General features: G+C 33.8%; 6 protein-coding genes across 21 annotated transcripts in view; 5 read left to right on the top strand and 1 right to left on the bottom strand.

Annotated features, from left to right (window-relative positions):
* Positions 1-118,723, top strand: part of LOC111054495 (mitochondrial 10-formyltetrahydrofolate dehydrogenase) — a 165,901-nt gene extending 47,178 nt beyond the window's left edge. The window contains exons 7-15 of one of the 2 annotated variants that reach the window (XM_039441247.1): positions 29,611-29,822; positions 82,527-82,803; positions 87,951-88,288; positions 91,747-91,940; positions 96,320-96,513; positions 97,220-97,339; positions 108,565-108,815; positions 109,769-109,968; positions 113,969-118,723. In XM_039441247.1, the coding sequence (XP_039297181.1) occupies positions 29,611-29,822; positions 82,527-82,803; positions 87,951-88,288; positions 91,747-91,940; positions 96,320-96,513; positions 97,220-97,339; positions 108,565-108,815; positions 109,769-109,968; positions 113,969-114,030 (1,848 nt within the window). In that variant the 3' untranslated portion in view covers positions 114,031-118,723. The remainder of the gene's footprint in view (positions 1-29,610; positions 29,823-82,526; positions 82,804-87,950; positions 88,289-91,746; positions 91,941-96,319; positions 96,514-97,219; positions 97,340-108,564; positions 108,816-109,768; positions 109,969-113,968) is intronic. The other variant, XM_039441248.1, reaches the window with a different exon arrangement.
* A 72,910-nt stretch (positions 118,724-191,633) lies between these two features.
* Positions 191,634-194,684, top strand: LOC120354608. The gene is made up of 3 exons (XM_039441967.1): positions 191,634-192,013; positions 192,973-193,212; positions 194,610-194,684. The coding sequence occupies exons 1-3, from the start codon at positions 191,660-191,662 to the stop codon at positions 194,682-194,684; spliced, it is 669 nt and encodes a 222-aa protein (XP_039297901.1). The 5' UTR covers positions 191,634-191,659.
* Positions 194,685-213,081: 18,397 nt separating this feature from the next.
* On the top strand, positions 213,082-483,069 carry LOC111054728 (probable nuclear hormone receptor HR3). Of its 14 annotated transcripts, XM_039441255.1 has the most exons (13): positions 232,003-232,076; positions 324,654-324,707; positions 415,589-415,892; positions 421,871-422,098; positions 425,959-426,151; positions 428,560-428,750; positions 436,094-436,345; positions 437,795-437,934; positions 439,144-439,276; positions 441,286-441,510; positions 442,292-442,445; positions 464,127-464,237; positions 478,735-483,069. In XM_039441255.1, the coding sequence occupies exons 3-12, from the start codon at positions 415,700-415,702 to the stop codon at positions 464,230-464,232; spliced, it is 1,815 nt and encodes a 604-aa protein (XP_039297189.1). In that variant the 5' UTR covers positions 232,003-232,076; positions 324,654-324,707; positions 415,589-415,699; the 3' UTR covers positions 464,233-464,237; positions 478,735-483,069. The 14 variants fall into 14 exon arrangements, with proteins under 14 accessions (XP_039297193.1, XP_039297189.1, XP_039297191.1 ...); XM_039441257.1 differs by lacking the exons at positions 232,003-232,076; positions 324,654-324,707; positions 415,589-415,892 and adding exons at positions 329,787-329,990; positions 350,642-351,150; XM_039441251.1 differs by lacking the exons at positions 232,003-232,076; positions 324,654-324,707 and adding an exon at positions 408,870-409,202 and having other exon boundaries at positions 415,596-415,892.
* Positions 483,070-491,469: 8,400 nt separating this feature from the next.
* On the top strand, positions 491,470-506,212 carry LOC120354315. Of its 2 annotated transcripts, XM_039441268.1 has the most exons (3): positions 491,470-491,705; positions 497,358-497,681; positions 505,991-506,212. In XM_039441268.1, exons 2-3 carry the CDS (start codon positions 497,422-497,424, stop codon positions 506,094-506,096), a joined length of 366 nt encoding a protein of 121 aa, XP_039297202.1. In that variant the 5' UTR covers positions 491,470-491,705; positions 497,358-497,421; the 3' UTR covers positions 506,097-506,212. The 2 variants fall into 2 exon arrangements, with proteins under 2 accessions (XP_039297202.1, XP_039297203.1); XM_039441269.1 differs by lacking the exon at positions 491,470-491,705 and having other exon boundaries at positions 497,329-497,681.
* Positions 506,213-534,823: 28,611 nt separating this feature from the next.
* LOC120354607 (endochitinase A-like) lies at positions 534,824-537,152 on the top strand. The gene is made up of 2 exons (XM_039441966.1): positions 534,824-536,157; positions 536,520-537,152. Exons 1-2 carry the CDS (start codon positions 536,095-536,097, stop codon positions 537,150-537,152), a joined length of 696 nt encoding a protein of 231 aa, XP_039297900.1. The 5' UTR covers positions 534,824-536,094.
* A 28,860-nt stretch (positions 537,153-566,012) lies between these two features.
* The window catches only part of LOC111048339 (synaptophysin), a 116,163-nt gene continuing 105,459 nt past the window's right edge, over positions 566,013-576,716 (bottom strand). Inside the window, exons 5-6 of the mRNA XM_039441267.1 lie at positions 571,703-571,897; positions 566,013-567,533 (exon numbers count right to left, since the gene is read on the bottom strand). Coding sequence (XP_039297201.1) covers positions 567,423-567,533; positions 571,703-571,897 — 306 coding nt within the window. The 3' untranslated portion in view covers positions 566,013-567,422. The remainder of the gene's footprint in view (positions 567,534-571,702; positions 571,898-576,716) is intronic.

Genomic DNA, 576,716 nt, shown 5'->3' with positions numbered 1-576,716 from the left:
AAATAATTTATAACACCAAATTTTCAACACATTGTATAACACAGTGTGATAAAGTGATAATAATTGAAGATTTCCTTGAATAAGAATTAAATATTGAAAAAATTGAAAAACTTGGGGATTAGCGAAAGTTAAAATCCATTCTTCTTTCTTGAGCAGCAAATACTTTCATAACCTCGTCAAAAAATGTCTCTTTGTTTTTCAATCCGACTAGCAACTCGGATTCAATTGAAATGATGCCCAAGTGAGAAAGTCTCGTCTGGCCTGTTGTGTTCCGAGAGTATGTTTTTATACTTTTAAGAACGGAAAAAGATCTCTCTAGAGAGGCTGTAGTGACTGGAATTGTATACAGCAAGGAAACGAGTAATCCCATTTGCTCAAATGTTTTTCTGAGCAAATTGTTGGATTTCGACAAAAACATCTTACAAAGCTCACTCAAAGTGAATTCTTCACTTGAATAAAATACAATGAGTTCGTTTTTTAATCGCACCTGGTCAAAGAATTTCCCATATGTGCTTAAAAGACTATTGAAAGCTGCTTCTGGGAAATCTCCTTTATGTTGTGGAAATTTGTCGGTTGAAAGAAGTTGCAGAAAATCCAATTTTGAGTAGTCTTCAAAACGGCGTTGAAAATGGCCATCAATATTATCAAAAATTTCGCAGTACACTCGTTTGTAGTTGAACTGCCTTCTCTTATTTGGGGGTCCAACGTCACTCAAAACTTCTTCATAATTTTTTTCAAAGTCATCACGCTGTTTTGAAATGGTCTCGCGAATACTTTCAATTTTTTTCTGAAGTACACAATGTCACTTGCCTGGTGCTGGCATCAAAAAGAATGTCTGTATGACAGAATTTTTTGTCAAAAACACTTAAGAGAAAAACAAACTGGAACTCCTCCAAAACTGATAAGAATCCATTGACTGGAGCAAGGATATCAGATTCTATCTCCTCAGGGTGTTCTAGCATTGCTTGGAAAACTTCACAGAGCTCTTTTCTAAATTTATGCACTGTGTTCACTAGCCGAGATGAGTAGTTCCATCGAGTTGGACAAACATTGGGCAACCTTCTCTTCAAAAATTCATCCAAAAAAGTGACACGCTTTGGTGATCTTGAGAAAAATGCAGCAGTTCCATTTAACGTGCTGAAAAAAATTTTGCATTGAGGAATTTCACTTACACTTTGTGACAAAACTAAATTCAGAACATGAGCATAACAATGGACAAAAAGTGCTTCAGGATGGCTCTCTTTGATTCTTGCTTGTACACCAGATAGATGACCAGCCATTGTACTTGCTCCATCATATGTCTGTGCTACTAATTTTTCACTGCATCCAAACGTATTCAAAAACTCAAGAATATGCATTGAAATAGCAGAAGCATGCTTGTCAGTGAAACCTAAAAATCGTTCTTTCACTTGTCCATCATTTACATAACGAAATACAATAGAAAATTGTGCTTTATTCGATACATCTGTTGTTTCATCCACCAAAACCGCCACAAAATTTGATTCTTCAAGCTGTTTCTTCATTGACAATAATAAAGATGAACCCACCGCATCAATGAGGTCGTTCTGAATGTGACTGGAAAAACCTTTAAAAACAGTTGCTGTTTCCAAGTGTTCTGCTAAGAGAGGGTCGTAATCAGCAGTGTACTTCAGTAGTTCGATATAGTTCCCTCGATTAATCGAACTTTCTTTTTCATTATGCCCCCGAAAAGCCAATTCTTGTTTTCCCAAGAAGCACACCGCATTAATAAGTCTCTTACGTAGATCCCGGTTCCGCTTGACTAGCTCTGCTTCCTTTTACCATTCAACCAACTAGCAGCTGGGCGGTGAGGCGCTGACATTCAAATCAAAGCAGTTGATAATCATTGATACATTGAGCATTTATAATCAACTTATATTCCAATAATTCATATTATACTATTAATAATTCGCACGATTCAAATTAAATTTTTTGTGGTTTTCGTTACTGAAGCAGTGCTTCATTTGACCGCTCGCCAATGTTGAAATTATCAAATTTTTAAAAGCTTCGATCATCGATGTTTGAAGATGATTACTTCCATGTCGATACATCGAGATCAAGACATCAATACGGAACTCAAACTATGAACCCAGCTGTAGGAGCCTAGACTCCAAGTTCTACTATGTGGCTATTAAGGAACTATAAAGACTGGGTACACGCAGTCGCCATTTTGAGTCATAGCATAGCATTCGTTTCAACTGCTTGTATTGCTTTGTCAGTAAAGGGTACTATACTTCTATTTTATAAATACTCAGTTACTTTTCTTCACTAAAATGAGTCAAACCGTTCTCAAATTAGTTTTCGCCACACTTGGATGTAATGAGCTGGTTTACGTGCGTCATATGGAGGCCGAAAATGATTGTTTTCCGACCAGGCCGGTAAAACTTTACGGCCCTAGGGCTGTAAAATGACCTTGAATAACAGCTGATCGTGTCCGATCTCACAAAAATCATAGAGAGATAATCTCATAACGACTGTAATAATCTATATAATTATGTATCGTGATTCGCGGTATTATGTCTATAATATATTTTATAAATTATGTTTCATAATTTAATATTTATTATTGTGTTTTTGATATCAAACAATAGAATACGATGATATCTCCCCATAGCCTCAACAATATAATGTTGGCTGCATTCTCCATTGTCAGAAAGGTACATATCGCAAGTATTTAAAAGTGAAGAATCGAATTTTAAATCAAAGTACAATAATTGTATCAATATTTAAAAGTGAGGTGAGTAATAATTGTTTCTTTTTTATTATCGAATTCCACTTCTTAATACAATACAATCAACAATAATAATAAGAAAATACAGCACAGATCTGAAGTTTAAGGTAACTGGTGAAACTCAGCCTTGACTGAAAAATTCCTAGTAATTTTTCCATAATTCATTATTAAAACTTTTAGATAATTTTTCTTCAATATTAAACCATATAGAGAAAACATTAGGCCCACTCAAGATTGAATCTTCGAATGTTTTCTCTATGAATTAACTATTTTCAGAGCAATATTTTGTTGTGGAAATGCCGGCCAACCGGCTTCAAATTTGCCGCTATACACTATATTATAGTAGCATACATAAGTGTTATCGGTCAAGCCCCTATGAACAATATGCAATGGCCGAGAGCGTAAAGGCGTAATACATCAGGACTCAAAGCTCAGTGAATAACAAACATGATCTAGGATCGAATCTCAGTCAATGACATTTTTTTTTGTCTATGAATTGAATTTCGACTTTTATTAGCTATTTTTTATATTAGTTACCATAATTTAAATTTCAATCAATTTTTTAGATATATTTTGATACAAAACTGTGAAATATGCAATTATATTAATTTTTTCATCACATTATTTCAAAATAGTAATGAAAATTCTATTCATCCATCTATCCATGAGATATTGCACCGGGCGCAAAGCGCGAGCTATAAAAATTCAAACAATTATTCAAAATATTAATAGTATAAAAATATGGTCACTATTGTAGATTATTAATTAGTAATATTGAAATTAATTGACAGTAAAAGTTGTCATAACCAAGATTCAAACTATCAAAATAGGCTGTTTGAATTTTATTTATTTTTGAATTTCTTATATATTGGGAAGTTTTTTTTTTTTTTGGTGTGGCGAAAAATAGTGTTCGCAACACGGGCAAAAATGTTTTTCTGGCTCTCGAACGCTTCAAGTTCTCGACTTCGTCTCGAACTTGAAAACCGCGATCTCGAGCCGGAAAACGTACATTTTCGACCCTAGGTGCGAAATATACTATTACAACGAAGCTGCAACCTATAATATAGTAAATATTACCATAGTAATATTGAAGATTCACTCAAAGATAATGATATTTTTTTTCAAACTTTAGATTTCAATTGAGGAGGAGTGAGTGAGATAGATGTAGTTAACGCTTTCACCTTTCAAATATTTGAAGAATGATAGAAGTAGTGGTTTAGATGGTACACCCATTATTTCATCAAAGAATTGAAGAAATAACTAATTTTGCCATTATTGTAAATATTTCATTTGTCAATTAGAAGCAATGAATTTCCTCTCATCTGGAAAGAAGCTAAAATCACTCCTATTTATAAATCAAGCAAAGAAAATGAGATAGTCTGTAGCCATTAGTGGAGCTTAAGTCATCAGTTTCAAACAACATTCAGTTTCAAGATTATTGGTTTTTTGAAAAGGTTCTTGAAAGTGTTTGAGCAATTAAAGTCTTGTATAACAGTTTAATTATTTTTTTAATAGAATATCACTGTTACTAGTACTAGGACTAACGATCAGTTTATTTCTATCCTAAATAATTACTTCAATTCATTTTACAACAAGAGTTTTGTAATAGCTTCTCCTTGTTGTAAATTAGCTCATTCATAATAACAGCACTAACTAGATATGTTAATTTTTTGCACTTTCACTAAGCACTCCTGGTGGTTTACACCAGATCTGTTGGCTTCTTCCTTTTCAATCTCCTCATTAATGTTGAGTTGTCCAAAAGCTGGATTGCCTCAACATTTTGGTGCTCATTTAGAGCCTCTTCATAGGTCCTTGCTGTTTTTACAATCATCTCCTTGACTGTCTCCACCTGAAGGTCTCTATGAAGGTCGGCGTTCCTGATGAAATATGGAGCATTGACAGCATTTCGAAGAAACTTGTTTTGGAATCGTTGCCAAATCGTTGATGCCGCCAATATTGCTCTCTGCTGTACAGCCCCACAGTTGTGCACCATACAACCAGACAGGCCTTAGAATTTGTCTGTATTATAGGTTGATAAGCTTGAATTCCTTCCTATCAGCCAATACATTCTACTGTACTTGTAGTTGAGCTCATCCAACTTTTTCTTAACATGGTTTCTCCACCGAAGCTTGGCATCCAGAGTAATGGCAACATATTTTGCCTCGTTTGCATATGGTATCACGTGGTTGTTGATTCTGACTGGTATGCAATCATGCGGTCTGTTTGCGAAGGTCTATTTTCTCACTTTTACTCGTACATGAGCTGTTTGTGAGCATTATTATATTGATTTGTTTTTCATGAGTCAAAGACACTGGGTACGGTACTGTCCAGGTACTTTCACAAAAAATTATTACTCGCTACGTTGAAAGCTTTTTCTATTTTACTAATTGATCATCTCAAAACAATATGACATGGATAATTGACAATATTGTGATGTGAACTTACAAACTGTAGGCTACCATACCTATTATAAGGTACCTAATATAGGTAAGTGTTGAAGCTGAGCAGTAGCTTGGTTTACAATATTATCACTACCTCCCTAGTTTATAGGCTTACTTACAAATTCTCCTTGATATCATGAACTCTCTATAATGAATATTAATATTGTTTTAAAAAATACCGATCCTAGTGGCTTAGAAGACTCACTATTACTATACACTAGTAACGGCGAGTCTTCTAAGCTTGTGCAAGCTACAGTAGTATAGCCTAGGCCTATATCTTTATCTCATCCAAAATCGGACTGATATGAATAATTTACTGGCCTACTCTGGTATTGATAATTTTCACATCTAATAATAATCCATGCAGTAGTGAGTAGACTATTAATCATGATTGATAGAAACTTTTTTCTGAAGACTGCACCTTTCCAAAACTAATAATGTTGAGGCACAGAGTTGAAGGACTACAGCTGGACTAGTTTTGTACGGTACCAGGTTTTGTTTAATTTTATACAAATCATTTCATTTTGTTCTGAACGATACGTTCATTTTTTGAATTTATCCTTGTTAGAAAAATAGTCTCATCAATTTTATAAGCCACTTCAGTCCTTCAGTGATGTCAATATAAATTCTGTCCAAAACCATACAACATAGCGTATACGGATGTAATTTGAATTTGGCTCCTTCTTCTGTGACTCAAAATGGCGACTGCGCGTACCTGGTATTTATAGTTCCCTAGTGGCTATGGTGCTACGTCACGTTGTCATAGCAACTATACAATAGGCCACGCCCATTATGAATGAATTGAGAGTCTATGAGTTTGTGACTCACCATGTAGAATGAATAGGTAGCCAGCCTAGCAAGTCTGCTCTCTGCTGTCGGCCAGACAGAGAGCCACAAAACAGTTTGGAAGGCGGTCTGACCAGCTCTTATCCAAATTTGCAAAGAAATATATGCGTGCTAATAAAAAATGATATTCACATCAATAATAATTAATTTTGGCGAGTCTCAGACTCTTAGATTCCCCTTCAGCTTCGCCACTGTTCAATACAATTTTATCAGTTGTTTCATCTATTGTCATCCCTAAAAAATATTTAGGAACAAAATCAATCTTGACTTCAAATTTTTCACTCAATTCGTTTTCTCCTATCACTATACCATAACCCATTTTCGGCTAAACTTTTAGAAAAACATTGATTCCATTTTAATGGTGCTTGTTTCAAAACATACAAAGCTTTTTTAAGTTTTATAATTTTAGTACCATCAAAACCTTCTGGTAGACTAATAAATATCTCCTCATCTAAATCGCCATACCAAAATGCAGTTTTTATGTCGAATTGCATAATTTTATAGTTTTTAATTGCAACAATACCGAAGATTAATCTGAGAGTAGAATTGCTAACTACTGGACTATATGTTTCATTGTAATCAATCCCTTCTTTCTGTTCAAAACCTCTAGCCACTAGTCTGGCTTTATACTTGCCAGACTCTTTAATTGTAAAGACCCACTTGCTACTAATAACTTTTGATTTAATAGGTTCATTTACTTCAACATTTTCCCACGTATTGTTTTTAAACAAAGAAGACTTTTCTTCATCAATTGCTTTTTTCCACAAATCTTTATCATTACCAGTTACAGCTTCCTCATAAGTGAGCATTACATAATCATTAAATTTTACAGGAATTTTCCTATTTCTAATTGGTCTTTTGGAATTATTCTGATCAGAGTCGTCCGGGATATTATGTTCTACTTGATTAGCATCTACATTTTCACCGTTTTCACCTACAATCTCAACTACTTCATCATTATTGTTGTCACAATCGGGAATTTCATTTATCATTTCAACTTTTCTGTCACACTCATTACTGATGTCTGTTTGTATTTTACATTGAACTTGTGAAAAGATTACATTTCGGGAAATAATAATTTTTCTAGCCTTATCATCCCACAATCTATACCCATTCACAGTATATCCAATGAATACATACTTTTTAGACCTACTATCTACCTTTTTCAAATGACCTGGTACATGAATGAAAGCATCACTACCAAAAATTTGGATTCTTGAAAGATCAGGTTTCTTTGAGAACCATTTCTAATAAATCAAATAAAATCAAATCAAATCATTCTTTATTGTTGCAAAACATTACAATAATGTTAAAAACAAACGTCATATAAGTTAAAAGAAAGTCAGTTATACAAAAGTCCAGAATTATACAAAAGAAATAAAGACCGTCAAATTCTTAATAGCCTAGCTAGTCAAAACAATCTTAAAATATAAGATAACATTCAAGAACATCAGATTTGTCAATAGTGATAACAATCTCAAGCAGGTACCTCATTGAATTATGAAAAAATTTTCATTGAAATTCATTGACTCCAATCTGTTTCGAAATATTCATCAACAGAATACAAACATTTATTTATCAATATTTATTTTATCACGCTCTTAAATTTATTCGGAGGCAGCAATTTGAAATTATCTGGAGTAGAGTTATATAATTTTACAGACATAAAGTGAAAATTTTTTGAGATTTTGTGTGAGTGTACTGCTCAATTCTAAGTTTGTGTTTATTTCTTGTGTTACAATTGTGAAAATTACTGTTTATATTATACTTTTCCAAATTACTATGCACATAACAAACAACATATAAAACATACAATGAGGGTAGTAACAAAATTTTTAAATTTATAAAGAGAGTTTTACAATCTGTATTAAATGGAACATTGCTGATTATCCTTACAACCTTTTTTTTGTAGAATAAAAATAGATTTCGCTTTTACACTAGTGATAAGACTATTTTAAGTGAGGAGACTTTGAAAATGAGCAAAATATACATTAAGCAGGATGGATGTACGCACTGTCACACTAAGTCTGCGAATCATGTAGGAACCTTTTGCTAATCTACCAGATAAGTAATCTAAATGCGCATCCCAAGACAAGTTTCCATCCAAATAAATACCCAAGAATTTAAGGGAATGCTCCCTTAACTCCCTAGTGAATCTAAAACTAATATCAGCGGTTTTACTCTTATTAAGTGATAGATTGTTTGCTGCACACCAGTCATTTATAATTAAATCACTTGAGTTCGTCTCTCTTTCCAGCTCAATTTTGGACTGACAATTAATTTTTAATCCAAGTCGTTAGCAAAAAGGCAGCCATCAATATGTATGCTATCAATATTACATGGTAGGTCATTAATGTAGACATTGAATAAAATTGGCCCAAGAATGGAACCTTGAGGTTCTCCTTGTTTAACTCATCTACCATTCGACAAGTCTCCATTCTTACAAACAAACTGTTTTCTACCGCTCAAGTATGATATTATAAGCTTAACAGCACTAGGAGCAAAACCATAAAAATGGAGTTTTCTCCCTAAAATATGATGCTGCACTGTATCGAAGGCCTTAGAAAAATCATATGATTTGAAGCTTACAGAATTACCTTTCTCCAAATTGTCAATTATCCCATTAACCACATTTATAACAGGAAGGTGAGTACTTCTACCAGGACGAAAACCGAACTGTTTGTCTGTAAAAATTCCATTGTTCTCAAAATATTCAGACATTTGTTCATGCATAATCATCTCATATGCCTTGGAGAAGATAGGTACAATAGATATAGGTCTAAAATTATTAATATCCTTTTTTGAACCTTTTTTGTGCATGGGTAAAACCTTAACATTTTTCAGATCTTTTGGAAAAGTACTTTTGTTAATTATAAATTCATTAAACAAATGAGCCAATACCTCGCAAATATTTACAGCAGCAAGTTTCAAAATCATTGAGTTCAATCCATAAATATCTAAACACATACTATAATTCAATTTTAAAATCACATATACATTTTCTCTACTGTTACAGGCCTGAAAGTAAAACTTAAACTAGGTTGCTCTAGTCTACTCAAATAAAAAGTGGTATCATTGACACTTTCAGGAATATTCATGCTGATTTGGGAAACGTGATCAACAAAGAAGTTATTAAAATCTTCAGAAGACTTGTCATCACTTAATATATTTGCAACACAGTTATGATTGGTTAGACTATTTACAACTTTCCACATGGATTTACTTTTGTTCAGAGAGCTACTAATTATATTATTGTAGTAATTGATTCTAGTACTCTTTGTTTACCTTCTATATGTCTTTCTAAATTCCTTGTAAGCATTTAGAATTTCAGGCATTTCAAAAGTCTTATATAGATTATACAGTTGAACACAGTGATCCTTCAATTTCCCTAAATTATTGGTATACCACTTATTAAATTTATTTTGTTTGTATTTCCTAGTTTTCAGCTGAAAAGCAGAGCTCACAACTGACATGAAAATTTCGAAATTTTTTTAAAATCTGAGATCCACATTCTTTAGGCTATAAACCTCAATCCAATTTATTGAATTCAGCAAGCTATGAAAGATTCTTATACTATCATTATTTACTTATCTAAACTTAGAACTATCCACAGTACAAGTAATCCTGGCCCTATCTATAAAATTAAACTCCAATAACTGAGCGTCGTGATCGGAAAAAAGAATATGTAGAATTTCTGATGACCATCTACTGCTGTGGATGTCAGTAAATATATTATCTAAACACGATCCAATGGATGTTCCATCTAGACCAGGTCTTGTAACATCCATTATGGTGATACTTAAGCCAAAGCAGTCAAATAAATTAATCAAATCTGCTTTGAAGCAGTTGTTACCTATAAGATTTACATTGAAATCACCACAGATCACTAGACTATTCCTACTATTAAAGACTACACTCAACACACTATACAAACAATTTAAAAAACCTCTAAATAAATCAACATTCCTATTATATGGCCTGTAGACTGACAGAATAGTAATATTTTCCTTAATTAATTGAATAGCTGCAACTTCACAAACCATCTCAATTGACATATCTTTCACTTGAACAAGCTCCCTATATTCTAAATTTTCACTGACAAATATAGCTGCACCACCTCTACCTTGGTTTGTCCTATAATAAATAGAAGCATTTTTGTAACCCGGCAAGTTAAAAAAGCTGAGCTCCATCTCTTTCAACCAGTGCTCCGCTATTGCTAGAACTTTAACATCATGTTTATCACATAATATTGATAAATAATAAACTTTTTTGCATAACCCCTGAATATTCCAAAAGAAGCAATTTAGTATGTTTATACTTGTAACATTTCTACCGCCGCTTTGAGAACTATTGTTACAATAATTGATATTATCAGAATCATTACTTCTTATGTTGTTATTTGTATTTCTAAAAAATCAAGGGATTGAAGAGAGGCTGAAAGTGGTGACGCATCAACCTCACTAGACTGTCTTTTCCCAGTCACTGTATTATCAGGAGTAGGGTGGAAAGAAGAGTTTACTTCTTGACCTATAAATGCAGGGATCATGACATCAGGAACTGATGTAGGAGATATGAAAGGAATAGGTGTAATAGGGAATGAACCAATGCATCGAATAACGGGGGACTCAGGCACTTCACGGGTCACAATTACTTGCTCATTCATGGAAACATCACCTCCATCAATCACCGCCAATTTATCACTCCCATTCACAATAGATCTCTTAATCCACATTGTCAATTTTTTCGCCAGTTGTCTTTTTCCTTTTCGATTGAGATGGAGACCATGTCTCGTGAAATGAGATCGCTGAAAGAAGTCGTTGATATCCAAGTAGCTAATCTGTAGATCCCCCTCATAGCTGCTCACCATTCGAGACAAGTAAGAGTTTGAATACATTATGCCTTGATTGAGATCGGGGTCATCGTATCCATGGGGCACACTGCACACCATGATGTTTGTTTTCAGCTTAAGTTGAAGAAGAGTACCTATTCCTTGAGGAAGGGTCAACTGATGAGGTCCATTTCTATGACAGTCATTAGTACTTGGCTTGGAGTACACAAAAACGTCAGAGTCGTCATGTAAATGCTGAAAGCCTTCACATAGTCGCTTACCCTGCTATCTGATAAAATTGTAACTCTGCTTTTCTTCTTCTTATTCGAGTTATTCAACACACCCCTTTTCGAGAAACGAGTATTGGGTGACGCGGGTCTATGAACATGCGCCTTAACTAGCACTCTGTTCGATGCAGACCTATTCGGAGACGACACATCATCAGATAGAACAGCAAATCTATTATTCACTTCTATTGCACTTTGGTTCGTCTCAACCACATTGGTTCTAGATTTAATAGTGCATTTCGGCGTAATGAAATCGTCCCTCCTGGAGCCCACCTCGCCCACGCCAGTGTAATCACTCAGATATCGATTGTTATCATCAACTTGAATAATTCTTATAATTTCATCTTTTCTTTTCAATTCCTCCTTTAAACGATTTTTAGTTACATGAAGCTCTTCTAAGCGAGTCTTTAAAACACGTAATTCCTCCTCAGCTTTCTGTTCATTAAATAAAAAGTCTTCGAGAGTTTCCTTTCCTCTGCTTTTTTCGAGCTCCAGCAGTTTGACCAGCTCGTTATTTTCTTTCAACATTACTGCCCTATCATTCTCAAGTTCATGGTTGTAGGAAATAGTAGAGTCCAATTTATTTAAAACGTGAACGATGTCCGGAATTAAATCAACAATAGCATCGTTAGTAAATTTATCTGCAATACTAGACATAGTTCCTCTGATATTCACGGCTAAGTCTATAAACAACTCATTACAAAGCTCACTGTTAATATTATTGAGTTCTGACTCTGTATCTCTGATCAAACACTCCCGTCTACGGCGTGTTGTCATAGGCTTCTTCATTTTGAGTTCAAAATCCAGCGCCAAAAAACAGAGGAAAAATAGACAGGAATTAGAAGTGCCCAGAGAGCTGTCAAGGCAGGACAAAGAGAGGGTAGCTCATGGAGAAAAGGAATTGGAGTGAGAATTGGGATATAGGAAATTTAGCGCTTGTAATTCGAATTTAGCGCCAAGTAAAACTACCAATACCGAGCGAGAAAAGATAATACAGAAAAACGAAAATCACTCTACCTCTGTTATCTCTGTAGATAAACGCTCAGTGGGTCAGGGTCACAAACAGTTCAGTCATTCACACAGTTAGAGTTGTTGTACTGTTGCCATGACAACAGTGTCCGAGCACAGCTGATCTAGTTTCCAGCTCAAAACACTTGAATCGAAACACGAACAGTACGTAAGCAACAGTTGAGAAATTCACAAACAACAGTCAACAAACGTATCTTGAATTGATGATAAGATAAAAGAAAGCCGAGTTACTCACTGTTCAAAACCAGTCAAAAGTTTGTAGGTTAAAATCACGAATCATAACTCTACAGTCACAATTCAGGTAATTCACACCAATACAATAATTTCACAGATTCACCAACTCACAAAATACCTCTTACGATTAACGAATACTAGAAATTCAAGTTAATAAAACTGTTGAAAGCAAATCAAATACGGAATAAAATTAAACAGTTCTTACTAGGCAGAACAGTGCTACCAACATTCCAACAATATGGGGTGTAATCCAGAGTTTCCGTTGGGCTTCTATTAATCAGATAAGCAGCTACTCTAATTGCTTCTCCCCACATTTCCTAGTCTAAGTTAGAATCAAACAAAAGAGATCTTACTCTTTCAACTAAAGTTTTGTTCATTCTTTCTGCTTTACCATTCAACTCAGGTGAATATGGAACAGTATACTCTAATACAATACCTTTGTTTTTACACCAATCTTTGAAATTATTACAAGTATATTCGCCTCCATTATCACAACGAAAACGACCAATTTTCAAGTTCCAGTTACTTTCAACTTCAGCAGAATACTGTTTTATTTCTTCAAAAACATCATTCTTATTCTTAATTAAGTATACCATAACAAAGTGAGTATAGTCATCAAGTAGCACAAGGAGGTATCTATTTTTGTCTCAAATTATAGGTTCTATAGGCCCACAAAGATCTGTATGAATGATTTGAAGAGGTCTAGTAGCTCTATCTCTGACACTACTGAATGGTTGCCTATTTTGGCGAGCTGTTACACATATTTCACATAGTTTATTACCAGTTTCAATAAAAGATTTGTTACTCAGATCAACTCCATTACTCAAACCCAAAAGTTTTCCCATATTTTTAAAACTGATATGCCCTAACTTCCTATGCCATGTAAGAGCATCATTTTTTACAGCTACATTAGTTTCATGAAACTAACCTTTGTTGATCATTCATTGTTAATTGGGGGGCACTTTAGTATATGGGCCGCGGAATCTAGCATTGAGACCTACATAGATCGATAGAGGAGATCAAGACGAGATCAACCATGTATAACATTGTTGTCGATTTCCAAGGATTAGCTGAAGAAACATGGCGGAAAGTTCAAAATTTTTATATCAATTTTTTTTAATAATTTTTCATGGCTACAATATGTTTTAAACTAGTGCAATCTTATGTGAAATTTGACGAGGAATCCAATGAAACTTATTTCAGGTTCGTAACTTCAGTAGTTTTTGAGATATTGCAAAAAATGTACAGAAAAGTGCAAATTTTTGCTTTAAAAAAGGTTAACTTGTTTTCATGATGATTAATAGGTATTTTAAACTATTTGATTTAGTAGAATCATAAATTTTTAAGGAAAAATGTTCAGTCACTTGATAGCCTAAACTCAAAATTGTTCCAGATATTTGGGAAAATGAAAAAATTGCACACTCAATACTCTTCAATTCTCATATTTAATTTTTTTTACTACTCTTAGTAACTACTAAATTGGCTAAATCTCAATGGGATTTTTGCAGGGAATTCATTAAAATAGATTTGAGGTCAGAAAATTTTATAGATTATTAAGATATTTGAAAAAAATACAAGAAAATGTAGTATTTTAGCTTTAGAAGAGTTCAATATGTTTGCATAGGCATAGTGCAGACCGATATTGAGGATCACATTTTATTCAGCTTCCAATGCAATTCAGAAGCTTTAAAAGATTGTAAAAATAATTGAATCAAATCAAGCTTTTCCTAACCTAAGCTTTTTCCCAATCTAAGCTTTTCCTAACCAAAGCTTTCCCTAACCTAAGCTTTACCCAAACCTAGTTTTTCTTAACCTAAGCTTTCCCTAACCCAAGCTTTCCCCAACCTAAGCTTTTCTTAGACCCAGCTTCCCCCAACCTAAGCTTCTCCTAACTTAAGCTTTTTCTAATCTAAACTGTTCCTAACCCAAGCTCTCCCCAGACCCAGCTTCCCCTAACCTAAGCTTTTCCTAACCTTAGCTTTTTCCTAACCTAAGCTTTCCCTAACCTAAGCTTTTCTCAAATGTAGCTTCCCCTAACCTAAGTTTCTCCTAACCTAAGCTTTTCCCAATCTTAGCTTTTTCCTAACCTAAGTTTTTCCAAACCTAAGCTTTTCCCAATCTTAGCTTTTTCCTAACCTAAGCTTTTCCTAACCTTAGATTCTTCCTAATCTAAGCTTTTCCTAACCTAAGCTTTTTTATAACCTAAACTTATCCCAACCTAAGCTTTTTCTAATCTAAGTTTTACTAACCCAAGCTCCCCCAACCTAATCTTTTCTCAGACCCAGCTTCCCCGAACCTAAGCTTTTCCTAATCTAAGCTTTTCCTAACCTAAACTTTTTCTAATCTAAGCTTTTACTAACCCAAGCTTTCCCCAACCTAAGCTTTTCCCAAACCCAGCTTCCCCTAACCTAAGCTTCACCTAACCCAAGCTTCTCCTAACCCAAGCTTTTTCCAACCTCAACTTTTGCCTAACCTAAGTTTTTCCTAATCTATGTTTTCCTAACCCAAGCTTTCCCCAACCTAAGCTTTTCTTAGACCCAGCTTCCCCTAACCTAAGCTTCTCCTAACTTAAGCTTTTTCTAATCTAAACTATTCCTAACCCAAGCTCTCCCCAGACCCAGCTTCCCCTAACCTAAGCTTTTCCCAACTTTAGCTTTTTCCTTACCTATGCTTTTCCTAACCTTAGCTTTTTCCCAATCTAAGCTTATCCTAACCTAAGCTTTTTCCTAACCTAGGCTTTTCTCAGACCCAGCTCCCCATAACCTAAGCTTTTCCCAACCTTAGCTTTTCCCCAACCTGATCTTTTCCTAACCTCAGCTTTTCCTAATCTATGCTTTTTTTCCTAATATAAGCTTTTCCCAAACTAAGATTTCCCTAACCTAAGCTTTTCCTGACCCTAGCTTCTCCTAACCTAAGCTTTCCCTAATCTAAGCTTTTCCTAACCTAAGCTTCCCCTAACCTAATAATTTGCTGATTCAAACTCCTCCTAACCTTAGCTTTTTCCAATCGTAAGCTTTTTCTAACCTAAGTTCTCCCTAAGTAGCCAAAAATGGAGTTGCAATATTTTTATTTGCCCAAATATCTCGAACAATTTTGAGTTTAGGCAATCAAGTGACTGGACATTTTTTTTAGAATTTATCATTCTACTAAATCCAATAGTTTAAAATACCCATCAATCACCATGAAAACAGGTTCACCTCTTTTAAACAAAAAATTTGCACTTTTTCGCACATTTTTTGCAATATCTCAAAAACTACTGAAGTTACAAACCTGAAATTAGATTCATTGGATTCCTCGTCAAAGTTTACATAAGATTGCACTAGTTTAAAACATATTGTAGCCATAAAAAATTATAAAACATAAAAATTGATATAAAAATTTTTAATTTTCCGCCATGTTTTTTCAGCTAATCCTTGGAAATGTTATACATGGTTGATCTCGTCTTGATCTCCTCTATCGATCTATGTAGGTCTCAATGCTAAATTCCGCGGCCCATATACTAAAGTTCAGCCGTTAATTGCACAGGAAATAGGTTATTATCCTGCCTCTGACCTTTAATAATAATTTTGTCACCTTTTTTAATCTAAACTTTATCTTCAATAAAACGTACTGAACCTCCTTTTGATGTAATAGCACCAAGTGAGAGTAAGTTTTTACTTAGGTCAGGAACATATAATACATCATTTAGATTACATTGATTAGTAGTAATACCTCCTTTGGATTCTGAAATCATTGATTGAGACGTTTTAGCTACACCTATCTCTACATTTTGTTTTTCAATATTGTTTAAAAATTCTTCATTGTTAACCATATGCGATGTTGCACCTGAGTCAATAACAAACTCAATCATGGAATAGCTGTTCTGAGTGGATTGACTTGTTTTATTTCTGTTTTCTGATGTTAGAAAAGATACCTGACTTGATAGATTTTCTTTCTTCCTAAAGAAGCAATCCTTTTCATAATGATTAGTTTTCTTGCAAATTGTACAACATTTTTTCTTATTACATTGAGAAGCAAAGTGTCCTATTTCATTACAGCTGAAACATCTCTTGCTTATATTACTATTATTATTACCACTCAACCCTGGTCGTGAGTTCTTGTTCTTACAATCTTTGGCCATATGTCCATATTTCTTGCAATTAAAACATTTAATTTCCGTTTTAAAGGCGACCCCCTTGGTGCTGTTTGATGTACCTTCATTCCTGCATTCTTTAGCTATGAGTCTAGATGTTAGAGTCGAAAGTGTTTTCTTTTCATCTGGCATCGATTCCCAAGCACTAATGAAGTATTTAAACTGTTCCGGTATTATGCACAATATTTTAAAAATTTTCATATCCTCAGTTATTTTGTTGTTGATAGATTTTAGTCGGTAACAAATATTTTCAAGGTTACTTATATTAGAAACAATGTCCAACTTCTTATCAAACGAAAAATTGAAGAACTCTCGTAAGAGGTTATATTTTTGCTGCTCACTATCTCTTTCATAGATTTTACAAAGTTTGTCAAACATAGATTTAGAGTCATCACAATTTATTACATGGATTAAAGGTCCTTTCTCAATAGTTGTAATGATGAGTTTCTGTGCTTTAGCGTCTTGTTTTATCCATGATAGTTTGTCTTCATCCTTTGTTTTTACTGCTACATCGAGCGTCTCACTGCCATCAACAATTGTCCACAGATCTTGAGATTTTAGAACTATTTCTACTTGAAATTTCCACACACTAAAGTTTTCAACGTTTTAAAGTATTTCAACACTTTCTACATCGGCCATTTTACTTTTGTTTTACACTGTTCAAGCTTCAAGGTTACCCCTATTGTCGCTACGAAGCCAACACATCACAACTTTTACACAACAATAGATTTTACTTTCCATTCACACTCACTGGGCCCATAACATGTTGATTATGTTAATTCTAGGTGAAGTGTGGAATGGATTTTTCCTCCACCTACTGTCTAAAGTACTTACTTTACTCCCTGAAACATAATACTAAAGTGTCACTTTTTCGCTCTCGGTAGTAAAAAACAGAAAAACTCCCTAGGGAGGAAAAGTGACTCCATTTAAATAACATGGGAAGCATCTCTATTTTAAAACTTATATTGTAATAGGTTAGAAGGTCTAAGCTCAGATGAGAAAGCATAATAGAAGTGTCTGTCATTGAGTCAACTGAATTCAATACCACAACCAGAAATTTGATCAACTCATGAAATATATGTTTGTATGATATTATTATATTCTTAATATTAGTAGACGATAAAAATTTATACAATTTTAAAAATATTCTATTCTATTCAAAATACCAGCCAACAAATATTTTTGATCTGCAATTCAAATCTGAACCGCGTGATCTGGAGTCAGCCATTTTTGGTAGCCGCTCAGCTGATATAATTGTTACAACTTTTGCCGATAGATAGCACAATCGGCAGTGCCAATCAGACGACCGGTTTTTAGGTTTCAGATTTTAGGTTATGTTGTTAGGAAACATTGTCACCAATACGTAAGTTATTAAAATGATATTATTTGCAGTTTCTATAAAAAAATGTAGATGGAGGAAAAATGTTTTGTACATCACGAGCGAAAAATACGTTTTCTCCCTCGGGAAAATTGTTGCCCTCGGCTTCGCCTCGAGCTTCAAACTTTTTCCCACAGGGAGAAAAAGTCGTACTTTTCACTCTAGATATACAAATAACTATCACTTTATAAATAAATACAAAACTGTTTCACTTTACATTATATTTTATCGAACCACAACCGAGAAGAAAACACTCACAACTCACAATACATGAACGCCATAGTCCAGGCACATCTAGCGCTAGTATACGCACACAGTGCTGCCACAATACCAAATATAAAATTACCTCTCAACAATCTTAAGGGTGAAATTACCTGATTATTGCATTATTTTCTGTAGCATATAGCCTAAATCCTATATAAGATATTTATTAATCATACACTTTTACAAGATCCAACAAAATTTATTTATAGAATAATAATTAAAAGTAGTTGAATGACAGAATTAAAAAAAACTGATGAAAATCATTCAGATGGTAATCAAGTTACATATCATGCTCACTGTTCACAGGAATTCAAAATAGCCTCCATATTTCTGTTTATGCAACTTCTGCTGCCGTTCATGAAGCTTCGAGTTGCCCGTCTCACTTAGTTAAACTTTACTTTCCACAACCCCCCAAAAGTAGAAGTCTATTGCTGGAGTAAGATCAGGCGAGCGTGGTGGCCAACTCACGGGTCCATCTCGGCCAATCCACCGGCCAGCATAATTGTTATCAAGCCACCCACGGACGTTTCTAGCATATGTTACATGAATATTTTCTAGCATATGAATTTGAGCCTTAGAAATAGAGTTAAACAGGAATTACGGAACTCAAAGATTAGGTACTTGAATTCGTTCATGACAAACAATAGACAAGACTCTAAATCACTTTGGCAGGGAATAAAAGAATTCGGGCTTGGCAAACAGAAATCGAATCCCCAAATTGACTTACCATTGAACAATATAAATGACCATTTCGTTTCACACTCTAACCAACGCAACGAAGTTGTCATTGCTAATCATATCGATTATCTTGAAGAGCAGGTTACAAACTTAGATTTACCAATCACTGATCAATTTCATTTCCATCCAATCTCAGAAGAAGACACTTTCAGAGCAATTCAACGTATTCAAAGTAATGCTATGGGTGTAGACAAAATTCCTATTAAATTTATCAAGATGTTATTTGCTGTTTTACCAACCATTACATACATTTTCAACAAGTCACTTGAAGAAGGCATTTTCCCTGAAAACTGGAAGTTTGCTCTGGTTCGCCCTCTAAATAAAGTTCCATCACCCAATAAAGTTGAGGATTTTAAACCAATCAGTATTTTACCTGCATTGTCCAAAGTGCTAGAAAGACTCATTCATGCTCAAGTTGTAAAATTTCTAGACAAAAATAGTAAGCTTCATAACTTTCAATCAGGCTTTAGAAAATTCCATTCAACTGAGACAGCTCTGCTTCGTGTCACTGATGATATAAGGTTAGCTATGGACCAAAGAAAATGCACCATCCTCATCCTATTTGATTTTTATAAAGCATCCGATACTGTTGACCATTCAGTCCTTTTGAATAAGTTGGCTATTCTTGGTTTCAGTCACAACTCGTTAGTTTGGTTTAAATCCTATCTATTAGGTAGGAAACAATGTGTATTTGTCGGTGACAAAAAGTCAACTTGGAAAAACGTTGTGCATGGAGTACCACAAGGTTCAATTTTAGGCCCTCTCCTCTTCACTTTGTTTGCTAATGACCTTTCTTCCATTATCAAATTCTTCAGTTTCCATACTTATGCAGACGACCTTCAAATCTATTTAAGCTGTCTCATAACAAAAATTAATGAAACAATTGGAATAATGAATCAGGATATCAATTCGATAGTGGAATGGATAAAGAAAAATGGCCTTAAGCTTAATCCCATCAAAACACAACCCATTATAATTGGATATTCTCGTCTTATGAACAGTATTGACCTTGAATCGATTCACAAAATTAGTGTAGATGGTAATGACATTCCTTACTGTAGCTTAGTTAAAAATTTAGGCATTATTATGAATAATACTCTTGACTGGTTAGAACAAGTGAACAAAACTTGTAAAAAGGTATTCTCAGCCATGCATGCATTGAAGAAAATGCACGATATCCTCCCTAGAAACATTAAATTATTATTGGTTCAATCTCTCATCTTCCTTACAAGCCAAGCTTGTTAGAGATATCTTGAGATACTGTAATCAGAACTATTTTAAAGATGATTTCAAATTTGTCTCTGAAGGTAGGATGATAGATGCTTCACATACTAGAACAGGAGAAAGTACTTCAAGGATACCCAATCATCAAACTACTATTTTCACAAAATCCTTCTTAGTCAGTGCCTGTCATGCATAGAATGCACTTCCTGTTTCTGTCAGGTCCATCAAGAGCTGAGCGAGCTTCATCCTGACTTTGAAAAAACATCTTTTGGAACAAATGACTGAAACTGTCTGGCCCTAGAACGATCACATGACAACCATCCCCCACCCATCTCACAAATACAAACCTTTAAACCTGTTATAGAATGAATTGTATATATATATATTTATATATATATATATATATATATATATAATATAAACGCATGTTATTTTTATTATCCACTGCATACTGCTGTATATTACTGAAAGTTGATTACCCTGATCTACTTTCAGCCTACTTCATTTTATTAATCAATAATTTGATCTTATACCTATATAATTATTTTACTTTATCAATTTTCTGTTTTTTTTCTCATAAATATTCATATTAATTAAAACTTTCACAATATTTCCATTTCTAAATGAATCCTTAGTTTATTTGATTAAATTAACGTTTTTGTAAAGAGTTAGTGGGGAGGATATTTTTAATATTATTTCTGAGAATGGACATTGATATGTCCAAAGCTCCGCCAATTTATGTAGATGCATAACAATATAATTATCTATAGTTATTATATTACAAATTACTTTTTCATATCATATACAGTTCAATAATTATTTTCTTAGTCTATATTATGTAAATTTATCTTTAATTTTGCTGTATTTTGAGCTATTGTATATAAGTGTAAAAGCCAGTATATATTGTAATCTACATAAATAAAGTACTCAATCAATCAATCAATCTCTCTCACCTCTCTCTCTCTCTCTGCTATAAATCATCAAATAGACCGTGACTATCTATAAATGAAATAGAGCATGTCTCTCTCTCTCTCTTTCTCTCTCTCTCTCTCTCTCTCTCTCTCTCTCTCTCTCTCTCTCTCTCTCTCTCTCTCTCTCTCTGCTATAAATCATCAAATAGACCGTGACTATCAATAAATGAAATAGATCATGACTAAAGATTGATTGATTGATTGATTGAGTACTTTATTTATGTAGATTACAATATATACTGGCTTATACACTTATATACAATAGCTTACAATACAGCAAAATTATAGATGAATTTACATAATATAGACTAGGAAAATAACTATTGAACTGTATATGATATGAAAAAGCAATTTGTAATATAATAACTATAGATAATAATCATATTGTTATGCATCTACATAAATTGGCGGAGCTTTGGACATATCAATGTCCATTCTTTGGGAAGAATAATAAAAATATCCTCCCCACTAACTATCTACCAAAACGTTAATTTCGTTATTTAAACTAAGGATTTATTTATTAATGGAAATATTGTAAAAGTTTTAATCAATATGAATATTGAAGAGAAAAAAAAACAGAAAATTGATAAAGTAAAATAATTATATAGGTAGATAAGATCAAATTACTGATTAATAAAATGAAGTAGTCTGAAAGTAGATCAGGGTTATCAAATTTCAGTAATATACAGCAGTATGCAGTGGATAATTGAAATAACATGAGTTTATATAATATATATACATATATATATACAATTCGTTCTATAACATGGTTTAAAGGTTTATATTGGTGGAATGGGTGAGGGATGGTTGTCATGTGATCGTTCTAGGGCCGGACAGTTTCAGTCATTTGTTCCAAAATATGTTTCTTTAAAGTCAGGTTGAAGCTCGCTCGGCTCTCGATAGACCTGATAGAAACAGGAAGTGTATTCCATGCACGACAGGCACTGACTAAGAAGGATTTTGTGAAAATAGTAGTTCGATGATTGGGTATCCTTAAAGTACTTTCTCCGGTTCTAGTATGTGAAGCATCTATCCTCCTACCTTCAGAGACAAATTTGTAATCATCTTTAAAATAGTTCGGATTACCGTATTTCAAGATATCTCTAACAAGCTTGACTATTCGAAAAAGCCTCTGATCGGGAAGCTTCAATGTTGAACTAGCAATGTGGGCTGGGGTGATATGATCATGGCGTTGGAGAGAGTAGACGAAACGTAGACAATAATTTGGCAATGCTGTAGTTTATCATTCAGAGTGACTTGCATATCGTTAAGAACAGAATTACAATACATTAAATGTGGGAAGATGAGAGATTGAACCAATAATAATTTAATGTTTCTAGGGAGGATATCGTGCATTTTCTTCAATGCATGCATGGCTGAGAATACCTTTTTACAAGTTTTGTTCACGTGTTCTGACCAGTCAAGAGTATTATTCATAATAATGCCTAAATTTTTAACTGAGCTACAGTAAGGAATGTCATTACCGTCTACACTAATTTTGTGAATCGAATCAAGGTCAATATTGTTTATAAAACGAGAATATCCAATTATAATTGGTTGTGTTTTGATGGGATTAAGCTTAAGGCCATTTTTCTTTATCCATTCCACTATCGAATTGATATCCTGATTCATTATTCCAACTGTTTCATTAATTTTTGTTATGGGACAACTTAAATAGATTTGAAGGTCGTCTGCATAAGTATGGAAACTGGAGAATTTGATAATGGAAGAAAGGTCATTAGCATACAAAGTGAAGAGGAGAGGGCCTAAAATTGAACCTTGTGGTACTCCATGCATAACGTTTTTCCAAGTTGACTTTTTGTCACCGACAGATACACATTGTTTCCTACCTAATAGATAGGATTTAAACCAAACTAACGAGTTGTGACTGAAACCAAGAATAGCCAACTTATTCAGAAGGACTGTATGATCAACAGTATCGAATGCTTTAGAAAAATCAAATAGGGTGAGGATGGTGCATTTTCTTTGGTCCATAGCTAACCTTATATCATCAGTGACACGAAGCAGAGCTGTCTCAGTTGAATGGAATTTTCTAAAGCCTGATTGAAAGTTATGAAGCTTACTATTGTTGTCTAGAAATTTTACAACTTGAGCATGAATGAGTCTTTCTAGCACTTTGGACAATGCAGGTAAAATACTGATTGGTCTAAAATCCTCAACTTTATTGGGTGATGGAACTTTATTTAGAGGGCGAACCAGAGCAAACTTCCAGTTTTCAGGGAAAATGCCTTCTTCAAGTGACTTGTTGAAAATGTATGTAATGGTTGGTAAAACAGCAAATAACATCTTCTTGATAAATTTAATAGGAATTTTGTCTACACCCGTAGCATTACTATGAATACGTTGAATTGCTCTGAAAGTGTCTTCTTCTGAGATTGGATGGAAATGAAATTGATCAGTGATTGGTAAATCTAAGTTTGTAACCTGCTCTTCAAGATCATCTATATGATTAGCAATGACAACTTCGTCGCGTTGGTTAGAGTGTGAAACGAAATGGTCATTTATATTATTCAATGGTAAGTCAATTTGTGGATTCGATTTCTGTTTGCCAAGCCCGAATTCTTTTATTCCCTGCCAAAGTGATTTAGAGTCTTGTCTATTGTTTGTCATAAACGAATTCAAGTACCTAATCTTTGAGTTCCGTAATTCCTGTTTAACCCTATTTCTAAGGCTCCTATACTCTATCAAACTGTCCAAGTCAAATGTCTTTTTAATTTTCTATGTGCTTTGTCTCTACGTCCCATCATCTTAAGTATGTCTTCAGTCATCCACGGTACTCGTCGTTTTCTATTAATCCTCCTTGTCACATAAGGTGCATGTTTGTCATACAAAGTCAAAGTCCAATTCTCGAAAGTCTTGACCATGTCATCAACTGAGGGTAATGCTTCAATTTGATGCCATGGAGTCTGAGCCACATCAGTCAGGAAGGCGGCTTCATCAAAGTTTTTGAAGTCTCTATAAGTGATAATTTTCTGTTCTGGCTTGGGTATCTTATGGGAAAGTACACAGTAGATCAAATCATGTCTAGAAATAGCTGGGACTGAGATTTGGCCTGCTTGAACAACCTCATTGGGATCACTAACAATGAGAAGGTCAATGAGTGTGTCTGATTCATTAGTATGATGAGTTGGATCGAGGGGTAAAATAGTCATGTTTAGGCATTGGAAAATTGTAGTCAGTTGAAAGTAGTCAAAGTTACGATTCGTCATGTTCAAGTCGGTGTTCATATCCCCCATAACTAGTATACGGTTATAACAAGGCATAAGAGAAAGCAAGGCATTTTCGAAATCTGTGAAATGACCTATTTTTGGTGGGCGATAACAGATACCAACGAGTAATTTATCATTACTAGATAAGGATAATTCAAGTAGCATAAACTCTGGTCTGGAACAATACTCTTGTTTAGATGTGATTAAAACTTTTGTTTTGATACCATCTTTCACATAAATTGCTACACCCCCACAAGCTTTATTTAATCTATCATTCCGGAAAAGATTATATCCAGGCAATGCAACAAAATTTGATGAAATACTAGGCTTCAAAAATGATTCGGAAATTCCGATTATATTGAAGTCCTGAAAACGGAAGATTGCTCTGAGTTCATCAATGTGGCAACTGAGGGATTGTACGTTAAGGTGAGCAGCCTTGAAAAGTTTTTTGAAAGAGTGGAGCTTATTTGCTAGAAACATACCTGCGTCATTATTACTATTATTGAAATAATCATACCTACTTGAGGGCGAGCGAGCTGACGTGTCAGTAAGAGGCATCATGGAAGCAGCAGACCAATCGTGAACCGACCTCAGAACGACACATGACGGGGGAAATGGGGATGAAACTGATAAAACTTAACCTAAATGAAAAAGTCTCTTGATTCGAGTGCATTCAGTATGCCTTGACAGTTCGGCTCCCTTCACTATTTAAAGCACTAGTTCAGAAATTCACTAAACACAATAAGATGTAGATGTGTGGAGTTTCGGTGATGAATAATCCTAATGGTGAATAAGATGAAGATTGAGGAAGAACTGGTAGTGGGAGATCTGGTCCAAGTGGAGATAGAGCGAGTAGGTATCCAGTAGTGGAAGAATCGGGTCCAAGTGGAGGTAGAGCGAGAAGGAATCCAGTAGTGGAAGATCGAGTCCAAGTGGAGACAGAGAGAGATGGAATCCAGTGGTGGAAAATCGAGTCCAAGTGGAGATAGAGAGAGATGAAATCCAGTAGTGGAAGATCGTGTTCATGGTGGAGATAGAGTGAAATGGGATCCAGTAAAAACTGAAAAAGAGAAGAAGAAGCCAGCAGAAAAACGAAAAATCTTTGAAGAAAGTTATCAATAGAGGAAAGATACATAATACAACTGATAATGAATAATATTCGCATAAAATTGAAGAGGAATAGTATGATTTAATGTGGGAAAGAATCGAATATTATATGGATATTATAATATAATATATGGATATTAGTAGAAGGTAATCAGATAGAAAGAGAAAAGGTAGAAAGAGAAAAGGTAGAAAGATAAATAGATATAGAAAGAAAAATAAACATTTGAACATGCTGGATAGCTAGTGGAAAAATCACAGGGAAAATAATGATAATAATAGGGAAGAAAAGAAGAGAAAGAAGGAATGTGCACAAATTGCGAAGAACTTATGAAACTGAACTATAGAATAAGAAATAGATCATCGCATTGTGATCTTGAATTAATCAAGGAGAGAAGAAAAAGAAGAAAAGAAAAAGAAAGAGAAGAAGAAGAAGAGAAGAAGAAGAAGAAGAAGAGAAGAAGAAAAAGAAGAAGAAGAAGAAGAATAAGAAGAAGAAGAAGAAAAGAAGAAGAAGAAGAAGAAGAAGAAGAAAAAGAAGAAGAAGAAGAAGAAGAAGAAAAGGAAAAGAAGAAGAAGAAGAAGAAGAAGAAGAAGAAGAAGAAGAAGAAGAAGAAGAAGAAGAAGAAGAAAAGAAGAAGAAGAAGAAGAAGAATAAGAAGAAGAAGAAGAAGAAGAAAAAGAGAAGAAGAAGAAGAAGAAGAAGAAAAGAAGAAGAAGAAGAATAGAAAAGAATAATAATCATCATCGCAAACAACAATATTCAAGTAATCATTATAAATATAAGATCAAGAAGAGAAACGAGAAAGAAAAAATAAGGAGTAGAGGAGACGATGGAGAAAGTGCTAGATTATTTTAGATGAGTTTTAAATAGTATTGAACGGTGAAGTATGAAAATATTATATAGTATTAGAAGTATAATTACTATTGGGAGTTGCAATAACGATAAAAGTAGTAAATTGAGAACTGTAATAGTTTAGTGATGAATGTCTAAGATAACATTAAATGAAACACAGCCCCTATATAAGCATATGAACAGACTACCCACCCCTCTGTTCTATCAATAATTCTTCACACATTAGCTTCTATTGTTCAAGCTGTGGCAACAGTAGAAGATATCATTATATAGAAGAGATTACTATCTTTACCTATAGATTACATCCATATCTATAACGTATGTTAATCATCCAATTTATTTGAAATTCAGCATTTCGAAAATTATTAATTATGGAAATAATTTTGGTAAGAGATGTAATAATTATTAGTAAGAATAGAGATAATGATTCTCTAAGTACCCTCTGGAGTATAGTAGTTGATGCATTGAACGTAGTTTTGGGAATTAATATCAAGATAAATTATTAATCAGTATTAACAAATGTGGATCTCCTTAGTTTGAAATAATTGCCTCATGTATAATCATAAATAGCAGTGGAAAGATTCATTTATAGAACAGAAAGCCAGCTCATGAAAAATGCCAAGGTATATCTACTGTGAAATGTATTAATATGAATTTCCTATTATTGTAGTGAAGGGCACCTTAGTCATCGAATCCTGAAATGATTTAATTTACCTTTATTTTTTGAAGGTCGGTCATCCTCTCGACTGTGTGGACCCTCTTGGATCCTCCCTCGCCGATAGAGATCTTGATCCTCCCATCCGATGACCAGACATTCCTATGCCCATGACGGTCGGCCGCAGCGTTGAGGATCTTGAGACGCTCCGCAGTCAGATCCTCGCGAATGGTGACGCCGGAACCCTTCAGCTTCCTCTTAGCGTCGAAGATCATCTTCCTGGTCCGGTAGCTGCAGAGTCGTACTATGATGGGTCGGTCCTTGGGTTTAGCTTGCCCTTGTTGAGGTGGTGACGCCTTCCAACGCGATGCGAGCGGTTGACATCCGCCAGAGTCACGGGCACGTTCAGCTTCTTGTTGAAGACATCGAGCGCCAGCAGGTCCGTGTCTTCCTTGTCGCTCTCCGGGATCCCAAAAATACGTATGGAATGTCGGCGCCCATATTGCTCGAGGTCGTCGACCTTCAGGTGACAAGACACCTCTAGCTCACGAATTCTATCGTGCAGCTGTTTGTTCTCCTCCTTCAATGCCTGAAGTTCCTCAAAAATAGACTTCACTGCCATTGATACAGCACAATGGACAGACTCTTCGATTTGCTGTCGAATAATTCGGAGGGTCTCTTCAGACAGTGATCCAGAAATAGCTGGCCCTGGCTTCAGAGCATTGACCTCATTCTTCGGCGTGCCTCTGTTCGGTCGAACCATCGTGTACCGTTAGGTGGATTTACACTTTTATAGGCTAGGCGAGAAGGTGAACTGAAGAATTAGGAATGTTTTTTCAAGATAAATAAAAAGAGTGTGAGTTAATCAAAAATATAATTACACTATTGAATTTAGCTCGAGAAACTGAATAACTTGATGTATAATATCTAGTGAATTGAACTGTATAACCCTACGAAATATCTGTTAGAAGACGGAGCTGAGCTGACACACGTTTACTCACTTGACATAACCAAGAGAGAGAGGGAGAGAGAGAGAGAGTGAGAGAGAGGAAGTGGTGTACATCATCTTCTCCTTCTAAGGGGAGGGGTGGTGCGGCAGGAGCGGGGTGGAGCGGGGAGGTGCGTCATGAGCGGGGGAAGTTGGGTACACACCATGGGTGTGGTGGGATGGGGGAAAGGGGGGAAAAGTCATGAAAAAAGCGTTTCGGTAGTACAACACTACTTGTTTTGTTTCTTTTTCATTTCTGCAACTTTTTATTGCATTTGTAATTCGAAAATATTTTTCTTCTCTGGTGACAATTTTCAGAGAACTTTAATGTATTTCCCTCAATTTCCCCAATTGCAAGCTATCTGCCACAATCTGGGATCTAGTGCGTGGTCCTAAGTTCCATATAGGGCCGGTTTCCGAGCTCGGGATTTAGCTAAGTTCTAGACTTTAACTGGCTTTAAACTCTGGAGTCAGAAAATTGGCTTTCCCAGTCACAGCGTTAACATAGTTGAGAACTTAAATAGACTATGGAGTTTAGAGATCATGTTAGACCCTGGAGTTTATAATTTCGCTTTCTGGGCTTATAAGTCCAGGACTTGATTTAGATTCTCGCCTTTTTCCAAGTCGAGGATTTATCAAAAATCGTTAAGTCCAGGACTTGAAACAGCGTGACTTTAAACCCTCGACTGGGGTAGGGTTTAAATTCAAGTTCTAGACTTAACTGAGCAAACACAATTCAGTTATTGTTTTGGAGTAGATAAAAAGTCAAATAGATGTCATGGAATACCTAAATTATTTGGATTAGTCCATCTAAATTCATAATTTATAATTTGCAAGTTCATTTTGGAATAAAATTGTATTAGAATTATGAGTAAAAAACTAACCTCAATTTACGACTGTGACATAGCCTAAAAATGTTCAAGCAAAATAATACAAGGATTGCCTTGGAATTTATATTCCAATCTGAATGTTGTTAATCAATGTCATATTCAACATATTAATAATAATAACAATAATAAATTATTACTCCAGTTTTTTTCAAAACAAATACGTTTTCAAACTGAATACCTTAATGAAATTTTTATTCCAAAATCACTGGTTAGGATCAAAGATCAATAATAGCATAACATAAAATGAAATGTTTATTCATTCACCTTTCAAAGGTTTTGCTTTGAATAGGCCTACAAAGAAATCAGAACGTATTTTTACAAAATAGTCTGGAGAGCATGCTCATTTGAATTGTCCCGCTGTAATCAGCTGTTTCAGTTTTGCAATAATGCCAACAATACAACAGCTAAATATTGTGAATTTCCCTCATGTTTACTGCATTAAAGTGACTCAGAAAGTCAATTTAGACCCGAGAGCTTATTTTAGTCCTGGACTCTGTAAGTCCAGAACTTATAGATCCCGAGCTTGGAAAGCGGCCCTTTTAATGTCCGAGGCCAATAGGTATGTAACAAATAATTGACTCAATTTTAATCAATCAACCAACTTATTGAATGAAAAGTCCAAATACTAATAGCACAGTACGGTGCCCCTATTCATGCTAGAAGATACAAAGCTACTTCATCGTTTATCTTCAGGTGGGTAGGTAACTTGATATTACTGATAGTATAACTTATTTTATAGTAATCAGTAATGTATCTTGATTTACAGGTGAACTTTGAACGAATTTCGATTGCTGGTAGAATGATACCAGCAGCTAACTTTGGGAAAAAAGAAGAGGAGAAAGTTAGCATTGTGCTCACGACTGAAGAAGAGAAAATCATTCCTCTTCTCAAGACAATATGGACAAATATCTTGTCGACTGAAGTTGATAATTCGACACATTTCTTTGAAAGTGGAGCACGATCTATGGATGTTGTAAGGTATGTTTATTTATATAGATAAGGTTGGTCCATATATATACATACACACACACACACACACATATATATATATATATATATATATATATATATATATATATATATACAGGATACATACGACACGGATAGATTAAAAACACTTAAAAACTTACATTTAAACGAGAATTTTCGGAAGCTGGGCCCCCTTTGTCAATCAAACAGGAAGTGAAGTGGTGCAGATTTGAACATTCTAATGGTCATGACCACAGAGACGCGGTAGAGATGTAGTGTAGACCATAGAGCACAGACGAACGGAGGCGCACTGATTGAAGGAGTATTATGGGAGTAATTGGTGGGCCATGATGGGTTATTTCGGGTCCGTATCACAGAGACAAGTTTTCACAAAGACAAGTAGTGTTTTTGAACGATATTAGTGTCACAGAGACAAGTTTCATAGAAACAAGTATTCTTATAAATGGCAGTCTCACAGGAACAAGTTCCCACAGAGACAAGGTGAGTCTCACAGAGACAAGGTCAGTCTCACAGAGACAAGGTCAGTCTCACAGAGACAAGGTCAGTCTCACTGGAACAAGTAGTGTCACTGGAAGAAGAAGAGGGGTAGAGTCCCATTCGAACAAGTGGAGTGTCACAGAGACAAGGTCAGTCTCACAGGAACAAGGTTGGTGTGGTGTGTTGCCTACACATGAAGATGAAGCCATTCCATTTGCTCTAATAAATTGGATGTCATCTGTTTTTTAATATATATACATATATATTATGGTGACATGAATAGAATAGAATGACTGCCTTTATTTTTCTTAGAGAGCGAAGTTAGGGGGCAGTCGACCCTCTCTTACACTCAACTCTCTATCAAGTATTATAACAATACAAAAAATATGATTAAAAACAAACAATAGTTAAGTTATCTACTTACTTAAAATAATAACAAATTTTAAATTATTGAAAAGAAAGAGAAAAAATTACATTGAAAATAATACATAACAATGCTGAATAATAGTATTTTCTGATACTTCATCACTTTAGTAAAAAATAAGACACTACAGAATACAATACAGTAGGCCTACATAGCAACTGAAGTGTTTGCTATACATTTCATTTCCTACTTATTATCACTATGTAAATCTCGAAGTGGATAAGTAAATTACATTATGATTTATTTGAATTGTAAAATAGAATCTTCCTTCAATCAACAAACAACGTGACAAACAACGCTCCTTCAATCCACGTGACATACATATATAAATATATAATTTACATAATTATGTAAATAATGTGGTGACATCATTTGATGCCAGCTTTAAACGTTTCTCCTGTGGAGAAAAAATGATGAATTTAGTGGACTGTTTAGTGTATTCTAGACATTTAGATTCAAATCTACATAGCAATTGATTCCCCTTTTCATACAGGATATTTGTGGTTTCTTAAAATTTCGATTTATTGACCGAGCGAAGTGATTTCTATGATTCAAGTCGACGGCTTTGCATTTCTCTTTATGTTTATATGTTCTGCAATTACGGCGAAACGCAGCAATAGATTACCATGAGATTTGACAGGTATATTTCTTTTTAAATTGTGCCTCGACGTATATACAAGGTTTTTTAAAAATTTTGCATTTTAAGGTTAATACAATAGGTAAAGTCTCCTTCGAACGCCAATATTACAGTAAACATCAGAATAGAATCATCCATAATAATTCAGCTGTTGAGTGGATTTTTAATTGCATGTAATAACGCATGCAATTAATATATCAACGTAACTTAGTAAAAAATCAGCTGTCGTGTTGACTATTCATTGCATTCAATGACGCATGCAATTAATAACGGAAAGAAAAGATAGTATTTTCTCTCGACCTTTATCTGCTTTCAACTCGGGCTGACCTGTTGCCAGTGTGTTGAAGGAGATTAGCTTTTGATGTTAGCATATTTTTGATACACTAACCCCAACAGCCACCGACATCTTGCCGACACAACATACAAACAGGATTTACTCTTATGGACAGTATGATACGAGGCTGTGTTTTATAACTGCGCGAGGTCTGCTGTTCATAGAACTACTAGTCCAGGATTAAAATTTCGTTTTACCAAAATCATCAAATATTTAATAATTCAATACAATGATACATGTACAAATGTAAAGCTGACTCGCACCGAGGTAGAATCAATTTAATCTTAAATAATTTGAAATATATTTCAAGTTGTTAGGCTTCATTTATTCATTGAACACCTATTTTATCATTATGGGTTATCAGAACCTATTAGAATTATGTATATTGCCTTTAATGAATAAATTGAGTTCCATGTAAATGTATTTCTACCAAACTCCAAAATAACTATTTCAATGTGACTTTTAATTGTTCAGTCAATATCAAATAATTTTGATACTGCAGTAACTTATACATAAGTGATATCAATGTAAGAAAGAACAGATTATATACTTCTAGATGAATGAAACAATATTGGAAAGATGTTATCCAACGGTATTTGAATACACCCCTGACTGTTACTGTATGGGAGTACCACCAGTAATTTATAAGTTTTCAATTCGTCAAAAGAGTGGTTGTAGTAAAACAGTGTACTCAACGGTTATAATCTTCTCCTATCTATATTTTTTCTTCTTATTATTGTTCCTCTTCTTCCTTCTTCTTCTTCTGTCTCCTTTTTCTATTATCTTCTTCTTCTCGCTTGTTGTTCTTCTCCTCCTGTCGTCGTCGTCGTCGTCGTCTTCTTCTTCTTCTTCTTCTTCTTCTTCTTCTTCTTCTTCTTCTTCTTCTTCTTCTTCTTCTTCTTCTTCTTCTTCTTCTTCTTCTTCTTCTTCTTCTTCTTCTTCTTCTTCTTCTTCTTCTTCTTCTTCTTCTTCTTCTTCTTCTCTTCTTCTTCTTCTTCTTCTTCTTCTTCTTCTTCTTCGTCTTCTTCTTCTTCTTCTTATTATTATTATTATTATTATTATTATATTATTATTATTATTATTTTATTATTATTATTCTTTTTCTTCTTCCTCTAGCTTTGTCCGGCAAGGACTGATTCGTTTTTGTATTATGGAGTCCCTTTTGTATAAGGTACCAAGAACAATAACAGCGATATTTCCAGGGCTCTAGAGAATAATAATACTATAATTAAATTTCATATTCATATTGATTATTCTTTCTGGTTGAAGGTCTAATATATACTTATTAGATATATTGGAATAGTTATCTTGGAGTTTGGTAGGAATATATTACATTTGCATAGAACTCAATTTATTTAAGTTATCTTCATAATTCTATCTATCTTCTATCTAATTCTAATAGGTTACCAACCCATCCCTATCTTATATGATAAACCTTTAATCATAATCATATACCTACATGATTAAAAAATAGCAGACATTCAATTTACTAGAACAAATAATGGAGTGCCTTGAAGTTCAGATGTAGGCAACACGCCTAACTTCTTCCCACATTCGCTACCTTGTCTCTATGACACTGACCTTGCTTCTGTGAAACACCTTGTTCCAGTGAGAACTTGCTTCTGTGAGACTGCCATTTATAGCGCTACTACTTTGGACGGAGACCTTGTCTCTATGAAACTGCTTGTCTCTGTGGGAACTTGTTCCTGTGAGACTGCCATTTATAGAAATACTTGCTCCTGTGAAAATAATATCGTTCAAAAACACTACTTGTCTCTGTGATAACTTGTCTCTGTGAAACATCCCCGTTATTTCAAGCGGGAGATTTCAAATCTGAGTGGGTTATGTATAAGGAAAGGTGTAGATTATGAATTGATAGAAAAGAGGAGATTTAAAATTAGAAATCCGAAATGAAGTAGAATAAATTTAGAAAATGGAATTATACAATTGAATTGGAATTAAATTTATTTTTATTTTCATTTTTATTGAAAATTTATTAAATATTTGATAGCTGTCAAATTTCTTATATATGATGAAATTTATTTCAATTGTATAGTTGGTGTAGAGTTGATAGTTATGGTACTATTGCTTTCTGTTAAGACCAGGACTGGAAGTAGCTCCAAGCACCCAAATAAAAGCCAATTCTTTCATCTTGACATCTATGGAGGGGGCTGTGGGAGGGAGGGTGGCGAGGACTTTGACTTTGAAGCATTGGTCAAAGTTCTTGTTGTGCTCAGAGCCATGGGTGGGAGTGGGTAGGGAAGTGTTATTTTTAAAGGAAGCCCTGTGATTGTTGATCCGGAGGTTTAGGGCAGTGGTGGTTTCACCTATGTAGAAGGCAGGACAAACGTTGCAGGAAAGGAGTTAGATGCAATTTTTGGAGATGCAATTACTGGATTGATGGATTTGGTGGGTGTAGTTGGTGATAGGACTGGTAAAGGAGATGAAAAAATCAGTGATAGGACAGGTTTTACAGCGGGGGCGTTTGAAAGGTAGGGTACCAGGTGGAGTTGGGATTTTATCAGAGGTGAGTGATTTGTTTTTACTGAAAATTTTCTTGAGGTTGGGAGGTTGCTTATAAATGAGGGTGGGTGGTTGCTGAAAAAGGTGTTTGGTAGTGGGATTGGAGGAGACAACATGGAACAGATCTTCAAGGTTTGAGGTTTTCGATTTCAGGGAAGTAGGTGGTACAGAGCTTTGGAGTTTGTGGGATTTGGGATTTTTTTGTGGTTCGATTAGTGCCAGTTTTGGAGATTTGTTTCTGTAACAACCTTTCAGGAAAGTTACATTTCAGGAGGGATTGGTGGAGTTTTGTGAGGTACTGGTCAAGATGGTGGGGATCACTGCAAATTTTTGGCCTCGGATTGAGAGGGAACGTGGGAGGGATCTTTTGATGTGGTAGGGATGGCAAATCTCAAAGTGTAGGAACTGTTGAGTGTGGGTGGATTTGGTGATAGTATTGGTGGATAAGCTATTGGAGTTGGAAAGGATTACATTGACATCTAGGAAGTTGATGGAGGATTCAGAGATATTCCAGGTGAAGGAGACAGAGTAGTTGGAGTTGAGTTGATTGAGGAAGTGGGAGAGGGTATCATGTCCATGAGGCCATATGAGGAATATGTCATCAATGAAACGGAGCCATATCAGGGGGGATAGGGTTTGTTTGGAAAGGAAATCCTGTTCAAGGTGGCCCATGAATAGGTTTGCATAGGATGGTGCCATCCTGGTGCTCATGGCTGTACCCTGGGTTTCAAATTCAAATTTTCAAATTTCAAATTTCAAATTTATTCAAGTAAGTTACAATACATTCTGGTTCATACACGAATCTACAATAAATTACAGTACAACAGCCAATTATGCAGCAAATTTCACATATTATGAAAACTTATTAATTACAATGAAGATTGAATGCAACATTAGAATATTGATAATATAGTATTGTAATATAACTACATAAATCAGCGGTGTTTCAACAATGAATAAATGATAATTTCAATGAATAAATATACACCCCACTATATATTATATGTGTTGGGGTATAAGTAATTAGTTGCTTATTGCGTGTAATAATTACTATTTACAAACTTCATTCACTGATATGGGATTAAAGTTTTTTATAATAAAATTAGTAAAAATGTATAATACAAACAAACAAAATTATGGAATTAGTAAATAAATATTAATGTTCTATTAAGGATAATAATAAGAAAGGTTATTTTTAGAAAAATGAAAAACAGTAAAGAGTGGAATGAAGAATAAATAGTTTCAATATTTACAGTCTAACTAAATTTTCACAATTTTCCACTCCAATATCAACCAACCAGGAAAATAAACTTTTCTTGAACCTGTGTCTATTGAATTCTTCCCTAATGTAACTTGGTATTGAATTATAAATTTTTGGTCCCAAATATGTGTAGTTTCTTTGCCCAAATGTAGTGTTCATCCTTGGTACTATTGAATACGTGTTTCTCTGCCTTGTTTGATGGTTATGATCTGCCAGTCTTATGTGTTCGTTGTTTCTCCTCATTCGCGTGATGATAGCCTGGATGTAGAGTTGTCTTACACTCAGTACTTTACTGTCCTTGAAAAGAATGTTCGTGGGGAATTGATTCTCCTTGAAGCCTATTATTTTTAGTATTCGTTTTTGAAGTTTATAGAGAGGTTCAACATGTGTAAAATTCGTAGCTCCCCAGATAATTATGACGTATCTTAAAATTGATTGCACTAAAGAAAAATAAACAGTTTTTAATGTCTCATAGTTGAGGATTTTACGGAGTTGATAGAATTTGTAGAGAAGCTTCCTGATCCGGGTAATTGATAGATTAATGTGCTTGTCCCATTTGAATTTGTTGTCCACTATTGTTCCTAAATATTTTATTTCATTGACTTGTTGAATTGAAGGGCAATCACACGGGTTGTTGGTGCTTCCACAGTGATGCAGGATTATTGAAGAATCCGGTGGTCTCGTCCGTTCTGTCAGAGAAAAGGCTAAATTTTTCGTTTTTGTTGCATTTATTGTAAGCAAATTTTCTCTTAACCATTTATCGACTTTGATCAATTCTTCCTGTGCCAGATTAAAAACTTCCTCCCAGGTGTTTCCTTCAAATAGTATATACGTATCATCAGCAAAAGCTATTACTCTTCCTCTTATCTTAATTGAACATAGCTCATTTGCATATGCCAAATACAGAATTGGCCCAAGAACTGTTCCTTGGGGAATCCCAAACTTCATCGTTCCCTCTGAACTGAGATGTTCTTCAACTTTGACTTTTTGACGCCGGTCACAGAGGTATGATCTAAACCATGCTAGAGGAACTCCTCTAATTCCCATGGCTTCTAATTTCTTCAGCAGCAAACTGTGATTAACAGTGTCAAAAGCTTTTGCTAGGTCCAGGAACACTGCTGCACATTTTTTGTTATTTTCTAGCTTATCTGTGACAAAATTTGACAATTCTAATACCGCATCTTCTGTACTCCTCCCCTCACGAAAACCAAATTGATTCCTAGATAGTAAGTTGTTTTTTTCCATGTAATTCACAAGACGTTTCTTTACCAGTTTTTCCAAAATCTTAGAAATATTGCTTATAAGTGAAATAGGCCTGTAATTGGTGGCATTTGTTTTGTCGCCTCCTTTATGTAATGGTCTAACACATGTCTCTTTCATAGCTTTTGGAAAAATTCCTTTTGACAGACTTAAATTAAATATGTGAATTAATGGTTTTACAATTACATTTTTTATCGACTTCAATGTTCTATTATTGATTCCATCAAGTCCTGGAGCACTGTCATTTCGCAAACTACTAATAGCTTCAAGAAGCTCATCTTCAGTTACTGGGTGAAAGTAGATGGAGTGTAGAGTTCTTGTAACAGGTTTATATTGGGATATGATTTGGTCTAGTGGTTTTCTTAAGGAATCTATTATTGTCTCCGCCATTTCTTCACCTACATTTGTGAAAAAGTTATTCATGTGGTTGAGCACAGTTTCTGGATTTTCCTTTAGATTGAAAATCCTATCATCTATTTTAATAGCATTCAATTTCATTTTTGTTTTTGATTTAGAGTCAGTAGCATCTTTGATTACTTTCCACATTTTTTTATTATCCTTTCCAGCTTCATACAATTTCTCTCTATAGTATTGGTCCTTTGTTTCATGAATTAAAGCTGTGAGTGTATTCCTATACCGACGATAGAAGTTGGTTAAGTTAATGTTGTTTGGGTCTTCCTTTCTTCTTTTGTTGAGTAGATTTCTGGTTCTTATTGCTGCTACTATACCTCTGGTGATCCATGGTTTGATGGGTTTGTACTTCTTCTGCCGCCGATGCTGCTTGATATTATTTTGTATATGTTGTCTCAGAGTTGATAAGAAGGTGTCATAAGATGTATCTGGATTATTATCTTCTAAAACATGAATCCACTCCTCATTCAGTAGTTCATTCTTCAAGCTATTAATGTCTATTTTCTCGTTTATTTCATGTGTTCCAGTTTCATTTGCACTATTTCTCGAAATATGTTGCACTCCTAGAATTGTGGTGAAGTGGTCAGTTATTGTTGATTCATAAATGATTGGAAAAAGATTATCTCTGGAGTTGGTAGCAATGTGATCTATGCAAGAAGCAGTTTCTGTTGTAGTTCTGGTTGCTTGTTTAATGCAGAGTCTGAGCCCATGCTCGCTTAGAAGATCGCAGTAGTCATTCAATTGATGATGTGGACGAATTTGAAGGGTGTTAATATTCATGTCTCCGGCACATATGACTTGTTGCCCTCTTAATTCATTCAGGATGTGATATCATTGAAGGACGGTGATCTGTATATTGCAAGGATGTTCCACTTTTTGTCTGCTGCATCCAACCGAATATGTAGGACATTTGCCTGGTTAATATGTAGCTCAACACATTGTACATTTATACTATCTTTAACATAAACAACTACACCATCATTTTGTAATGGGTTGTTTATGGTGGAAAATACATCATATCCTCGAATGGACTGGAGTACAAATTCAGTCCTAATCCAGCATTCGGTTAGAATAATAACATCAAAAGAAAAATTAATGTCGCACAATTGAATCATCAGCTCATCAAAATTTCTTCTGATACTCCTTATATTGAGACAGAAGATGCTCAAATCACAAGAACTCAATGCTGCACAAAGTTGTTGACTGTTGTTGATCACTTCATCGTTTATTTCTTCAAAATAATCAAGATCCTCGAAGCTGAGCAAATTTGATAAGTTGTTGTTACTCATTATTTAAACTCTCATTAATCCCTTCCATGTTTCTTTCATTCCAGCTTAAGAGAAACTCTTCACTAACATCCTTTAGTTTTCGAATTAGGGTCAGCACTAAATCTTCTTGCCCTGTTGTGATATATCTGAAGGTTTGTGTGTGTCTGCTCATTGCTACTATTACATGTTGTGTGCTGTTATATATTCCAAGTTGTTTTTTATTGTTCCTTATCAGAACTACATTCTTGTGAGTTAAGCCCTGTGCTTCATGAATTGTATGGACTTTAACTGAAGGGTGAAGTTTTGATTGCAGCTCTTCTAGCACTGTTTTCTTCTCGAGCTGAGTGAATGTAAGAATCAGAGTGTTAGGTTCAAGTGGTCCAAGTTCTCCATTTGTTATTGGAGGTCTGACGGATAACAGGACCTCATTTTTCGTACTAATGTCCTGGTAGTAGCTGGAAAGGATGTAGCAGACGTCTATTGGACACCTTCTAGTTACTGTTTGATGGATTCTCTTCTCACAGAGAGATGAAATGTGTGACCATTCAGCTGTTAATTTACTTCTCTCTATGTAAGGTATTTGGTTTGAATCTCCTAGCAGAATAATCTCAGAAGCACCAGCGAGAGATGAGACAAATCCCACGAAACCTGCATGCATTAATACTGCTTCATCTATGAAAACACGTTTGTACTGCTTTTTTGATCTGTTTATTATAAAAGATGAAACTGTTCTATAATCCTGTTTAATTATTCTTTCATATTTATTTTTGTGAATTCTATTCACCTCCTGCCTAATTTCATTTATTCCAGCTCTTGTCTGACACAAAATGAGATCTTTACCTGGTGTATGTTGCTGAAGGATAAAGTGAGTTTTACCACACCCTGGAACTCCATCCATCCAAGTTATTTTTGGCATCTTACAATTTGTGATGTCAACTTTTAGAATATTCTTCAGCAGCTCAGCATTCAGCATGATTTGGGTGTCTCTACTGACTAGAATATACTTTTCCTTAGTTAAGAATGACTTTGTTGTTTCATTGTAGGGTACGTATTTTCCTTCATTTTCTAAACAGAAGCCCATTCGATATGTAGTGGATGTCGGCCACAGGAAAGTCTTAAGTCGATTGTCGTAGATGTTCATCTCGTTTCGCCTTATCTCTTGAATACATGCTGCTGAAGAAGAGATATTACTATTCAGTGATGATAGTACTCCCCTATATAAATCCGCATTCAGAACATCATACTGTTGAATAAAGTTCCTGAGTTCTATCATACTGTTCAAATAAGCATAAAGAATAGAATCATACGGTAGGTATCCTTTTGGACAATCTTCAGAGCCATCGTTTTCATGTGGTATATCCAAGAACTTTAGATTGTTTATTCCTCTGTAATAGAATACATAATTCAGGTTTTTAGTTTTAATTACTAAACTTAAAATGTCCAAGCATGTAAACTCGGAGTCAATATCAAAAGAATCTATTCCAATCGTAATGTTGTATTTATTTATCGATGCATATTCGTCTATTACCAGTAAGAGGTCACGGATACCTAATTGAGCCTCATTGTTATTATTTTGCGCTAATATCAATGTCAATGAATTTTTAACAAGATGAAAACGAATTGAGCTATTATTTACGTTCCGTAAATAAACAGTAGGTAAGCTATTGTATTCATCTTGACTCAGCGTTTTCTTCTTGATTGAATGTGCAACGCCTTCTGAAATACGTAAACAATTTTTATTCCAGCGAGCTAATGATAAATTAAAATCTGTATATTGACCAAAGCTGAAAATCAAAGACGTCCTACTTTTCGCTGACTGTTTTATTAATTCTGTTTTTTTAATAGATGATAGGAAATCTTGAATATCTATTTTTATATTTGATGCTGTGAATTTATTTGATGATTTTGAGCTGGAAATTCTATTTTTAATCTTTTTAAGCACTTCCATAATTTGTTCGATCAATTGATTGTTGCAATGCTTTCACATAGCTGGGACACTTTAGATAGTTTACTTTGTGGTCTGAGGGTTTATCAGCTCTTTTGCAGTTAAAACATACTGGAGGTTTATCGATTGAAGGGCAGGTTATGATGTTGTGCCCTGTGATGGAGCAATGACCACAGATATCTTCTTCCTTTTTACAATGTTTTGTGATGTGCCCATAGACTTGACATTTATAGCACCTTTGCACTGCATGATAATCATTAACTCTACATGATGTCATATCTATAAATATTTTTTTCTTATTAATTATTGCTTTCCTAATTTCGGGTTCACATTCTACTACCCAATGCACGGAATCCTTGTTTTTCGGCCCTAATTTGAATGATGGCTTGCAACCTTCTTCAAATTTTTGTTTTTCTATTCCTGAATTGACAAAATTTTTGTTATATATTTCTTCAGTTACCTCTTTGTTAGTGAGATCAGATGGAACATCATAAACAATTATCCTGGGTTTTTTATTTTGGGGCTCAGTTATCTTGATTTGATCATTATTCACAGCTTTATTCTTCAATAATTTCTCTTTGTCCTCTAGAGAATCCAGAACAATGAGTAAACCTCCTCCTCTAACGGGTACTGTCTTTTTTATTCTAATGTTATCCTTTCTCGCGATGTTGGTTTTCAGTGTTCCTTTTATTTTTTCACTGTCTTGTTTCTCATTACCGGTGGAATTTGAGGGTTTAATTAAGACTACCTGTTCTTTTGGAAGGATTTTCCTGACTTGATTATTGGACTGGGGATCGCTTGAAGTAGCTTTTTTCGGTAGTTGTATCATGTCTGCGTAAGTAATAGGCCTGTCTTTATTTTTAATTTCCTGAACAGATTTGCTTATGTCCTGTAATGAGTCATGAATTTTCGGATGCCCTAAAGTATCACTTATTTGGCTAATAGTAACTGCTCTCGTTTCTACTTTCACGATTACCAATGCTAATTTTTGAACTAATTCTAAGAAATTATCATATTCGGCTCTGGAAACCTTGTTTTTTTTAAATTCTGACGAAGCCCATTCCTTGAATTCCGAAGAGATACTCTTCATGTTCATTATGTCTGAGTTGAATTCACTCAGCAATAATTGTTCAACAGTTTCCATTTTACCTGGTTGTTCTCGTACTTTGAGTCCTTGGTTCCCTGGAAAGTTATCCTCTTCTTCCTCCTCCTCGAATTGCGGGATCAGTCCATCCGGTGGTTTGGTTGGTGACCTCATCTATCCGACGACGATGACGTATGAAGATAGCTGCTGTATGGTTATGTTCCAGTGACCCACTTATTGATGAACGATGATTGTTTTGAAAACTATCACTACGGTGAAACTAAACTACTAAGATGTTTACTCTACGAGCGCTACTGTAAGACTGAAGATAATATTTATCTTCAAACCTGAAGGCATTGCTTGTGAGCACCAGTTTGGCAAGGTTTACTAGGAAGGTGGTTGAAGGGGTGGAGGGTGTGGGTCGTGAGGAAAGGAAATGCTCAAGGGATTTTAAGCCTTCAGAATGGGGGATGGAAGAATGGATGGACAAGAAGAGAATGGATGGACAAGAAGAGAGTGAAACGGAAAGTGATGTTTTAGAAGAATATACCAGGAGGGAAAATTGATTATTAACCGGTATACATTCAACAAAGAACGAAAACATGGATGAAATCCTACAAGGCGTAGCCAGTGCTCTCCAAGTGTCAGATTTTTCATCAAACGAAATCAGCATCGCTCACAGACTGCTATCCAAGAACCAAGAGACTACACCGATGATTGTCGTCAGATTCGTGAGAAGGAATATGAGGGACAAATGCATGACGGCTTTCCAAACCATGAGCAGAGAAGATAGGAGCAGCCCCGGAATCGATGTAAAAAAAATCAACAGAAACCTGCCAAATGGACACTTCAGGATAATGAATCAGCTGACTGCCCAGAGTGCTAAAGAACTGAAAGCCGCTCGTGAGTTAGATAAGGAAAATGATTGGAAATTCGTCTGGTTTCGTGGTACACAAATGTGCGCTAAGAAGTCGGAGCGCTCGCCTGTATTCAAAGTTGAGGGACTAGATCATCTGAGAAAAGTTATCAATGGAGAGGAATAAAATGTTTGATACAGGTTTGAATAAACATTTATTATGAATGATCTTACGCAATTTGTAAATAGTATTAACAGTGCTAGGGAATATGAAAGTACCGATGAATACTTGAATTATATCCAGCCCCCTTAATTACGAATTGAATATTTTCAGTTTAAATATAAGAAGTTTTAAATAGCTATTTATGTATTAAGAGCGTAATGCGCGACTTAATCGCTCGCACAAAACAGTTATCACGCGACGCAAAGCGGAGCGTGATAATTTTGCAAGAGCGATAAAGAAGCATTACGCGCGAATTACGTACAAGAAATTTTCTACAACTGCACAAACCAGTTAAATCACTTATATCTGGCGGAGTTTAATAATAATTTGTCTACACTGATATCCATCATGGCTGTAGAATCGGTACAATTACCGACTTTTTAGGTTAAGATCTGACCGAGAGTGGTTTGTCTTTGGCGAGCTGCTTATCATCAGCTGATTAGCGAGCGTAAAGAAACTCTTCTGCGCATGCGCGAATGATTTGCGAGCGTAAAGAAAATCTACTGCGCATGCGCAGATGGTTAGCGAGCGAAAAAGTAGATTCTCCTCAGAAATAAGCTGTTTTACGAGGAGAATTTAGTATGTAAATTCTTTCTGTACGCGCAGTTGTAGAAAAAGAAATTTTGATCAAATTCTCCTTATCTTGAACAGCATGAGAACAAAATTTGAGGCTCTAATTTTTACTGAAACCTGGACTTCTGAAGAAGAAAAATCACTGTTAAACATTAATGGCTATAATTTATATATAAAAAGTAACCCCTTGAATCGTTCAGATGGAATTGTCATGTATGTAGCTAATAGTATTTCTTCGAAAAAATTGATAGTCCAAACGAATATCCTTTCTTAGCTGTTGAGCTACAAACTAAAAACAATAAATATTTAGTAACTCCTAGTACAAGTATACCTTTATTTATAGAACAACTTGATAATTATATGAATGGTTCATGCTTCAATTTTGATTATTCATTGGTGATAGGTGATGTAAATATTGATCTGTTAAGTAATTCTAAAAAAACGCATGATTATTTGTCTGTTATGAGTTCGCATGGGTTTGAGTCTTGTGTCAATAGAAAAACTCGTCCGGCTTCAAATACTTGTTTAGACCATATTTTTTCTAAATCCAAACATAATGACTCATTAAAAACTGCTGTTTTAGAAATGTCAATTACTGATCATTATGCGACTGCTCTTCACGCATCAATTAAAAAAGATGTTTGTTCTCAATCTAGTCAGCCATGTAAGTTTATTGAAGTTAGTAATGTTAATAAAGAAAAGTTGTTAGAGGAGAGTGCTTTAATGAATTGGGAGATTGACGCGAATAGAAGTATTGAAACATTAGTAAATGAATTTGTAAATAATGTAAAAACATGCATCAGTAGAGCAACAGTTATTAAAAAGGTTAATCTAACTAAAAAACATTTGAAGCCTTGGATGTCCAATAGAATTCTAAAGTCCATAACTATAAGAGATAGATTATATAAAAAATTGAGAAATTAACCATTCAATGTAGAGCTGAGAAGGAAATTCCTGTCTTACAGAAATAGAATAGTAGATATAATTAGAAAAGCAAAAGATTTATATTATCAATCAGAAATAAATAAAGCTCAAGGTAACCATAAGAAGATATGGTCTGTGATAAATCAAGCAATTATTGGGGTAGATAAGAGTTCACAATTACATGTAAATCAAGATATTAATGCTTTGAATGACTATTTTGTGAATGTAGGTATAAATCAAGCGCAGGAAATTGATATACATGGACAGAATGAGGATCAATATTTGGAACAAACGATAGATATTGAAAATACATTTAATTTCAATTTTGTTACTGAAACAGAAATAAAATAAATAAAAATAAAATGAATAAATAAAACGTTTATTTCCCAAAAAAACTAAAACTACAACATCAATTGCACAAAATATTAGATAAATTACAATATTACATACAATATTTAGTTACAAAAAATTCTTATATTGTGTCCTCTACTTGTTTAGTTTTTTCTGTGTGGAAATTGACCTACTCCACTATGGCGTACCATGTTCTAGAGTAGTTTTTGTTAGTTTTTTGTGCATATTATTGTCTAAGGACAATATTATGCCTGTGTTATTATTGTGCCTGCCCGATATTATTGTCTAGTGTCTAACAATAGAATACAATATTATGCCTGTGTTATTATTATGCCTGCCCGATATTTATTGTCTAGTGTCTAAGGACAGCGCCATCAAAACCATACAGTTGCAGCTTTTTCATCATGATCTCAACATTAACAAGGTCGAAAGCTTTGGAGAGATCAGCTATCAACCCATATACTTTTAGATTTTTATAAACAGAGGATACTATTTCATCTACAATTGAAAAGAGAGCATCGTTTATTGTAAAACCTGGCCGGAAACCAAATTGATCAGATGACAGTAAACCTATTCGATTTAAATACTCTCTCATTCTTCTAAGCACTGCATACTCGAAAATTTTAAGAAATACAGGCGTGTTAGCAATAGGTCTGCGGTTTTCTGGAAGTTCTTTTTTGCCTTTTTTATGAGTAGGAATTATTTTTGACAATTTTAGTTTCGAGGGTACATAGCCCACAGTCTATTAAAAATGAAAGTTAGTGGCCCAAGATGTTTTCTGCTGATTTTTTAACCAAATAATTTGAAATATTAAAACAGTCGCAAGATTTTTTATTTTTCAAGGATTTAATTATTATTTTTAATTCTCCACAACTCATGGGATTGAAGATTGAAAACCTCTGTGTACTTCCATGATTCATATTGAATACTGAACGGTAATCATTTATACTATTTTTTTCCAGGAGTTCATTTTGTATTTTTAGTGGTGCATCAATGAAATAATTGTTCAGTATGTCAGCAGCCTCTTTTCCAGTTTTTAAATTCCCCATATCATGACCAAGGAACGTATCTGAGGTTGATCCCCGTTTTTTTGCAGATTCAGACCTAACCAAATTCCAGATAGCTCTAGCTTGATTTGATGATTTTCTTATGTAAGCAGTAGCAGCCATTTTTTTAGCTGCTTTCAAAACTTTTTTAAATATGCTTTTGTAAATTCTGTAATAAATTTCTATGCTGAAGTATCTTAACCCTGTATTCGTATGTATATTTAAATGATAGAGTCACTTAGAGATGGGGTTTTAATTAGACAACTCAGAGTTTTCATTCTATCACTTGATATTCTAATGCCATGAGTAATCCAGGGAATATGATCATTCTTTCTTGCACTGCTTACTGACTTCTCTGGGACTGAGCTATTACAATGGTTAATATAGGTAAAAATTATCATAAAATTATCAAACATATCATCAACATTATTACAATCATATACGGAATGCCAGGTCTCTTTAGCAAGTCCATCATTCAGAGCACTAATCTTTGGTAGATCGATAACACGAAACATTTTTCTTTTCCCAAATTTTGGCTAATCATATTTTCCAGAATAAGATTTTGGTTTCTCAACTCTGAACTTGACGCTAATTCCCTTATGATCCGTGAAGGAACAGGAAATTATTTCACTGGAACACAGAGTTGGAGTATAATTGGATAGACCTATAATATAATCAATTTCTGTGGCTGTTACTCTTGTAATACGTGTCGGGCCATCTGACAATTTATTCAATTTGAATGTTAATAATAGATTCTTAAATAGATTTTTATTTTTATTTTCTCCACAAAAATCGACATTGAAGTCACCGGAAAGGCAAACCAATTTCCCCCTCTCTCTCTCATGACTATAGAAAGAACCAGCCTGAGAAGCTCAATGAATACTTCAAAATCTGAATTTGGGGCTCGATAAATGTTCAAGAATACAATTCTTTGAGACATCATATACAATTTGAGCTCTACTGCCGAGATTTCGAAATTACTTTCTTCTGCCAATGATATGAGATCTTCTCGAATCTTGGAATATTTAACTGATTCTTCTCGTGTAAAAATACAAGAACCTCCTCTAATTTTGTTTTTTCTGCAATATTGTGACTCAAGTCTGTAACCAGGCAATGATAAAATGTCTAATTCACACTCAGTAAGCCAGTGCTCCGTCAAACACAAGACATCAATGTATTATTTGATATCGTATCACCTGGCATATAAAAATTCTTTAGATCCTGGAGCTCAATTTCTATACATTTCTTCTCACTTTTCAGGGCAGTGCTTTCAACTTCCAAAACCTCTATACTAACTTTCATTTGATCTAATATAGTAGTATTTTCCATCAACTTCTTATCTGTTTCAATAGCATGTTCTATTGCATCATTCCATTGCTGTTTCAAAGTTGCCATTTTATCCATCAAGTCACTGATTTCCTTTCGCAGTGATACCACTGTCAAGTCTTCATCGTTACGCATAGCACTAGAAAACGAATATGCTGGAAAACTCGTATTTACTCGTAGTTGGTTTTATTTAGGACTTCAGGATCAGCTGATGCTATCACTTCAAAATTGTCAACAGGTGAATTAATAGATTCGTCAAAAGCAGCAACATTATTATCATGAACAGTAGTTTCATTCAGCGTTAACGAGCTATTATCAGTAGTCAATAAATCAGTGGCTTTCGGTAAATGATCATGTTTCAATTTATCACTAGTCAAGAGAAGAAAATCCGGATTTGTTTTCAAAGAAATACCACAAGATTTATTTAGACATCGCCAAACTATAGTACTTCCATCGGGTGATGTTCTGTCCATTCTGAATTTATAATTCTGATATAAAACTGCGGGATTTCCCCTACTAGTAGTGGTTTGTTTCAATTTCATAGTTGAACGTATTACAAATCAATACTATAGAGAATAGGATATCAAATTTATCAACCAGTTAATATTCTACAGTAAAATAAGGAAAGTTTTTATCATTAAAAGTAGGGGTGGGGGAACCAATTAAATACACTAATTAAGAACCAATATGTATGTTAGGCTATTTACCAACAGTTTTGTTATTATGGGATTATCACTTCAAATATATTTTTAACTTGAAAATTAATTAATTTAATATTTAACCAATTTATAAATTATTTAATTATTGTGTCTGTAACTAACCAAAGAAAGATATTTTGAGATATTTGATTTGACAGAAAATTATTGTTATTTCCAGGAAATAAATAGCCTATTATAATATTAAGTTTATTGATTAATTATATTTTCAATTTGAATTAGACACAATGTGCCTCTCATGTTCTTCACCGACGATGAATGCATTATAGAATCCAATTTAATTGACAGTTTAACATTCAATAGTACTCAAGCATTAGAAAGATATTTTGAAATAGGAAGCATGAAATATGAATTCCATACACTCCATATGAATATACGTAGCTATAATAGAAACTTTGATGAATTCACAGTATTTTTAAATAGTTTTAACAAACTTGGAATGAGTTGTATTGTTTTAACCGAAACCTGGTTGGATGATGATGATGTTGTGATGCAGCTCCCTGGATATAATTATTTTCGAACAACAAATAAATTAAATCAGAATGACGGTGTTGTGGTCTACATTGATGATTCGTTGGCCGTTACCTCCTGTGATCAGCTGTGCCTGGGGGGAGTCGCCAACTGCCTAGCCCTGACCTTTAATCTGAACGGCGTGCCTTGCCACCTGTTGTCCGCCTATCGTAGCCCTAACTCTTGTCTCGATTCGTTTGTTTTGGCGCTTCAGAGCTATTTTCTTAACATAAACGGTAAGGATCATTTACAATTATTCTGTGGTGATGTCAATATTAACATTCTGAATGTTCCTCCGAATTCCCCGCAGGACTGTTACCTTGATATGATGCATGAGTTGGGATTTATAAGTTTAATCAACAGGGTAACACGTCCCGCGGGAAACTCCTGTTTAGACCATTTCTTCCTGAAAAATGACAAAAAACTTCAAATAAAATCTGCTATTATAGAATCATCAATTACCGACCACTATCCCATATTAGTTCAACTTAGCTCTGGAGCGCCCAACGATCTTGGGCATAGTCACGGGAGAGATCCACCAACTTACAGGGTTACTGATTGGAATGCCGTTGGCGCTGCCTTGTTGTCAACTGATTGGGGCTGTGTAACTGATGTAAGGGATAATGTTGATTATTCAACTGATACTTTTATTAGCGTTGTCCAGTCAGCCATAGAAGGCAATACACGGATCAAATCAGTAACAGCTAAAAACAGGAAAATAAAACCTTGGATAACTCAGAGCCTTGTTAATTCTATTAGATTCCGAGACAAATTAAGCAAAAGGGTATTAAGGCGACCTTTCAATATTCAATTGCGTCAGCAATACCGCACTTATAGGAACATTTTACATTCAACAATCAGAAATGCAAAAACAAACTACTTTAAGGAAAAAATTAATAGTGCAGGAGGGAATCCTAAAAAGTTTTGGTCAGTGGTAAATGAGTTGGCATGCAGGCCGGGTGTGGCTGGGGGATTCCCCTTGGCACAGTTTCACGGGGATGGGGTGCCATCAGAGTCGGACATCAAGCGAATTAGTAATTCATTCAATAATTTCTTTTCAAATGTTGGAGCTCGTTTGGCGGGTGCAATTCCGGAGCGTGGTCCACTATTGGTGAGTGATGTAGATCATTCTACCGATGTGACTTTTGAGTTGCAACCTGTGACACGACTTGATATTTTTAAAATAGTCAAGAATATGCGGGGAGGCTCTGCTCCGGGTCACGATGGCATCCATGCTAAATTTATTAAAGAACACATAAATGCTGTGATCGAGCCTCTCTCCCACATTATTAATGAAAGTATCCGAACAGGCAAATTCCCAAATGCATTCAAAATTGCCAAGGTCATTCCCATTTTTAAATCCGGCTCTAAATCTTCAATCAATAATTTTCGGCCCATTTCCATGTTGAGTGTATTTTCCAAAATTCTTGAAAAAATTGTTAAAATTAAATTACAGTCTTATTTAGAATCAAATAATTTGTTAGTTTCCAATCAGTATGGCTTTAGATTAAACAAGAATACATCAAATGCTCTGTTCGATATCACCAGCGAAATAGTGCAAAAGGTGGGCGAAGGTAATAATGTACTTATTACCTTCCTTGATATTGCCAAGGCATTCGATGCTGTGTACCGACCAAAACTATTGCAGAAATTGGAATGCTGTGGGATCAGAGGTGTGACACTGCAATGGTTTCAAAGCTATCTACATGAACGGAAACAGACCACCTGTATTAAAAATATTTCCAGTGATATGTATAATGTAGATTACGGTGTGATTCAGGGAAGCACACTAGGCCCTTTGCTTTTTCTGGTCTACATCAATAACCTCAGTAAAGTTCCCCTAGATAGCAAGATATTTCTCTTTGCAGACGACACTGCAGTTGTATCATTTGGGACTACCTGGGAGGATGCTTTCAGTAAGGCTACCAAGGATCTCTTTGGTGTCAGGAAGTGGCTCGATCAGAACAAACTTACTCTGAATGTTGATAAAACTAAGTATTTGCCTATTTATTTCAAATCAAACAGTAGCCCAGTTCAGGAGATCCTCAGGCTCCACTCATGTGATGACTATCAGTCCACTACGTGTGACTGTGGGGTATTGCAGCGAGTGGAGCAGTACAGGTACCTTGGCATTCTGATTGACCACAAATTAAGCTGGGCTCCACAAGCTATTTCACTGAAGCAGCGAGTGCGCAAAATGATATATGCCTTCAGACAGCTAAGAGAGGTCCTCCCTTTACATCAACTGCGGGTGGCATACTACGCATATATCCAGTCAGTTCTTATGTATGGTGTCATAGCTTGGGGTGGAGCCTCCTCGTTTGCCTTGGAGCCGGTGGCGGTGGCACAGCGAGCAGTCATCAAGACATGTCTCAGGCGAGACAATCGCTACCCATCTTATCTTGTTTACCAAGAGTTTCAAGTTTTTAATATTAGACAGCTTTACATACGTGTTTTAATGAATTACATATACTACAACAAACACTTCATTTTCAATAATTTAGCTCATACTCATAATACAAGAAATCTAATTAACTTTGGTATTGCTCATCCCCGACTCCTACATAACTGCTTTAAAAATAATAGTAAATACATATGTCATATATTATATAGAAACGTTCCCAATCATTTAAAACAGTCTGAAAATTACAGTATTAACACCTACAAGCAACATTTGAGTAGATGGTTATTAGAAATTGGCAGGGATGCTGCAGAGCAACTGATTCAATCCGCCTTTTTATTCAGAACTTAGTGAATTTGCCATTTATAATGATTAAGTATAGCCTTTAAGCTACTATTTATATATTTGTCTATATATACTTATTACCAGTATGGAATTTCATTGTGTGCAATTCATATTCTCGATTTGCTGATGAATGTTAGTTGATTCAATTGAAATAGTTTTAATTATATGTACAAAACATGAGAACATATTGTCAATCAACTTGAAAGAACTCACTCTCCACTCACAGACTCAAGTCTTTGTGGAGAGTATTCACTGTTAAATGTGTTAATGAATTTCATGAATTTGTATTATGTTTTGTGAATAAAAAGTTATTTGATTTGATTTGACAATCAATATCAATCGAAGGTAATAGAAAACTTTAACAGTTTACTTATTTAAAATATCTATATTGAAAAAACAGGCATAAAAAACAAAATAGACCACCCCTATCGGTCGTGCCCCGTCCAGCTCCGGGCCAAGAGCGACTTCGCAAGATGCAATGCAATTACAATAACTTTTTACAAAGCAGCTCACCAAGAGTGGATCTATTTCGGCCTGATTAAAGAGGAAGAGAAAAATTAAGAGATGTAATGAAAACCAATTTAAGAAGATGAGAGGAAATTTATTCACTGTTGATGATGACTGTGATCGGTTGATTTGGAATTTGTTATGATTTAATTAAGCTTCAAGAAAATAAGCGAAGGAACTATGAATCTAAGTAAAGTAATTGTTGCCGATTACGTTAATCAACTGAAATTTGAATTGAATAAAAATTATAGAATTATGATTGAATTGATCAAAGGGTTTGTTAAAAAGTAGTAATAATCGAAGAAAAAACTATTTCAATATAATTATTTTTATGAGTTTGATAGAATTAGAAATGAAGTAAAAAAATCATTAATTAGAAATTACTATTCAATTAAATTAGATTGATGATTCAAATATAATATGATTACAACTAGAAGTTAATAGGTTAGAATCTACTTGACTAACTACAGCAAACTTCTAAAAGCAACGGAAAGATCGAAACAGTTATCTTATCTGAGCTGCAACTCCGAGCACAACCGTCCGCTATCACGGCTCACCACTAACTCATTAGGTGATTAGTTGTTATTTGAAATAATGTTTTCTATGTTCTGTCTTCCTTTGCTCATCAACCAATTGTGTACTATTGTTTTGAACTTTCTAGGATGATTAATCTGTTTAAAGTTTGTAGGAAGTAGATTATATAATTTTGTTGCTAAATGATTGAAATGTCTCTGGTATAGTGCCTTCCTTGTAACACTAGTGATGAGAAGATTTCTGTATCTGGTGTTGTGGTTGATGACCCTCATGATCAGCTTCTGTACCCTGAGGAGCGGTTCGATGTGCAAGTAGCTTACACCTCCCCATCCCACAATCCCGTACAGCATGAGGGACTGTGCTAGAGAGAAGTAGATAACTCTTAGACATCCCTTGTCGACCAGTGTCCTTAGAATCCTGAATCTGCAGATAGTCTTCCTCAGTCTCCCGCATAATTCATTGAGATGATGATCCCAGCGCAGAAAAGAGTCCATTTTAACTCTCAGGTATTTCTGTGACTGTTTCCTGTGAACTGTGTATGAAGTGTTATTCCGTTGATTCTTGATTACTATCTCATCTCCTGTTGGCTGTCCATGTTGAGTCGCCGAGAAGGTCAGAAAGAAGGTTTTCTCATGGTTCAATGTTAGCAGATTTTCAGCCAACCAGCGAGACACCCTCTGAAGTCCAGTCTCGGCTTCTCAAAAAATCAAGGAAGTAATAAATAGTTTGAATGATAATAAGGTACCTGGATGGTATAACATATCCAACAACATGCTGAAACTATTAACTGACACAATCTCTAAACGTCTTTCAGAAATTTTCAATTGTTGCTTTTCATCTGGATACTTTCCCTTGCATTTCAAGCATGCAACAGTAATTCATTTACACAAGGGGGGGGGGAGCAAAGAAATACTTCAAAATTATAGACCAATTAGCTTGCTAAGTTCTATTTCTAAAATTTTCGAAAAATTGGTAAAGAAAAGATTAGTTGAATTTCTAGATGTTAATAAAATCCTTGATAAGAGGCAGTTCGGTTTCCAACAGGTTAGAAGTACAGAGGATGCATTGGAGTCCTTAACTGAGACAATATACAATGGTTTCAAATCAAATAAAAAAACCTTGGTCATGTTCCTGGACCTGGCCAAGGCTTTTGACACAGTTCCACATGATAAAATTATTCAGAAACTATCTAATATTGGTGTATTAAATAGAGTCCATTGAAGAGCTAGAATAATGGCTTTTATCGACTAAAATAAACTGAGATAAAATAACAAACTTCCTGATGATTTAGAATAATTCAAACAAATGATTTATGACATATGATTATCATATCATTCTTCCCTCCCAGTAGTGGAACCGACCGGGGTCAATCTACGAATGTTGACAGAAACTTCTCTTCCATCAGAAAGTCTTACTTGAGCGACATGAGGGTTCAAATGAATAATTTCTACCTTTTCAACTTCAGGATCATGCTTACTGCGTCTTACAAAGGTTTTCATCCATGCCTCCTTGGCGTTGATCAGCCAGGATGGCAAGTTTGTCATAGATGTGGGATTACGAGGATGAATGAACATTCGCTCGTGAGGTGTGCAATTGATGGTCGTGCAGAGAAGCGAGCGAATGCTGCTTAGTGATTCTAAGAGTACCTTTTCCCAGTGAGAAGTATCCATGTTCCTGGACCTTAGGGCTAAACGGATTGTCTTCCAAATTATTCCATTGTAGCGTTCCACCTGTCCATTACCTTGAGGGTTGTAAGGTGTTGTGGAACAGGTAGCTACACCCTTGGACATTAAGTAATCTTTGACATCTTTTGATAGAAAACTGGTCCCTCTATCAGTGTGTATGTATGAAGGATAGCCGTATGTGGTGAATAAGTCATTGAGATTTTGAATTACTGAACATGAATGAAACAGATTTTTGATCAGTAATAAGTTGAAAGAAACGACCAGATAAGTAATGACGCCACTTCCTAATAGATTCTACAATGGCATATGCCTCTTTTTCAACTGATGAGTGTCGTTTTTCACTTTGGTTTAGCATTGGTGTGCAACAGTATGCATTTGGACGTTGATTGTAAGATAGTGTTGCTGCTATGCTTCTGCATGTGAGTCTGCATCAGTGTCTACAGTGCTGTGAATGCCTCCTTCATCCTTCCACATGTTGCACAGCTGCAGCTACCTCTGCATTAAGATCTTCAAAAGCTGCAAGGGCCTTTCCTTGAAGAGGGAAGAGCGTACAAGGCATGTGCCAACGCATCAATTTTACTTGAAAAATTTTGTATCCATCGAGAGTAATGTGCCAAGAGGCCCACAGTTCTCTGAAGAGTTTTGGGATTAGGAGGTGGGGGCATATTAATAATATATAATAATAATTTGTTTCCAACTAAAAATCCTAGGAAATGTATCTCCTTTTGACAGAATTTACTCTTCTCCTTGTTTATAGTAAGTGAGTTATTTGAAACTGCTGCAAGAAACCGTTCAAGATTAGTGTCATGTTCTTCTTTTGAATTTCCACAAATTATGACGTCATCTGAATAAGCATAGGTATCAAATAATTTATCTTTTTGTATGAGTGAATAAATTACTCTTTGAAAAGCTGAAACACCATTAGTGACACCAAAAGGAATACGACAGAACTGATAAAGTTTCCCACATGCTTCAAATCCTGTGTATTGCCTTTCTTCAAGTAAGATTGGTACTTGGTGATATGCGGATTTCAGATCTACAGTACTATACCAGGAATACTAAGCTACTTTGCGAACTAAATCTTCCATATTTGGAATGGGATAAGCGTCCAATTCAGTGAATTTGTTTATAGTTCTAGAATAATCTATAACCATCCTTTTTTTCGGTTACCGGGTTTAACAACAAATGCTTGGGCACGCCAAGGTGTGTGGCTTTCTTCTATGATGCCATCTTCCAGTAATTGTTGAATTTCATTGGAAATAAAATCTTCATCATCTTTTGATAATTTGCGAGATTTGGTTGTAATTGGTTGACAATCGGGTTTTAGATGTTGAAAAAGGGAGCAAGGAGGAATTTTTGCTTGAGTTATTCCGCAAATAGTAAGAGGTGGCTTATTACCTCCAAATGGTATTTCTATACTGGAGAAATTGTTCATAAATTCGTGCCCAAGAATAATATTTTCACAGAGGTCTTGCATAAGCATTAAGGTTGTGTTTGTATAACTTTCTCCCTGAACTGTTAAATTCACGTTAACTTTGCCTCGGATTTGTGGTGTGAAGCGTTTTGAGCCTAAAGTTACTTTTCCTATCTCTGTTATAACTTCTAAATTCAGTTTTTTTGCATAGGTATCGTCAATAAAGTTGCCAGTTGCTCCAGTATCGATCAGTGCTTGACTTTCAGTTCTGTTTATGGTAATAAAAAAAATGCAAAAAAATAGAATCTAACCTAAATGATGGGAAATGCTCTGAAAATGGTCGAAATAAAACGTACAGTGAGGTTTTGAAGACAGCAACCAAAAATATAGCTGAGGGAAATAAAGATAGGAAAGGGAGAGTTCTGCTACTGACGTCCAGTCATGTACGTGATTGCAGTGATCTCCTTGATAAAAGATTAAAAAATAAATTTGATGTCCAATGTTTTTTCAAGCCAAGTGCATCAATTAATGCAGTTGTAGAGTCAGCTAGGGAACAAACTAAAGACTTTGATGAAAATGACTATCTAATTGTACTGGGTGGCTCAAATAATATAAATGAACCTAACTTGAATCATCTTCCTCAAGTAACAGAAAAAATCAAGGAAATTGTGCCACTCAGCAAAAAAACAAACTTAATAATAAGTACTATTCCTAATAGGTTTGATAGGCCAGAATTAAATGAAGCAATCAATTCGACAAACAAATCAATCCATAATACAATCAACAGCCTAAAAAATAAGAATTCTAAACAACTGGGGATTTGTTTTCTAAATGAAAGGCTGAAAAGACATAACTTCACTAATCATGGGTTGCATCTAAATCGATCTGGCAAAGTAATCTTTTGTAATAGATTGGCAGAGCTGATTGAAAGCCGTTTGCAATCCTCTGGTTTAAAAACAGTCAAAAAAACAAATAACGATTTTTTAGTAAATTGGCTCAAAACAGGGAAAGGGAAATAGCTACAAATGCTAGAGATAGAGTAGCACAAGATGGTAAGGTTTTTAGTATTTATCATCAAAATAATCAGTATCTTCGCAACAAAATTGACAGATTAGAAGTATTTCTTAAACAGGAGGATCCTGACATTGTTATTTTCACAGAGCATGGCTTAAAAATAAAGGAAATAAATCAAGTTAGGATTCCAGGCTATTCACTGAGATCAGAATTTTGTAGAATAGCTCATAGAAGTGGTGGTGTATGTATATTCACTAGCAATGCTAAACATACCCAAACTTATGAACTGGATTTTGTTAAGAGATTTTCTGTTGAGATGGATTTAGAGGTGACGGGACTAAGGTTAAAAATTGATGGTCGATTTGAGGTAGCAGTGTTAGGTATCTATAGGTACTTCACAGACAATTATTGATAATATCCTCACAAATATAGAAGGTTGTAATGTCAGGTTAGGTAGCTCAGATCTATCAGATCATAACTATCAAATTTTAGATGTTAAGTTGCAGGGCCAGAATTCAAGCAGAAAAAAAACTTTTGTGAAAGAAATTCAGCAATATGAGCTAGGAAATATAAATTGTTTGAAGCAGGAACTGCTTCAAGAAAATTGGAGTAGTGTTTATAACAGTTGTAACCTAAATTACAAATATAAGCAATCCATTGATACTCTAAGATTTCACATTAGTGTATGCTGTCCAATAAAAAAAGTCAAAGTAAAAAGTAAATTAAACAAAGTAGATGAATGGATAACTGAAGATATTCTTACTCAAAGAAATATTGTTAGGGAAGCTTATGAGGAATTTAAATTAGTGAGGGATGTTCCGAGTGAAGTCAAATACAAATGTCTAAAGAAAAACTATGCAAAAGAAGTGAGGAAAGCTAAGTGTAAGAAAACAGCTGAAATATTAACAACTAGTACCAATTTTAACTCTGCTGTTGGGAGGTAATTAATAGAAATAGGAGAGCAGCTCAAAAAGATACAGTTACTAATGTCCCTAGGATAATCGATGAACATGGAAATTATATGGATGATAGTATAGACATTTGTACCTTTTTCAATAAGTATTATCAACAGGTTGCATATAATCTCCAAAAGTCACTGAACACTAATACTTATAATACAACTACATTAAATGCTGAGCCAATTGAAAAGGTATTTAAATTTCATCCATTATCAAGAGATGAGTTGTCAAGAATAATAAAAAATTTGAATAACAAAAAAACAGTAGGATTGGATGGGGTCTCAAGCAAAATTTTAAAAGAATGTGAAAATGAATTACTGGACCCTTTATTGCATCTCCTTAATACTTCACTAGAGCAGGGTATTTTCCCTGATGATCTGAAACAAGGAAAAATTTTGCCAATTTTCAAGAGAGGTGATTCTGAAAGAGTTGAAAATTATAGACCCATTAGTATTCTAAATGTAATAAGTAAAATTTTTGAAAGAGTAGTTTTAAATACGTTATTGATGCACCTGGAAGAAATTAATTTCATATGTGATGAACAGCATGGGTTCCAGAAAGGGAAATCTACTAAGACTGCAATAGTATCCCTTGTTGAAAGACTAATAGATATAATAGATTCAGGTGAGAAGGCAGCCGCAATATTTCTTGATTTATCCAAAGCTTTTGATTGTGTGAACCATAGAATATTATTGGAAATACTAAAAACTGTAGGTGTGAATGGTATAGAACTAAAATGGTTTGAATCATATCTCATAGGTAGAAACCAGTGTGTTGAGCTTACCAAGGTGGATGGGAATGAAATAGTAAAAATTAAATCTCAAAAACTGGAGGTCCAGGCTGGAGTACCTCAAGGCTCAATTCTGGGTCCCTTACTGTTTCTGTTGTATGTGAACCAATTACCAAAAGAGTTAAAAGATCACAGAGCTCTGTTGTTTGCTGATGACACATCGCTTATCTTTAACAATTATTTATTAGATAGTCTAGAAATAAATGCTTATACTGGAGTACAGTCAATTGTCCAATTCTTGAAGCAAAGGCAATTAACAATAAATAGTAAGAAATGTCAATTCCTACAATTCAAAAGTAAATATAATTCAGTAGAGGATAGAGAAATAAATGTGTTTGTAGAGGAAAATGAATTAGACCAAGAAGAGAAAGTAGCATTCTTGGGAATTTTATTGGACAGGAAATTAACATGGCATCCTTACATTGAGAGGATATGTAATAAGATATCATCTGGGGTATTTGTCCTGCGGCAGCTTGCTAGGCTGAATGATAAAAAACTACTGTTAACTGCTTACCATGGACTTATACTATCTCATATTAGGTATGCTATTTTAGTATGGGGTAATTCATCTCAACAAAATATGGACAGGGTGTTTAAGATTCAAAAGAAGGCACTCAGATGTATAGAGAAAGTGAATAGGTTAGACTCTTGTAGGCCTTTATTTAAAAAGCTTGGTCTATTAACTGTGCCATCTTTGTATGTATATGAAGTTGTAATGCATGTGAAAACGAGTGGTGTGATCCAGAATTCAGATGTTCATGAGTATAATACGCGAAACAGAGCAGATTATCATATAATGGGTCACAATAGTAGGTTATTTGAACAAAAACCAGATTATATTGGTAGGAAATTTTATAACAAGCTACCTCAAATCTTGAAAAGTAATGATGATTTGAAGATTTTCAAAAAACAAATTAAAAAATATTTAGTTGATAGAGCTTTTTATAGTGTACAAGAATTCCTTTCAAACCTAAACTAGGTTGAACTACTTAGTGTTAGAATTATTATGTAATAACATGACTTGTCTTATACTCCATGACTGGAGTCTTTAGGACGTTATCTTAAAAAAAAAAATAAAAGAAAAAAAAATAGGAATAATAACCTTTGAAAGACATTTTTCGGCTTGCACTGAAGGTGTTAGTAATATCGAATTACTAAACTCTCTTTTTTTCTCTAATACGGAAGATTTTGAGTTACATACCCGAGCAAAGTGTCCCTTCTTACCACACTTCTTGCAGAGTTCGTTTTTAGCTGGGCAAAATAGTCGAGAATGATTTTTGTTGCCACAAAAAAAGCATGCTTGTCCACTAATACTAACAGCTGATAATGAGGAGTCTGAAGTGTCTTTTTGATTAGGAATTAGATTTGATGCATTTTCTGTATATTTGCAAGCATTAAGCTCAAATGGAGGATTAGATTTATTGTAGCATTGTGATTGATCTTTTGCAGACTCAAGAGCTCTTGCACGATTAAGAGTTTCATGCAAAGACATATCTGGGCTTTCTAAAATTCGTTGGCGGATTTCGGATGAATATAAACCTGCAATCAATGCTTCTTTTATGTGCTCCTCTCGATTCTCTGTAGCAGAGATCGCTGTAAAATTACATTCTAGGCTGAGTTCTTTCAGTTTTAGGAAAAAATTATCAATGGACTCACCTTGTTTTTGTTTTCTTATAGAGGGAAGGTACCTTGTAAAGATTTCGCTTTTCTTCTTGATAAATATGCCTTCAAGGATGGAGATACTTTCCTCGAATGTAGTACAATCTATTATCAATTTGTAATTTTCAGCTGACAGCAAGGTAACTAAGATATCCAATTTCGTATCTTCAGTGTAATAGTTTCCTTTCAAGTAGGCATCCAGCATTCTTTTCCAGTGTCTCCATTCCATTGGTGCACTAGGAGAATCTGGATCCACACTTAGACATTTTGGTTTGAGAATTTTCCCAATTGATTCCGAGTTGAAAGATGTATCAACGGGTTCATTTCGAGATAATTTGGTAGGCTTATCCTGATTCCGTGATGGAGATTCAACATTATTTCGATCCCGGTTTTTCCTCTTTGGCATTTTGATTACCGGTACTTATTTTAGTCAATAAAATTGTAATAAATAGAGACCATTGAAGAACTAGAATAATGGCTTTTATTGACTAAAATAAACTGAGATAAAATAACAAACTTTCTGATGATTTAGAATAATTCAAACAACTGATTTATTCAAGGAATAGAGTTAGATTTCTTTGAAAGTTATGTAAGGGGTAGAAGCCAAATCGTTAGCTGTGGTGGTAGTAATAGTGAGATTAGAGATGTGACATGGGGACTAACTCAAGGGACTGTATTGGGACCAATTTTATTTTTGATCTATGTTAATAACCTCCCCAGTGTACTGGACTCAGTTGGGTCTAAAGTTTGTTTTGCTGATGACACAGCACTTATCTTCCAAGAAGGTTCCTGGAAAGATGTTATCAAGCAAACAAAAGTGGGTTACATTAAGGTTTCTCAGTGGCTAAAATGTAATTATTTGAGACTAAATCTTGGTAAAACAAAGTGTATGACCTTCAGTCTAACAACAAGAGGAGATCTAGATTTGAACAGGCTTTGTTTGAATAATGCTTGTAACAGGTATCCATGTGATTCTTGCAATGAGGTTATTGAGAGTGTAAAAAATTACAAGTACCTTGGTATTCTTGTTGATAAGCATCTACGCTAGTCACCTCAGATTAGCTACCTTTGTAGAAAATTAAGGGTGGTCAATTTGAAAATGTACATGCTTAGAAGTATTTTGAGTCTAAAATTACTAAAATCTGTTTATTTTGATTTATTCCAATCCTTAGTTCAGTATGGTAATTCAATATGGGGAGGAACTTTTGATTCAACATTAAAACCTTTATTTGTTCTACAGAAGTTAGTTATCAAAACAATAATGAAGTATCCAAGAGATTTCCCAAGTGTCACATTGTTTCAAAATTCCAATCTGTTCACTATAATAATAATAATAATAATAATAATAATAATAATCAATTTATTTGTTCACATTAATCATACAAATAGAGTTGAGCCAACAAACATAGTAAAAAATAAACTCTCTACATAACAATATACAATAAACAACAATATTACACAATTTTGATGGTAGAGGTAAAGGTAACTTCAAGAATTAACTACAATATTTCCTATGAGGAATAAATAGCTTCTGATCACTCTCAAACAAGATCACATATCATTTGCCTTATTTCTAATGCTTTAACCACATAGATGAAAACTCTGTTTATTTTTTCCTCCGTCAGATTTGACAGTAATACCATTAACCTGTCCTCATTATTCACTATATTTCGACAATATATATCCAGAAATTGTATTCTACATCCTCTATACATGGGGCAGCGCAACAAAAAATGTTCTAGAGTTTCTAATTCCCCGTAATTACAAATAGGGCAGTTTCTAGTAGAGTTAATCCAAACTCCTCTATTCTTAAACAGGTATACTCCCTTGTCTGATGCTAGTCGCAGCTGGGTAAGAATTCTAGTTTTTGCAAATGGTATATTCATCCTGAGCTGCTCTCCTAGATTAAAAGAGGATTTATTTTTCTATAAAGGGGACAGGTTGCTGAATCTAACGCCAATCTTTGATCTTCGAGGAATAGAACTCCTGCATACCCCTCCAAAATATCTGTCAGAGAGTCAAAAAGTATCCCATCAAGAGAAAGCTCATTCGCTAATTCCAACTGATACCCGGACAAAGCTATATGTCTTTTTATCTGAACCAACCAGTTATCCGATTTATTAGCTGCCTCCGTCGACTCATCTGCTGCCAAGCTTGCCAGTGTCTTTAAACAAATAGAAGGGTACCTATTGTTAGGCATAGACAGCACTCTTCTAAGAAATTTCAGGCCTCTACAAAGTACATCAAAGTTTAGTTTGATTCTATTTGTCTCTAAACGTACTCCCCAACTCGGCGTGCATTGGCTCAAAAAGAATAGCTTTTTTAAGAATTGTAATTGAGCCCTCTCTAATACTTCAATGTTGTGGAACCCCCATACTTCCGAGCCGTACATCAAAGCGGGTAGAACGACAGAATCGTAAAGCTTCATCTTACTATCCCATACATTTGACTTAGCTTTTCTGAGAATATTCATCACTGATTCTCCAGTTGATTTGATCTTTAGATTCAGTGATCTGCTATGCTGCCGAAACTTTCCATCTTTACTGAAAATAACTCCCAAGTAATTGTACTGCTTGACTATTTCTATTTTACTTTCTCCTAGCCAGAATGATAAATTTCTCTTTAATCCTCTTTTGTGGAAAGGCACTATTTTTGTTTTATCTATATTGACTGAGAGCTTTTTGTACTCGCAATATTCTGCAAGACATTTCAGTTTATTTCTCAAATCAGATTCGCAATCAGCCAAAATAACTATATCGTCTGCAAAGAGCAGCATGAGAATGTCATCCCTTTCACTCATTCTAATCCCATTTAAATTTTTTTTCCTGAAAAAATCATCAATGTCATGTAAATAGAGAGAAAAGAGAAGCGGACTGACAGAATCCCCCTGCAAAATGCCTTTTGTGACCGATATTGGCTCGGATTGTTCACTGCCCTTGTCTATGATGGTCGCGGCCGAAGTGTAAATACCACTTAATATTCTCAACAGCTTTGAACTGACCCCCAGCTTTCCTAACTCATACCACAGAAGCGAATGGGGTACAGAATCGAACGCAGAAGCAAAATCAACATATAAAGCATATAGCTTCTTGTTCCTTACATGCACCTGGCAGTATATGAGTGATTGGAGGGTGAAAATGTTATCCGAGCAAGCGCGACTTCTGCGAAATCCATTCTGGCACTCGGGGAGAACATTTCCACTCTCCGCCCATAATGTCAATCTCCGCTCTAACATACCCGTAAATAGTTTCAAAGTACTATTGATCAACGCTAAGCTTCTATAATTCTTCGGGTTCAGTCTATCTCCTTTTTTGTACAGGAAGAACATTTTAACTTTTGTCCATTCAGAAGGAATGACTTCATCACAGAACAAACTTTCTGATGATTTAGAATAATTCAAACAACTGATTTATTCAAGGAATAGAGTTAGATTTCTTTGAAAGTTATGTAAGGGGTAGAAGCCAAATCGTTAGCTGTGGTGGTAGTAATAGTGAGATTAGAGATGTGACATGGGGACTAACTCAAGGGACTGTATTGGGACCAATTTTATTTTTGATCTATGTTAATAACCTCCCCAGTGTACTGGACTCAGTTGGGTCTAAAGTTTGTTTTGCTGATGACACAGCACTTATCTTCCAAGAAGGTTCCTGGAAAGATGTTATCAAGCAAACAAAAGTGGGTTACATTAAGGTTTCTCAGTGGCTAAAATGTAATTATTTGAGACTAAATCTTGGTAAAACAAAGTGTATGACCTTCAGTCTAACAACAAGAGGAGATCTAGATTTGAACAGGCTTTGTTTGAATAATGCTTGTAACAGGTATCCATGTGATTCTTGCAATGAGGTTATTGAGAGTGTAAAAAATTACAAGTACCTTGGTATTCTTGTTGATAAGCATCTACGCTAGTCACCTCAGATTAGCTACCTTTGTAGAAAATTAAGGGTGGTCAATTTGAAAATGTACATGCTTAGAAGTATTTTGAGTCTAAAATTACTAAAATCTGTTTATTTTGATTTATTCCAATCCTTAGTTCAGTATGGTAATTCAATATGGGGAGGAACTTTTGATTCAACATTAAAACCTTTATTTGTTCTACAGAAGTTAGTTATCAAAACAATAATGAAGTATCCAAGAGATTTCCCAAGTGTCACATTGTTTCAAAATTCCAATCTGTTCACTATAAGACAATTGTTCATTTTAAAGACTATTAAGAAACATGTGCTCAAATTAAAAAATATGCAAAATTTTCAAAGAGTAACTAGACAAGTCGCTCAAAACTTAATCATAATTGAAAGAGTTGACAGCACCCTATCTCGTAGAAGTATTTCATATTTGAGAAATAAGCTCTATAATGAAGTTCCAAGAGGATGGTTGATAAAGAAGCCTAAAATAAAAGAACTCCATACCTGGGTGAAATAAAATTATTTTCACTCAATTAATGATTTGGTTTGATATTGATTAATGTTGTATGAATTTAAAATTCAGCTTTATGTATATCTTTAATTATTGGTATTTCTTAGAATGGAATATTGAGTTGGTTGAATGTTAATTATTGTAATCCTATATTATAATATTCTATGATTATTTTATATATTAATATTAATTTACAAGTGAATAAGATATATTAAGACTCCACGTCGGCGTACAAGTTTTCTTCTGCCGACGTGTAGCACAAAGTTGTCAATTTCCTTTTTGTTGTATTCTGTATATATTTTTTGTGCAATAAACGATTTGATTTGAAGTGTAGAGGGAGGCTACATCAATGGTAACAAGGAGTTGTTGGTCAGTTGGAAGGGTTGTGTATATAGGGTTGTATAAGGTTATATATATATATATATATATATATATATATATATATATATATATTATATATATATATATATATAAGGTTTCTATATACAGAGTGGGTGAAAAGTCTGAGAACGGCTTAATATCTCATAAACAAGGGTGATTCGACGGTGGGTGTGATTTGGGATCCTACTAAAATTGAAAATACTACTTTACTATTACTTCAAAAATCTGGTCCGTCATTTTGGATCCGCCATATTGAATTCAACTTTGTTTCTTTTTAAATAGGAAGGTGGTCATGCGATACATAATTTCGTTACGGAAATACAAGAAAAAATGAATGGCGAAAACCGCATATCGAACTTATTGATATCTCAAACCGTTTCAAAGATATTATTAATCAATACTTTTCATTAATCATACTTTAATAAATACTGTTTGACCTTCGTTATTGAAGTGTATAGAACTTGAGTTATTTCTTATAAATAACTATCAATGAATGACATGAATAAAAATAAAATAGACAAAATATGATTCAATTGAAAAAAGAATAAATTTTTGGGTGATTGTTGTTATGCCCAAATAAACCCTAAACTTCGTTATGGATAATAGGAGATGACAGATGAATGGACCTATTGTTTCTATATACAGAGTGGGTGAAAAGTCCGAGAACGACTTAATATCTCATAAACAAAGGTGATTTGAAGGTGGGTGTGATTGGGGATCCTACTCAAATTAGAAATACTACTTTACTATGACTTCAAAAATCTGGTCTGTCATCTTGGATCCGCCATATTGAATGCAACTTTTTTTTTAATAGGAAGGTTGTCATGCTATACATGATTTCAATACGGAATTTCAAGACAAAATGAACGACGAAAATCGCACATCAATATCTCTAACCATTGCGAAGATATTCACATTATTAATCAATACCACTTATCTGTTTCATTTATGATTTGATGGTATTGATTTATAATGTTAATATCTTCCAAACGTTTCGAGATAAGGATGTGCGGTTTTCGCCATTCGTTTTTCCTCAATTGTGGATGGAATCCGATTTCAGTGTTATTGGCTTCAGCAAAACAATACAACTCCTGGTATCTATTGTCTTTCGTTTCAGTGTGAAAGCACTTGCTTACATTCGTAGATCAATAGATATACGGAATCAGTGTTTTATATAATATATAAAATTGGTTTCAAACCGGAACTGATTGTGTTGTGGGAAATTCCCTACTTGGTTAGCTAATGATTTAAACAATTACTATTGTGGATTAGGTGCTGATTTGGCAAGGCAGGCTGCTGTCGTGAATAATTAGGTAGATGATCAGCATTATAGGGCCAGAACAAATTTTCGTTTGGACACTATCACTGAGCAGGATCTGGTCAACTGTGTTGGTGAGCTGAGGGGAGGGTCGGCCCCTGGATGTGATGGTATTACTGCATATATGATCAAGGACTCTTTGGAGTATTTGAAGGTCTCTCTCCTACATATTGTCAACTCAAGCATATTGCAGGGGGTCTTTCCACATGCCTTCAAGCTCGCCAAGGTTGTGCCCATCTATAAGGGGGGTAATAAGGATGAGTGCAGTAGTTACAGGCCGATTTATCTATTGAGTATTATCTCAAAGATCCTGGAGAGATGTGTGAAACTTCAAATTTGTAAATACCTTCAACAGAATGGTTTGCTTATTGATAATCAGTTTGGGTTCAGAAGTGATCTCACCATGGATGATGCACTGTTTAGCCTCACAGACCAGGTCCACCAGCTAACTGATAGTAATAAAAGGGCTCTATTGGTTTTTATTGATCTCGCCAAAGCATTTGATTCTTTGGATAGGAACATCCTTTTGAACAAGCTTGAGTGTATTGGGGTGGATGGAAATGCATTGAGTTGGTTCAGGAGTTACCTCTCTGATAGATTTCAAAAGGTGTCAGAGAATGGAGTTGAGAGCGATGTCATAGATTATGGAATAATTCAAGGCAGTACACTAGGATCTCTCCTCTTCCTGATCTATCAGAATAATCTTGGCAGAGTAAACCTCAAGAATGGACAGATGTTCTTGTATGTGGATGACACTGCCCTGCTGTTTGTACGACCTACTTGGGCAGATGTCTACAGTGTGGCTGCCCAGGGGCTCAAGAAAGTCAAGCAATGGTTTGACCACAATAAGTTGTTTGTAAATGTTGGCAAAACTAAATGCATGGAGCTAGCCCTGCGCACTCAAGGTGATGTTCATGGTAGGGTGCTGCACTTGCATTCCTATACATGTGTTGTTGCAGAGGGCTGCCAGTGTCCAGTTATTGAGCTGGTTGACAATTACTAGTATTTGGGTGTTGTTTTTGATAGCCGGCTCTCCTGGTCGGCTCACACTGCATACATCAATGGTAGGCTGAGGAAGTTTATTCATGTGTTCTTTGTTTTATTCAAAATCATAAACCATGGACAGTTGAAAATGGTGTGTTATGCATTTGTACAATGCATTCTTCAATTTGTCATTATAGTCTGGGGAGGTTCCACAAATGCTTCAGTAGAGAGTTTGGAAATAACCCAGAAGGTCATTATGAAGGCAGCTCTTTGTGTTCCAATTCGTTACCCCACAGAACCTTTGTTTAATTCATTTAAAGTTCTGGACCTGAGACAACTTTTCATCAAGAACCTGCTTTTTTTTATTTTAAAAGAAAATTCAATATGCTGCAACCTGTAAACCATGTTTATCCAACTCGATACAGAATTAATGTTGGCATAACTGTCCCACCTATCTCTAGATCTGCATCAGCGTCCAACCCCCACCTTCTTATCCATATTATTTACCAGAATATCCCAACAGATTTGCTTACATTTCTACCAAGCACAAATACCTACAAAAGAATGCTTACCTCATGGCTAATTGAAACTGGTAGAGAATCTTCTAAAAATATCTTAAGGTCAACATACACCATATAATGTTACTTTTTAAAAAAGATAAATAATTTGAATTTAGCGCTGAACAAAACTTTGATACTGTATAATCAAATAGATAAATATCGATAGTCGAAAGTTCATTTGTTGATGTATTGTTGTATTGTTGATGATTTGAAAATAATGTTTGTAGGTTAGATGCCAACACAACAAAGTTATTAAATATAAAGTTTCCAATACTAAAATTTTAAAATAAAAAATAATAAAACACTTTAAAAGATAAAATAATTGATCATTTTATTAAATCAAAAAAATTGTAGCCTACCTATTACATTAACACAAATTTTACATAATGTTATAATTTACAGAATTTCAATAGAACAATAAACAAAAAGCCAAATATAAATTTGAATCAAATAAATAGCATTTTTATTAAATTTGAACAGTTAATAAATAACAAAAAGAATTATTCTAGTATATGGAGGGAAGTTGAGTGATATAAAACGTTATGGCAGTTAAAAACTGGAGGGAAAAAGCGAAGTCTTGTTCTGTTTGGTATTATTCGTGATGGTAGACGTACAACCAATGTCTTTGTTGTGTGTAAAAAGATTTAGCAAGTGCAGTTTTATTATTAAAGGTTTATCTTGAATTAAAATGTAAAGTGATATAACGGAAAAGAGAAAATGTGGTATTAATGTGGAGATGAAATGTAGTTTTGAAACGGTTAAATGTTATTAAAGTGGGAATCAAACTTGACATACTTTGTGGGATAATATTATTTGTTTCATTATGAATTGACAGAAAAATGGCATAAAATGTATTTAAATTGTTAGCTTCTATTATTAATTGTATGTTTTCTAAAAAGGGTGAGTCATTATCATTGTCATTATTATTATTATTTAGTATAAGTATAACCTATGTATTGTAAATTGAAATTGAACTCATTTAAGGACTGTGTCCAAGAAAATTAATATAAAATTAAAATCATCATATTACTAAATTAAATATGTTCTCATTTTTTACTATCAATTCCATTAGGTTATCATTTTCATAATAAAATTTAAAAACTCCCTTAGGCTCTATGTAAGGAACTGTTTTGTTTTGGATTATGCTTCTGACAGTGGTAAAAATTAAAGAATTGTATTTAAATTATTATATTTAATTGAAATATTAAAAAAGATGGGTGTGGCAACCACTAATATTTAAACTTACACTTAATAGTTTTTCCTCCCTTCTAATGTACCTTTAATGATTTCCAATCTTATTTTCATTTTTGTATTCTCAGTTCTATACTGTATTACATTTTCACTTCATATCCTATTCTATATTAATTTCTCTATTATCCCTATTTTCTTCTTTCTCTCTTTCTCTTTCTCTCTCTCTCTCTCTCTCTCTCTCTCTCTCTCTCTCTCTCTCTCTCTCTCTCTCATTTATTTGATTTCTTCTCTCATACTTTCGGTCTCAAGTACTGTTATTTTTTATTTTCTATTGATCTCCATATTTATTGATGATTGACTTTCTCAACTTTTGTGCTGTACTTGATTATTAGTAGACTATTATTTCAAGTTTGATTTGAGGCTAAGCCTCATGCCAGCTTCTCAAAGGATATATTATATATGTGTATATTGTTTGTATTACTTCTTAAATTGAATCATTGATTGAAGTGGGATTAGTTGTATTATATTTATACATAAATATTCTTATTATTATTATTTTCATCACTTTTCTATTGATCTAATAATCTAATCATCAGTTAATGCAGTTGCCCCAGGAAGTTATTTAGCTATTCTTGTTATGAGTATACTATTTCACTACAATAATTTCCTTCTCTCTTCTTCACTGTACTTTTTTTTCTTCTTATAATAATTAGACTTTTGTTCCTTAAATTCATGTCAGTGGAACTCCATAGAGCTTACTACAATACAATTATTGTCTCTAATTTTAATGTGCAACTATGGTCGTTATTCGTTCTTTTGCTTCATCATAATAATATCAAACTATAGTAACCTCTATTTTACATTTCTTCAGTTAATTACTCTAAATCTTATCCACTGTTTCGTTATTATCATAAATTATAATTGCTCCTCTTGTTGGGTTCTTGACTAGCACGTTCTTATTCTTTAGTTTGTCAAGAATCTTCTGCTTTGAAGCTAGTAATGGTTGACAAGCTCTTGTATCCAGCTTTTATAATCTATATATATATTACAGTTCAGTTTCTGCTTGAACCTTCTGTCATTATGATTGGCGATTTACTTTTCTCACTTAATTTTATAATAACGTGTGTATGTGTGTGTGCGTGTGTATGTATGAGTGGTTTGAATCCTTCGTTTATTACATCAACTATATGTATTGATTAGCTCGACTCTTGCTTTCATGTGCCCTGGCTCTTGGTCTTGTCATCAGATGTTGGCAGGACTGCCAGTTGCATATAGATCGTATTCAGTATTGCTCCATGGTATTTTAGTGAAATTTAAGTATTTATTCAGTATTTTAAGCCATTCAGTTACACAGTATCGTTAATCGAGTGTTTTTCCACCTATACTTACTTAGTCGTGAATTTCTGTGACACCTAATAGTGTAAATTCGTTTTCTTCTTTGAGCCTAAGTGCCTTGGTCAGCTTGCAGGTTAGTTTATTTTGAGACGTAGGCCGTGTGCAGACGAACAATTACAGACCGGCCGGCTGATAACGAAACAACAAACACTTACATCGTCCACTTGCCACAAGCTACTGAAGAATTCAAGAATACGGTAGTATTATCTCAGTAGTTGAGATAATCTCACAATCTTACAGTTGTTTAAAACAGTTTCATTTTCCCGGCTATGCAGGCTAGCCAATGTTGTGCTTTCTAGTCTAATAATTCTCTGATAAGATTGTCGTTTCGTTTTGAGATACTACGGTACAGCCTGGGTCAGCTGTTGTGATAGTGTCAAAGAAGGACCGTCATTATCAATAACATTGTCACGTGGAGTGTAACGGCGGTAATTTTGATTTGTTTTTTCTCGCTTCATATTTAATAATATTCGAACTGAATCCTATCTCTCTCAAAACCATTATTATAATATTAACCTCTGTTTTCAGGAGCTTACCTTCTCTCACCCAAGCACCTTGATAGCTCTCTGGGCATTCCTTTTTTCCTTCCGCATCCATTCCTGATATAATGAATATTATTTGAACCAGTATTAATTGATGCAACTTTAATGTACATTCAATCTGATGCGAATTCAGAATGGTTTCTTTGGTAATTGGTACATCAAATCGAGGAAATCCTAAGTTGACACACGAGAAATATAATTATAGGAAGGGTATTACAAGAGCAACAGGTGATATTACCTGGCGCTGTCTTAACAAGTCTTGTAAGGCGCAATTGGTGACTAATGAGTCGGTTGATGTCATAGTTGATATATCAAGCTCTAATCATAGTCACCCGGTTCCAACTTCCAAAAATTATTCAATTTCAAGTGCTTGCTCTTCAACTCCAATTATGACGAGTAAGGATAAGGATATTCTTATTAACGAATTATCGTTGGATCTATAATTCTATAATGGAATTCTATAATGGATCTATAATGGAAGGAGACAAGAGCATGGAGCAAATCGAACCTCATGAAGAAAACGCAGTGATTAAGAAGTTAACGCTGGAGAGGGAGACTCTGTTGCTGGAGAATGAACGATTGAGAACTGAACGGGATGCTGCAATTGATAGATCCATCTATAACGATGTCCGAATTATTGAGCTGACAACTGAGTGTCAAACCAGAGAAGTCTCTTCTCAAACCGACGATGTTCAGATTATAGAACTGACCATTGAGCGACAGTCCAGAGAAGTCTCTTCTCAAACCGACGATGTTCAGATTACAGAACTGACAACTGAGCAACAGTCCAGAGAAGTCTCTTCTCAAACCGATAAGATCCAAGCAGATATGGAACTGACTATTGAGCGACAGTCCAGAGAAGTCTCTTCTCAAACCGATGAAACCACAGGACTGGTGAATGACTGCATCCGACAACCTTACAGTTTGGAAGTTGGTCAAATGGGTCTCTTGCTGGAGGAAAACACTAACCTCATGGACCAAATTATAGTGTTGGGTGACAAGCTTGAGGAATCGAGAAGAAAGATAATTGTTCTTGAGGAGATCGCGGCAGACGCCAAGCCGGGTGCCAAGTTTGAAACGGTTACTGATGATTGCAATAGTATTTGCTCTGATATGACGAAGGATGATGACCTTGCAGTTCTCATCGCAGGAACTAATAATGTGGCATGCAACGAATCGAACCATCTGATTCAATCATTCAGGAGGAGACTGTTGGATTTCCAGCATACAAATGTATTGGTGTTTTCCGTATCTCATCGACATGATCTTCCTAAGTGGTCATGTGTTAATAAGGAGGTCCAAAAAACCAACGAACGCTTAAAAAATATTAGCAAGCATTTCTCTAATGTGACTTTTTCAGATTTGAGTTGTTCGGGTGCAAGAATTCACACGTCTCATGGTCTACACTTAAACCACCTCGGAAAGAAATACATTGTTGATATAATATTAAATACTGCAGCTAAGATTAGTGACACCGTAGAATCTTCTAAACAACCTATTCCATTGGGTCAACACAATCATGATAACACTAATGTTTTTTTAGGATAGATTGTTCACCTCTTGAGCAATCACTCGATAGGAAGACTAATAAGAATCCAACTTCAATATGTATGGTTCAGGTTGCAAGAAAGGAAATATTAGAATTATGCACCTGAACATACAACACTTGAAAAATAAACTTTTAGAATTAGATGTAGTTTTAGATGAAATGAAGCCAGATATCTTGTGTTTGTCAGAACATGGACTGAAATCTTCTGAAATCAATCTTGTCAATATAAGTGGTTACAGCTTAATAACATATTTTTGTAGAGAGTCATATAGAGGAGGTGGGGTATCAATCTTTTTCAAAAATGATAGAAACATTGTATCTAATGTTATTAACTCCCATTTGCTGGAGGATTTTTGTGAAGAAAAGGTTCTTGAAGTTTGTTTGTTATAAATTTAGTTACAGAATGAAGAGATTTATTTATTGTCCTTGTATAGATCACCTTCTTGTTAAGCCATTCATAGAAAACTTAGATAAGATACTATCAAAACTACCCATTAACAGGAATAAAAAATAATTTTAGGGGATTTTAATATAAATACAGCCGAGGTGACAAATGAGAGCAGTTCACTCAGAGACATGCTACTATCACATAATTTAAGTTTATGTATTCATAGCTTTACTAGAGAAACAATACACTCTGAAACAATTATTGATAATATTGCAACCGATTTGAATGACGATTTTTATAGGGCTGAAGTTGTAAAAACATATATATCTGATCATCACTCCCAAATAATAGAAATATTTAGCGATGAAGTTGATAGGTCTCAGGTTAAACCCCAAACACCCATCACGTATTTCAGAGATTATAATGAACATAATGTAAATGCTTTTCATGAACTACTGAGAAAAGAATCTTGGGATGATGTATATCGGTCTTGTAATGTTGATGAAATGTATGAATCATTCTTAAAAATATTAACCTCTCACAAAAATCAGGCGTTCCCGCTAACAAGAAAGAAAGTATCACAGCTTAAACAGAATAAATGGATGAATAATTATGCAAAAAGAGCTAGGGAGGAATATAGAGATGCTGCTCTTTTCTATAGGCAATACAAAACTAATACTCTCAAAAACTTATTAAAACAAAAAAAAAACAAGAATACAAGAACATTTTAAACACATGCAAAACACAATTCATCACTAGGCAAATATCACATTCAGACAACTTAAGTAAGACTACATGGAATATTATAAATAATGAGGTGGGTAATAGAGCTAATAATAGAAGAAGTAAATCTATAATAAAAATCAAAACAGAGGATTCAGAAGTTGAAGACCCAGTGAAAATAGCCAACGTCTTCAATAATCATTATGTATCTGTGGCTGAAAAAATACGGAAAGGCAGGGGAAAGCAGAGGTTTGAATATTGTAGGAACACATCAACTAATTCATTAAATTCAATATACTTGACATCAGTATCCGCAGATGAGGTTCTGCAGGTTATAAGAACACTCAAAAACAAAAAGTCGGAAGGTCATGATGGATTCTCTAACTGGTTGGTAAAGAAATGTGACAATTTTATTTGTATACCTCTTGCCTTTATCATAAACAAATCTTTCGAGATGGGTGTATTCGCAAGAAACTTGAAGATTGTAAAAGTTATTCCACGGTTTAAAAGTAAGGAGAGAAATAACATAGAGAACTATAGACCGGTGTCAATTATATCCACATTCTCAAAAATATTTGAAAAAGTATTAGAAAATAGAATAGTGTCTTTCTTTAATAAGTACAAACTTCTTAGTGTTGACCAGCATGGGTTCATAAAAGGAAAATCCACAGAAACAGCAGTTGTTACCTTTGTGAATAGAATTATTGATAATTTGGATAAGAAAAAACATTCAGCAGTCACTTTTGTTGACCTCAGCAAGGCATTTGATACAGTTGAACTTACAATTCTACTAAATAAATTAGAAAATATTGGCGTTAGAGGGCTTGCACTGAAATTGCTTGAGTCATACCTACTTAACAGAGTACAATATGTTGAAATAAAAAACAGCAATGGCAATTTTAAATCTAAGTTAAGAGAAGTCAAATTTGGAGTCCCTCAAGGATCGGTGCTAGGTCCGCTTCTTTTTAACATCTACATAAATGATATAAAGGGCAGTGGATTAGGAGCTGATATTACTTATGCGGATGACACTAGCATCCTAAATGTTGAGAATGACTGCGAGCGGCTGGAGTTGAATGCTTATGTATCAGTCAATAACATTTGTCAGTGGTTCAACAGCATCAATCTATTAGTAAAACTGTTAGACCTTTTCAAATAGTGTATGTTGTATTGGTTTATTGCTGGATGATGAGTTCGTTTCAGAGGTTGAAGTGTGTAAATTTTTAGGTATTCATCTGGATTCTAGTCTTAACTGGCAATTTCATGTGGATCATACTTGTTCTAAACTAAGTTCAGTGATTTTTATTTTAAGAACACTATCCCGCTATTGTACTTTCAATATACTTAAATGCATATATTTTGCTCTATTTCAATGTCATCTGAGATATGGAGTAACAGTTTGGTGCAATTCTTCTGAAAGAAATGTAAGAAAAATATTTACTTTACAAAAAAAGCCATTAGATGTATGTGTAAACTGACGAGATATCAGTCCTGCCGAGATTATTTTAAAATTGAAAGTATTCTCACATTTCCATCTTTGTTCATATACAAGACTATCCTTAGCACCGTTGATAATAATTTTCTACCCACTAATAGCAATATCCACAGTCATAGAACAAGAACTGCTAATAACTATCATTTACCTAATGTTAATTTAGCAATAGCAAAGAAAAATCCATTCTATCAAGGAAGAGTTTTTTACAATAGGCTCCCAAATGAAATAAAATCTATTAAAACAAATAAAAATGTATTTAAAGTCCAATTAAAGAAATATTTATTGAATGGTGGCTTCTATTCCATAAAGGAATACATGGATAATTAGTGGATACATTTCAATAATATTGTGTACTTATCAATCAATAGTTGTGGTTGATAACTTATTGTACTTTTGTGTTTTGTACATTGTGACATTGATCATTTTCATGTATTTTATTTGTTTTTATAATAATTGACGTTTTCCATATCTGTAATTGTACAGCTTTTTATGCGATAAAAATATTTATATTATTAATTTATTTATTTATTCTCATGAGTGTAGCTCCAGATGATAGTGCAGCCGCGCCAATCACAAAAAGCTTGATTGAACAAGCTTTTTTGCCTCACAAGAATTTTTTAAAAATATGTCATGTGAATGCGCAGTCACTGCAGTGTCACATTGATGAATTCCGTGATTTGTTTGGCACACAGATCTGTGATGTGATGTTGGTCTCTGAAGCATGGCTGAAGCCTTCGATATCGTCGAACGCTATTCACATTGATAACTTTAGCATGCTATTCACATTGATAACTTTAGCATGCTATTCACATTGATAACTTTAGCATATTCAGGAATGATAGGCTTCATAAGAATGGTGGGGGAGTTGCTGTTTTTGCAAAGGAATATTTCAAAGCCAAAGTTTTATTTCAGTCCGACAATTCCAGACCGAACAGGCCTGAGTTTATGTTTATTGAAATAGTTGCGGCGAATTCCAAAAAGTGTTGATTGGAGTTTGTTACCGCCCTCCACACATAGGATATATGTGTGAATTCGAGGACGCTCTCCTGCAGTAAATGCCGGCTTACAGTCATGTCATTGTTATGGGTGACTTTAACACAGACTTGCTTGGACGTGATACTTTTGACTTGACACAACTAAAGACAATATTTTTCACTTGCAATATGACAATACTCCCGCTACAGGCTACACACCACACAGCCACTTCCCACACTTTGTTGGATCTTGTCACTGTTTGTGATGCTGATGCTGTGAAGAGTCATGGACAGGTGCCAGTGCCGGGTCTCTCAGCTCATGATCTGGTTTATTGCATTTATGCTGTGAAAGCCCCCAAGTCACTAGCAAGAATCATCAGATACAGTACCTACTGTGATTATAAGAATATTAATTACTCGGAGTTGTTTGCTGACCTTTTCACTGTTCCTTGGCATCATGTTGTCATGGCTGCTGTTTGTATATCATGTGATGTTACTTAATCACATGATAACTGTTTGATAAAATAATAAGTTGTTTACTGAGTTTAGTTTGTTATCTACGTGAATAAAGATGGTTGCTTCAAATGGCTAAGAATTTATTAAGATATTTAAACATGGCGCAGTCAAGGAATTGAACAGAAAAGGAGAATAATTGAGTGAGTGAACAACGACAGGATTGAGTGAGTAATAAGATTGGGTAATTATCGTATTATTATATTTTTTCTTAAAAGACGAACATGGAATTCAACAAGCCAGACAAGGAATTCGACAAGGTAATTGCTCCCTTTGATTATAAGATTCCAGTTTTAATCCAATGTGATGCATCACAAGACGCTTTAGGATGCTGTTTACTACAGAACAACAAGCCAATTTATTTCTCATCACGATCTATGAACTCTTCTGAATGTGAATATGCCCAAATTGAGAAGGAACTCCTTGCTATTGTATTTGCTTGTGATAAATTTCACACCTATATCTACGGTCATGATGACTTGACTATATATACTGATCATATGCCATTAGTTTCAATAATGAAGAAACCATTAAACAACATACAGAATAACAGAATTCGTCGATTGAGACTAAAACTAATGCCTTATCGCTTTAGCCTCCAGTACTTACCTGGGAAAAACATGTATATTGCTGATTATTTGTCAAGGTGCGGTGTAAGAACTAAAGAAAAAGTTGATTTGAGCATGGCGGATATGGTTCATTGTGTTACTGAGAATGGCGAAGTTGAATTTTCAGAGAAACGCTTGAATGAATTTGTAACAGAAACACAGAATGATGATGTTCTTCGGAAAGTTATAGATTATTGTGAAAATGGCTGGCTTAATAACATTGTTGATGGAGGAGAACTAAGGCATTTTTTCAAAATAAGAAATGAAATACAATTTAGCAAGGGTCTATTGTATTATAATTCAAGAATTATTATACCCAAGAATTTGAGAGATTTTATCTTGAATAGGCTCCATGAAACGCACTTAGGAGAAACAAAAATGAACAGCATTGCCTCAAAATTTTATTATTGGCCAGGAATAAGAGCAAACATAAAAAATCTGGCTGAATCCTGCACGCTTTGCCAAAAATATAGAAGGTCCAATGTAAGAAGTCCGATGCTTTCTCATGAAATACCCGATTTTCCATTTTTAAAAATTGGAGTGGATATAGCTGAAGTAAAAGGAATAGCTTATCTCATAGTTGTGGATTATTATTCAAGGTGGCTTGAAATAACAAAAATGAACAGTAAGACAAGTTCGGCTGTTAAATCTATTTTATCCCAGTTATTTGGCAGGTTTGGAATTCCGCAGATTATAATAGCTGATAATAATCCGTTTGGCTCCCAAGAAATGATACAGTTCGCAAAGGAGTGGGATTTTAAAATTATTACAATAAGTCCTCGTTATTCTCAGTCTAACGGCTTAGCTGAAAAGGGGGTGAACATAGCAAAGACTATGATAAGAAAGTGTGCTGAAAGCAAAACCGATTTAAACTTGAGTTTGCTTAACTATCGGAATAGTTGTGTTGCGGGTCTCAATTATTCTCCTGCTCAGTTAATGTTTGGTCGAATGATAAGAACAAAGTTCCCTTATCCTCAAGATAGTTTGAAACTTCATCAACTTCCTCGGGAAGAAATAGCAGTGCAAATGAAGAACCATAAATTTCAACAGAAAGAAACATACGATAAGCAGTCACGGAAACATGTATCTTATTTCAAAGAAAATCAGCCCATTTATATCCAAGATTGGAGAACAAAATTATGGGAGCCTGGAGTAGTTATTAATGAAGCTGATGCCCCACGGTCCTATGTGGTGAAGTCCAATAGTGGAAGAATATTAAGAAGAAATGAGAGGTTTTTAAGAAGACGATGAAATCAAAGGAAAGGTTGAAAAAGGAAATGTTTGAGAAAGTAAAAGGGGAAGATGTTTGTATATCATGTGATGTTACTTAATCACATGATAACTGTTTGATAAAATAATAAGTTGTTTACTGAGTTTAGTTTGTTATCTACGTGAATAAAGATGGTTGCTTCAAATGGCTACTCTGCTAGTGCTGATAGATTTCAGTAAAGCTTCTGATTGCGTCTACCACCCTCACCTGTTGAAGAAACTGAGAAATTTGGGGTACTCCACTCATGTAGTGGATTGGTTCGGTTCCTACCTGAGTAACAGGTGCCAATCTGTAAAGTACAATGGGTTCTCATCTGGCTATCACATTTTAGGGAGGGGCGTTCCCCAGGGGTCTGTACTTGGGCCTCTTTAGTTCAGTATATATATATAAATGATGTAACCAATATCTTCAGATTCTCCAAGCAGCACCTATATGCAGATGACCTGAAATTGTACATCCACTTTGACTTGAACGACTTTAATGCTACAGTTGACAATATGAATAGTGAACTTGAGACTCTTACGGACTGGACTGTAAAACATGGACTTAGAATTAACGAAACGAAATCCAAGGCAATAATTATTGGCTACACTAAACTCATGACTCGCCGAGGTTTCAACTTTGATGATGGACCATACATCAAAATAAACGACAAAAATTTGAATTACAGTGACTTTGTTACAAATCTGGGACTGACAATAGACAAAACACTCAACTGGACGACACAAATCAACACCACCTGTAATAAGGTATATGCAGGTATCCACTCACTTAAGAAGGTTAGTGACTTCATTCCACTTCATGTGAAAGTGATGCTGGTTAAGTCATTGATTTTCCCATACTTCTCTTACGGTGACATTGTGATCAATGACATGACTGTGGCCTTGTCTGAGCGACTGCAGAGGGCTCAAAACTATTTCATCCAGTTCATCTTCAATCTAAGAAGAGATGATCATATCACCCCATTTTTCCAGCAACTACATGTGCCAAAGCTCAAGCAAATGAGGGAGTATCACCACAGAGAAACAATAGCATACGTAGATATCCCATGGTATAGGGCGTTTATGTCGCAGCTTTTACTGTTATCCCAAGCCGATAGTTCACGTAGTTCTTTCCCATGCAGCTGTGTGATGCTGGTAGTCTCTCAAATTGTGCTGTTCATACACTCTCACCCCAACAAAACAGTAAAAATTGACAATAATCGACAGTAATCAGCTTGAGATAACAGTGAAAGTTGCGACATAAATTCCCTATACCATGGGATATCTACTTACACTATTGTTTCTCTATGGTATCACATTCTGATGCTGCTTCATGACCTGTTGCATGTAAAAAGGTTATTTAGCTCATAAATTTGTTTTTATTGGCGATCATAGTGTGAGAGGTACCAGGCAGGGCTCCCAACTTTTGGTTATTCCAAACCATAGAACATCTATGTATAATAAATCATTCCATGTATCAGCTTGCCGGATCTGGAATCTGCTGCCTCCAACTGTGAAGAGTATTGGCGATCGAGCTCTGTTTGGCGTGGCAGTATTGAATTGGTGGCGCAGATTAGGCTTGGGTCGGGTTCAGCTTTATTTTTATTGTCTATTTACATTGTATCAATCTACTTAAATTTAACTAATTTTTACCTTTTATGCAACTACAGATACAAAATATTTCATCTTATATTGTTTTATGATAATTATTATACTTTGTAAAATCTTTGTTTTTAGGGTTGTTTTGTGTGCATGTGTGAGTGAGTGGCAACTTGATTAGATCTTCATTTCTTCATTTATGATAGGTTTTCCTATATGATTTATCTAGTGGAATTTTAAATATTGTTTCCAATTGTATTAATTAGTTAAGTTTAAAATTCTCTTTTATTATATGTAATTGTATTTTGATTAAGAGTTTTATTTACTTATATTAATCTTATGTAATCTTATTACATAATATGTGATCTATTTTTTCTGTTTTCTTATGTGAATTTTTCTTCTATTGTAAATGGTTGTGTGGTAGAGAGGACCAGGAGTCCTAACTCTGCCTCAATAAAGGCATATAATCAATCTCTCTCTCTCTCTCTCTCTCTCTCTCTCTCTCTCTCTCTCTCTCTCTCTCTCTCTCTCTCTCTCTCTCTGGCATGGATTCCATCTGCTGGCTGTCCCAACACATAGGACTGTTATGTACAAGTCGTTCCTTGTGACAGCCTGTAGTTTGTGGAATTCTCTGCCTGCTGAGCTAAGGCTTGTTGAGGGACATCGTCGGTTCGGCGCACTCGGCTGGAATGTTCACTGAATCTTAACATGTGTGTTGATGTGTGTGTGTGTGTGTGTGTGTGTGTGTGTATGTGTGTCCTTTTTTCCTTTAATTTATTCCTCTCTTTCTTCTTTTCTACTTCTATCGAAATGATCTATGGATTTTGAACTGACGTTTCTTCCGTTTTCACTTTTCTCTTTTTCTTATTGTATTCTTTTCACTGATTCAAATATTAGAAAAAAAATGTTTTTTTCTAATTAGTACCCAGAGGGTACTAAGAAAATCATTATCTCTATTCTTACTAATAATTACATCTCTTACCAAAATTATTCCCATAATTAATAATTTTCGAAATGCTGAATTTCAAATAAATTGGATGATTAACATTCTCCAGTTTCCATACTTATGCAGACGACCTTCAAATCTAGTTAAGCTGTCCCATAACAAAAATTAATGAAACAGTTGGAATAGTGAATCAGGATATCAATTCGATAGTGGAATGGACAAAGAAAAATGGCCTTAAGCTTACTCCCATCAAAACACTACCCATTATAATTGGATATTCTCGTTTTATAAACAATATTGACCTTGATTCGATTCACAAAATTAAGACGGTAATGACATTCCTTACTGAAGCTCAGTTAAAAATTTAGGCATTATTATGAATAATACTCTTGACTGGTCAGAACAAGTGAACAAAACTTGAAAAAAGGTATTCTCAGCCATGCATGCATTGAAGAAAATGCACGATATTCTCCCTAGAAACATTAAATTATTATTGGTTCAATCTCTCATCTTCCCACATTTAATGTATTGTAATTCTGTTCTTAACAATATGCAAGTCACTCTGAATGATAAACTACAGCGTTGCCAAAATTATTGTCTACGTTTCGTCTACTCTCTCCAACGCCATGATCATATCACCCCAGCCCACATTGCTAGTTCAACATTAAAGCTTCCCGATCAAAGGCTTTTTCGAATAGTCAAGCTTGTTAGAGATATCTTGAAATACGGTAATCCGAACTATTTTAAAGATTATTTCAAATTTGTCTCTGAAGGTAGGAGGATAGATGCTTCACATACTAGAACCGGAGAAAGTACTTTAAGGATACCCAATCATCGAACTACTATTTTCACAAAATCCTTCTTAGTCATTGCCTGTCGTGCATGGAATGCACTTCCTGTTTCTATCAGGTCCATCGAGAGCCGAGCAAGCTTCATCCTGACTTTAAAAAAACATCTTTTGGAACAAATGACTGAAACTGTCCGGCCCTAGAACGATCACATGACAACCATCCCCCACCCATCCCACAAATACAAACCTTTAAACCTGTTATAGAATGAATTGTATATATATTTATATTATATAAACTCATGTTATTTTAATTATCCACTGCATACTGCTGTATATTACTGAAAGTTGATTACCCTGATCTACTTTCAGCCTACTTCATTTTATTAATCAATAATTTGATCTTATCTACCTATATAATTATTCTACTTTATCAATTTTCTGTTTTTTTCTCTTAAATATTTATATTAATTAAAACTTTTACAAAATTTACATTAATAAATAAATCCTTAGTTTAATTAATTAAATTAACGTTTTAGTAGAGAGTTAGTGGGGAGGATATTTTTAATATTCTTTCCGAAGAATGGACATTGATATGACCAAAGCTCTGCCAATTTATGTAGATGCATAACAATATAATTTATCTATAGTTATTATATTACAAATTACTTTTTCATATCATATACAGTTCAATAATTATTTTCTTACTCTATATTATGTAAATTCATCTATAATTTTGCTGTATTGTAAGCTATTGTATATAAGTGTATAAGCCAGTATATATTGTAATCTACATAAATAAAGTACTCAATCAATCAATCTCTCTCTGTCTCTCTCTCTGTCTCTCTCTCTCTCTCTCTCTCTCTCTCTCTCTCTCTCTCTCATATGTGAGCATATGCGTGTATGCTTATTTTTCTTCTTAAAAATTATAATAAATTTATTACACCATGCAGAACTTTATCGAAATTCAATGCAACTCGGTCCCCGCGCACAGGCACGGCCCATGCGCGGACCTTCCTGCTTTTTAACAGCTATTACAGTAGTTATTAACAGCCATAATAGTCATTAATGTAACAGTCATAGTTTGTAGTCGTGGTCATGTTTTTTTTTTTAGAAATATTTTTTAAACATATTATACAATCAACATAGGCTACTAGGTGCATAGTCAGTTATGTTATACGGTAATGTTGTGAATATTTTAAGTTGTATTGCTGTTGTATTTCATAACATGTATTGTGTTTGTTTTTTTTCTTTGAGGAAATAAAGTTTGATTTGATTTCAATGCAACCGTTGATGATTTATTTTTTGATAAAGTTGTACCATGGGCCTTATATGCTTGATAAGAACTAACTCATCATTCAAATTTTCTTGGAAAATTTTTTCTTACCATAAATCAATAAAATATTCGTATATCTTGACCTAAAAAAACACTGTAATATCTTACATTTTGAAAATACAAAATACAACATCACAATATAAGCGTGTCACTGCTGCACTTCAACAGAATTTTTTAATTTATTTTTTTTATTATTTATTGGTGTATTATTATTATATGGGATGTTCTAAGTATAGTATATAAATTATAATAGTATAACAATATTTTTATTCTATTTTTCAGATTGGTTGAAGAATTGAAAAATAAATTGAAAGTTCAGTTGAAAAACGAGGATGTCTTCATGTCACCTGTTTTTGAATCATTCTGTTCTATTGTGATAATGAAACTAAGGCATGGTGACATTCAGAAGTCAATTGTTTTTGATGCTGTCAATTTGCATGTCAACAATATAGACTTGAAGTTTCCAAAACAACTCTTCATTGATGGAACTTTCATTAACGCTGAAAACGGAAATGCAATGAAGTGTGTGAATCCGACTGATGAATCAATCATTTGTGAGGTGAGTAATTACTTCTTTCTCCACCTAATGTCTAAAGTGCTTACTTTACTCTCTGGAACATAATACTAAAGTGTCACTTTTTCGCTCTCGCGACGAAAAAACAAAATAACACCCTAGGGCGTAAAACTAACTACATTTAAATAACATGGGAAGCATCTCTATTTTAAAAACTTACATTTGAAATAGGTTAGATGGTCTAAGCTCAGATGAGGAAACATAATAGAGGTGTCTGTCATTGAGTCAACTGAATTCAATACCTCAACCAGAAATTTGACCAACTCATGACATATATGTTTGTATGATATTACATAGTATACATATTAGTAGACAATAAAAATTTATACATATTTTAAAATATTTTATTATATTCAAAATACCAGCCAACAAATGTTTTTCATCTGCGATTCAAATCTGAAACGCGTGAACTGGAGTCAGCTATTGTTGATAGTCGGCCAGCTTATAATATTGCTACAACTTTTGCCGATATATAGCGCAATCGGCATTGCCAACCAGACGACCGGTTTTTAGGTTTAAGATTGTAGGTTATGTTGTAAAAGAAAACATTGTCACCAATAACGTGAGTTTTTTAAATTATTTGATTTTCAGTTTCTATAAAAAAATGTAGGTGGAGGAAAAATTTTATGTACATCACGAGTGAAATAGTTATTTGTATATCTAGAGTGAAAAGTACGACTTTTTCTCCCTGTGGGAAAAAGTTTGAAGCCCGAGGCAAAGCCGAGGGCAACAATTTCCCTGAGGGAGAAAAAGTATTTTTCGCTCGTGATGTACACAACATTTTTCCTCCATCTTCATTTTTTTATAGAAACTGCAAATAAAATCATTTTAATAACATAGGTATTGGTGACAATGTTTCCTAACAACATAACCTAAAATCTAAAACCTAAAAACCGGTCGGCTGATTGGCACTGCCGATTGCGCTATCTATCGGCTAAAATTGTAACAATTATATCAGCTGAGCGGCTACCAAAAATGGCTGACTCCAGATAACGCGTTTCAGATTTGAATTGCAGATCAAAAATATTTGTTGGCTGGTATTTTGAATAGAATAAAATATTTTAAAAATTGTATAAATTTTTATCGTCCACTAATATTAAGAATATAATATCATACAAACAGATATTTCATGAGTTGATCAAATTTCTTGGTATGGTATTGAATTCAGTTGGCTCAATGACATACACCTCTATTACGCTTTCTCATCTGAGCTTAGACCTTCTAACCTATTACAATGTGAGTTTTTGAAATAGAGATGCTTCCCATGTTATTTAAATGGATTCACTTTTCCTCCCTAGGGAGTTTTTCTGTTTTTTACTACCGAGAGCGAAAAAGTGACACTTTAGTATTATGTTTCAGGGAGTAAAGTAAGTACTTTAGACAGTTGGTGGAGGAAAAATGCTTTTTCTCCTTCAGGGAAATTGAAGCCCTCGGCTTCGCCTCGGGCTTCAAGCTTTTCCCCTCAGGGAGAAAAAGCGGTACTTTTCACTCTCAATATACAAATAACTACCTATTTATGTATTTATATTGTGATTTTTACACTATATGATATCGTTTGCTAAAAGTATTACCTTCTAACCAGCTAACTGTTTTTTTTATTGACCGAAATGAGATTTTGATATAGTTTAAAAATTGTCTTTCAAAGCTTTATAAACTGGAAAGAATTATATCATAGTTGTTATGTCAAAACCTCGTTTCCTTCTCTTTTGGCACACACTGAACTCACAAGCAAATAGAAGAGACAATGCCCTTGGAGTTGGTTGGTTATTGAGTGAGATTACTGCCATCCAGAATCTAAATGCGTGTTTCCTGAATTACTCTAGTCCTTGGACATTGATTCACCTTTTACAAATTGAGAACAAAAATTAATGGTTAGTCCAAGTGACCCGTTCTAATAAAATTCAAGAAATCACAGTCATTTGTGAAACTTAGTTGACTTTGAATATTATTGCAACACATTATTGGCAAGCGTGTTGCAGCATTCTCTTAGCTAGAAGTTATCTCGTGGTTTGTCACATGTAGTAGTAACACAACATCAAGGAGGATATAGATTTGTAGTGGCCATTCACCCGTCCAGCCATCTTCAGAATAGACTTCTGTCATGCTTTATTATGGTCGTCATCTTGCTTGCTCCTAGAAATGTACCTCTGTACAGTGTAATAGTTCCTCTTATGGAGAAACACGTTATTTTGTTGAATTATAATGAGTTATGAATGTTTTTTACTTTCCTTGCCCTATTACCATAGGTAAGGAAAGTATTGCTTTCCAAAAAAAATTAAGGTACCCTAATTTCAAGTTTTCTATACGTTTGAAGGTCCCCTGAGTCCAAAAACATGATGTTTGGGTGTTGGTCTGTGTGTGTGTGTGTGTGTGTGTGTGTGTGTGTGTGTGTGTGTGTGTGTGTGTGTGTGTGTGTGTGTGTGTGTGTGTGTGTGTGTGTGTGTGTGTGTATGTCTGTGAACACGATAACTCCATTCCTAATCAACCGATTGACTTGAAATTTTAAACTTAAGGTCCTTATACCATGAGGATCTGACAATAGGAAATTCAATAGAATTGAATTAAAAATGGCGGATAATTACTAAAAAACCATGTTTTACACGGTTTTCTCGAAAACGGCTCTAACGATTTTCTTCAAATTTATACCATGGATAGCTATTTATAAGCCCTATTAACTGACATGAGTCTCATTTCTGGGAAAATTGCAGGAGCTCCGTAATATTCTTGTGAAAAATAGCGGATAATCACTAAAAAACCATGTTATTCACGGTTTTCTTGAAAACGGCTCTAACGATTCTCTTCAAATTCATACCATGGATAGCTATTAAAGCCCTATCAACTGACATGAGTCTCATTTCTGGGAAAATTGCAGGAGCTCCGTAATATTCTTAAGAAAAATGGCGGATAATTACTAAAAAAACCAAGTTTTTCACGATTTTCTCAAAATAACTTGACCGATTTTTTTCAAATTCATACTCTGTATAGTTATTTATCAGCTCTATCAACTGGCATGAGTCTCCTTACTGGGAAACTAATGGGGGGTCCACCCCATCCTTGAGAAATGGACTTTGTAACCTCCTTCTCGTGCATGAAATAGGTAGGTAGCGCAGTTCATAAAAAGAACACATAGTCGAGATATTTCATATGTAGAACAGCTGTTTTGACGACTTTAAAAAATGTCGACTAAAAAAAAATCATCGAATTTCACATTTTACACAAAGGAAAAAGTACTCTGAAAACAATTATATATACACATATACAAAAGTCTGATCGTAGTTTCAAATATGAGCAAGGAAAGTTGTGTGAGTGTACCACACCAGATTTTTTTAAATTTATTCATGGGAATTACATGTGGTCCATGTGGGTGCTCCAATCAACAAATGAATAAGATACCTGGTGTAACATTTATCGCAGTGGAAGTGGTTGCTGACAGTCACAAACGAATTTTGCTTTTGGGTTTTTAGAAGATTCAGATTTTTATATTAACGGATAAGAACAAATTTTGTGTTTACTTTATTATTTATTGTTCTTTGTTCAAGTTTCAGGTTTTAATCTTTATTTCTTTTTTAAATCAGCTGAACATCGTTTTGAGGTTGGGCTGCGTGACCTTTTGACATTAGAAATAAACATGATGGGCTGTTTGCTCGACTAAAATTTAATCAAATTAGTAATAATTTTTGTAACCTTGTTATCAATTCAAATAATTTAGATTTTTAAATAGAAAGAGATGAGCTCAAACAGAATACCGTTGCTAAGGAAGGCCGTGTTACAACGCGTTCCCAAATAAATTCAAAACCATCAAAAATTCTACTTCTTCAAACTAATCACGACGAAAAGGTTGCTCAACTACAAATTAGTGACAAGTAACTAAACTAGTAGTTCTGTGAAAGTAGACCTAGCGCTCAGTAAGTTACATTGACCTGTTGTTATGTTTTGTAAAAAATTAATAAATAATTTTTCAATTTAAAATGTCTAGAAAAAATCCTAAAGAAACATAGAGCTTTCTGTCCTATCGTACCGTGACGTGTTGTCCCGGAATGTGAGTGTGAGCGCTGTTATCAGGTCTGGCTGCAACTGTCTTCTACATCGTTTATGGAAAGATACATTTTCAAGATGTTCGAAGTTTTTGAACGGGTAGTATTATAGTCCACTAGATAGCTGATTTATGATGAATAATTCTAAAGTCTGATTTTTACGGTAATATTGGCGTTCAAAGGAGACTCATTTTCCTTTTGTATTATCCTTAAAATGCAAAATTTCAAAAAACCTTACATACAGGTGTCCCACCAAGGTTTTAACAGCCGTTGACCATAGATTCTACTCGACATTTCTAACAAAAAATGTTCAGTAAACTTTTTTCCTATCGACCTCAGTTTTCGAGATATATCGATTTTTCGATATTTTCAAAATATGCCTACTTTCGGTCATTAAATACTCAATAACTCGAAAACTACTGGTTAAATTTCAATTTCAAGTGTATTGTTGGAAAGAGAAAAACATTTTTAACAAGATTAATGTAATTTTATTTGTTGTTGAATATTTTGTAGTTTTTATTAGGGCTTAAACTTGAAAAATGTTATTCTTCAAATTCAAAGTCAAATTTCAAACCGTTTTTTCTCGATTTTTCTCCGGGTAATTATAGTGGTTCCAATATTTCAAAAACTTCTCCATTTAATAAGCTTCCGAATGAGTATAAATTTGGAAAGGTAAGTTCCAGAGTATACCTCTGGCCAAAAGAAAATAGAACCCAACAAAGATGAAGGAAATGGTCGAAATAAAACTTACAGTATGGTTTTGAAGACAGCAACCAAAAATAGAACTAGGGGAAATAGAGTTAGAAAAGGGAGAACCCTGCTGCTTACATCCAGTCATGGACGTGATTGCAGTGGTCTCCTTGATAGAATATTGAAAATATGTAAATTTAATGTCCAATGTTTTTTAATTCGGGTGCACCAATTAATGCATTTGTAGAAACAGCTAACACTTGTGTATCCTGCTCCTTTTCACTATCATAGTCCAGTAACTTGCTTTACTATTTGTGAGTAGTACTTGTTTATTGGTGGGCTTGTTCTATTTTTTGTGAATATTTTATATGTTTTGAGTGAATGGAGTTGTCTTTTTCTGGTTTTCAGGTTCAATGTGCGAGCCAGAAAGATGTGGGTTCAGCTGTGGCTGCAGCCAAGAAAGCGTTCGAAGAAGGTGAATGGTCTAAAATTTCAAATCGCGAGCGAGCAACGATGATGCTAAAGCTGGCAGATCTAATGGAAGCAAACCAAGAGGAACTGGCAACACTGGAGTCCATTGACTCCGGAGCTGTTTACTCGTTGGCGCTCAAAACTCACATTGGTATGTCGATTGAGACTTGGCGCTACTTTGCAGGATGGGCCGATAAACTTCAAGGTTCTACCATTCCTATCACACACGCTCGACCAAGTCGAAATCTATCATTCACCAGGAAGGAACCTATCGGGTTAGTAGAAGCATTTCAGATATCCTCGGATTGAGACTCTTCTACTTCTCCATGAATAAATACTATTCCCCTACTATTTCATGGTAGTAGACCCTTCTACTTTGACCAAAATGACTTTCAATTATCATTAGAAACATCTCTATAATCTCGAAATGTCAATTCATCAATGATTATTTTAGAGCTTCTTCATTATCAGCAGTCTTAAACGGACAGCTCCAACATGAGATGTCAACGGTCAACAACATGAGATTTTGCTATAATTGAAAATTAATTTGAAATTCCCAGAAACAAGAAATATAGCATGAGCTACTTGTTACTTTGGACAATTCTGGAAGAGTTACTATGAACTAGTTAATATCAATATTATGAATTTTACTGAAAACCATTATTTTTCAAACTGTCAAAGAAAATATTTAGTTTTAGCCAGTATCAAGAAATGGAGATTCACAGCTTGTGAATCATAATTTTCATAGCCCAACTCTCGGTTGCACGTACGTCTATTCAATTCAACCTCGATTAAGAAAGTTATCTAACGAAACCAATTAGATGCGAATATGCTATAAAAGCGAAAGACGTCATTAAATTCAATTCAATTTTTCAATTCAAAAAATAATTTATTTCCACAACATAATATTATTATTACAAAACATTGTACCTGCTGGGTTGGGGGAGCTTTGAATCGATCATCGTACTCTAGAATGTTGAAAACCAGAATTCACCCACAGTATCCATGCTTGTCGTAGGAGGCGACAAAGGACCTAAATGGACCTCAATGCAACTCCAGAAGTTGCCTTGCCTTCAAACCCACGGGATCTGTCCCATCTGGGCAGTTTCAGAGGGGCAAAAAGAAAAACCCAAGAGACCAGAGATGGGTGAAACTCCAGGCACAAATGTGGGTCAAGAGGCTGAGTCGAGGGTGGCCGGGCGCCGGGCGCCCTAGAGGCAGTTTGGCGTCCCCTCTCTCAGCGGAAGGACCTACAAAAAGACCAGGAGTGGAACTCACGTAGGTCACGAGTTTTGGGTGGAGTGACCAAACCTCACCACTGCTCAAAGAAGGACGGCCATTTAGGCAAAACTTCTTGGGAGAGGTGAGGCTTCTGACCCTGTGAAGTTTCGGAGGGGCAAAAAGAGAAAACCGAAGAGACTGATTGATTGATTGATTGATTGAGTACTTTATTTATGTAGATTACAATATATACTAGCTTATACACTTATATACAATAGCTTACAATACAGCAAAATTATAGATGAATTTACATCCAGAGATGAGACCAGAGATGGGTGAAACTCCATGCACGAATGTGGGTCAAGATGCTGAGTCAAGGGTGGCCGGGCGCCCTAGAGGCAACTTGGCCACCCCTTCCTCAGCGGTAGGCCCATCAAAGTAGGCCAGGAGTGGAACTCACGTAGGTCACGAGGACTAATCAGTCTGAAGAGACTGCCAAGCATATCACACTGGATTGCAATAAGCAACCAGGTGGTGAATGGGATGTTAGTATAGGGAAAACTCCTGGTTATTGTAAAGAACACAGGTATTGGTTTGCCTAATTAACATACTACTTGGGAACACAATAAGCTTTGGTTGACGTGTGGGGTTCTTTGAACATTTGGATCCTTGAATCCGTCCCTTCAAAAACAATAAATAAAATTTAAAGACTTAAGAGTAGTAGGACGCTAGGACCGCTACGCTCTACACTAGAAATAAACTCTATTTGTGTAGAAAATTAATAATTATAAATTTACAAATGTTACGGTTTTCATAATGCAACAGAACAATGACTATCTCTTATTACGAGTAACTTTATTGTACAAGTAATTTCATAGCTATATAATAATGTTAATGTTATTAAATGAACGATTCATTCATGGAAAAAATTAAGTGAAATGAAAAAATAATAATAAAATAACATGAATAAAATTATTAAATAATTTTCTCAGTGAACAGAGCGAATGTCTTAGTCAAATGATTAAAACAGAAAGACAGACAAAAAAAGCCACTGGCCTAAGAATAAAGTTTTACTACCTAGTGTTTATACTAATGTGCAATCCTCAAAAAAGATTCACAGTCATTCAATGTGAACAGATAGGACTTCAAACTTTTAAGAAATATATTGAATGGGACTGAGGTATGAAATTTTCGTGAAATTAAATTGAACATTCTAGGAGCCTTGAAAGAAAATGAATGTTGAAAAATTGTTAAATTAGATTGGGGAACTAAAACCCTTCAGAAGTCATATCTGATATCCTGAGTAAGATTTGCATTAAGACTTCTTAGAAAGAACAGCTTTAGTACTTTAAAAAAGTAGAGATTTCTGATTGGAAGTAACTTAAGCTGAAAAAACAGTGGGCAAGAATGATGAGTTCTGAGTGATCTGGTAATTATACGTATAAATGATTTTTGAAAAATAATTATGGGATACAGTTTTGTGACATTGGTTCCACCCCACAAAACAATACCATAGATCCTGCGAGAGTTAATAAGTGCATGGTAAGCATTCAATAATACACGTGTAGGACACAAATGACATAGCATGTAAAAACTCCTCATTCCTCTACAAAACTCCTTTTTTAATTTCGTCATGTGATTCTTCCAAGACAGTAAAGAGTTAATAACTAAACCTAAGTATTTAAAAGTATTCACAATGTTAATTGTTAGTTATAGTTATTAATAACAGAGCAGGAATAGCTATGATAACACAAATCTGTATCAAAAAATAAATTTCCCCCTCAACTTAAAGATCATGTACTTAGTAGTTTTTTCACTTAAAACCATGAAATTTTTGCTGAACCAATAATTCAAGACTCAGATCAGCGCTTATTCTTGTGTATATTGTATTGCATGCTAAATCTGAATATGTGAGTTCAGTATCATCTGCAAAAGCAGTCAACCTACCATTCAATTTTGCATCACATAGTCATTTATATAAACAATAAATAGAATAGGTACCAAGACTGAACCATGGGGCACTCTGTAATCTATATTCTTAAAACTATTGTAGCAACCCCCTACTCTCACACACTGCTTTCTGTTTCGAAGATAATATGACACCACCTGTAAGGTGAGCCTCGTACACCATCTGCATACAACTTATTTAATAAAATTGAATGATCTACTGTATCAAAGGCCTTAGTGATATCCAGATATAATGCTGAACATTTTTACAGCGGTAAAAAATTATATTTCCCAATTATATTATAATTTACAGCGGAACATAAATCAGCGGTTAATTTAAAATACGTACGTGCAGTCATCATACTCGTAAAATAATGTATTTGTGTTATTTTAAAATTTCCAAAGCGAAGCACGGGGCTATGCTAATTAGCCATAAAATTACAAATATGAGGCACAATATAAATACCTTATATTCAAATGATTGGAGAAAATAATTTATCCATGCTACAACCTATTCAATAAATAATTAACGTTTTTATCAATGCTCAAATTAATGCTTTAACAGGGTTGTTGGTTTGATTGTACCTTGGAACTACCCTCTGATGATGTTGTCTTGGAAAATGGCTCCCTGTTTTGCTGCTGGTAACACAGTGGTGATCAAGCCTGCCGAAGTGACTCCTTTAACCGCCTTGAAATTTGCCCAATTGTCAACTTTGGCTGGTTTTCCTCCTGGGGTTATCAATGTTGTGCCCGGAACCGGTATGTGGAAACAATAATTACTTATTAGAAACCCTAACCTAAAGAATCAGTACTGGAATTTTGCGAATTGTGAATCCATTAAAACTGAATCAGTTGTCAATTTATGTTATCTGTCATAGCAAAAATGAGAACTTCCTATCATTAACAATATTATGCTCTAAGACTGGCCACTAACCGTAGAACATGAATGCACATACATTGTCGACTTACATTGTTGTGTTATCACAGCTGTCATCAGCGAGAGGCTTCTAACATAGAATAAACAACCAATAACAATAAATAAACCACTGGGAAATTACAAATTATAATGATCAAAGAATAATTCAACTTCAAATGGAGCTGCGAATCAAAAATAAACAACAATTATTGGAGATACAAAAACCTAACCTCAAAAGATTTTGCGCGAAGCGTTTCGCTGTCATCACAGCTGTGAAGACACAACAATATAAGTCAACTGTGTATGTGCATGCATGTTCTACCGTTAGTGGCCAGCCTAATATATTATGCTATCTTTTCTCTGATACTATTAACTTAATATATTTTTAGTGTATGTGTATGGCAAGTATTCTTTAATGGTATTTCTGTTATCCATCTATTATTGGACGTGGTCAAGAGTAGAGTGGACATTGCTGTATAAACTTAGCTCGCAATCAAATAAACATGTCATTGCATTCTATTCAGTTATTCGTCACTGAACTGGTTCCTCACCTGTTAAGCCAGTTACACAAAATCGATTTTTGGCCGCCCTTATAAACTGTACCAGGAACTTGACAAATACATGATCACATCATATGTTTGTCAAGTCATGTTCAATCTAATAGAATTTTTAAGGACGGCAAAAAGTCGTATGTCCAAAAATCGATGTGTGTATAACTAGATTTAAGCCAGCCGATTAGATTGAACAGAAGATGTTCTGCTTAATCTGATAGTACTCATAAGGACGGCAAAAAATCGATGTGTATGTTTCAATCGTCTAGCATGAAGATATGAAATAATTTTCATTCTTTGAAACGATTACCATTGAGATACCTCATCTTATTTGAGTTATAAATCCACGTTATTACGAACCTACACTCACATGATAGGCTCCTGAGAAGCCACTCAGCTATAAAAAATTACTTACCATTTGTATTGAATAAACATTCTCTATCTACAAATCAAATCAAATTGTTTTTTATTATCCATGATAACAGGGTACAAAAATTTTTATCATACAACAACGCTACATCTTCTGCAACTAAATAATCATAAATAAAACTTGCAGTTGAACTTGAATAATTAATCATTATAACTAAATCTAACTGCTATATATATCGTAGTTACAGAAAATACAACATTATTTTTTATGAACTTCATGAAAACTCTCCACAAAGGCAAAGCCTGTGTGTGGAAAGAGGGTCTTGACGATGATTGGCTAACGTCGGACTGTCCCCGTACTTGCATCTATCAGATTCTTGGGTAAACCAGATATTAATATCGGAAAACATTTAAAGTTTTAAGGATTTAAAGTATAAAAGATGCAAACATTTAGAGTTAAATTTGGACCATCATTGCACGACATTTGCTTCATCTATACAATGAATGAATTATCTATTCTATATTCGTTCTCCCAATCTCCTTTAACCAGTCATTAACATTTTTTTTTATAAATATATTTGGATTTACCTTCGGTATTACGTAGATTTTCAGGCAGATTTCTATACAGAGTGTGTGCTATATAATAATTATTTGTAGTGGAATGAGTTTCGACTAGCCTTGGAACTTCGATAGATTCCTAGTTATTTATTTATCCATTTGAATGGGAACATTTCAATTATTCAATATGGATTTTATCACACTCTCACTTTCACTACTACACTTGAAATAAATATTCTAAGTAACTATAAAAGGCTAAGCCCCGACAGACTGAAATCACACCACAGCCCAAACTACTGAGCCTAAAAACTTGAAATTTTGCACAATTGTTTATGGTAGCCTCAAAAGAAAGGATTTTCAAAAATTTGCCCCCCTGAGGGAGCTGGGCCCCAAAAAAAATTTTGTACTTTTTAACCGTTCATTTCACAGCAAAGTCATAAGGAACTTTTTTGCTCAGCTACGAAAAAAAATTAGATCTATGCAGAAAAATTCTGATCAGGAGCACAGGGGGGTTCAGGAGAGGGCATTTTTCGAAAATTTTTATGTAAATTCACAATACAGCTCAAACTAATTGGCCTACAGACTTAAAACTTTGCACAAATATTCTTCAAACATGCTAGACGCGCACTAAGAACGGATTTTGAGATATTTTGCCTCTAAGGGTTTCAAAGGATGAAAAAGGATCCTATTAAGTAAGCTTATGGACATGGTAAGGTGAACGCCATATGGAACTGAAATAATTGACACATGATATTCTAACATATGTTGTAATCATTGGAAAGCTTAAAATAATTTTATCAATCAGCTGATCAAATTAATTTTGCGTTGAGAGCGCGAGCTTGCCAGTGTGTATTCCATTTTTGTATGCTTGGTCAGTTCGGTTCGCGCATTCTATCAGCTGTATATTGAGTCACATACATTCCGATAAGAAAAGAGCACATAGATTTTCTTTGATTAGGAGTTTGTTAATAATTCTTTTTTCAAATTCAAATTTTATTGCTATCAAAAATCACATTCAAAACTTTCTTAATAGACAACAAGATTACAAACATATACCTAGATTCATTTGTAGCACGGCCAGAAAAAGACAAATTTGAGTACTATTCGTGAGTTCATACAATATAACTAATATATATTTTCCGTTAATATTTTGTGAATAAAAAGTACGAGTTGATGAGAGATGTGAGTAACTCCTTATATTTGATCCAAATGGTTATTCATATTGTAGTAGTCGTGGTCACTACAATCAAAAGTTTTTTATTCTGTGGCTAATAAATTTCATACGTATTGATTGTCCATAATGTATCCAGTGTCCATAATGGAAGTGATTGAACTACTGAAAATTGATGGCTTACAGGTCCCTCATAGAATTTATAGTATTCCTGGTGATTGAGCCTGTCTTTTTTCAGCGTTGACTATTAATAATAAAGCTTTATTCATAAATAGCTTACCCGGCGAACTTTGTACCGCCAAAATGTCAATGTATCTCATGTCACACTTGACTTTATTTGGTAAATCATGAAATTTATCTGACAATCAATATTGTCATTTACATCTTAATACGGACTTTCTCATGTGCTTAATCATGCAGCATTCATTATTCAGAAAACATATTCTTCTCAATCAATTGGTAGTAATATCTATCAGTAAAGTGTTGAATTAAAAAAATATATATATATATATATATATATATATATATATATAATATATATATATATATATATATATATATAGGTTAAATCAGTGCTTCAAAGATGAATTCGATGTTTTCATAGTTGTTGATTGTCAATAGATGGTTCAAGAAATATGCAATGTACAATGAATCACACCGAATTCCATATTCTTACCATCTTCCATTTTAGGAGGAATATAATAAGCTAAGCTAAATTTAAAAAAAATGTAAATTATTCTGTCATTCTTCAGTAGGTACCTAATTAATGAATGCAATATGAACAACTCTCTTTGATGAGGTGAATAATTTTTTCCCAACATTTTCCAGTTTCTCAATGATAGGTGAAAAATTTCTGTTCAGAAACCATCCCCAATATTCACACAACATTTCCAAAAGTTTCATGCCGTTATGTCAAGTAGTTTTTAAGTCTATAGGGACAAACAAACATACATTCATTTTTATATTTATAGATTTACATTCGGCTCAAAGAAAAGCTTCTCTACTAAATGGAGGTAGAATGATAAGGTTGACAACTTTTAGTTCTGTTGTTTCAACAATTTTTTTTTCAAATCACTTTCAAAAAGTTCATGTAGTACCTACTATTGTGTTTGAGACACTTCTGGCGCTATCATAGTTTCATCACTATTCTGTTCCACAGTCCTATCTCTTGCAGTCGTTATGTCGTTAACTATATCTATAATAAGTTAAAAATCTGGTTTATACACGTACGGGATAGGAAAATTAGTAATCTGAACTACTGGACTAATTAACTTGAAATTTTTCATATAGATTCTTAATTAACCAAGGATGGTTATAGGCCTATTTTCAATTCTTCAAAATTTCATTACGTCAAATTTCAGGTTGTCAAGTTTTAAAATAGATCCTTGCGGAGCACGGGTTCCTTCTAGTATTGTAAGTAATTTTGAAACTCATCATGAGTCGTGCATAGATGTCTGATGGACGAATTTCTGGTATGTGTGTTGGAATAAATTGATATTTGATGGTAATCAGTTATGTATAATATTAGAGCGTTTGTTCCCTCAGAACTGATGATTTTGGTCAATTGATTCAGGTGCTGTTGCTGGAGTAGCTCTAGCTGAACATCCAGATGTTAGAAAAATTGGTTTCACGGGTAGTACAGCTGTTGGAAAGCTTATAATGCGAGCCGGATCGAACAATAAACTGAAGAGAGTGTCTCTCGAACTTGGAGGAAAATCGCCACTTGTCATACTTGGTGATGCGGATATTTCTAAAGCTGTAAGAATGGTAAGTTCTGCGGAAACAGAAATATATGAAATTACTCGTACCTTACCTGTGGAATATGTGTTTTCACTTGAGCTACCATACAATCTTCTTAGGTTCTTCATTAGACAAAATTCCCGAAAACTGTTCACGTATCGGTTTTACCCAGGATGTAAAAAATTACTTGATTATTTGGAAAAATGAAATAACTAGCGCGTCTTCTGGGCTGGAAAACTTGTTCAAAATGCTGCTGGTATTTTTGTCAGCTGTTCCATTGAAATCTGTGGTAAGTCAAGGGAAATAGTTTTGAATTCACGAATTAATTTGTATTAGTCGCAAAAACATAACAAAGTAAATAAAATATCTTTTTCGATTCTTGACTCATTCAAATCCATACTAAAAGTGACGTTCTCAGAGAAACTATAAAAACTTACATCTATTTTGTAGCTCAGTTGATAACTGAGTTTGAATTGATAACTCATGATAAATAAGTTCCTTTTAATTAACTAGTCAAGTTGTATTGAAATACTGTATTAATTGCATCATAGCGTGCAATCAATAATCGAGCTGAAAGAATTTAGATGAAATCATGTTGTTTATCATCAATTGAATGAATCTCTATCTAATTATTTGAGTTAACAATGATATTGAATTGATTAAAAACGTTTTTGACATTATAAAACGCATTCTCTCATATACTTTATGTTTTGCATCTTATTCTATTTCGCAGAGCATGGGTGGTGTTTTCTTCAACAAGGGAGAAAATTGTATAGCAGCTGGAAGAGTGTTTGTTGAATCAAAAATTCATGATGAGTTTGTCCGGAAAGTCGTGGAAGAAACTAAGAAAATGGTAAGTTATTGACAAAATATAAGATGCAAGTTTTAAAAATCAAGTTCACTTAATGGGCCAGGTAAATAAAGCCCGCGATTACTTTTCTCTTAATTTTCGAATTAATCTTTCCCCCTTTTTTTTATTAAATTGGTTTGTGACTTATCAATTCTTTCACTCATAATTTTTTATACTTCATTCTTTGTTGAGTTGATTATAATGACAATAAGGCAACTTTATTTTTAAACACATTGTTAAAAACAAAGATAAATTTATCAGGACTGATAAACTGTTTTATAATTTGAGACCCAACACATCATTGAAATATATTGTATATGATACAACGTTGAGCTCTATAAAAAGACGGATTATTTATAATAACACTAGATTCATAAATATTGTTCCATTAGATTTTCAATTGAAAGTTCATGATAGAATGATTAAGGAGAGTTTTTTTTTCGCTGGGAACGGAATGGTGGTAATGTTAATATATTTGTTTTTTTTTCTCATTCAATTTTGCTTTTCTTTGCTTATTAGCTATCTATGTATTTACTCGTTTATTTTTTTTTCTTTTATTCATTTATTGAACAAAATACTACAATCATAATATAATTATGGCACTGAAGGAAAAACCAGGCTGAGCCTGTACTATTTCACTCCAAAATTTCGATAATAAGTTTATTTTATTTATTGAAAACAAGAATATGTGGAAGCAACAGATCAATGATCCATTTTGCTTCCATTACATTAATCGTTTGAAAAACAAAGAAAATTTGAAGTACAACTAAACAAATTATGTTGTTGGTTATCCATCTTGTTTCCACTATTATTATTACTATTAAATTTTGTAAAACTTTAAAGTGAAAAAACACTCACATTCTTTGATGTGGTGACGTCCGTTTCGTGCTGGTATCGCACATTTTCAAGCCAAACAGAAACTGAAGTGTTTAAGGTTATGAGGGTGAAATGTGGTGGGGGTGGAGGGGAGTTTTGGTGGTTACTGGAGGAGCATGTAAATGAGTTTGTCAAACAGGGTGTGGGAGGAAAAGTTGATTTGGTCATTTAGAATATTGTTTGGCTGTTGTTTGGTGTGTTTGTATATTTCAAACTGTTCTAGTACATGTCAGGGTGTGTGTGGTCAGTGGAGATAATGTGTTCTGCAAAGGTGGAATGGGACCTTTGTAGAATTTGCTGCAATCTTTACAATTTAGCTTATAAATTCCTGGTCTATTGTATTGATTTTGAGAGGTGTTGTGTGGGGACAAGAGTTTTTTCAGTGAGTTTTTTGTTCTGTATGCATCCTTGTATTTTGTGGGGCTTGTGTGTGGTTAATTAGAGGTCGAATGGTGGTCTGGCCAGAGCATTCGAATTGTAGCGCCAAATCCCTGACTACAGTTCTTCCAATAGCAGGTTTGTTGCCACCAGTGCCGAGCGTCCAGCTGTTTGGCTTGTCGAGAAAAAAGCCCGAGTCATTCTTGCTTTTCGTCCATTAGTCGTTCTTGTCAGCCCGTTGTCTTGTTGTGAAGACCGAGTTTGTATTTTGTTATGTAATTTCATCGGAAATTTCTTGTAGATAATTGTTTGAGTGTAGTGTGTGTGAATTGAGTATAACAGCGTAAATAGTGTTAAATTGAATTAATTTGAATTTATAAAGAATCCAGTTTGAGCTTTGTTCAGAATACAATACAGAGCCTGCAAGTTGAACGTGAAAAAACAGCCTGGAAGCGAAAACCTATCTTTTTCCCAGATTTCTTTCCTCCCTGAATCTGATCAAAACACCTAATAAAGGCTTCGAAGGGCAAGTAGACAAGATTGGATTAAATCTGGTGAGTTTTTGCTCTTTTTATTGTTCATTAATGCAGAGTTTAACTGTACAAATAACCTGGCTCAAATTGAAGATTAAATTTTACCCCTTGTTTGTATTTGATAATTTGAATAGTAAATTACAGTCCTCTAGTAGCTCTAGCCTGAGCTTTGTTCAGAACATTTCTGGGCCTCCGAACCGTGATGAATTTAAATTTGTAACTTATTGATTAATTCACACACATTGGATTTAAGCAGTTTCGTATTTGTCCAATGTTGGCATGTTGAGAATGGTCTGATCTATGCTCAACTTGAGTTTGTTGTAGCCTTGTTCTAGAGCAAGGTTTCTTGTCAATTTGTATTTGTCTGAAATTAAAATTATTTCAGTTAAAATTGTAATTTTCCTGAAACTAGGCTCATTGTGCTCATTTTCGGGAATTGGTTTGTTGGATTTTGTATTGTCCATTTTGTATTGTACATGTTAGTGAAGGTTAATCACCTGCATGATTTTGTTTGTTCAATTCAACAAGTTATCGTTTGTTTGTGAGTTGTTGGAAGAACATTATCTAATCATATAGTTTTGTCTTCAGCAGTAACTTATCTTGTGAATTGATAATCAAAGTTTAACTTTGATAACTTACTAGTCGTGATTCTTCCTTCCATTTAGTTTTGAACTCATTCTTGTTTTATTGTCTGTTGTTTTGTATTATCGGGGCTGAATTGTTTTGTGTATGAGTTCAAGATGGAGGAAAAATTACAGAAACAAATTAGGGTGCATCGCGCTAAACTGGAACAATTGTATGCCAGATTGCAAAAAATTTATGACCTGTCTAAAAATGTCTCTGATCCAAAAGTTGCTGAGCAATTTTTAATCTTGTATCCTCGGGTGTCTCAGACCATTTCGGATTATGAAAAGACAGAATTAGTGGTTAATGAGTTGGAACTTGAGTTGAATAAAGACCATGTTGTAGCATTCAACGACTCACATCTAGATCTGTTTCAGTATATTGAAGTAGCGGTTAACACTCTCAAACAGAGAGAGGCGACTGATGCTATTGCTCAATCTTCGGCAGCTTCAGCAGCTAGTGCACAGCCGGTCGTGTCCGAGTCGGTACTGCCTAAAATCGACCTTCCGAAATTTGATGGGAACCAGACTCAATGGTCGGTGTTTTATGAACTATTTAAGGCATTGGTACATGACAACAAGATTTTGAACGATCAGCAGAAGGTCCAATATCTTGTAAGTAGACTTACTGGACAAGCAGCAAATATTTGTCGTCATTTGCCACCATTGGCTAACAATTATCAAATAATTTGGCAGGCATTATTGACCCGCTATAACGATCCACGGGCGCAAGTCGATGCCTATTTCAAACAAATTTTTGAATTTCGTCCAATAAAATCAGAATCAAAGGCAGGTTGTATTGCGATTTTGGATGGGTTTTGCAGTTCAATCAATGCAGTGAAGAGATTGCAACTCACTGATTTGTCAGACTCGATATTCCTCTATCATGGCTTGAGATTGCTGGATCCAAGTTCTCGTAGAAATTTTGAATCGGCCGTCCGTGACAAGGCTATGCCAACTTATACCGATTATGTCAAATTCATTGAAAAGCAAATTAAGACTCTTCCTTCTGATGAGAAACAGACTGAATCGTTTAATATGAGGCACAAAAAGGATAATAAATCAAAGGTGTTTGTGGTTCAATCTAATGATTCATCTAACGATGCATCTAGTAAAAAGCCCAATTGTCTGAAGTGCTCAAAACCGGGTCATCGGTTAGTAGATTGTGCTAGTTTCTTGAAAATGACTCCTTGGATCGTTATTGTTTGCTTAAAGGAAAGTTTTGTGATGTTCGTTTCTTGATTGACACCGGGAGTCAGTGTCATTTTGTTACAGCCAAATTGTGTCGGCGTTTGAGACTACCATTCCAGCCCATGAAAACCGTTGTTCGTGGATTCGGTGGTGGTACTAGTGAAGTTCGAGGTCGTACTTGTGTGTCGAGTCAGTCGAAGTTGGATCCTACCGTCTAGTTTTCGATGGATGCCACAGTGGTAGATAAAGTCATCGACAAGTTGCCTTCTTGTGAAATCGACAGATCCAAACTTCATCATCTTGAAAATCTCACACTGGCTGACGACAAATTCTACCTTCCTAGTAGAATAGATGGCATCATTGGTGCGGAGTTAGTTCCTCACTTGCTACGTGGGAGTCCTAGTATAGGTGAATCGCACGAATTAATGACTGTTAATAGTGTCTTTGGTCACATTCTGATGGGGAGAGCGCCGATTCTCACTTCAACAACGAATGTGTCGAATTGTTTTACAGCCATCTGTAGTCCATTCGTTAGTAGTCCATCGTTGGATAGTTTTGTGGAACGTTTTTGGGAGTTGGAATCGTGCCCTGCACCAAGCTGTCAACTGAAACCGGAAGAGTTGGAGTGTGAGGTAAATTTTCGGAAGTCTGTACATCGTGTGAATTCTGGTCGTTTTGTTGTTGCCTTGTCATTTGCGGAGCCGCCCAGCAGCTTGGGAGATTCGTATGCTGTCGCCGAACGCAGACTGCTGACTTTGGAGAGACGACTAGAGCTTGACAGCAATACTCGTATTTCATATCATGAAATATTGATCGATTACCTACGTCAGGGTCACATGTCGTTTGTAGCAGATCAGACAGACCGAGGTGGTTACTACATACCGCATCACGCCATCGTGAAAGCAAGCAGCACTACCACGCCCATCCGAATTGTATTTGATGCTGGTTCCAGAACATCATCGGGTTTGTCATTGAACCAGGTTCTTCATGCTGGTCCCAAATTGCAGACTGACATTTTTGTTTTGTTAGTTAATTTTCGTTTGTTCCCAATCGCACTAACTGCCGACATTAAACAAATGTATCGACAGATATTAGTGGAGGATCCTGCCGTCGTTATCAGCGTGTATTGTGGAGATTTTCGCCGGAGGATCCGATCGAAATTTATCAGCTCAATTGTGTTGTTTTTGGTGTTTCAAGCTCTCCATATTTGGCGCTTCGCACCGTCCACCAGCTTGTAGAGGAGGATGGAAATCGTTTTCCAGCAGCCAAGGCGAGAATACCAAGAGACATGTTCATGGACGACTTAGTCACATCTGTCGCCACAGAGTCAGAGGCCGCGGAGCTGTATCGTCAGTCCAAGCAGCTGTTTGAGGGAGGAGGTTTCTCGCTCACAAAGTGGACTTCAAATTCACCATCAATGTTGGAGAAATTCTCGGAGGAAGAGAAATCGTTTTCGTACAAGGATTTCGAAGCAGACAACTCCTTGGCTATCTTGGGATTGAATTGGCAACCTAGTACTGATCTGTTTCAGTTTTCAGTCAAGAGTGGTGAGGTCGTCGCTACTAAGCGTTCTATTCTGTCAGTGATGGCTCGTATCTATGATCCACTTGGTCTCTTGTCACCGTTTACATTATTTCTCAAGTGTCTTGTCCAGAAACTGTGGAAATTAGGAGTGGATTGGACGAGAAGCCGCCTGAGTCTATCTGCACTCTTTGGAAGAATTGTCAAAAAGAGTTGCCTCTATTGTTGAAATTTGCTGTTCCACGTCACGTTGGTTTGTTTCAGGATTCTCACATCAGTTTGATTGGTTTTTGTGACGCATCATTGTCTGGTTATGGTGCAGTTATCTATGTGAAGTCGCAGAAGGAGAGCGAGGAGCCAAGAGTTGTATTATTGTGTTCAAAGTCCAAGGTAGCACCATCTAAAGTTGTTTCAATACCTCGTTTGGAGTTGTGTGCGGCACTCTTGTTGGCAGAACTCATGAATTCAGTAGTCACTATTATTAGTGAACGTTGTCATGTGTCTCGTATTGTCGCACTCTCTGATTCGACAGTCACCTTGTGTTGGATTAATGCTCCATCCGCGAAATGGCAAACTTTTGTTGGTAATCGCGTCGCAAAAATACAGGATTCTTGTATACAGGAGTGGATGCATGTTGCCGGAATTGAAAATCCCGCTGACTGTTTGTCTAGAGGTTTATCACCAGTTGAGCTTGTGAACTTTCCGTTGTGGCTCTCAGGTCCATCATGGATAGCAGAGGACGAATGCGATTGGCCCGTTCGAACTCAAATGGAAGAGATAGTGGATCCACCGGAGGCGAAAAAACCGTCAGTGTTGACAGTCACAAAATCTCCTGACTGTAACAGCAATGCAGTATATTCATTGATTGGTCGTTGTTCGGATTATGGTCGTCTTTTGAGAATTGTAATTCTTGTTCTCAAATTTTTACGAATCTTACCCCAATCAGAAGAATCAGATTTCGATGTTGCTGAGAGGTATCTATGTAAAGTGGTACAGAAGATACATTTTTCATCTGAATTTGTGCAATTAGAGAAGGGAGAGGATTGTTCTATGCGCCTACGTCGCCTGTCTCCATTCATTGATAGAGGTGTGATTCGCGTCGGCGGTCGTTTGTCTCATGCTGGACTGGAATTTGAGACTTTTCATCAGATGATCTTACCAAAATCCGACACTTTCGTATCGATGTTGATTGATTATCATCACAAGAAGAACTGTCATGCTGGACCTTCGTTATTGTTGTCCTTGATCAGACAGAAATTCTGGATACTGTCTGCTCGCTCTATTATTCGTATTTGTGTATTTAAGTGTAATCGTTGTTTCCGTGTTCGACCTAGTAATAATGCAATTATTCCAAAAATGGGTGACCTGCCTGCTTGTCGAGTGTCAAAATGCAAACCATTTGAAAATTGTGGTGTGGATTACGCTGGTCCTCTGCGTATTACTATGACGAGACGTCGTAATCCTTGTATTTTGAAAGCCTACATTTGTCTGTTTGTGTGTATGGCAACAAAGGCGGTACATATTGAGTTGGTATCGGATCTATCAACGCCCATGTTTTTAGCTGCGTTTCGTCGTTTTTTGTCACGTCGTGGACCCTGTCGTGTGATGTATTCCGATTGTGGTACTAATTTTGTAGGTGCCAAGGAACAGTTGCGAAAAATATCTCAACTTTTGAACTCGTCCGAGTTTCAAACCACATTGACTAGTCAACTCGCCGAACACAAAATTGATTGGAAATTCATTCCCCCTGGTTCACCACATTTTGGAGGTCTGTGGGAGGCAAATGTCAAATCTGTAAAGTTGCATCTGTTCCGAGTAATTGGCAATCAACTTCTCACCTATGAGGAACTGAACACTGTATTGGTGCAGATTGAAGGTGTCCTGAATTCCCGCCCACTGTGTGTACTGAGTGAGGATCCGTGTGAACCGCTGGCTTTAACCCCAGCGCACTTTTTGACTCTCACACCGTTGAAATCATTTCCCATGCGGGACGTGGACAGTGTCCCTGTGAATCGTCTCACCAGGTATGAATTGATTGGTCAACTTATTCAATCGTTCTGGAACCGATGGAGAAGAGAGTACCTGCACGAACTTCAAAGTCGTAAAAAATGGTTGAAATCACCCACTTCTATCAGTGTGGGAACGGTTGTGGTAGTAGACCAACCAAACACACCTCCATTGCAGTGGCCACTGGGTGTCATTGAACAGGTGTTTCCGGGAAGTGACGGCGAGGTTCGAGTGGCGAGTGTTCGCCTAAAAACTGGTATTTATAAAAGACCAGTAACAAAATTGTATCCACTCCCAACTCAATAGTTGTTGTGCTTGTTGCATTTTTTTCTTTGTGTTGTTTTTTGGTGTTGGTGTTTTGTTCTTTTTAGCATGTCTGGATTTTTTCCTTTCTGTGGTTTTTTTTTCAGTTTTTGCAACTTGGCTGAAAAATAGTTTTTCAGAGGCGGGGGTATGGTCTGGCCAGAGCATTCGAATTGTAGCGCCAAATCCCTGACTACAGTTCTGCCAATAGCAGGTTTGTTGGCACCAGTGCCGAGCGTCCAGCTGTTTGGCTTGTCGAGAAAAAAGCCCGAGTCATTCTTGCTTTTCGTCCATTAGTCGTTCTTGTCAGCCCGTTGTCTTGTTGTGAAGACCGAGTTTGTATTTTGTTATGTAATTTCATCGGAAATTTCTTGTAGATAATTGTTTGAGTGTAGTGTGTGTGAATTGAGTATAACAGCGTAAATAGTGTTAAATTGAATTAATTTGAATTTATAAAGAATCCAGTTTGAGCTTTGTTCAGAATACAATACAGAGCCTGCAAGTTGAACGTGAAAAAACAGCCTGGAAGCGAAAACCTATCTTTTTCCCAGATTTCTTTCCTCCCTGAATCTGATCAAAACACCTAATAAAGGCTTCGAAGGGCAAGTAGACAAGATTGGATTAAATCTGGTGAGTTTTTGCTCTTTTTATTGTTCATTAATGCAGAGTTTAACTGTACAAATAACCTGGCTCAAATTGAAGATTAAATTTTACCCCTTGTTTGTATTTGATAATTTGAATAGTAAATTACAGTCCTCTAGTAGCTCTAGCCTGAGCTTTGTTCAGAACAAATGGGTACATCAGGTTTGTGGATCTTGGGTAGGGCGTTCAATTTGGGAGCTGATGGGTTTATGTTTTTGAGGTGTTTTTTGTTGGTATGTGGTATAATATGTAGGGTCTGGTTGATGGCATTCTTTATTTGAGCCTGGTATTTGAGAGTGGGGTCATGTTCTAGTTCAATAATGTTGTTGTTTGTGATTAATTGCTCTACTTTTGAGTTTAGAGCATCTTGTTTCATTATCACAGTGATTTGTCCTTTGTCAGCTGTAGTTATGACTAGGTTATGTTCTTGTTGTTTTTTGTTGATATTTTTCATGATTTTGTAGTCAGCATTTGAGTGATTTTGTGTTTTGAAAGTGTTTTGGTTTCGGGCTATGTCTTGTCTCAAGTATTCTTGATTCTGGTATTGTGTGTTTTGTATGGCTGTTTCGGTATCAATGATTGTGTGTTTCAAGTGTGTAAATGTATTTTTAGGTATGATTATGTTATGTTTTAATCCCTTGTTGAGTAGGTTAATCTCTTATTGATTGAAACTAACTTGTGTGGTGTTGATGGTGCGACTATGGAAAGGTTGGGAAGATTGAAGTTTTGGAGTTTATGTATTGGACAGTTTTTCAAATTTTCGGTTGTGTTTTGTTTTGATCTTCTGTGACATTTGATATACCAAGTTGTTAGTATGTTCAATTACTTCCTGGAGTTCAATATAATGAAGGCTTGCACTCAATTTCAAGTGTAGTTGATAGGCAACTCGGTTCAGTTTGTCTAGTTCTATAGAGATGTTGTACTGTATTTTTGATGAATAACTGTTGTGCTTGCTTTTGAGTGTTTTGTGCTGGTGTGTTCTTGTTTTTTATCGTTATTTTTGCATAAGTAGGAGTTATCTGATTGTGTGAGCTTTTGAGGTTGTAGGATATGACTGATGATGTTTTCATAACCTTAATTCTTGTAGTTGTGTAGGTGGGGATGAGTTTTGTCCTTTCGGCAGAAATTTGTTGTTGGTTATCCATCTTGTTTCCACTATTATTATTACTATTAAATTTTGTAAAACTTTAAAGTGAAAAAAACACTCACATTCTTTGATGTGGCGACGTCCGTTTCGTGCTGGTATCGCACATTTTCAAGCCAAACAGAAACTGAAGTGTTTAAGGTTATGAGGGTCAAATAGGTGTTCACAAGGTTGCATACAGAAACTAAACTCACTGAAAAAACTCTTGTCCCCACACCTCTCAAAATCAATACAATAAACTAGGAATTTATAAGCTAAATTGTAAAGATTGCAGCAAATTCTACAAAGGTAAAACAGCTTGAAATTTCAATATAAGATTCAAAGAACACACAAGAGCCATTACCCATCCGTCCTCCCATTCCACCTTTGCAGAACACATTATCTCCACTGACCACACACACCCTGACATAGACAACAACCTCGAAATACACCACTATTCCCACAAAAACAGAAAATTAAATGTACTAGAACAGTTTGAAATATACAAACACACCAAACAACAGCCAAACAATATTCTAAATGACCAAATCAACTTTTCCTCCGACACCCTGTTTGACAAACTCATTTAAATCCTCCTCCATTAACTACCAAAACTCCCCTCCACCCCCACCAAATTTCACCCTTATAACCTTAAACACTTCAGTTTCTGTTTGGCTTGAAAATGTGCGATACCAGCACGAAACGGACGTCGCCACATCAAAGAATGTGTGTTTTTTCACTTTAAAGGTTATAAAATTTTATAGTAATAAACAAATTAATTAGAAATAAGAAATCATAATTTATGATGATGATTATAAATATAATACAATAATATAAAATTCAATTACATCAAGTGATTATACAATCTTAAGTATTGCACCAAATACTAAAATGAAAAATGAATGAAATGAAATAATACTTGGAAATGTGATTAATTCTCCCAGACTCTATGGATCAACGACAGTTCAACTCTCCCATACTCCCTTCCATCCAGTAGGGCCTCTCTAACTTCACGAAGAAACCGACTCCCAGAAAGGTGAAATAAGTCTATTCTGTCCGCAACCGTATTGAACAGCCTGGGCAGCCGATTCATTGGAGCAAAAAAACCACTCAATGATCTGCTATAATATTTACTCTGAATGAGAATGTAGATCTCCTTGCTATTAGAGATACATGGATATTGATCTGGGCTAACAGCTCGGATGTATCAACTGAACCATTCAACAGCTTGTGCAAGAACACCAGATCAATCACAGAACGTCTTACACCGAGAGGATCAATATTGAAGATTTTGTATAGCTCTCTGCTAGGAAAACCAAAAGGACACGGGACACTAAATCTCTTATAGAACAAGTGTCTCGAAAATCTCTTCTGTACCCTCTCCAAGTCCTGAATTAGACCCCCAGAGTATGGATTCCAAATAGGAGCTCCATACTCCAGCACACTTCTGACAAGTGACTTATACTGGCACAAAAGAGTATCTTCACCTCTGAAGTCCCTGCAAAATTATGTTATGCAAAATTAATGTTATTTTATTATCTTTAATTAAATTCTTTTTAGTTTATATTTTTTTTAATTTGCTCTTGTTTTTTCCAAATTTATAATATATGCACCCACCAGCGGGCAAGATTTATTCTTTTGCTGGTGGTGACTAAAAAATTCTACTGTTTATCTCATGTTTTCATGATTAATGAAGCTTTATTATATATGTTATATATTATTTTATTATTATGTTATATTTTAGTTCGAGATATTGTGTTTTTGTGAAACTTAGACTAGACTTTTTCAAATTTGTTATGTATGAGTTTTTTGGTAAATTTTCAAATTTATCGTTTATTCTCCATTAACAATACATCAAAATAACAATAAATTACTGAAAATTCAAAAGAATTTTGAAATTTACAAGACTAATGTCTGATCGGGAGTTTGCTAAAAGAAGAGTTATCCGAGCAATTTTTTCCCCAATTAACAAGAAAGAATGATGAGACTATGAGACAAGAATAATTGAGAATATTTTATTATTATTCATAGGTGATTGGAAATCCACTTGATCGAGGTACAGACCATGGACCACAAAATCATAAAGCTCATTTGGAAAAATTGATAGCGTATTGTAGAAAAGGGCAAGAGGAAGGTGCTAAACTTCTTGTTGGCGGCAATAGATGTGATAGGCCTGGCTATTTTTTCGAACCAACTATTTTCACTGATGTTGAAGATCATATGTATATTGCTAAAGAAGAAGCTTTTGGCCCTGTCATGGTGATTTCAAAATTCGACTACAGGTAAATAACATCAAAAGAAGAGCTTCGGTAAATTACTTTTTTTTATCAAGCTAAAATAGCAACCTAGAATGTCAATCTGCGATTGTAAATTCTTCTAGTACATTGAAGTTCATTTTTAATTGTCTGTCTTCTGTTGTAATTGAAAACTGGATTCTGAATTTGAAAGTTAAAATACTATGACGTTCATCTAATTGAATTTGTATCTGTAAATCAACTCATCAATTAAATTGGAATTGATTTGGAATTCATGAATTAATTGGTATTAGTCGTAAAAACATAACAATGTGAAATTGTTTTTCATTCTCGTCTTATTCAAATCCATACTAAAAGTGACATTCTCAGAGAGGCTATAAAAACTTGCACAATTGTTTTTGTTCACATTACTTTGTATTAACATCTCTTTTGTAGCTCAGTTGATAACACCTGAGTTTCTCAATTAATAACGCGTGATAACTAAGTTACCTTTAATAACTTGTGTTTTTATCAGCTATGATATCATTTAAGGTATAAAGTGGAGCAGCAGTTGAAGTGAAGATAAAAACAAAAACATCATTATTATTAGGCCGACCCGAATACGACCGAAGATTTCCGAACGTGACCAATTGCGCTTTCAGTAGAGTTATACAGAGCTATTTGCATATCCACATCTTCACAATAACAACACCTTAAAATGTATTTTGAATTTTCTTCTATTATCTACTTTTTAATTCAATTTAATCTCTATTTACTCTGGATATATAACAAATTATCAAAGTTCTGTGCAATAAGTACAAACTAAAACTTTTCCTTGTAACATTTTTTTCCATCCACCTATTCACTCATTTATCGGGTGAAAGCACTTAAATATTGGTAAGAAAAAACAAGCGCTAGCCCAAAACTTCTTATTTCCTATATCGTTTAATATACTCTTCTCTGAATAACGTTTCAAGTGTCGAATATTTATGTTTTTTCAGGAACATCGATGATATAATAAAGCGAGCCAACAGTACCGAATATGGTTTAGCATCAGGAATATGTACAAAAAATATTGATAGAGCTCTGTATTTTGCTGAGAAAATCGATTCTGGAACTGTATTTGTGAATACCTACAATAAAACTGATGTGGCAGCTCCATTCGGAGGTTTCAAAGAATCTGGTTTCGGTAAAGACCTGGGTAAGTCAATACTAATAATCAGTACTACTATTGCTTCACTCTCGAGATGGAATAAACTATCGCTTGAATCTATGAGAGAAAACAGTAATCCGTGTAACTATTATGAAGCTTGAAAGCATTTTTATATGGCGTTGTCCGGCGTTGTCTAGTCAGCTGGAGTAACGTAACTTTAGTAAGCTCAAGTGTGTAGCTTCGATCATCATTTTGTCTTTCATCTCTCACCTCATTCAAAATCCCTCATGACTCAAAATCTAAAACCATAGTTGTAGATAACAGGAGAATATTGAACCAACTTTGCTTCAACAACGGACCTTCTATCGAAATTAACTTTCATCTTGAGTATAGTGAAAACATTACAAATTAAGGACTTACATTAAGGACTTAAAGCTAATAGTGCACCTGGACTCGATAATTTAAAACCATATTTTTTCAAACAGAATAATACTATACTTGCCAAGCCTTTAACACATATTGCAAACAGAATTTTTGAGGAAGATGTTTTTAAGTGTCTTAAGGAAGCTGTCATTTGTCCAATCTTCAAAACAGGAGATAAGAAAGATATGAATTGCTACAGACCCATATCATTACTCAGTATATTATCGAAAATTTTTGAAAAGTGTATCAAAACAAGACTGATCAGCTTTCTTGAATAAAATAATATTCTATCGCCAAACCAATATGGTTTTAGATCTAGTCGCAGTACAAATGATGCTATCCACTATGTGACCACTCAGATTGCCGATAAAATAAACATTGAAGAGAAATCATTAGCAGTATTCTTAGATTTAAAGAAGGCTTTTGATACGGTGTCACATGACATTCTTCTTTCAAGGCTTGATAACTATGGAATAAGAGGAGTCGCATGGAATCTTTTCAAGAGCTACCTATCAAACCGAACACAATGTGTCAGAGTCAATGGATGTATAAGCAACAAGCTGACTGTAAAGTTTGGAGTGCCACAAGGAACAGTACTAGGACCAATTCTTTTTCTTCTCTACATAAATCCATTATGCAAAATGGAAATAAATGGAGCAATCACCACCTTTGCAGATGATACTGTTATACTGTTCTCTGAACCGACCTGGGAGATGACCTGGAGAGAAGCCGAGACTGGACTTCAGAGGGTGTCTCGCTGGTTGGCTGAAAATCTGCTAACATTGAACCATGAGAAAACCTTCTTTCTGACCTTTTCGGCGACTCAACATGGACAGCCAACAGGAGATGAGATAGTAATCAAGAATCAACGGAATAACACTTCATACACAGTTCACAGGAAACAATCACAGAAATACCTGGGAGTTACTATGGACTCTTTTCTGCGCTGGGATCATCATCTCAATGAATTATGCGGGAGACTGAGGAAGACCATCTACAGATTCAGGATTCTGAGGACACTGGTCGACAAGGGATGTCTAAGAGTTGTCTACTTCTCTCTAGCACAGTCCCTCATGCTGTATGGGATTGTGGGATGGGGAGGTGCAAGCTTCTTGCACATTGAACCGCTCCTCAGGGTGCAGAAGCTGATCATGAGGGTCATCAACCAGAAGCCTCCACGCTATTCATCTGACCAGCTCTTCAATGAGTTTGACGTGATGGATGCAAGATAGCTTTGCTTTTATGCAGATTACACAAGAACCCAACAACTTTTCAAACTAGAAACCACAACCACAACACCAGATACAGGAATCTTCTCATCACCAGTGTTGCAAGGAAGGCACTAAACCAGAGACATTTCAATCATTTAGCACCAAAATTATATAATCTACTTCCTGCAAACTTTAAACAGATTAATCTTCCTAGAAATTTCAAAGCAATAGTACACATTTGGTTGATGAGCAAAGGAAGACAGAACATAGAAAACATTATTTCAAATAACAACTAACCACCTAATGACTTACTAAACACTAACTAATTGATAATACACACAGAAAAATAACAAAACCTACTCTAGAACATGGTACGCCATAGTGGAGTAGGTCAATTTCCACACAGAAAAAACTAAACAAGTAGAGAACACATTATAAGAATCTTTTGTAACTAACTATTGTATGTAATATTGTAATTTATCTAATATTTCTGTAATTGATGTTGTAGTTTTAGTTTTTTTGGGAAATAAACATTTATTTATTATCTATTTATTTATTACATTGAACACACACCTGGACTGGACTGAACAAGTGACTAAGGCATCAAACAGTCTTGCAGCATTCATTCGCTGAAGAGAATCGAAGCTGTTATTCCTTTACGGTAGAGAATGATGCTTGTAAAGACCTAGATATTTCCACATTTCTATTACAGTAGGGTTACTAACGATATTTCGTGGGCAAGTTCGTGAAGATGGAAACAGACCCAAATATTCTGATTCTAGGGTACCTCAGGATTTCCGAACCACTTGATGCGCATTTGGGGGTCGCGACTGGGCCACGTAATGGCTGATTCAAATGACGGATCAAGCGTTCATTAAAACAGTCATAGAATGGTTACAATCGATGATAGAGACCTCTAGTAAATGCGAATCGTTTTTGAGGTCGAAATTTTACTTTCCACCCTGTAAATGTATTTACATCGGACATAACATATTATTACTGAGACTGTGTTGTAGAATACTCCCAAAGCTTGAAAATGACATCTAGTTGAAGGCTATAAGTCAATTTTCCACGGCTGGAGCGTCATCGGAAAAAGAGAGAAAAGGCTTGAAGACGAAATCAAGTTTTTTCATCCATATTAGGCCTATGCCAAACCGTGTATCTAATAATCCTTGAAAGTATATACTTGGAAATAGTATCAATCTCTAAGTTATCATGTGTAGAAAGAGAATAGCCATGATGGCAATCTTGAAAATATTTGTCAAAAATTGTGTTCAAAACATTCCTTTCAAGTTCCTTTGCCAATAAAATTGGTCTATTATTTCAAAACTGGATATTTCACACTCAACTCTAAAGCTGCTGCAGCACTCGTAGGGAAATGAGTAAAAGTGCGAAATTATACATGAAATTGAAGAGAATTTAATGCTTTATAAGCTCACAATTAGCATGGATTTTTCCATCGATTTTAAAGAAGTTATAAGACCAAAAACTTGGAGGCAAACGTGTTTTTTTTCAAAAATTTCACACCTTCAAGAGCGGATATCTCGAAAACTATAGAAGATATAGAAAAAGATGTCAGATTACTATTGTTGGAAATTATATAAGCTTTGATTTTGTATAGATCAGTCATGTCTGTAAGATGCATAGTTTTCGAGTCAAGCATAGATGCGAGAAATCAAAAAATAGTTAGTACCTTCTTTGAACCACCCCCTTTCTCTTAGCAGGTAGGGGTGGGGACTTTTGATATGTTCACCTCCTTACTACCCTAAACAGAAATACGGGATCAAAAATTGTCTTCCAAACTTGGAAGTCCTTGACTGGACTAATATGGGTTTTTGCCATTTGGTGAAATTGAATATCAATTCAGGTACTTTTTTTTGTGTAGTTGAGAAGTTGATATTGTGGTAATTATCAGTGGTTTTTGACAATTTCTTAGTCTTTTTCATTCAATTCAGGTACTCTTATGTTTTATTATTTATTGATTGATACAATAAGTACATCATCAAAATGATAGGGAGAGAAAAATAAGATAACGCTATTCCTCTCCCAAATTTAGATAAGGTTACACATAGTCCGAAATAGGTTGCCTTGTACAGTAGTTGTTCACTTCACAACATTTTCAGTCCTTGATTATTTTCACAAAGTAGATTTTTGAAATTGGATGCTTCGAAACCAAACATAAAATACATAGGAAATATTCACATATTAAAGAAATAATTTTGATGTACCAAAAAACAAACTTAATTTTAAAAGCACAGTTTTTATTTAAAACTGTTGGTAACGTTCAATACAAATCACTTGAAAATTGCATAAAGACGATAAATAAATTCCAAATAATTTTGATCTTCACATTCTGTACAACTATGTATTTGAATTTCCATAGATAATGTATTATTTTCTCTCATTTGTTACAGGAGAAGAGGCTCTCCATGAATACCTTCGAATAAAAACAGTAACCATCGAGTATGGAGGATAGAATTGAAATTCATCAATCGAAGTGCCATCGAATATGATAATACCATTGTTATACAGATTTTATTGTTGACCACTCTTATTGAAGGATTTGAGTTTGATGAAGGATAAACGTAGAGCCTGAAAATTATATTATTTTTACAAAGATAGTAGTCATAATATCTTTGTCTTGAGATTTGTATTTGAAGTATTATCAAGCATTTACATCGACTTACAGGAGAGCGTCAATAATCCATATTAATTGGGACTGAACTTACGCATTGAAATGAATGAAATATTCGAAAGTTGGCATTTAGGGTATGTTTAGCATTATTATGCTTGATTATTACATACATCATCTATAACTCATACACGAATAGAAAAAATATTGAACCCTCTGAATTGACAGAGGCATTTAAAAATGATTTAATTCATTCTTGTATTGCAGTACTTCAATTTTCTTCTCAAAGACAAGTTTTCTTACATCCCAATAGACGTTATATACAGAAGTTTGGTTAACCGGATTATTGATGTACGACTGTATAGGATTGATCTCAAATTTTATTTTGAAATATTGAGAATTATTATAAAGCATGGAGGCCTAGGATTTAGTTGTGACCCCTGGCTTTCCAGGTTCTAGACCCTCTGGCCGAGGGTCCTGGCTAGACGGATGTGTGTCATTGATCGATATTACCAAGATCTAAGTCATTCTGATGAGCTGATGAGCTTAGTATCACTAAACATGGCAGTTGTGTTGGCTCATAGTTGCTGATTCTGACTTTTCCTTGAACATTCCAGATCTCGCAAACATAGATTAGTAGGTTATTTTTTCTTTTAAAATAATCAACTTGGGGTTCTCTCATGATGCATCATTAAGAGTCTGTGATGAACGTCGTATGTGATGTAATGTATGTTATTCCATTCCATTTATTTTATCAATTTGCTTGTTTATGATTATTCAATTTGCAATATTCAATTTTCACCAAGTGAAACTCAACTACAACTCAATAATTATTTATTTTTGAAAAAACTTTTTTTTAGTTCGGTTAGGGCTTGGAGGGGGGTGACTGCCCCCCTTTGGAAAATCTCATGTTAAAAATCACACAAATTCTTGGGTAGATCGGTGGATGGGATTAATAATAATAATAAGACTATGATTGGATTAATAATACCAGTCTGATATCTTCAAGTTATGCAACTTTTTGAATAATTACTATTCGAGATTTTGTTGATTTTAGACTTTAATAAATTGTAAATAGGACAGTTTTGGGCATGAGCCTGTTGTGCCTTTCCTCATGTCAAGTATTACACAATGTGATCAATAAATGAATACTGTCAAGATGTAAATTTTTCTCATCCATTTCATTTTCATTCCTTACTAAAATAAATTCGTATTTTTTGTATTATTTGAAAAAATAATGAATATGTTATAAATCTGTAAAATAATGAAGATATTATTATATCGAAGAAACCATAAAATATGCTTTTAAGAATTTCGAGAAGTGGGTAACGCAGTCACTATAAGTTAGCGTAAACGTGTATACATTTATCTCTTTTCTGTATAGGGATACTTGTAATATAAATAGAAAGGAAAATAAAAAATCTCAGTACCCTTTTTGAATTATTCAATCACAACATGTTTCAACATTGTGATACCTGCAATGGAACAAGTATGTTTAATTAAATTGTACAAATGAAAATGAAAAAAAATCTTTATTAGGAATTGTACACGTTTGAGAGGATAAATTTAATAAGAGATTCGGAGAAAAATTATGGAATCTGTGGTCCGTCACATAAATTGTGTTGAAACATGTTGTGATTAAATAATTCAAAAAGGGTACTGAGATTTTTTATTTTTCTTTCTATTTATAGGCCTACGTGTATACATTGTAATTGCAGGGATTTTATTATTCTTCCACAAATCATTCCTTATTAATACTTCGAATATTGTTAGCACTAGTTAATTGTTATTTGAACTCGAATCAATTTGCTTAATACATATTTTATGCCTCCCTCTTATAAAAAAGAAGACCAACATTCCATTCACTCAATTCTATCAACTATTTTTTGTAATAAAAACAGTTTTCAATTGAAAATACAAATTTCAAAAAAATATCTTGAAACAACACTTACACAGAGTGTGGCATCATAACGAAAACGGATCAAATAACGGAGCGCTAGCCATTTCGAGAAGTTTAGTTTTGAACTTTTGCTCTTGCACAGTTCAGTCGCTATTATGCGTTGGAACAGCGAGGAGTGTGCTTTCGCTGTTGAGGTCTACTTTTCGAATGGCTGATCAGTGATTGCAGCACAGCGCGCCTTTCAAAATATGTTTTTAAGAACAATATACAGGAAGAAATTGCCGAATTTGCGCCTACAATGCTAGAAAGGGCAATACCAAATACTAGCAGTAGGTACTCTAAGGGCCGGTTTCCGAGCTCGGGATTTAGCTAAGTTCTAGACTTTAACTGGCTTTAAACTCTGGAGTCAGAAAATTGGCTTTCCGAGTCAGAGCGTTAACGTAGTCGAGTACTTAAATATACTCTTGAGTTTAGAGATCACGTTAGACCCTGGAGTTCATAATTTCGCTTTCTGAGTGAAGGGCTTAAGCACGGAGCACACTGGAGACGCGCCGCGCCGCCTTGTCAGTTGAAGCACGGAGCACACTGGAGACGCCGTTTTTGCTCAAAGCACACTGGGAGCCGTTTTCCGGCCATGACTCACCACCACACCACTGCCTCCAGTCAATGGAGTGCCATGTTGAGTACCACATCATCAATAGAAATAATTCTACTAATTAGTTGAAAATATAATTTTTGTACCCGGTTGGCTCAATCGCAGACCTATGACTAGCCAAGAATTCATCTTCATGTATTGGTGTCATGGTATTTGGCATGTGATTGGTCATACAGATTGGGGTAATGTTGTATGCAAACAATGAGTGACTCGTCATCCATTCTAGCTGAAGAAACGACTTTACTGTAATACACCATAAATTAATATGAATTATGTTGAATTATACTTTATTGCATCAAAATCTTTACATTACAGTTATGGCAATCATCAATATTATTATAATTATAAGCAAAGAAAGTGAGTGGCTCTTTGCGCTGCACGGGTCATTCTTCTCCTATATATTAGAAACCATCATAACAATATTGTTATTTTTCAATTAAAAATAAATTGGAAGCCACCATGTATAAAATATTATCCAACTATTACTTTAAATTGATTTGTAATTATTTTTATTCCATTTGGGATAGTCTTCTTAAAATTAAAATAATAAACGTACTAGTTTGGAACAAGTGTGATCCACATGAGGTTCAATAAGTTCTGAATATAAGTGAAATTAAATCAATTTAGAAAATAAATTACATAAGATGTGTGTGTCCACACACGAACCAGCCAGGTAGGTCAATCATCAATCAATATTTCAACTCCTTTATCTTACATTATAAATAAAATTTTTAGCACAGGAACATTTCAAAATCGCAAATTTAAAACCTTTATTTAAAAGTGGAGATAAAAACAACCCTAGCAGCTATAGACCCATTAGTCTTTTAAGTAATATAGCAAAAATAGCAGAGAAATGTATAAAAAAGAGTTTATTGAACCATATTAATGAGTATAATATTATTCATATGAACCAATTCGGTTTCCAAAAGGATAGAAGCACAAATGATGCACTTGCCTATTTTTTGAAGATTGTTTCAAATAGTTAAAATAAAAATGAAAAGACCTTGGCAATCTTCTTGGATTTGTCAAAAGCCTTTGACACGGTTCCACACAATAACTTATTCATTAAACTAGATAAAATGGGAATTAGAGGAATCGCCCTAGATCTAATAAAAAGCTACTTGCAAGACCGGTCCCAAATTTTATCAATAGATTCTCAAAAAAGTTCTGTCACTTTAACTTCGTTTTGGATTGCCTCAGGGAACCGTTTTGTCTCCTATTTTGTTCTTGCTCTATGTAAACGACCTTTTAAAATTAAAATTAGGATGTGGTGAACCTGTATCATTTGCTGATGATACAGCTATAATTTTCGCGCGGAAAAACTGGGATGATGCGTTCAGGGTTGCTGAAAGGGATATTTGTATAATTATTAAAAAAATGGCTGGAATTGAACACTGAGTTTGAATGTTCAAAAAACTAAATATGTCTCATTCTCAGCAAATGCAGCAGGAAAGCCTAGTATTCATTTGAGAATTAAACGTCACTCTGAGTGCACAGTCAAGAAGAATCTCTTCGTTTGTCCAAGTATTGAAAATGTAAGTAACCTAAAATATCTAGGGATAATTATTGATGAAAACCTGAAATGACATTTTCATTTAGCTTATTTATGTAAAAAACTCAAATATATTTCTTTCAAATTCTACAAAATTAACAAAATACTCAAACTTCAGGATTTAAAAACAGTATATTTTGCTTTGGTGCAATCCATATTAGAATATGGGATAACAATCTGGGGTGGGGCTTTCGATAGTCATTTAAATAACTTATTTATCACTCAAAGATTAAAACAATATTTCATAAAGATTTTTCTTTTTGCTGGTGATGCCTAGAAATTTTATAATTGGTTTTTTCTGCTCTCATGTATATGCATGTATGTGTAATATTGTATTATGAACATTTTATTTTTATTTTTGCTCGTGTATGTATGTGTATGAGTAAATTATTGTTTGTTTTCTTTTTGGCAATAAATGAATTTGATTTGATTTGAATATTGAATAAACCTCGATTGCATCCAACTAATCTGCTATTTAAAAAATTTAATGTGATGACTATAAGGCAATTGTACATGAAAAATTTAGCAAAATATATTATTAAGTATAAAAACAAATTTTTATTAAATGATATAGTTCAATATGATTTTAGACCAAATACAACCTATAAATACAAAATTTATAAAACAAAACTAACAGTAAGTTAGTTAGAAGACAGCTCATTTACATAAGTACAAGATTCATAAATCAATTGTCTTTTGATCTGGAAGCAAAAATTAATTACAAAATACCGGTACTAAAAAATTGGAAAAACTATTTAATTTCAATTGAAAGCATTAAATAATTTTTAAAAACATATTTTAAATCGTGGATTTTTTTTTCTCTATCAATGTATAAAACTAGGAAACAACCAATGTAACAAATTTATTCAAGCATAACTAACTGATTGCAACTCTCACCAGCGGGCAAGGCTAAATTCCTTTTGCTGGTGATGTCAAATTACAATTGAAAAGTAGGTATCTAATTATGATTTTGGTATTATTTATGCTTAATTTTTATTTTATTACTTTATACTTTTGATTATAAAATTATGTATTTTCTTTTATTATGTTTTGAATATGTATTTATTGTATGGCAAATAAATTATTTGATTTGAAAAAAAAAATCGAATATGGACTGGTTACAAAAGGCTGGCCAATCACCATGTTCAATATGGACTGGATGGCCTGGCTGTCCGCTTCGTGTATTAGGTATAATCGTGTACAAAGGTGTCCGCACCTTTAGATTCGAATCTGAATGAACACCTAAAAATCAACGAACTTCAACCTTGCTCAACATTTACCTATATACTATGTCATGGCGATACTATGACATGTATAATAAATGATGATGATGAACCTCTGAAATCAACTCATGAAAAGTTATGAAAATGTGGGTTATAAAAATAAGATTGGAATTATGAAGTTATGTAGTTCAAGTAGTTCTAGACTATGTAAACTATATAGTTTCATTCTGTGACGTTTGAGGTTATGTCTAACTTATATACTAAACTGAACTTCATTTAATTTGAATGCTTAGATAATATATTAAGTAGACACTAAAATAAATAAAGATATGCCACAATATAAATCTCTATACTTATAAAAGGCTAAGCCCCTACAGACTGAAATCACACCACAGCCCAAACTACTGAGCCTAAAAACTTGAAATTTTGCACGATTGTTTATGGTAGCCTGAAAACATCCACTAAGAAAGGATTTTCAGAAATTTGCCCCCCTGAGGGAGCTGGGGCCCCCCCAAAATTTTGTACTTTTTAACCGCTCATCGCACAGCAAAGTCATGAGGAACATTTTTGTTCAGCTACGAAAAAAAATTAGATCTATGCAGAAAAATTTCGATCAGGAGCACAGGGGGGTCCAGGAGAGGGCATTTTTCGAAAATTTTGATGTAAAATCACACTACAGCTCAAACTAATTGTCCTACAGACTTGAAACTTTGCAAAAATATTCTTCAAACATGCTAGACGCGCACTAAGAACGGATTTCTAGATATTTTGCCTCTAAGGGTTTCAAAGGATGAAAAAGGATCCTATTAAGTAAGGTTATGAACATGGTAAGTGAGTGCCATATGGAAATGAGATAATATTTATTTATTGACATGTGATATTCTAACATATGTTGTAATCATTGGAAATAACAAAATAATATGATAGAAATTCAAAAAAGAACATCTGTTCTATTATTGCTTTCTACCTGATTCCACTCAACCTCAATAATATTGTTCTGATAATATTGATAAATATGTTCAATAATATTATTTTTATTGATATAATAAAAGTATTGTTTTAATAATGAATTATTATCATTAATATAATAATAGTATTGTTTTGGTAATCAATAAAATATTTTTATTTTCACAAACTCTGTATAATTTATAATGGTGAATGTGAAACAGCTGCATCAAAGAAATTATCTCAAAAACATATGTTTAGGAAAACCATAGTTTTGAACTTCGTTTTCCTGATGGAATTTATAGCCAACACGTGGCATGTATTATTAATTTTTCAGCAAGAACAGTTTTCTGAGACTGCTGAATAAACGTCTACAGTTTTATCAATGCTGTATCGGCAATATGAAAACGCATGCACTTAATATGTCTTTAAATAAAGGTGTTGATATCTACATGATATTATTCTCTACCATTTTTATTTAATTAAAATTTCAAAATTATTCAAGCCTTGATAGAATGATTGACTCACTGTACAATCAGTCGAAAATTTTAATATTGAAATGAGGGGTATTTTGGCAAGCTGAACAAAAAAGTCCTATGCACCTTTTTGATATTATTTCTTCAAATGAAAAATGAGTTTTGTTGGTTGTCAAAACTCCCCCTGAAAAAGAACTATTCATTTTATCCTATCTTTTAGTAAAATAACAATGATTTCTGCATTGAATAACATCTATCTTGCCAACAAGAATCGAACTCTTTGTGAATTTAGATATGACCTACACTTTAGATTTATATAATTCTATTAATAAATTCATGGAAATTGAAGTACTTTTTTCAGTTAGTTGATGATTAGTTGGTGGAATTGATTATCAATAGAGAAAATGATTATAATTTCATCAATACAGAATTAGTTGAATGAATTTTCGATGTACTGAGTTCTTCATCAACAATAATTCAATATTGGTATCTATCCAATCATTATTTTTCTCAGAAGTTATTTCATTTGAATTAGAAAATATTTATAAGCTCCTATCAATTTATCATTCGTAACAATGAATTCTTCAAAACATGAATTTAATGAAATAAAAAATTGCCCATACTTCTGTATTCATGTTCGCATGTTTTCCACTTGTGATGGATAGCCAAAATATTGTGGAGCGAGTTGCACGGCGAATTGTATCGAGGGCTCTGATTGGCTGAAAAGTTCAGCGTTCGGAGTGAGGTGAGGCGAGCAGTTAGAACAGAGGCAAGCGGCACGGCGAATGGTTCGGAGTACGGTACGGCGAATGATTAACAGCTGATTTTTAACATTATGAAACATATGCTCATGTTCGTTGAAAGGCAAGATGTTCGGAGGAATGCACGGTTTGCTGCGCGGTTCGAGGTTCGGTTCGGCATGTGTGGACGCACCTTTAGTTGTTACAGGACATTTATACAGATCACAGGCCAAAGCAACATAATAATCTATCTTCTTCTTCTTTTTTTCTTATTTTCCTTCTTCTTCTGCTTCTGCTTCTTACTCCTTTCTCCTTCTTTCTCTTCTTCTTCTTCTTCTTCTTCTTCTTCTTCTTCTTTCTCTTCTTCTTCTTCTTCTTCTACCTATACTAAAAGGCTAAGCCCCGACAAACTGACAGATTTATAGTATTCCTGGTGATTGAGCCTGTCTTTTTCAGCGTTGTCTATTAATAATGAAGCTTAATTTACAACTAGCTTACCCAGCGAACTTCGCGGTTCGCACCGCCAATGTATCTCATGTTACACTTGACTTTATTTGGTGAATCATGAAATTTTATCTGACAATCAACATGTTCATTTACATCTCAATACGGACTTCCTATGTGCTTAGTCATGCAGCATTCATTATTCCGAAAACATATTATTCTTCTCAATCAATTGGTAGTAATATCTATCAGTAAAGTTTTCAATTAAAAAAAAAAGGTTACATCAGGGTTTCAAAGAAAAATATTCAATGTTTTCATAGCTGTAGATTGTCGATATATGGTCCAGGAAATATGCGATGTACGATGAATCACACAGAATTCCATATTCTTTCCAATTTAGGATCAATATAAGCTAAGCTAAATTCAAAAAAATGTAAATTATTCTTTCATTCTTCAATAATTAATGAATGCAATATGAATACTATACATATATACTATACAATATATATATACTCTCTTTCATTAGGTGAATAACTTTTTTCAACATTTTCCAGTTTCTCAATGATAGGGGAGTGATAAAAATTATTTGTATAGGTCTTCTAAGGAACCATTTCTTCAAAGGAATTCCATATTCTTTCCATTTTAGGATGAATATAAGCTAAGCTAAATTCAAAAAATTGTAAATTATTCTTTCATTCTTCAGTAATTAATGAATGCAATATGAATACTATACATATATATATATATATATATATATATAATATATATATATATATATATATATATATATATATATATACTCTCTTTCATTAGGTGAATAATTTTTTTCAACATTTTCCAGTTTCTCAATGATAGGGGAGTGATAATAATTATTTGTATATGTCTTCTAAGGAACCATTATCAACAGCTGGTACCAATCGACTACACTTCAACTCCAAACTACCGTTTTAATACCAGTACACAATAATTTATCACAGGGTGATATGTTTATTACAGCTGGTAACTTTAGATGCTAAATCATATCACAATATGATCTTGAATCATGATCATCTTTTTGTTCTTCAGTAGCCGCTCGGCCGAAAATTTCGAAAACATATGTCTGTAAAATGTATTAATAAATAATTATTATTAGCCCCCCTATTAAAATTTCTGTTCAGAAACGATCCCCAATATTCACACAACATATTCCCAAAGTTTCATGCCGTTATGTCAAGTAGTTTTCAAGTCTACAGGGAACAAACAAACATACAAACAAACACACAATCAGACATTCATTTTTTATAAATAGATTTCCATTTGGCTCAAACGAAAGCCTCTCTAAATGAAGGTAGAATGATAAGGATTCAGTTCTGTTGTTTTAACATTTTTTCAAATCACTTTAAAAAGTTCATGTAGTACCTACTATTGTGTTTGAGACACTTCTGGCGCTATCATAGTTTCACCACTATTCTGTTCCACAGTCCTATCTCTTGCAGTCGTTAACTATATCTATAATAATTATATTAAGTAAAGAGCTGGCTTATGCACGTACGGGATAGGAAAATTATGTTTGACGCATCATCACGTCTGAACTACTGGACTAATTAACTTGAAATTTTGCTTATAGATTCTTAATTAACCAAGGATGATTATAGGCCTATTCTCAATTCTTCAAAATTTCATTACGTCAAGTTTTAAAATAGATCCTTGCGAAGCACGGGTTCTTGCTAGTACAATACAAAATTTAAACTTACCTAGAAAAACTTCGTGTATGTACGCATAATTTGTGCAATTTGTAGGGAGGAGCAAAACTGAGTGAGCTAACCTAAACAAGATTGATCTATCCGAGGGTAGCAGAAGCAAAAGCTTCCAAGGGTAGAGAAGAGGCACCCGAAAGGTGGCGGCGCTCAGAGGAAAAATTCCTCTCCTATCGCACACTGGAGGCACGCTGCGCAGCCACAGAGGAAAAATTCCACTCTGTATTCTCCCAAAAGTTCCGGCAGCGGAATAATTCCACGGCTGCGAGGCGCGGCGCGCCTCCAGTGTGCTTATTCCAACATATTTACATGAAAAGAATTCAACCGGAATAATTCCACGGTGCCCACGACTGCGCGGCGCGGCGCAGCGCGTCTCCAGTGTGCTCTGTGCTTTATAAGTCCAAGACTGGAATTAGATTCTCACCTCATTCTGAGTCAAGGATTTATCAAAAATCGTCAAGTTCAGGACTTGAAACAGCGTGATTTTAAACCCTCGACTGGGGTAGGGTTTAAATTCACGTTCTAGACTCAACTGAGCAAACACAATTCAGTTATTGTTTTGGAGTACGGTAGATAAAAAGCCAAATAGATGTCATGGAATACCTTAATTATTTGGATTAGTCCATCTAAATTCATAACTTATAGTTTGCAAGTCCATTTTGGAATAAAATTGTATCAGAATTAAGCATAAAAAACTAACCTTATTTTACGACTGTGACATAACCTAAAAATTTTCAAGAAAAATAATACAAGGATTGCCTTGGAATTTATATTTCAATCTGAATGTTATTAATCAATATCATATTCAACATATTAATAATAATAATATAACAATAATAAATTATTATTCCAGTTTTTTTTTCAAAACAAGTACGTTTTCAAACTCAATAGCCTAATGAAATTTTTATTTCAAAATCACTGGTTAGGATCAATGATCAATAATAGCATAACGTAAAATGAAATGTTTATTCATTCACCTCTCAAAGGTTTTGCTTTGAATAGGCCTACAAAGATATCGAAACGTATTTTTACAAAATAGTTTGGAGAGCATGTTCATTTGAATCATCCCGCTGCAATCAGCTGTTTCCGTTTTGCTATAATGCCAATAATACAACAGTAAAATATTGTGAATTTTCCTTATGTTCACTGCATTAGAGTCCTGGACTCAAATAAGTCGAGAACTTGATAGACCTCGGAGTTTGGAAGATAAAATCGTGACTCAGAGAGTCAATTTAGACCCGAGCACTTATTTTAGTCCTGGACTCTGTAGGTCCAGAACTTATAGATCCCGAGCTCGGAAACCGGCTTTAAACCTAGCGCCTCAGTGCAGGATGGTTTCTCACAGCTCACAGTTGTTGTAATTTGAGATGGGAGTCTGGCTTGGAAGTGTTTCGGCCGCATTGCAGGATGACTGTTAACGGTTGCTGGAAGATCTTAAGCTGGGTTTTTTCGTTATAGAGAAATTCTGATTGCAGATTCGTTCTCAGCGACCCCAAGTTTAGCCTGAAGGATCAGAATGTCAACAATGTTTTTAAATAATTAAAAATCATCATGAAAAGTAATTAATTTGGTAGTACACCACGTTTCTGGAAACTTTTTACTGCCCTAGTGGAAGTGATCAATAGAGATCAATAAAAAAAATGTATTGATATCAATAGGTATTTGGGCCAATACACATCAATAGGTATCCATGGATATGTATTGATGTGTATTGGCCCAAATACCTATTGATATCAATACAAATCAATACATATCCATGGATATCAATACATAACCAGCTGTATTGATATCAATACATTTCCATGGATATGTATTGATGTGTATTGGCCCAAATACCTAATGATATCAATACACATCAATAGGTAGCCATGGATATCAATACATAACCAGCTGTATTGATATCAATACAGATCAATAGCCATCTATAAGCAGCCTGTCTCCTTTATAGAAAAAATCCTCTTTTAAATCTAGGAGAGCAGCTTAGGATGAAGATAACATTTGCAAGGATTATAATATTTTTAGTAGCTGCAACTGGCATCAGACAAGAGAGTATACCTGTTTAATTATCCATAATTGATATAAGTGAATTAGATTCAGTGAATAGATGTCTATTGACATATTGATGAAAAAATTAGGGATGTAAATAGTTAAGACATAAATAATGTGGGAAGTTTGTTTATTAAAATAACTCATATGCATGTCATTTATCTATTAAGAAAGGTCCTTATTGTGGTGCTCCAGAATACTTTAATCTCTCCCTGTTTAAAGTAGCAATTTTTTGAGCTACATACTGGTTTCTGTTACTGCACCTCAATTCAATCTCAATTTTTGAAGCATTCAGATTTTCCTCCAGGATCCGGTGTTTGAACATTTCTAGAACAAATAACAGTTCAAAGTATACAATCTTTACATATCAGAAAATAAGGATTTTATTTCCTGAATTAATCTGCTAGCAATTTTATTTAATAACCTAAAAATGCAGGTATTTAAATATGCATGACTCTCCCTCTCCTGAAAGGAAAGTCCAAGATAACACAAGAGCGTTTTTTTTACACGTGAAAATTATGTCCTCACAGTTTTACATTATAACTTCATGTTCTGGTGGAAAAGTCGAGAAAATCCCATTTTTTTCACGTGAAAAAAAGTGTAAATGTTCCAACTTTTTACGTGAAACTGAAACTTGAAAATAACGTTTTTTTTTTGTTTCTACATTTTCACGTTATACTGAACAGTATACTGAACTCTCAGAAAAGAACATGAATAAAACGGTTTTTTCTACATTTCTTGTCCCACATTTGGTCACTTCTTTCGCATAAAAATTTCCAAAAATTCACATGAAAATAATGTTTTTAAAATAGGTACATTTTTACAATATTTTATCGTGAAAAGATGGAGAAGGATTACCTTAATTATTCTGAATAAATAACATTTTCAATTCTTTATTTTTACATTAAAAAACTATAAATCTTATAAAACTTTTGAATAGCCACATTATAATGTGAAGTAAATTCTCTACCCTAACTTTACAATAATTTTACACAAAACTGAATAAAAATTAAATTCAACTATAAAGTCCTATTCAGACAAATGGATTTTTCCTAGTAAATGATATATGCAATCTAACAGCTGGACACTATAGTTACAAAAAGAAAGCTCATTTTCATTTGTAATCATTCAACAGCTGACAAATTTCAAATATTTTTCATGTAAGCTTCTTTTTTCAGCTGTTGGACTTTGTTTCAGCCATTTGCTTGTATTATCTTTGCATCACCAATGGGAAAATACCATAAATGTCTGGATGGCCAATAGGGAGATTTTTGCTTTAATAAAATGGTGAAACAACAATAATTTATATTAAAATTGAATTTATTTTCAAAACATCACAAACTTCAACCCTTCAATAAGTTGGAGACTTTTGTAGATATAATACTGTAACTTTCAGGATAAGTTATTGGTCGAATACTCAACCTTTTGACATACAACTGAATTTCAACCCCTCATAAGGGGGTGACTTGGGGGTTGTAACTCAAAGATTTTGAATGTAAATACCCATCGTGTATTATCTTAAAAGCCTTCTCAAAACGAGAAAGATGACATCAATAAAAATCTTCTATGATACTTTTATCCAAAATGGCGGCTGATTGAAGTTTTGGTTTTTAGAGAAATAATTGATAAAATTCAATCAGCCGCCATTTTGGATAAAAGTATCATAGAAGATTTTTATTGATGTAATCTTTCTAGTTTCAAAAAGGCCTTTATAATGATGTATCACACAATGGGTGTTTACATTAAAAATATTTGAGTTATAACCCCTCATTTCTTTACAAACTGTAACTTCAATCAGCCACTGTTTTGGATTCAAGTTTCATAGTAAATTTTAATTGATGTTATGTTTTTTGTTTATAAAGCCCTTCAAAATAATGTACCACACAATAGGCGTTTACATTAAAAATATTCCAGTAAAAACTCTTGAGTCACCATATTATATATTCTGAACCTAGTCAACCCCTTATGAAGGGGTTGAAATTCAGTTGTACCATATACGTCAAAAGTTAGAGTATTTGACCAGTAACATATCCTGAAAGCTACAGTATTATATCTACAACAGTCTCTAATTAATTGAAAGGTTCCCATACATATGACTCACCCGGTATGATTACTAACTTATAATGATTAGCACAAGCCTAGAGCTCATGTGGACATCACCCATAGAAAAAATTGTTTGACTTTATATTCTGTTTCAAATTAATCAAAATTGAGACTTACTTAGATTTCTCTTTGCTGGTAAACTGAGTTTTTGAAGACTTCAGCCAGTGTTTGATTACTGCTTCTGTCTTTTTCTTTTGTGTTGGAAAATTTCATCACCACAGCTCCTATCAGAGATGAAACAAAAGTTTACTTATAATTAAACATATTTCAAATAATATTTTTTGACTGGAAAATTGAAAAAACACACAGTCTCACTCTCTCTTATTATATAAAATATATATTGCTAAAATGAGAGGACTACACCGATAGTTTTTCTAAATTGGAATAAGATATAAAGCTATTAATATAAATAAATGAATCAATTGATTGCTGGAAAAAGTCTAAATAAAGCCTACTGGTCCAGAAAACAACTGAATAAATTCTAATCTATCAATCCACAGTCATATAATTATTATTGATATTAAGTTCATTATAATAACATGAGTGTAGATTAGTTTGTGGTGACTTCAATTACTCAGGCTAAATAAAAAGTTTTGTTACACATTTAAATTTATATGTACCAGCATAACCCTGGAATGTGTCTGCCTAGAATAATAATCATCTTATTTCAAGCAATGATGAATTCAAGAGACTTTCTCTTATGATTAATAAGTTACCGGTATGCCTTAATTAATACAGTATTAAGTGTTATGTTATGAGGTTATGTTATGTGTGGCATATAATAGTCTTTGGGTCTGCCTAAAACCTTGGCCAGCAAAAAAAGTGATTTTTTTTTTTTTTAAGATTACGTCCTAAAGACTCCAGTCATGAAGTATAAGACAAGTCATGTTATTACATAATAATTCTAACACTAAGTAGTTCAACCTAGTTTAGGTTTGAAAGGAATTCTTGTACACTATAAAAAGCTTTATCAACTAAATATTTTTTCATTTGTTTTTTGAAAATCTTCAAATCATCATTACTTTTCAAGATTTGAGGTAGCTTGTTATAAAATTTCCTACCAATATAATCTGGTTTTTGTTCAAATAACCTACTATTGTGACCCATTATATGATAATCTGCTCTGTTTCGCGTATTATACTCATGAACATCTGAATTCTGGATCACACCACTCGTTTTCACATGCATTACAACTTCATATACATACAAAGATGGCACAGTTAATAGACCAAGCTTTTTAAATAAAGGCCTACAAGAGTCTAACCTATTCACTTTCTCTATACATCTGAGTGCCTTCTTTTGAATCTTAAACACTCTGTCCATATTTTGTTGAGATGAATTACCCCATACTAAAATAGCATACCTAATATGAGATAGTATAAGTCCATGGTAAGCAGTTAACAGTAGTTTTTTATCATTCAGCCTAGCAAGCTGCCGCAGGACAAATACCCCAGATGATATCTTATTACCGTACATATCCTCTCAATGTAAGGATGCCATGTTAATTTCCTGTCCAATAAAATTCCCAAGAATGCTACTTTCTCTTCTTGGTCTAATTCATTTTCCTCTACAAACACATTTATTTCTCTATCCTCTACTGAATTATATTTACTTTTGAATTGTAGGAATTGACATTTCTTACTATTTATTGTTAATTGCCTTTGCTTCAAGAATTGGACAATTTACTGTACTCCAGTAAAAGCATTTATTTCTAGACTATCTAATAAATAATTGTTAAAGATAAGCGATGTGTCATCAGCAAACAACAGAGCTCTGTGATCTTTTAACTCTTTTGGTAATTGGTTCACATACAACAGAAACAGTAAGGGACCCAGAATTGAGCCTTGAGGTACTCCAGCCTGGACCTCCAGTTTTTGAGATTTAATTTTTACTATTTCATTCCCATCCACCTTGGTAAGCTCAACACACTGGTTTCTACCTATGAGATATGATTCAAACCATTTTAGTTCTATACCATTCACACCTACAGTTTTTAGTATTTCCAATAATATTCTATGGTTCACACAATCAAAAGCTTTGGATAAATCAAGAAATATTGCGGCTGCCTTCTCACCTGAATCTATTATATCTATTAGTCTTTCAACAAGGGATACTATTGCAGTCTTAGTAGATTTCCCTTTCTGGAACCCATGCTGTTCATCACATATGAATTAATTTCTTCCAGGTGCATCAATAACCTATTTAAAACTACTCTTTCAAAAATTTTACTTATTACATTTAGAATACTAATGGGTCTATAATTTTCAACTCTTTCAGAATCACCGCTCTTGAAAATTGGCAAAATTTTTCCTTGTTTCAGATCATCAGGGAAAATACCCTGCTCTAGTGAAGTATTAAGGAGATGCAATAAAGGGTCCAGTAATTCATTTTCACACTCTTTTAAAATTTTGCTTGAGACCCCATCCAATCCTACTGTTTTTTTGTTATTCAAATTTTTTATTATTCTTGACAACTCATCTCTTGATAATGGATGAAATTTAAATACCTTTTCAATTGGCTCAGCATTTAATGTAGTTGTATTATAAGTATTAGTGTTCAGTGACTTTTGGAGATTATATGCAACCTGTTGATAATATTTATTGAAAAAGTTACAAATGTCTATACTATCATCCATATAATTTCCATGTTCATCGATTTTCCTAGGGACATTAGTAACTGTATCTTTTTGAGCTGCTCTCCTATTTCTATTAATTACCTCCCAAACAGCAGAGTTAAAATTGGTACTAGTTGTTAATATTTCAGCTGTTTTCTTACACTTAGCTTTCCTCACTTCTTTTGCATAGTTTTTCTTTAGACATTTCTATTTGACCTCACTCGGAACATCCCTCACTAATTTAAATTCCTCATAAGCTTCCCTAACAATATTTCTTTGAGTAAGAATATCTTCAGTTATCCATTCATCTACTTTGTTTAATTTACTTTTTACTTTGACTTTTTTTATCGGACAGCATACACTAATGTGAAATCTTAGAGTATCAATGAATTGCTTATATTTGTAATTTAGGTTACAACTGTTATAAACACTACTCCAATTTTCTTGAAGCAGTTCCTGCTTCAAACAATTTATATTTCCTAGCTCATATTGCTGAATTTCTTTCACAAAAGTTTTTTTTCTGCTTGGATTCTGGCCCTGCAACTTAACATCTAAAATTTGATAGTTATGATCTGATAGATATGAGCTACCTAACCTGACATTACAACCTTCTATATTTGTGAGGATATTATCAATAATTGTCTGTGAAGTTCGAGTTACTCTTGTATATTCGTGGACCTTATTTCTAAATTATTCATATTAATAATATCTCTAATATCCTCTGTCATTTTATCCTGCCTGGCAAAATCAGTATTGAAATCTCCTACTACTATAACATTTGTGAAACGAGCGGTTGTAATTTCCAAAAGTGTATGGAGCAGCTCACAAAATTTTTGCCAGTCTCCATTTTTGGTGACCTATAGATACCTAACACTGCTACCTCGAATCGATCATCAATTTTAAACCTTAGTCCTGTCACCTCTAAATCCATCTCAACAGAAAATCTCTTAACAAAATCCAGTTCATAAGTTTGGGTATGTTTAGCATTGCTAGTGAATATACATACACCACCACTTCTATGAGCTATTCTACAAAATTCTGATCTCAGTAAATAGCCTGGAATCCTGACTTGATTTATTTCCTTTATTTTTAAGCCATGCTCTGTGAAAATAACAATGTCAGGATCCTCCTGTTTAAGAAATACTTCTAATCTGTCAATTTTGTTGCGGAGATACTGAATATTTTGATGATAAATACTAAAAACCTTACCATCTTGTGCTACTCTATCTCTAGCATTTGTAGCTATTTCCCTTTCCCTGTTCTCAGCCAATTTACTAAAAAATCGTTATTTTTTTTTTTTGACTGTTTTTAAACCAGAGGATTGCAAACGGCTTTCAATCAGCTCTGTCAATCTATTACAAAAGATTACTTTGCCAGATCGATTTAGATGCAACCCATGATTAGTGAAGTTATGTCTTTTCAGCCTTTCATTTAGAAAACAAATATTACCGGGTATTAACCGGTAACCGGGTATTACCGGGATTGACCGGGTATTAATAATTGTCCGATTCGTTTCAAATTTGGCATACAGGATAATTTACACATATACTGTTGAAGTTTCATCAAAATAAAATTATGTTTAGGGGTGGTTAGGCGTAAAAAACCCTATTGACCAGCATAAAAAGTGATTGACCGGGTATTTCTAATTGTCCTATTTGTTTCAAATTTGGCATACAGGATACTTTACACATATTTAACATACTGTTGAAGTTTCATCAAAATATAATGATGTTTAAGGGTGGTTAGGGGTTAAAAACTCGATTGACCAGCATAAAAAGTGATTGACCGGGTATTTCTAATTGTTGGATTCATTTCAAATTTGGCATACAGGACAATTTACACATATTAAACAAACTGTTGAAGTTTCATCAGAATATAATGATGTTTAGGGGTGGTTAGGGGTAAAAAACCCTATTGACCAGCATAAAAAGTGATTGACCGATTTCTAATTGTCCGACTAATTTCAAATTTGGCATACAGGATAATTTACACATATATTTAACATACTGTTGAAGTATTATCAGAATATGATGATGTTTAGTGGTGGCAAGGGGTTAAAAACCCTATTGACCAGCATAAAAAGTGATTGACCGGGCATTTCTAATTGTCTGATTGCTCTCAAATTTGACATACAGGATTGCACATACTCAACATAGTGTTAAAATTTCATAAGAATATAATGATGTTTAGTGGTGGGGTGGTTCGGGGTTAAAAACCCTATTGTCCAGCATAAAAAGTGATTGACCGGGTATTGCAAATTATTGTCTGATTCATTTCAAATTTGGCATATACAGGATAATTCACTCATGTTTAACATACTGTAGAAGTTTCATCAAAATATAATGATGTTTAGGGGTGGTTAGGGATTGAAAACCCTATTGACCAGCATAAAAAGGTATTGACCGGATATATCTGATTGTCCAATTTGTTTCAAATTTGGCATACAGGATAATTTACACATATTGCACATACAGTTGAAATTTCATCGGAATAAAATGATGTTGTGGGGTGGTTAGTGGTTAAAAACCCTATTGACCAGCCCAAAAAATGATTGACCGGGTAATTCTGATTGTTCGATTTGTTTCAAATTTGGCATACAGGATAATTTGCAAATACTTAACATACTGTTAAAATTTCATAATAATATAATGAGGTTGAGTTTTGGTAAGGGGTCAAAAACCCTATTGACCAGCTTAAAAAGTGATTGACCGGGTATTTCTTATTATCCGATTCATTTCAAATTTGGCATACAGGAAGATTTACACATATTAAACATACTGTTGAATTTTTATCAAAATATGATGATGTTTAGTGGTGCTAAGGAGTTTAAAACCCCATTGACCAGCATAAAAAGTAATTGACTGGGTATTTGTAATTGTCCGATCCGTTTCAAATTTGGCACACAGGATAATTCGCACATACTTAACATACTGTTAGAATTTCAAAAGTATATGTCGACTACTATGTTTGGTAAGGGGTTGAAAACCCTATTGACCACCAAAAAAACTGATGGACCGGGTATCTCTATTTGTCCGATTCATTTCAAATTTGGCATACAGGATAATTTGCACATACTCAACATACTGTTGAAATTCCATGAGAATATAATGATGTTTAGTGGTGGTTAGGGGTCAAAAACCCTATTGACCAGCATAAAAAGTGATTCACCGGGTATTTCTAATTGTGCGATTCCATTCAAATTTGGCATACACGATAATTTGGAAATACTTAATATAATGTTTAAATTCCATATTAATATGTTGACAACTAGGGGTGGTGAGGGGTTGAAAACCCTATTAACCAGCATAAAAAGTTATTGACTGGGTATTTCCAATGGTCTGATTCAATTCAAATTTGGGATACAGGATGACTTACACATATTTAACATACTGTTGGAATTTCATCAAAATATAATGATGTTTAGTGGTGGTTAGGGGTTAAAAACCTTATTGACCAGCATAAAAAGTTATTGACCAGGTATTTCTAATTGTCCGATTCGTTTCAAATTTGGCATACAGGATGAATCACACATATTTGACATACTTTTGAAGTTTTATCAAAATAAAATGATGTTTAGTGGTGGTTAGGGGTTAAAAACCCTATTGACCAGCATAAAGTGTGATTGACAGTGTATTTCTTATTGTCTGATTCGTTTCAAATCAGGCATACATGATGATTCACATATATTTAACATACTGTTGAAATTTCATCAAAATATAATGATGTTCAGTGGTGATCCGGGGTTGAAAACCCCACTGACCAGCATAAAAAGTAATTGACTGGGTATTTATAATTGTCAGATCTGTTTCAAATTTGGCATACAGGATAATTCGCACATACTTAACATACTGTTGGAATTTCATAAGAATATGTCGACCACTAGGTGCGGTAAGGGGTTGAAAACCCTATTGACCAGCAAAAAAAAAAAATGAAAACCCTATTGACTAGCAAAAAAAAATGATTGACTGGGTATCTCTAATTGTCCGATTCGTTTCAAATTAGGCATACAGGATGACTTACACATATTTAACATACTGTTGGAATTTCATCAAAATATAATGATGTTTAGTGGTGGTTAGGGGTTAAAAACCTTATTGACCAGCATAAAAAGTTATTGACCAGGTATTCTAATTGTCCGATTCGTTTCAAATTTGGCATACAGGATGAATCACACATATTTGACATACTTTTGAAGTTTTATCAAAATAAAATGATGTTTAGTGGTGGTTAGGGGTTAAAAACCCTATTGACCAGCATAAAGTGTGATTGACAGTGTATTTCTTATTGTCTGATTCGTTTCAAATCAGGCATACATGATGATTCACATATATTTAACATACTGTTGAAATTTCATCAAAATATAATGATGTTCAGTGGTGATCCGGGGTTGAAAACCCCACTGACCAGCATAAAAAGTAATTGACTGGGTATTTATAATTGTCAGATCTGTTTCAAATTTGGCATACAGGATAATTCGCACATACTTACATACTGTTGGAATTTCATAAGAATATGTCGACCACTAGGTGCGGTAAGGGGTTGAAAACCCTATTGACCAGCAAAAAAAAATGAAAACCCTATTGACTAGCAAAAAAAAATGATTGACTGGGTATCTCTAATTGTCCGATTCGTTTCAAATTAGGCATACAGGATAATTTCACATACTCAACATACTGTTGAAATTCCATGAGAATATAATATTGTTTAGTGGTGGTTAGGGATCAAAAACCCCATTGACCAGCATAAAAAGTGATTCACCGGTATTTCTTATTGTCCGATTCATTTAAAATTTGACATACAGGAAAATTTGCACATACTTAACATACTGCTAAAATTTCATAAGAATATAATTATGTTTAGTGGTGGGGTGGTCAGGGTTAAAAACCATATTGACCAGCATAAAAAGTGATTGACTGGTTTTTTCTAATTGTCCGATCCGTTTCAAATTTGACATACAGGATAATTTGCACATACAACATACTGGTAAAATTTCCTAAGAATATAATGAGGATTAGTGGTGGTTAGGGGTTAAAAACTCAATTGACCACCATAAAAAGTTATTGACCGGGTATTTCTAATTGTGCAATTCCATTCAAATTCGGCATACAGAATAATTTGGAAATACCTAACATACTGTTAAAATTCCATATGAATATGTTGACAACTAGGGGTGGTGAAGGGTTGAAAACTCTATTTACCAGCATAAAAAGTTATTGACTGGGTATTTCCAATGGTCCGATTCATTTCAAATTTGGCATACAGGATGACTTACACATATTTAACATACTGTTGAAATGTCATCAACATATAATGATGTTTAGAGGTGGTTAGGGGTTAAAAACCTTATTGACCAGCATAAAAAGTGATTGACCAGGTATTTCTAACTGTCCTAATCGTTTCAAATTTGGCATACAGGATGTTTCACACATATTTAACATACTGTTGAAGAGTCATCAGAATAAAATGATGTTTAGTGGTGGTTAGGGGTTAAAAACCCATTGTCCAGCATAAAAAGTGATTGACCAGGTATTTCTAATTGTCCGATTCGTTTCAAATTTGGCATACAGGATAATTCACACATATTTGACATACTGTTGAAGTTTCATCAAAATAAAATGATGTTTAGTGGTGGTTAGGTGTTAAAAACCCTATTGACCAGCATAAAGTGTGATTGACAGAGTATTTCTAATTGTCCGATTCGTTTCAAATCGGGCATACATGATGATTCACATATATTCAACATACTGTTGAAATTTCATCAAAATATAATGATGTTCAGTGGTGATCAGGGGTTGAAAACCCTACTGACCAGCATAAAAAGTAATTGACTGGGTATTTATAATTGTCAGATCTGTTTCAAATTTGGCATACAGGATAATTCGCACATACTTAACATACTGTTGGAATTTCATAAGAATATGTCGACCACTAGGTGTGGTAAGGGGTTGAAAACCCTATTGACCAGCATAAAAAAATGAAAACCCTATTGACCAGCAAAAAAAAAATGATTGACTGGGTATCTCTAATTGTCTGATTCGTTTCAAATTAGGCATACAGGATAATTTGCACATACTCAACATACTGTTGAAATTCCATGAGAATATAATGTTGTTTAGTGGTGGTTAGGGGTCAAAACCCCATTGACCAGCATAAAAAGTGATTCACCGGGTATTCTTAATGTCCGATTCGTTTAAAATTTGACATACAGGATAATTTGCACACACTTAACATACTGCTAAAATTCCATAAGAATATAATGATGTTTAGTGGTGGAGTGGTTGGGGGTTAAAAACCCAATTAACTAGCATAAAAAGTGATTGAATGGGTATTGCTAATTGTGTGATTCATTTCAAATTTGGCATACAGAAAAATTTACACATGTTCAACATACAGTTGAAGTTTCATCGAAAAGAAATGATGTTCAGTGGTGGTTAGGGGTTGAAAACCCCATTGACCAGCATAAAAAGTGATTGACCGGGTATTTCTAATTGTCCGATTCGTTTCAAATTTGGTATACATGATGATTTACACATATTGAACATACTGTTGAAATTTCATGGAAATATAATAATTTTTAGCGGTGGGGTGGATAGGGGTTAAAAACCCTATTGACCAGCATAAAAAGTGATTGACCGGTTATTTCTAATTGTCCGATTTGTATCAAATTCGACATGCAGGATAATATTTGCACATACTTAACATACTGTTGAAATTTCATAAGAATATAATGAGGTTTAGTGGTGGTTAGGGGTTAAAAACCCAATTGAACAGCATAAAAAGTGATTGACCTGGTATTTCCAATGGTTTGATTCATTTCAAATTCGGCATACAGGATGATTTGCACATATTTAACATACTGTTGATGTTTCATCAAAATAAAATGATGTTTGTTGGTGGTTAGGGGTTGAAAACCCTATTGACCAGCATAAAAAGTGATAGACCGGGTATTTCTAATTGTCCGATTCGTTTCAAATCAGGCATACATGATGATTCACACATATTCAACATACTGTTGAAATTTCATCAAAATATAATTATGTTCAGTGGTGATGAGGGGTTGAGAACCCTATTGACCAGCATAAAAAGTAATTGACTGGGTATTTCTAATTGTCCTAATCGTTTCAAATTTGGCATACAGGATGTTTCACACATATTTAACATACTGTTGAAGAGTCATCAGAATAAAATGATGTTTAGTGGTGGTTAGGGGTTAAAAACCCATTGTCCAGCATAAAAAGTGATTGACCAGGTATTTCTAATTGTCCGATTCGTTTCAAATTTGGCATACAGGATAATTCACACATATTGAACATACTGTTGAAATTTCATCAAAATAAAATGATGTTTAGTGGTGGTTAGGTGTTAAATACCCTATTGACCAGCATAAAGTGTGATTGACAGAGTATTTCTAATTGTCCGATTCGTTTCAAATCGGGCATACATGATGATTCACATATATTCAACATACTGTTGAAATTTCATCAAAATATAATGATGTTCAGTGGTGATCAGGGGTTGAAAACCCTACTGACCAGCATAAAAAGTAATTGACTGGGTATTTATAATTGTCAGATCTGTTTCAAATTTGGCATACAGGATAATTCGCACATACTTAACATACTGTTGGAATTTCATAAGAATATGTCGACCACTAGGTGCGGTAAGGGGTTGAAAACCCTATTGACCAGCAAAAAAAAAAAATGAAAACCCTATTGACTAGCAAAAAAAAATGATTGACTGGGTATCTCTAATTGTCCGATTCGTTTCAAATTAGGCATACAGGATAATTTCACATACTCAACATACTGTTGAAATTCCATGAGAATATAATATTGTTTAGTGGTGGTTAGGGATCAAAAACCCCATTGACCAGCATAAAAAGTGATTCACCGGGTATTTCTTAATGTCCGATTCGTTTAAAATTTGACATACAGGAAAATTTGCACATACTTAACATACTGCTAAAATTTCATAAGAATATAATTATGTTTAGTGGTGGGGTGGTCAGGGGTTAAAAACCATATTGACCAGCATAAAAAGTGATTGACTGGTTTTTTCTAATTGTCCGATCCGTTTCAAATTTGACATACAGGATAATTTGCACATACAACATACTGGTAAAATTTCCTAAGAATATAATGAGGATTAGTGGTGGTTAGGGGTTAAAAACTCAATTGACCACCATAAAAAGTTATTGACCGGGTATTTCTAATTGTGCAATTCCATTCAAATTCGGCATACAGAATAATTTGGAAATACCTAACATACTGTTAAAATTCCATATGAATATGTTGACAACTAGGGGTGGTGAAGGGTTGAAAACTCTATTTACCAGCATAAAAAGTTATTGACTGGGTATTTCCAATGGTCCGATTCATTTCAAATTTGGCATACAGGATGACTTACACATATTTAACATACTGTTGAAATGTCATCAACATATAATGATGTTTAGAGGTGGTTAGGGGTTAAAAACCTTATTGACCAGCATAAAAAGTGATTGACCAGGTATTTCTAACTGTCCTAATCGTTTCAAATTTGGCATACAGGATGTTTCACACATATTTAACATACTGTTGAAGAGTCATCAGAATAAAATGATGTTTAGTGGTGGTTAGGGGTTAAAAACCCATTGTCCAGCATAAAAAGTGATTGACCAGGTATTTCTAATTGTCCGATTCGTTTCAAATTTGGCATACAGGATAATTCACACATATTTGACATACTGTTGAAGTTTCATCAAAATAAAATGATGTTTAGTGGTGGTTAGGTGTTAAAAACCCTATTGACCAGCATAAAGTGTGATTGACAGAGTATTTCTAATTGTCCGATTCGTTTCAAATCGGGCATACATGATGATTCACATATATTCAACATACTGTTGAAATTTCATCAAAATATAATGATGTTCAGTGGTGATCAGGGGTTGAAAACCCTACTGACCAGCATAAAAAGTAATTGACTGGGTATTTATAATTGTCAGATCTGTTTCAAATTTGGCATACAGGATAATTCGCACATACTTAACATACTGTTGGAATTTCATAAGAATATGTCGACCACTAGGTGTGGTAAGGGGTTGAAAACCCTATTGACCAGCATAAAAAAATGAAAACCCTATTGACCAGCAAAAAAAAATGATTGACTGGGTATCTCTAATTGTCTGATTCGTTTCAAATTAGGCATACAGGATAATTTGCACATACTCAACATACTGTTGAAATTCCATGAGAATATAATGTTGTTTAGTGGTGGTTAGGGGTCAAAAACCCCATTGACCAGCATAAAAAGTGATTCACCGGGTATTTCTTATTGTCCGATTCATTTAAAATTTGACATACAGGATAATTTGCACATACTTAACATACTGCTAAAATTCCATAAGAATATAATGATGTTTAGTGGTGGAGTGGTTGGGGGTTAAAAACCCAATTAACTAGCATAAAAAGTGATTGAATGGGTATTGCTAATTGTGTGATTCATTTCAAATTTGGCATACAGAAAAATTTACACATGTTCAACATACAGTTGAAGTTTCATCGAAAAGAAATGATGTTCAGTGGTGGTTAGGGGTTGAAAACCCCATTGACCAGCATAAAAAGTGATTGACCGGGTATTTCTAATTGTCCGATTCGTTTCAAATTTGGTATACATGATGATTTACACATATTGAACATACTGTTGAAATTTCATGGAAATATAATAATTTTTAGCGGTGGGGTGGATAGGGGTTGAAAACCCTATTGACCAGCATAAAAAGTGATTGACCGGTTATTTCTAATTGTCCGATTTGTATCAAATTCGACATGCAGGATAATATTTGCACATACTTAACATACTGTTGAAATTTCATAAGAATATAATGAGGTTTAGTGGTGGTTAGGGGTTAAAAACCCAATTGAACAGCATAAAAAGTGATTGACCTGGTATTTCCAATGGTTTGATTCATTTCAAATTCGGCATACAGGATGATTTGCACATATTTAACATACTGTTGATGTTTCATCAAAATAAAATGATGTTTGTTGGTGGTTAGGGGTTGAAAACCTTATTGACCAGCATAAAAAGTGATAGACCGGGTATTTCTAATTGTCCGATTCGTTTCAAATCAGGCATACATGATGATTCACACATATTCAACATACTGTTGAAATTTCATTTGGCATACAGAAAAATTTACACATGTTCAACATACAGTTGAAGTTTCATCGAAAAGAAATGATGTTCAGTGGTGGTTAGGGGTTGAAAACCCCATTGACCAGCATAAAAAGTGATTGACCGGGTATTTCTAATTGTCCGATTCGTTTCAAATTTGGTATACATGATGATTTACACATATTGAACATACTGTTGAAATTTCATGGAAATATAATAATTTTTAGCGGTGGGGTGGATAGGGGTTGAAAACCCTATTGACCAGCATAAAAAGTGATTGACCGGTTATTTCTAATTGTCCGATTTGTATCAAATTCGACATGCAGGATAATATTTGCACATACTTAACATACTGTTGAAATTTCATAAGAATATAATGAGGTTTAGTGGTGGTTAGGGGTTAAAAACCCAATTGAACAGCATAAAAAGTGATTGACCTGGTATTTCCAATGGTTTGATTCATTTCAAATTCGGCATACAGGATGATTTGCACATATTTAACATACTGTTGATGTTTCATCAAAATAAAATAATGTTTGTTGGTGGTTAGGGGTTGAAAACCTTATTGACCAGCATAAAAAGAGATAGACCGGGTATTTCTAATTGTCCGATTCATTTCAAATCAGGCATACATGATGATTCACACATATTCAACATACTGTTGAAATTTCATCAAAATATAATTATGTTCAGTGGTGATGAGGGGTTGAGAACCCTATTGACCAGCATAAAAAGTAATTGACTGGGTATTTCTAATTGTCCAATTCGTTTCAAATTTGGCATACAGGATAATTCGCACATACTCAACATACTGTTAGATTTTCATAAGAATATGTCGACTACTATGTGTGGTAAGGGGTTGAAAACCCTATTGACCAGCAAAAAAAATGATTGACTGGGCATTTCTAATTGTCCAACTCGTTTCAAATTTGGCATGAAGGATAATTTGCACATACTCAACATACTGTTGAATTTCCATAAGAATATAATGATTTTTAGTGGTGGTTAGGGGTCAAAAACACCAAATTCAACAGTATGTTGAGTATGTGCAAATTATCATGTATGCCAAATTTGAAACGAATCAGACAATTAGAAATACCCAGTCAATTACTTTTTATGATGGTCAATAGGGTTTTCAACCCCTGATCACCACTAAACATCATTATATTGTGATGAAATTTCAACAGAATGTTAAATATATGTGAATTATCATGTATGCCTAATTTGTAACGAATCGGATAATTAGAAATACCCGGTCAATCACTTTTTATGCTGGTCAATGGGTTTTTAACCCCTAACCACCCCTAAACATCATAATATTCTGATGAAACTTCAACAGTATGTTAAACATGTGTAAATTTTTCTGTATGCCAAATTCGAAATGAATCACACAATTAGCAATACCCGTTCAATCACTTTTTATGCTAGTCAATTGGGTTTTTAACCCCCAACCACTCCACCACTGAACATCATTATATTCTTGTGAAATTTTAGCAGGATGTTAAATATGTTAAATATGTGTGAATTATCCTGTATGCCAAATTTGAAACAAATCAGACAATCAGAAATACTTGGTCAATCACTTTTCATGCTGGTTAATAGAGTTTTTAACCCCTAACCACCCCTAAACATCATTTTGTTTTGACCAGGTATTTCTAATCATCCGATTCGTTTCATATTAGGCATACATGATGATTCACACATATTTAACATTCTGTTGAAATTTCATCAAAATATAATGATGTTTAGTGGTGATCAGGGGTTGAAAACCCTATTGACAAGCATAAAAAGTAATTGACTGGGGATTTATAATAGTCCGATTCGTTTGAAAATTTGGCATACAGGATAATTCGCACATACTTAACATACTGATGGAATTTCAAAAGAATATATCGACTACTATGTGTGGTAAGGGGTTGAAAACCCTATTGACCAGCAAGAAAAATGATTGACCGGGTATTTCTAATTGTCCGATTCGTTTCAAATTCGGTATACAGGATAATTTGCACATACTCAACATACTGTTGAATTTCCATAAGAATATAATGATGTTTAGTGGTGGTTAGGGGTCAAAAACCCAATTTACCAACATAAAAAGTGATTGACCAGGTATTGTTAATAGTCCAATTCATTACAAATTTGGCATACAGATCAATTTGCACATACTCAACATACTTTTGAAATTTCATAAGAATATAATGATGTTTAGTGGTGGTTAGGGGCTGAAAACCCAATTGACCAGCATAAAAAGTGATTGACCAAGTATTTCCAATTTTCCGATTAGTTTCAAATTTGGCATAAAGGATAATTCACACATATTAAACATACTGTTGAACTTTCATCGTAATATAATGATGTTTAGGGGTGGTTAGGGGTAAAAAACCCTAATAACCAGCATAAAAAGTGATTGACCGGGTATTTCTAATTGTACGTTTTGTTTCAAATTTGGCATGCAGGATAATGTACACATATTAAACATACTGTCGAAGTTTCATCAAAATATAATGATGTTTAGGGGTGGTTAGGGGTTGAAAACCCTATTGAACAGCATAAAAAGTGTTTGACCAGGTATTTCCAATTGTCCAAATCGTTTAAAATTTGGCATACTGGATAATCCACACATACTAAACATACTGTTGAAATTTCATAGGAATATAACGATGTTTAGGGGTGGTTAAGGGTTAAAAACCATATTGTCCAGTATAAAAAGTGATGACTGGGTATTTCTAATTGTCCGATTCATTTCAAATTTGGCATACAAAATCATTAACACATATTCAAGTTTAAAGTTTCAAGTTTATTCATTCATCTCTTGTACAACATAGAAAATCAAATTGACAATGTACATACAAAAATTATTACAAGAAATAGAATGTGGAGCTCACAAGACTTACGTCCGTTCGTGAGCTTCAAAAAGAAATAGATTACAAAAAATTTATAAACAAAGTGGCATAAAATAATATGAAATAAAGTAGGATTAAAAAGTAGGAGATAAAAATACATACAAAAAAGTAGTAAATAATGGAATTGAAAAGCAGGTAGAAGAATCTTCAAAGTGGAGTTATACATTTTAAACATCGCTAGGCTAGACAGCACAACAGGAACGCAAATGAGAAAAGCATAAAGCTGTTTTAGAGTACGGTAAGCTCGAATGATAATATTGGGCTAGAAAAACTTAGGGCTCTGATATAGTGGAGAATGTAGTGAGAAACGATCCAAATCACAAAAATACTATCTTATGTTACCAGAGAAGTCAGTGGATGCTTTGATCCAATTTATGGTTTCAATCTTTAGTTTATTTGGTGGAGAATTTGCAAACAAGGTTTGGGGAATTATATTCACAAGCTTATCACACCTATAAGGAAATTGCATCCTACAAACACTAAGATTTGTTTCAGTCATGTCAGAAGATCTAAAAACTCGACGTGTATGGTATGGAGTATACCGGATATTAAATAAATTTTTATTTTTTACCACGTATAATGCTAGGTTTTTTAAATAGAGCTGTTTGATTGATAGTATTTTGCTTTCCTCGAAAAGTGTTCTGGTCGGGTAGAGCCGCGGCTTGTTAAGTGCAGTTTTTATTATATGTTTTTGTATGTTGAAAACCTTACCAATGTGTCGTTCAGCTGCGCCTCCCCAGACTCTTATCCCGTATTGCAGAACAGATTGAGCGTAAGCGAAATAGGTCATTTTGGCAAGCTGTGGTAGTTTCAAGAGGCTAATTCTATAAAATTTTTGTATTAGATATTTGGCTTTATGACATAATGACTGAATATGAGTATCCCATCTTAGATGTTGGTCAATCATTACTCCCAGGTATTTAACAGACTTCGAGTTCTCCAGTGAAGGGCAGTCACAGCCTGAACCTAGTCCGTTACAGCTATTCTTGTGACTTTTCAAAATTATTTGATTCAATGGTTGAGTTGCAGTATTTGGTGTAAAAGTAATAAAGGAAGACTTTTTATAATTTAAGGTTAGAGTATGATTGTCAAGCCAAGCTTTGACCTCCGAAAAACCCTTCTCAGCTGAAGTTCTAGCTGCCTCCCAAGTTTGACCAGAAAAAATTAAAGTAGTGTCATCGGCAAAAGAAATTGCTTGACCATTTTTCAAGTGCAGGTTCAAGAGGTCATTTATGTATATTATGAATAAGATTGGAGAAAGAACAGTTCCTTGTGGCAAACCATAGTCGAGCATATATTCAGTACTGGATTTATTCCCATTTGATAATATCTGTGATCGCCCTCTCAGGTAACTCGAGAAAAGATTTAAGGGTAATCCTCGAATTCCAATACGTTTAAGTTTTTCCAAAAGTTTTGAATGTGGAATAGTATCAAATGCTTTGGTGAGGTCCATAAATATTGCAATAGATTTCTTTCTTCTACTAAAATTTTCAGTTAAAGTTTTTACTAGTAACGAGATAGCATCCTCTGTATTTTTGCCTTCTTGAAAACCAAATTGGCTGGGATGAATAAAATCTTTCAATCTCAAATATTGTGTAAGACGCTTTTTTATAATTTTTTCCATAACTTTTGAAATACCGCTGAGCAAGCTTATCGGACGATAATTAGTCGGATTTTTAGCATCACAAGATTTATACAAAGGTACAATCTTGGCTACTTTGAATTCATCTGGGAAGAAACCTTCTTCAAAGCATCTGTTAATTATGATATTTACAGGTTTAGCAATTCTGTGAGCTATGTTTTTTAAACAACTGTTACTTATGTTATTTACGCCCGGCGCTGAATTGGATTTCAGTGTTTTTATCGTTTGAATAATCTCTGATTCATTTGTCGGGAATAGGAAAAAAGAGTTATGGAAATCAATTTGTGAGTTGTTAGAATTATGATGACTGATTTGAGGTTGTATATTGGTTACATTTTCGTTGTTTAGCTTTTCTGCCAACTTCCTACCAATAGATGAAAAATGTTTGTTCAGGACTTCAGGATCAATATCATTATTCAAAGCTCTCTTTTTGATATCAAGTATCTCGTTTATTGTGTTCCATGTTTTCCTAGCATTACCCCTACTTTGATCCAATTTATTTCTATAGTAATTGATTTTGGTTTCCTTCAATAATTTGTTTAAAGTATTCCTATAGCGAGTATAGAGTTCTTTTAGCTCATTGTTATTAGGTTGTTTCAGTAGTTTTTTGTGCATTTTGTTCCTAGTCTGTATAGCTCTAATTAATCCTTGGGTGATCCAGTTTTTTAATGGTCTGTTTCTGTGTGATACCTTGATTTGAGTGGTTGCATTTTCTATGTGGGTAATAAGTGTTTGTTCAAAAGATTGTACGAGGGTTTGAATGTCGTTGTTATCCATCACACCAGTCCAGGATTCATTTTCGAGGCATTGTAATAATTTGTTGTAATCTATTTTGCCAATAGTGCTGGTATTAGAAGATATACTATTTGATTCGTAAGCAGTACTTTGACCTCCTAGATGAATGCTGGTACAATAGTGATCAGTAATATCAGTCTTGAAAATAGCACCTATCACTCTATCTGCATTGACATTTGTATTTTTGAAAAATATGTGGTCTATACAAGAGCTTGAAATATTCTGAACTCGAGTTGGTTTATTTATATACGATGTGAAGCCATTTGAAGTCATAATATTAAAATAGTCAATAGAGGTATCGGAAGTTTGATTCAAATCGATATTAATATCACCCATAAGAATAACATTTTTATAATCCCTCAGCTCCCTTAAAACATTCTCCAAGTCATTTAGGAATAGATTAGCCGATGAGGAGGGTGATCTGTAGATTGCAATCAAAGTAATTTCGAAATTTGTGGTGGGGTTTCTCACTTTCAGGACCACTGAGTCCGACTCTGGAATGTCAACACTCAGTCTGTTGAAAGTGAATGCATTACTGACAAAGACACATACACCATTATTTTTATTTCTCTTTCCAGGCTGATCTATTGATGTGTACCCATTTAATATATAGTTAAAAGGTTCGTTTCTTGTTTACTGCAAAGCAGAATCTAGCCTTCAAAACATCGGTCCTAGAACTGAAACTCTTGAAACGTGAAAGAATGATTGCTGTTTGATCAATTTAGTTTGTTCTCATGACTGATTCATTCAAAATTATATTCAAATAAACTATACTAATCGTAACTTGATAGGTAGTTATGACTATTGTTCAGTTTCAATGAATTTTACTTTAAAAAAAGTATGAATAATAATTAAAATTATAGACGTAAACTAAATGCTTCGATCTGCATAGCAATTTTAGTTGAGATATATTTACATCGATTTCATTAATTTATTATAAATAATAAAGTTATTCATTAGGATTTGTCAGTTACAATACGTTTTTTATGTGTTAGCGAAAAAGATTAGAATGATGGATAAAATCCTATTTTAGATCTAGACTGCAGTAACGTACTAAATAAATACTGTATTGAATGGACAATAAATACTTGAAATTTAGATTGAATATAGAAATAACTTGAAAAGAAAAGAAAAAAACTTCATCGTTCAACTAGATCTTAGCACTTGACTGTGGTTGGTACGGCACATAAGTCCTCTTCACACTTCACAGTGTGAATTTCACCATTTTCGACTATTCTTATCTTTATCGTACCAGTTTTGTCCACCCAAACATATTTGAAGCCGAATTCCTTTTGTAACTTCCTGGCTTTGGATAATAAGATTTTTCGCTGGGCCGTTAGAGAAAAGTTTATGTAAATTGGACGGATCTCACCTTGCATTCCAATATGACGGGTTGATAGCTTATCCACATTGCGCTTTCGCTGCATTATTTCGTGGGTGACGGTGTGTCGTACAAACTTGACTATAACCGGCGGCGGGTTTCGAGAGTCCAGTCGTTTTCTAAGTCGGTGACAGGTATCAATCTCTTCTTCTTTTATCTCGACTCCGACAGCTTTGCAGGTCTCAAGCACCACTTTGGAAACGTCCTCGTGAGTTGTGACTGGAATCCCGTGTAGCTCCAGGGTATTCCTCCTTCCGTATTGTTCCAGGTCATCTGCACGTAAATATAGGTCACTAACTTGTTTTTTAAGGGTTCCATTTTCACTTTGCAGAGCTCTTATTAATTCTTGTTGCGCTGCAATTAGATTTCCCTGCTTATGTAAGATACTTGCATTGCTGTCAAGTTTTGTATTGCATAGATTGAGAGATTCCTGCAGTTTCTCAAGACTGTTCATGATCTCGGTTTTAAAGTCGTTGAGTGATAGACTATTAGTATCAACAGAATGAATCACGAACCCATGTCCAGGGGTTTTTACGGGCGTCGATTTTGGGTCAGCACCACGCTGAAGCCGGAGTCCCACCATACAGCTCCCGCACCTCCAAGTACCCTTCGCGAGGATCTCGATTTCCGCCTCACTCATAGCTCTGCCAGCCTCATCGCGTATACATTTTCCGTGAAAAATTGACCCACAGTCTTTACACCCTATCGCCAAGTCCTTGCCAGATCTGCTGACCACCGATTTGCACTCCGCACACACACTCATATTTAGGCCACTTCAAGAAAGTCAAGAGAAAAAATCACGTACGAAAACTTATGTTCAATAATACGAAAACTTAAGCTCAATAATAATGAACAACCATACTATTTACCGGCAGGCGAGGTAGATGATTGACTAAACAAGACGATTCATTTATCGGTAGCTGATAAGAGAGCGAAACGGAAAGCGTCTGCTCCTAGTCAACTCTCAGATATTACATAACTCTCTATATTAAACATACTTGTTGAAGTTTCATCAAAATATAATGATGTTTAGTGGTGGTTAGGTGTTAAAAACCCTATTGACCAGCATAAAGTGTGATTGACAGAGTATTTCTAATTGTCCGATTCGTTTCAAATCGGGCATACATGATGATTCACATATATTCAACATACTGTTGAAATTTCATCAAAATATAATGATGTTCAGTGGTGATCAGGGGTTGAAAACCCTACTGACCAGCATAAAAAGTAATTGACTGGGTATTTATAATTGTCAGATCTGTTTCAAATTTGGCATACAGGATAATTCGCACATACTTAACATACTGTTGGAATTTCATAAGAATATGTCGACCACTAGGTGTGGTAAGGGGTTGAAAACCCTATTGACCAGCATAAAAAAATGAAAACCCTATTGACCAGCAAAAAAAAAATGATTGACTGGGTATCTCTAATTGTCTGATTCGTTTCAAATTAGGCATACAGGATAATTTGCACATACTCAACATACTGTTGAAATTCCATGAGAATATAATGTTGTTTAGTGGTGGTTAGGGGTCAAAAACCCCATTGACCAGCATAAAAAGTGATTCACCGGGTATTTCTTATTGTCCGATTCATTTAAAATTTGACATACAGGATAATTTGCACATACTTAACATACTGCTAAAATTCCATAAGAATATAATGATGTTTAGTGGTGGAGTGGTTGGGGGTTAAAAACCCAATTAACTAGCATAAAAAGTGATTGAATGGGTATTGCTAATTGTGTGATTCATTTCAATTTTGGCATACAGAAAAATTTACACATGTTCAACATACAGTTGAAGTTTCATCGAAAAGAAATGATGTTCAGTGGTGGTTAGGGGTTGAAAACCCCATTGACCAGCATAAAAAGTGATTGACCGGGTATTTCTAATTGTCCGATTCGTTTCAAATTTGGTAAACATGATGATTCACACATATTGAACATACTGTTGAAATTTCATGGAAATATAATAATTTTTAGCGGTGGGGTGGATAGGGGTTGAAAACCCTATTGACCAGCATAAAAAGTGATTGACCGGTTATTTCTAATTGTCCGATTTGTATCAAATTCGACATGCAGGATAATATTTGCACATACTTAACATACTGTTGAAATTTCATAAGAATATAATGAGGTTTAGTGGTGGTTAGGGGTTAAAAACCCAATTGAACAGCATAAAAAGTGATTGACCTGGTATTTCCAATGGTTTGATTCATTTCAAATTCGGCATACAGGATGATTTGCACATATTTAACATACTGTTGATGTTTCATCAAAATAAAATAATGTTTGTTGGTGGTTAGGGGTTGAAAACCTTATTGACCAGCATAAAAAGAGATAGACCGGGTATTTCTAATTGTCCGATTCATTTCAAATCAGGCATACATGATGATTCACACATATTCAACATACTGTTGAAATTTCATCAAAATATAATTATGTTCAGTGGTGATGAGGGGTTGAGAACCCTATTGACCAGCATAAAAAGTAATTGACTGGGTATTTCTAATTGTCCAATTCGTTTCAAATTTGGCATACAGGATAATTCGCACATACTCAACATACTGTTAGATTTTCATAAGAATATGTCGACTACTATGTGTGGTAAGGGGTTGAAAACCCTATTGACCAGCAAAAAAAAATGATTGACTGGGTATCTCTAATTGTCTGATTCGTTTCAAATTAGGCATACAGGATAATTTGCACATACTCAACATACTGTTGAAATTCCATGAGAATATAATGTTGTTTAGTGGTGGTTAGGGGTCAAAAACCCCATTGACCAGCATAAAAAGTGATTCACCGGGTATTTCTTATTGTCCGATTCATTTAAAATTTGACATACAGGATAATTTGCACATACTTAACATACTGCTAAAATTCCATAAGAATATAATGATGTTAGTGGTGGAGTGGTTGGGGGTTAAAAACCCAATTAACTAGCATAAAAAGTGATTGAATGGGTATTGCTAATTGTGTGATTCATTTCAAATTTGGCATACAGAAAAATTTACACATGTTCAACATACAGTTGAAGTTTCATCGAAAAGAAATGATGTTCAGTGGTGGTTAGGGGTTGAAAACCCCATTGACCAGCATAAAAAGTGATTGACCGGGTATTCTAATTGTCCGATTCGTTTCAAATTTGGTATACATGATGATTCACACATATTGAACATACTGTTGAAATTTCATGGAAATATAATAATTTTTAGCGGTGGGGTGGATAGGGGTTGAAAACCCTATTGACCAGCATCAAAAGTGATTGACCGGTTATTTCTAATTGTCCGATTTGTATCAAATTCGACATGCAGGATAATATTTGCACATACTTAACATACTGTTGAAATTTCATAAGAATATAATGAGGTTTAGTGGTGGTTAGGGGTTAAAAACCCAATTGAACAGCATAAAAAGTGATTGACCGGTATTTCTAATTGTCCGATTCATTTCAAATTCGGCATACAGGATGATTTGCACATATTTAACATACTGTTGATGTTTCATCAAAATAAAATAATGTTTGTTGGTGGTTAGGGGTTGAAAACCTTATTGACCAGCATAAAAAGAGATAGACCGGGTATTTCTAATTGTCCGATTCATTTCAAATCAGGCATACATGATGATTCACACATATTCAACATACTGTTGAAATTTCATCAAAATATAATTATGTTCAGTGGTGATGAGGGGTTGAGAACCCTATTGACCAGCATAAAAAGTAATTGACTGGGTATTTCTAATTGTCCAATTCGTTTCAAATTTGGCATACAGGATAATTCGCACATACTCAACATACTGTTAGATTTTCATAAGAATATGTCGACTACTATGTGTGGTAAGGGGTTGAAAACCCTATTGACCAGCAAAAAAAAATGATTGACTGGGCATTTCTAATTGTCCAACTCGTTTCAAATTTGGCATGAAGGATAATTTTCACATACTCAACATACTGTTGAATTTCCATAAGAATATAATGATTTTTAGTGGAGGTTAGGGGTCAAAAACACCAAATTCAACAGTATGTTGAGTATGTGCAAATTATCATGTATGCCAAATTTGAAACGAATCAGACAATTAGAAATACCCAGTCAATTACTTTTTATGATGGTCAATAGGGTTTTCAACCCCTGATCACCACTAAACATCATTATATTGTGATGAAATTTCAACAGAATGTTAAATATATGTGAATTATCATGTATGCCTAATTTGTAACGAATCGGATAATTAGAAATACCCGGTCAATCACTTTTTATGCTGGTCAATGGGTTTTTAACCCCTAACCACCCCTAAACATCATAATATTCTGATGAAACTTCAACAGTATGTTAAACATGTGTAAATTTTTCTGTATGCGAAATTCGAAATGAATCACACAATTAGCAATACCCGTTCAATCACTTTTTATGCTAGTCAATTGGGTTTTTAACCCCCAACCACTCCACCACTGAACATCATTATATTCTTGTGAAATTTTAGCAGGATGTTAAATATGTTAAATATGTGTGAATTATCCTGTATGCCAAATTTGAAACAAATCAGACAATCAGAAATACTTGGTCAATCACTTTTCATGCTGGTTAATAGAGTTTTTAACCCCTAACCACCCCTAAACATCATTTTGTTTTGACCAGGTATTTCTAATCATCCGATTCGTTTCATATTAGGCATACATGATGATTCACACATATTTAACATTCTGTTGAAATTTCATCAAAATATAATGATGTTTAGTGGTGATCAGGGGTTGAAAACCCTATTGACAAGCATAAAAAGTAATTGACTGGGGATTTATAATAGTCCGATTCGTTTGAAAATTTGGCATACAGGATAATTCGCACATACTTAACATACTGATGGAATTTCAAAAGAATATATCGACTACTATGTGTGGTAAGGGGTTGAAAACCCTATTGACCAGCAAGAAAAATGATTGACCGGGTATTTCTAATTGTCCGATTCGTTTCAAATTCGGTATACAGGATAATTTGCACATACTCAACATACTGTTGAATTTCCATAAGAATATAATGATGTTTAGTGGTGGTTAGGGGTCAAAAACCCAATTTACCAACATAAAAAGTGATTGACCAGGTATTGTTAATAGTCCAATTCATTACAAATTTGGCATACAGATCAATTTGCACATACTCAACATACTTTTGAAATTTCATAAGAATATAATGATGTTTAGTGGTGGTTAGGGGCTGAAAACCCAATTGACCAGCATAAAAAGTGATTGACCAAGTATTTCCAATTTTCCGATTAGTTTCAAATTTGGCATAAAGGATAATTCACACATATTAAACATACTGTTGAACTTTCATCGTAATATAATGATGTTTAGGGGTGGTTAGGGGTAAAAAACCCTAATAACCAGCATAAAAAGTGATTGACCGGGTATTTCTAATTGTACGTTTTGTTTCAAATTTGGCATGCAGGATAATGTACACATATTAAACATACTGTCGAAGTTTCATCAAAATATAATGATGTTTAGGGGTGGTTAGGGGTTGAAAACCCTATTGAACAGCATAAAAAGTGTTTGACCAGGTATTTCCAATTGTCCAAATCGTTTAAAATTTGGCATACTGGATAATCCACACATACTAAACATACTGTTGAAATTTCATAGGAATATAACAATGTTTAGGGGTGGTTAAGGGTTAAAAACCATATTGACCAGTATAAAAAGTGATGACTGGGTATTTCTAATTGTCCGATTCATTTTAAATTTGGCATACAAAATCATTAAGACATATTAAACATACTTGTTGAAGTTTCATCAAAATATAATGATGTTTAGTGGTGGTTAGGTGTTAAAAACCCTATTGACCAGCATAAAGTGTGATTGACAGAGTATTTCTAATTGTCCGATTCGTTTCAAATCGGGCATACATGATGATTCACATATATTCAACATACTGTTGAAATTTCATCAAAATATAATGATGTTCAGTGGTGATCAGGGGTTGAAAACCCTACTGACCAGCATAAAAAGTAATTGACTGGGTATTTATAATTGTCAGATCTGTTTCAAATTTGGCATACAGGATAATTCGCACATACTTAACATACTGTTGGAATTTCATAAGAATATGTCGACCACTAGGTGTGGTAAGGGGTTGAAAACCCTATTGACCAGCATAAAAAAATGAAAACCCTATTGACCAGCAAAAAAAAATGATTGACTGGGTATCTCTAATTGTCTGATTCGTTTCAAATTAGGCATACAGGATAATTTGCACATACTCAACATACTGTTGAAATTCCATGAGAATATAATGTTGTTTAGTGGTGGTTAGGGGTCAAAAACCCCATTGACCAGCATAAAAAGTGATTCACCGGGTATTTCTTATTGTCCGATTCATTTAAAATTTGACATACAGGATAATTTGCACATACTTAACATACTGCTAAAATTCCATAAGAATATAATGATGTTTAGTGGTGGAGTGGTTGGGGGTTAAAAACCCAATTAACTAGCATAAAAAGTGATTGAATGGGTATTGCTAATTGTGTGATTCATTTCAAATTTGGCATACAGGAAAATTTACACATGTTCAACATACAGTTGAAGTTTCATCGAAAAGAAATGATGTTCAGTGGTGGTTAGGGGTTGAAAACCCCATTGACCAGCATAAAAAGTGATTGACCGGGTATTTCTAATTGTCCAATTCGTTTCAAATTTGGTATACATGATGATCAAAATATAATGATGTTTAGTGGTGATCAGGGGTTGAAAACCCTATTGACAAGCATAAAAAGTAATTGACTGGGGATTTATAATAGTCCGATTCGTTTGAAAATTTGGCATACAGGATAATTCGCACATACTTAACATACTGATGGAATTTCAAAAGAATATATCGACTACTATGTGTGGTAAGGGGTTGAAAACCCTATTGACCAGCAAGAAAAATGATTGACCGAGTATTTCTAATTGTCCGATTCGTTTCAAATTCGGTATACAGGATAATTTGCACATACTCAACATACTGTTGAATTTCCATAAGAATATAATGATGTTTAGTGGTGGTTAGGGGTCAAAAACCCAATTTACCAGCATAAAAAGTGATTGACCAGGTATTGTTAATAGTCCAATTCATTACAAATTTGGCATACAGATCAATTTGCACATACTCAACATACTTTTGAAATTTCATAAGAATATAATGATGTTTAGTGGTGGTTAGGGGTTGAAAACCCAATTGACCAGCATAAAAAGTGATTGACCAAGTATTTCCAATTTTCCGATTAGTTTCAAATTTGGCATAAAGGATAATTCACACATATTAAACATACTGTTGAACTTTCATCGAAATATAATGATGTTTAGGGGTGGTTAGGGGTAAAAAACCCTAATAACCAGCATAAAAAGTGATTGACCGGGTATTTCTAATTGTACGTTTTGTTTCAAATTTGGCATGCAGGATAATGTACACATATTAAACATACTGTCGAAGTTTCATCAAAATATAATGATGTTTAGGGGTGGTTAGGGGTTGAAAACCCTATTGAACAGCATAAAAAGTGTTTGACCAGGTATTTCCAATTGTCCAAATCGTTTAAAATTTGGCATACTGGATAATCCACACATACTAAACATACTGTTGAAATTTCATAGGAATATAACGATGTTTAGGGGTGGTTAAGGGTTAAAAACCATATTGACCAGTATAAAAAGTGATGACTGGGTATTTCTAATTGTCCGATTCATTTTAAATTTGGCATACAAAATCATTAAGACATATTAAACATACTTGTTGAAGTTTCATCAAAATATAATGATGTTTAGAGGTGGTTAGGTGTTAAAAACCCTATTGACCAGCATAAAGTGTGATTGACAGAGTATTTCTAATTGTCCGATTCGTTTCAAATCGGGCATACATGATGATTCACATATATTCAACATACTGTTGAAATTTCATCAAAATATAATGATGTTCAGTGGTGATCAGGGGTTGAAAACCCTACTGACCAGCATAAAAAGTAATTGACTGGGTATTTATAATTGTCAGATTCGTTTAAAATTTGGCATACAGGATAATTCGCACATACTTAACATACTGATGGAATTTCAAAAGAATATATCGACTACTATGTGTGGTAAGGGGTTGAAAACCCTATTGACCAGCAAGAAAAATGATTGACCGGGTATTTCTAATTGTCCGATTCGTTTCAAATTCGGTATACAGGATAATTCGCACATACTCAACATACTGTTGAATTTCCATAAGAATATAATGATGTTTAGTGGTGGTTAGGGGTCAAAAACCCAATTTACCAGCATAAAAAGTGATTGACCAGGTATTGTTAATAGTCCAATTCATTACAAATTTGGCATACAGATCAATTTGCACATACTCAACATACTTTTGAAATTTCATAAGAATATAATGATGTTTAGTGGTGGTTAGGGGTCAAAAACCCAATTTACCAGCATAAAAAGTGATTGACCAAGTATTTCCAATTTTCCGATTAGTTTCAAATTTGGCATAAAGGATAATTCACACATATTAAACATACTGTTGAACTTTCATCGAAATATAATGATGTTTAGGGGTGGTTAGGGGTAAAAAACCCTAATAACCAGCATAAAAAGTGATTGACTGGGTATTTCTAATTGTACGTTTTGTTTCAAATTTGGCATGCAGGATAATGTACACATATTAAACATACTGTCGAAGTTTCATCAAAATATAATGATGTTTAGGGGTGGTTAGGGGTTGAAAACCCTATTGAACAGCATAAAAAGTGTTTGACCAGGTATTTCCAATTGTCCAAATCGTTTAAAATTTGGCATACTGGATAATCCACACATACTAAACATACTGTTGAAATTTCATAGGAATATAACGATGGTTAGGGGTGGTTAAGGGTTAAAAACCATATTGACCAGTATAAAAAGTGATGACTGGGTATTTCTAATTGTCCGATTCATTTTAAATTTGGCATACAAAATCATTAACACATATTAAACATACTTGTTGAAGTTTCATCAAAATATAATGATGTTTAGTGGTGGTTAGGGGTTAAAAACCCTATTGACCAGCATAAAAAGTGATTGACTGGGTATTTCTAATTGTCCGATTCGTTTCAAATTTGGCATACATGATGATTCACACATATTTAACATACTGTTAGAATTTCATCAAAATAATGATGTTCAATGGTGATCAGGGGTTGAAAACCCTATTGACCAGCATTAAAAATAATTGACTGGGTATTTATAATTGTCAGATCTGTTTCAAATTTGGCATACAGGATAATTCGCACATACTTAACATACTGTTGGAATTTCATAAGAATATGTCAACTACTATGTGTGGTAAGGGGTTGAAAACACTATTGACCAGCAAAAAAAATGATTGAACAAGTATTTCCAATTTTCCGATTAGTTTCAAATTTGGCATACAGGATAATTTACACATATTTAACATACAGTTGAAGTTTCATCGAAAAAAAAATGATGTTTAGTGGTTTTTAGGGGTTAAAAACCCTATTGACCAGCATAAAAAGTTATCGACCAGGTATTTCCAATTGTCCAATTCGTTTCAAATTCGGTATACATGATGATTTACACATATTAAACATACTGTTGAAATTTCATGGGAACAAAATGATGTATGTGGGTGGTTAGGGGTTAAAAACCCTATTAACCAGCATAAAAAGTGATTGACCAAGTATTTCTGATTGGCCGATTTTTTCCAAATCTGGCATACAGGATAATTCACACATATTTAACATACAGTTGAAGTTTCATCGAAAAAAAAATGATGTTTAGTGGTTTTTAGGGGTTAAAAACCCTATTGACCAGCATAAAAAGTTATCGACTGGGTATTTCCAATTGTCCAATTTGTTTCAAATTCGGTATACATGATGATTTACACATATTAAACATACTGTTGAAATTTCATAAGAATATGTCGACAACAAGGGGTGGTAAAGGGTTGAAAACCCTATTGACCAGCATAAAAAGTGATTGACTGGGTATTTCTAATGGTCCAATTGGTTTCAAATTTGGCTTACTGATCAATTCACACATACTTAACATACTGTTGGAATTTCATAAGAATATAATGATGTTTAGTGGTGGTTAGAGTTAAAAACCCATTTGACCAGCATAAAAAGTGATTGACCAAGTATTTCTAATTTTTCAATTCGTTTCAAATTTGGCTTACAGGATAATTCACACATATTGAACATACTGTTGAAGTTTCATCAAAATATAATGATGTTTAGGGGTAGTTAGGGGTGAAAAACCCTTTTGACCAGCATAGAAAGTGATTGACCGGGTATTTCTAATTGTCCGATTCATTTCAAATCTGGCATACAGAATGATTCACACATATTGAGCATACTGTTGAAGTTTCATCAAAATATAATGATGTTTAGGGGTAGTTAGGGGAAAAAACCCAATTGATCAGCATAAAAGCTGATTGACCGGGTATTTCTAATTGTCCAATTCATTTTAATTTGGCATACAGGATGATTCACACATATTTAACATCTTTTTGAAGTTTCATCAAAATATAATGATGTTTAGGGGTGGTAAGGGGTTAAAAACCCTATTGACAAGCATAAAAAGTGATTGACTGGGTATTTCTAATTGTCCCATTCATTTCAAATTTGAAATTCAGGATAATTCTCACATATTGAACATACTGTTGAAGTTTCATCAAAATATAATGATGTTAAGGGGTGGTTAGGGGTTGAAAACCTCATTGACCAGCATAAAAAGTGATTGACTGGTTATTTCTAACTGTCCGATCACTTTCAAATTAGACATACAGGATAATTTGCACATACTTAACATACTGTTAAAATTTCATAAGAATATGATGAGGTTCAGTGGTGGTTAGGGGTTGAAAACCCAATTGACCAGCATAAAAAGTGATTGACAGGTTATTTCTCATTGTGCGATTCCATTCAAATTCGGCATACAGGATAATTAGGAAATACTTAACATACTGTTGAAATTCCAAATGAATATGTTGACAACTAGTGGTGGTGAGGGGATGAAACCCCATTAACCAGCATAAAAAGTGATTGACTGGGTATTTCTAATTGTCCCATTCATTTCAAATTTGGCATACAGGATAATTCACACATATTAAACATACTGTTGAAGTTTCATCAGAATATAATGATGTTTAGGGGTGGTTAGGGGTTGAAAACCCTATTGAACAGCATAAAAAGTGTTTGACCGGGTATTTCTAATTGTCTGAATCGTTTAAAAGTTGGCATACAGCATGATTTACACATAATCAACATACTGTTGAAATTTCATAGGAATATCTCGACTATTAAAGGTGGTAAGGGGTTGAAGACCCTATTGACCAGCATAATAAATTATTGACTGGGTATTTCTTATTGTCCGATTCATTTCAAATTTGGCATACAGGATAATTTACACATTTTAAACATACTGTTGAAATTTGATAAAAATATTATGATTTTTAGTGGTTGTTAGGGGTCAAAAACACGATTGACCAGCATAAAAAGTGATTGACTGGGTATTTCTAATTGTCAGATTCGTTTCAAATTTGGCATACAGGATAATTCGCACATACTTTACATACTGTTAGATTTTCATAAGAATATGTCGACTACTTTGTGTGGTTAGGGGGTGAAAACCCTATTGACCAGCAAAAAAAATGATTGACTGGGTATTTCTAATTGTCCGATTCGTTTCAAATTCGACATGAAGTATAATTCGCACATACTCAACATACTGTTGGAATTCCATAAGAATATAATGATGTTTAGTGGTGGTTAGGGGTCAAAAACCCCATTGACCAGCATAAAAAGTGATTAACCAGGTATTTCTAATGGTCCAAATGGTTTCAAATTGGGTTTACAGATCAATTTGCATATACTTAACATACTGTTGAAATTTCAAAAGTATATAATGATGTTTAGTGGTGATCAGGGGTTGAAAACCCTATTGACCAGCATAAAAAGTATTTGACTGGGTATTCCTAATTGTCCGATTTGTTTCAAATTTTGCATACATTATAATTCGCACATTCTCAACATACTGTCAGAATTTCATAAGAATATGTCAACTACTATGTGTGGTAAGGGGTTGAAAACACTATTGACCAGCAAAAAAAATGATTGACCAAGTATTTCCAATTTTCCGATTAGTTTCAAATTTGGCATACAGGATAATTTACACATATTAAACATACTGTTGAAATTTCATGGGAACAAAATGATGTTTGGGGGTGTTTAAAAGTTGAAAACCCTATTAACCAGCATAAAAAGTGATTGATCAAGTATTTCTGATTGGCCGATTTGTTTCAAATCTGGCATACAGGATAATTCACACATATTTAACATACAGTTGAAGTTTCATGGGAACAAAATGATGTTTGGGGGTGTTTAAAAGTTGAAAACCCTATTAACCAGCATAAAAAGTGATTGATCAAGTATTTCTGATTGGCCGATTTGTTTCAAATCTGGCATACAGGATAATTCACACATATTTAACATACAGTTGAAGTTTCATCGAAAAAATGATGTTTAGTGGTGGTTAGGGGTTAAAAACCCTATTGACCAGCATAAAAAGTGATTGACTGGGTATTTCTAATTGTCCGATTTGTTTCAAATTTGGCATACAGGATAATTCGCACATACTCAACATACTGTTGAAATTCCATAAGAATATAATGATGTTTAGTGGTGGTTAGGGGTCAAAAACCTCATTGACCAGCATAAAAAGTGATTAACCGGGTATTTCTAATGGTCCAATTGGTTACAAATCTGGTATACAGATCAATTTGCATATACTTAACATACTGTTGAAATTTCATAAGAATATAATGATGTTTAGTGATGGTTAGGGGTTGAAAACCCAATTGACCAGCATAAAAAGTGATTGATCAAGTATTTCTAATTTTCCGATTCGTTTCAAATTTGGCATACAGGATAATTCACACATATAAAACATACTGTTGAAGTTTCATCAAAATATAATGATGTTTAGGGGTGGTTAGGGGTAAAAAAGCCCATTGACCAGCATAAAAAGTGATTGACCGGGTATTTCCAATTGTCCGATGCATTTCAAATCAGACATACAGAATGATTTACACATATTGAACATACTGTTGAAGTTTCATCAAAATATAATGATGTTTAGGGGTAGTTAGGGGTGAAAAACCCTATTGACCAGCATAGAAAGTGATTGACCGGGTATTTCTAATTGTCCGATTCATTTCAAATCCAGCATCAAGAATGATTCACACATATTGAACATACTGTTGAAGTTTCATCAAAATATAATGATGTTTAGGGGTGGTAAGGGGTTAAAAACCCTATTGACAAGCATAAAAAGTGATTGACTGGGTATTTCTAATTGTCTGATTCGTTTCAAATTTGGCATACAGGATAATTCGCACATACTTTACATACTGTTAGATTTTCATAAGAACATGTCGACTACTTTGTGTGGTTAGGGGGTGAAAACCCTATTGACCAGCAAAAAAAATGATTGACCGGGTATTTCTAATTGTCCGATTCGTTTCAAATTCGGCATGAAGGATAATTGGCACATACTCAACATAATGTTAAAATTCCGTAAGAATATAATGATGGTTAGTGGTTGTTAGGGGTCAAAAACCCCATTGACCAGCATAAAAAGTGATTAACCGGGTATTTCTAATGGTCCAATTGGTTTCAAATTTGGCTTACAGATCAATTCGCACATACTTAACATACTGTTGGAATTTCATAAGAATAATGATGTTTAGTGGTGGTTAGGGGTTGAAAACCCATTTGACCAGCATAAAAAGTGATTGACCAAGTATTTCTAATTTTTCGATTTGTTTCAAATTTGGCATACAGGATAATTCACACATATTGAACATACTGTTGAAGTTTCATCAAAATATAATGATGCTTAGGGGTAGTTAGGGGTGAAAAACCCTATTGACCAGCATAGAAAGTGATTGACCGGGTATTTCTAATTGTCCGATTCATTTCAAATCTGGCATACAGAATGATTCACACATATTGAGCATACTGTTGAAGTTTCATCAAAATAAAAAGATGTTTAGGGGTAGTTAGGGAAAAAAACCCAATTGATCAGCATAAAAGCTGATTGACCGGGTATTTCTAATTGTCCAATTCATTTAAATTTGGCATACAGGATGATTCACACATATTTAACATCTTTTTGAAGTTTCATCAAAATATAATGATGTTTAGGGGTGGTAAGGGGTTAAAAACCCTATTGACAAGCATAAAAAGTGATTGACTGGGTATTTCTAATTGTCCCATTCATTTCAAATTTGAAATTCAGGATAATTCTCACATATTGAACATACTGTTGAAGTTTCATCAAAATATAATGATGTTAAGGGGTGGTTAGGGGTTGAAAACCTCATTGACCAGCATAAAAAGTGATTGACTGGTTATTTCTAATTGTCCGATCAGTTTCAAATTTGACATACAGGATAATTTGCACATACTTAACATACTGTTAAAATTTCATAAGAATATAATGAGGTTCAGTGGTGGTTAGGGGTTGAAAACCCAATTGAACAGCATAAAAAGTGATTGACAGGTTATTTCTCATTGTGCGATCCCATTCAAATTCGGCATACAGGATAATTAGGAAATACTTAACATACTGTTGAAATTCCAAATGAATATGTTGACAACTAGTGGTGGTGAGGGGATGAAACCCCATTAACCAGCATAAAAAGTGATTGACTGGGTATTTCTAATTGTCCCATTCATTTCAAATTTGGCATACAGGATAATTCACACATATTAAACATACTGTTGAAGTTTCATCAGAATATAATGATGTTTAGGGGTGGTTAGGGGTTGAAAACCCTATTGAACAGCATAAAAAGTGTTTGACCGGGTATTTCTAATTGTCTGAATCGTTTAAAAGTTGGCATACAGCATGATTTACACATACTCAACATACTGTTGAAATTTCATAGGAATATCTCGACTATTAAAGGTGGTAAGGGGTTGAAGACCCTATTGACCAGCATAATAAATTATTGACTGGGTATTTCTTATTGTCCGATTCATTTCAAATTTGGCATACAGGATAATTTACACATTTTAAACATACTGTTGAAATTTGATAAAAATATTATGATTTTTAGTGGTTGTTAGGGGTCAAAAACCCGATTGACCAGCATAAAAAGTGATTGACTGGGTATTTCTAATTGTCAGATTCGTTTCAAATTTGGCATACAGGATAATTCGCACATACTTTACATACTGTTAGATTTTCATAAGAATATGTCGACTACTTTGTGTGGTTAGGGGGTGAAAACCCTATTGACCAGCAAAAAAAATGATTGACTGGGTATTTCCAATTGTCCGATGCATTTCAAATCAGACATACAGAATGATTTACACATATTGAACATACTGTTGAAGTTTCATCAAAATATAATGATGTTTAGGGGTGGTTAGGGGTAAAAAAGCCCATTGACCAGCATAAAAAGTGATTGACCGGGTATTTCCAATTGTCCGATGCATTTCAAATCAGACATACAGAATGATTTACACATATTGAACATACTGTTGAAGTTTCATCAAAATATAATGATGTTTAGGGGTAGTTAGGGGTGAAAACCCTATTGACCAGCATAGAAAGTGATTGACCGGGTATTTCTAATTGTCCGATTCATTTCAAATCCAGCATTAAGAATGATTCACACATATTGAACATACTGTTGAAGTTTCATCAAAATATAATGATGTTTAGGGGTGGTAAGGGGTTAAAAACCCTATTGACAAGCATAAAAAGTGATTGACTGGGTATTTCTAATTGTCTGATTCGTTTCAAATTTGGCATACAGGATAATTCGCACATACTTAACATACTGTTGAAATTTCATAAGAATATGTCGACTACTTTGTGTGGTTAGGGGGTGAAAACCCTATTGACCAGCAAAAAAAATGATTGACCGGGTATTTCTAATTGTCCGATTCGTTTCAAATTCGGCATGAAGGATAATTGGCACATACTCAACATAATGTTAAAATTCCGTAAGAATATAATGATGGTTAGTGGTTGTTAGGGGTCAAAAACCCCATTGACCAGCATAAAAAGTGATTAACCGGGTATTTCTAATGGTCCAATTGGTTTCAAATTTGGCTTACAGATCAATTCGCACATACTTAACATACTGTTGGAATTTCATAAGAATATAATGATGTTTAGTGGTGGTTAGGGGTTGAAAACCCATTTGACCAGCATAAAAAGTGATTGACCAAGTATTTCTAATTTTTCGATTTGTTTCAAATTTGGCATACAGGATAATTCGCACATACTTTACATACTGTTAGATTTTCATAAGAACATGTCGACTACTTTGTGTGGTTAGGGGGTGAAAACCCTATTGACCAGCAAAAAAATGATTGACCGGGTATTTCTAATTGTCCGATTCGTTTCAAATTCGGCATGAAGGATAATTAGCACATACTCAACATAATGTTAAAATTCCGTAAGAATATAATGATGGTTAGTGGTTGTTAGGGGTCAAAAACCCCATTGACCAGCATAAAAAGTGATTAACCGGGTATTTCTAATGGTCCAATTGGTTTCAAATTTGGCTTACAGATCAATTCGCACATACTTAACATACTGTTGGAATTTCATAAGAATATAATGATGTTTAGTGGTGGTTAGGGGTTGAAAACCCATTTGACCAGCATAAAAAGTGATTGACCAAGTATTTCTAATTTTTCGATTTGTTTCAAATTTGGCATACAGGATAATTCACACATATTGAACATACTGTTGAAGTTTCATCAAAATATAATGATGCTTAGGGGTAGTTAGGGGTGAAAAACCCTATTGACCAGCATAGAAAGTGATTGACCGGGTATTTCTAATTGTCCGATTCATTTCAAATCTGGCATACAGAATGATTCACACATTTTGAGCATACTGTTGAAGTTTCATCAAAATAAAAAGATGTTTAGGGGTAGTTAGGGAAAAAAACCCAATTGATAAGCATAAAAGCTGATTGACCGGGTATTTCTAATTGTCCAATTCATTTAAATTTGGCATACAGGATGATTCACACATATTTAACATCTTTTTGAAGTTTCATCAAAATATAATGATGTTAGGGGTGGTAAGGGGTTAAAAACCCTATTGACAAGCATAAAAAGTGATTGACTGGGTATTTCTAATTGTCCCATTCATTTCAAATTTGGCTTACAGATCAATTCGCACATACTTAACATACTGTTGGAATTTCATAAGAATATAATGATGTTTAGTGGTGGTTAGGGGTTGAAAACCCATTGACCAGCATAAAAAGTGATTGACCAAGTATTTCTAATTTTTCGATTTGTTTCAAATTTGGCATACAGAATGATTCACACATATTGAACATACTGTTGAAGTTTCATCAAAATATAATGATGTTTAGGGGTAGTTAGGGGTGAAAAACCCTATTGACCAGCATAGAAAGTGATTGACCGGGTATTTCTAATTGTCCGATTAATTCAAATCCGGCATTCAGAATGATTCACACATATTGAACATACTGTTGAAGTTTCATCAAAATATAATGATTTTTAGGGGTAGTTAGGGAAAAAAACCCTATTGACAAGCATAAAAAGTGATTGACCGGGTATTTCTAATTGTCCAATTCATTTAAATTTGGCATACAGGATGATTCACACATATTTAACATACTTTCGAAGTTTCATCAAAATATAATGATGTTTAGGGGTGGTAAGGGGTTAAAAACCCTATTGACAAGCATAATAAGTGATTGACTGGGTATTTCTAATTGTCCCATTCATTTCAAATTGGCATACAGGATAATTCGCACATACTTTACATACTGTTAGATTTTCATAAGAATATGTCGACTACTTTGTGTGGTTAGGGGGTGAAAACCCTATTGACCAGCAAAAAAAATGATTGACTGGGTATTTCTAATTGTCCGATTCGTTTCAAATTCGACATGAAGTATAATTCGCACATACTCAACATACTGTTGGAATTCCATAAGAATATAATGATGTTTAGTGGTGGTTAGGGGTCAAAAACCCCATTGACCAGCATAAAAAGTGATTAACCAGGTATTTCTAATGGTCCAAATGGTTTCAAATTGGGTTTACAGATCACTTTGCATATACTTAACATACTGTTGAAATTTCAAAAGTATATAATGATGTTTAGTGGTGATCAGGGGTTGAAAACCCATTGACCAGCATAAAAAGTATTTGACTGGGTATTCCTAATTGTCCGATTTGTTTCAAATTTTGCATACATTATAATTCGCACATTCTCAACATACTGTCAGAATTTCATAAGAATATGTCAACTACTATGTGTGGTAAGGGGTTGAAAACACTATTGACCAGCAAAAAAAATGATTGACCAAGTATTTCCAATTTTCCGATTAGTTTCAAATTTGGCATACAGGATAATTTACACATATTATACATACTGTTGAAATTTCATCGAAAAAATGATGTTTAGTGGTGGTTAGGGGTTAAAAACCCTATTGACCAGCATAAAAAGTTATTGACCGGGTATTTCAAATTGTCCGATTCGTTTCAAATTCGACATAAAGTATAATTCGCACATACTCAACATTAACCGGGTATTTCTAATGGTCCAATTGGTTTCAAATCTGGTATACAGATCAATTTCCATATACTTAACATACTGTTGAAATTTCATAAGAATATAATGATGTTCAGTGATGGTTAGGGGTTGAAAACCCAATTGACCAGCATAAAAAGTGATTGACAGGGTATTTCTTATTGTGCAATTCCATTCAAATCCGGCATACAGGATAATTAGGAAAAAATTAACATACTGTTGAAATTCCAAATGAATATATTGACCACTAGTGGTGGTGAGGTGATGAAACCCCATTAACCAGCAAAAAAAGTGATTAACCAGGTATTTCTGATTGTCCAATTCATTTAAATTTGGCATACAGGATGATTCACACATATTTAACATACTTTCGAAGTTTCATCGAAATATAATGATGTTTAGGGGTGGTAAGGGGTTAAAAACCCTATTGACAAGCATAATAAGTGATTGACTGGGTATTTCTAACTGTCCCATTCATTTCAAATTTGAAATACAGGATAATTCACACATATTAAACATACTTCAACAGTATGTTTAATATGTGTGAATGATTCTGTATGTCTGATTTGAAATGAATGGGACAATTAGAAATACCCAGTCAATCACTTTTTATGCTGGTCAATGGGGTTTTCAACCCCTAACCACTCCTAAACATCATTATATTTTGATGAAACTTCGAAAGTATGTTAAATATGTTTGAATCATCCTGTATGCCAAATTTAAATGAATTGGACAATAAGAAATACCCGGTAAATCACTTTTTATGTTGGTCAATAGGGTTTTTTTCCCTAACTACCCCTAAACATCATTATATTTTGATGAAACTTCAACAGTATGTTCAATATGTGTGAATCATTCTGTATGCCGGATTTGAAATGAATCGGACAATTAGAAATACCCAGTCAATCACTTTCTATGCTGGTCAATAGGGTTTTTCACCCCTAACTACCCCCAAACATCATAATATTCTGATGAAACTTCAACAGTATGCTCAATATGTGTAAATCATTCTGTATGACGGATTTGAAATGCATCGGACTATTGGAAATACCCGGTCAATCACTTTTTATGCTGGTCAATAGGGTTTTTCACCCCTAACCACCCCTAAACATCATTATATTCTGATGAAACTCAAACAGTATGTTCAATATGTGTGAATTATCCTGTATGCCAAATTTGAAACGGATTGAAAAATTAGAAATACTTGGTCAATCACTTTTTATGCTGGTCAATTGGGTTTTATACCCCTAACCACCACTAAACATCATTATATTCTCATGAAATTTCAACAGTATGTTGAGTATGTGCGAATTATCCTGTATGCCAGATTTGAAACAAATCGGCCAATCAGAAATACTTGGTCAATCCCTTTTCATGCTGGTTAATGGAGTTTTCAACCCCTAACCACCCCTAAACATCATTATATTTTGATGAAACTTCGAAAGTATGTTAAATATGTTTGAATCATCCTGTATGCCAAATTTAAATGAATTGGACAATTAGAAATACCCGGTCAATCACTTTTTATGCTGGTCAATAGGGTTTTTTTCCCTAACTACCCCTAAACATCATTATATTTTGATGAAACTTCAACAGTATGTTCAATATGTGTGAATCATTCTGTATGCCGGATTTGAAATGAATCGGACAATTAGAAATACCCGGTCAATCACTTTCTATGCTGGTCAATAGGGTTTTTCACCCCTAACTACCCCCAAACATCATAATATTCTGATGAAACTTCAACAGTATGCTCAATATGTGTAAATCATTCTGTATGACGGATTTGAAATGCATCGGACTATTGGAAATACCCGGTCAATCACTTTTTATGCTGGTCAATAGGGTTTTTCACCCCTAACCACCCCTAAACATCATTATATTCTGATGAAACTCAAACAGTATGTTCAATATGTGTGAATTATCCTGTATGCCAAATTTGAAACGGATTGAAAAATTAGAAATACTTGGTCAATCACTTTTTATGCTGGTCAATTGGGTTTTATACCCCTAACCACCACTAAACATCATTATATTCTCATGAAATTTCAACAGTATGTTGAGTATGTGCGAATTATCCTGTATGCCAGATTTGAAACAAATCGGCCAATCAGAAATACTTGGTCAATCCCTTTTCATGCTGGTTAATTGGGTTTTATACCCCTAACCACCACTAAACATCATTATATTCTCATGAAATTTCAACAGTATGTTGAGTATGTGCGAATTATCCTGTATGCCAGATTTGAAACAAATCGGCCAATCAGAAATACTTGGTCAATCCCTTTTCATGCTGGTTAATAGGGTTTTTAACCCCTAAACACCCATAAACATCATTTTGTTCTGATGGAATTTCAACAGTATGTTTAATATGTGTAAATTATCCTGTATGTCAAATTTCAGCATAAAAAGTGATTAACCAGGTATTTCTAATGGTCCAATTGGTTTCAAATTGGGTTTACAGATCAATTTGCATATACTTAACATACTGTTGTAATTTCATAAGAATATAATGATGTTTAGTGGTGGTTAGGGGTTGAAAACCCAATTGACCAGCATTAAAAGTGATTGACCAAGTATATCTAATTTTCCGATTCGTTTCAAATTTGGCATACAGGATAATTCACACATATTAAACATATTGTTGAAGTTTCATCAAAATATAATGATGTTTAGGGGTGGTAGGTCGGACAACAAGGGGTGGTAAAGGGTTGAAAACCTTATTGACCAGCATAAAAAGTGATTGACTGGGTATTTCTAATTTTCTGATTCGTTTCAAATTTTGCATACATTATAATTCGCACATTCTCAACATACTGTCAGAATTTCATAAGAATATGTCAACTACTATGTGTGGTAAGGGGTTGAAAACACTATTGACCAGCAAAACAAATGATTGACCAAGTTTTTCCAATTTTCCGATTAGTTTCAAATTTGGCATACAGGATAATTTACACATATTAAACATACTGTTGAAATTTCATGGGAACAAAATGATGTTTGGGGGTGTTTAAGGGTTAAAAACCCTATTAACCAGCATAAAAAGTGATTGACCAAGTATTTCTGATTGGCCGATTTGTTTCAAATCTGGCATACAGGATAATTCACACATATTTAACATACAGTTGAAGTTTCATCGAAAAAATTATGTTTAGTGGTGGTTAGGGGTTAAAAACCCTATTGACCAGCATAAAAAGTTATTGACCTGGTATTTCAAATTGTCCGATTCGTTTCAAATTCGACATAAAGTATAATTCGCACTTACTCAACATACTGTTGAAATTCCATAAGAATATAATGATGTTTAGTGGTGGTTAGGGGTCAAAAACCCCATAGACCAGCATAAAAAGTGATTAACCGGGTATTTCTAATGGTCCAATTGGTTTCAAATTTGGTATACAGATCAATTTGCATATACTTAACATACTGTTGAAATTTCATAAGAATATAATGATGTTTAGTGATGGTTAGGGGTTGAAAACCCAATTGACCAGCATAAAAAGTGATTGACCAAGTATTTCTAATTTTCCGATTCGTTTCAAATTTGGCATACAGGATAATTCACACATATAAAACATACTGTTGAAGTTTCATCGTAATATAATGATGTTTAGTGGTGGTTAGGGGTAAAAAAGCCCATTGACCAGCATAAAAAGTGATTGACCGGGTATTTCCAATTGTCCAATGTATTTCAAATCCGACATACAGAATGATTTACACATATTGAACATACTGTTGAAGTTTCATCAAAATATAATGATGTTTAGGGGTAGTTAGGGGTGCTCAACATACTGTTGAAATCTCTTAGGAATATCTCGACTATTGAAGGTGGTAAGGGGTTGAAGACCCTATTGACCAGCAAAATAAATGATTGACTGGGTATTTCTTATTGTCCGATTCATTTCAAATTTGGCATACAGGATAATTTACACATTTTAAACATACTGTTGAAATTTGATAAAAATATTATAATTTTTAGTGGTGGTTAGGGGTCAAAAACCCTATTGACCAGCATAAAAAGTGATTGACTGGGTTTTTCTAATTGTCTGATTCATTTCAAATTTGGCATACAGGATAATTCGCACATACTTTACATACTGTTGGATTTTCATAAGAATATGTCAACTACTCCGTGTTGTTAGGGGGTGAAAACCCTATTGACCAGCAAAAAAAATGATTGACCGGGTTTTTCTAATTGTCCGATTTGTTTCAAATTCGACATGATGTATAATTCGCACATACTCAACATACTGTTGAAATTTCATGAGAATATAATGATGTTGAGTGGTGGTTAGGGGTCAAAAACCCCATTGACCAGCATAAAAAGTGATCAACAAAGTATTTCTGATTGTCCAATTCATTTAAATTTGGCATACAGGATGATTCACACATATTTAACATACTTTCGAAGTTTCATCAAAATATAATGATGTTTAGTGGTGGTTAGGGGTCAAAAACCCCATTGACCAGCATAAAAAGTGATTGACTGGGTATTTCTAATTGTCCCATTCATTTCAAATTTGAAATACAGGATAATTCACACATATTAAACATACTTCAACAGTATGTTTAATATGTGTGAATTATCCTGTATGCCAAATTTGAAATGAATGGGACAATTAGAAATACCCAGTCAATCACTTTTTATGCTGGTTAATGGGGTTTCATCCCCTCACCACCACTAGTTGTCAACATATTCATTTGGAATTTCAACAGTATGTTAAGTATGTTAAGTGATTTGATTGTATGGTATGAGATGTTGTGATATTTTTCCATAATTGAAAGAATAAGACTTTGATATTGTCAATATCACTTTTATTTATTCGAAAATTAATTTATAATTCAGAACCAGGTTTCATGGTAAAACCTACCACATCTTCAGCTGAACTAATAAGTTTGTTGTTATTGGAGGAACAGGAAATTCAATTTTAGGTTATGTGTTGGGATTGTATAGGGGAAGGAGAATGAAATTTGTTAGTGGGAATGGATGAATAATTAAACTATGTTAATATTTGAAGAATGGAAAATTACATTTCAAATGGAAATCTAGACATCTTAAAAAATATATATATATACATCAAATTTGGTTGGTAGCTTACTGGTGATTGTATAATCATTTATGGTTTTGATATTCTGTCTCAATTCTAAAGGTTATAATAATATTATAAAATTATGAAAACAAAGGATATTATTATGAAAACAATTCATAATAATTGTGATTAGTCTAATATAAAACACAATGAGATAATCAGTCTTATCTAATTTCCTCAATGTTACCTTTAGGTTGGTACTGGTCATGGCACCAACTTGAATATAAACTTAATTTTGAGAAATTTATCAAACTAGAATATTAAATTTCACTTAACCTTATAAGGTGCTTAATATAGTAGGGGAGAGGGGAGAGAACTTAATAAGAAATTTGATAGAGGGGTGATCTTAGTAATTGAATTATTCTTTTCAACTTTGGGGTTAATTATTATTGCTAGTGGGAGATCATGGCCTAAAATTGAGATCCCTCTAGGGTTCAAAAGTTGAGTAATACTAGATATTGGAGCTGAGTATGAACATGATATTACCCACGGCCCACTTGTTATGTTAGGTTATATTGGCCAGATCTTGTAATGGGAACTGAATTGGAATGTTATCAAATAGACAATAATTGTTTGTACTTGAAACTATGAGTAGTTGTGAGCAAGTATTATGATAATATTTTAGTTGAGATCCATATAGATACTCAAGTCGAATTCTTATCAAAAATCTGAGATTATAATAATGGATATGTACACATTAATTTAAAATAAGGAAATAATCTTATTGGGTCTACCTGAACTAATTGATATACCCTAAAATTAGAAGAACAATATAATTGAGCTTATGTGGAATGTTTCATAGACTATGGACTAGAATATAACAACTATAATAAGTTCTAAAGATAATGGTGATAACTGTTATTGATTTGTGGAAGTTATCTACTTGTTATATATCATTAATCAATTGCTTATCTTACAATTTGCTTGGATTTTGAAAAAAAAAAAAAAAAAAAAAAAAAAAAAGAGAGAAAGGTGATCCCTCTTGGGTTCAAAAGTTGAGTAATACTAAATATTGGAGCTAAGTATGAAAATGATATTACCCACTGTCCACTTGTTATGTTAGGTTATATTGGCCAGATCTTGTAATGGGAACTGAATTGGAATGTTATCAGATAGGCAATAATTGTTTATACTTAAAACTATGAGTAGTTGTGAGCAAGTAGTATGATAATATTCTAGTTGAGATTTACATAGATACTCAAGTCAAATTCTTATCAAAAATCTGAGATTATAATAATGGATATGTACAAATTAATTTAAAATAAGGAAATAATCTTATTGGGTCTACCTGAACTAATTGATATACCCTAAAATTAGAAGAACAATATAATTGAGCTTATATGGATTGTTTCATAGACTATGGACTAGAATATAACAACTATAATAAGTTCTCAAGTTAATGGTCATAGCTGTTATTGATTTGTGGAAGTTATCTACTTGTTATATATCATTAATAATTTGCTTATCCTACAATTTGCTTGGATTTTGAAAAAAAAGGGAAAGGTGATCCCTCTTGGGTTCAAAAGTTGAGTAATACTAGATATTGGAGCTAAGTAAGGAGATATTGGAGCTCATAAACTGGCTCACAAAATCAATAGCATATTCAGGAACAGCACATCATTTCAACCCAGATTCGGAATCAAAAACTCAGTAGAACTGGTGGAAAAACTATCAAAGATACCAGCCCCTACCACACACAAACTGGTGTCTTTTGACATAAAGAACCTCTTCACCAGTATACCAGCAACAGAAAGTGTTCACCTAGCTACAAAAATCCTCCACACAACTTCCATGGACAACAACAAAATACAGGAATTGAACCAGCTTCTTCAAACTTGTGTGAAACAGAACTTCTTCAAATTCAACAACAGGATGTTCCAACAAGAAGAAGGTCTAGCAATGGGATCATCATTGTCTCCACTGTTGGCTGAAATCTTTATGGACAACCTGGAACATAAGATATGTGAAGAACCTCTGTTTAAGGACAATATCAAGTACTGGTTCAGGTATGTAGATGACATCATTTGCCTCTGGGGAGGAACCAACAGACAACTGGACTCCTTCCACAATTTCATAAACAAAATCCACAAAAACATCATATTCACAATGGAAATAGAATCAGATCACCAAATTAATTTCCTAGACTTGACCATTTCACATAAGAAAAATACACATGAATTCAAGATTTTCAGAAAACCCACAAACACAGACACTCTCATTCCATCCCACTCATGTCACCCATTCAATCATAAAATGGCAGCTTTCCATTCCATGATAGACAGACTCATTAAAATACCACAAAACCACAAAGATTATAACAAAGAACTGAATACTATTTTTGAATTAGGAAAGAACAACAATTATAGCAGGAGAACCATCATCAAACTTCTTAAGAAGAGGAAAATGCATTACACCATGAAATCAACAGTCTCACTCACTAAAGATGAAAACAATACTTGGATTACCATTCCCTACATAGGCCAAGTATCAGACAAAATAGGTAAACTTATTAAAAAGAAAGGTTTGAATGTAGCCTACAAGACCTCATCACTACTCAACTGCATTTTCAATTCCAAAGACCCCATCAGAATAGAAAACAAAAGTGGAGTCTATAGACTAAATTGTGGAGACTGCAATGCTAGCTATATTGGACAAACAGGGAGAAAATTCAAAACTAGAATACAAGAACACATATCAGCCTTCAAAAACAAAAAACTAGACACTTCCAAATTTGCAGAACACCTTATAAACTCTGGACACAATTTCAACCCCAATAATAACATCCAAATATTGCACACAGGCCAAAAAAGCAAACTCCTCAATGTACTTGAAGCCATTGAAATCTTCAAATTAAAAACAGACACAGAATCCACAAGCTTGAATGAACAAGTAGAATATTTCAATTGTAGGATAAGCAAATTGATATATAACAAGTAGATAACTTGAACGAATCAATACCAGTCATCACCATTAACTTGTGAACTTATTATAGTTGTTATATTCTAGTTCATAGTCTATGAAACAATCCACATGAGCTCAATTATATTGTTCTTCTACTTTTAGGGTATATCACTTAGTTCAGGTAGACCCAATTACTTTAGCTCCTAATTTTAAATTAATTTGTTCATATACATTATTAGAATCTCAGATTTTTGATAAGAATTTGACTTGAGTATCTATGTAAATCTCAACTAGAATATTATCATACTACTTGCTCACAACTACTCATAGTTTTAAGTATAAACAATTATTGCCTATCTGATAACATTCCAATTCAATTTCCATTACAAGATCTGGCCAATATAACCTAACATAACAAGTGGACAGTGGGTAATATTATTTTCATACTTAGCTCCAATATCTAGTATTACTCAACTTTTGAACCCAAGAGGGATCACCTTTCCCTTTTTTTCAAAATCCAAGCAAATTGTAGGATAAGCAAATTATTAATGATATATAACAAGTAGATAACTTCCACAAATCAATAACAGCTATGACCATTAACTTGAGAACTTATTATAGTTGTTATATTCTAGTCCATAGTCTATGAAACAATCCATATAAGCTCAATTATATTGTTCTTCCAATTTTAGGGTATATCAATTAGTTCAAGTAGACCCAATTATATTAGTTCCTTATTTTAAATTAATTTGTACATATCCATTATTATAATCTCAGATTTTTGATAAGAATTTGACTTGAGTATCTATGTAAATCTCAACTAGAATATTATCATACTACTTGCTCACAACTACTCATAGTTTTAAGTATAAACAATTATTGCCTATCTGATAACATTCCAATTCAGTTCCCATTACAAGATCTGGCCAATATAACCTAACATAACAAGTGGACAGTGGGTAATATCATTTTCATACTTAGCTCCAATATTTAGTATTACTCAACTTTTGAACCCAAGAGGGATCACCTTTCTCTCTTTTTTTTTTTTTTTTTTTTTTTTTTTTTTTTTTTTTTTTTTTTTTCAAAATCCAAGCAAATTGTAAGATAAGCAATTGATTAATGATATATAACAAGTAGATAACTTCCACAAATCAATAACAGTTATCACCATTATCTTTAGAACTTATTATAGTTGTTATATTCTAGTCCATAGTCTATGAAACATTCCACATAAGCTCAATTATATTGTTCTTCTAATTTTAGGGTATATCAATTAGTTCAGGTAGACCCAATAAGACTATTTCCTTATTTTAAATTAATGTGTACATATCCATTATTATAATCTCAGATTTTTGATAAGAATTCGACTTGAGTATCTATATGGATCTCAACTAAAATATTATCATAATACTTGCTCACAACTACTCATAGTTTCAAGTACAAACAATTATTGTCTATTTGATAACATTCCAATTCAGTTCCCATTACAAGATCTGGCCAATATAACCTAACATAACAAGTGGGCCGTGGGTAATATCATGTTCATACTCAGCTCCAATATCTAGTATTACTCAACTTTTGAACCCTAGAGGGATCTCAATTTTAGGCCATGATCTCCCACTAGCAATAATAATTAACCCCAAAGTTGAAAAGAATAATTCAATTACTAAGATCACCCCTCTATCAAATTTCTTATTAAGTTCTCTCCCCTCTCCCCCTACTATATTAAGCACCTTATAAGGTTAAGTGAAATTTAATATTCTAGTTTGATAAATTTCTCAAAATTAAGTTTATATTCAAGTTGGTGCCATGACCAGTACCAACCTAAAGGTAACATTGAGGAAATTAGATAAGACTGATTATCTCATTGTGTTTTATATTAGACTAATCACAATTATTATGAATTGTTTTCATAATAATATCCTTTGTTTTCATAATTTTATAATATTATTATAACCTTTAGAATTGAGACAGAATATCAAAACCATAAATGATTATACAATCACCAGTAAGCTACCAACCAAATTTGATGTATATATATATATTTTTTAAGATGTCTAGATTTCCATTTGAAATGTAATTTTCCATTCTTCAAATATTAACATAGTTTAATTATTCATCCATTCCCACTAACAAATTTCATTCTCCTTCCCCTATACAATCCCAACACATAACCTAAAATTGAATTTCCTGTTCCTCCAATAACAACAAACTTATTAGTTCAGCTGAAGATGTGGTAGGTTTTACCATGAAACCTGGTTCTGAATTATAAATTAATTTTCGAATAAATAAAAGTGATATTGACAATATCAAAGTCTTATTCTTTCAAGTATGTTAAGTATTTCCTAATTATCCTGTATGCCGAATTTGAATGGAATCGCACAATGAGAAATAACCTGTCAATCACTTTTTATGCTGGTCAATTGGGTTTTCAACCCCTAACCACCACTGAACCTCATTATATTCTTATGAAATTTTAACAGTATGTTAAGTATGTGCAAATTATCCTGTATGTCAAATTTGAAACTGATCGGACAATTAGAAATAACCAGTCAATCACTTTTTATGCTGGTCAATGGGGTTTTCAACCCCTAACCACCACTAAACATCATTATATTCTTATGAAATTTCAACAGTATGTTAAGTATGTGCGAATTGATCTGTGAGCCAAATTTGAAACCAATTGGACCATTAGAAATACCCGGTTTATCACTTTTTATGCTGGTCAATGGGGTTTTTGACCCCTAACCACCAGTAGGGTTTTTTTATGAAATTTTAACAGTATGTTAAGTATGTGCAAATTATCCTGTATGTCAAATTTGAAACTGATCAGACAATTAGAAATAACCAGTCAATCACTCTCTATGCTGGTCAATGGGGTTTTCAACCCCTAACCACCCCTAAACATCATTATATTTCGATGAAACTTCAACAGTATGTTTAATATGTGTGAATTATCCTGTATTTCAAATTTGAAATGAATGGGACAATTAGAAATACCCAGTCAATCACTTTTTATTCTTGTCAATAGGGTTTTTAATCCCTTACCACCCCTAAACATCATTATATTTCGATGAAACTTCGAAAGTATGTTAAATATGTGTGAATCATCCTGTATGCCAAATTTAAATGAATTGGACAATTAGAAATACCCGGTCAATCACTTTTTATGCTGGTCAATAGGATTTTTTTCCCTAACTACCCCTAAACATCATTATATTTTGATGAAACTTCAACAGTATGTTCAATATGTGTGAATCATTCTGAATGCCGGATTTGAAATGAATCGGACAATTAGAAATACCCGCTCAATCACTTTTTATGCTGGTTAATAGGGTTTTTAACCCCTAAACACCAATAAACATCATTTTGTTCTGATGGAATTTCAACAGTATGTTTAATATGTGTAAATTATCCTGTATGTCAAATTTCAGCATAAAAAGTGATTAACCAGGTATTTCTAATGGTCCAATTGGTTTCAAATTGGGTTCACAGATCAATTTGCATATACTTAACATACTGTTGAAATTTCATAAGAATATAATGATGTTTAGTGGTGGTGAGGGGTTGAAAACCCAATTGACCAGCATTAAAAGTGATTGACCAAGTATTTCTAATTTTCTGATTCGTTTCAAATTTGGCATACAGGATAAATCACACATATTAAACATACTGTTGAAGTTTCATCAGAATATAATGATGTTTAGGGGTGGTTAGGGGTTGAGAACCCTATTGAACAGCATAAAAAGTGTTTAACCGGGTATTTCTAATTGTCCGAATCGTTTAAAATTTGGCATACAGTATGATTTACACATACTCAACATACTGTTGAAATTTCATAGGAATATCTCGACTATTAAAGGTGGTAAGAGGTTGAAGACCCTATTGACCAGCATAATAAATGATTGACTGGGTATTTCTTATTGTCCGATTCATTTAAAATTTGGCATACAGGATAATTTACACATTTTAAACATACTGTTGAAATTTGATAAAAATATTATGATTTTTAGTGGTGGTTAGGGGTCAAAAACCCTATTGACCAGCATAAAAAGTGATTGACTGGATATTTCTAATAGTCCAATTCATTACAAATTCGGCATACAGATCAATTTGCACATTCTTTACACACTGTTGAAATTTCATAAGAATATAATTATGTTTAGTGGTGGTTAGGGGTTGAAAACCCAATTGACCGGCATAAAAAGTGATTGACCAAGTATTTCCAATTTTCCGATAAGTTTCAAATTTGGCATACAGGATAATTCACACATATTAAAGATACTGTTGAACTTTCGTCGAATTGTAATGATGTTTAGGGGTGGTTTGGGGTGAAAAACCGCATTGACCAGCATAAAAAGTGATTGACCGGGTATTTATAATTGTTTGTTTTGTTTCAAATGTGGCATGCAGGATTATGTACACATATTTCACATACTGTTGAAGTTTCATCAGAATATAATGATGTTTAGGGAGGGGTGGTTAGGGGTTAAAAACCATATTGACCAGTATAGAAAGTGATGACTGGGTATTTCTAATTGTCCGATTCATTTTAAATTTGGCATACAAAATAATTAACACATATTAAACATACTGTTGAAGTTTCATCAATATATAATGATGTTTAGGGGTAGTTAGGGGTTGAAAACCTTATTGACCAGCATAAAAAGTGATTGACGGGTATTTCCAATTGTCTGATTCATTTCAAATTTGATATACAGGATGATTCCCACATATTTAACATACTGATGAAGTTTCATCAAAATATAATGATGTTTAGGGGTGGTTATGGGTTAAAAACCTTATTGACAAGCATAAAAAGTGATTGACTGGGTATTTCTAATTGTCCAATTCATTACAAATTTGGCATACAGGATAATTTACACATTTTAAACATACTGTTGAAATTTGATAAAAATAATATGATTTTTAGTGGTGGTTAGGGGTCAAAAACCCTATTGACCAGCATAAAAAGTGATTGACCAGGTATTTTTAATTGTACGTTGTGTTTCAAATTTGGCATGCAGGATAATGTACACATATTTCACATACTTTTGAAGTTTCATCAGAATATAATGATTTTTAGGAGTGGTTAGGGGTTAAAAACCATGTTGACCAGTATAGAAAGTGATGACTGGGTATTTCTAATTGTCCGATCCATTTTAAATTTGGCATACAAAATTATTGACACATATTAAACATACGGTTGAAGTTTCATCAAAATATAAATATGTTTAGGGGTAGTTAGGGGTTGAAAACCCCATTGACCAGCATAAAAAGTGATTGACCGGGTATTTCAAATTGTCCGATTCATTTCAAATTTGACATACAGGATGATTCACACATATTTAACATACTGTTGAAATTTCATCAAAATATAATGATGTTTAGGGGTGGTTATGGGTTAAAAACCTTATTGACAAGCATAAAAAGTGATTGACTGGGTATTTCTAATTGTCCCATTCATTTCAAATTTGGCATACAGGATAATTCACACATATTAAACATACTGTTGAAGTCTCATCAGAATATAATGATGTTTAGGGGTGGTTAGGGGTTGGAAACCCTATTGAACAGCATAAAAAGTGTTTGACCGGGTATTTCTAATTGTCTGAATCGTTTTAAATTTGGCATACAGTATGATTTACACAAACTCAACATACTGTTGAAATTTCATAGGAATATCTCGACTATTAAAGGTGGTAAGGGGTTGAAGACCCTATTGGCCAGCATAATAAATGATTGACTGAGTATTTCTTTTTGTCCGATTCATTTAAAATTTGGCATACAGGATAATTTACACATTTTAAACATACTGTTGAAATTTGATAGAAATATTATGATTTTTATTGGTGGTTAGGGGTCAAAAACCCTATTGACCAGCATAAAAAGTGATTGACCGGGTATTTCTAATAGTCAAATTCATTACAAATTTGGCATACAGATCAATTTGCACATACTCAACATACTGTTTAAATTTCATAAGAATATAATGATGTTTAGTGATGGTTAGGGGTTAAAAACCCAATTGGCATAAATAGTGATTGACCAAGTATTTCAAATTTTCCGATTAGTTTCAAATTTGGCATACAGGATAATTCACACATATTTAACATACTGTTAAACTTTCGTCAATTTATAATGATGTTTAGGGGTGGATTGGGGTGAAAAACCCCATTGACCAGCATGAAAAGTGATTGACCAGGTATTTCTAATTGTTCGTTTTGTTTCAAATGTGGCTAGCAGGATAATGTACATATATTTCACATACTGTTGAAGTTTCATCAGAATATAATGATGTTTAGGGAGGGGTGGTAAGGGGTTAAAAACCATATTGACCAGTATAGAAAGTGATGACTGGGTATTTCTAATTGTCCAATTCATTTTAAATTTGGCATACAAAATAATTAACACATATTAAACATACTGTTGAAGTTTCATCAAAATATAATGATGTTTAGGGGTAGTCAGGGGTTAAAAACCTTTTTGACCAGCATAAAAAGTGATTGACCGGGTATTTCCAATTGTCTGATTCATTTCAAATTAAACATACAGGATGATTCCCACATATTTAACATACTGTTGAAGTTTTATCAAAATATAATGATGTTTAGGGGTGGTTATGGGTTAAAAACCCTATTGACAAGCATAAAAAGTGATTGACTGGGTATTTCTAATTGTCCCATCCATTTCAAATTTGGCATACAGGATAATTTACACATTTTAAACATACTGTTGAAATTTGATAAAAATATTATGATTTTTAGTGGCGGTTAGGGGTCAAAAACCCTATTGACCAGCATAAAAAGTGATTGTCCGGGTATTTCTAATAGTCCAATTCATTACAAATTTGGCATACAGATCAATTTGCACATACTTAACATACTGTTGAAATTACATAAGAATATAATGATTTTTAGTGATGGTTAGGGGTTGAAAACCCAATTGACCAGCATAAAAAGTGATTGACCAAGTATTTCCAAATGTCCGATTAGTTTCAAATTTGGCATACAGGATAATTCACACATATTTGACAAACTGTTGAACTTTCGTCAAATTATAATGATGTTTAGGGGTGGTTAGGGGTGAAAAACCCCATTGACCAGCATAAAAAGTGATTGACAGGGTATTTCTAATTGTACGTTTTGTTTCAAATGTGGCATGCAGGATAATGTACACATATTTCACATACTGTTGAAGTTTCATCAGAATATAATGATGTTTAGGGGTGGTTAGGGGTTAAAAACCATATTGACCAATATAGAAAGTGATGACTGGGTATTTCTAATTGTCCGATTCATTTTAAATTTGGCATACAAAGAAATTAACACATTTTAAACATACTGTTGAAGTTTCATCAGAATATAATGATGATAGTAGTATCTATTTATGGTAACCAGGAAGCTTTTTTGTGACTTTTCCCCCCCTCCCCCCTCCCCCCCGCACCCATCCTTCCTTCCCCCCTTCCCCCCGCACCACTCCCGCACCTCTCCCGCACCTCTCCCGCCACCTCCACCGCCCCTCTTAGAAGGACCTCTCTCTCTCTCTCTTGTCATGCTCTAGTTAATATAGTCATGGCTAATTACATTCAGTCATGCTCAATTACATTTAGTCATGGTCTATTTGATGATTAATAGTAGAGAGAGAGATATGTGTGAGAGAGAGAGGCAATCTACTGACAGATTCAAGTGAAACGAACTTAACTGAAACATGTTCTTGACAATGGGTTGTACACACAACGAACACTGCCAGATTTAAGTGAAACGAACTTCTTGTGAAATGAATATCTTACTCTCAGATTTAACTGAAACATGTTCTTGACAACGAGTTGTACACACAACGAACACTGGCAGATTTAAGTGAAACGAACTTCTTACTGTCATAAATTCTAGATGTACTTGACAACTAGGATGAGATTTTATCATTCTTCCAAGAATATATGTCCAGCAGTAACATTCAAATCCCATCTTTTCAAAACTCTTTATGTGTCAAGCATAGTTGAATATTCTTTGGAAGAATAATAGTGAATTCAAAGTTCTTTTCTGAATCTATATTGATATAAATCATTCTCACCAAATCTTACATTCTTAACATATTATCAAACTGAAAAACATTGTCATTTCTTGTTGTAGTTTTCACTCATCTCACAACACTATGTAGCAACGTTTGCTTACCGTGAGACAACCTTGGGCGTTATCATTACGCACCAATTCTGCTCTTGGCTGATGATTAACATGTTTCAAAATTTCACTTCAGAGAGCTTACAAGGACGAATGCTGTTGCGGTCTAATTCAATACTTGACTATTGTCACGTTTTGCAATTTTAGTTCACATAGCTTACAAGGACAAATGCAGTTCCGGTCTAATTCAATACTTGAGTATTGTCACGTTTTTGCAGAGTTCACAAGGACGAATGCATCTCTGTTCTAATTCATCTCAAATTCGAGCATTAACACGTTTCGTACATAATCTTGTTTCAGCTTGGAAAAATGCATGTGAACGTTGAAATAGAATGTAGCTATTTCTCCCAAGCAATTTGCATAGTGAAAATCGGTTAAAGATTGATATGATCCTAACTTTAGGGTTTTAGAACATCGGCGTAGATACTTAAACCCATCTTATCGGTGATTAAATCACCTACTTGATCTTCTGTCAAATTATGCGATTTCGCCTCAATCCAATTCATATGGAAACTAACTTTCGCATAATTTCGCACTATTTGGTATGCTATTCGATGTATAAATAAAGTGAGATAATCGGTGAATGCAGCTGAACATTGTAATCTCGTCACTTCATCATTCTCTGTATTTTTAATTGAAGTTGCTATTTCCTCACGAATTGATTTGAGTGTAGCTTGTAATTCATCTTTCTTAATAAATGCTTGCATTTCACTACTCAGATCATTTTTCAATACATAAGTTTCGCTAAACGTAGTTAGCAATGTATTCAAATCGTTTTTTGAAACAAATTGTTCAATCCCCTCCATAAGATTTGTCTTTATCGTATTAGTCATTGCAGATAATCGATCTTCAAACTCTTGTTTTGTTATAACAATGTTATTCAATGCCTGCACAGTTTTATCCAAATATTCCTTATCAACCGATAATGAATGAGTTTCATTTACTCTAGTAAAAAGTTCTGTGCTAAGCTGTTTCAATCTGGTATTTAGATAATTTCTATCTAATACTTGCAAATCTTTAATCTTGTCTGAGATAACTTTCAATTTCTCATCCAAATAATTCTTGTCAACTTTATTATCGTTGATCGTATTCAAGTGCGATCTGAATATCTCTGTTGTTGATTTGAGATCATGAAGAGAATTCTCCAAATTGATAGATTTCTCTTTAAGTCCCCTATCGATATTGTCAGATAACTGTTGTAATGTACTGAAGATGTGTTCCTTTTCGATCTTGTTCAATCCAATATTCTTAACTATATTAGATAATTGTGAATCTAAATACGAATGCAGAGATTCACTAACACCCTGTTGATTAATTGCCTGTATTATTCTCTCACTAAAACTGGTAAGATCTGGTCCATTCCATACAATGTCTTTCTTCGCAGCGACTCTCTCGCTTTTACCTCCGAATCTGTGCACGCTCATTCTGCAACTAAACAATAATTTTACCTTCACGCAATTCCTCTATAATTGATGCAATCTCAACATCATGAGCTGAGTGCCCAGCAAGTTTTGATGATTTTAATAAATGAAGTCTCTGAACCAATTCGTCATAGTTGTCATAATATTGGTAAATTCTATTGCTAGAAGTATTTTTTGCAAATTTCAATAACCCAGAACCTCTCTTACTTGTTTTTTTAACAGGAAACAGCATTTGAATTAAGCGAGACTTTACACCACTGTTACGTTTCACATATCCTCGTCTATCCAAATGAACTTTTGTTATTGATAAAATCTTCTTGTATTTATTTAGATCTTTTTCATCAAAGAGATATGAATTTGGTCTTTGCGCAAATAACAGTTCTAATAGTCCATGTGTAATTCGGAATTTTTCGTTATCAATATAAAAGAAGTAGTTATCAAAGCTAACAACCATCTCACCCATAAAATATAATTTTCGGTCAGAATCGTAGGAAATTCCATAAGGAATCGAGTTATCCAATTTTTCACTATGAAATGTATACAAATATTGTGCAAGCACTTGATTCTTTATCTTCTTTATTTTGCCGCTTGTATCACTCTCAAGCCTAGTTGAATTAAATATACTTGATTTGTTCATGCTTAGATCTTTTTCAGCTGCTGATGGTGAAGCAACTTCTATTGTTTCATCATAATGTTTTTCTCCCAATTCCATACTTTCATCTTCTTCTTCTTCTTGTTCCTCCTTTTTTGGTATAAAACTCTGATCAGAGTGGTGAGAAGATTTAGTTTTCCCCATTTCAACTAAAGGCGTGATAATCGGTTTAAAAAGTTTTTCTCTGTAATTGTCAGATTGCTTTTCAAAATGTACAATGCTTCTATGTTTATCTCTTATAACTTTCCTCAATTTCTTAATCTTATCGATTAGAGCAACACTAGCGTTTTGTCTTCTACGAGACATCCTCATTCTTTCACTGCTACTCACTCTCTACTGAATGTCAATAAAGTTATCCAGACCCTGTCTATATTTTCCACTATTAGCTGTACATTCGGTCATAATAGTAAGAAAACTATGCTTCTTAGAATTCCACACATTTGAACACAATTTACTGAAATCTCTGAAGCAAATATCTTCACCCACATAGTCTCTATGTATTAATTTGAGTGATAATTGATCAATTTTGAATATAACAATCATATTTGCATTATCTCTGGTGAAATGTTTTTGTGTTGCACCATAACTTTGAATTAAATATGCTGTATCAATATTACGATGTCTACCCATAGTAAAATAATCTCTTATTTGAGGTGTGTGACTAAGTTGTAAATCGTCGAATATGACAAGAGAAAATTGTTGAATTTTATTCGGGTGGAGAATTCTCTCGGGAATATCATTGACATGAAATTCAATACCTTTCATTTTTGAAAAGACTTTTCTTAAAAACAAGTACTTATCTTGATATTGGCTTTTAGTATTTAAATAAATATGTTTAAATCTCAATCCATTTTTGGAAAAAATCAAGTTGAACAATAAATTCGTTTTACCACATGCAGACGGGCCTACAATGAGAATTCTAGCGTTATGCGGTATCAATGTACCATTCTTACACCATACAGGCTTTTCCTCTTGTGCAATTAACTTATCGAAATTTACAATGTCGAGTTTGTTCATGTTGAGAAAGTGAGATATACAAACAGAACTGTTTCATGTGTCTGGTTCACTCGGTAATGAAGCGTTTCTAGGTGACTAGATGTACTCACCCATTCAACATCTAGTCACCTTGTGCCACATGCTACTAGCACTTCTCTATGACAAAAATGAGAAATGAAAGAGCGAACATTCAATTCAAGTTGTTTTTATTTAAAAAACACACACAATGTAAAGAATATTACAATGATTATCATTGGTGTGGATAGATAATGTACATTATTTACATCATATGATCTTACTCTAATTATTTACAACAAATGTGGATAGATAATGTACATTATTTACATCATATATGATCTTACTCTAATTATTTACAACAAATGTGATTCGATAAAATTATACCATGTGATCTTACTCTAATTATTATTATTATTTACTCTAATAAGTTCTCTCGATTTATGAATGATGGTTGTGGAAATCCAATCCATTTCACAAGCAACTTATCCTTATCTCGTCTCAATATTTTTTCTATCAAATAAACATTTCTTTCAGATTCATTCAAAAGCGTTTTTTTAATTTCTTCTTGATAAAACCTACCCTGTATTATCTCACCACTAAGATCTTCTAATGAGTAAGTGATAGGTCTTGTGGGATGTATGCTCACAATTCGGAAATATTCGGATGACCAATTCATTAGATATTTTTTATCAAATATCTGTTTCTTTTTAGAAATTCTCACAATATCACCTAGCTTATATTTTGGTTTCAACACTTTTAATTTGAATCGTCTATTAAATGCAGAGTTTAGTGATTCTAAAACACGTTTACGATGTTTTTTAGTTACATCTTTAGGTCGCATTCCAATGCTACTGTGTACTGTATTGTTATAATCATCTACAATATTTTGTAAGTTATTAACCCAGTTTTTACTCCCACGTTCAGTTAAAGATCGATATATTTTTGATTTTATTGTACGATTAAATCTCTCAGCGATACTAGCTTTCTTATCAGTAAAAACAGAATAATGCTTGATATTATACTTATCTAACAAATCTTTCACATGCTTATTAAAATACTCCTTCCCTCCATCTGTCTGGAAAAAACGCATATGTTTATTCTTACAAATAATGGGTTCGAGTGCATTATAAACACTTTGTGCAGTCTTATTCTTTAAAGGTATACAATAAGCGTACTTAGTAAAACAATTAATAACAACTAAAATATAACGATATCCTTTATTGAATTTAGATAAGCTACCCATCTCAATCAGATCTGATTGATATAAATCGTTCTCATTCTTCAACTCATATCTGCGTGTGGGGTAATTTACACGTGCAGCAGAGTGAAGCTCTGCTGCTAATTTTGCTCTAATATTACTCATTCTTCTTCTTTGTGTGAAGACACGCTTGAAACAGAATTCGATGTGTTGGTCACTAGCTCGTTACACACACACTGATCTGTGCCATCAGTTTGCTATTTTGTAGTGACCGAATGGTAATGTATCGATTCCGTTCTCTGCAATAAAGCGCTTGTCATCGAACGGGCTTAAACAAACCTTTGCGCATTCAATTTGATGCATGTTATGATTGAAGGATCTCAACATATTACATTTTTCTATATGTTGGCATCGTTCAATCAAACATTTCTTATACAAGTCAAAACTAAGTTTTCTATTTTTCACATGTGTCTTCACACCTTTTGCTACACACTTATTTACAGTTTCCTCCTTCTCATTATTTACAAGATATGAATATAATTTCGCCCGTAATCCCAGAAAAGATTTTAAAGGAAATGAAGCTGCCTCATCCTTAAATTTCCCTACAACTTTATTCCTCTCATTGGAGAAGCATTCGTGCTCAGCTGGGTAATTTGAAGTGTCAAACAATTCTAGATTTTCTCTTATCAGTTGGTAGACGTCGGGTGTCTCCAATGATAAGAGGAAGCTATCTGTATCAGTCATACAAGCTGGATGCGTTGCCATGGTATGATTTTTTGCAATTTACAATAGAAAAAATCATACATGTGCAGTTTACTCAAATCCAGGATGCAGAAACCTGAATAGATTGGCTTATTCATTTTTAGTTCCAACTTTCGCGAGAAAACCGCAATCACATCCGAACTTATTATCTGCCAGCGTTTACATAGGGGATTTGAAATGTACTTATCTAGACGCTTGGCGTCTGTGATAATTTGAACATTACATTGATGCCGATTTCCCTGTATCGATTTTCCGAAGCATAAGTTACTCATCTGTTTAAAGAAGGAGACTTCAAATTTATTTTTCGCGGCTTGCCTATTACAGGTATTGAACTCAATGTAGTTCTTCAACCAAGGCGATTGGGAAAAGCTAATGACGCGATGTACCTTTGTTAATTGCAATCCGAGTTGAAGGTACAGTTTCAAATTCATGTAATGAACAATGTACCTCTCTCGATCAAAAAGTGTGTTCATGAGTTTTTTAGTCAGAGTTTGACCGTTCTCATTGGTTTGGTACTCGGAGAACAATTCGCTAGGAGGAATTTGATGAAGTGGAGCGAGAGGGAAATTGGCATGCATATCATGTAACTCCTGTGGGTACTTGAGATCACATTCAATTACATAACCAGTTTCTGATTCACTCTCCAAATTTGTAAAGTCAAGAGCATGGATTTCTTCCTCTGAGAGGAACTTGAAATTTCCATAAGGTAAGAATTGATTCATAGAGTGCGCATACAAAGAATTACAATCTATATAAAGCAAATAGTTACTTGGTTTTGTGGGATCGTATGTGTCAGGGATGTGTTTGTTATTGGCTTCGCAATAACGCTTGCCAATAAACGAAACACCACCGCGCATTCCTGATTCAAACAATAGATGTATATCAGGATCGCTAATCAATTGGAGTTCAACCCGGGTGAACTTTAACATACAATTCCAAGTGTAATGAGCAAGCGAAAGAAAATGAGTCACATCGAGGCCATATGACCTAAAAAGCGTTGACCTCATTTCTTCGAAAACCTCAACTAATAGCATGACGTCTAGGCACAGATAGAAATCATGATACTCGCCGAGAGATTTCAACTTGAATGTTGAGAACACTCTTTGTGCATGCTCATATTCTTTGGGGGAGAGGGGTGTATCGTTAAGATCATTATAAAAACATTCTATCGGAGGGAGAGAAGTCTCAGCGAATTTTTCAGGGCAAGATATGTACGAATAGGGATATACTCCTTTTTTCAACAATAGTTGCCTTTGTTCGAGATCGGGGTCATTAAATACTGAAAACAGTCGTTTGAACTTCGATTCCATATCTGTACTATCTACCAAGTTGCGCACTAATACTTCTAAAGATTCATTCATAAATTATATGAATCTAAAAACTTGATTTTTCCCACTGTCAATGTCAAAAATCTTTCTGATGTATTGGCGATACAGGAAATTTCTTTTTTACATTTTCCGAGAGCTTTTAGAATAAAATGACTGTCAAATCCGCTAAAATTATGGAAGTAACAGCTAATCGTATCGTCAGTTCGAGTATTTAAATTACACGACACATGAGCAGCACACAAAAACTTTCCATTTTCATGTGCATGATGGCGTACCTTTGTGTCTGTTTCGGTAAAAACTTCATCGCAAAGGCCGCACTTATCAGCGTTTTGAAATTCGCGTTGCTGACGATCACTTAAATGCTCCATCGGAATTTCACATTTTATATCTGCACTCAATAAATCGCCCAGTTCGATTATTTCCTTGAGAAATTTCTCCATGATCTTTTCATTGATATTACTCGATCTATAGAGTACTGGGCCATACGCGATATCTCCATTCACATCAATTACAACGAAACAATACCCGCACGGAATATGACGCGCCATTTTCTTGGTGTAACTTCTGGTAATAGGTACATCATCAGATTCATTACCATCCATATTCACAACAAATGTTTCCAAATCCGCGTAGATTGTATACTTTTTCTTCAAAGTCGAACCGAGTTTTTTAAATTTGATTGTCTCACCTCGTTTTGGGTATGAAGTTCTCTGAGACTGGAACTTTGAACGAAGCTCTAGATGTCTCATCAAATTTGCTTTCCCATCACAATTTTTAGATTTGTTTGTTGTAAATCTGTGAAAACAGAAATTACAAACATCTACTTGTGCTTTAGCTTTCGAAAGGTGAAAAAGAAGACGCGACAATCCGTTTTTCCCGTTCGCGGTGTTAATTAAACAAAAATGAGTTTTTCCTGCATCGCCTTTCAACATTAAAAGATTAATTTGGTATTTACGCGTACGGAATATGCTTGTTCGATAGGGGAAAAACTTTTTGTTGTCATACGCGATAACATGAATTGCGATGTCTGTATTGAGAATTTCAAATTTCTTTATGTCGCGATCGGTGGTTGGGAAATTAACTCCGCGAGTGTTCAGCCTGTGAGCAAATTTGCTCAAATATTTCACCGTTAATGTCTGCCTATTCGGTTTCTGGTGAAAATAGGCTAGAACACTCCACAGAAAACACTTTTTATCAGAAAGATTTTTGATATTGATAACACATTTCTTATTCTTGATGAACTGGGGTGTTTGAATATAACTGCTTGTGTATATTGGATTATATCTAATCACATTTACATCAAGCGAGTCGATCTTCTTCAACACCCACCCACTCCCAAATCGAACAAAGTTATCGAATGAACTTAAAATTTTCCTAACTGCTAACATAAATTGTTCATTCAATTCGTCATAACTCTCCAAGACATTCATGCCTATGGCCGAGTAGCTATGAAGATTCACAATGGATGAAACAGCTTCGGATTCCTCTGATTCTAAAACTACCATCTTATACAATAATACATTTAATACTAAAAACCATTTAACATTTCCTTCGAAACGTGCAGCGTGTTCTCTTATTATCTCGAAAACACGAGCTTTCGAGTTTTGAAGCACATTTTCAATGTCAGGTGCTACGTTTTCGAAGGAAATGCGATGGCGAATTGCTCGCGAACTCACGCCTCCAACCCTGTGTTCTCTGCTATGCTCCATCTCTGCTACTAGCGGGTTACTGAAAACAAACAAAGAATATATTACTATGGCACAGAATTAGATATAAAAACAAGTAAACATTAATCTAAAAATCAGTTGTGATTTAACAAGCTGCAAGTACAGTGCAAAAAATGCTATCACAGGATCAGATTTTCATGCACGAACGATTGAGGTTATTAACATTTGATAATCGTTGGAAATTAGAATCGAGTCTGTTGTCACCTCAAAATATGGCTAAACAGGGTTTTAAATTTGTGCGAGCACCTGACGTTGTTCAATGTGTGTTTTGTTCAGTATATTTAGAAAATTGGTTGGCAACAGACGATCCTAGTAAGGAACATGAACGATGTAGTCCAAATTGTGGATGGCGCAAAGAAGATAATATTTCATGTGAAGAGGAGAATTTCGATAATAATATTCTACGACAATATGAAGAACGAGTTTTAACTTTCCATCGTCCAGAACCATTCAAGCTCTCGGTATTTATTAATAGAGCAGACTATTTTGCAATAAATGGATACTTTTTACATGAGAAATCATATCTGCAATGTGTATATTGCAAATATATTATTGAAAATCCTTATGAAAAAGTGATACATGTTCCATTTTGTATATATAAAAAGATGAGCTATAATGGAAAAGAAACGACAAATGATGAAAAAGAAGATGCTGTGGGAAAACAAGCTGGATATTGTACAATATGCACTCTGTTGTAATCGAGATATTAGTGATTCCTAAGTGCATTGTAGTAGTATCAGGAAAGAAGTAACTTCTGAAAAATCATGATTAGAAAAATAAAGAATTGTATCATACTTACATGCAATGAATGATGTGCTGTACTGTCTCTCTCTCTCTCTGCTTACACTAGTTCTTCATACGTCTTTCCTCCTCGAAGACTGGAGTGATTATGCAGTCTCGAACTCTGTGAAATCAACGAACATAATGAAAATCACAATAATATTGAGAAGAAATTTAGCAAGTCAACATGTGATGTTAATTATGAAAATTAATGAGGAGATTACATTCGAAATATTGTTATTCGAGATATGTGGAAGTGAGAATTCGAGTGCATTGTGAGAATTTGATATTTTTTCTCTGAATGCAACTTGCTGTACGTGTAAGAATGCATTTGTATGTCAAGGATGTGACAAGCGGGAAAATGCACTATCTCTCACTCATCCTAAAACAGAGAGAGAGGAACGAATGAGTATATAAGTGGCGGTCATTGGATTTGCCAGCTTCATTCGACCACTAGTCACGTTTCACACATATCCTCGCTATCATCATCATGGAGTCCACACGTGAGCAGTACATCCTTCCGGATACACCTCCTCAACAAGAACCATCATTCCCATCTTACTGGGCAGCGCAAGCTGCGCGGAAGAAGAAGATTCCTTCTACCAGTGCTGCTCCCCCTGCTGCTGTCGCATCCGACCCCGAGGAGTCGCCCCTGAAGAGACGTGGAGTCTTCGTGGAGAGAGGGATGAGCAGCGATGAGCTCATTATACCAGACACACCACCATCTCATCTAGGATGGGCACCGAAGCGTGTGCCACTAACAACAATTACCACCAACAGGCAGCAGGGGAAGAGAAAGCTGCAATTTCTGGAGGAGGAAGAAACCAACTTCGTACCCTCACAGGTTAGTTATTTCAAATATTATTAACATGTAATGTGAACAGATAATTTTAAATCTTTATATGTTGTCATCCAAAAGCTTGCTAGTATCTGATAAATTTCTTACTGAGAAAAACTAATTTCCAATGTTCACATTACATGTACTCACATTGGAGTTATTGATGAATCTGATTTGAAAGACAATTTCTTGATAACGAATATAGGAACTTAATTCAACTTTAGAGTTCAGTTAAGATGTATATTCGACTACATGAATATAATATATTCATTTGAATTGAGCATAAATTGTTCTATGAAATCAAGAAATATAATTATTTGAAGTGATTAGGTTGAATGCATGCTACTATCTAATAAGTGAGAAAAAACTAATTTCCAATAGATGTCTTTGTACAATGCACAATGTGATATTAAATGATTAGAGTTCAGTTAAGATGTGTATAATTTTATTTTTGAAATTGAACTGATCAAGCTTACTAGTAGTTCAGTCAAAAAATTGAATAAGATGAATATTTTGATTTCATTATTATGATGCTTACATATTATTTGCTATAATATTGAAGTGATGTGTTAAGAAAATTACTGATTCAGTTGATAGTTATTTATTGCAATGAAAGAGTTTGCTTATTAATTTGATTAATATTAATTTAACCCATACAACTGATTACAAGAAATATTAATTCAATAACTGATATTACTCACTTTGTGTAGAGAATGTCTTGTCAATCTGATGATATCAAGTTGAGATTATGACAATAATCTGTTGATCACAAGTAGAGAATGTCTTGTCAATCTGATGATATCAAGTTGAGATTATGACAATAATCTGTTGATCACAAGTAGAGAATGTCTTGTCAATCTGATGATATCAAGTTGAGATTATGACAATAATCTGTTGATCACAAGTAGTTGATAATCTGAAACAAATTATAATAAAGTTACTAATCATAGATTTTCATTTAACAGAAACGTATGTCTGAGAACACCTCCATGGTTCCGCTACTAGAGGAGGCAGCCGCGCGGGATGATGATGATGAGGACTTCATCGCACTCATCAATAACCCATCACCAAAACCGTGGGTACCTCTCTGCGAGCTGGCGGAGGATGTTCCACATACTATAATCTCAGTGCGGGAGGAAACGGACCATCATGGCAGACGAATTATTTTGAAAATTAATATCGCTTCTACGAAGAAAATCTCTGAGGTATACCTGCCTCAGAGATTTTCTTCAATAATTTCACCTTGTAAAGTTGTTAAATTTAATTCTAACTGTAAAAATTTAGGAATAGTAGTGAAGCATATAACCGCTACATGGAGCGACATTAAGATTGTTAAAATGTAACAATCTTATTCTCATAGCATGTAGCAGTTATATGCTTCACAAGTAGTATATAATGTAAATATTGTAGTGTTTGATAATAAATTGTAGTATTGTTTTTAAAAAATTGTTCTTAATTCTCACCTGTCAAAGAAGATGTAGAATAGTACACTGTTCACACAAGAATAGCTTCTCTTGTAACTGAACACTCAATGAATGTAGAATAGTAATGCTCTTGTACAGTCAATGAGTGTTCGCTCACAAGAGAAGCTATTTTATAGTTGCTGCTGCGCGCGCACGTGCATGCTAGTCTTGACCTTGTTGCGAGATTCTCCTCCATCTGTTTGCGCTATACACTCACTATAGATATAGCAATCTATTTTTATCAGTATGCTTACAACACTTGAATGGAGAAGTTGTGCAATGAAGATAATCGTATGGAGAGTTTTATTTGTTCTTCTCTTTGTAATATGTTGTGTGAATATGCTATTACTTTTCCATATTGCTTTGAAAAAATATGATTCAATGCAAAATGATAGTAAGAGAATATTGGAATCTATACAAAATGTACGAAATAAGATTAGGGATTTGGAAACACCTCAATTGATGCAGGAATCACTGCTAGTAAGAAATCATACATTATCTTATATCAAATCATGTGTCAATTCATCAGATGCTTCTCTCGATGTTAGTCTAAGACATTGGTATAGATTTATGATTGATGAACGTTCAATTCTTTGCAATTTCTACAAAACTTACAACCAGGCACGGCCCTAGGGACTTTCCCGCCCTGGGCGAGATCGGCAACCGCCACCCCCCCTCACAAGTATCCCGTCTAATTGTTAATCCCGGGTTCCACCCATTCCTTGAGCGATCGCCCAACTTTACTATTTTGTCTCTGCTGTAATGCGATCGCACCATTCGCACCACAGAGTCTCAGGAAACTCTAAATAATTAAAGGTGATGATTTCTTGATCCATTCCGAGCTGCTTTGTATAAACACACTTTTTTCTATGTATTTTAACACGACATGCAGTCAATTATTGAGTAAATATTAAAAACTTTTACTTACTGACTGGAGTACTTTCAATTGCTTGGCAATCATTTTCAACAGTCATTTTCAAAAGTTTTTAATATTTACTCAATAATTGACTGCATGTCGTGTTAAAATACATAGAAAAAAGTGTGTCTAAATAATTATGTACTAGGAGTCCAAAGTGTAATTTATTGTACATTTTAAAATTATTTTTGTTCCATAAACTGTTTTATGTTTCCTGTTGCAGATATATTTTTATAAGCCGACTAAAAATTTACCCGAAGGTTATCAGCTGTTTAAGTTACAAATTATTGACATTTAAACAAATATTTGATAATATGAATATTGGGGAACAGTAACACAAAATATTTGATTAAACTATTTTTATGTTTGAAACAGGTACACATGAAGAAAACAGGCTGTGCAAAGGCTAAAAATAAACTTTCTACTGGTGATATTTTTAAAAGTTTTTCGATTTGTGTATTATCAAGCTATCAAAATGAAAAAGTTCTTTTAGGAAAACCTTTTTTTCCAATCATTACTTTCTAAGACATGAGCGCCTAAAGTTTAAATTTTTGGGACAGAACATTTCAAATTCGGTATGAGATAAATCTAGGAAACTCAAAGGAATTCTTCATGGTATTGTTGATTGAATAAAACAAAAATTTTCTGAAAATATCTGATTTAAAGAAAGTTATTCAATTTACTAAAAATTACCAAAAATAACATTTAGTTGAGTTATTTTTTGCCATTTTTGGTAAATTGAATAACTTTATCAAAAATTGATATTTTCAGAAAATTTTTGTTTATTCAATCAACAATACCATGAAGAATTCATCCTTTAAATCTCATAATTTTATCTCTTACTGAATTTGAAATGTTCTGTCCCAAAAATTTAAACTTTAGGCGCTCATATCTCAAAAAGTAATGATCGGGGAAAAAATGTTTTCCTGAGAAACCTTTTTCATTTTGATAGCTTGATAATACACAAATCAAAAAACTTTGAAAAATATCACCAGTAGAAAGTATATTTTTAGCCTTTGCACAGCCTTAAGACGTAGACTGCAAGAGAGTCTTAGGCCTACTTAACTTGCTAAGTAATTAAAACTAAAATTTCTACAACACATTATGTTTGTTCAACACACCTGTTTAATTAAAGTAGAACTCGTCTGACTATATTTTATGTTTTTGCATGGGAGAATTCCTTCACCAATTCTTCAAGATCTAGGGACTGAGCTATTTTATGTTCGCTAGACCACTCAGACTTCCTTGGACATTGTTGATCTTGGAAAAGTCTTGATTAGAAGTTTGGAAAAGCTTCTTATACAATTTTACTATTCACATTTATTATCATGAATTTATTGTTTATGTGTATTTTTAAATTTTCCATTCCTTAAAATTTGCCGCCCCCAAAATCTGCCGCCCTGTGCGGCCGCCCGGTCCGCCCACCCCTGGGGCCGGCCCTGCTTACAACATACTTAACAAGTGTGTTAATAAGACACATCATGATGATAGAAAATTGTATTCCCTATTGATTAAAACATACCAACTTTGTAGTAATATATAAAGCACATAGTGAGACAATTTCTTTGTCTCTCGATTGAGGTTAAGTGTTTGATTAATTAACCTCAGTCGATGTTCAACTATTGAGTTGAAAGGTAATGAAAAATGGTATGTAGAAGAAAGTTATCTTCTAGGAAACGAGGTAAAGGAATCTTGAGTTCGGCTAGCAAAATTGTCAAAGGTATAGCGGGTACTGCGGGGGACATTACATCAACTATTATAAATAAATTAATAAACGCATCACCTGAAATTCACCTCCTGGGGGGTACCAGTGGTGTGGCCCCGGAACCAAGGTTAATGAAAGGTTAAAGAGGGGGGATCAAGGTATAAATTCATTAGATAGAGCCTGTAAGGTACATGATATAGCATACACTCAAAATAGTGATAATAAGTCGCGAGCGATTGCAGACAGAGCTCTAGCAAACACAGCATAGGAAATATTCAAGAATCCAAAATCATCTCTAAGTGAAAGAGCACTTAGTTATCTTGTAACAAACGTGATGAAAGCTAAAGCAGCGTTTGGCGGTGGATTGAGAAAGAAGAAGAAGAAGAAGAAGAGCACAAGTGTTGGGAAAACTCATAGCAGCTCGATAAGGAAAAAAGCTATTGCTCAGTTGAAACAGCATATTGCAGGTAGAGGTTACTATTTGAAACCGTACCCTCCAATCTCGAGTGGTGGTCGTATTTTGATTGGGCCCAACCCCACATCCTCCTCCTCACCATATGGAGTAAGTTTATTCCCAAAGAAAAAAAGAGTTAAAAAACGTAGAAAGACAAAGAAGGTGAAAAAATGAATATCGATGGTGAATTGTCCAATCACGATCTAATAAAATGGTGTAAATTATTACAAATTCCCCTACGAGGTGTATATATGATAGATACATTACCTAATAAAATTCTAAAAAATGAGAATTGTATTGTTAATTTAGACACTCAATCCGGACATGGTACACACTGGGTTGGTTATAAGAAACGAGGATCAAATGTTTACTATTTTGATCCAATTGGTAATTTACAACCACCTTATGAATTGAATAAATATTGGAAAAAAGAAACAGGTGTAAATATTTTTTACAATGTTGAGCACATGCAACCATTACATACAAATATATGTGGACACCTTATGCTCTTGTTTTTTGCGAACCAGTTGTAATCCAGTATTTGTACCGAAAACATATAAGATGGTTGTTATTACATTACGATCTAGATCAAGTGATCTCTATGAACATTTACAAGAAATTCTCGATTTGGATAAAAATAAAGAATGGGAAATTGGATTGATTAATTTCTGTACTTACAATAGCATTGCAAATGTTATAAAAGGTAAAAATTCTACCTTCAAATATGGTGATAAATTAATTGATCTTGATACGGGTGCATATGAAGTTGATGACATTATATTAGCTTTAAAGAGTAAATTGAATAGTGACGAAAAGAAACTTAATATAAGAGCTAACACAAATACTATGAAGCTCGAAATTCGTTCTGATAAGCCTATTGACTTTACATCATCTACTTCAATAGGAAAAATGCTTGGTTTTGATAATGTTATATTACAACCGAATAAATGGTATTATTCTCAGCATTTAGTTAGCATAACAAATATTAACTCTATTGTAGTTGAGTGCAATATAGCCTGTGGGAGTTACTCCGATGGCAAACAGAAACATATTATATACGAGTTCTCACCTAGAGTACCTAGCGGGTATTTGATAAATGAAACGCCTAATCCGATAATCTATATGCCTTTAAACACACATAGAATTCAAAGCATTAATGTAAAGGTAACCGATCAAGAAGGATCATTTATTGATTTCCGAGGAGATATAATTACAATTAGACTTCACATTTGTGAAAAACAAAGAACTTGAAATGGGATTCCTCGTTTTCAAACCTCGCACTAGCATTTGCTCACAGAAGCTCATTAGAGACTCGAACGTGATAGAGTCAACACCTAAAAAGCTACGTGCTTTATCAGCGAAAAGCGCGAGAATATTGGAAAAGTTGGGATTTATAGTAGATTGGCGTCATGTACGGCGCAGCAATTAGTGAAATTCTCGATGTTGAATCTCAACTCGAGTTCTATAATGATATTACTAAATTTCAGTTCCATACTCATACAGTATATTCGGGACAAGAAATTAAACCCTCAGATGAAGCTCGCATCCATGTGGCTTCTATGGATCAGTACAGCTTTCCATGCAAATCATTTATATTTATTGAGGGGGAGGTGAAGTGTACAAAACCAGCTGTGAAGGCTGGGGATGCTCCGATAGAATCTAAGTATATATTATCCAGTAACCTCATTGGAAATCTCTTTGATGAAATTCGATATGAATTGGCTGGACAACAAATTTCTAAATTAAGACTAATTGGATTAACATCAACAATTAAAGCTATACTAGTGAAAAATATGTTTGATAAGAACACATATCACTTGGCCGGGTTTGACAGAGCAGGATATACACTGAAAGATAATAAGTTTACATTCTGTGTACCTCTTAAATTAGTTTTACCATTTTTTGAAGACTTTCAAAGAATAATTTTAAACTTGAAACAAGAACTTGTATTATTAAGATCGCCAACAGATCTCAATTGCATCAAGTCTACAGAAGCAACAAACGTTAATATAAAAATAACGAAGCTTCAATGGAGAATTCCCTATATTACTTTAGAAGATCATGTGAGGTTGAAATTTTTGAGATTGCTCGATGCTGATACACCGCTGAAGCTGAGCTTTCATCATTGGGAGATTTCAGAATTACCAAATTTACAAAATAGCACTGTTCATTCTTGGGCAGTAAAAACCGCATCCCATCTCGACACACCAAAGTATGTTGTTTTAGCGTTTCAAACAGATCGTAAGAATAAAATTAATAAATCAATCTCGGAATTTGATAGTTGTAATCTTAAAAATGCAAAGGTCTACTTGAACTCTGACTATTTTCCTTATGAAAACCTCCTTGGTAAACAAGAATTGATGTACCGTATGTTTTTGGATTTTCCCTCGGCGTACTATAACCATAGTATCAATACTGAGCTTGGAACAGAGATTGATTTTGACACATTTTGTACTAAAACACCCCTGATTGTAATTGACTGTTCACATCAATCTTCTCATTTGAAATCCTCCACAGATATTAGAATAGATTTGGAATTTAAGGAAACTGTACCTCCAAATACTTCCGCTTATTGCATTTTAATCAGTGATCGTATCATGGAGTACACTCCCCTTACTTCCATGGTGAAGGAAGTTCAGTAATTTCTCGATAGAGCACAAGCTATATAAGTATTGCATTTTTCAAATTTTACTCATTTGAGGTTTTAGCTTTGATCAGTTAACATCTAGAATGTCTTCTAATTCTGAGAAGAAAACACGCTCTATCGGGATACAGTGCGATCTTGATAAAGAAGACAGCATCTACTATGACTCAAGATGTAGTACGCCTATAATGTGTTATAATTCTGAGAAGAAAACACAATCTATTGATATCATGCAGTGTGATCTTGACACGCAGTGTGATCTTGACACCGAACAAGACTTCTTCTACTATCACTCAAGATGTAGTACACCTAAACCACAGGAGGAGAATGGAGGAGGAGGAGGAGGAGGAGAAGGAGGAGGAGAAAGGAGGACAAAGGAGGAGGACAAAACAGCACAAGAGGAGGAATCCTCCTGTGGAAATTTTGCAACAGTCGATATGCATTGGTTCAAGGGAACTTCTAATCAAATTATCGTGAAAGAAATCGGAATCGTAGATCAGCTAAATAGCTTTGTTGTGTTACATTTCAAGTCGCCATTTGCAAAGTCGGAATTGAATGCTAAATTGCGTAAGCAAGTAACATGGGCTGAGAACAATTATCACAAAATACGCTGGGAAGATGGTAATTTTATTTATACAGACGAATTATTGATATCTTATCTTGAAGGATATGATAAAATCTACACAAAAGGTACAGAGAAAGCTAAGTTTCTTAGAAGGTTACACAAAAACATATGTTGTTTACCGGATGAAATTGAGAAACCAAATTTTAACTACTTTACAAGTTCTTGGTGTTATAATGCCTGTGAAATTCATCATCACAATCCGCATGGTCGATGTGCGTTATTCGCAGCGGTTCATTACAATACTTTGATAATGAAAAATATGGACTCACCTCCAAATTTCATGTGCAAAAACAATAGAATGCTTAGCATGAAAAAATGTCAATTCTATTCAAATACAGAAAAGAAAAACTTTGCAAGATATGGCTTTTTCTATAACGGACAAGAAATTCAATGTGTTTATTGTAAGCAAGCATTGAAATATCATACTGCTCATGTATGTTGCATTGGAGGGAAGGCACAGGAACCGTTTAATTTCTCTATATTAGTACCGACATATGTATAGTTTCTTCATTTGCTCATCATGGACCCGTGCAAGTGGATGCAAGCTGATAGTGAATTGGAAATGAGGTTAGAACAGTGTATTGATTGGTATGATGCCTGTGAAATTGCAATTAAACATTCAACTCATGAAAATCATCATTTGGTGAAACAACTAAAAGACATTTTCTTAAACACAGTGAATTTGAACGATATAAATGATTATCTATGCTATTACAGACCTCATAAACTGTCTGTTAGTAAACTAATAAAAATTGAAGAGGAAGTGATGAACAATTGTAGTGAATTGTGTAAATGAATTTCTAGTGTATACTCGATTGTTTTCATTGTACCTACAATGTCTAAGTTTAATCCTTCAGTATTGCTTTGTTAGTTGAGCTGAAAAGATCTCACATGCGTTGAAGCTCAATGCTATAAGTGTGCAGATACAAGTAGTTTCTTATCACGTTTCACCTGTACATACACTCAACTGAAAAATATGGTTGATTGTTATAGCTTTTCAAAGTTCAAGAAACTATCTCGTCTCTTGATGACAATTTCATTCAATGAATTTGATCTAATTGCAAAGAATATTAAATTTTCAACGGGTGATGAGGTGAGTGATCTTGCATTAACAAAAACAGAAAATCTTCACTTTCCAATTCTATCTGAAATTTTTGAATTATTGGATGCATTAGAAACCGGTCATTTCCATTATGGTTGTTCAAATAATGATGAATCATTAGCTATTGTTAATAATTATAATGATCTCTGGAAATGCTTATATGACATTGCCAATAAAAAATGTAAAAGATCATAGTTCGCTCTCTAGAGAGTTTAAAGATACATGTGTATTTGGATATACAACTTCATTCTATGCATTAGTTATGATTGAGGAAACATTGAAAATATAACGTTCGTTGTGTGTACAACCCATTGTCAAGAACATGTTTCAGTTAAATTTGACAGAAGTTTGTTTCACTTGAAGGGGTGGTTAGGGGTTGAAAACCCCATTAACCAGCATAAAAAGTGATTGACCAAGTATTTCTGATTAGCCAATTCGTTTCAAATCTGGCATACAGGATAATTCACACATATTTTACATACAGTTGAAGTTTCATCAAAAAAAATTGATGTTTAGTGGTGGTTAGGGGTTGAAAACCCTATTGACCAGCATAAAAAGTTATTGACCGGGTATTTCTAATTGTCCGATTCGTTTCAAATTCGGTATACATGATGATTTACACATATTAAACATACTGTTGAAATTTCATATGAATATGTCGACAACTAGGGGTGGTAAAGGGTTGAAAACCCTACTGACCAGCATAAAAAGTGATTGACTGGGTATTTCTAATTGTCCGATTCGTTTCAAATTTGGCATACAGGATAATTCGCACATACTTTACATACTGTTAGATTTTCATAAGAATATGTTGACTACTTTGTGTGGTTAGGGGGTGAAAACCCTATTGACCACCAAAAAAAATGATTGACCGGGTATTTCTAATTGTCCGATTCATTTCAAATTCGGCATAAAGGATAAGACTCAACATACTCAACATACTGTTGAAATTCTATAAGAATATGTTCAGTGGTGGTTAGGGGTCAAAAACCCCATTGACCAGCATGAAAAGTGATTAACCGGGTATTTCTGATGGTCCAATTGGTTTCAAATTTTGCTTACAGATCAATTAGTACATACTTAACATACTGTTGTAATTTCATAAGAATATAATGATGTTTAGTGTTATGTTTAGGGGTTGAAAACCCAATTGATCAGCATAAAAGTGATTGACCAAGTATTTCTAATTTTCCGATTCCTTTAAAATTTGGCATACAGGATAATTCACACTTATTAAACATACTGTTGAAGTTTCATCAGAATATAAAGATGTTTAGGGGTGGTTAGGGGTAAAAACCCCTAATGACCAGCATAAAAAGTGATTGACCGGGTATTTCTAATAGTCCAATGCATTTCAAATCCAGCATACAGAATGATTTACACATATTGAACATACTGTTGTAATTTCATAAGAATATAATGATGTTTAGTGGTGGTTAGAGGTTGAAAACCCGATTGACCAGCATAAAAAGTGATTGAACAAGTATTTCCAATTTTCCGATTAGTTTCAAATTTGGCATACAGGATAATACACACATATTAAACATACTGTTGAACTTTCATCAAAATATAATGATGTTTAGGGGTGGCTAGGTGTAAAAAACCCTATCAACCAGCATAAAAAGTGATTGACCAGGTATTTCTAATTGTACGTTTTGTTTCAAATTTGGCATGCAGGATAATGTACACATATTTCACATACTGTTGAAGTTTCATCAGAATATAATGATTTTTAGGAGTGGTTAGGGGTTAAAAACCATATTGACCAGTATAGAAAGTGATGACTGGGTATTTCTAATTGTCCGATCCATTTAAAATTTGGCATACAAAATTATTGACACATATTAAACATACTGTTGAAGTTTCTTTAAAATATAATGACGTTTAGAGGTAGTTAGGGGTTGAAAACCCTATTGACCAGCATAAAAAGTGATTGACCGGGTATTTCTAATTGTCCGATTTGTCTCAAATTTGGCATACAGTATGATTTACATATACTCAACATACTGTTGAAATTTCATAGGAATTTCTCGTCTATTTAAGGTGGTAAGGGGTTGAAGACCCTATTGACCAGCATAATAAGTGATTGACTGGGTATTTCTTATTGTCCGATTCATTTCAAATTTGGCATACAGGAAAATTTACACATTTTAAACATACTGTTGAAATTTCATAAAAATATTATGATGTTTAGGGGTGGTTAGGGGTTGAAAACCCCATTAACCAGCATATAAATTGATTGACCAAGTATTTCTGATTAGCCGACTCGTTTCAAATCTGGCATACAGGATAATTCACACATATTTTACATACTGTTGAAGTTTCATCGAAAAAAATTGATGTTTAGTGGTGGTTAGGGGTTGAAAACCCTATTGACCAGCATAAAAAGTTATTGACCGGGTATTTCTAATTGTCCGATTCGTTTCAAATTCGGTATACATGATGATTTACACATATTAAACATACTGTTGAAATTTCATAAGAATATGTCGACAACTAGGGGTGGTAAAGGGTTGAAAACCCTATTGACCAGCATAAAAAGTGATTGACGAAGTTTCATCAAAATATAAGATGTTTAGGGGTGGTTAGGGGTAAAAACCCCTATTGACCAGCATAAAAAGTGATTGACCGGGTATTTCTAATAGTCCGATGCATTTCAAATCCAGCATACAGGATAATGTACACATATTCCACATACTGTTGAAGTTTCATCAGAATATAATGATGTTTAGGGGTGGTTAGGTGTCTAAAAACTCATTGACCAGCATAAAAAGTGTTTGACCGGGTATTTCCATCTGTCCAAATCGTTCAAAATTTGGCATACAGGAGAATTCACACTTACTAAACATACTGTTGAAGTTTCATTAAAAAATAATGATGTTTAGGGGTAGTTAGGGGTTGAAAACCTTATTGACCAGCATAAAAAGTGATTGACCGGGTATTTCCAATTGTCCAATACATTTCACATTTGACATACAGGATGATTCACACAAATTAAACATACTGTTGAAGTTTCATCAGAGTATAATGATGATTAGGGGTGGTTAGGGGTTGAAAACCCTATTGAACAGCATAAAAAGTGTTTGACCGGGTATTTCTAATTGTCCAAATCGTTTAAAATTTGGCATACAGGATAATTCACACATACTAAACATACTGTTGGAATTTCATAAGAATATGTCAACAACTTGGGGTGGTAAAGGGTTGAAACCCCTATTGACTAGCATAAAAAGTGATTGACCGGGTATTTCTAATTGTCCGATTTGTCTCAAATTTGGCATACAGTATGATTTACATATACTCAACATACTGTTGAAATTTCATAGGAATTTCTCGTCTATTAAAGGTGGTAAGGGGTTGAAGACCCTATTGACCAGCATAATAAGTGATTGACTGGGTATTTCTTATTGTCCGATTCATTTCAAATTTGGCATACAGGAGAATTTACACATTTTAAACATACTGTTGAAATTTCATAAAAATATTATGATATTTAGGGGTGGTTAGGGGTTGAAAACCCCATTAACCAGCATATAAATTGATTGACCAAGTATTTCTGATCAGCCGACTCGTTTCAAATCTGGCATACAGGATAATTCACACTTATTTATATACAGTTGAAGTTTCATCGAAAAAAATTGATGTTTAGTGGTGGTTAGGGGTTGAAAACCCTATTGACCAGCATAAAAAGTTATTGACCGGTTATTTCTAATTTTCCGATTCGTTTCAAATTCGGTATACATGATGATTTACACATATTAAACATACTGTTGAAATTTCATAAGAATATGTCGACAACTAGGGGTGGTAAAGGGTTGAAAACCCTATTGACCAGCATAAAAAGTGATTGACTGGGTATTTCTAATTGTCCGATTCGTTTCAAATTTGGCATACAGGATAATTCACACATACTTTACATACTGTTAGATTTTCATAAGAATATGTCGACTACTTTGTGTGGTTAGGGGGTGAAAACCCTATTGACCACCAAAAAAAATGATTGACCGGGTATTTCTAATTGTCCGATTCGTTTCAAATTTGGCATAAAGGAAAGGACTCAACATACTCAACATACTGTTGAAATTCTATAAGAATATGTTCAGTGGTGGTTAGGGGTCAAAAACCCCATTGACCAGCATAAAAAGTGATTAACCGGGTATTTCTGATGGTCCAATTGGTTTCAAATTTTGCTTACAGATCAATTAGTACATACTTAACATACTGTTGTAATTTCATAAGAATATAATGATGTTTAATGTTATGTTTAGGGGTTGAAAACCCAATTGACCAGCATAAAAAGTGATTGACCAAGTATTTCTTATTTTCCGATTCGTTTCAAATTTGGCATACAGGATAATTCACACTTATTAAACATACTGTTGAAGTTTCATCAAAATATAAAGATGTTTAGGGGTGGTTAGGGGTAAAAACCCCTATTGACCAGCATAAAAAGTGATTGACCGGGTATTTCTAATAGTCCGATGCATTTCAAATCCAGCATACAGGATAATGTACACATATTTCACATACTGTTGAAGTTTCATCAGAATTTAATGATGTTTAGGGGTGGTTAGGGGTTAAAAACCATACTGACCAGTATAGAAAGTGATGACTGGGTATTTCTAATAGTCTGATTCATTTCAAATTTGGGGATTTCTAATTGTCTGATTCGTTTCAAATTTGGTATACAGGATAATTTGCACATACTCAACATACTGTTGAATCCCCATAAGAATATAATGATGTTTAGAGGTGGTTAGGTGTCTAAAAACTAATTGACCAGCATAAAAAGTTTTTGACCGGGTATTTCCATCTGTCCAAATCGTTCAAAATTTGGCATACAGGAGAATTCACACTTACTAAACATACTGTTGAAGTTTCATTTAAAAATAATGATGTTTAGGGGTAGTTAGGGGTTGAAAACCTTATTGACCAGCATAAAAAGTGATTGACCGGGTATTTCCAATTGTCCGATACATTTCACATTTGACATACAGGATGATTCACACAAATTAAACATACTGTTGAAGTTTCATCAGAATATAATGATGATTAGGGGTGGTTAGGGGTTGAAAACCCTATTGAACAGCATAAAAAGTGTTTGACCGGGTATTTCTAATTGTCTGATTCGTTTCAAATTTGCTATACAGGATAATTTGCACATACTCAACATACTGTTGAATCCCCATAAGAATATAATGATGTTTAGTGGTGGTTAGGGGTCAAAAACCCTATTGACCAGCATGAAAAGTGATTGACTCGGTATTTCTAATAGTCCAATTCATTACAAATTTGGCATACAGATCAATTTGCACATACTTAACATACTGTTAAAATTCCATAAGAAATTAAGAATATGTTGAAAACTAGGGGCGGTGAGGTGTTGAAAACCCCATTAACCAGCATAAAAAGTTATTGACTGGGTATTTCCAATGGTCCGATTCATTTCAAATTTGGCATACAGGATGACTTACACATATTAAACATACTGTTGAAGTTTCATCAGAGTATAATGATGATTAGGGGTGGTTAGGGGTTGAAAACCCTATTGAACAGCATAAAAAGTGTTTGACCGGGTATTTCTAATTGTCCAAATCGTTTAAAATTTGGCATACAGGATAATTCACACATACTAAACATACTGTTGGAATTTCATAAGAATATGTCAACAACTTGGGGTGGTAAAGGGTTGAAACCCCTATTTACCAGCATAAAAAGTGATTGACCGGGTATTTCTAATTGTCTGATTTGTTTCAAATTTGGCATACAGGATGATTCACACCTACTCAACATACTGTTAAAATTTCATAAGAATATCTCGACTATTAAAGGTGGTAAGGGGTTGAAAACCCCATTGACCAGCATAATAAGTGATTGACTGGGTATTTCTAATTGTCTGATTCGTTTGAAATTTGGCATACAGGATAATTTACACATTTTAAACATACTGTTGAAATTTCATTAAAATGTCATGATGTTTTGGGGTGGTTAGGGGTTAAAAACCCTATTGACCAGCATACTATTGACCGGGTATTACTAATATTGTCCGATTCGTTTCAAATTTGGCATACAGGATAATTTACACATACTCAACATACTGTTATCATCTGACTCTGATCATTCAAAGATCGAGGTACGCGTGGCCAGTACCATCTATTCTAGGTACCTTGTTTGTGAATATTGATTATTCTAGATTATCAATGTACAGAGTATTGTAATTTCGATTTTAATAAATTACAATGCTCAAGACCAATGAATTTCAACTTGTATACTGGTATTTTTTGCTGAAGTAAACAATCTTCTCATTTTCTTTGATAATTTCATTAAATTATTATAATAATACTGATGGTGATGCCCACTTAAGCTCTTAGGCTTGTGCGTGGGTAATGATTGAGAGGGATGATGAAGAGATATGACTACTCTCTAGATAGTCGGGATCGACGACTTATCAGCTCCTCTAAAAGACAAGGTGGCCGTATCTAAGTGATTGTGCTGTGATCAAGAAACTTTTGCCCCGGTCGAGATTCGAACTCGGGTTTTCTTGATTACTAGATCGGCGCGTTATCACTTACCAGTACTCCAATGATTCAATGATTCAGCCACTCTACTTCTCCACCCTACATTTGAAGAGTGGTGGTGGGTGAATCTTCCAAAGGTAGTATCTGTTACAACAAACTCCCTCACTCATTCCGGCTTTTATTGGTGCTAATTGTCTTGAAATATATGCCCATGGGTAACTTCAAGAATCACAAGTTCCCTTTTGTTCCTGAATAAACCTTAATAATTATGTGCTATGTGTCTGACATACTATATTCTTCATAATGCTTGTTCCTTCAACATTCAACAATCATCGATTTGTTCAATGAGTCTCTCTGCCATTCCCAGAAAGAATTCCTAGAATTCCAATAGGAATGTCATGTTGACACTTGTCTCCTAATGCGATACAAATCAGAGAGACGTGAATTCGCAGAGAAAAGATAAGGTAAGCATATTGTTCAGCAGAAGAGCATGATAAGAGATAGGACATAATATATCCATGTTACCTATATTTAGAACTGCTTCCAACTCCTGTTGTCGTTGTAAGAGTCCGTTTGCATTCCACTCCATTATTTTAGTGAATGAATCATCTTGATTTCTGTTGTCTAGTATTCTCTAATTTCTCGAAGCAAGATTGAAGGGATGAAATTAATTCCTGTTGGTTATCAAGTTTACTTACGATGAGCTGTTGGATTTGTTGGGTGCCTTCATATTTCTTTATCTGTTGTCTACTTTCATTGGAGACGATCTCGATGAAGGTCGCTCTCTTCTTGCTTGGTTTTTGAGCTTGAGCGTTAATCGAATTTAGAGCTTGAGAGTTTATTACACTATTTCTTGGTTAATTCTTAGTGATTATCCTACTCGAGTTTCTGATCTTCTGTAACTAAATTGCCACAGTACAGTCAATGAAATTGTATTTCTGATATCATTTTGTTCAAGGTTTTTTTAAAAGAAACACGAATCTTCTATTTTGGTAGAATGAAGAATAAAATTTCCTGAGCTCTTGGGGGAACTTGGGGAAGGGGACATGACCCCTATGAACCCCACCCCACCTGGAGCCACTACTGCCTTAATTAAAAATTTGATTTAAAATACTGACATAAGCAGTAGAACTATAAATAGAATCCATGAATATTACATTAACAGTGCCAAAACAATCAAGAAAGTAAAACATGATATCAACATTTGCATGAAGAGAAATTGATTTTATCCACCAATAAAAAGCACGGGCTGGTTTATGAGCTCGGGGTTTCATAGTCCGTGGCCTAACATAGACCAGAACTAAAAAATGGGCTTATGAGACAGGGCGTATACACGGATTATCTTTAAGCCGGCTCAACTTCATCTCGCGGCCCAACTGCAGAATTCACAGGGAATTTTTGTTGTAAGGTTGGCAACAGGTGGTTGGAAGCACTGTGCGTGTGCACGTTCTGTGTACAGTAAATTGTTCCAGTTCCAATCATGAATTGTTCCATCATGTGACTAGTGCAAAATGCTCCCATGGAACGCTCAAAATCGTTGGTACAAGCTTTTGGCACGCACATATAAAGTTGATTTACACTAAAATGTGTTTACTAGCTTCGTGAATGAAGAAAGGCTGTTTTACAAACTTACTTATGTGTGCATTTCTCTTATTCCATTACTCTAAAATTTTCTATAGAGAAAAATTCATTTAATGAATGTTTATCAAACATCATATTGTTGGTTATGTATTCTATGGCTATGCTATGGTAAACAAACAAACTATCAGTGCATGTGCAGAGAAGCAAGCAGACTACAATAATCGACCAATGAGAGCTCAGATAGTTGGAACTGTACTATGTCGGACAATTTACCACGCTTCGACTGTGGGGCAGGAATTTGGAACTGGAACTGGTTTCTGGTACAGAATCTGTCAAAACTCTTCCCATGGAACGCGGAACTTTTTACCTGGTAAATTGTGAATCAGACAATCTACCACATTCCATGTACACAGAACGGGCCCACTCTCGTCTATTTTTTGTCTTTGTCTTTAAAAGACACATATTTTCTTCTCACTTGGAAGCTCACTGTCAACAATCATCTATTTGCTTATCATGACGAGGACAATATAGTTCACAGTTTTAATTATAAAATAATCAATAATTAGTTATTATAGGTAATAATTATTCACTTTTTGGTGTACTAGTTTATTGTCATAATGCCACAAACTTATAATATATTATTGTGATACATGATTTTGAATATAATTTATTATTATTGAATGAATGTTAGTGAATTTCTCACTTTTGACTTACTAGAGCCCAAAGTTGTTTTCTGTCTGTTTGTATGTTCGACAAGAACTTTAGAGAGAATTGGTCAATCAGCTTCAAATTTTGAACATGAATTCTTCGAACCTTTTTACAGGTCAAATTCGTTGGACAACAAAATTGATTCACTACTTCGTCCTTTTTCAGGATATAAAAATAACATTGAATAGGATAGGATAGAATAACTCCCTTTATTTTTGACCTAGGAGGGCAAAGTTAGGGTGTAGTCGGCCCTCTCTTACACTTAACCCTCCAATACAATAATAAATTATAATTTAACAACGATACTCAGTAAGAAAAACTGAAACAAAACAATATTTTAAATGAAAAAATAGTAAAAAAATAACAATATGTAAAATAATATGCTAATATTATTTTTATTTTATTGTATGTGGAATATGTTTGAAAGTGCATAAGAAAGAAATTTGTTTTGATTTATCATTCATCAGACGGCTGGAATTATTTGCATGCTATTTCTGTAATTTGTTGATTCATTTGAAGAAGCTGATGGTATTACTTGGCAGTTGTCACACAGACTTCACACAGCTGAATAATACACAACATTAATTTATAACTTTTATATTAATTTGCTTCCTTTAATGTCTGTCTGCCTGAAGATGTGGGATAATTATTGATGAAATTATTGATATTTATTATTTTAAATAATTATTGATTATTTTATAATTAAAACCGTGAACTATTTTGTCCTTGTCATAGTAAGCAAATAGATGATTGTTGACAGTGAGTGAGCTTCCAAGTGAGAAGAAAGACAGGAAAGATGAAGACAGAAAATATTTGTGAGTGCTTTCAACCACCTGTTGCCAACCTCACAAAAAAATTCCCTGTGAATTCTACAGTTGCTCCCCGGGCTGAAGTTGTGCCTGCTCAAAGATAATCTGCGCTTACGCCCTGTCTCATAAGCCCATTTTTTAGTCCTGGTCTACGTTAGGCTGCGGATTACGAAATCCTCGGACTATGAAATCCCGAGCTCATAAACCGGCCCTTAAAACATAATTTTTCTGCCCAATATTGTCTGTTGGCTCATAAGCCCATAGAGATTATCTTTTAGACCCGGGTTAATCCGTCGTTGGTCTCATAAGCCCAACTTTTCAATCCTCGTGGTTATCCCTGTGATAATTGCCTTTTACGCCTCGGCTTGGTCAGACCCGAGCTCATAAAGCCGATTTTCAGACCGCAGGCTATTAATCCTTGACTATAGATAACCCGGAGCTCATAAACCAGCCCTTAAGAGTACTATACTGAATTGTATGCTTGTTCGCTGATACTTCTGGAATCTGTAATTTTGTCTTTTTAGTGGAATCAAATTATGCTTCCACTTTGTCCCCATTATCGATTGTTCCCATCACATCATGCCTTCCTTCATCAAATCCTATCAAACCTACCTTCCCTTCTGTTTCCCCGATACCGTTACTATCATCACAATCTCAATGATTGTAGGTTTTTCTAGTAGTAATAATCATAGGTTGGAGAACCTCTCAATCTTTCCTTATCCCAAATTAGTATTCTTTAATTGTTTTTGTGTTTTTTCATGTTTTCAACAGGGCTACTTGAATGGTGGATTATAGAAAATTACTATAATTTATTAATGAAAATAACAATAATATTATAGGGGTGATGAAATTCGGGAATAGTACAACACATAAAACAGCATTTGCTGAAAACCTCCCAAATTCCAACTATAACTAAACAAACGAAACATAATGTGTCAATATTGGATTTTGAACATGATTGTGAGAAATTGAACACAAAGGAAGAATTCCAGGTATATTCGCACTCGAAATTGAATAAATGTAATATGCTAAACATAACCCATGCTGAAAAATATTACCCATGCGTCAAGGAATTTTACATCTAAAACATCTGTAATAAGCAAGATGCTAGAATCGTTAAATTCTTATCATATGCAAAACATAACCAAATAATGTTTGAAATTGAAAAAAATAAAATGAGCCAGCAGCTAAAAAAGTTAATATTTGTTTATTGGAAAATAATAATACTGTATTCATTTTGACACTTGAGAATGGGATAAATGCCAGAAACTAGTTCTTTTTATATTTAAATATAGGAAGGGTACTAGCAATTATCTATAATTATTTCAAAAAAATACAGTATTGATTGAATAAAGAATATCTTAATATATATTATATTAAGAATTGGAAAAGGAAAATGATATTATGAAGAAAGAGAGAGATGGAGAGAATATGTACAAGGATCCGTGAGCAGTTAAAAATAAAAAAAATTTCATAACTCCTGAAATGTGAGTAACAAATAAGTATTATAACTAGAATATCATACTAAATTTGAAATTATAAATATGGATTTTATTCATTTGCTCACTTATATTTAATTATTATGTAAGGAGATGAACAGTGGGTATAATTTATAATTTTGATATTATAAATTAGCATTCAGTTATTACCGTACTCATCAATCAATCTTATTATTGCATAGTTATTACACAGTTGGCAGTCAGTATGTTATAATTTTACACATCGGCTGAATCATTACAAAAGTTTTATGCAAAATCAAATTCTATTGCAATTCCAATCTGCTCTATTCAGATATTTATTGACTGTCACTGTGATTTTGGTGTTATTAAGGCTGTATGAGCGGCTATAAAAAACGTTTTACTGGTGATATTATTCAAAGATCTTCGATTCAATATAGAATAGAAATGTAATATATGAAATATATTGAAATAAATGAAATATATGAATAGAAATGGAAATGCAACTATCAATTTATAAAATATAAAATGAGCCACCTGTTAAAAAAGTTGATACTTGTTAAAAATGACTAGTTTTTTGACACTGGAGAATGGTATAGACTAAATGCAAGAAATTCGTCGTGCTCATATAAAAAAATAACAGTGATTTTCTATAATTAAACATTTGAGTATCCTATCAAAATACTCTATTTTCAAACATATATATATATATATATATATATATATATATATATATATATATATATATATATATATATAATGGCCAGGGTCTCATATTCTTTTTAGACAAAGTCTTTTTCTGGTTGAAAAACAATGGAATTGGAGGTGGTGATGAGGATTGGAGGATTGGGATTGGGATTTGGACTTCTAGTGAGGGTAAAGGTCGCGAGTAGACAGAGAGGTCAGGTCTGGTGCTAACCGGTAACCTCTACCTCCAACTATGTAATTGTGACCGTTATCGCTGTAGATTTCGGCAGTGAAGATCCGTTCGTAAACAAACGGTGCGCGAGTTCAATGACCGTACAGCTATGCTCGACTAGTCGAGTACCGCTACTCGCTACTCGGTGCTTGGTTGCTGGTTGATGGTGGTTCAGTTGCTTCTCCGTGACGCGTCGCGAGATGGTTTCCCGGGCTAGGGTCAGTTGCCGGCATGGCTAGCGCGATCAGTTCCTTTGAGTTTGACGGAACTTTTGTTGGTCCTCCGTCACCTTGTGTCCTGTGTGCTTCAAATCCGTTTCGGTGACAACTCAATTCTGAACATTACAGTGTATTAACTCATTCAGTGACAACGAAATTCGAACTTCTTTTTTTAACATTGCAGTGCTTTAATTCATCAAGTGGAAACAACGAAATTCGAGAAAATTCCTTCAAATTGTGTGCATTTAACTCATTTAGTGACAACGTAATCCGAACTCAATTTTAAACATTCCAGTGCATCTTGGGAATAAACCGCTGTTGTACAATTTCTGAACTCATAAGTATCATATCTAATCATTGTAGCGCAATCAGTAAATAAACCACTGAGCAATCATTGGGCCAAATTTCAAATTTTGAACAAGACTGTGTACCGTGAACCATAACCACAACAATACAGTGTATTGTTGATGACGAATATTGTGCAATACAGTACATTCAGAAAAAGCGCATTTTCAAAAATTTGAACACATTGACCATTATTATCAAATTTGAACACGGCCTATAAATATGAGCAACCGACAGTGAGAACGATTCATAGTGAGTGCATTGAAAAAACGGCGTCTATAGATTCTAGAAATCCCAAACTCATAATTCAGTGTATGAACAGAAATCAACCGCTGTCATAGTTGAGATCTTCCATTCTAAGCTGTATAAACTTGTACTTTGTACATTGACACTTGTACTTTACGCCATTTACTGAGGTTACTTTTAAGCTATGCAGTAAATTGAAGGAAATCCAGCACATTTGAACTGTATTAGTAACCTGTACTAGGAGTTATGCTACAAGAGAGTGCAAATTGAAATCAGCTGTTGTGAATTATCCTGAGAATTTTTCAAGTTCTGAACGATTAAGTGAATAAAAAAAAGAACGCAGAATCGTGAATATCGTTAAAGGAGGTTTAATTGTGTATTTATTCCGTCGCTGAAATATTCATTATTTTTCTGGATCGTGTGGATTATGACAACAAACCAGTGATATGCCAAGCACTATAAGAGGTAAGTATTTCAATTTTAAAAAATCTCCACTAATGCTTCTCAATGTTTTCCCAGGAACAGCAATGAAACAGGTTAGCGTTTCACCATTTATTTCACGCACAAGCTTGATAGTTTATCATAACAGGAACCTTATCAGTATCATTTCTGAAGCCGCCTGGAAATCAAAATGCACTGGAGCCTCAATGATTCAAATTCAACTGGAAATATATGTAGAATGTTGAAGTTAACTTTTTAGTTGTAATTTTGATTAATTCGCAATTTTCTGCTGTCCAAATCTGTGAAAATTATCAACTGTACATAATATTTCACAGGATACAGTAGGCAACTTATAACATTCTAAAGATAAAGAGACTCCATAAATGGTTATTCAAATGTGATCACGATGGTAGAATAAATGATCATTGAAATGAAATGATCAACAAAAATATTCAAATAGAATGTGGGAGAAAACGTTTCTGGTGAGGTTTCCGATAAGGGCTATCCCTCATTTCTCTTATTATTGAGGTTTAACTTAGTAGTTGATAACTAACAATTATTTCTGCAGGTGCAGGGCTACTATCAATTTGTACATAATGTATTGTTTCAGACTCAATGTTGTATCAGTTGAGTACTCAATAGTTCAATCACTGATTTTATAGTCATAAATCGAATTCATTCTAAATGCAGACTGCTGCTCTGTCACATAAAACTCAACATCGATTTTAAGCCCAATGCAAAAAAATTCAATAAGTTAAAATATTGAGAATCATGATTCTATCGATGTAAATATAACTAATTCTTCAAATACTTTTTCAATATAATTGAAATTTCTCAATAGAATAATATTCTTGAAAAATAATAATTCTGTATCACATATATCACATCATACAATCCGTATCAATTGATGTGATATGAATTATAATAAATATCATGAATCTTAGATCTAACTAAAACTCACAAAGAAGGCAGCGTACAAGATTTTTCAACTTATTGTTCATAAGTGGTTAGAATTAGTTACCATATCATATAACAACTGTAAAATCGTAATATAGGTACAAATAATGCCAACCAAGTTTGGAAAATTCAAAGTCATAGAAATGTGAGCATTATAGTTCATCAATCAAGTTAATACAGTGTTAATCTCGTTACAAATAGAGGCAAGCTTGGAAAATCACAAAAGTCCATAAAAAATAATAATAATTAACAATTAACTAAATCTACTACTTATTAATAAATAATAATTAACAAAATCCTGTTCTACTTCTAATGGTAAATGAAGCCATAGCCAACTCTTCGTTTGTTTTAGAAATTTCTTGAGATTCTGTAGCTTTCTGATCTCATCTGGGAGAATATTAAAGAATTTAGGTGCAAGAAATGAAAAGCATCTCTGGAAGGTAGTGCTGTTTGGTTTGGGGAGTCTGATTAGCATCCTTGTAGTTTGCCTAGTTATCTGCTGATTTTTTTCAAGATTCCCCGTTTGATTCCTATCCCCATTCATTTTATAAAACAAAGATAAAACTTTCAGTACATACATGTATCTGAAAGGTAGAATTCCAAAAAAACCTGAATATTGGGAAAGTATGCGTTCGTCTATTAGCACCAAACATTATTCTAACAATTGATTTTTGTAGGACTATGTGATTTTTAAAATGAGACATGAAGGTAGATGCAGAACATGAGATTCCGTATTCCAGCCTACTATTGAAAAAAGAGAAATACATTACACGAAGAATATTTACAGGGAAGAATTGACGCAGTTGATAGAAAGTCCTTACCAAGTATAAGAGGTACCCTTTTACTTTATTCACATGCAAATCCCAATTTAGACTTTGATCCAATATTAGCCCAAGATATTTAATAGAGTCAGATTGTTCAATTACCTCACAGTCACAACTCACAGATCTGCAACCAACCTGATGATACCTGACAGGATCAGTGAAACTAAATGGTGATGATAGTGAAAAGTTTATATAGGAAGTCTTGCTTGCATTTATTGCTAGTTTGTTACAGTTGAACCAGCATCGCAAATCAAACAAATCCAGCTGCATCATTTCATGCAGTTCTTCTCCATTTTTGGCAGAATATGCTAAAGCTGTGTCATCGGCAAAAGATGTGATTGATCCAAAAAATGCGTGGGAAAATAAATCATTTATGTAGACTAAAAACAATATAACGCCCAAAACGGATCCTTGTTGGAACGCCGTATTTAACTGTTGTCAGCTCACTATCACAACCCGAAATAGACAAATCCGGTTTCTATCCATCAAGTATGATTTTAACCACATGTTGGTAACACCACGGACATCAGCAGCATGAAGCTTATCAGCAGCATGAAGCTTATTCAACAAGGTGCTGTGTCAACTGTGTCGAAAGCTTTTCGGATGTCCAATTTTGATCAAAAACATAAACAGTAATTCAATGACTGTACAGGTTCAGGATTCAAACGAATTAATATAAACAATTAGGTTCTTGAAATTACCAGCATAATCCTTTATCTTTCATCTAATACTATAAACATTCTCATTTGCTGCTCATTTTTATATAATTTCAAATAACAGTCGCTTGTATGACCATCCTTCAAATTAAATGAAAACTTGAAATTCATATTTTCCTGATAGAGTAGCAGAAATAATAATTTAACCTTAAAATCTGAATGAATAAAAATATAATGTATATTGAATAAATATTTATATAATTATAGTTGAATAGGCCTGCAACTGACTCTCTAATTTTATGTGTTTAACGCCCTTCTGTTGAAGAACAATGTCCAACCACCTGTTGGAGACACCGAATTTACCTGCGAAGACCCATAATTTATTTGTCGGAACCCATTGGTCGCAAAACACCTCTTTTTCCTTGTTGGTCCAAAAATTCCTGGACCAAAGTTCTGGTCACCGGATTGATAGATCACTGTCATATAGAATAACAGAAGCTAGAAAAGCTTTGAAAATAATGTGAATATTCACGGGGTTTTATCCTACACTGATAGATAGGCTACAATGGAATGTTACCGTACTATGTCATATAATCACACAAATACTGAAGCCGAATTATGATATCATTACAAATTTTTTCAAGGTACCCACATAGGATGTAGTGCTTATCTCTAAAATACCATATCCTTTCCCTTCATGTACTCAAGTGAATTATGAATATAGCTGATTCCCAAAATATTCAATTTAAATCAAACCAAAACATTATATTTCTCATCACAGAAACTCATTGCAACATAAGTCAGAATTATAATGCGCTTAAAGTCTGTAATTTCACTATCAATTGAATATTTGACGAACTATGCTGAAAACATAATTCGTTGAATTTAAAGCTTATTGAATTCATTTACTGGAAAATTCGAAGTAATCAAATTTTATCAGTCAGCTGAAAGGTCAGCTTTCTCTAATCGTTAATCTAATAGACCACTGGGAATTTAAAGGTTGATGTCCAACAACGAACTAGCCAAAATATCACCCACATACCACACTATCAAAGTTATTGAGGATCACCATTGCATTTGAATGAACAGACCAGAAAAACAACATTGGAAAATCAGTATTCTATCGATTCAAGATAACTTGTAGAAAAACAATACTATGGAAAAAAGGCGTCTTAGCTATTAAGGAAATATAGGTACTAGGCTGAGAAAAACGTAGCCTACATGACAGAACAAATTAAAGAAAGAAGGAATTTACTGTGATGAAACAAATTTACTGAATAACTGAATCACAAATTATCAAATTCAAGTAGAATAAAAACATTATATTTCTCATTACACGGACTCTTTGCAATATAAGTTAGAATTAAATACGTTCAAAGTCTGTAACTTCAATATACATGTTTGTCTGTAACTTAGGTTTAGGTTTATATTAGGTCTATGTTTTCCAAGTCAGAAACTTAGGGGAGAACCGAAAATTTCCTTCAATTCCAGGACACACATTCAATCCACTTTCATATTGTCGTTCTCTAGAATATCCAGAGGCTCTTGACTTTTTGCCTGATACAGTAGTTTGGAGTTTCATTGCACAACTATGGAAAGGAGCCTACGATTCACAATAGCGTGCATTAATGAAAGTTCATTGCCGCCAAAAACAAATTTCAGTTACACAGTCACTGTCACTAGACAAATGAATAAAACAGTATATTATATCGATGGATTTGTAATGAACCGTGATCTTTGATTGAAAAATTGCACGTTTAGCCAACTCCGCACTTCCAAAATTTTAATGGAAACTATCACCGCTTAAAAATAGACGAAACTCAATATTCTATGGAAATGGACAAGTCACCATATTCGTAACAAGTTGTTCATTTTTGGCGTAGCATTGACTAATAGAATCAATCACAGTTCTTGAATATTGATTTTGAAATGAAATGATTTATAATATTCCAAAGACAGTTCAGTCATCAATAATAAATATAATCAGTGAATAATTTAGTTTGCTAATTCATGATTATTTTTTTCGGTTTTCATGTCGATAATAAATGAAAACAACCTCTCACACACTCACACTCACAAATACTCACACTCTCAAACTCTCACACACAGACTTGTGTTCAGGTGAGGTTATCTTTTGTGTAACAACAGCATGTTGTAAATTGTAGTAAATTGATTTCTAATTCAAATGGATAAGGGTTGAAACTCAAAATACTAAATAATACCCATCATAAATTGAATAGCCACTAATTAAACATACCTAACCATAACTACTATACTAGCGACCCCCTTGGTTGGAGAACTCGCTCATGAACTGTTGTATTGTAATCTTTCAAACCCGCAACATTTAATCACAGAACTGGTGAAAATTATGAAAACAGCTGAATATTTTCTTTTACAACAATAATTTGACAGTAGGTTTTCATTGGGGATCCTATTTGAAATGAAAAATTAGTTTGTCGCTTCAACATCTTTGTTCCTCATATGAATCCAAATCCATTTCTTAAATGAGAAGGACGTCATGTGACACGTGATTTCGATACAGAGTTCTAAGGGAAAATGAAGGCGAAAACCGCACATTGATATCTCTTCCCGTATCAGTTTGTTGATGTAAAAGTTGCAAACTATGTTGTATATTAACCACCTGGAATCATGTGTCAGCACATGAAGCACTGTCTGTGTGAAAGCTCAAAAATAGCTGATGTTATGAATGGAATAGTAATTGCATGCAATGAATTCTTCAGCTGACTGAATGATAAATCACAACACATTTTTTCTTATGCAGTTATTTTTATAGTCCTTCATCCTGAAAAAGAACTAAGGAGTGACTCAGTTTTGTTGTCCAACGAACTTGAAAAAGGTGTTTGAAGAATTTGTGTTCAAAATTTGAAGAGGACTGATCAATTCTTTCTAAAGTTATTGTAGGACAACGACTTTGGCCTTGAGTGAGAACTCGCTAACGCTCGTTCAATTAGATGTACTAATTTGAAAATTTATTCATGAGGGACTCTTTTTCAAAATTTTCTTTAATTATTTGATAATAGCCCAAGCTTTACAATTTTGTTTAGCGGTGTACAAAATACTTTATCAATCTAGCCCGGTGCTAGACGCTTCTAGATGGGAAATCTATGAGCTGAGCCCCGTGGTCAAAATGCTTATGGCCACTCACGTACAAAGTGAACGAACAAATAATTTGTCGCCGTTGTCATCCGTAAGCAAATGCACGAAACACGTTTTAGTAGAGGCGGCAAGTTATAACATGAACCTTCGACTTCCACTACATGAGACTCAATTTTGATTTGTTTAGGTTGGGGGTAAGAGTTTGGTGAGGCAGTCGGTGACCTCACTTGCAACATTCTCCACACTGTCCACACTATGAATGCAAAATGATAGGGAAAAATTTTCACTCCTGCATGCCTTCACGCCATCCACTCTTTCACCGTTTGTGGGGTTAAGGCTGATGATATATATCTATAGTATATCTATTTTAGTACAACGCCACTCTTGACAATCTTTCTTCCTCCTATTTTTGAAAACTTGAAAACTTCAAACGCTAATAACCTCTACAACTTAGCATAGAAAACATGTGAGCACTGGTTTTATTCTAACTCATGGTGACAGACTGGAAGAGTCAATATGTGCTAATTATCGAATGAAAAATGGTTTGACAATGCAGGGCTTTCAGATCGTTGATGAGGGGGGTGGGGTTTTGACAATCTACAGGAATTTCGTTTGATAACCGGTTCAACAGTCTTTTAGACCTGCAAATTCTGTGCATTCATGATTCAAAAATTCTTCACAAGTCGAGATAAATCAACGGAACACGACTATTCTGTTATTATCTTTGAATGATATAAGATCTTCATCTAGCTGGGGCGCATCTAGCACAATTTCATCCTTTCTATTTTGAAATATTATGAATCTCCTCACTACTGATCATTGCGCTTATTAGGAACGTTCTGCACGCTACAAACTAAGACGTTTTCGATTGAATTTGAAAGTACTCACAAGTTTCAAGCAGCCTCATTCCCTGCTAGAAAAGTCATGACATGACCTATGATTATGAATATTAATACAAATTTTGTTTGTAAATAACTGTAATTAAATAACGTAGACATAAGGAAATCATATCTTTGATAAAAATTAGTTTGGTATCTATGATCTGATTTCAAATATTGTGTAATGAAGCCTTAAACAACGAAGATCTCTAAAACATGTCTAGACTCGGATCTAGAGCAGTTTGGGCTAATCGAATATGGATGTTTAAAATAATGCAGATGGTTATCGTAGAGAGTAATAATGTTATCACTTTGACAGAGTGAGAGTGGGGCAGATGTGACAAGCAGTGAGGACGTCCGTGGATCCATGTGACCACTGGACGGAGTTCGTATATTTATGTAGTTGAAATGAGTGGTTGAACTACAAGTACCGGTGCAGTGCTCTAGACCTAGAGGAAAGAACTATACCATAGATATACTATACATGTGCATATGAATATGTTAAAAAATGCATTATACAATCTTCCCTGCTGCTCAAGGAGGGAAAGCCCGTTCAAGAAATAGGAGAAATGAACTGTATAGAGGAATACAAAAGAATGGAGGTGATGATGATCTTATTATACCTAGATGATAAATCAATCTTCAAAATCAGGGTAAAGTTTAATCATGAATCAAACACTTTCTTGATTCGAAGAAATACAATGGGAATTCAATAACCATACTCTTGAATATTATATAATTGAATAACCTGTAAGGGTTAAAAAATCACCAAGAAATATAAACAAATAAAACTCAGCTGCTGAGGAGAGATACAAGATCACAAGGGCATAAATACATCATAAGATTAGGGACATCATTTTCCAGTTTGAAAAATTCTTCTGTTCAGAAAAAGAGAACAGGAGCAGACAAATTTCAGGATGAAGAAGGAATAAGGGTAGGAGGAGAATAAGGAATATTCATTACAAGAGGAATACAAATATAATTATGATTATTTCAGAAAAAAACAGAGATGAAAAAACAATGGTGATGATGGAGGATGGGGTAGCAGAATACTAGAAAAAATTATTGAGAAGGACGAGATCAAGTTGAAGGAGAGGAGGAAGGAAGAGAAGGATGATGGAGAAGAACAAGAGGAACATAACTCACTGATGATGAAGGAGAAGAGTACCTCTACGATGAATAACGGCTTTCCGCTCACCTGCTACTGTACTAGCACACCGAAAGAGCATTGACCCCGCGGCCCGCGTTCAATCCACAGTTAGAGCTATACTCTAGAATATAGTGAATACTATACAAAAATACAGATAGTACAGCACGGTGAACCTCTCACAGTAATTCAATACACCTTAATATTTTCCTCTCATATTCTTTATCTGATAGAAGCATACTACAGACTACAGAGTAGCATCTAGATATAATAGTAAGTAGTACTTTTATACTATTTGTGTCTGCCTAGTGATGTATTATTACATAACACACAATACATAATTATACAAAGAGCACAAAGAGCTCTAACCCCAGTACGATTACGGATGGTACTAACTCGGTACTCTACAAGATGATGAAAATGTTTCTTTATTGAGTTATACAGAGTGGGTGAAAAATCCGAGAACGGCTTAATATCTCATACACAAAGGTAATTTGACAGTGGATGTGATTGAGGAACCTACTAAAATTGAAATTACTACTTTACTATGACTTTACAAATCATTTCCGCCTTATTGAATGCAACTTTTTTTTTAATAGGAAGGTGGCTATGCGGTACATGGGTTTGATTCGGAAAAATGAATGGCAAAAACCGCGTTTCGATATCTCAAACCGTTTCAAACATATTCACATTATTATTATTCAATACTATTCAAAGCAGAAAGGAAATAAAAAAGTACGAGAACGGCTTACAATCTCATAGGAAAATGAGATTTCAAGGAGGGTGTGATTGGGGATCCTACTCAAATTGAAAATACTACTTAACTATGACTTAAAAAAATCTGGTCCACCATATTGAATGCTACTTTATTTTTTTAAATAGGAAGGTGGCCATGCGGTACATGGTTTCGATACAGAATTTCAAGACAAAATGAATGGCGAAAACCGAATATCAATTTCTGAAACCGTTTTGAAGATATTCACATTATAAATCAATACCACGCAAATCAGAAATGAAATAAATAAGTGGTATTGAATAATAATGTGAATATCTTCAAAACGGTTTGAGATATCGAAACGCGGTTTTCGCCATTCATTTTTTCTTGAAATTCCGTATCTAAACCATGTACCGCATGGCCACCTTCCTATTAAAAAAATAAAGTTGCATTCAATATGGCGGACCAGATTTTTAAAGTCATAGAAAAATTGTAATTTCAATTTTAGTAGGTTCCTCAATCACATCCACTGTCAAATTACCTTTGTGTATGAGATATTAAGCTGTTCTCGGACTTTTCACCCACTTTGTATAACTCAATAAAGAACATTTTCGAACCCTTTGTTATCAGTTTATGAGCGATCTCACTCCCCTGATTGTTTTCAATATTGTTTTATTAGGAGTAGTACACTCCAATTGGACTTATACCTTGAAGATTCCATTTTTATTTTGTCAATTTTTATTCCACAATTCTATTTATATTTTTATTTTTTCATTTGATGTGATGTTAGTTTGTAAACATAATTTTTTCTCCTTTGCTTTATTTTTCTTTGCTGCTCTATGAGAGGTTAAACTATCTCTCATCCTCATAACTTGTGATTTTCCATTGGTGTATTTATCGTTATCGGTATGATCTACCGTTGGTGAAGGTGAAGGGAGCATTATGGGGAGGCTCCTTCATCTAATCAAATTAGAGGGACTCTTGAGCCTAATATTTTTGCATTTTGCAAAGGCATGGATATCACCCTTGCGAGCCATGCCTTGCCTTTATGCTGTTTCAAGGATACGATAGAGGACGATCTTCTAGTCAAAGATATAGGACGATAACTGTAAGACTGTATTAGTGTGTGATGACTGATGACGCTCCAAAGCAGCTAAGATTTAAGAACATGTTCAGACTCTGATTCAAATATTTTGGGCTAATCGAACATGATTGTTCATAAATACGAGGTGATAATCCATAAGAGTAATAACATTATTACTTTGACAGAGTGAGAGTGAGATAGATGTGAAAAGCAGTGATGACGTCACGAGTCTCATGACATGTAGTAGGCTACGTGTGTGTGGAAGCCATCATGATCTGTTCCTATCTGACCATGGGTGAAGTTTGTATATTGAACATCTATATAAGACAGTGTAGGGTTGAGTTTATCTAATCTAGGAAATATGTGGCTCGAATACCAAGGATAGAAATGATTTGAAACATAAATATAGCAAATACTGTAGATTCTTGAAATACTGAATTTGCACCCCTAAACAATAATAATTTATATCTTCTTCCTACATTTTTCGAAATTAAAGGTTGATTGTTATTTTCAAAATTCGGCATGTTGGAGTACGTCTATGTGCTGAATGTTGCAGTTTTGTATGTTAATTTGCTCAATAATTATTTTCTTTCGCCGATGAAAAGGAACATTACATTATTATTCATATTGAAAAATAATAACTGTGTCAATGATTTGAATTACATAAACTATTTGCTATTATGTGGGTATTGATTTTTATTCATTTTTTATATCATCACAGAATCACAACATTAAGTTAATGATTGGGAAGTAATCAACAGTATAAACCCAAAACTGTTTCTCTCCATAATTTTGATGAAAATAGTAAATATAAATAGTGATTTACATGAGAATATCTGAATACTTATTATAAAGATCACAAAAATTTACAGTAAAATTGATAGTGTGGGATCTTTTCTATCAACCATACCAATAAGTAATAGTGCAATAGCAATTATGAGTTCCGATTGTAAATTTCCATAACAATGATTTATCAGATTAAAAAATATATAAAAATAGTTATATATAATATATTATATGAGTGATATATCAAAATATAAAAGGGGCTAGCGTGATAGCATGCATTACCGCACCCATAAAACAAATTTGAATATTTTTTTAAATAGACTCTTCCCATCTAAAGCTAGAAAAGTAAAAACGTAAACGTTGGGAAATAATTATTTGAGAAAAGTTTAAGAACATCATTTCCTGAAGTGGGTACATCCACATGGTTTACCGTTACATTCACCTTAAACTCAACCATACATCACTGGACACAACAGGAACAAGTTTGAGCCAGCCATACAAGAATGTCTTCTTCCAAAATAAACTTGATTTTTGGAATTGATTCTCAACGGCGCTTATTGGCTGTGAGTAGTGAGTAGTCGTTTAGAAGATTTAATTTCATAGTTTTCTGCATGGCTTTAAGAATTGTGATGGAAAATTAATGATTTACACTCCATGCTCCATGTGGTATGGAAAAGTATTGATGTTATGAAAAAGTTTATTGCTGAAGAACAATGAAAATCATCAGAAAGTTAGTATAGTAATACACTAATACATAATATAAATCCCATAATGTTATTGAAATAGAGTGCGAACACTTTGTTCTCATGAAAAATATCATTGATTAAACTAATATTTACATCTTTTATGTATAGGGCTACTTTCAAGACTTGAAAATGGCATCAATGTTGAAACATGTTGTGATTAAATAATTCAAAAAGGGTACTGAGATTTTTATTTTCCTCTCTATTTTTAATATTTACATCTTACTCTTTGCATACCATCTTATTGCTTGATTGATATAGTCAATTACTTAGTATTGAGTTTTCAATTGTATTTTCCCATAGTAAGTTATTTTTCGTGTAAGTCACGATGTATTCAAACTTGTATTTTACACCAATGAATTCTGATTCCCACACAAACATCGAATGATATTGAGCTCTAGTTCAATGACCTGGACTAATAGAAAGACTATAGTTGTTATTAACAATACTATTTTCAGAGGACGTTAATAAAAATGAAATTAGTCAAATATTGTTTTTTACCATACTATGTTACAATTCTGAAAATGATCTATTCTCTAGGTGATATCACTTATTTCTCATTGTTGCCCAAACACTGAGTTGATTTTAGCTTAGCTCATGTTCGTAGTCATTCCACTATTATTTTTAATTTCAAATTAAGCAATATTCAAAGCATTTTATCATGATATATTTGTCTTTCTTGTTATAGAATGTATGAAATTTATTCAATTGAAATATCTCATCCTCGTTATTTTTTCTTTTCATTCCATTCAACACTCAATTTTTTAATTTTCATAATGAATTTTTTCAAGGAAATCAGTCTCAAAAAATAAAAACCTTTAAAATATTTTAAAGTTGTGACTGAATCGAGTCTTCATCCAATAAAGGTTGGAATCTTCTTCTCAACCTTAGCATAGGTTATGATGAATAACCTAAACTTAAAACTTTAAATAACTTCTTCATTTAAATTTAAAAAAAAGAAAAACTAAATTCACTTCCATTTTTTCAATTCAAAGAAACGCATTCTCCCAATGTGAAATCGATGTAGAGCTATAACACTCCATAAAGATATTTTAATAAAATAGAATTGTTGATAGGCAACAACCTCAATTGGGTAAGGCCTAATGAAACTTCGATAAACTTCAAGGAATAGTTTTGAACTGAAACACATCAGAAAATTTATAAAGTTATTATGATTATTGACTCAGAGCAGCTTGATGAAGTCCTAAGGAACAATTAATACTGAGATATCAAATTTGTTAAATAAATCGATTATCAAGTCTGTTAATCTTCGAAAAAGTTATATCATTTCACAAAAATTTCATTTCGCCCAGAATATTGGAGGTAGCAGGTTTTTACTACAACGACATTTAAAACTCAAATTGATTATTTCCAATTTTCAGTTCATTTTCATTCATTTTGCGGTATTTATCTATAATAATGCATAATACAAGTGTATAAAGTAAGAAATTTTCAAGCATTTTTTGTCCGTAAACACTTTTTTCCAGTTTGCAGAGTTTTGGCATTTGTTCGCAGTCAATATGAAAACTACATTTTTTCCAGGATTAGCCGACGGTATACCGTAAACAGTTGAGCAATTATCTTCGGAATATCTTTATCTTTCTATAGTCACTGGCAATAAATTCGAAGAGTTTGAGCTGAATGAGTTCTGCTCACAATTGAAACAAGTTGAGCCGTATTAAAGGGATGTTTACCCGACAAATGACCTAGTCATGGGAATAGTACTGAAAGTGGGTTTCTGCGGTACATCGCTTCGGAAAAAATATTCCTTCGCTAAATTGTAGCTATGAGTTAGATAAGTTGCGTACAAAGTATGATCGATGACTGAATTCTTAAAGGCGCGTCAGGAGATGGATTATGATGGGGGAATAGTGGTTGACAAAGGAAGGGTTGTTCCCCTTTAAACAGTGCCACGTATTGATTTGATGCTATGCTCTCTACACTCGGCGCCTAGCTGTGACTTGCCAGTGGAAGGGGGCTAAGGAATTTTTGGGAAGGGGCACGCTTTTAGACTCGAATAACAACATTTCTCTCTTTGCATTTAATGGGGGAAGAAGCGCCTTTAACAATGGTTTGGCTTCCTTCTACCGTCATCTCACAACAATAATTCAAGTCTCTTGTTGGTTGTAGAATAGGAATTAGAAAATTTCACTGATACTTGAACATTTTTGCTTTGCAAGTAGGGGCCGAAAATTAAATGCCACGTGGCTTCCATTGAGGAAACTGATGCAGCCTATTTTTCATATCCTCTTAAGATGTTCTATTGCTAAAATTAATTTATAGTAGGCTATAATAGAGGTGTTAATAGTTCAATAATAATTATTGTTTAATAATAATTGTAATTACAATGCTCGAAGTAAATTCCACATAACCCTACAAAAGACGTAACTTCACAGGAATATGGTTTCTATAAAAGCCAACAAAAATATTCGACTTTGCTGTCGTACTATCAGCAGAATAGACGAAGATTTACTGTTTTCAACACGACACCATTAACAATGATACAGTAAATTGAGTTTTCAGTTTTGTAAGATAGTTTTTTTACATATATTATATTATTCAAGTCAATCCAAGTTTGATGAGGTTTGGCAGCATTATGTTTTGTTTTACACATTCTATTATTATACATTCTACAGTACTGTACAGTAATGAGATCTCCAATATTGTAATTAACAATAACTACCAGTAAAACATATTTTTCATAATGTAATACGAATTCTCTGATACGATATCAATTATAATTTGTCCGAAGACTTTCGTAATGACGAAAATTGGCAACAAATCTGAATATTTACCCTGCTGACAATAATTCATCGAATTCTTAAAGATAATTTTAAGAATCTATCACAAACTACTTCTTTCAATCTATCAGCAAACTTGTTCACATTATTGTGTTGTAGATGTTGTTCATTTATCAGTTTTTTTTATATCCGGGTTTGAATTTGTTATTGGTAGTTTTCGGCCCTGTCCTTTCCCTACATTTATAAAAAAATGTATGAGAGTAATGTTTTGACAATTGAATTCATTATAAATATGAAGCTAGCTGGTTATGCTTAACTTCACTTGAAATATTAATGCATTTTCAACATAATCTACCAATTTGAGATAGCCTACTCAACATTTCATTCAAATAGACCTGTCACAGTGTTTGATAACATAAAATGATATGTTATTAATAGTAAAGTCTCTTCTACACGGCACTTTGCCATGGAGAAAAAATGCCGACGATAAAATGTTATAATTGATTTCTTTTGTAATGCAATTATTGTGAAATTGAATAAAGGCCTATTTATTTATTATTGTAATCAGTTATAACACGAAAATTTTCAAACCATGACATATAGACCATATAAAATCTAGATTAAATCAATTTATCAAAAACAATAACTAAAAGTGTCGTGAGGATGATGACAAATTTATGGTATTGAAATACCTTTATTGACAATGTTATGATTAATTGGCCCCAACTGCAAATGAAAGTAACAAAATAGCTTAAGAAACCTTGCCAGAAGAATTTTCTCAGTCGCAGTTTATAAGATAAGTATAGCTGTGTTTTCTAGTTTCAGGAGAGAATCGTACTAAAACAGTCTGAGAAGAATGCTACTGAAAAACTCTCCAAGTTATCATGGTGTCTCATCTGTACAGGAAGACATTTGCAAAACTTCAGACTCGCATAGTAAAAGATCTCTTATAAAACTTAAGTCACTCCTATGAATAAAATATTTAAGCTTTAAAGTACTGAACCCGTGTATTGAGAAATCACTATCACCTATAGTTGAGATACTATCTATGTAAATTTTTATATATCCTAAGTGAAGTATTCTAAACGAGCAAAACTTCACAACTATTCCCTCGTGTATAACGTTGTCTAGCAGCAGCTACTGGAGAATATTTCTGTCTTAAAAACCTGTGGATACTAGATTTTGTGGATTGTGAACAACTTTGTTAACAGAACCGAATTTTCTTGAACTATGAACGACTAAAAACTATGATTTACTTTTTTTTCCAACCGCTCGTGCTAAATATATTTTCTAGACAAATCATTATGCTGAAGTGCACTATTTCATATTATTTTCAATTGACAGTCAGGTACAGATCTTCTATGTATTCATTCATTTTTATTATGAACTTCAAGTATCCTTTATAGCAGCAGATATTAGTGGATCAGGTGAGTCCAATATTTAGAAAAGGTAAGCTTGTGGATGTTTTAGTAATAATTACTGGCTATTGATACTCTTATCTCTTGTAGTGTATGCTATTTATCTAAATCAAAGCTACAACTAGCGGCATTGTGGAAAATTGGACTTCTTTGGTCCACAGTGCTCTAGATGTGATTCCAGTGACATTCCATTTATGGAAGACCTATTAAACAACTTTATTTTGTTTCAGTTCTATTTATCATTAACAAATCTTCTTGAAGCAACCAAATCCTAGATCTGATTTTAATATAGTGGATGTTTTAGCTTCATAAAACAAGTGAAAATGATTGTTGTGCTTCATCTTTGTTGATCATATATAATTCTTCCTGAAGCAACAAATTATAAATAATATTATTTTTCCAACAACTGGATTATTTTATCAGTATTTCATTTTTTGCTCACTTGGAATTATTCTCATCTGATTTTATCGTACAAGATATACACAAAATCTCAACATGAAGATACAATATAGTAACTAGCATCTTCGAAATAGTGTTGAGGCACCATTTTACACGTTATTCATAGTTATTTTTATATTATTAGGTATAAATAAATCTCTGTCGTTCGTATTGAGTATTTTGTCGTATAAACCTTTTCAACAAATGGATTAGTCATTCTATTCTATCATCTCCAAAGAATTCCAGTCATTTATAACTTGAGAAAAAAATTAATTGAACTATAAAAATTATCAGTTTTTCAATCATAACAACATAAAACATAAAAACTTAAAACATGTAAACTACAAACATGAAAACTGACTCATAAATCATAAAAAAACGTCAGCTCAATTCATTAAACTAATCTTCTCAATTGAGTAAAAAATTTAAAATTTTGGTCAGAGTTGCGAATAATTCTTGAAAATTTAATCAAATCAGTTTATTTTTCCACATTGGATCACAAGAGATATGTAAAATCATATGAATTTAATTCTTAATACAATACATTGATATAGAAAATAATATATTATTACATTAATGTTAGTCTATAGATGGCGTGGAATTCCCCCAAGAAGACTATACGTCTATGAATGGGGGAGAGTTCTTGCAAGAAAAGTAGAGAAACATGTATATTTATGTATATCTATGTGCTATTTAGCATGAACTTATGTTTCATACTATATAAATAAATGCTCTTTATAGTTTATTCAAGAAAAAACACGTTATCAATATCAGAGAAGAGTTTATTATGAATTTAAGTGACAGAGCAAGGGAACCTAAGACCCGCAATGAAGAAAAAAAGTTATATTTTAATTGAATTGAGTTGGCATGCTAAGTGTGAGGTGAATATATGTAGTAGATCCTCAGTTCTAATCCAGCCCAGGCCGAAGAGCCACCCGACCAACCTAATTTTATACACCACATAGCTGCAACCCTCAGCCTCCCTGCTGTCGTCCGGCAGATTCCTATAAATAATTTGAGCTAGGTAGTATGGTGATTTGAGTTCTATTCCATGCATCAATCTAGGTGTTGAATATATCCATGGCTGTTCTGAATCGTGGTTGGTAATTGTGTTGTATATTAGCAAATAGGTTTATTTTGTGATTCCTTATACATATGAGAGTTGTTTTAATAAATAACTTTCTAAAATTGACCACAGAGAGGTCCGAGAATAGCAGAGAATAGTCCGAGTAGGGTACCTGGATTCTTTTCTCAGGATAGTTCTCATTTTTGTCCGTTGAGTAACAGCAAGCGGCTCCAGGCAATCGGATGAAACACCTCGCCAAAGTATTATGCCATACTGCAATATTGATTGGGCATATGCATGGTAGATCCTTCCACCCAAGCTAATGTCTAGTACCTGGTTGAGCTGAGACAGACCATACAACATCCTTATAAGCCTCTGCATAACATATTGCATATGGGGAACCCAACTTAAGTTATAATCAAAACATACCTCAAGGTAATACTCATAAGTATTGGTCTCATGATTGTACAGATCCATGTGTTGATCCATCCGTGTTATCAGATGGGCACACGTTAAATTGTCGGTTCCGGTTGAAGTATGACAGTCGTAAGGTCCATTAGCGTCTTCAATTATATATTCAGGCGAGGTGGAACTTCCGTCAGGAACTCCATACCAATAAAAACCATTCTTCTTCTTCTTCTTTCTTCTTCTTCTTCTTTCTTCTTCTTCTTCTTCTTCTTCTTCTTCTTCGTCGTCTTCTTCTTCATTCCACTGTACAATTTTAAATAATATAAATCTGTGGTAAATTCCCGATTTAGTGGATCCCATGAACCTTTATTGAATAAATAATAATATTTTGACAATTCATCAGATATTTAGACTCATCATGGCAAGTGAAAAGTCCTTTCAGGATAAAATTATGGTCATTAGATTCCTTTATGAGAGTCAGTTATCGCGAAAAACCTCTGTGTATATAATCTTCTGCTTTTGTGTTTGGATTTTTTCACCACAACAAAAAATGATTTTTTAATGTGAGTTAAATTTTGTCTATTCGAAATTTTTGTATGGGTTTAATGATTCCGATGACTACCAAAACACGTTTTTTGTTAAAAAGTTAGGGTGTTGAAGTCTTTGAAGATAATTAGTGACCACAAAAATTCTATTTTGGATTTGACTGCTTGAGATTAGATTTTTTGTGGAGGATTAGTGACCGCGGCAGCCCAGCAGCAATGTTAACGGATGTGGTTAGGGGTGTATGGAGGGGGAGGAGGGAGGTTGGATCGAAGAGGGACAAAATGGCTCTGCGCATGCGCTAGCACCAGCTGATGATGTCGGGGTTCTTGGTTCGATTACCGGTTTTGTTAACTTTAACGTCGGTCACCAATAGACAGCAGTCATCACTAACGACGTGAGTTATTCTATTTGGAATAATTATTCTATTTATTATTCAATAACATTTAACCCATAAACTATTGCTCTACATGCACAGTCATTCCTCTCATTTCAAGTTACACACCTTACAACATCCACACACTACACTAACCCCAACCCCTAGTGCTTCTGGCGTGTGTAATTCGATTAGCTGTTGTGCTATTTTATCAAGAACAAATTCCGACACTAAAATTGTCCTATTTCTTCTTCTGATTCGAATTTATTGTAATGAGAAATTTACTTCTTTTCCAAAATTCTAAGAGTTGATTTGAGAATATATGAAAAAACTAAACTTTTATTTATTCATAGACATAAGAATTTATGAAAAAACTAAGTCACTACCAATGTAAGTGCATTTTCACTCCATAAGTGTTTTTTTTTGAATTCAAGAAAAAACTAAGGTTTCATCAGGATATTGTCAAACATTAATTCATCAAGTATATTGTATAACGCGAATCGTTCTTTTCTATTTCTTCACCTGAATCTTTATTATTGAACTGTAATCAGAAATTTGACCTCTTTACAAATAATCCAGAAGAAAGTGAATCGATTTGGAAACTGATTAGATAAACTCAGATGGTTTGTTTGATTATTTATCGATTGTAAATAATCATACTGGGAATGTTCTATACCTCACTTTACTTTAATCGTCATCAATAATTGGTGATGTTTAACTCTGGAATCGTTCCATTTCTTCAATCGAAAATAAGTAATTGCAGTAAATCAATAAAGCTCACTGTCAATTTGAAGAATGTAGAATAATGTTATGAAAGCAAAAGACAGCAACCCAACTGAAGTAGCCTACTCTTCGTCAAGCACCTTCAACATTTTACTTGATTCAACACAAATAACTTATAGGTATATATTAACTCACGGTGTTTGTAACGGTGAACAAAACATTTTAATTGTTCTGATTCAACCAGTAGAAAATAAAATAGATTTTTGTTGCCTAGTACTATTAACTCCACTATTGAAGATTGTCTTTATATAACCAGCTCACTAGCAATGAATGAGAAGTATAGAGATTATGTACGTGAGTATGAGAGCAAATTGTTCAATCATATCCTATCATAGAACACCTAAAAAATAGTTATCATGAGTTCTATCATTTGACATCAAAAGTTCCCCAAGAATTTAAAAAGTGTGGTGAACTTTAATATGAAAGAAAGTAAAGTGTAAAAATGTGAATTCATCTATGAAACTCCTACAATAGTTTACAGAAATTTTCAGTAATTGTCTTGAGTAACTAAAACTCGTAGTTGGTGTAGCTTACTGAGGAATGAAGGAGATCACTTGAAAAATCAACTTCAAATTAACTCTTCCTTGACGTTGTTATCAAGTTCCGGTAAATTATCACAACCCATAGCAATTCTACCTGAACTCTTAAAGAGAGAGGACTTGAAAAGGAATGTGGATCAATTCCATATTATGTTCCTCTTAGCCATCTCAACATCTCCATGAGATGGATCGGATGAGTATCTTCCGAAGATTTGGTACATTTTGAACCTTTTGCAGCTCATAAAACATTAGAAAAATTTAATCCAAACTAGAATGAAAGCATTCTGTGGTATTCACTTAAAACTCATTCACTAATATTATATTTACATAAGCAACATAATATTTGTATATTGTTTGGTATCACATTCTAGTGGTTATTACGATTCTTAATTTCTATTATTCAGCTGAAATATTAAGATGAATAACCTTAGAGCCGTCAAAATATCCTCAACTAATTCACACTTATCTTAACTACCCAGTTAATGATAGTGCTATAAGTGAAAGTGAATTTCAAAATCATAGATGAATTCTTCATTCTGGTTGGTTAATTCAATCACGTTGACTTGAGTTTTATAATAGGGACTGTATTTATTATATAATTAACGTTCCGCTTAGTGCAATTATTCTTTTTCCGAGCTTAGGAAAAGTAAAAGTAGCAGTTCCCATGAAGTTCTACTTCATGTGAGATGAAAAGCTTTTAAAAACAGTTCAGATGAAATGGGACAAAACAATCAATAACAATGGAAGTGAGAAAAATTTGCTTTATTGATGACAGAAAGACGCCTGAGCTCACACTAATAAAAGGAAAATTGAATTCCATCCCCCAAGTACCAACTATTTCATTCTCTATTCTTGAAAATAACTTTTTCTCTGAATCTCCACTGCCAACTCGTTCAACTTATTTCTATTGAATTCTCTCCTTTCAGAGTACCTTGTAGAAAAATGACATTATAAATATATATCTTCTCTTCTCAAGTAGAACCCTATATATAGATTACAAGTTATTTTACCATCTTGAACCTTCTACTCCTTGACAAACTGTAATTCTTACTTCATTACATTCTTCATATAACCAACTGTTATATTATATTGGTGGCAGATAAAATGTATTGCTTGGATTATTCATGCATTCGTGTTCATCTATATAATAAGAGAGAGTAGGTTTGTTTGTTGGTGTGTTCGTTTGTTCGCATCAAAACATGTCAACTTGTGGATTGCATACCGGAAAAACGGGAATGATTTAGATCTCACAAATTTTGCACATAGATTCTAAAAATATCAATCTCGTGCACCTGGGAGCCCAAATTTCAATTTTCCTTCTAGATTTTCCAGAATTAATGTTCAAATTTCATTAATAATACATACGATTTCATAAAAAAGTGAAAAAAAATCACCAAATCATATGGTCGAAATGAAAAAAGGAACATCTGTTTCTATTATTGCTTTCTACCTGATACCACTCAACCTCAATAATATTGTTTTGATAATTGATAAATATTTTTAATAATGATGATAATATTTTTATTATAAATATAATAATAGTATTGTTTTGATAATTAATAAATATTTTATTTTCACTAACTCTGTATAATATGGTGAATGTGAAACAGCTGCATCAAAGAAATTATATCAAAAACATATGTTTAGAAAAAACATAGTTTTGAATCTTCGTTTTCCTGATGCAATGTTTAGGCCTACACGTGGCATGGATTATTAATTTTTCAGCTAGAACAGTTTTTTGAGACAAAGTGCTAAATAAACGTCTACAGTTTCATCAATGCTGTATCGGCAATATGAAAACGCATGCAGTTAATATGTCTTTGAATAAAGGTGTTGATATTTACATGGAGAAGTTATTCTCTTCCATTTTTATTCAAATAGAATTCCAAAATTATTCCAACCCTGATAGAATGACTTACCCACTTTACAGTCAGTCGAAAATTTTAATATTGGAATGAGGGGTATTTTGGCAAGCTGAGCAAAAAAATAAGTTCATATGCACCTTTTCGTTATATCTTCAAATGAAAAATGAGTTTTGTGGGTTGTCAAAACTCCCTCTGAAAGGAAAAATACTCAAATTATTCAATCTTTTAGTAAAATAACAATGATCATCCTCCATCTATCATCTTCTATACTATAATAAAGGAAAGAACTGGATTATACACGTATACAGGTGTAAAGTATAGGTAAATTTTGTTTGACGGATCATTACGTCTGAACTGCTGGACTGATTACCTTGAAATTTTGTATATAGATTCTTGCTTAACCGATAGACCTATTTTAAATTCATCAAGATTTGATCACATAGAGTTTTCAGTTTGTCAAGTTTTCAATTATTTGTCATGCTTCCAGTTTTTGTATGGAAGCAGCAGAACATTTCTCTTAAACGGGAAATTAGAAAAAAGGTATGATTGGGGATCCTTTTCGAATGATAAAAAACAGATTTTCCGTCGCATCCAAATTTTTTCCGCCATTTTGAATCCAACTTCTTTTTTCTAATTGAAAGGTAATATGGTACATGATTCCGATACAGGATTTCCAGAGAAAAGTTATGGTTAAAACCGCACATCGATATCTCAAACCTTTCAAAATTTATTCTCATTCATTTCCTTTATTATATTACTAGCCGTCAGGCTCGCTTCGCTCGCCATATCCGTCTAGCAAGGGGGCCTCGCCCCATGGACCCCCAACTGGATCGTCCAAAAATGATATCAGCAGGCTCGCTTCGCTCGCCTGCATGTAGACCTCAGGGGAACCTCTGTACCGAATTCTGGACCCCCGACTGGATTGTCCAAAAATGAGATCAGCGGGCTCGCTTCGCTCGCCTGCATGTAGACCTCAGCGGAACCTCTGTACCGAATTTGAACGTATTATGTCAATTTGATCTCGAAAAACACCTGTTTTTTTATTATTTTAAAAGATAATCGGTGTATCTTTGGCGAACAAAACTCTTCCACCTCAGCTAAACCTGTGAACTGAATTTTTTTAATATATTTCCATCAATTATTGAAAAAGGTGAGGAAACGCAGAAAAGCTGAGAAAACGCTAATTTTGGGCGTATCTTTGGAAATTTTCTCCAAACCCATTCTTATTGCGCCTCTAAAGGGCCAACTGAACACACCTACCAAATTTGAAATGTTATGTCATATTTTTATCATATGTTAGGACGATCCAGTCGGGGGTCCAGACTAAACGTCTGGCTAAACGGGTATGGCGAGCGAAGCGAGCCTGACGGCTAGTAATATAATATTCCCAGGAATAGCTCTGATTGAAGTAGCAGAATCCAATAAATTTTTCCGCGATAAATCAGGACCTCCTAAATAGGTATTTAGGATGTACTGGATAAATTGGTATTTAGTAGGTCCTGGATGAATGCATTTCAATCTTCAACTTGGTGCCAACCTAACAAAGTCAACTCAACTTAATGCCAACCTGACAAAAGTTTTAATTTAGTTACCAGAACAACTGTTTCGAAGAGGTACTCTCTCTAGATTATAGTTCTATATTAGCATATGGTATGGACATTTCAATTATAATTTTTAGATATTGGAATAAGAAAAAAACCACCCTTAGAGTTGAAATATCGCCAAAAGATTTCTTAGTGCGCCTCTAAAATGCCAACTGAACATACCTACCAAATTTGAACGTTTTTGGTCCGGTAGATTTTTAGTTCTGCGAGTGAGTGAGTCAGTCAGTCAGTGAGTGAGTGCCATTTCGCTTTTATATAGATAGAAGATAATAGATAGATAGATGGATATATCCATCTATCTATCATCTTCTATACTATAATAAAGGTAAGAACTGGCTTATACGCGTGCAAAGGATAGGAAAATTATGTTTGACGCATCATCACGTCTGAACTACTGGACTGATTTACTTGAAATGCTGCATATAAGTTCTTAATCGACCGAGGATTCTTAATCTATTTTCTAATCTATTCGATAATCTATTTTCTAATCTATTCGATTTCTTTATCTAATCGATATCTTAATCTATCTAGGCCTATTTTCAATTCTTCTAGATTTCATTACTGCAAGTTTTCAGTTTGTCAAGTTTTAAAATAGACCCTTGCGTAGCACGGGTAACCTGCTAGTGGATATATATAGGCCTATATGTATTATCCATACTTAGTGAATACTTATACGGATAATTACTGGATGATTTTGTTACAGTTTTCGATTTAAACTCAGTAAGTGATCTGTTTAGTGATTCACAATCTACATAATATTATATAGGATGTGAAATTAAGTACAAATTGACAGGTAGTGTTATACCAAATACAAGAAAAATTTGTGGCTTAAATTTTAATTAATTATTAAAGGAGGTATTGGCTTATACACGAGTAGGGGTAAAGTGAGAGTACTGCCCCAAAGCTGCCCCCGAATCTGCCCCAAAGCTGATTCTTGGTTCTAACCTTGCCCAATTCAATGTAATCTGAACTAACTTAACCTAGCCATACCCCTAATCTCACAATTAATCTCAAATGAAGATCCCCATTCCCACTTTTTTGGAAAAAAACTAGATCCAGCTTTTTTTTATTTCTTGAATAACTAAGAAACCGTTGATTTTACAAAAAAATTACAAGAATAACTTTTTCCAGTAAATCTTATTACAAATCCATTGACACCCCATTTGTCAAGATTGAACAGAAAATAAGGATCTCATGGGAAAAGTAGATCCAGCTTTTTTCAATAACTAAGAAACCATTAATTTTACAATAAATTTACAAGAATAACTTTTTCTAGTAAATCTAATAACAAATCCATCGACACCACATTTGTCAAGATTAAACAGAAAATAAGGATCTTATGGAAAAAGTAGATCCAATTTCTTGAATAACTAAGAAACCAAGAATAATTTTTTTCAGTAAATTCATTTGTCAAGGAATCCTAACTCAACTTTTTCTGAAACTGAGCAACAAGCATACAGAATCTCTAATGATATTTTTATGTTGAGACCCTTTCTTAAGGAACACCAACCTCAGCACTAAAACCCTCTGTGGGGGGGGGGGGATTGACCCTCTGTCTTCAACCAGCTAAGTTTGAAATACTTACCTCAGGTTGTATTAAACATTTATTATAAAAATAGATCATGAGTGTTGATGGAATTTGGTCAATATTTGTATGATAAAGATAATAATAGTGATATTAATGTTGATATCAAAAATTTGATTCAGAATTTTTTCCATTTTTTACAATGCATATCATTAGCTGCAACTTTCATACCAAACATCAATCTCAATAATGAAAAAGAGTGGAAGTATATGACTGATCCAAACTTAATCCAACAATTCTCACTTTCTTCTGGAATCTTTTTTAAAGAATGGTATGAAAAAAATGTAATAAATATAGATGAAAAATCTTAGGTTTAGGTGAGTACACCCAGAAAGAAATTGTAGATGTAGGTGAGGACACCCTGAAAAAAATGTAGGTTTGGTTACCCAGACTAAGAACATTATTCAACTTTAATAAAATAAATTCATTTGAAAAATCTGAGCTCATATAGATAGTGCAAATTTGACACTATATAATCACAGTCAGTATTTGAATATATTGTGCTTTGAAAGAAGCTGATAAATCAAATTATAATCTAAAATGCTTTGAAATTAAATTTGAAGAAAATGGTTGGAGATCATTCTATGGGAAGACAAGAACAATTCTACAAATTAATGATAAATCAATGGGATGATACTGAAGGTAAAATATTGATACATTTGTAGAGTGTGGGAGATTAATACTTTCGATTTGAATATTGTCTAGTTTTTAACCAAATTTCTTGTTATTTTATAGAAGATTTTTTCAAATTTATAATACTCTTTTTACTGTTCCACTCAGTGGTGTATATTCAAAATCATTATCATAGAGGATTAAACAGTAGGCACTGGTTTTTCTGAGAAATTATTTGTTGTTTCCAATGTCAACTTTATGTCTATTGCTCCAGATTTTAATAGTTCATTTTGCTTATTACAGTCTATAACAACCAATGGTGCATATTCATCAAATGTTTTATACTCAATTGATGTACTGCTGTTATAAGGATTGTTCGGACATTATATGAATGTTCCCCTTTGTTGTCTAGCGTTGTGTGGTGGAGGGGGCAATTGAAGGGTGATGCATATAGCATAATCGCGCCAGTTGCCATTTGCAAGCCAATCGAACAGCTCACTTCTCGTAATATCGATTTTTGCAAAGTGATCTATTGATTTATTGTGATTTATTACAAGTGTTGTCTTGTCTCGTATCGTGATCTAGACCCGGGATCCTAGAAGCAAGGAGGATTTGGACATGAAGGTAGGCCTATGTTATTATGCACTTAGCCATTTAAATTGTTCAACTTGCTACCCGATGCCAGACAACCCCAAAAGGTTCTCGATGTAATTGATACAGTCCACAAACCAGAGTGCTGTTTGAGCCAGCCTCTGTCGAATAAACATGGTCCAACCGTCCGGATTGATTTGTTAATCAAATTTTAATAGGACATAAGTTTGAAATATCGTCTAATAGGTTTGTCATTTTTTATGCCTATTTTATTCTTGGTTTTTCTGTGTCATAGTAGTTTTTTTTGTAGTGTTTTTTTTTGTCATTGTAGATGAATATACACTCTATTTGTGGTATTCTTAAGAAATTTGGGCTCAATTTAAGTTGGAAATTGAGTAGAACAAGTAATATTTTCGTAAATAATTGTGTTGTAGTATTATTGCATAAGATTGTTGCATTGGCGCCACAAGGCTGGACTGGCAAGTTTGTGTCAATAAGTAGAGAAAGACTTATACATCATCTAGCTGTAACAGTAACTGGAACTGTTACTTTTTTTAAAGGATACTTGCAGTTATTTGCATTGATTATTGTCGTTACTTCGTTATCAAGAGCAGTTATTGTTTGTTCCAATGAGTATTGATACAGTATTATTAGCCTCGTAACCGATCATTCTCTACCGAGCATAAGTTGAAGTACTGGCTAGGCTTGTATGATTAGATAAGCTAGCCATTGTTCATTCCATTGTGTTGCCTGCTCTCATGTTTTCCCTCTTATTCTTGTTTGGTTCTTTGTCTCACTCTCTCTCTCGACAAGCGCTCACTGTTATCGCCTCACTATGGGTGTTATCAAAGACTTGACATTTTAAAGAGATGCATTAATTTGTAAAATAAAACGGATTAATGAAATTGCTGAAGCTGATGAAAAGGATCCGAAAAATAAAAAAATGAAGAATTTATTGAAAGTTATGGGAGAGCATATCGATTACCACCAGGTGAAGTTCAATGATATAATAGATAAGATGCAGAGCTACTATAACAAACAAAATCCTCGATTGGAAATAACTCAACTTGAAATGCTGATGAGCCAATTTGATGAGACATATTTCAATGTCAAGGCTATTCTCGAAACCTTATCATCCACTCAAACAAATTTGAATATTAGTTCTTCCAATGTAGCTGCTTCACCTACAACTGGAAATATCTCGCCAGTTGCCCTACCTAAGCTTCCTTTAATGACTTTTGACAGCGATTTGAAAATTTGGAGTCAATTTAAAGATTTATTCAAAGCCACGGTTCATAATAATGGTCAAATTGCTGACATACAAAAACATATGTACCTTCAGTCTGTACTGAGAGGCAATGCACTGTCAGTCATTTCTGTAGTCCCATTGACAAGTGATCATTATGCTGAGACATGAAAAATATTATTGAATTGCTACAATGACTCTTACAAGCTGACTGATGCATACTTGCAAGCAATTTTTGACATGCCAGCAGTTAATAAGCAACCAGACTTACTACGAAAATTCATCACTCATTTAGCTGAGTATATTGCAGCACTAAAACCAATTGGTCATTCAGTTAATGACTGGTCGATTCCGTTATTATTTGTCTTACATAAAAAATGCACTGAAGAATTAAGAGAGAAGTGGCAGAGACTGCTAAGAAATGGAACAGTATCTGATTTGAAAAACTTCCAAATATTTTTGAATGATGAAGCTGTTATTTTGGAGGCTACCAAATCCACTGATTAATTGGGGTCATCTACATCGTCAGAAGCCTCCTCACATAAGCAGTTTGGGAAATCGAAACCCACTATGGGAAATTACAAAGCTTCAGCTATGATTGTTAAATTGAAATCGGACGAGCTAAAATGTATTGAATGTAATAATTCTCATGAACTGGAAAATTGTGAAGTGTTCTTGAATCTCAAACTGTCTGATAGATTAAAATGTGTAAAAGAATGGAAACTATGTATATGCTGTTTATTGGCAGGGCACTTTATTAGAGATTGTAGAAGAAGGAAGCTGTGCAGTGACTGTAATTTGCATCATCAATCGCTTCTCCATTTAGAGCTGAGACAGCCACCTGTTGAAAACACCAACACATTGGCCGGTAATAAACAAATGAGCAGGGTAGATGGGCATGACATTGCTAATCGAAGCCATCAAACATTTGTTACTGACTCAGCTAAGAAAGTGTTTTTGAATGTAAATAGTTCCTTAGTATTGTTACCAACTGTTAAATTGGGAGTTCGAGGTAATCAAGGCAATTATCACAAGGTCAAAGTATTATTAGATAGTGCAAGCACCGAGCCATCTATTACAAGGCGATGCATGAAAAAACTGGGTTTAGTGGTACAGAAAACACACAGTTTGCCCATCTATGGATTATCTGATACTAAACTGGTAGTGACAGATGAAATTGCTAACTGTGAATTTTAAACACTGAACTCCCCTTCATTAAAAATTACCGCGTCGGGAGTCAACAAAATAGCAGCTACAAATCAAATAAAAAATGCATACTGGACACATATTGGAGGACTGGAGCTAGCAGATTCTGAATTTTTCCTTTCAGAGGAGGTTGATATTTTATTGGGTGCTGAATACTTCCCCTTCATTCTGACAGGAAGAAAGGTGATTGGTCCAGTGGGTACACCATCTGCCCTAGAAACTGTATGGGGCTACTGCCTGATGGGTAAGGTATCAGAGGAGAGTTTACTATCTCAAATAATCTGTGCATGTATTCTAATGCTAATTTAGAAAAGTTGGTGAAGCAATTTTGGGTCGTAGAAGAGCCACCTAGGACAAAAAGTTATTGGAAGGTGAAATGGCTTGTGAGGAGATATACAAATCAACTGTTTGTCATTTGAATACTGGTAGATTCATTGTTGAATTACCATCCAAGGAAACAAATACAAGTGAGATATCTGGATATCTTGAAGGTAAAACCAATGTCGGAGAAAATGTTTCCATGATTTGAGAAGAAGAATTGGGAGATAAGTTAGAAGGAGTTCCAGGTGAACAAGGTATAGCCTTCAACAGTTATTTACCGATCAACGGTAATTTAGGGAAAGAGTTAAAAGTGATTCATAGTCCACATGAAATCAAACCAATGGGAAGACCCATACCGAAAAAGGAAATTGGAGAAGATTTTTTTGAAAGGGAGAAATGAAATTTGGAAGAGTTAGATCATGATAGACAGGATAATGTTGAAATAAAATGGACAAAATCCGAAAAGGGAGAAGAAATGAAAGAGTATACTCTAACACCTATGTCGTATGGTGTATCATCATCACCATTTCTTGCCATTTGTACTACGCATCAGTTTATTGAAGATGAAGAAAAAATGTTCCCTGCAGCTTCTGAAGCCTTACAGTGCTCTACTTACATGGATTATATAGTTACATCAGTCTCATCAATGGAAGCAACCAAGCAACTGCAGCTTACTGAATTGTTAAGCAAAGGGAAATTTGAATTGCTGAAGTGGGCCAGCAATCATTCTACCATTCTATCAAATCTCCCGGAGCATTGCGCTATTGATGCAAAAGATTTCACTTTGGAGTCTGATAAAACCATTAAAACTCTTGGCTTCCAATCGAATCCAATTGGTTACTACCTCTTCTACAGGGTGAAGGTTCCTTCCAGTCTAGCTACAAAACAGAATGTTTTATCAACTTTAGCACAAATTTTTGATCCATTAGGATATTTGACACCTCTCATGCTTACCTTCAAGAGTATAATTCAATGTCTATGGCAATCGGGATGTGACTGGGATGATATAGCATCTGTGGAGGTAGTGAAGAAATGGGAGCTTTGTGTGGTTGTCCTAGTAGCTGGATTATTACATGAAGTTCAAGAAGTGCTTTCAAAAATTATAAACATAGATTATATTGCAGCTTGGACTTATTCAACTGTGGCAGTTCGGTCTTCACCTCATCGTTGGGCTAGGTTTGTGGCAAATCATGTAAGTCAAGTACAGGAACACCTGTCTACAGAGCAATTCAGATATGTGTCAACCAAATGTAATCCAGCTGATTGTGCTAGTCGAGGACTATTGCTCAATGAATTGATTGGTAATTCTCCGTGGTGGAATGGTTCTGATTGGTTAGACAAACCACTGGAGTGCTGGCCACACCAAACCAACGGTAATGATGATGAAAATTCCAAACAGATTGAATTGGAAGCAAGAAAAATTTCTCTTGCAATACAGAGTAAAGACTCAGATGAATCAATTCAATCAGTGAACTTGAGAAATCGATGGAGCTTACTCAAAAAAATTGTATCCTCATTCTGGAAATGTTGGCAATTGGAGTATGTATCTAGTTTGCAAACCCGAACAGAATGGTACAGAAAACATAGTAAGGTTAACATTGGACGTATAGCTCTCTTAAAGGAAAGTAACCTACTCCCTCTCCACTGGAGGCTTGGTCGAATAACGAAGATATACCCTGGTCAGGATGGAATTGTGAGAGTGGTGGAGGTACAGACTGCAAAAGGAAGTCTCACTAGGGCTGTCAATAGGGTATGTCTCCTTCCTATTGATGAAGATTAGGCCTTATTGAAGGGAACTTCAATAAGTTAAGTAGATAGTTTTTTATTTCTCGTTTTATATGTGGCAAAGGTTCCCTAGTTGCTTTGTTTCTTGTTTTTATCTATATTGGTTGTATATAGTCATTATTTCTCATCCCATCCTCTCCTGTCCATGGGCCTCCTACTCCTTTTGTATAAGTCTCCTCAATGGTCCCTGAGGAGTGAAAATATTTCCCTAGTAGGGTTCGTTATAGGTGGTTGTTGTTTTTTTTTTTGTTATTGGAAGTTCTTCCAAGGTGGCAGAATGTTCGGACGTTATATGAATGTTCCCCTCTGTTGTCTGGCATTGTGTGGTGGAGGGGGCAATAGAAGGGTGATGTGTATAGCATGATCACGCCAGTTGCTGTTTGCAAGCCGATCAAACAGCTCACTTCTCGTAATGTCGATTTTTGCAAAGTGATCTATTGATTTATTGTGATTTATTACAAGTGTCGTCTCATCTTGTATCGTGATCTGGACCCGGGATCCTAGAAGCAAGGAGGATTTGGACATGAAGGTACGCCTATGTTTTTGTGCACTTAGCCATTTAAATTGTTCAACTTGCTACCCGATGCCAGACAACCCCGAAAGGTTCTCGATGTAATTGATACAGTCCACAAACCAGAGTGCTGTTTGAGCCAGCCTTTGTCAAATAAACAAGGATAGTATTCATTTTGAAATTCAGAGAACATGTGGTACAATAAATGTTTATTACCAACAATATTTTCATAGGGGAATGATTGAGCATTCAAATAGAGATTAACATTGTTCAGATTACAGAAATCGAAATGTGACCTGTTAGCAGTTATAACATTTTTCCTATTCTTTTGAAATCCAAGAATAATGAATCTAGTTTTTTCCAAAAAAGTGGGATTGGTGATCTTCATTTGAGATTTATTGTGAGATTAGGGGTATGGCTAGGTTAAGTTAGTTCAGATTACATTGAATTGGGCATGGTTAGAACCAAGAATCAGCTTTGGGGCAGCTCTGGGGCAGCTTTGGGGCAGTACTCTCACTTTACCCCTACTTACACGTACAAGATGACAAATTCATCAATGACACATCATCACATCTGATCTACTGGACTGATTAACTTGAAATTTTGCATATAGGCTACAATAGATTCTTAATCCTCCGAGGATAGTTATAGGCCTATTTTTAATTCTTCAAGATCTCAGTAGGTCAAGTTTTCAGTTTTTCAAGTTTTTATTGAGACCATTGCAGAACACGAGTTACCTGCTTGTAGGCTACTCAATACAAACCTCTATAGTGTAAGTTACAAGCTATCAACCACTAATGTTACAAGCCCAGCTCTTGCTTTCATGAGTCGTTGACAGCAGTTTCAGCCTATTCAGCCCAATATCCTGGTGGATATATCACCAACCATAGTCGTTGACACGAAGTAAATCAGGAGAGCCCAAATGATAAATAAAATAGAAGAATTCATAAAGAATGTTCAAACCAATACAGGAGAGAATAAGACCCTAGACCGACTATAGTGAAATTCACTGTCAACTTTCCTCATAAATGCTTCAATTTGAACTAATGTTGACAATTTGAAGTGAATCTTTATTCGTTTTTGAACAATTTTTTACGGCACTACATTAAAGGTTTTTAAATAATAGTTATTTAAAACTAGTACTCACCTGTGGAGCGTTTTCGGCTTCTTAAATCCATTTTCAACATTTTATTATTTTAAGAAGTTTCAACATTTTATTTTTCATTCAAACATTCCTAGTAGTGTTTTACTTATTACTGTATTGGATCGAACCTTTTCTAATTCCTTCTTCATTTAAACATTTCTACATTGCAATTCATACTCATTTATTTCACCTTCCATGACGAATTGCTAGTTAATAATTCGTTTTTGTACTATTTTTTACATCACTACAGTCCAGTGTTTTAAATAATAGTTATTAAAAACTAGTACTCACCTGTGGAGCGTTTTGGCTTTTTAAATCCATTTTCAATTGTGCTGTCTTCATTTCGTTGTCAATGGCAGGTAGGATGCGGTCGGTTGGTATCGGTGGTGTTGGTGGTTTTATTTGAATTTACTATTCAATCAAAAAGGTTATGGGACTTGAAGGTTAGTTGCTCGTTGAGGATGTTTTGTGGATCAGTTTTTAAGTGTTTGTAGATTTCATATTGCTCTAGTGTGTTGAATTCAGCTCCTTTAGTTTTTGTGTAATATTTTTAAATTGCTGTTGATGTCTGAGTATATATGATTGTTTTCTATCAGATGTGTAGCGAAGGTTGATTCTGGATTGGTGTGTTCTTCATATATTTTATTGAATGATCTTCCCGTCTGTCCCAAGTAATATTTAGGGAGTTGTGCATTTTAATTTGTAGATTTCTGGATTTCCAAATTTATTTGTTTTTTTTTTTTGTTTTTGATGATGTTTTTCAATCTATTTCTGGTTTGAAATGCTATGCTGCATACAGCTCTCTCAAATTTTGGTTGCTTTACTGTTCTCTGTTACTAAAGTAGTTCAGGCTTATGCATTTTTCACTGTTTTTGTTGTTATTTCTGTTTTTCATGTTTTGATGGAGTCTGTGAAATAGGTGTGAATCATTCCATTGGCTTCAGCTAAGTATTTTATTGTTTTAAATTATGTGTCATAGTCAGTGAGTATAGAATGTATTCATATAATGTATGTATTGTATAATGTATAATGTAATGGTGATAGTCTGTGTTTGAAAAGAGGACATTTTTCAGTCTGTGGAGCATTGATTTAAAGGCAGCATGTTTGTGTTGAATTGGATGGTGAATGAGGGTGTCTCACATTGTTGGTTTTCTATATATGTTGAAGCTATGTTTTATTTTGGGTTCTCCGGAATTGTGAGGTCCAGGAAGTTCAGTTTATTATTTTTTTCATATTCTGATGTGAATTGGATATTGCCAATTGGTCTATTGTTGCAAAAATGGAGACTTCACACTCAACACTAAAGCTGCTGCAAAAGGTGTAGGGAAATTTGTAAAAGTGTAAAATTATACATCGAATTGCAGGGAATTTGATGCTCTATAAGCTGATAATCAGCATAGATTTTTCCCGTCGATTTTCAAGAAGTTATAAGAGCAAGAATAGAAAAAAATTGGTGGCAAATGTGTTTTTTTTTTAATTTCACACCTTTAAGAGCGGATATCTTGAAAACTAGAGGAGATGTAATAAAAGTTGTAAAATGAATAATGTAAGAAATTATGTAAGCTTCAATTTGTTATATTACAGTCAAGTCCTTAGGATACATATTTTTTGAGTTTTATGCAAGAAACCAATAAATGGTACCTTTGAACCTTTGAACTGCATAAAACTCAAAAAATATGTATCCTAAGGACTTGACTGTGATATAACAAATTGAAGCTCACACAATTTCCTACAATATTCATTCTACAAATTTCATTACATCTCTAGTTTTCAAGATATCTGCTCTTGAAGGTGTGACATTTTTGAAAAAAACATGTTTGCAACCAATTTTTTTCCATTCTTGCTCTTATAACTTTTCAAAAATCGACAGGAAAACCCCCATTAGCAGAGGGGGTAGGGGTAGGGACTTTTGATATGTTCACCTCCTCATTACCCTAAACATTCTACTTTTCAGGTGTTGAAACAAGTGATGTCTTGGCTGCTATTTTGAGGATAAGGAGTAATGCTATTGGGGCTGATGATCTTCCATTGAAATTCATAAAAATCATGCTATCTCTTACACTTACCTTCATTACCCATGTCATAAACATTAATTCAATGACTGTTTTTCCTGAGAAATGGAAGTCATCTATAGTCATACCCTTAAACAAAACTCCCCACCTGTCCTCCCTTTCCGACTACAGACCCATCAGCTTACTGTCTGTTCTCTCCAAAGTTCTGGGGATCATCATCCACAGACATATAAGTGAGTTCATCTCCAGAAGGAGCCTTGTCAGCGACTTTCAATCGGGATTCAGGGCTAGTCACAGCACCAATTGAGGGAATGGGCTTCTCTCGTTCGACGGTGGCATGGGTGCGGTCCTACTTGCAGAATAGGCGACAGTGTGTGAGACTTGAGGGTTCCTCTTCTTGCTGGCGACCAGTGAGACGAGGTGTTCCTCAGGGTTCAATTTCAGGTCCTCTGCTATTCAGTGTATATATTGACAACTTGACACATGTACTGAATACAACTGAACATCACTTGTATGCGAATGATTTGCAGCTCTATAGGCATTTCAGGGTTGGTGATGCTGCTGTGGCTGTGAGTGACATGAACCCGTGAGTGATCTTGCCCGTGTGATCACCTGGACAGAGAATAATGGCTTGAAAATTAATGAGAGCAAATCACAGGTCATGATTGTAGGTCATTCAAGACTCTTGAGTAGACTGAGCCTTAATGACTTGCCCCACATAAGGATCAACGACATACAACTTGACTATAGCAGCGGGGTGAAAAATCTAGGCTTGACTCTTACAAATACTCTCGATTGGACAGACCATGTTAACTTGACTTGTACCAGAGTTGTAGCTTGGATTAACTCACTGAAAAGGATTGAGCACCTATTGCCTTTTCCTACTAAAATCATGTTGGTTAAAACACTGATTCCCCATTTTTTCCACTGTGACTTTGTGACTATGGACATGACTGTTCAACATACCCAGAGATTGCAGCGTGCTCAGAATTACTGTGTGCGCTTCATCTTTGGTTTATGACGAGACGAGCACATTACTCAGTACTATGGACAACTTAAACTTCTAAGACTGCACGAGCATTGGGGTCTTCATGCACTCATGTTCCTTTTTAAACTCTTAAAATCTCAGTCTCCCAATTACTTGGCGGCAGGGTTTCCCTTCATGAGCGATGTTGGCAGTGGTTGAATATGTCATGGAGCTTGCTCATTGTCCATTCCAATTCACAGAACTGAGCTATACAACAAATCATTCCATCTTACTGTGTGTGTGTGTGTGTGTGTGTGTGTGTGTGTGTGTGTGTGTGTGTGTGTGTGTGTGTGTGTGTGTGTGTGTGTGTGTTGTGTGTGTGTGTGTGTGTGTGTGTGTGTGGTGTGTGTGTGTGTGTGGTGTGTGTGTGTGTGTGTGTGTGTGTGTGTGTGTGTGTGTGTGTGTGTGTGTGTGTGTGTGTGTTCTATCTATCTATTTATCTAAACACAACTGTGGAGTCAAAAATTGTCTTCCAAACATTTCCCTCTATACCCTTTTTTGAGCATTCATTGCCTGGACTAATTGCTGTTTCTGGGTTGTGCTTTCTTGGTTCATGTTGATAAATGGTCTTAGTATTTTGTCTGTATTTTTAGTGAGTTTGTAGGCTGGGGCGTTTTTGAAGTAAACAAATCTCACACAGACATGAACAGCAATAAAAAAATATTACATAAAAACTAAAGGAGCTGAACTCAACACACTAGAGCCATATGAAATAAGTCGAGCTTAGCGAGGCTGCCGGCTAGTGACATACATTATTGTTTCTACTCTTCACTAATAATTTTCACCAAGTGGTTTTATATAATGTACTTGATGCATCCAGTCTTTTTCATTCATTTTCTTTTTCCTTTCAATAATTTCAAACCTGAGATTGATCGTCAATTTCAATCAGTGTGTGTTGGACACTGCATACACTCTGATTAAGGAAAAGGTAGCATACAGTACACACCTGAAGTGGAGAATAATGACATATTACTTAAGTTGACATTAAGTTGACAGATCGGAGGTATCCCACACGTTTTCCTTAATAATTAAGATCAATTCGATCATTCAATTGAACTTTCTACAACATATATATTGATTAATTGTTACAATTATGGAAAGAGAATATAGCCCTGTTTGAAATGGTTTTGAATCTGATGCAAAAAAAACGTCATATCCGGTTTGGTGAGTGGGTGTTTGGGTGGGTGAAAGAATGGGGAATCTGCAACTTGCGCCCAGCGGTCAGAATGTGTTTGGGCACTCACAGATTGAACGTAACAAAGTGAACGTCCGTGACGTCATCACGAGTGATGCCATTTCGCTCTCACTATCACTAGCAGCCGACATTACGTTCCCCAACTAAAGGAGCGAAATTCAAATTCACTACAGTATCCTAAGGAAGCTTCAAGCGAAACACTACTGTATTATGACAACATATTAGCCAAGCTAATGAGATACATATTTCTATTCTATAATTACATTCTAATTAATATTGAAAGATTGGGCTAGAATCATGATTGTATGAACAATCATTCATTAAGATACAGTCATCTTGAATGAATAATCTCTGTCAAATTGGTTCTAGCAGACACATCGTCTCAATCATTCATTCATACATTCTAATGTTTTGACTTTTCATTTCTGAATTTTGTTTTAATGACAAAGACAATGTGGGTGATAGATAAAGATATACTTTTTGAATACTTAAAACCTTCAAACTCTAACCAATTTGAACTTTGAACCTCCGTCACTCAGCGTAGCAAACATGTGCTAATTATCGAAAAGTTGATGGGGTGGTGTTATTTTGACAAACCGGGGGATTCCTGGTCGTCAACCTTTTCTCAAAATTCGTCACAAGTTGAGATAAATCAATGGAATACTTTCGGAGTCGAATAGGAAAGGAATGGTCGTTTTAAAGAAGATGGTTGTCGGAAAGTTCATTTACCGTTATCACTTCTAGAGAGTGAGAGAGAGAGAGAAATAATGTGACTGGCAGTGATGACGTCACGACGTAAACAGTGTACGTGTGTATCGGAGCCATGTATCACTCCAATTTGACCGCTGGGCGCTAGTTGTGTATGTCCAAAGAATGAGAGACCTAGACATTATAGAAATAATCTACGCTCTCTACAGATAGTATTCAGAGAGAATTATCTTCTACCATATATTCTCTGAAGAGAACCATCCGTCAAAAGATGTGAGGGGTGAGTTGTATTCGAAGGAGTGGGCCAAACAGCCAACGGTATACCTCAAGTCGAACCGGTTTTAACTCGGGTTTACTGACAGCAGCAGCAGATTAAATTTATCGTACAAAATAGAAAGAACTATGAAATATTAAATGAGCCGTAGACGATGGAAGTATAATATGGGTCAGGTCCAGGAGCGCCTTAACACACCTGATGCCCTTGAAACTTTGCATAAATTATGTAATTCATCAAATTACTTATCGAAACTTGAGTATTAGTGTTGAATGTATTTTATGGTTTCATTCACCATGAATCAACCAATAGAATACCTCCAACCAATAAAATACCTCAATTAAAATTGTCAAAATAAGTTTAGTCTCCAAGTTTAATAAACAAACTTTTTTTAGGCAAAACTGATAATTATGCTCCATATTCTAAGGAGCAATCGAGAGTCTTCAAAGCCAAATTAATTTGTTGAAAAAAATGAAGTACTTTAAACAAAAAATACTATTTTTAGCTTCGCGCTCATCTAATGACCCAATTTTTCAAAGGCAATAAGGTAAGTACTACCGATTTGAGCTGTTTAATCATTGAGTAACATTATTCTTGTGGACTATGTCACATTAGCAATGGACTGCGAAGACCGTGACTGATGTTGATTTTTTTGATGGCTTATTCTTTTTGCCATATGGTAATATTTTCATTAATGCAACAAAATTGAAATTAGTCTATCAGAAATAACATTAAAGACTGAACTGAATAATCAGTAATGAAGGTGCACAGTATGTGATTCAGTTTGAATGAAAGTATTGTGAACTGGAATTACATTTAACAATAGCACAGCAATTGTACGAGAACATCCATTAAAGATGGATATGAGTCTTCAGTTTTATACGCATACAAATGCAAGCTTTATGTTATTCTTGTCTCCACTTTCGATGAATCGGCTATGGACGACATATTCTACCAGATAATCCAGAATATCCAATCCCATTTTTGAATCGAAATATGTATTTTCGATATTTTTATCTGGAAGAATACTAGTTGTTCAATCAGAGGAGAACCCAGGCCCGATTTCTTTTACTTGAATAATATAACACCAGCTGTAGGAATAATGGGTGTTCCATCCCAGAAATCCCAGTGTAGACTCAGACTGGAATTAGCCTGGAATCTTTCAAATTTGTAAGGAGATAGTCTTCCTTCGAAAAATGCATGTTATCAGAATGAGCTACTCTGAATATGGAAAACGTGTTGGTGAAAATCAACTGAATCATTTAGTATTTTGAAATCAGTTCCGGTTGGTCTTGGACATTATACCTGAATAGTAGTTCAGGTAGTTGAGACCATTTCTACACACTTTAATAAAAATTGTGCACAGTTGTCATGAAATTCCAATTGTCATGGAATCCTTGCAACAATGTTTAGTATGAGCTATTCTTGTAAATCTCAAAATCACTTCAAAACGGTTCAGAACCTACCACCTATTATAGTGGTTTTGCTCATATCCCATCTGATCATTGCTCCCATTAGCTTAGATATTATCTGATGATCATCTTCATTAGAAAAACGATTAAAAAAATCATTTCTCCGGAAGCAATTATTATTCTAAAGAGTCTTATTGACAGGGAATGTGGAGCTGGCACGTTACAAATCATGTGGCACGTACCTACTATTACTTCAGGCCCCATAACTGAAGCTATGATAAACTATGACGTCATCACATGTAGATCGATGATCTACTGGCGATAGGCAAGCGAAATAAGAGCGTTGATGCTTGTTATCACATCTGATAATTATGGTAACCAAACAATTACGAATTCTATTTTCACGGTCTTCCATTTCAATGAATATGGTTTGTTCATCATTCTTCTAATATTCGTTTGTGAAAAGTAACAGTATATTTGGGGTTTTAAATAATAGGATACTGTTGTTGTGTACCTGGTTACGTCCGATGAGCGATTTCCAATGAGCGAATTTGGGGATTAGCAGTCCGCTGAGCTATCCATTGTTCAGAATAACAATGAGGATAGGCAGACGCTATGAATGGGAGGACTTGGGTGTCATTAATCATCAGGGCAGAGGCAGGCCACAAGCGTATGTGTATACTCGCAATACGATATTATATGGATGATAATTGAATCAGTACCTACCACCTTCAATAGAAAAGAGTCAGTAATATTGGGGGCGATGTCAGTATACACCACCGTCAAAGTCAGACACATCCATCCTAGCACTGAAAATCAGTCTTGTTTTGGCGGTGGCTGCTTTTGTCGTTCTTGTGTTGAAAAAGAAGTGTCTTGTTTTGGCGGGGCGAGTCTGTAACTAATTTCTCTACCTGGAAAACAGTCTCTGGTTGTCGCTATCACTTTTTGTCGTCTATGCCAGTTTTGCGGGAAGAATGGCTAGGAAGTGAACTGGTTTGCATTTTGGCACAGACTGTACCTTCTTGGAAATATTCTATTTATAACTTAGTGTGACTGGAGAAGTGTGTGTGAACATTCATAAGACAATACTTCTGCGTGACATTGTCTCTTATCTCAACCTTATTCAGTTCTGTTGCTTCCTCTCACTCTCACACTATCTCTCCCTCACCCTCAACCCTCTCTCTATCAGTCCTGCGCCACTCTATTACACACACACACACTCTCTCTCTCTCTCTCTTACCCGGTTGTGTGCTGATGGGAATGATACTATTTTATATCCTTCTCAGAGAATCGAAAATTCAAATGGCATTTAATCATTATTCTAATTATTAAATTTTTCATACAAGGAAATTCGTCGTTTATATAATACTGATCTTTACATAATTTGTCGTTTTTATAATACTATATATTTATATAATTTGATCTAAATCAATGTATAAGGTACATTTCACTATATTATTATATTATCGACATTCAAATTGCATTTAATATTCATTGTGATTAGTAATATTTTTCATACTTCTCTCCTTTCTTTTCTCTCAGGGTTTTGTTATTATTTCATACAATGCTTCAGAGATATTATCTTCTACCTATATTGTATTTGACTTTCCCATGCCTACATTTGTAATTTTTTTTGTGTCAATTATATCCATTACTATCAACTCTTGCTTGTAACATTGTGAATTCTCCCATTCCACTGAGTAGGATTGTATAATATAATATTGATGTAGCATCATACTGGAGAATGCGAGAGGTTGAATGTGAGAGAAGGCCGGCTGTGCAACAAAACTAAAGCAGTGATTCAATTGAATCCTCTCTTCTTCACTTTCTCACTATAGGACTATATCCCTCAGAAACATACTCTCTTGTAAAATATACAATCCCCTACACTGAAATAATTTGACTCCTTCAAGCTATGTGCTTCCAACTTGAGCATACCGCCCGTTGTTCTCTCAATAATATTCATTGAACGAGCGTTAGCAAGCTCTCACTTTTTACCCAAGTTCAAAGTTGTTGCCAGTCTGTGGGTTTGTTTGTTTGAATGTACTACAATAACTTTGGAAAGAGTTGATCGATCAGCTTCAAATTTTTAATACTCACTCTTCAAACCTTTCTACAGGTCAAGTTCGTTAACAAAATATTTTACTCACCTTTTTTAGTAAACGAAAGTAACATGTCTGCCTTACTATTATTCTTCAATAACATATGCGTAATATTAATAATACAAATTCTGATGGCAGTTTGCTCTGACGTTTGTATTATTAATTTTAAGAATTTGAATTTTGATTCTGAATCATTCACCCATTCGGAGAAATCTATGAAGTTCTATGGATTCATATAGACCTACAGCTTAATATTAATAGGAAAACAACTCAATGCTCCTTTTCGAAAGATAATTTGACAGTGGGCTCCACTGGGAAATCCTATTCAAATTTTAAAAAAAATCTGTAGGTAGCTTCAAAATTTTGGTCTGCCATCTTGGTTCATTGGTCATTGAATCTAAAATTTTTTATGGGAAGGTTTTAATACAAGATTCAAAAATAGAATCTCAAGAGATAATGAATGGTGGAAATCGCCCATCAATTTATATCAAACCGTTTCAAAGAATATTCACATTCTAGAGTTGAAGTTTTTGGATATCTGTGATACAGGAATATTGCTCGCCTAGAACAGGATAGATTATTCATCACATATTCTTATTATTATCCTTCCCTAACAACCTATGTTAAGCGTTTATATAGTCGCTGCTGAGAGAGATTTCTGTGATGGATATATAACCGAATAATACTATATAATCTTACTATATTCGACTAAACAACGAGAGACCCTAATGAAGGGATTCAAAATATAAAAAAATGAAAAATGGGAATGCGAAAGATATTATAATAATTGAAACTCCAGAACTTATCATTTAATTAAGAGACATTTATGGCATTAATAATTTTCTAAAAAACATTAATAATTGGCAATAATAATTCAGCAATATAGCACTAATCGTTTTAATTTTAGATTACTCTCTCCTGGGTTATTGAAATCTGTGTTGGAGATTCCTCAGGGATTGCTGCATCATCTAAGAAAACCCCGTGAAAGTGAGCTCTGTTCGAAATTAACAGAATGCTCAAGTATAGAGATTTAGAAGAAAATAACCATTTCATTTAATGTTCATTGAAATCGACCACATCAGTATTTCACTTTTTGTGTAGTTGAGAAGTAGATATTGTGGTAATTATTCATATTGAATGAAAAAGACTAAGAAATTGTCAAAAAACCACAGATTTTTCTTAATCAGATTAATCTGTGGTTTTTTGACAATTTCTTAATCTCTTTCATTCAACATCAGTATTTACTCATGAATTACCGGTAGCGTATTGTTAATGTATTAAGATTTGAGAAGAAAATATGAGAAACTTATTGGTTTTCTCTCAATGATTGTAATGGACGGCTTAATTGCTTTTAAATAATTATAAAAATATCACAGTTTATTGACCTAACGTAGTGAGGTCTATGTTTTAACTCGGATTTTCTTTTGTCTGTCTGTATGTAACGCAATTACGGCCAAACGCGTTGATAGAATTAGATGAGATTTGGCATGAATATTCCTTTTTAAACTGCGCGTCGATGTATAGGTTACACAAGGTTCTTTGAAATTTTGAATTTCAAGGATAATAAAAAAAAATGAATTCCTCCATACTCTGATATCACTGTATATATATCATCTACTCTGAAGATAGGAATAATCAGACTATAGAATTATTCATAACAATCAGCTGACAAGTGGATTACACAGATGTCTGGAAAAACCGTGTCAATTTCTATAAGATCTACAGTTTCAATCAAAGACCTTAAAGAGATATGCATCTTTAAGGTCTTTGGTTTTAATAGCTTGTTTTGCAGTCATCCTATTACATTAGGCAAGGAATTTCTGTATATCTGTTTATATTTTTATATCTGGTTATTTATGTTCAACGGATCTCGAAAACGGCTCTAACAATTTTAACGAGATTTGGAATATAGTAGGTTTATGATATAAAAATTTGATTGCACTAGGTCTCATCCCTGGTAAAACTCACTGAAGGACATGAAAAGGATAACAATAATTCATTCTTGGAAAAACAGATGATAAGTTTGTGTCTGTCGAAACAGAAGATGCGTGTGTGGGAGAGAGACAGAATTATTTCCAGCTGTGTAATCAATCGGCGAGAAATATTATCTTGAAATTTTAATCGACTTGATCAAAATAATCTGATTTGTTGACATGACATGATAATCATTCTAAACTAGAGTATATCATAATTTTCAAATTTATTCATTATTTGACAATTTTAAGTGATTAGTGAGTCTTATTTTGTTATTCAATTTGTTTGTAAATAATCTAAATTAAACATATTTTGTTTTTAAATTTTTGGACTGAAAATTGAACCTGAATGGAAGTGTATGTAACATAGCCTACTTTCTGGACTATTTATAGTATACAAAAAAATTAATGTATAAATGAAAATTCGGGGATGAAACAGTTTTGGGCTGTGCCTGTTAGTCCTTTCCCAATCATTTTTGTTTTCCAAAAAAAATTAAGGTACCCTAATTTCAAGTTTTGTATACGTTTCAAGGTCCCCTAAGTCCAAAAACATGATTTTTGGGTGTTGGTCTGTGTGTGTGTGTGTGTGTGTGTGTGTGTGTGTGTGTGTGTGTGTGTGTGTGGTGTGTGTGTGTGTATGTATGTGTGTATGTGTGTATGTCTGTGAACACGATAACTCCATTCCTAATCAACCGATTGACTTGAAATTTTAAACTTAAGGTCCTTATACCATGAGGATCCGACAATAAGAAATTCAATAACATTCAATTCAAGATGGCGGAAAAAATGGCGGATAATTGCTAAAAAACCATGTTTTTCACGGTTTTCTCAAAAACGGCTCTAACGATTTTCTTCAAATTTATACCATGGATAGCTATTTATAAGCCCTATCAACTGACATGAGTCTCATTTCTGGGAAAATTTCAGGAGCTCCGTAATATTCTTGAGAAAAATGGCGAATAATCACTAAAAAAACATGTTATTCACGGTTTTCTCGAAAACGGCTCCAACGATTTTCTTCAAATTAATACCATGAATCGTTATCTGTAACCATGTTATCTGTGAACACAATAACTCCATTCCTAATCAACCGATTGACTTGAAATTTTAAACTTAAGGTCCTCATACCATGAGGATCCGACAATAAGAAATTCAATAACATTCAATTCAAGATGGCGGAAAAAATGGCGGATAATTGCTAAAAAAACCATGTTTTTCACGGTTTTCTCAAAAACGGCTCTAACGATTTTTTTCAAATTTATACCATGGATAGCTATTTATAAGCCCTATCAACTGACATGAGTCTCAGTTCTGGGAAAATTGCAGGAGCTCCGTAATATTCTTGAGGAAAATGGCAGATAATTACAAAAAAAACATGTTTTTCACGATTTTCTCAAAAATAACTCGACCGTTTTTTATCAAATTCATACTCAGTATAGTTATTTATCAGCTCTATCAACTGGCATGAGGCTCCTTTCTGGGAAACTAATGGGGGGTGCACCCCATCCTTGAGAAATGGACTTAGTAACCTCCTTCTCGTGCATGAGGTAGGTAGGTAGCGCAGTTCATAAAAAAAAAACATAGTCGAGATATTTCATCTGTAGAACAGCTGTTTTGACGACTTTAAAAAATGACGACTAAAAAAATCATCGAATTTCACAATTTACACAAAGGAAAAAGTACTCTGAAAACAATTATATATACAAATATACAGAAGTCTGATCGTAGTTTCAAATATGAGCAAGGAAAGTTGTGTGAGTGTACCACACCATATTTTTAAGAATTGTGTTCTTTCTGTCAATAGTTTATAAATAAATAACAAGCGAAGCTCGGTGCCCCGATATTGGTATTATTATGCGTGCCCATCATTATCAATATTCTCACTTTTGAAAAAAAACTAATTTAATAGTTGATTAAAAATAATCAAATGAACTAATGCTGAAGAGATTATGATATTTTTTATTGTAAAAGAATAATTCTCATCAGATAGAAAGATTATCACAGAACTTGATGAATTATATCATATGGAATACAAATTCAAACGTGACCTGAGTTTCTTTTCAAACAGGTGACATTGGATACTTGTGGATGAGAAAACTGCGTGAGGTCTACTGTTCACAGAACTACTCAATACATTCCAGTACAATTATCTTGTTTCACAATCCAATATCAGGGCACCGAGCTTCGCTCGTTATTATTTCATTTATTGATAAACAGAACAAAATGATTGAGGAAGGACTAACAGGCACAGCCCAAAATTGTTTCTTCCCTGAATTTTTATTTTGAGGTCGTATTTATATTTTACAGCTGGCTATACGTCAGTTTACGAATTTCGGGGATGAGATATTTTGATTTTCCACAGATGCACTCGCTCACTCACAGTGACGACGGAAATCTCAGCTATTTTTCCAAGGATGAATGATCCTTTCAATGTCCTCCAGCGAGTTTTACCAGGGATGAGACCTAGTGCAATCAAATTTTTATATCATAAACCTACAATATTCCAAATTTCGTAAAAATCGTTAGAGCCGTTTTCGAGATCTGTTGGACATAAATAACCAGATAAATATAAAAATATATTCAGAAATTGCTCGTTAAATATAATAGGATTTCCAAGTAGAGTTCATAAGTATCGTAATCTTGCCATACAATTACCATACAATAATTGAAGCTGATTTCATTCAACTTTATTATACTTTTCAAAGTTTTTGTACAGTATGCTACTCATTTCCATTGACAACATGCTCACATATCCAATCTTCCAGGAATTCTATCTTATATAAATATGCCTCTACATCCCCATATTCCAAGAAAAGGGTATTTCTATGTTGAGGAAGCACATACTAAAATTAGCTTATAACAATCAGGTAGTTTTTAGGGAATATGAAAAGATAGACCAGTTGTCTCAAAGGTCTATTGCTGGTTTTCAAATAAAAGGAAATTCAAAATGAAAAACAATACTAAAAAAAACTATCATCTTCAAAATATTCAATGTTCGAGTATATTCACCCTCCAGTAGACTACATTCAACCAGAGAAAACTCCTATAATGTATTCAACGTGATTCAATGTGATTCAACACAGTAGAATCTCTATAATTTGTAGCCTACGGGACCAAGCGTTGAATACAAATTTTGGTGGGTGACGAATATACAGGGTGATTCATAATTATGGTAAAATAATTCTATACGTGATAGTAGAGGGAAAAATAAGAAAAAAAGTTCATATAAACATATATCCATAAACGCTTCATTAGCGAGCTATACAGGGTGAAAGATTTCGCCCGGAATTCATTTCCTCTGGTGAAATACACCGATGCTGAATTGTTTGGCGACTAGTTTTTGAGAAACTTATGCTGGATTCATATGGAAAAATATCTGAAAAATTGAATAAAACTAGTCTGGAAGCTGTAGTGTGAGTAGTTTTTGAGAAAAAAGTTGAAATATGCAAAAAATCTAAGTAGAAAAACACAGACTTCTACGTTTGATGCCCAATAACTTTCTTTAATGACCAGTAAACAAATAATTCCTTGCAATAAAAATTGTAGAGAATTTAATTCTGAAAAGAATTATGTAAGCTGTGTAAACTAAATTTAAATAAAAGTTGGATAAGATGTATTCTTATGTAGTACATTACACCACAAAAGTTTGCTGTTTTATGAGGAGAGAACTAATAACTCATAGGTTGTAGCTGATTGCAAATAAAACATGGATTTTAATAACAGCTGGGCCTACTGTAACCGCGCTGTGTTTTTTGTTTAATCTATTAACTAGTTATTTGTAACCATTCCACTTTGCTTTTGTGTTAAGTGTTAACTTTTTAAAAAATGGCAGGTAATTTTAGACATTATAAATATTCCGAATTAGCTGGCATGCATTTAATGTATGGAATGGGACACTACTGTAATAGTACTGAAGCAAGACGTTTGTATCAAGAGAACTTTCATAACCGAGTATGTCCAAGTTCAAGGTTTTTTGCCACTATTCATCAACGTCTGTCTGAAACAGATTCTTTGATATCCAAAGAGCATATTTATGCAGGCAGACCCCGATCTACTATGACTGTTGAGTTAGAAGAACAAGTTCTTAATGAAATTTATGAACATCCAGAGAAGAGCACAAGAGAATTGTCAGTGCAGTTAAATGTCAATCAATCTATCATTTGGAAGATACTAAAATAGCAACAATTACATCCATACCACCTCCAGAAAGTTCATACTCTATTGCCACGAGACTGTATTCCCTGTGCTGGTATTTGCCGATGGTTTTTAGTAAAACTTGTTTACCCAAACTTTTTAACAACCGTTTTATTTACCGACGAGGCACACTTTACAAGAAAAGCTATCGTTAACGTCTACAACCAACATATTTGGGCAGCTGAGAATCCTCATGCCATTAATCCTAATCTTCCACAACATCAGTTTTCAGTAAACATTTGGGCAGGAATCGTAGGAGATCATCTACTTCTGTTCGAGCTTCCTCCCAGGCTCAATTGCATGATCTACTAGTATTTTGGTATAAGTTAAATGTTATTTAGTTATGCTACTTTCATATAAAAAAAAAACTTTTCATAAAAAACCGAATATTTTATTTGCAATCAGCTACAACTTATGAGTTATTAGTTCTCTCCTCATAAAACAGCAAATTTTTGTGGTGTAATGTACTACATAAGAATACATTTTATCCAACCTTTATTTAAATTTAGTTTACACAGCTTACATCATTCTTTTCAGAATTAAATTCTCTACAATTTTTATTGCGAAAAATTATTTGTTTACTGGTCATTAAAGAAAGTTATTGGGCATCAAACGTAGAAGTCTGTTTTTCTACTTAGATTTTTTGCATATTTCAACTTTTTCCTCAAAAACTACTCACACTACAGCTTCCAGACTAGTTTTATTCAATTTTTCAGATATTTTTCCATATGAATCCAGCATAAGTTTCTCAAAAACTAGTCGCCAAACAATTCAGCATAAGTGTATTTCACCAGAGGAGCTGAATTCTGGGCGAAATCTTTCACTCTGTATAGCTCGCTAATGAAGCGTTTATGGATATATGTTTATATGAACTTTTTTTCTTATTTTTACCTCTACTATCACGTATTGAAATATTTTACCATAATTATGAATCACCCTGTATATCAAGCTCTGCAATATCAATATATATTATATATCAGGCTCTGCAATATCGTAGCTGATAGAACAAAATACGAAAAAAATGTATCATGGATACTGATCCCATCATTACCCATAATTAATTCATAATATAGCCTCTATGAATGGATATTAGAAAATATTGTTATAAATATTAATTTGACATACTTGTAAAGATTTCAGAGAACCTGTTCATGAGCGACTTCTTTAACCCAGGGTGTCTCTAGTTATATTATTATCTGTGAATCAAAAGAGCTTTCAATGAATTCATAACTGGAGTTATCAGTGTTACAATGGCATATTAGTGTATTTATCTTTATGGGAATACTAATAACAGTGTTTTTGATGGCAAAACTACGAATTATAGAGTTATCGAAAGGTTTCAGTGTACTCACTAATCTTGATAATTTAACTATGAAGTGTAGTTATTTTTGTTTTTTGTCAAGAAATTCACTAGCAGCTCTATTATTTATGCTCCAAATAACTGCAAAAAAGATAGACAACTGCACAAAATAGGAATGATATATAACGAATTATACAGTTACAAGATAAGTCATCGCCTGATATAACTACTAAGAGATATAGAAATGAGTGATAGGTTTCAGAAATAAATTGTCAATGGTCTTGTTAAGAATAGCCTACACATGGGGGTTCATCAAACAATGACCATTGTTTGAATAAAAGAAGACAGCTCTGTGTAGTACAGTCCGTCCAAGAAGTGTAACCTAACCATTTTGTTTTGGAAGTGTCAGAGATTCGATGGGTATGACTTTGTCGTTTCTGTACGAATGTAAAAGTGTCCGGTTTTGGCGCCTAACGCATACGCCAATTCGAGACTCTTTCAAAACAGTCTTTCCCTGTCGCTGGCGTACGGTGTCGATGGATGAGATAGTCGCTGTTCACTTCTGTCAGGTTCTGGGTGTGTCGAAGGACTAAGGTGGCGCGTACCCGTAATATTGTTAAGCAAGGATCGAATAGCTTTTTGCTTCGAACAGTTCAAATTCATCTTCATTATAGCCCATAATATATTTATATATAAAAATTTACAATTCCAACAAGTTCTAATTTCAAAACTGAGAAAAATTGGGCAAAAACGAATGATTTAAGTTTCTGGAATGGAAGAGAATTTTCTTAACAGTTTTGCTTGAGTAAAGCAACTGCCAAAATCTAGTTAATCTGGAAGTTTAAACTTGAATCGGTTTTCTCAGTGCATTTACTAATCCAGTTAGTGAACAAGTTAAACTAGTTTAGCGTTAATTTGGTAATGGAATGTCATCGTTTATAATATCAGGAAGGCTGATTTTTACAGGAAATTTGTTATTTGTTCACAAACCATCAGTAAATTGAGGTTATGTAGCTACTATTTCCTTGTTCAAAATCCACAGAGCTGTAAGCTGTACGGTAATAAAGGTGAAAGGTGATCAAGAAATTCTTCAAAAAATTATGAAATGCTATATTACTATTATACACACTTATATTTAGTAGGCACCAAAAATATATATTTTAGAATGTTTTTAAAAAAGCGATTTTGTTATTATTAAATCTACTACGGTCTTCCTCATTTATTAGAAATCTCTCGAAAACAAAATATCTCAGTTATGTGTATTAAAAATATGTTTCCTAATTAAGGACCCCTGTTAAAAATTGTCTTATTTTCTATCAAGTGGTTTATTTAATCAAATACTGGATTGGCAGTTGCTTTACTCAAGCAAAACCGTTAAGAGAATTCTCTTTTATTCCAGAAATTTAAATAATTCGTTTATGCCCAATTTTTCTCAGTTTTGAAATTCCTTTGCAATCATCTTTATCAATTGCATTAACAACTTCTATCAATTCCTCCATCATAATTAGTTTTACATTCAAATAATGATTCACTATAACCTAAATTAATAATAATTATTGTCTACAGAAGCATTAAAAACAACCATTGAAAAATAATTTGGTTTAAACCTCCTGCTTTGGAGGTTTAAACTTTCCCAGAGTAAATTCAATACAGAGTTTAAACTGATAATGTGCAAACAGAATTTTAGTTTAAACAAAAAAAAATCCAGGTTTGGTTTAAGCTTCAGCTTAAACTTACACTGTGCAAACGGCCCTTAATCTTATGCTATTATGGACAGTTCCAACACTTGCATTTACTTTTTAATTAATTAGTACTACAGTTCTTTCACACTCTGATTACAATGTTATTTCACATTTTATTTACACTGTTCTTTTGCACTTCATGTAAACTGTTATTTTGTAGATTTGAAGTTCTTTTTTTTCTTATCGCTTGTATACATTTTCGTTTCAAAGTTTAATCTTTCAGAAAAGAGATTACAGAAAATTTTGGAGTCTTGTTATAATTTCCGAGACAATTTATTGGGTAACCTACACGGTGTCGTCCGATGAGCGATTCAGCAATAAATAGTCCACTGAGCGATCCATTGTTTCAGAATAACAACAAGGATAGGCAGACGCTAAGAATGGGAGGACTTGGGTGTCATTAATCATCAGGAACTGTGACAGAGGAAGGCTAAATGGGTAGTGTCATGTGTATAATCGCAATACGATATTTTGATGATAACGATTGAATCAAAACTTCAGAACCCACCACCTTCCATAAGAACGAATTTTATTGTGTTATGTGAATCTGTATGCAATGTGTGGAATAAAATGTGTGAGCCATTTCGCTTTTGTATACTGTACTATAACTATGATGATTGTAGATTGGCATTAAATTAAAATTTGTGATAGCTTATGAATGTGAAGTATTTCACATAGATTGCTTAAGATGTGGAGTTGATCTTAAATCTATTTGATATCTGTGAGATACTTTATACCTTATGTCTATTTGCAGTAGTGTTACTCATTTTTGGAATTAGGATTGGTAATTGGATCAGGTTTGAGGGGCAGTTACTGTAAAACTATTCCGATGGTTTTTGTATTATCAACTATTGATGGTTTAGAGTCACCTGTCCTAGTTTTTGTTTTGATGATGTCTGATTTTTTTACTTATCACAGTATTAGTAAACCAGGGAATGAAATCTCAAAATTAATTGGGATGATGATTAACCATCAAGTTTTGACTAGAATTAAAATAAAAACTCACTTTTTATCGAGCTTATAAAATTTGTTCAAAGAAATTTTTCATCTTTTCAAGTGGAGTCAGGTCATTATTTTGTTCTTTCATAACAACATTAAAAGTATACTGATTAAAATAAACCAATCAAATTATTATTTATATACACTTGTTTCTATACAGTCTGTTTCAATACTTATTCTTGATTGCACCATGGTTGAAAAGGCTCACTCACAAAGACATGATGTTGGAAATATCTTATTATATCAAAATTAGGAATCTTGATGCCTTTTCATATAGAACTTGATAGTTAGGCTTCATTTTCCAACTTTCAAATGAAGACCCAGCTGGAATGGTGATTTCTTGTGGAGGTGAGTTGAGGGGATAGGTTGTCGTGACCCGTAGACGACTGACTACTTGTACCCTCGTAAAAAAATATACCATTGCCGTCAAGTTGTCACCCCGACTACTTGACACCTACTAGACCGGAGGTGCCAACTAGTCATGACGTAAACGACAACTCGACACCTCGCACCCTCGCGACAGGGTGTCCCCCCCCCCCCGACTAGTTGTCACCTCCACAGAAAGGAGACAAGTAGACGGGTATGGTCACATCCACTTGTCCCTTAAAAACCGGTTTTAAAACGAGACAAGTAGTCGGGGTGGCACCTAGTCGCGTACCCGATTCTACGTGCCAATGTAGTGGCAAGTATCCATTTAGATAGGAAATGTAAGCGGCACTTGAATAGACATGCTCGTGCTACGAACGTGCCAGCGAGTAACGTGCTACGTAACGTGTCAGCTGTTTAGATTTTCTGCATTCCATTTCTATAAGCCGCTTTATTTAAAAATGGCTCTCATGAGTGAAATGTACTGTATGATATGTTTATTTTATTAACTGATGAATTTGAATTGAAGCAGCAGAAAATACTGTTTTCTTTTTTTTTACTTCAAGTGAATTAGAAAAAACACAGCTGGTTCAATAACTGTTACCTCCAGTTTTTATTGAGATCAGTGTGTACGTGCACTCTTACTTCAGGCCCCACAACTAATAAATGACGTCATAACATGTAGATTGATTCTTCATAGTAGTTTCCACTAGCTTATCAATGTATGCTCTTTAACTTTTGTTACTATATCGATTTTTCATTGGATGAAATACTACCTAAATTCCTGAATTAATACATTTGTATTTTATTAAATTGAAATTTTATTGAAATAAAAACACTTTATTCCACAAATACAATAAATTGACCCTACTTTCAGCTTGATAGACATTGATAAATTCATGTCAACCAAAAATACTTAATACAGAATCAAAGGAGAGGTAAATCAAAGGTAAACCAAATTAGATGTAACTCTTTTTTAGGAAAGAGGCTCCCACAGTCTTGTTCACAATAAATCTGTGGTACAGAGAAACCCATCAGGAGAATGTTTTTCAGTTAGGAAAAACCATAGAGAAACTATAGCATAAGCAGATATCCCATGGTATAGGGAATTTATGTCGCAACTTTCACTGTTATCTCAAGCCGATTACTGTCGATTATTGTCGATTTTTGCTGTTTTGTTGGGGTGATGGTGTATGAACGGCACAATTTGAGAGACTACCAGCGTCATGAAGCTTCACGGGAAAGAACTACGTGGACTATCAGCTTGAGATAACAGTAAAAGTTGCGACATAAACGCCCTATACAATGGGATATCTACTAAATGCAATCGTTTCTCTATGGTAAAACCTTTAGAGCCGTTTGCACAGTATAGATTGCTAAACTCGATCTTTTTGAGTGAGCCTTTTCAACAATGGTGCAATCAAGAATAAGTAAAGAAACAGACTGTATAGAAACAAGTTTATATAAATAATTATTTATCCTCATATTAATTACCAGACTTCATGTAATACCTCAGTTGATAACCAGACTGATAGCTTCATCTGCCATATCATTGATGGATGAAAATTTGACTGTCCTAGCATTATGCTCAATTTACTCGTAAACGGTGCGTATTACGGGAAAATATAACTGAACAAAATGTGTTTAGAATTGTGTTCTACATCTGGTTGTCATCAAAAGGGCTTATTATTCATTTTTTTCTCGGCTTCGCCTCGGGCTTCAAAATTTCCCCTCAGGGAGAAAAAAACAGTACTTTTCACTCTAGATATAGAAATAACTATTAATAACTGTAAAAATATTCTTGTCACCCTTTTATTACTTTATTAGATTTATTTACGAGATATAAATCAATTTCAATTTTGAAAGTAAAAACATTATACGGTGAAAAACCTACAATTTGTGAAGTATCTAATGTTGTGAAACATTTACACTTCTTTGAATCTCATTGCCTATGTTTCCTATCATTACAGACGATGAACCTATCTGTTGATATTTGAACATAGAGTTGATTGGTTTATTTTAATCAGTATACTTTTAATGTTGTTATAAAAGAGCAAAATAATGACCTGACTCCACTTAAAAAGATGAAAAATTTCTTTGAACAAATTTTATAAGCTCGATAAGCGCTTTTTTTATTTTTAATTTTTGTGAGTTTTTATTTTAATTCTAGTCGAAACTTGATGGTTAATCATCAACCCAATTAATTTTGAGATTTCTTTCCCTGGTTTACTAATACAGTATTATGATAAGTAAAAAAATCAGACATCATCAAAACAAAAACTAAGACAGGTGATTCTAAACCATCAAAAGTTGATAATACAAAAAACATCGGAATAGTTTTACAGTAACTGCCCCTCAAACCTAATCCAATTACCAATCCTAATTCCAAACCTAGAATTTGTTGGATTAAGGCCTGAAAATTCATCCAAAAATAACGATATTTCAAAAATTTACCGGTGGGATCCTCCAAAACCCCTTTCTCCAGAGGTATTCCAGAACCCCCGGAAAAATTATTGAGCCCACCCACAGATTTTGCCCGTGGGAATTGTGATTGCCTTTCGAAATTTTTAGATGTTTTTCAAAGCATGAATTATTGTGGAATTTATAAGAATAAATACTGCACTGGATGTTTTTATTTCAATTCAACTGATCTTATTTTTGATTACTAGCCAAACTAGACTTAACTCAGCTGCGTCAATCACTGTTATCTCCAGTTCTTATTGAGCTCAGTGTGTAGCTATACATACCGCATGCGACATGTCAGCTCTACATTCCCTGTCAATACGCCGCTTTACATACGGTACTCATATTCAAGGGACATTAATGACTAAGTTGACTGTTTTATCAAAACACATCATGTTATAATTATTATCCAGCAGGTAATTTTCCAAAAACTGGCTATACTGAGTAATAAAATGTTCAGGGGGTTTAGATGTTGTTGATGATGTTATTATGCAAATCGCGTACTATGAATATAATGACAAATTTATTCATCAATGATATTTGAACATCAAAAATAAGCATCCATATTAACGAAAGCCAAGGCCCCTTGAAGCACTCCTTCAGTTCAGTTACAAGTCAAGAGGTCAATGTCCTTTGCTTGACCTTTATGCCGTTTCTCTCTTCGTAGTCATCCTACCTACAATTCACATTTATTAATTTAATAGTATCAATGGAAGTATAGTTACTGTTTGTTTTCAAGATCCATAATCAATTATTATCATTATTTTTCCTACAGTTACCTTGAAAAGTTGCCATTCCTGCACTGATTACAGAACACAAAGAATCACTTTTCCGCTCTAGTGAGCAAAGTATTACTTTGCGTACTCCAGTTTTGCAACATGGCAACACAAAATAGTTGGTGGGTTATATGGAGGATCAGTGCACGAAAACAAAAATTAAGTTGGTAACAATGACTGTGGTTAGATTTGGATGAGAATCATTTTAATGGCTACCCTACATTTATGATAAAATCCCAATCTAGAAATCCAAAACAAGAATAATGTTTATCTAAATCATAATTAAATAATCATCATTTAATAATAAATAATAGTTCTTTTCTATTGATAATTATTATTTCAACTGCAAGCAATGAGAAAAGTAGCAAATATACATTATAAAATTCGAATTTTGAGGTTAAATGACTACCATTCGATATCCATATAAATAAAAATAATAAAAAACATAAGAATACTACAATAAAATATTTTCTGTTGTCTTTGTTTTTTTTATAAATATTTTTCAGTTCACTTTGAGCATTTTTCTCGGTAATTTGATTAAAAGTCTAAATTTCTGAATCCTGTTTCAGTACTTTTTAGCTGGATGAAACAAACTTAGGTAAGATTCTTCCCGCTAGGTCGCACACTTGTCGGTTCAGCCATCTTGTTGTGTTCAGCCATCTTGCAGCCATCTTGCAGATCGGTTCAGCCAATCAGCTGTTGGCATGTATTTTGAATGCGAATTTTTTGTTCTATCTGTATTTTTTCTGATTCTTGAATGAATAAAAATGAGAACTTTGGCTGAGAATTTTCAACTTCAATTGGATTATTATTTTTTAAATGAATTAAGGTTGTTATTAATAACAGCATCACACACACACAAACATTTGATGGATTTCAGCCATCATTTTACCCATAATTACCCACTTTTCATATTCAATGATAACTGTAGGAAAAATTTAATGTGAAATACCTGTGCAAAGTTCCTCTGCTACACTCAAGAAGCCATTCCGTAAACGTTTCTTTTGGTGCAGCAAACTGTCACTTTGCGCACTAGTTGCACAAATAAGTATTGTCCAACATTCAGTTGAGAACCTGTATTACGAGAGCTATTGGTAACTACTTATCTTATCTCATGTATTGAGTTTATAGCCTTAAATAATTATAATTGTAATCTCTATATCTATAAAAGGCTAAGCCCCTACAGACTGAAATCACACCACAGCCCAAACTACTGAGCCTACAAACTTTGCACAGTTTATGATAGCCTCAAAACATCCACTAAGAAAGGATTTTCAGAAATTTGCCCCCCTGAGGGAGCTGGGGCCCCTCAAAAATTTTGTACTTTTTAACTACTCATTGCACAGCAAAGTCATGAGGAACTTTTTTGTTCAGCTACAAAAAATAATTAGATTTATGCAGAAAAATTCCGACCAGGAGCAGAGAGGGGTCCAGGAGAGGGCATTTTTTGAAAATTTTCATGTAAAATCACACTACAGCTCAAACTAATTGGCCTACAGACTTAAAACTCTGCACTCTGCAGACTTCAAACATGCTAGACGCGCACTAAGAATGGATTTTGAGATATTTTGCCTCTAAGGGTTTCAAAGGATGAAAAAGTATCCTATTTAGTAAGGATATGAAAATGGTAAGGTGAATGCCATATGGAACTGAGATAATTGACACATGATATTCTAACATATGTTGTAATCATTGGGAAGCTTAAAATAATGTTATCAATCAGCTGATCGAATTTAATTTTCTATGAATTGAAAGCGCGAGCTTGCCACGTGTCTGTTCCATTGTTGTATGCCTGGCCAGTTCTGTTAGCGCCTTCTATCAGCTGTATATGGAGTCTCATACATTCCGATTAGAACAGAACACAGAGATTTTCTTTGGTTGGGAGTTTGTTGATAATTCTTTTTTCAAATTCAAATTTTATTGCAAACAAAAATCACATTGACAAATTTCTTAATAGACAACAAGATCACAAAAACAAGATGTCAAACATAAACCTACATTTATTTGTAGCACGGCCAGAAAAAGACAAACTTGAGTAGGTACTAGCCGTGAGTTCATTCAATATAACTCATATTTTTGTGTTAATATTTTGTGAACAAAATGTACGAGTGGATGAGAGATGTGAGTAATTTCTCATATTTGATCTAAATGGTTATTCATATTGTAGTAGTGGGGGTCACTTCAATCAAAGTTTTTTATTTTGTAGCTAATAAATTTCATATATATTGATTGTCCATAATGTATCCAGTGTCTATAATGTAAGTGATTAAACTACTCAAAATTAATGGCTTACTAGTCCTTCATAGAATTTATAGTATTCCTGGTGATTGAGCCTGTCTTTTTTCAGTGTTGACTATTAATAATAAAGCTTTATTTACAACTAGCTTACCTGGCGAACTTTGTACCGCCAAAAAGTCAATGTATCTCATGTCACACTTTACTTTATTTGGTGAATCATGAAATTTATCTGACAATCAATATTTTCATTTACATCTAAATAGGGACTTCCTATGTGCTTAGTCATCAGCATTCATTATTCCCAAAACATATTCTTCTCAATCAATTGGTAGTAATATCTATCAGTAAAGTGTTGAATTAAAAAAAAAAAAAATAGATAGGATAAATCAGTGTTTCAAAGATGAACTCAATGTTTTCATAGTTGTTGATTGTCAATAGATGGTCCAGGAAATATTCAATGTACGATGAATCACCAGGAATTACATATTCTTTCCATCTTCCATTTTAGGATGAATATAAGCTAAGCTAAATTCAAAAAAAAAATTGTAAATTATTCTGACATTCTTCAGTAATAATAAATGCAATATGAACAACTCTCTTCCATGAGGTGAATAATTTCTTCCAACATTTTCCGGTTACTCAATGATAGGGGAGTGATAATTAATTGTATAGGTCTTCTAAGGAACCATTATCTACAGCTGGTATCAATCAACTACACTTGACACTACATGATCATCTTTCCGTTCTTCGGTAGCCGCTAGGCCGACAATTTCGAAAACATAGGTCTGTAAAATGGATTAATAAATAATCATTATTAGCCATCCTATTAAAATTTCTGGTCAGAAACCATTCCCAATATTCACACAACATATTCCCAAAGTTTCATGCCGTTATGTCAAGTATTTTCAAGTCATAGGGAACAAACACACAAACAGACATATGAAAGATTTCATTCGTCTCAAACAAAAGCCTCTCTAAATGGAGGTAGAATGATAAGGTTGACAACTTTCAGTTCTGTTGTTTTAACTTTTTTTTCAAATCACTTTCAAAAAGTTCATGTTGTGTTTGAGACACTTCTGGCGCTATCATAGTTTCACAACTATTCTGTTCCACACTCCGATCTCTTGCAGTCGTTAACCATATCTATAATAAAATAAAGAGTTGGCTTATACACGTACGGGACAGGAAAATTATGTTTGACGCATCGCCACGTCTGAACTACTGGACTAATTAACTTGAAATTTTGCATATAGGCTAGATTCTTAATTAACCAAGAATGATTGAAGGCCTATTTAAAATTTCATTATGTCAAGTTTTCAGATTATCAAGTTTGAAAATAGATCCTTGCGAAGCACGGGTTCCTGCTAGTTTAATTATAAAGGTATTTGGCATATTGAAGTTTTCGGTGTTATTTAAATGTAAAATTCAATTGAGTTTTCATTTCAAGTTCCTTCACCTATTAATTCACCAATAGATTGAGTTCGACTAAAATCTTTGATAGTAATCATTATTACAACAGTTCATTGTTTAAAGAGCTTTTCAGTTTTCGTCGATGACTGTGAAAACTTGAAATAAAAGTTGATCATACCATATAGTTGATCAGTATACACATTCATTTATTTGAAAAACTATAACAACTAATAAATCTATTAAACAGGATTTGCAATTCTTTTCAAGAACAAACATTACAATGTACTTGACGAACGATGGAAAAGACACATTGAAAAAGCCTAGAAAACGCAGGAAAACACTCAAAGCTGTTGATTTTTTGCCTTATTTCAAAACCCTCCCAATAAGACACTTTTACATGTTTTACATGCACTTTTACACTTTTACATGCTGAGCCTATACACCATATTTGAACATTTTTATATATTATAAGATAATGAAGATGAATTTGAACTGTTCGAAGCTGAAATCTGTTCTATTTTTGCTAAAATCTGATCCCTTTTTATGAAAGGTGATAGATAATGATTCAATCATTATCATCAGTATATCGTATTGCGGGTCTACCCATTTACCGCTCGTGTCCTTCCATCATTGTTCTTCTTCACCCTTCACGAGGGTTAGCATTACACATTGGACTACTTTCCCCATAGTCACTCGTTGAAAATCGCACATTTGACATAACCCTTCATTTGAGATTCCTCCAGTCAAATATGATGTCGTCCAATGTGCGATTGTCGTCCATTGAGCGATCACGGGACAAGTAGTCCAGTGTGCGATCCATTGTTTAGAATAACAATGATTGGCAGACCCTTTGAATGAAAGGACTTATGCTTTATTAATCATTTCATCTAAGGGGACCAATACTTTTTGGGGCTAAAGGGTTCCGACATAAGAGAGGATGGGTCTTCGCAGGTAGAATCTCGTGTCTCCAACAACATCTGGTTGGACATTTTTCTTCAACACAATGGCGTTGAACACATAGAATTAGCCAGTCAGTTGCAGACCAATTCAACTATGTATACATTTTATTCAATATATATATATATATATATATATATATATAATATATATATATATAGAGAGAGAGAGAGAGAGAGAGAGAGAGAGAGAGAGAGAGAGAGAGAGAGATATTAAAAAAGGAGACACAAGACATAAATAGATCGAAAACACTTAAAAACTTACATTGGAAATGGGGGAAATTTTCGGAATTTCGGTTGAGGAAGGAAACTTAGTTTCCGAAAATTTCCCCCTTTTCTAATGTAAGTTTTTAAGTGTTTTCAATCTATTTCTGTCTTGTGTCCCCTGTTTCAATTTATATTACAAACTTTAGAGTGTCTTCTGTTATGTGCTATTTTATAAGCGAGTTTATTTTACAGCTCCAGCCGTTTCTCGCATCCCATCTGCCATTTATTGCGATTATTCCAGTCTCCCTGGACCAGATTTCTATTCCTCATACACGTATACACCTGTTTGTTCCACAGTTCGGGCGGTCTACCCGCTATTCAATATACTTTATATATTTATTAATTAAGATTTTAAAGTTCATTTACTTAGATCTAATGACATGTTGGAAAGAGGAATTTTGGAGATGTCTGTTATAAAAATGTTTATCTACTTAGTAAACAGAACTATTTCTAAGAATGAATCTATGAATAGTTTTCATTCAGTGACAGAAGCGTGAGAACCTGCTGAAAGCCGACAATTGTTTACTAATCATCTCGTAGGTAGAGACTCCAGACTTGGTTCAAAAATTCCTCTTTTTCATAGTTGATTCCTCTTTTTCATCCAATATTCCTGGTCCAAAAGCTCCGGAAACCAATCAGTTCCATCAGGGATTTGGTAAAAGATTTGGTCTAGGAAGTTGATGGAGGATTCAGATGAAGGAGACAGAGTAGTTAGAATTGAGTTTATTGAGGAAGTGGGAGAGGATATATTAAGAGGGTTGAGGTAAATCAATGCCAATCTACAATCGTTATCATATAAAAGTATCTTATACAGAGTGTTCTCAGAAAAGGTGCCCATAAGTCAGGGCGTGATTCCTCACATCAAAAGAAGAAAAAAGCTCTAATTAACATAGGTCCGAATATGCTTAGTTACCAAGTTATACAAGGTGAAAGATTTCGTTTGAATTTCAGTTCCCCTGCTGAAACGAATCCCTACGGGTATTCGTTGGCTTTTAATTAAGATGTACTATTTAACGCACTGTATGTAGAATCAACTGAAAAATTAAATAAAACCGTTTCCAGACCTGTAGCTACAGTAATTTTTTACGATATGTGACGAAATAAGCGAAACTTGATCCCGAAAAACAAGTTCCTTTAAGGTTTGAAGCAGATTTACTATGTTAAATGAACAATAAACACTGCATATTTTTTTACAGAACTTCTAGAAAATTTAATTTTGAAGAGAAAGGAGTGAAATAAGTACATAATATAAAAACGGAACCCTTAAAAAATAATCCTTGATTACATACAAAACGCATGAAAAATAGACAAAATCTGTTTAGCTCTCTTTTCATGCGATTTGTATGTAATTAAGGATTTTTTAGGGTTCCGTTTGTTTATTATAGACTTATTTTACATCTTCCTCTTCGAGATTAAATTTTCTAGAATTTCTGTGGAGAAATATGTTGTGTTTATTGTTCATTTAACATAGTAAATCTGCTTCAAACTTTAAAGGAACTTGTTTTTCGGGACCAAGTTTCGCTTATTCAGTTTTTTTTGGAATAAGCTATGAAACAAATTATCATAGGTAAACATTTTTCGTTGATCGTTTGATTCACTTTCTATTATTGCAATGGATTGAATCATTTTGAATGTAGAACTTCCCAGGATATTTTTATTTTTATTGATCTTAAACTTCTTGTTTCTATCTTTCCTGGCTCGATTCTAAATCATTGTCTTATCACTGCCGAAAACCTAATTATTGTGTGAAATACCTTTCTTTCTTATTTTTCTTAACCGTGCCATCAATTCATCTTTTGAATAATCCTTGTAAATTCATCGATATTCATTCCATTTTGCTTTTGTAGTTGACTATTTCAGCATTTATGCCCTCTTTATCAACATTTAACATTTCTTCAATATTGTTCCATATTCTGACAAATTCGATCTCCGAGCAAATTCATCAATTTTGTTTTATGATTGCATTTTTGTTTCATTTCTGCCCCTTAATTGACATCTGCTGATTAACCTGTAGGCTTCGGGGGACCTTAAAAAGTCTGAATTTCTAAATACATTGAATAGTATTGTTTAATTTTATTTTATCACAGTAGAGTTATGAACACCTGCTGATAAGCTTTCGTGTTCAAGGCTTTAAGCCTATAATTTCTGAGCTCTAAATTGAGTTTATTGATGTTTTTTCAAAAATATGAATGAAAGAATTATCATAGCTGAGTTGTATAGTTAGTGCAGTTGAGAGTTGATGAGGACTGTTGATTGAAACCAAACCGGTCACCACTGTCAAACTTCCACAGGTGAATACTATACTATAAGAACCATAACTTTGTGGATATTAGTAGAACCAATAAGGATTGATATCCATATCCATATCTTTGAGGATTCTGGCAGGACCTAATGCAAGGTAACCTTTTACCTTTGAAACACTATTAAACAAAGCATTTTACGTTATGTTACTTTCGGCAATTGATGCATGTGATTGTGACATTGACTAGGGCACAGGTGCTACTGTAGGGTTGACAAGGGGCTAAAAAGTTGGCAGAGGGCATTCTTATTTTGTAAATAAGGGACTTTTTTAGTTAGCTAGCAGGTGACTGGCCCACTAACCCAAAGGTCATCGGCACGACATCTCTTTGCTGCTCCGTTACTTGACTTGGAACCCGTTAACTACGTCATCGGGACCACTTCCCCCACTCCACAACAGTCACACCTTACTTGCGGTACTGACACGCAACCGAATACCGAATTACCCCTCTCCGAATTACCCCTCTCGGCGCTCTTCCACATACAAAAATCCATTCTATTCAATATCGATCTCTGGTCTAGCTTTAAGGTACGATTTCTTCACACTCAAAAAGTTGACAATGATTTTGAATGCTTGATAAATTGAATGTATCTAGATTTGAGAAAATTTTATTTCTACAATGTAACATAAACTTTACATTCGAATCAAATACAATTTTATTTCTTTTTTGTAACAAAAACTCAATTTAGTCACGATCATTCACTCAAAATGTCTAATCCAGTTGTTTTAATTCCATCTTATTCATAATATGTATAAGAATTTCTATCACGTGATAGATTTCTTCACAAACTTCACAATCAAACTAGTTGAAATAATTTTTATTGCTGGATGGATTTCTTGAAATGGAATGGAATGAAAATATGATTTATAGGCGGAGTCAGAATTTTTTCAATTCAAATTGAACCTTCTAACTATTTCTTCTAAGATCAAAATTGCAACAGAAGGCATGTTTTCAAAACAAATTTTATTTATATAAATTCATGGTAATAGACAGGATTTTTCCCAGTATTTGCTTTCTCAACATCTATCTATCATGACTCATCTTACAAAACATAGCAAAATAGGATTAAAACACTACCATAATATTAAAGCTATAAGACTACTAATGTTTGTAGTATCATAAAGAAAGCAGCGATGAAATATTGGAACACGTGGTCTATAGTCCGGGCGCAAATGTCATGAATAAGGAACTCCGTAGTCATTTTTGAGTAACAGCCATGGAAGATGTCTCAATTTTTTCTTTAGGTCTAGCATAATAAGGATCGTGATGATAAGTCGAAATCACAGGCAAACACCTCGGAAACAAGATGGCCGCCAAAATTTTCAGGGTTTTGCTATATCGCTTGTATTTTAATAACCGTTCAAGATATTCAACTGTTTTTCTAGACGAAAATATTCTTAAAAGATTTCTCTACAATTTTTTATTCATAAACTTTTCCTTTAAATGCATATTTTTTAGTTATAACCCAAAAAAACGTTTTTTTCTAAATTTGTTCAAATTTCATTACATTAAAACTTTTTTTGTGCAAGAGATACAGAGAAATTTTAAATCTATAAAATTTAGACGGTTTTTTCAACTTTGGAGGAACGATATATCTTTATGCGCTGTACGTCAAAAAATAAGTCCTCCCTCCAAAGAAAACCCTGCATGATTTCTGGTGCGTTTTTCCATAAGCATGAGGTAACAAGCTAGAAATATAAAGTTGATTTTTCATGACTACTTTGAGATAGAGACTTGCAAATTTTATAGTTCTAGCTTAAGGAGGTGAATAATAGGAAGAGCTGCATTTTGTTTACACATCTTCAATTAGAAAGTTACACAGAGATGTTTGAGTCAACCTTATGTATGCAGAGAGTACCCTACTATCATCATACTTTTGGCATAAGTACATTCATATCCAATGATAATCATCAGGTCTATTATCCTTACAAGTGTATTATAGAATCATGTGATTTTATACTGAACAAAATAATTTTCTTATAATATAGGGTGTACGAATTCACAGTGAAACTATGAATGCACACAATTAGTTTTCATGAACTCATCCTTTATATTTTGTAATCTTTTAAAGGTGGCAATAGATTGAAATGCATTTAGTCATCTAAATTGAGTGAGGTAGTCATGATATTATTATGAAATACACTCATTACTTCAGGCAATGAATGCTCAAAACATGGTATAGAGGAAAACTTTTTTGCTGAGGGTGATGCCTATATGGACTCTAGACTTGTGCGTGGGTAATGAGGCGGATGATAATGATAGATGAATGATCCTACAGTTTCAGGTGTGGGTTCCGAACCACCAGAAAGAGATTTAACAGCTCATGAATCATATTCAGAGGAGTTGGCTCAAGCGGTCACCTTTCCAACTGGAGTACCAGGCGCACGATTCTTAACTTATCTAAGCTTATCAGCGCGACCACCGAGTCAAACCGCTTCAAAATTTTTTGGTGACAACTTTTGACCCCACAGCTCTGTTTAGGGTAGTAACGAAGTAAACATATCAAAAGTGCCTACCTCCACCCCTGTGCTATGGGGGCTGGGGTGATTCAAAGGTACTATTTTTCTGTTCTTCACATATATTTCGGAAACTATGCGTCTCACAGACATAACTAATTATTACAAAATTCAAGCTTATAGAATTTCAAAGTATAACATTTTTGAAAAAAAATGTTTGCGTTCAATTTCTTGCTCCTTCTGGCCTTATACCTATTGAACTATTGATGAAAAAAATCCATGCTAATTTTGTTATGAGCTTATAGAACATTGAATACTCTTCAATTTCATTTACAATTTTGCATTTCCCTACAATCGTTGCAGAAATTTTATAATTAAAATTTTTGGTGACAACCACATGTGGATTCTTCACTTTTGAAACAATAAGCAAAGATATTCGGAGGGAATGTTTGGAGCCCAAATTTGATTTTGCAGCCTTGTTGGAACTAACTAGAAGGTGAACATATCGAGAATCCTCATCTCTATCCCTAGTGCTAGAGGGATGGGGGTAGTTAAGATGTTGCACTTCTTCATTTTTTGCTTACACGCTTATAAATCTGTATATATTAGGAACAATGCGTTCCACTAATACGACCAATCATACAAAAATGATGCTTGATAAATTTTCTTTAAGTTTTGTGAAGAGTTTTTTGATATCTTCAATAGTTTTCGTGATATCTGTTATTGAAAGAGTCATATTATTGAAAACAAAGTTTTTTTTTAACTTTTTGCACTTTCAGGGTTATAACTCTCCATAAAAAAATACTAAGCTTAGTGATGTAGAGCATTATAATATATTTGATTTTATTAGTTATTTTACCATTCATGCTTCCCTTCGATTGCTATAGCCGCTTTGGTGTCGTGGTGAGATCTTAGATCCAAGATCTAAGTTAGCGATCATATATGTGCAGGCTTCATTTATTTTTCGTTAAATCATGAATTGACGGCAATATGGTAAACTTGAGGATTACCTATTGGAATCTTAAAATTTATTCAAAATATATCATGACTATAATAATGAAAATGAGTATTCTTATTGCATGAAAACTATGTTAGAATCAGAAGCATCACGTTGGGTACCTACTGTGATTTCGCTATTATTTATTTATATTCGAATAATAAGAGCGAGTATCGTTTTATTATTCCCCTCCTAACACATTTTACATGCTAGTGTCGTTTGTACAAAATGATAAAGAAAATAAATAAAGACATAAAATGAAATTTAGCACCCTTCAAACGGGAATAGAAAATAGATTTATCGTTTTCCGATGATGTTATATTTATCACATTCTATTTCAAGAATAATCCTTGAAATATCAGGACAGAGTCAGCCTGCATTCATATAAAATACGGTCTGCTCCATTGAAGTGTACGAATGGTTGCATCTTCGAGATTGTAGGGGCTACAGACTACAAATAAAGAATGCTCTGTTACGAAATATTTGTCATTTTTCTCTCATTTCTCCATCCACTTCTTATTCTTCTTCTTATCTCTTTTTATATTTTATTCCCTCATGTACGACGGGTCATTTTTATCCTGTGCTGTTGAAATCAAATCAAGTTTTATTCAATGACAACATTAACACAACAAATTCCGTTACACAAATGATATTACAGATCATTAAATACAATACTGTTTGCTTAAAGGAAATTTTTGTCCGCAAACAGGAGTTAAATACTTTCAGAACTCAACTAAAAATGCTTATATGTGAAGAAAAAATTAAAATACTTATCTGGATTAAGTTTAATTATCTTAATTCATCCCACACATGCACACACACCGACACACATACACACCCACACACCAAGGAGAAATCAAAAACATTAATAAGATAGTGAAAGAGTATTGAAACAAGTGACTGTCAAGATGATTCATCCAAGAATAATAAAAAGCTCATTAGTCTCAACCGGAGAATGTTCCATCAACCATAAGTGTAATTGAGATTTGAAATACCTAAGATAGTTTGAATTTTTGATCTCGATGGGCAGACTATTGAAAAATTTAGGGCCTAAAAAAATGAAAGAGACTGCAGTTTGATCTGGGTGGAATTATAAATTCTCCAGTATTACCTCTTGTATCATAAGCAACATCCGCACCTTGATTGCCACTTAGCCTAAAGAACATAGAAAGAACATTGAATACATATAAGTGACACAGAGGCAATATAGATGATTCTCTGAAAAGGGGGTAAAAGTGAGCACGTCTACTTTCACTACAGATAACCCGAACAGAAGCCTTCTGCAATATGATAATTGGCATAGAATGTGATAAATATGTGGAGGCCCAACCAGAAATGCCATAACTCAACCTGGTCTGTACAAATACAAATAAATGTTCCGAATAATTCTATTTGGGAAAACATTTCTTATATAATAAAACTTTCTTAGGAGAAGGAAGCAAGATCTTTTCAGTTTCCTGATATGCAAATTCCAAGTTAGAAGCTCATCTACAGTCAAGCCCAAATACTTTATAGAGATGGTTTTGGACACTATACTACAGTTACATTCTTCACTCTCTAGGAATAAACAATTCAAACTATGATATCTAAGAAGTTCAATGCCAGCCTATTCACTCCAAACCACAAGCTCAAGTCATTCTGCATCATAGAATGTAACTGTTCAGCGTTCTTAGCGCCAACGCTGTATCATCAGCGAATGAAGTAATAGAGCCGTGAAATTCATGAGAGAAAAGATCATTACTAAAAATTAAAAATAAAACTGGACCCATGACAGAACCCTGTGGGACACCACAGTGTAGCAAAGGCAACGTTTCGCTTCGCACACCCTTCAGTGAAAATACTTGAGGACTGAACATTTTGTGAATTGAAGAACTACAAGAACTACTACTTAACCTATTTCGGACTATGTGTTATCTAAATTTGGGAGAGGAATAGCACAAGGTTACCCTATTATTCCTCTCCTTATAATTTTGATAATGAATAAATAATGAATGAATAAGTGGTCACACATTTACCTCATTCTCTATCAGATACTCAACAATATCACTAAGTTATCAACCAACATAAACCAGTATTGATACCACGCAGTTTTATGCTGCAATGCTATCGCTATAAACCTTATAGTTCTTATCTGACAACTGCATTTTGAAAGTAAAGTACATCGCAATTCGTTCGACAAATCCAATTCATAAGACACATATATAACTATTATTTCAAACTCACTCTCTTAATATCAGAAAATAAGCGAAGAGAATACTCGTCATGTTATACTTAGGAACAATCACTGAGAACTAGAAAATACCTGAGCCCACCCATTCAATCTTTAACTAAAGATGAAAAAGTAGTTATTTACATGCATAATAGCAGCGAAGGAAAAATAATAAGAAACTTGAAAAGATCTGCTTCCCCAGACGCCTGACTTACCTGACGACTATCGCTGGTGGCGGTTGTGGTTTCGACATCGCTGCCCTGGGATTCCCAGCAGGCCTCCTTTTTATCACCTCAAATCTATGACAGGCGTCCACCATAGCTGGAGTTATGTTGAAGCCAACTGCCCGTCCAACTTCAGCTAACGTCTCCTGCACGTTCTCCTCCGTCTTCTCAGGAATACCCTGAATCTTCAGTGTATTCATTCTCGAATACTGCTCATGCGCTCCTCAGTCACAAGTAATTTCTGTGACTATAACACTCCAATACAGGTTAAACGGCCTAAGCTGACCTTTGTAGTCCGTAGGGCGAAACTAGGATCTAATCATTACTGAGATAACAGAGCCGAAAACAATACGGTATCTTCCGAGCTTCGATTGTACACTGAATTATCAATATCAATATCATCCAACAATATCATATCATAGCCATCAATATCATACCAATTGGAAAACATTCAAGATTCTTAAATCTCATTAATGTGATCATCTTCATTATGAACTGAGCTTTTTTATAATACTTTTCCATAAAAATAGATATTATTACATGACTATAATATCAAGTATTAAATATTCAATTATCAAGTTATTAATGACAGGTAGATTCATGATTTCAACTACATAGGTCAATATGATATATGAGACAATTTGTATTGGATTATAACTTCATAAATACGACTGATTATTGCTTGCTATGTGGCCTGAATCATTTTTATATTAGGGTGGAAATGTTACAGTTGATTTGAATAGAGAATTATCATGATGAGAATTTTTCCGATACTGTCCTTCCAGTATTTTTTTAAGAATAAGAATAATAATGTTGACAAGGATTGAACTGTTTTCCACTGTATCAGACTACATTTAATACATATAGTTGGTAAATTAATTTTCCCAACACAAGCCTTAAGCTTACTTAAGATACTAAGTATCTAGTAGTAGTACTAGTAAGTCTTACTAAGTATCAATCATACTTGGGTATTAGATTTTACAATTTTTTTTATTTTATTCATAGATAATCATGAATGAAATTCTTAGTCTAATGGAAAGTCAATGTCTATTTTTTCAAACGTCTTCATTACTAAAACTATTAGGATTTGTACTTTACAAAATATGTGTCATATTTGATGCAGATTCAATTCTTGTATAGTATGTCATGGAAACTACAAAGTATGCCAGTGGTATGTGGTGTAGAATCCGGTAATTTTATTCCTTAAAGAAAAAATATTTATAAAGGTTTTAACCCAAATGTTTACTGAAATTTGATACATTTAAAGAAGGAAAATCTTAATTCTCATCTCTTGAATTGAAATATTTAGTATTGGAAAAACTAAATATCTGTAACGACGAATAGAAGTATCATTCCAAGTTTTGAAGTGTGTTAAAGATTTATTATTTTTGTGAAACCCTCTACAAAGTTGAAACGAATATGATGAATTTCTATATTTTTGTAGAAAAACTACTGCAGAAGACTTTCAGGTGATTAGGTACTGTAATAAAAATGATTTTGTCAAAAGAGAATATGCAAAGCGGCGCGGTTATATATCCATAGCGTCTGCCACGATATTTCTGAGTCAAATTTCTACGGAAACAGGAAAGTGGAATGATTTATTGTGTTCTCTATCCTAGTGATAGAATTGCCTCGTGCATGCAAAAGCAAGACCGGTAAACGTAGGAGAATGCAGGAGACAAGAAATTTATTTCGCTGTAGATTTCCAATTCAACAAAGAGTTTCGTTTTCACTGTATTCAAGTCAATTTCCGATTAAAACGTTCTTGGGCGCCCCTTCTATAATTCCTCAATAAATTCATGACAAACAGATTTTATGAATCAATGAATTGTTGGAGAGATGTGAAATTGACTAGAACACAATTACTGTAAACTTACATTTTAATGATGCTTGGAAGGTTCAAATTATATCTTTATCAAAATTGATTTCATTCACATGAAGAAACAACGCTCAATACAAAACTTAATTTCCTATAGATTTTTTCAATAACTATTAAATGTCTACATGAAAATAGTATTGAATGGAAATGCGAGCATCCTTCATGTACATTTTATTGAAAACTTCTCAATAAGTAACACTCAAAATTATATTGACAGAATCGAATTCAACAGACACCATTCCAATCTATCGGAATGTGTAAGATCGACTTTGTGTTAGCTTGTTCCACGTTATTAATACAGTAGTGGCTAATAGTAGCAGTAGCAGTCGACCGCATCAGTCGGAACTGCACCAAAACAGTCCCACTCCCAGATCAATCTATAAACAGTCAAATCATAGCTTCTTCTTATTCTTCTTACACAACACATCTACAGTTTACAATGATCAAGTATTTGATGTAGCAGAGCAATAAATTGCTTTCTCAAATTTTCAATATTCCTTCCAAAAAAAGTTTTAGAAAGGCTTCAACTAGAAGAAGGTCATATTTACTTCATTTTGTTGAATTAAACATCAGAAAAAAGGCCCTGGATAATCATTTTTACAATGTCATATTATAGATTATGGATTTCTATTCATAAATGTAGGTATTATGTACTCCAAAAGATTGCATTCAACGTATGGAACATAATTCAATATGGCCGACTGCTACCGCCCACTCTCAATTCTTCATCAGTATTCAACCATATCTGTCTCTTGCACTCATTATTCTTTTGAAAGCAATATTTTTCACATAATTTTCTAGTTCTTATCTTATTCGCGTATCGCCAACTACTATGAAAGCTATATCAAATTCCAGCCAGTAAGAAGTTCTATTGGAAATTGAACCAAAGTTTGGTCCTGGAAATAATCCTTCGAACACTCTTACTTCCAAAACAGTTTTTCTGTGAAATAAGTATTTTGTTTACGAAGTTTTTATTTGATTCACAGTTGAAAACTGGCAATCCAGTCTCCAGACACTAGAATAACATTCATCGTGAGTAATCTTGAGGTCTGAAAACTGTTCATGAGATAAGTTCAAGAAGGGAAATATTTCAAAAACAAAACTATCATTTATTGCATTAACTCTCCAATTCCATAAAATATCTTCATCCAACCTTCATTTCCGCTAGTAAATCATTGATACGTGATTGCCCAAGCTGTTGACAATTTTAAGAGTGGACTTGAGATCACTGATATATTTCACCAACAAATATAAGTTTCACAAATTTTAAAATGAATTTTGATTTGAATGACCAGTGAATCGATAAAATTCAGAATCCAATCAAGCTCCTTTTTCTTAAACTCCTGAGAATAAACACTTTGGATAGTAACTTTGTAAATCGGCCATCTATTAACTTTATCACTCAAGTAGGATACCACGCTGACCACAATCTGTGGGAGGTTATCAAGTTTGCCAACTTCGCTTCACTCGAAATGTTTCACAAAGTCCTAAGTTCATCATTTAAGCAAATCCTGATCAAGTGTACTTCACTTGAGGGCTAGCCAATATTATTCAATTGAGGGATATTGAATTGAATTGAATTTATTGCCAAAAATCACATACAAATATTTGTACAATACAATCACTAAAGTATGCAATATACAATCACCTAAAAATATACATTTATTGTAACTTGCACAACAATAATTATCAATGTAATCAATGTAATATTCAGCACTGCCAACATAAGAGTCCTTGTGTGTTGGCAGTGAGTTGCGGTTAAATTATTCTGCTTCAATTCAGGTCAAGTAAGAAGCGATATAAAAATTAAAATAAAAAGAGCTAAAGAAAGTATTACAGCAATATACAAAAGTCTCAAAGGCTCAGAAAAAAAAATTAAAAACTTAAGAATAGTACATACTATATGACAAAGTAGAATCCAATTAACCACTGTGACGTCTTGAGGCCATCATGAAGTGAATATTTCACACAGGGAATACATAAAAATATACGATAAAAAAAAAAGATGATGAGGGAACATTTACAATACCGTGTTCGAGAACGTGAAAATGAAAAAACCATTGCTCAATGTTTTTAGTAACAATGCTTGTTGGATACAATATTATACTTTATACAACTAGTTTGAAGAATATGTTATGCTCAATCCAATAATCTATGCTTTTGCTTAAATTATATTATATATTCCTTGGAAAATGTGAGTATCTTAGCGTGGGAGAGAGCCACTTCAATAGAAACTTGATAGTAACTCTAATTAACGAATTCCTTAAACTAGTAAGGTTATGACTTCACTTATAATAGGTATTGGAGTATTTGTAATGTGTTCATAAGACATATATGGATTTATTTCAATAGAATTATTCCATAGGGAGGAGGACTTAACGTCCAACAAATAGCATACCGGTACTAAATCACTTTTAATTTAAAGGACTAAATTAAACGATAATGCATTATACATTATTAATGTAACCTTAATTAGTTGCACAGGCAACAAGCAACATCTAGCAACTTCGCGACTCATTTCAAAAAGTATGTAAAGTTTTATATGTCACGTGATATTAGAAGTCGGAATTTATAAATGACAAAAAGGTGGGAGGTTGCGTGGACTTTGGTACAGTGGCACCTTGTATACGTGGATATTTGTAGATCCTATATTTTGAAGGTTAACTTTCGTACGCTGTTGTTCTGTACTTTTATTTCTGTTACCTGTATCTGCTGATGTGCACCGTACATTTAGTTACTTGTATTCTTCTAACATTCAGTTATTGTGCACTGTTCATCAGTTCCAATAGTTCAATTGTTGAAGCTCAACTTGCTCATATAGAAAATATGCTTACAACTCATCTAGAATGTTTGATTCAAAGTCAAAAAAAAAACAACATAATCCCGACTTTTGTTGAGAAACTCTAATTTTATTGTCAATTCCACTATATTATTCAACTTACAAACTGCAGTTTCGTATTGAAACCAACAGTTCAATTCTTGTTCTTGCCGCTAGTACATTTATAAAAAAATCCTCAAATCAAACAAGAGCAATATGGAAACTAGTTAAGACTGAGACAGGAAAGAGTACCGCTCCAACATTAGAAACAAACATAGCCAATGAAACTGGGATTATAAAAGGAGGCAAAGAGGCTGCAGATTTACTAAATAATTATTTCATAAATACTCCTCTGAAAATACAACAATCTATCTGTAAATATACTGAAGTAGATGAATTTTTAAAGTTCTTTAGCAGTGTTCATCGACAGTAGCGCACTTTCCACTTGAAAGAATTTGATCCAATAAGTAGAACAGAACTCGGAAAGATAATTAAATCATTAAGAAATAAAAAATCCTTTGATCACTACAATATTTCAAACTATCTAGTAAAACAAACAGCCGAACATATAATTGAACCTCTGACTTATATCTTTAATGAATCAATGAAAGCCGGTTGTGTACCGTTAAAGTTGAAATATTCTAAGGTAGTCCCCATTATAAGAAAGGTAACCACAAGCTTCCTGAAAATCACAGACTGATTGCCAATCCACCTGTATTTCTAAAGATATTCGAATACGTAGTGCTCCACAGATTAAGGAAGTATTTGAACAAGTTACAACTGCTGACTCCTAAACAGTTTGGATTCAGGACCGGCACTTCTTCAGGTGATGCGCTTTTTTCTTTTATAAATGAAGTGCTGAATTCTGTGGATGGAGGATACAGGGTATGTGGCCTGATTGCCGATCTTTCCAAAGCTTTCGATCTTGTAAACATTGAAATTTTATTGAAAAAGATGAAATTATATGGTTTTGAAGGCAAGGTTCTCAAGTGGTTCGAATCATACTTTGATGAGAGACATCAGCGGGTGGAAATACAGTCTCACTCTTTTGTGTATCAGTCGGAATGGTTACAGGCGAGGAGTGGGGTCCCTCAGGGATCAGTCCTTGGTCCTTTGCTTTTCCTTCTATATATTAACGACTTGCCACCACACCTTGAGCCAGCACACTGTGTTTTATACGCTGATGATGTAAGTATTTTATTGAAAAGTAACAGTCAGCATGATATGGAATCTGAAAAAAGAAGAGCTCTTCAGAAACTAGAAGAATGGCTGGCCTCAAATATGTTGGTACTAAATTACAATAAGACTATGCAGATTCCATTCAGGACGGCTCGGGAAGCAGTATTGGATACGAGAGATGGAGACATAGGTTCAGCAAACGAGGCAAAGGTACTTGGAGTAGTGCTGGACTCTGAACTCTCCTGGAAACCTCATTTAGACCAGCTAAAAAGCAAACTAAACTCAGCAGTATTTGTTCTTAGAACCGTGAAGGAATTGCTGGATGCAGGAGCGCTTAGAAGTGTTTATTTTCCTGTGTTACATTCTCTTCTTTCATACGGTGTTATATTTTGGGGCAATTCAACTCATGCAATACATATATTTAGGATTCAAAAGTGGGCAGTTAGAGTGATGGTGGGTGAATCTATTAGAGCAAGTTATAGAGATTATTTCAAAGAGTTAAAGATTCTCCCACTACCAGGTGTATATATTTTAGAGGCTCTTTGTTTTATTGATAGGAATAAAGATAGGTTCAATACAGGAGAGTTGTTCCACTCATACAATACCAGATATAGACAAAACCTCAGATACGACATTCATCGAACTGGTATGTATGAGAGGGGGGTAAAGAGTGCAGGAATTCGGCTTTATAATTCATTGCCAACACGCATAAAAGCTCTTACAGGTGAAAAGTTCAGAATTGAGGTGAGGGAGGAGTTGTTGCAGGTTTGTCCTTATTCCAGTGAGGAATTCTTTTTGCATTATAGAATGCAAAGATTGACGACTTAGATTATAATTGACAAATCCTTATACCCCTTTCATAGGTGGTCAGTTGGATGAAAAAAATGAAATGAAAAAACACATCTGCAGCTGTTAGTTTCAACATTAATTGAAATGTTCAACATATTCTATATTTGTGACTAGAGACATTATTAAAACAAAACGTTTCCCTTCTGAAATCAAGAGTTTCGAGGTAGCTAAAGGAGTGGTGAAGAATGGGAAATAACTTCCCTCTTCTTTTTTAAATTTCTTCCACTAAAACCTTGCAAATGTCTTCGCGCAAACTAAAAGAAACATTCTTGTCCACTCTCTCATTGAATCTATTGAGGTGGCCGGAATAAATTACTAAAAATATGTTATGATTTCCATCAGATTTACATAGTCTACCGTTAACCAAACTAAGAAGGTACGAAGAAGGAGCGCATTCTACCTGGCTGAAGATTGGTCATAAATAATTTTCGTGAGGATGCAAACGAGGAACGCATCATTTCGGTGCGCTCCTTCTTCGTACCTTGTACTTGCCGCGCCTTTTTCTACCTGTTCCCTACCTGCTTTCGTGGAATTATGGTAATATATATATATATGCTACTAAAAATAATAAAAAATTTATATAAATATACATGCTACTATTTATTTTGTAGTTTTCTTTAATAAAACCCTTTAACAAAAATCGACGTGTTGAGGACCGAATGGTGAATATTGAAAAATATTAGTATTGTAGATTTCTGTAGTTAGCAGTTAGTGTTCTCCAGGTGTGTTGATGTGATTAGATTTGAACCGAATTCATTGATATGATTTCTAGAAAACTTCTATTTATGTCAGCTGTTAATTTTATTTTTGTCTTAAATTTTAAATGTTAATTTATTTTTTGACTGGAGTACGATTCTGCAAAATTACTTCTATGCTGCATTTCCACAGTATTGTTTTTAAGTTAATATGTGCAATACTGCAAATGTACAATGTACAATGTACATGTGCAATTCGAAAAACTGAATGGAATTTGACTACTATGATTTTTGTACAAGTATAGTTTATTCGGAACTTACTTGTCGAACTTGATAACTTGTCGAACATACAAACAGACAGAAAACAACTTCAGTAAGCCAAAAGTGAGAACTTCGCAAACACTCGTTAAATTATTATAAATTACAAGTAAATGTGGGGACTTACGTTTTAAGCTGTATATAGGCCTACTCAGCCTGAATTTTGAACCCTTGTCAAACTCGAATCGTAGAAGTACTAAGAAGGAGAGCGTCATTTCAGTGCGTTCCTTCTTCGTACCTCACTGATTTACCCTTCTGACAGCTTGACAGAACTTTTGCATGCGCTCCTTCGTTCTCCCCCGAACTACTAGGATAGTCTATTCTTATGTGTATATAGGCGAAAAATGTTATCATAATTATTGAATACTCACCCTATTCTACACCTATATAGCCTTAGCCATATTTAGCTATATAGCCTTAGCCATATATATTTCAGCCACTGGCAGGCCTCATCCTCGGCAAGATAAAGAGCACTCACACCTCCATGGAATTGAAACAATGGACATTCAGATAGTAAGTGTTGAGGTTGTCTTTTAATCAGAAATATGCTAAGTTGTTTATGGTAGGTTTACAGTAACAGTAACTGATACAATAACAGACAACATTTTTTTTCAATTCAATTCAATGTATTTCCATCAAAAAATACATCAATAAAACATTTACATCACAATTCAATAACAAATATTTTCAGGAAATAAATATTCCCCCACATAGACTATTGGTCCGTGTGTGGGGGAAGAATTCCTATATATAACTGTAAAATAAAAAATTCTGCAGAATTCTACCTTAATATTATTCTCACTTAACTATTACAATATTGGAAATATGTTATATAAAGAAAAATACATATAAATTATTAATAGTTTTTTTTTTTAGTAAACAGAGCATGATGTCGTGGGTTTCTTTTATTAAAGACTTAGTATTATGTTGGAGTACCTATCTCCTAAAGTTTTTAAATTACTTATAATGTTCAGAGTGCTGCATCACAGTACCAGAGTTAACAGAGTTTGAATCAGAATCTACATATAGGGCAAGTTTATGAGGGCTTCTGATGCCTCCCGACCAATACCAAGCAGCCATGTGACTATCTTCTTTTTGTAGTTAGCAACACTGCATCCCTCAGCCTCTTTTATTGTAATTGGAAGATTGCGATGAAGTAGGTGAGCAATACGAAATGGATTGTTATCGACCGATGTAAAGGTAGGTCTAGGTGTATTAAACCCAAAATTCAGCATATGTCTAGTGGGGTAGTTATGGTTTAGCTGTGTAAAAATTTCTGTTCTGTACGATTTGATAAAAATAAGAAGAGTTTTAATGTAGATTTGTCTTATGTCAAGAACAGGAAATTCGGTGTAGAGTTGTTCAGTAGGAAATCGGATATTTTTATTTAGAATTATTTTTATGAGAGATCTCTGTGTGACAGCTAGTGGATGCAGCGCGGCGGCCGAGACTCCCCCCCACGCCAGGACACCATACTGGAGCAAAGAATGCACGTAGGCAAAGTAAACCGTCCTACACTGACCCACAGTCAGCACCCCTCCAAGCTGCGAAAAGGCGTAAATGAGTTTTCTAAGCCTGTTTTTAACTCCCTGAATGTGTGGAACCCAGGATAATTTATGATCAATTATTACACCTAAATATTTGTATTGTTCCACACGCTCTATGACACTGCAGCCGCAGTCCACCGACTGCAGGTCACCACAGGAGTGGAGGGCCAGCCGTCTCGGAGCAGGGTCACTGTCACTTCTGAAAAATATTGGCAGATGCTTGGTTTTTTCTACATTTAATGTTAAGGTATTCTGCTCCAACCAGCGTTTGATTTTGACCAAGTCTGCCCCCGCCTGTTCGTAAGCTTCGTCCCACGTGCAGCCGGATGACACCACCGCCGCGTCATCAGCGAAAAGGAACAACCTGCCACCAGTGGAAACCTTCTCTAAATTATTGATGTATATCAGGAACAAAAGCGGCTCCAGTGCTACTATGTCCCTCAAAAGCATTCAAGGGAAATTTAGATTTGCCTGTAGGCCGTCCCGCAACATCGTTAACAATGTCCCAGAATTTCCTAGGGTCCCCGTTAGATTCTTGTATTTCAATTTTATAATAATCGAATTTCGCGCGTTTGATTAATGACTTCAATGTATTTCTATATCGTTTATATTTTGAATTGAGTAACACATTTTGTGGGTTTGCTCTGGCCTCTTTAGCTAGTTTGTCACGGCGGCGTATGGATGACAGAAGACCACCCGTAATCCACGGCTTCAACTTTCTGCTTTTTGCTTTGTGAACATGAATTGTTGTATTTTTCTCCAATATTTCCAGTATAATGCTATTGAAATTGATAGAAGCGGTATCTACATCAGTTGATTCTAATACTCTTTGCCAGGTTTCGATTTTAAGGGAATCTGTTATATTTGGCCAGTTTATTTTCTTATAGTAGTTTTCATCTGAGTTGTTTGTTTTTGAATCGCTTGAATTGATATTGAGGCATGTGATGTAGTGATCAGTTATGTCTGTCTGCAGTATTGAAGAGTAAACAGAGAGGTTTTTAGGAAAAGAGATGAAAAAATGATCTATACAGGTATTGCTTGTGGGACGAGTTGCTTTATCAATGCATGCTACAAACCCATTTTCATATAAGATATCCAGGTAACGCTCTTCTTGTAAATTGGGGTTGAGAATGTCGCAATTTATATCACCGGCAATGATTTTCAAGCTCCTTTGATTCGGCGGCGCAGTACTGAATAAGCCCTCCAGTCCGTTGTTAAAAGCTGATAGTGATGAAGACGGGCTGCGATAAATACAGTAAATTTGACAAGGACAGTTAGCCCAGTTGAAAGATAAAGCGAGGCAGGTTGCAACTCCTCCCACAATCAGCTGGTTACTAGTTACTGATAAAGATTCATCGATATATACGACAATACCGTCACACTGATTGATACTGTTGTAGGAACGAAGCAACCTGAAGCCCTCAATACTCACAAGGTCACTATCATCTCTAAGCCAGGCTTCTGTTAGAATAATACAGCTATATTTGGTTTTGATTCCATGCAATAAAATTAATAACTCGTCAAAATTTCTATTGTAACTACGAATATTTAGATGCAGCACGCTAAAACTATTCGACCCACGACAATCACCACTTATATCATTGAAAGCATTGTAATCTACAATATTATTGAATTCAAAACAGTCAATAATTGGTCGCTCGAGATAATCATCCTTATCCATGACTATCTTCTAAATCTCGTCAGCGCACCGGCCAGCTCACATTATTTAGAATTTAGAAAAAAAACAGAACAAAAACAATATGAAGCCGCTTGAAAGTTGAATATTAATTTATACAAAGTGAAGAAAATAATAGTAGTTCAGAGTAGCAAAAATTGTTTAAAAATTTGAAGCACACAAAAAAATGATAAACAAAAATAGAGCCTCATGGAGAACTTTCCAAAGATAGAACCAGGGAAATAAAAATATATTCAAGGGAATCTGATTATCAATATTTGACTCGTTGTCAAGAGAGAAAAACAAAACTATCAAACATTAGGCCTATTGCAACAATTTTTTTTTTTTTTGAATTTGAGTTATTGGAAGATTTCCCAAAAATAGAAATAGTACAATAAAAATATATATTATTCATAACCATTATTTTGATTAATTACAAATTGAATGAGATAAAAACGAAAGTTCATTCTTTAGTGCTCAGCGATGAAGCTCTCTCCCCCCATCATCATTTTAATCTACTCATTAATCAGACGAGTAAATATTGTCAAGTGACATAATTCACATTGTATTCAGAGTGAAACAACTATATAAGAGGGAAAAGAATTCTATATATTATCTTCTAATGAAAAATCTCTTGTTATCTCTCCTATAAATTTTCAGCATTACGCTGTACGAGTGGGAAAATTCAATGAAATACTATATCATACATCATTATACTGTATGTTAACTTATATACCCTGTATCTTCAAGCAATTATCAGTTAATTTGATTACTTATGTTGTATCACTCTCAGTCTAATGGCACCACTTATACAATTATACTGGGTTTACTCCTTTGCACTATGATTGGGTCTCACAGCTCTTGCCTGGCGGCTTTATAACTGAATCTTGAATTTATAATATAAATATAATATAATTTATATTTATAATATAATTTATTATATTTATATATTATATAGTTTTTTTTATAAATAGTTTATGTATAATTTGAAGTAAAAATGTTGATTGTGTTGTTACCTTGAGTTTGAGCACTTATCTATTGACTGACAGTGATTGTATGTGGCGGTGGCGGCGGCGGTTGAGCAACTGTATCGTGTGCGTCGGCGTGGGCGGGGGCGGCGCCGCCTCCAGTGGCGTCAGCAGCTGGGAGCGTGTTGTCCTGAAGGTCCAGCAGACATCTGACTCGGAATGGACGTGATGTAGGATTTCTTTTAGCCATCACATGGCCATCGTTTGTCCATACGGAGGCCATCTTCTTCTCCTTGAACATAGTCCTCGCCTTGTTGAAAAGGATGCGCGTTTCTTGCGTTAACTGTTCATTCAAGTAGATCATTGCGTCTAGGAAATTTCTATCAATTTCTTTCGCCTTTAGGGTTTTTCTGAGACGCCTAGCATGGAGCCATTCGTTTTTCATCAGTCTTGACACGAAAGACACAACTATTGGTTGGGATCGCTGATCGCCCGCCCGAACTGGTAACCAATGTGCAGCATTAAAGTCCGTTAGACAATAAGGCAGATTCAATAATTCAGCTATTCTATTCAGGAAAGGGAAAACACTGGTCCCATTTGGTTGCACTGGGATTCCAGAAATCACGATATTGTTTTTTCTTGTTTGTTTTTGGAGATCGTGTATTTCTTTCTTAGCAGCAGTTAATTCTAGTTGTAGTTTAGACTTTTCAGCATTTAACTGTTGTACTTTATCGTCTATTATGTTTGCTTTCTCTGTAACACTGTTCACTTTTTCCTTTAAACCATTCATTTCATCTAACTTATTTTGCATGCTGTCTAGTCGTTTGTTCATGTCACTTCTAAGCGCGGAAATCGCTTCTAGTATTTTATCGTTTCCTTGATCATTGATACTTGATGGTTTATTCTATTCGTCAACGCAATGTCCTTGGACCATTTAGCACACTTCAACATTTTATACTTATTTTATAGTATTGAAATTCGAATACACACTTTCAAATTCACTTTTAAACGTTACTTCAGTGTTAAACGAACCGGCCGATACGCTGCAACACGTTTAAGAGTTGTTTTGAAGCTTCGATAAACACCGATCCGAACTCATCGACTGCCAGATAAGAACTGATAACTAACAAAACATTATCATTCTGTGTTTTAGGATGGGTACGTTCAATTGTCGGTCCCGGCTCAATCGTAAGGCCCATTGACGGCTTGAATTATATAATCATATAAGCGAGGTGGAACCTACCCGAAAGGGACTCCACCTCAACAAAAGAAAAAGTCAGACGAATCATATCAATAAAGATTCAAGTAACATAATATACAAGTAGCGGGTCTGTAAAATGGGAACTTACTTTTGCTGTTTATAGAGTTTGTGGCATTGAAAACTTAATAAATTGAAAAGTAGATTAGCCTACTAGCGTAATTTTGAAGCCTGCTTATCACTTATTTCCCAGCTTTCAGGTTAACCTATGTATGTTCCAAATATGAGCAATTTCTTGCGTTTTAATCTCCAAAAAGCTAGTTGAAAGTAGAAAATCTCTGAAAAAACGCTGTTTCTTGGAATAGGCCTACCTTCGAATATTAAATTTCAAGCCCTGTTCAAATACGATCTTTGTGCGCGGCTGAGAGCTCAACTGAATAAGCCTCCCAAATGTGAAAGTTTTTAAACAGTATATTTTTGATTTGCATATTCATGAATGAGTGCTCTTATGATTTTATTCATGAAAGTTATCAAATTTCTCATTATATCATAATTATGATTTGATTATCATTGATAAATAATTCTTCCGATCAAAAATATGTAACAATATCATAATAATCAGCCTTATATGAATTGAACTTTATTTATTTTTCATTCTATTCATATTCAATTGAAACAAAATAATACAATCTACGATATTCAGGAAACAAGTTATAAGCAAGTAACCAAATATTCTTCTATCTCTTAATCCAGTCATATAAATACTCATAATTAAATTCAAGTTATATCAAAGCTCAATCGAACAAACAAAAATAGTTATTAAATCAAAATTGCTCTGTATATTCACTGAATACTTGAAAAATTCTTGAATTCACATTATTACGAATGGTGGGGGCCGCCGATTGTCTATAGCTGGCTCTGATTTTCGTTAACTTCAGACTTTCCAGGTAATATGGTACAGAGATTGACACATGACTGATTGATTTTCAAAACGTGAACAGATTCGATCGAGGCCTTTAAAGATTATGGTGTGAGCGTTTTAAAAATGTCCACAAATAATTCAGTACAACCGGCGGTATAAATTGGTTTTCAAGATTTTTAGACAGTTGCCTGGTCAACTCAAAGAGAAGTTAAAATTTCAATTTTGAAAAATAAAAAGATGCAATATTCAAATTTTGCGCACAGGTGCGATTGACAAGTAAGGAGCATGTACATTAATTTAAGATTTTCTCAAAACTGAACGATCAAGAATTTTTCGTCGTTCTCAGAACTATAACAAGAAATATTGAAATAAGATAAACGGGTAGCCGTCTAGTTGTCACCCCGACTACCTGACACCTGGTCATTTTGGCCATAGGCGACTACTTGTACCCTCGTAAAAATATGCCATTGCCGGCAAGTTGTCCCCCCCGACTACTTGACACCTACTGGACCAAAGGTGCCAACTAGTCATGACCGTAAATGACAACTCGACACCTTGCACCCTCGCATCAGGGTATCCCCTCGACTAGTTGACATCTCCTTAGAAAGGAGACAAGTAGAAGGGGATGGCTCACGTCTACATGACACCTTGCACGCTGGCGTCAAGTTGTCACCCCGACTACTTGTCACCTACAGAGCACCAGTTGGCAAGTTTTACACCCCCGCGGCGTAGAGAGGAGAGATCAAGCAATTTTTATTACTGATATGATGTAGAATTGAATTCCAAGCACTTTTGGTTCAGTAACATTTTCCCGTCAAACGCACGGTTCGGGAGATATTTGCCGTCTTTGTTATTTTTAGGATAAATTTTTTCAAGTTGGTTGAAAACAGAAAAAATGGATAATAAGCCCTTCTGATGACTGAACCAGATGTAGAACACATTTTGTTCAGTTATATTTTCCCGTTTATGAGTAAATTGAGCCTAATGATAGGACAGTCAAATTTTCATTCATCAATGAATGATGGCAGATGAAGCTATCAGTCTGGTTATCAACTGAGTTATTACATAAAGTCTGTTAATTTATATGGGGAAAAATAATTATTTATACACATTTGCGCTCAGATTGCAATCAGACCATAAGAAGGCCAATGAGAATCTTCAAGTTGTGTCTGTGTCTTCTACACTCAAAGACACAGTTCAAAAAAATTTTATGAGTAAGATTGTTGAGAAGAGTAGTGTTTGAAGATGTTTCATATAAAAATGGAACCGGTTTAAAGTTTACAAATAGGGTTACTCAAGATTACAAATAGGGATGTCAATCCCGGGACTGATTTCCAATCCCGGTATTTCGGCATTATCCAATATCAATCACGAGATCCTGGGACTGATCCCGGAATTGGCAAAAATCATTTACATGCATGTAGCCAATTGTTTCTCCTCAATTACATGTTCAGTAACAGTGTGTGGAGTTGAAAAAAGGTTCATTATAGAGGGAGAGTGCTTGTTTATTTCTGATTTTTGAAGTCTTTTCAAAGTTCAAGGGAATGCCATCAGCAGTATTGCAAATATTGCGCCGTCTAGACTGGTAATTGTGGTGCGTTGTAAAGAGAAACAAGTGTAGAGACATAGAGACAACCGATCAACTGCCATTCTTTGAATAATGCGAACCGATAATGCGAATTCTATTTAGCCAGTACAGAGTACAGTATACAGTATTATGTATATGCAACTGTAGGCTTATTTATAAAAACTCTAAATGAACTCTATATTAAATGAAAAACAAATAACTCTAACAAACAACTCTAAAGAAACAACTCTATATAAAATGTAAATGAACTCTATATTGAATTGTTTTTGGAAAAATATGATTCACAATTTCAGGTTTTCTAATCCCGAAATTCCCGTGATTGATGCTGAAAAATCCCGGGATTGTTAGTTATCAAAAATGGACCGGGATTTGGGATCCTGGGTTTGACATCCCCAATTACAAATAACTTGTCAATAATGCTAGACAAATATTTTGAGGCTCTTTTATCATCCAGTTGCTATACTTATTCTTGATTGCACCATGGTTACATAACCATGAAGAGCCAGCCAGAATGGTGATTTCTTGTGGAGTGGAGTCGAGGGGATAGGTTGTCGTGACCGTAGACGACTACTTGTACCCTCGTAAAAATATGCCACTGCCGTCAAGTTGTCCCCCCGACTACTTTACACCTACTAGACCGGAGGTGTCAACTAGCCCCGTCCGTAAACGACAACTTGACACCTCGCACCCTTACGACAGGTTGTCCCCCCGACTAGTTGTCACCTCCTCAGAAAGGATACAACTGGACGGGTATGGCTCACGTCTACTTGTCCCCTAAAAACCGGTTTTTAAAGGGGACAACTAGTCGGGGTGTCAAGTAGTCGGGGTGGCACATAGTCGCGTACCCAAGATAAACAAACTATCATGCTAACGGGTTTAATACTCCAGTTTCAAGCCATGGAAGCGAGTCTGCCAGCCAATGAGTGCATGGGAAATATTCAAAATGAAACTTATTCGCATTATCATTACCTAACAACCAATTAATGCACGGTATTGCTCTACAAATGAGTCAAATATTTAAAATAACAATCAAATTGCAATCGGAGACCCAGCTTGAATTGGAATAATGCTCTCGGTATTGATTTACTTCTATGGAACGATTCGGCTATACAATGCTGTTGTGGTTCATTATTTATAATTATTTGAAACACAATAATTACTAAGAATGCTCCTGCTTTGTGTGAGTGCTTTGCATTGGGAACATCTCTGCTTTGTAGTCCACTTCGTATTCTATCGGGATGGTTCATGATAATGGAAGTAATAAGAAATAACTATAAGAAAGATCATCCTTTTATTTGTGAAGTAATGAGAGAATCACAGGAAAATGGAGAGAAAAAGGCATAAAAGGAGAGAGAGAGAAAGAGAAAGTGTGAGTGAGAGAGAGAATTGGAAAAAGAGAAAGAATCTCAGGGATGTAGGCATCCGCAGTAAATTGATTGAAGCTCGATCGTTCAACCAGGAAGTTGCCTGTTCAATCCCACCACCCTCAAAACAACCCTCAAACCGCCCCTCCCCACTCCATCGACAACACCTACCGAATTTCCTGCATCATTTAGCCTTACACTTTCAAAATGCAAGTTCAACTTTCAATAAACTTATTCATTGTACTATGAAGCACATTATACATTCTACAGCAATGTATGTTATTAGGTTATTATATCTACATCATCGTATTGATTTTTATTTTGCTCCATACTATTCAAAAATACCTTACTTTCGACAACCTGCATCTCAATGATGGTATGATACAACCATACAACAAAGATTCGCCTACAATCGCCTCAACCCCAATTTTCAAGCTATCAACAGTCAAGAGTTGTTAATCGATTCAGAGACTTTTCTGATAATAATTCACAGAAGCTTTAAACCAAACAATCTTCAATTCTCGGAATAAAAAAACCATTGAATTGGCACTCCTGTTGCAGCTTTCAAATCCTTCCCACATGTTCACAATCCTTTCATTTGCTTCATGATAATCCTCATATTCTTATTCACAATTACTATTTCTATGTTCCTTTTTAAATCTCTCCATCATCACCTTTCCAATTTACTTTTTAAATCTCTCCATCATCACCTTTCCAATTTAACTCACTTCAATATTGGGATGTGAATTACTTTTTTTCAACCATTTGCATTGGTAATTTCTGTTGCAAATGTCCATTGAATTTGATTGTAGTTTCAGTGTAGTTTGTTGTTCTAAGCTTTTGAATGTTTTTAACTAAGAAAATTTATTAAATTTAGGGTTCTATATGTTGTTTCTACTGAGAAATTATAAATGGAGGTATGTCAGACACTGCGTTGTGAAGCTAAAATATGACTTGCACGATCTCAAACCTCGCTTCCACGCTCTACGTCATAATGATTCTTAAATATGAGACCTCCAGCCAAGGAACTTTTTTCAGAGATCGCTGTTTTATCTTATGATAACCGTTCGCTTAATGTTTGCAAGAATTGATAATACAGGCTTCTGAAAGTTCCCTTGAACTGTATAGAAGCGAACAAGCCCAAGCCCAATACCTGGGCCTCACCTTTTCCCTCACTCATACACACTTCAAAACACAAGTAGTACGTAAGCGCTCACACACGCGCACACTTGAGGAGTTGGAGTAACAAGCAACTTTCGTAGAAGTGAGCTTTCCATATGGAATATTGGCGAGTGCTTGGTTGGCTGGTGGTGACCGGTTTGGTATACTCTGCTGGACTTTTTCAGTCAGTCTTATGTAAGCCGCATGTTAACCGGTCCCGTTGGCATCACCTACGTGATAGTGTGCTTTCACTCGTGTACTATTTATTAGAAGCCTACAATACACTCACTATTGAAGTGATCGCTGTAATACGTAACACAAAAAAGTATAACAATTTTTCACTTGGATTCGCTGACCGTTTCATGGACTCTCATTGCTTTCTTTCGCTTCCTTGCCTGCCCGCCTTTTATCCGACATTATTTTAACTCTGCCTTCAATGTATCGTGCATTTAAGAAGAGTTATTGCCTTTTAAGAATGTCTTTTAGTATAAGTTGTTTTCTGACTTAACTTTTTCGATACCTTTTTGCTCTTTCGAATTATCAGTGAATCGGATAATCGGAGTTCGGATAACTGTTTGAGAGACGAAAGATGAATGCAGGTTGCCTATGCAGTTCCTACTTGTTGCATCATTGCTGGTAATTTTCTTGTTCCCGTGCATCAAAGCTTTAGTTAAAGAGTTTCCTAATTCCTCTCTTTCGAAAATTTAACCAAACATGAATATATTCTCTCTTTAAAAAGATCCAGTATATTAATAATGACAATAATACTTTTCCTGACAAGAAATGAAGTAGGCCTATTGCAGATGAGATAAACAATGACAACAGCTGTAAAAAAAGAGCTCTCAACACTCAAAAAATATTCTATGTCACCCTCTTTTTGTATTTTACATTAGGCCTACAATTTCTATTTTTCAAATAGTTTGACTCTTATGAATCATAATAATAAATTGGACGTTCTCGGCCGTGACGAGGCTTGTTACCTGGCATCATTACAAGCTACCAATCCGGGTTAATCTAATGGCAGGAAAAACCAAGCCTCTCGTGACTAAGAAATTTCTTGAGAATCATTATAAATATTTCCAAATTCATTTCAGACATTCAGAACATCTACAAATTTTTAGAAAATATTCAGATACTAAACTCCAGACAGAAATGTCTGGAAGAATGAAGAAACAAAATTTGAAAAACAAAAAATTGTCAATTGATCAATGGAAAAGAAGCCATCACTTTTATAGATTATAAATTTATCTATTACATCAGCTGTTATTCTGAAACGAAAATGGTTACGTTTCTTCCAAGTTATTGATAAACATGAGAATTATTATATATATAATCAAAGTATAATCATATATATTATTATTATTATTATTTGTTCCTTTTTCAGTAGTTATTTAACGGATTATTCAAGACAATCAATGGTAGGGTAAAAAAGATATTCAGAACAATAAAAATATTCATAATAGTAAACATTTTCCGGAAAAACTCATATTTCCAAAATATGAACGGTTGAAAAGATGATAGATAGCATTTCATTCGCTGATCTGTAGATCGCATCTATTCCAATACGTACATGATGTTGAAGATGGACCCCTGAAGCCAAGTATAGTAGGAAAATACCTGTTTTTGCTATCGAAGGTAACACGAAACCGAAATATTATGATTATCGATATTCCTTTTCAGAGTTGGTATGGCATGCATCACCTGCACTGTGTGAGTATATAACTGTGTAGCTTGCTACTACTACTGAGCTTAGGCAGACAACTATTAACGGAACCTCTACTGTGTCTAGCAACACAGGTAGAAGAGAAAGAGGAAGAAGAAGATGATGATGGTGATGAAGATGATGATAATGATGTGAATGTGGAGGAAGAAAGAGAAGAAAGCAAAGCAACGCTGCGTTTCCAGTTTGTTGAAGGCGGGTGTATTTTAATTCGTCTTTGTTGTAAATAGGAAGGAGCCTGTTTAAAGAGTTTTCGGTTACCACAGAAGGTCTTTCTCCCACGATATTTCTTTCTAAACCACCTAACCCCACCCCCAATCATCCTACAGTTCCTTGCAATTGTGATTCGTGCAAAAACTTCCTGTCGACCGCGGCTACAAACGGTATCGTATCCATCGCTGTATACCGTATTACAACATTATTGTCAATTCAATAAAGAATCCTTCATTGAGAAGCTGTGTATTCGTAACTTCTGCTCAAGTATCTGTTAACTGGAAATACTTGGATAAGATGTACAAAAAAGTTAATTACAGATTATTATTGTATATCATTATTGTTTATATATTATCTATTATTGTTTATCATGAACGATTTCCAAGTTCTTTAAACTGAATCAGAATAAAAGGACTATGTTCACATTAGAAACGAATACTTAAATTTCATTCGTTTATTCGAAACAATTTTTCGAAAAATTTAGTTCTATTCAAATTTAAAAAACTGTACACGAGAACGCACCTGACAGTACCCATTTACCATCGATACCATCCATTTCACCATACCATCGATTGTTCAATTGGATTGTGCATTTTGAATAAACCTTCTTATTGATCGATTATTTTTCATAAAATTGTAAATTTTCTGTGAATGAATGGAGATAGCCCAGCATATAAAACAATTAATTAAATTGAAAAAAACAATAATTTTTTCAACTGGAAATATTTTGTTATGAATTTCGAACATTTCTGTATGTCCATAGTATGCAAAAATATCTGTAAACATGGATAGAAGTCCTTTTTTTCCTCATGATCTATATGTAACATACAAAGGAATTAAAAAAGTTACTCGTATCTAGAAAGGTCGATCTAAGAACTTCCAAAATCTTTCAAGTAGTGAAACTTCCAAAAATTGGTTGTACAGATGAATATTGAGGTAGGTAATTCGTTAGAGATTCACTTGACATACGAGATTGCTAAACTTGTTATTATTTTATTCTAATATCACTATTTTCCATATAATTCCACACTTTTGCGACATAGCATTTCATATTTCACTCTCCTGAATCCTCCCCGCTAGAAATTGGAAACACAACTTATTTTACTTCATTGTAGCATTCCTCTTCATGGTCAGAATAATTATTATTCAAACTAGAACATACAGCTTGTATTGCACTGTGCTCATATTTTGTATCATCTAGATCTAGTGGAACTTGAATCTTCAGTTACTAAGTATAGTCTGAACCTTAATACATTACATTAATTGGTATGATTAGAAAGAGGGTCTTCATAACATTTCATTTCAGGATGATACGATATTATCTATCATCTTGTTCTGGTTCTCGGTAGTAATTCTAGAAAGGGTTGAAACGCTGTTTGCTTATAATTGCAAAAGAAAAGATGTGATTATGGATGAGTAAGAAGAACAATACTGAAACTAATAGAACAAATAATAAAATAAAATCAATTTCAATACTCTGTTAACTTGATCCTCAAACACATCAATTTAGCAGCATTTATGATAGAAAGATATGATGACTCTAACAATCTGATCTCTCTGAATTATCTAATTGTCACTGTCGGATAGGTCAGGTATACTCAAGAATTAAATATAAAATTAGCAATCATGATGTAAATTTAATATACAAACGTAAGAGAAAATAATATTTCAAAATACAAGAAAATTAGGTTTTACAATTTCTACTATGCTGAATTCTGATGATTAGATGTTGAAGTATATTTTATTCGTAAATACCTTGTTATAAGTGGGAGGCCTCCTACACTTTTTTTTTATATCGGACATTCACTTATCTTGCACAGAACACATGAAGTTCTTGAAGTATTCTATACTTGTGGTGAATTTGTTCCTTTTTCAGAAGTTACTTATAACGGATTTGTTGACAATTTTCCATGACCATATCAATGATTGTGATTCCAAATTCAACTAGATACCATAAGATTCAAAGAGATTCAACGATATTCAATGAGATGCAATGACCGCTGTAGAATAAAAAGAAAAGAAACTTTCAACCACTATTATAATACAGATGAGTTCAAAAATACAGAATCTGTTCTTTTTGAAACATGATGCCTCAATAAAATTTGGTTCGAGAGAAACAAAAATATAATTCATAGACAAAGAATTCAAATTAGTTGAAGTGAAGTTTCCAAAATATTTTATTTTATTACTTTTAAAGGAACATGTCAACATGAATCAAACTTTATTATATTATACGTAATAGACTAGCCAAAACAAGAATACATATAAATTTCCATTTTATTTTTAAAAAATTTTGAGACAACTTGAAGCTTGAATTTTATATGAAAATGTTTCAAATATTGGATTAGGTTATTAATGATCTGAAAAATAGTTTTAAGAATGCTAGGATAAAATTAAATTTACAGACATGAAAATTTCAAACAGGAAAACAAACAGCTTAGAAAGTAATTTAAATAAATAAATCATTACCTGTACAGCAGATTTCGGATGTAAAAAATTATACATTTCCAGAAAAAACTTAAAGAAATTTAGATACTCAACAACTGAAATTAAATTATGATAAATGAATTTTCCAGCATGATTACTTTGCTTTAAATTAATTTACAAAAAAATCATCTACATGGAAAAACTAAAAATAAAAATAAAAATAGATATCACAACTTGTAATGTTAGAAAATCATTGCCCTGAGCGACTACATCTTTTGCAGAACCAAGTTTTAGCAGAAGCTGAATAAAAAGAACAAAAATTCAAGGGTTAATTAAACGATCCTTCTCCACGAAATGCTCGAGCAAAAGTGTTCAGACCAAACGAAAAAGGATTCAACAAAAAGTAGAAATGACGTAAGCAAAACGGTATTATCTGAAAGACAAGGAGAGTAGAGAGAAAGCAATAGAAAAACTCCATGGCACTGACAAGGACAGAGCAAAGAGAAAGAAAGCACAGAATCAATAGAACAAAAAGAAACAGAATAGAAAGCCAGCGTTTGCAAGTTTCTAGATAGTATAGTTAAAGAGTATAGTATAGGAGGGATAGTATAGTTAAGGAGGGAAAAGAACTATGATAACAAAAGAGAACAGAAATACTAGAACTTGATTTAATTGGTATCTTTCGGCTTACATGGTTGAAAAATGATACATATTAATTTTTCTTTATTCCAAATGGTAAAATATAAATATATATACGAACACAATAATAAAATGGAATTCAATGGGGAAAAAAAACTCCCTGCTGCTTACGCTGATTCAATCATTGTGGTTATGAAAATTAAGAACAATGATCTTATCCAGTAGTCACCTACCTTTTGAATATGGATTCCCCCTTCGTCATCCACTGGTTTAATCGCGACTTTACAGTTAGTATTTAAAAAAAAAATTAACTGAACCAATGAATAGGCTCAGTACCCGTCTCCCTTAATAATACAATTATTTTTAAACTGCCCGATCTGTGACAGAATAACTGTATTATAAAACTAAACGAAATCTAGCCTTCTTCACTGGATCAGCTGGACTTTTCTTACAGTCCTAACGAACGTCCTCACGTGGGTCCTCTGCCCCAAAAGCTAAATTTTGGGTATTAATATTAATATAAACTCAGTCAATGCCAAACATGAAAGCCATTTCAAGTACATATTTTTATCTGCCGCACAGGCGGCACGTTTGTTATTAGAAACAAAGAGAAACTACGTTAATATTGACAACAAATAAAATAAACAATCTTTCTGTCGATGACAAAGATTGTTCAAAGAAAAAATACTGTTCATTAAACTTTTAATTAAAAAACTCTAAAATCCTGATCAATATGAGATATATGTCCCATATAACCAGGTGACAATAGTTAGTGAAAAACAACTGATATAAGTAATCATTTCAGAGAACGTCTCAGGGTTCAAGGTACCTGAACTATACTAATTACCTGGTACCAAGTCCTATACCAAGGTACCTGGTCTATAGTAATTAGAAGCATGAAACATGATCACTTGCAGTCTCTCCGTTAACCTAATGCCCGGTCTACACGACAACGATATTAGCGCAAACCTGGCAGGTTTGCGCTAAGTTTGCGTAGTGTAGACGGGAGATCTTTGTAAATTTCTGAGGTTTGAAGGTTTGTGCTTTCTTCGATCAATCTCAGCCAGGTTTGCGTCAATTTTTCTAGGAAACGATTATGTCTCATCTATCCATCAGAACCTAAATCGCTTCAAAATGAAGATACAGAATTTCAGATTCGGATTCAGTACCCTCAAATTAAAAAAGTGCGAGGTCAATTCTCAAAAATACTCAAAAACAAGGAAGATTTTTAAATGTATAATAATTATCTTATTTACTCAATAGTAATGTAATAGATATAGTTATTCACTCTTTACTTGATAAGCAGTATTATTGATTATTAATATTGAGGAGAAGGTGGAGAAGAGGAGGAGGAGGAGTAGGTGGAGGAGGAGGAGGTGATGAGGAGGTGAAGGAGGAGTAGGTGGAGGAGGAGGAGGAAGATGAGGAGGATGAGAAGGGGGAGGAGAAGGAGGAGTTGAAGTAGTTGAGGAGGAGGAGGAGGGATAGTTGGAGGAGGAGGAGCAGGTGGGCGAAGAGGAGGAGTAGGTGGAGGAGGAGGAATAGGAGGAGGAGGAGGAATAGGAGGAGGAGGAGGAGCAGGTGGGCGAAGAGAAGGAGTAGGTGGAGGAGGAGGAATAGTTGGAGGGTGAGGAGGAGTAGGTGAGCGAGGAGGAGGAGTAGCTAGAGGAGGAGGAGGAGGTGGAGGAGAAGTTTGAGGATGAAGAGGGGGAGGTGGAGGAGTTGAGGAGGAGGAGGAGGAATAGTTGGAGGAGGAGGAAGAGTAGGGTGATGAGGAGGAGGAAGAGTAGGGTGAGGAGGAGCAGGAAGAATAGGGTGAGGAGGAGGAGTAGATGAGGAGGTGAAGGAGGAGTAGTTTGGTGAGTAGGAGGAGGAGGAGTAGGAGGAGGGGTGGATGGTTGAGAAGGTGGTGGAGGAGGTCGGAGAGAAAGAGGAGGAGGAGAGGAGGAGGAGGAGGAGGAGGAGGTGGAGGAGGAGGAGGAGGAGGAGGAGGAGGAGGAGGAGGAGGAGGAGGAGGAGGAGGAGGAGGAGGAGGAGGAGGAGGAGGAGGAGGAGGAGGAGGAGGCTTGAGTTACTATTCATCTCAAGTTTATAAACACTTCAAAGACTTCGTATAGAATTTATATATAGTTTAGTTTATAATACAGGTTTGTGTTGAAGTTGGTGTCTTGTGAACAGAGGCTTTGAGCCAAGTTTGCGCAAATATCGTTGTCGTGTAGACCCGGCATAATAGTGTCCATGATCGCATATTGCTACAAAACTTAGGATAGGGCACTTTATTGAAGTTGACTTTGTGCTATTATATGTAGGCCTATACATATGTATAGGGTACAATAATATTACTAGACTGGAAAACTGTATTTTTATAACTAGTTGTTTGGAGAACAGTAAAACTCGCTACACTCACTAAAATCACTACTCACACACGCCCGCCTATTCACACACAAACACATATACAAATTGGATTTAGAGTATAAAGATACAGAGTGGGTGAAAAGTCCGAGAACGGCTTAATATCTCATACACAAAGGTAATTTGATGGTGGGTGTGATTGGGGATCATGATTTCGGTACGAAATTTCAAGAAAAAAAGGAATGGTGAGAACCACACATTCTTATCTCAAACCGTTCAGAAGATATTCACATTATTAATCAATACTATTCAAAGCAGAAAAGAGAGAAAAAAGTATGAGAACGGCTTAGTATCTCATAAAAAATTGTGATTCCAAGGTGGGTGTGATTGGGGATCCTATTCAAATTGAAAATACTACTTTACTATCAGCAGGAACTGGATTTGAAAATCAGCAGACGTGAGCATTGGGACAACTCCGAAGAGGATTTGAAGTTTCTTCTCTCACTTATAAGCGAGTTTGCTTCTGCCAATCAACGCCCACTCCAGGTCTGAAGGGAGACAGTTGTGGTATGATGTCGAATGTAAAAGAAAAAGGAAAGAGTCTTTTAATCTCTTGAAGTTATTCAGAAGAACAAATTGATTGATTGATTGATTGATTGAGTACTTTATTTATGTAGATTACAATATATATTGTCTTATACACTTATATACAATAGCTTACAATACAGCAAAATTATAGATGAATTTACATGATATAGACTAAGAGAATAATTATTGAACTGTATATGATATGGAAAAGCAATTTGTAATATAATAACAATAGATAATAATTATATTGTTATGCATCTACATAAATTGGCGGAGCTTTGGACATATCAATGTCCATTCTTCGGAAAGAATATTAAAAATATCCTCCCCACTAACTCTCTACCAAAACGTTAATTTCATTATTTAAACTAAGGATTTATTCACTAATGGAAATATTGTAAAAGTTTTAATCAATATGAATATTTAAGAGAAAAAAAACAGAAAATTGATAAAGTAAAAGTAATTATATAGGTAGATAAGATCAAATAATTGATTAATAAAATGAAGTAGGCTGAAAGTAGATCAGGGTAATCAACTTTCAGTAATATACAACAGTATGCAGTGGATAATTGAAATAACATGAGTTTATATAATATATATATATATATACACAATTCGTTCTATAACAGGTTTAAAGGTTTGTATTTGTGGGATGGGTGGGGGATGGTTGTCATGTGATCGTTCTAAGGCCGGACAGTTTCATTCATTTGTTCCAAAAGATGTTTTTTCAAAGTCAGGATGAAGCTCGCTCGGCTCCATGCACGACAGGCACTGACTAAGAAGGATTTTGTGAAAATAGTAGTTCGATGATTGGGTATCCTTAAAGTACTTTCTCCGGTTCTAGTATGTGAAGCATCTATCCTCCTACCTTCAGAGACAAATTTGAAATCATCTTTAAAATAGTTCGGATTACCGTATTTCAAGATATCTCTAACAAGCTTGACTATTCGAAAAAGCCTTTGATTGGGAAGCTTTTATGTTGAACTAGCAATGTGGGCTGGGGTGATATGATCATGGCGTTGGAGAGAGTAGACGAAACGTAGACAATAATTTTGGCAACGCTGTAGTTTATCATTCAGAGTGACTTGCATATCGTTAAGAACAGAATTACAATACATTAAATGTGGGAAGATGAGAGATTGAACCAATAATAATTTAATGTTTCTAGGGAGAATATTGTGCATTTTCTTCAATGCATGCATGGCTGAGAATACCTTTTTACAAGTTTTGTTCACTTGTTCTGACCAGTAAAGAGTATTATTCATAATAATGCCTAAATTTTTAACTGAGCTACAGTAAGGAATGTCATTACCATCTACACTAATTTTGTGAATCGATTCAAGGTCAATATTGTTCATAAGACGAGAATATCCAATTATAATGGGTTGTGTTTTGATGGGATTAAGCTTAAGGCCATTTTTCTTTGTCCATTCCACTATCGAATTGATATCCTGATTCATTATTCCAACTGTTTCATTAATTTTTGTTATGGGACAGCTTAAATAGATTTGAAGGTCGTCTGCATAAGTATGGAAACTGGAGAATTTGATAATGGAAGAAAGGTCATTAGCATACAAAGTGAAGAGGAGAGGGCCTAAAATTGAACCTTGTGGTACTCCATGCATAACGTTTTTCCAAGTAGACTTTTTGTCACCGACAGATACACATTGTTTCCTACCTAATAAATAGGATTCAAACCAAACTAACGAGTTGTGACTGAAACCAAGAATAGCCAACTTATTCAGAAGGACCGTATGATCAACAGTATCAAATGCTTTAGAAAAATCAAATAGGGTGAGGATGGTGCATTTTCTTTGGTCCATAGCTAACCTTATATCATCAGTGACAGGAAGCAGAGCTGTTTCAGTTGAATGGAATTTTCTAAAGCCTGATTGAAAGTTATGAAGCTTACTATTGTTGTCTAGAAATTTTACAACTTGAGCATGAATGAGTCTTTCTAGCACTTTGGACAATGCAGGTAAAATACTGATTGGTCTAAAATCCTCAACTCTATTGGGTGATGGAACTTTATTTAGAGGGCGAACCAGAGCAAACTTCCAGTTTTCAGGGAAAATGCCTTCTTCAAGTGACTTGTTGAAAATGTATGTAATGGTTGGTAAAACAGCAAATAACATTTTCTTGTTAAATTTAATAGGAATTTTGTCAACACCCATAGCATGACTATGAATACATTAAATTGCTCTGAAAGTGTCTTCTTCTGAGATTGGATGGAAATGGAATTGATTAGTAATTGGTAAATCTAAGTTTGTAACCTGCTCTTCAAGATCATCGATATGATTAGCAATGACAACTTCGTCGCGTTGGTTAGAGTGTGAAACGAAATGGTCATTTATATTGTTCAATGGTAAGTCAATTTGTGGATTCGATTTCTGTTTGCCAAGCCCGAATTCTTTTATTCCCTGCCAAAGTGATTTAGAGTCTTGTCTGTTGTTTGTCATAAACGAATTCAAGTACCTAATCTTTGAGTTCCATAATTCCTGTTTAACTCTATGTTATGTCTCCAGTCATCCACGGTACTCGTCGTTTTCTATTAATCTTCCTTGTCACATAAGGTGCATGTTTGTCATACAAAGTCAAAGTCCAATTCTCGAAAGTCTTGTCATCAACTGAGGGAAACGCTTCAATTTGATGCCATGGAGTCTGAGCCACATCAGTCAGGAAGGCGGCTTCATCAGAGTTTTTGAAGTCTCTATAAGTGATAATTTTCTGTTCTGGCTTGGGTATCTTATGGGAAAGTACACAGTAGATCAGATCATGTCCAGAAATAGCTAGGACTGAGATTTGGCCTGCTTGAACAACCTCATTGGGATCACTAACAATGAGAAGGTCAATGAGTGTGTCTGATTCATTAGTATGATGAGTTGGATCGAGAGGTAAAATAGTCATGTTTAGGCATTGGAAAATTGTAGTCAGTTGAAAGTAGTCAAAGTTATGATTCGTCATGTTCAAGTCGGTGTTCATATCCCCCATAACTAGTATACGGTTATAACAAGGCATAAGAGAAAGCAAGGCACTTTCGAAATCTGTGAAATGACCTATTTTTGGTGGGCGATAACAGATAAAAACGAGTAATTTATCAGTACTAGATAAGGATAATTCAAGTAGCATAAACTCTGGTCTGGAACAATACTCTTGTTTAGATGTGATTAAAACTTTTGTTTTGATACCATCTTTCACATAAATTGCTACACCCCCACAAGCTTTATTTAATCTATCATTCCGGAAAAGATTATATCCAGGCAAAGCAACAAAATTTGATGGAATACTAGGCTTCAAAAATGATTCGGAAATTCCGATTATATTGAAGTCCTGAAAACGGAAGATTGCTCTGAGTTCATCAATGTGGCAGCTGAGGGATTGTACGTTAAGGTGAGCAGCCTTGAAAAGTTTTTTGAAAGAGTGGAGCTTATTTGCTAGAAACATACCTGCGTTATTATTACTATTATTGAAATAATCATACCTACTTGAGGGCAAGCGAGCTGACGTGTCAGTGAGAGGCATCATGGAAGCAGCAGACCAATCATGAACCGACCTCAGAACGACTCATGACGGGGAAAATGGGGATGAAATTGATAAAACTTAACCTAAATGAAAAAGTCTCTTGATTCGAGTGTATTCAGTATGCCTTGGCAGTTCGGCTCCCTTCACTATTTATAGCACTAGTTCAAAATTCACTAAACACAATAAGATGTAGATGTGTGGAGTTCCGGTGATGAATAATCCTAATGGTGAATAAGATGAAGATTGAGGAAGAACTTGTAGTGGGAGATCTAGTCCAAGTGGAGATAGAGCGAGTAGGTATCCGGTATTGGAAGAATCGGGTCCAAGTGGAGATTCAGATTCAGATTCAGATTCAGATTCCTTTATTCATGTCAGAGTCCAGCAGATAATCCAATGTGGTGGGCAGTTTGCAGTGGTAGATGCTGATGGGAGCGAGCAGGTGGGGGAGCGAGAGAGAGCCAGGGCGGCGGCAAGAGAGAGCGCGTGCGAGAAGTCACAGGAACCAGGTCTGAAAACAGGAAGAAAACTCCAGCAGAAACACAGCAGAAAAAGTACAGAAAGTATATGAAAATCATTAAGAGGATAGACAATTAAAAGAGAGTGTACAGAGAGATGGAAAATAAGAACGAGAAATATGAATTAGTAGATTGATTTAAAATTGCAGTTGACGGTTGTTAGAGAGAAGAATGTGACTAATAAGGACTAAGCTGTGTGAGAATACACATAGATTATGTAAGATTATTGTCTAAAAAGGTGGATGAAGAGAGAGATATTAGAAGAAAGTAGTAAATATCCGGTGCATAAAATGAGGTAGATAATAAGAAAATGAAATTGGAGGGATGAGAAAACCGAAGGAGAGAGAGAGGGAGTGAGTAAGAGAGAGCGAAGGGATTGATACAGATAGCATAGAGTACAGTGTTAATGATCTGTTATAGAAATGAAGTAAGCATGTCTATATTATTAAAAATATACAGTATAACTAGTTTTGAGCATGAATTGAGCTAATTTGGAGGGAGGTCAGAATGAGAAGAGGTAGGAAGAGAAGAAATAATAGAAGTTACAGACAGGTAATACTGCATATAAGAAAACAGAATAATGAATATATAAATAGAATACGCGAATAGAAGGTTGGAATGTGACTATGGTGAAAATCACAATAGAAGTGCCAATCATAAGTTTACCGTCATTATTACGATGACTGTTATTTCTGTTATTGTTGTCAATTCCACGAAAAGTCAACTTGAATCCTGCTGTAAGTTTACTATACACACTAGTAATATACATGTGGAGACTGTATTCAGGCTTTGTTGATAAACAGAAATGGATTTAATAGATTATGGATTGACAATGAACTGAGATGAGGAAGAAGCGTAATAAACTCAGCAATTCGAAATAGGTTATAAATTTATTATTAAAGTGAACTTAAGTTTCGGAGCAATTTTCATAATTTTATCAGCAGTGGAAAAGGTTCTATTTTTGTACTATGCTATCGTTAGATAAAAAGTGACACATTGGATTAGCTGGAAACATCATTCGGTTATGTCTAATGGAATACTAGTTTCCTGATTGAGTATTGGATGATTCAATCAGTAAAAACGTTTCAGTATACTAGATGAATAATTGCTATAACTAAATTGATATAGCTTTATTCCAGTTATATTTTTTCCATGAAAACAGTATTATATATGTTCAAAAAAGCAAAAATTAATTTCAAGATTCATAAACATAGAATCCAGTTATATTTTTCCCATGAAAACAGTATTATATATGTTCAAATAGCAAAAATTAATTTGGTAAAAATGGTATCTATAGGGCAATTGTCCAACAAAAAATAAAAGACTGAAAAAATGAAAAGAAAGAAGAGTGATTATTACATGAGGAGGCACAAATTCGGAGACACTTAAAGCCAAGTACTTAGAGGCAAATAAAACTTTTAAACAATTGTGTGTGAAGAAAAGAAAAGAGTATTGGTGTCAATTGACTGAAAAGTTCAAGGAAGTGAGGGATGCAGGTCAATTTTGGAAGCTCGTTCATTGTTTTAGAAAAAAGAAGTTCAGCACTGGATCTAATATTGCATTAAGGGACTGGGTGATGAATTTTCAGCAGCTACTAAATCCTTGTATTACGGCAGATAGTGTTGTATGCTGCACCATGCTTTGTAGATTAGATTCTCGATGCACCGATTTCTCTGCAAGACTTGCATGATGTTCTTGGCAGAGCCAAGGATAATAAGGCACCTGGGGAGGACCGAATATTTTATGAATTCTTCAAGCACGCATCAGGTGATTTCTTGGGAGAACTGGTGGATGTGTTCAATGGCCTGCTAGAATATTCTGTCATGCCAGAGAGCTTCAAAGAATCAATAATATATCCTGTCTTTAAAAAAGGAAACAGTAATGAAGCAGCGAACTATGGGGGCATATCTTTTGGTAATACAGTGGGCAAGCTGTTCGCTGGGACACTCTTGGATATGATACAGAAATGGATTACTCACAACAACATTTTGCGGGAGTTCCAGGCTGGGTTCAGAAGGTCATATTTCACCGTCAACAATGTATTTTATCTAATGAGCATCATAAACACCAAGTTGAGTAGGAGAGGAAAGAAAGTCTATGCCTTCTTTGTGGACTTCTCTGCAGCGTTCGACCGGATAGATAGGCATGCCTTGTTCTACAAGCTCACTGAAATCGGAGTGTCACAAAAGATGTTGAATGTACTCAGGAACCTGTATGATGGATCAGCATCGAGACTTTGGTGTCAGGAAGGATTGTCAGAGAAGTTTGACACTGGCACAGGCGTTAAGCAGGGTTGTCTGTTGAGCCCCTTACTTTTCTCATTGTTTGTGAATGACTTGGAGGACTACTTGGATGGTGGAATCAGTGTTGGTGGCGTTTGCATAAAACTCTTAGCCTATGCTGATGACATGGTTATTCTTGCTCCAGATAGAGTGTCGATGAAGAAGATGATTGCCTGCCTGGAAGTGTACTGTGAAAGGTGGAGCCTTCAGGTCAATCTAAACAAGTCCAAAATCATGATTTTCAGGAGAGGAGGCAGAGTGAGTAGATATGATGTATGGAAGTATAAGAATGAGCTAATTGAGGTAGTTTGAAATTATACATACCTGGGAGTGAACCTCACAACTCAACTATCACTGAAGCATCATTTCAGAGAGAAATCATCTGCAGCAAAGATGACACTGAATGTTTTCAATAGTCTTTTAACACATAGCAGTATCACACTCAAACAGAAGCTTCAGATCTTTGAGGCTGTTTCAAGATCTATAGTCTGCTATGGAGCCCAAATCCGGGGAGGAAGGATGATTGAGGAGGTGGAGTGTGGGCACCTGACTACTGCTTGTTCTTGGAGACAGGAGTGAGGCCACTGCTGCTCTACATGTTGAAGCTGCATCTCAAATACTTGCATTGATGCATGAGGCTGCCTGACCACAGATATCCCAACATACTGCTCAGGAAAATCATTGAGGAAAGAGTATTCTGGCATAACAACTGGATGGATCTGGAAAGTGTGTATGGAGTTCCTGCTGCGGGCCTCTTAACGTGCGATATCCAGAAGGTTCTCAACAAGGTTGATGAGGGGCTGCAGTGCGGGTTGAAGGAAAGAATGATGGGGAGTCACAGATGCTCGATCTATCCACAACTTGCAGTTTTCACCGATTATGTACATCAACCGATCGACTTTGCGCTGGTGAAGTGGTTTTTGAAGGCGAGGACAGAGCTTATTCTGCTGAACAAGTAATTATTCGGCCGGGAGATGAGGATCTGCTCGTTCTGCAGCATGAAGGAGGAGGAAGATGTACCGCACTTTATTGCCAGGTGGCCTGTCCTCGCTGAAATTCGGAGAAGGCACCTTCAGAAGAGTATCCTGCCTGAAGAGGAGCTGCTGTCACATCTCATTGGACGGGACTGGCAGGCAGTGAGCCGCTACTGCAAGGATGCCTGGCAGTATAGATACTTCCTGGTTCAGCAATTCAATTTCTAACTTATATGAACTTTTGTGGAAGCATAATTTTTGAATTTCTTCTTTATTTGATATTTCTAATCAACTCCCCCAGACGGCACTATGCCATGGGATGAAATCGCCTTTAATGATTTGCTTTGTGTATGGTTTTTTTTTAGAATATTTGAATAAAGGCCATTTATTATTATTATTATTATTATTATCCCTTTTTCACGCAGTTGCGGATAGCTTATGCGAAGAGGGGCAAAATTTATGCAACCTCTTGGCATTATTTTCTATTATTGATGGAGTATTTTACCAAATATGTTGGAGCGTTTGGCGTACTATGCGAGCTGTATCAAGCAGAACAGACTTCTGCATTTTCCCTACCAGAGTTTCTGAGACATCAATAGCCTTACAGCTCTCCACTGTTGAATTAAGAACCAGACCATTCACAGATATTACGATTGGGATTATTCTAACATTATTGAGCCCATACATATCTTTGAGCTCGAATGCTAGCTCTTGATATTTCCTCAATTTCTCACCTCTTGTTCTTTGACAATTTTCATCTGCTGGTATGGCTACATCAATTATCAAGGCTTCTTTTTCATTCATGTTCAACATTAGGATGTCAGGCTTGTTATGAATGACTTGCCTGTCAGTGATCATTTGAACATCCCAATAGATCTTAATCTGGTTTCTCTCAATAAATGCAGGAGGAGAGTAAGAATAGTATGGGGGCATTTCTTCAAAGAAGTCAAATTCCTGCTGCAATTTCAGGTGCACTATCTTTGCAACATTATTATGTCGCCTCAAATACTCTTTTGGTGCCAATATTGAGCAGCCTGAAACTATGTGCTGAATACTTTCTACTGCAGCGTTACAAAGCCTGCATTTATCACTTATGCTCAGATCTCTGATGATATGTCTTCTATAGGCATTGGTAGCGACAACCTGATCCTGCATAGCAATTATAAAGCCTTCTGTTTCTGGGAAAAGACTTCCATCTGTCAGCCACCTGCTTGAAAGGTCATGATTATTATGATCAGAGTTCAGATGCTTACAGTAGCGCCCATGCAGTTCCCTCTGTTGCCATTCTGCCTTGTAATCATGCACTGTCAAGGGCTCTCGACCATTAGGATTCCTCAGGTTAAGTGCAGTATAATTTTCATCCAGTCGGCACACTTCCCTGAGGAGATTTGTGTTATCAGAAATGAAATACTCTCTCAGTCTTTTCTCTTGTTTTGCACACAGATCTGAAACCCTGGACAAGCCCCTGCCACCCAGCTTCCTTGGCATATATAGACGACTCATCGATGATCTTGGGTGATGCACCCTGTTTTTCGTCATTTGAGTCCTCACAAGCCTGTCCATTTGTTCCAGACGAGTGTCAGACCACTTCAGAACACCAAAACTGTAGGTCAGAGATGGAATAACCCAAGAATTTATTGCCTTGATCAGATGCTTTGAAGGCAATTTAGATTTCATGACTTTACTTAGTCTTCTCTTAAATTCAGTTTCCAAGCGGCTGAACACTTCAACACGGGAGATTTTCAAATGCTGGTGGAGTCCCAAGTATTTATATGTCTGTCCTATTTGCAACTGCCCTATTTCATTTTCCAGTGTCAACATCCCTTCTGCTGTATTTACTACTTTACCTTTCTTCACATGCAGTACTGCACACTTCTCCAATCCTAATTTCATTTTGATACTCTGGCTGAAAGTAGTGACTAGCTGAAGCAAATTCTCAAGCTGCTCTGGTGACTTGGCATAAAGTTTCAGGTCATCCATATAGAAACTGTGTGATACTGTAAGCTCTCTTGAAACATTGAGCTTATATCCATATGGGGAATTTCTTAGCAACAAACTAAGAGGATTTAAGGCCAGGCAGAACCAGAGAGGGCTCAGACTGTCACCCTGGTAAATTCCTCTGACAACCTTGATAGCACCTGTTTGAAATTGATCCACTCCATCCCCAATACACAGCCTGACACTCCACTCAGTCATGGCTAGCTTCAAAAAGTTGACAATACCTGAACTGACTTTATAAAGTTGGAGAACATGCACCAGCCAACTGTGTGGGACGGAGTCAAAGGCTTTTGCATAATCTATCCAGGCAATGGATAGATTCCTCTGCTTAGCACTCGCCTGACCAGCAATGAAGGAGTCAACAACTAGCAACTCCTTACATCCTTTTGCTCCCTTCTTGCACCCAAGTTGTTCTGGGGCAATTATACAGTTCTCTGTAATATGCTTCTCATTTTTGTGGTGATAATGGAGGTCAAAAGCTTGTATACACTATTCAAGCAGGTGATGGGCCTGTAATCTTTGGGACCGAGTTCACCGTCTTTCTTAGGTACCATATAGGTCAAGCCTGATGCAAATCCTGCTGGAATCTCTGACTCGGAATTTAGAAGGTCATCAAAGCACTTTGCAACAACAGGATGGAGGCTTGAAAAATTTTAATTATTATTAAATTTATTATTATTATTATTATTTATAATTTATTATTATATTTATTATAAATTATTATTATTTTTATTATTATAAAAATTTATTATTATTATATTATTATTATTATTGTTATTGTTATTATTATTATTACTACTACTTTACTATGACTTCAAAAATCTGGTCCGCCATCTTGGTTCCGCCATATTGAATGCAACTTTATTTTTTTTAAATGAGAAGGTTGTCATGCAATACATGATTTTGATACGAAATTTCAAGAAAAAATGAATAGCAAAAACCGCACATCGATGTCTCAAACCGTTCAGAAGATATTCACATTATTAATCAATACCTCTTATGTATTTCATTTCTGATATGCATGATATTGATTAAAAAAGTTAATATATTCTGAACGGTTTGAGATATCGATATGCGGTTTTCGCCATTCATTTTTTTCTTGAAATTTCATATAGAAATCATGTATAACATGACCACCTTCTATTTAAAAAAATAAAGTTGCATTCAATATGGCGGATCCAAGATGGTGGACCATATTTTTAAAGTCATAGTAAAGTAGTATTTTCAATTTGAGTAGGATCCCTGATCACACCCACCATCAAATTACCTTTGTGTATGAGATATGAAGCCGTTCTCGGACTTTTTTTTCTCCTTTCTGCTTTTAATATTTTTGATTAATAATGTGAATATATTCTAAACGGTTTGAGATATCGATATGCGGTTCTTTTTTTTTCTTGAAAATTCGTATAGAAATCATGTATCACATGACAACCTTCCTATTTAAAAACAAAAGTTGCATATGGCGGACCAGATTTTTGAGGTCATAGTAAAGTAGTATTTTCAATTTGAGTAGGATCCCCATTCACACCCACAATCAAATTACCTTCGTAATTTAAGATATTAAGCCGTTCTCGGACTTTTCACCCACTCTGTATGCAATAGGATCGGTGGAGGACGCTGAGAAATAGAAGTTCTTTTCACTTTTGAGCTAGGATGCGGTTGAAGAGATAGAAAATCTGAAACTTGAAATTTGGGACTTCGAGTTCAATATATATTTTTTTTAATTTTGAACATGTGATATATGAAATAATACCGATTTGAAGCGCAGAGAAGAATGAGTCCAATTTGAACCTGATCCGTTAAAGTATTGAAAGGTTAGGTTGATTTTTAGGGTAAAATTTACGGATAAAGGGCCGCCATCTTGAAACGGGGATAAATTTAGAAATGTTGAATATATACGTTTCTGCGCCTTGTTTCAAACTACTTGTATACCAAATTTTATCCAAATCGGACCATAACTCAACTGTAACTGCGGTACAAACAAACAGATTGACTCGAAACATAGAATTCGTTTCGCTCATTTAATAATGAGAATTGAGTAAACCATTATTTGTATACCAGTAAGTGAACGATTACTGATTTATTATGAAGGTACAATGACCTAGTACCTAGTATCATCTTATTATACTGATGCCTTGAGTTGCATTATTTTATCCATATTTTTCATTTCCCGTAACAGCTTCTACAATAATTCTATAAATATAATTCTGTGAATATTAAGGAATCAAAAAGGAGAATTAATTATTCCACTATAACCTCTTACTCTTAAATCTTACAATAAGAGAGGTTATTATAATCACTTGAAAATAGCCCTATTTGACTCAGGTTGGCAATGTTTCGAATTTAAGTAGCAACTATCTCAATATATATTGAAGCTATTTAAGTTAAGAATATCAGCTGTTATGTAGCTAAGGTGAACGTGATATTTTCGAGCTCAAAATTTAAGTGGTTTTATTCTCTATTTTGTGAATTTTAAGTTTGTTTCATGTTTTTAAAAAAGTTTTACTATCAATCTATCCAAATCTAGAATTGATTGTTTTATTCTAATCTATATTCTCAGATTGTGATTTGGTGTAGAAAATTAAAATGGACATAACCTATGTATGATATTTGGACAATTTGAAACTAAATTAGGAAATTGAAAAAGTTTTGGGCAATAGCCTGTTTTTTCTTTCCCGATCATTGTATTGTTTGAGCTAACTTAGTATATAAATAAATATTTATTTATTCAGATTAAAAATCCATTGCTACCTGAACACAACATACATTAAAATATTAGAATGTTGCTCATTTACTGTATTGATTATTTCCAATCACGGTGCGTCTTAAACTATACTTGATGTTCAATATTACACATTTAGAGTGTGTTCTGGAATAATTATACAGTACTATGTAATCCCATCGTATTTATTTGTAGTAATAGAATTTTGTTATGTTTTTTCTTATACATTTCGTTTACTGAGTCATTCATCTCAGCGATATATTTGTATGGTTGCTTGAAATAGATAAATTCATGGACAGAGTATCAGAGTGACTTATATGATATATAAAAGTTTAAATAATAATTAATAATTGAATAATACTTGTGGGAATTTTTCAAGCGGAATCTAGGTGCTTTTTTTCAATGATGGATGAAAATGGGATTGGAGAGTTGAAAGCACGGTGCTAGGTGATAAGATGAGCACAGATGTAGGCCTAAATGTCTGCCTCTAGTCTACGTCTTCCTTTCAACCAGACATTGAATGTGAGACTTGTTTTCTTTGTGTTCTATGTTGCTCTACTGTTGTTTGTTAATGTAGTTTGGACCGAGCAGGTACCGTTAGATCTTAGCTGTTGGGATCTACGGATATCCGATTCGATATTCGACTCCCAGATCTGAACAGTGAACAGCTGACGAAGTATAATTCCATTCCAATGTGTGCTCGCTCACCTGTTCAAACCTTCAAAACTTCACCAATACAATTTATACATAGCTTCAAGTGTTGAATAGTATTATCATTAGGCGTTGTACAAAGCAAGAATAAATTTAAGCCGAGATCAGCTAAGTATAATCAGCTGATTCTATATAGTTGATGTCGGTTGGTGCAACTCGGAATCATAGTAAAAAAGTAAAGAATAATAATACCATCGAGTACCCTCCGAACCAATCATATTATACTTCAGTGTAAGAGATGCCAGCAATACGGACATAGTCAAAAGTATAGTCAACATTAAGCCATATGTGTCAGATGTGCTGGCAAACATTCAACCATTGATAGCAACAAGGTAAGGACTACTTCGCCTAAGCTCTACAATTCTCTCCCCTGCAAACTATAGGGGTTGTCTAGTTGCCAAGGAACTACAAATGAGAAGGGATAATCTGAATAAGAATAAAATCCAACATTCGCAAACTAAAGTAAACACAAGTAAGAAAATTGTTAACAACGTGTCATATGCTCAAGTCACAAAAATGAATAGCTGTGATGATCAGACCCAAAGGACCAGGCCAAATAATATGGATGAATTCAAACACTACTTTACTGTTGAAAGAGATATTAATCAAGCTGGATGGTTTCTCAAAAAGGCTCGATATTTTGGAAACTTCAGCTCCTGTCTGCTCGAAACTGCTTCTCCAAATCTCAAACAAGTAGAGTCGAGAGAACTGGAAATAGTAACTTGGAATGCTAACGGCATTAGAAATAGAAAAATTTAATTATAAATATTTTAGAGACAGATAAGATAGATGTATAAAACCCATTTTACAACTGATTCATTTTTGAAAATAAAAGGTTATAGAATATATCAAACTATTCATCCAGACAATTAAGCTCATGAAGGCAGTTCATTTACAATCAAATACAACAAATTATTACGGAGAATACAATTTACATTTACTGAAAAATCTGAACACATTAATAGTAGTTAGAACACTCACACAAAATTTTAAGGTTGGGGCAATCTACTGTTATTCCAGTCAATATAGGCATGAAAAAGGAGGTGCGCTTGCAATTTCATATTGAAGTTCTGATTTTTTAATATATAGTTTGGATATATAAGAGAAGTCCAGAACCAATTTTTGCATTCAAAATTTCCTTCTACTGGATACAGAATGGCCCAAAACCCTGGAATTTTCAGTCCATTTTCTAGTTTTCAGCTATTTCCGCCAAACCCAGGCATCGGACAGAAACATTCGCTCTCGCCTATTTTTACTTTCCTTGCCCTACTACCATAGGCAAGGAAAGTATTGCTTTCCAAAAAAAATTAAGGTACCCCAATTTCAAGTTTTCTATACGTTTCAATGTCCCCTGAGTCCAAAAACATGATTTTTGGGTGTTGGTCTGTGTGTGTGTGTATGTGTGTGTGTGTGTGTGTGTGGTGTGTGTGTGTGTGTGTGTGTGTGTGTGTGTGTGTGTGTGTGTGTGTATGTGTGTGTGTGTGTGTGTGTATGTGTGTATGTGTGTATGTCTGTGAACACGATAACTCCATTCCTAATTAACCGATTGACTTGAAATTTTAAACTTAAGATCCTTATACCATGAGGACCCGACAGTAAGAAATTCAAAAAAATTCAATTCAAGATGGCGGAAAAAATGACGGATAATTACTAAAAAACCATGTTTTTCACGATTTTCTCAAAAACGGCTCTAACGATTTTCTTCGAATTCATACCATGGATAGCTATTTATAAGCCCCATCAACTGACATGAGTCTCATTTCTGGAAAAATTGCAGGAGCTACGTAATATTCTTGAGAAAAATGGCGGATAATTACTGAAAAGCCATGTTTTTCACGGTTTTCTCGAAAACGGCTCTAACGATTTTCATCAAATTTATACCATGGATAAATTAAATTAAATAAAATTAAGATAAATTAAATTAATTAAATTAAATAGGGCTATTTATAAGCCCTATCAACTGACATGAGTCTCATTTCTGGGAAAATTGTAGGAGCTCCGTAATATTCTTGAGAAAAATGGCGGATAATTACTAAAAAAACATGTTTTTCACAGTTTTCTCGAAAACGGCTCCAACGATTTTGTTCAAATTTATACCATGGATAGATATTTATAAGCCCTATCAACTGACATGAGTCTCATTTCTGGGAAAATTGCAGGAGCTCCGTAATATTCTTGAGAAAAATTGCGGATAATTACTAAAAAACCATGTTTTTCACAGTTTTCTCGAAAACGGCTCCAACGATTTTGTTCAAATTTATACCATGGATAGATATTTATAAGCCCTATCAACTGACATGAGTCTCATTTCTGGGAAAATTGCAGGAGCTCCGTAATATTCTTGAGAAAAATGGCGGATAGTTCCTAAAAATCATGTTTTTCACGATTTTCTCAAAAATGACTTGACCGACTTATTTCAAATTCATACCCTCTATACTTATTTATCAGCTCTATCAACTGGCATGAGTCTTTTTCCTGGGAAACTAATGGGGTCCACTCCATCCTTGAGAAATGGACTTTGTAAACTCCCTCTCGTGCATGAGGTCGGTAGGTAGGTAGAGCAGTTTATAGAAAGAACACATAGTCGAGATATTCCATCTGTAGAACAGCTGTTTTTAAGACTTTAAAAAAATGACGACTAAAAAAATCATCGAATTTCACAATTTACACAAAGGAAAAAGTACTCTGAAAACAATTATATATACACACATATACAAAAGTCTGATCGTAGTTTCAAATATGAGCAAGGAAAGTTGTGTGAGTGTACCACACCGGATTTTTTAGATTTCTGATTGAAATTAAATCTATTGGAGCTCTTTATCTTCAATGATTATTGAATTAAAATTTCTCAAAAATGAGTAAAATTTCAAGAAAAAATCTATTTTGATGATTTTTTACTTTCCTTGCCCTATTACCAAAGGTAAGAAAAGTATTGCTTTCCAAAAAAAATTAAGGTACCCTAATTTAAAGTTCTCTATACGTTTCAAGGCCCCCTGAGTCCAAAAACATTATTTTTGGGTGTTGGTCTGTGTGTGTGTATGTGTGTGTCTGTGAACACGATAACTCCATTCCTAATAGACCGATTGAATTGAAATTTTAAACTTAAGGTCCTTATACCATGAGGATCCGACAATAAGAAATTCAATAAAATTCAATTCAAGAAGGCGGAGAAAATGGCGGATAATTACTAAAAAACCATGTTTTTCACGATTTTCTCAAAAATGGCTCTAACGATTTTCTTCAAATTTATACCATTGAAAGCTATTCATAAACCCTATCAACTGGCATGAGTCTCATTTCTGGGAAAATTTCAGGAGCTCCGTAATATTCTTGAGAAAAATGGCGGATAATGACTAAAAAACCACATTTTTCACGGTTTTCTCGAAAACGGCTCTAACGATTTCCTTCAAATTTATACCATGGACAGCTATTCATAAGCCCTATCAACTGACATGAGTCTCATTTCTGGGAAAATTGCAGGAGCTCCGTAATATTCTTGAGAAAAATGACAGTTACTAAAAAACCATGTTTTTCACGATTTTCTCAAAAACGCCTCTAACGCTTTTTTTTTAAATTCATACCCTGTATAATTATTTATCAGCTCTATCAACTGGCATGATTCTTTTTCCTGGAAAACTAATGGGGGGTCCACCCCATCCTTGAGAAATGGACTTTGTAACCTCCTTCTCGTGCATGAAGTAGGTAGGTAGAGCAGTTTATAAAAAGAACACAGTCATAGTCAAGATATTTCATCTGTAGAACAGCTGTTTTGACAACTTTTAAATAATTCATCGAATTTCACAATTTACACAAAGGAAAAAGTACTCTGAAAACAATTATATATACACATATACAGTAGTCTGATCGTAGTTGCAAATATGTTGCCGCCAATCGTCATTATGTTATTCCCCTAAATTATTCTCGTTTGAGAATGAGGCTTACAGTTCAATGAGCAAGGAAAGTTGTGTGAGTGTACCACACCAGATTTTTATATTTTAATCTGCAATATCTTCCGATTGTCATAATTCAAAATCCCTCTGTGCGTAATTCTATGCTCTACAGCCTGAGACCGAGCCCTAGAGCGCTCTACCTCATATGGATTTCCAGGTACACCTTCTAACAATACTTCTTGTTTTTTGAAAACACCTCATTTTCAGTTTCAACCATTGTCACCAACTTCATTGTTTTCATCAACATCATCAACTGTTATTCAAGGCATTGTTTTTGTTACTTCAAAAATTGAGTGCTATGATAATGAAGTTGATCTATTATCAATAATCATTGGTTGGTTGTGCAAAACTGAGCTCTTCCAATTATTATTGAAGATAAGTTTAATTATTGTTGAATTTTATATTATTCAATTATTTTTTATTCTATTTCAGGTAAGAGGTCACTTTACTCACAATCATAGATAACTTAGGCCGTCAAAATACTTGGTGAGTAAATTAATGTGATACCATTTTAACAGAACAAAGATGTTTAGTTTAGGTATACTGTATTTTTAATAATCGCATACTTTTTATTATATCAATAAGTACTTGATAATTCTTACTCAAGCTTCGTATATGAATGATATTTTTTAAAAAGTGAACACAATCTGTTATTGAATCTACGAGAATCGAATACGACAATGAAGATCAAAATCAATAATATCATCACTCTCAATTGCATCGAAACATTCCAAATTCATTACATCATCAAAATTATATTGATTTTCCATCAGCAACTAAAATGTATATACAAATAATAGTTATGACCTGAACGAGACAAATTATCCTTCAACACAACAAAATTAGTTTCACCTATCAAGATCCTATCTCTACATAATTATTATTCTGGTTTTATTACAAAATAAAAATAGCTCAAGATACAATTTAATAATTGGATTGAAATTATAACTTCAAAATTCATAATCATATACAACATAATATAGAGTATACTTTCTATATCCTTATCCTTCAAAAAACTTGGAAGTTTCAACTAAGAACACAGTGCCTGGTGAGAAGTTTCGATACATTATCTCATTAAAATAAAATAATATTGCATTAGAAGATTAGGCACCTAAATATTGTAAAATATCAAATTTATTCACACTATAATACAATCTTGCAGTGCATCACTTGGAGTTTTATTGTAGAGTCATAAATTTTCATATTTGATTCTGCATCCAGTGTATTCACAAAATACCTGAATTATTCGGAGTTATGGAGTTGAGTAAATCAATTCATGAGTGTGTCATGCAATATGCAGTTAAATATTGCCACGCGTCAATACTGAAGTATACTACACTTCAAATCATTGGAAGTCGAATTCATAATATCATGAAGGATGAAGATGACAACTCCCAATCTTAAATGGGCCGGTCCCACGAGTGAGGTAACAGTATCAAAATTGTATCTATATGTAATTTATATCATGGAGTTTATATAATGGAGTTGTTTTGGCATGCCATTGTTTTGGAGACTTCTAGTAAATTCAAAATAATGACAAAGAAGTGTGTCAGTATAAATAAATGAAGAGTTGAACCATCTCAGATCAAGTACTTTCAATTTAACAAACAGAAAGAGAGTTTAAATTATGAATAGTATTATAAAGAGTTCCAAATCGTAATGTACGTAGATGAATGTAGGCTGTGAATAGTGTAGTTCTGAAATTGACTTGAGTAAATGTAGCGTTGAGACAAATATTTTTTACTCATAAGTAAGGAATGAGTAAATAGAAATATAAATGTAACAACATATATGGAGTAGTATTGGCGTGATTAACCGTCGTAGCAGTTGTAGTAACGAACATGAGAGTGTGCCAGTATTTTCACACGATGCACAGGTAGATAGTCAGAGTAGCCTATATATGTATAATTATACTGTACAGTAAGCAGTGTTACAAAATGGTCGAGTGGTAGAGGGAAAGCCATTCTGACAAGGAAAGTCCTGATCCTGAGTCGGAGAGAGACTTCCTTGCTATCTGCGAACGAGTACCTCAGCGTTAGAAGTGCTTTTTTGCCGAAAGAAGAGAAGATTTCTAGCCATCTGGTCGGTTAGGAGGTTACATAATGACCCTGCCTTGTACGCTTGTACCGTTACCAATCTTCAGCTCCAGGGCAGGTCTTCAACATAAAACAGAATATGGTAGACCTTGTTCATCATTTCTCTCAACAGATCCTACCATTTCTCAATGCTGAGATTAATAATAGCATCACCTCGTCACCCCGGGACCTTTGCCATGGGCTGATATCATTCATCATCAACTTAGAAATATTCATATTGAACAATATTTCTTTCATTTGAATTTCATTAAAAAAACACAACTCAATAATTTAATGAATGTTTGAAGTAGAGTGGTATGAGTGGAACTTGGTTGTATTATGATTGAAGATGCGGTAGAAGAAGAAATTGTCAGCCACCGAGGTAAAAATGAACGTACTAATTCAAATTGTTTATGAATAGATATTGAATAATTGTATCGAATTCCCACCTTTTTCCGTCTTGAATATGAATAATTGATGAAACACAAAAAATTGTTAGGTAACAGGTGTATAATATGACATATAAAAAGTTGAATATTCACTCTATCACCATCAAATCATCGTCCCTTTGGATTAAGTGGTTTGGGTTTCAAAATTGCTTAACACTCAAAGAGTTCTAAACTTAGGGTTTGCTGGAATAATGAATTAATTTGTTAATGAATATAACAATTAAACTATACATCCATGCATTACTGTGTGATTCCTGTTCAATCAACTTAGTGATCGGTTCAATTAAACATACTCTCAAGATAATATCTTGAAAATATGTTTCCTTGGTTGACAATCAAGCCAAGGTTTGTTGTTCAAGAAACAACTGTTTAAATTGTTTGTGCAATCTATGACAAGCAATGAATTGAAATTGAATTCGAATTCGAACTAGAACAGTGATACAAATAATAATAATAATGATTGGTGAATCAATAATAAGAGTGAAAACCTAATAACATTATCCACTTACTAGAATCTCATCCCAGTAAACTCGAACTTTGAAACAAGAAAAACGTACTCTTCAAAACTTTTCACACAAATTTTAATTAATCAATACCTCTCACTATGGCAAATTTTTGTAAGGTTTCCATTATGAACTGGTGAAGGGCATTTCGTTGAATAACTTCCCACCCTAATAACTCAAGAGAACATTATTTTTCTCAGTCACCTCTGAAACTTTCTACATAAAATTTTATTAGTAAAGCTCCAAAGTTTCTCATAAGGACACTTAAGTTTGAAAATGGCTCTTCCAATAATATTATCTACTTGGCCTAAATAATGCGATCAATTATTTTTGCTTCAATTGCATAACTAATGCAGAAGTAATTTCTTCCACAATGCGTAAAAATACCAGAGTGCTATGTTGTTTTCCATTCTACGCTTTGTTCCAAAGAATGAACTCTAATTTTCCCCTTTTTAATAATCAGCACGTTTCTCCTTTCCAATTCCTTTTTTTATTAAAACAATCCTCATCTCCAACACTTTTTACTTTGATCTTTGTTCTCAGTTCGACTCTGCTTATTTGCTCTGAACTTTGCTCTCAGTGTCTCACACATTAATATTCCTTATTAAGGCTGTGCAAAGGCTAAAAATAAACTTTTTACTCGTGATATTTTTCAAAGTTTTTTGATTTGAATATAATTAAGCTATCAAAATGAGAAAGTTTTCTCAGGAAAACATTTTTTTTCTGATCATTACTTTTTGAGATATGAGCGCCTAAAGTTTAAATTTTTGGGACAGAACATTTCAAATTCGGTAAGAGATAAATCCATGAGATTTAGAGGATAGATTCTTCATGGTATTGCTGATCTAGTAAAACAAAATTTTTCTGAAAATATCAATTTTTAGGATAAAAAAAACAAAAAATAACTTTTAGTTGAGTTATTTTTGGTAAATTGAATAACTTTTCCAAAAATTGTTATTTTCAGAAAATTTTTTGTTTTACTAGATCAACAATATCATGAAGAATCCATCCTCTGAATCTCATGGATTTATATCGTACCGAATTCGAAATGTTCTTTCCCAGAAATTCAAACTTCAGTCGCTCATATCTCAAAAAGTAATGATCGGAAAAAAATGTTTTCCTGAGAAAACTTTTTCATTTTGATAGCTTGATGATATACAAATCGAAAAACTTGGAAAAATATCACGATTAGTAAGTTTATTTTTAGCCTTTGCACAGCCTTAACCAACTATTGTACTTATTGTTGTGTTAAGGAAACATATTTGGGTCATTACCTGTTGTTTCCGATGTGATATTGTTAATAAATAAATAAATAAATAAATAAATAAATAAATAAATAAATAAATAAATAAATAAATAAATAAATAAATAAATAAATAAATAAATAAATAAATAAATAAATAAATAAATAACTCTGCCTGAAATCTATCAACTTCCTAGGAACTTTTGAATCAAACCCAATTTGGTCCCATTTTAAAGCTAGTCACGTAAAACTGCAACTAGATTTAGGACGTTTAACAATGAATTTCTTGACAAATTTAAGAACAGAAGCATTGGGCTAACGCTCATTTTTCCTCCTTCGATATTTCTTTGCTTGGTTAGATGAACAGCTAATTCATACCATGACATTTTAAAGAAAAAGTAAGCAAATTAGGACTTTGATGTCTTTGTTATTGAATACGGTAACTCAATTGATTGAAAACTGTCCGATTCTTAATTATATTATTCCAATTTTTCGTGAAGTTTCGATGGGATTGGCTTTTTCTCCAAGTTTGTGTTTGCTCCTTATTACCTGATAATTATAATTTTCAACTTGTTTAGTCCTAACTGCATTAAATGATGCAATACTGTTGCTTCTTCTTTCGGTTTAAGAATTGAATATTGCTCGCTGTATAGCAGTAGGCCTATGCGTTCAATGAAACAGAGGCAACCCATCTTAAGACAATTCTATTATGTTTGTTTTTAATGGGTATACATATTAAGATATGAATAATAAAAATCCTGTAATCCTTTTTTCTCTTCCTTCTTACCATTACCAATTTTTTGAAGATTTCCATCGCTTCCAAACAGATACTATCTTTAATGTTAACTTTCATTAAGTAGTCAAGGCTACTTGTATATTTTCAAGTGTATCTCAACTTGAAAATTACCAGAGTTAGTTAAATTATTGGAGTGAAAAATGGAAAATTAAAAATGGTAGGCTACTACGATTTTCAACTTTCATGCTAAATTGCCTTGTATGTTGATTGAAAATGCATCGAACAATTAAATATATTTGTGCTTGATTTACGAGACTTGTACTTTTTTATGTAATTTGAGCTTATCATGTTGTATTTTTTGCAATGTTTTGTTCACTCTGCCACCCTAATAACAGTATCACACTTTTTAAATTGAAAGATAAGGTGAATTTAGAGGTAGGTATCCCATGCAGACGGTGTAGATTATAAACGGGTAGAGTAGGTGGCTGTCTCGTGAGGGGGATGGTGGGGAGTTCGCTCCACTCTCTCAAATGCTCAAATTCACTCCGTCATTCAGTCTTAGCTCTTCGCTCACCGTTGAACGGTCGGTGGTGTATACTGTATTTTTCTAATCACTCGCGTATTGACTATTGTGTTCGACTCTTCTAAGTGTGTCTGGTGTGTCTGTGGATTACTACTCTTGTGTTAATAATATTCTGTGCTACACGTGGGACATAGGTTTCTTCTGTCTTCTTCATCACGTTCATGAGTCTTCAAAACAAATGTAATTTGGTTTCTTACTGTCACTCACTCAATATGTTATGATTTTTTTACATTATTCAAGACACACACACACTTCTTCATTTATTGACATTGAATTCTTCATTCATTTCAAGTTATTTGAACATACTTCAACTTACAAATTTTGCTTCGAAATACCAAACATTCATAATAAAAATTATAATCCAGTCAATTTTACTATATTTTTATTTTCAGAATGTCATTTTTCATTCTTTAAAGAAATTATCACACATTTCATCGAGAAATAAGTACCTACTATATAAAACCTATTAATATTATTTACTTATAATGAAAATGCTTCTCATGATAACAGATAACAGGCTTTTCAATTCTCTTTGGATCTTTCAAACTACTTATTCACATAGAAATTTGCATCTACAAATATATGAATACAGTACTTTAAACCAAAATTACTAACATTCTAATAATTGGAAGGAAAACTCTTCCGATAATTGTTTTTTTTTCAGTCATAGTTATTGTTGAAAATCTTTCCTATTTACCTTCGCAACTCGTTTTGCCTTTTTTTAAACAGTTATATGGAACTGTAGCACATATTTTTTGAATATACGTTTTCATTTCCTAAGAAGATGTCAAGCAAGGTGAAGCATGTAAATTATTACAATTGATTAGGGAACTACATACTACCGCCCAAGAATCCCTCCTTACATTATTAGAAGAATGAACTTTGATAGAACATTCTATGATTCAGAAATAACAATAGTAAACAAAATTTAACCTTTCAGTCGACATAGGCCAATTCATAGATTTTGAATTGCAGGTACCTTCTGATTAATCAGAATAAGGTAGCTCTCTAGAACAATGTACAATTGATAAGATTTCAAAACATAGATGATTTTCAAGACACTAAATCACATTGATGAGTACAAATATGTATTTTCCAAATGTTTTCAGTCAAGGCCCTAGAAGTTGTTTACTAGTTTTTTATAAAATTGTTGAAATTTGAAGATAGTTGGATAGTTTTCAATGAAACTGTATGTGTATTCGTGTATCACATAATCACATGAATTAAATCAGATTCTACTTCTATCATGTTGAGATGCATCTTCAATGATTATGTATCAATCATGGAAATAAACATTACTCAAATAATAAACATAATCTATGAATTCTTATTAGAAAAAATCCTCAGAAATTCTCAACTACGTGACTAATCAATATTTTAATTTATATTTATAGATAGATTCAATTCATAGATTCATTTCATATTCAATTATGAATTCAATTCTACACAAAATATCTGATGCAATAGGATATGAACTGAAAGAACATATGCTAGGAAACTATCACAGGAACCCCGCAAACGTTAATTCGTATCAATCACCAAGTGATCAACTCATTTAATATCCACCTATCATAGTGAAATTCTGTGGTCATTTGTATAAGGAAAAGTTTTTGAACTGTAAGAAAAACAAAGGGATCTGACACTGTCCGAAATAGGGTGGTCGGGTAACAAATTAAAGGTATTTATCAACGAAACAATGTCCCCGTTCAATCGCACACTGTTCAGGTCTGCCAAATCTATGCAGAAGGACGGTAAATTGAAATTTGTCTGGTTCAGAAATGGGCGTATCTATGTCAGAAAGGACTTGAACTCTAGACCACAGTCTATAGTCACGATAAAGGATCTCGTTCATCAAAAAATATAGTCCTGACTACAAGAAAAAACTAATTAATAGGAGAGATTTTTCAAATGTATTTCTTCTTTTAAATTTACTTTTTTCATAACGCTTAGCAGCTTCTTGGAAGGTTTGTTACGATGGATACGATTTATTTTTTCTTACCAATTACATAGAATGGACTCTTTCAATATTGTTATTTTTAACTTAAGTGTATTTTCAATGGTCTATCTAATACTTTATTTCTATCAACAGTATGGACAATAAACTAGCTGAATTTAGTGTGAATGGACTCAATCATAATATTATACATTCAATCTTAGTTGTATCCAGTATTTGGAGTACATAATATTTCAATTTAATAGTCTCTTCAAAGAAATAGCCTATTTTACTTACAAGTTCATGTTGATTGACTTCTAATTAACAATATTTTTCACACTCAGTTTCAGTACTAAGATAAGATTTTTATTTCTGTTTATTTTTATTATTAATATGTTAGTAGCCTCACAAGAGATCATTTGGCTTTCGTGTACGTGACTAATGAATGCTAATCAACTGATCATCTTATTCACTTCGATCATTATTATCTTATCTCCTTCACTCTCTATTTCATTTCATCATGTATTCTCTATTTCAGTTTTTATATATTTTTTTAATGCCTCAGAACTAGGCACATCTATTCACTTCAGAATAGACGCTAAAGCTAAAAGTGTTTTAAAAAATTATTTAGTTTCTCATAGAATATTTATTTTTCTTTCTTTAAAAAGGTTTTTTTTTTGTTCTCAAAGTACTTTATCTTTTGCTATTTTGTAATTAATGAATCTTGAAGGGATTGAAGATCCAATCATATACGGCAATGATAAGGAAACAATTGAAGTTAACGATTTATTTTCTTTTGACCCATGTAATTATCACGAACAGACGGGCACATTTTTCAACATTGTACACATGAACATACGTAGTATAGCCAAAAACTTTGATGAGTTTCTTTATTATATAAGCAACAGTAATGTTAAATTTGATATTATAGTTTTGACAGAGACGTGGGTTCATAGTTCTTCTGCTTTGAACTTCAATATTGATGGCTATTCCGTTGTCAATCAAAACAATAGATTCACGAAATGTGATGGCCTATGTGTTTTCGTAAATAACGATATTAAATTCAGTAGAATTGATATCACAATAGACTTTACAAACACAATCTGTCTGGATTTTGAATTTGATAGCAAAATGTACAAATTGTTGGCTCTTTATCGATCTCCGTCCTTAGCTGTTAATAGTTTTCTTATCAGTTTGGATTCATATCTGCAGTCTTTACGGCCAGACAGTTCAGTCATCTTGATAGGAGACATAAATATAAATATTCTCGACAATGATAATTTAAGTAATGAATATCTAGGTGTCATGCAACTGAATGGATTCAAGTCATTTATAAATAAATCCACTCGAGCTCAAAACTATAGCAGCAGCTGCATTGATCACATATTTTTCAAAACAAGATCCGTTAAAGAGAGTGATACATTTGCAACTATTATAAATCTACTATCACTGACCACTACTGTACCTCATTTCATATAAATTGCCTTTCTAATGCTATCCAAAATCCACCTGTTAAAAATACCTTTATGAAAATAAACTACGAGACATTGAAGAATGACTTAATGGGAGAAAATTGGAATTGTTTGAATATGATACACTCTGAGGGCATTGATAAATTGGTAGATGTTTTTATTGACAAATTAACCTATTACATAGTTAGACACACTGATATCATACACATATCACATAAGAAAAGGCCGGCCATTAAAAAAATGGATTTCACAGAGTATGGTGAGTGCAATGCGCAAAAGAGATAGAATGGCCCAAAAACTGAAAAAGGAGCCTTTCAATACAGTTCTGAAAAATCATTATAAGAATTACAGAAACACCTTAAATAACATTGTTAGAAATGCAAAAATTGAATATTTTAATAATAAGTTTGAATTGAACAAAGGTAATACAAAAAAGACATGGGAAATTTTAGAAATAGAAAAAACTCAAAGATAGAACCAAAAATAGATGCTGAAATATTTAATGATTATTTTGTAAATGTTGGGAAAAAATATGCAGAAGCACTAGGTAACAATAGAAATACATCTCCCCTACGATCATTATCCATACCTCCTGTAAATAGTCTCTATCTACATCCAACAAATGCTGTTGAAATTTCACTCACGATAAATTCCCTAAAAAATTATGCTTCACCTGGAGAGGATAAATTCACTGGTCGCTGCCTGAAACAGATCTCCCCTTATATCGCTTGCCCACTTGAAATAATAATAAATAGATGCTTTAGTGAGGGCTACTTTCCAAAACGTTTTAAAATATCCAAAATGATATTAATCCATAAAATAGGCGATAAGACCAATCCAGCAAATTATAGACCAATTAGCCTACTTAGCAATTTTGCTAAAATAATAGAAAGACTGATTAAAAAGAGATTGTTTGACTTCCTAAATAAAAATAATTTAATTGCAAAAAATCAGTATGGTTTCCAGTCTGGTAAATCAACCAAAGATGCTGTTATGGTATTGATTGATACAGTTAACAGGAATTTCAATAAGAACATTAAAACACTGGCTGTTTTCCTAGACTTGGCCAAAGCTTTTGATACCATACCTCATTCGACATTGATAGATGAGCTCAATGGATGTGGTATCCGTGGAGTGGCAGAAAAGTTGATTACCAGCTATCTGCAGGATAGATCACAAACTATGACCTTTAACAATAAAACTGATACAAGAATTCTAACAAGTTTTGGTCTTCCTCAAGGAACGGTCTTATCGCCAATTTTATTGTTGATTTATTTGAATGATCTTCTCAAATTAAATATCCCGAATTCCACCAAGATATCTTTTGCTGATGATACAGTATTGTTATTTACTGGATCATCATGGAGAGAGGCATATGAGAACGAAAATGAAGGATTAAGCATTGCTAAGCGATGGTTTGATGAGCAAACTCTCACATTAAATTCAAATAATGCAAAATTTGTTGCTTTTACTCCAACAAAAACTGGTGAATCACCTATTGAACTAGATATAAAAATTCACAACCATAACTCTCATATCGTCTCTAGACCCAATAATTGTATCTGTGAAACAATCGAAAAAGTCAATTTTCTAAAATATCTTGGAATAATAGTTGACAGTCACTTAAAATGGAACTTCCATGTACAACACATAATATCTAAATTAAAACACCTAATATACATTTTCTATAAAATTAATACTCTAAAGGATATCAAAATCATAAGAACCATATATCATGCATACGCTCACTCCTTGTTCCAATATGGAATAGAATTATGGGGGGGTACCTTTGACACGCACTTTAATAGAATATTTACCCTGCAAAAGCATTTAATTAGAGCCGCTCTAAAACGGCCTAGACTGTATCCAAGCAGGAATTTGTTTGTTGAATTTGGGGTTCCAACGCTACGACAGGTCTTTGTAGGGAAAATCATTACACATGCCAATAGAAATAAGCAGCATCTTACTCTGAATACACATTTACACAACCTTCGTCCGTCTGTACTCAATCCTTATACTCGAAACTTTACAAAATTAACTATAAATAAACATCAATTCACATACTTCATGGAATACTTTGCTAATATAGTCCCATATCACTTTATAAACAATAGAATAACAAAAAAACTAAGTAGTTAAATAGAAGAGTGGGTAAAATCTAGAGTTTATTTCAAGATAAGTGTATGAAATGATAATTTTGTAATAACTGTGAGATCATAGTGTATAATACGTCTGTTATAGTACGTTTTTCTTGATTCTGTACTATGTGTATTATAATATATATCCACTTTTAGTCTTGATTAATGTTATAATATTTGTAATTTTCAATCGCACTCACTGCTGGCGAACAAATTCCACTTATGCCGGTAGTGCCTTTTATATAAATTCACTTATTTATAATATTATTTATAGTATCTATCATATTTTTAATGTAAGTACTGATTGTAAAATGTTATGGCAAATAAATTTCAAATTCAAGAATTATATTTTTCATGATTTTCCATAAATGTTCATGAAAAAGGTTAAAATTGCCTCATCATTGTACTAATTGATCTTTATATATCATTTCATCATTTTTATATGATAGTGCTACAGTTTACATTTAAAAGTGTTATCAGTGACTTAGTGGAAACCTCTTTTCTCAAAATCGAGATATCAAGCATGTATTTCAGTACTTGGTTGATTCAATCATAAGAATATAATAGTATTTTCAATTTCAATTTCAATTTATTTTCCAAAAAACATAATACATGCATATGAAATACAATATACAACATATTTTGGAATCCCCCTACTAGACTATCCATCTGTGTGTAGGGGGGAAACTAGTAGACTCGAGTATTCCAACTTTCGTATCAGTTAAAATAATGTAATAATACAAAATACATTGATAACAAGTCCTGTCTCGAATTTATTTATTGAATTGAAATAGAACAATAGCACATGTGTGAACCCGGTTGTAGCAATCGAATAAATAAAATAATGTAATAATACAAAATACATTGATAACAAGTCCTGTCTCGAATTTATTTATTGAATTGAAATAGAACAATAGCACATGTGTGAACCCGGTTGTAGCAATCGAATAAATATTCACTCAATGAGGGGGGGGCCCTCATTTCCAGCTTTCAAATTGCGCTATTAGTAAAGCTATCAACATGTCGAAAAGCACTGATCGATTACTGAAATGTCTTCAAGTAAATTACTTACTTCAATGTCTGAATAAGAAAGACTGACTTTCATGTCTGAAGTCGTTTTACAAAATCAAACTAAGATTGATCAGTCTTTATTATTCTTGTCGTGATTCGGTGTGTTGTACTATTCTCGTAAGCATTCTAAAAAGGAAGCGATACTTGTATCTAATCTAATCTGTCTACTCAAATCTATGTCCCATGTTTTCAAAAACACTCTTTAAGGTTGATTCCCACTTATCAGTATCAGAGTCAGAACCGATACAGTGGAAATATAAGTCCCATGAGTTCTAATGGAATTATTATCACTCAGTCGGCCGACTGGTATGAGTAGTCACATTGAAACTTTTGGGAATAAAAGTTGTACTATAATACTTTTTTTTTAGATATATATTATATAATATAATTTTGTCCCGGACACGTTCACTGACACTGATGAGTGGAAATCCGTCTCTACCCTTAAAATCTATATTAAAACTCAATAGTATAATATTTTATATGGAATTCATGTTATCTGATGCTGTGTAGATGCCAGGGTTTAACGAAACTCGGTAATGTAACTTGTATTTTATCTCCCTGCCCTAGGTAAATAATGTATCTGCATTCAATTCAGTTATGACATGTTTTATAGATTTTTCAGTGCGCAAATTCAGTTATTAGAGTATTCGACATTATTTTCATCATTGTCCATGTCATCCGATCTTTCCACGGTTGGTTTGGGGTTTAATAATGAAAACTCTACTTTTAGTTCTAATATGCGACTTTTTTCCTTTTGAAAATGGAGGTGTCAGGTAATCTAGAAGTACGGTTTCGCAGAGAATCATTAACGTGATTCCAATCTCAATCTCTTATGATGATAGTGTTACTTGAAATGAGCAAACGTATATTTACTTTTCTCAATCCGCGGACATTCAATATTTTTGTCTTGGGATAAACTGTTTTTTTCTGTCTTCGGTTGATCAAATGTTCAGTAACACCGTAATCTGTTATTCGTTAGACATAAATTCAGCTGTTAACTTTTGCCAGAGTGATAATAAAGCTAAAAATTATTCAGTTTCAAATAAAGCTTGAATGTGCTATTTTATGAACTGCTGTAATTGGGTCAGGCGATAAAAGGAGTCGAATAAAAGGTTGTTTGGACTCATGCATTGCCGTGAGTTGATACAACTTTTTATGGCAACAATCCTTGAAGGTTTATTGACTTCTACCTGGACTTGGAGGAATACCGTAGTCAGTTGTCTTGTATCGTGAAGGCAAACTGCCAGTGAGGCCAAGTCATCAAAATTTTGTTTTGATTTCCATTTCTAAAATATTTTATCAGAAATACAATGTCTGATAAATCTAAATTTTGAGAATTCTGGTTCGATTCGATGACAATTTTCAAAATGATTTTTCTGATTATTGATAAATTCTCCAGATTGCTCATATTTCTTATTAGAGCTAAAAGTCTTATCATTCCAAACGTCTTATCACGAAATCGATTGTTTGAAAGGCCATATGCCCATGCTTGTCAGTCTACAGATAATCTTATCCACCAGGCGATAAGACCATCATAATAATCACCCTAAAAATCAGGAACAAAATCGCAATGAGAAAGAACAAAATTAAGCGAATAAAATAAAGCTGGATTTCCCAAAAAATGAAGAAGGTTGTGGGCAAATAAAAATAACTCGTAACAAGAAAATAAACTAGTTTCGCTTAGCGTCTCCCACCTTGCAGTTTTACAACTAAATAATATTTATTATTATTGTTATTATTATTATTATTATTATTATCATCATCACTCAAAGTGACTCAAATTCTTTTTCATGGTTAGTTTTCTTTTTCAAGTTTTAACAGTTTAAAAAGGCATGTGGGTTTTGCAGAGGGATGCCTCCAAAAGTGTCATGCCTTTTCCTAAGTAATTAGGAAGATGTTGATGGGTTCGTTCAATAGTGTGCTATATGATATATAAATAAACTTTACACTATATTTATAAATAACACAGTACAGATAATGGGCCATATGAATAAAGGTGAGCATTTGCTTATACTTCTAAAATATGGAGCATTTGATTCATTTTCTATGAATAAACGTGAGCAAAACCTTTTGCTCATGCTCATCAAAAAAAATAGTTTGAGCATTTGCTCAAAAGTGAAAGCTTTTGCTCAAAATTGTATGAATAAACTAGAGCATTTGCTCAACTTTTGAAGCAAATGCTTCAAAAAAAGTGAGTCTAGTCTAGAGCAGCTTATCACCTTTTGCTCATAGTAAAATGGCTCAACTAATCCGTATGAGGAAGAGGAAACTATACCAGATACGATCACAACCAATAGTTGAGAACTATAAAACTCTTATTAGATTCAACCATGATATATATCACCATTATCCCTACAAAAAAAATACAAAAGATAGACCTGTTATAAAGATAGCCATCACAAAATAGGAGATTATTTATATTATAAGAATATGCTGAAGATTATTATAGAGATGACATTTTTTCACGCTATTATTTCAAAATTCTAAACTCAACTAACCTAAAACTCTATTCATAAATAGAAAACAGAGCAGACGACGCAAACACAAGCGGAGCACCCTACTTGCATATTTAGCGCTTCCGTGAGCTATAAAAACAAATTAAGGCTACAAAAGCGAATCAGCTGATGAAAAATCTCTAAAATACGTGAGCATTTGCTCCAGAGTTCAGGAGCATAAGGTAAGAGTATAAGGTAAAGCTTATTCATATAAAAATGAGCAAATGCTTTTGCTTCTACCTTTTGCTCATGTGCAAAACCTTATGCTCCATGCTTTTGCTCATGAGCATTTGCTCCGGTTTTATTCATATGGGCCAATATGTATATGTATATACAGGGATTAAACATTTAAAAAACATTATAGGAGATATCTCAGCGACTATAAAGACTACTGCAGTCTCAATGATTAACGAAGGCGACTCAGACGCCAAAATATCTCCATAATGTAAGATAAGGTGTTTTAAGGTGTTTAAGGTATTTTTCTTCTGTAAATAATCGTGTAATCTGTAAAGTGTTATTTATTTATAAGTTGAAAGTGACTATATGTGCTAAATACTATATTATTTACCATGTAGTAAGCTATGATATGTATGATATACTTTTTCATTAACGAATAAACTAGAGAGATTCATTCAATAAGAGTTCTATAGAAATCGCCAATTATAGATAATATTTGTTGTCAAGGGTTCAATAACTTATCTAGGAATAAACTATTTCTAAAACTTGACTCGACCAGAGAAAGTTATTCACTTCTTGCCCCCATCTTCGATCGGTCTCTGACCTATATAGAGGAAGACACACAATAAGCAGGAGGTTGAGAGGGTGTTTTTCAAGAAGGTGCATGCAATCTTCGAATAAATGTTTGCTAATTTTTTACGCTAAATTCAAAGAGGCCGCCAAAGCAGCCCGGTTCAATGACCGGCCTCTGATAACCACCCCAATCCTACTCACTAACTGAAATAAGCTCCAATTTCCACCTACAGTGTGGTATTAAGTACAGCACTCCAAACCATATTACCATTCTAGAAAGCTCTGAAAAACTCAAAAACTTGGAACTGGAGCTTTCTTTCTAAGACGCATAGAACTCTAAACTTGGAAGCTCCTGGATTGATTATGGAAGATAAGAATTGAAAGCAGATTATCAATAATATACGGATCGAGAAAACCTTGGTTTGTGATTCATTTTTGCTTATAATAATCATTTCTTATTACATAAAAATCCAATTGAATCTGTGTGAAGAAGTGAATTCATCATAGACTGTACATCAAGATCAGAATTGACTGAATGATGAATGGAAATTATATCAAGTTATATAGAGATTGATATTACCTTTTCTTGTCATGAACGTCAACCTCAAAATTGTTAATGACTAGTGTCTTGGAGAGGGACTAAACATAAATCCCTCGAAGACTGTAGTCATTTCATTTACAAGGAAAAAGAACCTGGAGTCTCTCTCCAGGTTGAAACTTGGATTTACATGGCTTGAAGTATCAAGTACAGTCAAATATTTGGGGCTGACCATTGACTCAAAGCTGACTTGGAACAATCATTTAAACAATACACTGCATAAAGCTAAATGGGTGCTTATGACGACCAGAAGATTTGCAGGCTCCATGTGGGGGATAAAGCCTCACATAGCTCTGTGGCTGTACAAGGCAGTAATAAGGACTTAGGTAACTTATGGATCACTAGTCTGGTGTACATTTACAGCCACAGCCAAACTCACAAGTCTACAAAGGATGCAAACACTTCTAGTCACTGCAGCTTTCATGAGCAGCCCATCAGCAACTCTTCAAGTTGCTCTTGGCTTACTGCCATTGAACATCTTTATTATGGCAGAAACACGTGAATCAGTCTACCGACTGAAAATTGCAAGCCAATGGAGAGAAGGCCTGTCTAGAACAGGCCATTGCACAATCACCAAAGCTGTGCTTGAAATGATGTCAGATGTCATGAGTATGGAGTTGGGTTTCACTAAACCTTTCTCTGTTTAATTCTGCTCCAGAGAGGAGTGGAAGTGTTAGGAGGGGCCCCATCCCAAAAGAGGCAGCCTTGTCTGGTACATGGACGGTTCTCTCATTGAAGTGAAATCTAGAAATGGGGTGTACAGTGATTTACCCAGAACAAAAGTTTATGCAAGTCTGGGACAACACTGTGCCATCTTTCTGGCAGAGGTTTGGGGCATCATGGCTTGTGCCAACATAGGCATTGCCAGACACTATTTCAACAAGCATATGGTAATCCTTTCAGATTGTCAGGCAGCCCTCAAGGCTCTTGACTCTAATGAAATCAAGTCTAAATTGGTGTTGGAGTGCCACAAAACACTCAAGAGGATTGCAACACGCAACTCTGTGCATCTTGGTTGGGTACCTGGCCATGTAGGCATAGGAGGTAACGAGCGTGTAGATGAGCTGGCTAAGCGGGGTTCCGCTTAACTGGACACGGCCACTTCAGGAAACATCTCCACACGATTGGACTCAGAAATAAAAGTCAGACTTGGGGCTAGAAGAAGGGCTCTGTTTGGCAGCAAGCAACTAGGTGAGGAATGGGATGTTAGTATAGGAAAAAAATCCTGGACCTTGTGAAGGGCACAGTAATTTGTTTGCCTAACTAACATACAAGGGACACACAATAAGCTTCGGTTGACGTGTGAGCTTTTTTGAACCTTTGGATCTTTGAATCCGTCCCTTCAAAAACATAAACATTTCTTGAAAACGTGTAACACCAAAATGAATATGACCGATTAGAACGGGGTCCAAACAATCAAGTAATGGTAATGATATTTTAATATAATGCATCACTCTTGAAATATGGTAAGATGTGAAAGAAATTTGAATATCTCGGTTCAGATAATGTTTTTAGAGAGAGACTACATTTGCAAAGATCGTTTCTAAGATGGTGAACATACAAATGAAACAGGTTCAGGCGCCTTTGTAAATACCGAATTTGAAACAGGAATTCTATATGAATTTGATGAAGAAGAACTATTGAACTACTCTCTCATATTAATCATTCCCGTAAGAAAGTATAGGATCCACCGCCGTAATACTCGTAATAACTGTGAATGTTACATGCGATCCGAATTTCAGTGAAATCTCCATATTGAAGATTATCATTTTTAAATTTTGTCAATGTGTTGAGAAATCAATGTGAATTTGAGGCTTGGAGGGAAGCGCATCGAAGGTTCACGTGCCATATTCAAGAACATTGATCGATTTTACAGAATTCATAAATCACTGCTTATTTGTAGAATTAAAACACCCGGCAAAACTTGAAGTTAGTGACTGGCCTTGGTGTTTTTTTTTCTTCCTTGAGCTGCTCTTCTAATTATATTGACAAGTATTTCTCCCAATCCTTTATTTTGCTGAAGATGATGCCTACAAACTTCATGCTTATGCGTGAGTCATGAGAGTGATCATGAATTACGTTGATTTATACGTTGAGATGACGAATAAGAGATAACTTTGTCCTTCGGTTTCAGATGGGTTCCGAGCGACTTTTTACTCATATTTGTCAAATATTCTTCTTTAAATATGCGTTGAATTAGTTTTCAATTGCTGCTTGGCCTGATTCCATTCTCAACTCCCCACATAAATTAATTTATAACTGAATTTTTGACTCAAATTTCGACCGAAAATTGACTGAACCTTAAAATTTGTAGGATCATATACAGTACTTCATTAATACTCGCATAACTTTTTCTAAACTTATTTTCGAAGAAAAATGCTTATGGGAACGTTGAGTTTGCAGGTTTAATGAAGCTCAAATTTATTTACAAGGTTGACTGATGAAACTGTTACTCATCATCTTAATTGATTATACCTTCTTTTTGATGTAACCTCAACTACTCATATTCTCCTCCTTGAATAAATAACAAGAACATTATAATACTTCAATAATAATAAGTTATTTATTTAACAACAATGACAAAACAACTTAATCATAAAATGTTTGAAAACGGAAAAACAGGCTTATAGCATGCTATTCCATTCCCAAATTTTCATTGCATTTTAGTCCAAAAGAGTTATTATTATTATAAAAGAGAGAGTTTTTAGCTAAAATACCTTTTTTGAGAGAATATGATATTGAATTCATTAGAAAATAAAATGATAAGTTATAAGCCAGGAGAATACAGTTATGCGTTGAGTTATTAGGTTTGTTTATGATGAAGATATTATGATACATTATGTTGTGTTGCGGTGAAAAGAGATAGTATAACATGGGAGAGGCGGAAATGTCTGTTGGATTGCAAAGGAAGAAGTGGAGAAAGAAGAGGAAGAAGAAGAGGAAGGAGAAGAAGGAGAAGAAGAAGAAAAAGAGGAGGAAGAAGAAGAAGTGTGAAAAGCAGACATTGCGTTGAGTTGCGTGGGGCAGGAGGCAGAGGAGGAAAGCGTCGCGTTACGTCACTTAGGCGCTCAGTGAAAGAGACTGCGAAGGAAATAGCAACACTGAAAGGAGCAAGTGAGAAGTGATAGAAGCAGGGATTAGAAAGTTGGTTGGCTGAGTTGAGTCGGTCAGGTTATCTGCAAGTTGCGTCACACTTCTGTCTCTTTTTCCCTCCTTGCCCGCTTTCTACCTCCTCCACTCATCCTTACTCCACACTCCTCTTCCTCATCCACCATTTCTTCATCATCATTGTCATCCACCGGTTCAAAGAAAACTCTCATGCTCGTTCTGCCATACTGGAGGTGGAAACAGACAACGGTAAATATTTACAAACGGAATTTTTGAACGATCAAAAAATGCTTCTTCTTGGATTAGCCTACCTATCAATAATAGCTATAATACCCCTTAGCTACTCCATACTTACAGCAGATTAATTATTAGTCTATCATAATATCACATATACAATATAATCAAATAATAAACTCAATACTTCTGTCAGAATGTTGTAGAATTGTTTCAGTTCTATTCACACAGCACTATGGTAATGTCATAGGTGAAGCTAATGGATTCATCATCTTCAGTTAGAAACTCTAACTGTATGTTGTATTTTCCCATAAGTGGTCAGTTGCATGTTTGAATGTTCCACCATTTACCTGTCTTCTGTTCGTCGAACATAAGGGCTCAAGTTTTGACTGAAATCAAATAATAATAATAATAATAATAATAATAATAATAATAATAGTATCCCTAGCTTAGCAATTTTATTGCACAAGTTTCAAAATTATCAGAAAAAAGAAACTATCCTCAATGACCTCAATACACAATTCGTACTCACGTGATAAAAAATACCATACTATCCAAATTTCGCCACGTCATTTGATGAAGAGTCATTCCATCCTATATGATAGAATACTCTTATGATTGATTGATTGAGTACTTTATTTATGTAGATTGCAATATATACTGGCTTATACACTTATATACAATAGCTTACAATACAGCAAAATTATAGATGAATTTACATAATATAGACTAAGAAAATAATTATTGAACTGTATATGATATGGAAAAAGCAATCTGTAATAACTGTAGATAATTATATTGTTATGCATCTACATAAATTGGCGGAGCTTTGGACATATCAATGTCCATTCTTCGGAAAGAATATTAAAAATATCCTCCCCACTAACTCTCTACCAGAACGTTAATTTAATTCATTAAACTAAGGATTTATTTATTAATGGAAATATTGTAAAAGTTTCGATTAATATGAATATTTAAGAGATAAAAAACAGAAAATTGATAAAGTAAAATAATTATATAGATAGATAAGATCAAATTATTGATTAATAAAATGAAGTAGGCTGAAAGTAGATCAGGGTAATCAACTTTCAGTAATATACAGCAGTATGCAATGGATAATCAAAATAACATGAGTTTATAAATAATATATATATATATATATATATAATATATATATATATATATATATATATATAATTCATTCTATAACAGGTTTAAAGGTTTATATTGGTGGGATGGGTGAGGGATGGTTGTCATGTGATCGTTCTAGGGCCGGACAGTTTCAGTCATTTGTTCCAAAAGATGTTTTTTTCAAGTGAGGATGAAGCTCACTCGACTCTCGATGGACCTGATAGAAACAGGAAGTGCATTCCATGCACGACAGGCACTGACTAGGAAGGATTTTGTGAAAATAGTAGTTCGATGATTGGGTATCCTTAATATACTTTCTCCGGTTCTAGTATGTGAAGCATCTATCCTCCTACCTTCAGAGACAAATTTGAAATCATCTTTAAAATAGTTTGGATTACCGTATTTCAAGATATCTCTAACAAGCTTGACTATTCGAAAAAGCCTTTGATCAGGAAGCTTTAATGTTGAACTAGTAATGTGGGCTGGGGTGATATGATCATGGCGTTGGAGAGAGTAGACGAAACGTAGACAATAATTTTGGCAACGCTGTAGTTTATCATTCAGAGTGACTTGCATATCGTTAAGAACAGAATTACAATACATTAAATGTGGGAAGATGAGAGATTGAACCAATAATAATTTAATGTTTCTAGGGAGGATATCGTGCATTTTCTTCAATGCATGCATGGCTGAGAATACCTTTTCACAAGTTTTGTTCACTTGTTCTGACCAGTCAAGAGTATTATTCATAATAATGCCTAAATTTTTAACTGAGCTACGGTAAGGGATGTCATTACCGTTTACACTAACTTTGTGAATTGATTCAAGATCAATATTGTTTATAAGACGAGAATATCCAATTATAATGGGTTGTGTTTTGATGGGATTAAGCTTAAGGGCATTTTTCTTTGTCCATTCCACTATCGAAATGATATCCTGATTCATTATTCCAACCGTTTCATTAATTTTCGTTATGGGACAGCTTAAATAGATTTGAAGGTCGTCTGCATAAGTATGGTAACTGGAGAATTTGATAATGGAAGAAAGGTCATTAGCATACAAAGTGAAGAGGGGAGGGCCTAGAATTGAACCTTGTGGTACTCCATGCATAACGTTTTTCCAAGTTGACTTTTTGTCACCGACAGATACACATTGTTTCCTACCTAAGAGATAGGATTTGAACCAAACTAACAAGTTGTGACTAAAACCAAGAATAGCCAACTTATTCAAAAGGACTGTATGATCAACAGTATCGAATGCTTTAGAAAAATCAAATAGGGTGAGGATGGTGCATTTTCTTTGGTCCATAGCTAACCTTATATCATCAGTGACACGAAGCAGAGCTGTTTCAGTTGAATGGAATTTTCTAAAGCCTGATTGAAAGTTATGAAGCTTACTATTGTTGTCTAGAAATTTTACAACTTGAGCATGAATGAGTCTTCCTAGCACTTTGGACAATGCAGGTAGAATACTGATTGGTCTAAAATCCTCAACTTTATTGGGTGATGGAACTTTATTTAGAGGGCGAACCAAAGCAAACTTCCAGTTTTCAGGGAAAATGCCTTCTTCAAGTGACTTGTTGAAAATGTATGTAATGGTTGGTAAAACAGCAAATAACATCTTCTTGTTAAATTTAATAGGAATTTTGTCTACACCCATAGCATTACTATGAATACGTTGAATTGCTTTGAAAGTGTCTTCTTCTGAGATTGGATGGAAATGAAATTGATCAGTAATTGGTAAATCTAAGTTTGTAACCTGCTCTTCAAGATCATCGATATGATTAGCAATGACAACTTCGTCGCATTGGTTAGAGTGTGAAACGAAATGGTCATTTATATTGTTCAATAGCAAGTCAATTTGGGGATTCGATTTCTGTTTGCAAAGCCCGAATTCTTTTATTCCCTGCCAAAGTGATTTAGAGTCTCGTCTATTGTTTGTCATAAACGAATTCAAGTACCTAATCTTTGAGTTCCGTAATTCCTGTTTAACTCTATTTCCAAGGCTCCTATACTATATCAAACTGTCCAAGTCAAATGTCTTTTTGTATTTACTATGTGCTTTGTCTCTATGTCCCATCATCTTAAGTATGTCTTCAGTCATCCACGGTACTCGTCGTTTTCAATTAATCCTCCTTGTCACATAAGGTGCATGTTTGTCATACAAAGTCAAAGTCCAATTCTCGAAAGTCTTGTCATCAACTGAGGGTAACGCTTCAATTTGATGCCATGGAGTCTGAGCCACATCAGTCAGGTAGGCGGCTTCATCAAAGTTTTTGAAGTCTCTACAAGTGATAATTTTCTGTTCTGGCTTAGGTATCTTATGGGAAAGTAGACAGTAGATCAAATCATGTCCAGAAATAGCTGGGACTGGGATTTGGCCTGCTTGAACAACCTCGTTGGGATCACTAACAATGAGAAGGTCAATGAGTGTGTCTGATTCATTAGTATGATGAGTTGGATCGAGAGGTAAAATAGTCATGTTTTGGCATTGGAAAATAGTAGTCAGTTGAAAGTAGTCAAAGTTACGATTTGTCTTGTTCAAGTCGGTGTTCATATCCCCCATAACTAGTATACGGTTATAACAAGGCATAAGAGAAAGCAAGGCATTTTCGAAATATGTAAAATTACCTATTTTTGGTGGGCGATAACAGATACCAACGAGTAATTTATCAGTACTAGATAAGGATAATTCAAGTAGCATAAACTCTGGTCTGGAACAATACTCTTGTTTAGATGTGATTAATACTTTTGTTTTGATACCATGATACCATTTTGATGGAAGACACATTCATTTCCCTGGGATTTCTAATCAGTATTCTAATAGGAAGAAATAGCTCTAACACGTCTCCTCTTTCAAAGACTCTGAGATTGTTTCCAAAATAACAAGAAAAATGTTTCTCAAAGCTTTCATAAAGTTTGGAGTTCTTCCTCTCTAAATTCAGATGTCCGATATTTGATGAATTCTTTGAAAACTAATCTCTGTATACTATTTAATTTATCTCCATCCCATTCATCTCTTCCGCTTCTTTCACTTCTTACCTTTTTTCTCCTTTTCTCTATTGTTCGTTTCTACTGTTTCTTCTTCATTGCATCATTATCCTCTACTTTCTTCCGCCTAAATATTCAATTATATTATACATTCTTATACATTTTCTATACATTACTTTCTCACATACACATTCATTTTTCATGCTATACTTCTCAGGTATCACAATCCTTAGCCCATTTATCTTCTAATAGTACTGTAGTCCAGAGTGAAGTATCTTCTGATCTGCTAAAGTATTAGGTGACCTTGTCTCCGATCAATCCACACTTTTTTCTCTCATTATTTTTTGTCTTATTTCCCTCATCCTTGTTTTCTTTATTTATATCTTCCCTATCCTGTCATTCTGGATTGATACGCTAGTAATATTGTAGGTCATCTTTATACAGACACATGGAAATATGTCCAATATATTTTGTACAGGAATAGTATACATCGGGATTGAAATATCAAAACATTTAAAGCCATTATGACGTACGATATCTGATTGCCCTGATAAAACTGCCTTATCAATCATACATTGATGGATATTCAAATCTGGCATCTGGAACTTTCATAACACTTTTTATCAGTTGGGCTCTGCATAATATATTGCACGACTCACGATCGGCTTGAACGGATTTCGAATTCAAATTATGGAAGGTATAGAACAAAGGAGATTCTAACACCCCATTCAGTGATCAAGCTCTAAAAACACAAATATTAAGTACCCTATTAAAAATACAAGTCTGAAAGTACAGTATACTGAGATGAGTGATAGGAATACTTGAAAAATAGATATACCTGAAGAGATTGATGATTGAAGAGACTGAGTTAGGTAAACTACTGGTCTGAGATTTATAGATTACTGAAACCAACATGAGAGAGTGGGTACAGTGCTTTTTACTGAGAAAAAAACATGTTTATCATTCCGTGTCACAGAACCAAGATTGATGATGGATTCATTTTAAAAATATATATCACCATTCAGTACACATAGAACAATAATCACTACACAGATATTACAGGGAATTATGATCTATTATGAGTATATACGTTTTATACGGTATTATAAAAAGTGTTAAACTAATAGGTATTACTTAGATTGGTGGAAATCCAATCTAAGCTCCATTATGAAAAATTATTGTTGATCAATATACTCCAATTCCGGGATGATATGAATGGCTATTTTAACATATTCAGATCCTCATCATGCTAAACTTGTCATGAGAAGAGATCACTTAAAAACCAGCAGAGCTTTTGGAAGAACCAGTTTTTTTATTGGAGAAAGTAAATAGAGATTGGTTTTGCAATAATTGAACAATGTTGCAAACCTGCCCTGCCTGACAAGATGGTATGGTGAAAGCCCGACAGTAATTGATTTGAAGTAATTAGTTGACTATACTATACAAGTTATTACGTGTTTGATTGATCGCCAAAATGTTGAAAAGTGTGAATTAGAATTACTTCAGTATAAGAGATGAGTCAGCCCAATCCATAAGCTTCAAATTAATGTCACAGACAGTTATGCGTTTTTAAATTACTTCGCGGTAATCTGGAACCTAACTAAAATTGTAGCTTCATTCATCTTTAATCACCACCCCTCTCATTATTCACGCACAAGCTTAGGTCTTATGCTGTTATCATTCTTGGAAGAAACATACTTTTACCAGACATTTGCACATCATCAAATTTCATTTCAATTCCACAATTGAGCAGGATTCATAGATAAGCATTTATAATAAATTAAATAGCTCATAATGAAATAATACAGAAACAGCTTGAAAATAATAATATCTTATAAATTTAATAACAGTTATGTTCAGATAAGACAAAAATAGAATCCAGCCTTCTCACACATTATAACTCAAATCTTTCCAGTTTTATCGTATGGATAGAAACTTCAAGAGAGGGTGACAAAAACACACACATTAACGCTTTTTATTAGTTTATAAAAATGCCAGTACTCATTACTCAAACAGTATTATTACCTGATGCTTACATTTTATATACTTCACAAGCAAAATGAGCAAAGCAGTAGATTCAAACAATGGAACTGCTTTACTTATGGACTTTGACGCATTTTTAAGATCTTTGAAAAAACAATATCAGTACTATTAGCAAACAAGTCACATTTTATTCTGGCTGATCAATGAAATTAATCAATCATTTCAAAATTGTGTTCTAATCCTAGACGAAAAAGCCATTTTAAAGATGATTTTTTGTCCTCCATCTTTCAAAAAACCCTACTCGACGCTTGGTCTGGTATTTTAAAGTTATCAATCAGCAAGAAAAAAATTAATGTTGTAAGGTTAGTTTAATTACAGAAATGTATTTGAAATCTGATTTAAAAAGGTAAAGATATTTATATCTGTAATATACCCCTATAATCTCCGTTTCCTTTTGCCAGATGTCATCAAATCTCAATGCAATGGATTTTCATTCTGTTCAAAATTTGATTAATTTACTAATTTGCATCCTTTTCTTCATAAGCATGCCATTACTACACAAAAATGTATATTTTGGATCAATCCTTTGTAATTGCCACTTTTTACTTGTTCACTTATAAACTTCTTTGTTGAATCATCAAATGTTTGAACCAAGTTTCTTTGTTTAACTTGGTCAAATTGCAGAGTGTGACTCAATTGTTCAAATTTTTACCATTTCGAAAAAAGTTACACTTTTTATTGCATAATTCTTTTCATCCTTAGCTTTTGATTGGCCAGAACAGTGATCATACACAAATAAAACTGTTATAACACAATACAGTAATCATTCTAAACGTCAATAGAAACGTCCCTATTACGATTGAAGAAGTAACCTAGGTCATTGAACGTGGTGATGCAGAAGAGCCTAATATAATTGTATTCATTTTAGACATTTGAGTGAGTAAGGAGATGTGAAATAGTTACCAATAGTTACTAGAAAGTACAAACAAGCGAATGCATAAGTACTTTATTAATATTGTGTCATGTTATAAGAAATATGAATAGATTGAATAAATGATAAATGAATAGATTCATTCCAAGTGTCAACTGGTTTGTGCTCTGTGTAAGATAGTACTGATAAAACGTGCCTGATGTTTTTCTTTTGGATTAGTGTACATCCAACTGATCTTCCAGTGGTTAGAATTGTTCTTTGTGAGATAATTAATTAAAAGTGTGATTGGCAATGAAACCAAGAAAGCTCTGTCGACCTTACCGACACAGGATTTAAGATGGAAGCAGTTGACAGTCCCTCAAGTTATGGGTGTTATCCATGTTCTCCTCCCGAGCGGATAATGAATGAAATGTGGAACGCGGTCGGAGGAATGAAGTGGGAGGAGCCAGAGCAAGACCAATCAGGGGGAACCCAGCAACCTCATACCAGTTCGGGATCAATTAAAGGTAGGCCCTGCACCTTTATCTCAAACGATTTTTAACGAAAAGTTAACATAACCTCTGCCACTTCTCTAACCTCAGAACCCTTCAACTTTCCGATTGAGTGCAATTTTTTAGAACTATTCGGTTATTGTTTACAACCGCAACCTCGAAATTGAAAAATTTTGAAGGCTACAACTGCAAATATTGACGACAGAGATAATTGTTAGAAGGAACAGTGATGATATAAAAAATATTGAACCTATTATGCTCACATTTCTTTCTCTTCACTAACTTCTCCTCTCACTCATTTGAATAAATAGTCGAAATTCAGTTCATGTAGCCATTCTCAATGTTACGAATATCTCACTCTCAGAAACTGAAAGAACATGGTTTATTAATTTTCAAATTTAAAGTCTAATATAAAAGTCGAGAAACCCACATGTAAAAATAAAGATTTTAATATTTTCCGATAAACTTGCAAATGAGTCAAAAAATTGAATTTCTAGAAATCACGCCAAATTTTCTGGCCTACCAGTTCATCTTTTCACCCTTACAAATATGACGAGCAAATGTTATATCACATCTGTATATGTTCTACACACCCATATAATCAGAAAACTGTGTGCACTGTACTGGGGAAAGACGAAAATTATTAGTTATTGTTCAACCAAGGTAATGCCATGTTATATGAAGCATATGTAGTAGGTACCAAATAATTCTAGTATCTTAGAAGGAGGTGTATCAAAACGCTTCATAGTTCATAGAACTACTATCTTTGTACAAACCTCATCCATATATAGTCCAAGGGTAATGTTTGTATGATTTTAAATTAATGTAACCTCGTAACTCAAGCAACTCAATAACGTGAACATAGTGATATACACTCACCTAACTACGATTCAGTCATTGCTTGAAGTTGTCTGTGTATTATGTCTTATAACTATTTTCCAATCCTATCTGTGACTAATATCAGTATAACTAGCGATTAAATAAGTATGATTAATCCTATTCCAAATAAAATCATCACAAAATAGCCTATTTCTCAAGAATATGTCACCATGATACTAACGCTAACTCATCAGATAAGAGGCAATAGTTTTGTGAAAATTTATTGGTTATAGTCAAGTAATTTTCAATCATTTTTGTGGCTATCACCAGAAAGCTTTTCAACGAGAGATGATAATTTATCACGGTGCTTGTGTAATCAGTTATCTGTTAAGACAAATCTATCTGTTTATACAACTACTCCTTTTTCACTGTCTCTGCTGAGATTATGTAAATTTTTATTATCTACTCGTTATTTTGCTACCTTTAGGCGATTCATTGGATGAAACTACCAATGTTGACTAGAAAAACACTCGCTCAACAAACTGGGGTTTTCCCAATCACTAATTTAATACCCTGGTCAACAGCAAGATAACTTCGTGATTTTGAGGTTATTAAATGAGTAAGACTTGAATGGTACGTCAGGAAAAGCAGGACAAGCATTGTCTTATGAGTTGGAGAACACATTGGTGTGAGAGTGACAGGTTGCTTATCTCTCGTGGATGAGATAGGACAAGGCCACTGTGCGAATAGCTGTAGACTGGTCTAGTCTGTGAATGCTAGTCTAGACTAGATCCCACCCCCACGGATGCAGCCCCCTATGCACTTATTGATTGTCGTATTGCACCCAGGCTAAGCTCTGAACCGGCGGCACCCTGCATTTTCACCCACCTCAAAAAACTCCCACGCGTTTTGAAAAAGTTGGAGCTCCCATTAAAAACGCATAGCTCCCATATCTTCGCTTTGATTTGAATTCTAAGTTAGAATATCGTTTTTCACTGGAAATGTTACACAAAAGTAACATAAATAAACAGGAAGGACGAAATATTTTGTATTAGAACAAAAAAATTAATGTTAGCTTTCCTATATGTGCAGGTTCAATTTTATTTTTAAAAAATGCGTTAAATGATTCAAAAATGAAAAATAACTTGAAATGGCTGGTGGTTTGATCTCACGATTGTTCGACTGAACTGTTGAGATAGGTGAATAGATACATTAATCAATTTATAGACCAAATAGAGTAAATAAAGCGGCGGAAAATTAGGATAAAGCACGCTGAGGCTTGCGCTGGGGTGTAGACTTATTAATTATGCCAATCACTTTCACATCTATCATAATTTTACTACAGAATCATAAAATCTCTAGAATGTATCTTAGCCAGAAATGCTGTCTGTTCGAAGAGCGTAAATTCAACAGTAACATGTGGAATCACAGTAATTTGAACCAATTTGATAGGAAATTCTCAATAGTGTAATTCGAATTCGTTGTCCATGCTTCTCCATGATAGAGATGAATCCAACTCACTAATTCGAAAATGTTTCATGGTCCCTTTTCATCCAGTGGGCTTCGAGTTAGTAATTTTCCAGTGTGTCTTTTTTCACTTCATATATATGTTTTTCTTCCGTGCTTTCTTTAGAAAAAAGAGTGATTATTGATATGAATCTTTATTTAGAGTACATCAGAGATGATCCATCACTCAGCACAATCTTCACTTTAAAAGAATGATGTGGAAATATTCTTTGGATGATGAAAGTATCAGAAATATATATCAACTGGATCTGTCTCTCTCAGTTCCTCCTCTCCCGATGAAAGGAACGTTTTATTGAAATCTACTTAGAGAAATACATATCAAAATCTACAAATCAAAGTGGCCTACTGATTTTTTATTCCTCATGATTCTCATCTATTACAAAACACCATCTAGTCTAGGGTTTAGGCATTGATAGTAATGTACTAGTGGACTAATACTACTACTAATGGACTAGTAAATGACTGTGATGTTATCTAGGAATATCAGGAATTTGTTGCAAAATTACATACGTGTTTGAACACCAATGGTGTCATCTTCAGTGTCTTCAGACACTGACTGGATAATATGGATAATATCACTACATCTCATCAACAACTGTATAAATTGTATTGTGTTCAGTATATATAGTGTATTGATTGTGAATAAAAACACTGATATAATGTGAGAAACATTATATCAAACACTGCTTTTTGTGAGAAACATACGTTTCTTGTTATCTGTTCTGTTTAGAAAGAGCATGTTGGTATTAGAGCAATGAAAGAACGATTTACTTTCAGATTTTTTCTTTACCATCCAATCTTTTTTGTATTTTTATGTTCAATTTTTTTTTTTGTATATTCTCATAATAAAAGTAGACTACATATGAAGGAATTCCAAATGTTTGACACACAATAACAGCTTGGTTGAAAGTATCATCATAGAAAAACGATAGCATAGGTAGATATCCCATGGTATAGGGCGTTTATGTCGCAACTTATAGTGTTATCCTAAGCCGATAGTTCACGTAGTTCTTTCCTATGCAGCTGTGTGACGCTGGTAGTCTCTCAAATTGTGCCGTTCATACACTATAACCCCAACAAAACAGTAAAAATTCACAACATTCAACAGTAATCGGCTTGAGATAACAGTAAAAGTTTTGACATTAATTCCCTTTACCATGGGATATCTACTTACGCTATTGTTTCTCTATGGTATCATTCACTAATCAGTATTGAATATTATATCAGCTATCAGCTGCCAGTAATGTTCTTTTCCTACAGATACCTTGAAAAGTGACCATTTCTACACTGATTGCTGGCCGCAAAGAATCACTTTTCCGCTCTAGTGCGCAAAGTATTACTTTGCGTACTCCAGATTTGCAGCATGACAACGCAAAATAGTTAGTAGTTTATATGGAGCACCAGTGCAGGAAAATAAAAATTAAGTTGGTAACACTGACTGTGGTATAGTGACGTCCACTTTATAATGGCAGTGGAGAACGGCATTGCCTATTTATTATGTGCCTTGATTATAGTCATTTCTATGCTTACATAAGATAAACCCCCTTCAAGTAGTCAGATAAATTTTCAATAGAATCACTTATGATTATAATTTAATTATTATTATTCAATTTTAAATGAATTAAGGTTTTTATTTATAATAAAATTACACAGAAAAACATTCGATGGATTTCAGGGAGTTTTACCCATAATTACTCACTTTTCATATTCAATGATAACTGTAGGAAAAATTTAATGTGAAATATGTGCGCAAAGTTCGTTTGCTGCACTCAAGAAACCATTATTCTGCACTCGCCTATGGCTCGTGCATAAACGTTTATTTTGGTGCAGCAAACTGTCACTTTGCGCACTAGTTGCACAAATAACTATTTCATCTCATACAAGTTTTTCAATTACTCTGTTTCTATCACACCAACACTCATTTAGTCTCTCTATCTTTTTTATTTTTTTAAAGGTATTTTTTCTCTTTAACTTCAGTTTATGATTTTATGATGTTTGTTTTAGTTGTAACTTTCTAACTTAGAATTGTATGGAGGGATGAGTGTAAGAGAGGGCCGGCTGCGACCTAGCTTCGCTCTCCTAGGTTTATAATAAAGGCAGCGAATCAATCAATCAATCTCTCTCTCTCACACACACACACACACACACACACACACACACTCTCTCTCTCTCTTTCTCAGATTTATATAATATTTACTATTTTATACTATATAAAATATATAAACTATTATTTGATTTATACTACATACTATTCTATTTACTATTATATTATCTTTACTCAAATTTCATTTAATCTTTATTCTCATCAATCATTTTTTCATACTTTGTGAAATTCGTTGAATAATAAGCAATACTGTCATTCAATGTAAATTAGTGTATAAGCCAGTAAATATTGTGTAAAATACATTAATAAAGAACTCTAATATAATCTAATCTCTCCCACTCACTCTCTCTCTCTCTCTCTCTCTCTCTCTCTCTCTCTCTCTCTTTCCCTCTCTCCCTTAGTCACTCACTCTCGTTCTCTCTTAATTAAGAGTCAGTCACATTTACAAGTCCCTATTACCTTTCACTTACTCTGACCAAACAAATAACAAGTAGAAACCTACAACTACTACTAACCAACAACTTGGTGTCATGCTGACTATTCCCAGGCTCAGATTTTTAGGCTTTCTACTTCTACCTGGGTAATGAAATGGAATGATTACATGAAAAAAAAATGAGATTGATGTTATAATATAATGAATCATACTCTTGATGGAATTGGAACCCTCCAATCTTAGGATTAAACTCGTTCTCTATCTGAAATACAAATACAACCTATTGAAGCCCATTGGCTCAGTTTTTGTGTTCAATCTGACAAACATGTTAATGATTTCAATTGTTTCAAACTATTTAAATAACTTTGCTTGCAGTAGTGTAGGAATATAGTGAAGAATATCCATGATGAATAGAACGGCTTGAAAATTCAGATCTTAAATCGGAAATAACCTTTGAAAGCCTGTCAATCGAGATCCAACTGCTTTGAAGATGCTTGTTAAAACTGTACAGTAATTCCTAGAAGCCAAAATTGAATTTTTTGACGATTTGGAAACGGTGCGGAGTTGGGAGTAAATGGAATTATCTCTTTTGTCCAATGACAGACAGGGATAGCAAACCAATGTTAATCAGTTGCTGACATTAAAACGTGAAACTCACTATAGAGGGCTAACCAATAAAGGTTGGGAACTGTCGATGGTCAATACATGAAATTCAGAAGAATGGTAGGCGTGTCTTGTATTAGTCGTACATGACTAATGATCGAACATCATAGGTCAGTCAACTAACAATCAAATAGAAATCAAATCAAAAATCAAATTTCAAATCAAATCAAAATCAAATCAAATTTTATTCACAATTTCAAAAAAAACAATTTAGGGTCCTGCCAAACCTGTAGGTTTTTCGGCGGGTGCCCAATCACAAAAACAATATTAAGAACATAATTAGGTAAGTTTACTAGGAATTTTTATGACATTCGAAGTTCGAAATAAATAAAGAAAAAGACAATATGTAATGTAATAAAAACAAGAAAGTATAAACTAAAAAATAACTTTACAAAGTTTGTTGAATAAGAAAAATCAACTGAAAAGTATGAAAAAGAAGAAGAAAAATAGAAAGAAGGATTGTTTCACACTATCTTGATAAAACATTTCATCGCTGAGGCAGGCGGCAGTGTCAACAATGAGAAAAATAGAATTTCAGCCAGCCAGAACTTAGAAATAATATAAAAACTCGCTGGTAATTGTGTAGCCAAATAATAGTAACAATAATAATAATATATATTATAGATAATCTAAGTATATAATAAATTATAAGTTTAGTATGTTCGCATTAATATTAAGATACATCATTATGTCCTTTTTAGTGTAGTCTCGAATATTTTGGGGAAGTCTATTGAATAAGTAGGGAAGAACATAGTGGAGGGATCTTTTGCCGTATACATTATTGAATCTGGGGACTAGGAATATTAATGGAAATCTCAAGTTGTAAGGTGCGGCAGGAGCAAGAAATCTATACTGAAAATTACATTTAAAAAGTGTTATAAGTTTGTAAAAGTAAAAATTTCTGGGTGATAGGGTATGGTAAAATATATAGATGTTTTGTAGGTTGTTTGGATCAATATTAAAGACAGGGATTCTGGTTGTTATACAGTTTAATGTTCTCAGTTGGATTCGCTCTATTCTTTTTAAAAGATAATTTGCTGCACTTCCCCATGTTTCAATTCCATATCTAACAATAGGTTCCATCAGTGACTTATAAATTAGATACAAGCAGTCGGGAGTGATGTTTCTATGCAGATAATAAATTTTTGCATTTAGCGCTTGAAGTCTTTTTGCAGTGTGATCGATATGAGGATTCCATCTCAGGCTACAATCAATTATAATACCAAGATAACGGGTGCTATTCACTAGATCTAGAGGCGGACATTTGCAAGTTAGAAAAGCATTTGAATAAAGGCAATGGCAGTCATGACTTGATACTGTTGGTATTTCATTGCATCTCAGATGGGGAGACTTGAAGTGCATTAATACAGTTTTTTTCTATTAACAATTAGATTTCTGTCGTGGGACCATCTTAGGATTCTGTTATAATCCAGTTGGATCAATTGCTGGGCTGTTTTCAAATCTCTATGTCCAACTATCAGAACAGTATCATCTGCATACATTAGTACTTCTCCATGACTAATTACACTGGAAATTGAGTTTACATAGATGTTATATAAAGTCGGGCCTAAAATACTTCCTTGTGGTACACCAAAATCATCATTTTTATGTAATCCACTGTGATTGCCACCCAGGTTGACCATGAAATATCTATCAGTCAGATAGCTCTTGAATAACTTCAATACATTGCCAGTAATTCCTATATTTGATAATTCTCGCAGTAATATCTTGTGATCAAGGGTATCAAAAGCTTTAGAATAATCGATAAATAGTGCAAGAACATGATATCTGTCGTTTAGCATATTGTTTATTTTATTAGTAAAATTTACGAGAAGGGACTCAGTGCTTTTTCCTTTTTGAAACCCATATTGAGAGTTGGAAAGAATATTATTTTGAAGAAGGTATTTATTTAAGTGTGTGAATAAATATTTTTCAAAAATTTTCTCGGGTACTGACAATTTAGATATAGGTCTGAAATTGTTAAAGTTATCACGAGCACCAGATTTATAAATTGGTTTAACTATAGAAATCTTCATTGAGTCAGGAAAAATTCCTTTTGAGATAGATAAGTTGATCAAGTGACATAGAGGAATATAGAGATAGTCGTCAAGGATATGAAAATCCAAAACTCCCACACCATCAAAACCAGGTGATTTATTTTTATCCATATTATTTACTATTTGTTTAATGTCTTGAACAGTAGCTTTTCTGAGATAGAAATTTACATTAGGTGGGACCGCGACAGAGTCATCGAGAATCAGTGGACATGAATGAGAAGTATTCCTGATATTTTTTATAAAAGAGTCGGCGAAAGCAGAACAAATTTGGTCGGGAGTTGAGAATTTATTAGAAAAACTGTTTAGGACTCTGTCATCAGACACATCCGATGATCTTCCCAGAATTCCATTTATACACTTCCATTTCTTTCTAATATCGCTTTTTGAGTCATTAAAATTTTTAATTATATAATTTTTCTTAGCATGTGTTATTTCTTTATTTAGTTTGTTTCTAAAAGATTGATATTCATTTTTGTATTCTGAATTCGAAGGATTACTTTTGGTGCGTCTGAATAAGACATCTCGCATTTTAAGTTTATTATAAAGTTCTTCAGTCATCCAGTTATTCTTGAAATTATTGGATTTCTTGTTTTTGATACGAATTATTTTCTTAGATTGGTTCAATGCTCTGTCGAAATTCAATTTTATCTTATCGTATACTAAGTTGGGTGAGAAAAATAAGAGACAACTATTCCATTCGCTCTGTTTTAAAATGGATGAACGTTTCTTCCTGTCAATGATTGTCTTAAATTCTTCTTTATCTTGATTGGATTTTATTTGGGGGTTGTATCGAATTTTGCAACCTACAATATAGTGATCAGAGATCTTTACATTTATTACTCCGGTATTTGAACTAAAATTACTGCTAAGTAGACGTAAAAATAAATGATCAATACAAGTTTGAGTAAGCAAGTTTTGTCTGAGCTCTTCTCTCGTGACTATAGATATACCTTTTTTACAACCATAAGATAATAACATCGATTCATATAATTGTACAAATTGATCATTTTGTTTGAAAAGATCTAGGTTTGTATCACCTAAAATGATAAGATTCGCTTTATTATCAACTTCAAGTATTAGTTTCTCGAGATCAGAGATGAAATTATCTTTTTGAAAACTGTGTGGCCTGTACAAACTGATTATATTGAACGATACGTTTTTAAATTTAATGTCTAACATAATATATTCTAAATTTATTACATTGAAGTTGACAGTGATTTCCTTGAAATTTATTTTATTCTTTATGAAAGCTGCAAGGCCATGATATAATCTATTAGGGGCACATTTGTATAAAGATCTATACCCATTAATTTGAAAAAGACTACTTAAATTAGAATCAATGTTGATTTCTGACAAAAAAATAATATCGATATTAGCATTACAGACAGCTAAAGTGAGTTCGTTGAAATTCTGTCTCAGTGACCTAATATTAAGATAGATAATTTTAAACGGAGCAATAATCTCTAGCGATAAAGAGGAAGGAATGCTCTTATCAGCAAGCCAGCTATCAATAGTTGGAAACGCCTTGCAAGGCAAAACCGTCTCCTCAATTGGAAAATCATAATCTATCATGACTGTATGGTTGATAAGTTAATAATGAATGAATAATTCCAGATTTTCAAAATAACAATGGTAGGTACTTGAATTACAAATAATAGAAAAATAATACAAAGCCCAGTGCACAAAGTAGAATGTGAGTTGTAAAAGGAAATACGGAAATCTTGAAACTGAACATTGGTGCAGAGGTATAAGTAATCTTATCAGATGATTCTATCGAGATCTGATTCAACCTTAATACGGATCACTTGTGCCTGGGGCTCTTTTCTTACTAGTATTCTACCCTGAGAGGTCCATACATATTTGTAGCCAAGTGGTTTTGCTCGTAACTTAGCTTGCATGAATAATCTTTTATTAAAAACAAAAGTGAGGTTACGATGAAACAAGACTATTCACTTATCAGAGCACTGATTTCGACGTCCACTCGCCTCGAGCGACTGATTACAACTGATTTGAGTATTTATAAATTCTTATAAATATTTATATATGATTTGAGTAAGCATAAATTCCACAAGATCAATTTGAAGTATAGATTACGCTTACTCATGTCTAAAATTTCAGTTTTAACTACCAAAACTAGTTTCTAGATTATTTAATAAGTAATTGATTCAACAACTTCAATGCTCAAGGAATATTTCCTCATTTTTCACTTTTACCTTTCACAAATTTATCTTGCTGATTTATATTTATAGTCACTGAAAACTCACTAAACAAATCTAGAGAAAAGTTCTCGGTCGTGAATTACAACAATATCCTGGGATTATTGATTTACATATTTGCTTCTATGAAATCAAATCCTTCTACAATCAATAATATTGATTATGATATGTAAAACCATATGTGAACTTATTCCACTGATGTAGGCTAGTAGCCCTACATGGATACTTATCATGTGAGCACGGTTGTCAAGATGATAGTTATGGCAACGAACTGTTTATGAAAAGATAACAAGTTGGAGTTTTATGAGAGATGTTCAAAGATGATGTTGTATTTTTATTTTTTATCTTGTTCATAAATGTAAACTTTTAATAAATAGGGGTATAGTTAAGGTATAGGGGATGGTATAAAGTTATTAAAAAAATTGTTCCCTAAAAAATCCACACTGGAACATACTTCCAATGTTTGACACACATCTAATTTGCTTGTACAAAATCGTGCCCTTCAACCAATGCTAAAACGAATAAACATTATTGCAACGCTCAGGACATAAAACAAATAATTCCAGAACTGTTATGATTTTAAAAAATCTGGCGTGGTACACTCACACAACTTTCCTTGCTCATTGATCTATAAGCCTCATTAACGAGGATAATTTAGAGGAATAAAAATATGCCGATTGGCAGCTAAATAATTAAAACTACGATTATACTATTGTTATTGTGTTCAGAGTACATTTTCCTATGTTTGAATTATGAAATTTGAGGATTTTTTAATAGTTGTCAAAACAGCTGTTCTACAAATAAAATATCGACATGTGTTCTTTTGAATACACTGCTCTACCTACCTACCTCACGCACGAGAAGGAGGTTACAAAGTAAATTTCTCAAGGATAGGGTGGACCCCCTGTTAATTTCTCAGGGAGGAGACTCATGCCAGTTAATAGAGCTGATATATAACTATACAGGGTATGAATTTCAAAAAAATCGGTCAAGTCATTTTTGAGAAAATCGTGATAGAAATTCAACAAAATTCATTCTTTTCAGGAATATTACGGAGCTCCTGCAATTTTCCCAGAAATGAGACTCATGTCAGTTGATAGGGCTTATAAATGACTATCTAGGGCTATAGGAAATAGCTATCTAGGGTATAAATTTGAAGAAAATCGTTAAGAGCCGTTTTCGAGAAAACCGTGAAAACATGGTTTTTAGCCATTATCCGCCATTTTTTCCGCCATTTTGAATTGAATTTCTTACTGTCGGATCCTCATGGTATAAGGACCCTAAGTTTAAAATTTCAAGTCAATCGGTTAATTAGGAATGGAGCTATCGTGTCCACAGACACACACACACACACACACACACACACACACACACACACACACCACACACACACACACACAAAATCATGTTTTTGGACTCAGGGGACCTTGAAACTTATAGAAAACATGAAATTAGGGTACCTTAAATTTTTTTGGAAAGCAATACTTTCCTTACCTATGAGATAATAGGGCAAGGGAAGTAAAAATATTCCTTTACCCAACAAGTACATCCATTTCATATGCAATTCAGCGAAATGAGTGTGGATAACGCACTATGATTCATTCAGCCTTGTAAAAGACTGGAAAAATTCAGGCTGTGAATGGTATGGATGCTTCTTTCTGGTTATAGACAAGATATCATATTTCGAATAGTGACAAAAAAATAGGTTCAGTTATTCAATTCATATATAATAAACAAGATGATGTTTGCAAGCCAAACATAGTTTGTGGGTAATTCAGGAAATCACGTGACCATATGCTTGGTCTTCATGAAGACCAAGAAGGGGGAAAGACCGAGAAGAAGACTTTGCGATGAGAGAATGATACGGATTCAAGAAGAATAACAAAATATTGAGAAAATTCAGAATATAAAATATTCAGTGGGTTCATCAAGATTCAAGATTGATGAATTAATATTAATGATGAAGATTTTTTGTGATTTTATTTTAATTGTATCATTTCAACTGCTTTAAAAATTATATTCAATAACAATTTATCATACTCTTGAGTTAATCAAAACCTATAAATTATTTAACTAATAAATAAAGTTTGTTGTTTCTCTTTGGTTTTCTCTCATTCTGAATAAACGAATGAAAAAGTCCCAAATCACAGATTGGAAAAAGTTACCTAGAAACAAACAATATCAACTTTACTCTCCAAACAACGAAGTTGTAGTAGGTGTTGTTGTCTCATAACACCTTCTGCAAAAATGCAACATAGCCTTGTATAAAAGTAGAAATTTGATGTAAACCACCTTGAAAACTGTCCGAAAAATGAGGGAGAAATATTGTAAATTTGAAGATCGAGTGAAACTCTATTAGGTATGGCTTAAATATTGGTCAAGTTCGGTATATTTCGTCTGCATAGTTTGAGTAGAGAAGTCCGCCTCTTTCAATTGCATATATCTTGCTATAAGTAGTCTATGCAGGTTCAGAGCCGGAATAGATCGAATTGAAATTTTTTTCTCAACACCCTATTTTTTATCTTTTATATCCATAATAAGTCAAAATGGTTGTAACTATGAAGTTTGAAGTGGAGATTTGAATTTACTCAACTTTCAATTATCAGGGTGCAGTATTGGCAACATTACTTTTCAAATGAAATCTCTATCTCTGAATCATGTACGAGCTCTTTTATATATATATATATATATATATAATATATATATATATATATATATATATATATATATATATAAATCTCTGCATACCCTAAAACCGAAATGCAGCTCACTAATAAATTATTTTGCCAGTTGTTTTTGGTCATATTGAGGCAACCGTCACTTTCACTTCTGACGTCACGCCTTTCGCCTTCCTTACTATCACTCCATATCACACTCTCTCTCACGCAATCCCTCTCTTTCTCTTCCTCTCATGCTTATCTTCTCGATTGAGCTCCTCTTACGAATTTTTCTTCCGCAATGGCTTTCCCAGCCATCATTTTCTTTCATTTAATCATGACATACTTTACTCACTCAAATATCTCTCCATCTTTCTCTCTTATACAAATATCTCTCTCTCACACACTCATTCAGCCACACTATCTCTCTCTCTCTCTATCACACGAAATCTAGGGTTATTGGCCGAGAGGACCTGCCCTAATAAAAATGAATAATTAATCAATCAATCAATCTCTTCATCTCTTTTGAGTAAAGTGGAAAAAAGGCTCTTATTGCCTCAACTTCTCCCATAACACTTGTAATATGTGGAAGTGCGAGATATAAGAGTAATTATAAATAGAAATATTAATGTCAGTACCCCTTTAAATTATTTCGTCACAACATGTTTCGTGGAGTAATGCCGAAACATGTGACAAAATAATTAAAAGGATATTGAAATTTATATTTTTATTCATATTAAAAGTAGTCCTAATGTAAAAAAGACAATACAAAGTAATTAACTATATATCTCGCTCTCTCTCCCTCTCACTCTCTCTCTCTCTCTCTCTTTCTCTCTCTCTCTCTCTTACACTCTCGCTCTATCCTTCTCTCCCTCACTCTTTCTCTCTCTCTCTTTCTCTTTCTCTCTATTTCTCTCTCTTTCTCTCTCTATCTCTTTCTCTCTTTCGTAGAGAGTTAGTGGGAAGGATACTTCGAATATTCTTTCCGAAGAATGGACATTGATATGTCCAAAGCTCCGCCAATTTATGTAGATGCATAACAATATTGTCTATTTCATCTATAGTTATTACAAATTGCTTTTTTTCATATCATATACAGCACAATAGTCATTTTCTTAGTTTATATTTTGTAAATTCATCTATAATTTTGCTGTATTGTAAGCTATTGTATATAAGTGTATAAGCCAGTAATCTACATAAAGTACTCAATCAATCAATCAATTAATCTCTTAGGTAGGGTAGGGCTGTGTGACAGAGAGGACCAGGAGTCCTAACTCCGCCCTAATAAAGGCAAATAATCAATCAATCAATCTTTCTCTCTCTCTACTATAGGGCGCACAACTATTGCTTATCCCTAATCATAGGACAACCATGTATAACAAATCATTCCACGTGACAGCTTGCCGAATTTGGAATGTAAAGGGTTGTGAGAGAGGACCTAGAGTCCTAGCTCCGCCCTTGATAAAGGCAATCAATCTCTCTTTTTGATAGAGAGTTACTGGGAGGGATATTTTGAGTATTCTTTCCGAAGAATATACATTGATATGTCCAAAGCTCCGCCAATTAATGTTGATGCTTAACAATATTATTCTCAATAGTTATTTCAAATTTATTTTATTTTTTCATATCATATACAGTTTAATAATTATTCGCTTAGTTAACCGAACGTAGTGATGTCTATGTTTCAACTCGTTTTGCTTTTTTCTGTCTGTATGTAACGCTATGAGTTTTTTGAAATTTCGCATTTTAAGGATAATATGAGAAGAAAAGGAACTCCTCCATACTCTGATATCACTAAACCAGAATTCACCCACAGTATCCCTGCTTGTCATGGGATGCGACTAAAAGGGACCCCAAGGCAACTCCAGAAATTGCCTTGCCTTCAAACCCACGGGATCTGCCCCATCAGGGCAGTTTCGGTTGGGAAAAAAAAATACCCAAGAGACCAGAAATGAGTGAAACTCCAGGCACAAATGTAGGTCAAGAGGCTGAGTCGAGGGTGACCAGGTGCCCTAGAGGCAATTTGGCGACCCCTCTTTCAGCGGAAGGACCTACAAAAAACCAGGAGTGCAACTCACGTAGGTCACGAGTTTGTGGGTAGAGAGGCCAAAACTCATCACTGCTCGAAGAAGGGTGGCCATTCAGGCAAAACTTCTTGGGAGAGGTGAGGCTTTTGACCCTGCAGAGTTTCGGAGCGGCCCTGCAAACCCTGTCCTGCAGAGTTCAGGGTGGCCATTCAGGCAAAACGTCTTAGAGGTGAAGCTTTTGCCCTGCAGAGTTTCGGAGGGGCAAACAGGAAAACCCAAGAGACCAGAGGTGGGTGAAAGGGGAAACTCCGAGCACAAATTCGGGTCAAGAGGCTGAGTCGAAGGTGGCCGGGCGCCAGGCAGTTTGACGTCCCCTCTCTCAGCGGAAGAACCTACAAAAAGGCCATGAGTGGAGCTCACGTAGGTCACGAGTGGAGAGACCAAACCTCACCACTACTCAGAGAAGGGCGGCTATTCAGGTGGCAATACTTTTTGGGAGAGGTGAGGCTTTTAACCCTTCGAAGTTTTGGAGGGGCAAAAAGAAAAACCAAAGAGACCAGAGATGGGTGAAATTCCAGGCACAAATGTGGGTCAAGAGGCTGAGTCAAGGGTGGCCAGGCGCCCTAGAGGAAACTTGGCCACCCCTTCCTCAGCTGAAAGACCTTCAAAGAAGGCCAGGAGTGGAACTCACGTACGTCACGAGGACTAATCAGTCTAAATAGACAGTTAAGCATATCACACTGGATTTCGCCAAGCAACCAGGTTATGAATGGGATGTTAGAATAGGGAAGAACTCCTGGTTCTTGTAAAGGACACAGATATTGGTTTGCCTAACTAACATACTACTTGGGAACACAATAAGCTTCGGTTGACGTGAAGGGTTCTTTGCACCTTTAGATCCTTGACTCCGTCTCTTCAGAAACAATAAACAATATATCATCTACTTTGAAGATAGGATCAGACTATAGAATTATTCATACTCAATCAGCTGACAAGTGGATTATTCATTGCATGCATTGCACAGATGTCTGGCCGTGTCTATTTCTATAAGGTCCGGTTTCAATATGTTTTATGATGCGTGCCCATCAGTATCAATATTCTCACATTTGAAAAACAAATTTAATGGGTGATTGAAAATAAAATAAAAAATAATTGGATGAAATGAATAATGCCGAAGAAATTATAATATTCTTGATTGAAAAATATTAATTTTAAAATAGTTGAGAATTTTTTTATGAGATGGAAAGATTATCACGAAACTGGATAAATCATCATATGGGATACAAATTCAAATGTGAACATAAGTGAGTTTTTGATCTTGGAGAAAATAAATAACAGTTTTTAAGAGTAAATTATGATTCAACTGTGAATTGTGATTCAACTGAATCAACTAGAACAGGTGACATCAGATACTTGTGGATGAAAAAACTGTGTGAGGTCTACTGTCCACAGAACTACTAGTATATATAATGTGAATATTCATCCAAAACTTTGTTTTATTGTAAGCTATCGTATATATGTTTATAAGCCAGTATATATTGTAATCTACATAAATTGAGTACTCGATGAATCAATTAATCTCTCTCTCCCTCTGTCCCTGTCTGATTACAGGCCTATAAGCTTATTGTCCGTTTTGTCCAAGGTTCTGGAAATTATCTTTCACTCCCAATTGAGCTCATTTATCCATGGTTCTGGATTGATTGGTGACTTTCAATCAGGGTTCCGTAGTGGTCATAGCACCCCCTCTGCACTCCTGAGAGTCACTGACAACATTCGTAGGGCTATGGATGGTAGAGAGCTAACAGTTCTAGTCCTAATAGATTTTAGTAAGGCATTCTATAGCATTTTCCATCCTACTTTACTCTATAAACTCAGAAACTTGGGTTTTTCCAACTCCACTGTGGCATGGGTGAGGTCCTATCTTCAGGGTCGGTGTGAGCGTGTGAGAGTTGGGGATGCCTCTTCATGGTGGTATGAAGTGAACAGAGGAGTTCCTCAGGGTTCGGTATTGGGTCCTCTGCTGTTCAGCATCTACATAAATGACGTGACAAGCACTCTACTTACGACCAGACATCACCTGTATGACAACGACTTGCAAATATACCGGCACTGCAAGAAAAATGACTTCGACATCACAGTTGATGAAGTCAATGCTGACTTGACTCGTTTGGACTGAGAATAATGGACTGAAAATTAACGAGACTAAATCAAATCAATAGTGATAGGTTATTCAAGACCTCTAAACACACTCGACATAACTAATGGACCATTTATAAAATTGAATAACATACAATTTGCAATACAGTTCTGACATGAAAAATTTAGGACTTACAATGACAAGGAGTCTTGACTGGACCAGCCACGTGACTCAGGCTTGTAACAGGGTCATTGGGGATCATGACATTGAAGAGGATCTCCGACTTCATTCCCTTTTCAACGAAGGTTATGTTGGTCAAGACTCTGATCTTCCCGATCTTCAACTACTGTGACATTGTGACTCTTGACATGACAGTTCAACTTCTGCAGAGGATGAAGCGTGCACAAAATTACTGTGTTTGCTTTATCTTTAACCTGTGACGTGACGACCATCTAACTGAATACTTTAACAGACTTGAACTTATGAAGCTGCGTGAGAGTAGATCACATCATGCTTTGTGCTTCCTCTATAACATATTGAAAACTAAAACCCCTAAGTATCTGAGACTTGAACTTACGAAGCTGTGAGCCGAGCGCTCGGTGGAGTAAGACGTGGTTTTGTAGCTCTCCAATATTTTCTATTTTTATAGTGTTTCTGAAGGTCTAGTGATATTTTATCAAGTGATTTAAATTCCTGTATGTGTAATTGACACTTACCTCACCTCACTCTACTTGGAATTGTGAATATATTAAAGATATAGTTGAATTTCGTTTTCTCTTTTTTGAATACAGGTTAGTGGCTAGACATTCTTCATTACCTCAGAAAAGATAGTCTATTGTAAGGACTTGCTTATCAATTATTACAGTGTTGGAGTGAGAGATTCACTGATTAAAATGAGAAAGCAGACGAGTTATCTTGTCATTGACGTCGCCTGCTCAGCTGTTAAGTGACATTGTTTTTGTCGATCAAGTCTATTGAGCCTATCAAGTGAGTATAGAGTTATGATTACGATTTCGACTGTCGAGATCTTTGCTCAGTTTGATTGATGCGAAACATAAGCAGCTGATCAACTACAACATCAAATTGGAACCCGCGCCAGTTTGAATCTCATTCATCCTGATTCTTTCTTTACATTATTTATGTGGAGCGCTCTGGCGCAGTACTGCACCGCTACACCCTACAGAATAAATATTTTTATCAGCTGTTACATTAGTGATATCATAGTTCTCAATCCTCCTCCTTATTCCATGAGCTTCCTGTTCTGCCCTGCCTTGAAAGCTCTCCAGGCACTTCTAAAACCTTTATATTTTCCTGTCCTTAATTTCTCACTAAGTAAAAGCAATATGACTAGAACCCGAAGTGTGTGTGAGAAAGCAAAATGGTTCAGCGCAACAGAACCTAGATAATATTAAAAATGACATAATTCACCAGAAAGTGGCTGACATTGCAGTGACTGTTCACGGTATACTTTCAATAATTTGTGACAGATACTCAAGTGAAGCGATAATCGACTTAGTACCGGAAATCACATCACTGATGAACAGGTATGATGCTGCTATCAAGGTGAATAATGACTTGCAGAATTGTCTAAAAATAATATAGCTAAAGAAAATGAATTATTAGTAAATTCCCTGGAGTCGGAGAAAAATAAAAGACGACTTGATTTAGAAGATTCATTGCAGTGTGAGGAGGTAGCGGAAGGTGAAATTAAATCTTTAAAAATGGTAATTGACGAGTTGAATGCTAATCTGCACTCATTAAAAAAAGAAATAGATGAGAAGGATGTAATTATTAATCTACTGAGAACTGACTGCGAAAAACTTTCTTCCAAAACTCAACGGACTAGTTTAGATGCTGATTTCGTTACACCTAAGCATACTGTCAAACGAAGAATGGATGAATCTAATCTTTCGTTTCGGACTGTAAATAGATTTGCAGTTTTGGAGAGAAGTTATTCACTGTCCATGCAACCTGCTAGAATTAAAAACTGGAGTCCCTCAGGGCTCAATCCTGGGTCCACTACTTTTCCTTTTGTACATATCAGATTTACATTTAGCTGTATCAGGTGATGTCCATTTTTCACTCTACGCTGATGCACAACTCTTTTATTTACTGATGAAAATATAAATAATCTTGAAATAGACATGAACATCTCAGCCAATGCTGTGGTCCAGTATTTCAATAATGTCTGTCTATCAATAAACTCTATGAAAAGCCAAATTATACACTTTGAAAATGTTCCTATACTTCCCCAATTATATATTGGTGATAATAAAATTGAAAGCACTGACTCTGTTAATATGATAGGGGTAAATTTTGATGAAAGGCTGACATGGACTTTACATGTTGATAGCATGATCAGAAAAATAAGTAAAAGTCTCTTCCTTATCAGAAATCTGGTGAAGTATGTTCCACACAACACCGTTAAAGTGGCGTACTTTGCTACATTTTATTGTTATGTTGTGTACGGTATGGAGCTTTGGGGTGGTACTTCAAAGGAAAATATTCAAAGAGTATTTGTACAACAAAAAAAAAGCGATAAGGTATATGGCGGGGCTCGGATACAACCACCCTTGTAGAGAAGCATTCCGATCACTATCCCTACTAACAGTACCCTCTATTTACATTTTCAGGCTGATTGTGCATTCTGTCCAAAATAGAACGAGTTTCCGAATTAGAGCCGATACACATTCGTATAACACTAGAGGAAGAGAAAACTTTGTAACTCAGCCTCATAGGAGGAAATTATTTGAGAGGAAGCCTAGCTATGCAGGGTGCAAATTTTATAATAGACTTCCAAGCTTTTTGAAACTATTATCAACTAACTGTGGATTGAGAAAATTAAAGGCTAACCTTCATAAATTCTTAATAGAAAAAGCCTATTACTCGGTGGATGAGTTTCTGGAAAACCATCCTTGAAGACTATTAGATAAGTATTGTAAATTTTTATATATTTGTTATGACTGACATGCTATATTTTCAAGAGAATATTTTTTTAATTGACGCATTCTTGTACATTTTTATGTATATTTGAATAAAGATGATTGATTGATTGATTGTGTGAGAGTAGATCACATCACGCTTTGTGCTTCCTCTAAAAGATATTGAAAACTAAAACCCCTAAGTATCTGGGGGTCCGTATCACAGAGACAAGTTCTCACAGAGACAAGTAGTGTTTTTGAACGATATTAGTGTCACAGAGACAAGTTTCATAGGAACAAGTAGTTTTATAAATGGCAGTCTCACAGGAACAAGTTCCCACAGAGACAAGTTGAGTCTCACAGAGACAAGGTGAGTCTCACAGAGACAAGGTGAGTCTCACAGAGACAAGGTCTGTTTCACTGGAACAAGTAGTGTCAGTGGAACAAGAAGAGGGGTAGAGTCCCATTCGAACAAGTGTAGTGTCACAGAGACAAGGTCAGTCTCACAGGAACAAGGTTGGTGTGGTGTGTTGCCTACACATGAAGATGAAGGCATTCCATTTGCTCTAATAAATTGGATGTCATCTGTTTTTTAATATATATACATATATCATGGTGACATGAATAGAATAGAATGACTGCCTTTATTTTTCTTAGAAAGCGAAGTTAGGGCGCAGTCGACCCTCTCTTACACTCAACTCTCTATCAAGTATTATAACAATACGAAAAAAATAAATACAAATAATATGATTAAAAACAAACAATAGTTAAGTTATCTACTTATTTAAAATAATAACAAATTTTAAATTATTGAAAAGAAAGAGAAAAAAATGACATTGAGAATAATACATAACAATGCTGAATGATAGTATTTTCTGATACTTCATCACTTTAGTAAAAAATAAGACACTACAGAATACAATACAGTAGGCCTACATAGCAACTGAAGTGTTTGCTATACATTTCATTTCCTACTTATTATCACTATGTAAATCTCGAAGTGGATAAGTAAATTACATTATGATTTATTTAAATAGTAAAATAGAATCTTCCTTCAATCAACAAACAACGTCACAAACAACGCTCCTTCAATCCACATGACATACATATATAAATATATAATTTACATATGTTAATAATGTGGTGACATCATTTGAAGCCAGCTTTAAACGTTTCTCCTGTGGAGAAAAAATGATGAATTTAGTAGACTGTTTAGTGGATCCTAGACATTCAGATTCAAATCTATACATAACAATTGATTCCCCTTTTCATCCAGGATATTTGTGGTTTCTTAAAATTTCGATTTATTGACCTAGCGAAATGAGTTCTAAGATTCAAGTCGACGGCTTTGCATTTCTCTTTATGTTTATATGTTCCGCAATTACGGCGAAACGCAGCAATAGATTACCATGAAATTTGACAGGTATATTTCTTTTTAAATTGTGCCTCGACGTATATACAAGGTTTTTTGAAAATTTTGCATTTTAAGGTTAATACAATAGGTAAAGTCTCCTTCGAACGCCAATATTACAGTAAAAATCAGAATAGAATCATCCATAATAATTCAGCTGTTGAGTGGATTTTTAATTGCATGCAATAACGCATGCAATTAATATATCAATGTAACTTAGTAAAAGATCAGCTGTCGTGTTGACTATTCATTGCATGCAATGACGCATGCAATTAATAACGGAAAGAAAACATAGTATTTTCTCTCGACCTTCATCTGCTTTCAACTCGGTCTGACTTGTTGCCAGTAAGTTGGAGGAGATTAGATTTTGATGTTAGCATATTTTTGATACACTAACCCCAACAGTATTTGGGGTTTATTAATTATTAGCCGTTTTCACACCGACATCTTGCCGACACAACATACAAACAGGATTTACTCTTATGGACAGTATGAGACGAGGCTGTGTTTTATAACTGCGCGAGGTCTACTGTTCATAGAACTAGTCCAGGATTAAAATGTTGTTTTACCAAAATCATCAAATATTTAATAATTCGATACAATGATACATGTACAAATGTAAAGCTGACTTGCACCGAGGTAGAATCAATTTAATCTTAAATAATTTGAAATATATTTCAAGTTGTCAGGCTTCATTAATTCATTGAACACCTATTTTATCATTATGTGTTACCAGAACCTATTAGAATTATGTAGATTGCCTTTAATGAATAAATTGAGTTCCATGTAAATGTATTATTTCCACCAAACTCCAAAATAACTATTTCAATGTGACTTTTAATTGTTCAGTCAATATAAAATAATTTTGATTCTGCAGTAACTTATACATAAGTGATATCAATGTAAGAAAGAACAGATTATATACTTCTAGATGAATGTAACAATATTGGAAAGATGTTATCCAACGGTATTTGAATACACCCCTGACTGTTACTGTATGGGAGTACCACCAGTAATCTATAAGTTTTCAATTCGTCAAAAGAGTGGTTATAGATAAAATAGTGTACTCAACGGTTATAATCTTCTCCTATCTATATTTTTTCTCCTTATTATTGTTCATCTTCTTCCTGCCGCCAAAGTGCAGTACTTTATACCTGGCAATAGAATTTTTAGAAATAGAAGCATTTGGTTAACTTTGGTTTTACGCTTCAGTGAACATAGTCTATGAGCAGGGTAGTTCTACCTGGACACCACCGATGACAAATTGACCGGGCTTTCCAGAAGTACCTAACGGGAAACATTTGCTTTGTTTCATGAAAGCAAGGCATTGTAATACTGAATGAGTATTTATAGTTCTATAAAGCAAGGCCTTTTGGTTCTAATACCCGAGACGTCAGTCTGCAGATTGTTGTTATGGAATGCAGAAAACTTCTTTCACCAACCTTAGACAATAAATGCTGTTTCAAAAGATTGAAAAGATAGCATGCCGCTTCCAAAATCTATGGATATGGTTTATGTAATATATATATATATATATATATATATATATATATATATATATATATATATATATATATATATATATCTGTGAGTGTAGCGTAAGGGACACACTATTATTCACCCACCATATAGCATATAATATATCGAACTCTGTGACTCCCACTCAACCACATCACTCTCTTACACATACCCTTTCCTTCGGGCACTCTATCTCGCACTCTCTCTCTCTCTCATGATAATGAAATAAAACGCAGATTTCTGTCTTTGACACTAATATCATGCTTTAGTTAGATCAATTATGTTTCAATTGCCATCTAAATCTAGGTGAACTATTTGTAACACATAAACTAATAATTGAAACCACCCTAAATAAACCTTGATTAGTCTCAACCGATATGGTTTACAGTAACTTTAAGGACATGACAATAAGACAATAATTGTGGGTTGGAAACGTAATTTTGAATATTTATTATAATAAAATATAATCCCATTTTTCCGGTGCTCCAAACTCGTTATTTAATAATAAACCTACAGTTTAAGAGCCATCACTGATAAATATGTCACTTAGTATAAATACAGAAGAACAAAAATCATAAACCTTACTCCGGGACACTTTCTCATTAATTCTTAATTCTCGTATAGCCTATGTGTATGATAAACGAAATTTGAATTTGAAATCACAACATTTTTTGAAAAACATACAGTTTTGAATTACGTGCTTATTCTACGGAAATTGAAACCCCTTTCTTAGCTGGCGTCTAGGAATAAGAAATATATTGACCGATAAATACAAACAATTTGGATGTTGATTAGGCGAATAGGCCTTGTCTAAAGGATTCAGCTTATAGTCTGTTATACAATAAATGAGCAATTCAATTCATAACATCTTAGTAGTCATCTTATGAATAGTGTAATCATTCATCAAATCAGTCTTATCAAGTCATAATTATCATCACCCAGTACAATTGAATAAATTAAGTCATACATTGAAAAAAGACATAAACTATTCATAAACTCACAGCACTGAATATCACATTTTCAACAATTTGAAAATTAATTTACGGAACAATAAGCATTTTCATTCAGAATTACATTTAGTGCGTTTTTTAATTTATTCAGAGGCAAGTTTCTTCTAATATAAGATAAAGGCAGATTATTGAACATGGAGTACACTAGATAGGAATAAATTTCAAGCTCTTACTCAATCTGACATTAGGAGTTACAATACTCTAGTAGTCCAGATAACAGTAGACCTCACCGAACATTCAGCCATCTACTAGAAATGCTATCTACTAGGAATAAAGTCATTTTAATAATATCAGGGTTTTTTTAAAATGTTTGCCAATGGCCCCACTAAGAAATCTGATCAGGCTGGTTGGAGACTTCCAATCAACCATACATTACATTACATTACATTACCAGGGCTACCAGACATTGTTTTGCAGTAGTCGTACTATATCATAATGGAAAAAGTAGAACTTTGATATGAAAGTAATGAACTCACTCCGCTACAAATAAAATCTATTGGTGTGCTAATCTAAATGTTGCACTACTTCAATCCTGTAAAAATGAATACCGGTATAATACTTATCCTGAATTGATGGAATCCCAAGTCCCATTGCGCTTATGATAATTTTAAATGTTACTTTATTAACTCAGTAAGTTCAGAAAGTTATTGCTCAGTTGAATCAGAGCTACGATTAAAAAGATGATTTGGGAATTATCAAGTGGCATTTTTTGTTTTTCACTGGGATTTTCATTTTGTAACATGTAGAGACGCTTGTAGAACAACAATCTGTTAAATTTTTTATGGGAAAGATTTCATGAGAAAATTATGTTTTTCATTGACATTATCATCCGTAACTCGGAACGCCATGATAAATCTTGGCATCTAAAGCTGCGTTTACACCAAAGTTATTAACGAAATGTTAATAACTTAATCCTCACAGATTATTATAGATTGAACGGCACATGAAAAACACATATGTTCATCATGTGTATGATAAGTTATGTTCAATCTAATAGAATCTATAGAATCTATTGGTGTTGACGCAGCTTTACTCTGTGACTGTCTGGAGTTAATATTATATCAATTTGAATTTACAATTCGAGACCGCAGCTCGGAAAAAGAAGAGATGATTAGCTCATAATATCGGGGACCGAGCTTCGCTCAGGAGTACAAAAGCATATCTAATAGGTTACCAACCCATCCCTATCTTATATGATAAACCTTCAATCATAATCATATACCTGCATGATTAAAAAACAGCAGACATTCAATTTACTAGAACAAATAATGGACTGCCTTCAAGTTCAGATGTAGGCAACACGCCTAACTTCTTCCTACATTCGCTACCTTGTCTCTATGACACAGACCTTGCTTCTGTGAAACACCTTGTTCCAGTGGGAACTTGCTTCTGTGAGACTGCCATTTATAACGCTACTACTTTGGACGGAAACCTTGTCTCTATGAAACTGCTTGTCTCTGTGGGAACTTGTTCCTGTGAGACTGCCATTTATAAAATACTTGCTCCTGTGAAACTTGTCTCTGTGACACTAATATCGTTCAAAAAACACTACTTGTCTCTGTGAGAACTTGTCTCTGTGAAACATCCCCGTATCTGGCAGTAGAGTACCGTTACTTGAGTGATTTTGGTCGTGGAGGAACGCGGCATGGATCCCATCTGCTGGCTGTCCCAACACATAGGACTGTTATGTAAAACAAGTCGTTCCTTGTGACAGCCTGTAGTTTGTGGAATTCGTGTATGTGTGTGTGTGTGTGTGTGTGTGTGTGTCCTTTCTTCCTTCTTTAATTTAATCTTCTCTTTCTTCTTTTCAACTTCTATCGAAATGGTCGATGGATTTTGAACTGAGGTTTCTTCCGTTTTCACTTTCCACTTTTCTCTTTTTTCTTATTGTTTTCAGTGATTTAAATTAAAATCATTAAATTAGTGATTAAAGAAATTCTTTCTTTCATTCGCTATTTGGAAGTCTTTTACTATTATTTTGTAAAATTAGTTTTTTTATTTTTAATCTTATAATCTTTGTTGTACAGTGTTTTAGTTTTACTTAGAATTGTATTAGAGGGTTAAGTGTAAGATAGGGCCGGCTGCGCCCTAACTTCGCCCTCCTAGGTTTTTAATAAAGGCAGCTAATCAATCAATCTCTCTCGCTCTCTCTCTCTCTCTGAAACGAAACACACTCTCCTTCTCCCTCACCTGCTCACCATCACGGACGTTAGCAGCAGGTATCTTGACATTGCACGTTCAGTATGGAATGAAGTTAGAGACCTTAATATCTATATGTTTACTGTCAATTATTGATTTCATTATTTTTTCAAAAACAAACCGCCATTTACCAACTAGCTTCCCGTCTTGAAGTCAACCCAGGTCACTTTCTTATTTGTCCTGAACTACTATACTACATTAGTAGTTAGTTATACATAGTCGGTAGTTATACATTTTCGGCAATACAGGTACAGATGATACTGTATTATTATCTACAGTTTGTACTTAAAAATAATTTTTTTTCTCTGTCTGTCATTATTCCATTCAAATGGTGTTTTCATCGCGTAATCCTCTCCTCACAGCACTCTTTCCGCACTCACTCAATCATCCATAATCAACAGAACTAAAAATCCACTGTACCAAATACGTTGAAATTTGGTATGTATTTTAATTTGGCCTTCTAGTGGCGCCCTAAGAACGCCCAAAATCTGCGTTTTCTCATATTTTTCAAGAACTAAACGACAAAAAGTGTTGAAATTTATATAGCGTAATTAAATCTTGAGGATTATATTCTCCATCAATATAAAATGGAATTCTATATTACTGAATTGTTGTTCCTGTTCATTCAATTATTTTTGTTCAGTACTGTACTCTCATCATATGAGCGGCTTCAGATGCTAGGTCGAGTGAGCCCGGGGCCAAACAATATCTTTGGAGATACTGCATTTTGTAGTTCAATAGAAATATTTGATTAAATATTAGGAAGGTTACGTACAAAATGATTGAGTAAGTAATTTTTAGAGTGATCTTACTGAAACTTGATACATCTTCTCAATCACTCTAAGCCTATATTTGATGAATCACTTCTCAGAACAGCAGAACATTGCACTTTGTCATGGAATAAACAGTCTGTTGAAATAATTATCATACATTGATTACTGTTGAACAGTAGACATACATTGACAGTATCATACATTGAACAGTAGACCTCGTGCAGTTATAAACCACAGACTCCTCTTACACTGTCCATCAGAGTAAATTCTGTCCTGTCGTGTCGTATCGGCGAGATATCGGTATGAAAACGGCCAATGGCTGATTGGGTTCACGTATCGACAGTACTAACTATCTGTTGTGAACAACTATCACTAAAAGAAAATTCCTACAAGAAATACTTTTAACGATAAGCAGAGTTATAAGCAGAGAAAGGTACAGAGAAAATTCAATGTTACTTTTGAGTTATTAATCGCATGCATCATTGCATGCGATTAATAATCCACTTGATAGCTGCTTAATCATGAATAATTCTCTAGTCTGATTTTCACAGTAATATTGGACCATGAAGGAAATTCCTCTTCCTTTTATATTATCCATAAAATGTGAAATTTCCAAAAAACTTTATATAAACGTCGACGCGCAATTCAAAAAGGAACATTCAAATTTGAAAATCTGTTGCCGTGGTTTGTCGTAAATGCGGAACATATAAACATACATGATATACATATAGACATACATGGAATGCAATACTTTCGACAAACATATGACAATAATTATACCTCAAGTAATAATAGAATATAAGTTATTTATTCGAATTATTTAATTGATAATCTTGACTAAATTTATTTGAGCCACAGATCATCATCATCCATGGCTCTACAATCCAAAACGGATCTTGGCCTCCTCTAGCAATCGCCTCCATTCCACTCTGTCCATGGCAGCTCGTCTCCAATTTCTTACACCAAGCCTCCTTGCATCTTCAGTTACAGAGTCCAGAGTTACAGATTACGGGGTGTCTTCTTCCTTCCATTTTAAAATTCATAATTCTTTTTGGCGGATATGAGTCATCAGCTCTCTTAACATGGCCGGCCCACCTGAGCCTCCCTACTCTGATGAGAGCCATTGCATTGGTGTGGCCGTACATATCATAAAGATCCTTATTCTTCCTTCTGTACCACACTCCATCAATTTGCACACCACCAAAAATTCGGCGAAGAATCTTTCGTTCAAAGATGTTGATCATGTTCTCATCCAGTCTTGTTAGAGTCCATGTCTCACTGGCATAGGTCAGCACAGGCAGAATCAGTGAGCGGTAAATTCTTATTTTCGTTTCTCGACTCAAATTCCTTGATCTGAAATGTTTGGCCAAACCAAAGTATGTCGTATTTGCCAGTAGAATTCTTCGCCTGACCTCCTTTGTTGTTTCATTTTTTGTGTTAACTGAAGACCCAAGGTAAACGAACTCATCAACCATCTCCAGACCACAGTCAGCTATCAGATCAGACTGAGCAGCATTCTCTCTCTGAGCATTGGACCTTGATGAGACCATGATTTTTGTTTTCTGCTCATTTACAATCAGTCCCATGCTATTTGCTGCTCCTCTCATGCTATGAAATGCCTCCATCATATAAGGGATTGATCTGGCTGCAATATCAATGTCATCGGCATAAGCCAGTAATTGAATTGTCTTATTGAGCAGGATTCCTCTAGTATCAATTTTGGAGTCTCTTATTACTTTCTCCAGTGTGACATTGAAAAGCAGACATGCTAAAGCATCACCCTGCCTTAGGCCATTGTAGGACTGAAATGTGTCTGATAGAAGATTCTGCACTCTTACCTGGCATTGGACTGAGCTCATAGTCATTTTAACAAGCCTAACAAGTTTTTGAGGAATTTCAAATTCGTTCATCGCCTCATACAGTTTATGTCTTTTTATGCTATCATATGCAGCCTTAAAATCCACAAACATATGGAAAGAGTTGGCATTGTACTCCAACATCTTCTCCATTATAAGCCGCAAGCAGAATATTTGGTCCACTGTGGATCTTCCTGCCCGAAACCCTGCTTGGTAATCTCCTATTTTCCCATCAGTATAAGGTTTCAGTTTCTCATATAGGACATTTGAGAATATCTTGTAGCCAACATTCAATAGGGTAATGCCTCTAAAATTCTTGCAGTCCATGGGATCACCTTTCTTCAGCAAGGGGCATAGTATTCCCTGATTCCATGTATGAGGCATAACCTCTTCCCTCCATGTTTTAATGACTATTTGGTGCATTAGATGCCACAAAGTATTCCCACCATGTTTAAATAGCTCTGCGACTACTCCATCTTTCCCTGGGGATCTGTTGTTGCTGAGTTTATTTATAGCTCTGACTACATCCTCTAGTGTCGGCTCCTCCATTTCTTCTGGGTCAGTAGCTGAGTGTATCTGATCCACGGGTTCAGGCTGAGGCTCCCCAGTCCCATTAAGAAGCTCTTCAAAATGCTGCTTCCACCTATTCATCACTGCTCCCTGCTCACTCAGAAGTGTATCATTCTTGCTTCTGCATACAACTGGTCTTGGCATGAACTCCTTTCTTCGATCGTTCACCATAGCATAGAATTTCCTTGTCTCAGTCTGTCCTGCTAGTCTCTCAATGCCATCAAATTTAGAATTTTCAAATTCCCGCCTTTTCCTTCTGTGCATCTTCTTCTCCTCCCTTCTCAACCCCTTATACCTCTCTATGGCACTTCTTGTTCTTCGCTGCTGCAAAATTTTGTAAGCTTCATTTTTCTTCTTGGAAATCTCATGACATTCCTCGTCAAACCATGTATCTCTACTTTGGTTAGATACATGTCCAAGAATCTCATTTGCTGCATCATCCAGTACTTGGGCACATGTTCCCCAACAATCATTTCCATCATTTTCCTCCATTCCCAGCCTCAGTTGTGCACTCACTTTTTCCTGGAACTGTTGTTCTGTGATAGGGTTCTTCAATAATTCTACATTATATCTAACTCTTTGAGTCCCTCTTAATGTTCTAACTCTTGAAATGCGTGCTCTCACCACTGCTCCAACAAGATAGTGGTCAGAGTCAATGTTTGCTCCCCTATAAGTTCTCACATTGATCAGGCTGGAAAGGTGTTGCCCATCAATTAAGACATGATCAATTTGATTGAAAGTCTCTCCATTGGGGGAGGCCCATGTGGCCTTGTAGATGTTTTTGCGAGTATGAAGTGTGCTTCCTATAACCATCCTTTTAGATGCAGCAAAATTTATCAGCCTTGTACCATTCTCATTACTTTCTGTATGAAGACTATTTTTTCCAATTATTCTGCTATAGATTCCTTCCTTACCAACTTTAGCATTCTTGTCTCCAATAATAATTTTTATGTCATGTCTTGGACACTCATCATAGGCTTTCTCCAGCAAATCGTAGAATTCATCTTTTTCATCTTCTGTTTTATCTTCCGTTGGTGCATGTCCATTGATCACACTCATGTTAAAAAACTTTCCTTTGACTCTTATCACACATAACTTGCTGCTGAGTGCTTTAAAATCCAATACAAAATTCCTCAACCTCTTTCCAACCAGGAACCCCACTCCAAAAGTGTGCTCTTTCTCATTACAACTGTAGTAAAGATCATAATTGCCCTTCCTCAGCATTCCATGTCCCGTCCATCTTATCTCCTGAATAGCTGTTATATCTGCCCTATAACCATCCATTACTTCCATCAGTCGTTTCATTGCTCCACTACAGTATAATGTTCTAACATTCCATGTAAGCATTCTCAAATCCATTTCCAGTCGTTTTTTCTTTTGGCTACCATATCTTTTATTCCGTAAGTCCGATCCATTCCGAGGCTCATATTGAGGTTCCGTAACTTTATTTTTGTTTTGTGGGGAGGGGTTGTTGGCCCCCCGCCCAACCCCCAACCTGGAGGGCCAGGTGATTTGATTAGAGTTTTCTTCTCCTAGGCAAACTACTTCCACCACAGTTCACAGAGCTTTGCCCGCCCTGGATTTCATTTGGGTTATCTCCCTAGGTTCTTCCGCCCTCTCCGCCGTTGGGATTTCTCCTCATCCGCCTTCGAGGCCGTTGACCGGTTTTCACCTAGTAACCCTAGGCAGGGGCCCTTACAAGGTACTATCAGCCGGAGCCAGCTGAACCAAGGTTTTTTAAAGAGGTTTATCTCCTCCCGCAGTGGATGCTTGATGTGCAGTGGTAATAGCACTGGCGCTATATGTTGCGGCCAAAATACTTCACATCCACCGCTTGCTGGGGTCCCCGGGATTGCCACAGCCGTTAACTTTCATAATGAAAGTCCCCCTGAGGGGTGAGCCACAGATAATATAGGAAAATATATGTTCTTTACTATGAAAATGCACCAAGAAGGAATAAAGTTCACCACTTTGTAAGTATACTTTTCGAGTCACACATTTTCAGAAATAAATCCACCTCTACTCTCTCTTCTTTAATGTAGGAGCACAGTAGCACAGTAGTTTCAATTCAATACAATGTTTCAACCAAAACATTGCATTAGTGTTGAAATTTCCATGTAACTGAGAATATACTGAGTCTATGAATGCAACCAAATCTATTTGGATTTGAAACTCCATTGTAGTAATTGATATAAAAAACCCCAACCTTCAGTATTACACTTTGATAAAAACCCAAGGGTAAAGTTTTCCAACGGTATAGAATTAGGCACGGTGTTTGTGGATTTTTGGCGTTTAGGTTGATTGGTTCCAAATGACTATCAGGAATTATTGTCTGGCCATCATTGGTTTGGTTTAAGTGGAGAATTGAGACGATTGGCAACCAGATTATATCAATTGTTACAGTCGACTTGTCATAGTTTCCAAATTTATCTGAGCAGTTACTGTTTTTTTCTCATTTAACTGATTTCACTGAAAAATCGACTGAATGACTTAATGTAGCGGGTTAGACCTTTTGAATCACAAATACAGAGGAATGTGTTCCAGTAAATGGTTTAATGGACCACTTTGATGGAGTGAGCATAATAGGCCGAATTCAGTTTTGAATAAAACAATCGCTCGAGGAATCGAGATTGTTCAAAAATCTTTATAATAAATTGTTTTATATTTTCCCATGAAGCATGAGTAAGACATAACCTAGAAAATCTCTTGTTCTGAATCAAACAGCCAATAAAACCAATGAACCTTTAGAATGAGCTACAATTGGAAAATCAGAATTGAAGGAGCGAAAAATATTTTCCAGATATATCTAATCAATTTTATACTATTTTCATGTTAATTTGTTGGTTAAATGTCCAAAACAAGAACTCTGTTTGTTATTTGATTTTGTCTAGTCAATTATAGCAATTTAGTCACAGGTATCCAAAGTTCATACAAAACAACTTCCGACTTGGAGGAATATGCGTAGCCGAGAAATAGAGGGGGATCAGCCAATTACAGTGATGAATAGAGTCATAGAAAGAAACGAAGTTGTCAAATTGTCGATGAGTCTCAGTAGACTCGGAGCTTTCAGAGAGGAAATATTTTCTTATGCGTATCAGGAGTAGTTGATTACACATTTAAATTGAACAGAAGGCTTACCGCTATTAGCACAGCATCATTGCCGCCGCTGTATCTCAACTTTTCTCTGCTCTGCATACTCGGAAGTTGTTTTGTATGGACTATAGTGCTATTTTGATTTGCCTCGGTCTGGTTTGGTCTGTATCGATCGGTCATAGTCATTCATTGGAAGGTATCAAGGGATCACTTCTCCTTCACTACGTTTTGCCCGAGCGCGTTTGAGTGTTTATCGTCTCATATTTTATGTAATAAAACATATTTTATGTATTGTTATTGCAACATAACAAGTTTGCATAGAACAGCTTGTGAGAGACTAGCCTTGTTACTGTAGTATCACCACGGACAAAAAACCGTCAACCGATCATCCAAATAAGTTTTAACGAGTAGGCTGAGGAAGTTTATTTATGTGTTCTCTGTGTTGTCCAGAATCCTCAACCATGGACAGTTGAAAATGGTATATTATGCATTTGTACAATGCATCCTTCAATTTGGCATTATAGTCTGGGTAGGTTCCACAAATGCATCAGTAAAGTGTTTGGAAATAACCCAGAAGGCCATTATCAAGGCAGCTCTTTGTGTTCCGATCCGTTACCCCACAGAAGCGTTGTTCAATTCATTTAAAGTGCTGGACCTGAGACAACTTTTTATCAAGAACCTGCTTTTGTTTGGTTTTAAAAGAAATTTCAATACGTTGCAACCTGTGAACCATGTTTATCCAACTAGATATAGAATTAATGTCGGCATAACTGTCCCCCCCTATCAATAGATCTGCATCAGCATCCAACCCTCACCACCTTATCCATATTATCTACCAGAATATCCCAACAGATTTGCGTACAGTTTTACCAAGCACAAATATCTACAAAAGAATGCTTACCTCATGGCTAATTCAAACTGGTAGAGAATCTTCTAAAAATATGTTAAGGTCAGCCCACACCACTTATATTTAAAAATACATTTCATAGTTTCTCCTCCCTTCTGATATATTATCTTCAATGATCACTAATCTTATTTTTTATTCTTTGTATTCTCAGTTCTATAATATTATATCTTCTCTTCAGATTTTAGATCCTATTCTACATTAATTTCCTCATTATCCTTATATTCTTATCTCTCTCTCTTCTCTCTCTCTCTCTCTCTCTCTCTCTCTCTCTCTCTCTCTCTCTCTCTCTCTTAGGGTTGTGTGGTAGAGAGGACCAGGAGTCCTAACTCCGCCCTAATAAAGGCATATAATCAATCAATCAATCTCTCTCTATCTATCTATGTATGTACGGTATGCATTTGTATGTGTAGGTCTATACATGCATCTGTGAACATATATGTGTATGTTTATTTTTCTTCTTAAAAATAATAATAAACTATTAGACGGTGCAGTACTTGATCAAAATCCAATGCAACTCGGTCCCCGCGCACAGGCACAGCCCATGCGGGGACCTTCCTCCTATTCAACAGTTATTTGTGTTAACAGCAATAATAGTTATCAATGTTTATTAATTTAACAGTCACAGTTTTTGTTAATCATGGTCATGTATTTTTAGAAATTTTATTTTATATACATTATAATATCAACATAGGCTACTAGGCTCATAGTCATGTTATAATTCTGTGTATATCTTGAGTTTTATTGCTGCTATAACATGTATTGTGTTTTTGTTTTTGAGGAATAAACAGTTTGATTTGATTTTGATTTGATTTGAATACCACAAGTTTCATGGTTCAATTTTTCCAGCTAGTCCATTATCTAAATATCCTATAAGTAGTCTGAATTGAAAGTTTATTTCCTTATTAAACAAGTCACTTGGAACTAATCTTCAATATTATTTATGTTGTGGTTTAGTTATAGTGTATGTAAATTTTTAAAATTATGATAAACAATAGAAATTCTAATTACAAAAGTGACGTTGATTCACTTGGTGACCAACAGCATGAATGCTGTTTTTCAAACAGCATGAATAATTTTTTCAACAAAAAACATTTTTCATAGCATGAAAGTGTTTGTATTTGCTAGTTGTTTCAGAGAGAATACTTCTGGTACCGGTGAAATATAAAATCATTAATATAGGATGCAGGATCATATCTTTCCTAGTGTACGTTTCTGCAGCATTCTGCAATACCGTGAATTACAACCTCCAAATTACTCAAAAATACAGCTTTGATTAATTTGATTTCTCAAATTATACCAAAAAGCTCTAATACCTTGATACAGCTTAAGAATGCAATACAATATAGACTGACATGACTTTTGATCAAGAGCACCTATTTTAGTCGTTTATCTACATGCAGATTTCTTAAAAAGCATAGACACTTGCTAACAAGGAGATATACTCCTTTGTATTTCTGTTTTATATATCATTGTTCTCAAATAGCATGTAAGTACAAGCATTCAAATGCCATAAAAATATTTCATGGGAAATGAAATAAAAAAATCATATGCATTTTAAAAACGTCCTGTTCCTGTGTAAGCTGTATAAAGTGTATAAAAATTATGAATGTATTCAATATTACTACATTTTTAATTAATCCAAACATCTTTAGAATCCTCAGTGAACAATGACGATTCTAAGCTCGGAAACAACCAATTATTTCAAACAACATTTCATACAAAAATCGTTGTGATAAGATAATAAAATCCTGGAAATGCTAAATTGGAACTGAATTAATTTTTTTGAGGATCGTGTCTATAAAAGATAATCTGAGATAAGAAATAATCAGAGGTTTGAATAGATAAAATGATTGAATGCGGATGTCTCATAGTTCGAAGCTTACATTCAAAAAATCATAAACTCATGAGAGCTTCAAGAAAAATCAATCCCTTTATATTAATAGAGATGGATCTTTCAAATGAATGAAATATCTAAAGCAACTTATAGCCTGTATGGAAAAAGTTGAGAGTTCCATCCGAAAAATATAGTGTTGCCAAACTGTGAAAAATCTTGCAGAATGTTGTAACTAATATTCAAGTAGCGCTGAAAAAGTTTCAGGGTTGAAGGATCAAAAGGATATCCACTTTTTTTAATAAAACGTGGAACCACTCTTGAAAGTATATTTTTCCTTTGAATATGACTTTTCACAGAATCATGGGATGTTGTAATACGTTAGTATTTCACACCGAAGTAACAGGGAGAATGTCTCCTTTGTATTGGTGTCTGGATCATTCTTATCCGACCTAGTTATTATTATTTATAGTTATGTTTGTCAATGTCGAGACATTGAAACGCTTGAAACATTTGTGTTTCAAATGATAAGTGGGTGTTGGAAGCTAGAAAGTTTTTCAGAAATTATTCAAATTATTTTTTCAATTGTCAAAAGCAGTCGGAAGATTGTATTTTGGTGTCTTAAGGATTGTTAGGGCTGGTTTCCGAGCTCGGGATTTAGCTAAGTTCTAGACTTTAACTGGCTTTAAACTCTGGAGTCAGAAAATTGGCTTTCCGAGTCAGAGCGTTAACGTAGTTGAGGACTAAAATAGACTCTGGAGTTTAGAGATCATGTTAGAACCTGGAGTTTATAATTTCGCTTTCTGAGTGAAGGGCTTATAAGTTCAAGACTTGTATTAGATTCTCGCCTCTTTCCGAGTCAAGGATTTATCAAAAATCGTCAAGTCCAGGACTTAAAACAGTGTGATTTAAATCCTCGAATGGGGTAGCGTTCAAATTCAAGCTCTAGACTTAACTGAGCAAACACAATTCATTTATTGTTTTGGAGTAGATAAAAAGCCAAATAGATGTCATGGAATACCTAAATTATTTGGATTAGTCCATCTAAATTCATAATTTATAGTTTGCAAGTTAATTTTTGAATATAATTGTATCAGAATTATGTGTAAAAAAACCAACCTCATTTTACGACTGTGACATAACCTAAAAATGTTCAAGCAAAATAATACAAGGATTGCCTTGGAATTTACATTTAAATCTGAATGTTATTAATCAATGACATATTCAAAATATTAATAATAATAACAATAATAAATTATTACTCCAGTTTTTTTCAAAACAAATACGTTTTCAAACTCAATAGCATAACGTAAAATTAAATGTTTATTCATTCACCTTTCAAAGGTTTTGCTTTGAATAGGCCTACAAAGAAATCGAAACGTATTTTTACAAAATAGTTTGGAGAACATGCTCATTTGAATTGTCCCGTTGTAATCAGCTGTTTCCGTTTTGCTATAATGCCAACAATACAACAGCAAAATATTGTGAATTTCCCTCATGTTTACTGCGTTAAAGTTCTGGACTCAAATAAGTCGAGAACTTGATAGACTCCGGAGCTTAGAAGATAAAATCGTGACTCAGAAAGTCAATTTAGACCCGAGAGCTTATTTTAGTCCTTGACTCTGTAAGTCCAGAACTTATAGATCCCGAGCTCGGAAACCGGCCCGGTTAGGAGAGCGGCTGCATGGCATGCGTTGTGTACTTAATTCCATGCTAAAGGCTGTAAATTCACAAGATATTTGACTGAAAACGCAGGAGAATGCTAGGAAAACATTTTATGCCTCAGCTGAGCCTGTGTACCAAATTTGAACATTTTTGCCAATTAGTTCTTGAAAAATCTGAAAAACGCTTTAAAAACCCATATTCTGGGCGTATCTTTGGAAATTTATTCAAATCCGTTCTTAGTGCGCCTGTAGGGCCAACTGAACAAACCTGCCAAATATAAACGTATTTGGTCCAGTAGATTTTCAGTTCTGTTGATTATGAATGAATGAGTGAGTGAGTGAGTGAGTGAATGAATCAGTGCCATTCCGCTTTTATATACAGTATATAGATTGAATAATTCTGCAATAAACACATTGCCAACATTTTCTAATATTATATCTTTCATGAAAGAATTGAAGTACCGTAAAGAATTTGAATGGTCAATCTTAGTAAATACTTATAATCTACTTAATGTAGTATTATTATACCTATCAAAGCATATCTATTATACTTCCCAAGGCATTAAAATATTTCAATTCATAGTAATTTATTGAAATTCTGCAAGAAGTAACGGACCATAGACAATGCATTGTGTACTTTGGAAGATCAAGATTGATCATGGATTGATTGAACGATCAGCCGGATTAGCGAGGTCTACTGTATTACAGTTAATGTTAAATTTATGTTTGCCATAAAGAAATTAATGGATGGATGGATAATTGAAATAATTATACTCAACTAAAACACTGCATACATGAATTGGCATACATTTCGTACCTATTATCAATTCTTTGAATAATCAATTCAGCTAGCATGAATAATCAAATGATGCCTAGCTTGCACCAGCATGCACGAGACAGGACCTTCTTAATGACAAAGCTGTTAATTTAGTGGTTTATTATTCTAATAGTGACATACAGAAAAACCTGACAGCTGACACGCACGAACGAACGAATCGATTTTATGATTGAATGGTTCTCACTCATAATTATACAAGATTGATTGATGTATTCTACCGAAACAAAGATCAATTTGTTGTGCATGATCTTGTGACTGAATTTCGACCAAATCAACATGAAACGTTGAAATTGGGTACAGAGGTTCAGCTAGAATCTAAATATTTTTTGTTAAAAGGAATTCAATATTTCGCCGAAGATACAATCAAAATTGGCGTTTTTCTAAATTCTTTAGCTTTTTTATTATCTTGGACATAAATAGATCAAACTTGGTATACAGGTCTGTCTTATATTTTTGGGGTTTTTGAGTACATTTCTCCTAGGTTTTCAGGAACATAATTTGCTTGAAGAGCTTGAAAGTGTGAATACTAAAGTGTTCACTTCACAGGTGTTGTGTATTGTACCGTAAGGTTGGCAATAATCTAACAAGTGGATTAAAGCTACAATCCATTGTAAGCTTGCTTCCAATGTCTATATGGTTGAAACATTTCATGGGTTGTTGTGGAAACGGCATCTAGATCAGATATTTTCTTCAAGTGAAAGCATTTATGAATCAGTACATGAACAGAGTACCCCAGTAACCCAACCGATTTGGTTGCCAGGGGTAGGTGATAGGGCTATTGGCACACAACAGTTGACAACAGATACTAGGGCAGTGAGACAGAAATTACAGAAAATGAAATAGTTGGAAATCCTGTAAATATTATGGGGGATTCAGAAGCTTGTAGTGGAATGGCAATACCAGATAGAATGAGTTCACCTGAAGTAGAAGTAAGACGTACTAGTAGAGTAAGAAAACCTGTTAACAAAATGAATTTGTGAAAAATCTGTTAGATTAAGAAAATATGATAATTTCATTTTTAGAAAGGAGGTATTGGGTGTATTGTACCGTAAGGTTGGCAATAGACTGTGGTATAAAACTGATGTGTCATTCTGTGTGCTTTTGGTCTTTGGTGTGTTTGATGTTGTATACTGTGTTGAGTAATAGAAGTGCAAGTATAAATACAAATTATGAGTGTTATTATTTCCAATATATAATAACAGGTTTAGCTTAAGTAATGGCGGTGCTAAATTGGAAGGTTTCTTTTCTCAAGTTTTTCATACAGAAGGTTTGATATGGATGCTTGTTAAGCTCTCCACATCATTCCTTTTTCAAATTTCGAAGAACTAGGCCTATTAGACTGGAATACAACTATTCACATAGTATCTTAACCAAGTCTTATTAAAGGAGATTTAGCTGTTCTGTCCTGGTTCAAATTTCCACAAATTGTGACGCTCAAATAAGCTTGTACACGAAATTTACCAGCCACGGAGAACATTATTTAGAAGTAACTCAATATTTATTAATTAATTCTAGTAAAATTGAAGATTTTTCCATAATTAAAATAGAACTGGTGACTGAATCGAGCCTGAAAGTATCTATTATATTGTAATATCTGGAAAATATAATCTAATACTCAATTTAATCAATAATTCAAAAGAGAAATTGACAATTTTCCTTTTTTCCATTCTTCACTCCAACATTACAACTTTGTCAAATGCCCTTTAGCGCTTGGAATGCTGAAAAGATTATTCGATTTTGTTTTGTGAAAAACAATATTATAGTGTGACCTGTATTTCTTATCGGCCGAGTTAACAAGAAAGTGATTTGTTAAGAATCCTAGACTATTTTATCGCTTGCCACGGGATCAGTGTTCAACAGCATTATTTTTAAAAATTGCCTTCCCCTTCCACCACTGTTGAGATCACCCACCCTATCGGACGTCAATGGAACTTCATTTTTGACATCGCGTTCAAAGTTAGGGAATACCAAAAGACACCGCTAATTCGTATCAAAGAAGTTTTGTTCGGCTGTGTTGGCAGCGCTCAAGGATGTTTTTTAACCTCGCGCAACTACAACAAATTAATATCCTCTCCACTCTCGATGAGAGAGCTAGAGAGAGAGGGTGTGATAGTGTTATCTCTGCAGGTAATTCATACGAAAACATTTCAGATTTGACAGATCAAGACAAAGAAAAACGACCTGCAATTCATGCCACCGTCTGTCACCAACATAATTCAATCCTTACATTTCTCAAATGCCTTCATTTTGTTCAGGAGCAATATAGAGTAATAATATTATATTTAATTATACAATATTGTAAGTACTAGGAGCCGTATCATTGTTGGTCACAAGCTATACCACATGTATTTTTTCATATTCGTAAAACACAAAGAAATTGTTAATAATGAATAATGATTTCAAATTGATTAATTCGTTACCCTATTTTTCAAATTAATTTAGGCTTTGGCAGAGAGGTATGGATGCTCTGTAATAACAGCCACATATTATTCATTTACAATGAAACTCGAAATTTATTTCCTCAATATGTAGTTCATACAAAGAAATTACAGAACGCAGAGACATAATAATGTTTGTGGGAAAAACTTACCTAATAATAGAATACCCGATTTATTGAACGCTCTCCCCATAGAATTAAGAAAATTGGAAAGGAAAGGTGAAGCTAAAAGGAAATTAAAGGCATATTTTATGAGAATTAATAAGGAATAGGAAAAATAGCTAGCATAACTTTAGATTATTCTGGTTGAAATTATTAAATGACTTACCCGTTGTAAATGTTAATGAAGTTAGAATACTTGATTCAATGTTATAATAAGTTGGCTATGGTTCAAAACGTATTTGAAGGTGGTAGTTTACTTCCAGAATGTTATATTATTTATAAACACTGAATTGAGCCTATATTTGTTTGTTAGATAATTTAAGTCATATTCAACAAGATTAAATGGAAACACATAATAATACGATGTATAATTTGAGCAATTAAGGGTTCAAAATTGAAAATGGTAGAAAAAAAATGTTTTTTGTTGAGTTTATTTCTTGTAATGTTTATACTCTGATGAAAGTAAGGTTATAATTATTATTACGAAAAAGTCAAAGTCAAAATGAGTTTTAGCAAGAGTAACTAGATAAATCTTGGTTGTAACCTGTGTGTATGTGTGGCTGAGACGATGAAAATCAAGCTGGCAGCAAATGCCTTCCTTCTGTATGGATATCTGTGTATCAGAATACTGTGACAAAGTGGGATGCTAAAATAGTGTACCGACAATCTGTACTGAACTGTTTTCGAACTTCTGTTGTTGACTTTGTGTTCATAGGATTTATCAAAGAGTTATAAAATAATTATTGTCTGTAAATTTTCTAACTGTATACCTCTCAAATAGCTAAATAGCTAGAGAGGTTATTATATATGTACTTGATGAAATGTAATGTTGTGAAAATTGGAATAAATAAATTAGATGTTGCAATTACAATTAAAAACCAATAGTAATTCAAGTCCATTCGGTTAATTTTCATTTTTCTCTCTCTATCTTACATGTAGCCTATTTACACGTTAAAATTAATTCCCATTAATAGATCAAGTTCAATAGCAATGAAGCACGTCTATAGTGAGGTTCACGTTATAATGACAGTATTTGATGAACTTTAGTTTTGCTATCCTTGTCTATCATTCGACAAAGCCTATAGTGGTACTATCCTTTACTAGGTCCACAACGATGCCAATTATGTTTTTGAGAGTGTAGAAATATAATTAATTAATGCAGAGAATCGCCATTACGCAATTACGTTATAATGACAGTATTTGATGAACTTTAGTTTTGCTATCCTTGTCTATCATTCGACAAAGCCTATAGTGGTACTATCCTTTACTAGGTCCACAACGATGCCAATTATGTTTTTGAGAGTGTAGAAATATAATTAATTAATGCAGAGAATCGCCATCGCTATTCTTCTACCTTTATCAACTGCCATTATAACGTGGACCTCACTATAGTAGACTTGTTTGTTTACGTTTGCAGATTCCACTGTGACGCCTGTTGTTTATGTGATACTGTACCTAGTATTTGAATGTGACCTTTTGATTTAAATAGAAACAATCACGCTCATTTTTCTCTTAAAAAAGGATATTGTAGACCGGATCGGTCTACAATTGAATATTTAATTTTTAATTCACCCCAAAAAACTACATTTTTAATAAGATACCTTTTCCTGGGTACATTTTATCATTTTCTCTCTAGAACTTTCCCATCATGAGTGGATCCACTAAATTAGGAGTCTCTCTTTTTCAAACCTCTGATGTGGAAAACATTTTTTTTTTGTGATTTGGATTGGAATATTGGATTCCTTTTATTTCGATTGATTTTCATGAAAACTATATATTTGTCTGGCATTTATCTCTCGTTATATGTTATCACTCTAGATATGATAAATTCTAGAGTGGAAGAATAAAAATGAATATAATTGTAGAAATGATCGGTATGGTTAGGGATGAGCGTGCATTCACGATCACGAATCAATAAAAAACCTATTAAAATTGCTCTACTCCTAGATTTTACTGGGTATTCATGTAATTTTTTTTATTATTTCTATTAAAACTAGTCACTAGGACTAACCATTAATTTTGTTCTCTTATTTCTTATCCTGAAATATTAGTTTTAATTGCTAAAGCCTTCCAGTGAAGCCTACAGTTCTTATCTATAATTTCACTACTTTAAATTCTTTCACTATTTATTTATTATACATTTATTTAGTATACTCTTTTCGGTTCACTAGCACTACACTAACTCGAAGGGCTTTGTTCTCTTCTCCCTGTGAGTTCAGTGTTGTCTAGCAGTTGAATGACTTCGGTGTTGTGTCGATGAAGACGTGACTCATGATGGGCTGCCAATCGTCTTATCACACTGGTCACATAGGGGATGTGCAGATGTCGGTGCAAATCGCTGTTCCTTAATTATGTACCAGGGCGCATTCACCATGTTCCGCAGTACTTAGTTTTGAAATGTTTGAATCTGATTAATGTTTGAAGTTCTAGAGCAGCCCCAAAGCTGAATTCTATACGACCAGACAGGTTTTAGAATTTGTTTGTAGATCAATATTTTGTTGTCCAATGAGAGTTGTGATTGTCGGCCAAATCATGTGATTGACGTTTTTTGAAACTGCTCTTCCTGTAGTATAAAATATAAAGATTGATAAATAAAATGTTAAGATTGAATATAAAATATCAGGATTCAATATAAAATTAAGATATAGAATATTGAGATTTCTTTCCAAAACAAAGCATAAGCTGTCAACTTTTACTTTTTGGCATTAGTCGGTTACCGATACTGATACATCTGATATGGATTTGATCCTGAATCTATAGATTATCAGAAACGCCGAGTGAAAATACGTGGTAAAAAAGTTAAGAGCTTTTGGAAAACTAATGACATTCACTCTAAACGTTTTACTGGAGCAAATCACATACGATTTATATCGAAACAATGTTCATCGGATTTAAACGTGCAGATTTTAATCGTAATTGGAAAAATGTGTGATAATGTTATGGATGAGGCCTTTAGAAGGATGGCAGGATGCGAGGGGTTTCTAGTAAAACACACAGAGGAGGCAGGGGGGCTGTTGGATCGTTCTAGATCATTCCTGTGAGTTCATCTTGGTGCAGAGAGACGTCGAACAAGCACGTTCCAGAACCTTTGAAATACTGTGATTGGTCGGGCATGTTCGACACCTCCAAATCCTTCTCGAAAGTTATGTTGCCTATAATTATAAATGGCGCGTGTTGCAGTCAACGAGTTACGATACTACAGTGGAGTGTTAGCTTCTTTTCTTCGTGGCAGACTAGTGTGATAATAATCGTGACAGACTAGTGATAAAGTGATAATAGACTTTTATAGTTAATAAGACAAAATAAAATCTTATAGCACCCTTTATTTTTAAAAACTTTCATTTTATAACCTGACGATGGTGTAATATCACCGAAACTAGTTGTTAAACTATTTTAAAGTTTTTTTTTAAATAAAGGGTGCTATAAGATTTTATTTTGTTTTATTAATTAAAAAGTAGCCTATGTGAGTGAAGTGTTTTTACTTTTATAGTTGCTTATACAGATCATTATTCTTGGTGACAGTTATTTATATAAGATAACATAAGCTTGTGATAATTCTGTGTAAATTATTAGGTAGTGATCAGTTTATAGTTGTTTCTAGTTTACCTGCGTGTGTTGTAGTGTTTATAAGTAATGAATCTAATCAGTAAAAATCGCCTCAAGTGTTTTATTAGTGTAGAAACCCGCAACAATAATATAGTCAAAATTGAATATGGCTGGCGTGATCTAGCGGGTTTTGTCAAGAAATACCTACATGTTTAAGAAAAATTTTAATAAGTTGATGCAGCCATGTTTGTCTGGCAAGTTATGCATTGCACGGGTAATGCTCATTGAAATATGCATATATTTCTAATATACATAGTATAACTCCAGTATCCTAAGGAACTTCAAGCAAAACACTACTGTATTATGAGAACATATTAGCCTAATATAATATTAGGCTAATATAATATAATATTATTCATATATAGAAATTAATGAAAGCAATATAAAAACTTGTAGTATTCTTTATTATTAAAAACTATAAAATATTTCTACAACTAGTTTTGACCATAACTTAGGCCATTTTCAAGTTGAAATCAACTATTGATTCAACTAGTTGATTTCAACTTGAAAATGACCTAAGTTATGGTTGAAACTAGTCATTGATATATTTTAAAGTTTTTAATAATAAAGAGTACTACAAGTTTTTATATACTTTTTATTTATTTTTCAAAAGTAGCCCATAAAAGTGAAGTGTTTTTATTTGTATACAGAGTGTTTCAGAAGTAGTTTTGAACATTTTTGGGTATTGTTCCTGGATGATAGGAGACTAAAAATGTCGTATTTGAAGTGTACACAACTCAGCGGTTATCCTTATAGCTGCCATTTTGTTTTTTTTTTCACTTAGGAATTTTTATCTCAAAATGTTGAGATAGAGATAGATGTCAGAATTTTAAATAATGTTGTATCATTTCAAATGGTATTGATCTGAAATTTGGCATGAATATTTATGCTATGAAGACTCCACTTTGGAAAATTATATGAGAAAATTTCGATGTGAACATTCAAAGTGGCGGCCATTTAAAATGTTTGATGGTATTTCGATGTGAACATTCAAATGGTGGCCATTTAAAATGTTTGATGGTAAATTTCACGAAAACCGTTCACTTTACAGAAAATTTACAAGAGACAAAAAATTAGCAAATTTTATGAAGATTTCTCGGATACCTTATTTATTGAGATTGGCCAAAGGATAACAGAGAAATTAATTCTTTTCTTACTGCATGCATGCACAAGACAAACAAGATAATCTGAAAAAAATGTAAAATCAGCTGTAGGGCCATATGAAGCAATACCGAGTTTTAAAGCTTCATCTTAAATACAATTGGAATTAAAAATTCAATATTGATGTTTAAATGGTGAAATGTGGTCATGCATGCAGTACGAGAAGAATTAATTTTTCTGTTATTTTCTGAACAATCTTGATAAAAAAGGTGTCCTATGAATTGTGATAAAATTTGCTAACTTTTTGTCTCCATTAAATTTTCTGTGAAGTGACCAGTTTTCATGATTTTTGCTATCAAAAAATTCAAATGGCTGCCATTTTGAATATGTACATCGAACATTTTTCATTTTATTTTTTTAAGTTAAATCTTCATAGCATGAATATCCATGCCAAGTTTCAGATCAATTCAACATTTGGTTCTTGAAATAAAAATTCCTAACTGAAAAAACAAAATGGCAGCTATAAGGATAACTGCTGAGTTTTGGACACTTCAAATATGACATTTGTAGTCTCCTATCGCTATCATCCAGGAACAATGTTCAACTCTACTTCTGAAACATCTGTATAGTTATAATACACAGAATAAAATCAAAGTAGTTGTGGCTAAGGGTGCTAGGATCTTTGGGACCAATACTTTTTTGGACTAAAGGGTTCTGACATGAGATAGGATGAGTTTTCCCAGGTAGAATCGGGTGTTTCTAACAGGTGTTTGGATATTTTTCTTCAACACAGAGGCGTTGAACACATAAAATCAGTAAATCAATTGCAGGCCCACTCAGCTTTGTATAAATCTCTATCCAATATATAACTTGATATAATGAAAACGAAAAATTCATACTTTCTCTTATTAATTATAATAATGATAATAATAATAATAATAATATAATAATAATAATAATATAATAATAATAATAATAATAATAATAATAATAATAATAATAATAATGATAATAATAATAATTATTATTATTATTAGTCAGTTGTCAAAATCTGTTTTTGAAGCTTTGAAGGTTAAGTTTGATTATTTATTTGTAATCTGTGTGTAATGTTGTTATTGTGTGTGTTAGCTCAGCTGTTCAGGGCCACCAGAATTGAAAAATTTCAGAGCCACCTAAATGTCAGATGTCTGCAAAGTTGAGTACCGATTTAGTAGATTATGGAGAGATCAAATATGCTAAATTAATGTGATTCAAGTGGTAGAAATTGGAACTTTGAATATCAAATCCCAGATGGAAAATATGATAAACTTTAATTTGTTTAAAAAATTTCAATTTGTAGTATCTATAGACTTTATAACGATTATGATGTAATATGAAATTTGAATACTCCTCAATTAGCTCTAAGCTAGAGGGGCAACAAAACACTGTATGTATATGATGCTATGTAACCTCAAATGAGATAAATAAATTGAAATTGAAATTATTATTATTATTATAATCATTTTGAGATCTCTGATTGATTATATCAATGTACTATTTCTATGTTTTTTTTTTAATATAATGTAAAACTTGACTCCTCCAGTCAAACCTTCTTTAGAAGGTTTTGGAGAATTTATATTTCATCTGGTTTATAATTTTTTAAATTTCCCACTGAAAAGGAATTTTCTTATCATTTGTCATTCTTGCTTTTTTTATTATTCTTCTTTTGTTTTGTTTGTAAGATTTCTTTTTATAAGTGTATTTTTTTCATTTTTGTTTGTTATATTTTCTATAATAAACTCCCTTCTTCTGGGGGTACCAGGACGAAGGAAGAAGGAAAGGAAAATTATTATTATCATATTTTTTATTATTATTATTATTATTATTATTATTATTATTATTTCCTCTACTTGATCAGGAAAGTATGATTTTTTTGTTTTCATTAGATCAGGAAACTTGGATCCAATACCATGTTGGGAAACAGGCCTTTTGAAGATGTCTCTAATAAAGATAGATTTTTCATCTACCCAGTACACAGAACTATTTCTAAAAATTAATCTAACTATGAATGGCTTTCATTCAGTGACAGAAGCATGTGAGTGAACCTAGCGGAAGGGCTGACTATTATTTGCTAATCACCTCCCAGGTAGTAGGTAGAGACCCTAATCTTGGTCCCAAAATTGCTTTCCTAGTTGGTCCCAAAATTCATGGTTTTTAAGTTCTGGTCATCATGGCTTAGAGAAAGAAACCATTCTACAACCGTTCCTCTGCAAGGAGCTGAGATCTAATGGCAAAATATTGAACTACTTTGAGGCCTAAGGAGTGTACACACACCTTCCAAGTCTCCCTGGTGGCGGAACCCAAGGGTTGAGTGGTCAAACAGCTTACAACATGGAAAAAAAATTATTATTATAATAATGACCATGAAGCTGCTGGAGTGCAGGCTTTTCTATATAAGGCAGCACAGCATGCTGCCAGTACCCTTGGTCTAAATTTCAGTATGGAGAGGGAAGATAATATGTCTCCTAATTTGAGGGCTCAAGTCAAGAGTGTTGAAAACTGGTTCCCATTTCAGCAGCATAAGGACAAGCTATGCATGGCTTGTTCTACAAGCATATGGAGGACCATGGTTTGACTAAGGAGCTGACCTTTGCATTCTTGAAATCAGCAGCACTCAAATCTGAGACTAAGGGATTCATACTGGCATGTCAAGATTGTGTTATTTATACACATTGTCTTACTGTAGCAGGGTGATGAATGTGAATATGCCAGATGTGTAGAGTGTCATAAGGCACCTGAGACTCTCATTTACATCCTGTCAGCTTGTTCTGTGCATGCAGCTGTGTGATACATGAACACGCATAATGCTGCCCTGAGAGTGTTATATTATCACTTGAGACACTCCTATGATATAGACAGAACACCGGTGTAGGGGTACTGCCTCATCAATTATGTAAGCCTCTCTATTCTTCCTGTCAAACAAGACAATGTCTGGCCTTTTTAACTCCACTGTCCTGTCAGTTCTCATAAAGCAATCCCAAAGAAGTCTTCCTTTTCAACCATGCAAGACCATTTCCAGCTTGGACTTATAATAAGGCACCTCAGTTGTTATCAACTCATACCTTTTTGCCAATGCCTGATGTACCACTTTGCCCACATTGTTGTGCTGCTGCAAATACCCTGTACCAGCTAGTACAGAATAGCCCCACAGATATGCTGTATTGATTCCATGGCCTTCCTGCAAAGATGAAAGCTGCTATCCAATGTAAGCTGCCCTATTATGTATCTTTTGTAAGCTCTAGTGCTGATTAACTGGTCTTGAATGGCATACATTAAACCTCCAGTCTCACCAAATATGCCACTAGTCTGCAACCATTCAATTAATCAATGAACACAATCAGAATGGAGTATTTCAGCAAATCTTCCATTCTGCTCTTTCTGCTTTCACGCTTCTAGTCTCTTTTCTACTGAGCTGGCAGTTCGCTGTTAGAATCCATGTGCCAGTTGTAATTGGCTGTACTCAAATGGCCTTTAGTAGACCACTGTTTGCATTCTGGAAGTACATCCGCAGTCTGTCCTCCTGTTGGCGACACATAGTATACAGACTCAAGAGGCCTCTTCCACCGACAGACAGCTCTAGGCAGGTAGAGCCTCTGGATTGAGCTACGGGGGTGATGAAGTATATTCTTTCTTTGTCAAAGTTGTTCTCACCTTTCTTTCAAACTCCTGCGAAGCTTATCTATCCACTTGACTATGTCAAATGTATAAATGGCCACAGGAACTGCCCAGGTATTTATAGCAGATATTTTATTCCTAGAGCTGAGCCCTGTTCTGCATACCTTCTCAAGTTTTTGAACAGTCTTCCTTTAAATTTATTTTTTATGCCAGTATCAGCTCTGCAAAAGAGCTGAGCAGGATCATTATTATTATTCAAGCTACTTTATATTAAATTTTAAATTTGAACATTGAAAAAATTTCTTTAAGTGATCTTAATAGAAAGATGAAACAATTGGCAATTTTGTTGCAAGACTAAAGTCCATTTCAACATAACTAGGTACAACAAAATTTTAGAATTGAAACCTATTGTTTAATGAAAAATTTTCGAATTTAAAAAGAAATAATTTTTTTCATTTTCTACTCAGTACATTCATGATTTATTATAATATTCAACACTAGAAATAATTAATCAAATTGTTTATAGCGAAATTGGATAAAAAATGTAGGTAATTCAATAATATTGTATACAAAATAAATAAAGATTTGTGCTGATTAGAATAGATTATTTAGAACTCATATAAAATTTCCACTTAATTTATTCAAATCTAATAATAGTAGTTCATAATTTATTCCATTTTATCTGCATGGTTGGATTCAATTTCTATTGAATTGTTTTTCGTATGAAAAGATCTAATGCATGCAGATAATTTAGTTAATATGTAAAAAATGCCCAGCTGAGTTTAATCGGTTGTTAGCTGAGTGTCGGGCTGTATCTTTTGGATCAGAAGTTCGGCCTTCTAAGCATGGAGTAATTCTTAGTTGTAAGGTTGGTCACACCGCCTAAGTGGGTCAGTGCGATCAGGTCATTGCCCGCGAGGCTACCAACCGCTCACTAACTCACGCTCATTCCGTCTCTCTCATTCATTCTTAATCACTCACTCCCACACACTTCCTCTTTCTCTCTCTCACACACACTCACTCATTCTCTCTCTTTATCTCTCACTCTGTCTTTATCTTTCTCTCACTCCTGAACATCTCCCAAAAACAATTGAAAAAACATCACTATCAACTGCTATACTAGCAGTTTTACCACTACTATTCACACTTTTTTAGGATGATGCTCACATAAGCTGAGGTGTGGCTGTGTGTGTGTGTGTGTGTGTGATTGATCGGAGGTGAATAGGCATGCAATTGCCTATGTGGACAGTGAACAACCTTGTTTGAAATAATATTGCTATTGATACACTACCTACTAAAACAGTGATTAACAAAGTTGTCAGAGATGTTCCATGACACAAGAACTGAGTAATCATTACACTTTTTCATTCAAAAAACCAACATCATACTCATTCCTACAACACTGATGCGAATTAGAGAAAAGTGTCCTTGTGGCAAAAGTGCATAATATTGCATCTTTCAATAGGCCTATCTAAAATAATGTATATTATTGTCGGAGAGAAAACATATTTCTGTTTTCATATTCTATAGTCCAGTGTAGTATGGTTGTGTAGTGGTATTATATGTGATGTGTGCCTACTAGTGCACTCGGTCAATTCTTTTAAAAAATGGATGAAATATCCCGGCGAAGATAAACAATAAATAACACTCATGATTGTGGGCGAATCCAATTACCCTCAAACTACCTATTCTACTTTTCAGAACACAATACTTCTACTATAGTGGGGTCCAAGTAATAATGGCATTATTTTATTAACATTGGTGGTTCCTACCTTGTCTATCTTGTCGACGAAGCAGAAAGCGCTATCCTGCTCAAGCTCCACAACGTTGCCAGCTCGTTTTTTAACAATATGGAAATGAAATTGATTAATAGAATATTCAATCTCAATTATAAAAAATCATCATTTAATCATGAAAAATATGTTTTCCTGACGAATAAAATTTAATTTATTATTCTAAACAAGAATGAACAGTTAATATTACATCAGTTGTACCGGTATCAGCAGAGCTATCTTCTAAAGAAGGCAGCGGCAAGCACAGAATCTGCATCGCTGTTCTCCTATCTCTCTTCACTGCCATTACAACGTGGACCTCACTATAATCATACTCATACTGCCATAGATAATAATAATTTAGCCATACTCCTGTGTTATATTATTAAAAACGATAGTTAGTTATTAAAGGTTTATAAAGATTAGTTTGTAAATTATAAGCCTAAATATAATTTCAATCACATACATCAACCAAATAATAATATTTTGAATGACCATATTTTTTTTAATATCTGTTTGACCGAATCATTAAACTCATTCCTACTTTCATTGAATACTCCACACCTCCAGCACCCAACTCCTACCCTTACTTCTATCCAGTGGTCAATTTGTAAAACGGGGTGTCCGCGGGTAACTCCTCGGAAAAATAAAATGTTAATTCTTCAAAACTTGTTTTTAGAGTGATTTAAAAGCTTCTAGTTGTGTATTTCTACCATCGGTTTCCCATATTTTCAATAAAACTCAAAAATGTCTTAAAATAGGAGTAAATAATAGGTTAAAAAATAACGACGCCATTGAGTGCTCATTAGGTCAAAACTACACAAGAGTACCTCATTATGTCCTCCTTTACCTCAGCAAAAATTTATATTGCTGCTCTCGATTTTCTGTTAACATTAATTCAAGCAGTATGTTATCCTCTTCCTCCCTCTCTCTCCCTTAAGGGTTGAGTGGCAGAGAGGACCTGGAGTCCTAACTTTGCCCTCAGTAAAGGCAATCAATCAATCTCCCTCTCCCTCTCAGAGGTACCGGCGAAGCCTCGTTTCCATTACCATAGATTCAGCACTGCAACATGACTATACTCTGTACAAAATTACTTTTGACTTGAGATGGACATGCGCAGCAGAGAAGGCATAGAGCGGTAGGGATACAACGACGGCGATGTTTTCGTTCTGAACTGCCAGCGTTCTCTTATTTCTAGTGAGTATTCAAGCGCTCATCTTAAACTTACGAAGTTTCCTCTCTGCAAGCACTGACTCGACTGATTCTAATCGACAAACTGGCAACTGCGCTTCCACCTATGACTCCATTCATCTCTGTAATTGGCTGATCTCCCTCCACGTCTCTGCGCCGCATATTCCTCCAAGTATAAACTAATTCTGTACGGAGTATACATAGATCGAATGACGGGAACTTGTAATAATGGAAACGGTCCACAACATTTCAACTCGGCTGTTCCTTGAGTCAGCCCAATGTGCCGCGGCGCAAGGTGTTGTATATTCCAATTGATTAACATACCGGTACTCATGTCTTTTCACTCAAATTCTAACTTCCTTATAAATAAGGATATTATAAAGATTATGTTTTCGGATTTTGATCAAGCACCCCCAAAAACTTTGCACATACCAGCACGAAACAATTGTCACCCAAAACGTGAGTGTTTTTCCCACTTCAAACGTCGAAGTATATTTTTTTATCCAATTGCTTCTATAAATGAGAAGTAGATGGATTATGGATAAAAAACACGTAGGCCTATGACCGGTGCGGCCCAGACTTGTGGTCTGGATCATTGCAATTTCAGTTTGCTATCACTGCAGCTGGTCGTGCTTTCGAATACCGTAGACCATTTCATCTCATTTTTCGCACGAGCAAAAATGCTTAATTGGGCATCATTCCGCAAACAAAAACCACTAGCTTTCTTGAATAGGATAATAATATTTTATTATTGGAAACACGATCTACTCTAAAAATCACAATACACAATATTAACTCATGTTATGCAATCAGAATATCACTAGCTTGAACTCAAAAGTGAAAATTGGAATCAAAATTTCAAAATAAAAACTCTTTTTCCGAGTGAAATTTACATGTCACTTGAGACACTAATTGGGCTATTGTCTCTCATATGAATCATTGAATAAAGTAAAAGGAAAGTGTAAAATAAAGTAAAATTTTTTTATTGAATAAATCATGCTTGCAGAATTGTCATGAATATGCTAATCAAGCACGAAACTAAAGGTTTTTTGACTGTTGAAGGATGAAGTAGACAAAGCGAACCTGCAGTTACTGATAACAAAAAGAGATTACTGTAGGTAGCACAGGTGGTAGCATAGTATTGTGAATATTCAACCAATTTCAGAAGATCAATTTTAGAAGTTTTTCACTTCATTTTCCAATCACTATGACTTCAAAATCCCAAGTGATGGGGAGAGTTGCAGTGGATTATTATATTGTCGAATACATTCACTGTAAATGAATTCTCCCTGAAAAAGTTTATTTTCTTTTTACTCAATCATATTTATTATTTTTTCAAATCATTCTCCTTTTCTTCATTTATGTAGAATACTGCTTTTTCGCAATAATTCCCCTTCAAGGACAATTTGTCAATAACCGTTTCCAGGAAGCTCTGCAATACTATTTATACAGTCATTAACAATCAACAGATTGGAAAGCTCTCTGACAAAATTCTTCTACATTCCCTCTTCTGCTCGTTACGTTATTCTCAGAGCTCTTTCATTTCTATTTCCTTCTCTAAACAATAAGATTTAAATTGGACATCGTCAGCTTAAAAAAGGCTTTGTTTTTTATCTCCTCAGAAGAAATCTTCTCGTAGCTTTTAAAATTAGGAAATTCCGTTCGTGGGGAATCATCATCTTTTCTCCTTTATTTTGGAAATAACTTAGAACTCAATAGATAAGATAATCGCGTTATCAATGTAGATCGAACAAGAGACGTTCAGTTCTAAAAAGACCTATATGCGTTGAAGTGAGACTGATCCAACGTTCCATGTAAGAGGTTGATCTAAAATCGAGTCAAAAGATATTTGGAAAACAAAATTAATTGAAACTTTGATTACAACAATACTAAAAGATGTGAGTGTCAGTGTCATTCGAATATTGATATATATGATGAACTGATGGATGCCTTAAAAAGTCAGGTTGGTTCTATATAGCTTGAAAACAGTCAAGTCAAAGGCCCTGAAATTAATGAACTCGACACCTGGCTCGAGTTAGCCAGGTAGGTCAATCTTTATTATTATTATCATTATTATTATCAAGTACTTTATTAACATTCTTCTTTATTATTATTAACTCTCAGGTTTTTCTTCAATAATAATAAGATCCTCAATAATCTTGTAAATTATCTGTACAAATTTTTGTTTGGAGGAAATAAAACTCATTATTCTATTTATCATAGAATTTTCCCTGACTGCACTCGTTTATACATCACCACATGAAAACATTAGACTACACAAAAACATTATACATACATATTGTGAGTTTTCCAATACTGTTGTGGCTGTCTGGCTAATTACCATAACTTCAAACCATAATTTTATGTATTATTCTCGAAACTTCTGAACTCAATAAATGAATCACGAATTATTTTAACTAAATTACGAACAAATTGAAAAAGCAATACAATTATTTTGCGCTTGCTCTCGATTTTACCAGCTATGGCAAACCTGTTGTAGTGTTTCCATGAAGCTTTGAACTTTATAATTCCTGAATATTTTTTAAAAAGTCATTGAACCATCAGTTTTCATTGTTTTATTGAAAAATAATCGATTCAAAGTTGGCACTCTTGTTCAAATACAAATATTGTTTATTCAATACTTTTATGGAAATATAAGGAAGGTATCCACTTAATGCGCTTGGATTTCATAAGAATAATGTGAAATTTGGTAATTAATACTGAAACCAGGTATAAAATTAATTTTTGAATATTTTCTTTCAAATCTCATTGTAGCTCAGCATGAATCTCTGATCTCTAAAGACCGACCAATTTCGTTTCGAATACATTATTATCCAAAGGCCTAGACTAATGGAAGCCACCGTGAACGTTATAGTGGACCTATCTAATCGTCATTTTTACTAATACAACAATAGTAAATATGCAGGTGATTAAGAACTTAAGTACACCTATCGCCATCTATTGACTTTTTGACCACCGACCCGTGTTTGCTGTCCTGTAATATTCTAATTATTCTATGATGACAATATGATGATTGAATATCCCAGCAACTTTTTCCAGAACTGCTTGTACAAGTAAAAGATACGTCGGCAATGTTGTCATTCAGAAGAGTACTTTCCAAAAAAGAGAGCATACAGTGCTTTGCGTTGCATGGTGTCACCCTTTTTTTATTGAATTTTATTTTTGATATCAATTGAAAATTCAAGGTTCCATATGGCCATCCACCATCATCAATAACAGTTTCAAAGGCTATCACACAGCAGTTACACAATACATAATACACACTAATCCCATCTCTCACATTGACACGTCTGAGACAGGCATCTTTGTCTGTGAAACTTATTCCAGGAATTATTCAATGTTGTTTAATTCGGACTTTTGCAGTTGAGGGGCCTTTCCTTTCTCATGTATGAATGTATGAATATTATCAAACTGGCGAAAATGGTCTAGCTTTTGTCATTTATAAAAACCGGTTTGATAGGCAGAGTAGCCTAAACATGAATTGCAAATCATTGTTGCACGAACCCAAGTAGAGTGGTGGGGTTTCTTATCGAGAATTGCAACAGCAAGATGTTGCTTACCATTGATTAGGCCCATAGGATGAGCATCCCTGACTCGATTTAATAAGCTGATATCCAATCATTATATCTGATAGTTTATTCAACTGTTCAACTTAGTTGCCATTGCTGAAGAATTATTAGAATAGGCCTATCAGTCATTCTTGCAGTCATTTAACCTTAGGAGATAATCCTATCATAAAAAAATATCGAACTATTCTCTGTCAGAAGCTAAATAAATGAATTTACATTGCTACTAGATTAAGGTCTGCCTTAATTTATTTATACAATAAGTACATAATTAAAATGATAGGGAGGGAAAAATAAAGTAACCTTGTGCTATTCCTCAATTGAACAATTCTTGACAGGCTAGTACTGAGAACGCCTTACTAAGTCTGCAAAAGTGTGAACACTCTATTAAGATTCGACGTATTTTTTCACGATTTCTGTTTCTACACAGCAGAACAGAAATTCATAAAATAGCAGGGCTTGAAACCGCGCGGGGCAAACCGCTGCATTCCATGTAAAATTGCTCATAAACCAACGCAACATTTACAAAAGACTCATGATTTTTCAATGACATCATGGTTTTGATTGATGAGAACAGCATATAATGTGAAAATTACTCTATGATATTGTTGTAATCGTCTTTCTTGAATACCAATATTACTTTATTTTGGACTGTAGTCTAATGCAGACCTGCAAAATCTTCACACATTTTGCTGATTATAAATAATTTAAATTTTTTTCTTGAATTAACATATTTTTCAAAAATACACTTACAATTTGCACATATGCGACCGCTAGTCTTTGTTTTTACAAACCGCATGTGTATTTTATGAGGACTGGAAGTTAACAGGTCTTTATGTAACTTTGTTTCACTTGTAGACGTACATTGCTAACAATATAACTGTTGGTTTGATTATACATTACTGGTATGCAGAGAAATATTCTTATGCGCATTTTTTTTGGCGTTTATAAATAATTTGACAACTCTTTCCAATAATAAAAGAAATAAAATAAAATAAGATTGAACAATATCAGTATGTTTTGGTATTCATTGAAGGATACAACCAATCAAACCAAATAATATTTCTCGTTTATATTATGTAGTAGACCAGGAAGATAAAGGTTGATTCGCAGGTTGATAGCAGAGCTGCGGAGGTGACATCCCCCATGCAGAAATAATTAAGTTTCGTTGGCCAGTCTCCATTTTTCGTTGCCTGCGGACAGGGACATTTACTTTTGCTAAGGCCTATGGTCACATCTCCTGCTCCTGGGCTTGTGTATGGATAATGGAGTTCATTTCGATTGAAAGCAGAAAATATGATCTATAATTTCAGGTGGGTTCTTAAAACCATCGGCAAGGAAATGACATAGTGGTGCTGAACACCAAAAACGGTTCCATGGTCCAACATGGTGGTATCGTCCGATGAGCAATTTCCGATGAGCGATTCAGCGAGAAATAGTCCACTGAGCAATCCATTGTTCAGAATAACAATAAGGATAGGCAAATGCTGAGAATGGGAGGACTTGGGTGTCATTAATCATCAGGAACTGTGACAGAGGAAGGCTGAATGGGTAGTGCCGTGAGTTTACTCGCAATACGATATATTGATGATAATGATTGAATCAGAACTTCAGAGCCCACCACCTTCCATAAAAACGAATTTTATTCTGTTATGTGAATCTGTATGGAATGTGTGGAATAAAATGTGGAGCCATTTCGCTTTTATATACTGTACTATAACTATAACGATTGTAGATTGGCATAAAATTAAAATTCGTGATTACTTATGAATGTAGATTTCTTTAGATGTGGAGTTGATCTCATATCTTTTTGGTATCTGTGAGATACTTTATACCTTATATCTATTTGTTCAGATTATTGATCAGATGATTGATAGAACTTGTTGGAATTGGAATTTTCTTTATATAAATATATTATAGGCAATAATGAAGATGAATTTGAGCTGTTCGAAGCAAAAAGCTATTCGATCTTTGCTTAATAATTGATGATCTATTTTTATGGAGGGTGGTAGATACTGATTCAATTATCATCATCAATATAATATCGTATTGCGAGTATACACATACGCTTGTGGCCTGCCTCTGTCACTGTCCCTGATGATTAATGACACCAAGTCCTCCCATTCATAGCGTCTGCCTATCCTCATTGTTATTCTGAACAATGGATCGCTCAGCGGACTGCTAACCCCCAAAATCGCTCATCGGACGTAACCAACATGATTATCCCACTTGGGTTTGTCAATTTTAATCAAACGACTTCTAATAAGCACTTTTTTATTGAAGAATCGACAAACTAGTTTCGGTTGTTGCATCATCATCGATTTCTAGTGTAGGCCTACTCATTTTTTTTCTATTTCTTGTGTCAGTTCACTTGAGATTAATAACTGAAACCATTTTCCTGAATATTTTAGTAACAACATATGAGTGGTTAATCAATTCAAGAGTTTTTATTCAATAATATGGACATTGACTACAATATTATATTCGCTATCACTAGCGAAGCTATGGTCAATAGTAATCAATTAAGCTAAATCTGAACTCAAGTATAAAGAATTTGAATGAGCCACTAGTATGATAATACTGGTAAATCCTAACACTAATACTGTAGATACATATTAGTATGAGGAATATCCTCTAACAATAATTTTACATGAGCTGTCATTTATGCTCATATATTTTGTATTCGAACATGCTTGTATGCGCAGCCCAACAAATCTGCCACCTTAAACCTCTCCTTGAATCTGCCGTTAGTCCGAATCGAGGAAGTTAATGTATTAATGTACTGTACCTGCCGGCATGTGTGATTTTTGAACTCGTGGTTGATTTTTTGTTGAGGGGGGCCGGTTGAATAAGACTCGTTGCCACAACACAGGCTAAGTTACGTAACAACTTCGTGTGTTTCCGTCGACGTTCGTGGAATCCCGTTGGAATACAGGCAGAGGTCATTGAACTAGGAAGGGCGTACACAGCAACGCTTTTTTATTTGAAATTCAGTTTAGCGCCGAGTCTGGTGAGTGGCGCGTCGGGTCTTCTCTCTTTACTCCGTGCTCTCAGTGCCAGAGCCAGTGCTATCTTCCATTCATAATTGATTTTTTCAATAAAATATTTATCTGTGCTGTGCTGTGCTGAAACAAATCTGTGAATATTGTGGGGGAGTTGTGTGACATTTATTCATTCTAAGGGGGCTGTAGTTCCTACTAATTTTTCAGCCGTCCCACACTCTCATTAAGGGATGTTTCGCACTTGCAAACTTCTCTGAAATCACCTCCACCACCACTCAACCTCTACAAACTTATACTCTAACAATACTTGGATACTATCTGAATGTGATGTTCCACAATTACTTTATTCACAACTGTATTGTTTGAATTTCTTAGAAGTTATAACAGATTGCCACTTCTCTAGAAATCGAATAGATTTAATGAAGTCATGATCCACAATGCCAATCACCTTTGATGATTCAAGTCATACAATAATTATTAACAATTACAAGATTTGCATATTCTAAATGCAGTACTTCCCATTTATTAGATTATCACCTGATGTTTGCTCTCAATCCATCAAATTTGACTGGAACCCATAGAATATATTACATTTCACCTACTGCATGCTGTCATTCAATTACTACTTACCACTTTACTTGATTTGACTGTATGCAGTCAATCTTATACACACTTTGTGTATTCCTGGAAGAAATCCTCTAGTGTCTACCTTCAATGAGATGTTTATTTGGCTTAGTGACTTGAACCTTTTATTAATTAATAAGTACATCTTCATCAATTATTAAATAATTTTTTTGCCAGTTGACCAGAATTTCAAAATATTTGTACACAATCTTTATAACTTATACCATTTGCTTCATGCATTCATTAGGCCATTTCTAGTCTATTTGTTTTATGGATAATCAATAATTATTTTAAAAGATTGAAAAAAATCAATAATTTAATTTACAAAATTCGTCTTTTGCCACAAATTCAACAAAATAATTTTAATTCCATACTGTTCACATGAAAAGTATTAATTCAAATTTAAATATCATCTCCCTGGCTGTTGTTTCATTTTTGTACCAAATCAAGTTATATAATATTAAAACGCGAGAACTATTCTTGAATAAATTGTTTTATGTAAATTTAAAATAGATATGTTCTAAGGTATCTCTGCATCGCTAATAAGAAGAAATATCTTGAAATTCCAATCTTATATCTTACTAGCAGATAACCCCTGCTCCGCAAGGATCTAATTAGAAAATTGACCTACTGAAATCCTGAAGAATTTAAAATAGACCTGAAATCCTGAAGAATTTAAAATAGACCTACAACCATCTTCGGTAAATTAGCCTAATTATCTATATGCGAAATTTCAAGTTAACCAGTCCAGTATTTCAGACGTGATTATGTGTCATTCGTGGATTTCCTATCCCGTACGTGTATAAGCTAGCTCTTTCCTTTATTATATTATAGATATAATTATGATAATAATATGTAATTCAAAAATTACATAATATTACAGATTAATTGAAAAAGCTACTTCTAACAATTCATAATTAGAATCTGTAATCAATAACATCCATCAAAGTTAATGTTGATGATTTTATAGCATTCAGAATAAATTGATAGCACTAGCATAAATATCTATTTAAATATTAGAATTTTAGCGGTAAAAAGCTATATTCTAGGCACAGTTCTCACATAGGAATAGTTTCCGAAATAGTGGAGGGGGGATCATCCCAAAATAATCAAAAATTTGATTATTACATTTTATACAAACAGTGAGTATTTTGTTTTCATTGTTTTAATTGACAAAGAAACATAAAACGGTAAGGTATGAGTAAGGATTCCTCCTTCTCTTTTTGTTGTTGTTTCATTGTTATATAGGCTCACAAGGAATAGTAAATTGAGAAATGAAATAAACTTATTATATGCGTAGAATAATAAGATGATAGAACGCATATATGAGTAAGAATAATTTCGTAAGAGAGTTACGAATTTTGTTTGTTTTTTTTAAGTAGGCCTGTTATTTTGTAATTTTTTTTTGCTTGACAGTATGCTTGGAAATATTATTTCCACATAAGTTATGATTTTATAAATTGTATTATTTAATATAAGTTAAATTTTTTTAAAATCAATTCTCCTCATTAAAAGTAACTCCAATTAAATAGTATAAAGTCGTTCTTTTTCATATACTATATATCATTAATATAACAAATATTCATGTTCGATATGTAGGGAATACTCTCAAAATAACGTTTTAATACTAAAAAGTATACAGGATGAGTGAAAAGTCCGAGAACGGCAAAATATATATCATACACAAAGGTAATTTGACGGTGGGTATGATTGGGAATCCTACTCAAATTGAAAATACTACTTTACTATGACTTTAAAAATGTGGTCCGCCATCTTGGATCCGCCATTTTGAATGCATCTATATTTTTTTACATAGGAAGGTCGTCATACGATACATGATTTGGATACCGTATTTAAAGAAAAAATGAATGGTGAAAACCGCACATTGATATCTCAAACCGTTTTGAAGATATGCATATTATTAATCAATACCACTTAAGTATTTCATTTCTGATTTGCATGGTATTGATTAATAATGTGAATATCTTCGAAACGGTTTGAGATATGGATTCCGTAAAGAAATTATGAATCGTTTGACAACCTTCCTCAATCACACCTACCGTTAAATTACCTTTGTTAAGGAGATATTAAGCCGTTCTCGGACTTTTCACCCACTCTGTATGATTGAAAACATAGAAAATATACCTCTTTTGAAATAACTGCTCTTACTTCATGATGGAATGTGTATATGAACATGGACAAGATACAGAACCACTGTATACAGTTATGCATCCTTTTTCAATACTGTACATAGATTACCTTGTGACATTCTAAATGGAAAAATATAAGAATCATAAATATTTGTTTTCCATCCACACTTACATTTATACAATGAATCTATGCTAAATTATCTTATCGTAGGCCTAATGGTTTCTTCATTTCCAAAAGGTAAAGACTACCGTATGAAATTAATGATTTTATTATACAATGTAAAACACGTTTTGATTATTTTATACGATCACATATATATTATAATGTATTCATATTCATATCGATTTCACAGCATGAAAAATTCAATTCAAATTCATTCTATTTTCAGAAAGTACATTTCACAATAATTTTCCCTGGAAATTACTCCACTAATATGGAACAACAAGTCCGTGTTTAGAGGAGGAGTCAATACAATATTAATAGACAATACAAGAAAAGAAGTTCTACTGCTGTAGTTTACAAGCATAAGCTATTCAAACATATTTACATACAATAAAATAAATCAATTGAAAGAAATGGCGAACAAGTTGAAATTAAATGTAGAGAAGAGCTGTACTTAGTCTTAGCTTACGCCTACATGGGTCTGATGAGCGGATATACACGGATTGCGCCCAGCGGTCAAATGGAAGTGATACATGGCTCCCATACACAAGTACACTGTCTACGTAGTGACATCACTGCTGGTAACATTCTTTGTCCCGCGCTCTCTCTCTATCGAAGAGATAACGGTATTTCCAATAACCATCTGCTTTATAACAACCATTCCTTCCTATTCAACTCTAAAAGAATTCGTATCGGAGTATAGACATGTTCTAGAGATCTTCATTGTTTAGTGGGTCATTACATAGTCTTATATGTAGATACTAAAATATTCAATTCTATTTTTAGTGAGCAATCGCTTGTTCAACTACCACTAACTTCTTATTTATGAGGTATTTGCTATCTTCAATATCCACTTTCTTAGTATCTTGGTAGAGGCTACTCGTATGTTTTCAATCATTTGAAAATAACATTAAAATTCGGAAAATACTGTGAGAAATTGAATGAAGTTAAAAATATCCTACATTGATTCTCAATTTTTAAGTAAAGATTTGATTCCCTAATGACTTACTTGTTACTTACTTGTATTTGTCCTCCTGACAGTCTGAAGGCTGGGGAGTCGTCATTATTTTTCACGGCAGGTGATTTCCTCCATGAGCATGTCGTATATGTTGAAATGTATGCTCTTCAACATACTCTGATACTGCATAGTAGGGTCGGGCCAATAGGTATGACTTCAGGCCTCTGGCAAATGCTGCCTCGTCATCCATGTCCTTCAGGTCACGCGGCAGTAAATTGAAAAAGTATGATCCTGCATATGTTGGTGAGCAGCTGTATTTCTTCAGTCTATGTTGTGGCAAGTCAAGATTCGTGTTGTTTCGAAGGTCATAGCAGTGTTTTTCTTGTCTTGTGGTAAGGCCTTTCCTCTTAGCCAGATTTATTGTTTCGAGCAGGTACAATGAGACTACTGTGAGTATTTTACACTCCACAAATAATGGTTTACAGTGCTCCATCATATTTTTCTCCAATATCGTCCTTAAGGCCCACTTTTGTATTCTCAGGACTCTGTCAAGGTGTGTCTGGGATGCCGATCCTCAGGCAACAATACCGTACCTTAAATGTGAGGCAAAGAGTGAGTGTTGACTATCAAATACGCTTTTTTATTACAATAAATATTCAAATATTCATAATCATTTATGATTTATTAATGACAGTATCCTTCTTGGTTCTATCCCAATCTTTTAATATCAATTAGAATGGAATTATAAGATAGAAATCTGTATCTCATTAACTAGGCTAATATGTTGTCATAATGCAGTAGTGTTTTGCTAGAAGATTCCTTAGAATACTGGAGTGAGAATTTCGCTCCTACAGTCGGGTAACGTAATATCGGCTGCTAATGAGAGCGAAATGACGTCATTCGTGATGACGTCATGGCCGTTCACTTTGTTCCGTTCAATATGTGAGTGGCCAAACAATTCTGACCGCTGGGTGCAATCGGCAGATTCCCTGATGAGCATGGCATAATGCCGAATATTATTCGGCAGCGTGCTACAACTGGGGGTCAATGAACGTAAGAATACATCCATCTCTTACCTTCTATTCAAACTATTCGTGATTCCCTAGTGTTGGTTTGTTCAGGTTCAATAACTCACTGAGTTCTCTTTGACTAATAAGGAGTTCTAAAACTGGTCCGTCTATTGCTTGAATATTTTATCGGATTTCTTTGTTAGGCGCTTATACAGAGTTTTTTAATCTTGTTCAGATACTTGTACAGTATGGAAAATGAATGATAGTCAGGTTTCAATTTTTGATTTATCGATTTATTTTATAATCGTATACAGCTATTTAGCGAATTTTGATCAAACACATCAACTATTCAGAAAATAACGGTATACTCAAAACAATCATATTATATAAACATTTTATATTTGAAAAATTAATTTTCGTTTCGAGTGACCGGTCTCATGACAGACCGATGAGAGTCACACTGATTGAATCCAAAACGTTAAATTAAATAATCATAATATTCCCAGTTCTATTTAGAAATTAACGAAGTGAGCTTTCCGTACTATATATTTTCCATTTTTTTTTTTGAGAAAGTATCAATTTAATTTGAGAAGATTAAGTTATCAATTGATGCTGAGCTGAGCCCTAGTATAGACATCTAGAATATCTATCATGTAAGCGATATTTCAATTATATCACCTCAATTTCTACCTGAATATTAAAACTCTAATTTTCTTCGACTTTCTTCTTCATTATTCTTTTCTAATATTTTCCGATAAAAACGTTTCGTGCTTTCCGTACAGTCTCAGGATCATGTGCGAATCCTTCATGATAGCAAAAATATTGATGGAATGATTTTTAGCGAATTTGGATAGAATTTACGAGAAAAACAACCAATCCAGCAGATTGCTTGTGGAAATATTCTATGATTGCGACGTTATTACAGGGAGTAGATGAGGCACGGGGCACGGTAGAGGCATGTTCCTATTCTGGCTTGGCAATGCCAATACTAGTGAGTTTTCTTGGCTCGCACTTTGCGACTGTCAGAATTTATTTTACAAATGAAATTCAGAGTGATTAGAGAGAAAAATCGAACGTTTAAAGCACATATTAAATGAAACAATAGTTCCAGATGAAACGAGATGTGGAAATAAACTTTTAACAATGCAGACCGTTTGAAACGGTTATAAGCCTGTATTTCCTTACACATGCAGTTCGCTTTGTTCTTTTTAAGGAATTAATATTGTTTTAAAAATTGCAAGATCTCAAAAATGAATGGAATTTTTTTAATTAATTTGTAAAGTATTAAAAGTTATATTATATAATACTCCAATATCAATCAATTGATGATGATTCCCGTATCAATTAATGTATTTGATTGTTGGTTGTTCTTGAATGGCTATAAAGCAATTTTATTTGTTTGCCAATGAATAAATTTGATACAAAGATAAAACAAAATTGATCTAAATAAATACTATTCAATTACTCCAAGCATTCAATACAGATCCAATGACTTATAATAAACTGAATCATAGATTTTCTATAAGTAGATCAACAAATTTTGTATCTTTAGTCATGAGGGGGGATACCAAAAGTGTCAAACTATTTGTATTATATACTGGAAATAGCTGATGATAGCTCGATAGATAAACATTTTAATAGATAACGGCCAAGTAACTAGAATAAAAATAATATTCAACTCAATAAAAATAATAAAAAATCAAACAAGAATAGTTACAAATAAAAAAAATGTATAACATAGATTGAGGAATTGTAAAATTTTGTGGTTGGGTGGTTTCAGTAGTTGAGTGTTGGGTGGTACAAAGGTTTCAGGTTATTGTGTGAGGGCTGAGCGGAGAGGGACGGCAAATTTGAAAATTTGAATGGACTAAGAGAGGTGCGGCTGACCATCAATTGGTGTTCAGCATGCCTATAAAATGGACGCGCTGGAAGAGCTTTTGGGGGAGAACGGTGGCATGCCTGGGGGTGCAAGGTGGGCTGCCATGAGAAGTGATGCTGTGTCAAGCACCACACCACCCCCGCTGTGCCCCCCGCCCCCCGGGCACACCTCACCCAATCACCTGCAACATCAGCATCAGGCACAGGCACAATCCAACAACTCCATCAGAGGTCAGTACTGAGCGTTTCTCCAATCATGCATAGCCTCAGCAGGACAATCTTACAATGTACTGGGCTTTATTGGAGTACGAGACATCATCTGAATGCTCAGGTACCATAGAAGGCAGTAAGCCACTTGCGACCACCAAATCAATAACAGACTCAGTATTAGAACTTAAGACAAGACTTAAGACTTAATCAATAACAGACTCAGTATTAAGACTTAAGACAATAACATGAATGCTCAGGTACCATAGAAGGCAGTAAGCCACTTGCGACCACCAAATCAATAACAGACTCAGTATTAGAACTTAAGACAAGACTTAAGAAAGTACTCTTATGTTATCTCAACAGGTACATGAGTTTCAGATTTGATAAATAGCCTCGATGGTTCTCTTGTACAGTACTTGGAACGTAGAAAGGTACTTTGAAGGGGTTCCTGACGGATTTCAATTCCGTTTCAGTACGGTTGAATGCGGTTTCATTACGTATCATAGAAGACAATAATTTTGTTTTCAGGAGTGCACTTGTATTGTCCTAGCGGCAGAAACCGTAAGGAACAATAGTAAATAAAGTAATATAAAAATTTCAATGGTACTTTCAAATTAAAGTGTGGTTATAATAATAGTTACGGAAAAGAAATGTTGCATTGATTGAAAATTGAAAGCTGTTTTATGTGGTGAACTACTTTGAAATTTCTATGGTATTATGACGTTATGTATCTCTGATTAAGTAAGTCATAGGAATGTTGATTGGTAATTTCAAGATAAATGCTAACTTAGTGAATTTTGATCAATAATGTGCATGATCTATCAACTTCAGCTGACTTCATAAAGTAGACTATGTATAATTAAATTCTAATACAAAGTAGTACAGAAATCTCATTTTCTATTTTTTTCTTTTCTTCATATAATAATATAATAGAACAGAAAGTGTTTTCTCCCTCACGCAATGTGGCATTGTGAATTAATCCAGTGCTTAATATTCTAATACTGTACCTGGTGCATTTTAAAAATATGAAAAAGCATACAATATTATTTTTTCACTTACATTTCTAGATAAACATAAATAATTATTCAATATGAATCATGATTTACTTAAAAGCAATTTAAAAAGTACTTTGGTTTTGCGAAAAATGCATTTTATTAATTTAATTAGTTTTATTTATTTATTTTTCTTACATGACGATACATTTAAATCGTGTAGTCCTCCGATTAATTAAATGTTTTTTTTCTTTTTGCCTTACTGTATTTTTTTTACTCTTTCACAATATAAATATCCTCTCATTATCAATACAATACTTATTTTCCTTGCAGCCTGAGGCTATATTCATGAATTCTAATGTGTCTCAATATTATCTCTTCCATACTGTAGAACCAATTTTGTACGGCTTTTAATAGAATTTTTAACCATTAGCTGTCATGATCTGAGAGTTCTAGTTTTCTATAGGGTTCTAGACACCCTTCGTTCTAAATTTTTGATAAGAATATTGCTTATTATTTATTATCTAGGAATGAGTCATATCTTGTAGGCTCCTTATTTAGACAGTAGAAATTAAGTGACTGATTATAATATCGGAGACGTTATTATCATTTTCAAGAATCCAAGCTACCGTATGGTGACACCAGTCTCAATCATGACGGAGTGTTAATAGTGAGGGCTGTAATAGATGTCGTTCACTCACATTCGTGCTGTATTCAACCGACGTGTGCCAAGTTGAGATCAGTGACCGGCCTTCAATGTAACGGCAATACATTGGAACAGCTGTACGGGTGAACGGCCTCACTAGCTACAGCACAGCACGTTCCCGCTCTCACATCTCTCAAAAACATTGTCCAATCCATTTTATCTCTCTCTTCTCTCCATACATCTTATATATCTATACATGTTATCTTTCTCTATATCATTGGAAACGAAAAAATCTTGCTCCAGGTAAGGAAATCTTTTCTCAAACCCCAACCCCAATGAACTGTAACTATCTTAATCAATCAAATTAAAATCAGATTTTTACAATCTGATTTTTTAACAAAACAACACAAATTTATAGATGGTGAATATTTTTGTGAATCAGGATTTAAATTTAAATTTAGTTATTACTTACAAAAATTTCGACACAGAAAGTGATTTTACCGCTGTAGGTGTATCAGAGTAAAAAAGTTGATAAAAATGGTTGTAATGATTAATTGAAGAAATCCCAATAACTAAGCTGCCTACCATTAAATTGATTATTGATCAAATTAACACCAACCAGCAAATGGATGAATATTTCATTCGTTGGGAGTCAATTTTAGATTTTTAATATCACAATATTTAAATAAAAATGCAATCCCTCGCCATATTTCGTGAAAAAAACTTCTTTGTTGTGAGAGTTAACTTTTTATTCACTTTGTTATATTATTGAAAAATTTGTAATTCTTCTCTGTTCCACCCTCTAAGAAAAACACGTTGAGTCGGCTTTTGTGAGAGTTATAATTCCAGAATTCTTCAAGAATTGTTTTTTTATCAATTCTCTCAATTAGCGATACTTTCAGATTGTTAATACGGATACAGTACTTAGCAACACACAATAAAGTATGTTCTAAGTATGTTGTAAGCTTAGCATGTTGTAATAGTGGTTTGAAATCTTGATATGGTAATGTTATATGTAATCATTCAATTTTTATAATATAATGTGTATAAGAAATAAATTAATGAAATCATTTCTCATAGAAAATGTTAATATAAAATTTATATTAATGATATTTAACATCATTTAGACCATTTTCTACTGGATACATAATTAAAATAATTTAAGAATAACGTATAACATTTATCATAAACGTATACCATTATACTCACGTAAGTTATACCATTCAAGAAAAATTTAATTCAAGCAATGATGCAGTCGAATATCAACGCTAGAAAATTACAATATAGCCTACTTGATTTATAGGAGCCTAGCCACCTAATTATAGTAAATTTTCTTAGAACTCATCACTAAACTTGAATAATTATTGCTTTTGTATATTTAAAATCCGATTTTCCTGCAGCAATAATCTGTAATTATACGTTCATAGTAGCTTATTGAGGGCTAACCCACTTCCTTATTCTTTTTATAATAAGTTTCAACTTATTATTGGCACGGTATGTATCTACCCATGTATTAGCATTGGTATTATTTGTTCTCTCTGCTATTTGTGTTGATATTGATAAGCTGTGTCATTGAACTCATATCTAAGAAAAACCTATCTGTAACGCAATGAGCGGACAACTCGATGAGGTAATAGATAATTTTTTAAAGTGGTAATTTTTTTGGGCAATGTTTTGCAATAAGACACACTTTGGTCATCAATTTATTTAATTTAACGATTCCTCAGGATACCCAAGGTACCTCAGGATTTTAAAGATGTTCAATACGATTTCTTTGTAAAATAGAGTTTTCAACACCTCTTCTTTCGAAACCTATTACATTTTATTTCACTTCACATGTTCAAATGTTACATTGGGATTAAAATTTATGACTGAATTTTATTCGCGCCCAATAATTTAAACTCTACTCCATTGTTCTCATTTTTTTCACTTTTAATTGAACAATAAAACTCAACCTGCTCTTATGAATCTTTTATATAATGCTCTTTCGTGCTCAGGAACCCTAGGATATTTGTAGGGAGTTCGGAAACATTCTGTATTTTCTCATTACTGAAGATCGAATTGAAGTGGCGGATTCAATAAGATTCAATTGAAGCATAACTCTGTAAAAATGAACTTGATGGAGTAAATTCATTTCAGAATATCTATGGATTTACGAGAAAAAATGGAATACATTGTTATGTTATCAGAAAAAACCTTGATTGTTAGTGTAAGAATAAGTGACTCTTAATTTTTATTCTGCTATTCTTCGAGAGTGGTCATAAAAGATAATATGGAACTATGTAGTGATAGGAAACTATGTAACGATAATGAAACTGATATGATTTTGAATAACGTCCAGTTGATTGCTTATCATTGGTACCGTATATTTTTATGAGAGGTAATTGAAATAATTTCAAAATCTCACGTAGTGTCTATGTAGCGCAACTTGAAGCATTGCTTATCAATATTATAGAAGTGACGTTTCTGATACACTAGACTAAACAGATGACTAGTCTGGAGACTAAGGTCAATGATGCAAATTATTAGACCATAATCTACGACTATATTAGTTAATAAGTTCATTCACCACAAAACACATCTTGCTTAGGCTATTTTCTCGCTTATGCTATTTAAACTAGGCCTATTTAAACTGATGCTATCGTGCACCATCTGCTTCTCAACATGAGTTTGAAGCTCTTTGCAATAAAAGTAAATTATTTAAGTGTCAGATTTTGCTAACAATCGTTAAATTCCACCATAAAATACTAGCTGAACTCGCAACCTCTTATTTGTCATGTAAATAGATACCCAACATGTAAATATAGTTCATGTGTGGTGTGTATTAAGTTGTAACAAAGACACTTAATTTTTGTTATCAAGAAATTTAAAAGGCTATGTTAATCAAACGTATAAAGATTTATTCGTTGAAGAACTCATTCATTTGATCTTACTACAGTCAATTTCAGCGTGATACCCGTTGCTCAGGTCACATTATAAGTTATAATCCCATTATAAGTTGTTGACTTATTTCACTTATAATTTGTAATTGGCATGTTCTGATGACATGTTGTGTTTAATACTCATCTATTATCGACTATTGTCGATGCTTACTGTTGTATAACCTCTGACAAATGGCTAGGAACTTTGGAACCTACACTTTTTGGGACCAATACTTTTTGGTTCTGAAGGGTTCCTTCATAAGAGAGGATGGCTGTTTGCAGGTAGGATCAGGTGTCTCCAACAGATGACTAGACATTGTTCTTCAACACATAGGCTTCAACGCATAGAATTAGAGAGTTAGCTCAGGCCGATTCACTATACTTATAGTGTTAACAATACAATGTTAAATATTTATTCAATATACTTTATATATTTATTCATTCAGATTTCAAAGTTGAATTATTATTTCCGCTACATGATCAGGGAAATATGAATTTCTAGTAGCCTACTCTAGAAATGGATCTATGAATGATTTTCATTCAGTGACAGAAGCTTTGGGGGAGGGAATCCTAAGAAATTTAGACCTAATAACATATTCGAACCTGTAAAGAGAAGCTTTCTGAAGATGTTCATAATAAAAATAAATCTACTCAGTGCTCAGAAATATATTCGCAAATTTCATCTATGAATGGTTTTCATTCAGTGACAGAACCTGTCGAAAGGACCGACTATTGTTTGCCTATCACCTCGCAGGTAAAGACTCCAGACTAGATTCCAAAATTCTATTTTTCCAGTTGGTGGCAAAATACCTTGTCGAAAAGTTCCCAAATGAATATTATATCATTATAATAAGGTCATATAATTTCTAATAATTGATAATCCTGATAATTATAATGTCATGTTTGTTACAGTCATATTTATATTTATTTATTTATCACGAGACGTCCGACTTTGAAAACACAAAGCGAATTAATAGCTTGTTGTTTGCTCTATCACGTTCTTTCTTTTCAGTGTAACTATCTATCCATTCATAGAATATCGCTGCGTTATCATTTATTGCACCTAGTAGCTACTAGAAAATACCTGCTTCTAGACTTGGTATATTTAACTAACCGAGTATATGTTCTGTATATATTCTTTTCTTGTCACAACCAGAATTATAGTATGAATGTGTAGACCACTAGACCTGACCTTGGTCCTTCTAATGTAAAGTTTTTGAAACTTCAAGCACTGAGTCATCTGAGTAATTTCGAATCAGGCTCGTTGTTTCATTTGTCATAAATTGTTGGAGGATTTCGAACCACTGACACTTAAACTCATATGATATTTAGCGTAGTCGACTAGAATGTTAATCATAGAACTCATTTGATCTTTGTAATTTGCTCTGATTTGATTAGGTGATTTTTTAGTAATGAGTGTTTTCTTTTTATTTGTTGCAGCCCAAATAGAGATAATCCCTTGTAAGGTGTGTGGAGATAAGAGTAGTGGTGTTCACTATGGGGTGATCACGTGTGAGGGCTGTAAGGGATTCTTCAGGCGCAGTCAATCGGCGGTGATCAACTACCAGTGTCCCCGCAACAAGAACTGTGTGGTTGATAGGGTCAACAGGAATAGGTGCCAATACTGCCGCCTACAAAAATGTCTGCGCTTGGGAATGTCTCGCGACGGTAAGTATGCACTTGGATCAAATTTTCATTATGAAATAAAAACCAATTTACAATGATGTAGAAATTTACAATAACTTCACATTGATAGTTAGATAAATGTCTTCATCACTTTACAGTATCTTTACACTTTACAATAAACGTGTGTGGGAAGTGGGAAGTTCATGCAGTAAAACAGCTATCTTTGACTCCTCCACCCTCTCTTCCACTTTACCCACGATATTATTACAGAAAAATCACTGTACTGATTAAGCCAATACTTCTTTTCATGAGCTATAACAATACTTATGCTTTATTAATTGGATGTCTTGGAAAGTTTTATACTGCTGCTTATGATTCTTTGCATCCTCTGAGTTCCAGTGAAAGCTTGGATTTCATTTATCTGGTATTCCTCTCTTCCATTATGCTATATAGTTTTTCTCACAATTACTGCACTACCTCTCCTTGCTGAATCATTTGGATGTGTAGTATGATGTTGTATAACCTCCGATTTTGAGATAAGATTGGTTTTTGGCGGATCTTTTTTGGCGTTATTCCGAAACTCTTCCAATAAAACATTTGACACCTCATCCAGCTGAGCCTGTGCACCAAATTTGAACATTTTATTTGTCAATTAGTTTTTGAGAAAAAAGAGAAAACGCAGTTTTTGGGTATCTTGGATTTTTTTTTCAAATCCGTTCTTAGTGAGCCTCTAGAAGGCAAATTTTAATGTGATTCAGTAGATGTTTAGTTCTATTGATTTATGAATCATTGAGTGAGTGAATGAATCAATCCCATTTATCCCTATGAGACCTAAGAACATTGATTAAATACAAAACAGCGAAAAAAAGGATGCCAGAATCGGATTATTTGAGTACAGTATTTACTACACCCTACAGCCTGAAATATGAGCGCATGTCAATTGTGACATGTGACAACTTTTCACAGGTCCAAATAATTTATTTGTGTATTTTAGACTATATACTTTGCTCTATTTGTGTGTTGTAAGTAGAGTGGGACTGAGTTAGTGTGTGACGTATAGCGGAAGAGACTACGATAAGGGGTCAGAGACCTCACTAGCGATCGTTAAAGCACTCTTTACTCTCTGCCTCAATCGTTTCTTCTCTCTCACTCCCATTTTCTCTCTATTTTCTAGGAATATTTTCGTGAAAAAGAGAAAAATACGCAACTATTCAAAAAACACTCAAAAAACTTTTTGGTAGAAAAAATACTTTAATGAGAAGAAGCGCGTTTCCGGGTTTATTGACGAGAGCTAAAATTCAATTAACCAACGCAATTCAGTGACAATACTATCAACATTTAATGTTTTTTTGAAATTGTCAGAGCCTTCACAAACTAAGTTTCCTTAAATTTGATCTTGTATACTTCTCAATATTTTTTTAATTCAGCCTCTTTCACTTACAAACAAAAACGATTTTCAACTAAATGTTTTTTGAATCACGCATCCCAGTATTGAAGAATGAAATACAGTATAGGCGTTAACCCACAGCTTATGTCAAAAATTTATTCCATCTGTTGAAATTAGGTTTAGGCTACCGCTATCTATATTAAGCTTAGTCTACAATATTACAATATAGCTGTTACACACTCATTTTTGAACTAAACTCAGTTTTTCTCTCCAGTGAGAGACATCTATACCTTGGATGTTTCAATCTTGATAATAGAGAGTAGGAAAAATTAAAGAATTTATTACGTACGGAAGACAACATTTCAAAAAAGTCCGTTATTGATCATACACTCCTGAAGACATAATGAGAAGTTGATGTTAATGTGCTGTTCAAGAGATTGGCTGCCTTATCTGTCGTGAAGAATAAAACGTTGGCGAATAAAGATTGAGGTTTTCTGGTTGTAATATTGTAATGAGTATTAGTTCTCATAGTGCGTGTTACACTAAGGTCTCCAGTGGTATCTGAAAATCGTTACGAGGCATAAATGAATTGCTGCATTCACATTCACATACTTCTATCACAAACGCCAAACGTCACTTCAACTATTTAAACGGTATAATATAGATGCTTGAATACACGTTTAACGTACATGCTAGATGATGAGGAGGTTAGTAAGAGATTAGACCTCAAACATTGAAACATCGAATAATAATTGTAACCGCAAATTACGTTGGGGCCTACTTATCAATAAATTATTATCAATAATTTTATTCAAATCTACACAATACAATACACATAGAAGAAATCAAAACACAAAAAATCACAATCAAAAATAAATATCTAATAAAATACAAAAACAGGCTTCGTGGCGGGGTGTGCTGAAAAGAAAGAAAGGAGAAAAAATACCTAGCCAACTATGGTTTCCCATGTAATAGGCAGGTAGAGAGTATAAAAGTGAGGAATAAAGGTTGAAGGGGAGAAAAAAGGGAAGTATTGGAGAAAAAAGTAGGAGAAAAGAGAAAAAATGTGCAAAAATTGTAAGCGAGTCCACTTTCAACAAATGTATCTAAAAGAATTGGACTTGCAAACAGTAGTTTGAGCAGAAATCTCGAGATTCATACGTCGATATGGAAGAAGAAGTTACTATTTATGTCCAGGTTTTTATTCCTAGTTTAGTTTTTCTACTAATCTTAGAGTCTATGAGGAAGTGGTCCGGAATAAGGTTTATTATTTTAGTGCTTATATAGATGACCAACTGTTTCCTTAAACATTCACTATTTGTGTGATATGTGACATATCTATTTGCAGTGGGCCTTAAATGATAATTATTTACAATTGAATGTAAAGTGCGAGGAAAAAGGGATCTTTATTTCAAGTATTAATGTATACTATATCAAGTATTCAATCACGGTTTTAATATATAATTGTCGTATTGTCATTACCTTAAAGTCACTAAAAACCATCAAAATAGACTAGATATGAAAGATCTACTATCCCAGACCACTACATAGCAACTTCATGAATAGATATAATGTTTTGCCATCGGACTCTACGGTCATCGGCAACGTCAAGAAAAATAAAATATCAAAAAAGAAACATTTAAAAGTTGTGAGTACTTCTAATCAGCAGTAAAACGATTTTGAACGAACAATGGGGTGATTTTTATCGACTTTGGAAACTCGAAAATTCTTCTTCCAATGACCAGATGGGAATTTTGTATCTTCAGTCTCAAGATACCTCTGGTGGGTGTTGTAAGCTAAATATGAATAACATTATGGAAATATGAATGAATGTGTGTGATGGGGCCTTGAGGCAGTGCAACAGGCTAAAAGAATCTTTTTACTGGTGATATTTTTCTGGTGATTTAGATACTATCAACGAAATTTATCAAAATAAAGAAGTTTCTCAGGAATATCTTTTCCTGAATATTACTTTTCAAGATATGAACGCCTAAAGCTTGAATACTTGAAACAGATCATTTCAAATTCAATAAAAGATAAATTCATGAAATTTTGAGGATGAACTCCTCACGGTGTTGTTGATCAAATAAATAAAAAACAATTCTCAAAATATCAATTTATGTCAATCAAGTTATTTTGAATCATTTTTTCAAAACAACGTGACTGATTAAATAATTGAATCAGAATTTTCATCAACTACCTTGATTCTTGAGTTTTGAATTAGTTATTAACGATAAATGTGCTTTGTTACCTCTCCTCGCAGGCTTGGAAGGTATAATTGAGACTGAATGTATTATTTCGATAGGGTCAACTATCATGCCATAAGCCATATGCATGGAAAGTGTTGTTGTTATTTTTTGATGAATAACTTTTTATGTTTTAACCAAATAACGGTGTGTTCATGAGCTGTTGATATTTATCAATCACATTTATATCATTTTTGATTGTATCCACGAATATATAAATATTTTATAGGAACAATTTGAGAATTTATATGTTTTTTGTTTCGTTTCAGCTGTCAAGTTTGGCAGGATGTCGAAGAAGCAGAGAGAGAAGGTGGAGGATGAGGTACGCTATCACAGAGCCCAACTGAGGGCCCAAACTGTCCCTGTCCCTGACAGTTCGGGACAGTTAGGGACGGCTCGGGAATTCCCAGAACCCACCTCTTCTGACCAGCTTCATCCTCCATACGGCGGCAATAGTACTGGGTAAACAATCCAATTCTGATTGAAATTTTGTCAATATTTTGCTATAAATCTCAATTTAAAATCTACATTTAATGAATTATTATGATAAAATACTCTGAAGATTGTAGCTCAGCAACTTGAGGTGGATGAGCGCAACCTAATTACAATGATGAATTAATTATGATCATGACTTAGAACAAGATCAACAGCGTGCAATAATCGAAGAGAATGCACAGATAGATTGCAGCTGGTTGAATGAATAAAAATGTCAAATCAATAAATAGAGTAAAGAAGTTTTGAATGATTAAGAATGTTTTAATGTAAAATTTATTAACAGCAATAACCAAGTAAGTAGTTGTTATGCTATGTCAAACTAAAAAGTTCAATCTTTTCAACTGTTGCAAATGTAACTCAATAAAATAAATACATGAAACAAATTAGTAAGGAGGTGAATATTGTCGAATATTCGAAATGAGACATCCTCATAAAATTTATTTGCAAAAGAATAAGATACTACCATCCCTATAAATTATGTAGGTGCGTACAGACTAACACGCCACGTACACGTGCATTTCACTTTCCATCAGCTGTTGTAAAAAATGTCATCAGCTCTTGTATAAAAATGTCGATATCTGGAATACAATGGTATATAAGGGGTGTATTTGTAAAGATATAAAACGTTTCCTAAGATATAAATATAATCAGTTGATTAAAAGCGGAATGCGTTTGTTTTGTACGTTCCTTATGAAGCAAAAATAAAAATCGATGGCTGCTTAAAATGGTGTAGTTTGCACTAGCTCCCTCTATAAGTTTTTTCTATATGGGATGCTGTTATAATTCAAATTAGGAAGAACTCTTCATATATGCAAAAATTAATTATCAAAACCATTCTGAATAAACTTAGATTTTTCTCAACCAGTTTGACTTTTGAAAAATAATGCTCTCACAATTAGACAACTAGGCCTATATGTATTACGTGTAGTGAAATTGTGCTAGGATGTTTGGGACCAATACTTTTTGGGACTAGATGGTTCCGAAATAAGAGAGGATGGGTTTTCGCAGGTAGAATCCGGTGTCTCCAACAGGTAGTTGGACGTTGTTCTTCAACACGAAGGCGTTGGACACTAGAATTTGTTGCAGGCCTATTCAACTATACATGAATATTCATTCAATATACGTACTTCATATATTTATTCATTCAGATTTTAATGTTGAATTATTATTTCCGCTACTTGATCAGTAAAATATGAATTTCTAGTTTTTATTAGATCAAGAAACTTACATTTAATAACATGTGGAAAAGAGGCCGTCTGAAGATGTCTGTAATAAAAATCTGGTGTGGTACACTCACACAACTTTCCTTGCTTATTGAACTGTAAGCCTCATTCTTAAACGAGAATAATTTAGGAAAATAACATAATGACGATTGGCGGCTACATTATTTAAAACAACGATCATACTATTGTATATAATTGTTTTCATAGTACATTTTCCTTTGTGTAAATTATTGTGAAATTCAATGATTTTTTAAAAGTCGTCAAAACAGATGTTCTACAGATGAAATGTCTCGACTATGTGAATAAACTGCTCTACCTTCATTCTTTTGAATGAAGGGGTGGACACCCTGTTAGTTACCCAGGAAGGAGACTCATGCCAGTTGATAGAGTTGATAAATAACTATACAGGGTATGAATTTGAAAAACCGTCAAGTCATTTTTGAGAAAATCGTGATAGGAATTTAACAAAATTCGTTTTTCGCAAGAATATTACGGAGCTGCTGCAATTTCCCCACAAAAGGGGCTCATGTCAGTTAATTAGGCTTATAAATAGCTATCCAGGGTATGAATTTGAAGAAAATCGTTTAAGCCGTTTTCGAGAAAACCGTTATTTTATCTTCCATTTTTTCCGCCATCTTGAATTGAATTTCAAATTGTCGGATCCTCATGGTACACACACACACACACACACACACACACACACACACACACACACACACACACACACACACACACACACACACACACACCTCTATAATATTACGCATGTATGGTAGAGACTTCCACAAACGAGTATCATCTGGAGTATTCAATTTATGGAATTTTTGCTTAAAAATATTACAAATTTATATTCACAATAGTACAACAAGAAATTGCTCAAATTAATTGTACAGTAGTACATATAAAGTATAATTTATTGTTGTATTATATAGATACATGATGAATAAACTGACTTGAAGCTATTACACCCACTATTTATTGAGTTAAAATAATGTCTATACAATTCGTTTTAATGATTGGGAAACTAAGAACAGGCTCAGACCGATTTATTAATATCCAGTAATTAATTATCAAGTAGTTTTGTATTAGTTTTCTACTAATTTTTAGCACTCATTCATTATAAATATTAATGAATAATCTTTTTTTGTCCAGGTACCCTTACGGCGATATCGGCTACACTCCAGGAGCTGGTTATACCACTTACGGCACTCAGGTGACTCCGACAATGCCATATGACATAAGTGCGGATTATGTAGACAGCACCACTGCCTATGACCCACGCCCATCTATCGATCAACTTGCAACCGATAGTAACAGCATAATCACTAATGTTGTCACTACAGGTAGGCATTTTCTCGAAATTTATATGCATCTTCCATAATTTTGTTGTGGTTATGGCTGAACTTGATAAAAATTCACAAACTAATATACTAGATTAGTCATGATATTGACTGAAAATAAAACAACATTTTGTTCCGTGAAAATTTATAATACTCTTCAATTTTCTTTCCATTACGAACTGCTTGTTAATGATCACCATTAAATACTTACGACATACCAGTATTTTATGATTAAAAGCTATTGGCTTCTACTCGCGTTTGTGGGGCGCTTTCGGACGCTGGGCCCTTTTTCAACACTGGTTGACAGTGGCATTTACAGTTAGCAGTATGGGTAGTAGGATTGCGGGATTATTTTAATGGTTGGCGGCGGGGTTGGCGGAAATGTTTGAACTTTCAGGTTATTGTTGTTTGAATTTCAGATTATTGGAGCAGGAGGTAGAAGAGGCTGAAGGTTTGAAATTTGTCTGTTCATTAAGGATGTTTTTGGGGTTTCTTTTGATTTGATTGTAATACAAATGTTTGATATGTTTCCCAAAAAGTATGAAGAGACCCCAAAAACATCCTTAATGAACAGACTAATTTCAAATCTAACAGTCTCTTCATCCTCCTACACCAATAACCTGAAAATTCAAAATTTCCCACCACCCTCGTCACCAACCATTCAAATAATCCCGACACTCCTACTAGCCACGCTGCTAACTAACTGTAAATTCCACAACAGAACTGTCAACCAGTGTTGAAAAAGGACCCAGTGTCCGAAAGCACTCCACAAACGTGAGTAGAAGCTAATAGCTTTTAATCATAAAAAATAGACTGCTAAGTCTTAATTTAACTATTTGAAAGTGAACAATTATAAGTATTGTATTTAGAATAAGTCTCCCACATACTGGACACAGTGAATGGGATTCAAGACACGTGTAAGCCTCTGTCACATGACCTGACATATATATATATGTGACTCTTACATTACTAGTGGAATAGCCTCTACTAGAACTTCCCACACTCATTTTTGGTAGCAGCTATCCAGTACGCAGTAGTTAGAACTACATGCTATAAATTCAGTATTTTTGCCTTAAGATCTGCATGGTTACAATTAAATTTGAAATGAAGATCACAGTCAAGTAACTAGCCGCTGTAAATCCCCAAGACGAAGGATCATGACTAGCGTCTAGTTGGTTAGTGAATTGCGATAGGAGCTTGAAAAATGGAACACGTTTCATTCTTGAAGATCAAAAATTTGGCTGGTGTGCTACTGTGAGTAGCTGTTATTACCTATGTCAGTTCCGCTACTTAGTAGCAGCAACTGAAGTCTAATGTGAAACAGGTTCTAGGAGAGCGGTTCTTGTTGGAATACAATCTATCAAATGAGATAAAATAGCCTACATGTCTCATTTGAAATACTAGTAGTTCTGTGAACATTAGACCTCACGCAGTATTCTCATCCACAAGTACCTGATTGAAACTATAGACCTTATGGAAATACAGCAATAGACTGACTTCTCCACACATCTGTGTAATCACTTGTCAGCTGATTAATGATGAATAATTCTATAGTATGATTTTTACTCCAATATTGGCGTATGAAGGAGGCTCCTTTTTCCTTTTATATTATCCTTGAAATGAAAAATTTTCAAAAACCTTGTGTATATGTCGACGCGCAATTAAAAAGGGAACATACTTGTCAAATTTCATGAAAATCTATTACCGCGTTTCGCCGTAAATGCGCAACATAAAAACATATAAACATTTAAACATTAAAACATTTAAACATTTAAACATTTAAACATTGAACATTTAAACATTTAACCATTTAAACATTTAAACATTTAAACATTAAACATTTAAACATTTAAACATTTAAACATTTAAACATTTAAACATTTAAACATTTAAACATTTAAACATTAAACATTAAACATTTAAACATTAACATTTAAACATTAACATTTAAACATTTAAACATTTAAACATTTAAACATTTAAACATTTAACCATTTAAACATTTAACATTTAAACATTTAAACATAAACATTTAAACATTTAAACATTTAAACATTTAAACATTTAAACATTTAAACATTTAAACATTTAAACATTTAAACATTTAAACATTTAAACATTTAAACATTTAAACATTTAAACATTAAACATTTAAACATTTAAACATTTAAACATTTAAACATTTAACACATTTAAACATTTAAACATTTAAACATTTAAACATTAAACATTTAAACATTTAAACATTAACATTTAAACATTTAAACATTTAAACATTTAAACATTTAAACACTTAACATTTAAACATTTAAACATTAAACATTTAAACATTTGAACATTCAAACATTTAAACATTAAACATTTAACATTTAAACACTTAAACACTTAAACATTAACATTTAACATTTAAACATTTAAACATTAAACTTTAAACATTTAAACATTTAACATTTAACATTTAAACATTTAAACATTTAAAAACATTTAAACATTTAAACATTTAAACATTAAACATTTAAACATTAAACATTTAAACATTTAAACATTTAAACATTAACATTTAAACATTAAACATTTAAACTTAAACATTTAAACATTTAAACATTTAAACATTAAACATTTAAACATTTAAACATTTAAACATTTAAACATTTAAACATTAAACTTTAAACATTTAAACATTTAACATTTAACATTTAAACTTTAAACATTTAAACATTTAAACATTTAAACATTAAACATTAACATTTAAACATTAAACATTTAAACATTTAAACATTTACATTTAAACATTTAAACATTTAAACATTTAACATTTAAACATTTAAACATTTAAACATTTAAACATTTAAACATTTAAAAACATTTAAACATTTAAACATTTAAACATTTAAACATTTAAACATTTAAACATTTAAACATTTAAACATTTAAACATTTAAACATTTAAACATTAAAACATTTAAACATTTAAACATTTCAAAGTGTGGAAGTCTTTATACATACTTTGTGAATAAGTATAGGCTACATGTAACAAGCCCTAGGGACCAGCTTCATACAAGGTCAGGAAGGGAGGTATGAATGATTTGAATTAACAATCATAGTATTTTTTGAACTGGAATTAATTTGTTTTCTCTTTGTATTTTATATTTTATCATTATAGCATAACTACAACAATAATATTTGTAGGATTACAAAAAATATATCTAAATGTCTGTCATTTGCTTCAATATACTGATTAAGAATTTGTGAGTTAGCCAAAGGTACTCCTCTCAATCATTTCACTCGGAAGCATTCTAGTCCAGTCACTATATACATTGGTGCAAGCAATTTATATTGTAGTTCTGATTTTTTAATATATTATTTGGGTACATAAGAGAAGTCCAGAACCAATTTCTTCATGCAAAATTTCCTTGTGCTAGATACAGAATGGCCCAAAAACCTCGTATTTTCGGCTCATTTTCCAGTTTTCAGCTATTTCTGCCAAATCTCGTAATCGGACAGAAAAAATTGCTCTCGCCTTTTTTTAGATTATAAAATACTGAATAAAATGAGATCATTCGGAACTCTCTATCTCCAATGAGTACTCAGTTATGATTTTTTAAAAATGGGTGAAATTTGAAGAAACAATAAATTTTGATGAATTATAGTTTTTGATCAACAATATCTTCTGATTGTTATCATTTAGATGTATAATTCAAAATCCCTCTAGGCGTATTTTTGAGTTCACTGAATAGTAAGTTTACATAGGGGATTAAACTTAATTAATCATTGAAAGAATTTCTGCTTGAAGTAGAGCAATTTTAATTAAAAAAATACCCCTAGTGCTCATTAGTAATGAAATTTACATTTTATTTAGAACCGTTGACGAACTTCTTCATTGAGTTATTGTAGATTCAAATGAAACAGATTTTGGTTCATATTTTCAATTCCACAAATTATTTTTCTAAACAAAAACTTGAATACCTATGCTTATGGCATCATCTGCAGTTGATAGTTGAGACTAATCCTGAATATATTGATGAGAAATGATGAAAATCATGTATGGAATTGACAATATCGCTTTCATTATTTTTAGTACGGTACCGTATGATTTTCTCACTCAGTTTTTCTTCTTCTAGAACATTCTTCCTCTTTCCTTTTGTTTTCGTAATTTATAATTTTGATTGGAGCAGATCTTAACTAATCTGACACACTAGCTACGGTCAGTTCCATAAACTTCAATCAGTATTTGATATCTGATCAGTAGCTGATTGCCGTATGATCAGTTGATTGAAATCTGTGCAAGTGGCCGATTCTAGTGTTAGCTTTCGTTTTCTTCACTTCACTGTTCTTTGTTGAAAATTTCTCATCCTACAATAAAAACACGTCAATTCTAAAGATTTTTAGTTTTCACTTCGTTATTGATACAAAGTCCATATTTTAAAATTTATAGACGTGAGACCGGGACATTACGCTACTTCGTACCTCTTATCGTTACCTCTTCTAGGATTCTTCAAAAGGTTGCGAGTGGACAATTCTTTCATCTTAAAACCTTCGGTTTTACGGTGCCCACACAACAGTCTCTTGTCTGATACCTTTTGACTGATGAAATAAGAGGTGAGGATGTGGAAAGTAGCATCGGAATCATACTTCGACCTCTAACCTGATAGCATCAAGACTCCGGTGGCTCGGAGTCCATCTAAAACTGTAGGACCATTTGTAATTTATTTTGCCATCATCTCTCCCATTACGCGAAAACAATCCTACAGATTATGCGAACATCAATCTCAACACAAAATTACATGATATCTTTATCAAATAAACTGAGTTATAATAAATTATGAATTACCAATGCATGTCTCATGATGAGTTTATCTCATGTATCATGTATGTAAGAGAATTTCACTTCAATATCAGATCTACATTTTTTGAAAATGTCGCCTCTTTTGAAGGCTCTGACCACTAGCATAATAAAACTTCAACTCTCACCAATTGACCAATATTCCTCAATGGATAGATATCATCAATCAGAGACATTACATTTTTGTGAGCGTAAAGTCTCTGATCAAATCTCACTATTACATAGCTCAGTGAGCATCCAACTATTAAACTGTGACACTATTGTCGTAAGTCATAATCAATTTATTCTTTATTGACACACATCAATCAATCTTAAGTCAATTATCATGGACTTAATTTAGTGTCTTAGTTTCGTGCTGGTAATATTAAATATAACACACATTTGATCTGTGAATCATTCAATTACTTTAATGATTTTTGTGCATGTTACATCAAAAATTCAGAACAGGAATAGCTGAAATATTGTTTTACAAAAAAGAGCTCAAATTTCATTAACTTACATCATAAGTGCATATGTAGTGTGTGCACATTCTGTACTAAGCTGTTGCTGTATTATGACTCTTGTAATTTTTTCCTTAAGCAAACCTGTAAGAACATAAACTGATTGAATACCCTATGAAACCGAATGGAAACACTTTTGTTATTACAAAAATTTTAGGTAATTTCTTATAAAATCGAGTTACATTTTTGCCATCAAAATCTCCTATAACCCAAGCTACTATTTTCTATTAGTCACTTTAGTCACATTAACACTAGCCTATGGAACATTCTGATTTTGTTTCAGGGCTCTAAATTTATAACCATTTACTCCCATTATTTTTAGCTCCAATAACGATATTAATCCAGTGTGATCTGTTGGTCAATAAATATAACTTATAAACTGAGATCGTATTTCAACAGGGTTCAGTAATTGATATAAATGCGCAAGTTTTATACACGCCTATCTTTAATCTCTGTTTTCGACTTTTCTATCTTTCAGATAAGACATTATTTAGTTTTCAATAAACCAATTATCAGGAGACAGTCTGAACCAAGCTGTAGTGGTGAAAACATATTGTTTTAATAGTCAACGATTATTTAGTAGAGTTAACGCTCATTCACAAAAATAATATCTGTCATCTTCACGTTTACCCTATTAGATTTAACTTTCATATATTCGATAGAATTGTAATTATTTCGACGTGTGTGTTGTTCAATAGAGATTTGTTGATATTATTATTTAAAATGTATCATTACCATGACATGAACTGAAACTATGTGATAGATGTGAGTCCCTTGAAGCTATTCTATTATCTCATATTATTAGACAGAAGTATGAGGCAACAGTTAGACCCTATGATTATTTGTTATGTAGATAAGTGTTTATCGAAGTTTAAACCTAATCGGAGCAGCTGGTGTTCGATATTTTTTTCAAATCCAACTTCAAATTCATTTTAGGGGAAAATCTTACAGTTTAATATTTTCGGAAATTTTTCTAGTTGGCTATGTTTTTGGTGTTTTTCGTGCAATCATAGCCTTAAAATAAAAACGACAATGTATACTTTTTGCTCTAAAATTGAAATGTGTATGTCTAAATTTGTATGTCTGAAGAGATTTAAGAATGTTCCTGTTTCCTGCTATAAATTGATTTCATGAATAAGTGGATTGTATCAAATCATAATATTTTAGATTAAACTGTGACTGATTCAATTCACTACGGTACGGTAGCTGTTCAAATGTTGTAGCTTATCAAGGTTCAATTGTAGCTTATGGCTTATTTAGGTTTAATTTTGAAAAATGGTCCACATTCAACCTTTTGTCTGATCATACTAAATCTGTAAGATCTGTAATTAAATAAACTGATATTACACCCATCAAAGATTTTTTTTCAAGAAGAATGATATCATCTTCAAAGTAGTTTCCTTGGGCAGCCATGAACAAAACAAAGTCGTTGCTCCCGTTTTAAGTAGCATCACTGAAAATTAAACTATGGTATGTCGGTTTCATGCAGTTGAATTCAATTTAAAGTTGCAAAATTATAGTCCAGTCAAATGGTCATTTTTGAGGAAACAGCCCCGAAAGAAATTTTCTGGTCGGTTCTATATGTATTTTGGGACGCTGAATTCAAATCTGAAATTTTCTGACACCCATAAAAACCCCAAAACCCCCCAAATTTTGAAATTTTTTCAGTTTTTCCATTTTATTTTGAAAAACCTTGGGTTTTCATCCAAAACCTCGAATTTCATGAATATCCAAACTATAACAATATTTTCAGCTCAACATACAAATGATGATGATGAATGTCATGAGGATCGAGACTAGAGTTATGTGCAAATGAATGTATCTTTGTAGAAAACGACAAAATATTGTTTTTTTTATTGATTTCATAATTCACTGAGAATATGTTGCGTGGCAACGGTAACCGTTAGCTTAGTTGACTTATGCATGATTGTGACGCATGTTTGCCCGAGTCTAGTGAATGACACAGTGCTAACAATTGCTTGTTACTAATTTGTCGCGGCAAGGTGGTGGTGTTAACGGAAACGGGTCAGGAAAAAGCATGTCGTCACCTGGTAGTGCATCTTCAGACCAACTCCAGCAACAGCAGCAGCAGCAGCAGCAGCAAAGACAACAGGTGGTGGTGAAATTAGAGGCGGCCGAAGCTTCGCAGCCGGTTGTCAGCGCCGCCTCCGCAACCGCCCCCTCCAGTGAAACGCTCGTCACCGCTTTTGTAGATAGCACCACACCTAGACAACTAGAAGAAACAGTCCTGCCCAGTAAGCAAATTAATTGTACTTCAAGCTATGTACTGGCACCACGCAAAATCACATACCATCAACGTATAAATGGTTCAGACACATGAAAAAGTTTAAAACTGCAGCAGCGTAAGGCAGACAACCTTTTTCTCGTCACTAAACCATCTACTTTATAGACTCGATCGGTAGGCTAATTGTATCAGCTGAGCCCAGTAATGACGTTTATCAGTTATCCTTCTATGTATATTTATTTTCATGTTGTGCATATGATACCCATCAACTCCTATAGCTAATAGCTGATTCGAATTACATAATAATATTTACTAAATTATCAATTCAATTCAACATCAATGTAGTGATACATTATTAATTGTAATCAAACTGAAAAGTCGCAGTCCATATTTCTTGTTGCATCTACGCCAATATTTTTAGTCAAGATTGATGCAAGCGTGACGGAATTATATTAATACCACATTCCTGTTATTCATTTCTAAAATAATTGTATTGCAATTAATACTGATAATAATCTGATTAATGCAGATAATTTTTCATATTATCAGAACTAAAGATTGAAATTTTCTTGTTATATTAACGCTATAATTGTGATAGACATTTTTTAGTAATGTTAATCAATTTTCCAGAAATATATGTATAGTTAGTAAATGATGCCGTATTAAGAGGATTAAATCACATTTATGGCTAGGTCACTGCTTAGAGTCATTATACCAGGGAAAGAGTTGACTGTTGGACTTTTATAGGGAATGGCCAACCTGTAAGTCTATTAACCTTTGACGTTATCAATTGAAATTTTCAATTTCTTGATCCAATACGAACTGCGATTCTTAATCAACTTTCCACTTTTGGTTTGGTTACCAGCATACAATAACTGATATTAATTACAATTTATTCTAGTTCTTGATTGCAAACTGATTGAAGTGTTCTACGTTTTTCCTTGAATTGCTTATAAATACGACTCCTAGTCGTTATAGTTTATAATGTCTCCTAGTTCCTTTATCCGTTCTATACTTCAATGTAAGTCCTTTCTACTTCAATATTTGGAGTGGCCGTAGTCGAGTGGATTAGATGCTGGCTTTATGATTCAGAAGCCCGGGTTCAAATCCTGGCTCAAGCAACATATTATTCTCGGGTCACTCGCGTGTTTCGGATGGACACTTTAAATCGTCGGTCCCGGCTGCGTAATAACAGTCGTTAGGTCATGTCAGAGGCCCTGAAATTAATAAGGTGCGACCTGAAAACTCTGACACCAGATCTGAGCCAGCCAGGTCACTCCATATTAATATTATTATTACTTCAATAATATTTCACAATGATATGTTCGGCAGAAAGTAATATTGTATCTCAGGTTATCTGTAAGTAGAATTTAATAACCTTATTTTAAAATAAAAATAATAATTTATCATTTTCGAGTGGATGCGCCGATTTTCATTGTATTTTTTACATTTTTCGCAGATCCCTCTCAGATATGTGAACTTCTTTGCAAGACCATCGCGGACGCCCACGCAAGAACCTGCCTCTATTCTCTCGAGTACATACACAGTATGTTCCGTAAACCACAAGATCTCTCAAAACTTTTATACTATAAAAATATGGTGAGAACAATTTGATTTCCTCAACACAATTTCTAACAATTCTTCCAGTGGAACTGTGCTCAAAACTAATCGAACTATGCTCAATAACTATAAAGAAACTTTGAAAAAGTGATAAATAAATCAAAAATAGAAAAATTAATCAGACTACTATAGATTCAATCAATGGCTCGGAGGTTTCAGCCTCCGATAGCTCAGTCGGATAACGGATAATTTGCTATCAAGTTTTTGAATGGAATTGCAAGAGACCATGTGCTTCCGACCAAAAGCTTATGTGGCAATTATCCAGCAGACATATTCAAAAACTCATTTATACCATTATTATCAATATAACAATATGATTAGGATATAAATCTCTCCTATAAATTCATATTAATTACTTATCAATATCAATTACTTCAATAATTTACTTAGTCATGCATAAAAGATTCAAAAATCTTCAAGATACCTCAAGGCTGTGTCTGTGCCAACAGACTCTTGGTAATATTTTACTAATTACTGGTGACATTTTTCAAAATTATTTAAAATAATTAATATTGTATGAAGCATTAGACTACTTGTTTAATTCCTAATTATGTTGGTTCTGATAATAGTATCTCAAAATTTTTTTGATAAATCATTGTTTTCAACAATCACGTTTTCAATCAATATGGATATCTACCACATCAACTTCACAACAATACAGAGTCCAATCACTTCATTTGACACATGAAAATGGCATGATTGCCGGAACATTACGTGCCTTTAAGAAAATAAAAGGGTAATAGTTTATTCATTAGAAAACTATTAAGTAATCGAAGAATGATGATTATAAAAATATACACATGAATGTCTGTGAATTACAATTACAGTAACTGATAAAGTATTCATACCAGTTGAAATAGTGAAAGTTGATTCAGTTGAATTAACTCTAGTTTCAACTTTGTTAAACGATATAAGTTAGCTCGTGAACAATGTCTCAAAAACCTCATAGCTAGAAGATTACAAAAAATTCCAAATATTTGGTTTTTGACTGATTTAAATTGAAATTCATATTTGAATAATTTTATGCATCACTGAAGTTGACATTGTTCTCAAATTTACTTTTCACTATATTGAATTGCTTTGTTCTATTATTTAGTTTTATTGGTGGAACTGTGAAATTAGTGAAACTAAATATTCAATTCTCGACAGTATTTCTGGTTCACAGCAATGAATTTCAATTTTTTCCAGGCGCATGAAGAGTTATGGCTGGAGTGCGCTCAAAAGCTAACGACAGTCATTCAGCAAATAATTGAATTTGCTAAGATGGTACCCGGATTTATGAAGCTTTCCCAAGACGACCAAATAGTCTTGTTGAAAGCAGGTCTGTATATTGAATTCCACATAAATACTCAACTACTAATAATTACATTTCAATTCAATTCACTACATTACCATATGCGTTCAAAACACGAAATAACAAGTGAGAGGATAAGCTATATTTATTTTGTAGGGGAATTATATATCTATCTACATTTACTATGATATACCTCCCTTCTAGCTTTCCTTATTATTCATTTTTCCATACAGAAATTTGCTCTGTTATCACTACGAGTCACTGTACTTGTAGTTACAGAAGACTTCAAACCAGCATTCATAGTATATTTGTAATTACGTTTGATGAATTATTTTCAAATTATTGCAATTCCGACTGTATGAATATTTTTTGTGTTTGAAAATTAAGTAAGATTCATTTACAGATGGAAATAGATTGGAAGTTGCATTTGTTCAAATGCTAATTAATGAATAATTATTATTAGACGAAAATCCAAATTAAATGCTGTAAATCACCCCGAAGACTTCTGCTACTGCAAATTAATAATGAAAACAGGGTAAACAGCTAGATGGAAACTCAATGAGCGTTCCCTATACAAAAATTATTTGTCAGCCCGGGAATCGAACTCAGTACCTCCTAATTGCCGGTCAGGAATGCTCACCCTTACACCAAACTGACAATCTCTGGATAGCAGCGCTCATTTCATACAAAGCCAAAGCGGCCAGCAAGGCTACAGATGGAAATAAATTGGAAATCGCATTTTTCAAATGCTAATTAATGAATAATTATTATCAAACGTGAATCCCAATTAAATGCTGTAAATCACCCTGAAGTAATAAGCTGAAGTAATAAGTAACAGCTGTTTACCATGTTGTCAATATTTGCAGTAGCAGAAGTCTTCGGGGTGATTTACATAATTTAATTGGGATTTTCGTTTAATAATAACAATTCATTTATATTAAAGCTAGGTTTGAAACAGGTGCTGATGACTGATTTTTTCCAATTTAAAATAATGAACTTCTAGAAACTAATGTGAATAAATACAAAGCGCAATACGAATATTGATTTAAAAGAGCACTAATGTGAGGGCTATCAAAATGTTTGAATTGCATTACATTCCATCTCCCAGAAGTAAGCTTTTTAAATATGATATTTTTACATACTTTTGAAAAAACAAATTGGGATTAACGACACTGACGCCGTGCAGTGTAAAACGCCACATGCTTTGTAAAATCACTTGTCTGTCACAGGCAGGCTACGCTACACACAGGGACAATAGTAGCTTCCACTAGCTGTCGCAGCAAACGCTGAATTGGTAATGGCAACTCAAATAATTGGTAACTCAAACGTACATGAGTTCCGTGCATTTTCAATTGCACATTCCGCCGGCGCGTCGGTAGCTTATGGAAACTATTATCGTCCCTGTGTGCAGGCTGCTTAAAATCAATCCTACTATTCAGAGTGTGTCATATGTATGGGAATTGGGAACCCTTCAATACGTTGGAGACTGTAGTTGTAGATATAATACTGTAACTTTCAGGATAAATTATTGGTCGCATACTCTACCTTTTGACGTACAACTGAATTTCAACCCTTCATAAGAAGGTGACTTATAGGGAGGTGACCTCATAGGGGATGTAACTCGAATATTTTAAATGTAAACCTCCATTGTGTGGTACATCATTTCAAAAGCCTTTTGAAAACAAGAAAAAAGGCATCAATAAAAAAATCTATGATGCTTATTGTATCCAAAATGGCGCCTGATTGAAGTTTTATTTTTTTTTAAATTAGGGGTTATAACTCAAATATTTTAAATGTAAACACCCATTGATTGGTACATCATCATACCCATTTTGAAGGTACATCAATAGAAATGTTCTACGATACTTGTATACAAAATGACGGCTGATTGAAGTTTTAGTTTTTACTTGAAACAGAAAAAAATTAATAAAAAGATCTTTTTTGTATAGAGATTATACGATCATCGTCCTCAAAATAGCTAAAAATAAAAAATTGTCAATTATGTTTATGTTCATACAATATTCTCAATTTCACAGGAAGTTTCGAACTAGCAATATTACGGATGAGTAGATACTACGATTTGAGCAACAATTGTGTGCTCTACTCTGACACAATGCTGCCACAGGACTGTTTTTACACAACGGACACAAATGAGATGAAGCTGGTTACATTAGCGTTTGAAGTGGCGAGGGCCGTAGCTGAACTCAAACTTACAGAAACGGAATTGGCTTTATATTCTGCAGTGGTTTTACTCTCTGCAGGTAAGTATACGAATGAAATCTTTTAGTACCCTTTGATTAAAAACTTAAAAATATTTCAACGACTAGTTCCGACCATAGGTCATTTTGAAATGATGGTTTTGATATGACCTATGGTCGAAACTAGTCGTTGAAATATTTTTAAGTTTTTAATCAAAGGGTACTAAAAGTTTGTATATTGTTTTTGTTTGAATCAAGTAGCCCATATAAGTGAAGTGATTTTATGAATGAAATCTTGTTGATAATCAGGATCTCAATTTTATAGACTGTAAAAATTGAAATTTGTAAAGTATTACCGTATGTATTAATTCTATGCAATATGGCATAGAATATTCAATCGTGCCTGAACCTACTCAAGTAGAACGAGACCTCATGGCTCATTTCACCAGATTTATATGGTGTACAACGTTTTCGTTTAGTATACGCGATTTACTTGTACAAAACGTGCCTTCAGAATTCAAGAATCTCCACACCAATAAATCACTCTCCAAGTGAAGATTATTAATAATCTGAAACCAATCAATGGCAGTGGTAAGCTTTCTGCTTAGTAGTGTAGACGATATTGTAGTAGAATAAAACGGATTGAAGCTAGCAAAAGCATTTATTTTTTATAAAATCTAGAATCAAATCTCGGTTGTTACAACATTAGCCATCTCTGTACTAGACTTCCAATGAATGAGTGACAATTTTAATTCTGTTGTATTACTCCATCGATTCTTGTAGTGGGATTGAAATTATAGGTGATTGAAATGTGTCTGTTTAGTAAAATGTTTTTTTTTTGCAGATCGTCAAGGGCTAAAAGGATTGGCGGAAATTGGAAGACTGGGGCAGGCGGTGTTGAGGGCGTTGCGCTTGGAACTGGAGAAAAACCATACCGTGCCCATAAAAGGAGACGTGACAGTGTGCGATGCCTTGCTTGCTAAGATCCCAACGCTCAGGTTAGTATTCATTCTATTTACATCTAATCATCAATTTCTATTCAACATATAACTATTAACCCTTTGCACTCGAGAAGCATTTAAACACATTTCCTATGAAGTCGTACGGCCACTGTGAGTGGCCATGGCTATTTGTCTGAAAACTTGCTATTATCTATGTAGAGAAGTTCACTCAGATCCAAAGACCTTAAAGATGCTAGACTCACATGCAGCGCTAGTGTCGTACTTGGAATTGAAATCCGCCATTGAGGGGGCATCCCATAAGATTATTACATACCAATGCCACCAATGTCTTTGTGATCTATAGTATTACCAATATATATAGATATAATATCTCGTGCTAAAATACCCCAATGGCGGCCTTCAATTTCAAGTAAGAGCTATCATTGGGAAGGCATAGGCATTGTGGGTCTATAACTCTTTAAGGTCTTTGCTCAGATCGTATGGCCACTGTCAGTGGCCGAAGTTAAATTCAGTGAGCACTCGCATGGCCACTGTCAGTGACCATTGAGTAGTTCTCTAATATCTATTTGTTCTACTAATTTATTTTTTCACCAACGTCTCTGCAAAGTGCTGACATCGAGTCATCTTTTCAATCTGACATCTGACATCTTTTGACAAACTATTGAACTGCTCGTTTCGCGCGTTTCATGGAATATTATAACCTGTGATATAGGTTATTATTTTCTGCTACGATGCAGTACGTGTCGAATGTCGATGTAACTACATAGGCCTACAACTGTTGTAGAGTAGTTTTTCAATTTAGTTAGTTTTCAATGTTATTTTCATGTGATATGATAGGTAATATGATAGTGTTTGTGAGTTCCTGAATTCAAAACATGGATGAGGATAAATTTTTGAATGCTGATGCAATCAGAAATGAATTGGAAGCAGATTTTTCTCCTGTGGAATGTGACTCCGATCATGATAGTGACATTGATTTCAACATGGGTGAGTTATTTGATGAAATGGTGAATTATGAAATGGATTTAATTGAACAAGAAGAAGAAATCAGTGAAAATGGAGCAGCAACAACAAGTGATGAAGAGGAAAATGAATGTAGCCCAACTATCCAGTTGAATCCAGCAAGTGATACATGGAGAGAATGGATTGATGGTGAGTTTGGTTTTGAAAAATTCAGTTATTTGAATGTGAGCGGATTTCAACGACCAATTGGTCAACAATTCAATTCACCCATTGATTATTCCAATTTGTTTTTTACTGATGAACTATTGAATGAAATTGTGAATGAGACTAATAGATATGCAAAAGAGAAGATAATGAAAATAAATGAAGATAATGAATGCAGGTTTCTGCAGATTTTTTGGAACTTGCATGTTGGGCCACCACCAACTGGCCCCCCTTCTGGAGTATTGACTCGTTCAGGGAAAGTGTGTAATGTAGTATTGTATTTAGATAAAAAATATAGGGAATACTATATGCCAAATAAAAAAGTGAGCGTAGATGAGAGCACAGTAGGCTTCAAGGGAAAAATTCAATTCAAAGTTTACAACAAGGACAAACCCATCAAGTGGGGTATAAAAATTTTTGTGCTTTCCGAATCTCAGACAGGATACATTTGTGCATTGGAACCTTATTTTGGAAAAAAACACAACTGACAGAATGGAACGACAAGACCTGGGTGTTACAAGTAGGGTGGTATTACATCTAGTTAATAAGCTTAAAGAGTCAAACATGAATATTGAGGGACTACATGTTTTTGTGACAGATATTATACAAATTTAGACTTGGCATCTGCATCACACGATATAACAATTTTCACTGCGAACTGTTGCTTAACCTTGAAACTGAATGCGTGCGCACAGAGACAGCTATCGTACTGTTTCTAGCCTGCAGCTCCGTATTCGAAAGTGAAAATGATCTACGTGAATCATTATCAATTCTACTGATAAGAAATTGGCTTCTGAGCGCCCCTTTTCAAAAATACGTTTTCATTGTTATGAGAAATAATAAAAGAAATTTTTCTTCCGTTTTTTCATCCGTTTCAATCCCACTCCATTATGAATCCTGAAATAAAAAAATGCAAAACGAAGAGAGGAGCTATAGCTATCGAGATTGATGGATATAATTTCAGAAAAGATCGGACCATGGCTAACGGAAGAGTCTCGTTTAGATGTCTTAAAATCGGATGCCCAATGACTTTGAAGACTAATGCCAAGATAAATGAAGTATTAGAAACAAATGGATCGCATAATCATCCTGTGTCAAACTTGAATATCACGCAGGACGATAGTGTAAATGACGGTTCTTTTAGTGAACGATTATCTTTTGCTACAGTCGTTTCTTCTCCGGCTAGTTCTACTCCAGTGATGCGTGATATGGGAGTCAGTACACCTCGTGCTAGTACTGTGTCACCAGGAGGTGAGACTGACAATTGTACCCCCAGTCATACTGTAGTATGTGAAAATTACAAGGACTTGGATAAATCGACCTCATTAAATCTCAACGAATCTGATCTTGCTTCTGAATCTTTGACTGACAAGCTCTTGCGTTTGGATGCTGAGAATGAAAAACTGAAAAATCGAATCAAAGAATTGCAGAATGAACGCGACGCTGCTCTCAACCGTTCAATTGAATTGGATATCAAGCTCTTACACCTTTCCAACACTACTAGAGAAACAGCTTCACAAACAATCCCTCTCGAAACTGTTCAAACTGTGACATCGAATTTTAATGTAGCATTACTAGATAATAGAGTAGATACAGAACTCCATAATGATGCTCTCATTGAGAAATATGTTGGTTCAGATAAAATAAGATATGTTGGTTCAGATAAGATCAACGAGAAATTGAAGGAGGAAATTAAGAATTTATCTGATAGAATTAGGTCAATGTTAATTTCAATTGAGGCCTTAGAGGCTGATAATCAGGCCCTAAACAATGAATTACTTCATGGAAAAAAAGAAGTAAATCGATTCAGAACGCTCTATGATGAATTGTACTCAAAATCAATAGCAGGTTGTCAAACTGGTTCAAAACCGCGAAATTTAAAAAGAAATGTTTTTGGAAAAATAAAATTATTCGCTGACAGCCATGGCAAAGGTTTAGTAAATAAAGTTTTTAAAAGCGTGAAAAGTACAAGCAGTATTTTAAAACCAGGAGCAACTTTTGATAAAATAGTTTCATCTTGCTCAGCTGAATGTAGAGAGTTGAAAGGTGGAGATCTGGTTGTTTTAATTGGTGGGGCTAACGACGTGGAAAAGACGGAAAACTCGAGGAAACTAATTGGTGAAATTGAGAAACAGCTACTCGCATTGACTCATACTCGGGTACTTATGCTAAATCTTCCCCACAGACATGACCATGGACTCACATCTGAATTAAATTCGAAGATTGCAATGTTGAATAAGGAAATATCAGAATTATGTGAATGTTTCAAGAATGTAGAGCTGATGAACATTAATAATGTTGGCCGACGGTTCCACACGAGACATGGCCTTCATTTCAATTCTATTGGGAAAAGATACATCTCGGATCGTATTGTGCGCGCTTTCAATAGGCAGGAATATTCATGCATAGCGATACATACACCACCACTTTCGGCTGCTAACGCGGGAAATTCAAGTGTTTCTCAATCACACGGCTTGGATGAATCGGCAAATTTATTTGAGAATGGACTTGAATCTTTTCCGGGAACTGCCACGAGCTCGATGAATAATGGTATATCTTCTGTTGAACATGTTGACAATTTAAACTTTTAGGTTGTGACAAAGATGAGAAATCTGCAGCGAACATGACTAGAGAATCTATCATTCGTAATTCGAACCCCGCAATGACCTGTGACTTTTCAATTTTCCACCAGAATATATTTCATCTGCCATCACGAATAGACTCACTGGAAATAGTTCTGAACGAGATAATGCTGTGATTTTGACTGAACATAAAATGAAAAACGTTGAGTTGGAGAGGTTGAATATAGCGAATTATGAGACAGTTGTATGGTTTGCTCGAATGGGTAGAGAAGGCGGTGGCGTTGTGATCCTTTCAAAAAGAGGTGTCAACATGGAGAAGGTATCAAACCCTTTCATTGATAATCTCATCGAAGAATTTCAGTTTGAATTGGCTGTCTGTTCTTTCAAGTTGAATATGGTTGATTTTGTGTTGGTGGGAATATACCGTAGTCCATGCTCAAATAAAAGCATATTCCTTAATAAATTGGATGAACTACTCAGCTTACTCTCAAGAAATTATACTCGTGTATTGATCGCTGGTGACTTGAATATAGATGTTTTAGAGGCTACGACAGCCTCAGTTGAACTGAAGAACATTTTGAAGAGCTACGGTCTCTCTGCCATGGTGAACTTTCCAACTAGATTTTGCTCAACTCGACAATCAGCGCTTGATAATTTTCTTACAAATCTTCCACACAGAAATATAATTATAACTGGAATAGACACCTGTTTATCAGACAACGATGCTCAACTTCTAGAATATAAAAATGTAGAAGAGAAAAGGAAGAATGATAGTGTTATTAGAACTAAAACCCGAAGATTCTCCAAAACAGATGTAGAAAGATTTAAGAGTCTTCTCTCTTTAGAAAATTGGTTCAATGTATTTAATGCAAAGGTTGAAGATAAATATAATGAATTTCATACTACCTTTGTATATTACTTTAACAAATCATTTCCTGTAGTGGACAAAATAAAAAGGATTGGAAGTGGAGTCAAGTGGATAACACCTGAACTGAGAGAGCTAAGAAAGGAAATAAGTAGTAAATGCTGTAGAGCCAGGATTGCAAATGATTTTGATTCACTTGATGACATCCGCAGAGAAAAACGTCAATACAGAGAAAAGTTAAGATCTGCAAAAGAAATGCATTTTAAATTGTTAATTGAAAATTCGAAAAATCCGACCAAATGTACATGGAATGTAGTGAATTCTTTAACTGGTAAAAATAATAAAACCGACCATGATTTAGAGATTGAGCATAATGGGAGACTCTACAAGAATCCAACAGATGTGTCAAAGCTGTTTAATGAATATTTCACAGATAATACTTTATTTCCTCAAGATACAAATACAGTCATCAATGTATTACAAGGAAGTAATGAATGCCGATTTCGCCCAAACCAAGTTGATGATGAAGAAATGCTCAATATAATAGGATCATTTTTAAATCTCAGATCGTGTGGTTTTGATGAAGTTCCAATGTCCGTAATAAAAGAAGCTAAATTTTATCTGATGAAGCCATGTAGTAAACTCTTCATTTGTATCCGGAATCTACCCTGAACTTTTGAAAATAACTAAAGTAACGCCAATACACAAGAAAGGAGATAGGAACAAGCTCAGCAATTACAGACCGATCTCAGAGCCGTCAGTCTTTTCCAAAATATTTGAGAGAGCAATGAGTAATAGACTTATGGAACACCTGTCTAAATACAAATTGATTGACGAGGAACAGCATGGTTTTCAGCGCGGTAAATCAGTAATTACAGCAGCGGTCAGTAGTATTGAATGGATTGTTGAGCAGGTTGATGCAGGTCGGCGCACAGCATCAATTCTGATGGACCTCACCAAAGCTTTTGAGTCGGTGTCTCATAATATACTTCTTCAGAAGCTGCATTCATGTGGGGTGACTGGTAGATATCTGCAGTGGATGCGTTCATATATTTCAAATAGAAGGCAGTTCGTGACAGTTAGAAGAAGAACTTATGATACCTTCAAATCAAGATTTCAACTTGAAATCTTCAAATCTGAACTTAGAAGGGTGACTCGAGGCGTTCCCCAGGGATCTATTTTAGGCCCTATCCTCTTCATTATCTACTTGAAGACCTCCCTTCAGTTTTGAACCTACAAATACCTCGAAATTCACATGTGCAGCTGTGTATGTATGCTGATGACACTACGCTTAATGTAGCTGGTGACAACGAGGAAGAACTTGAAGAACGCACTAATTTAGGTCTGCTTCAGCTTGACAAATTCTTCAAGGATCATTGCTTGAGACTGAATCCAACTAAATGTGAGGCTATAAAGTTTTCGGCTGGAATTCGTGAGGATGAGGAGACTTAATTCACTGTTGATGGTCACGTACTTCAGGAAACCTCAAACTCAAAGTTCCTGGGTTTGACAATAGACCAACGATTGTCTTGGAAGTCACATGTGGATGGCATATTGAAGAAGCTGAACTCTGGCCTCTATTCACTCAGGGTATTGTCGAATTATTCAAGTCAGGCTACACTGAGAACCATCTACTTTGCAAACATTCATTCTCACCTAGCGTTTGGAGTAGGACTCTATGGAGGAACATCTCTTGAAAACTTGAAAAAATTATTCACAGTTCAGAAAAAAGCAGTCAGAATCATATTGAAGTTAGGTTTCAGAGAGTCTGTGAGAGAAAAATTCAAAAGCCTCAACATATTGCCAATTTATGGACTGTACATAATGGAATGTATTCTGACATTGAAATTTAAAAATGAAGAATATGTTACCCACCGGTATCATACACGCTCAAGGAGAACATATGCACTTCATCAGCACAGGAGACACTTCTTTGAAAAACGGCCATCATACATGGGAGCAAAGTTCTTCAACAAGCTGCCGATTGATGTCAGAGAGAAGGAGGGTGCAGACTTCAAGAGAGAACTGAAGAGATATTTAATTTCTATGAGCCTGTACTCAATTCAGGAGTATCTAATTTGAATTGTTGTTAATGTTGAAATTCTTTGACCTCTTTTACTGTGACGTTATTTATATTGTATTAATGCAATGATGAATAAAGAATTATTTGATTTGATTTGATTTGATTTGGGAGTTCATCTAACAGGCACAATGATGAGGAATCGACTTGGATTGCCAGAACAAGTTAGGCCAGCTAGAAAAAACCAAGTGAGAAATGCGAATGCAATTCTCAAAATGAAGTTGAAGAAAGGTGAAATGAAATCCTTAATGTTGTTTTCCATCACGAACTGCTTATTATTAAATCACTTTTTGCTTTTAGAAAAAAGGACTAGCAGTCAGATATTTTACAATAAATGAATAAATCACTCACTGGACAACGAGATCTTTCGGCAGTTCCGCCATCTTCTTGGTTGGACTCATAGACAAGTAGAAGGATAGGATGGCAATTTTTAGTGTGCTGTTGGTGTCTATTGGATTAGTGTCTGTTGGTGCTGTTGGTGTCTATTGGTGTCTATTGGGTTTGTTGTGGCTAAGAAGGTAATCAAAGAGGATGTGGGATTTGAAGTTGGTTTGTTCATTTAATATACATTGTCTATTGCTTTTAAATTGGGTGTATATTTCAAATTGTTCTATTGTGTCTAATTCTGGTCCTTTGTTTTCTATGTGTATGATTTGTAGATCAGTATTTATGTTTGTATGTTTATGATTTTCTTGAATTAGGTGGTTGGCGAATGCAGATTCTGTTTTTGTTTTTAGTCCCTGAATATGTTCCTTGTATCTTTGATTGAAAGAACGGCCTGTCTGTCCGATATAGAATTTATCACATTCAGAGCATTTTAGCTTGTATACTCCTGGGAGTTTGAGTTTTTTGTTGTCTTGAATTTTTTCTCTTTTATTGATTTGCTTGTAGATTTTATTTTTTTTCTAAATGCTACTTTATACCCACATTTTCGAAACATACTCCCTATTCTGTTGGATTTGTTGTTCATGTATGTCAGTGTTATGAACTTTCCAGTTTTGTCCTTCTCTTGTTTTTGATTTTTGATTTTTGGAGTAGCTTGTCGATTAGGTTGTGTTTGTATCCGTCCTGTTGTGCTAGATATTTTATGGTATTGAGTTCTGCTTTGAAGTGTTCAGGTGAGAGGGGGATGGTTTGCAGTCTGTGTAGCATAGATAAGAAAGCTGAGTGTTTGTGTTGAACAGGATGATTTGAGGAGTTGTGAATAAGGGTATCTGTCATGGTTGGCTTCCTGAATATGTTGAAAGAGTGTTGTTGGTTGTGTTTTGTAATACTTAAATCTAGGAAATTGAAATTGTTTTCATGTTCATATTCAGCTGTAAATTGGAGTTTTTTATCGATTTTGTTAATTTTTGTTCTGAGCTGTTCACATTGTCTTTTATTGCCATTGTATAAGAGGATGATGTGATCAACATATCTGAACCAATATATTATTTTTTTGCTGTGAGTGTTGTTTTTCAAGATTTGGTTCTGTTCTATGTGTTGGAGGTATATTTCAGCAAAGATACTTGATATTGGAGAGCCCATTGGGAGGCCGTCATGTTAGGTATAGTATCTGTTGTTGAAAGTGAAGTAGTTTTGAGTGGTGATAGTTTTTAGAATTGATATTATTTCATTGATTTTTTCAGTGGGCATCTGTTTGTTATTGAGGGTGTTTTTGATTATGTCTATAGTGGTTTGGATGGGGATATTGTTGGAATATAATAATTCATGTAGAACTATATTTTGTATTATTTCTATTGTAATGTCAAAATTATTTATGTGTTTGAACAACTATGGTGGCAGCACTGTCATGGTGATTAAAACGCAGTCGGTATGTGAAATCGTTTTCTTTGTGAGTTTCCCTTGTCAACTCTTTATCCTTTAAAAGTAAAACTAAAACTTTATCAGGTTATGGGCCCAGATAATGGCCAAAAACGTAAAAACAAGTAAAAAGTTTAATCTTAAAACAAGTAAAACATGAAAAGTGATTATTGGTTTTTCTCTTAAAATAATAGTAAAAGGTAACCTCAAAATGGCGACGATGGACGGGGAAAATTATGTGCATAAGCTGAAGGTTGCAGATTCATTCACTATGTGGGAATTTGAAATTAAAATATTACTTAAAGCTAAAGATCTGATGGATGTGGTAGATGGAACTGAAACTTCAGAACAACAGGGTGAAAGTGCTGATAAGATTAAGATTTTCAAAAACAAAGACGCAAAAGCTCAACATTACATCTTGATGACGCTGGACAATGATGTAAAAATACATATTATATCGTGTAATAGTGCCAAGGAAATGTATGACACATTGAAAAATTTATTTAAACGTGACACAACTCAACAAAAATGTGCTCTTCTTCAAGACTTTTATACATGCAAGTTCTCTACAGATAAAGACATGATGGGTAACCTAACATACATTCAAAACATCGCATACAAATTGAACAGACTTGACCAGAAAATCGATGGAACAATGGTGATTACTAAAATACTGAGTGTACTCCCAGAACAGTATAAACATTTTTCAAGTGCGTGGGATTCTACAGTAAACACGGAAAAGACTTTGGATAATCTAAAGGCTAGACTTCTCAAGAAGAAATAAAATGGTCATGTGAGAGCAAATCTCTGGCGTTTAAAACAGTAAGACAAGAACGAGGTAAGATCAAGGCTTCTACTTCCAATAGTAAGACAACAAAATGCTACTCCTGTAATGAATATGGACACATTCGTAATAACTGCCCAAATAACAGGTCTAAACAAAAATGTTGTACTTATTGCAAAAAGTCAAATCATTATGAAAAGGATTGTTTTTTGATTAACAATAGGTCTAGTGATAACAAGTCATGTAAAATCTGTAAAAAACTAATCACAATGAAAAAGACTGTTACTTTCGTAATAAGGCTCAAAGTAAAAAATATTTTCTAACTCAAGTAAATAGTTCAATAAGTCATAGCCTAAAAGCAACTGAGGGTCAGGATGTCTCCAATAAAGTATTTATCATAGATAGTGGTTGTACACCAAACCACATGACTAATGATGTCAGTATTTTAGATAATGTAAAAACATGTAAACAAACGATATCTGTTGCCAAGAAAGATCAAAGTATGGTAGCATTAGCTTCAGGAGTTGTAAACTCAGAACAGTGTATACTTAAAAATGTTACATATGTCCCAGATCTCACTAATAATTTAATGTCAGTAAATGCAATTACCGAAAATGGTGGAAAAGTTTTGTTTACTAAAAGTAAAGTCCAAATCATGAAAAACGAAATTGTTATTTTGGAAGGGAATAAAAATAAGCAAGGTTTATATGAAGTTCAATTAAAAGAAGAAATTAAAAATAATGTAACTATTGCAGAATATGCCAGTAAAATAGGTAATCATGACAATGCTATAGTGAATCATATTTCTAAGAAGATTGACAAAGATTCTGAATCCAGTTTCTCAAATCATTCAGAAGTAATGAATTGGCATAGGAAATTAGGTCATATTAGTTTCAAGAATCTTGAAAAATTATCAAAAATTTCAGTAGGAATTCCATCAAATGTATTGAATATTTGTGAAGAGGAATTTTGTAATATTTGTCCAAAAGCCAAACAAGTAAGAAAACCTTCAATTCCATAAGAAATAGAGCATCAAATTTTTTGCAAGTAATTCATTCAGATTTATGTGGTCCTATTGATCCACAAACTCATGATGGTAAAAATTATTTTTTGACATGTGTTGATGATTTCGGTCATTTTTGTAAAGTCTATTTGTTAAGATCTAAGAATGAAATTGCTACTTATTTGAAAGAATATGTATATGAAGCTGAAGCTCATTTCAATCTCAAAGTTGCTAAAATCAGGTGTGATAATGGTGGGGAATGTGTATCTAATTGCTTGAAAAATTGGTGTAAATCACGGGGAATTGTGCTAGATTATACTATACCCTATTCACCCCAACTGAATGGAACTGCTGAACGAATGAACAGAACATTAATGGAAAAAGCAAGAGCATTAATTTTTGATTCAAATTTACCCAAAAGTATGTGGGGAGAGGCTGTATTAACATCTGCCTATCTTATAAATCGTAGTCCAACTGTTAGTATTGATACAACACCTGCTGAAAAATGGTATGGTAGAAAACCGGATTTGAGTAAATTAAACATATTTGGTTCTAAAATACATTCAAAAGTATTAGGTCCACTTAAAAAACTTGACAGCCGTAGCAAAGAGGCAATTTTTGTAGGATATGCCCCAAATGGTTATAGATTATGGGATCCAGTAAAAAGAAAGATTTTTATCTCGAGAGATGTTTTGTTTAATGGAAAAGAAGAAATGTTCTATTCAAATGAAACTGTAAAAGACCAAAATGAAATGCTTGTAAAATGTAGACAAAATAGAAATGATTTAGAAAATCAGAGAGAACAAGAAAATGTACAAGAAGCAGAGATGATGAATGAAAGAGAACAAGAAGCAGAGATGATGAATGGAAGAGAACAAGAAGTAGAGATGATGAATGAAAGAGAACAAGAAGCAGAGATGGTGAATGAGGATCAATTAGAAGAAGTGAATCAACATTATAGTTTGAGACCAAGAAATAATATAAGACTACCTGCTAGATACAATGATGGACAAGTAATGTTAACATTTATGGAGTGCATGGAGAGTGAGAACAGAGAAAAATGGAAGGAAGCAATAAATAAAGAGAAAGTATCTTTGGAAAAGAATAATACTTGGAGTATTGTTGATGAAAAAGAAACTACAGGAAAGGAAATTTTAACAAGTAGGTGGGTATTCAAAGTAAAAGATAATGGGATATACAAGGCTAGGTTAGTTGTTAGAGGATGTCACCAGAAAGAAGGTTCAATCGATTTTAAAGATACTTTTAGTCCTGTTGTAGACAATGCATCATTAAGAATTTTGTTTTCAATTTCAGCACAGGATAATTTGAAAATCCAAACATTTGATGTAAAAACTGCTTTTTTGTATGGGGAATTAGATGATGAAATTTTTATGAGAATTCCAGGAGGATTTGGTGATGAAGAAGGAAAGGTATGTAGATTGAAGAAAGCCCTTTATGGATTAAAACAAGCCCCTTCTCAATGGAATAAAAAAACTAACATCTTTTCTGAAGCAAGAAGGTTTACATCAACTAAAATCTGATCAATGCATTTTCAAAGACAGTTCAAATGAACTTTATTTAGCCATACATGTAGATGATGGAATTTTGATGAGCAAGGATGAAACTAAAATGAATAATCTATTGGAAAAATTAATGAAAAATTTTGAAATTACAGTAAATGAGAATCCAGCTAGTTATTTAGGTTTGGAAATAAGACAAAACAAAGAAGGCATTTTTGTAACACAGACAAGCTATTCTAAGAAAGTTCTTGAAAATTTTAGTATGACTGGCAGTAAATATCAAAATACACACATAGTAAAAAATGACCAAATTGAAAAGCTTAGAATAGATTTTCCCTATAGAGAGGCGGTAGGTAGTTTGCTATACTTAACTAACAAAACAAGACCTGACATGTCTTTTGCAGTCAACTATGAAAGCCGGTACTTAGATAACCCTAGTGCTAAAGATGTACAAAATGTTAAGAGAACCCTAAGATATCTAAATGGATCAAAAGATATTGGTTTATTTTTTCCCAGTTGTAAGTCGAATGTATTGAAAGTTGAAGCATATTGTGATTGAGATTATGCTGGTGATCTAAATGATAGAAAAATCACAAGTGGGTATGTTATATTGTTGGGAGGAGCACCAATTATTTGGAGCTCTAGAAAGCAACCAATTATTGCCTTATCCACAGCAGAAGCTGAGTATATTTCTGCTGCAGAGTGTTGTAAAGAATTAAAATATATTGAAGACTATTCTTTCAGAATTGACTAACAAAACTATAAATACAGTACTTAATGTGGACAATCAAAGTGCTATCAAGCTAATTAAATCAGGTCAAATGAACAGGAAAAGTAAACACATTGATGTCAGGTACCATTTTGTAAGCGAACAATTTCATAATGGCATGTTTGAAATAAAATATTGTTGTTCAGAAAAACAGCTAGCCGACATATTTACTAAACCATTATTGAGTAACAAATTTTCGAAGTTTAAAGATATGTTAGTGACTATGTAAAACAAGTAATACAAGTGATGACTTTCTAACAATTAATTCTGATTAAAATCTTTATTATCATTTAAGAAATAACAATTTAGATGTAAACTGATTTTTTGTTAAAACATTTTGACATTAAGGAGGAGTGTTGGAATATAATAATTCATGTAAAACTATATTTTGTATTATTTCTATTGTAATGTCAAAATTATTTATGTGTTTGAACAACTATGGTGGCAGCACTGTCATGGTGATTAAAAACGCAGGCGGTATGTAAAATCGGTTTCTTTGTGAGTTTCCCTCGTCAACTCTTTATTCTTTAAAAGTAAAACTAAAACTTTATCAATTTCAACACTATAAATGTATCTTCATAGGGAATAAAAGATACTTTCTTTATTCTAATATTCCTTGGTAGCTCACTAGAAGATTTATAAATGCTATTCTAGCTCACAGGCTCATAAGTTTGGCGACCACTGGCCTAGAGGAACCACTTTTATTTGCCTAATAATTTTGTCTGGAGCTATTTTCATGTATTGGTATGGAGTGTTGGATTATAAGAAGAATTTACCCTAATCAAAAAATTAATAGTAAACTATTAACAAACATAACATATACCTAATTGTTCACGAATTCAATGTACCTAGAGCTATAAGAAAATTGTGTGATCAATCTTTAAATCAAACATAGCCTCCAATAAATATGAATTATAAATAAAATAAACTAAACCTGACTGTTCATATGTATAGCTTATATAAACCATTTTCTATTTATATCTTGAAAATTATAATTAAAAAATAAAAATAAAAATAAACCAACAACAAACATAACCATAGGCTATATAAACCATTTTCTATTCACATCTTGGAAAATTATCATTTAAAAATGAAAATAAACTGACAACAAACATAACCTATGCCTAACTGGTCAAAATTCAATATTTGAATTCATTTGCCTGAATATGTCTAATAATTTTGTCTGGAGCTACTTCTATATTGATAAAATTTTAATCATTTTCTCTATTGATAATCAATTTCATCAACTAATCATCAACTAACTGAAAAAAGTACTTCAATTTCCATGAATTTATCAATAGAATTATATAAATCTAAAGTGTAGGTCATATCTAAATTCACAAAGAGTTCGATTCTTGTTGGCAAGGGAGATCTTATTCAACGCAGAAATCATTGTTATTTTACTAAAAGATAGGATAAAATGAATAGTTTCCCTTTCAGGGAAACAGCATTGATAAAACTGTAGACGTTTAGCAGTCTCAAAAAACTGTTCTAGCTGAAAAATTTATAATCTATGCCACGTGTAGGCTTATACATTGCATCAGGAAACGAAGTTCAAAACTATGATTTTCCTAAACATATGTTTTTGAGATAATTTATTTGATGCAGCTGTTTCACATTCACCATTATAAATTATACAGTTTGTGAAAATAAAAATATTCATTGATTACCAAAACAATACTATTATTATATTAATGATAATAATTAATTCTTAGAACAATACTTTTATTATATCAATAATAATAATATTATTAAACATATTTATCAATTATCAGAACAATATTATTGAGGTTGAGTGGAATCAGGTAGAAAGCAATAATAGAACAGATGTTCTTTTTTGAATTCCTATCATATTATTTTGTTATTTCCAATGATTACAACATATGTTAGAAAATCACATGTCAATCAATAAATTATCTCATTTCCATATGGCACTCACCTTACCATGTTCATAACCTTACTTAATAGGATCCTTTTTCATCCTTTGAAACCCTTACAGGCAAAATATCTCAAAATCCGTTCTTAGTGCGCGTCTAGCATGTTTGAAGAATATTTGTGCAAAGTTTTAAGTCTGTAGGACAATTAGTTTGAGCTGTAGTGCGATTTTACATCAAAATTTTCGAAAAATGCCCTCTCCTGGACCCTCTTGTGCTCCTGATCGAAATTTTCCTGCATAGATCTAATTTTTTTTCGTAGCTGAACAAAAAAAATTTCTTATGACTTTGCTGTGAAATGAGCGGTTAAAAAGTACAAAATTTTGGGGGGGGCTCAGCTCCCTCAGGGGGGCAAATTTCTGAAAATCCTTTCTTAGTGGATTTTTTCAGGCTACCATAAACAATCGTGCAAAATTTCAAGTTTTTAGGCTCAGTAGTTTGGGCTGTGGTGTGATTTCAGTCTGTCGGGGCTTAGCCTTTCATAAGTATTGCAATATAAAACATTTTATAACAGATATTTAATGGAGTTAAAATCTCATTTTTATAAAAGATTCGATAATCTTTCACTTTTTGAATAAAAATTCAGTAGACTACAATAAACATACTAAAACTTATTAAGAGTATAAATTATTTAATGAAATGTTGAATGTTTTCCATATTTGAGGAATCTTTTGAAAAAAATGTCTCAATACTGACCAAAAAATAGGACAAATGAGGACAACTCAAACAGATTAATATACATGTGTGCTGGCAATAGAGCTGGCCACTGACAGTGAATAATAATAATAATAATAATAATAATAATAATAATAACTGCGGGCTACATCCATCGACATAATGCTGCTCTACAAGTGCTGTATTACCATCTTAGACACTCATATGGTATTGACAAAACACCAGTGCTGCCTTATGCCCCAGGGGAGATTGAGTCTGTTGTGGATGATGAAAGGTGCCGAATTTATAGGAATAACTCATTCTCCACCACCAGGCTTTCAAGAGCCACAAAACCTGATGTTGTCCTCCTTGACATTGCTTCAAAGACAATGTAGGTCATTCAGTTTTTAGCACCAGCTGAGGACAACATGGCAAAGATGACAACATCTGACAACTGAAAGAGCAGTGGAAGCTAACAGACCAAACATCGTCCAAACAGATCAAACATGAAGAGACTTTTATAATAATTGATGTGACAGTGCCCCTTGTTGAGAATCTAATCATGAAAAGAAAATACCAGCTCCTGTCAGTTGAACTGAGAGACATGTATAAATTCAGAAAAGTATAGTAATTATTCCTCAAGTTGGGTCTGCCAATGGATTGATCACAAATGAATGGAGAGAAGCAATGCAGAATTTATACGCCGTTTATATGTTTGTGACATCAATAAGACGTCCAGATTTGTGGCTTGAATTCCAAGAAAACCGTATTGATTTAAAACACGAGAATTTAAATATAGTCAACTCCAATATTCATCTTGAAGCCTGAGTTTTTATTTTCCTTCTAGATTTTTCACTATCATTGTTCAAAATTTGATAATTTTTAGCAGATGATGCCCTTTTGAAATACCACGTGCTCGGGATGTTTTATCTGTAGAACAGCTATTTTGAGGTTGTTTTCGATATACAAAAAATATATAATTGAGCGTTTCCGTGGTCTAGAGGTTAAAACCAGACGTGTTCTACACAAAGAGCCCGAGCTCGATTTTTGACTGTCAACTCGTTCAATTCTCAGGCGGCAAGCTTCTATGCAGAAGAGTTGAAGAAGCTGGTGTAGCGGTACGAAAAATGCTTAGAAGTGAACGCGATCATGTAAAGGAGTGAAGGAAGTTTGTACCTTAAGGAATATGACGGTGAAATTAGTTTCTTACAAGTATATTTTTCTGTGGCAAAACGGCCCGGCCCTTACTTTATGAACATGCCTCGTATTAACTTCATTTAGAGCCACATAGAAACCTTAGAAAGCAATAAAAAATCTTGAAAATAAAATTATAGCAATGACTTGATGTGCAAGCTGGTACATAAATTAAATTGAATACAACATGTGTCATATCAATAAGTATTATAAAAAGTTTAGATCCTGGTGAAAAAAATACAATCTTTAAGTTGTAAGTTTAAAATTGTTATTGTTATGAATGCTTTTTAAGGAACAGCATAGTTGGGCGTAAGATGGTGATTTATGTCCCTCGTCCCTCGTCACTCGTCCCTCCCCATACTTCCATCCCATATTCCATCTTTGAATTTTCTTGAACGCATAATCTCAATAATTTCAGATAACATACTGAAAGTAACATATAAAATATTGCTTATTTTTCAAATATGAAACATGTCTCTTCCAATCCATTCAAATGTGAGTTTATATTAATAACTCTAGGTTGCAGTCGAGACACCGAGCCGAACGGTCGTGCTTATCAGAGCTCTCGTTCATGATGGATTTGGCAGTTTATCGTGCGCGTATTGGCTTGTTTCGTCAACTTAAATTTCGTTTATTGAATTCAAATGTGAAAGTAAATATCATGTAAAGTGTATTGTGTTGGTTAATTGTTTCTGTGTTACTTGTGATCGGAGGTGTCGAACTTAACCCTGGCCCAGGCGATTCAAAGGTAACCTTAGAGGACATATGGTCGAAACTAAACGATTTCACTGACATAAAAAATGATATTAGTTCAATTAAACAATCAGTGGCTCAATTTTCAACGGCAATCGATGATATCACTAAAGATGTTTCTAGTTTAAAGGACAAAATAACGTTTTTAGAACATGAAAATAGTGTGATTCGTAATAAAATGGACGATTTGGAGGGTTACTCTAGGAGGTCGAATCTAATATTTTATAACAATGAAGAGCGTAATAATAATAATGATAATAGAAGATCTACGGCCGGTATCAATCAATTGATTGTGAATCTAATAACTACGGTTATGAAAGTTAATTTAATCCATGAGGATATTGAGAGAGCTCATAGACTTGGTAGATATGTAGGGAAAAATAGACCAACAATAGTGCGTTTTAATAATTTCAAGAAGAAAATGGAAGTTCTACGAGCTTCTAAAGCTTTAAAGGGTACAAACATTGGAATATCTGAGGACTATACTAAGCAAATTAGGAGTGTTAGGGAAAAACTGAAAGACTTTTTCAATCAGGCTAGAAGACGGGGACTCAAAACGTTTATGAAATATGATCACTTGGTTATTAATGGAAGAAACTACTTCCTTGAAGATCTTGAAAAAATGCGAAGCGATGGGCGTTGGATTGATCTCATTGGTCAGGAGCCAAGTCAGGAAAATGGCCGTGAAAATTGCCAGGAGGACGCAAATATTAGTGGAAATCGTGAACATCGCGACGCCGAGAGACCAACTACCAGTTCTCACACTAGTCAGGAGATGCAGACTTCCAGCCCGGGTTTCCAGCATCAACAACCCGTCGACGAGCCGGGTGTGGGGACGGCGGCTGACGCGACGCGGCTGACGGCACGTCCACGCGAGGCGCGGCGTGGCAATTCTGGTCTACAGAGCTGGCTGAGAGGTGACCGAACCCAGGCCAGAAGCATGCCAAGAAACCAGCAGGCTGAATTCATATAGCAGCAGGAGTGTGATCGTTCACGTGTGTCGCAGCCACCAGCAGGTTGTATAGATAACTTCAGATTGTTACATTGGAACTGTCACGGTATTTCAAACTTATATAGACTTGATGCACAACAATTAGAGTTTATAAACAATTTTAGTGTTGTAGGGTTAACTGAGACCTGGGTTTGTGAGAAAATTAACGATATGGACTTGTTTAAAGACTACAACTTAATTGAAAAGCAAGCTGTAAAAACCAGTTCATATGGTAGAGGCAGAGGAGGTTTACTTGTACTGATAAAGAAGGATTTAAATTATGAAATAATAGAGTTGAATGAGGCATTTGTTTTTGTTAGAATAAGTATTGCTCATCATAACATTTTAGTTGGTATAGTATATCTCAGTTCAAGTAATTTTGTTAGTGATTTAGAAAAATTGAATGATTTTCTTATGAGGAGAAAGGTATTATCATATTCTAACCCGGTTTTGATAGCAGGAGACTTCAATTCGAGAATAGGTCAACTCAATCAATGTTTGGATGAAGCTCTAATTAGTTATACGGATTTGTCTTATGATAGGATTTCAGAAAATAAAGTTGTAACGTCTGAAGGAAAAAGACTTATAAGTTTGATGGAGAATAATTCATTCCATGTGATTAATGGTAGAAGTAGAAGTGACACCCCAGGCAATTTCACTTTTGTTGGCCCGAATGGAAATAGTACAATAGATTTAATTTGGGTAAATAATAACTTTATTGATATTGTTTCGGATTTCAAAGTAGTTGAAGAAATTTTAACATCCGATCACTTGCCTATAGTATTGGAAACTAAACTCTAACTAAAAAGAATTAATAGTAGAGCGAATTGTTATCGCAATGTAGATAGATTAGAAATTAAGCTACGTTGGTCAGATGATAGGGTGGAAATGTACCAAGCGTCGATGCAAAACTCCGATAAACTGTTTATCATCACTGAATACAGTGATACTGAATCATGCTATAATAATTTGATAAGCGCAATAAAAGAAACCGTTAGTAGATTAGGTTTATGTATAAGTCCTAAGAATAATTTTATTTTTAAGAATAAACCATGGTTCGATTTAGAATGCAATAAACTAAAAAGGTGTCTAAGAAAAGCATACAGAGATGTAAAAAAACATAATTTTGTGGACGAGTATTCAAATATCTACTTTACAAGAAAAAGAGAATATAAAAACTTATTGCAGGCTAAAAAAGAAACCTATTTCCAAAAACTTAGAGAAAGACTTGGTAATTTAAAAAGCTCTTATGAGTTTTGGAGTGCAGTGAGGCAATTCAAAGGAAGGAAAAGTACATCCAATGATATCAATTTAAATATTTGGTTCGACTTTTTAAAAGATAAATATAGAGAATTAAATATAGCTGTAGCACCAGAATTACAAGACGCTACTCATCCTTATTTAGATAAACCGATCATGCTGGAAGAATTGAAACTCGCATTTAAAAAAATGAAAAATAAGAAGGCTCCTCGTCCCGATGATGTAAGCAATGAGTTTTATAAATCCCTACCTCTTCAATGGAAATATTATATTCTAGCTCTTTTCAATCTGGTGTTGAGTGGAAAAAATTTACCGCAGGAATGGTCCCGGTTGGAGATGTTTTTCTTATTGAAAAAAGGAGATCCGCTGGATCCAAATAATTATAGAAGTATAGCACTTCTTAACACTATTGTTAAATTATTCACGGGAATTTTGGAAACTCGAATTTCAGCTTGGGTAGAGAGTTGTTCATTACTACCGGAGGGTCAAAGTGGGTTTCGAAGAGGGCGTAGTTGCATGGACAATGTATTTGTTCTTAACACGCTCATATACAATAGTGTAGAATTTAAACATAAAATATTGTATGCAATTTATGTAGATTTCCAAGCCGCTTTTGACTCAGTCCCACATAATCAACTCTGGCATAAATTAGGAACGTTAGGTGTTAGTGGTAAACTGATAAGAGTTCTGCACCAGCTTTATGTGAATGCGAGATTGGATATAGGTAGTCAGAGGGGATTGATAGCCATAGAGAGGGGAGTTTTGCAGGGGGACACAATCTCTCCTTTTTGTTGTTCTCTCTATACATATCAGATATGGACTCTTATTTCAGAGGAAAGGGTTTTCGCGGTACCAGAATAAATGAACATAATGATATATTAATGTTGCTCTACGCAGACGACATAGTTATTCTGGCTGACAGCGTTCCTGATGTGAGAAATAAACTAAGTTGTCTATCTGAATATTGCAATGAGCTAGGATTGAAGGTTAATACAGATAAGACTAAAATTGTTCCATTTCATAGAGGCAGGTTAAGAGGAAATTTGAATTTCAGTTATCAAGGGGAAAAAATAGAAGTTACTAATAAATATAAATATTTGGGAGTAGAATTTAGTAGTTCAGGTCGGTTTGTAAATTTTTGTAAATTAGTTCTGAGTAAGGCAAAGAGTGTGATCGCTTGTGTCATGGGAGTTCTGGGTAAAGCTAAGTCTGAGTCTTGGGACAGTAAAATGAAATTGTATGAGGCTACGGTGCTGCCCGCTGTCCTATACGGCTCTGAAATCTGGGCTCTAGGATATCTGGATTTGATAGAGAAGGCACAGTTACAGTTTTTTAAGAGACTTCTAATATTGAATAAGTACACACCTAGCTTTGCTTTAAGACTTGAAACTGGGAGGTTGAGGTTGTCACATATAATATTTTTCGTCAAGCATTGAATTTTTATATCAACGTTTTGAAAATGCCATCTCATAGATATCCAAAAATGTTTATGAATAAACTGTTAGACTTAAGCACTAACGATAATAGAATAAATGAGAATAGAAACAACTGGATTAATCTAATGAAAGAACAAATGTCTCTTGCTGACTTAAGATACTTTTTAAATGTAGATTTCACTATATTGGAGAAAGAAAGTGACTACCTATATTATTAGGAAACATGCAAGAGCTTTGTATATGGCAGATATAAGTAAAGCAATAGAGTCCAGATCTTTTCCTGGTTACATAGTTTTAAATCCAAATTTCATTTTAGGGGAGCAGCTAGGATGTATCATGTCATTTTCTAGAGTCAGATGCATAACACAATTGCGGATGGCAACGCAGATGAGTATGTGTTTGTTTATGGATGGAAGTGGCACCTTTTTTGATTGTACTATCTTATGCTCTCTATGTAATTTTCAAGAGGAGGAGAGTCTGTTTCACTTTCTTATTAGATGTCCCATGTACAATGATATCCGGCGACGTTATCTGGCCAAATACTCTGTTAACATTGTTCAGGACGAAGATAAAGTTTTGATTCTCTTGTCGAATCTAAACAGAGATAAAATAAATGATATCTATTTTTATACCAATGAAGCTATTCGGATAAGACGAACAATATTTCAACTGGATGATATGGTGTAGCTTGTACTTGAATCCACATTATTGATTGCTTGTTATTTTTCGAATTTAATATGTTTTATTGCAACCTCTAATATTAGCGTTATTGTTTATTTCTATGTTATTTTTTTCATTTATTTTTGCAACTCATTTGTGTAACATTATGTTGAACAAATTAAATGATTTATTTATTTATTTTATTAATAACTCTATGATTTTATTGAAAGGTTAGTCATACTGGTATCTGTTTACTTTGCAGGGAGCTGAGTGTGCTACACATGGAGGCTTTGGCTAAATTCAAGAGATCAACACCTCATCTCGAATTCCCTGCTCTCCACAAGGAACTGTTTTCAGTGGACAGCTGAGCAACGTGAGTATACTGAAGAAAACATCAAAGTAAATTAAACTGCCAGTGCCAAGCGAAGCTTGTTCTGTTCAAATTATTGCGGTCACCTTATTCAACTTTCTACCGAACAACTCCAAGTAGTAATGTTTTAGTTTCGTCTACAAGCCGCGGGATCTAGCACCATCTTAAATCCTCTCTTATTCTACATTTCATGAAAAATTGTAACTCTTTAACAAATATTAGATCTGTGATAAGTTGATGTTGGTCTTCAAGTAAAAATAATTAAAAAAATGATACAATGTATTATAGAAATGGCCTATCAAGATTCAGCTAAGTATGAACAACAAGAAAGATAAGTTCGCACAAACTGGAATAATTTCTATGTTTATAACAGAAAACTTATCAAGATAAAATGAGCACTGGGAACAGACACTGGAAAATAGAACAACATTATAAAAATTCTATAGCAGGAAACTGGCAATATTATTATTCCAATATTCAATTTATTCAATTTATTATTATTAAAAACACACAAAACAAGACAAAACAAAATTACAAAGAATTATGAAACAAATAAAACACAATAAAATGTTACAAATATAAAAAACCATGGGCTTTGTGGTTGGGTGTGTTTTGGAGAAGAGAAAAAAAGAGAGGAAGATACCTAGCCAACTATGGTTGCCCATGTAATAGGCCGGCAAAGAAGAGAAGTAATGAGGGAAAAAGGTAAGGGTGAAATGGGGGGAAGGAAGAAAACAGAGGAATAGGTACTCAAAATAAAGGTAAGCGAGTCCACTGAAAAATGAAAAAACAATGCTGGAGCAGAAATCTCGAGTCATATATCTAAATGGAAGAAGAAATTACTGTATGTCCAGTTTATTATATCCAGTTTAATTTTTCCGCTGATCTTATTGTCCATGAGAAAGTGATTTGGAATGAGGTTTATTATTTTAGTACCTATGTAAATTAACTGCCTCCTTATACATTCAATATTAGTGTTATAGTTTACATATTTGTTAGCAGTGGCCCTTAGATTATAATAATTAAGTGTAGAGTTTATTGTGAGAGGAAAATCGGATCTATATTTTATTAAGTACTCAATTACGGTTTTTATGTATAATTAACGTATAGTCATGACCTCAAAATCACTAAAAACCATATCCGTTGGATAGAGCCTGGGTTTGCTTAATATAGTTTTAATTATCAGTTTTTGTGCTACAAATAATTCAGCAATATGACAGTTGAAACAGCCTCCCCAAACAACTATGCCATACTGCAGAATTGACTTGACTAGAGCATGATACATCATTTTCAGGTGGTTCTTATTAAGAATTCTGTTAACTTGGTATAATTTAAAAGATAAATATCCAATTTTTCTACATATGTATTTAATATGAACATCCCATTTAAGGTTTTCATCAATTATGATTCCCAAGTTCTTAGTATTATTGACTTTTTTAATGGTGGGACAATCACAATTACCAAGTTTAAATTGCACTGAGAATGGAGTCTCAAATCTTGATTCTCGTTGGGCTGCCCTACTCTATTTGCAGAGAAAGTTATGTAATTCGTTTTTTCAATATTTAAACTTAAGGTATTCTTATCTAACCACTTCTTAATTAAAAGCATATTATTTTCAGCTATGGTATGAACTTCATTCCATGAATTACCGTGAAAAATAGCTGCAGTATCATCAGCAAAGGATATCACAGTTGAGTTTAGAAGTCTTAAATTTAAAAAGTCATTTACATAGAGTATGAAAAGGATGGGAGAAAGTACAGTACCTTGAGGGAGACCATAAGAAGTTAAGTTAGTTACAGCTAGATTGATCATTTATGGTTAGGGACTGGGTTCTATTACTCAGATAGCTTTTGAACAATTTAAGCGAGACTCCTCTGAAACCATAGGACTCCAGTTTATTGAACAAATTATTATGAGGTATTGTATCAAAAGCTTTGCGTATATCCAGGAAGACCGCAATAGTTTTCTTATTGGAGTTTATTTTATCAGATAAAGTATTGACGAATTTTATTAGAGCGTCAGATGTACTTTTACCATTTTGGAAACCGAATTGGTTCTTGTTGATTATTTTGTTAAGATTCAAGAAAGAAACAACTCTTGACTTTATTAGTTTCTCCATTATTTTAGCAAGGTTGCTGATAAGACTAATCGGTCTATAATTACAGGGCTACTATAATTAGTCGGGCCACCTTGTTTGAATAGAGGTATTATTTTGGCTGATTTGAGGTGCTCGGGAAAATATCCCTCCTCAAAGCATCTATTAAAAATGAAAGCGAAAGGTTGAGATATAAAATTGGCTATTTTCTTCAGTGTAATATTACCTAGACTATCAATACCAGGACTGCAGTTGTTCTTTAGATTTTTAATAGTTGCCTCAACCTCAACTGGGCACGTTGGTCTCATAAAAAACGTGTTATCGATCTGTATTGCAGGAAATCGATCACCAGTATTATCAGGGATATTGATAGTTTGAGCTTGTAATTTACCCACATTTGTGAAATAATTGTTGAGGGAGTGAGCATCAAGTTCAGTACTCTTGTCCTTGATACTGTCCTCACCTATAACTTAGTTTATGCACTTCCACAACTTCATGCTGTTGTTATTACAATTTTCAATTTTCCCTTTATAGTAGACTTCCTTTGCATGATTTATGATTTTATTCAAACCATTACGATAAACTTTATAATCATTCTTTAAGATATTGTTATTAGGATCTCTTCTGAGTCTAGAATGCATTTTGTCCCGCGTGGTTATTGATCTTATGATGCCTTCAGATATCCAGGGCTTCAGGGGACGAAGTCTGTTAGCTATCTCTTTTACCTTCCTGCATTGATTGATGAGACTGGTCAAACGATCGACAAATTTATCCATAATAGTGTCAATGCTTCCATTCACGGTATAGATTTCTTCCCAATCTTCATTCCTTATGCGTTCCAATAGTGCATGATAGTTGGTTCTAGTTAATGTGTTTATCAATACGTTTCTATTATCCTTATTGATAGGAACCTTCACCAAGTTCAGTACAACCGCGTAGTGGTCAGTTATGGTTGTCCTAAATATAGCTCCTTTAATGGACATAGAATGGTTGTCTGAATTTTTATAAAAAATGTGGTCAATGCAAGAATTTGTTGTGGTTGTTACTCTGGTATCACCAGTTATGTAAGACTTATGTAAGACTTACTATTGAAAATATGCAGATAATCTTGAACAGGAACACTAGTTGAATGTGTATTATTATATTCATGTCTCCCGCCACACATACATTTATTCCATTAGGAATTTTACTGATTTCATTACTCAGACTATTAAGAAAATTATCAATATTTTGATTACTTGGTGATCTATAAACCCCAATCACCTTCACAATAAAATCATCAATTCTTAAGTCAGCACTAACTACATTGGCATCAGTAATATCGAGTGAAACTTCATTGAATCTTATACAATCTTTTATGTACATGCATAATCCATCACATTTATTCTGTTTAGTGTACTTATTTATTGCCGTATATCCAGGAATGTTGAAAATGAACGGCATATCTGCAGTCAACCAGGTCTCCGTTAATATTATAATGTGAATATCAGTTTTCAATTCATTGAGGCAGCAAATAAACTGATCGAAATTAGCATTCAAACTACGCATATTCATAGACATAATATTGAAACACTCAGAATCTTTATTTCTGTCCTCGTGAAAGTGAGAGTTCAAATAATCGTCGATTACATCTGTTTCATTTTCTGTTTCTAAAATATTCAGAACTTCTTCAGTTTCACTCATAACTTATATCATCAGGTCCACTTCTCTTTTCCTTGTTCCATTTAACAAGCCCCTCACTATCTATGAATTTAAGTTTCTTAATTAGTTTGTCCACAGCATCATCTACTAGACTGGTTGTTAAATACCTGAAAGTTTCAGTGTGTCTAGACAAAGCGACAATCGCATGGGGCATGCTGTTATAGATTTCATTCTCCTTGTAATTAATTCTGATTAGAATAGTCTAACATTTTTATGAGTTAGCCCTTGTGCTTCATGGATTGTGTGAAGTGCAACATCCTCTCTCCACTTTATAGTATCACCCACCATAAGTTTTTCCTCTTGGGTGAATGTTAACATCAAAGTGTCGGGTTGTATCAGATGGTATTCCCCATTTCTGTAAGTAGGCAGAATTGAGATAGCTCTTTCATTAAGCGTCGTAATATTTTCATAGACAGTGGAAAGGACAAAACAAACATCGATAGGACATCTACGAGTTACCGTTTGCTTTGTAAAAGGTTCGCAGAATTCTGAAATTTTATGCCATCTTGTGGCATAATTACTTCTCTCAATATAGGGTATTTGGTTTGCGTCACCAACTACAATTATTTCTGAGGCCTTACTCAAGTTAGCAATAAAACCGATGTAACCCGCATGCATAAGTAGAGCTTCATCAATAAAAACTCTATCGTATGTTTTATTCTGATTATGATTTATTATATATGAGCCAACTGTCCTGTAATCAAGCTTAAGACGATTACAATGTTTTCGACCATACCTTTCAATGACAGTTTCACGGATTGCTTTAATACCTGCCCGTGTTTGAGTGAGTACTAGATCCTTGCCAGGCTCATGATGCGAGACTATAAAGTAAGATTTACCACAGCCGGGAACACCGTCATACCACTTTATTTTAGGAAGTTTACACTCATGAAGAGTTATTCTATTTATAGTTTTTATTAATTCGCTATTCAGCATAAGTGTAGTATTACGTGTGACTGAAACATATCGTTCTTAAGTAGAGAATTTTAAAGTATCCTCTTGAAATTCTACGTAACTTCCACCCTGCTCCAAGCAATATCCCATTCGGTAATTAGAGTTTATATTGAATAGGAATCTTTTCAAATTATTATCATAGATGCTCATATTGTTATTCAGGACGCTTATTAGTTCATCACCTGATATTAATATGTTTCTATGTGTGATCCTAAGAAGAATATTTTTATATATTTTAGCATTTTCGTTATCAGTGTTTTGAAGTAGGGTCCGTAATTCAATCATATGCTTCATGAATGCTTCACGTTTATTATTACCTTTAAAGAATCCTACAGGGTACTCAACTCCCGGACTATCAGATAGCTTAGGTATATTAAGAAAATTAATTTCACAATAACCTCGATAATAAAAAATAAACTCCAAATCTCCAGCTCCTATGACTGTACTCAAAAGTTCAGTGGCAGGAATATCAAAATAAGTTTCACCAAGATTGTTAAAAGAATCAATTCCTATAATCAGAGGGTAATTGAATTTACTCCAATCATTTATTCTATTCAAAAGATCAATAAGTACCCCATTTTCACCATCATTTAATATGAAAATAGGAATGTTTTTATCAGAAAACAAAACTCTTATACAATTAGAATCTCGTAACACATTCAGGTAATTCCATTCTTCAAGAGAGAAATATTTTTTATTTCTAAACAGAGAGAGAGTCCTTTGGATGTTTTAATATTATTTCCTATTTTTGTAAAAGATATCATAACATCAACCCTCTCACCAAAATTATAAACCAGACTTATCTTACTTTTATCAGTATTAGTTGTTACGTACAAACTATCAATTTTGTTAAGGATGGAATTTAAAGTCATCATTTTGTGTTGGGTTGATTGCTTGATTTTACTATCACTATTATTTTTATTTATCCTCAGTATATTGAATATTTTTCTTTCAGATTCCATAATCAGTTCTATCAATTATTTGTTGTAACGCTTTTTGATAGAAAGGGCAATCTCTGTCACCTACTTTGTGATCGAAAGCTTTTTTATCATTGCGGCCATTTTAGACATGAGGGCTTTTTGTCTCTATTAGGGCACTCTTTAACATCATGTCCTGTAGTGGAACAGTGAGCACAGGTGTTTTGTGCTTGAGTGCAATGCTTACTGATATGTCCAATTTTTTGGCACTTGAAGCAACGAGAGACAGCAACATAGTCTCCAACTCGGCACACCCTCCAATCAATACCAATCCGCGATTTGTTAATAAATTCTTTTCTTAATTCACCAGTGCACTCCACTACCCAGTGTTTCTGTTTTTCGGTCCTATTTTAAAAATCGGCCTAAAGTTTTTTAAGAAATTTTCCCATGTTCTTCTTTATTGTTTCTCGAATTTTTCCGCTTTGTTCCTTTTCCGTTCCATTTATTTTTGCTGGCTTCAGGATGATCACATTCTCCTTGGGCGACAGCTTCTTGGTCCGGGGCGGACCAATCTTCACTGATCATTAACCATATAAATATATATATAAAATTTGATAGATAATAATATAAATAATGATGAAATAGAAGATCTAATAGCATTGACAACAGTATGTGTAGATCAAAATTATTTCAAATTCAATGAGAAAAATTACAAACAAAAGGAAGGTTTGGCAATGGGATCTCCTTTATCAGGTTATTTGTCTAACATATACATGAACAATTTAGAAAAATCTAAAATAATGAATGATAATAATCCTCTAAAGAAAAATATTATTTATTGGCACAGATATGTTGATGATATAATATGTCTGTATAATAATGAAGATAAAACACATGAAGATTTTGAATTATATTTAAATTCAATATCACCTTCTATAAAATTTACGATGGAAGCTCAAGAACATGAAATAATTTTCTTGATTTAACGATTAGTATGAAAGATAACAAACATGATTTTAGCATTTATAGAAAACCCACACATACAGATTGTATAATTCCTAGATATATATATATATAATATATATATATATATATATATGTAAAAGAATTAACCGGGTACATCCGTTTGTTTTGACTTACTTGAGTCTGACGTTTCGTCGCCATCGCAGACGACATCTTCTGAGGGTGGCGTCGAGATCCACACTCAGAAGATGTCGTCTGCGATGGCGACGAAACGTCAGACTCAAGTAAGTCAAAACAAACGGATGTACCCGGTTAATTCTTTTACATATAATATATCCATCCGCGAAACACTCAAATGTAATATATATATATATATATATATATATATCGATCACAGTTTGGTCGAATACTTTTTGAAGTTATTCATGAATTTTCTGTATTATCATAATTGAAAAATTATTTTACAAAACACTTTAATGCCATAGGTACCTTATGAGTTTTGTTGATTCCGATTATTTCTCATTCCTAATCACTTACCCTATAGAAATAAACAATACTCGCGCTTTGCGCTCGGTAGGGGGCTTCGCCCCCTGCACCCCCAGTAGGGTGGGATAGCAGCCTCCGCGCTTCGCGCTCCGGCTGGGAGGCGGGCTTCGCCCACCCAATCGTCTTTTATGACTGTATAGTGTTGGGTAGCAGCCTCCGCGCTTCGTGCTCAGGCTGGGAGGCGGGCTTCGCCCGCCCAATCGTCTTTTATGACTGTATAGTGTTGGGTAGCAGCCTCCGCGCTTCGCGCTCAGGCTGGGAGGCGAGCTTCGCCCGCCCAATCGTCTTTTCAAATTCAAATTCATTTTTTATTGAGCCAAAAAGAACATACAGGCCAAGTCGAAACATAAAAATAGACAGAATAACAATGTAAAATAAAAAATTTAAGCATATAACAATGGTAAGAATACATTTATAATACAACAGCAGAGTTCAAGTGTCATCATTCAGAAATTCATCTACACTATAGTAAGCCCTATTTACTAAGTATGCATAGAGTTCTCTTTTAAAATGTATTGATGGGGCATATAAACATTTTGGTAACTTTTTAAACAGTCTCAAACCAATTACACTAGGACTTTTGTCAGAGAATCTCAATCTGTGGTGATTAACAAATGGGTCCCCATTGCCACGAGTAGAATAACCATGAACATCACAATTCTTTTTCAATGATTTAATCTCATTAGCAATGTATAATACTACTCTGTAAATGTAAATACATGGAAAAGTGAGTGATTGTAGTTCTTTGAATGCATTCCTGCACGATTGATTGTAATCCAGGTTTGCCAAGTACCTCACTGCACGTTTTTGTAAAATGAATAATTTCTGACAGTTTAAACCAGACGTACTCCCCCAAAGTTCTACGCCATATACCAGGTGAGTGTAAATGAGAGAGAAGTACACACACCTAGCAATATCTCTATTCACAAATCTTACCATATACCGTAATACAAAGAGACCCCTGCTAATCTTACCAGCTACTTTATCAGCATGCTCATTCCATGACAATCTTTCGTCTACAGTCAAACCAAGTAAATTTACTGCATTAGCATTTTTAATAGCATTATCCCCTATCATGACTACAGGCTCGAAAGAAAATATTCTCCTTAAATGAAATTGTATAGCAAGGCTCTTGTCGGGATTAACGGAGAGAGCACATTCACTATGAAACTGCACAATCTCATTTGAACAGAAATTGGCTTTCAGCTCCGGCTGCTCAATACTATTTCCATGGAGTAACAGAGTTGTGTCGTCAGCATACAATGTAATATCACAGTCATTTGAAACAGACGACGGTAGATCATTTATATACAAAACAAACAAAACAAAACAAATTTTATGACTGTATAGTGTTGGGTAGCAGCCTCCGCGCTTCGCGCTCCAACTGGGAGGCGGGCTGCGCCCGCCCAATCGCCTTTTATGACTATATAGGGTTGGATAGCAGCCTCTGCGCTTCGCGCTCAAGCTGGGATGCGGGCTTCGCCCGAAACATTGTCTTTTACGACTGTATAGTGTTGTGTGGCAGCCTCCGCGCTTCGCGCTCCGGCTGGGAGGCGGGCGTCGCCCGCGCGATTGCCTTTTACGACTGTACGAGGGAGGGCAGGTTAGTTAGGTTGGGGGTGTTGGGGGTAGGTTAGGTAGAGTAAGCTAGGTAGTAAATATTAGGTAGAGTGGTCGTCCACAATGAACCAGAATGGTTTGCTAAAAACCGTAGAATAGGAGAAATCGCTCTGGGTCTTCACATTGTTGATTCTTGGACAGAGAAACTTTTAGCTTTTTTACAAAAAGTATTATTATTTTTGGTTGTAGAAACAAAACTCAAACTTCTATGGACTCAGTGAGTCTAGTAGATTCTTCTTCTTCTTCTTCTTCTTCTTCTTCTTCTTCTTCTTCTTCTTCTTCTTCTTCTTCTTCTTCAATATAATAGATCACAGCTGCTGCTCAGTAAACAACTTGGAATGATGCCAGGAAAGGCGTGACACGTTACAAAGATCTCTCTCTCTCTCTCACACAGTTTCAGATGAAAACTCAATTTACTGGGTCGCCATTTGAATTTGGTTGGAAATTAACTAAGGTTTACACTTGAATTGGCGAGCTGAACAAAAAGCTTCTTATAATTTTTTTGTGGGAAACAAATTTAAATGTGTCCCAAATATTTGGGGCTGGCCAGGGGTGCTGGGGGAAAAAAAATAAAAGTTCTGGAGGTTTTCCCGTAGCCTCCAGTGTAGTATGCAACAGATTTGGTGTTCAGTTTTCACAGTGAACTCATAGTTTTGGCTGAGAATTTTTGGTATTTGGGAAAACTTCAAATTTTCGATGAAAACTTAAATTCCCGGGTCACCATTTGAATTTGATCGGAATCGAGCTATGGACATAGGCTTATCTCCGGGAGCTTAACAAAAAAGCTTCTATGGAATTTTCTGTGCGAGGCTTATTTAAATGTGTCGAAAAAATTTGGGGGGCTCTAGGGGTGCCAGGGGGTGGAATTTTGGTGATTTGGAGGTTTTCCCATAGCCTCCAGTGTGTTCTCTAACTGATTTCGAGGTTGGTTCTCCGATAAAATTAGCCGTATTGGCTGAGAATTTTTCGTAATTTTTTGTATTTTGCAGCTTTAATATAATAAGAAGCTTTAATATAATAAGATTTGAAGATTTATTGAAGATACTGTATTGAGGGTATAAGCGACTGGTTGTCAACCCTATTGGTGTAGTTTTTGGGGACAATTTGGAGATTGTAGGGATTCCGGAAACGAAAAACGAAAACGTGTACACTTTGCTTGAATCCGTTGCCAAAGCAATTGACACTCCATTCATAAGGGACCATATTTCGATTGCTCATAGGGTTCCCTCTGCTAAAAACAAAACAAATGTAATAGTGCGCTTTACTTCCAGATCGGCTAAAATGAATTGGAAAAGTGCGGCAAAGGCAAAAGGACACCTGAAAACTAGCGACCTGAACTGCAATCTCCCACCTAGTAACATCTTCCTAAATGATCATCTCACTGCTTACAATAAATTTCTATTAAATAAAGCTAAAGATCTGAAAAAGAACAATAAATTGGCATACGTATGGGTTAAAGACACGAAGATTCTAATTCGAAAACAGCAAGACTCTCCAGTGAAACGAATTTCGAGTGAAGATGACCTTAAACCATTCGAATAGGATAAACATAGTTTTCAAGTAACTGTCTCCAACAGAGGTTTCAAGTGAATTGCTGAAAATGTGACGATATGTGTGAACGAGATAACTGAACGCTGTATTTCTTTCATAAACTCTACCCTTCTCACTTTTATGAACACTTCTAGTTTCTATTTTTATCTTCTATTTTTTCTCTATCTAAACTAATCTCTCTGACCTCTTTTCCTTCGTACCTTTCATCTATGGTATTGGTAAACAACTTTGATAATGAATTATTACAGGAGTCTTACGAAACTCTTGAGATTGATAATGTTTTCGATTTTAATCCTCATAACTACATCGATGAATTAAATATAAATCTTTTCAATTTTTGTCATATGAACATCAGAAGCATGAATAAGAATTTTGATGAATTTTCTTATATTATACAAAATTGTATAACTGAATTTGACATTATCGTCCTTGGTGAAACCTGGAGTGATGAAAACAACTTTAATTACAATCTTAATGATTATTCTGTTCATAGCGCACCTGGCAAACTTAATAAATGTGACGGTATCTGTGTCTTTAGTAGGAATATGCATAAAATCAATCTTATAAACTTTGAAATACTTGAAGCTAACTCTTCAATACTCGATATGTCCTTACTGAATTATAATATTGAATTAACCATAGTAGCTATTTACAGATCACCTTCTTCGGATTTAAATATTTTTATCAATAGTTTAAATGAATGTATTGATTACCTGAATGGGATTAAAAAACAAAACATAATTATAACTGGTGATTTAAACATAGATTTAAACCGTAACTCAAACGTTGTCAATGAATACTTCAACTTACTTTCATCTAACGGCTTTAAATCATACATAAATAAACCTACACGAGTAGTTAATGGCTCACAATCTTGCTTAGATCATATTTTCTACAGAAATTCTTCAAATTATATTAATAATTCTATTGGCGCAATAATTAAAACAAGTATAACTGATCATTTCATAATCTGTTTGAGTTTGGGTATAGAAGAGACTGTGAAGAAACCATAATTGACAATGAGGAATTATAAAGAATCGATTAATTTCAGAGAAATAGCTACAAATTTGAATAATTACAACTGGTCTGATGTAGATTCCCTAATTGATTCGGATGTTGATGATGCCGTGGATCTCTTTGTTAATAAACTAACAACTGAAATAAAGAAAGTTACTTACATCAAAGCTTTATCACACAAAATGAAACCTCTTAAACCCTGGATTACAACTGGTCTTATTACTTCCATGAGAAATCGTGACCGCATGCATCAATTACTAAAAAAACAACCTTTCAATATAATTCTCAAAACCCAATATATTAATTATAGAAACACTTTAAATAACATGATTAAGCAATGCAAGTATGACTACTACAATAACAAATTAAATCAGTGTAGAGGAAATTCTAAAAAAACATGGGAATGCATAAATGATTCATTGAATACCAAACGTAAAACAGGTATGCCTAACATAGATTCTGAAATTCTGGACCATCATTTTGCTCATATAGGACAATTGTATGCAGATGAATTGATAAATAATAGCCCTGTCAGCGACAGACAACATACCCATATTGACTCTACAGTTCCTTCATATAATTCCTTCTTTCTATCCAATACAGATGAAAATGAAATATTCCACACCCTAAATTCCTTAAAAGCTAGTTCTTCTCCCGGTATGGACACCCTAACTTCTACTTGTCTCAAAAAAATTTCTTCATTTATCACTGAACCTTTGAAAAAAATAATTAATAAATGCTTTCAAATTGGCTATTTTCCAAAACAATTCAAAGTAGCTAAAATCGTTCCTATTCATAAATCAGGTGATCCAACTAATCCTACCAATTACCGACCAATTAGTTTACTTAATAATCTAGCGAAAGTTGTAGATAAATTATTAAAAAATAGATTAGTGAGTTATTTGGACAAATTCAAAATTATTAATGTCAATCAGTATGGTTTTCAATCTGGAAAATCAACAGAAGATGCCATATCCAAACTTTTGGAATTGGTAACAGATAACTTCAATAACAAAAATAAAACGCCATCAACTTTTCTAGACCTGGCCAAAGCCTTTGATACTATCTCTCAGTCCAGGCTCTTGAAAAAAATGGAACATCTAGGAATTAGGGGGTTGCCGCTAAGATTATTCCATTCCTACCTGTCTGATAGGTTTTAAATACTCACGATTAATAATAAAACTAGTATTAAGAAGCTCTCCGAGTATGGTCTTCCACAGGGAACAGTTCTGTCTCCTATACTGTTTCAAATTTACATAAATGATCTACTTAAATTAAAAATAAGAAATTGTAACATCATATCATTTGCAGATGACACCGCTTTGGTTTTCACAGATCGCACATGGGAGAACATGAAAATCACAGCTGAGAATGGTTTGAGGGTGGTACATTCTTGGCTGGATGAACATCTTCTAACTCTAAACACAGATAAAAGCGTTTTCATTACTTTCTCCCCAAACCCATCAACTCAACCACAGTCACTCAATACCATCAAAATCCATTTACTAAATTGCAACAGTGAAAACCTATGTTCTTGTCCGAAAATAAATAAAAAAGATAATGTTAAATATTTAGGTGTAACAATTGATCCCTATCTAAGATGGAACACCCATATAGATAACATGTGTAAAAAACTAAGATTTCTTATTTACAAATTTTATCAAATCAAACAACTGACCAATGTAAACATAACAAAGCTGATATACTACTCATATGCACAATCGGTATTACAATACGGTATTCGGGCTTGGGGAGGTGCTTTGAATGCTCATTTTAACAAACTTTTTATTATTCAAAAGCACCTAATTAAAACTATCCTAGGTAAACCTCGTCTGTATCCAACTAAATATTTGTTCAATGAGTTTAAGGTATTAACAGTCCGTCAACTTTATATCAAAAACCTAATAATTTCCATTAAAAATAATAGACATCTTTCTCTTTTCCGTGATACAAATCTCAATTTGCGTCCTTCCAGAAAGAGATTTGGAAACATAAGAATGGATCTCAATGTTTGCAGAAGACAATACTTTTACATAGCAAATAAAATTGATTAACAACATTCCAGATTACCTCATTGAACATATCAATGGTAGATCCGATAAATTGTTCAAAAGAAGATCTATTGAATGGATAATAACCACTAGAATAGAGGATAAAATTTTTGATTAAATCATATTATCTTTCTCTATCAAGGTATGTTTTGCTGGAACTCTTACATCTCTTTCTTTTTCTTTCTCTTTCCCTTTCTCCTTCTTCTCACTTCTTCATCTCTTTTCATTTAATATTATGATATTGAATTTCTTATTATTTTTTGTTAATGTAATATTGGCAACTCACACTTGCGCACAGGATTTTCCTTGCAGGTGATTGGTTTCTTGTATTTTTGCTGTTCAAGTGAAATTTTTGAATGTATTGGTTTTGGAAGAAACAATAAAGTTTTTGAATTTGAATTTGAAAAAAGTTTGAAATAATAGTCACTTCTGCATTAAATATAGCATCAATATAGTACAATAACGCTGGAATGGCGTCTGCTTGAGACTAATCATGCTGACAGACTGCTTAGAGCTACAAAATGACTTGCCTGAGGTTCTTTACTCACCTGGTTTTCATTGACTATTATTTAATCCCATTTTAGTAGTCAACATCTGGTGTAGTTGGAGCGTGTATTGGTTGGAACGTGGTAGCTTTAGTAGTAAGCTTTCCGTCGACAGTTTAACTTTCCTTTCCACCCAACATCGCAGTTATTAATGTTAACACAATTCAGTCCTGGGTATAGTACTTGGAGGAGACTCGTAGTACAACAAGAACAGATGTTTCTTGAAAATTCATTAGAAAGCCATAAAATGTGCAGAGGGTGAGAGCAGCAGTCCATCGATCTCAGGAACTTTCTGCTCGACAAAATTATGTTGCATTGAGGCAAAAGTTCACAAATCGCCTTCAACCATGCATTAATACTCACAGTTGCCATCTTTAGGATATTCTTTTGCAAACCTTATTAATATAATTTGGTATATTAGATCGATTTAGAAAACAAAAACATTATTTCTTATGTTCACTGTACATAATACTTGTACACTCCTTGATTACATAATAATATACAGTATTTTTCATAAAAGTATTATTTGTTTATTTGCAGGTGTCGTGGTACTAGAAGCAGACCAGCTGAGCAGCCTGTGCTGATAGTAAAGGCTCTCGAGTTCGTCTCAGTTTCCAGCTACACTTTTCTTTAAGACAAAAGTGATCTACTGGACTGCAGTAGGGACTGGAAACGTTTGATTTATTGTACTAAAAGTTTAAGAAAGAGAAAAATGAACAAACAACATTTTCTGTTATTTTTTTGACACAATGCCAAACACTACAGTGTTGAAATTTATCTTTGCATATTGTTTAAAATAGTTTTAATTTAATTGTTATTGTATTTTGTAAGTTTAAGTTTGAACAGAAACTTGGATGAGGGGTAAGGGTAATACTAACATTTGTTGATTATTTCTGAACAAGAAAGAGTTATTGATCGATTATGAATGATAAACAACAATAAGAATTTATGTTAAGTTTTCTATTTCTGTATTAGTGTTTAATTGAAAGCGTAATTGTTGAAGCTGTGATTAGGTCTGTGTCGATTTATAGAAATTGCACGATAAGAAGTGAATCAAACAACATGTAAATAATGATAGTATTGAATCGACATGGACGGCTAATAGCACTCTCTACCCCAGCAGCTCAAGTCCAATGCATTCATCGTAATTTTCGTCATATTTCTGAAATTTTAATTTCACAGTTATCGTTTCAATATTTTTTATTATGAATTTATTCTTAAATTAAAAATTAGGTGGATTGATGAACAGATTGATCATAATTTTTGCTACAACTAAATTTAGAAAGTTAATAATTTCTTGTTCATATTTTATGAAGGACACACTTTGATAAGAGCTCTGACGAATTCTGAATTTGTAAAGTTATTATTAACATTAAATTTCCAACAAGTCCATATTAATTATAAGCTGGCTGTAAGGCCTCTCACGAAACTATTAGTATTTTCATATAATAAATTATATGCAAGTAAATATAGATTTGAAATTACTAAGAATATATATTATAAAGATTTCTCAATTCCTATGAAAAAATATAAGTTTGTGCGAAAATATTAAATTAAAAATTTTTGAAGTGTGCATTATCGATTGGAATTGAAAGATTTGTACGTTTTGTAGTTCGATTAGAAAATTCATGTAGATAATATGAGATACACAGTGATTCAACGAACTGAATGAACTCAATCTTAATTTTTCCGCTCTATCTATAGAAGCAAAATTGTTTTTATTTCAAAATTAGAAGTTGTATCCACCCAAGATAGAAATTGAGAATAATATTTTATGACATTTTCGTGTTGAATGGAAATAATAAACTTAAGATGGTTTTGAACGTTTGTATTAGTAAAAGTCTCTTCGTCTTTGAATTTCTCAAAGTTTGTGTTAATCATCTTCAACATGAAGTGCTTGGAAATGTTATAATAGTGCCGTAAGTAAGCTTGTGATATAAATAATTAAAAGGATATAAAATTATTATTTTTTTAAATTTATTGAGAAGGATATACAGAAAGGCTAGATAAGAGAATGTTTTTTTATTGACGTTACAAAGCTTCACTGAACCATATCTGTAGGTCGTGTGAATGAGTGTTAGTTAATTAGAGTGCATCCGACGTGTAAATGTTGCCAGTGTGTGAAATAGAATATTAGTAGGCCTATGTACGGTATTATTCACCAAGATAACTGATTTCTCTCAAATTTTAGTTTACCGGCATTTAAAATAGCAACTGACGACATTCGACTGGATTTCATTTTTTATTTTATTTGTGAATTTATGTTATCAAAATATTAATAAGTGAGTACTGTATCACGAAACATTGATATAAGCACACCATAATGAGGTATGTGCATATAGATACAGTAGTGGATAGCATACGTGAGTGTGTGTGTGTGAATGTGTGTGATGAAACGCATATTTGTTGTATCAAGTTGCAGTGTGCTAAATTTTGTCTTTGAATAATATAATGAATAAAATTTACATTTACATATACATGTAACACGATTGAATGGGGCGAAGTGTACTATTTTTGAGTGCCTTTCTAATGAAGGAAAAATAGCCAGGGCCCAGGGACAGATCAAACAGCTTTGCTCAGTAAACACGATTCTCTTAAATCTGGCCAACTTTGATTAATGATTATCAACAACCTTGAACATCTCATTTGCTTCAAGAATCACATTTAGGTCTTGGAGATCGCCCGCCTTAAATAAATAACTAGCCGGTTATTATTTTTCAATCATTCATAAATTTGTAGAAAATACCTATATTTGATATTTTTTTACATATTTATAATGTTTAATTGATTTGTTTTCCATGTAAATATTCATTTATCATCTCACGTTCTGTCTTGATTATAAAAGAAATATCTGAAATAGTTTTATACGAAGTATTGCAATAATATAAATGTAATTCATTTTCTAGGAAGAGAAAGATTCATTCATGTAATTTATTCTCTATCTTCTATCTCTCAAAATAGAGAATGTCCTATGATTTCTTCAGATATTTTCTGTGAAAGCCTCATCTTCATTCAATCATTTACTTATTTTTACCGGCTGAAATACTATAGTATGATATTAAGCAGTGAGTTTTTGTATTTCGTTTCCAAAAAATTCAAATCTATAAATGTTAATTCTTTCAACATTGAAAAAAAAACATTTTTATTTGACATTATTTAACGCAATTAAAGCTTATATTGTTATTATTTGTTTTTTTAAGTCAATTTTTGTCATTGTTATCTATATCATCATCCTGATATAGATAATATATTATATTAATTCTAATTTTAAATCATTAAACGCAATTTATAAAGTTTTTTAACTCCATTTTTGTCATCTAAATCATCATCTTTGTTAATCTATATGTCTACATCATTATTATCTAGTTTGATTTGTTTCACGTTTATATGCAATGTGTGATAACAAAATAAGTGCTGACTGCTCCAATTGGTAACATCTAATTGTTTGATTAAGAATTGGAGATGCGTGTTGGAAGTGTTACACGTACTTTCAAAGTACCATATAGCTTAATCCTGAATGGTGCGAAATGCAAAAACTCAACAGTGACATGTATGGAATCATATACAAGTTAATAATTCTATTCTAACATTTATTCCTTATTTACTTTGTTAGGCGAATCAAAGCATTGAAAAGGTCAATTATACATAGACTACATAACTGTTGAAATATCTATCAAGTTGGCTCATAATAAATTGTATTTTAAGCTTAAGTCTGTGAAGAGTTCTATTCTGTCTCCAAATCTATTAAAGTAGAAACCGAAGTGAATTTTTTGAATACCTGACTTATCAGGAGTCTTCAGGAAGTAATTTTCAAAACACCCATACCCTTTCAATAATTTCCATCAAATCCTATATCTTTATTACTTCAGAACAAGACATTCACATTCTAATAAATCATATGGTTCCATATCATGAATCACGCATTTTCGACTGATTCCTACTATGATTGTATTCGTGTCTTACTTACCTTTATGTTATGGTATCTTATAGACTTTCTCGAATGATTTTTTTCTCAAAAAGGAAAAGACCAATTTCTAGTTCTCATGTTCATCTTGGAATATATAATATGTACTTGTTATGTATTAGTAGGTACCTTACCTGAATTTTCCCTAACTGACCTGATTGTCTCTGTCTTAGCCTCAGTTCAGAGCTTCACAAGAAGTTGAGTTTTATAGAGAAAATAATAATAATAGTAGTTAGAAGCCATCTCGGAGTGGCTCATGCTACTGCACTGTGAGTAGCAGTCTGGGAAAAGGGTTTAAGGTTATTATTATTATATATTTGAAAATATATATTGCCTTATTATAAAAAATATGAAGAAACCGATCGAGGTTTGTTATTCAAAACAAAGTTTAGAGTGTAATAATATGATGATTATTGTTAAAATGCTAATTAGAAAAATGGTTATTAATGAAATATTATTATGTGCTGTTAATAAATATAAATTTAGTCAAAATAAAACGTTGAATAACATGTTTGCTTATTTACTGTTTATGTCATGTTTCAAAATATGATTGTAATGTATGGAAAGTTAGTACAAAGTAGTTTGGTCAGTGTCATCACTGCTGCTGCTGCTGCTGCTATTCATTTAACAATAAAATTATTATAGCGAATAATATTATATAAATGTTATATACGGTTTCCGTTCAAAATTGATATATTTCAAACAGTTTGCTAACTTCTTTGAACTTGGTTTCCATTATATTCTTTACCCATCGATTATTTTATATTTGTGTACACTGATACTGGTACACTTGATGTTGTTAAATACCACAATGTGAAGATTAGCAGTGTGCACAAATGTCCTTTATTTGTAATAATATGTTGAAACTTGACATTTTTATGTAATAAAATTGACGTTTTCATATTTTAAAATGTTTTCTTTGCATTTAGAATCAACAAGCCGATTCAATTGATTTATTCCTATCATCCATATGATACAATATGTATCATTCCAATAAATAAACATAGACATTTGATCAAACAGTGAGTATGTCTATGTTTTAACTCGGATTTTCTTTTGTCTGTCTGTATCGCCATTACGGCCAAAAGCGTTGATAGAATTTGATGAGATTTGGCAGGAATATTCCTTTTTCAACTGCGCGTCGATTTATACACAACGTTTTTTGAAATTTTGCATTTTAAGGATAATATGAAAAGAAAAGGAATTCCTCCATACTCTGATATCACTATATATATTGCACTGTGTCCTTTTTCATCTGACACAACACACATCACATCACTAAATATATAAAAGAAAACTCACCATTTTATCTTTGTTTGAAACAGATTTATTCACAAAGCAAAAGTCCACAAAAACATGTACATCTCAAAATCAAAACGTATTTCTTCCTGTTTCTCATAACCTCTAAAATTCATGTCTGTTCCTCTTAGGTTCATAAAAGATTATATAATAATAATATATTATTTCTAAATTTAAACAGAAACATTATTTCTAAATTTGAAACAGATTTATTTAATTATAATTTATTCATTTATAATTTATTATCAATAATGGGTATGAGCGCCTATTTTGAATCATAATCTATTTTGAGCACCTATTTTGAAATGTGTAACATTACAAATTCCCCTCCATCCGAACAAAAAATTTAATTACAATTGAAATTCAAATCATAAATGATTTAAAAACTTATCAAACATTTTCAATTTTAATTACAATTTTTAATAGCTTACAGACTTTCATGTGAAAAATGATTATGATTCACTCAAATTTTAATTTGTAGTATGTAATTTTCTAGTCATTTAAGAAATGGATGAAAAAATATGTAAAAGATTAGTAAATTTGTTATCAAAGAATATTTCAACTACTTGCGCTCAAACACATGAAAATAAATCAACTAATTGTTCAGAGGGATACAATCATTACTGGAGAAATTAATAAAAAGAGTCAATTCCACTGCTAAGAACTGAGATAACATAACAAATCTTACTCAATAAGGATAATAGTATAATATTATGGACAAATAGAGTCTTAACTCATAATCAATAAATGAAAAAGTAATTTTGAGGTACCAATAAAGAATGCTATCTTTCATACAATATACTAAGTTACATATCTCTATTTTTGAAGCATACCGTACTATATTTTTAATGCTGAATCAACAATTTTTTGAATCATATATATATTTATACTTTTATTATGTTCTCTTGAAATAAAAATCTATTCATTGTTTATTTCAACGACAAGAAATTACAAACTATAATCAATCAATGAAAACAAAGAGAAATCTTACACAGCAATAAACCTCTATCCTGACAGCTTAATAATCTAACACATATAAAGTATATATTACTAAAAATTCAATCCCCTTTTTCGCTTGGGTTCATTTAGTTGGAGATTATAATGATAATATAACAATCAACTACACAATGCAAACATATATGAAAAAAAACTATTAGCTGCCTCTATAGAAATTCATCCATACATCAATTCCTTTCATAAAAAAAATATTCATGAAACATTAATCAGCATTTCACTATCCTGAGAACTGTTGTCTCCATTCTAAGATTTCAACTTTATTTTAATTTTGAATTAGAAATATTTCATCAACAGTCATGGTATCTCATTGAAAACATGATATTAGTGTGTTATCCAACTCATTGTGTTTATCCAGCACAAACGTTACTTAACATGACAAAACTATTCTCTATCCATATTTTTATTATCAATCCACAATAATATGATGAGCACCCTCCACTTTTTTGGTTAGGATCTATTTTATCAAGATTTATGCCCTCAAAAAAAAAACTCATTACTGCTTTTTTTGGTAGTAATTGTTAAATTACTTCCTCTATAAGCGATAACTGTAAGCCATATCCATTTCTACTACAAGCCAACTATTATGTCTGTTCAACAAATCATACACAACAAGTTACACAACTGTCACTAACACAGTACCGGTATCAATCGACTCTCCACTGAAATGATCTTCATCTAGCATAATTTCAATTGATTCTAAATTTAATGCTGAATAAATAAAAAATCAAATTGATATGTAACCAGTCAAAAATCATGCAAATTTCTTTTAAATGCTTTGTAAGTTCTTATGAATATTATATGATTCTCACGAGATATATTATTAATAAAAAAAAAACTTCAACAATTGTTGCATGACATTATAACACCATTGATAGCTGACTAATTTACAATAGTTATTCATTAATTGCATACAAATACAAGAGAATATAATTCAAGTTTTCCTACTGATAAGTAAGAATATTTCATGTTTCAGAATATATTTTTACATTTATAATCTTGTGACAATTTATACAATGTTGAACTATAAAAAACTTACATAATAAAGAACTATGACACATTAATGGAAAGATGATAACAACCTATAATTAATTGTTTCGATTATTCCTTTGTCGGAATGGCTTCATCATACATTGATTTACTTTAGAAATCTTTCCTGATGACAACTCTTTCAACTGAAAACATCCCTTACCTAGGTCATTCAGAATCAAAAATGGACCCTTGTATTTTGGGCACAACTTGGCCGAAAACTTTTTAAATTTACTATATAATACATAATTATTTGTCAACACAAGATCATTTATTTTGTACACAACTCGTTTCTTATTGTTCATCTGATGTTTGTATCGTCGGATTGTGCCTCGATTTTTCATACGATAAAATATTCTTTTATTCCGTAAATTCTCCTATTCTAATTCAAATCTGTTATCAAGAGGGTACTTAATGTATTTGAACACAATGTGAGACAACTTATTATTTAATATTAATTCAATCGGGATATTATTGGTGGCCTCATGGAAGTTATAGTTCAAAACATACTCCACCTTGTTCAAATATTTGTACCATAAATGATGTTGATTTTCTGGTACATAGGTACGTAATATGCGGTTAACTTCTTTGAGAGGTCACTCGCTAAGATTAGACTGAGGGTGGTAAATCGAAATGTAATGATACTTGATCCCTAACTCATCCATAGAGTCTTTCCAAGTCTTACTCTGGAAGCAAGTACCATTGTCACTAATTATTAAGTCAAATGTTCCATAGTTTCTAACATATTGTTTCACTGCCTTAACTAAACTAACTGCGTTTGCTTTGACTAATGGATACAATTTGGTGAACTTGGTGAAGCCATCATGTATTATGCACATCCATCGGTAGCGACCTCCTGGCAATTCGCCATACACGTCGACAAATACCTTGTGATTTTTCTTATCTGACAAGATGGTGTGCATTTCTAGAGTTTTCTTTTGATTAGAGGATTTTAGCAATTGACATTTCTCACAATATTGTATTATTTTGGTGACAAGGTGGTAGCTATTCTTGATATAAAATGTTTCTTCTATGGCCCTGTTAGTTTTGGATATGCCTACATGACCTAAGCGTTCATGAAATTCAATGATGAGGTCTTCATAAAGGTGAGAGGGAACACAGACTTTCCAAAATTTATTTCTTTTCGATTTCCTAATAAATAATAAATCATCATGAACTGAATAAAACTTATGTAAATTTACATCACCAGTTTCTAATTTTTCTTTAATTTTGTTTAATCGGATGTCAGTATGTTGAGTTTCTTTGATTTTCTTTACAATGCTAATAAGGTTTTTATCCTCTTTTATTATGTTCAAAACCCTGAATTCATTGGAATTTCTACATTTCACATTGCCCTCGTAATCAGTGCGAGAGATAATATCTGGGACGATATTATCTTTACCTGCCACGAACTCCCATTCAATGTTGAAGTTTTGGAGTGCCAACATCCAGCGTCCTAACCTACCATGTCCTATCTTATATTTTTTCAGAAAAGTGAGTGCTTTGTGGTCGGTCCTGACTATTATCTTATGATCGCCAAAATAATTGTGCAATTTAGTGAGGCCAAATAATACGGCAAGGCATTCCTTTTCACAAATTGTATACAATAGTTCTGATTTTGGAAGACTTCTGCTAGCGTATGCGATTACGTGGTGTTCTTTGTCATCACCCTCTTGGAAAAGTTCAACAGCTAGTCCAGCAATGTCACTGGCGTCTGTTGCAAGAATAAAATCTTTTGTGTAATCGGGATGTTTCAAGGTAACACACTCTATGAATCTATTCTTGATTTCCTGAAAAGTTATGTCATCTTCAAGAGTCCAATTGAATTTATTGTTTTTACTAGTAAGATGCTTGAATTTGCTAGTCAAATAGGAATATTTTTCTTGAAATTTACGGTAAAAATTGCAAAGGCCGAGAAATGATTGTAATTGTTTCAAATTTGTAGGAGTAGGAAACCGTTGGATAGCACCCATTTTAGAATGATCTACTTCTATACCATTTTTACTTATGAAAAATCCTAGATACTTGATTTTATCGGCTATGAATTTTGATTTGTTAAGCTTCAACTTAATATTACCATCTTTCAATTTTCTTAATACAAGCTCGACCCTTTCTATGTGTTGCTCCAAGGTTTCGCTACTTATAGCAAGGTCGTCCACATAAGCAATGAGAAACTGGGTGACATCATCACCAAGTACCTGATAAAGACAAGGAATAAATTCGGATTCACTGATTGTGAGTCCAAATGGCAAATGAGTATATTGGTAATTCTGACCAAAAACATTGAATGCAAGATACTTTTTACTACCTTCAGCTAGTTTGATTTGATTGTAGGATTGTGTAAGATCTAATGAGCTCAAGAAATTACACTTATTAAATCGAATTAATAAACTGTCAATGGGTTCAGATTCAGTATAACTTTTCTCAATGTAAGCAGAAAGGTGTCTGCCGTCAATACATAATCTCAGAGAACCGTTAGGTTTATAACAACTACCATAGGGTTAGTGTAAGGAGAATTGGCAGGTTCTATTATTTTTTGGTCCAACATTTTTTTAATTTCTTTTCGTACCTCGTCACGATATTGATATGGAATTGGGTAACTTTTTCGGTTTAATTGTACATTACCTTTTATTTTTAATTCACAAACACAATCCCTTGCTGATCCAGGAGAATCGGAAAATATATCCTTATTTTGCTCAAAAACGTCTATTAATTTATTTACTAAATGAAGGGGTTCAATTTTAGTTCTCTTTTGACATCATGTATCTGCAGTTTCCATAACTCATCAAAACTCTCAATTTCCTTTTTGACATTGATATTAAATAACCGATTATATTTTATAGTGTCCTTACATAAGAAAGGAAAGCAACGGTTTTTCATGAACAAGGCATCTTGATTAAAGTCAACTACAGCGCCTACTTCTTTGAGAAAATCACATCCTACTAATACTTCTACGTTTAGGTCTGGAACACAATAGTCTTTCGACTTAACCTATCCACTTCCTTATTATACTTCATGTCAATGTCGGTGATTTGACCTTGAATATTTTTGGTTCTATTCTGTAATACATTTGCATCCTTATTCAATTGCAAATAACATTCCTTGAAAACTTTATGTTGCTCTTCTATTCTGTTAAACTTAGCATCAAACTTATTATCCATTTGTTCAAACTTATTATCCATTTGTTCAATTTTTTGTGTTTGTTGTCTCATATCTTGTGCCATTGACATCAAGCCGTGTCCACACTATGTCGATCGACTCTGTCGACCCGGTCGATCGATAAAGTCGCTCGACACCTTCGACTGTGTCACTCGACAAAATTGCCTCAGTACATGTGGACGAGTCGATCGACAACCATCATAAATGTTCATACATAATCGAGTGTTTCAAGTGTTTTAGTGAAACTGACTAAACAAATTGACTTTGCAAATTTCTAATTTTCTTTTCCACCTCCACTTTTTCAATGCCAAATGACACCGCAATTTCCACCAAACCATCATGCCGCTTGTTTCTGTTTTTATAGTCAACATCACTTGAATCCCATAAGTAAGAACGATCATGGTACATTTCAATAAAATTCGACGTTTGGGTATCACTCCAATTCATTTTCAATAAAAATGTAAGCACTTGAACAACAGTATATTCACTATTCACTAACTAGTATATTCACTAACAGTATATTCACAACAGTATATTCACTAATTCACAACAGTATATCACTATTCTATTTTCTAAAACGGCAGTGACAAGATCGACACGTCCACACTGGTGCGTTCGACTCGACTTTCTTTGATCCGGACCGACCTGAATCGGGTTGCGTTCGACTCGACTCGACAGCGCTCAACAATGTCGAGCGACACGTCCAGACTTGTTCGACATTGTCGATCGACTTTGTCGATCGGTGTCGATCGACATAGTGTGGACGCGGCTTCAGAAATGCTCTCATGTCAAAATCACTGTTATCTGAACTGGGTTTCTCTATTTACGATAGAAGAGCCTACTTTTTCGTGAACTACATTTTCATTAAGATTGACTTCAACCCTATCATAGGATTCATAGGAGTCTTGTGACTCAGTCAAGGTCAAATCAAAAGAACTTTGAGATTCATTTTTCCTAAGGTCACTGTATCAACCTCAGCAGTTTCATTGCTATTAATATTTGCCATTTTCGAACTTCTTAGAAAGTATTTGTGCATAAGGCCAAAACTATTAAATAATATTCTGTAATACACAACCTGTTTGATATTTCACACCCTCACACTCAAAATAGATTACCACAGTGGTTAGCATCGGTTCTTCACCAGGTTTTATAGGGTTCATTACATGTACTTACAACCGTAATTTCTGTAAAATGTCACTGACAGGGGTACCATATTTGCACTGTGTCCTTTTTCATCTGACACAACACACATCACATCACTAAATATATAAAAGAAAACTCACCATTTTATCTTTGTGTGAAACAGATTTATTCACAAAGCAAAAGTCCACAAAAACATGTACATCTCAAACTCAAAATCAAAACGTATTTCTTCCTGTTTCTCATAACCTCTAAAATCCATGTCTGTTCCTCTTAGGTTCATAAATGATTATATAATAATAATATATTATTTCTAAATTTAAACAGAAACATTATTTCTAAATTTGAAACAGATTTATTCAATTATAATTTATTCATTTATAATTTATTATCAATAATGGGTATGAGCGCCTATTTTGAATCATAATCTATTTTGAGCGCCTATTTTGAAATGTGTAACATTACAAATATATATATATATAAAACACAGATGCTCTGGAGAAATCGTGTCTATTTCTATAAGGTCTATAGTTTCAATCAAAGACCTTAAAGAGTTATGCATCTTTAAGGTCTTTGGTTTCAATATTTTGTTTTGCAGTCATGGTATTATTATACTGAGTGCCCATCAGTATCAATATACTCACATTAAAAAAAAAAACTAATTTGATAGGTGATTAGAAATAATTTAAAGAACTAAATAATGCAGAAGAAATTATAATATTTTTGATTGAAAAAATTAATTTTCATCAGATGGAAAGATTATCACGGAACTGGATGAATTATATCATATGGAGCACAAATTCAAACGTGAACTGAGTTTGTTAACATTTCAAACAGGTAACATCAGATACTTGTGGATAAGAAAACCGCGTGAGGTCTACTGTTCACAGAACTACTAGTTAGCTGATTCTGCAGCTGGAGCCAACATATGCCTCTACGCTAAAAAAATTTTTAGGCAGCAGAAACTCAAATATTTTTCAAAAAATAATTTGCGATTTTTTGAAGTGGATTTCAATGTAATTATTTATACTGTAAGGTTAACAGTTTAGTCCAGTCACTATATACATTGGTGGATGCAATTTATATTGTAATTCTGATTTCTCAATATATTATTTGGGTACATAAGAGAAGTCCAAAACCAATTTCTTCATGCAAAATTTCCTTGTGCTAGATACAGAATGGCCTAAAAGCCTCGTATTTTTGGCTCATTTTCAAGTTTTCAGCTATTTCTGCCAAATCTTGTAATCGGACAAAAAAAATTTGCTCTCGCGTTTTTCTTTAGATTATAGAATTCTGAATAAAATGAGATCATTTGGATTTCTCTATCTCCAATGAGTACTTAGTTATGATTTTTCAAAAATGGGTGAAATTTGAAGAAAAAAATCAATTTTGATGAATTTTAGTTTTTGATCAACAATATCTTCCAATTGTTACCATTTAGATGTATAATTCAGAATCCCTCTGAGCGTATTTTTGTGCTCTACAATCTGAGATCAGGTAGAGCGCTCTATCTCATATAGATTTCCAGGTACACCTGACAATAATGCTCCTTGTATTGTGAAAAACACCTAATTTTCAGCTTCAATCATCATCCCAACTACATTGTCCTCACATTGATATTTTTCACAATGACATAAGTTCATGAGATTATTTTCTAGAGAAGAATGAAGTGTAGTACGACAAAATCTGAGCATTGTGTCAAAAGTTATGTGTTTGAAATTTTGATCCTTGAGGTGTCCTTGAGCGCGCCTCTCCACTAGGAAATACTGAAATTGGTAGCAGTTGGTAGCACTGGGCCACTGGCTGCCTTGTTTGTTTGTTCTAGAACTGCGTCTGTATTTTACGTTAAACTATGAAGTATTAAGGAAGTTTTTTAATGGTTCAAAAGTGTTTTCTGTGATGGGTTGTGAGTGACCTCGAGATTTGTTTTTTAAATTAAGTGTAGGGGTCTTGGATTCCTGGTTTCTTGTTTCTTGCGTTGTGAATCTGTTTCCTAACCTCCAATAGTGTGATTTCAGCGAGGATAGGCTATAATGCTTTTGATGGGCTTGTGGTGATCCTCTTGCTTTAAACTTGACGAAGAGAAATTACCCCTAGTAAATCTAGGTTGAGAGGGTCGAAAGTAAGACGTGCTCTGTATCATTGCAACGGAAGTGAGAAGATGGCTAGAATTACACATCAGCTACTGCTTTCTGTTATCTATTGATACTGAACGAATACTTTATCTTTTCTCGGAGTCTTACTGTCAACTGTATCGAGAATATTGTTTTCTTCCGAAGAAAACATAACTAATTTTAATCAGATGATTCGTAACCTGCGATAATTGGGACTTGCGAGTGGGATTTTAGTCCTTATATATGACTAACAACATTTAGTTCATCTATATTGTATTGATAAAAATGAGAGTGACTATCACAGTAAGATAAGGGAAATGGACAATTGCAAGAAGATAAATGTTTTTATTTTCTTAATTATTGTGGTTTGAAAAGTGTTTCTTCCATATGACATTCCAATATCTATTTATATAAAACACCTCAGAAAAATCGACTTGAGTGCTCTTCTTATGAGAGCTTGTAAACAGTACTCTCAATTTCCTTTCTTTTCTAACCTATATTACCACCTATGTAATCAGAAGCTACCATATCATGTCCAAAGCCTTGAAAGCTCTCTTGGCGAATCCTCTATTTTTCCTGTCTGTTAACCTTTTGAAGTAACAAAAACAATGCCTTGAATAACAGTTGATGATGTTGATGAAAACAATGAAGTTGGTGACAATGGTTGAAACTGAAAATGAGGTGTTTTCAAAAAACAAGAAGTATTGTTAGAAGGTGTACCTGGAAATCCATATGAGGTAGAGCGCTCTAGGGCTCGGTCTCAGGCTGTAGAGCATAGAATTACGCACAGAGGGATTTTGAATTATGACAATCGGAAGATATTGCAGATTAAAATATAAAAATCTGGTGTGGTACACTCACACAACTTTCCTTGCTCATTGAACTGTAAGCCTCATTCTCAAACGAGAATAATTTAGGGGAATAACATAATGACGATTGGCGGCAACATATTTGCAACTACGATCAGACTACTGTATATGTGTATATATAATTGTTTTCAGAGTACTTTTTCCTTTGTGTAAATTGTGAAATTCGATGAATTCTTTAAAAGTTGTCAAAACAGCTGTTCTACAGATGAAATATCTTGACTATGACTGTGTTCTTTTTATGAACTGCGCTACCTACCTACCTCATGCACGAGAAGGAGGTTACTAAGTCCATTTCTCAAGGATGGGGTAGACCCCCCATTAGTTTCCCAGAAAGGAGACTTATGCCAGTTGATAGAGCTGATAAATTACTATCCATGGTATAAATTTGAAGAAAATCGTTAGAGCCGTATTCGAGAAAACCGTGAATAACATGGTTTTTTTGTGATTATCCATCATTTTTCTCAAGAATATTACGGAGCTCCTGCAATTTTCCCAGAAATGAGACTCATGTCAGTTGATAGGGCTTATAAATAGCTTATAAATGATTATCCGCCATTTTTTCCGCCATTTTGAATTCAATGTTATTGAATTTCTTATTGTCGAGTCCTCATGGTATGAGGACCTTAAGTTTAAAATTTCAAGTCAAACGGCTAATTAGGAATGGAGTTATGGTGTTCACAGACATACACACATACACACACACACACACACACACACACACAGACCAACACCAAAAAATCATGCTTTTGAACTCAGGGGACCTCGAAACGTATAGAAAACTTTAATTTAGGGTACCTCAATTTTTTTTGGAAAGCAATACTAGTAGGGGTAAAGTGAGAGTTCTGGAGAAAAGCTGCCCCAAAGCTGGAGAAAAGCTGCACCAAAGCTGGCTCAAACCTGGCTCAAATCTGATTCTTGGTTCTAACCTTGCCCAATCCAATGTAATCTGATCTAACCTAACTTGGCCATACCCCACAATAAACCTCAGTAATCTCACAATAAACCTCAAATGAAGATTTCCCACTTTTTTGAAAAAAAAACTAGATCCAGCTTTTTTTTATTTCTTGAATAACTAAGAAACCGTTAATTTTACAAAAAAATTACAAGAGTAACTTTTTCCAGTAAATCTAATAACGAATCCATTGACACCTCATTTGTCAAGATTGAACAAAAAATAAGGATCTCATGGGAAAACTAGATCCAGCTTTTTTCAATTTCTTCAATAACTAAGAAACCGTTAATTTTACAAAAAATCTACAAGAATAACTTTTCCCAGTAAATCTAATAACGAATCCATTGACACCTCATTTGTCAAGATTGAACAAAAAATAAGGATCTCATGGGAAAACTAGATCCAGCTTTTTTCAATTTCTCTAATAACTAAGAAACCATTAATTTTACAAAAAATTTACAAGAATAAATTTTTCCAGTAAATCTAATAACGAATCCATTGACACCCCATTTGTCAAGATTGAACAGAAAATATGGAAAAAGTAGATCCAATTTCTTGAATAACTAAGAATAATTTTTTTCAGTAAATCCATTATTTGTCAAGGGATCCCAACTCTGAAACTGAGCAACAAGCATTTTTATGTTGAGACCCTTTCTTAAACCTCAGCACTAAACCCCCCCCCCACAAGGGGGGGGGGGTTGGGGGGCTTGACCCTCTGTCTTTAACCAGCTAAGTTTGAACTACTTGAAAACTCACCTCAGGTTGTATTAAACATTTATTATAAAAATAGATCATGAGTGTTGATAAATTTGGTTGATATTTGTATGATAAAGATAATAATAGTGATATTAATGTTGATATCAAAAATTTGATTCAGAATTTTTTCCATTTTTTACAATGTATACCATTAGCTGCAACTTTCATACCAAACATCAATCTCAATAATGAAAAAGAATGGAAGTATATGACTGATCCAAACTTAATCCAACAATTCTCACTTTCTTCTGGAATCTCTTTTAAAGAATGGTATGAAAAAAATGTAATAAATATAGGTGAAAAATCTTAGGTTTAGGTGAGTACACCCAGAAAGAAATTGTAGATTTAGGTGAGTACACCCAGAAAAAATATAGGTTTGGTTACCCAGACCAAGAATATTATTCAACTTTAATGAAAAATCTAAGCTCATATAGATGACACTATATCATCACAGTCAGTATTTTGCTTTGAAAGAAGCTGATAAATCAAATAATAATATAAAATGCTTTAAAATTAAATTTGGAGAAAATTCTATGGGAAGACAAGAACAATTCTATAAATTAATAGGATGATACTGAAGGTAAAATATTGATACATTTGTAGATAATACTTTTGATTTGAATATTGTCTAGTTCTTTGTTATTTTATAGAAGATTTATAATACTCTTTTTACTGTTCTACTCAGTGGTGTATATTCAAACTCATTATCATAGAGGATTAAACAGTAGGCACTGGTTTTTTCTGAGAAATTATTTGTTGTTTCCAATGTCAACTTTATGTCTATTGCACCAGATTTCAATAGTTCATTTTGCTTACTACAGTCTATAACAACCAATGGTGCATATTCATTGAATGTTTTATACTCAATTGATGTACTGCTGTTATAAGGATAGTATTCATTTTGGAATTCAGAGAACATGTGATACAATAAATGTTTATTACCAACAATATTTTCATAGGGGAATGATTGAGCATTTAAATAGAGATTAACATTGTTCAGATTACAGAAATCGAAATGTGACCTGTTAGCAGTTATAACATTTTTCCTATTCTTTTGTAATCCAAGAATAATGAATCTAGGTTTCAATATGTTCGAAGTTGTCTTAACTGTCCATTGAAGATTAGTAGTTTCAGGTAATTGTGGAAATTCATGCAATTCCCATGATCTGAATGGAATGGTAATTGGTATATCACTATGTGTTAAACTCAGCAGATCAAGACGAACAGTGTCAGAAGCATGTATATAGGGTACTTTCCATTGTAGTTTTGTAATATCAATTTTCACCGATTTTGCTGTCTCTGATTCAATACAATTTAAGTCTGATGATGATCTTAATAGAACAATTTCCTGACGAACATTTAATAGAACTTTTCTATAGTCTTCCATTACACCTAATCACATATCCAAAGGAATGCAAAAGCAGAATTTATCTAAACTTTTCCATCCAGTCAACTTCCATCCTGCATTCTCCATAATTTTTTCATTGAGTTTTGATTGACTTAGATAGTTTTTCATGGTTGTTGTCAATCCTACATTACGTGTGCGATCAACTTCAACCCCTCCCAATTCATATCTGATTTCATCAAATAGGTATGCAACTCCATTATTGATAAGTGAAAAGTCCTTGGTGTCAACATCATTCTTATCTTTCACTTTGATTTCGCCTTCAATTATGAGAAAACTTCTACTTGGAAGTGTATAAATATCTTCTTGTTTTAAACTAATTCGAATTTCATCATTGTAATTGAATGTCTGTTGAATATATGGTGTGTGAGTGATATACTCATATTTGGTAATACTCACATCAAGATGTACACTCTGATCAACAAGTAATATATCCAACTTGACTTCTTTCTTATACATTTTTATTATATATTTTTTCTTCTCAATACAACCTGAGGTGAGTTTTCAAGTAGTTCAAACTTAGCTGGTTAAAGACAGAGGGTCAAGCCCCCCAACCCCCCCCCCCCCCTTGTGGGGGGGGGTTTAGTGCTGAGGTTTAAGAAAGGGTCTCAACATAAAAATGCTTGTTGCTCAGTTTCAGAGTTGGGATCCCTTGACAAATAATGGATTTACTGAAAAAAATTATTCTTAGTTATTCAAGAAATTGGATCTACTTTTTCCATATTTTCTGTTCAATCTTGACAAATGGGGTGTCAATGGATTCGTTATTAGATTTACTGGAAAAATTTATTCTTGTAAATTTTTTGTAAAATTAATGGTTTCTTAGTTATTAGAGAAATTGAAAAAAGCTGGATCTAGTTTTCCCATGAGATCCTTATTTTTTGTTCAATCTTGACAAATGAGGTGTCAATGGATTCGTTATTAGATTTACTGGGAAAAGTTATTCTTGTAGATTTTTTGTAAAATTAACGGTTTCTTAGTTATTGAAGAAATTGAAAAAAGCTGGATCTAGTTTTCCCATGAGATCCTTATTTTTTGTTCAATCTTGACAAATGAGGTGTCAATGGATTCGTTATTAGATTTACTGGAAAAAGTTACTCTTGTAATTTTTTTGTAAAATTAACGGTTTCTTAGTTATTCAAGAAATAAAAAAAAGCTGGATCTAGTTTTTTTTTCCAAAAAAGTGGGAAATCTTCATTTGAGGTTTATTGTGAGATTAGGGGTATGGCTAGGTTAGGTTAGATCAGATTACATTGGATTGGGCAAGGTTAGAACCAAGAATCAGATTTGAGCCAGGTTTGAGCCAGCTTTGGTGCAGCTTTTCTCCAGCTTTTCTCCAGCTTTGGGGCAGCTTTTCTCCAGAACTCTCACTTTACCCCTACTAATACTTTCCTTACCTATGGTAGTAGGGCAAGGAAAGTAATAAACGGTGACCTTCAGACGAGTTTAACTGACATTTCAGCGGAAAACTCACAGATAAAGAAGAAACTCAAAGAAGAGTTCAGCGCTTCAAAGAGTCACTGAACATGGAGGAGCAGATGGAGAATGGAATTGGAGAGTTGAGATCAAGGGTGAATGATTTACTGAGGGGTGAACAAAGACTTCGAGATGAACTTTTGGAGAAGGATAAAATGCTTGAAGGGTTGAGGGCTGATTGTACTGATCGTGATCGCAATCATACACTTCTCCATAAAATTCAACAACTTGAGAGGCAGCTGGAGAGTTATGAGCGGACACGGGAATCGTTGGATGGCCGGCCGGGCGAGCGGAGTGAGGCTGCTGATGGGTGAGTGGAGCGGCCGAGTCGCTGTGCAGCTACTCTTGGACTTTTGGCTGAGTAGAGCTTTCCACCTGTCGTTCAACGACAATGTTCTACATTGCTTGAAAGATTGAATATGTTTGTTTGTAATGAACTCTTATGTGATAATGATATAAACGCCTATTATTGCGAAAGGTTTTCCCAAATTAGAGATATTGCAGTTATTGATCCGGTTGTGACATCGCTTTTAATTAATGACAGTAACTACGATTCTTCTTTTCTAGTTTCCGAAACATATGCACGAAAAAATATAGCTTTTATTCTCAATGACAATAATATTATTTGTGAAGGTAACTTGAGCTCGGGTTGGAATGGCTCACACTGGAGCCTTCTTATCCAAGATTATATACTGACTCCTCCTTTTACAATTTTGATTCTTTAAAGAACTACAATGAGAAAATCATGCGTGAGTTATTTGATAGATTGAAACTAACTTTCAAACAGGAAGGATAACAAACGTAAACTGCCTTCAGCAGGACAATTCACATGATTTAATTCCATGATAATTGATATTTAATATTAATTATAACATATAATTGATAATTGATATTTAATTCCATTGATAATCTTGCATTATCAAAGTTTGATACGAAAAGTTTCAGATGGAAGGTTTTGAGTACGATTGGTCAATATTTAAAACATAAAACGTTTAATGGTGCGAATTGTGTCAGTCAATCGGAAGAAGATATTAGACCTCTCAGGAAGGAAAGAGAATGTGATTTTCTAATTGCAAAAAGTCTAATGGAGTGTGGAAAACCAGGTGAAATAAAAGTGATAAGTGATGAAAATGAAGTGATTGATAAAATACCCAACGGTGATGGAATTGATTTGCGTCATTCGTCCTAGACTAAACCTGTCTCTAAAAAGAAAATAAGAATTTTTGCGGATAGTCAAGGTAGAACAGTGGATGACTTATTAGCTAGTAAGAGTGATCATGACATCCAACGATACTCAAACCAGGAGCAAAATTTCAAGACGTCTCGAAGGAATACATGAAAGAGTGTTTAGATCTGGGAATTCAGGATGCGGCAGTTTTTATATCGGGCACTAATGATATAGCCTGTAATCAGGCTGAAAAATATCTATTAACACTGCGTCAAAGACTTTACCACATGAAACATACACAAGTTTTTGTAACTGATGTTCCTTTCAGATATAATTTACCAGACTGGTCTTGTGTTAACAAGGCTATATTAAGAGTGAATTTTGAAATTCGTAAGATGTGTAAATATTTTAATGTTGTTCTGTATGGAGACTTTAATGTTAATTTCAATGTTCAGACCACTAATAGAGATGATTTAATTAATCTCCTTATTAGTTTTAATATGTTTATAACTGCGACTAAGATTACAAGACCTAATGATACTACGGGTGGCTCATGTATAGACAATATTGTGACTGATATTCATTCAAGTGGATGGAAAAGTAAAATAGTCTACACGGCTCTCTCTGATCATTTTGCTGTAGGTTTAAATATGAAATTAGATGATTTTCAGAATGAAAAAACCTATTAAGAATAAAATAATGTTCAGACAGATGAATGATATTAATATAGGTGTGTTTCTTAAAGTTCTCTATGATATAAATTGGTTTTCGGTGTACTCAGTAGAGAATGTTACGGATCAGATTCATGTATTCAAGAAGTAGTTTATGTACATTGTAAATTTGGCGTTTCCGTTGATGAGAAAGAAAATATCTTCTGTTGGTTCCAAATCACTCACGGTATAATTCGGAGCCATATGATTTAAAAAATAAGTGTGAACAATTATTGTATTATTTGCATAGAAGTCATGGTAATATATGGCATAATATAGTAATGTGAGACGAGATTATCGGGAGGCAATAAAAAAAGCCAAACTCTCTTATAATGTGATCAAATTTAGTAAAAATAAGAACAAAGCAGCATGGAAAGTCATAAATAAAATCATTAGTAAGAACAGTAAATTATTGATTGATTGAGTACTTTCCTAGTACTCAAATTGATTGTAGATTACAATATATACTGGCTTAAGCTTACAATACAGCAAAATTAGGGATGAATTTACAAAATATAAATTAAGAAAAAATTATTGAGCTGTATATAATATGAAAAAAAAAACAATTTGTAATATTATTAGTTATTAACTATAGATAAAATAGATGATATTGTCATGCATCTACATAAATTGGTGTAGCTTTGGACATATCAATGTCCATTCTTTGGAAAGAATATTCGAAGTATTCTTCCCACTAACTCTCTACCAAAACGTTAATTTCATTGATTCAACTGATTTATTTAAAAATGAAAATATTGTGAAAGTTTTAATTAGTATAAAGATTTAAGAGAAAAAAAAACAGAAAAAAGTAAAATGATTATATAAGTAAGTAAGATCAAATCATTAATTATTAAAATGGAGTAGGCTGAAAGTAGATCAGGGTGATCAACTTTCAGTAATATACAGCAATATGCAGTGGATAATTAAAATAACATGAGTTTATAGGTTTATAGGTTTATAGGTTTGTATTTGTGGGATGGGTGGGGGATGGTTGTCATGTGATCGTTCTAGGGCTGGACAGTTTCAGTCATTTGCTCCAAAAGATATTTTCTTAAAGTTAGGATGAAGCTCGCTCGGCTCGCGATGGCCCTGATAGTAACGGTAAGTGAATCCCATGCTCGACAGGCACTAACTAGAAAGGATTTTGTGAAAATAGAAGTTCGATGGTTGGGTATCCTTAAAGTACTTCCTCCGGTTCTAGTATGTGAAGCATCTATCCTCCTACCATCAGAGACAAATTTGAAATCATCTTTAAAATAGTTCGGATTTCCGTATTTCAAGAAATCTCTGACAAGCTTGACTATTCGAAAAAGCCTTTGGTCGGGAAGCTTTAATGTTGAACTACCAATGTGGGCTGGGGTGATATATGATCATGGCGTTGGAGAGAGTAGACGAAACGTAGACAATAATTTTGGCATCGCTGTAGTTTATCATTCAGAGTGACTTGCATATCGTTAAGAACAGAATTACAATACATTAAATGTGGGAAGATGAGAGATTGAACCAATAATAGTTTAATGTTTCTAGGGAGGATATCTTGCATTTTCTTCAATGCATGCATGGCTGAGAATACCTTTTTACAAGTTTTGTTCACTTGTTCTGACCAGTCAAGAGTATTATTCATAATAATGCCTAAATTTTTAACTGAGCTACAGTAAGGAATGTCAATATTGTTTATAATACAAGAATATCCAATTATAATGGGTTGTGTTTTGATGGGATGAAGCTTAAGGCCATTTTTCTTTGCCCATTCCACTATCGAATTGATATCCTGATTTATTCCTATAATAACTGTTTCATTAATTTCTGTTATGGGACAGCTTGAATAGATTTGAAGGTCGTCTGCATAAGTATGGAAACTGGAGAATTTGATAATGGAAGAAAGGTCATTAGCATTCAAAGTGAAGAGGAGAGGGCCTAAAATTGAAACTTGTGATACTCCATGCATAACGTTTTTCCAAGTTGACTTTTTGTCACCGACAGATACACATTGTTTCCTACCTAAGAGATAGTATTTGAACCAAACTAACGAGTTGTGACTGAAACCAAAAATAGCCAACTTATTCAAAAGGACTGTATGAGCAGCAGTATCGAATGTCTTAGAAAAATCAAATAGGGTGAGGATGGTGCATTTTCTTTGGTCCATAGCTAACCTTATATCATCAGTGACACGAAGCCGAGCTGTCTCAGTTGAATGGAATTTCCTAAAGCCTGATTGAAAGTTATGAAGCTTACTATTGTTGTCTAGAAATTTTACATCTTGAGCATGAATGAGTCTTTCTAGCACTTTAGACAATGCAGGTAGAATACTGATTGGTCTAAAATCCTCAACTTTATTGGGTGATGGAACTTTATTTAGAGGGCGAACCAGAGCAAACTTCTAGTTTTCAGGGAAATTGCCTTCTTCAAGTGACTTGTTGAAAATGTATGTAATATGTATGTATGTATGTATGTTGGTAAAACAGCAAGTAACTTCTTCTTGATAAATTCAATAGGAATTTTGTCTACACCCATAGCATTACTATGAATACGTTGAATTGCTTTGCTGAAAGTGTCTTCTTCTGAGATTGGATGGAAATGAAATTGATCAGTAATTGGTATATCTAAGTTTGTTACCTGCTCTTCAAGATCATTGATATGATTAGCAATGACAACTTCATCGTGTTGGTTGGAGTATGAAACGAAATGGTCATTTATATTGTTCAATGGTAAGTCAATTTGGGGATTCGATTTCTGTTTGCAAAGCCCGAATTCTTTTATTCCCTGCCAAAGTGATTTAGAGTCTCGTCTATTGTTTGTCATGAACAAATTCAAGTACCTAATCTTTGAGTTCCGTAATTCCTGTTTAACTCTATTTCTAAGGCTCCTATACTCAATCAAACTGTCCAAGTCAAATGTTTTTTTAAATTTTCTATGTGCTTTGTCTCTACGTCCCATCATCTTAAGTATGTCTTCAGTCGTCCACGGTACTCGTCGTTTTCTATTAATCCTCCTTGTCACATAAGGTGCATGTATGTCATACAAAGTCAAAGTCCAGTTCTCGAAAGTCTTGACCATGTCATCAACTGTGGGTAACGCTTCAATTTGATGCCATGGAGTCTGAGCCACATCAGTCAGGAAGGCGGCTTCATCAAAGTTTTTGAAGTCTCTATAAGTGATAGTTTTCTGTTCTGGCTTAGGTATCTTATGGGAAAGTACACAGTAGATCAAATCATGTCCAGAAATAGCTGGGACTGGGATTTGGCCTGTTTGAACAACCTCGTTAGGATCACTAACAATGAGAAGGTCAGTGAGTGTGTCTGATTCATTAGTATGATGAGTTGGATCGAGAGGTTAAATAGTCATGTTTAGGCATTGGAAAATTGTAGTCAGTTGAAAGTAGTCAAAGTTACGATTTGTCATGTTCAAGTCGGTGTTCATATCCCCCATAACTAGTATACGATTATAACAAGGCATAAGAGAAAGCAAGGCATTTTCGAAATCTGTAAAATGACCTATTTTTGTTGGGCGATAACAGATACCAACGAGTAATTTATCAGTACTAGATGAGGATAATTCAAGTAGCGTAAACTCTGGTCTGGAACAATACTCTTGTTTAGATGTGATTAAAACTTTTGTTTTGATACCATCTTTCACATAAATTGCTACACCCCCACAAGCTTTATTCAATCTGTCATTCCGGAAGAGATTATATCCAGGTAATTCAACAAAATTTGATGGAATACTAGGCTTCAAAAATGATTCGGAAATTCCAATTATATTGAAGTCTTGAGAACGGAAGATTGCTCTGAGTTCATCAATGTGGCAGCTGAGGGATTGGACGTTAAGGAGAGCAGCTTTGAAAAGTTTTTTGAAAGAGTGGAGCTTATTTGCTAGAAACATACCTGCGTCATTATTACTATTATTGAAATAATCATACCTACCTGAGGGCGAGCCAGCTGACGTGTCAGTCAGATGCATCATGGAAGCAGCAGACCAACCGTGAACCGACATCAGAACGACACATGACGGGGAAAATGGGGATGAAACTAATAAAACTTAACCGAAATGAAATAGTCTCTTGATTCGAGTGCATTCTGTATGCCTTGACAGTTCGGCTCCCTTCACTATTTAAAACACTAGTTCTAAAATTCACTAAACACAATAAGATGTACTGCAGATGTTGTGATCTATGGAGTTCCAATGGTGGATAATCCGAATGGTAAATAAGATGAAAATTGTAGAGAAACAGATCTAGGTAGTGGAAGATCAAGAAGTGACCAAGTGGAGATAGAGCGAGATGGAATCCAGTAGTGAAAGATCGAGTCAGGTGGAGATAGAGCGAGATCTCCCGTAGTGGAAGATCGAGTCCAAGTGAAGATAGAGCGAGATGGAATCCAGTAAAAACTGCAAAAGAGAAGAAAAAGCCAGCAGAATAACGAAAAATCGTTGAAGAAAGTTATCACATGAGAAAAGATACATTATGCAACTGTTAATGAATAATATTTTTTATAATTAAATAAGAATAGTATGATTTACTGTGAGAAAGAATCGAATATCAAGATATCAGACCATATCAAGATATGGATGTTAGTAGAAAGTAGTAACAAAGTAAATAGACATTTGAACATGCTGGAACAAGCTAATGGAAGCATCACAATAACAAAGAAGAAGAGAAGAGAAAGAAGGAATGTGCACAATTGGGAAGAACTTTTGAAACTAAACTAAAGAATAAGAGATTGTGTATAATATTGTGATGGAATTAATCAAGGGAAGAAGAAGAAGAGAAGGAGAAGAAGAAGAAGAAGAAGAAGAAGAAGAAGAAGAAGAAGAAGAAGAAGAAGAAGAAGAAGAAAAAGAAGAATAAGAAGAAAAAGAAGAAGAAGAAGAAGAAGAAAAAGAAGAAAAAGAAGAGGATGAAGAAGAAGAGGAAGAAGAAGAAGAAGAAGAAGAAGAAGATGAAAAAGAAGAAGAAGCAGAATAAGAAGAAAAAGACGAAGAATGATTAAGAAGAATAATAATTATCATCATCGCAACAATCAACTCTGGCATAAATTAGGAACGTTAGGTGTTAGTGGTGAACTGATAAGAGTTCTGCACCAGCTTTATGTGAATGCGAGATTGGATATAGGTAGTCAGAGGGGATTGATAGCCATAGAGAGGGGAGTTTTGCAGGGGGACACAATCTCTCCTTTTTGTTGTTCTCTCTATACATATCAGATATGGACTCTTATTTCAGAGGAAAGGGTTTTCGCGGTACCAGAATAAATGAACATAATGATATATTAATGTTGCTCTACGCAGACGACATAGTTATTCTGGCTGACAGCGTTCCTGATGTGAGAAATAAACTAAGTTGTCTATCTGAATATTGCAATGAGCTAGGATTGAAGGTTAATACAGATAAGACTAAAATTGTTCCATTTCATAGAGGCAGGTTAAGAGGAAATTTGAATTTCAGTTATCAAGGGGAAAAAATAGAAGTTACTAATAAATATAAATATTTGGGAGTAGAATTTAGTACTTCAGGTCGGTTTGTAAATTTTTGTAAATTAGTTCTGAGTAAGGCAAAGAGTGTGACCGCTTGTGTCATGGGAGTTCTGGGTAAAGCTAAGTCTGAGTCTTGGGACAGTAAAATGAAATTGTATGAGGCTACGGTGCTGCCCGCTGTCCTATACGGCTCTGAAATCTGGGCTCTAGGATATCTGGATTTGATAGAGAAGGCACAGTTACAGTTTTTTAAGAGACTTCTACTATTGAATAAGTACACACCTAGCTTTGCTTTAAGACTTGAAACTGGAAGGTTGAGGTTGTCACATATAATTTTTCGTCAAGCATTGAATTTTTATATCAACGTTTTGAAAATGCCATCTCATAGATATCCAAAAATGTTTATGAATAAACTGTTAGACTTAAGCACTAACGATAATAGAATAAATGAGAATAGAAACAACTGGATTAATCTAATGAAAGAACAAATGTCTCTTGCTGACTTAAGATACTTTTTAAATGTAGATTTCACTATATTGGAGAAAGAAAGTGACTATATTATTAGGAAACATGCAAGAGCTTTGTATATGGCAGATATAAGTAAAGCAATAGAGTCCAGATCTTTTCCTGGTTACATAGTTTTAAATCCAAATTTCATTTTAGGGGAGCAGCTAGGATGTATCATGTCATTTTCTAGAGTCAGATGCATAACACAATTGCGGATGGCAACGCAGATGAGTATGTATTTGTTTATGGATGGAAGTGGCACCTTTTTTGATTGTACTATCTTATGCCCTCTATGTAATTTTCAAGAGGAGGAGAGTCTGTTTCACTTTCTTATTAGATGTCCCATGTACAATGATATCCGGCGACGTTATCTGGCCACATACTCTGTTAACATTGTTCAGGACGAAGATAGAGTTTTGATTCTCTTGTCGAATCTAAACAGAGATAAAATAAATGATATCTATTTTTATACCAATGAAGCTATTCGGATAAGACGAACAATATTTCAACTGGATGATATTATGGTGTAGCTTGTACTTGAATCCACATTATTGATTGCTTGTTATTTTTTGAATTTAATATGTTTTATTGCAACCTCCAATATTAGCGTTATTGTTTATTTCCATGTTATTTTTTCCATGTATTTTTGCAACTCATTTGTGTAACATTATGTTGAACAAATTAAATGATTTATTTATTTATTTTATTAATAACTCTATGATTTTATTGAAAGGTTAGTCATACTGGTATCTGTTTACTTTGCAGGGAGCTGAGTGTGCTACACATGGAGGCTTTGGCTAAATTCAAGAGATCAACACCTCATCTCGAATTCCCTGCTCTCCACAAGGAACTGTTTTCAGTGGACAGCTGAGCAACGTGAGTATACTGAAGAAAACATCAAAGTAAATTAAACTGCCAGTGCCAAGCGAAGCTTGTTCTGTTCAAATTATTGCGGTCACCTTATTCAACTTTCTACCGAACAACTCCAAGTAGTAATGTTTTAATTTCGTCTACAAGCCGCGGGATCTAGCACCATCTTAAATCCTCTCTTATTCTACATTTCATGAAAAATTGTAACTCTTTAACAAATATTAGATCTGTGATAAGTTGATGTTGGTCTTCAAGTAAAAATAATTAAAAAATTGATACAATGTATTATAGAAATGGCCTATCAAGATTCAGCTAAGTATGAACAACAAGAAAGATAAGTTCGCACAAACTGGAATAATTTCTATGTTTATAACAGAAAACTTATCAAGATAAAATGAGCACTGGGAACAGACACTGGAAAATAGAACAACATTATAAAAATTCTATAGCAGGAAACTGGCAATATTATTATTCCAATATTCAATTTATTCAATTTATTTATTATTAAAAACACACAAAACAAGACAAAACAAAATTACAAAGAATTATGAAACAAATAAAACACAATAAAATGTTACAAATATAAAAAACCATGGGCTTTGTGGTTGGGTGTGTTTTGGAGAAGAGAAAAAAAGAGAGGAAGATACCTAGCCAACTATGGTTGCCCATGTAATAGGCAGGCAAAGAAGAGAAGTAATGAGGGAAAAAGGTAGGGGAGAAATGGGGGGAAGGAAGAAAACAGAGGAATAGGTACTCAAAATAAAGGTAAGCGAGTCCACTGAAAAATGAAAAAACAATGCTGGAGCAGAAATCTCGAGTCATATATCTAAATGGAAGAAGAAATTACTGTATGTCCAGTTTATTATATCCAGTTTAATTTTTCCGCTGATCTTATTGTCCATGAGAAAGTGATTTGGAATGAGGTCTATTATTTTAGTACCTATGTAAATTAACTGCCTCCTTATACATTCAATATTAGTGTTCTAGTTTACATATTTGTTAGCAGTGGCCCTTAGATTATAATAATTAAGTGTAGAGTTGATTGTGAGAGGAAAATCGGATCTATATTTTATTAAGTACTCAATTACGGTTTTTATGTATAATTGACGTATAGTCATGACCTCAAAATCATTAAAAACCATATCCGTTGGATAGAGCCTGGGTTTGCTTAATATAGTTTTAATTATCAGTTTTTGTGCTACAAATAATTCAGCAATATGACAGTTGAAACAGCCTCCCCAAACAACTATGCCATACTGCAGAATTGACTTCATTTTCAGGTGGTTCTTATTAAGAATTCTGTTAACTTGGTAAAATTTAAAAGATAAATATCCAATTTTTCTACATATGTATTTAATATGAACATCCCATTTAAGGTTTTCATCAATTATGATTCTCAAGTAAGTTACTTAGTATTATTGACTTTTTTAATGGTGGGACAATCACAATTACCCAAGTTTAAATTGCACTGAGAATGGAGTCTCAAATCTTGATTCTCGTTTGGCTGCCCTACTCTATTTGCAGAGAAAGTTATGTAATTCGTTTTTTCAATATTTAAACTTAAGGTATTCTTATCTAACCACTTCTTAATTAAAAGCATATTATTTTCAGCTATGGTATGAACTTCATTCCATGAATTACCGTGAAAAATAGCTGCAGTATCATCAGCAAAGGATATCACAGTTGAGTTTAGAAGTCTTAAATTTTAAAAGTCATTTACATAGAGTATGAAAAGGGTGGGAGAAAGTACAGTACGGTACCTTGAGGAAGACCATAAGAAGTTAAGTTAGTTACACTAGATTGATCATTTATGGTTAGGGACTGGGTTCTATTACTCAGATAGCTTTTGAACAATTTAAGCGAGACTCCTCTGAAACCATAGGACTCCAGTTTATTGAACAAATTATTATGAGGTATTGTATCAAAAGCTTTGCATATATCCAGAAGACCGCAATAGTTTTCTTATTGGAGTTTATTTTATCAGATAAAGTATTGACGAATTTTATTAGAGCGTCAGATGTACTTTTACCATTTTGGAAACCGAATTGATTCTTGTTGATTATTTTGTTAAGATTCAAGAAAGAAACAACTCTTGACTTTATTAGTTTCTCCATTATTTTAGCAAGGTTGCTGATAAGACTAATCGGTCTATAATTACAGGGTTACTATAATTAGTCGGGCCACCTTGTTTGAATAGAGGTATTATTTTGGCTGATTTGAGGTGCTCGGGAAAATATCCCTCCTCAAAGCATCTATTAAAAATGAAAGCGAAAGGTTGAGATATAAAATTGGCTATTTTCTTCAGTGTAATATTACCTCGACTATCAATACCAGGACTGCAGTTGTTCTTTAGATTTTTAATAGTTGCCTCAACCTCAACTGGGCACGTTGGTCTCATAAAAAACGTTTTATCGATCTGTATTGCAGGAAATCGATCACCAGTATTATCAGGGATATTGATAGTTTGAGCTTGTAATTTACCCACATTTGTGAAATAATTGTTGAGGGAGTGAGCATCAAGTTCAGTACTCTTGTCCTTAATACTGTCCTCACCTATAACTTAGTTTATGCACTTCCACAACTTCATGCTGTTGTTATTACAATTTTCAATTTTCCCTTTATAGTAGACTTCCTTTGCATGATTTATGATTTTATTCAAACCATTATGATAAACTTTATAATCATTCTTTAAGATATTGTTATTAGGATCTCTTCTGAGTCTAGAATGCATTTTTTCCCGCGTGATTATTGATCTTATGATGCCTTCAGATATCCAGGGCTTCAGGGGACGAAGTCTGTTAGCTATCTCTTTTACCTTCCTGCATTGATTGATGAGACTGGTCAAACGATCAACAAATTTATCCATAATAGTGTCAATGCTTCCATTCAATCACAACAATCCCAACAGTTGTTGTAATAAAAATATAAAAATAACAACACTATTCTAGTAATAACTATAGAAATGAGGAAGATGAGAAATGAGAAAGAAAAATAAGAAGTAGAGGAGACGATTGAGAAAGTTCTAGAGATTATCTTAGATGAGTTTTAAATAGGATTTAACGGTGAAGTATGAGAACAAGGATAAATAATTATTGGGAGTTGCAATAACGATTAAAGCAGCAAATTGAGTACTGTAATATTTTAGTGATGAATGTCTGAGTGTCAAAAGTGTATTATAGCAGAATTATTTATTTTGATATGTAGTATATATTTTTTCGCCACACTTGGATGTAATGAGCTGGTTTACGTGTGTCATATGGAGGCCGAAAGTGATTGTTTTCCGACCAGGCCGGTAAAACTTTACGGCCCTAGGGCTGTAAAATGACCTTGAATAACAGCTGATCGTGTCCGATCTCACAAAAATCATAGAGAGATAATCTCATAACGACTGTAATAATCTATATAATTATGTATTGTGAATCGCAGTATTATGTCTATAATATATTTTATAAATTACTGTTTCATAATTTAATATTTATTATTGTGTTTTTGATATCAAACAATAGAATACAATGATATCTCCATAGCCTCAACAATATAATGTTGGCTTCATTGTCCTTTGTCAGAAAGGTGCGAATCGCAAGTATTTAAAAGTGAAGAATCGAATTTGAAATCAAAGTACAATAATTGTATCAATATTTAAAAGTGAGGTAGAGTAATAATTGTTTCTTTTTTATTATCGAATTCCACTTCTTAATGCAATACAATCAACAATAATAATAAGAAAATACAGCACAGATCTGAAGTTTAAGGTAAGCCTACTGGTGAAACTCAGCCTTGACTGAAAAATTCCTAGTAATTTTTCCGTAATTCATTATTAAAACTTTTAGATAATTTTTCTTCAATATTAAACCATATAGAGAAAACATTAGGCCCACTCAAGATTGAATCTTTGAATGTTTTCTCTATGATTTAACTATTTTCAGAGCAATATTTTGTTGTGAAAATGCCGACAAACCGGCTTCAAATTTGCTGCTATACACTATATTATAGTAGCCTACATACGTTATCTGACTTAATTCAGATTGAAAATTTTATTGTGAGACAGATAATAATATTAATTTTAATAATATAAGTCATGATCCAAAGTCTGTTGTACGCTTTTCAGGAGTGAAGTAAACTTTTTTTAGAAGTCTAGTTTACAGTACTACGTGTATGCTAAGTGTTATCAGTCAGGCCCCTATGTTCAACAATATGCAATGGCCGAGAGCGTAAAGGTGTAATACATCAGAACTAAAATCTCAGTGAATACAAACATGATCTAGGTTCGAATCTCGGTCAATGACATTTTTTTTTGTCGATGAATTTCGACTTTTATTAGCTATTTTTTATATTAGTTACCGTAATTTAAATTTCAATCAATTTTTTAGATATATTTTGAGACAAAACTGTGAAATATGCAATTATATTAATTTTTCCATCACATTATTTCAAAATAGTAATAAAAATTCTATTCATCCATCTATCCATGAGATATTGCACCAGGCACAAAGCGTGAGCGCAAGTGGGTGGAAAGTGCAAGCTATAAAAATTCAAACAATTATTCGAAATATTGATAGTATAAAAATATGGTCACTATTGTAAATTATTAATTAGTAATATTGAAATTAATTGACAATAAAAGTTGTCATAACCAAGATTCAAACTATCAAAATAGGCTGTTTGAATTTTATTTATTTTTCAATTTCTTATATATTGGGAAGTTTTTTTTTGGTGTGGTGAAAAATAGTGTTTGCAACACGGGCAAAAATGTTTTTCCGGCTCTCGAACACTTCAAGTTCTCGACCTCACCTCGAACTTGAAAACTGCGATCTCGAGCCGGAAAACGTACATTTTCGACCCTAGGTGCGAAATATACTATTATCTTGATCTATAAGCTCAGAATATTTGCTTTTTTGGGTTTTTTTTTTAATCATTTATCTATATTATTACTAATGTTTTCTCTCTCCCAATAGATTGGAAGCTACTTTTAATTTTTAAATGAATTTTGATTAAAACTTATTTTGTTGGTTACTTTATTAATATTTTATCATTAACAGCTCCAGCGAAGAATGAACTATGAATGTATTGGATGATTCAACTGATTTAAGGCATGTAAGTTGTAGTGTGTTTGATGATTGCCGTGTGTTTGGTGATTTCCTAAGTATGAATGGTCAGTCTGGATTGAGTGTGTTTCATTTAAATATAAGAAGTTATAGAAGGAACTTTGATGAATTATTACCTTCACTTCAAAGCATCAATTTTGAATTCGATGTCATAGTTCTTACTGAAACTTGGATGGATGGAGTTGAATGCATGGACCAGCTCGATGGGTAGGCTCCGTGAACTTGTAGTGCACAAGCCCAAAAAAATTTGAAAAAAAATTGACAATAAACTACGAATTTTGTGTTGGCAGAATATCCAAAAATTAAATTTTGTACAAGCACCGTTTTTTTTTACATGCATTTGAAGTCGCGGTCAAGGTCATTTTCCAATGCTACTTTCCCTATGCTGGAAGTGTGAACTTGTAGTGCACATGTCAGAAAAAATCGGAAAAAAATTGACAATAAACTACGAATTTTGTGTCATCTGAATATGCAAAAATCGAATTTTGTACAAGCACCGGTTTTTAATTAGATGCTTTTGAAGATGGAGTCAAGGTCATACATATCATTGAATATTTTCCTATGCTGGCTACCTGCCAGCTACGCTACTGCTCATGCAGGCAGTATATTATGCAGGCGTGATAGTACGATTTGTATTACTTTGAATAAATAAAATACTGTATCCAAGTAGAAAAGATGATCTATTGAATCATCATCAACAACAAATGAAATATGCAAGCACAGTTTTCACGGGAAAATTTCAAAGTTCAAAATTTGTAATAGTGATACTATGGGAATTCTTGAATAATCAACCACAAAAGTCGAGTGCATGGCATTTCTTCTGTTATTTTGGACTTAATGCAATGTTGAACATATACAGAATCAATCCTGATCACAAATGAATTTTGTACAAGCACAGTTCTCACGGAAAAAAATATCAAAGTACAATATTTGTCATAGTGATACTATGAGGAATTCTTGGAAAATCAACCAAAAAAGTCAAGTACATGGCATTTCTTGTGTTATTATATCCTGAGTGCGATGTTGAACGTATAGAGAATCGAATCTGACTTCGAATGAATTTTTTACAAACACAGTTTTCACGAAAAAAATTCCAAAGTTGAATACCAGTCATAGGTATCCTCTTGGGAATTATTGAATAATCAACCACAAAAGTCAAGTGCATGGCATTCCTTCTGTTATTCTGGACTGAATGCGATTGTGAACATATACAGAATCAATCCTGACCACAAATGAATTTTGTACAAGCACAGTTCTCACGGAAAAAAGTATCAAAGTACAATATTTGTCATAGTGATACTATGAGGAATTCTTGGAAAATCAACCAAAAAAGTCAATTACATGGCATTTCTTGTGTTATTATATCCTGAGTGCGATGTTGAACGTATAGAGAATCGAATCTGATTTTGAATGAATTTTTTACAAGCACAGTTTTCACGAAAAGAAATTTCAAAGTTCAATATCAGTAATAGTGTTACTAAGGGTAATTCTTGAATAATCAACCACAAAAGTCAAGTGCATGGCATTTCTTCTGTTATTTTGGACTGAATGCAATGTTGAACATATATAGTATCATTTATGATCTTGAATGAATTTTGTACAAGCACAGTTCTCACGAAAACGATTATTTCAATGTTCAATATTAGTAATAGTCTTTCTATGGGGAATTCTTGAATAAACAACCACAAAAGTTGAGGCACACCTCTCCTACTCTCTTCAAGAGTTGAAGAGGAATGCGCTCTTCCGAACCTAGTTCTTTCACAATACCGGGTACAATTATTGACCCAAACACTGGATACTTACCATTTAGGCACTTCTGAAACGTTCCATTCAGTTTGGGGAAAATCATTCTCATTGTTATATAATGTAATAAAAATGATGTTGGAGGTTCGGTAAGACAAACAACTATTGATTCCAATGATAGTATTTATTCTACTGGCATCTTTAGCCCAAAGTACAAGAATGATTTTGCATTGAAATTGTATATATCCCATCATTTAGGTCTCAATACTACATTTACAAAGGAGAAGTGACTCATAAAAACTAACTAGACCCTTATAACTACTAAATTAATATGAAATAAAATAGGTTTCATACCCATATTTCACACCCCAAACAATATTGATGTTTCCTTTACCAGCTCCCAAACAAGAAGAAGGATGAGCAATGAAAAACCCTCCAAAAAGACATTGTAACCTCAAAATTGAATAAAATATATTATGGCAAATGATTAATTCTTTTAATTTTGATTAGGATAAAGTAAATTATAATCCATTGTGAATATTTTTATATTAGTTTTTTGGTTTAAGTTTGTAATAAAGAATGAATTAATTTAGTTACATTTCATATAACTCAATATTTGTGCAGTTGCAGTTTACTTAATGTTTTTGGTCATGTTATATTATAAATATTATTTAGTCCTATTTTAATTTGTTCTAATAAATATTCAATTATAATAACATTGATTACATTATTTCAATTCATTGCACTTAACTTGTAAAGTTATTGAGTGGCGCACGGTTTGAATGTTCACATCACAAATGCCCCCTCTTCAGTTGAAAAAAAAATTGTTGACTGAATTTTTTCTAAAACATACAAAAGTTTGATTCAAAAGTTCCAGTATACTTCTTTTTCAGTTAAACGATTTTTTTTAATCAACATTCAATTCTTTTTTAAGAGATCATATTGCATAAACATTGAACCAAAAGACAAGTAGACTCTTGAAGTTCATTGAATTGATGAACCAACAGTTAGTTGTCATAGTAGCAATTTGATTAGCTGGAGAGACAGTTATGGACTGCACGTTGATTAAATAACTCTGTATATAGGATTAACCATTATAGGCATAATCGGAACTGGAGTGGTGAATGTACTAAGTTCCCAATCATCATTATACAGCATAGGCAACACGGTAAGAAAAATGACTAATGAAATGAAAAATCACTGAACTGTGCTTGTACAAATCTCATTTGTGATCAGGAATGATTTCATATATGTTTAACATTGCATTTAGTCCATAATAACAGGAAAAACGCGATGCATTTGACTTTTGTGGTCGATTTTTCAAAAATACCCATGAGGAGTTCTTCAACTAGTATTGAACTTTGACACTTTTTTTGGTGAAAAGTGTGCTTGTACAAAATTCATCCATGATCAGGAATGATCCTTTATATGTCAAACAATGCATTCAGTTCATGATAACTGAAAAAATGCGATGAACTTAACTTTTGTGGTTGATTTTTCAAGAATTCCCATGAGGAGTCCTTTAAGTAGTATTGAACTTTGATATTTTTTTTTTTGGTAAAAAGTGTGCTTGTACAAAATTCATCCATGATCAGGAATGATCGGTCCTTTATATGTCAAACAATGCATTCAGTTCATGATAACAGAAAAAATGTGATGAACTTAATTTTTGTGGTTGATTTTTCAAGAATTCCCATGAGGAGTCCTTTAAGTAGTATTGAACTTTGACATTTTTTTTTGGTGAAAAGTGTGCTTGTACAAAATTCTTTCGAGATCAGGAATGATTCTCTATATATTCAACATCGCATTCCGTCCATAATAACAGGTGAAATGCAATGCACTTGACTTTTGTGGTTTATTATTCAAGAATTCCGCATAGTATCACTATTACTAATATAGAACTATGAAAATTTTTTTCGTGAAAACTGTGCTTGTACAAAACTCATTCGAGATCAGGAATGATTTCCATTATGTTCAACATTGTATTCCATCCATAATAACAAATGAAATGCAATGCACTTGACTTTTGTGGTAGATTATTCAAGAATTCTTCATAGTATCACTATTACTGATATTGAACTTTGAGATTTTTTTCGTGAAAACTGTGCTAGTACACAATAAATTTGAGGTAAGGAATCTATACTCATGAAATTCTTATCTCACTGACTCACTGATCACGATTTCTGGATAACTACTGGATGGATTGCAACAAAACTTAGAATATAGCATCCTTATACATCCTAGGTGCTCACTAAGAAATCTTTTGGCAATATTTCAACTCTAAAGGACTCGCCACACCAAGCTTGCCAGTACCGCTGAGGTAGTACCGCTGGTGGTAGTTTTCTCGGCTGAGCACGCCACACCGAAAAACGGAAAAACGTCCGCTAGCGGTAGTCTCCGAGTAGTGAGTCTAGTAGTGGGGGGAGAGCGTGACTACAGCACTCAGCACTGCGCTACCTCTTCGAATCGCCTGCCATGTATTCAGGTTGAGCACGCCACACTGAGCTCGCTTTGTCCGCCGTACTACCTCTCAGCGAACTTTTGTTGAATCGCCTAGCAGGCGGTTGTAGGTGGTAGTGTGCCGTACTACTGCCACGGTAGCGAACTCGGTGTGGCGCGCTCAACCTGAATACATGACTAGCGATTTTTAAAACTTCACTACCGCCGCGGTAGCGAGCTTGGTGTGGCGTGTCCTTTAGGGTGGTATTTAAGGGTTTAAAGTTCGTATTTTAGCATGTATATTCTTCTTCTCCATTGAGGGCAACTCTTAAGCCCCGCCCCATATCCTACAAAATTCCCTGCAATTAGACTATTCTTCTACAGAGCACTTCCAACACATCAATTAATTATTTGAATGATTTGACACAATAATTCTCATGCCAAGTTGTGGCCTAATCTCAAAAACGATTATAACAATTTTGGTAGGATTTAGATTATACATGTTTCACAATAGTATATTTCGCACCTAGGGTCGAAAATGTACATTTTCCGGCTCGAGATCGCAGTTTTCAAGTTCGAGACGAAGTCAAGAACTTGAAGCATTCAAGAGCTGGAAAAACATTTTTGCCCGTGTTGCAAATGCTATTTTTTCACCACACCAAAAAAAAACTTCCCAATACATAAGAAATTGGAAAATAAATAATATTCAAACAGTGTATTTTGATAGTTTGAATCTTGGTTATGACAACTTTCACTGTCAATTAATTTCAATATTACTAATTAATAATATACAATAGTGACAATATTTTTATACTATTAATATTTCGAATAATTGTTTGAATTTTTATAGCTCACGCTTTGTGCCTGGTGCAATATCTCATGGATAGATGGATGAATAGAATTTTCATTACTATTTTGCAATAATGTGATTAAAAAATTAATATAATTACATATTTTACAGTTTTGTCTCAAAATATATCTAAAAAATTGATTGAAATTTAAATTACGGTAACTAATATAAAAAATAGCTAATAAAAGTTGAAATTCATCGACAAAAAAAATGTCATTGACCGAGGCTCGAACCTAGATCATGTTTGTAATTCACTGAGCTTTGAGTTCTGATGTATCACGCCTTTACGCTCTTGGCCATTGGGTATTGTTGATCATAGAGGCCTGTGAGTCAGGTAATGTATGTAGGCTACTATAATATAGTGTATAGCGGCAAACTTGAAGCCAGTTTGCCGGCATTTTCACAACAAAATATTGCTCTGAAAATAGTTAAATCATAGAGAAAACATTCAAAGATTCAATCTTGAGTGGGCCTAATGTTTTCTCTGTATGGTTTGATATTGAAGAAAAATTATCTAAAAGTTTTAATAATGAATTACGGAAAAATTACTAGGAATTTTTCAGTCAAGGCTGAGTTTCACCAGTAGGCTTACCTTAAACTTCAGAAATCTGCTGTATTTTCCTATTATTATTGTTCATTGTATTGCATTAAGAAGTGGAATACAATAATAAAAAAGAATCAATTATTACTCTACCTCACTTTTGAATATTGATACAATTATTGTACTTTGATTTCAAATTCGATTCTTCAATTTTAAATACTTGAGATACATACCTTTCTGACAATGGACAATGCAGCCAACATTATATTGTTGAGGCTATGGAGATATCATCGTATTCTATTGTTTGATATCAAAAACACAATAATAAATATTAAATTATGAAACAGTAATTTATAAAATATATTATAGACATGATACCGTGATTCACGATACATAATTATATAGATTATTACAGTTGTTATGAGATCATCTCTATGATTTTTGTGAGATCGGACACGATCAGCTGTTATTCAAGGTCATTTTACAGCCCTAGGGCTGGTCAGAAAACAATCACTTTCGGCCTCCATATGATGCACGTAAACCAGCTCATTACATCCAAGTGTGGCGAAAAAATAATTTTATCTTTTAATTCCCGTAGTGGAGCACGGGTGCCCTGCTAGTGATTCTATTTATGAAGAACAATGTATTCAATCCATAATAACAGGTGAAATGCAATGCACTTGACTTTTGTGGTTGATTATTCAAGAATAAATTATTCCCCTGAGTACCACTACTAATGATATTGAACTTTGAAATTTTTTTCGTGAAAACTGTGCTTGTACAAAATTCATTCTTGATCAGGAATGATTCTATATATGTTGAACAATGCATTCAGTCCATGATAACAGGTGAAATGCAATGCACTTGACTTTTGTGGTTGATTTTTCAAGAATTCCCAAGAGGATACCTATAATTGGTAAAAAACTTTGGATTTTTTTTGTGAAAACTGTGCTTGTACAAAATTCATTCCTGATCAGGAATGATTCTATATATGTTCAACATTGCATCCAGTCCAGAATAACAGAAGAAATGCCATTCACTTGAATTTTGTGGTTGATTATTCAAGAATTACCCTTAGTAACACTATTACTGATATTGAACTTTGAAATTTCTTTTCGTGAAAACTGTGCTTGTAAAAAATTCATTCAAAATCAAATTTGATTCTCTATATGTTCAACATCGCACTCAGGATATAATAACACAAGAAATGCCATGTATTTGACTTTTGTGGTTGATTTTCCAAGAATTCCTCATAGTATCACTATTACAAATATTGTACATTGATATTTTTTCATGAGATCTGTGCTTGTACAAAATTCATTCGTGATCAGGATTGATGCTGTATATGTTTACAATCGCATTCAGTCCAGAATAACGGAAGAAATGCCATGCACTTGACTTTTGTGGTTGATTATTCAATAATTCCCAAAAGGATACCTATAACTGGTATTTAACTTCGGAATTTTTTTTCGTGAAAACTGTGCTTGTACTAAATTCATTCAAGATTAGAAATGATACTATATATGTTCAACATTGCATTAAGTCCAAAATAACAGAAGAAATGCCATGCACTTGACTTTTGTGGTTGATTATTCAATAATTCCCAAGAGGATACCTATAACTGGTATTTAACTTTGGAATTTTTTTTCGTGAAAACTGTGCTTGTACTAAATTCATTCAAGATCAGAAATGATACTATATATGTTCAACATTGCATTAAGTCCAAAATAACAGAAGAAATGCCATGCACTTGACTTTTGTGGTTGAATATTCGAGAATTCCCATAGTATCACCATTACAAATTTTGAACTTTGAAATTTTCCCATGAAAACTGTGCTTGCATATTTCATTTGTGGTTGATGATGATTCAATAGATCATCTTTTCTACTTGGATACAGTATTTTATTTATTCAAAGTAATACAAATCGTACTATCCCGCCTGCATAATATACTACCTGCATAAGCGGTAGCCAGCATAGGGAAATAATCAATGATATGTATGACCTTGACTTCATCTTCAAAAGCGTCTAATTAAAAAACGGTGCTTGTACAAAATTCGATTTTTGCATATTCAGACGACACAAAATTCGTAGTTTACTGTCAATTTTTTTTCAGATTTTTTTCTGACATGTGCACTACAAGTTCACACTTCCAGCATAGGGAAATTAGCATTGGAAAATGACCTTGAACGCGACTTCAAATGCATGTAAAAAAAAAAAAACGGTGCTTGTACAAAATTTAATTTTTGGATATTCTGCAGACACAAATTTCGTAGTTTATTGTCATTTTTTTCAAATTTTTTAGGGCTTGTGCACTACAAGTTCACGGAGCCCGATGGGCTTGCAATATTTCAAACGTTTACCCAATACAATCAGAATGATGGAATAGTAGTTTATGTGAGTTCGAGTTTGCTGTATTCTTGCTGTGAAGTGAATGTCGGAGGATTGTGGTGTCTTAATCTGGTTTGTGATAAGGATAATCAATGCTAAAATTTACTTTGTGTTTATCGTTGTCACGGAGTTGACCTGGCTAGCTTTATCGATGGGTTGGGGGATAGCTATATCAAGAAAATAATATCAATCAAAATAATAACAATATTGATAATCATCATCATCAACTTAATAATAATAGAGTTATCCAGTTGATTGTTGGCGACATCAACTGCAATATTCTCGGCGACCAAATTAATAACATTAGCAGTAGGTACCTTGACACATTATATGAAGCTGGTTTCATTTGCTGTATTGAAGTACCAACTAGAGTAACAGCCAATTCATCATCTTGCATTGACCATTTATTTGTTGAACATCATGATACTAATTCCCTTTTCCCGTCAGTATTGAAGTATGATATCACAGACCATTATCCAATAGGTATAATTATAAAACAAAATATAATAAATAGGCCGGAAATTCGTTCAAATTATGACTATCAGAGAACAAACCTTGCAATATTTTCAAATCTTCTATCTGAACAGCCATGGGGCGAGGTCATTTCCTCGGATGACCCGAACACAAGTTTAACTAAATTTATTGAATTAATTCAAAGTATGTATCAGCGTTCCACCTCATCCCATCCGAGGAGGAGTGCTGATAAAAGACTGAAGCCCTGGATCACCTTAAGCCTTGTCAGGGCAATTAGAAAAAGAAATAATTTACACAGAGTAATTAGAAGACAGCCGTTTAATGTACAACTGATAAATTATTACACCGAGTATCGCCATGTATTAAGCCGACTTCTTAAAACAACTAAAAAAGCTTACTATAAACAGAAAATATTTGAATCAACTAACAACCCTAAACAATATTGGAAAACAATTAATGAAATATCTGGTTCAAATAACAATAAAACTCCTTTTCCAGTACAAAATTTCTTAAGCTCATGCTCCAGTGATACCCATACATTAAATTCCTCACTAGATATTGCCAATGACTTCAATAAATTTTTTGCTAACATAGGAGCTGATCTAGCTCAAAAAATAAGACAAAATAATGCCAATATCAGAACAATTCCATTTACACCACCTGACTCTGAATCCAGATTTATTTTTAGAGAGGTTTCAGAACAGGACTTTCGCCAATGTGTGATGGGAATTCGGGGTGGCTCTGCCCCTGGCTGAGATGATATTCCCGCTAACTTGATAAAAAATAAGATGCATTGTTAGATGAATCATTAGATTGAACCACAAACACCTTTGATTTATTATCATTTTTGTGCCTCATATTAAACGATTCAGTCTGTTTCCCATCAGAAGGAAGAGTCTTAATTTGCTTTTCAATGAATTTGACATAATTGGTATAAGTTGGCATAGCCTTGTCATGGACGGCCGATTCAAAATTTCTACGAGAACTTGGATCCAGCAATCTCAAGCCATGATAGAGGAATATCGAGTCTGACAAATCAGTGAGTCGCAATCTCTTCACTGCATTGATTGAACTGCAAAACCCATCCAAAATTGCAATACAACCTGCCTTTGATTCTGATTTTATTGGACGAAATTCAAAAATTTGTTTGAAATAGGCATCAACTTGCGCCCGTGGATAGTTATAGCGGGTCAATAATGCCTGCCAAATTATTTGATAATTGTTAGCCAATGGTGGCAAATGATGACAAATATTTGCTGCTTGTCCAGTAAGTCTACTTACAAGATATTGGACATTCTGCTGATCGTTCAAACTCTTGTTGTCATGTACCAATGCCTTAAATAGTTCATAAAACACCGACCATTGAGTCTGGTTCCCATCAAATTTCGGAAGGTCGTTTTTAGGTAGTACCGACTCAGACACGACCGGCTGTGCACTAGCTGCTGTAGCTGCCGAAGATTGAGCAATAGCATCAGTCGCCTCTTTCTGTTTGAGAGTGTTAGCTGCTACTTCAATATACTGAAACAGATCTAGGTGTGAGTTGTTGAATGCTACAACATGATCTTTATTAAACTCAAGTTCCAACTCATTAACCACTAATTCTGTCTTTTCATAATCCAAAATGGTCTGAGACACCCGAGGATACAAGATTGAAAATTGCTCAGCAACTTTTGGATCAGAGACATTTTTAGACAGTTCATAAATTCTTTGCAATCTGGCATACAATTGTTCCAGTTTAGCGCAATGCACCCTGATTTGTTTCTGTATTTTTTCCTCCATCTTGAACTCATACACAAAACAATTCAGCCCCGACAATACAAACAACAGACAATAAAACAAGAATGAGTTCAAAACTAGATGAAAGGAAGAATCATGACTAGTAAGTTATCAAATTTAAACTTTGATTATCAATTCACAAGATAAGTTCATGCTGAAGACAAAACTATATGATTAGATAATGTTCTTCCAACAACTCACAAACAAACGATAACTTGTTGAATTGAACAAACAAAATCATGCTGGTGATTAACCTTCACTAACATGTATAAAAAAAATGGACAATACAAATTCCAACAAACAAACAAATTCCTGAGAAAAAGAGCACAATGCGCCTAGTTTCAGGAAATTACAATTTTAACTGAAATAAATTTAATTTCAGACAAATACAAATTGACAAGAAACCTTGCTCTAGAACAAGGCTACAACAAACTTAAGTTGAGCATAGATCAGACCATTCTCAACATGCCAACATTGGACAAATACGAAACTGCTTAAATCCAATGTGTGTGAATTAATCAATAAATTACAAATTCAAATTCATCCCCGCCTGGCAGGATCAAGAAATGTTTTGAACAAAGCTCAGGCTAGAGTTACCAGAGGACATATCTGGTTCACGTAATTCTGTGGAATGCCTCTTTGTTTGTTAGTCAGCCGGGGGAATGCTCAATATACCGATACCAAAGAATATTGTGGGGGTGGTTATCTGCCTTAAATAACAACGAATGTGATCTTGTTCTGAACAAAGCTCAGGCTAGAGCTACCAGAGGACTGTAATTTACTATTTAAATAATCAAATACAAACAAGGGGCAAAATTTAATCTTCAATTTGAGCCAGGTTATTTGTACAGTTAAACTCTGCATTAATGAACAATAAAAAAGAGCAAAAACTCACCAGATTTATTCCAATCTTGACTACTTGCCCTTCGAAGCCTTTATTAGGTGTTTTGGTCAGGTTCAGGGTGGGATGAAATCGGGGAAAAGACAGGTTTTCACTTCCGGGCTGCCTTTTCACATTCAACTTGCAGGCTACTATTTACGCTGTTATATTCATAATTCACACACACGACACTCAAACAATTATTTACAAGAAATTTCCGATCGAAATTACATGACAAAATACAAATTCGGTCTTGCACAACAACGGGGATGAGACAAGACAGACTGGGGCTTTAACATCGACAAGGCCAAAACAGCTGGACGGTCTGCACTGGCACAAACACAAGCCTGCTATTGGCAGAACTGCAGTCTGGGATTTTGGCACTACAGTTCGAATTCTCTGGCCAGACCAGATCTGATTTTGAGATCTGCGTACGTCTAGCCCCGCTGCGCGCAAACGCGGTTGGTTAAACTCCAGGCTTACGCTTCAAATTATTCTACTGTAGACCTATATTCTATACAGATTTTATTCCTCTATATATTTATTATTTTGAGCTTCCAATTTTCATCTTCTCTACCTCCATCAGTAATCAACCAATGAATTTGAATGCATTTAACAGCCATTTTAGAATGTTGGTGTGTGTGTATGTGTGTGGCTGTCATCCCCCTCCCTGTATGTGCGAGTTGTATGTGTGTAGTTGTGCTACAATATTTCTATGATTGAATAATAATTTCTTTTATCTAACATATCATAATTCAATTTACTTCTTTATTCAAGTTATTCTTTTCATTTCAATACAATGTACCTAGCAAAATCTAATTTCCAGGAATTTCTCTCAAGTTATAATAATTTAATTAATGTAATTACGAACTCAAACAACTCACAAACAGACCTGCGTGTCCATGTGAGTGTTGTTTCAATTATATCTTTTTATATATTGTTTGTACTGTAAATGCTGGAAACAAATAAATTTGATTTGATTTGATTTGATTTGAAGATGACATTAAATGAAACACTGCCCCTATATAAACATATGAACAGACTACCTATCCTTCTGTTTTATCAATAAATTCTTCACACATTGGCTTTTATTGTTCAAGCTGTGACAATAGAAGATGCTATCATTTATGTTCACCTAATATGGAAGAGATTACATCTATACCCATAATGTATGTTAATCATCCAATTCATTTGATATTCAGCATTTTCAAAATTATGAATTGAAATGGAACTGATTTTGGTGAGTGATGTAATTAGTAAGCAATTCTTCTAGTACCCTCTGGAGTATAGCAGTTGAATCATAGAATGTTGATTTGAGAATTTATTATAGAGAAAAATTATTAATGAGTATTATCAAATGTGGATTTCCTTAATGAAATAATTACCGAATATAGCAGTGAAAAGATTTATTATAGAACAGAAAGTCTGCTCATAAATAATGCTAAGGTATATCTACTGTGAAATTTATAAATACGATTTTCCTATGATTGTAGTGAAGGGCACCTTAGTCATCGAATGCTGAAATGATTCAGTTTACCTTTAGTTTTAGGAGGTCAGTCATCCTCTCGACAGTGTGGACCCTCTTGGATCCTCCCTCGCCGATAGAGATCTTGATCCTCCTATCAGATGACCAGACATTCCTGTGCCCATGTTGGTCAGCCGCAGCATTGAGGATCTTGAGATTTTCCTATGATTGTAGTGAAGGGCACCTTAGTCATCGAATGCTGAAATGATTCAGTTTCCCTTTAGTTGTAGGTCAGTCATCCTCTCGACAGTGTGGACCCTCTTGGATCCTCCCTCGCCAATAGAGATCTTGATCCTCCCATCAGATGACCAGACATTCCTGTGCCCATGTTGGTCGGCCGCAGCGTTGAGGATCTTGAGACGCTCCATAGTCAGATCCTCGCGAATCGTGACGCCAGAACCCTCCAGCTTCCTCTTCACATCGAAGATCATCTTCCTGGTCCAGAAGCTGCACAGATGAATGATGATGGGGCGATCCTTCGGCTTCACTTGCCCTTGTTGAGGTGGTTGATGCCTTCCAACTCAATGCGAGCGGTTGACATCTGCCAGAGTCACGGGCACGTTCAGCTTCTTGTTGAAGACATCAAGCACCAGCAGGTCCATGTCTTCTTTATCGCTCTCCGGATGCCGAAAATATGAATGAAGTGTCAGCGACCATATTGCTCCAAATCGTTGACTTTAAGGTGACAATCCACCTCGAGCTCCCGAATTTTTTCATTCAGCTGTTGATTCTCCACTTTCAGCGCCTGGACTCCTTCTAGAATGTTCTTCATTCTGTGACTGCATTTTGAATGGACTCTTCAATTTGCAGTCGCATTATGCAAAGGGCCTCCTCAGACAATGAGGGTTCAGAAATAGCTGGGGAAGGCCCTGGCTTGGGAGTGTTGACCCCATCTTTTGGCATGCTTCTAGGCCTGACCATGATGTACCGTTAGGTGGATCACAGGCGAACAGGTATACTGAAGAACTGGGAACGTTCTTTGAAAATAAATAAAAAGAGAGTGAGGTAATTGAAAAGATAATTTTACAATTGAATGAAGCTCGAAAAACTGAATAATTTGTAGTGAATTGAACTGTATAACCCTATGAAATATGTATTTTAATGTGGAGCCGAACTGAGACATGTTCACTCACTCGACATAACCAAGAAAGGTTGCTCTCTTGGGCAGCAAGAGAGCTGGGAGATAAGTGGCTCAATTATTGGGAGATAAGTGCCAAATATCGAAAGATGATATCAATTCGTTTTTCCTGGACAAAGTGGTACAGATTAGCAATAATGTACCTATTTGTAAGCATGATTTTGGTTATTATATGAATAACTGTACTAGATCAAATGAAACCTTTAAATTTGCACATTTCAAGGTGGAAGATGTTTTTGAAGCAATAAATATGTTAAGCGATAGTAGCTGTCTGGATATCTATGAATTGAATTCTTATATAATGAAATTGGCAGCTCCTAATATAGCTGAAGTCTTAACTTCCATTTTCAATAATTGCATGGATTTAGGTATTTTCCCAGATCAGTTAAAAAAAGTCAAGGTGATTCCTGTTCACAAAAAAAGGTGACATATCCAACATCGGAAACTATAGACCTATATGTAGAGTTAGCAAATCTAAGATTTTTGAGAAATTACTATATTCACAGTTAGCAGCTTACTTTGAAGAAAATGACCTATTCTCTAATAATCAGTACGGTTTCAGGAAAAACTGTACCATTTGTAACAACGTTTTGAAGCTAGTGAATGAAGTAATTAAAGATCTGGAAGAGCATAAAAAAGTGCACTTTAGAAGTTATGATATGTCCTGTGCATTTGATACTGTTGAGCATAGCGTATTATGTAAGAAACTCTCCTTTTATGGTTTGGAAAAATCTTCTGTTAATTTAATAGGTTCCTATTTTATGAATAGAGTGCAATTTGTATTCAAAAATGCAGAATTCTCAGAGAGTAAAATGGCTAAATTTGGTGTTCCACAAGGCTCTATCCTACGACCACTCTTATATCAATGATATCAATGATTTATATCAATGATTTGCCTAGTTTGATAAATGTATGTAATTAAAATGGCTTTTCTTATTTGTATGCAGATGATTTAGGACTTTTTACAGGTAATGCTCACTGAAAATACTGAAAATAATGATTGGTGTACGAATCATTTATTATTGAGGTATTTTCAGTGAGCATTACCTGAGCTAATAATTTGAGCTTGAACGTTGACGAAACAGTTGACATGAAATTCACCTTCGATAGAAGTTTAACAGAAATAACATTTATGAAATTTCTAGGAATGATGTTTGACACAAATTTAACATGGAATGAACATGAGTAGTATAGTATTGCAGATTGAACGCACCAATCACAGAGCAGTATTTTAATAAGGGGGCAGAGCCTAACCCCCCAGGGGGGCTCCAAACCCCGCCCAAATCCCCCGGGCTCCGCGCGGGAAAACTCCATTTTCTAACCCCTCGCCTGGACCAGTTCTCCCACCGATACTAAAACCGCCATTTTATTTCAAGTATTTATTTGAAAAAAACAAATTTATGGGCGTACCAATTGCAGAATCCCCCTCCAAGCAATCCCCCACACTTCGTGGAACCCCCAGCCTAAACCAAATCTCCTCCTCCTACTGAAGACTACCATTTTTGTTCAAGTACTTATTTTAAAAAAATTAATAGACACTTGCAAGATCCTCCTTCCAAACAAGCCCCCCCCCATCACCCCCTATGCCGCCGCCCACCACCGCCCGCCGCCCAAATATCAACTATGTAATGTAAGTAGATTATTGGTTTTGTTCCTTGCTTCAGAAAGAGTGTATAACAAAAAGTTTGTAGTATTACTTCTTATCTATAGAAGGAGCATGTATGAAATTTTGTTTTACAATGAATGAAACTCTGTTTATGCTAACCTGTTCTGGAGGAATGTTGTTCTTACGCTGAGGCAGACTGCAAGTTTGTTCACATCAATACTGACCTACCCTACTCTCTTCTTCTCTGTCAAGTCAAACACGTTCTCAGTTTTTTGCTTGCATCAAGGTCTAGTCTTTTTATTGTTTAGAGCCGACTGCTTGTTATAATCATCGTATCTTTTCAAGAGTCTAGTTTGGAGCAGTCTATTCAAAAGTGTTTCATCATATTTCACCTCAGGTTCTGAAATGTTAATCATTTTGAAAAACTCATTTATTATATGGTAATCTGGTAGCCCCTTTGCTTGTAGACTCTTCCAATCAAATGTTTTTGATGTGGTAAGACACTTACTAATTAAATAATCAGCGAACTTAATTATTTCCGTGTTGAGTTTTTCTATGAAAATATTGTTATCAAAAATAATATCACCCATGCTATCTTTCACAACTTGTAGCATTGTATTTAAATCTCCAATACTAACAAGGTGTGCTTTCTCAATATAAAACTCTTTCCTAGATATAAAATTCGATTTCTCACTATTACTGATAAATGCTGAATTCAATCTATCCTGAAAATCTCTGTTTTCATATACTAGTTCTGGAAAAATACTTTTGATTGTTTCTACTGTTGTATTTAAATTTTCTAAGCTTACCAATGTTGCTTTTTCAATGTTAAACTCTTTCCTTGATATAAAATTTGATTTCTCATTATCAAACAAATCTCTTACAGCTGCTTTGAAGTTTAACTGAATATTTTTAATTTCCTTTTCTAGCAGATCTATTTTAGAATCACTTGTATTTATTATATTAGTTCTATTCTGATTAACAGAATTCCTGTTATTAAGCATTCGTCCAAACTTATCAATACTCATTATTATAATCTTGCTTATATTATATATCCGAACTCACGTAGTTCCTCAACAATACTAGCGATCTCGACTTGATGACTATCATGACCTGTCTGCTGCGATCTCATCAACAAGTCTAACCTTGAAATAAGCTCATTTACATCATCCCAATAAATATAAGTACGGTTTGGATTCATGTTCTTAATAAAAGTTAAACCTTCACCTTTCTTTAATCGCGAACTTTGTCGTTGCGGTGTAGGAAACAGTAGTCTTCAAATTAATTTTGATTTCATACCATTTACACGTTTGAAATTCCCGCTAGAGGTAAGATGTGCGTCTGTAAACAATAATAGTCTTTTATATTTCTTGAAATCATTAGTTTTAATAAGGTTAATATCTGGTTTACTTTTAAATAGTAATTCTAGCAAACCTTGACTCAATTTAATTTTAAGCTGTACTGATTCTCCAATAACTAAATAATCATTATTGAATATTAATGGTATCTTTCTACCCATATAGTAAGAACTTGTATACTTATCAAATTGTATTCCATACATTACTGATTTACGTTTCAAATTATGAAACTCGCTAATATACTTATCTAACATGATGCTTAATGGTGTTAATTTATGAGTAAAGCTAGTCTCATCGTACACTATTCTACTATCTTCTCCTCCATTATTCGATTCCTCTCCCTCATCTTGCTCAAACCTCTCTTGTTTCATACAAAATGAACTATGCCTCTCACCTTCTTCTTCTTCATCTTCCTCTTCATCTTCCTCTTCTCCTCCCTCATCTGATGAGATTTCATATACATTCTCATCATCGCTGATTCCATATTCTCGATTTTTATCCTCTTCAAATTGTCTCTGTATTTCCAAATTAGATTGTTTAATCTGTTCTAACGGTGATATTATTGGCTCGTATTTTTTCTTCAAGTTAACTGCAGTCTCTGATTGTAATCCTTTCAGATTATTATATTTTTTGATTATTGAATTTCTCAAACTTTGTAACTGATTTTCCAATCGATTATCAGCATTCAAATTACTCCTGATTATATTATTATTAGCTAATTGACTTGACCTATCTCTATTTCTCCTTCCTTGACTCTTAGTTTTTCTATTTGGTTTCACATGTATATGTTTTCTATCACCCATTTTAAACATTACCTTATGAAGGTTTGTTATTAACTGAAGCCTATCAATGATAGTGTTAACTTAATTAGAATAATTTCTATGTGTTAAAAATTTGTTATAAAAACATTTAAATTCTCTCTATATTTTCCATTATGTTTCTTACAGTCTGTAAATATAGAAATAAAATAATGACTTCCCTTAGTCCATACCTCTGTACACATGTTTTTAAATGTATTATAATCCATATCAGCATTAACAAAATCACGATAAACTAGTTTTAGATTTAAAGGATCCATTTTGAAAATCATCAGAATATTAGCATTATCTCTCAGTAAATGCTTCGGTATGCAAGCATAACTTTGAATAAGATAAAGCGTATTCACTCCATTATGTCTTCCCATTGAAAAATAGCTTTTTATTATTGGTAGGTTACTTGTTTGAAGATCATCAAATATAACTAAGCTATCTTTTGCTATTTTGGTTGGATGTGGAATATTAATCGTATCACTTGATTTAATAAACTTAACTCTACTTAATTTAGAAAATACTTTATCCAGAAATATGTATTTATCCTGTTTCAAACTTTTACTGAATAGATATAGATGACTGAAACTAAGTCCATCAGTATTAAAAATTAAATTTTCAATACTAGATTCGATTTTCCACATCCTGATGGGCCTACAATTAATGCTCTAACATTGCTAGGAAATAAACTTCCATGTTTATTTTTATTTTCCTGTTCAGTGGAATAAGAACTAATAACCAATTCATCAAAGTCGATAATAGCTAATCCATTTTTATTTTTTTTTTGTAATATCTTTCTCTTCTACCATAATATTCTATGTTGTTAGTATGAAGACTTCCTTACTACTGTTCAATCAATTATATGTGTACATACTTAATCAGACTAAACCAGCTTCATATATTATTCTAACTTACACATACCTTTACAACTGGAGTAGCTTGGTTTAATTCAATAATACAACATAGAATGAGAAACATTATACAGCATTTATTTTTGATAATTCTTTACATAATTCAAGTATATAGTTTACATTCATTAAATATGGTATGTGATAATCAAAAATTTATACAATATCGACTTTATTTTTCAAACTTTTGTCAATAGTTATAATAATTTTGCATTTATTTATTCGTAACTTACAACTAATACATTTATTCCTTAAACCTCTACAAGTATTACTACTATTATTACAATTAATTTTCACATTCAAAGCTTTAGTATTTAATAGTTTTATTCTCTCCTCAATTAACGAGTTCATCATGATTTCTGTAAAAAAGTTAAAGTTATAGTTTGTACAACATTGCTGATTCGCCACACATTTTCATAATTTCAAATGTAAATCTTACACTATCAATGTTTTTATCTGTTAACCTATCATCAATGAAATAATACATTTGAATATTCAACCAACCTAATGAATTACAATAGCAAAATTCAGGAATTTCCTTTAATTCACATCTTTGATGTCTATCAACTATATTCTTATTTATAATATAACATACGCTTATATGTTCTGACTTCTGTTCTTCACTTTTACCAGGTTTTATAAATGTTAAATATTCCTCAAACGTTAGTCCTTCTTTTCCGAAATTATTCAATTCTAATATTATTTTGTCAATAAGTTCGAAATAACAACATCTATATTTTTTATCGATTTTATTCGAAAAATAGTTCTTATCAAATGAAATTGAATCCATCTCCAATCTGAAATTAAACATAATATGCTATCAATCTTGTTCTAGCCCACTCTCATCTGAACATTTAGATAAAAAATTCCAGATATGTTCATTCAATTGTTCTTTTGTTAAATGTTTATTTTTTTCTGTTATACATTTTTTAATTTTATTGATAGAATCTTTAACAATTTTATCTAACGAGTCAATCCATCTTAATGATCCAGTTATAGTAAAGTTTTTATATAATTTAGACTTAATAGTTCTATTTAATCGTTCTACTAATGCAGCTTTTATATGTGAATAAACATGATAGTGATTAATTTTATATTTTTTGGTGAGTTCAGAAACCTTTGCATTAAAAAACTCCTTCCCCATATCTGTCTGAAAATTTTTTAATTTAGGATTATTTTTAAAAATTAATTCCAATGCTTTACTAACCTCTTCAGCACTCTTCGTTTTTAATTTTATTGCATAAGCAAATTTAGTAAATGCATTCACAGCAGAAAGAAAATACTTATAATTATCATTAAATTTGTGTAAAGGAATCATTTCTACAATATCTGCCTGAATAAGATCATTAATACTCTTTATTTCATAACTTCTTCTCTGAAAGTTCTGACGTGCAAGTCCGTGTAATTCATCTGCTAATTTACTACGTATATGTGAGCTCATTGCAATCTAATTACAAAGCTGAATATAAACTGGCTTATACCGTATACTAGATTTTATTTTTAACAAGGTTACGAATAAGTTTATTTCAGTTAAGGTCGTCTACACTAATCAGGTTCGCTTTAATGTTTACGAACTACTCTCACTTCGATACCATGCACTTCCTTCTAGCAAGGTTACGTAACTAACTGGTTTTCCTTGTTTTGAAAGTAGACTAGTCCTAACTGTCTGTATCCGGACCTACCTCAATACTTGAACCATCTGATTCATACTGATCCATCAATTTCTTGATATCTTTATGACCCCAAGATTTACTTTCAATAAAATTTGAAGATATAATAAATCTTTTATCATCGAAAGGACTTAAACTGATTTTTGACTGTTTTATTTGATAAATATCATGCTTAAATGATCTAATATTATTAGAAGTTTCATATTGAATCTTTCTATTGAACAAGCAATCCTTATAAATATCAAAATTCAATTTCTGTGCTATGGTTATTCGAGAGACTCCCTTAGCCAAACATTTCTGTTTCATACTTAATACTCCATCTTTGTCTATGCTATCTATATATTTAAAACTGTATAATTTAGATTTTAATCCAACAAAAGATATTAAAATTCGAGAAGATAGTTCATCCTTAAATTTACCAGGTTGCTTCTTATTTTGAGTAGAATAACAGAAATGTGAAGTAGGATATTCAGAAGTATCGAATAAATATGAGTTTAACTTTATATCAGCATATATGTCTGGTGTGAAAATTTGATAGAGGAAACTGTCAGTATCCGACATTAGTAATCGTATTTTATCATAATTATACATTTTAAGCATTGATTTATAATGAAACTCATACATATTCAGTTTACTTAGTTCTAAAACAGTGAAACCAGCATAAATAGGTTTATTAAGTACTATATTCTTTTTTCTAGATTCAATCGCAATTACATTTTCATCAAAAATCATCCATCTCTTAACAAATGGTTTACATGCAAGTTTTTCCAATTTTTTTTCGTCAGTAACTAATTGAATATCTAACTGTTTACGTTGATTTTGAAATAGTTTTCCAAAGAGATGATTATTCATTGCCTTATAAAGTGATGAGTCAAAACTATTTGTTGATTCTTGTCTTAGTTTTGTGTTAAAGTCAATATAATCTTTTAGCCATGCTCTCTGTCTAAATTTTATGATTTTATGTATTTTTTCTAGCTTCATACCAAGTTCTAAGTATAATTTTAAATTACGATAATGTAAAACATAGTTTTTACGATCATAAAAATGAGCTAAAAGTTTACAATTTTTACGTCTAAATACTTCATTACTCGACTGGTCTGTTCTTTCTCTCGCATAACACGTAGTCTCGTTACTATCTGCTAGAAAGGAAGCTCCTGCATTAACACTGCTACATACTGGAGAGGAAGCTCCTATCGTATCTACTGGATACAAAGCTGCGCGTTCCACATTTTCTCTAAGCTTGTAGCTTATCTCAAAATCTTTTGTTTTCTGCTGATAACGTGAAAATAAATCGATTGGAGCTTCATCTCTAACTGGTGCAAGTGGATAAGAATCATGAACATCGTGTAGATGTTCTGGATATGATAAATCACACTGTATAGCATACCCATATTCTGAATCATCTGATATTGTTCTAACATCAAAATTTTCAATTTCCTCATCACTTAAAAAATTAAAATCATTAAAAGGAAGATTCTGACGCATTGCCCAGCCATAAAGGTTATTCGCGTCAATATATAGAAGGTAATTAGAGGGTAATTTATCATTATAAAGATGTGACATATACTTGTTATTAGCGAGTGCGTATCTTTTCACAATAAGCGATAACCCACCTCTTATGTTATCCTCAAAAAATAAATGCTGATCAATATCAGTGAGTAATTCTAATTCGACTTTTGTTTTTTTCTGTGCTGCAAACCATGAATAATGTGCAAGACTTAAAAAATGACAAATATCGAGATCATAATGTTTATAGAAAATCTCTCTTGCATTTTCAAAAACATCGCAGAGTAATAAGACATCACTTATCAAATAGGTATCATGGAACTCGCCTAGATTTTTCATAGAGAATATTTGCCATACTCTACTTGCATGTTCATAATCTGTTTCATCTACATGTTTCCCAGTTAAACTATTATAAAATTTATCTTTGGATGGGAGTGAAGTCTCTGCAAATTTTTCTACACAGTCTATGTACTCATAAGGATAACACCCCTTTTTTAAAAAGCATTCCCGCTGATTTTTTTCGCTGAATATAGTACACATTCGTTTAAACCTAACTTCATAGTTTGTATCAATTGATGCTAGATTCTTCACAAGATTATCTAATGATGCACTCAAAAAATTAAATGAATCCAAAAACTTGATATGACCTACCTTTATTGATAGAAATTTCTCAGATGATTGAGCAATACACTTTATTTTGTTCGTATTTTTAGATAATGCTTTTATTATATAATGACAGTCATAATTTTTCATATTATGAAAATAGCATGGGATGTATTTCGGAATACGACATAGTAAATTGCAACTTTCATGTGCATAACCATAAATTTTTGATGTAAAATGATCGTGATGTAGATGTTTCACATCTGTCTCACAAAACTCAGCATCACAAATTACACAATTTTTTATTTGCTGAAGCCTGCTTTGTTCTTCTTGACTTATATCCTCCATCGGTAATCTAATAATCAGATCTTTATACAATTCTTCACCTATTTCTACGATTTCATTGATAAATCTCTCAATAATTGGTTCACCAACATAAGTAGCTCTATATAAAAATGGACCTTTATAGATTTCACCATCATAGTTTAAAACTACGAAAGAATAAGAACATGGTAGATGTTTACTGGTTTTTTTAGTGAACGAATAATTCACATGTTCATCATCATCATCATCATCATCACTGCTATTATCAATTGGAAGAATGAACGATTCGAAATCTGCATATATTCTATACTTAAATCGAAGCATAAAACTATAATCTCTAAACTTAATGATTGAATTATAACTATTCGGTTTTGGAAGTGACGTTTTCTGTTCACCATACTTAGAACAAGTAATTATATGTGATTTTAAATTCGCTTTTCCATCTACATTTTTATTCTTATCACTTGTAAACCGATGAAAACAAAACTGACATACATGAACAGATTTATGATTTGAACTTAATGAGGATAATAGACGAGAAAGCCCATTTTTATTCTTTGTTGTATTAATTAATGTGAAATGCGAATTCTTCACATCACTTTTATTAATTAGTAAAAGTAATGAGATATTATGTTTACGTTCCTTATATATCGAAATTCTATATGGATAAAACTTTTTAGTTGTCATACAATAAGCAATCACGCTAACCGATATATCTTTATTTAACATTTCAAATTTTTTAATACCATGTACATTGATAGGAAATTTTATACCATTAATGTTCAAAGTATGCTCAAATTGTTGTAGGTTATTAACAGTTAATCTACACTCACCATAGTGTAAATAAGCTAAAATACACCAAAGAAAACATTTATAATCTGAATTCTCAATATTAATGATAGCTCTTTTTTGTAAAATCTCCTTTGGTGTTTTTATATAACTCGAATTTGAGCCATAAATTAGATTATATCTCATAAAGTTGATGTCAAGATATTCTATTTTTGAAATACACCATCCAGAACCTTCTGAAATATATTTATCTAAAGAGTTATATATTTTATTACAACAAAAAATGTATTGATCGTCTAACTCATCAATATTCTCGTTAATATTAATAATATTTTGTGATGTACTGTGGAAAGTAACACCAGCTTTTACTTGATGTTCTTCATCATCATTTAATGTTAAAAGTTTGATCAGATCGACTTTAATAGCAAGATACCATCTTATACACCCAAAAAACCTTGCAGATTCATTGAGTAAAATATTAAAAATTCTATCTTTTAATTGATTTAAAATTAGACTTACATCTACTTCATTATTTCTAAAGCTTATTCTATATCTAATAATATTGCTATTGATAGCAGTGACCCGCTTAACTTTAAAGTCAATCATTTCAACACTCACCCTTTGAGATTGTTGTGTTAATGAAGACGTGATAACACGCGCGCGCTAGATGTTTGCTGATACTGAATCGCTGTTTCTCGGAGCCGAGTTGATTCTCTCTTGGAGTCGAGTAGTTTCTCTCTTGGAGTCGAGTAGATTCTCTCTCGCTAAGTCGAAACTCTCTTCGATTCTCTCCGACTCGTGCTAACTGCAATGATGAAGACGGGAGGGGAAGTCTTGTTATCGGCTTACTGAATCAGGCGACTGTTTTGTTCGTGTATAAGATATGATTGTTACTGTTTCTCAATGTCTTACTGTAAATATAAATTTGAAAATAGTTGAAATTACTGAAGCTATAGTTGAATAAGAAATAGAGTAAGTATTAATGTATGATGTAAGACTTGTCAATGAATTCAAAGCTATATGATGTTCTAAACAGTTGTTATACTATCAAGTCTAATGAATAAATGAGAAATCGGGCTGCATACGATTGATTCTATTTATATGTTATTGTAAATGGGAAGAGAATAAATTTTTCCCTTTTCCCACATTTCTGGTTAGCTGATGAACAATGTTCTTCCTAGTTCTATCCTTTTCTTTGTATTAGATGCAGAGCGAGGTGAACGCATTCGCGTCAATGATTTCAACTTCACGTTGAAAAGAGACAAGCAATATCGACTTCTTTGTTAGATGCACTGTACTTGAATGCAGTCTAATCATGTATATCATAAAGACAGGAAATTCAGTACATAGGCTTAACTGTACTTACAAGTAGCATTAACATATACAACTTCTAATTTAAGTACAAGGATGTGTTAGCCTTGCTATTTTCATCAAGGTAATGAAATACACCCCTTCCAATTCAGAATTACGGAAGACGATATCCCACCATTAGATTTCAGAGTGTAGAAGGAGAAAATTTTTAGTATAAAAGCACTCAAAGTTTTGATTTGAATCATAGTATTCATCTGATGAAAATGTCATCTACTAGCACTACTGATTCGACCAAGAACGTTGCTATGGATCAGCCAATGGTAAGTTTAATCAATAACTACTGAAACTATTTACATAAACTAACTTAATAATATAACTCTTTCTCAACTTAAATTAGTAGTAAATATCTAATGCTATAACAAATTACAAAATTTATTTCATATTTCAAATATATACACAAAAACTTGTTTCAGATTTAAATGTGTTAAAGTTCAAATTAGAAATTGAAAATATGAAGGAAGTTTGTATTGAAATATTGATTGATAAATTTCATGATTCATCAAATAAAGTTAAATATGATATGAGATATATTAACTTCTAAACAGAATGAAGTTCATCAGGCAAGCTAGTTACCAATCATTTAGTACATGATCTACTATAAATTATCTTTAATTAATTTCAGGTAACATACTCGAGTGTAGCAGCTACACCGAAGATGGCGTCTTCGCCAGCTCCTTCGACAATACCGCAGATACCGTGGGGATTCCCGTATAATATATGGAGCAATCCTCATCTTTTCAATCAAGCATTTCCCGGATTAGGAATGATGCAAACCATTCCCGGTCCGGTTGCACCTTCACCACCAGGATTTCAACCGATTGCATCTTCTCCTATCACCGAACCGTCTACTATCTCAAAAGCGTCTACTTCCACGCCTGCTGACGAGACAACTTCTTCTCCTCTCATCTCCGAGCCGTCCACGTCTACTATCTCAAAAGCGTCTACTTCCACGCCTGCTGACGAGACAACTTCTTCTCCTCTCATCTCCGAGCCGTCCACGTCTACTATCTCAAAAGCGTCTACTTCCACGCCTGCTGACGAGACAACTTCTTCTCCTCTCATCTCCGAACCGTCCACGTCTATCATCTCGAAAGCGACTACTTCTTCAGCTACCATCGCAAAACCGACTACACATGATCCTATTGTTGACGAGGAGACCGCTGTCACGAGGGTGAGTAAATCTTCATCCTCATCAAGTTCGGATGAGCTTGATGAGGATGAAGCAACTTTTTCTGTTAAAAATGTCATCTACTAGCACTACTGATTCGACCAAGAACGTTGCTATGGATCAGCCAATGGTAAGTTTAATCAATAACTACTGAAACTATTTACATAAACTAACTTAATAATATAACTCTTTCTCAACTTAAATTAGTAGTAAATATCTAATGCTATAACAAATTACAAAATTTATTTCATATTTCAAATATATACACAAAAACTTGTTTCAGATTTAAATGTGTTAAAGTTCAAATTAGAAATTGAAAATATGAAGGAAGTTTGTATTGAAATATTGATTGATAAATTTCATGATTCATCAAATAAAGTTAAATATGATATGAGATATATTAACTTCTAAACAGAATGAAGTTCATCAGGCAAGCTAGTTACCAATCATTTAGTACATGATCTACTATAAATTATCTTTAATTAATTTCAGGTAACATACTCGAGTGTAGCAGCTACACCGAAGATGACGTCTTCGCCAGCTCCTTCGACAATACCGCAGATACCGTGGGGATTCCCGTATAATATATGGAGCAATCCTCATCTTTTCAATCAAGCATTTCCCGGATTAGGAATGATGCAAACCATTCCCGGTCCGGTTGCACCTTCACCACCAGGATTTCAACCGATTGCATCTTCTCCTATCACCGAACCGTCTACTATCTCAAAAGCGTCTACTTCCACGCCTGCTGACGAGACAACTTCTTCTCCTCTCATCTCCGAGCCGTCCACGTCTACTATCTCAAAAGCGTCTACTTCCACGCCTGCTGACGAGACAACTTCTTCTCCTCTCATCTCCGAACCGTCCACGTCTACTATCTCAAAAGCGTCTACTTCCACGCCTGCTGACGAGACAACTTCTTCTCCTCTCATCTCCGAGCCGTCCACGTCTATCATCTCGAAAGCGACTACTTCTTCAGCTACCATCGCAAAACCGACTACACATGGTCCTATTGTTGACGAGGAGACCGCTGTCACGAGGGTGAGTAAATCTTCATCCTCATCAAGTTCGGATGAGCTTGATGAGGATGAAGCAACTTTTTCTGTTAAAAAATTTAATTGTGCACAAACATATGTAGCAAAACGTTGTATATCTGCACAAACATTAAGTACCGTATTTGAATACCCTATTATAAAAGCTAGATTTGTGAAGACTCAGTGGGGGGATAGCTATATTCTTCATTTATTGAATCAAAAAAATAAAGAAATTAGTATTTTCCTCCCAAGGAGATATTCGTGCTGGCTAAATAAAAAAAACTTAGATTCATTTAACAGATCAAAATTAAAACTAAAAGCAAAACATCGACTAGTAAACAGAGTGATAAAAGGGAAGGAGTTATCGGTAACGGTTACTGACCTCACACTAATAGACTGTACTGTCTAACTCTTGAAAGGATATGATAACAAAATTTAAACTAAAAGCTTAGATTCATTTAACAGATCAAAATTTAAACTAAAAGCAAAACTTTATCTTTTCTGTGACAGATCAAAATTAAAACTAAAAGCAAAACATCATCTTTTCTGTGAATAAATTTAATTGTGCATAAACATATGTAGCAAAACGTTGTATATCTGCACAAACATTAAGTACCGTATTTGAATACCCTATTATAAAAGCTAGATTTGTGAAGACTCAGTGGGGGGATAGCTATATTCTACATTATTGAATCAAAAAAATAAAGAAATAAGTATTTTCCTCCCAAGGAGATATTCGTGCTGGCTAAATAAAAAAACTTAGATTCATTTAACAGATCAAAATTAAACTAAAAGCTTAGATTCATTTAACAGATCAAAATTAAAACTAAAAGCAAAACATCGACTAGTAAACAGAGTGATAAAAGGGAAGGAGATATCGGTAATGGTTACCAATCTTAATAGACTATTCCTAAAGTCTAGAAAGGATATATTAAACATTAGACTCTTAACAATTTGAGTACAGTTGAATTATTAACAGAAAAAAGATAGTTACATCTACATAAACAATTGTATCAAAATTTCTCGATTTAACTTAACCTCTGTGTTGATATGTCACATCTGTTTCATACATAAGATATAATCAATATTTGTATCAAAATTTCTCAATTTGAAATAAAGCGAGTTTAAACATTAGACTCTTAACAATTTGAGTACAGTTAAATTTATTCACAGAAAAGATAGTCACAACTATATAATCAAATGTATCAAAATTTCTTGATTTGGCTTAATGTCTGTGTTGATATGTCACATTATTTTGTTTTCATATGTTTGAGTACAGTTGAATTTATTAACAGAAAAAAGATAGTTACATCTACATAAACAATTGTATCAAAATTTCTCGATTTAACTTAACCTCTGTGTTGATATGTCACATCTGTTTCATACATAAGATATAATCAATATTTGTATCAAAATTTCTCAATTTGAAATAAAGCGAGTTTAAATTTAATTTGTAGATTATTCACTCACCTTTCAATTAATGATAGAGTTGATTACTGCTACAGTCCTGCTAGTGATGATGATGATGATGATGATGTTAACACTTTAAAGTAGTTGCTTCCTTCTTGAAGAATCACTAAGGAGTGAAGATTTTCCTGATCTGAACTTATATTTATACTTTTTCGTATTGAACAGTAAAAGCAAAAAGTCTGCTAACAACGTTTCACATACATGTTTGAACATGTATAAGAAGATGATGACTGGTTAAGCAACAATGCGTATACTGAATAATGAATCAACACTTCACTTGCATGTTCAAACATGTGTGTGAGATCAATAGTTAGTTCTTACTCTGCTATTTAGTAAAGACTGTATATTTGAATTTATCAAACTTACATTTACCAGTCTTAGTTAGAGCTTTGAGTAGTTCAGACACAAAATGTTATTACAAAATGAATCTGATGAGTGTGAAAATAATAGCATGTCTAAAACCAAAATTTCATATTCAATCAATTTATTAAAAATAATTTGTATTTTCACTGTAATGTTATATTGGTTTGCAATAATTATTCTATTATATGCAAATTATAATAAAGTCTGTAGGTGTGACTTGGCTTCATCAAATTTTACAAATATACTTCAGTTCAATATATCGCTTCAAACAAATAATAGCAATAGAATGCAAGATAGCGACAATATTGAATCAGATGAATTTTCTAAACACTTGCTAGATATGGAAAAAACAAAGACTAGTACTTTATTTTATTTAAAATCTTGTATTATTTCAGCGATAGGTATCAAGAAAATATCTAAATCATTTGAAAATGAGCTTAATGACTGGTATTCTTCATTGATTGATCCCTATCGAAATATATGTAACTTTTATAATAATTATAATGTAATCAACAATTGTGTAAACCCACAATTTGATGTTATTGATGTTAATATTGATCTACTTTTAAACAAAACGAAACAGTTTTGTATTACAGATTGAAAGATGACTAGCAGATGTTATGAATGTCATTCTTTCAAGTTAGGTAGTTGAATGTAAGTTTCTAGTTTTGATTAGTGTAACAGTGACTGTCTAAGTGATAGTATGGTTAAAGTTGGATGTAAAGGAAAGGTTAGTTCGCATAGTCATATCAAGTCTAAAAAATTCAAAAAAAGTGGTATTATTGGTAGTGGATTATTATCTAAACTCGGTAGTATTGCATCTAGCGTAATTAATAAAGGGATCGATATTTTACCAGTTGAAATTCATCCATTTTCATACCAGTATTGTGGCCCTGGCACCAAGTTGGAAAAGCGATTAGCAAGAGGTGACCCGGGAATAAATTCATTGGACAGAGCGTGTAAGATACATGACATAGCCTACAGTCAGTTCAGCGATAACGAAACACGTTCGAAAGCTGATGGTATATTAGCTGATAAAGCTTGGGAAATTTTTAAAGATTCAAGTACACCACTTCCTGAGAAAGCATTGAGTTATTTGGTAAATCTTGCAATGAAGACTAAGAAAGCTATTGGTTCTGGTATTCATCGTATAGGTAGGAGAGGTAGAAAAAGAAAAAGTGAAAGGTATTCAGTGAGAAAACCATCCACCATGAAAAGTGATTTAATTCGTAAAGAGACTATTAAGCAACTCAAAACACATGTAAAAGGAAGAGGATATTATTTAAAGCCATATCCGCAGTATTATGGAGGAGGTAGGTTATTGAACACAGCAAGAACACATATTCCATTCGGTGCAATCGGACTAGTAGGAAAGAAAAAGAAAAGGAGAAAAGTTAAAAGGAAACGTATTAGAAAAACACGAAAATGAATTATTTAAAGTTAGATAAAGCATTATCAAACTTTGATTTGCTAATTTTAGCTAAACTATTAAAAATACCATTACGCGGTGTTTATATGTTGAACAAGCTACCGGATAGAGTACTTACTAATGAAATGATAATAGTAAATTTGGATAGAGATAGTGGAGTTGGATCACATTGGGTAGCCTATCATAAAATAGCTGATAATGTTTACTATTTTGATCCTATAGGGAATTTACAGCCTCCGAAAATGTTAGTAGATTACTGGTGTAAACAAAAGAATATTAATATCTATTATAATATCGATCAGGTACAATCACATACTTCGAATATATGCGGACATCTATGTCTCTTGTTTCTTTGTAATCAGTTATAAGTGTTGAATGCTGAGAGAAGGATCTATAAAATGGTTGTTATAACATTATCATCAGATACGAGTGAGCTTTATGAAACTTTACCAGAAGTACTAGAACTTTCAAGCGAAACTGAATGGGAGATAGGCTTAATAAATTTGTGGACTTTCAACTCAATACCTAATGTAGAGAAAGGAAAGAATTCTAGTTTCAAATTCGGTGATAATCTAGTGAAACTGGAAACAGGATCATATGAGATTGATACGATTATAGAAGCATTAAAAGAAAAATTAAACATAAGCGATGAATCTAATGATTTAAAAATTATAGGTAATAACAATACATTAAAAACAGAAATATATTCGAGTAAAGCAATTGATTTAAGCCAGCAAGATTCTATTGCACCGATATTAGGTTTTGATAGAGAAATTTTAGTGCCGAATGTTTGGCATTACTCGAAAAATCAAGTATCAATATCAAATATTTCCTCAATTATAGTTTCATGTAATCTAGTGTGTAGTACATATGCTAACGGGAAAGAAACACATAGTTTATATGAATTCCTACCAAAGGTGCCACCAGGTTATCTGATCAATGAAACACCGAATCCGATAATTTATGTAAGCTTATGTACACATAAATTTCAAACCATTAGCGTAAAGATCACTGACCAGAACGGTAGTTTATTAGATTTTAGAGGTGATAGAATAACAGTGAGATTACATATACGTAAAAAACAGTATTAACATGGGCTTTATTGTTTACAATTCGCAAGCATATTCTAAATATAGACCTGTAAATCAGACTGGATTGAAAAGACAAAATATGAAACCGATTAAATGGAATGTACCTAAAAAGAGGAAAAAGTTAATGTATAGGTACAATGGTGGAGACTTGATTAGTAAGAGTTCATACTCTGTGCCGTTAACATCGAAAAACGCACGCATTTTAGAGAGATTAGGATTTCGTGTTAATTATAATTTTGTCAATGGCAGCAATAAGTGAGATACTAGATGTAGAAAGTGATGTACACTACTATAATGATATTATAAATTTTGAGTATCATACACATGGACCGTATGCAAATCAAAAACTTGAACGCTCAGATGAGGTGAGAATTCCTATAAATTCTATGGATCACTACTGTCTTCCATGTCGTTCGTTTCTGTTAATTGAAGGTCAAGTTGATTGTAGAAGGGATGTGAAAGATGATAAGTCAGATGTAGTGACTGAGACGACAGCAACATATAAATTAATAAGTAATGCAATGAGTTATTTGTTTGATGAAATCAGATATGAGCTTGCAGGTACATCTATAGCTAAATCAAGATTGGTTGGTATAACTTCAACAATAAAAGCATTATTGTTGAAAAATTCATTTGATAAGAATATTTTCCATTTAGCAGGATTTGATCATGATGGGTATACATTAACTGATAATAAATTCAGCTTTTGTATACCACTAAAACTAATTCTTCCATTTTTTGAAGATTTCAAACATGTAATATTGAATTTGAAACAAGAACTTGTACTACTTAGATCATCGTCAGATATAAATTGTATTGAATCAGCAAATGGAAAGAAAGTTTCAATAACTTTGACTAAGCTAGTATGGAAGATGCCATATATTGAACTAGAAAATCATAGAAGACTAAAATTTTTGAAAATACTTGATGCAGATAGACCATTAAAATTAGCTTTCAGGAAATGGGAAATTCATGAATATCCAGTTCTCCCATTATCAAAAGAACACAGCTGGACGATACGAACCACTTCTATAGCTGACATTCCAAAATATGTGATTTTAGCATTTCAAACAAATAGGAAATTAATAATGAAAGCTAATATGGCGAAATTTGATTTTTGTCAACTTCATAATGTTAAACTTTATTTGAACTCTCAGTATTATCCCTATGATCATTTTTTGGGTAGTAAAGAGTTAATGTATAAAACATTTCTAGATTTTGCAGTATCGTACTATAATTTACCGGTAAATGCTGAATATGGAAATGCAGTTGATTTTAATACGTTTAAGAGTGAAACACCAATTTTTGTAATAGATTGTTCACATCAATCAGATCACTTGAAGGTATCGACTGATGTTAGAGTAGAAATTGAATTTGAAAAGGCTGTACCAAATTTGACAACAGCATATTGTATTCTTGTAAGTGATACATTAATAGAATATAAACCGCTAACATCACTTGTAAGAGAAGTGCAATAGGTTTCTAATAGTATGTATAGGTTTGTCAACTTCGCAACAGAGTGCGCGTAAATCAGTAAATAAGTTCAAGTTTGAAGGTTAGTAAGTAGTTGCTCGCGAGACGTGGTGATACACACACCATTGATTCATCGTCAACAGCATTATTCTTGAGGCTACTGCAGAAGATGGAAGAACTAGTTAAGATCAAGGAGGAAGAAGAGGGTGATATTTATGATAGACTTTCAGCTTACTATACCGGTACTAATAGTTCATTTAATGAGATGCATCATTCTAAACCAGTTTCTAAACAAGAACGACAAACATATTCTCGTGCTGTTCAGTGTAATTTAGATAGTGAAGACACTTCGCAAACAGAGACGGAAAGCGAATTGATTGAAGAAGATGAGGTGCTTAATAATGAAGCTGAAAAGGAGAATGCAGTATTGAAAGAAACAGGTGAGTCAGATATTTCAACTTTCTGTGTGGTCGAATTTCATGGATTTAAAAATTATTCGGATAATTCATTTATTCTAAAAGAATTTGCGCTTATTGATACACGTCAAACATATGTTTTATATCATTTCAAACCACCATTTCCTAAAACAGAACTTCCGTGGAAATCATATCGTGATGTATCTTGGCTGGAATTTTATCATCATAAGATAAAATGGGAGATGGGAGATACTGAATACTCAGATAATATTATCAAAAGTTGTCTACAAAACTATCAAAAAGTTTATACTAAGGGTAGAGAGAAGATGGAATTTTTAAAGAAATTTCATGCTAATGTTGAAATGATACCAGATAATTTTGAAAGACCGGATTATAAAAAATTTGAAAGTAGTTGGTGTAATGAGATTTGTAAAATACATAGATCGGTTGGTAATGGGCGTTGTGCGCTGTTCAGCGCAAATCATTATCTTTCAGAATTGCTAATAAAGTCAGAAGTAATGTGTAAACAACATGTAGATTATATGTGTGAGAGCGAGAGGATGAGATCTATGAAAAGTTGTCCTTTTTATAATAGTGAGAAAAAAAGAAAGTATGCAAGACAGGGTTTTTTCTACAATGGTAGTAAAGTAATTTGTGTTTATTGTGGATATGAACTGTTTATGCATAGAGCTAGAATATGTAATCTTAATAGCGGTATAAATTCAGTAAATTTTTCAGTCTTGGTTCCGCTGGTATAAATAGAGCTGAAAATGATAGGATGATTCAGTGTGCTATTGAACATCGGTCAGGATGAATCCGGCAAATTGGTTAGCAGCTGAAGATAATTTAGAAAGTAAACTTCGCGAACATTTAGATTGGTTTGATGTATGTGAAAATTCAATCAGTAAAGCTAAAAAAGAAAATCGAGATACAACGTTATTAGTGGAATTACTATCAGTTTTTTTATCAACAGTAAATATTAATGACATTAACGAGTATTTATGTTATTATAGACCGTTTAAATTAAATGTGAATAAACTATTAAAATTAGAAAATGCAGTATTAAATAATATTACGTCATCTATAAACAATGATGAAGTTCATTGACTGTTCATGAACATGTTTGTGCAGGTCTTCGTAGTGTACGTAGTGGGGGAAGAGTATTGTGGGAATGAAGTCAGAACTTGAAATTGTTATTCATTCTAGATTCAACATTGTACGTGTGTGAACGTGTTTTCAATCATGCAGGACAATCTATCTTTTGATTTGACAAAATTCAACCAAACATCATACGAGGATATTCCAATTGTTCAAATATATGATTTGAAACCTGATTTCAAATATCCGATACAAAAAGCGAGATTAGCACGAACAAAGTGTGGAGTTAGAATTGTAATGAGACTATATGAAATTAACAAGAAGAGCGGCGCGTATTCGTTTTATGATGTTTATCTACCTGAGAAGTATTTATCAACATTGAATGCAGCAACTTTGGATGATTTTAACAGTAGAAAGTATGTAATGAAATGTGAACATAGAGAGGATAAACCATCTTTAATTCACTTGGAAATGCAATAGTAAGAACTCAAAACTAACTTAAACTGGATTGATTTATTTTACTTTGAATTGATCAAACTCAGTGATGTAGGTCTGTCTCATAGTTAAATGTTAACAATTGATATTTCTATATTAGTCTAGATATTTAGTAAATATTTAGTCTACTATAGATAATCTATCAATATTTAGCTAGAGATGGAGATGAAGCACTTTAAAACTTCAACGCCTGCGCTTTTTACTGCATGGATAAAGTGAATATTCGAATTTAATTATATACTATCAAATTATATTCATATTCATTTTTATCCTACAGTCAGGTGGAAAGAAAAGCATATATAAAAGAAAGTAAGCTGTATTTTACTCAGTCTTTGCTGAGTTCAGCCAGTGTTAACTACAAAAGGTGTTAGTGCATACATAACCTATAAATTATGAGTCAATGCTTTAGTTATTCAAAGTTCAAAAAGCTATCAAGGCTTCAAATGGGTTTTAAAGAATATGCTCGTTAGAAAATGTTAATATAAAGTAGATGGGTGGCATGCCAATTGACAGAATCCCAAACAACCGAAATGCTATATTTTCCCAAACGGCCGAAACTAATTTTTTCCCAATTGGCAGAATTAATGAAATATTGAAACTGGAACTTTCTCATTCAGCCCAATCCCAAATGACAGAAAACTTTTAAGAATTTTCCCAATTGATAGAAAACGTGGTTTGTCCCATAGAGCTGAAAGTGTTGAGAGTCCCAAACGACCGAAAGTGGTAAGAGTCCCAAACGACCGAAAGTGATCAGTTTCCCGAAAGACCAGAAACTCCTCTAGTTTGTCGCAAACGGTAGAAAGTACAGTAAAAGTGCCACTTCTCTACTCTTCTTCTTATACTCTCTTATCCTCTCTTCCCTTATTTTTTTCTTCTCTTCTCTTCTCTTCCCTTTATTCTTTTTCTCCTATTCTTTTCTCTTCTTCTCTGATTTTGCTTCTACTTCTCCAAATTCCTGTAGAAATGAAAGAAAATTCAATGGGTAGGAACTTTCGTTCCTCTTCTTGAAATCTATTGGACTAGTAGTTCTGTGAACAGTAGACCTCGTGCAGTTATCAACCACAGTCTCCTCTGATACTCTCCATCAGAGTAAATTCGGTCCTGTCCTATCATTACGGTGAGATATCTTCTCTATATCTATAAAAGGCTAAGCCCTGACAGACTAAAATCACACCACAGCCCAAACTACTGAGCCTACAAACTTGAAATTTTGCACAATTGTTTATGATAGCCTTAAAACATCCACTAAGAAAGGATTTTCAGAAATTTACCCCCCTGAGGGAGCTGGGGCCCCCAAAAAATTTTGTACTTTTTAACCGCTCATTGCACAGCAAAGTCATGAGGAACTTTTTTGTTCAGCTACAAAAAAAAATTAGATCTATGCAGAAAAATTCCTACCAGGAGCAGAGAGGGGTCCAGGAGAGGGCATTTTTTGAAAATATTCATGTAAAATCACACTACAACTCAAACTAATTGGCCTACAGACTTAAAACTTTGCACAAATATCCTTCAAACATGCTAGACGTGCACTAAGAACGGAATTTGAGATATTTTGCCTCTAAGGGTTTCAAAGGATGAAAAAGGATCCTATTTAGTAAGGTTATGAACATGGTAAGGTGAATGTCATATGGAACTGAGATAATTGACACATGATATTTTAACATATGTTGTAATCTTTGGAAAGCTTAAAATAATTTTATCAATCAGCTGATCGAATTTAATTTTCTTTGGATCGAAAGCGTGAGCTTGCCACTTGTTTGTTCCATTGTTACATTCCGATTAGAACAGAGCACAGAGATTTTCTTTGGTTAGGAGTTTGTTGATAATTCTTTTTTCAAATTCAAATATTATTGCCAACAAAAATCACATTGAAAAATTTCTTAATAGACAACAAGATTACAAAATCGAGTTGTCAAACATAAACCTACATTTATTTTTTAGCATGGCCAGAAAAAGACAAACTTGAGTACAGTACTAGCCATGAGTTCATTCAATATAACTTATATTCTTGTGTTAATATTTTGTGAACAAAAAGTATGAGTTGATGAGAGATGTGAGTAATTTCTTATATTTGATCTAAATGGTTATTCATAATTGTAGTAGTCGGGGTCACTTCAATCAAAGTTTTTTATTTTGTAGCTAATAAATTTCATACGTATTGATTGTCCATAATGTATTCAGTGTCCATAATGGAAGTGATTGAACTACTCAAAATTAATGGCGTACTGGTCCTTCATAGAATTTATAGTATTCCTGGTGATTGAGCCTGTCTTTTTTCAGTGTTGACTATTAATAATAAAGCTTTATTTACAACTAGCTTACCTGGCGAACTTTGTACCGCCAAAAAGTAAATGAATCTCATGTCACACTTTACTTTATTTGGTAAATCATGAAATGTATCTGGCAATCAATATTTTCATTTACATCTGAATACGGACTTCCTATGTGCTTTGTCATGCAGCATTCATTATTCCCAAAACATATTCTTCTCAATCAATTGGTAGTAATATCTAACAGTAAAGTGTTGAATTAAAAAAAAAGATAGGATAAATAAGTGTTTCAAAGATGAATTCAATGTTTTCATAGTTGTTGATTATCAATAGATGGTCCAGGAAATATGCGATGTAGGCCTACAATGAATCACACATAATTACATATTCTTCCCATCTTCCATTTTAGGATGAATATGAGCTAAGCTAAAAAAAATTATTCTGCCATTAATGAATGCAATATGAACAGCTCTCTTCCATGAGGTGAATAATTTTTCCCCAACATTTTCCGGTTACTCATTGATAGGAGAGTGATAATTATTTGTATAGGTCTTCTAAGGAACCATTATCTACAGCTGGTATCAATCAACTCCAAACTACCGTTGTAATACCAGTAGCCTATACAATTTATCATAGGGTGACGTGTTTATTACAGCTGGTAACTTTAGATGCTAAATCATAGGCCTATTATTCCAATATGATCTTGAATCATGATCATCTTTCCGTTCTTCGGTAGCCGCTAGGCCGATAATTTCGAAAACATAGGTCTGTGAAATGGATTAATAAATAATCATTATTAGCCACCCTATGAAAATTTCTGGTCAGAAACCATCCCCAATATTCACACAACATATTCCCAAAGTGTCATGCCGTTATGTCAAGTATTTTTCAAGTCATAGGGAACAAACACACAAATACATTCATTTTTATATAATTTATACAGGGTGATTCATAATTATGGTAAAATATTTCAATACGTGATAGTAGAGGTAAAAATAAGAAAAAAAGGTTATATAAACATATATCCATAAACGCTTCATTAGCGAGCTATACAGAGTGAAAGATTTCGCCCGGAATTCAGTTCCTCTGGTGAAATACACCGATGCTGAATTGTTTGGGGACGAGTTTTTGAAAAACTCATGCTGGATTCATATGGAAAAATATCTGAAAAATTGAATAAAACTAGTCTGGAAGCTGTAGTGTGAGTAGTTTTTGAGATAAAAGTTGAAATATGCAAAAAATCTAAGTAGGAAAACACAGACTTCTACGTTTGATGCCCAATAACTTTCTTTAATGACCAGTAAACAAATAATTTTTTGCAATAAAAATTGTAGAGAATTTAATTCTGAAAAGAATTATGTAAGCTGTGTAAACTAAATTCAAATAAGAGTTGAATAAAATGTATTCTTATGTAATACATTACACCACAAAAATTTGCTGTTTTATGAGAAGAGAACTAATACTCATAGGTTGTAGCTGATTGCAAATAAAACATGGATTTTAATAACAGCTGTTCCAAAACAGCTGATTTATTATGTTTTAAATAAGAGAATATTCAAAAGAAATTATCAGCTGAAAATTATTTTCAGAAATATTTTAGCTCACTGTTGAACAAAAAAAAACTGTAAGTTAGGCCTACTTTAACCGCGCTGTGTTTTTTGTTTAATCTATTAATCAGTTATTTGTAACCATTTCACTTTGCTTTTGTGTTAAGTGTTAACTTTTTAAAAAATGGCAGGTAATCTTAGACATTATTCATACTCCGAATTAGCTGACATGCATTTAATTTATGGAATGGGACACTACCTACTGTAATAGTACTGAAGCAAGACGTTTGTATCAAGAGAACTTTCCTAACCTATAGTATGTCTAAGTTCAAGCTATTTTGTCACTATTCATCAACGTCTGTCTGAAACAGATTCTTTGATATCCAAAGAGCACATTTATGCAGGCAGACCCCGATCTACTATGACTGTTGAGTTAGAAGAACAAGTTCTTAATGAAATGTATGAACATCCAGAGAAGAGCACGAGAGAATTGTCAGTGCAGTTTAATGTCAATCAATCTAATATTTGGAGGATACTAAAAGAGCAACAATTACATCCATACCACCTCCATAAAGTTCATACTCTATTGCCACGAGACTGTATTCCTCGTGCTGGTATTTGCCGATGGTTTTTAGAAAAACTTGTTAACACAAACTTTTTAACAACCGTTTTATTTACTGACGAAACATACATTACAAGAACAGCTATCGTTAACGTCCACAACCAACATATTTGGGCAGCTGAGAATCCTCATGCCATCAATCCTGATCTTCCACAACATCAGTTTTCAGTAAACATTTGGGCAAAAATCATAAGAGATCATCTACTTCTGTTCGAGCTTCCTCCCAGGCTTAATGGCATAATCTACTGGTCTTTTGGTATAAGTTTAATGTCATTTAGATATGCTACTTTCATATAAAAAACTTTTCATGAAAAACCGAATATTTTATTTGCAATCAGCTACAACTTATGAGTTATTAGTTCTCTCCTCATAAAACAGCAAATTTTTGTGGTGTAATGTATTACATAAGAATACATTTTATTCAACTTTTATTTGAATTTAGTTTACACAGCTTACATAATTCTTTTCAGAATCAAATTCTCTACAATTTTCATTGCGAAAAATTATTTGTTTACTGGTCATTAAAGAAAGTTATTGGGCATCAAACGTAGAAGTCTGTGTTTTTCTACTTAGATTTTTTGCATATTTCAAATTTTATCTCAAAAACTACTCACACTACAGCTTCCAGACTAAATTTATTCAATTTTTCAGATATTTTTCCATATGAATCCAGCATAAGTTTTTTAAAAACTAGTCCCCAAACAATTCAGCGTCGGTGTATTTCACCAGAGGAACTGAATTCCGGGCGAAATCTTTCACTCTGTATAGCTCGCTAATGAAGCGTTTATGGATATATGTTTATATAAACTTTTTTTCTTATTTTTACCTCTACTATCACGTATTAAAATATTCTACCATAATTATGAATCACCCTGTATATATATATATATATATTATATATATATATATTATATATATATATATATATATAGAAGATAGAAGATTTCATTCGGCTCAAACAAAAGCCTCTCTAAATGGAGGTAGAATGATAAGGTTGAAAACTTTCATTCTGTTGTTTTAATATTTTGTTTTCAAATCACTTTCAAAAAGTTCATGTAGTACCTACTATTGTGTTTGAGACACTTCTGGCGCTATCATAGTTTCACAACTATTCTGTTCCACACTCCTATCTCTTGCAGTTGTTAACCATATCTATAATAAAATAAAGAGTTGGCTTATACACGTACGGGATAGGAAAATTATGTTTGACGCATCATAACGTCTGAACTATAGGAATAATTAATTTGAAATTTTGCATATAGGCTAGATTCTTAATTAACCAAGGATGGTTATAGGCCTATTTTCAATTCTTCAAGATTTCATTACGTCAAGTTTTCAGATTATCAAGTTTGAAAATAGATCCTTGCGAAGCACGGGTTCCTGCTAGTCAGTGTATAAACGACTAATGGCTGTTTGGGTTGTTGTATCAACAATGCCAATAATTTGATCTAAACAGCTATGCTTCTATCATCAAAAGCTTACTGAGTTGAAAGCAGAGAAAAGTCGGGAGAAAATAATACTATGCTACTTCAAGTTATCAATTGCATGCCTCACTACATGCAACCCACAGTCCACACAACTGCTGTTTTTCCACCAAGTTACATTGAGATATTGAATTGCAAGCGTCATTGCATACAATTATAATCCACTCGACATCTGATTTATGATGATGACTATAATTCTATAGTCTGATTTTTACTATAATATTGGCGTATGAAGGAGGCTTCTTCTCCTTTTATATTATCCTCGAAATGCAAAATTTCCAAAAACCTTGTATATACGTCGACGCGCAATTTAAAAAAGAACACACCTGTCAAATTTCATGAAAATCTATTACCACGTTTGATGATCAATTGATGATCAAATCGATGAATTGATCAATTGATGATTAAATTATTTTTTTTGAGCTTTACTAACTCTTTATGTTTTCAATTGTTTATTCTTTCTTTGTATACCGTATACATATTTTTCATACCACTTTTTTATACCCCTTCACTAACTTTCCTGCATCTAACTCAAATATCGTTCTCTTCTAATCTTATTAGTTATACTGAATCGTTGTGAATATTTAATGAAGTGCGATATTATTCTCTCTTGTTTTTATTTTTAATTGTAAAGTTATAGCCTATATATATAGTGAGAGTAAAATCTTTCATTCAACGTCAGAATTGGATGTATAATATCATCCCCGACATCCTAGTAGTGCTAAAAAAGTTTCAGGGTTGAAGAATTAAAAGGAAATTAAACTTTTATATGATAAAATTGGAAACTTAGCAAAGATTCGTTTTTCTTTTGAATATCACTTCTCTAGGAATCATGGGGCGTCGTAATGCGTGATAATTTTATATCAAATTGACGAAGAGAATGTCTCCTTTCTATTGGCGTCTTGATCATTTTTATCCAACCTATAGTTATTTTTTAATAAATGATTATGTTCGTCAATGTCGAGCAGAAAACATGAAATTTTCGACATGCTAGAAACTTTTTTGTTTCGAAAGATAAGTGGGTGGTGAAAGCGAGAAATTTTCTCAGAAATAATTGAAATTATTTTTTCAATTGTCAAAAGTAGTCGGAAAATCGTATTTTGGTCTCAAAGGAATTTTAAAGTTAGAAGAGCGACTGCATGGTATGCATTGTGTACCAAATTGTATGCTGAAGGCTGGTAATTTACAAGATTATTTGACTGAATAATTTCAACCGCAAGCAGCTGATTGCCTCTAGAAGGGCTGTAATGAAACACCGCTTGGATTATTTGAGGCGAGGTTGTCATTCTCATTATTATTATAATCATCTGACTTGCAGTTGCTGAATTTTTTAATGGTTCTGTATTTTAAATTTGATGATTCCAGCTATTGATAGCATATGGTGGCACACCATTCAGCCGCTATCCTTGACTTTGAAACTCCTGAGAGGCCAAAATACGTTCTTCCGAGTACGTTTGACAATTGGAAAAATAATTTCAATTATTTCTGAGAAAATTTCTCGCCTTCACCACCTACTTATCTTTTGAAACAAAAAAGTTTCTAGCATGTCGAAAATTTCATGTTTTCTGCTTGGAATGTCTCGACGTTGACGAACATAATCATTAATTAAAAAATAACTATGGGTCGGATAAAAATGATACAGACACCAATAGAAAGGAGACATTCTCTTCGTCAATTTGCGTGGGGTCCCAATTGACAGAATCCCAAACGACCAAAACGCTATATTTTCCCAAACAGCCGAAAACTACTTTTTTCCCAATTGGCAGAACGCTTTCTGTCATTTGCGACAAACTAGATAAACTTTCTGTCGTTTGGGAAACCTATCACTTTCGGTCGTTTGGGACTCTCACCACTTTCGGCTCAATGCAACAAACAACGTTTTCTGTCGATTGGGAAAATTCTTAAAGTTTTCTATCATTTGGGATTCGGCTGAATGAGAAAGTTCCAGTTTCAATATTTCATTAATTCTGTCGAATGGGAAAAAGTAGTTTTCGGCCGTTTGGGAAAATATAGCGTTTCGGTCGTTTGGGATTCTGTCAATTGGCATGCCACCGTCAATTTGATATGAAAATATTTCGCATTACGACGCCCCATGATTCTGAGAGAAGTGATATTCAAAAGAAAAACAAATCTTCTCGATGGTTCTAATTTTATCATAAAAGTTTAATTTCCTTTTAATCCTTCAACCCTGAAACTTTTTCAGCACTACTAGGATATCAGGGATGATATTATACATCCAATTCTGATGTTGAATTGAAAATTTGAGAAAGTTGCAATTTTACACGATTTGGCAACCCTGTAATTTCTTCGGATAGAGGGCCAAGTCTCAACTTATTTTGCAGAAACTATAACGATTTTGATGTGATTTGCAATATAGGAGGATCTTCATAAAAAAACCGATTGCACAGAGTCTCATTCCTGGGAAAACTCGTTGAAGGACATGAAAAGCAGAAATCTATCCTTCCAGGAACAGCTGATACAAGACTGCAATTTTCATTATCTGTTGTACCACTAATAAAAGTGAGATGTGATTTTTCCAGCTGAATAGCCCGGCAAATACATTCTATTTCAATCAGCTGATCACGTGTAAAACGTGAAAAAATTCACAGCTTAGAGGGAGAAGAAGGAAAAGGAGAAGAAGAAGAAGGAGAAGGAATGGAAAAAGGAGAAAAAGGAGAAGGAGAGGAAAGATAAGAAGGAGAAGAAGAAGAAGAACAGAATGAAAAAGAAGAAAAAAATGAAGAATAAGAAACCTCATTACATTCATCTTCATTATTTATTTTTTTTTTTTATTATTTTACAAAGGCGACTTTCTAGAAGTATTTTAAGCCTAGGTGATGATGATGGGATGAATGGATAATACAATGAAGGTAGAGTTATGAATGAATAGAAATATAGGTTATGCTATCCACTTGAATTGATTTGAGTCCACTTTTTAGTCCAAAAATAAATAAACTAGAAATTTTGAATTTGATTTGATAAAAAACAAAATATAATAGAATGATTACATTCAATAAACTCTCAGAACTTTAAATATTAAGCTATTAAGAAAAAATTATTCCTGTATCAATTCTCATTCGCAATTGAGAAAAAGAATGTAATGAGGGAATAGGACAAAACTGAACATAATTACTCCTATTCCCTCATTACATTCATCTTCATCATCTATTCCTCCATTCTCTACCCATTCGCAATTGCGAGAATGAATGTAAAAAATCTGTTTATGACAGTTGTTGTTATTATTTGTATATGACATTATTTGTATATGACATTATTTTTATTTGTCACCTCTTTTCCCCCTTCAGAGTTCCTTTCAATTCATTTTTATCGTTACGATCGAATAAAAATTTACTGATTGTGTGCAGAATGATTGATACATAATGTGAAATAAAATAACAGGCTTTCCGCCCGAAACTGCTTCTTCTCAAAATTTCTTAGAACAGTACAGAGTTAATGTTGTTATTTAAACTTCACTGAGAATATAGTCTATACCAATTTACCTAGAATGCAAGGATCACGCGCATCTCGATCTTTTGATGATCAGAGTCAGATGATCGGTGTGACGTCATTGGTGCTCTAAAAATCTATTCTTCCTATCTTTTCAATGTTAAATTGAGCAACTTTTCGAGTCTTTCTCTTGAAAAGTACAAGACTTTCAAGTGTCATCGACATCTCTTACGATTAATACAATATTCAACTTCAATTTTTCTAGAAGTTCAATACTTTTGGACGGCTGGATCTTTGTAAGAGCCTGCACATCGAATACCTGTTCAGTTGCTCTCTTATTGAAAAACCAACATGCGTCCCTGGCTCTTCTGTAACTAAATTACTCAATGCTGTGAATTTGATAAATCAACCATTGATTAAGGAATTAAGAACGTGAAAAAATTAATTAGACTATAATATTATTCCTCTTAGAATCCTTGAGATCTTGTCTGTGTAGCCTACTTTATACGAGTATTACAAATAATCAGTAGAACATCTTGCCGGTTCATTCAGGAAAAATATGACTTCCATGTACATTAACCAGGTAATAGTTGTTTGGTATGGTCATAGTTGTGTGAACGATGTTATTAGAATGAGTAGCGATTGATGAATGATAGATGAATGTCACTTCTTGTGTGGAGAAGTCTTATACTCAAGCTTCGTAATTAGAAAGCCAACCCCTCCAACAGGAAAGAATGAATTAAACGAAGGGATCATTATGCTTGTGTGTATGAATGATGAATGTATGAAAGCGTTGGATAGAGAAGAACAGAATTCTGCAATTGAGGGATTGATGATTTCTTGTAGGGAGGATAGTCATAAATAGTTGATAGGAGGATAGTCATAACTTTTCTTAGCAAATTCAATTAACTATCTATTAGTACCTGATTTTCTAAGATTGGACCAATATTAACTACTGTGATATGGCAGCTTTAGTGATAGGACACCGCTGAGGGGTTAGTTGCAGTGCATGCGGCTATAGTCTGCCACACCAATGCAATGCAACAGTCTTCGGCTGCTTTGCATGTCATTTGTAAGCTATTTTAGATTATTTCAAACAATAATTCGATGTTACATAACTCTCTTGGTATTGGCATAAGTTTATAATCGCTGTAATGTAATTTATTTCACTTGAGTAGAGAGAAATTAGTTAAATATTTGTTAACAATATGCTTTCTATTTACATTAATACAGAAACTTCTATACATTCTGAAAGAAAATAATAGTGCAAAGAAAAAAGAATACAATCAACAGAGGTTGAGAAACATAGCCAAACTTCAAATAATTTTTACGAAATGCCGTCCACCTGCATTTTTTAGAGAAAAATTGGGTAAAGATTTGTTAACATTATGCTTTTTATTCACATGAATACAGAAACTTCAATACATTCTGAAAGAAAATACAAATGCAAAGAAGAAAGAATACAATTAACAGAGGTTGAGAAACATAGCTTGAAATGCTATTTCTCCTTCACCTTCTTCTTCTCCTCAAGAATGAATTTTATAAATTCAGAATGAATTATATATATATATATATATATATATATATATATATAAACTCATGTTATTTTAATTATCCACTGCATACTGCTGTATATTACTGAAAGTTGGTAACCCTGATCTACTTTCAGCCTACTCCATTTTATTAATCAATAATTTGATCTTATCTACCTATATAATTATTTTACTTTATTATTTTTCTGTTTTTTTTTCTCTTAAATATTCATATTAATTAAAACTTTTACAATATTTCCATTCATAAATAATAAATCCTTAGTTTAATCAATGGTAATTAACGTTTTGGTAGAGAGTTAGTGGGAAGGATATTTTTAATATTCTTTCCGAAGAATGGACATTGATATGTCCAAAGCTCCGCCAATTTATGTAGATGCATAACAATATAATTATCTATAGTTATTATATTACAAATTGCTTTTTCATATCATATACAGTTCAATAATTATTTTCTTAGTCTAGCCTATATTATGTAAATTCATCTATAATTTTGCTGTATTGTAAGCAATTGTATATAAGTGTACAAGCCAGTATATATTGTAATCTACATAAATAAAGTACTCAATCAATCAATCCTTATTCTACCTCATCTCATTCTTCTCCTCCTCCTTCTCCTTATCCTCCCTCTTCTCATTTTCTCCTTCTTCTCCCTCTTATCATTTTCCCTTCTCCTTCATTCTCCTTCTCCCTCATTCTCCCTCCCTGTTGATGCATAACAATATAATTCAATATAATTATCTATAGTTATTACAAATTGCTTTTTTCATATCATATACAGTTCAATTATTATTTTCTTAGTCTATATTATGTAAATTCATCTATTATTTTTCTGTATTGTAAGCAATTGTATATAAGTGTATAAGCCAGTATATATTGTAATCTACATAAATCAAGTACTCAATCAATTAATCAATCTTATCTTTCTTCTTCTTCTTCTCATTCGCAATACTGCGAATAGATAGAAAATGGATAGTTAAATAGACTATGAAAAGAAATGTAATGGAGTTTCTTCTCCTTCATTCTCTTCTTCTTCTTCATCTCTCTCTTCCTCTTTATCATATCCTCTATCATAGCAGTCAAAAATTTATTGAAACTTTCCTCGTTCATTCATCGTGATGATGCTTTTCAAAATGTAGGACTCGATGAGTTCTTTCATAATGAGACTTGAACTAACAAAATTGGTCGAGAGACTACGGAGGAGTTGAGGCAATACCTACTATTACTTCAGACCACACAACTGAAGCTTTAATAAACTATGACGTCATCACATGTAGATCAATGATTAACTGGCGGTAAGCAAGCGAAATAAGAGCGCTGATGCTTGTTGACCGAGCGAAGTGAGGTCTAAGATTCAAGTCGACAGTTTGGCATTTCTCTAAATGTTCAAATGTTTGAATGTTTAAATGTTGCGCATTTACGGCGAAACGTGCTAATAGATTTTCATGAAATTTGACAGGTATGTTCCTTTTTTAATTGCGCGTCGACGTATATACAAGGTTTTTGGGAATGTTGCATTTCAAGGATAATATAAAAAGAAAAAAGAGCCTCCTTTATACGCCAATATTAGAGTAAAAATCAGACTATAGAATTATTCATCATAAATCAGCTGACGAGTGATTACACAGGTGTGGAGAAGCCAGTCTATTGCTGTATTTCCATAAGGTCTATAGTTTCAATCAGGTACTTGTGGATGAGAATACTGCGTGAGGTCTACTGTTCACAGAACTACTAGTTATCACATCTGATATGGTAATCAACAAAATTGTAATTACAAATTCAATTTTCACGGTCTTCTATTTCAATGAATATGGTTTGTCTATCATTCTTCTAATATTCGTTTGTGAAAAGTAGTGATGAATATTCGGGGTTTTAAATCATGGAATGCTGTTGTGTACCTAATTGTCGCGGGAATTATAACAAGACTCCAAAAGTTTCCGTACGGTATTTTCTTTTTCGAAAGATGAAACTTTGAAACGAAAATGGATACGAGCGATAAAAAGAAAGAGCTCCAATTCTACAAAACAACGGTTTACATGAAGTGTAGAAAAACAGTGTAAATAAAGTGTGAGTGGAAAATTTAATTAAAATGTGAAATAACAGTGTAATTAGAGTGTGGAAGAACAGTGTAAATAAAGTGTGTGAAAGAACTTTTGAACTGATAAATTAAAAAGTAAATGCAAAGTGTTGGAACTGTCCATAACATTATAATATTAAAGGTTTTACCCAACTGAAAAACATTTTCCTGATGGGTTTCTTCGTACCACAGGTTTATTGTGATCAAGTTTGTGGGAGCCTCTTTTCTGAAAAAGAGTTACATCTTGTCACGTTATTTTTCATAGTTAAATAACGACTAGCCTCCTGCTTGGCATCAATCGGTAGAGCATGAAATATTTTAATAATTATAAAAAATCAGGTCGTGGTTTTTTATAGGATACAGTCTCATAAAAATCTTGATGGGCCCGGATATGAGCTTCCACAATAGTTCTGATAATTCATTAAAAAAAATATATAATAATAATCCTATAGTATTGAGGAATAAAAATAAATCGTACACCATAAACAATTTGATACATATATTACCAAATATTTCAAAAAAATAAATCAGAGCAAAAATATATAGAGCGACAAAAATATATAATATAAGATAAAACAATAATCGAAATCAATAAAATATCACAGGCTAAATACTGTTCTTTAAATTTTATAGCACGAAACGTTACCATGTGCTTCCATTTTTATGATCATATGCATTTATTTGCATGTAGCTGCGATATCAGCTTGCTAATACCTGTCGACTTGGATAATTCTATTTTAGATTAAATTCTTAGGTCAGCATGACAAATTGACAAGCTAGTAATCCAAATATATAGATTAAATTCTATAGTATCTAATAGATTTCTTTGTAATGAATATATATTTTATCTCAGGGTGCGAGATGCGGCACCTGAAGGAATAAATAGAGCAATTCATCCAGTGAATCAGAGCTACAATAAACTATCGCAAATTATATTGCAGAAATTAATGATCATATGAATATTGTATTAACAGCCTAGATTTTATACTTCTTTGATTGATAGATCTTCCAATATATGAATTGATTCGTTACTTTCTAATAAAATACCTTTTATACTACATTTACTTGCGCAAGTATTTTTACCAAATTCTTAATTTATAAGAAACCCTTTCGACGAGCTAGCTTTGATTCTTTTTTTAATTTCGAAGCACTGAGGGCACCCTCATTTCAATATTTTTCACTCACGTGTCGGAATTTTCTTATGAGCAGCTGATGTCGATCCAACTCCTGGTGGTCCTGGATTATTGTAGCCGGAGTCGTCTCTTCCAAGGGGTTACAAAATTATTTAGAAATGACTTTTGCTTTATAAGAGCATCACAAAGTCTTATAAGAAATTTAGTAATTCAATTTAACTTTAAATTATTACAAGGTATTATGCTCTATAATTTTTGGTGACCTCTCATGGTGGTAGTTGGCAGGCGAGTGTGGTTCTCGTTTCTCAATTTTACAATTCTCATTTCCGATTTCTAAATTTGCATAAAATTTGAATATTCTATTCCTCCACCATTCAAGGCTCAAATAGACCGTACCAAATATTAAATTATTAACTTATATTATATATTTAATAATTACTTTGCCTTCGGGCCATATCCAAAACATAGACTATACAACAATTTTTTTTTATAAATTCTTATTATTTGTAGAAATATATACAAATATTTTTGAATCAGCTCACTATTGCCGCCTGTCAATTGCCGCTATTTGATTGGTGCATGCAAATTATTACAGTATTCATGCGCCCAGTAACCTCCTACTTCCTTAATACATTTAATTATTTTTGTTGGGTTTTTAAATATGCTCTTTACATGCTAAGTAATTTTTTATAGATTATTAGTTGTTTCATACATTACAATAATTAGCCACGTGAGACTTCTAGTTCCTCAAATTGCATACTGTTTTGCCACAATAAATTTCTGCCAAGGTGTTTGGTCAGATTCTACGTTGTATGGCTCGGTCGATCGTTAGGTCGCCGATCAGTAAATGTTTATGCCTAACCTCAATTTTCAATATTTTATATAATATTATATAGTAGCAAAATTTATTTCCATTCCTCTTAGGCTGTTGTACATTTCAGCCAGGATCTCTGATATTATCTAATCTTTACGTTATCTCTTTGGTGATATTAGCCAATTACTTCACTTAGACCTATAAACATTTCAACTAGGGATTTTTACTTATCAATCCAAATTAAATATGTTACAATCTAATTTGGTTTTTCTATGAGTTACCTCTCCTTCGATTCTGATACAGGCTATTATCAAGTATTTTTGGTTGAGATGAATTTATCAATAGCTCTATCACTGAATCGAGTAGGCTTATGTCTATCAAGCTGAAAGTATGGATAAATTATTGCATTTGTGGAATAAAGTGTTTTTATTTCAATAAAATTTCTATTTAATAAAATACAAATGTCTCTAATCTGGAATTTAGATAGTATTTTACCCAATAAAAAATCGATACAGTAAAGCTGCGTTTACACCGGAGTTAATAACACGAGTTATTAGCAAAAACTTTTTAACATGACTGAATCGTCAAGAATTTCTCTTGACAAAAGTTAATAACTCATGTTTCTAACAGAAAATTCCTTGTTATGAGCAAGATCTTGTTATCAATATAATTGACTTTCATATGATTTCATTTAACGAGGCTATTCATATGATATAACAGCCGGAATAAAAATCAAAAAATTGTCTTCAAATTTGAATTGAAACATGTGTGTGATTATTAAAATAATGATCTTCATCTGATCTAATGTGAATAGATTATAATGCGTTTACACCAGAGTTTAAAACAAAAGTTTTCAACATAAGTAATAACATTTTCTTTTGGCTGCTAGTTTTGTTATCAACAAAACTTAGTCACGTCTTTTGTCTGCAGCTGTAGTTATTAGGGAACAGCTGTAGTTGTAGGGTAGGGATGCTGAGCGAGGGGGTTGCGGGGAAGATAGTAACCTGTTATTAACAAAAGTTACCAACTCTCGATGGATAACATAAATCTTGTTAATAACAAGGAATTTTCTGTTGAAAACACGAGTTATCAACTTTTTCAAGAGAATTTTTTGTCGATTCAGTCAAGTTGACAACTTTATATTAATAACGCATGTTATCCACTCCGGTGTAAACGCAACTCAACATGATGTTATTAACTTTTGTAATTAACATCAGTTGATAACAAAAATGTTTAAAACTTGTGTTATTAACTCCGGTGTAAACGCAGCTTAACTATTGTTAAGGTATAATTGTTAATTGTTTAACCGCGTTACGCCGTAAATGCGCAACATATAAACATTCAAACATCTCAACATTAAGAGACATGCCAAACCGTCAACTTGAATCTTAGACCTCACTTCGCTCGGTCAATCATATGAATAGTCTCGTTAAATTAAATCATATGGAAGTCAATTATATTGATAACAAGATCTTGTTAATAACAAAGAATTTTCTGTTAGAACAAGATCTTGTTAATAACAAGGAATTTTCTGTTAGAAACATGAGTTATTAACTTTTGTCAAGAGAAATTTTTGACGATTCAGTCAAGTTAAAAACTTTCTGTTAATAACTCGTGTTATTAACTCCGGTGTAAACGCAGCTTTAGAGAGCATACATTGATAAGCTAGTAGAAACCATAATTCTAGGAAGAATCAATCTACATGTTATGACGTCATTAATTAGTTGTGGGGCCTGAAGTAATAGTAGGTATTGGTTGAGGTCTCAAAAACAAGTTCGCCTATTCATTTAGAGATAGGCAACACGCACTACAAGCTTGTAAATCAAGTTGTAGATTTATAAGTACGGTATTCTATTTTTTCTAATTCGATCGAATTGATGAAATATTGAAACTGGAACGTTCTAATCCAGCCGAATCCCAAATGATAGAAAACTTTAAGAATTTTCCCAATCGACAGAAAACGTTGTTTGTTGCATTGAGCCGAAAGTGGTGAGAGTCCCAAACGACCGAAAGTGTTGAGAGTCCCAAACGACCGAAAGTGACAGGTTTCCCAAACGACAGAAAGTTTCTCTAGTTTGTTGTAAATGACAGAAAGTGTTCTGCCAATTATTGGGAAAAAAGTAGTTTTCGGCCGTTTGGGAAAATATAGCGTTTCGGTCGTTTGGGATTCTGTCAATTGGAACCCTACGAAGTAGATGAATTTTTCGAAATTAAATTTTGAAAGTTATTTGTGTGAATGTTTGTTTTTTGACTTGAGAGTACTAGGCAATCGATTTTACAATAAAATATATTTAAATAATGAAAATAAAATGTGATATTGCTGTAGGCTGACAGTAAATTATTTATTTATTTAAATGGAGTGCATTTAACAGGTGATTCTCATGGAAAATAATCTTATGAACTTATCTCATTGCAAAATATCAATGTGAGGACAATGTAGTTGGGGATGATGGTTGAAGCTGAAAATTCGGTGTTTTTCACAATACAAGGAGCATTATTGTCAGGTGTACCTGGAAATCTATATGAGATAGAGCGCTCTACCTGATTTCAGATTGTAGAGCACAAAAATAAGCCCAGGGGGATTTTGAATTATACATCTAAATGGTAACAATCGGAAGATATTGTTGATCAAAAACTAAAATTCATCAAAATTGATTTTTTTCTTCAAATTTCACCCATTTTTGAAAAATCATAACTAAGTACTCATTGGAGATAGAGAGTTCCGAATGATCTCATTTTATTCAGAATTTTATAATCTAAAAAAAGGCAGGAGCATATTTTTCTGTCCGATTACGAGATCTGGCAGAAATAGCTAAAAACTAGAAAATTAGAGGTTTTTGGTCCACTCTGTATCTAGCACAAGGAAATTTTGCATGAAGAAATTGGTTTTGGACTTCTCTTATGTACTCAAATAATATATTAAGAAATCAGAACTACAATATAAATTGCAAGCACACCTCCTTTTTTATGTCTATATTGACTGGACTAGTTAGTTCACTTTGTCTAACTCTTGAAAATGAAGTTTTTTCCATATACTTTTTCAAAGTGAGACAAAGTCACCCCAACCCCTGGTTGACATTGTCTCTTCATTTCAAAAAATATATCTTCGTTAAAGTGAAGAAAAATATTAACTTTTTATAATAAAAATACTCTTCAAACATTGCTGAATACAAAAAAAATATTGCAAGAGATTTGTTGCAACTCAAGTATTGATTGCAAGCTGATTAAATTCTCAACTTCCCAAAATTGGGACAAAGTCACCCCGGTTTACCGGTACCATTTCAGATAAGTTGTTTTTTTTAGAATTTCTCTTGGACTTTCTTTCGTCGTTATAGTTATTTTTCTCATGTACTTTCTCAATTAGAAATGTTATCGTTATAAAGGTTTTTTGTCGATGGAAAGATGAAAAATCCAACAACTACCATACTTTGGGAATTTCAGGATATTTTTCTGATAAAATAAACGTTAGGCCTCTGTACCACTCAAACAATGCGAATCCATCAATGGCTGCCTAACATTATCACAAAAATAAACGATCAAAATCATCCCTAGCAATGTAGAAACATCATTTAAACATTAAATAGATAATCATTGTTATTAATCCTAATTATGAACAAAGAATTATTTATTACAGCTTTCAATGACTACACTATTTTATTTCACCATGAAATGAAGAAAATTTCACTACCGTACTGTCACGTAGTTGAAACATTTTATTAAGAATTAACAATATTTAAATGTGTAAATTTATATCAATTTGCTTATTATAATAGATTGGCCTGTATGTATTCAACTTAATTGTTATCAAAGTTGTCGATGGATGATTGAGTAATCATATGACAAATGTAATGTCCGTGGCTTATTATTGATTTAGCCATGGGTTATCAAACACACAAATGATCATGCAAAGCTCAATAAATACCGCTAACAAAAATGTAGCCGACATTATTCATTCATGAAGTAGTATAATTAATATCAATAAAAGATTCTGATAATCGTCAATAATAGTACTGCACTGGGTAGAAACTAACACTAAAGAGCAACGTGTTGACACTAAGCGTTCCAGTAGACTAGTGAAATAATTATTTTAAAAATCAGTTACCAGACAGTTCAACGATTCAAAAATAGCTTGGTTTTAATAGCTGGTGATCAGTTCCATGAATTAGCTAAGTCAATTCTATGTAGGCCTATTTGTCAATAAATATAGTCCTATACAAATGTTTCTTATTAGATTTCCAAGCACAACTTGAAATTTTCACGAACGATCGTGAAATAAATTAAATTTAATCAATCTTTTTTATTATGATTAGACGACATATGATATTTGTTGTCTTTATTTTGGCGTAGTATTGTTCGAAATTGGTTCTAAACAAATAAGTGACCAGCCTTACTAGAAATGAATGATACTACTTATGGATTAAACATATAAATTGCATATTCCTATATTTTATTAATACAGCGAGTTTTATGAGAGGAGTTGATATTTAGTGCAGTGTTTTCTATGTAATTCATATGGGACGCCAGTCTTTGCCACCCGAGAGGTCAGAGTGTGACGTGCGCTCATGCGCGTACGAAAACACGATCGAGTATATACTGTATACAATATCCTTGCGTTAAGTAACCTTTTTTGACTGTCTATAAATACGGAGTCACTATTCGTGTTATCGCTCAGTTTTTGTGAAGTCTCATTTTCGATTTTGTAAGACTTTCTTTGTAATAGAAAGTGGAAACTATTCTTCAAGAATTTCTTTTGAATACGTTTTCCAAAGAAATCAAAAACTAACAAGTAGGTAATAAAATATGTTTTTCGATTTTGGGGGTAAGGGGAATCTGAACCCTGGAGTTTCAGATGCGGATTCAGCACCCTAAAATACATTTACAACCGACCAGTAATAACTATCCTGAACAGACACATTTAAAAGACTATGAACAAATAAATTGAATGAATCTTTAAATAATAGCAATAGTTACTGTTATTCTACAATAATCGCTTACCATTAGAACAATACCAACTGTTGCATACTTTATCTAGAGCTTGTCATTCATATTGAGGGGGAAGTCTTACCCCTTAAATTATTACTAAATTATCACTATAAGTAATTCATAGGGGATTGAAAGATCCATGTACACCAGGTAAATTCAGAAATTTATTTATTTTATAATGAATTCTATAATGGAATAAATATTATTAAAAACCTAAGTTAAAGTGTAATACAGTGAAGAAACAGATTACATAATAGCATATTAAAAATAAAAATTAGTAGTATAATATAGCTAGTATTTTTTTTACGCAAGGACGGATCAAAAAAATAATTTAATCAACTCAATAATATAAGTACAACCTCAAGCGAGTATAAGAAAATTAAGTTTTTTAAAATTTAGGCTACATCCATGAAGCTGTACGATGTACTGCTGAACGATATCAACCAATAAATTAGTATTGATTCAATCTGATTTATTGAATATGCATGAATGATGAATAGGATAAATAAATTAACACCAAAATTGCGAATGTGGGATAGTGGGATGCAATGGAAATGCCATCGTCCTCATGATAAAAAATACATATTATATTTCACATAAAACATGTTACAAACCCAACCTAAGATTTTAAGATGATAACTATTTCAGGTAAACCATTATTGTTGTAATGTGTTCTAAAAAGGACATTACAATAATTATCTAGAGTATATATGACAATTTCTACTGCAAAATAAGTGAGAATACATATTTCTCTTCTGCCATGATTTAGAACATATTATTGTTGAATATTTACAATTAATCACTTACTCTTTGAATTTTATTTACACGAAATAGCTGTGCTCAAATGTAGTCTGCAACTATTATTATAAAAATAATAGACTAATTAATATGCTATATTATAAAAATAATAATGCTATTATTATAAAAATAATTAGCACCTCAAGAAACTGTGTAAGATAAAATATAACAATTTTATTTTACATCATTACTATACAATGAGTTATATCAACAATCCGTAACCAGACACAATGAAAAAGATCAATCGAAATTTGAAAAAAGTTAGTAGTGTAGGTTATTGAACCAATAAATCAGCTGCAATGCATAGATCTATGTCAGCAGATCAATCGATTTGAAATTCATTATAGAATTATATAGATAGCAATATATTCTAATTCCTTAGATATGATTATTATGTTCGATATCTAGAACTGAAAGTTGAAGCATGATGTTAGTTGCTGAAAAAATAAGAAAGTCTTCAACTGAAATAAGTCTGTTTAAAAGTGATCTATTTTTATAAAATACAGTATTTATTATGAATTTCAAGACGTGTTCATATAGGTACGCACTAAATCTTCACTTTTTCTGGAAATAATTAATCTTTCAACTTTATAATTATAACAAAATAAATATGGGAATGAGTTAATGACTATCTATATAAGTTGAAAACAAATACAAATAATTGAAAGAAAACTTTAAAAAGCAGTCTAAGGCGAATATTAAATTCCTAATAATATGAAATATTTTTGCAAGTTGCAACAAAGCAGTGAGCTTTGTTGAAGAATCAAGCAGGACTACCAACTGCCTCTGACCTTCCGCCTTGGAACCAGGGCGTTTCTTTGTACAAGAACCACAAGTCAGCTGCCCACAGGAAGAAGCTCAAACATCCAAGTAGCTGGAATAACATTTCAATAATAAAATATTCAATTCACATAAAAACTATTGGCCTATATCTTGTCCATATAATGAATCTAAAATTCAAACTATCTGTATATATAAAAGCGAAATGGCACCGATTCATCCACTTGCTCACAGGAAGTTAGAAGAGTTATTGATGGAAGGTGTATTTTATACCAAACAGGAGTATTTGTGTAGGGAGGAGCCCTTTGTGTGTTGATATGTATATATGTATGTATCATATATATACGTATATGAGTATGTGTCATTGTGTATATTTTCTTATTGAAAGTAATGTTTTAAAGCATTTTTTTTGCAATTCTCATACTCTGTTTAGAGTTTCTGGGATGATATTTAAAAAACTAATTAGCAAAAAATGTTTTAATTCTGCTCAGCTGAGGTGTAAACATGTTGTATTGAAAGGGACTTCATAATCAAGCCAAAGATACGCCCAAGATAGTCGGTTTTACAGCATTTTCCTAGCGTTTTTCAGATTTTTCATGAACAGCTCAGATGCACAATGTTGTATAAGGTGTTGTTAGAGGACGCCAAAGATACGACCAAAATAGTCGTTTTCCCAGCTTACTTTTACGTTTTCTAAGCTTTATCAAGAGCATATGATCAAATTAGGTTCTAGAAATTTTTTGCTAAGATGTTGCCGAAGATATGACCAAAATCAGTGTTTTATTTTGCTCTTTCCAAGTTTTATGAGATTTGATTGACAGAAAAGTTCGAAATTTGGTACAGTGGCTCAACTAAACTTTACAAAAAATGTTGTATTGAGAGTGCTTGGAAATAACGCCAAAGATACTTCCTAAATCTGCGTTTTTCCAGCTTTTTCGAGAGAAAATGAACAAATAACGTTTAGATATCAATTCAACTCAATTCCTTTATTTCATTATAAAAAAACTGTACTAAATAAAATAGAATAATCATGGAATAATTATTTGCCCGCATGGACTGCTGATCCGTGCGTGGGGAAAGAGTACCTAATCTATACAGGTAACAATAGTGTAAAAAAAACTACAATCGATAACTAAAACTTGTATCAATGAATATAAGGGATTATATAATTTGTATAATGAAAACAAGGGACATTCACGTTATATTCAGATCACAAGCTACTGGCAGCAATATTTGGAGAGAAGAAAGGAATCCCAGAAATGGCAGCAGGACGGCTTCAGTGTTGGTCGACTTATAAATCTGGATTTGATTACAAATTTCAACACATAAGCTCAGCATCAAATCTAGCTGATGCAATCTCTAGGATGCCAGTTGAGGGTGAAGAAGATGGCATTTCTAACGAAGTAGATTATGTAAATTTAGTGGCAGCAGAGATGCCAGTATCAATGAAATTAGTGAGGAGTGAAACACGTACAGATCCAACTCTAAGAAAGGTGTTGAGATATGTTAAGGAAGGATGGCCAGTCTCTGTGGAAGAAGACTTGAAACCATATTTTTTGAGAAGACTAGAGTTGAGCACTGACTTGGACGTTTTGATATGGGGTTACCGGTTAGTGATTCCAAAAAAGTTCAGAGTAAAGTTATTAAATGAACTGGATACAGCTCATTTGGAAATGACAAAAATGAAATCAAGAGCCAGATCATATTTTTGGTGGCCTTTATTGGATAAAGATATAGAGGATTACTGCAAAAGATGCGATGTATTTATGTCATCAAGACCAATGCCTCCATCAGACACAGGCAAATGACCCTCTGTTGATACTCCTTTTGAGCGGATTCATGTGGACTATGCAGGACCGGTGAAAGGTAAATATTACCTTGTCGTTACCGATTCATTCAGTAAATGGCCTGAAGTTTGTGAAGTGACATCCAGTTCTACAGAAGTAACACTGAGAAAACTGAGAGATTTTCGCGAGTTTTGGAGTTCCAAAAACATTGGTAACAGATAATGGAGCCAATTTCACTTCCAGACAATTCGAGGAATTTTGCAGGTTTGATATTATTAAACACATGATGGAACTCCTCCGTTCCATCTAGCTAGTAATGGGGCAGCTGAAAATGCAGTGAAGACATTCAAAAAATCGCTTTTGAAACATCTTATGGAGTCAGAGAAAAACAAAATTTCAACTTCTACAGCCATAAGTAGGTATCTTTTCAATTATAGAATTTTCACCCATTGTACTACAGAAGAAACTCCAGCGAAAAGAATGTTTGGGCGGGAGCAACTATTGACGCAAGGATAGGAGACAAAATTTATAAGGTCATACCAGAAGGAACAGAGCTTCGGTGGAGGAGACATAAGGATCAGATTTTGAAAACTTAGGAAGGGAGAGATGTTATGTATTGAGAAATCATATGTTTAATTAGAACGTTACCATGGGATTTAGAATAAATAGTTAGTACTTGATCTGGCCTAATGGCATCAAGTCAATGTTGTATTTTGTCTTATTTAAGTGAATAAACGAATACTCAACAATTTGTGTATTATTTCAATTATTATGATTGATCAATTATATAATATCAATTGTAAAATATTACGGGACATTTGCCAGTCACTCTGCATCTCTGGCGTTTTTATGTCAATAAATATTTTATGTCAATAAATATTTTATTTATTTAGCGCCCATGAAACTGAAGCTTGATAAAAAACCAATAATGAATTTATATTATATTAGATGAAATATAGGCTACCAGTAAACAAAAAAAAATTATACAGTAAGCCGTATCAGCTGACTAAAAGTTATAAGTTTATGACAAAACAATAACGATATACCCGACTCAGGATACTTCATCTTCTGGTTAGCTATCTTAACTATTGATTTAACAACATTAAATAGAAAGTAGAGCCTAAAAAAGCATAAAATAAATAATAATAATTAGTATTATTATAAATAAATGAAACTCAGATGAGGCATGAAGGGCTTGTGACACAAAATCACAATGAATCTATGTTTGTGGATGAATATGCGCCATATTGCTTTGTGTCACCTGTATGTCGATTCCAGCAGCGCCGCGGCGGCCACCCGGCCGATTCAGCGGAGCCAAATACATACTCTCTTTTTGTAGGCGGCAGCACCAAGTTCCTCTGCATCTATGATTGTTTGTGGGACGTTTCGATATATCAAATGGGCAATGAGGAAGGGGTTACTGTTCAATGATCTGGGAAAGATATATCCGTAATTGATTCGGTGTCTGGTTGGATAATCGTGTTGTAAATTTGTAAAGGTAATAGTTTTATTTGTTTTTATAAATGTGAGGATGGATTTCAAGTCAAGCTAGCGGATATCTAGGACCTGGAAATCGGAATAGAGCTGGTCTGACGAATGGAATATCTGACTGGTTTCATTAGAATAATTTTTATAAGCGCTCTCTGCGTGACAGCCAGTGGCTCAGAGGCTGAGGTATCGCCCCATGCCACTACAACATAATTATTAAAGCAGCGACTAAACATACACAAAATACACACTTCTGCACTGTTCCGCAGCCAGCAACCATGTCAGAAGGCATACAATAATTTTCTCAACTCCCGTTTAACATTGACAATGTGCGGGGACCAACTCATTTTGTGATCAATTGTTACTCCCAAGTAGCAATACTGTTCCACACGCTCATTAAACTCGTGACAGCTGCATGCGGCCGCCTGCAGATCACCACAGCAGTGTATTGCCAGTCTTCTCAGCCCTGGATCGCCATCCTGTCTAAAGAATATCGGCAGAAACTTGGTTTTTCCGACATTCAAGGATAGTGAGTTCTGGTCAAACGAACTTTTAACTTTTAGTAGGTCTGAGGAGGCCTGTTCATAGACTTAGACCCAAGAACTTCCAGACGACAATAAAACAGTGTCATCGGCGAATAACAATAGTTTCCCTTTAATATTTACTTTAGTTATGTTATTGATATAGATAAAGATAGACATGTTGGAGCAGAGGTTTCTTAGGGATTCACCTAGTGTCTAGAGAGCTTAAAACTTCTGCCAAATGGCTTTCAGGTATTACTGAAATGAACTGAATTTGAAAGTCTAAAATCAGAGTTATTTTTTTAACAGCTTATTATTAGGGAGGTCCCGAGGTCTGTCAAAGGATTAGGGTGGGTCTGGTTGGAGAATTATTGAAAATATGCCATTTGTGAATAAATCCTTTAACTGTTCAGATTTTACAATAGGGTTGATTTTTTCTGGAATGTTTCTAAATGATTGGAACTTACCGCTGACACGTTGAGGCCAAAGTATGATGCAGTTTTAACACTGGAAAATTTGAAGACGTCACCAGAATCAATGTTTTTCAGGGTTCTTAATAAAACTTTCGGTGAAGTTGTCACTTTCAAAAAACTCAATCCGTGGGACCAGGCTGCACTACAGAATAGCCAAAATACAGCCAAAACCATAGTTCCAATAAAGTCCTGAAAATAAAAAATACGCAGACTCATACCACATTCTAAAATCTATTGCATAGATCGACTAATAGAATAATACTATTCAACAGTTCAATAGACGAAATAAGATTGAAAGATATTCATTATTAAGCAATCTAAGATCATTTCAAGTCCCAAAACAAGTCCCAAGATCATGATTATTTTATGCATATTCTTCTGATATTGATTAAATTTATGATTATGAAACATTTAAATGCTGCCTCAATAATGTCAAATAAGGTTACTTGAATAACTTCTTTTTCACTCGATTCTAGTCCATCTCTAGTCATTCAATGTGCGAGGCCTGCTTTTCTGAAGTATTTCTTCAAGGTGAAAATTTCTTCAAGGGTAAATGGAAGTAATCTGGAGGCTTCAAATTGTAGGCGCCATAAGCCTTTAGATAATAAACACTAGCTGCTATTGGGAAAATGACATTTTTAAAGAACAGTGAACCCAACTAAGCTACAGTGAGGTTCAAGTTTTGAAGTCAGTGAAAATCATAGGAAAGCATTGTCACTTTTTCACCACCTACTATGATTCCTGTGATTCAAGTTATCTCTGTATAGAAATAAAAAATAGAAATCTAAGTAGCCTACTTATTTTTTAATTGTTTACTTAAGACATGTTTTATAACATTTTTACAAACATATGATCAAAAATAAGAAGCTTGCAATAGTATTTATTTAATGTCATTTTATTTTCAATGACATGATAATGGCATCATAGCCGAAACATGTCGTAAGTAGACAATTTAAAAAAAGGGTATTGGATTTATATTTTTATTACTATTCAAGAGTAGCCCTAACAAGAAAAGACAATTATCTCGGAATATCTGGTTGTTTTGAAGGTAATATCAATTATTAATTTAGGTTGATAATGATCAATTTTATTCGTCAATAAAATATATTTTTCATGATTTAACCCTTCATTTCATGAATCAAGAAATTTCAAGAAATCAAGAGGAATTCATTCATTTGCTTGTTCAACTAGGCATAAAATTAACCATTAATTGAGAAGTTAACCAAAATTTTCACTAATGCCTCAAATAATGAGGTGGTACCTCTGTGAAACCACTATGAAAGTCATACATATGTGAGTAAATGGTAGATGTTTGGATGAGTAACAATCAGTTAATTAAAGTTATGCAGAATGGTTTATTCAGCCCAATAATAAATACAATCAATATAGGATATAATAGTAATAATAATTTTTTTATTAAAATAATAATAATAATACAGTAATGATAATACAATAATAGTAATGAAAGGAATATTAGCCTTCCTTGGGAGCACAGGGAAGGCTAATAGCGCTAAAAGCGCAATTCATAGCGCTTCCTTTTTCATGGTAGTTTCACAGTGATACCACACATATTTCGATCAGCAGAGGGTGATTAGAGTGAGATAATTGTGAAGTAATATTCATAATAGCTAGTCTGAATAATATTCAACAATGTATGAAAAAATTAACTCACCGAATCGCACAACATGGGTTGCCGACATAACCTCACAAAACGATGACACACTGCTAAGTTTTGTATCATTACTCCAGTCTGGCCAATGTCAGGCGAATGAAAAAAAATTATCTCTAAAGAGAAATAGTTTTACCAACTTATAGGCGATGTAAGTGATGACGTAAGCCGTTGCTACAACGCCATTTTGGATTCTAAACAAACCGTTGCTATGGAGAGAGAGCATGTTATTCAAATGGGACTAAAACATCACCTTACATTTACGAGTATATCAATGAAATAATAGAGTTGAGAATATTTTTTTCAAGTTCTACACACTCAAATCATCAACTCTCAGTATTTATTCAGATCAAATAATTTTTTTTTGGGACAGCCAAAGCAGAAAGTCTCACGATAGCTTAGTACCATGCCTGTAGTCTGCTATGGAAAACCTACCTGTAGAGAAAGTTGAAGTGCAATTTGAATTATTACCTAGAATTTCATTAGATTGTTATAAAGTTGTAATTTAAAAATTCATATGAATGTATTCTGTTTTCCTATTGTTTAGTGTAACTGTTAGGGTAGACTAAAGCTTAAATACATAGGTTAGGTGTTTTGGTTTAGCCTAGGTACTTACTTATAAGTTTGGAGTTGAGGTTTTCTGAAGTATATAATTGTTTTCAATTAACGTGAAATATTAAGATATTGAATGAACTCAACACAGTAAAAAGATGAAGATGCTGTGACCACTAATCATGTTGTATACTTCCTACATTCTAACTAAACGGTGATGATGTTTACAAGTATTTAAAAGGGGTAAGTGAACATGTAAAGTAAAGCAAATAATTATGTATTTTATGTGCTACATTCACTGTAAACATAATTGTATTTGAATTATTGTATTAATAATTTCACTAATGTAGTTATTCTAGATAAATTTGATTTTTATTAACAATAACATAACCTAAAAATGTAGTACAGAACTTATAGAGGCGAGCTAGACCTTGGGATTTTCAGGAAATCTAAAAAAATGATTTGTAGCCTGCCTTTTCACTGTAATGTTTACAGTCAGGAACAAAGAAAATGTTCGTTTGCTTCAAACCATTTTCATTTGTGATCGAAATCAGACTGTATAATGTGAAACAGCAGACTGTAAAACTTCCAGCATATGCTGTGAAAGTAAACCTATCTTGAAAACAAAATAATAATAATTAAAAATTTCAGGTAAGAATTCATGTGGCACTCTAACTTTCTCTTCAACTAGGCTTACCATAGCAGCCTACATACATAGTACTATGCACTACTTCGTGAGACTTTCTGCTTTGGCTGTCCCAAAAAAAATTATTCGATTTGAATAAATACTAGAAATTGATGAGTTGAGTGTGTAGAACTTGAAAAAAATATTCTCAACTCTTAGAAATCTATCATTTCATTGATATACTCGTAAATGTAAGGTGATGTTTTAGACCCATGAGAGTTGTTGGAGAAATTTGTATTTTGCCGCCTACTTGAAGTAGTGCCATCTATATCTTATTGTATTGTGTGTATCTGTGTGATCTGAATAAAGCGTGACTTGCCAGCTAAACCTTGTCTCGGCTACATTCTTTATAGGTTATGGGCCCAGGAAGCTCTAATAAAGTTAATTAAATGTTTTATTTTACTTTCTAGTAAAGTATGTTGAAAGTCAAAGTGAATTCTGTGTGAAATTTTCTTCGTGAAAAAACTGAAACCTGTGTGAATTGCTGTGTGCTGTAGGCCAATCAAAATACCGTGTGTTATGATGCAACATGCTATGCTTATTGATTCCTTAAGTGTTTTAAGCTGAAATTCAAATAATAATATTGAATTGGAGAACGAGAACAGTTTTCTGCTGTGTTTCGGACAATTTTAAGTCTCAAGATGAACTCTTCCGACTTGGTAGCTAGGTTCAATGGCACCAACTACAAACAATGGCTATTTCAAATGAAATGTGCTCTTCGAGCTAAAGGCTGCCTAGATGTTGCTTTTGGCAAAGAAACAAAACCAATCAACGAAAAAGAATTGAAGGACTGGAATAAGTTAGATGCAACTGCTATGTTTACACTATCTACTGCAATGGACCAGAAAAAAATTGTGTTGATCGAAAACTGTGAAACTTCATTTGAAATCATTCAAAAACTTGACTCAATCTATTGTCAAAAATCCGAAATTAACAAAATGTTAATAATAGACAAATTTCATCAATACAAAATGGACCCGTGTGATAATGTAGCAACCCACATTAATAAAATTGAAAGTCTTGCCAGCTAAACCTTGTCTCGGCTACATTCTTTATAGATTATGGGCCCAGTCTTGCTAAAGAAGCCAGGGATATAGGCGAGAATATTAGTGAACTATAGATAATAATAACAAAAATCTTGAGTACCCTACCATCAAAATATAGGACAGTGAGACAAGCTTGGTTCTCAATGCCTGAAGAAAAACAAACTATAACGAATTCGACTTCAAGACTTCTTGATGAAGAGAGAGCTCTAACTGAAGAGGAAAGCAATGATCAAGCTCTATCTACCTCAACAGTTCAGAAGAAGAATACGCCATGAGAAAAAAGGACAGTAATTTGCTATAACTGTCGTGGTAAAAATCACATTGCAAAAAATTGCAAGAAGCCAAAAATGTTTCATGGAAAGACATTTCAATCGACTCCTGAAAACGTGCGCCAACGGGAAAATCGTGACAACCAAAGTTATGGAGATGGAGAACGTTCACATTTTTCTGCTTTCAACGCTGAAGACTCAGATTTCCACCTGGATGATTCTGAAGACTCAGAGCCATGGATCCTTGACAGTGGAGCCTCATCGCACATGACGGGGAACAGGAAATTCTTTGCAGAAATTCAAGAGTTCAGGAACAACAAGTCTGTAATACTGAGTAGTAATATTCGCCTTCCAATCAGAGGACAAGGTACAGTTAACATCAAAAAGTTTATTGAAGGTGAGTGGTTTGACTCAATTATCACAAATGTTCTCTTTGTACCAGATTTAAAAATAAATCTCTTTTCTGAAGGACAATTAACTAAAAAAGGGATGATTATAATTAAGAAAAATGATACAGCTAAGATTTATCATAACAACAAACTTGTAGCTGAAGGAATTCGTACTGAAAATAATTTGTATAATATGCTTTTTAAAACTGTTGTGCTAAATAATATTGAAGTAAATTTGACAAGTAATGAATCTATTGCAAATCTTAAGCTTTGGCATGAAAGGTTAGGACACTTGAATTGTAAAGCAATCAAAGAAATGGTATCCAAAGGATTAATTAATGGTATACGAATTGATGACACTGAAAAATTTTTCTGTGAAGGTTGTACTGTAGGAAAAC

Source organism: Nilaparvata lugens, chromosome X (assembly GCF_014356525.2).
Source record: "Nilaparvata lugens isolate BPH chromosome X, ASM1435652v1, whole genome shotgun sequence".
Taxonomy (NCBI): Eukaryota; Metazoa; Arthropoda; class Insecta; order Hemiptera; family Delphacidae; genus Nilaparvata; species Nilaparvata lugens.
The sequence above is the reverse complement of the archived record's forward strand: the minus strand, read 5'-3'. Positions and strand labels throughout refer to the sequence as shown.

Excerpts from the sequence above, each read along its gene's own strand:
- LOC120354315 (XM_039441268.1), top strand. The coding sequence starts at position 497,422 with ATGGAGGAGCAGATGGAGAATGGAATTGGAGAGTTGAGATCAAGGGTG. Across the intron at positions 497,682-505,990 it reads CGGAGTGAGGCTGCTGATGG|GGAGCTGAGTGTGCTACACA; the intron begins GTGAGTGGAGCG and ends TTTACTTTGCAG.
- LOC120354608 (XM_039441967.1), top strand. The coding sequence starts at position 191,660 with ATGGAGTCCACACGTGAGCAGTACATCCTTCCGGATACACCTCCTCAA. Across the intron at positions 192,014-192,972 it reads CCAACTTCGTACCCTCACAG|AAACGTATGTCTGAGAACAC; the intron begins GTTAGTTATTTC and ends TTCATTTAACAG. Across the intron at positions 193,213-194,609 it reads CTACGAAGAAAATCTCTGAG|ATATATTTTTATAAGCCGAC; the intron begins GTATACCTGCCT and ends TTCCTGTTGCAG.
- LOC111054728 (XM_039441255.1), top strand. The coding sequence starts at position 415,700 with ATGGACGCGCTGGAAGAGCTTTTGGGGGAGAACGGTGGCATGCCTGGG. Across the intron at positions 415,893-421,870 it reads ATCCAACAACTCCATCAGAG|CCCAAATAGAGATAATCCCT; the intron begins GTCAGTACTGAG and ends TATTTGTTGCAG. Across the intron at positions 437,935-439,143 it reads TTTTATACTATAAAAATATG|GCGCATGAAGAGTTATGGCT; the intron begins GTGAGAACAATT and ends AATTTTTTCCAG.
- LOC120354607 (XM_039441966.1), top strand. The coding sequence starts at position 536,095 with ATGAAAATGTCATCTACTAGCACTACTGATTCGACCAAGAACGTTGCT. Across the intron at positions 536,158-536,519 it reads TTGCTATGGATCAGCCAATG|GTAACATACTCGAGTGTAGC; the intron begins GTAAGTTTAATC and ends AATTAATTTCAG.